At 43.0% G+C, this 549209-nt stretch overlaps 6 protein-coding genes, 4 long non-coding RNA genes and 3 pseudogenes across 30 annotated transcripts; 7 read left to right on the forward strand and 6 right to left on the reverse strand.

Moving 5' to 3' along the window:
* Window positions 1-66878: 66878 nt before the first annotated feature.
* LOC149126776 (butyrophilin subfamily 2 member A2-like) lies at window positions 66879-68155 on the forward strand (annotated as a pseudogene).
* Window positions 68156-74919: 6764 nt separating this feature from the next.
* On the reverse strand, window positions 74920-78155 carry NHLRC1 (NHL repeat containing E3 ubiquitin protein ligase 1). Its single transcript, XM_051832580.3, has one exon. The coding sequence runs from the start codon at window positions 78079-78081 to the stop codon at window positions 76912-76914; it is 1170 nt and encodes a 389-aa protein (XP_051688540.2). The 5' UTR covers window positions 78082-78155; the 3' UTR covers window positions 74920-76911.
* Window positions 78156-85056: 6901 nt separating this feature from the next.
* Window positions 85057-104839, reverse strand: TPMT (thiopurine S-methyltransferase). 3 transcript variants are annotated; one of them, XM_008274110.5, is made up of 9 exons: window positions 104708-104839; window positions 101087-101270; window positions 99194-99286; window positions 95049-95181; window positions 93664-93716; window positions 93050-93124; window positions 87899-87984; window positions 86566-86610; window positions 85057-85786 (listed from the first exon to the last, which is right to left on the reverse strand). In XM_008274110.5, the coding sequence occupies exons 2-9, from the start codon at window positions 101224-101226 to the stop codon at window positions 85674-85676; spliced, it is 738 nt and encodes a 245-aa protein (XP_008272332.3). In that variant the 5' UTR covers window positions 101227-101270; window positions 104708-104839; the 3' UTR covers window positions 85057-85673.
* An 89-nt stretch (window positions 104840-104928) lies between these two features.
* Window positions 104929-160936, forward strand: KDM1B (lysine demethylase 1B). Of its 4 annotated transcripts, XR_016234742.1 has the most exons (22): window positions 104958-105090; window positions 110490-110589; window positions 112335-112462; window positions 112906-112995; window positions 117012-117123; window positions 121358-121474; window positions 126626-126664; window positions 131365-131569; window positions 133998-134182; window positions 136526-136702; window positions 137047-137121; window positions 137871-138013; window positions 141939-142076; window positions 143101-143272; window positions 147558-147685; window positions 148619-148750; window positions 149621-149695; window positions 153044-153160; window positions 153772-153897; window positions 155052-155174; window positions 156501-156653; window positions 159271-160936. XR_016234742.1 is itself a non-coding variant. In XM_017350452.4 (21 exons), exons 2-21 carry the CDS (start codon window positions 110503-110505, stop codon window positions 159352-159354), a joined length of 2463 nt encoding a protein of 820 aa, XP_017205941.2. In that variant the 5' UTR covers window positions 104929-105090; window positions 110490-110502; the 3' UTR covers window positions 159355-160936. The 4 variants fall into 4 exon arrangements, 2 of the variants coding, with proteins under 2 accessions (XP_017205941.2, XP_051688534.1); XM_017350452.4 differs by lacking the exon at window positions 137871-138013 and having other exon boundaries at window positions 104929-105090; XR_016234743.1 differs by lacking the exons at window positions 143101-143272; window positions 147558-147685.
* Window positions 135174-161147, reverse strand: LOC138849702 (uncharacterized). The gene is made up of 2 exons (XR_011388752.2): window positions 161008-161147; window positions 135174-136861 (listed from the first exon to the last, which is right to left on the reverse strand). It is a non-coding gene; the product is annotated as an uncharacterized LOC138849702 (long non-coding RNA).
* A 44-nt stretch (window positions 161148-161191) lies between these two features.
* DEK (DEK proto-oncogene) lies at window positions 161192-203863 on the reverse strand. Of its 4 annotated transcripts, XR_016234744.1 has the most exons (12): window positions 203708-203863; window positions 203213-203366; window positions 199613-199714; window positions 199276-199385; window positions 197178-197272; window positions 194935-195055; window positions 185299-185487; window positions 177943-178038; window positions 169022-169157; window positions 168603-168751; window positions 163127-163195; window positions 161192-162681 (listed from the first exon to the last, which is right to left on the reverse strand). XR_016234744.1 is itself a non-coding variant. In XM_051832581.3 (11 exons), exons 2-11 carry the CDS (start codon window positions 203355-203357, stop codon window positions 162670-162672), a joined length of 1128 nt encoding a protein of 375 aa, XP_051688541.1. In that variant the 5' UTR covers window positions 203358-203366; window positions 203708-203863; the 3' UTR covers window positions 161192-162669. The 4 variants fall into 4 exon arrangements, 2 of the variants coding, with proteins under 2 accessions (XP_051688541.1, XP_051688542.1); XM_051832581.3 differs by lacking the exon at window positions 177943-178038; XM_051832582.3 differs by lacking the exons at window positions 177943-178038; window positions 185299-185487.
* Window positions 203864-215119: 11256 nt separating this feature from the next.
* Window positions 215120-418150, forward strand: RNF144B (ring finger protein 144B). Of its 11 annotated transcripts, none has more exons than XM_008274113.5 (9): window positions 215251-215486; window positions 300310-300502; window positions 334630-334830; window positions 374594-374698; window positions 389262-389322; window positions 404915-405119; window positions 407060-407204; window positions 413383-413472; window positions 414613-418150. In XM_008274113.5, the coding sequence occupies exons 3-9, from the start codon at window positions 334666-334668 to the stop codon at window positions 414751-414753; spliced, it is 912 nt and encodes a 303-aa protein (XP_008272335.2). In that variant the 5' UTR covers window positions 215251-215486; window positions 300310-300502; window positions 334630-334665; the 3' UTR covers window positions 414754-418150. The 11 variants fall into 11 exon arrangements, with proteins under 11 accessions (XP_051688539.2, XP_008272335.2, XP_051688535.3 ...); XM_070074321.2 differs by lacking the exon at window positions 215251-215486 and adding an exon at window positions 264429-264590; XM_070074320.2 differs by lacking the exon at window positions 215251-215486 and adding an exon at window positions 264680-264889.
* LOC127487339 (uncharacterized) lies at window positions 224822-227723 on the reverse strand. The gene is made up of 2 exons (XR_007914113.3): window positions 227538-227723; window positions 224822-225139 (listed from the first exon to the last, which is right to left on the reverse strand). It is a non-coding gene; the product is annotated as an uncharacterized LOC127487339 (long non-coding RNA).
* LOC103352230 (tRNA-splicing ligase complex subunit RTRAF pseudogene) lies at window positions 230427-231552 on the forward strand (annotated as a pseudogene).
* Window positions 418151-450114: 31964 nt separating the features above from the next.
* Window positions 450115-498171, forward strand: LOC149126777 (uncharacterized). Of its 2 annotated transcripts, none has more exons than XR_016234746.1 (5): window positions 450115-450745; window positions 453482-453662; window positions 454571-454855; window positions 468124-468301; window positions 498071-498171. It is a non-coding gene; the product is annotated as an uncharacterized LOC149126777 (long non-coding RNA). The 2 variants fall into 2 exon arrangements; XR_016234747.1 differs by having other exon boundaries at window positions 450115-450576.
* LOC149126778 (uncharacterized) lies at window positions 485454-489668 on the forward strand. 2 transcript variants are annotated; one of them, XR_016234748.1, is made up of 3 exons: window positions 485454-485960; window positions 486606-486785; window positions 488641-489668. It is a non-coding gene; the product is annotated as an uncharacterized LOC149126778 (long non-coding RNA). The 2 variants fall into 2 exon arrangements; XR_016234749.1 differs by having other exon boundaries at window positions 486669-486785.
* A 413-nt stretch (window positions 498172-498584) lies between the features above and the next one.
* LOC138849822 (TATA box-binding protein-associated factor RNA polymerase I subunit D) lies at window positions 498585-500092 on the reverse strand. Its single transcript, XM_089333558.1, has 2 exons — window positions 499851-500092; window positions 498585-499411 (listed from the first exon to the last, which is right to left on the reverse strand). The coding sequence occupies exons 1-2, from the start codon at window positions 500032-500034 to the stop codon at window positions 498717-498719; spliced, it is 879 nt and encodes a 292-aa protein (XP_089189684.1). The 5' UTR covers window positions 500035-500092; the 3' UTR covers window positions 498585-498716.
* A 46021-nt stretch (window positions 500093-546113) lies between these two features.
* Window positions 546114-547220, forward strand: LOC149126779 (transmembrane protein 53 pseudogene; annotated as a pseudogene).
* Window positions 547221-549209: the final 1989 nt, after the last annotated feature.

The raw sequence follows: 549209 nt of genomic DNA on the forward strand, positions 1-549209 counted from the left end.
CAAGTGCTTGGGCCGTCTTCCGCTGCTTTCCCAGGCACATTGGCAGGGAGCTGGATTGGAACTAGAGCAGCTGAGATTTGAACTGGTGTTTGTATAGAATGCTGGTACTGCAAGTGGTGGCTTAAACGGCTCCACCACAACACTAACCCCATGACCCTTACATTTTTCAACACTGTGCTGGAGGTTCTAGCCAAGGAAATTAGGCAAACAAAAGAAATTGAAGTCAGATTGGAAAGGAAGAAGGTAAAACCAGCTCTATCAGTAAGAAAAGTAGAAAGATAGGGGCTGGTGGAGTAGTGAGTAAAGCCACAGCTTATGGCGTTAGCATCCCATGTGGGTGCTGGTTCCAGTCCTAGCTGCTCTACTTCCAATGCAGCTCCCTGTTTATGTGCCTAGGAATGCAGTGGAAGACAGCCGGAGTACTTAGGCCCCTGCACCCATGTGGGAGACCCAGAGGAAGCTCCTGGCTCAGACTGGCCTAGCTCTGGTCATTGTAGCCATTTGAGGAGTGAACCAGCCGATGGAAGATCTTGCTCACTTTCTCTCTCTCTCTCATCTCTCATCTTTCCTCTCTCGTCTGTCTTCTCTCCCTCTCTCTCCATAACTTTGCTTTTCAAATAAATTAAAGAAAATTAACAAAAAAAGATAACATGGTAGAATAAAACATTTGCTCACATTTGATAAGCAAATTGTACCTAGTATATAAAGAACTCTTTCTACTCAACTATGAGGAGACAAGTAGGCCAATTTTTAAAATAGGCAAACTATTTGAATTTTTAGAGCAATACATAGAAGACTAAGAAGCACATGAAAAGATGCTCAGTATCATTAGTCATTAGGAAAAGGCTAAGAAAGCCACAGTGAGAAACTGAGGCATGGGGGTCGGGGCAGGGGCGGTGTTGATGTGGAGAACACCAGTTGGAAGATTAGAGCAAGAGTCAGAGTAAGATGATGTGTGACTGGCAACAGCTGTAGCAACAGGAGCAAGTGAAAAAAGCAGACAGATATGTTGAAGGTTGAACCTATTGGGTTTATTTTTGGATTAAATGTGGAGAGTGACAGAGTGAGAGGTGTTAGGAATGACTTGAGAGTTTCTTGTTTGGCAACTGACTAGTTGGCAGTAATATCTACTTCCTAGAGAAGGTCTATTTCTGTCCCACCAAAGCCCTATGCATAAGGCGTACTCTAAATATTTGATCAACGAAGAAATCAAAGATCAAATGTTAAACTAATTTTCCCAAATCAAACCATTAGCAGGGAGTAGGAAGTTGGGAATGGAGCCTGACCTAATTCTGAAGTTCATGTGCTTTCCATTGGACAATCTGTTTCTGTGTTCTCTTTAATACACCTGAGGAAGGCACATCACTTCAGGAATTTACATTCAGTTATTTATATACAGAACTCATCAGTGCTATTTTACATGTATCTATTTTTAATTTTTTGAAAGGCAGAGGGACAGAGAGAGACAAACAGAGAGGTCTTCCATCTACTGGTTCACTCCCCAAATACCCGCAGGTGCCAAAGCCGGGCAAGGTCAAAGCCAGGAGCCTGGAATTCAATCTGTGTCTCCCATGTGGGTGGCAAGGATCCAACTACTTGAGCCACCACTGCTGTCTCTCAGCATGTGCATTGAAAGGAGGCTGGAGTATGAAGCAGAGCCAGAACTTGAACCTAGGCACTTGAAATGGGATGTGGGCATCCCAAGAGGCATCTTAACTGCTGCATCAAATGCAGGCCTTAAGAATTTACATTTAAAAAGATAACAGGGGCAGGAATAAGCTTTATAGAAGATAACACTCATATAAGATAAAATGTATGTACGTAAGTTTGTAACCTGGTTGCTAACTTGAACTTTTCACTATGTGAGGAAATAAATTGTTTCAGCATGCATATGTGAGAAAACAATAGAATTACCTTGTCTTGCTATATGACATTTCCAATCACCAAGTGTAAAAATTTAGAGGACAAATCCACAGTTCAGTGGGTTAGAGACAGTTTTTGTCTTTGACAGATGAAATTGTTTGCTCCTAGCACTGAATGCTTTCCTTGGCTTGGGGCGGCTGGCTTCTGTTAGTAACTTTCATATGCAATTTTGGAAAAGTATTTCATTCTTAGGCTAAGAGTGCTTACATAGAAGGAAGACTTCAAGAAAACTCCAGTGCTGCTCCCCACATAATAGCCAAAGAAAGGGCATCCTCCAGGAACAATGAGGGTGAGAGTTCAAAGAATGGAGAAAAAAGACACAACGGAAGTACAGGGCAAGCTTCATACTGAAGAACCCAAGACCGGCAGCCATGATGTGGGCAGTTAGAACGGCCAGGGAGACCCTGCCCAATGCTATCTGTCTGGCACTCTTAACAGCTGACCTTGTGCCCCCAAGTGATATCTCTTTAGGTTATGGTGGAGTTTCTCAATTTTTTAAAGGTTTATTTATTTGAAAGACTGATGGGATGAGGGTGAGGGGGGAGATAGTGTCCATCCTCTGGTTCACTCCCAAAATGACCACAACAGCCAGGGCTGGACTAGGCTGAAGCCAGAAACTGGAAATCCCATCCAGGGTTCCCATGTGGGTGGCAGGGACCCAAGTATTTGGGCCATCACCTGCTGCCTCTCAGGTGCATCTGCAGGAAGCTGTATCAGAAACAGTCGGCAGGACCCAAACCAGCACTCCAGTAGGGCAGGTAGACATCCCAGGCAGCAGTTTAATCCACAGCACACGATACTACCTGCCCCAGATTCTCCACGTTTTTAAACCTCTGCTCTCTTAGGTAAAATTACACTTCAACTTCCCACCTGCTCTGTTCTCCAGGCACTGATTCTGACTTAGACGGCCTAGAGTCGTTTCATTTTTAGTGCTTTGCCGCCAGGCAAGATTCATTCAACTTCAGAGAGGGTACTTTGCATTTCCTTGCGAATATTCCCATCTATGTTTGTGTTGTGATATTTAGTAGCCTTTCAGATGACATCCTCCGCTTTGGCCCCATAACAAGGAGGGCATATCTTTTTCTTTTTCCTTCCTCCCTCTCTTTCCCACCTGAAAATCAGGATTGAAGGAGGTGTCACTCACCTTAATGTAACTACAGCAGAGGAGGGGCCATTCAGTGTCACTCACCGCTCACCCATGGAGCAGGGCACAGCCTTCCAGAGAATCTACAGGGGAAGATGACAGAGAGATGGCTTATTCCAATCGGAAATGACGGGGAGATGGGGTTGCAGGTGGGTGAGATCTTCCTCCTTCTGCAGTCCCAGCAGACGTGAGCCCTGGCCAGCTTTGCCCTGCACCCTGGCATCTCCAGGGCTGGGATTTTAGGACAGGAGTTCTTCATAGGTTGATAAACCCAGGAATTTTTCCAGAAGGGTCAGCTTTCTGAGCCTTTTCCTGTGACTATTCTCCGGTGAGACTAGATGGCATTTTGCTGAAATGAGACTAGAAATAAGGATGGAAAAAGAAAGTTCTTTGTAGAACCAAGGGGGATTACTCTGGCTTGTGGGAGACCCTATAAAATTATCTTGAGAAAAAATGGGATTTATTTATTTATTTATGATTATTTCTTTTTTTTAAGGTGCTGCACCATAGCACTGGCCCTGACAATTTTTTTCTTTTTTTCCTTTTTTCTAAAGATTTATTTATTTTTATAAAAGGCAGAGTTATAGAGAGGCAGAGAGAGAGGGGTCTTCCATCTGCTGGTTCACTCCCCAAATGACCACAAGGCCGCAGCTGGGCTGATCCAAAGCCAGGAGCCAGGAGCTTCTCCTGGGTCTCCTATGTGGGTGCAGGAGCCCAAGGAGTTGGGCCATCTTCTACTGCTTTCCCAGGCCATGGCAGAGAGCTAGGTCAGAAGTAGAGCAGCCGGGACTCGAACCAGTGCCCATATGGAATGTTGGCACTGCAGGCTGAGGCTTTACCTGACAGTTTTTTTTAAGACTTGGACTATGTCTCTCTCTTCTCTCATAGTTCTAGGATTTCTGATGAGAAATCAGCCATAATTCTGATTGGAGAGCTTCTGAAAAGATCGTAATTTGGCATTTCTGAAACTAATCTGGTGTTTCTCTTGTGCACATTTTAGAATCTTTATGTTTTCTTTTGGAAGTTTGACTACACTGTGTCGTGGTGAAGATCTTTTCTGGTGAAAATGTCTGTTAGGAATTCTATGTGGCTTGTGTACTTATAAGTAAATGTCTGTTAGGAATTCTATGTAGCTTGTGTACTTATAAGTCCCTTTCTTCCTTTCTTTCTTCAAATTAGAGAAATTTTCTGTAATTATTTCACTGAATAAGTCTTTTAATCTATTCTCTCTTTCCTTCAGAAACTCCTAAGACCCATATTTTGGGTCGTTTGATAGTATCCCATAGATCTCCAACACTGTTTTTTGTTTGTTTGTTTTTTTGTTTGTTTTTTTTTTTTTTTTTTTTTTTTTTTTTTTTTTTTGGACAGGCAGAGAGTGGATAGTGAGAGAGAGAGACAGAGAGAAAGGTCTTCCTTTTGCCGTTGGTTCACCCTCCAATGGCCGCCACAGATGGTGCATTGTGGCCGGCACACCGCGCTGATCCGAAGGCAGGAGCCAGGTGCTTCTCCTGGTCTCCTGTGGGGTGCAGGGCCCAAGCACCTGGGCCATCCTCCACTGCACTCCCTGGGCACAGCAGAGAGCTGGCCTGGAAGAGAGGCAACCGGGACAGAATCCGGCGCCCCGACCGGGACTAGAACCCCGTGTGCCGGCGCTGCAAGGCGGAGGATTAGCCTAGTGAGCCTCGGCGCCGGTTACCTTTGTGCATTTCTTAACTGGGCTGCTTGTTTTGTTGTGGAGTTTCTTGATCTCTTTATATATTCTGGTTATTAATCCTTTATCAGTTGAATAGTTTGAAAATAATTTCTCCCATTCTATTGGTTGTCACTTCCCTTTGCTGATTGTTTCTTTTGCAGGGCAGAAGCTTCTCAATTTGATGTAATACCATTTGTCACTTTAATTGCTTGTCCCTCTGGGGTTGTTTCCAAGAACTCTTTTTTATTTTAAAGATTTATTTACTTATTTGAAAGTCAGAGTTACGCAGAGAGAGAGGAGAGGCAGAGAGAGAGAGAGAGATCTTCCACCTGATGGTTCACTCCCTAGTTGGCCACAATAGCTGGAGCTGTACCAATCCAAAGCCAGGATACAGGAGCTTCTTCCCCGTATCCCACGCGAGTGCAGGGGCCCAAGGACCTGGGCCATCCTCTACTGCTTTCCCAGGCCATATCAGAGAGCTGGATTGGAAGTGGAGCAGCCGGTACTAGAACCGGCACCCATATGGGATACTGGCGCTCAGGCCAGGGTGTTAACCCACTGGGCCACAGTAGCGGCCCCCTCCAAGAACTTTTTGCTTATGCTGATGTCTTTCAGGGTTTCCCCAATGTTCTCTAATAATTTGATGGTATTGGGTCATTGGTTTAGATTTTTAATCCATTTTGAGTGGATTTTATGTAAGGTGCTTCATACATCTTCATGCAGAGATTCAGTTTTCCATTTGTTGAAGAGACTGTCCTTGCTCCAGGGATTGATTTTAGCTCCTTGTCAAAGATAGGCTGGTTGTAGATGTGTGGGTTGATTTCTGGCATTTCTATTCTGTTCCATTGGTCTATCCATTTGTGTTGTTGTTGTTGTTAAAGATTTATTTATTTGAAAGTCAGAATTACACAAAGAGAGGAGAGGCAGAGAGAGAGAGAGAGAGAGAGAGAGAGAGAGAGATTCTTCCATCTGCTGGTTCACTCCCCAATTGGCTGCAATGGCAGGAGCTGCACTGATCCAAAGCCAGGAGCCAGAAACTTCTTCCAGGTCTCCCATGTGGATGCAGAGGCTCAAGGACTTGGGCCATCCTCTACTTCTTTCCCAGGCCATAGCAGAGAGCTGTATCGGAAGTGGAGCAACCAGGACTCAAACTGGCACCAGTATAGGATACTGGTACTGCAGGCAGCATCTTTACCAGCTGTGCCACAGCGCCGGCCCCTCCATATGTTTTTGTATCAGTACCAGGCTATTTTGATTATAACTGCCCTGTAATATGTCTTGAAATTTGGTATTGTTCTGGCTCCAGCTTTGTTTCTGTTGTACAATATTGCTTTAGCTCTTTGGGATATCCTGTGTTTCCATATGAATTTCAATATCAATTTTTCAATATCTGAGAAGAATGTCCTTGGTATTTTTATTAGTATTGTATCGAATATATTGCTTTTGGTAGTTTGGATATTTTGATCATATTAATTCTTCCAGTCTGCAAACATGGAAGATTTTTCCATTTTTGGTTTCTTCTATTTCTTTCTTTAATGATTTCTAATTCTCATCTTGGAGATCTTTGACGTGCTTGGTTAAATTTATTCCAAGCTATTTGATTTCTTTTTTGTAGCTATTGAGAATGAGATTGATCTTAAAAGTTTTTTCTCAGCTGTAGCATTGTCTGTGTATACAAAGGCTATTGATTTTTTGTGTTATTTTATATCCTGCCACTTTACCAAACTTTTCTTTTCTTTTCTTTTCTTTTTTTTTTTTGACAGGCAGAGTGGACAGTGAGAGAGACAGAGAGAAAGGTCTTCCTTTGCTGTTGGTTCACCCTCCAATGGCTGCCGCGGCCAGCACGCTGCGGCCGGCGCACCGTGCTGATCCGATGGCAGGAGCCAGGTACTTATCCTGGTCTTCCATGGGGTGCAGGGCCCAAGTACTTGGGCCATCCTCCACTGCACTCCTGGGCCATAGCAGAGAGCTGGCCTGGAAGAGGGGCAACCGAAAACTTTTCTATGAGTTTCAGTAGTCTCTTACTGGGATCTTTTGGATCCCCTAAATATAGCATCATGTCATTTGCAAATAGGGATAGTTTGACTTTCTTCTCCCAATTTGTATCTCTTTGATTTCTTTTTCTTGTTTAATGTCTCTGGCTAAAACTTCCAAGACTCTATTGAATAGTGATGGTGAGAGTGGGCTTCCTTGACTGGTTCCAGATATCAGTGGGAATGCTTCCAACTTTTCCCCACTCAATAGGACACTGCCATGTGTTTGTTTTTTTTTTTAAACTTTTATTTAATGAATATAAATTTCCAAAGTACGGCTTATGGATTACAATGGCTACCCCCCCATACCGTCCCTCCCACCCACAACCCTCCCCTTTCCCACTCCCTCTCCCCTTCCATTCACATCAAGATTCATTTTCGATTCTCTTTATATACAGAAGATCAGCTTAGTATACATTAAGTAAGGATTTCAACAGTTTGCTCCCACACAGAAACATAAAGTGAAAAATAATAGATGATTTTTTTTAAATGATGATGAAATCAGAGCAGACCTATTGTCATGTTTAATCCCAGTGAGAGTCAAGTTGGGAATTGATAATTTTTTTTTTTTTACAAAGGATCAGTTTAGTATACATTAAGTAAAGATTTCAACAGTTTGCACCCCCATAGAAACACAAAGTGAAATATATTGTTTGAGTACTCGTTATAGCATTAAATCTCAATGCACAGCACATTAAGGACAGAGATCCCACATGAGGAGTAAGTGCACAGTGACTCCTGTTGTTGACTTTACCAATTGACACTCCTGTCTATGGCATCAGTAATCTCCCTATGCTCCAGTCATGAGTTTCCAAGGCTATGGAAGCCCTCTGAGTTCTCCGACTCTTATCTTGTTTAGACAAGGTCATAGTCAAAGTGGAGGTTCTCTCCTCCCTTTAGAGAAAGGTACCTCCTTCTTTGAAGACCTGTTCTTTCCACTGGGATCTCACTCACAGAGATCTTTTGCCAGAGTGTCTTGGCTTTCCATGCCTGAAATACTCTCATGGGCTTTTCAGCCAGATCCGAATGCCTTTAGGGCTGATTCTGAGGCCAGAGTGCTATTTAGGACATCTGCCATTCTATGAGTCTGCTGAGTATCTCACTTCCCATGTTGGATCACTCTCCCCTTTATTTATTCTATTGGTTAGTGTTAGTAGGTACTAGACTTGTTTATGTGTTCCCTTTGACTCTTAGTCCTTTCATTATGATCAATTGTGAACTGAAATTGATCACTTGGACTAGTGAGATGGCATTGGTACATGCCACCTGGATGGGATTGTATTGGAATCCCCTGGTATGTTTCTAACTCTACCATTTGGGGCAAGTCAGCTTGAGCATGTCCCAAATTATACATCTCTTCCCTCTCTTATTCCCACTCTTATGTTTAACAGGGATCACATTTCAGTTAATTTTCAACACTTAAGAATAACTGTGTATTAATTACAGAATTAAACCAGTCATATTAAGTAGAACAGATAAAAAAACTACTAAGAGGGATAATGTATTAAGTTGTTCATTAACAGTCAGGGCTATGCTGATCAAGTCACCGTTTCTCATTGTGTCCATTTCACTTCAACAGGTTTCCTTTTTGGTGTTCAGTCAGTTGTCACCTATCAGGGAGAACATATGGTATTTGTCCCTTTGGGACTGGCTTATTTCACTCAGCATGATGTGTTCCAGATTCCTCCATTTTGTTGCAAATGACTGGATTTCGTTGTTTCTTACTGCGGTATAGTATTCTAAAGAGTACATATCCCATAATTTCTTTATCCAGTCTACCGTTGATGGGCATTTAGGTTGGTTCCAGGTCTTAGCTATTGTGAATTGAGCTGCAATAAACATTAGGGTGCAGACCTCTTTTTTGTTTGCCAATTTAAATTCCTTTGGGTAAATTCCAAGGAGTGGGATGGCTGGGTCGAACGGTAGGGTTATCTTCAGGTTTCTGAGGAATCTCCAGACTGACTTCCATAGTGGCTTGACCAGTTTGCATTCCCACCAACAGTGGGTTAGTGTCCCTTTTTCCCCACATCCTCGCCAGCATCTGTTGTTGGTAGATTTCTGCATGTGAGCCATTCTAACCGGGGTGAGGTGAAACCTCATTGTGGTTTTGATTTGCATTTCCCTGATGGCTAATGACCTTGAACATTTTTTCATGTGCCTCTTGGCCATTTGGATTTCCTCTTTTGAGAAATGTGTATTGAGGTCCTTGGCCCATCTCTTAAGTGGGTTGTTGGTTTTGTTTTTGTGGAGTTTCTTGATCTCTTTGTAGATTCTGGTTATTAACCCGTTATCTGTTGCATAGTTTGCAAATATTTTTTCCCATTCTGTCGGTTGTCTCTTCACTCTCTTGACTGTTTCTTTTGCAGTACAGAAACTTCTCAATTTGATGCAATCCCAATAGTTGATTTTGGCTTTGACTGCCTGTGCCTCCCGGGTCTTTTCCAGAAATTCTTTGCCTGTGCCAATATCTTGAAGGGTTTCTCCAATGTTCTCTAGTAACTTAATGGTGTCAGGTCGTAGATTTAGGTCTTTAATCCATGTTGAGTGGATTTTTGTGTAAGGTGTAAGATAGGGGTCTTGCTTCATGATTCTGCACATGGAAATCCAATTTTCCCAGCACCATTTACTGAATAGACTGTCCTTGCTCCAGGAATTAGTTTTAGATCCTTGATCAAATATAAGTTGGCTGTATATGTTTGGGTTGATTTCTGGTGTTTCAATTCTGTTCCATTGGTCTGTCCATCTGTTTCTGTACCAGTACCATGCTGTTTTGATTACAACTGCCCTGTAGTATATCCTGAAATCTGGTATTGTGATGCCTCCGGCTTTGTTTTTGTTGTACAAGATTGCTTTAGCTATTCGAGGTCTCTTGTGCCTCCATATGAATTTCAGCATCATTTTTTCCAGATCTGAGAAGAAGGTCTTCGGTATCTTGATTGGTATTGCATTGAATCTATAAATTGCTTTTGGGAGAATGGACATTTTGATGATATTGATTCTTCCAATCCATGAGCATGGAAGATTTTTCCATTTTTTTGGTATCCTCTTCTATTTCTTTCTTTAAGATTTTGTAATTTTCATCGTAGAGATCTTTAACGTCCTTGGTTAAGTTTATTCCAAGGTATTTGATTGTTTTTGTAGCTATTGTGAATGGGATTGATCTTAGAAGTTCTTCCTCAGCCATGGCATTGTCTGTGTATACAAAGGCTGTTGATTTTTGGGCATTGATTTTATACCCTGCTACTTTGCCAAACTCTTCTGAGTTCCAATAGTCTCTTAGTAGAGTTCTTTGGGTCCCCTAAATAAAGAATCATGTCATCTGCAAAGAGGGATAGTTTGAGTTCTTCCTTCCCAATTTGTATCCCTTTAATTTCTTTTTCTTGCCTAATAGCTCTGGCTAGAACCTCCAGAACTATATTGAATAGCAGTGGTGAGAGTGGACATCCCTGTCTGGTACCAGATCTCAGTGGAAATGCTTCCAACTTTTCCCCATTCAATAGGATGTTGGCTGTGGGTTTTTCATAGATTGCTTTGATTGTATTGAGGAATGTTCCTTCCAAACCCAGTTTGCATAGAGTTTTCATCATGAACGGGTGTTGTATTTTATCAAATGCTTTCTCGGCATCTATTGAGAGAATCATATGGTTTTTCTTCTGCAATCTGTTAATGTGGTGTATCACATTGATTGTCTTGCGCACATTAAACCATCCCTGCATACCAGGGATAAATTCCACTTGGTCTGGGTGGATGATCTTTCTGATGTGTTGTTTCATTCTATTGACGAGAATTTTATTGAGGATTTTTGCATCTATGTTCATCAGGGATATTGGTCTGTAATTCTCTTTCAGTGCTGCTTCTTTTTCCGGCTTAGGAATTAAGGTGATGCTGGCTTCATAGAAAGAATTTGGGAGGATTCCCTCTTCTTTGATTGTTCTGAATAGTTTGAGAAGAATTGGAGTTAGTTCTTCTTTAAATGTTTGGTAGAATTCAGCAGTGAATCCATCTGGTCCTGGGCTTTTCTTTGTTGGGAGGGCCTTTATTACTGTTTCAATTTCTGTCTCAGTTATAGGTCTGTTTAGGTTTTTGATGTCTTTCTAGTTCAATTTAGGCAGGTTGCATGTGTCCAGGAATCTATCCATTTCTGATAGGTTTCCCTGTTTGCTGGCATACAAGTCCTTGTAGTGATTTCTGATGATTCTTTTTATTTCTGTGGTGTCTGTTGTTACGTTTCCTTTTTCATCTCTGATTTTATTGATTTGTGTCTTTTCTTTTTTTAGTTAGTTGGGCCAATGGGGTGTCAATTTTGTTTATTTTTTCAAAAAACCAGCTCCTCGTTTAGCTGATTTTTTGTAATGTTTTTCTTGATTCAATCCTGTTGATTTCTTCTCTGATTTTAATTATTTCTCTTCTCCTACTAGATTTGGGTCTGGTTTGCTGTAGGTTTTCTAGATCCTTGAGGTGAATTGAAAGCTCATCTATTTGGTGCCTTTCCAATTTCTTGATGTAGGCACCTATTGATATAAACTTTCCTCTTAACACTGCTTTTGCTGCGTCCCATAAGTTTTGGTATGTTGTGCTGTTATCCTCATTTACTTCCAGAAAGTTTTTGATTTCTCTTTTGATTTCTTCTATGACCCGTTGTTCATTCAGGAGCATGTTGTTCAATCTCCATGTGTTTGCATATGCTCTAGGGATTCCTGAGTTGCTAATTTCCAACTTCATTCCTTTATGGTCTGAGAAGCTGCATGGTATGATTCTAATTCTTTTGAATTTGCTGAGACTTGCTTTATGGCCTAGTATGTGGTCAATCCTAGAGAAGGTTCCATGTACTGCTGAGAAGAATGTAAAATCTTTAGCTGTAGGATTGAAAGTTCTGTAGATATCGGTTAGATCCATTTGGGCTATAGTGTCGTTTAAATCTACTGTATCCTTGTTGATCTTCTGTCCTATTGATCTGTCTATTTCTGAGAGTGGAGTATTAAAGTCCCCCAGTACTGTTGTATTGGGGTCTAAGTCTCCCTTTAAGTCCGTTAACAAATCTTTTAGATAAACTGGTGCCCTGTAGTTAGGTGCATATACATTGATAATTGTTATATCTTCTTGTTGTATTGATCCCTTAATCATGATATAGTGTCCCTCTTTGTCTCTCTTAACAGTTTTTGTGGTAAAGTTTATGTTGTCCGCTATTAAGACGGCTACGCCCGCTCTTTTTTCATTTCTTTTGGTATGGTATATCTTTTTCCAGCCTTTCACTTTCAGTCTGTATGGATCTTTGTTGGAAAGATGTGTTTCTTATAAGCAGCAAATAGATGGGTTTTGTTCCTTAACCCAATCAGCCAATCGGTGTCTTTTAACTGGACAGTTCAGGCCATTCACGTTCAATGTGACTAATGATAAGTGGTAACTTTGCCCTGCCATTTGCCAAAGATAAGTTCTAATATATGCTTTGAATTCCCTGTGATCTTTTGCTGTGAGCTTTCCTTCCTTGGTTTCCTTCCTTTACCTTCTTTCATATTGATGACCGTGTTTCTGTGTTTCTGTGTGTAACACATCTTTAAGCATCTTTTGCAGGGCTGGACGAGTGGCAACAAATTCTTTCAATTTCTGTTTGCTATGAAAAGTCTTTATTTCACCTTCATTCACAAATGATAGCTTTGCAGGATATAATATTCTGGGCTGGCAGTTTTTCTCTCTTAGTACCTGGGCTATATCTCGCCATTCCCTCCTAGCTTGTAGAGTTTCTGATGAGAAGTCAGCTGTGAGTCTGATTGGAGATCCTCTGAGAGTCATCTGACGTTTCTCTCTTGCACATTTTAGGATCTTTTCTTTATGTTTCACTGTGGAGAGTTTAATTACAACGTGTCGTGGTGAGGATCTCTTTTGGTCGTGTTTATTAGGGGTTCTGTGAGCTTCCTGTACTAGGATTTCTCTGTCCTTCTCCAAACCTGGGAAATTTTCTGCTAATATCTCACTAAAAAGGCCTTCTAATCCTTTCTCCCTCTCCATGCCTTCAGGAACTCCTAGAACCCGAATGTTGGGTTTTTTAACAGTATCCTGAAGATTCCCGACAATATGTTTTAGATTTCTAATTTCCTCTTCTTTTCTTTGGTCTGACTGTATCCTTTCCTGTTCTCTGTCTTCTAAGTCCGATATTCTCTCTTCTGCTTCACCCATTCTGTTTGTAAGGCTCTCTATTGTGTTTTTCATTTGATCTATTGAATTCTTCACTTCAGTCACTATCACAGTTTCCTGTTGTACTAGTTGTTTCGTTTCATTTTGATTCCTCCTTAATATTTCATTTTCACGAGAGAGATTTTCTATCTTGTCCATTAAGGATTTCTGTAGTTCAAGAATTTGTTTTTGAGAACTTCTTAATGTTCTTATCAATTTTTTGAGATCTGCTTCTTGCATTTCTTCTATGTCATTATCTTCATAATCTTGAATTGGGGTGTCTTTTTCATTTGAGGGCGTCATGGTGACTTCCTTGTTTTTATTACCTCGGTTTTTGCGTTTGTTATTTGGCATATTGGAGATATTTGGTTTCTTCACTGTGGTGCTTTTTCTTGTTCTACTATGACTCTAGATTAAGTGGACTATCTGTTTTTGATGGAGCCTTAGGGCTTGAGATGGGTGTGGCCTGAGAGCTCTGTTTGGTGTGCCAAAGGTGACACTCCCAGGTTAGGCGTGGTAAATCTCTCTCTCTCTCTTTCTTTTTTTTTTTTTTTTTTTTGATTCAAAAGGGAAGTAATTCCGCACAGCTGAACGAAGTTGGAGGTAGTTAGCAGGCAAATGATATACCCACAGGAGCCAGAGATCAGAAGCTCTTTCCCAAGGACCACACAGGGAATCTGTTCTGCCCTCAGAGTGGGCTCAAATTCTCTTTCAGTCTCCCACTGGGTTGCCAAAGTTACGGAATTGTAGCGTCTCTGGAGAGTGCTCATGTGAATTCCATGAGTTCTCTCCCCCACCGTCTCTTTTTTCACAGTCTCAGTTCAGTAGCACCACAAATTTACTAGGTCCTAATCTCCTGTTAATTCGCCCTGCCCAGAGTCAGGTTTTTCTGCTAGGCTCAGGGCCGGTGCAGACCTGAGGTCGCTCTGCTTATGACGTATGTCCAAGATGGCGCCTGCTCTTTGTCTTGCTCGTCCTTGAGAGGTGAGCGGAGAGAGAGAAACCTGTGTCCGTACCAGTCACCTTTTTTTTTTTCTCTCTCTCTCTCTCTCCCAGTTAGCCTGGTGAACTTCCCCCCCCCCCCCGGGGGGTCGTTCCCTCTAGTCTCCTCTCTCCGCTTGCCTGCCGGTGTCTCGGGCTATTGAGGTTCAGCTCACCTCGCGTTCCAGTGCTGGTGTGTTGAGTCTGCCGCTGGTGTCCCGAACTGTGGGCTCCCACGCTCTCCACACAGGTCCACTGTGAATCACGTGTTCTGGAAGAGTTTCTTCTGCTGTTTCCTCCCCTACTCTTCCTTGAACCTGCAGTATCTCCACTTTTATTAAACTATCTCTCCCCAGACTATCAGTGTGCTCCCTTCCTATTCCGCCATCTTGCCCCACCCTTGGCCATGTGTTTTTTATAAATTACCTTTATTGTGTTGAGGAATGTTACTTCTATACCCAATTTGCTTAACGTTTTCATCATGAAAGGGTGTTGTAATTTATCAAATGCTTTCTTAGCGTCTATTGAGATAATCATATGGTTTTTGTTCAGCAGTTTGTTACTGTGATGTATCACATTGAATTAGTTGCAAATGTTGAACATCCCTGTATACCTGTAATAAATTCCAGTTAAAATGGTGAATGATCTTTCTGATGTGTTGTTGGATTTAATTGGCTAGTATTTCATTGAGTATTTTTGCATCTGTGTTCATCAGGGAAACTGGTCTGTAGTTCTCTTTCTCAGTTGCATCTTTTTCAGGTTTAGGAATTAAGGTGATTCTGGTTTCATAAAGAATTTGGGAGAATTTCCTCTTTCCATTATTTGAATAGTTTAAGAAGAATTGGAGTTAGTTCTTTAAATGTCTGGTAGAATTCAGCAGTGAAACCATTTGGTCCTGGGCTTTTCTTAGCTGAGAGTGTCTTTATTACTGATCCAATTTCTGCCCTGGCTATTGGTTGTTTATGTTTTCCCTGTCTTCATGACTCACTTTAGTAAGTTGTATGTGTCTAGGAAACTATCCATTTCTTCTAGATTTCTTGATTTGTTGGTAAACAGCTTTTTATAGTGATTTCTGATAATTCTTTTTATTTTTGTGGTGTCTGTTACATTTCCTTTTTCATTTCTACTTTTGTTGATTTGGTCTTCTGTCTCTTTTTTGGGTTATTTGAGCCAATGGTGTGTCAACTTTTTTTTTCCCAAAAAAACAGCTTTTCTTTTTGCTGTTCTTTTGTGCTGGTTTTTTTTTTATTTCAATTTTGTTTATTCTCTATTTTAATTATTTCTTTTTTCCTACTAGTTTTGGTTTTGGTTTGCTGTTGTTTTTCCAGATCCTTGCAATGCATTGGTAGCTCATTTGTTATTATAAGTTTTGATATGTTGTATTCTTGTCTTCATTAGTTTTCAGAAATTTTTTTTATTTCTCTTTTGATGTCTTCAGTGACCCAATGTTCATTGTTCATGTTGTTAAGTCTCCCTGTGTTTACATATGTTCTAGAGATTCTTGAGTTGTTGATATCCAGCTTCATGCATAATGGTCAGAAAAGACACACAGTATGATTTTTATGTTTTGAATTTGCTGAGACTTACTTTATGGCCTAGCATGTGATCCATTCTAGAGAAAGTTCCATGCACTGGTGAGAAGAGTGTGTATTCTGCCACTTTAAGATGAAAAGTTCTGTAGATATCATTAGGTCCTTTTGGTCCATAGTGTCGATTAAGTCTGTTGTTTCCTTGCTAATTTTCTGTCTGGTTGATCTGTCCATTGCTGAAAGTAGAGTATTGAGGTCCCCCATTACTATTGTATGGGAGTCAATGACTCCCTTTAGATCCACTTACATGTCTTTTAAATAGCCAGGTGCCCTATAATTAGGTGCATAAACGTTTATAACAGTCAGATCTTCCCACCGAATTGATCCCTTGGTCATTACATAGTGCCCTGTGTCTCTTTTAACTGTTTCTAACATAGACTTAAGTCTATTTTGTCTAATATTAGGATGGCTACACCAGCTCTTTTTTGGTTTCTGATAGCATGGAATATCTTTTTCCATCCTTTCACTTTGTCTGCATGCATCTTTGTTGGTGAGATGTGTTTCTTGTAGGAAGCAAATAGATAAGTTTTGTTTTTTAATCCATTTACCTGGTCTGTATCTTTTAGCTGGAGAGTTGAGGCCATTTAAATTCAAGGTGACCACTGGTAAGTAACCACTTGGCCCTGCCATTTTCCCATAAATATTCCTTTTGCTTACTTTGGATTTCCTTTGTGCTTTTACTGGGGAATTTTCTGCTTTCACCTTCTTTTCGTAGTGATGACCACGTTTCTGTGTGTAGCACATCCCTAAGCATCTTTGGTAAGGCTGGATGAGTAGAACTGCCCACAGTGAGTGCCCAAAGTCACATCCACAACCTGAGCCTTCCCATGCAACCACAGTGTTTTCATAGTCCTGACACACAATGCTCCCACAGTCATGAGCACCTAGCCCCTGTCAATTCTCCCAGCCAGATTCAGGCACCTCCTCTTGGCTGAGTGATGGGTGCGTGGACATATGCTGGCACAGCTGTTTTTTATGTCCAAAATGGCACCCTCCCTCTCGGCTAGTTACAGGATGGATGTGCTGGGTGGTTGGGGAGAGAGAAATGTGACTCCTTTTTTTCCCTCTAGGTTGACAGGTACACTGTCCCTCAGAGGGCCCCAAGCCAGATTCATGCCAGACTCTTCCCATAGCTTTATTGCCAGTGGCTTGGGCTGCTGCAGTCTGGTCTCACCTGACTCTCCAAAGCTGGTGCTGATGCTCTCGGCTGCTAGGATCCTGTTTTATGAGTGTCCACACCCTCCACATTGGAACACAGTGTCCCTCTAATTTGAGTGGTGTTTCTGCTGCAGTTTTCTCCCTAACTCTTCCCTCTGTTTTCACTCTGTACTTTTTTTAAAACCATCTTTCTCTAAACTAAAGTAGTAAAGCTCCCACCCTATTCCAGAGAACCACCTTCTGGGAGGGTCTTTATTACTGAATCAGTCTCTGTCTTGGTTATTGGTCTTTTTAGGTTTTCCGTGTCTTCATGACTCAATTTTGGCAGATTTTTTGTGTCCAGGAGTCTATCCATTTCTTCTAGATTTTCCAATTTGTTGGCATATATCTATTTGTAGTAATTCTTAATGATTATTTTTATTTCTGTGCTTGCCTTTGTAACATCTCCTTTTTCAACTCTAATTTTATTAATTTAGACTTTCTACCTTTTTTGGTTAGTTGAGCCAATAGTGTATCAGTTTTGTTTATTTTTTTCAAAAAACTACTCATTTCACTGATCTTTTGTATTTTTTGTTTCATTTATTTTATTTCTCCCCTAATTATTTCATTCCAGTTATAAATCTGTGGCTTGTTTGTTTTTGTTTTTCTAAGTCCTTGAGATGAATTGGTAGCTCATTTATTTGATACCTTTCCAATTTCTTGATTTAGGCACTAATTGCTATAAACTTCCCTCAATACTGCTTTTGCTATATCCTGTAAGTTTTGATATGTTGTGTTGTCATATTCATTAATTTCTTTTTTAAAAAGGTTTATTTATTTACTTGAAGCACAAAGTTAGAGAGACAGAGGCAGAGAGAGAGAGAGAGAGAGAGAGAGAGAGAGAGAAAGGTCTTCCATCTTCTGGTTCAATCCCCAAATGGCAGTAATGGCTGGAACTGGGCGGATCTGAAGCCAGGAGCCAGGATCCTCCCCTGGTCTCCCATGCAGGTGCAGGAACCCAAGCACCCAGGCCATCTTCCACTGTTTTCCCAGGCCATAGAAAAGAGCTGAATTGGAAGAGGAACAGCTGGGACATGAACTAGCATCCATATGGGATTGCTGGTACCACAGGTGGAGGCTTAGCTCACTGCGCCACAACACCAGCTCCATATTTGTTCATTTTTAGAAATGTTTTAATTTCTTCTGTTATCCACTGTTCATTCAGGAGCATGTTGTTCAGTTTCTATGTGTTTCCTTGTGTTCTCGAGATTATTGGGTTATTTATTTCTAGCTTCATTCCATTGTGGTCAGAGAAGATGCATGGTATAATTTTGATTTTTTTAATGTGTTAAGACTTGATTTATGGTCTAACATATGATCTATCCTAGAGATACTTCCATGAACTAATGAAAAGAATGTTTATTCTGAAGCTGTGAAATGAAATATTCTATAGATATCGAATAGTTCTATTTGGCCCACAGTGTAGATTAACTCTGTGTTCCTTTATTGATTTTTTTGTTTAGTTGATCTGTCCATGGATGAAAGTGGGGTGTTAAAGTGTCATTACTATTGTATTGGAGTCTGTGTCTCCCTTTAGATCCCTAAACATTTGATGCAAATAGCTGGGTGCTCTGGCTTTGGCGCATATAAATTTACTGTAGTAACATCTTCCTGTTGAAGGGATCTGTTAATCATTGCATAATGCCCTTCTTTGTCTTTTAACAATTTTTGTATTAAAGTCTATTTTGTTTGCTGTTAGGATACTACACCTGCCCATTTTTGCTTTCTAATAGCAAGGAATAACTTTTTCTGTCCTTTCACTTTCAGTCTGCCTGTACCTTTATTGGTGAAGTGTATTTTTTGTAGGCAGCAAATAGATGGGTCTTGTTTTTTAATCCATTCAATCAGTCTGTATCTTTTTTTAAAAGAAAGATTTTATTTATTTATTTGAGAGGTAGAGTTACAGACTGTGAGAGGAAGAGAGAGAGAAAGGTCTTCTTTCCGTTGGTTCACTCCCCAGATGGCCGCAACGGCCGGAGCTACGCTGATCCAAAGCCAGGAGCCAGGAGCCAGGAGCTTCCTCTGGGTCTCCTACAAGGGTTCAGGGACCCAAGGACTTGGGCCATCTTCTACTGCTTTCCCAGACCACAGCAGAGAGCTGGATTGGAAGAGGAGCAGCTGGGACTAGAACCAGCACCCATATGAGATGCTGTCGCCACAGGCGGAGGATAACCTACTGTGCCACAGCACCGGCCCCCAGTCTGTATCTTTTTTTCTTTCTTTTCTTTTCTTTTCTTTTTTTTTTTTTTTTTTTTTTTTGACAGGCAGAGTGGACAGTGAGAGAGAGAGACAGAGAGAAAGGTCTTCTTTTTGCCGTTGGTTCACCCTCCAATGGCCACCGCGGCCGGTGCGCTGCGGCCGGCGCGCTGCGGCCGGCGCACCGCGCTGATCCAATGGCAGGAGCCAGGTACTTATCCTGGTCTCCCATGGGGTGCAGGGCCCAAGTACTTGGGCCATCCTCCACTGCACTCCCTGGCCACAGCAGAGAGCTGGCCTGGAAGAGGGGCAACCGGGACAGAATCCAGCACCCCAACCGGGACTAGAACCCGGTGTGCTGGCGCCGCAAGGCGGAGGATTAGCCTAGTGAGCCGCGGCGCCGGCCCAGTCTGTATCTTTTAATTGGAGAATTTAAACCATTTACATTCAAGGTTATTAATGATAAATAATGACTTGGTCCTGCCATTTTCCCATAAATATTCCTATTGTTTATTTTGGATTTCCTTTGTATTTTTACTAGAAATTTTTCTGTCTTCACATTCTTTCATGCTGATGACTGTCTTTTTCTGCTTCTATGTGTAGCACATCCTTAGGTATCATTTGTAAGGCTGGATGAGTGAGATGAGTGATGACAAATTCTTTTGCTTTCTGTTTGCTTTAAAGGTCTTTATTTCACCCTAATTTATAAATGAGAGCTTTGCTGGGTATAGTATTCTGGGTTGACTTCATTTTCTTTTAGAACTTGTACTATGTGTCTCTATTCTCTCCTAGCCTGTAGGGTTTCTGATGAGAAATCAGCTCTCAGTCTAATTGGAGATCCTTTGAAGGTAATCTGGTATTTCTCTCATGCACATTTTAGAATCTTTTCTTTGTTTTCTTTTGCAAGTTTGATTAAAATGTGTCATGGTGGAGGTCTTTTCTGATCATGTCTGTTATGTGTTCTATGTGTTTCTTTAGTTATATGTTTCTTTCTTTCTCCAAATTAGAGAAGTTTACTTCTATTATTTCACAAAATAGGTGTTCTAATCCATTCTCTTCCCACACCTTCAGGAATTCCTAAAACATGTATGTTAGGCCGTTTGATAGTATCCCATAAATCTCTAAAAGGATAGTCAAAGGGCACAGTTCTACAGTCACCAAGAGCCGGGGCTCCACTCTCAGCCCCACTCCTCCCCTGTCCATGGACAGATCTGTGGCGTTCTCTGCCTAATGTAGAGATTGGTTAGTGCTCTGCCTTGGCAATTGAGTCTGACTGCTTTAATAGGTTGAGGAGCGGGGAGTGCTTCATGGACCTAAGTGGGAACCTTGCCCCTTGCCAACCCTCTAGACCACACTCAACAGCAGTGGGGACCATGGATTTATGCCTCCAATAAAGTCCCCCGTCGTGTGCAGGCCTCAGCAACCTCTGCTCGCCTGATTAGTGTGGTGTTTCCTCCCTGCTGGCTGCCAGGTGCCTTGCTCTAAGATGTGTCCTTTCCAGCTGCCGGCTGCAGAAATGGCTGGTAGTGTCCTGCTTGATGCTGGATGATTGTACTGTCCCCGCTCTTTCATGGCGTCTGTCTTCTTTCCATAGATTTCCACTGCAGACTTCTCTCTAACAGTCCCCCGGGATGCTGTTCCTCCCTTCTGTTATCTTCTGTGGCCAGAAGCAGCATGTCTTTTCCCTATTCAGCCTTCTTGGATCTCTGGGAATCTGGGGTTATTTTTATAGGAACTATAGGAAGCTAAAACGTCCTTATCCAGGGGCTGGTGCTGTGGCTCAGAGGGTTAAATCCAGGCCAGCAGCACCAGTATCCCATATGGGCACTGTTTCAAGTCCCAGCTGCTCTGCTTCTGATCCAACTCTGTGCTAATGTGCCTGGGAAAAGCAGCAGGGAATGACTCAGGTGCTTGGGCCCCTGCATGCATGTGGGAGACCCAGATGAAGAGCCTGGCTCAGTCCTGGCTGTTGCAGCCATTTGTGGAGTGAACCAGTGGATGAAGGATATCTCTCTCCTCCTCTTTCTCTTTTTTTCTCTCTCTCCCCCCATAACTCTGCCTTTTAAATAAATAAATAAATCTTTTAAAAAACAGCAACAAAAACACATCATCATCCGGACTGAAAATCACGATGTTGTCACATCTGCTTTATCTGTTCTTTTTCTCCACCCTCCCTCCCTTGGCATTTCAGCCTCACATCCATCTGTACACACCTCAGGATTTGTGGACATTTAAAATGTAGTCGTGATGCCAACATAACTAATAAAGCAGTTAAGTAGCCAAAAACAAGCCCTTGGTGTCTAAAATGTCTTTTCATATTTTCCTTTAACTCTAAAATTGTATTAGATTTGTCTCTCTTTGGTGAATTATCCCTGTTTTCTAGCTATATTTCAAGGGGAAAAGCTGGGATTAAATGCCCCATTGTATATTTTTGCTCCCTGGTATTCAATGTTTTTCTCCACTCAATGATGAAAATTTCTGGGAATTCTCTCTTTAGGTTAAAAGTACAGATTTCTCTTTTGTTTTACAATATTCGCTTGTGTCTAGGATGGACATTCAGAGAAGCCTCACTTCAAAGTCATTCTGAAGGGTAGGGTGAGAATAAAGTCAGAGGAAGGAAAAGTAAACTGGATTCTAATATTTTCTCCCAAGCTTCAGAAGAGCTTAGCTTTGAAAAGAATAGAATACAAAAGAGGGAGGAAAACCAGAACTTCTAACTTGGGATTCTCTCACAAGTTTCTCTTTTCTGTAAGAATCTTCTCCTTCATTTAAAAAAATGCAGAATTGTATGTTCTGAATCCCTGCATTTGGCAGTTGTCCCAGAGATGCAGGGTGACTATTGATGATTTTTTTCCCCAGTGTTTTCTGTTACAGAGGAGTAGCCCTTTGGCATTTACCTGTGTTCCCAAAAATGCATTTTTAAAATTTTAAAGACATTAATAGTGATCATCCTCCCATTCCTTAGTAAAACGGTACAATATTCTTACAAAAAGGGCAGTTAGGTGATGTGGTATGAGGGACAATGGGTAGAACCTTCTCCCTGGAAAACATCTCTCTATCTCCTGGGTTATTATCTCAGCAGCTTCTTGGCTCCAAGGTCCCCTTGGTGAACATTTAGTATTCTCTGGAAAAGTCGTGCCTCAGCATCTTCTGAGAGCTGTGGGTGATGGGAGTATGAGTGTTGAGATTTCATGAGCAGATCGCTATCTGAGAGCTGGACTTGTATACACTGGGTGCTGACTGTTTGGGGGAGACAGCAGAGAAGCAGGTGCAATCAGGATGGAAGAAGGCAGGCTGAATAACAGAGAAGTTCTTTGGTGTGAGGGCACCAAAGATAAAATGCTCCGGCTTCTCCCTTTGTGTCCTCTTCAAACCTTGGCTGACTTGGCCCCTGGGGTAATTGCTGAATGGCGTCTTCTCTCTGTGTGAAAGCAGTGGAATCGTATCATTTGAAGTGGGGTGGCTTAGATCTTGAAGTGGAGCCAAGTGACTCCTCCTCCCTCTTCTCTACTCATATATGCTTCATGAATGGCTGTCTTTCAACAAGCCAACTGCTCCTCCCTCCTGTGAAGGGCTTGGAAGCCCTTGAGTTATGCAACTTGTTTGTTCATGCTTAAAGAAAGCCCTTGGCAGACTAGAGAAGCTTGTTCCAAATCTCTTCTCCTGGTCATATTTTTTTTTCCATCATAACGCAGTTGAGGCAAAGGAGGAAGGTAACTGACAAGTACCCAGTTTACAGCATAAAGAGCTAGGAACGAATAATAATGCGATTTGAATTCTAAAACTTGCCACCTTCCTGATGACTTATTGTCTTCATGTTCTCAGCAGCTCCGCTAGAGGTAAGCAGAGTAGATTTGTCGAGATTTTTGAAAATACTGGGTAGGTCTTGTTTCAGCCACAACATGTAAAAATGACTGGAAATCATTACTCTTATCCTTCCAAGGAAAAAGTGGAATAAATGGAAAACCAAAAACTCTTCTTAGACCCAATGGCAAAATGAGGTCACAGGGCAAATTATCATGCTGAAGTCTAGAAACACGGGTGAATATAGAGAATATCCCCTGAGATCAGCTTCCCTGGGCCTCAGCTGCTGGAGCCACAGAGGCAGAAATACTTAAATGGCTATTTTGGCAAATTACTAGAAAAACTTTTGTGGGTTTTTACTCCCAGGTAACCCACCTGGTTCTTTTTTTTTTTTTTTTTAAGATTTTATTTATTTATTTGAGAGTTAGAGTTACAGTGAAAGGGAGAGACAGAGAAAGGTCTTCCATCCGTTGGTTCACTCCCCAAATGGCTGCAAGCCGAAGCCAGGAGCCAGGAGCTTCTTCCAGGTTTCCCTCACAGGTGCAGGGGCCCAAGGACTTAGGCCATCTTCTACTGCTTTCCCAGGCCACAGCAGAGAGCTGGATTGGAAGAAGAGCAGCTGGAACTAGAACCAGCGTCCATATGGGATGCCGGTGTCATAGGCGGAGGATTAATCCACTGCACCACAGCACTGGCCCCCCACCTGGTTCTTAATCCAAAGATATGGGACTGGAGTTGTGTTACAGCAGGTGTGCAAGGCTGGCATCCCATGTGAGCACCAATTTGAGTCCTGACTGCTCCATTTCCAACCAGCTTCCTGCTAATGTGCCTGGGAAAGCAGCGGAAGATCGCCAAGGAGCGTCGGCCCCTGTACCCATGTGGGAGAACTGGATGGAGTTCTAGGCTCCTGACTTTGGCCTGACCTAGCCTTCGCTGTTGCAGAGATTTGGGGAGTGAACCAGCGGCTGGAAAATTAATCAATCAATCTCTTTCTCTGTCTCTCTTCACCTTTCAAATAAACAAATCTTTTTAGAACAATTTTTAAAATTGTTTTAAGGGGCCAGCGCTGTGGCTCACTTGGTTAATCCTCCGCCTGTGGGGCTGGCATCCCATATGGACACCGGGTTCTAGTCCTGGTTGCTCCTCTTCCAGTCCAGCTCTCTATTGTGGCCCAGGAGTGCAGTGGAGGATGGCCCAAGTGCCTGGGCCCTGCACCCGCATGGGAGACCAGGAAGAAGCACCTGGCTCCTGGCTATGGATTGGCATAGCTCCGGCCGTTGCGGCCATTTGGGGAGTGAACCAATGGAAGGAAGACCTTTCTCTCTGTCAATCTCTCTGTCTATAACTCTACCTGTCAAATAAATTAAAAAAAAATAGTTTAAAAAATTTAAAAAAGTGTTTTAGATGTGAAAAAATCCTCTCCTGTCTCTGACAGATGGGAGGGGAAAGGTAACATTTTTTGAAATTCTTCCAAAATGTTCTCTAGAACAGTCCTGCCAACAAGGGTGCCTGCTTTACCCAGAGCACTATCTTCTTGAGGGAATGGTAGCTTATCAGTCTCAAATCCCCCTTGTCTTTGTTTCCCCTAAAGGGAGCTGGAAAAGGGATAAGAAACACTTCTCAAGGTTAGAGCCAAGAGAAGACACAGGCCCACTCAAAGAATGAGATTTAATTATAAGATTAGGGAGGCCGGCACCCTAGCTCACTAGGCTAATCCTCCGCCTTGTGGCGCCGGCACACTGGGTTATAGTCCCGGTCGGGGCGCCGGATTCTGTCCCGGTTGCCCCTCTTCCAGGCCAGCTCTCTGCTGTGGCCAGGGAGTGCAGTGGAGGATGGCCCAAATACTTGGGCCCTGCACCCCATGGGAGACCAAGATAAGTACCTGGCTCCTGCCATCAGATCAGCGCAGTACGCCGGCCGCAGCACGCCAGCTGTGGCGGCCATTGGAGGGTGAACCAACGGCAAAAGGAAGACCTTTCTCTCTGTCTCTCTCTCTCACTGTCCACTCTGCCTGTCAAAAAAATAAAAAATAAAATAAAATAAAGATTAGGGAGCACTTCCCTACCACACACCTTGCTGTCAAGCCAACAAGGCTCTCACATAATCACAGTAGAAGATAATGAAAAGAGCTAGAAGACAGACTCTATTTCAGAAGTAGTTCTTAGGGAAACCCAGAGAAAACAGGAGGAGAAAAAGTACCAGAACACAAAAGGAAACCAAAGCTTCCTCACTGACATCTACCTAAAACGTTAAATTAGCCCAGTTCCAAGCCAGATTAGCCTCAAGTGATACCCTAAGGCCAATCAGTGACAGCTTTGGTTGCATAAAATACCAAGTCCCTCTCTTACAAAAAAAAAAAAAAAAAGGCATGCAAAAAGAAACATAGTCCACAGTCCCAAGAGATAAACTAAAAGTAAGAACCAGACTCGGATATGACAGATTTTGGAATTATGAGATAGGGAATTTGAAACAGCTATGAGTAATGTATCAATAGTCTAATGAGAAAAGTAGATTGTTTGCAAGAACAGATGTATGATGTGAGCAGAAAGATGAAAACCCTTAAGAAACAAATCAAAAGGAAATGTTAGAAATCAAAAACACTAACAAATAAAGAAACCTTCCATGGAGTCGAGGACATAACCAGTGACCTTGAAGAAATGTCAGTGGAAACACCCCAAATTGAAATGTAAAGCGAAAAAAGGAATGAAAAATCAAAAATAAAAGCAGCTCAGGACAGAGTGTGCAATCACTGTGAAAACTGCAGAAGAAGTCACTGGTGCTCCAGAAGGAGAAAAAGAGAAAAGAATAAAGACCTCACTGATGTAACATGGCTGACATTTTTCCAGAATCAATGACAGACACCAAACCACAGGCGCAGGAAGCTCAGAGAACACCAGCAAAGATAACCCAAAAATCTACACCCTAAGCATGTCATATTCAAACTGCAGGAAACCAACGAGACAATTTTGAAAGAAGGCAAAGGGGAAAAACATCTTACCAACAAAAACACAAGGAAAAGAGTTATGTGAGACTTCTTATAAGAAACTATGCTTGCAAGAAGAGAGGGAGGAAATAGTTAAGTGTTGAAATAGACTACCATCTAAAATTCTGTATCCTGCGAAGTTATCCTTCAAAAGTGAGGGAGAGGCCAGCACCACGGCTCACTAAGCTAATCCTCCGCCTTGCGGCGCTGGCACACCGGGTTCTAGTCCCAGTCGGGGTGCCGGATTCTGTCCCGGTTGCTCCTCTTCCAATCCAGCTCTCTGCTGTGGTCAGGGAGTGCAGTGGAGGATGGCCCAAGTGCTTGGGCCCTGCTCCCGCATGGGAGACCAGGAGAAGTACCTGGCTCCTGCCATCGGATCAGCGCAGTGCGCCAGCCACATTGGCCATTGTGGGGTGAACCAACAGAAAAGGAAGACCTATCTCTCTGTCTCTCTCTCTCACTGTCCACTCTGCCTGTCAAAAGTAAATAAATAAATAAAAAAGAAAAAAAAGTGAAGGAGAAATAAAAGACTTTCTCAAACAAAAACAGGAAATTCATCAACACAGACCTTCCTGTAAGAAATTTGAAAGAAGCTTTTCAGAGAGCAGAAAAAAATGATATAGGTCAGAAACTACATAAAAAGAACACTGGAAAGGAAGATACAAAGTTTAGAAAATTTTTATTTCTCTTATTCTGTTTTTAAGATTTATTTATTTATTTTAAAGGTGGGGGGGAGAGAGAGAGACAGAGAGAGAGGGAAAGAGAGAGAGAGAGGGGTGTCTTCCATCTGCTGGATCACTCCCCAGATGACTACAATGTTCAGAGCTGTGCCAAACTGAAGCTAGGAACCAGGAGCTTCTTCTAGGTCTCCCATGTGGGTGCGTGGGCCCAAGGGCTTGTGCCATCTTCCACTGCTGTCCCAGACCACAGCAGAGAGAGCTAGATCAGAAGTGGAGCAGCTGGGACTCGAACCGGCGCCCATATGGAATGCTGGCACTGCAAGCAGCTTACTTTACCTGCTATGCCACAGCACCAGCCCATATTTGTCTTATTATTAACTGGTCTAATAGGTAACTGTTCCAAGCAATAATAGTAACAATATATTAGACAATCATAGCATACAGATAGACAAAATGAATGACATTCATGTTATCAGGGGTAGGTGGAAACAGTTAAGAATACTCTTAAAAAGCTGCCTGTACCACTTGTAAAACTGTATAGTATTATTTGAAAGTCGACTAAGATCAATTACAAGTATGTGTTGCAAATTCTAGGGTAAAAACAAATTTACTTATTTTGAAGAATTTCATTTCTTTCGAAGGCAGAGAGCAAGAGAGAGGGAAGGAGGAAGAGAGATTGTTGATCCATTGGTTCACTCTCCAGATGGCTGCAAAAGTCAGGGCTGGGTCAGGTTGAAGCCTGGAACTCTGTCCATTTCCTGTGTGGGACCCAAGAACTTGGGCCTTCACTGACTGCTTTCTCAGGTACATTAGCAGCGAGGTGGATCAGAAGCAGCACAGCCAGGACTCCAGCCAGTATAACCCACGGCACCAAAACATAGGGCTTTACTTTGTTGTTTAAAAAGAAGCAAGTCTAAGAGAGAAGAGAAAATGGAATCATAGAAAATGCTCACTTAAAACCAAAGAAGGCAGAAAAAGAAGATAGAAAAAAGAAATTTGGTAAACAGATGGTCGAAATAACACCAATTAAAAGATAGAGATTATCAGGATGGATTAAAAAAAAATAGGACTCACTTATATTATCCATAAAAAAATAACTTTAAATATAAAGACAGGTTAAAAGTAAACAGAGAAAGACATACTAGGTTAAGGAATCTGGAATTGCTATTTTAATTTCAGGCAAAACAGACTTCAGACCAAGGAATACTGTTGTGGATAAAGAAGGGTGTTATATAGTGATAAAGTAGTCACTTACAAAGAAGGCATGAAAGTCCTTGATGTGTATGTGCCTAACAACAGAGACACATGAAGCAAAATCTGATAGAACTGTAAGGAAAATGAGATGGATCCAACATAGCAGCAATTAGTAGATCCATTCAGCAGAAAATCAGCAAGAACAACACCATCAATCAACCAGACCTAAGACAGAATAGAGGTTACACTAATTTTAAACAAAATTGAAAATACAAAAACACATGAGAAACCAGTAAGTTTAGGTATGACTATTCATTATGTAAAAGAATTCTTTAGGGCCAGTGTTGTGGTACAGCGGGTAAAGCCAATGCCTGTGGCACCAACATCCCATACAGGCAGCAGTTTGTGTCCCGGCTACTCCACCTCTGCTCCAGCTCCCTGCTAATGGCCTGGGAAAACTAGGGAAGGATGGCCTGAGTGTTCACTGCCACCCACGTAGGAGACTGGAAGAGGCTCCTGGATTCGGCCTGGCCCAGAGCTGACTGTTGTTGCCATAGTGAACCAACAGGTTGGAAAATCTTTCTCTTTCTTGCTCACTCTCGCTCTCTCTTTGACTTTCAAAATAAATAAGTAAATAAATCTTTATTTTTTTTTAAAAAAATACTTCAATTTACTGAAGTACATCTATTATTTTATCTAAGTTTTTTAAAATATAGATTTCCTATGAATTCATTTAAAATGTGTGCTTTTCCTTGCCGGAAGTTGAGTTGTGATATAGATCATCATGAACCTCTGAGGATATTGGGAAAAGTCAATTCCAGAATCATTAGCAGATGTCACCCGCAATGGGGCCAACAGGTCATCTGAGAGGAAGCTCTCGTCAGGGGGCTCGCCTTGTCATTTGTGGCTTTTTCCTCCCTAAATTTGAAGGCTGAGCATTGAAGGCGTGCTGCTCCTCCAAACCCAGCCCCCACTTTCCAGTGGCAGTTAGGGAAGTGGGTGCACAAGACAGCTCCTTCTACAAGGCCCTCTGCTGGCCCAGGTGGTGCTGTCAGCTGCTTGTTAACTCCTGATATGTATTCTTTTTAAAAAAAATCTTCTTAATTTTGAGATGATGTGTGTGTGCTTTTTAAAAGATTTATTTACTTTGTTTAAAAGAGAGAGAGAAAGAAAAAGAGATATCTTCCACCTTCTGGTTCACTCCCCAAATGGCCGCAACAGCTAGGGCTGGGCCAGGTCAAAGCCAGGAGCCCAGAGCTTCATTGGGCCACCTTCTGCTGATTTTCCCAAGCCATCAACAGAGAGCTGGATTGGAAGTGGAGCAGCTAGGTCATGAATCAGAGCCCATATGGGATGCCAGTGTTGCAGGTGGCAGCTTAACAAGCTATGCCACAATGCTAGCCCCTGTTTTTTGAGTTAAAAAAAAAAAAAAAAAAACTTGGCTGGCACCACAGCTCACTAGGCTGATCCTCCACCTGCGGCGCCAGAACACGGGGTTCTAGTCCCGGTCAGGGCGCCAGATTCTGTCCCGGTTACTCCTCTTCCAGTCCAGCTCTCTGCTGTGGCCCGGGCAGGCAGTGGAGGATGGCCCAAGTGCTTGGGCCCTGCACCCGCATGGGAGACCAGGAGAAGCACCTGGCTCCTGGCTTTGGATCTGCGCAGCACGCCGGCCATAGTGGCCATTTGGGGGGTGAACCAACGGAAGGAAGACCTTTCTCTCTGTCTCTCTCTCTCATTGTCTAACTCGGCCTGTCAAAAAAATTTTAAAAAAATTAAAAATAAAAAAACTTTAGTTCCTACATATAAGGGAAAACATGATATTTGGCTTTCTGTGTACAGCTTATTTCACTCAACATGATGTCCTCCAGTTGCAGCAATTTTGATGCAAATGACAGAATTTCATCCTTTTAAAAAATAGCTGAATAATAGTAAAGTTACAGGTTATAAAGTGAGCATTCTTTCAACAGCATTTCTTATGCACCTGCTGGGGGCCAGGCACAGCCCCAGAGGACCACAAGGCAATCAATCAATGAGTCATTAACAATATTACGCACATCAGAACAGTGATGACAGCTCAGAAAAACCTCGACGTCCCCAGCATACATCGTCTGCCTACTCTTGAACCTATTCTCAACCATACGATCCTCAGGGCACTGGAATGAATCACTGGAAATCGAGCCCATCAGTCAAGTCCCTTCTTCACTCCCTATGCAGGCTCCAGTTAACCAGTTGTGGGTGGAGGACATTTATACTCCTGAAAGAACTTGCAGGTTCTTCCAGCCCTGAGGAATCCTAGCTCAGACTTCTTCTAGGACCCCGAGTATCTGTACCTGTGCATCCCTTCCTTTGCTCAGTACTCACTATGACACATAAGCCACAGCCCCAACCCTCCAGTAGTCGGCAACCTCTCATACTGCTTCCCAGCACTTCCCACAAGATTCTTATCTGTGTGTCCCGCATTGCGCGAACTTACTTCTTTTCACTGAATTGTGTTTTCCCCCACTTTTTATATCATTTGGAAACACCATACATGGTGTGGGATTATTGTAATAATCTACCTGTGTGTGTGCTTTGTGATTCCATAATATAACCACCAGGTCAAAACAAAACCCTCCTTAGACAGATTTAAGAATTAGATCTGGGGCCAGCGCTATAGTGTAGTGGGTAAAGCCACCGCCTGCAGTGCCGGCATCCCATATGGGCACCAGTTCAAGTCCCAGCTGCTCCACTTGCAATCCAGCTCCATGCTATGGCCTGGGAAAGCAGTAGAAGACGGACCAAGTCCTTGGGCCCCTGCACCCATGTGGGAGACCTGGAAGAAGCTCCTGGCCCCTGGCTTCAGATCCATGCAGCTCTGGCCAATGCAGCCAATTGGGGAGTGAACCAACAGATGGAAGATGTCTCTCTCTCTCTCTGCCTATCCTTCTCTCTCTATGTAACTTTGACTTTCAAATAAATAAGTAAATCTTTAAAAAAAAAAAAAAAAGAATTAGATCTAGAGCCAGCATTATGGCACAGCGAGTTAACCACCTCTTTGTGATCCCCTATCAGACTGCCAATTTGAGTCCTGACTATTCCATTTCTAATCCTGCTTCCTGTTAATGTGCCTGGGAAGGCAACAGAACATAGCCCAAGTACCTGGGTCCCTGCCATCCATGTGTGAGACTCGGATAAGGTTCTTGGCTCCTGGCTTCAGCTTGGCCCATATTTGGCTATTGAGGTCATTGGGGAATGAACCAGAAGATGGAATTGCTCTCTCACTCTCACTCTGCCTTTCAAATAAATAAATAAGCCTTTAAGGAAAAAAAATCAGATCTGGACCTGAGTCATTTGTGCCTGTGTGGCCCTGGATCAGCTATTTCACCTCTCTCATTCTCAGTGGCTTTGTGTGCAAAATAGGATGAAAAATTTCTGTCTTACCTATCGCATGGTCTTTCTGTATGTGTAGATCAAACGAGCAGTGGCACATGCTGTCATCTCCTGCCATATGAAATGACACACAGATGTAAGTTGTTATTATTAAAATTCCGTAACAGAATCAACCTCAGGGTTTGCTTATGTGCACAACACAAATGCCATAGAAATAGTAACTAAGGGCAGAATTTGGCCCAGGGCACTTAACTACAGCAATTTAAAAATCAAAAGCTTTATCCAAAACAGAGCCCTTTCAAGCAAGGGTTGATGCTTGCCAAGGATGTGGTTACTAAGTGGCTCTGAGTGAGGAAGATCTGGAGGCTGAAGGAGAGCTCAGAGAGCAGGCACCAAGGGAAAGCCTTTAATGCTATCATTTTCCTTCTGCCTTGCACAGCCTGGCTTAGCATTCCTTATCTAATCAAGGAGAGCCACTCATCTTAACAGCCAAACAATAAAAAGGGGATGCCTGGAAGGATCCTAACAGAGGCCAAAAGCAACAGTCTGAGCAGCCTGGAGGTTGGCTCCAGAGGGCTCGGACTCTGCTTTCACTTCTAAGGGAATGGTAGGTAAGGTGCCTTCCCCCCTGGATTTCAGAAGTGTTTTGTGATTACATGTGGTGAAAATGCTAAAAATCACATCAAGTTCTCAGGTCAAGGAAGCAGCGCTCTCGCTCAGTCGCCCTGATTGGAATTGGCAGGTCAAAGGGAGTGCAGTGTGGGCACAGGGAGGGGAATGAAGCCCCCCCCCTTCTCCCAATGTCCCTGGCTTGGATTCTTTAATATTATGGCTGGGTTCAGAAGAGAAGAAATAGAGGTTAGCCAAATTGGGCTTGGTGCAGAGATTATGATGGCTGATATGAGGAGGGTTGAAGGGAATTGGAGGGTACTACTTCAATTTAAAACCACAAAAGAAAAACTCTTGTTCCCTAGTTTGGCTACTGAAAAAAAAAAAAACCTTAAAATATCAGGTTTGTAGGGAGGTGAGCTTTTCAGGAGCTGTTAAGCAGCCGTTTGGGACCCCTGCATCCCACATTGGAGTGCTTGGTCTGAGTTCTGGCTGCTCTGCTTCCGATCCAGCTTCCTGCTGTGCACACCCTGAGAGACAGCAGGTGATGGTCAAGTATGTAGAGCCCTGTCACCCACCTAGGACACCTGGATTGGGTTTCAGGTTCCTGATTTCTGGCTGACCCTGTCCCGGCTGTTGCAGGCATCTGGGGAGTGAACCAGAGGGTAGAAGGTCTGTCTTCATTTTAACTCTCTTTCTTTCAAATAAAATAAAAATAAGTTAAAAAGTAAATAAGAGGCACGGATCAATCCAAACCCAGACACAGAAAAGCAAGAAAGATTTTATTTGAGGTCTTAGGAATTGCACTGAGGAGACACAGGCTCAGGTGGCTGCGAATTGGTGTGCTCAGCAAGGGAGGAAAAGTGAGCAGTGATGTGGGCTGTGGAATGTAGAGCAGGAACGCGGGGAAGAGGCCGACATACAACATACCTGCATGAAGGGACTCCAAAACTCTGTGGAAAAAATAGAATCAAAAGGTGCGTTTCTTTTAATGCAGGAAATGTTGAAATCCATGCAGTTTTTTGATAGCATGCATTTTCCATAAACTTTTTGAAGATCGCTGTGTAGACAGAATGGAAATGTCTATAAACAAGAGGTCCATACCCTCCTGATGTGCATCTTCTGTCTCGGGGCATCGTGAAGTGTGCAGTTGTTGCGATTCCATTTGCCTGCAGTCAAAGGATAGAGGTAATCCAAGTTCCCATTGCAGACTGCAGCTGGAATTGTGTGTAAGTCCTGCTTTGCCATGGCCTCCTGCCTCCATTTTGAAAATCTCTTTAAATGTCACTCTCATTGTAATTTTCCTTTTATTTTCACAAAAGTATCGGTGAGGAGCTAGAGAAATCAGAATCCCATACACTGTTGGTAAAAAAAAAAAAAATGCTGCAATCACCATGGAAACCGTATGGAGATCCCTCAAAAAACTAGAAATGGAATTAGCAAATAACCTGTTACCACTCCTCCTTTTGGGTGCATAGTAAAAAGAAAGGGAGACAGGATCTCAAAAAGATAACCACACGCCTATTTCCCTACCAGCACTATTCACAGTAGCCAGGAGGCAGATTGTAACTCAAGTGTTCACTGATAGATGAACAAATAAACAAAATACAGCATATACATCCAACGGAATAGTATTCAGCCTTGAAAAGGAAGGAAATTCTTCCACATGCTACAACATGGATGAAACTGCAGGCCAGTATGCTCATTGAAATAAGTGACTTTCAGACAACAAATGCATGACTTCGCTTGTATGAGTACCTGGAGCACTCAAACTCATTGATGAAGAATACAGAAAGGTGGTTTTCAAGGACTTGGGGGAGGGGAAGTGATCATTTGCTGTTCAGTAGGTACACATTATTAGTTTGGGGAGATGAAAACTTGCTGAAGATGCCTGGTAACAATGTAATATATTCTGGAATTGTTTTCATTCATTTAAGCAGAAGAGAAAGAGCTCCCATCTGCTGTTCATGCCTCAAATGCTCACAACAGCTGAGAAGCCAGGAAATCTACCAGGGTCTTCTATGTGGGCGGTAGGGACCCAGCCCCCTGGAGCCGTCACCTGCTGCCCTCATTGGTGTGGGGAATCTTGAAAGGGGCACAGAGCCAGGACTTGAACCCAGCACCTCTGATATGGGATGAAAGCAACCCCAGCAGTGACTTAACCACAAGACCAAGCACCCACCCCAGGACACACTCCTCTCGTTTCTCAGGTCAGGTCTTGTTCTCAGTTACCTTCCAGAAGCTCCCTTTCCTATCACCCTATTCAGAATCACAGCCCAGTCCCATCTCCTTCCCAGCCCTCCTTACCTCTCGTCCCACCTTTGTATTTCCCCAATGCACGTACATATAAATACTATAAATACATTTTATTTATGTAGTTGGTTTTTGTCTCTTCAGTGGAATATGTGTTACATTTTTTAAAAGATTTATTTACTTATTTGAAAGGCAGAGCTACTTGGAGGCAAAGGCAGAGAGAGAGAGGTCGTCCATCCGCTGTTTCACTCCCCAAGCGGCTGTGACGGCCAAAGCTGGACCAGTCTGAAGCCGGGAGCTTCTACCAGGTCTCCCACGAGAGTGCAGAGGCCCAAGGACCTGAGCCATCTTCTACTGCTTTCCCAGGCCATAGCAGAGAGCTGGATTGGAAGTGGAGCAGCCAGGACTTGAACCAGCACCCATATGGGATGCCGGCACTGCAGGCAGCAGCTTCACCTGCTATGCCACAGTGCCAGCACCTATATGTTACATTTTATTCCATTTTGTTTGTTGGTAATCCTCCATACTTTGTGTAGTGCCAGCATATAGCACACTTCAACAACTATTTGTCCAATTAATTCAGTCAGTGACCACAGAAGGCACCTACAGTGTAAGATGACTGAATGATTTCTAATTGTTTATAATCCAAATTATTTTTTGGTGAGTGTTTATTTTGGGCTTGGGGCGAAAAAAAAAGCAACTTTGCAAACAAGTCCTTCTTTGTCTACTTGAAGCAAGAATTGACCTATGCTAAGCAGTTGGTTTATGTTTTTTTGTTGGAACACTCTAATCATTTCCTGTCACAAATTAAAGCAAAGATCACAGTGGATAAGCACTCAATTAAGGCTGCAGATGATAATGATGTGTAAACAGACTTATTAGTCTACACATGTAATTAATTTTCACATTACCTTGCAGGTTGCTTTAATGTTGTAGTAACACAATTCCTGCTAATGTGCAACCTACATTCCATTACGGTTCCCAATCTTTAATTAAGCCTCTCCCCTAACATTTGATTGTGAAAAGTTTGAAATATATGGGCAAATTGAAATAGTTTACAGTGAATCTCCAAATCCCTCTCCTCTAAGTTCTACTATTAACATTTTAGGGTACCTGCTCTGACACACCCATCTATACATCCCAAATATTTTTTAAACTATGCATTTATTCATCCCTAATTCAGTCTCACCCTTCACCCCTCACAGGGTAGTTCAACGTTGTGGATGCAGATTCTTGCGTCTTGCCCTAAACCTACTGAATGCAAAATTGGCAGAGAGGTTTGGAGGTGTTGGTGGGAAGCAGGGAGAGTGACTCCAATATGCTTTTGAAGCAAACTCTCCAGGTGGTTCTGAGGCCAGCTAACCTTTGGGAAGTACTTGTTAAATAAACCTACGTGACTTAGTCTACTTGTTGCCATGGAAATCTGCCCACATCATTGAAGCTTGAGGTCTCCTCAGCTACTTTGCCAGAGAGACACACTAATGATAAAGCTGCACGCAGGAGCCTTCCCCTGCTACACACAAACCAAATGATTGGTCACAGCAGGTGCAGTGCAGCTTAGTGAGACGGTCAGGAAGGTCAGGCTCTGGCGCTAAGTGATCCTGGGTAGAATCTCACCTCCATCAAGCTATCTGACTTCAACTAAGTTACTTTGCCTTTGAAAGCCTTGTTTTCCCATCTTTAATAGTGTATAGAAGAATACATACATTGCAACAAATAGTTAAGTCTTTTTTTTTTTTTTTTGACAGGCAGAGTGGACAGTGAGAGAGACAGAGAGAAAGGTCTTCCATTTCCATTGGTTCACCCCCTAATGGCTGCTGCAGCTGGCACACCACGCTGATCCGAAGCCAGAATCAGGTGCCTCTCCTGGTCTCCCATGCAGGCGCAGGGCCCAAGCGCTTGGGCCATCCTCCACTGCACTCCCGGGCCACAGCAGAGAGCTGGACTGGAAGAGGAGCAACCGGGACAGAATCCAGCATCCCGACCGGGTCTAGAACCCAGGGCGCTGGTGCCGCAGGTGGAGGATCAGCCTAGTGAGCTGCAGTGCCGGCCAACAAGTCTTTTCTATGCTCCATGCACTGTGGGTCCTGTTCTGGGTGCTGGGGATGCAGCCATGAGCAAGGTAAAGCGCCAGTTCTCTTGGAGCTGCCATTCTACTGGGAGATTGACAGCACTCTCACATAAGAAAGACTTTCAGTGGGTGATGAATGCTAAGGAGGCTAGAAAACTGACTACCCACACAGGGTGATTGCGGTGGAGGAGTCTTATTTAAAATGTGTGGAGGGCAATATCTGATCCAGCGGTTAGGGTACCACTTGGGATGCCTGCATTCCTTGTTGAGTATCTGGGTTCACGTCCCAGCTCCACTTCTGACCCAGTTTGCTGCTGATGTGCAGCCGAGGAGGCAGCAAATGAAGGCTGAAATACTTGGATCCCTGCTACCCATGTGAGAAATCCAGATGGACTTTCTGGTTCCTGGCTTTGGCCTGGTCCAGTTCTTGCTGTTGTAGGCAATTTAGGGGAGTGAACCAGTGGATGGAAGCTCTTCTGTCTGTATGTGTCTCTCTGACTTTCAACTAGAAAGAAAAATAAATGAATAAATAAAAATACAATCCCTTTCTAAAAATGTGCATGTCAAGAATGACCTTTCTGGCTGGCACCATGGCTCACTAGGCTAATCGCCCACCTACGGCGCCAGCACCCCAGGTTCTAGTCCCGGTTGGGGCGCCGGTTTTGTCCAGGTTGCCCCTCTTCCAGGCGAGCTCTCTGCTGTGGCCCGGGAGTGCAGTGGAGGATGGCTCAGGTCCTTGGGCCCTGCACCCCCATGGGAGACCGGGAGGAAGCACCTGGCTCCTGGCTTTGGGTTGGCGCAGCGCTGGCCGCAATGCAGTGGCTGTAGCAGCCACTTGGGGGGGGGGGGTGGTTAACCAATGGAAAAAGAAGACCTTTCTCTCTGTCTCTCTCACTGTGTAACTCTGCCTGTCAAAAAAAAAAAAAAAATGACCTTTCTGACAAGGTGAGGAAAGACAGAGGGGCAGAAGGAGGCCAGTGTGGGTGCAAATGGGAGTCAAGGTGGAGAGGAGTGAGGCTGGCTATGCGTCCAGGAGCCAATGCAGGGCCACCTGCCATTGTTAGCAGTTGGGTTTAATTCTCAAGGCAGTAGGAAGCAAGTTCTGTTTCCTGTTCATCCTCCACATCATCCCTGGATTTCAGGCACGTATTTCATAATCAGGTCATAAACAAGTAATATGTATCTCCTTCCTTGTTCCTTTTTGCCTGCTTCTTTTTCTCTTCCACCTGTTGCTCCTTCTCTCTTCCATTATCAACATCAAACATCTGGAAAGTATCTCCGCTGGGTTGCAGGGACACTCAGGGAGTAATGCCATAATAAAGTTTGCCACGTTGTAGGATATAACAAGACTTCTTCCTTCCTATTGCGGGAGTTGGTGGATAATACAAGAGTGGGTTTGTCGCAAGTGAGGCTCCCGTGTGCACACATGCATATGAGCTGTCTTGTCCTTCTGCCTTCCACCACAGGACAATGCAGTAAAAGCCTTTGCCAGTTGCAGGCCCCTACATCTTGAACTTCCCAGCCTTCAGAACTGTGAGAAGTAAATCTCTGTCCTTCTGAAATTACCCAGGCTCGGATATTCTGTTTTAACAGCACAAAATGAAGCATTACAGACTATATCCCAACCTCAGGCACTAGTGCTGCAAACACAGGTCCCCATGAGAAACTGCGGGTGGAGTGATCCCCGGGCTGGGTGTGCATTTACACATGTGAGGGGGGGTACACATGGCACATGTGTGCACGCGCGCACACACACACACACACACAGTCTCAGTTCCAGTCTCACCACAGGAGAGCCTATGCTTTATTAAGCATCCCAAGTGATTGTAATGTAATCAAACTATTAGTCAATTTAAAAAATCACAGATTTAGAAAATAACTTCTGCTGGAAAATAATTCAATGTGCATGTTTTCTGAATGAGGCATATACAAAGCTAGCAGAGTAGCAGTGCATGGTAATTGTTTATTGCATTCAGAACAAATTCCACACTGGAAATGTTTAAGAGGCCTCATAAAAATAGAGTCCTTGAAGCATTAATTAAAAGTTGATTGAATGCCTAGTGAGCGCCAAGAACAACATTTCTGTGATAATTACTGGGGTGACAATCATGGGTTTGGCAAATAGTCCTGCTTTCAAGTAGGGAACATATTTAGGTAAACCAAAAAATTACAATATGTGGAAGAAGTGCTCTGAAGGCCCTTGGCCCAGGGGGGCTATGGGAGCTGATAAGAGACATTCTGAACAATAGCCCCTGACAGGAGATGGAGCTGCAATGAATGATGGGTAGGCTAGGAGGAATGAATGAGAATGCATCAGGGGTGGGCCTTTCGGGAGGAGGAAAAGTCTGTGCAAAGACCTGGAGTGATCATGGTGTTTAGCAGAGGATGGGGTGGAGCTTAAAGCAGGGGCGGGGGCAGGCCGAGGAGAGGGCTGGAACCTGAGATTGGTGCCCAGCAATACTTTATCCAATAAGACCGTGGAGTTCAAGTGGAGTGCAGAAGAAATACTCAAAATTCTATGTGTGTGTCATCCCTTCTCATTTCCCGTGTTCAGTTTTAAAACATACATGCATTTTTTTACGCAGTGACTGAGTGGGGGGACAGCTCAAGAATCGTTCTGTGGGGGAGGTGAACCTGCTGCAGTGAGAACCAGGAACAGGGGAAGGATTTTGAGTGGAGGAATGACACGATCCGGATGGCATTTTGGAAACACCCTGTGGTGTAGCCTAGAAAGGGAAGTCGTGAGCTGGAATATTGACTCCTGAAACCGGTGCACGTTGAAGCATCCCTTGCTCCTGTTCAGTAAGTCGGCCTTTCTTCCACTGTTGGAAGTCAGCTCTGGTTTTCTGCTGTTTCTCATGAGTGCCCACAGAAGAGCTAAGGGAAGAAGAGGAAGAGGTTCAGGGATAAGAGAAGGTCAGGGACAAAGCCAATGTCTTTTTTTTTTTTTAAATATTTATTTATATATTTGAAAAGCAGAGTTAGAGAGAGAGAGAGGTCTTCCAGATATCTACTCATTCACTTCCCAAATGGCTGAAATGGCTAAGGCTGGACTGATCTGAAGCCAGAAGTCAGAAGCTTCTGGGTCTCCCACATGGGTGCAGGGACCCAAGCACTTGGGCCATCTTCCACTGCTTTCCCAGGCACATTAGCAGGGAGCTGAATTGGAAGTGGAGCAGCTGGGACTTTAATAGAAGCACATATGGGATACTAGTGCTGCAATCAGAGGCTTAGCCCCCAAGGCCAATGTTTTTCACCCATCAAGGCAACCATAGTTTTGTGCCACTCAAGCCTCCCTCCAGGAGGACACACTGTGGGGAATGGAGGTAGCTGATGGCCCCAGCCCAAGGTCTGTCACAGTTTCCATGCCTTGGCTGTACTCCCTGGAGCTACTTCCAGCTGGTGAGTAAGCATGGTGGGGGTGACAGGTAGGGACAATTCGGATGCTCCTGCAAGCTGAGGCTCTTCTAACCGAGTCTTCCTTCCCTTTTTCCACTGCACAGATGTCAAACCTGCATTGCGGGGCCAGCGCTATGGCTCACTTTGTTAATCCTCTACCTGCAGCGCTGGCATCTCATATGAGTGCCTGGTTCTAGTCCTGGTTGCTCCTCTTCCAGTCCAGCTCTCTGCTGTGGCCCGGGCAGGCAGTGGAGGATGGCCCAAGTGCTTGGGCCCCTGCAGCCGCATGGGAGACCAGCAGGAAGCACCTGGCTCCTGGCTTCGGATTGGCGTAGTTCCGGCCATAGCGGCCATTTGGGGAGTGAACCAACAGAAGGAAGACCTTTCTCTCTGTCTCTCTCCCTCACTGTCTAACTCTGTCAATTAAAAAAAAAAAAAGCTGCATTGCAATCAGAGACTCTACCTTCTCTTGTGTCCTTTCTCCTTTTGCCTTCCATAATACTGAAATCGGGGACCTGTACTCAAAAGTTTGAGGGTTCTTGCCATGTATTTAGATAAGAATTCTAAATATCGGCTGCTTATAAATGAAACAGGCAACATGGTATGGTTTTTAACATTTATTCAGTGAGAGAAATATGCAAGAGAAAGAAGTCTAGAAACTAAGTTGGGTCCGCACGAGACAGAGAGCAGGCCAGGAGCCACGTGGAGCAAACATGCAGTTAGGAGCAGCCATAGGTATTTTAGCACGGGCAGGAAAGCAGAGTGGTGGCCACAAGGCCGTGGGCCTAGAGGAGTGGGACAACAAAGGCAGCCCCAATGTGCTCCAGGCATTTTATTCACTTCCAAAGGGGAGTATTCAGGCACTCTGATTGGCAGGTGGGCATACAAGTGAGGTCAGGTAGGGGCATGAGAAAACGAAAGAGGGCAAGGTGAAAGTGTGGTCTCAGCTTACAAATCTAATCAATTTATTACTGTCTGCCTGCCTATATCAGTATTGTTCCCAATATGCCACTTGCCAGTTTTATTAGTTTGCTCTGGCTGCTATAGCAAAATATCACAGACTGGCCCAACAACAGAAATTTAAGACGGGTATTGTGGTATTGCAGGTTAAGCTACCACTTGGGATGCCCACATTCCACATCAGAATGCCTTGCTTTGTGACCTGCCTCTGAATTTTTTTTTAAGATTTTGTTTATTTATTTGAGAGGTAGAGTTAGACAGTGAGAGGGAGAGACTGAGAGAAAGATCTTCCTTCTGTTGGTTCATTCACCAAATGGCCGTAATGGCTGGAGCTGCGCTGATCCAAAGCCAGGAGCCAGGTGCTTCCCCCCAGTCTCCCAAGTGGGTGCAGGGGCCCAAACACTTGGGCCATCTTCTACTACTTTCCCAGGCCACAGCAGAGAGCCAGGTTGGAAGAGGAGCAGCCGGGACTAGAACCAGCACCTGTATGGGATGCCAGCGCCACAGGTGGAGGATTAACCTGCACCACGGCGCAGGCCCCTGCCTCTGCTTCTGATCCAGTTTCCTGCTAATGAGTACCCTGGAGGCAGCAGATGATGGTTCAAGTGCTTACGCCCTTGCCATCCTCATGGGTGACCCAAACAGAGTTCCCGACTCCTGCCTTGGGCCTGGCCCAGTTCTGGCTGTTAAAGGAGTTTCAGGAATAAACTAGTGGATGGAAGCTCTCGCTCACTCGTTCTCCCTCTCTCTGGTGCTTTGCTTTTCAAATAACTATAAATAAATAAACACTAAAAAAAAAAACCATAAGTTTATTTCCTCACAGTTCTGGAGCCTAGAAATCCAAGATGAAGGTGTTGGCGGGATTGGTTTCTTGGCAGCACCTCTGCTCTGCTCATAGGTAGCAGGATTCTCCCTGTGTCTTCCACCTGTGCTCCACGTCCTATGTAGAGACATCAGTCTTTTAAAAGATTTGTTTATTTAGAAAGTCGGAGCTACAAAGATAGACACACACACACACACACACACACACACACACACACAGATTGATCTTTCATCTGCTGGTTCATCCCCCACATGGCTGCACCGGCCAGGGCTGCACCAGGAGGAAGTCAGGAGCTAGGAGCTACTTCTGAATGGATTTTAGTGAAAGGTGTAAGGCAGGGTCTTGCTTCATGCTTCTGCATGTGGAGATCCGGTTTTCCCAGCATTGTTTGTTGAAGATACTGTCCTTGCTCCAGGGATTCATTTTAGTGCCTTTGTCAAAGATAAGTTGAGGGGCCGGCTCTGTGGCGTACCAGGTTAATGCCCAGGCCTGAAGCACTGGCATCTCATATGGGCGCCAGTTCAAGACCCGGATGCTCCACTTCCAATCCAGCTCTCTGTTATGGCCTGGGAAAGCAGTAGAAGATGGCCCAAGTCCTTGGGCCCCTGCACCCACATGGGAGACCTGGAAGAAGCTCCTGGCTCCTGGTTTCAGATCGGCCCAGCTCCGACCGTTGCAGCAAATTGGGGAGTGAACCATCGGATGGAAGACCTCACTCTCTCTCTCTCTCTCTCTGCCTCTCCTTCTCTCTCTCTCTCTGCCTATCCTCTTTCTGTGTAACTCTGACTTTCAAATAAATAAATAAATCTTTTTTTTTTAAAGTAATGGTTGCAGATGCTTGGACTAATTTCTGGCATTTCTATTCTGTTCCATTTGTTTTTTTATCAGTACCAGGCTGTTTTGATAATAACTGCCCTGTAGTATGTCTTGAAATCTGGTATTATGCTGGCTCTGGCTTTGTTTTTTTTGTTGTTGTTGTATAAGATTGCTTTAGCTATTCAAGTCTCCTGTGTTTCCATTTGAATTTCAACATCATATTTTCTATATCTGTGAAAAATGTCTTTGGTATTTTGATTGGTGTTGCATTGAATCTGTAAGTTGCTTTTGGTAGTATGGACATTTTGATGATGTTGATTCTGGGTTGACAGGTTTTTTTTCTTAGGACTTGGAATATATCTCACCATTCTCTCCTAGCCTGTAGAGTTTCTGATTAGAAGTCTGCTGTGAGTCTAATTGCTGTTCCTCTGAATGTAATCTGGCATTTTTCTCCTGCATATTTTAGAATCTTTATTTTTTGCTGTGGAGAGTTTTACTACACTGTGTCGTGGTGAGGATCTTTTCTGATCATGTCTGTTGGAAGTTCTATGTGCTTCCTGTACTTGGATGTCCCTTTCTTTCTCCAAATTGGGGGAGTTTTCTGTTATTATTTCTCTGAAAAGGCCTTCTAATCCTTTCTCTTTTTCCATGCCTTCAGGAACTCCTAATACCCGAATGTGGGGTCTTTTGATAGTAATTTATAGATCTCCAACAATGTTTTTTAGTTTCTAATTTCTTCTTGTTTTTGATCTGACTGTAAAATTTCCAGGGATTTGTCTTCTAATTCAGGTACTCTTTCTTCTGCCTAACCTACTCTGTTGTTAAGAGTTTCCACTACATTTTTTATTTGATCTATTGAATTCTCCATTTCTAGTATTTAATTTTGATTGCTCTTTAATATCTCAATTTTGGGGAAAAACTTTTCATTTATATCATGTATAGTTTTCTTTAGCTCATGAATTTGCTTCTGATTGTTTCTAAGTTAACTGATGATTAGTTTTCTGAATTCCATTTCTGACATTTCCTCAGTCTTTTCATCTTCACCCCCCAATAGTGAAATATTGTAGTGTTCCTTTGAGAGGCTCATAGTGTCTTCCTTATTCTTATTTCTTAAATTTTTTTCTTTGTTTTTTGGCATTTGTTTTTTTTTTTTAATTGTCTGGTATCTTTTATCTTTGGTCTGTGTCTCTGTGGCTTAGTGAGATGTCTATACATTCAGTGAATACCAAGAGGTGTGTACTGGGTGTGGCCCGGGTGCTTTGTTCAGTATTCCAGGGTGGGGCAAGTATCCAAGGTAAGAACGCCATTGGGCTTGGTAGCTCTCTGGTTAACTGGATGGAGAGGAAGGGTCACGTCTGTTGGTGTGACCCTCCCTTCTACAGCTGCAGGATGCCCTGGTGTTAGTCCCCAGTCGCTCAGCACTCATCAGCACTGCTTAATGAACTGCACACTTGATCTGTGGAATCTTTCCTGTGAGCATGGTCCCCTGTGTTATGAGGAGCTCAGGGCATGCAGAGAAGTGCTGTATAGTTGCCCTGGGCCTAGCCACACTCTGTCTCCTCTTATGTTTTCTCAGATTCAGCTCCCCAGGCTCTCCAGACTGTGGATTGTCAGTGGGTCCTCTCCGCCTCGCTAGCCAGACCTGTCTACAATGAAACTGAGGTGTTCCCAGAGCCGCTGTCTGTGTGGTCCTCCCAACCAGCTTCAGTGTCAGGAAGGGGGATTTCTCTGGTTAGGTCTGTGGATCTCAGGCACACAGAGCCCCTGCTCACTGGAGCCCTGCTCCCTTCTCAGTGGTGCTGGGCGAGTAGGAGAGTCCCATAGGTGGGGCTTCCCTTCCCCATCCCATTACCTGGCAACTTGTTGAGGTACAGCTTGCATAGAGGGGGGAACAATTCTTCTGAATTACTGTGGCCCTTGCTGTTTGATGGGGGTATGCATGGGAGGTGGGGGCAGCAGCCACCCGCCTGCATCAAAAAAAAAAAAAAAAAAAAAGGCGTGACCTTTCTCCTGGCTGGCTGCAGGTCTCTGCTGTAATGGGGTGAGTAGGGGGCACGGAGACACACATCACCTCCTTATTTATTTATTTTTCTCTCTTCCCACCTCTGCTGTCCCAGAGGGCTCACATGGATCTTCAAAAGTAGTCACCTAGCTCTCCCTCCCACTGTTATCAGCAGCACCATGGGCCCATGGATTCCCCACTCACCTGGTCAGCTGGGGCAGGCATCCTCCCCAGGCCCAAGCTTCTGTTTTTGTTTTTGTTTTTGTTTTTTTTTTTTTTTTTGCACATTTGCTCTTTTGGTCATGGGCCTAGACCATCTCTTTTGTTTTCACTGGGTGTCCTGCTGGGGATTTCCCATGGCTTTATCTTAGGCATGTACTTTCTCTCCTTTTAAAACATTAATTTTGCCCCCACATGAGTTGGACCGTCCTATCACTATCCTGCCATCTTGGAACACCCCTCCCCCCAATTACCTATTGACAAACATTTTTGGGTTCTTTATAGTTTTTGGTTACTGGGAATAATACTGTCGTGAACATTGGTGTGCAAGCATCTGTTTGAGTCTCTGTATTTAATTATCTGGGGTATATACTTAGAAGTGGAATTCCTTGAGCTTTTTGAGAAGTCACCAAACTGTTTTCCATAATAGTTGCACCATTACACCCAACCAATTAGGTATTAGGAGCCTAATATTTGGACATCATTGCCCACACTTACTTTTTGGTTTTTTGTTTTGTTTGGCTTGGTGTTACAGCCATCCTAGAGGGTGTGTTATTGTTTTGATTGCTATTTCCCTAATGTCTAATGATTTTCATGAGCTTATGAACCACTTATATGTAAAGGAGTCTCAAAAAACTTTATGGAAATTCATGCTAACTTATTATAACAGGTCTGAACAGGACCTACTTTGAGGCACTGAGAAGGATGAGAAGGACAAAATATCACTTTGAAAAGAGTCACTATCAGAGCAGTGTGACCTCTGCTAAAATTGGAGCAAGAACAAACATTAAGTTTATGGTGAAGCTTGAGTGGAAGAATGGTGAGATCACTGATGCCGCTGAAAAATTTACAGGGGCAGTGCCCCCCAAAGAGAATTCCTTTAAAGAGTCACAAGAGTGTTGGCGGTGAAGCCCTCAGCTGCAAAGAATCTGGGTCAATTTGTGAGAAAAAGTTAATCATCTTTGTGCTCTAATTGATGAGGAATTAACAATTCGCAGTGGAAGCAGTAGCCAACTTTATAGACATCTCAATTGGTTCAGCTAACACAAGTCTGAAAAACTAAAGTTGAGCAAACTTTCTGCTGATGTATCAAAACTGTTGTGCCCAAAACAGCTGCCAACTACAGCAGAGCTTTCAGTGGAAATTCTGAATAATTGGGATCAAGATTCTGAAGAATTTTTTCAAAGAATCCTGAAGACAAAGCACAATCAAAGCAATGGCTACCAAGAGGTAGAAGCAGACCAGTCAAAACCAAGGGTCATTGCAGCAACTTTTTTGTGCTGCACAAAGCATTCACCTGTTAACTGTCAGGGCACTCAAAGAATGATTGCCATGTGTTTATTATGAGAGTGTCTTGGAAAAGTTAAGCAAAGTTTTAGCAGAAAAACATCTGGGAAGGCTTCACCAGAGATTCCTTCTCCATCATAACGGTGCTTCTGCTCATTCCTCCCGTCAAACAAGGGCAACTCTGAGAATTTTTATGGGAAATCAGTAGACTTATACTTTAAAATACTCATTTAGCATTTTCTGCCTTATGTTTGTTTCCTGAACTTAAAACATCTTCAAAAGGCATGCATTTTTCTTCAGCTAATAGTGTAAAAAAGACTGCATTAACATGGTTAAATTCCCAGGATCCTCAGTTCTTTAGATTTGGACCAAAGGTTTGCTATCATCACTTGAGCTTGATGGAGCTGATGTTGAGTAATAAAATTTCTATGTTTTTGTCAATTCCATTTTTTCCATGACTGAATTCCCCTGTATCATCCTTGGAAATATATACAATATGCATGTATATATATATATATATATTATATGTATATATATATGTATTCATTATTTAGTTAAGTGCTTGATTTTTTATTGTTGAATTATAAGGATTCTTCATATATTCTGGATGTTAGACCTCTACCAGATACATGATTTGCAAATATTTTCTCTGTGTTGTCTTTTCATTTTCTTGATACTTTCCTTTGATACACAAAATTTTAAATTTTGAGGAAGTATAATTTATCTACTTTTCCCTTTTATTGTTTGTGCTTTTGGTGTCATGTCTAAGAATCCTTTGCTGAGTCCAAGCTTATGAAGATTATTTACCCCACACTTTGTGGTAAAAAATTTCAAGTTTGTAGTTCTTATATTCAGGCCATTCACCCATTTTGAGTTGATTTTTGCATTTGGTATGAAGTAAGAGTCCAAATTCATTGTTCTGCATGTGGATCTCTCATTGTCCCAATACCATTTGTTGAGGAGAGAGACTGTTCTTTTCCCTTTGAGTGATCTTGGCATCCTTCTAAAATCAACTGACCATAGATGTACGGGTTTGTTACTGGACTCTGAATTTTATTCCACTGGTCTATAAGCCTCGTCTAATGCCATTACCACACCTTGAGTGCTGTCGCTTTCTAGTGAGTTTTGAAATTAAGCAGTGTATGTCCTCCAACTTATTGTTCTTTTTCAATATCTTTTTAGCTATTTGAAGGCCCTTGCACTTCTATATGAATTTAATGATTGATTTTTCAATTCTGTCAAAAAGTCCATCGGTATTTTGATGGGGATTATGTGGATTCTTGATTTGGGGCATATTGATATCTTTGTAATATTAAGTCTTCCAGTGCATGAGCACAGATTTCCTTCCATTTATTTATAACTTCTTTCATCTATTTCAGCAATGTCTGATAGTTTTCAGTAGAAAGTCTTATATCTCCTTGGTTAAATTTATTCCTAAGTGTTTTATTCCTTCTGATGCTATTATGTAAATACAATTGTTAAAATTCACCCTGTTTAAGTGTGAAGTTTGGTGAGTTTTATTAGGTTGCACCATTGTTTTACTCTCCTACAATCAGTTTTAGAGTATTTGCATTCCCATTCCTTGTATATGTTTGCACTTGGTCACTGTTCTCACCTCTACAATCCCAGGCAAATTTTGATGTGTTCTGTGTCTCTGTAGTTATGCCATGTAACATGAATGGGTACTTACATTTATATAAAGTATATTTATAAACAACATCCCATCTGAACCATTCCTTTTCTTTCTTCCCTAGGACACAAATACATCATAGATTGAATAGATTCTGAACTGTCCAAATGCACTCCACTATTAAAGCATCAACTAGTTACTTAAAAAAAAAAAAGATGTATTTGTTTATTTGAAAGGAACAGTTACAGAGAGGCAGAGGCAAAGAGAGGTCTTCCATCTACTGGTTCACTCCCCAGATGACCCAAATGGCTGCAGCAGTGCTGCTCCAAAGCCAGGAGCCAGGAGTTTCTTCCAGGTTTCCCAAATGTTTGCAGGGGCCCAAGGACTTGGGCCATCTTCTACTGCTTTCCCAGGCCATAGCAGAGAGCTGGATCAGAAGTGGGCAGCCAGAACTCAAACCGGCACCCATATGGGAGCAGGCAGATTTACCCACTACGCCACAGCGCTGGCTCCTCAACTTATTACTAAATGAGACAATCTTGGTGTATCTTATGTCAGAGGAAGAGTTTTCTGGCTAGAACATCTGCAGGTATCTGAGGTCCCATGTGCAGAGCTTGTGTTGGATAGAACTATGGCAGAGAAGGGACTCATAGGACTAAGGATGTGATGCCTTGTGCATAGTATTGAAAGTCCAAAACTAGAGACATCGTGCAGCCACTTTTAGAATCCATTAGAATTTGCTATTTGTAGTTAGCTCATTAGCATACAGGCAGACCATGAGTAAGGTGAAGAAACATGTGTGAAATGTGAGGCTGCAAAGGTGTATCAGTCCATTTTCTGTGACTATAACAAAATTCTTGGGGCTGGGTATCTTATAAATAAAATCTCACCGCTGGGGCCAGCACCGTGGCTCACTTGGTTAAAAAAAAAAAAAAAACAAACTCGCAGTTAAGCTGAAAATCCAAAGTTGGGCAGTTGCATTTGTTCAAACCCCAGTGACTGCATCACAACCTGGCAGAGAAAGGGAATGGGAACTGGCTGTGTGCAGAAGGGGCCAAGTATGTGGAGTGGCCCTCCTTTATAACTACCTATTCTTTTTTTTTTTTTTTTTGATAGGTAGAGTTATAGATAGTGAGAGAGAGACAGAGAGAAAGGTCTTCCTTCCATTGGTTCACTCCCCAAATGGCCACCATGGCCAGTGCTGTGCTGATCCGAAGCCAGGAGCCAGGTGCTTCTTCCTGGTCTCCCATGCGGGTGCAGGGGCCCAAGCACTTGGGCCATCCTCCACTGCCTGCCCAGGCCACAGCAGAGAGCTGGACCAGAACAAGGCACCCATATGGGATGCCAGCGCCGCAGGCAGAGGATTAACCAAGTGAGCCATGGCGCTGGCCCCATATAACTACCCATTCTTGCGAGAGCTCACTCACTGGCGAGACCCATGACTTACCTTGTATAGGCCCCACTTCTTATAGGTTCCACCACCTCAACACCTCAACACGGGTGACCAAGCTTCCATCACACAGACCCTCTCAGTCCAAACCTAAAACTTTTAATTAACTAATTAATTAATTAGAAAGATAGAGAAAGAAAGAAAATGCTCCTATATACTGGTTTGTTCCCCAAATACCTTCAACAGCTGAGGCTGGGCCAGCCTGAAGCCAGGAGCTTAGGAATTCAAGCCTGGTCCCCCACATAGGTGGCAGGGCCCAGTGACTTGAACCCCACCGGTGGCTTCCCAGAATGTGCATTAGCAGGAAGCTGGAAGTGGAGTGGTTCTAGGAGTCGAACCCAGGCACTCTGAAGTAAGATACAGGGGTCCCAAGTAGTGTCTTAACTGCTGCAACAAACACTTGCCTACCAAACTCAAGCTCTGGAAGCATGGCCCAAGCCTTATAATAACCACACAGTTTCCTGCACTACTCCCTCTGCCTCTGCTGCTCTACCCTATATTTTTGTTCAACTGTTCTTTCAAGGAGGGCTGAGCCATAGCTAACCATGGCACAAAGTGCTTTCATGAGCTCAAATGAGAAGCTCAGTTATTCTAGTCTATTTCTCACTGCCAACTACGGAGGCAAGAACAGGTTCAGATTTTACTAGAAGCCGCAGAGCACCTTCCTAGTCAGAAGGTTTCTAAGAATACACCAAAACCTTGTTTCCTGTGGTTTTGTAAATTGTTCAAAGGGTGATATTTTTGGCTGGAGTAAGGAGCAGAAGCCTGGAAATTTGATTTGTTTGAAATTAAGGTGATGAAGGGGGGCGTTGGACTAAAATTCATTTGAGTTGTTGTTGTATCCACATCAGGTCTCCACAATATAATAACTACTGAGGACCTACTATGTGCCAGGCCTATTCTAGGTGCTAGAAATATAGCAATGAATAAAACAGACAAAAATTCCTGTGTTACAATGCCTGCCCCTTGGCTGTGATTTTATGTAAGATTTATTTATTTATTTGAAAGACAGAGAGAGAATTTTCCATCCACTGGTTCACTTGCCAAATGGCTTCAACAGCTAGGGCCAAAGCCAGGAGCCAGGAATTTCATGTAGTTCTCCCACTAGGGTGCAGGGGCCCAAGTACTTGAGTCATCTTCCACTGCTTTCCCAGACCATTAGCAGGGAGCTGGATCAGCAGTGGAACAGCCGGGACTCAAATAGATGCTAATATGAGATGCTGGGGCTGTAGATGGCGTCTTCGCCTGCTGCAACACAGCGCCAGCCCCTGGCTGTGATTTTAGATAGCGTGCTCTTGGAATGCTTCGTATGGAATGTGGAAAGTGAGTAACAAGCAAATAGTGTCAGGATCTGCAGGAATGAGCAGGCCAAGCAGAGGGAGAGCAAGGGCAATGGCCCTGAGCTGCAGGTAAGGCTGATATGAATAACCAGGAAGGGCCAAGAGGCCAGAGGAAAGAGGAACAGGGAGAGCAGGAGGACGGCCATGGAGGGGGAAGATCACAGGCAGATGTGCAGGCCATTGTGTTGAGTGTCACCATTTCACAGAGTGACATGGACACCACTGGAAGCTTTGCATAGAGGAAGCTGTGACTGAGGTCTTAACGTTTTCTCTGGCTGCTCTGTTGATAGCATGAAATAAAACAGTATCATGCTGGGCACATTAGTGTGTTACAAATACCTACACGTTATCTGAGGACTAAAATTTGGAACATAGCCCCACATCATTCCATGGGCCTGGAATGCTACCTTCTTTAACATCTGGACAGGTTGAGAACATTCGGCCATCCATTCATGTAACAAGTATTTATTATTGGCTGTCTACAGTGTGCCAAGCACTATCTCAAGCACTGGAAACATGGTGGCGAGGGGATAAGGTAGAAAAAAGTCCACACTCCAGCAGGGCCTCCCTTTGAGAGGTGGGAGGACAGAAAATGAACAAATAATATGCAAATATACATACAGATATATCTATGTATGCACACATGTAGCGCATGTATAAACATCTACTTATATATCACATCAGGTTTGAGAAGTGCTAAGAAAATAAAGAAGTTGAGAGGACATTAAATGGCAGAAATGAGGAATTTTTTTTAAGATTTATTTGTTTTTTTGAAAGTCAGAGTTACACAGAGAGAGAAGGAGAGGCAGAGAGAGAGAGAGAGAGAGAGATTTTCTATCTGCTGGTTTGCTCCCCAACTGGCTGCAATGGCCGGAGCTGTGCCAATACGAAGCCAGGAGCCAGGAGCTTCTTCTGGGTCTCCCACGCAAGTGCAGGGGTCCAAGGACTTGGGCCATCCCCCCACTGCTTTCCCAGGCCATAGCAGAAAGCTGGGTCGGAAGTGGAGCAGCCAGGACTTGAACCAGTGCCTATGTGGGATGCTGGAACTGTAGGCAGTGGCTTTACCCACTGTGCCACAGTGCCAGCTCCAGAAGTGAGAGTTTTTTAAAATAGGATGGCAGTGACATACTTCTCTAGCAAAATAGTATTTGTTGAGTTGTGTCTTTGGGCAAAACACTGGGCTAGATTCCTAAGTATTCCCCATAGAATTCAAACTTTAAGGGACTTAGAATGTGTGGTAGGCAGAATTCTAAGGTATCCCCTGTGACCCTTGCCCCTCGGTGTATGCAAACTACATAACCCTCAAGACCTTGAATATGATGTGAAAACCACTCCCTTGACCTCATAGGGCACAGCTGCCTTTAAGAAAGATTACTGGGTGGACCTGTCTAGTCAGATTTATAAGGGACTAGATTTGCCCTAAAAAAGAGATGTATGAGATGGATTTGATGCCAGAAAGTTTCTCCTGTGCTAACTTTGAAGGTAAGAGAGCCATAGGGAGGGACCTTCAAGTGACCCCCCTGGAGCGCACAGGAACCCCCAGTCATCAGCGCCATGACAGGGACCTCAGTCCTACAATGACGAGGAACCAACTTCAGCCAATGTACTGAAAGAGCTTAGAAGGGGATTCCTCCTTAGTCAAGTCTCAGCCCTAGAGACCACCTTCATCCCAGCCTTGAGAAGACCTCAGCAGAGGACTCAAGCAGGTGGGGCCTTGGACTTCAGCCCTACAGAACCGAGAGGTCATAAATGATGCTATTTCAAGCCACTACATTCACGGTAACCTGTTGTAGGCAATAGAAAGCCAGTAGAGCCCTAATAAAAGGAAATGAAAAACACGTCAGCTTCCAGACTACAAAGGGCACTCACCGGGGTAGACAGTCTCTGTTTATCCAGTGACAGCACAGAGAGTAATGAGGTGGCATGTGGCAGGCACCAACAGAAACTAGTTTAAAAGGACCACACCCGACCTGGCTGTTCTGTTGTCACTTGGGACTCCTTAGGGTGCTCATGGCTCTACACCCTTGAGCCTAATGTTTACCCTAGCCCTGACACCAGCTCCGGAATCTGCCATTGCAAATGCAAGTCATCCAGACTTACCGTCATCCAGACCGCATCCACTGCCCTCTGGATGGTCCATAATATCGTCTCCTTCAACATTTCTCCATGTTCCTAAAGCCCCAGAGAGAATCGAATTGTCACAGACAAGATGAGTGATGGAAACGCAAACACGTGTCTGCAGAACCTAAACACTTGACACTGCAGTAAATGCTGAAGACTGCACCCACCACGTATCACTTTCTTGCCAATAGTGTTCATGGCTTCCTAGTGATCACATCATTAACCTGATAATCAAAGTCTTCAAAGATGTGACCCCCCAGAGACCCTTCTGGAATAATCAGTGGCAGGGGCCCAAACACCTAGGCCTCCACTGCTTTCCCAGGCCATTAGCAGGGAACTAGATTGGAAGTAGTAAAACTAAGACAGGAACTGGTGCCTATACAGGATGCCAGCTTCGCAGGCGGCAGCTTTACCTGCTATGCCACAATGCCAGGCTCTAAACTTCACTTCTTCTTCTTCTTCTTCTTTTTTTTTTTTTTGACAGGCAGAGTTAGACAGTGAGAGAGACAGAGAGAAAGGTCTTCCTTCCGTTGGTTCACCCCCAAAATGGCGCTACGGCCGGAGCGCTGTGCCGATCCGAAGCCAGGAGCCAGGTGCTTCCTCCTGGTCTCCCATGCGGGTGCAGGGCCCAAGCACTTGGGCCATCCTCCACTGCACTCCCTGGCCACAGCAGAGAGCTGGCCTGGAAGAGGGGCAACCGGGACAGAATCCGGCACCCCAGCCAGGACTAGAACCCGGTGTGCCGGCGCCGCAGGCAGAGGATTAGCCTATTGAGCTGCGGCGCCGCCTAAACTTCACTTCTTAACAAGTCATAGTGTCAATTTGTAAAGTCAACAACAGGAGTCACTGTGCACTTACTCCTCATGTAGGATATCTGTCCTTAATGTGCTGTACATTGAGATTTAATGCTATAACTAGTACTGAAACAGTATTTTTCACTTTATGTTTCTGTGTGGGAGCAAACTGTTGAAATCTTTACTTAATGTATGCTAAACTGATCTTCTGTATATAAAGAGAATCGAAAATGAATCTTGATGTGAATGGAAGGGGAGAGGGAGTGGGAAAGGGGAGGGTTGCGGGTGGGAGGGACGTTATGGGGGGAAGCCATTGTAATCCATAAGCTGTACTTTGGAAATTTATATTCATTAAATAAAAGTTAAAAAAAAATACATAAAAAAAAAGAAAAAAAAAACCAAGTCACAGGGAAGCTGTTTAGGTTCTTTTCCTTTTCTTCGAGAGAGCTTCCATCCACTGGTTTATTCCCTGAATGACTGCCATGGCCAGAGCTGGGTCAGGACAAAGCCGGGAGCCTGGAGCTTTATCCAGGTTTCCCACATGGGTGGCAGGAGCTCAAGCACTTGGCCATTTTCTGCTGCCTTCCTGGTGCATTAGTCGGGAGCTGGATCGGAAGTGCAGTATCCAGGATTTGAATCAGGTGTTCTATGGGATGCTGGCGTCATGGACTAAATCCCTTCCTGTTCTCCTTAAGGTGAATACTTATTGGATGGAAAATAGGCATCTTAAGACCTTTTGATTTTCCCTTCCTTTTCTCTGGGAACATGATTTTTTTTTTTTTTTTTTAGGGAAAACACATCATATTCTGAGGGGCATGAGCAGCTTCGTCAGAAACCACAGAAAGCATTTCCAAAGGGGAGCTTCTGGGACTGAAGAGAGAGAAGGTGCTTACCCAGAGGGGTCTGGTTTCAGGACAAAACCCCTTAGTGTTTTGTAGCATTAGGGAAAAATTTGAATCTTGTTTCTTTTAAAAAAAAAAAAAAAACAAACCAAAAGTCTGCTTGAATAGTTTTTTAGAGGATTGTTTTGGCCAAGTGGTAGTTCTGTGCTGTGCACTGAGTTTGCCATAGGGCATGACTTAAACAGGGTCAAGGGCTGTGTCACTAGTTGGTGGTTGGCTCCGTAATTGCTGGCATGAATGGGATGGCACTGAGGGCTGGAAAATGCTTGAGTTAGGTTCGTGTTTTGAGTTTGTGCTTTACAAGTTCTGTGATTTGGGGAAAGTCTCTAATTCTTTTCTTACTTCTACAATGGAAATAATCACCTGTCCCAACCATATCACAGGCTTATTATATGGTGTCATTTTGAAGAATGAAATGATGTACAATATGAAGAAGTGTTATTAAGCTAAAATGTGTATGGTTTGGGGCCAGTGCTATGGCATAGCAGGAAAAGGCATCATGTCTAGTTCCAGCTGCTCCACTTTTGATACAGCGTCCTCTAATAGCTTGGGAGAAGAAGCAGAAGATGGCCCAGGTGCTTGGGCCCCTGCCACCCACATGGAAGATGCCAGGACATGAACCAGCACCCATATGGTTTGCTGGCACTGCAGGCAGAGTCTTAGCCTGCTATGCCACAGCACTGGTCCCCCAAAAATTGTTTACATCAAAATAAACACTTATTTTGAAAGGTTTATTTATACTTTTGAAAGATGGGTTTATTTATTTATTTGAAAGGCAGAGTGACAATGAGAGAGAACTCCCCAAATCCTCAGGAATAGTCACAACAACCAGAGCTAAGCCAGGCCAAAGCCAGGAGCCCAGAACTCCATCTGGGTCTTCCACGTTGGTGGCAGGGACCCAAGTAATTGGCCCTCATTTGCTGCATTCGCAAGCAGATTAGCAGGAAGTTGGATTAGAAGCAGAGGAGCCAGGATTGGAACTAAACTGGCACTGTGATAGAGCGCCACAAGTGACAGCTGCAAAGTCTGCCCCTAAAGTTACATTTTGTTCTCATTTTTTCATGGATTTTTTGAAGTTAGCTTGTGTAATCTTAGGCTCATTGTTTGTAGTAGAAATAAATAAGATTGGGGGATTCTGAGATGATCATAGTCGTATCGTTCAGTGTGATTACCTAACCACTGGGAAGTTGTGGGAGGGAGTCTTCATGATGACTGCTGATCAAGTCTGTCCCCAGTTCACACCCATGTGTGAGCGGGATTTGTTGACTCACTTCTATTTTGTTTTATAATATTTATTTATATTATATATATTATTATATTATTATTTATATATGTATTTGAAAGTCAGAGAAATACAGAGATGAGGAGAGACAGAGAAAGACTGCATCTATTGGTTCACTCTTCAAACACCTACAGGAGCTAAGTCTGTGCCAGGCTAAAACCAGGAGTCAGAAACTCCATCTGTGTTTCCAACGTGGGTGGCAGGAGCCCGAGCACCAAGGCCATCTGCTGCTGCCTTTCCAGGCACATTAACAAGGAGCTGGATGGGAAACAGAGCCCTCAGGACTCCAACTGGAATGGGATGCGGACATCACAACCTGCGGCATGACAACATCAGTCCCTCGTCAGTTTGCATCTAAGGAATAAAATACAGCAGAAGTAATGGGATGTCGCTGTGAGATTAGGTTATAATGACTTTGGATTCCATCATGGCCACACACTCACTGTTCTCTTGGATTACTTGCCCTGTGGGAAGCCGGCACCACTGGCCTTGTTGTGAGGCTGATTTGGTGAGGGTTAGGAATCCAGCTGCAGCTTAACTGGGTGGTTCAGACTGAGGGTCTCCTATTAAGTTGCAGCCAAATGTCTGCCAGCCAGACTGGGGCTGGAGGATCCATTTCTCTATGACAGCCTGAAATGTCACTCCCCGTCAGGGAGGTGCTATTGGTTTCTATTTTAAATGAAGGAAGAAGAAGGTGCCCTAAGGATCCTTGGCCTCATATGAGCAAAAGGCTTTCATTATAAATCACTTGGTATAATGGGCTCAAATGAATACAGGCCTAGGAAAAATCTGAGATGGCCACTTGGCTTCCATCAGCTCCTCACCTGCAAGGCTTGACTGATGGATGCAAAAGTGGACAGATTAAAGGTGCTGATGTGGTGATGGACTTTCAGTTAGCAGTGGCTCAAGGCCCAGTTTCTTGGAATTCTTTTTTTTTTAATTTTATTTTATTTAATGAACATAAATTTCCAAAGTACAGCTTATGGATTACAATAGCTTCCCCCCCCCCCATAACTTCCCTCCCACCCACAACACTCCCCTCTCCCACTCCCTCTCCCCTTCCATTCACATCAAGACTAATTTTCTTTTTCTTTTTCTTTTTCTTTTTGACAGGCAGAGTGGACAGTGAGAGAGAGAGACAGAGAGAAAGGTCTTCCTTTGCCGTTGGTTCACCCTCCAATGGCCGCCGCACCGCGCTGATCCGATGGCAGGAGCCAGGTACTTATCCTGGTCTCCCATGGGGTGCAGGGCCCAAGCACTTGGGCCATCCTCCACTGCACTCCCTGGCCACAGCGGAGAGCTGGCCTGGAAGAGGGGCAACTGGGACAGAATCCAGCGCCCCGACCGGGACTAGAACCCGGTGTGCCGGCGCCGCAAGGTGGAGGATTAGCCTAGTGAGCCGCGGCGCTGGCCAAGATTAATTTTCAATTATCTTTATATACAGAAGATCAATTTAGCATATATTAAGTAAAGGTTTCAACAGTTTGCACCCACACAGAAACACAAAGTGTAAAATACTATTTGAGTACTAGTTATAGCATTAATTAAACACCTAAGAGCAATTGTGTATTAATTACAGAGTTCAACCAATAGTTTTAAGTAGAACACAAAAAATACTAAAAGGGTAAAGTATTAAGTTCTTTTTTTTCTTTTTTTTGTTTGTTATATAGTTATTTTTTTTTATTTTCTTGGAATTCTTGCTCAAGTCACTTAACCTTCCTCAGTCTCCCACTGACTGATTTTGAATTAGATATTACAGTGTACTTAGTTTGGTACTGTTGTTGTCAAGTTTAAGTAACACAGTTTATATAGAGGTTAACCAAGGGAGATTATCAATCAATAAATTTCCTCCTTTACTTCTAAACTCATTTAGCTCCAAGCCATTCCCTGGTAGTGCCTCTTTGAAGACTGATTCTTCGTCCTCAGAGGCTAAAGAATCCCCTGGGGGCCCAGGTTGTGGCATAGTTTGGTAAGCCTCCACCTGCAATGCCAGCATCCCATGTGGGTTCCAGTTCAAGTCCTGGCTGCTCCACTTCTGATCCAGCTCACTGCTAATGAGCCTGGGAAAGCACTGGAGGATGGCACAAGTCCTTGGGCCCCTGCACCCACGTGGGAGACCCAGAAAAAGCTCCTGGCTTCAGTTTGGCCCAGTTCTGGCCGTTGCAGCCATTTGAGGAGTGAACCAGTGGGTGGAAGACCTCTGTCTTTCTCTCTGTCTCTCCTATGTAACTCTACCTTTCCAATAAATAAAATCTTTTTTGAAAAAAAAAAAAAAAGAATCAACCAATCAATCCTCTGGGATCCTTGTCAAAAGTCCCTTCCTGGCCCCACCCCTGGAGATTGGGTACAGTGGGTCTGGTGCTAGCCCGGGAGGCTTCCTTTCTAGCAACTGTCCCAGGTAACTCTGAGGCTGGTGGGCTACCATCCACACTTCTGGACACGGGATTTTCAAGCAGTGAAGTCTCTCTTTAGGCAAGCATAAGGACCATTTTCCTTTCATCAGAGATTGCCTGGAGAAAGGCTCTTTTAAGCTAAACATTTCAACATATGCTCTGTCCCGGGAACATGTGACAAAAACCAAGGGAGCTGAGGAAGGAGGTGGTGAGGCTGAGGAAACCTGGAGACTTTCCTGGGTCTGCAGAGCCCGTGTGTGGTCCATGCCCCTTGAACAATGTGGAGCGGGGAGAAATGGAGTGTAAATCAAAACTTCATTTTAAAAAAGTCAAAATGAAATAAAATGAAAGCAAAGATAGTCTTTTGCAGAATAGACTTGCATATTGGGAGATACAGTGTCATTAGAAACCAAACAAGTGTTGTATCAAGGGAAGGAAGGACTGCTTTAAAAAAAAAAAAAAAAAACAGTAAAAGGGAGACAACGGGGTGAGAAGTAACTTGCTTTGAACAATTTTTGGTTGCCTTCTTAACTGTACAAGTTGTTCTGCATGAATTCAAACTGGTGTTGATGGCTTGACCAAATGTTAGCTATATACTATTTTTTTTTTATTTGACAGGCAGAGTTAGACAGTGAGAGAGAGAGATAGAGAGAAAGGTCTTTCTTCTGTTGGTTCACCCCCCCAAAATGGCCGCTACAGCCAGTACACTGCGCTGATCCGAAGCCAGGAGCCAAGTGCTTCCTCCTGGTCTCCCATGCGGGTGCAGGAGCCCAAGCATTTGGGCCATCCTCCACTGCCTTTCCGGGCTACAGCAGAGAGCTGGACTGGAAGAGGAGCAACCGGGACTAGAATCTGGAGCCCATATGGGATGCCGGTGCCGCAGGCAGGGGATTAACCAAATGAGCCATGGTGCTGGCCCAGCTATATACTATTACTTTCTGGGGAACTAATGCCCATGCAGGATTACCAGTAAACAGTAAGATCTTTTGAAAAAATTTATCTTATTTATTTGAAAGACAGAGTTACAGAGAGGTAGAGACAGAGAGAGAGGCCTTCCATCCGCTGGTTCACTCCTCATATGGCCGCAGTGGCTAGAGCTGAGCCAGTCCGAAGTCAGGAGCCAGGATCTTTTCCCGGGTCTCCCACAAGGGTGCAGGGGCCCAAGGAATTGAGCCATCCTCTGCTGCTTTCCCAGGTGCATCAGCAGGGAGCTGTATCAGAAGTGGAGCAGCCGGAACTCGAACTGGCACTCATATGAGATACTGGTGCCCCAGGCTGGAGCTTTAACCCGCTGTGTCACAGCACCAGCCTCACAGTAAGGCTTTTTTGGTGATCAGCAAATCAGCAGGAGCCTACGATTGGAAATGGTCACAATCTGGGGTCCTGTGAGCACATGCTAAGCAACACTCTCAACGTGGAAGTTAAAGATTGAGAGACCTGTGGCTATGAGAGTGACTCTGGCCTGTCAGATGCAGTCTCCAAGGTGCCCAGAGAATTTTGCTCTGCCTCTTGCCCACACAGCAGCCATCTTGATTCTCATTTCTGCAGGAGCAGATGGCCTGTGTTGGTAGTGAGACTGCAGAAAGGAGCAGCACTGTGACTAGAGAGCGTGCAGCTTACTGCGAGTCAGCGATTTGATGTACAGCTTTCTTATCTTTAAGGGCTGTAAATTTCCTTTCTATCAGACTCATTGAAATTTAAGCATCTGTACTCATATGTATCTGAGCCAACTCTAAGCGGTTTTGCTATTGTCAGTAGTTTTTGGATTGCTCAGTCCCTGTTGCCCTCATTAGTATGGGCAAGTGAGAGGTGAGTAGACATCTGGTCAACCCAATTCTTGCTAAAGCTCCCACTGAAGCCCTCAGCAGATGGGGCCTCATGCCGTGTTGCCTAACCAGCCTATCAGTGGGGAATTTTGCCAAGAAAATACCTGTTGGGGCTCCCCAAAAAGTAGTAACTAAAGGAGTGTGGGTTCCTCTTCCTATTTTCCCTAATTCTTATTTTCTACTCCTTTCCCTCTTTGTCAACATCGCTGGAATTCAGAATTATTGCTCTTTGAAGGGGTGTGCTCTGCTGCTGCCAGGGTGCTTGTGCCCCATGGAGCTTCCCCACCTCTGCCCCGTCCACCCCCCAGCCACTGGAATAGAGGGCACCTGGTACAGTCTCAAAAATTATGGTAAAATACATCTCACATAAAATTTACAATCTGAACCACTTTTGTAAAAAGATTTGTTTATGTGAAAATCAGAGTGAGGGGCCCGTGCGTGGTGCCGTAGATTAATCCTCCGCCTGCAGCACTGGCATCCCATATGGGCGCCGGTTCTAGTCCCGGCTGCTCCACTTCCAATCCAGCTCTCTGCTATGGCCTGGGAAAGCAGTAGAAGATGGCCCAAGTCCTTGGGCCCCTGCACCCGTGTGAAAAAAACAAAGAAGCTTCCTGGCTCCTGGCTTTGGATCGGCGCAGCTCTAGCCATTGCGCCCATTTGGGGAGTGAACTAACGGAACAAAGACCTTTCTCTCTGTCTCCCTCTCACTGTCTGTAACTCTACCTCTCAAATAAATAAATAAAATCTTTAAAAAAAAAAAAAAGCAGAGTGACAGGGAAGGAAGTAGAGACAGAGATCTTCCATCCGTTGGTTCATTCCCCAAATGGCCGCAAAGCCAGGGCTGGACCAGGCAGAAGCCATGGGCCTGGAACTCTATCCAGGTCTCCCATGTGGGTGGCAGGAACCCAAGTACCTGGGTCATCTGCTGCTGCTTTCCCAGGCAGCTTAGCAGGGAGCAGGACAGGACTCAGCCAGAGCTCTGATATGGAATGCCAGTGTCATAGGCAGTGGCTTAACCAGCTGTGCCATAATGCCCAGGCCCAATCTGAATCATTTTTAAGTAGTAAGTACACTCCTTGTTATGTAACCAATCTCCAGAAATCTTTTTATCTTGTAAAACAGGAACTCTGTACCCATTAAACAATTTCCCCATTCTCCACTTCCTCCATTCCCTGGCAACCACCCTTCCTTCTTTCTTTGGGATTTTGAGTACTATAAGTACCATATAGAGAGGAATCCTAGAGTATTTGTCTTTTTGTGACTACTTACTCAACATAATATTTTCAAGTTTCATCCTTATTAAGTAGATAGCAGAATTGCTTTCCCTTTAAGGAAGAATAAAATTCCGTTGAGTGTGTAGACCACATTTCGTTCATCCATTTATACATCAGTGGATACTGTTTGTGTTTCTACCTCTTAGCTGTTGTGAAAAATACTGGTATCAACATGGGTGTACAAACATCTCTGAGAAATTGTTTCTAATTACTTAAGAGAGTTGCTAGACCATATGGTAATTCTATTTTTAAGGGTTTTTCTTTTAAGATTCATTTATTTGAATGGCAGAGCTATATATATAAAGAGGGAGAGACAATAAGAGAGATCTTCCATCCTCTGGTTCACTCCCCAAATTGCTGCAATGGCTGAGGCTGAGCTAGGCCAAAGCCAGGAGCCTGAAACTTTATCCAGGTGTCCCACATGGGTAGTAGGGGCCCAGGCATCTTCTGCTGCTTTCCCAGGCACATTAGCAGGGAGCTGTATTGGAAATTGAGCAGCCAGGACTTGAACTAGTGCTCATATGGAATGTAGACATTGTAGGCATTGACTTAAGCCGCTACACCACAGCACAGTCCCCGTCTTTAAGTTTGAAAGGAACCACTGTATTGTAGAGTGGTGGCACCATGATACATCCCTACCAGCAGAGCTCAGGGGTTCCAGTTTCTCCATGTTCCCACCAACATTTCTGCTTTCTGTCTTTTCAATAGCAGCCATCCCAGTGGTGGTGAGATGGCATCTCACTGTGCTTTTCATTTGAATTTCCATATTGATTAGTGATGTTGACCATCTTTTTCTTGTGCTTAGTTGGCATTTGTGTATAAGGGGTCTTCAAAAAGTTCATGGGAAATGCATGTCATGAAAAGACTGCGCATAAATTTCAAAATTTTAACACCAAAATAAACATCTTTTAATTCCATTTTTCCCCCACAAACTTTTGAAGTGCCCTTATATCTTTGGAGAAATTAGAGGACCATTTTTCGGATCATTGATGGGTTGCAAATCCAATAGCCATTTCCTCTCGTCTTCTTGGCTAAGGTGTATTTTCATCTCTCCATGACATTATTCAGTGATAATTCTTCATCGACTAAGTCAGTGGTTCCTAATGAAGACAGCTCCTAGAGTCATTAATATCAGTTTAAAAATATACCCATGTCTGGGCCTCCTTCCTCCCCAACTCAATTAAATGAGAATGTCTAGAGGTGGTCCTGGGCATTGGTGTTTCTAGATGTTTCTCACTCAGCCCAGGAATTCAAATGTATTGCCAGGATTATAAACCATGGATCTAACCCAACCATGCTAGGCTCATTCTTCCTGACAGTGATTGAGCCAGGACTGGACATGTGACTTTGTCCTGGTCAGTGTGACACGATGGCTTCTAGGAAAGACCTACTTCTTCCTGACATGAGATATGGAGCAGATATGGGATGAAATGGTTCCCTTCTTCCACTGAGTCTGACTCATTGAGTCCTCTGCAACTATAAGAGTTGCTAGCTTGAAAATATCAGAGCAGGGAGATATAACAGAATCTGGAGGCTGATTATGTCAATGAGCAGCTAACTTGACACACGTTGCAGCCACCTTACCTCTGATATAACTCTTATATAAGATGATAAATGTATTTAAAAATTATTTCATTTATTTGGAGGGCAGATGGATACAGAGGGTGATGGACAGGAAGAGAGAGAAATGGATCTTCTATCTACTGGTTCACTTCCCAAATTGTTTTAGTGGCTGGGGCTAGACAAAGCCAAAGCCAAAACCAGAAGCCTGGAACTCCATCTAGGTTTCCCATGTGGGTGGCAGGCGTCCAAGTACTTGGGCCATCTTTTGCTGCTCTTCCCAGGTACATTAGTGAGGGGGTTATATCAGAGGTGGAACAGCCAAGACGTGATGGGATGCTGATGGTGGTGGCTTAACCTGTTGTGCCACAATGCTGGCCCCTAATAAGTGTCTTTCTTATGTGAGCTGCTTTGAGTTGGGTTTTCTATTCCTTGCAGCTGAAAGTACCCCAACAATATACTTCCACTATGCTGGGGGTTTCAGGAAGACACGGGGCAGTCCTCATAGCCCATCTGTTAGGATAGAAAAGAACCAAGACATTGCCTTGAACAGACTTACCCCCTGGATTCTCCTCTGAGTGTCTGAAGCTGCACTGTCCCAGGTTCTTGGCTTACCTCAGAAGCCAGGAGAAACAGGAAGCCAAGCAAGTTAAGGGAGTACAATCTACAGTGGACATAAACTGGAGGGGTCCTGAGCTTAAACAGAAGGCAGGCGGCATTCAGAACTTAAATGCGGTCTCTGTGGACTAGGCCAAGTCCCCAAATCCAGGTCAGTTATAGCATTTGGATGAAACATGATAAAGGAAAGAAGTTGTGTGCACAAGAACATTTTGAGGCTAAGCCTTCCACTTCTTGAGAGATCAAATTTAACACTTTGCTGTGTGATACCTGAGCCCCCAACAAGTAACTTATTTAAACTAATGGCCAGCCAGGCAGTGCTTATCAGGTTACAGGATTCTCAGGTTTATAGCAGGAGTAACCTTCTTTGGAAGAGATCTAGGCATTATCAGATAAAGCTCATCTCTACTACAGTTTCCCTCAGTGGTTCCGGGAGGCGAGCAGGCAGTGGATCTCACCAGTCAGCGAGGGCTGAGGGTGAGGCTGGGTGAGGGAGCGCTGGGACAGCCTGCTGGCAGGGCGCAGGTCTCTTCCCATGTGCAAGTGGATCATACATTCAGGGCTGACAAATACCACATGTGAAGGAACTTCAAAGGGCTCAGTGAAGATGGGCGAGTATTTTGCCTAACAATAAAGATGTAGGTTAAGTTGCCACATGGTGTGTAGAAGAACCTGCGTGCGAGTCTTGGCTCTGACTCCTGATTCCAGCTTCCTGTTAATGTACATCCTGGGAGGCAGCCGTGAAGTCTCAAGTCATTTGGGTTCCTGCCACCCATGTGGATTGAGGTCCCAGCACCTGGCTTGATAGGGGAGTGATTTTATGTCTGCCTGTCTCTCTTCTCTCTCTGCTTCTCTAATTTTTTAAAGTCCATAGAAAGAATGGAATTAAAAATATGAGTTTGGGGGTGGGTTTTGTGGTGCAGTGGACTAAGCCACTGCTTAGGATGCCTTGCACCTGATGTCAGAGTGCCAGTTCAAGTCCCGGCTGTCCCACTTCCTGTCGGGCTTCCTGTTGGTGCACCTGGGAGGCAGCAGACAATGGCTCAAATGCTTGGACCTCTGCCACCCACATGGGAGGTCCAGATGGAGTTTGTGGCTCATGGCTTCAGCCTGACCTAGTCCTGGCTGTTGTAGCCATTTGGAGAGTGAACCAGTAGATAGAGGGTCTCTCTCTCTTGCTCTCACTCTGTCTTGCAAATAGATGAAAATAAAATAATTTTTAAATATATAAGTTGCTTTGGTATAAAAATATTTTTAATTCATGGAAAAATTCATATTATGAAAAAAATCATGCATGGATTTCCAAGTTTTTGTATCAAAATAAACTTATTTCTTAAAATTTTTTATTTGAGAGACATTGAAAGAGAAAGAGACATAGCCCCCAACTACTGATTCACTCCCCAAATGCCTGCAACAGCCATGGTTGGACTTGAGGCCAGCTGGGAGGCAGGATCTCACTACAGGTGTCCCACATGGGTGGCCCGAATCCAGTTACTTGAGCTATCACTGTAGCCTCCCACTGTCTGCATTAGCAGGAAGCTGGAGTCAGGAGCCAGAGCTGGGAATCAAACACAGGTACTCCAAACTGAGGGACCTTGACACCCTAACTGCTCGGCTCAACACTCGCCCCTTCCCATGGGTCTTTTGAAACTCTCACACAAAGTCCACACACATGAGACTGGAAAAGAGAACCACAACCAAAAAGCAATCATATGCGGCCAGTGTTGTGGCACGGCAGATTAAGCTGCTGCCTGTGAGGCCAGCATCACATATGAGCAATGATTCAGGTCCCTGATGTTCCATCTCTTTTGTTTGTTTGTTTGTTTTTAAAGATTTATTTATTTATTTGAAATTCAGTTACATGAGCTGAGGGTGGGGAAGAGAGAGAAAAGAGAGGTCTTCCGTCCACTAGTTCACTCCCCAAATGGCTGCAACCAGGAGCATCTTCCCAGTCTCCCACATGGGTGCAGTGGCCCAAGCACTTGAGCCATCCTCTGCTGCTTTCCCAAGTCATTAGCAGGGAGCTGGATCAGAAGTAGAGCAGCTGGTACTCGAACAAATGCCTATGTGGGATGCTGGCACTGCAGGCAGAGGTTTAACCCACTACACCACAGTGCCAGCCCCCTGATGTTACCTTTCTTATCAAGCTCCCTGCTAATGCACCTGGTAAAGCAGCAGAAGATGGCCCAAATCCTTGGGCCCCTGTTCTGCATGTTTAGACTGAATGGAGTTCCAGGCTCCTGGCTTTAGCCTGGCCCAGCCTCTAACCATTGTAGCCATCTAGGGAATGGATCAGCAGATGGAAGATCTCTCTCTCTCTCTCTCTTTCTCTCCGTAACTCTGTCTTGCAAATAAATAAATAAATATTTTTTAAAAGACAGTCACATACAGAAATTTAGAGAAAGAGAAGGTGAAGGGAGTATGCATATAGAAGGTTTTAGAAATAGAGATCCAGAGGCCGGCGCCGCGACTCACTAGGCTAATCCTCTGCCTTGCGGCGCCGGCACACCGGGTTCTAGTCCCGGTCGGGGCGCCGGATTCTGTCCCGGTTGCCCCTATTCCAGGCCAGCTCTCTGCTGTGGCCTGGGAGTGCAGTGGAGGATGGCCCAAGTGCTTGGGCCCTGCACCCCATGGGAGACCAGGAGAAGCACCTGGCTCCTGCCATCGGATCAGTGTGGTGCGCCGGCCGCAGTGCGCCGGCCCCGGCGGCCATTGGAGGGTGAACCGACGGCAAAAGGAAGACCTTTCTCTCTGTCTCTCTCTCTCACTGTCCACTCTGCCTGTCAAAAAAAAAAAAAAAAAAAAAAAAAAAAAGAGATCCAGAAAGAACACCAAAGATGAGGGTAGAGCTAGATCAGGAAGGGTGACTGTTCAGCCTTGGGAGAGATGTGGAAACTCATACACTGAACACAGCATTTCCCAGAACACCAAATCTGCACTAAGATAGGCTTGAAAATCCCCGTATCCTATGTCTAAGCCCACCCCATGGCGAAATTTACAACGCAAAGCAGTTCGTTGATGGCCCTGAGAAGTACTATAGTGCAGAAACCCAATCAACTCATACATTTACTTAAATAGGGATCTTTTCTACATGACCCCATAGGCTGTTCTAGTGTATCAAGTAAATATGCTGGCCACACGAAAGATGTCTGGTTATCAGATTAATCTTGATTCATCTGGAAATACCAAATCGTGCAAGGGGTCAAGGGAGCCGACATCAGCTGCTAAGACTCCAGTTCTGCAAGTCTATGTAGAAAAATATTTCATGCAGATTACACTGCTGAAAATCCATAGTTGGAGAGAGTTAAAATGGCAGTAAGGTTTGCAGTCCTGTCCCCCCCCACCAAGCTTTTCCAAGTTACTGAGCCCCCTCCATGCTTCAATTTACAATTTACTCATTTGAAAAAGCAAGGGAATCAGACATCAGGGTCTCTATGGTTCTGCTGAACTTTAAGGTCTTATGGATCAGGGAAATGAATACAGGGAGAGACTGTAGGATAGAAGGAGAGTCCAGAACTGAGCCTTGCGGTACCCCAAGATTTAGAGGGTCCAGGGGATGTGGAGTTGAAACAAGATGTTGAGAACCACTCTAAGCTAAGTAAGAGGACTGTCAGCTGTAGGCTTTTGACAGCGAAGACAAGAAAATGTTCCAGGAGGAAGGGAAAGGGTCAGCTTTGTTAGCTGCTGGTGAGAACTCTGGGAACCTTGGTTGTATGTGGCAGCCAAAAGTTTGTTGGACTTGAGGAGTCCAGGATGGGCTGACCTGCTCTGTCTGTGTGCAGTATTTCTTTGTATCTTTGATGTTTGTGCACCTGAGGTTGCTAAATGTACCTGCTCAGAATACAAAGGAGGCCTTTAAAGATTTATTTATTTGAAAGGCAGAGCAGCAATATAGAGAGGGAGTGACAGAGAGAGATCTTCCATCTGCTGGTTCAATTCCCAAATGGCCACAATAGCCAGGACAAGACCAGGCTGAGGAGCCAGGATCCCTCACATGGGTGGCAGGGGCACAATCCTTGTGCCATCTTCAGCTGCTTTTCCAGGTACATTATCAGGAAGCTGGATCTGAAGGGGAGCAGCTGGGACTTGAACCAGCACTCTGATATGGGATGCTGGAGTTTCAGGTGGCAGCTTACCCCTCTCTGGACCATAATATCTGACCCACACTTTTCAGTCTTTTTTATTCTCAGAGTGCAGGGGAGTGTTGCACATCAGACAGAGTCTAATTGTCACTTAGGAACAGTACCCAGGATGTGCAAATGGCTCAGCACCCAAATAAAGCACAACACCGCATGCCTATTGTAAGAGCTGGAACATCCACACTGTTCTGTGATGATGACCAAATCACACTCTGCAGCAAATGCTTCTAGTCCCAGCTGCACAAACATCATGTGGTATATGTGGCAAGAATTACAGGGAACATTAAACATGTGGAGGGAGAAATTGACAAAGCTGGAAGCATGTTGGCTGATGAGCAAGGAAGAATGGCAATGATTCAGGAAGACAAGCAAAAAATTTTTAAACATTTATTTATTTATTTGAAAGGCGGAGTTAAAGATGAAGAGAGAAAGAACAATCTTCCATTTGCTGGTTCACACCCCAAATGGCCACAATGGCTAGGGCTGGGCCAGACTGAAGCCAGGAACCTGGAACTCCATCTTGGTTTCCTACCTGAATGGCAGGGGCTCAAGCACTTGGACCATTTTCTGCTGTTTTCCCAGACACATCAGCAGGGAGCTGAACCAGAAGCAGAGAAGTTTGGACTTGAACAGGCACTCACATGGGACGGCATCACAGGCAGCAGCTTAATGTGCTGCACCGCAACGCCGGCCCTGAGAAGCAAAATTTTAAAGGGATGATTGAATCTGAAAATAGAAGAACATTCTGGGCCGGCGCCCAGCTCACTAGGCTAATCCTCTGCCTTGCGGCGCCGGCACACCAGGTTTTAGTCCCAGTCGGGGCGCCGGATTCTGTCCCGGTTGCCCCTGTTCCAGGCCAGCTCTCTGCTGTGGCCAGGGAGTGCAGTGGAGGATGGCCCAAGTGCTTGGACCCTGCACCCGCATGGGAGACCAGGAGAAGTACCTGGCTCCTGCCATCGGATCAGCGCGGTGCGCGGGCCACAGCGCGCCGGCCGCAGCGGCCATTGGAGGGTGAACCAATGGCAAAAGGAAGACCTTTGTCTCTGTCTCTCTCTCACTGTCCACTCTGCCTTTCAATAAATAAATAAATAAATAAATAAATAAAATAAAAAGAAGAACATTCTGGGTGTTGAGTGAAGAGAATGACTTGAACTTTCTGTGGCTGGAAGACTGCATGTTTGACTTGAACTTGAGAGAAGCCAGCCTGAATTAACTGACCAGGCTTGCCACAGAGCTAGAGGGGAAGTCCCAGGAAATGCAACAGAGACAGGCAGCAGGATGTGCCTGACAACCCGGAGAGATTTGCCTTCAGTGCCATGCTGTGGGGTGTGGAAAACTTCACCTCAGTGAGGCACTGTTGGGAGGTAGACCTGGAAAAGGCAACAGACAGATGGGCCAATGCAGAGACTCAGCACACACGGGGGCAATAGGCTCAGCAGCCATGGGGATAATGCCTTGCAGGATCCAGGATGGGAATTGATTACATCTTTTGGGTCTTTTTTCCTTCAAAAAGGATCTCCCTGAGGAAGCAGATACATGAACTTGAGGTTTTTTCCTTGACTATGTGTATGGGAAGGTATCATCCTACAGTGTGATTTATAATCTATAACTTTCCTTATCTCACCCTCCAAGGATCTTGTAGAACCCACATTTTCTCCTAGTCCCCCAAATGGAGATTCATAGTCTCTCACCATCTCCCCGATCATAGGCTTCCTTGAAATGTTGCTGTTAGCCCTTAATCTTCCTTCTTGTAAACTGCAAGACCACAAGAGACCAGAAAGTTTGGAGTAAGAATTTGTTAAGGAATTCAAATAAATTAATCCAATAAAAGACTTCTATGAGTTGGGGTAAAAAATAAAGTCTATTGAAGGAGTTCTGATAATCTAAAGGATACAAACGAATTAAAAAAAAACTTTTCAGTTGGCACAAGGCAACTCTCCACCCATTTGTCAAGAAAAGAAGTCAAACAACATATTGGTAGCTTTATTTCCCTCACGAAATGCAAGCGAACCAAATTGTGTTCTCTTGCGGACTTGGTGCACAAATGGAAAACCAGCTCCCTACTGCCTTGAAATGTAAAGCAAAGCCCTTGAAGTACATGGTGTTTTCTAGGTGTTTCGCTCTTTAGGCTGTTTTAGGTGAAAGAGACACTGAATTCCTGCTTATTTAAGGAGAACAAAGAATTTATTGGCTCAGATAACTAGGACATCTGAGGTTGCATGTGACTTTAGGAACCGAAAGATTTGGGAGCCCAAACGATGTTGCATGGACCTTACCTTCCTTTATCTCTCAGCTCTTCTCTGTAGACTTTGCTATTAGGTAGGCTCTTTGTACATACTAACAAAGAGGGCTCCCTGCATCACAGTCTTTAGCCGAGACGTTTTGAAGAAGAGATAAGGCCGAGGCCAGCATTGTGGCATAACATGTTAAGCTGAAGCCTGTAAAGCCAGCATCTCTTATGGGTGTTGGTTCACGTCACAGCTCCATTTCTGATCAGGCTCCCTACTAATGCACCTGGAAGAGCAGTGGATGATGGCCCAAGTGTGTGGGCCCCTGAACTGGGTTGAAACTTCTGGCTTCTGGCCTCAGTCTGGCCCAGCCCAGCCATTATAGCCATTTGTGGATTGAACCAGCAGATGGAAGCTCTCTCTCTTTCTCCATGACTCTGCTTTTAAATAACTAAATCATTTTTAAATGAATAGTGCCTTACTCTAAATATTCCAAGAAAAGCCATAATTACCAAGAGTTTTCAGATACTGCCCTAAAAATGCATATGTATGCGCTTATGCACTTATCTGTTCCCTATACCCAGAAAAATAGGTGCTGTCAATTTCCATTCTACAGACAAGAAACTAAGGTTCAGGGAGATTAAACAGGTTGCCGCTTTTCAGAGTGTGTAACCTTGGGCAAATTATTTAACCTCTCAGTGCCTCCGTTTCCATATCTGTAAAAACTCCAACAGCAGCTACTTTAAGCAGTTGTGAGGACTGGATGAGGATGTGCAAGAGCTGGAGGATTATAGCCAACATGCACGCATCGCATACTGCTAGAAGGTAATAACCTTTCTTTAAAAGATTTATTCATTTTGGTTGAAAGGTAGATTTACAGAGAGAGAGAGGGGTGGAGGGAGGGAGGGAGGGAGAGAGGGGGAAAGAGAGAGAGAGAGAGAGAGAGAGAGAGAGATCTTCCATCCACTGGTTCACCTCCCAAATGGTTACAATGGTCAGGGCTGGGCCAGATGGAAACCAAGAACCAGGAACCTCCTCCAGGTCTCCCATGTGGGAACAGGGACCCAGGGACCTGGGCCATCTTCCACTGCTTCCCCAGGTGCATTAGCAGGGAGCTGGATTGGAAGTGGAGCCAGTATCACATGTGGCAGTTTAACCCACTACGCCACACTGCCAACCCCAGTAATAATCTTTTATTCCATTTCCTTCTGACATTCTCTTATTCCCTCTTTCCCTGTAATGGTCCAAAAATATCAGCTTTATGACTTCCATGATCTCTCAAGTTGAGTATCCCTTATCTGAAATTTTGGGGACCAGAACTATGTTTTAGATTTGGGATTTTTTTCTAATTTGTGAATATTTGCATGTTATATAATAAGAAATTTGGGGGATAGGACCCAAATCTAACCACAAAATTTATTTATGTTTCATATATGCCTTATATCAATAGCCTGAATATAATTTAACAATATTTTAAAGAGTTCTGTGTATTTTGACTGTGACCCATCACATGAGGTCAGGTGTGGAATTTCCCACTTGTGATGTCATGTCAGTGCTCAAAAGTTTTTACATTTTGGAGCACTTTGGATTTCTGGGGATGTTTAATCTAGAGTAGCATTAGACAGGGGCTGGCACGGTGGCATAGCTGGTTAAGCCTCAGCCTGCAGCGCCAGCATCCCATATGGATGCCTATTCAAGTCCTGGCTGCTCCACTTCCAATACAACGCCCTGCTGATGTGCTTGGGAAAGCACTGGAAGATGGTCCAAGTGCTTGGATCACAGCTGTGGGTAGAGAGAAGGGAGCACAAAGCAGCAAAGCTAGGACAAAGCTGGGACCAAGGTGTCTGATCCACACTGGAAAGATGGAGCTGGGAGTAAGGACAAAGCCAAGGCTGTCATCCCTGATGGGAGCATAACAGAGCCTGCGCACTGGAAGGCCAGTCCCAAACACGAGACAGGAAGCCTCCTATCCTGCTGCTGCCAGGGCAGGAGCCACTTCTCAGAGTGGCAGCAGGAGAGCTGCAGGCAGCCGCCCTTCACCCCATGACGGAGAGGGTGATGACTGAACCTGGCTGGAAGGGAGAAGGTCACAGCCTGACAGGAAGCCTTCCACGGATGGCGATTCCACGAGGAGATGGCACTAGGCATGATTCATAAATTATTTAGACGATTTCACAACAAAGATAGGATCTTATAGAAAATTGAGCCCACACTCTGGCAAAAAGTACATCTTAACTGAATTTTGAACACCCACTCAATCAACACATTGAGGTTGCTTTCCATTTTAATTGAAAGGCACAGAGACAGAAAGAAAGAGGAACAGAGATAGAGGGATCCTCCATCCACTGATTTATTCCCCAAATACCCACAACAGCAGGTCAAAGCCAGGAGCCCAAAGCTCCACCTGGGTCTCCCACATGAGTGGCGGGAACCTAAATAATTGTGCTATCACCTTCTGGCTCCAGGGTGAGCATTAGCAGAAAGTTGGAATTGGAAGCAGATAAAATTTGAATCAAGGCGCTCCAGTATGGGATTGTGGGCATCCTAAGAAACATCTTAACCTCTGCTCCAATGCCCACCCCAAAAGTACATCTTAGTATTTGTATTTGCCTTGGCCAAGGTAGGGTAATTGAACGAATTTTATTGAACAGCTTGTTGACTTGATTTGTAATTCATAAATACTTAGATCTGTGGTTTGTGAGCTTGATCTGTACTCTATCTTGTCCCACAAATATTAGTGAGGGATGTATTGATGGGAGAGTGTTTCTTTCCATAGAATTAGGATTTTTAGAAAAGATTTATTTATTTATTTGAAAGGCAGAGTTACAGAGAGATCTTCTATCTACTGGTTCACTCCCCCAGATAGTTTCAACATTTGGAGCTGGTCCAGGCCCAGGCCATTTTCCATTGCTTTCCCAGGTGCAATAGAAGAGAGCTGGATCGGAAGTAGAGCAGCCAGAACATGAACCGCCTCCCATATGCAAGCAGTGGCTCAACAAGCTACACAACGATGCCAGTCCCAAGATTCTTAACTCATGATATTAAGATCAATATACTTAAGTCCAATTTTCTCCAAATAGATTAGCAAAAATACTATAACTTTTGTTAGGCCCTTTCTGTTGCCAAAAAAAAAAAATAATTTAGGTTAGCTGAAGCAAGGGAGTATTTAGTACAAATGGTTTCAACATAGGGTGGTTTCACTTAAAATTTCTTTTTACTTCACAATGGTGCAAGAATGATATGCAGGCATTAGGAACTATACTTGGAAGGTGGAACTTGGATCTTTCCCTGGGCTAGTGCTGTGAGATCCCATCCTCTCTGGTGATACCGGGCAGTGGCAGGCAAGCGTAGCCCCCAGGCAGCCCCCACAGTCATGAGGGAGCAGTGTGTTGTGTTGCTGAGCCAGGATGTGTGGGAGGTCAGGTACATTCAGTGCATTTCCCACTTACAATGTTTTCAACTTACCACGGGTTTGTCAGGATATCCCACTATCCTATGTGGAGAATCATCTGTACCAGGGCTCATACAATGTTAGAGAGAGTTCTTGGGACTTCAAGGAGAGAAAGCAAAGTGCACCTGCGCCTGGCAGAAAGGCAAAGAGAAGTCAGTGCAGCTCCAGTGACCTCAGCAGGAGGGATCCTTGAGCTGGCCCCTGGTGGTAACACAACCCTAAGCTACAGCTTGTCTGGATGCATTTTGCTCTCCCATTCTGACCTGGACTCCTGCCGCTGGGTCTGTCCCCTGCCTCACAGCCTCCTCTTATTCATGGTTTGGCTTGCTCACAGGGACCCTCTGTGCCCCTCTCACGGAGCCTATTAGCAGCACCCTTCAGGCCGCCATCTTCCTAATGTGCCCCATATTTCTAAAAAGTCCCAAGAACCCAGCTGGATCTCCTTGCCCTTTTTTAGGAAAGCTTATTCACCCCATGCCAATGCATAGCCGGTTTCCTGGTCTCATTAGTACACTTAATGGGGCATCACTCAGAGTGGGGCTGTTTTGGGGTCAGATGCACACACCTAACCAGGCAGCTATTGCTGGAGGGGCTACTGCAGTTGAGTTTGGTTGCTGAGGACTGGCTCCTGGACATGGCTGGTGGGACGGGTGTTTTTCCCTGTAAGGAGCTGTGAACACAGCAGACCTATGATTATCCAGGACAGTGGCTGTGTGTCGCTCCCCCTCTTCGTGGAGGAATGACACAGGACCCTGCGCTGTTCTTTTGTCTGCTCGGCCCTCCCTGGGTTTGCTGCTGGTTCTTCCCGGGTTGGCTACCGACCCTTCCACCTCCGTGGAAGGGCGGTTCTCCCTGCCACTTTCCCCACTTCCGCGGGGGAGTGGCACACCGCCGGCCGGCTCTCTCGGGGGCTGCACAGGTGTTCCTTCAGATGTTCCCCTTAGATGTTCCTGGTGCATGTTGTCTCTCTCCTCCTTTATAGTCCTCTTCCGCCAATCCCAACTCTGCTACCCACATGCCAAGTACGCTGCTCTCCTCCAATCAGGAGCAGGTCCTACAGTTTATTGGTTGAACTGGAGGCAGCTGTGTAGAAGCTGATTACTCCTCTCCCAGCGCCATATTGTGGAAGAGCAGATGCATAGAATAAGTCTTAATTCCAGTAACTTAGTCTAGTCCGAGTTGCTCCCAGTTGCTCCCCACAGCTGTGTTGGCACTCTATTATGTTTTCTATCATTTCTTCAAGACAATAGTCATCTCCTGCTACACCATGATACGCCTCCCCTGCATAGCTTCTATCAGCGGGACATTCACCTCGAGAGTGTTTCTTCTTTCTGTAGCAGGTGTAGAGATTGTTAAATTTGCTATCAATAGTGGTTCTTCCTCTTTTTCCCTGAGGTGCATGTCATAATGCTTCTTCCTCAAAAGGTGCATAATTCACTTCTGAGGGGTCTGCACCCCACTTAGCAGGGGTATCGGGAAAAATTTAGGTAAGGCAGTAGCCAGGTGGTGAGATTTGGGTCATGGGATCCAGAGCTAAAGTTGCCAGAGAGGAGATTAATGATTCTGAACCAAGGTCTTTAGAAAATGCCAAGGAGAGAGACGAGGAAAGCCATGTCTACGTGGCAAGTCTACAGGGCAGAACAAGGTCAAAGACAGGCAGTAACCCAAAGATCGGGAACTGAGCAAAAGTGGAACAGATGGAGGGTGATGTAAGCACTGCTGAGGCAGTGGCCAAAAGGCTGTGTCTGCATGTATGGACTCAGCAGGTAGCGCATGGTAGATGTTTGGGAAGGGCTGCTTCTTTCCTTCTCCTTCTGTTTCTGGTCGCATTCTTTTGCCTCGGTTGCTGAGAGTCATTCCTGCTCTCCTCCGTCACCTGGGAACCTTTTGCTTTTTACTGGGATTATTTCTTCCTGCTTATCTCAGAACCCCCCAATTTCTTCAATAACCTGAACTTCAGGGTGACAAGTCTCAAGACCTCTAACAAGCTTGCTCTAAAGAACACAGTTCAGAACTTCATACCTGCCTTCCATGTGTGAAACTACCCCCTAGTGCGTGTGTGCTTGGAGAGCTAGAGTAATGAGCTTTGTGCCCTGCCCAGGGACACTCAGCTCCTGCATCATGAATGCATTCCTGGGGAGAGCTGCTATGGACCTTGCAAGGCATATCCTGTCCACCTCACTGCCAAGCCTGATAACCTGGGGAGGAGAGGTAGCGGTTAACAAGGTTGCTTGTTGTCACATCTCTGATACACACCCACATCATCTCCCTTCGTGCTCAACCTTTCTGGTGGGGTGATCTACCCAGTAACCAGCAACCCCTTGCTCACATCTCTCCATGTGTGCTGCATCTGCCACTGCTTTACCGTGAGTGCTGTCTGGACATGGTGTAGGCACAGCTTCACACTCGTTCCCTGGCACCCTCAAGAGATTGGTTCTGGGACACACACACACCCAGCCCCATAAAAAAATTCACAATGTGTACATCCTCCTGCATACTGCAAATCATCTCTAGATTACCTTTTTAAAAAATATTTATTTATTTTGAAAGGCAGAGTTACAGAGAAAGAGAGGGAGAAACAGAGAGACTTCTTCAATCCGTTGGTTGACTCCCCAAGGGGCCACAACAGCTGGCACTGGGTCAGGCTGAAGCCAGGAGCTTCTTCCAGGTCTCCCACATGGGTGTAAGGGCTCATGCACTTGGGCCATCTTCCGCTGCTTTCCCAGGCACATTAGCAGGGAGCTGGATCAGAAATGGAGCAGCTGGGACTCAAACCGGTGTCCACATGGGATGCCAGCATAGCAGGCAGTTGCTTAACTTGTTAAAACCACAACACAGGCCCTTTCATTTATTTTCTATGTAGGTTGGTTGAAGCCATGGACATGGAACCCACCCCTAGGTATGGAGGGCCAACTAACTAGTTATAGATGCTGTCATTGCTAATTCCAAAGAGAGTATCTCTTGAACTGACTCAACTGACCCTGAGACTCTGTAATATCAGTGTTCCTAAGGAAAATGTTTTAAGATCAATTCTTGGTTGTCCTATCAAATCTGAACTTACGTCTCCAGCTTTTCCTCAGAGTATCTGTGATGCCATCAACCTAAGGGTACCTTCACAGGGGTGTGTGTAGGATTGATCTGCCCCTGAAACTCCTCCTTGGAATACATTCACAAACGGTGGGCCAACGTGGCTGACGTCTTACCATTAGTAATACATGACAGGAACACTGAAGGCAAAACGGGCTTTTGGGACTGGCATGGGAGCATGCTCTCACTTTTAGCTCCAAAAGACAGAATTACAATCTTTGGAACATACATGACTCATAATTTGGAAACTGTCTCTAGCATGTACATAGCTATTAAAACTCCGTATAAACAGAATATTGCTTTGTTGAGAATCATCAGCTTTTGCCTAGAGCAAACTCTCACTGAGAAACGATTCCCTCCCTGAGAAACCACTTCTGCTGCTGTTGAGGTGCTGGTTCTTTGCTACTATTCGTCTAGCCCTAAACTCTAAGATGTTTGCGCTAGCTAAAAACACACACCCTAGAAAGAACCCGCCTCTTCCCTTGCAATTTCCACCCATTCATTTACTCAGTCTCAACATTAAGCTGGTATTAGCTTGGTCAAGGCTACACTTCAACTGAAGAAGTATTTAAGTGTTTACCAGGGGCCTAAAAGGATTAGGGGAACTGCTCATTGAGTACACAATGTTTGCAAGGCAGAGATGAAATTTAAATTGCACAGAGAAAAGCCCCCATTGCAACGTGCTTCCGATGCCCACTGATGATAAAATGGCCAGCAAATCACTTCTGCCATGAACCTATCGTGGTGAACGAGAGAACGGGAGTTTCGGCCCACCCTCTGGCACTGTCTCCACCAACACAAGCCTTTCTCAACCAGACAACAGTGTGTTTCCTGAGTGCCTACAGGAAAGAGACAGGCACTAAAAGACATGGTCTGCTGTTTTTCCTATTCACATACCTCTATTCCGTCAGAGGGACTGCAAGTTGACACGCTGATGCCCATCACAAAATCCTTTTTCTCCTGAACTCTACAAAGTCTCCTTTCTTTGTGCATCTAACTACTTAGCTACTTGTAGAGCAAACACGCTTAGCAACCACATCTACTCACATCTATTATTTAAGAGCAAGGGGTTTTGAAACCAGGATTGAGGCCAAACTCTGACTGTCCCCTAGGTAACTGTGACCTTGGGGAAGTCATTTAAGCTCTCTGGGTCTCAGTTTTCTCATCTCTGAGATGGGATTAGTTTTAGACATTGCCTCACCGGGCATCCCGGATTAAATGATCCAATAGTCACAAATTTCTCAGCACTGGGGAGTAGGCATTCAATAAATGGTAGATTTAATTACTCCTTAATAATTACCCCCAACTTTTCTGAGCCTGCCAGGCAGTTACAATTTTCCCTGCGTGCCTGGATGAGAAAAGGGGACTTATGTAGGGTTAGGCAGATCACTCGCGGCAGCTCCGGGATCCCGACACCCCCTCAGCCCCAGTCAGCTTTATAAACGTTGACAGAGTGGGATGCAGAGTCCAGCACGAGAAGCGAATTCTCCTTGGTGAAGGCCAGCGCCACGGGGTGGCCAAGCCCGTGACTGATCATGGGCTTCACGACTGGGAACTCCTCGGGTTTTCCTAGGCACAGGACAGCGGGACCAGAGGTCTCTGTGACCACCACATTCCCCTGGTGATCAAAGGTCACGGCCGAGGCGACTATCCGGGGAGGGTGGAAGAGGCTCAGCCCAAAGGTGTCCACCTGGCTGAGGAGCTGCATCCTGGAACTGAACACCTTCACCCTGGCGCTGCCGGCCAGCCGCTCCAGCACGGCCACGGCCCCGGTGAGCCAGGACACGGCCACCCCGCGAGGGCTGGACAGAGACGCCTGCAAGAGCTGCGATCCGCGGAGGAGCCCCTCGGCAAAGTCGATTTGCAGGAGGTGCAGGGACCCTGCCTCGGCGTCAGTGACCAGGACGCCGTTCTGCGGGGTGGTCTCCACGCCCCAGGGCAAGGAGAACTGGCCCCCGAGCACCAGCTTGATCTGGCCAAAAAAGTCGAACACTTTGATGGCGCGGTCGCCGGCGTCGGTGACAACCACGTAGCAGTCGTTGGTGACGGTGACATCCAAGGGGTACTTGACATCCTGGGCAGCGTCCCCTTTCTCCCCAAACTGATGCGCGCACCCTCCCGCGGAGTCAAAGATCTTGACCCGCCTCTTGCCGTCGTGCACCACCACGACCCGCCCCGTCTTGGGGCACAGCGCCAGCCCGGTGGGGTTGACCAGCGTCCCCCAGCCCCCGAAGGCTTGGTGGCAGCTGAGGGCCCCTGGCGCACTGGGGCCGGCGCGCTGGGCAGCTGGCGACGGGCGCAGCGCGGAGCCCAGCAGCTCCAGCAAGTGCAGCACCGGCAGGCAGTCGCTCGTGTCGCAGCCGCGGCAGGCTCGCCGGCAGAAGGGGCACTCGAGGGCCAGCGTCCGCGGGTGCGCCAGCGCGGCCACGCAGGCCAGGCAGACCACGTGGCCACAGGGCAGGTTGCGCGGCCGCCGCTGCTGACGGTGGCCGAACCTCTCAAAGCACACCTTGCACTCCAGCAGGCTGGTCTCGGCTTCGCGCACCAGCTCCCGCAGCGCCGGCCGGGCCTCCGCGGCCTCGGCCCCCATGGCGCGGCTCGACGCGTTCCCGCCGCGCCGGACGCTGTCCCCGCGCCGCCCACGGTCACGACCACGGGGCGGGGCCTCCGCCCTGACGTCGCGCGCGGCGGCGCCATAGGCCGCGGCCTGCTGCCCCCTGGTGGGCGCTCTCGGCCCTGTTTCCTGACTGCCTGGCCTGGTGCGGCAGGACACACACTGCAGGACGAACGGGCTGCTCCCTATTGCGAAACCTTTAATAAGTGCAAAGCAAAGACCGGCACGCAGGGTTTCAACGCTGGTGCCCAGCAGTGTTTCCAACCCGCGGCTCTGGGTTCTGGGTGCCGGGGCTGGCCGGTCTGAGTCACGTTAGTCTGTCTCTTGTCTGATGAGCATCTCCCTGCTCAAGACGCTTTGTTTTCTGAGTAGGGAGACAGACACACAACAGAAGTTGCCCAGGGGGTGAGGAGGGTCAGGCAGGTGTGCATACTCCCTTTGTGTGAGTGTGTGCCTGTGGGTGTGTACTAGGATAATACAACAACCCCACTGGGTGAATGATGTCAGTTGGGAGAACGTCTTCCAGGGGAGTTAATGTGAAACCAGAAGGCTGCTCTCATCAGCGATGCCTGCTGCAGAACTTGTTCCATGCCTGCCCTCCTTGAAGTGGCTTCAGTGGATCATCTTATTTAAATCTCGTCATCATCCTCCGTGATGGAGTCCAGAGACATTAAATATCTTGTCCAGGTTGGCATGGCTAGGAAGTGGCTGGGCTGGAATATGAAGCCAGGTAGTACACAGAACCCACCGTGCATTTCAAACTTGATTGCAAACGGTAGGGGTTTAATTGGTCTGGGTGTAGTCTGGGCAAACATTGGTTTGTAAAAGCTCCTGAAGCTGTTGCGGGCATTAGGGGAGTGAAGATTCCCCACCCTCACCACTGCCTTTCAGATAAATAAAGTTCCAAATCTTTATATATATATATGTATATATATAGGGCACTAAAAATGTAATATTTTGAAAAGTAGTGTGATCTAAAAACTATGAGGCAGTAGATGATGGCTCAAGTTGGCTGAAAATGGTGTCTGCCTCCCACATGGGAGACCCAGATTGGGTTCTTGGCTCCTGGCTTAAGCCTGGCCTGGCCCTGATTATTATGGGCATTTAGAGAGTGAACCAACAGATGGGAGATCTCTGTCTCTCTACTTTTCAAATAAAATGAATAAAAAATTTTTGAAAGTAAAACAAATTATATATATTAAACTGTGAATAGTAAAGAGTAAAAAGAAAAAGATGAAACTGACTTAGCTGAACATTTTACTTAACCCAAATATTATCACTTTAACACATAATCACTATAAAAATATTAAGATATTTTTCCTTTTTGTTGCTCTATACTAAGTAAAGCCCAATGTATATTTGACACAGCACATCCAAGTTCAGAGAAGCCCAATTTCACGTCATCAGTGACCACATGCTGGTGGCTATGGCGTGGAACAGCACAGATCTGCACCTAGTCCAGGTTGTGACAAAGGTGTTACCTTCTCAAAATGCTCCCCAGGCTGACTTCCTGGGTCCCTGACTTGCTTCTAACTTGTCTCTGCTCCGGCATTGTTTTAAAACTGTCTAAAGTCCTCAATGCATTGCTATTTCTGGCTAAACGTCCATCCTGCAGGGGCCCCAGGAAGGAGGGGCTGAGATCTCCCTCTCTTCAGCCTCTGCTGAGCCTGCCCTCTCCTTCCTGATCCTTTGCTGCCCCCGTGGGGGTATCCGGCAGTACTGCAGCACCAGCTTGCGAGCTCCCGGACTCCAGCCCAATCAACAGGAGGTATTGAAGGAAGTTAACCGGAAACACCTGCCGCAAAATCTGAGCCTGTTCATGGTATTGCCTTACTGCTTGGTTATTAGTGCAGTGGTGCTGTGGCACACACAGAACCCACCCTAATGGTCAACCGTCAAGAATCTAATGGAGGGCGGGCTTTTGGTGCAGTGATTTAGACGTCTTTTGGGACACCCTGCATTCCATGTCCCATGTCGTAGTGCCTGCACTGGAGTCCCTGCTCTGCTTCTGACTTCAACTTCCTGCTAACGAGCACCCTGGGAGGCCACAGGCACTTGGACAAGTACTTAGCTCAAGTGCTTGGGTCTCTAGCACCCATGTGGAAGACCCATACTTGAAATCCTGGCTTCAGTCTGGTCCAGCCCTGGCTGTTGCGAAAAGGGATGGAACATCTCTCTCTGTCTCTTCGCCTTTCAAATAGATAAAAATAAGAATTATTCAAAGAATAGCATTTTAAAAAAATGAATCTAGTGGTAAATTTGAAGTAAGGAAATACAACTTGGTGGCATTTGATTGGGAATTGAGATTTTTCTTAATTATGCAAAGCTTCAGAATTAAAACACATTTGAGTCTTCTCCAGTTTGGGGTCACATGTCCTAGCTGAGCCATCCTTGGGATCATTTTCTGCATCGTTCACTGCTTCCCATGGAATTAGCCAGAGTCTGCTCCAGCCATCCCATCAATCCAAGCCAGCACTCCCCCTCTTCCCACTGGTCCTTCCTCCACTTTACCAAGGATGTGAAACCCAAGTGACCTCTTTACCCACCCTTAAAATCTCATTTATTGTCATTCCCTCTTTCTTTAGTTCTTATTTCTGAAAACTAAGCCCTAGGTGAACAGGAGTGCTTAGTCGCTGAATGAATGCCAGCCAGAGCAACAGAAATTACAAAGCCGTTAAAAAATGTTGGCTTGGAAAATATTTAGTGACCCAGGAAAGGGTTGATGAAATAGTGGGGAAGACAGTGGAGATACAATTCAGTCTCCTTAACATGCCTGCAACTTTATAAAACCATGCGCCTGGATCAGCTGATGAAGGCAGAGACAGCCCTGCCTTAGCAGGAAGGATCTCTATGGCTGGGATTTACCAGCTTTTCAAGACTTTCTGCACTCCCAAATTTTTGACAAGAAAGCTGTGTGTTCAATTATTTAAATGCAAATCAATATTCATATTTTGAGCTACCACTTCCCTGGATTATCCCCCTCTAATTGCTGTTGAGAGTTAACACCAATAGTGGAATGGATTTCTGTTAATACCCACGGATTAGGGGTCACAGATCTTCAGACATAAATTTTCAGGTCGTATGTGAAAGCCATGCATAATGAATAAATCTGGGATGTGATTACTTGCTGCAACCAGCAGAGTGACTATGCTTATGACCCCGATATGGGATTCTCTCTTATCCCATGAGCTCAAGCACTAAAGGCAATTCTGATTTTTTTTTTTTGAGTACTATTTTTAAAGATTTAGTTATTTGAAAGGCAGAGTACAAGAGAGCGGGCGCACACACTTCTATTCACTGGTTCACTCTCCAAATGGCCATAACAACCGGAGCTGGGCCAGGCTGAAGCCAAGAGCCAGGAACTCTACCCTGGCTCCCATGGAGGTGGCAAGGGCCAAAGCACTTGGGCCATCTTCTGCTGCCTTCCCTGGCACGTTAACAGGGAGCTGGATCAGAGCAGAGCAGCCAGGAATCAAACTGGCACTCCAGTATGAGATGCTGGCATCACAAGTGGTGTCTTAACCTGCTGTGCCTCAACATCAGCTCTGCAATTTTGATTTTTAAAAAGTGTTCAGCAGAGGCTGGTGCCGCAGCTCACTAGGCTAATCCTCCACTTGCAGCGCCGGTACCCCGGGTTCTAGTCCTGGTCGGGGCACCGAATTCTGTCCCGGTTGCTCCTCTTCCAGGCCAGCTCTCTGCTGTGGCTCGGGAGTGCAGTGGAGGATGGCCCAAGTGCTTGGGCCCTGCACCCCATGGGAGACCAGAATAAGCACCTGGTTCCTGGCTTCGGATCAGCGCAGCGCGCAAGCCGCAACGCACCGGTCATAGCGGCCACTTGCGGGGTGGACCAACGGAAAAAGGAAGACCTTTCTCTATGTCTCTCTCTCTCACTGTCTAACTCTGCCTGTCCAAAAAAAAAAAAAGTGTTCAGTAGAAATCTCTCTTGGAAGGTCCTTTAAAGATGTGTGCCATAGACATATACATGGATGCACAAACACTCATCTTACCTTGCTTCCTTTCCTTACAATAATGCCAGGTACCCAGCACAGGTGTGCTGGAGTGAATTGCCTGTACTGCATCATGGTGGGCTGGGCTTCTGTGGGTCACTTCACTCTGCCCAGAAGTCCCCTTGCAGCTGGTAGCTCCCTCCAGGCCCGTCTTTCAGGCCACCCCAGCTTGCCGGAAGGCAGGCATTAATGTTCTGGCTGTATTCCTGTGGTTTTTACACCCCATTCACCCACAGCCACAATCCTCACTTAAACTTCTGGTTCTGTCCCATGTGCTACTGAACAGCAAGAGTATCTGTGCTGATGCATTCGTGCCTGCCGAGTGGGCATCACGGGGCACTTAGACCACCGAGAACAGCCCATAGGGGTTCAGGGACTCTGTTATTTATTTTTATTTTTTATTTCTTTAAGAAATATATTTATTTTTTGAGAGGCAGAGGGGCCAGCACTGTGGTGTAGCAGGTGAAGCCGCCGCCTGTGGTGCTGGCATCCCATCTGGGTGCTGGTTGAGTTCCATTAGAAACTCCTGGCTCCTGGCTTCAGATGGGCCCAGCTCTGGCCATTGTGGCCATTTGGGGAGTGAACCAGTGGATGGAAGACCTCTCTCTCTGTCTCTGCCTCTGCCTCTCTGTAACTCTGACTTTCAAATAAGAAAGAAGACAAAAAGAAAGGCAGAGTTACAAAGGCAGAGAGAGAGAGAGAGAGAGAGAGAGAGAGAGAGGTCTTCCATCCGCTGGTTCACTCCCTAAATGACGGCAAAGGCTGGAGCTGTGCCGATCCGAAGCCAGGAGCCTGGAGTTTCTGCCAGGTCTCCCACACAGATGCAGCAACTCAAGGACCTGGGCCATCTTCCACTGCTTTCCCAGGCCACAGCAGGGAGCTGGATCAGAAGTGGAGCAGCTGGGACTTGAACTGGTGCCTATATGGGATGCCAGCACCGCAGGCAGTGGCTTTACCCACTACGCCATGGGGCCAGCCCCTGTTATTTAAATTAAATGTTAAATAAAGGGTATTTTTGGAAAATTCTGAAAATAATTCAATGGCTTTAAAATAATTTGTGACATACCTTTCACACTGAAATTTTAAAAAACAAATGAAGTCAGTGTTCCCTCAAGCATACACAAATTACACAAACGATGATTCTCTCCCATGCTCACCACTGCTTCTCTCTGTAGATCCACATTCTTCGATTCCTCAGTTCTACGTGGTAGCACGTGGCTGCCCCCACTCCTGGGAGTACATGTTACAGTGTCACCCTCCAAGCAGCCAACTTGTCTTTCTGAAGAGAATCAGATTGGCCCAGCTTAGGTCACTGTGAAGTCTGGTGGTCATGGCTACCGGAAGCCCCCACCATAGGATGGGGACAAGTCTTAGAATCATTGTGATCAAGGGAGACCCTCCAAATTCATCAGTATTAAAAGGGTTCAGGGACGGCGCTGTGGTGTAAAAGGTAAAGCCGCTGCTTGAAGGGCCAGCATCCCATATGGACATCGGTTCAAGTCCCAGCTGCTCCACTTCTGATCCAGCTCCTTACTAATTAGGAAAGCAGCAGCAGATGGCTCAAGTCCTTGGGCTCTTGCACCCGTGTGGCAGACCCTGATGAAGCTCCTGGCTCCTGGCTTTTGCCCCAGCTATTGCAGCCCTCTAGGAAATGAACCAGCAGAAGAAAGATTTCTATTTTTCTCTGTATCTCCCTCCCTCTCTGTAACTGTGCCTTTCAAATAAATGAAGTAAGTCTTTAAAAAAAAAAAAAAAAGGAGTTCAAAAACCTCCCCATCAACAAACTGTAATCCAGAACACACATACATAATACCCTCTTATTCCTAGGGGTATGTTCTAAGACCTATCCCCACCAGTGGATGTCTGAAACCATGGGCACCATTGAACTCTATATACACTATGTTTTTTCCTACAAATATACACCAATGATGAATTCATAGATTAGGCACAATGAGATATTAAAAACAGTAACTAAGTATAAATAATAAAATAGAACAATTAATATATTGTAATAAAAGTTATTTGAATATGCTCTCTCAAAATATCTCATTACACTTTTACCTCTGCATTTACAGGAAGCACCGTACACCTTCTCTTCAGCATATCCAAATGGCCAACACTACTACTCCTCCCCTTTGGGCCATTTTCACTATCTAAGGTTCACTTGAGCACAAGCCCTGTGATACTGCCATGATAGATCTGATAACCCAGGTGGCTGCTAACTGACCAGAGGGTGGAGAGTGTACACAGCTGGACAAGGCATGATTCATGTCCCAAGTGAGAAAAGGCAGGATAGCAATAGATTTCATCATTCTACTCAAAACACACAATTCATTTATTTCTGGAATTTTTAATATTTTCAGACCACAGTAGATGGAGGGTAATGAAATCATGGAAAGTAAAACCACAGATAAATGGGGACTTATTGTAACTTATATTTTGCTTTTCTAAAGACTTATTTATTTGAAAGAGTTAAAGAGAGACAGAGAGTGAGATCTTCCAACTGCTGGTTCACTTCCCAAATGGCCACAATGGCCAGAGCTAGACCAATTCAAACCCAGGAGCCAAGAGCTTCTGGGTCTCCCAAGTGGGTGGCAGGGAACCAAAGACTTGGGTCATCTGCTGCTGCTTTCCCAGGTGCATTAGCAGGGAGCTGGATCAGAAGTGGAGCAGCTGGGACTCGTACCAGGCTTTAACTGCTATGCTACCACACCTGCCCCTGTAACTTACATTTTTTTAACACACTCCATCTTATTGACATGAGCTGATTTAAAAAAATGCTAATACAGGATTTGAGAGGAATATGTGACTTACTAAAACGTGATTATTAATGAAAAACCCAGAGATTTGAATCTAAGTTTTCAGACATGAATCCAGCCCTAAATGTGTTACACTTCCTAAGGCCTGATCATGTAAACAAGGAAGAAACAAACAATTGCCAAACTCAGAAAAACATCTTTAGAAATTTATTCTTACAGTTTCAGAAAAAGATTTTGCTCTACATAGGTTGGTTTATTCAATTAAAAATTTCCGTTTCTTGATTCTGTTACATATAAAATTTTGCATGGAAGAAAATGGGTCAAAAGTGGTGCTAGGATTTGAGCATAAGATGAGGGTTTATAGTAAAAGCTAATTTTTATATTATTTATTGGGCTACTTCAAACTCTATTGAAATAGTACATTTCTTTAGCCATTCTAAATTCCATAAAGAATGTGTTTCTGTAGCTATTTTGTTAATTTGTATATAACTGCATTTTTCTTTTCTTTTCAAAGTAATTTTACCCTAATAAGTAATACATGCTGATCGTAATAATTTCTTGCCATCTGTAAGACATACACAGGTATAATCTCTTGCCCTCAATCATACTCTCCTCTCCAGAAGCACTAATCTGACACCTTAGTATATGTTTTCTTCCAAAAAGGTGCATTTCTGAACAAAAAGTTGTGATATGATTTTACGAATTTTTTTTAGAAATTCATCCATTATATTTTTGGGTCCTGGCATAGTTTTCAATTGTTCAAAAACTATTTTGAAGTTACTCAATTTTATTTATGTCTGATTTACTTTTCAGTTAGTAGATATAGCTTTTCGAAAATGTAGTCAATTCCCCAACTTTTATGTCGCTCTTCAAATGCATCAACCTTCTCAAGACAATGAATCTTGCATTTTGTATCTGAAAGAAGAAGAAAGTATATCAAAGCCAGGCACAACGGGGAGTGCCCTCACAGGTTCTGCTAAAAACACTTCCAGTGTGTCCTGGAGACTTGGCTCATATTTTTACTAAAAATAAGGAAATGCTAAGGGAAAATTTCCTGAATTCTAAATTGTATAAAATCCCTAAGGGCAAAAGTACATGTACCATCTTTCTAAACATTTCGGTGTCTTTAACATAAAAAATAGAATTAAAAAAGTAATACAGAGACTGCATGCTTTTCTAGGATAAAAGAGTCTTGCATAAGAGTCTTCTACATATACTTTTTTTTAAATTAATTAATTTATTTTTTTTGACAGGCAGAGTGGACAGTGAGAGAGAGAGACAGAGAGAAAGGTCCTCCTTTTTGCAGTTGGTTCACCCTCCAATGGCTACCGCAGCCAGCGTGCTGCGGCCGGCGCACTGCGCTGATCCGATGGCAGGAGCCAGGTACTTCTCCTGGTCTCCCATGGGGTGCAGGGCCCAAGCACTTGGGCCATCCTCCACTGCCCTCCCTGGCCACAGCAGAGAGCTGGCCTGGAGGAGGGGCAACCGGGACAGAATCCGGCGCCCCCACCGGGACTAGAACCCGGTGTACGGGTGCCGCAAGGTGGAGGATTAGCCTAGTGAGCCATGGCGCTGGCTACATATACTTTTAGATCCGAATTTTCTACACTTCTAGATACTAATAGTTCACTAACAGCTCAAGGCAGTTAGCTGTCAGCTTGATTTGAAGAGTCAAGCACAAGTCCATAACTTACCAAACAACATTTTAATTTCGGCATCAGGAACATAAAATGGTGGGCCTAGGGAAAAGAGAAATGTGAAAAATTATTTCTGTAGATCTTTCCATTCTAAAGAGAAAGAAATTCTCAGGGCCCGCCTCTTGGCTTATTTCCAGTGCCCTAGGTGTACTCATTCTGTGAACAATCGAATGATGCAAACAGAGGAAGAGGTGGCATGTTCTGACTCTTCTTTTGTGCATGTCATCCGAGGAAGTAAACTGCTTACCGAGGGGAAGGCAGTGCTAGGGACTTGGAATCAGAGAGGGGCAAACGCCTTTGAGGTTTTCTTCATGTTCTGGGGTCCTCGTTTCTGGGCCCCCCGCCCTCACCCACATTCTGACCATAGGATCCTTGCCTCTGCCTGGCAGCACAGAGCAGAGCAACACTCCTCCCCCACACAGGGCGGCTGTTTGCTTCCCACAGGCCTCCTGTTCATGAATGGAATGTAAATGAGATCAGTGAGCCCACTGCTGCCTCCATTAATTTCTGGTTCCATCCGATTGTCTCAGACCTAATTAGGGACACCACGTTTTGCCTTTTAATGGGTTTTTAAGACCTGATGTATTCAAATAGAAAAATGTACCAGCATGAGTAAATATTTATCAAACAGCGCACTTTAAAATAAGCTCAATTAAAAACATTTTAAGGGAGATTCTTAAAAACTAAAAGTCTACATATTTGGCTTTCATTGCTCCCTGAAAATAAGTGTTATTGTCCATAAAGTAAATGAGCACGGTTTAGTTTCAGTGTTCAAGAACCAGTGACTGGAAGATTTTTCTCTTCTCTGTCTGTCTCTCTCTGCCACTCTGCCTTTCAAATAAATCAATCAATCTTTGGATCCAAATGAAACCATTCTTCTTATAGATTCCAAGGAGTTATAACAGAAATGTTACAAGGTTTCAGAAATTATAAAATTCAGAGTACCTTAAAGATTTCCTGCTAACACCCTATCACCCATGTTACTTCCCCTGATCTCCTGAGGGTGAAATTGTGCGTGTGCATTGGCACTGCCCCTGGTGCTGTGCCTGTCTAACTGCAGCCAGAGTTCTACCCAGGGTTGAGGACTCACGAGATTTTTCTATTCGAACCATGCTTTCCCCTCTTCTACAGTTATGAATGACAAACAAAACTGAAAAGAACATTAAAAACATGTACAAGGTTCTCATTAGCCAAGAGTACAATTCTCTCCATGTATATGAACACTAGGCTTCCTATGAGATACATTAGAAAAGAACACTTATCTGTGTCATAGAATTAAATCAGGAAACCAGGCAACTAGAAGGAGAAACAGACAAAAGCAGAACTTTACCTGCATGTTTAGTTGGATCGTAAGAAAGCACAGCCAGGAGGTACTGGAACCCCTTCCTCAGCAGGGACAACATGACAGCTGCATAGCTGGAAAAAACACAGAACACACGAGGCTGTGTGTTACACTGCTCTACACAGGCAGGGGCTGGAGGGGAGCAGACACAGGCAGGAAGCTCGTATTTACTTGCATTGATCTTACTGAGTTTAATTCTAACAACCACGTGAACTACGTTGCGAAATGGCATGGATGGGGAGAGGCGGTCAGACCATAAAACATCATACAAGGTGGAGAAAGGCCCATTCAACCTGCTGTGGCAGCCAGCGCCTGGAGACCTTGGCCATGAAGTCCCTGAATGAACTGGGCCACTTCTGTGTGCTCAAGGGCAGGGCTCCCACCCTCCAAGGCACCTGCTGAAGGCAAAGCTGCCAGGGCTCTGGCCCTGCACATGGACAGGGCAGGTTTGCTGTGGGGCCTGGGTGGTCAGGACCTCTCCAGAGGCACCTGTTAAAATGCACATCACAAGGCCGGTGCCGGGGCTCACTAGGCTAATCCTCCGCCTTGCAGCGCCGGCACACCGGGTTCTAGTCCTGGTCGGGGCACCGGATTCTGTCCCAGTTGCTCCTCTTCCAGGCCAGCTCTCTGCTGTGGCCAGGGAGTGCAGTGGAGGATGGCCCAAGTGCTTGGTTCCTGCACCCCATGGGAGACCAGGAGAGGCACCTGGTTCCTGTCTTCAGATAGGTGCGGTGTGCCGGCTGCGGTGGCCATTGGAGGGTGAACCAACGGCAAAGCAAGACCTTTCTCTCTGTATCTCTCTCTCACTGTCCACTCTGCCTGTCAAAAAAAAAAATGCATATCACAGTCCCTTTCCTCTATGTGGTAGGAGACAGTCTAACAAAGTAGTAGGAAGTTGAAAGTTCTACAAGTGTGGTAGAAGCCACTAGAGCTGGTAGGAGCCTTGGAGAACAGGTGGCACCACTTCCCAGCCACATCTGCTTCCTAATGACTGCCTGACCTATTAGCAGAGAGGCCAAGAGTCGAGGCTGGGCCTGGTTCTGGATGAGGAGTCACACCAGGCAAATGACTCCACTTGGAAACGGAATTAAGAGACCAAGGAGTGGTCGCCGGTTAGCTTGTGCGCTGTGGGGTGGCTGGGGCTGAGGAGGCTGAGGGGAGGGAGCAAGGCAGATATGTGCAAACAGAGGAGGAGTAGGAGTAGGAACCTGAGGGTGGGAGTGAGGCCATGAGAGACAGACGGAGAAGGCCCACAGCCCCCCACCGAGGCAGGAGGCCTGGCCCCTGGTACCCCAGTTTCCACAGAGCCTGGTTGTGCAGGGTTCTGTGAAAATGAGGGGAGCGCTGAACAGTCGTCGAGTTCAACCCCCAGACCCTGCACTTAGCACTCCGTTAGCTCAACAAAGTCCTAACCTCTCTGTCTCTGTTTCCTCACCTGTGAAACGGGGATGAGACTGGGACCCACGTCGCAGCCCGCCGAGAGAACTTGCTCAGCGAGCGTGAATGCTTAGAACGCTGCCTGCTCCGTGCTCAGCACTCAGCGCTGGCCACTGCGATTCCCTCTTGCTTTGTAACACGGATCTCCTGGCTAAGAGAACGAGCCAACCACAGCAAACTCCCTCTCAACTCAGCCTGACAAAGAGGGAGGAAGACATTTGCTGTCTGGCTGGTTTGGCCATATTTCCTCGGACCCACAGATTTGTTCTTCTTGGAGTGTGGACCTTCTACGTCCACCAGTCTCAAAAATTTCAGAAAAATGAGAAAGGCGAAGCCGCTGATTTGTCATGCCAGAGACTCGGGAGTCACAGCAGAAAAGACATCAGTCCTTGACAACGCACAATCTAAAGAAAAGCTGGCGGCGAGACAAGGCGCCCTTTCAGGGCTACGATGCTGGGCACCAGGGCAGAGATAAAGCTCCTCACTTCTGTTGCTTCCGAATAAGTAACCGTCCTGTAACAAAGGTGTGCTCGGGTGTGGGGAGCAACTGAGACTAGACTAAATTACTGGAACTAAGACTAATTCTATGCATCTGATCTCCCACAATATGGCGCTGAGAGACAGCAAACAACTTCCACATGGCTGCCTACCAATTCAACTAACAAGCTGCAGGAGCTGATCCTGCTCCTGATTGGAGGAGAGCAGCGTGCTCGGCATGTGGGCAGCAGAGCATGGATTGGTGGAAGAGGACTATAAAGGAAGAGAGAGACAATATGCACCGGGAACATCTGAGAAACCCCTGAGAGAGCCAGCCAGTGGTGTGCCGCTCCTCCACGGAAGTGGGAAAGCGGCGGGGGTGCCGGCAGCTAACCTGGGACGGCGTCGTTCCTCTGCAAGTAGGGGAATGGCAGCAAACCCGGGAAGGGCCGGGCAAAAAGAACAGTGCAGGGTCCGGTGTCGTTCCTCTGCGAGTGGGGGAGCAACACTCGGGGCTGTGATATTTCTCTCTCTCTCTCTCTCTCTCTCTCTCACACACACACACACACACACACACCCGAGAGAGACAGAGAGAGAGAGAACTAGGGAAGGCACAGAGTCTAGGGCAAAGCCATTCCCTAAATACGAGTCTCAGAAGGGGCCTTACTACTTTTGGTTAACCAGGAGAGAAATGGCCACTTAGCTTGTCTTTGTGCCTAAGGCAGGAGCATGTGTTCTGGCACAGCGAGTTTAACTGCTGCCTGCGGTGCTCACACCCCATATCTGAGTGCTGCTACTCTGCTGATGGCCTGAGAAGGCAGTGAGGATGGCCCAAATTCTTGGGACCCCACTACCCATGTGGGAGGTCCAGATGGAGTTCCAAGCTCCTGGCTTTGGGTGGGCCTAGACCTGGCTGTTGCAGTCATCTGGGGAGTGAACCAGTGGATGGAAGATCTCTGTCTCTCTTTCACTTTCTCTATCTCTTTCTGTCACTCTGCCTTTCAAATAATAAATAAATATATTTTTAAAAATCTAAGGGGCCAGCATTGTGGAATACCAGGTTAAGCTACTGCTTGTGACACTGGCATCCCATATGAGCACAGGTTCGAGTCCCAGCTGGTTCCACTTCTGATCCAGTTCCCTGCTAATGGCCTGGGAAAGCAGCAGAAGATGGCCCAAGTGCGTGGGCTCCTGCTATCCATGTGGAAGACCCAGCTGAAGTTCCTGGCTCCTGGTTTTGGTCTAGTGCACCCCGGGCCGTTGTAGCCACTTGGGGAATGAACCAGCAGATGGAAGATCTCTCTCTCTCCTCCTCCTCCTCCTCTCTTTCTCTTCCCCTCTCCCCCTCCCTCTAACTCTGCCTTTCAAATAAAATATATCTTTAAAAAAAATCTAATGGGAGGGGAGGTGGTGTGGCTTGGCAAGAAATAGTGTATTTCCTTGCTCCAAGGCAGATCTGTTTCCATGCACTTATTTGATAAATACGCACCATGCTCAACTTTGTGCTAAACATACTCCACGTTAGATGCTAGGCAAACAGCTGAACACCATCGACACCATCTGCACCTGGTGACGTCCAGGCTCGCCCTACTACCTTGTGGATTTTACCACTCAAGCCAAAGTCTCCAGCGAGATTAGCCTCAAAGAAGAGGATGAATACCTACAGACTTAGACAACTGGATTTAGTACACAAATGTGCAGAGTTGATGCAGGACACTGATGTTCCCTGAGAAGTGCCGTGCAGTCAGTGGCAATACGAAAATGACAAAGGCAAATGCCAGGGATGGTGTGTTCAGTTATTTCTTCCACATCTGACACAGGACATAGCCAGAACATCACAGAAGCATCATTACTACTTGTTGAATAATTGAATGAAAGCATAATAGGACTGAAGTGATCATTAAAGGAGCAAGTATACAACAGAAGACAGTTGGTCTCTGTGGGAATGATGACTTTAAGCATATGAGGAAGAAGAAGTTTCAAGAAAAGGGATAAAGGAAGAGTGGAGACAGAAAGAGGACAGACAGGAGCATGAACTACCATCAAAGGAACATACAGGGTGAGAAGATGTGGCATGGTCTAATTTAAGATTAGGTTTGGTAACAAGCATTCCTCATGGAATAATTTTTTAAAAAAATAAAAATTTCACTTCAGTAATGTGCATTGTGGCCTTTTTGAGCAGGTGTTAGTCCATATAACAACGTCAACATTCACACGTCCAGCAGGGACGTGAGGAGTATAATTTGAATGGGGATGTACATAGCTAGGATCCCGTTTTTCTCAGTATGTGTTCTGATTATTTCAATTCGTTTGTAATAAGACTAGGGATGATAAGGATGGTTACCAAAGATGTCAACAACACGTGTTCTGACAGTCTTAGCTGGTATTTACAGGGTTCTTCACAGTTAACAAGCCATTCTGCATACAGAAGTGTACCTCACAAGTTCATGGAAATGGAATTAACAGGTTAGGTTATTTTGGTGTAAAAATAGTATATCTCTGCACTTGAAGGGGTTCTTTACAAAGTCCATGAAACGTGTACCACAAAATGATTCTGCGTAGATTTCTGAACTTTTTTGCACCAAAATAAACTTACATTTTAAAAGTTCCACTTTTCCGTGAACTTTCTGAAGTACCTGTGCATACCATTTCTTTTGATTCCCACAATGCTTTGAGGCAGTCTAAAGCAGTGACCAGGAGCATGGACTGTGAAGCCAAACTCTGAGGGTTTGGGTCTCAGCTCTGCCAGGTACTAATGCTTAACTCTGATCTCCGTATCCTCATAGCATCTACCTCACAGGATCTTGAGTTGATCAAATGTGTTAATTCTATCTAAAACGTAGTAAACAATGCCTGACAAACGGAAGTGTTAGCTGATCATGTTAGTAAAGGTTGTGACGATGGCATCAGTAGAAATATTCCAGTAGTGCAGAAGAGGAAATGGAGGTTTAGAGAAGTTGAGAGCCTTGAACAAGTAATACAGCTTGGAAGGGACAGAGCCACGAGCCTGTAGATAGACAAATCCTACACTTTTTAGACAAATCTGGTCTTAGTCTTTTAATTCCAGATGCAATAAGCTATTGGAACTTGAAACTGGTAAATCTCAAACAACAAAATCTAGCTGCAGCCTAGCTAATTTTCTGAAACCCAGAAAAAGAACACATACTAAATTATGAAGGCTTAAACAGAAAAGAAAAACCAATATAATGAAACCAAGTCACTTACCGTTTTCGATCGCTTGGATTAACAGCCACTAATGCTCCTCTATCCCAAATTCTGTCAAATTTCCCGATATTTACTCTACCACAAGGAAAAAGAAATGAAACATTTTATGTATGAAAATTCAAAATTTTTAACAAAATGCACAGTGTTTTCTGTGACACGTGCAAGTATTTCACCAACTGGTAAGGAATGGGAGTCTCATGTCTGTTTCTCTGTGTGGAGTCTACAAGGCCTGGGGGCCCCCCAGCTCCTGAGATGTTTAGGAGCCTGTGGCCACAGTCTTTTCATTCAGTTACAACTGGGGCTCAACAAGGAACAGTGTGTGACAACCTATGGGAGGTGCAATCATGCCTTCCTTCGCACCTTGTAATTCATTTGTGTTACCTGCCTTGGGTCATAATAATGTTTTCTGCAGTTTGGGAGCGGTCCAAGGACAAAGTTACTAAGTGTGCAGCTGTCTGGGCTGTGATAAAAATAACTGCAGAACCAAGATTCCAATCAAGCCCTTGTGGATGCTGCACAAATGGATGGGAGGGGTGAGCCCCCCCCCCCCAACCCCAGCACTGAGTAGCAAACATTCATGCCTGTGGAAGTGCAAACGTAGTACACAGTCCTACCTGGGAAGATCAAAAATGCTGCAACAGTACAATGAGATATTCCCCGCAGAACTCTGGAATGAAACCACAAAAAAAAAATTGCTTTCTGCCTAGTTGGGAGGTGCATGAATGGTCAAGGAAAGAAAAGAAAGTCCAAGCAAAACAAGGATGGCAGGATAAAATGAAAATTGAATATAATTAAAATAAAACATTTTATCGCATGTTAATGGTACTTTTTTTTTCTTTTGAAACCTGTTTGGGATTCTTTTGGGTCAACTCTAAAAAGAAAACCAAAAGGGAAACCCTGAGGATCACTGAGCTATTACTCATTTCAGAGCTCGTTAAAATTCTGGCAGTGTTTACTTGAGTGAGAATCCTGCCATACTCATTCTGCTAAAGATAAATCTGCAAGTCAATCAATTACCAGGTAGGTGGACAGAATGGTCCAGTATTTTAAGATAGGAAAAATGCAGTTACGCTGACTTCCTCCTTTTCTCTCAACCATTCAAGCACTGATTTACTGAGCACCTAGTGTACGGGACACTGACCCTGAACTCTAGATAATGGATGTGAATTGCACACAGTCTCTGACCACAGTGGGCACAGCCTGGAGGGCACGGAGAAACATCCCAACAGGGAACGGCCTGTTCTGTTTCTGTGTCTGAACCTGCCTGGGAACATCAGCAAAGGCTGAACAAGAGGCGGCTGACAGTATAGTGGGGGATAAGGGGGCTAGCTGTAGAGGGATTAACACAACATGGACTTGAGCAGTCCTGGAGCTGGGGCTGATAGCGGCAGGCCGGATGGGAAGGTGCATCGAGACAGGAGACTGCTGGGTTTTGCCCTAACATGAGTTGCCAACGCAGGTTTATAAGCAGATGAGAGAAGGTCACTGAAGCACTATGAGGGTGAGCCCAGGGCGGAGAGGGCTGCAGGCAGGGAAAGTGCCTGTGAGTCTCCACTGCGGCCGCAGACTGCAACCACTGCCAGCTGTAAGCGGTGCTGATGCTGCATTCCCCTCTAAAGGTTCAGGGGAAATGAACTGCAGATTTTCTTTTTGAAAGCCATGTATACAGGAGTCATCATCAAGTTCATTGAAATGCATATCATTAAAAACTATGCATGAATTTCCAAATGCTTTTGCATAAAGATAAAAATACTTCTTAATTCCACTGTCCATGAACTTTGGGAAGTACTCTTGCATGCACACATCTCTTTAGCTAGCTAGCTAACACATATCATCTATATTTTAAGTCCAGTAACCTACAGATACATAAAATGTTCAGGTCAGTTTGTATGATCAGGAGAAGTCAACTGAAACTTATATTGCAAACTCCATCACGTAGGCTGAGGAAACCTTTTTTGTGGGAGTATGGAGACAATGAGTAACTCAAACCAAATCAGACCTTAAAGACTTTGGCTCCAGGAACTTCAGTGATCGGTTCTTCTGAGTAAGAAAGATTCTGCTCCGAGAAAAATTCCCGTATCCCAAGTTCACTGATTTCTACACCAACTACACTGTGTCCTCGGTCTGCAAACCTGCATAAAACCACATTTTACACTTAAATTTTATTTCAAATGCAGTCCTAACTAAAGGAGAATAATCTAGTAAACATTATTTTCCTGAATTTTAAGGAATTTTTATGAATTCAGGTTCACAAGTTTCACAGGACATGTAAGAAAATGGATCTATTTTTTTTTCTTTTTCAAAGTTTTGTTTCTTTATTTGAATAGCAGAGGGATGGGGGGGGGGGGTGGCTAGATGGAAAAAGTGAAAGAGGTATCTCCCACCTGCTAGTTCACTTCCCAAATGGCTGCAACAGCTGGGTCTGGGCCAGACTCAAGCCAGGAACCTGAAACTCTATTCGGGTCTCACACGGGGGTTGCAAGGGCCCAAGTACTTGAGCCATCTTCTGCTGCCTTCCTAAGCACGTTAGCAGGGAGCTGGATCTGAAGCAGAGCAGCCAGGACTTGAATCTGTATTATTATATGGGGTGATGGCTCATAAGTGGCAGCTTAACCTACTGTACTGCAATGCCAGCTCCAATCTATATGCTCTCAAATCTCATCTTAGACGGAACTCTGGAAAATTGATTTTTATGACCTCAATAAGAAACTAAAAATTTGTACAATTATACCTTAAAACAGTGATTTAATACAAATGAATTGTACTAGAAGAAATGCTTTTCAATTTTCCTCAATCAGTGCTGCTCTCTAAAACTTTGCTGTCCAGTACAGCAGCCATTAACTACGCTGCCTACTGAGAACCCGAGATAGGGACAACTGACTGAGGATCTGAATTTTACATTTTATTTGGTTCACCTTTAAGGAGCCACAGGCAGACACCTATTTCACCTATTTTTTATTACCTTAGGCAAATAAGTAATATTTTCCTCAATAAGCTTTGTAATTACAGAATTCAGCCATTGGATCTGGGCTGAAGAGAAGTCAGTGTCAGTCCCACAAGCACCTAAGCACAGTAGTGATCTGATGTCAAATTACATAAAAGGCTGGTTAGTTCTGCTATAATGCAATGCATGCCTTCCTAAAAATCACCACAGTGCACAAAAGGCTTATGCAACAGAAATACAAGGCCGGTAAGGAGAACGGAGGTTAGGGCACAACATGAAAATTCTTTGTCAGTGCCACATTAAAAAGAAAAAATGACAGAAACCTAACTATAATAAGTTTACATCTGTTAAATGGATGAGAAATATAAATATTACAAATGTGGTACTTTAACTCGAAAAAGACCTGAAGTTTGCTTGTAGAGGTGGGTGCTGAGAGGGCTCCAATTTCTGAAGTGATGGAAGGAGGGAATCAAATGGGGGGTTTAACACCAGCCATGAACAGGAGTGCCCCACAGTACCCAGGTAAACTGAGGCAGCTGGGAGCTGTCTGAAGTGCGTGCATTCTATCTGTACACAGCTCAGCAGAGCATAGTTTTCTGCTTTCATGATATTTCTTGCAGATAAAATCATGCATAAGAAAATGTGAAATTCAAATCATGCTCACATTGTTCCCTATGAACCCAGTTAGAACAAAAATCACATTTTCAAAAGCAGAGTAGGACTGACTGTATCTATTATCTGTTTAAGAATACATACTCTTGGTGAGCACAGCATGAAAGATCAGTGGCTCTAAAGTGGAACGCATTAATAACTAACTTGCTTTTTGCATTACTTAGAAATCTGTGAGCTTACATAGAACGAACTTTTTTTATTCTCCACTGTTTGAAGTTACAAAATGTTTACAAAAAAAGTTATCCAGATTGGCTGCAATATGTTTTTGTTTCCAAGTCAACAAACGGAAAGACAAAGCATAATCTACTATAGCCTGGTATGAAAACCAAACAACCAAGAAAACATAAATATCTTAAACCATTTCATTGTAACCTCCTTTTTTTTTAAAGTTTATTATTATTTTTATTTGAAAGACAGAGAGGTAGAGACAGAGAGAGATGGCTTGGGCCATCTTCTGCTTTCCCAGGCCTTAGCAGAGAGCTGGATCAGAAGTGGAGCAGCCGGGTCTCGAACCGGCGTCCATATGGGATGCCGGCACTTCAGGCCAGGGCGTTAACCCGCTGCGCCACAGCACCGGCCCCTATTGTAACCGCTTCAATCAGAATATTTATTCACATCTGATATTTGTACAGAAGTCAATGCATAGGTACATAAATAAAAAATCCTCCTCTTTAACAACTTATAAGCAATTACAGTTGCTCAGTTCTAAGATTTTTTTATTACAAATGGCTTTAGATGTAAAATATTCAACAGTTGCATTTAACTGGCCATTTAATCCTATCATTTTCCTAATGTCACCTGAAATCCCCGCTGGAATTGAACTGCTACCATTTATGATGGTTCCGTAACACAATCTGTTTACAGAGTTAATAATTTTCTTGTAGGTGATTTCCAAAGTAAGCTTCTTTCTTAGTTCAGTGAGTTGGTGAAGACATAGGTCTAATAATATTTAAATGTTCCCAATTTTATGGCCAAATATGCATCTTAAGCCATACTAGTCATTCAGCAAATTCTCTTGGCTACAAATTGAGAGAGCATGGGTTGCAAAAATTCCATTTCTGCAGGTCATCAAAGAAGGAGGTACCTTTCTCTGAAGGGAGGAGAGAACTTCCACTCTGACTACGACCTTGTCTAAATATGATCAGAGTTGGTGAACTCAAAAGGCTTCCATAGCCTTGGCAACTCATGACAAGAGCCTAGGGTGATTACTGATGCCATAAACAGGAGTGTCAATTTGTGAAGTCAACAACAGGAGTCACTGTGTACTTACTCCTCATGTAGGATCTCTGTCCTTAATGTGCTGTACATTGTGGTTTAATGCTATAACTAGTACTCAAACAGTATTTTTCACTTTGTGTTTCTATATGGGTGTAAACTGTTGAAATCTTTACTTAATGTATGCTAAACTGATCTTCTGTATATAAAGAGAATTGAAAATGAATCTTGATGTGAATGGAAGGGGAGAGGGAGAGGGAAAGGGGAGGGTTGCAAGTGGGAGGGGGAAACCACTGTAATCCATAAGCTGTACTTTGGAAATTTATATTCATTAAATAAAAGTTAAAAAATTCCATTTCTGATCAAAATATTCATATAGGCAACAGAGGATTTTTATGTTACTATATCTTGCATTTATTAACCTTTCCTATATGTCCTTTTTTTCTAGCTTAATGGCCAAAGTTGTCAACATTCAACGTTTACAAATGAATGCATGTCTTGGCAGGTATGACTATGACTATGTTTTATGATTGTAAAAGGATTCTGATAGAAAAGGATTTCCAGGTTTGTGCCTTTTGGGTAACCCATAGTAATAGTGGCTTGTTGAATGACGTGAATTCTCTTTGTAGAGAATTACGAGGAATACTTGCTTCATCGCTCGTTTTGTAACAGTGATTCATGGCAACAAAAACTCCTATGTTCTCGAAGTGGGAGGGGAAGACTGAGTAGAACTGTGTGCTGAACTTTTCTGTCTGCCTGCGTTTCAAATATTCTAGCAGGGTTGGGGAACCTTTTTTCTGACAAGGGACATTTGGATATTAGTAACATCTCTCATGGGCCACACAAAATAATCAACTTAAATACTAGCCTGCTATATAGATGTACTGAATGTCTAGTCCTGCCTGTGGTTGCCTTGGCAGGGCCAGAATGAATGATTTCATGAGCCATACATTCCCCACCCCTGAAAAGTTATTTTAGTTAAATTCCCAAACCACCTCCAAGAACTAAACCATGCAAAAAGAGGTAGATGTAAGAGGGAAGGCTGGTTTTTCTCCCTCTGATTCCAAACTAAGTCTTTTTCTTTGAAATGCTACTCAGAAAGATGAGTCTTGTCTCTTTCTACTTGGTTGCTTACTATTTGAAAATATTATTTATAATTATTAGACCCATCACTGATATATATATATCACTATATATATAAATAAATTCACATTTTCTGTGAACCTAATTTTTAAATCTACAATCTGTTAAGTATTCATTCAAGGAGTCTGTCATCAAGACAATAGAGTGTGTTAATGCTTATCTGCTCGTACCATTTCATCTCGACTGCTTTTCCACAAAGAGGAAAAAACACCCTCAGCCCACTCTCGCCTTTCAGAAAAGCGTCCAGATGTTTCTTTAGTAGCCTGGGAAGAAAAAAAAGCTCTTGCTTATTTGTTTTTCAAATTGGCCCAATACAAACAGGCCAGGAATACAATTATATGATACTAAGTATTTTTCATGCAATATTTTACTTAATATTCTCCAAGACCTTAACAAAAGTAGGTACCTCAATTATTACAATCACCAATTTCAATACCAAAAATATCAAGGTGAAGTAACTTGCTCAGTCACACAGCTAGTTAGTGGTGAATCTGACTTGCACCTGGGGCTTTCCTGATTAGTAATTAAAAAAAAAATAGGGGCCAGTGCTGTGGCACAGTAGGCTAAGCCTCCGCCCATGGTGCCTGTTTCGTCTGCTCCTCTTCCAATCCAACTCTTTGCTAAGGGCCTGGGAAGGCAGTGGAAGATGGCCCAAGTTCTTGGGCCCCTGCACCCACGTGAGAGACCCAGAAGAAACTCCTGGCTTCTGCCTTCAGATTGGCTTGGCTCCAGCCGTTGTGGCCATTTGGGGAGTGAACCAGCAGACAGAAGACCTTTCTCTCTGTTTCTCCCTCTCTCTGCAACTCAACTCTCAAATAAATAATAAGTTTTTTCCTTATGAGACTGCAAAATATTAATTTCTCTTTCTTTTTTAAAAATTTATTTATTTTTTTGAAAGAGTTACACAGAGAGAGGGAGAGACAGAGACTGGTTCACTTCCCAAGTGGCTGCAATGGGCAGGGCTAAACCGGAAGTTTCATCTGGGTCTCCCCAATGGGTAGCAGGGGCCTAAGAACTTGGGCCATCTTTCACTGGTTTTCCTAGGCCATTTGCATGGGGCTGGATCAGAAGTGGAACAGCTGAGACATGAATTGGCACCCCATATGGGATGCCACTGTCACAAGTGGTGGCTTTGCCCACTATACCACAACAGAAAATATTTTACTCCAGAAAATATTAATTTTATCTACCTACCTACCTACCTCTTTCTTGCTATTTTATTTTTTATTTTATTTTTGGTGATGTGGTGTGGAAGCCTAAGGACCCAAAACCTCTTTAATGTTCTTTTAATGGAAAATTCTCTAAATGTACTCAGATCTCAGAAATAGTTTTGAAAAGCTTAGATCTCAGAGTTAATTCACTCTGAAGAAATGTGGCATTTCTAAGGCCATCCACAGGACGGCAAAAACCCATACAACACTTATGCAATGATGCCCCAGCCACCGCTCAGCGCTGGGCAAATGTAAAGATGATGATTAAAAGGAGTTGCCATCTCCCAGGGAGCTGGGATGTTTGCCTGGAACCGGGAAGATGTGGACTAAGCACATTGTTCAGCACTGGCCCCATGCTTTACTGCTGCTACCAGGCCCCCTATCACTAACACGTTGCTCACCGTCCTAGCTCCCTGATTAATTCCTCTCAGCTTCTCTTTTCCCTATATGGATGATACTTTAACAGCTAAACACATCAAAGTCAGAACACCATCACTCTGAATATAAAGAGCTGTAAGCATACACACTGCTTCACCTGGCTGAGTGGATAACATAACATGCATGACCAATACATAGATGCTACAGGGAATTAGAAAACATATAAATCATAAATTTAATAGGCCATCAATTTTAAGTCATACCATCATTTACACATGGTGGGAAGAGAAAAAAAATACTTCCAGTAAATTATGACATGTCATTGATGCATTTTGATTTATAGATGCTATGACACGAAAAGATAAGAATGTATATCTTGAAACCAGTCAGGTAATGTGTACTGATATTATTACTTCTATTTCAAAGCCAGTTTCTGACGGAGCATTTTCTCTGGAATTTACCAAACATTCTTACTTGTGTCCTTGCTCTTGATGAAAGCCAGTTTTGTGGCTCACCCACTTGTCTTGCCATTCTTCTAGAGTTAGTACTCGGTTTTTTTGTACCTCGGTATCAGGGTACTCTTTAATATCAAGTAAAGTCCTTGCGTCATCCATAGTTCTGTAGACACTTTTATCTCACAGGCAGATGTCTCCAATGCCTTAAAGGAAAATATTTGCAATGTGGTCACTTAAGGACACTGCAATTCTATTGATGAACTAAATGAAAACTTATTATCCTAGCATTATGGCTTTAAAAAATTTCCTTCTTATTTTTATTTGTTGTAATGTATATAATTTAAACAGTTCAACAGACCTGTTATAAAATACTAATCCCCATTCCCAACAATAGGCAACCACCTTTAACTCTTTCAGCTAAGTCTTGAAATGTACCTCTAAATGTCAATTTACCATACTTATTTTGCATCTTCTTGATTTTTTCATTTCTAATAATATCTATAGAAAATAAGCATGTACTCTTAACTCTCAATACACACACACACACACGCACACATACACACGCACACACACCCCATCTCAGATTTTGTAGCCTCCAATATAGTCATATCATACTTTCATTAAATATTTAGGGTACATATTATTTTTTAAAAGATTTATTTCTTTGAAAGGCAAAGTTACAGAGAGGGAGGTAGAGATAGAAAGAGAGAGATCCTCCATCAGCTGGTTCACTCCCCAGATGGCTGCAGGCCGAAACCAGGAGCCAAAGGCTTCATCCAGGTTTCCCACAAGGGTTCAGGGGCCCAGGCACTTGGGTCATCCTCTGCTGCTTTCCCAGCTGCATTAGCAGAGAGCTGGATCAGAAGAGGAGCAGTCGGGACTTGAACCAGCACCCATATGGAATGTTGGCATTGCAGGCAGTGGCTTAACCTCTAATGCCACAGCACTGACTCCTGGAGTACACATTATTACGGTGAGACAAATGCTATTCATAGCTAAGCGACATGGTATTCTATGATTAGTTTTCCTTCTCCATGCAACTTTTAAATTCTGTAATTAATAACCTTGTTGCTTTCTCATTTATAAATTTTTCATGAACTTGTTGCTAATTCAACTCTTACCTCCACCAATGGGCCCAATCCCTGTGAAGACATTCTCTTATTGCGCCGGCCACATAAATAAAAATCTTTAAACAAAACAAAAATCCTCCTATCCTTGATTGAGAGCTTTGCTTATTATAGAATTCTTGATTAGAAATCATTTTCCCTTGTAATTTTGAAGGAATTTCTCCTTTGTCTTCTAGCTTCCAGAGTTACTGTTTAAGTTCAGATGTGCTGATCCTAATATTTTCCATGTGGAATTTTTTTTCTCTCTCTTGAAGCTTTTCTTTGCTTCTAGTGTTTGTAATTTCACAATTCTATAGTCTGTTTTCATCCACTTGGTCAAGGCCTTTAAATTTGGATAATTCCAGGGGTCGGTGCTGTGCCTTAGCAGGTTAAGCTGCCACCTGCAGTACCAACATCCCATATGGGCGCCAGTTCAAGTCCCAACTGCTCCACTTCTGATCCAGCTCTCTGCTATGGCCTGGGAAAGCAGTAGAAGATGGTCTAAGTCCTTGGGCCCCTGCACCACAGTGGGAGACCTGAAAGAAGCTCCTGGCTCCTGGCTTTGGATCGGCCCAGTTCTGGCTGCTGCGGCCATTTGGGGAGTGAACCAGAGGATGGAAGACCTCTCTCTCTTTCTCTGCCTCTGCCTCTCTTTAACGCTGCCTTTTAAATAAATCAATCTTTTAAAAAAATATGGATAATTCTGAAAAAATTCTTGACTCATTCAGCCAATAATGTAACTTCTGTAGAACTTGTCTGTGGAACCTCTTGACCGGCTATTGTAAATTTCTCACCTTTTCTATTTTCCATCTCTTCATCTTTTTGCCCTATTTTCTGACAGATTACCTTAGTTTTTAACCTTAATTTTCAGGAGCTCCTTTTTGTTCTCAGGTGCTCTATTTAAATAGCATTCTCTTACTTCGTGGATTTAATATTCTCTGATTTGTCTGTATGATCTAATACAAGCCGCCTTTTCTGTTGGCTTGTTCTGTCTCTCTTTCAGAGTAGAGGCACTCTGCACAGGCTCAGCAACTTTTGTTCCCTGTCATCCTTGAGAGCAGGTTGGAACAAAAGCTGATTAAATGCTAGAGAATGCAGGTGGGGCTTACTGCCTATAAGGGTCACTACAGGATGATGTGAGTGGATTTCATTTGGAAAACCAGATGTCATTCCCTTTATTTTCTTTGGGCTGGTCAGGCTTTGCATAGAGAGTTCTTACAGTTCTTGTTCTAAGGATTATGTCTTTGGGGTCATGGTTCTATACCCACATGAGAAAGGGACAGGAGTGGGGGAGGGTCACATCCAGTCGATGTTCAATGAATCCCCATATTTTCAGTATGGTACTTCCTGTCCACATTGTATAGTGCATCTTTCCAGTTCAGACTTTGTTTTACTCTCTCCAGGGGAGAATTCCCCCAAAGCCTACTGCTGTAGCAAGGGGCAGCCGCCTGGTTGCAAGAAGCTGACAAACACCTGGAGATTAAGCCTTTTCTGAACCATAATTTCAAACAATCCTCCTGGTTTCAACCACACCCTTCCACCTATGGGAGTTACCTGGTACTGCTAATTCCTGAGTATTTGGGCATTATATACCGTAAATAGGGTTGCTCAGTGGCTTTTCAGATTGCTGGGTTAGCTGTCAGCTTTCCTAAGTTTGCAAAATCTTTTAGAGTTGTTCACCTGCTTTCCAGATTCAAAAATCTTATTGCTTGCATCTCCTCGCCCATCCCTCTTATTGCAGTGGTGTATGCCTTAAAAAATTCTGTTATCGATGACATTGCAGAAGGAAGCAAAAGTAGATATTGTGAATTCAGTATCCTCTTTTTATGCCATAAGCTTATGTTTCCAAATAGTTTTCTCATAACTTCATTTTTGCATGTGAAAACGCACACAAAGGGAACTGAGGAAAAACATGTAAACCTAACAGCAGATCTGACTGCCGCCTGTCCTCATCAACATCACGAATAGAACCGTTTCCCTTCTCAGCTGCTGTCACCGCTTCTCCATGTGCACTCCACTGACAACTGCCTACATCGTTTCTGGAGAAAGAACAGTTTTTTTATAATAATACCATAAAAATGCCAATGACAAGAATCAGAACAGGTACATTTCGCAATAATGCCCACTCATACATGTTAATTTCAGATGTGCACCTTACATCGCCCAAGTCCACAGGTTGGTCTGGCCTCCTCCCCTCCCCTTTCCAAAGAAACAGTTTTGGCTCCAGCCTCGGTGGTAACTTTCCTGGGGTGGAACAGTGACTTTTGATCCTGGAGAGCGCGCTTTTTGCACCTGCACGCCCCTACTGGCCGCGCGCGCTCTGCCCCGCCCCAGGGCACGGCTCACTATTCCCGAGAGCCCCTCTTTGCTTAACCATCACAGCAAGGCTTTGGGGTCCCAGAAACGTCACTCACTGCCCAAACCCCTTACTCCAGTCCCGGCTTCTGCTCCCTGAACCCGACGTCAGAGAGACCATCCCACTCCCGGCATGGCGTCCCGGGCCTGCTCACGCCTCGCGAGTCGCCCCTCCTCACCGCTCACACGAGGGTCCCAGGAGACTGACAGCACAGTCCAGTCGCCGGCTTCTGCCCACTGCCCGGCGCCGGCCTCTGCCGTCCCGGCCCAGGCGGCATGGCCCCGCCCCCGGAGCCCGGAGCCCGCCCCCCGGAGCCGGGCCCCGCCCACTCGCCCGCTCTCCAGGTTTTGCGCAGCGGCGGAAATGGCGGGGGCGGGGCGAGCGCTGCGGCGCCGGCGAAGGAGAAGGCCCCGCCTCCTCCTGGGCTTGCCGGCTCCTCCCACTCCGGGTCACGCCGCCAGAGGGGCGGAAGCGGTGGCGGCGGCCGAGCTGGGCTGCGGCTCGCGGCGCGGGTCCTGTTCGCCGAGCGCGAGGGGCGCACCGCCTCGCCGGCGCTCCGAGGTGGGGGATTGCGACGCGGGGGCGGCAGCGGGGTGCGGGTGACAGCGCCTCACAATGCCGCTGGGCCGGGGTGCAGCGCGGGTCGCCCGGGAGGGAGGTGGACGGGTGCACCGGGCTCTGGTCCTGGGCGCCCCCGATTCAAAGGGGGTGCAGGGAGATGTTGGGGCGACGGGGTCCCCTACACGCTGTTTGCGTTCTCGCAGCAGCGCCGTCTCCCCAAGCCCCTCACACCTCTTCTGAGGCGAGCCCTGCACCGGGCTGTGGATTGCCCGACTTCCGAAGGGACGTGGACAGCCTTTGGCCGGCGAGGTGGCCTCCCCTGCCTCGGAAGCGGTGGGCTGCGGCCCCAGGGGGTGATCGGAGCCCCGTCTCCGCCCCTCGTCTCGGGGTGGGGGGCGCCTGCCGCGGCGGCCCCTCGCTGCGCCCCACGCCCGACCGGGTGGCGGCCTCGCAGGTGTGGTGGGAACCTCGGCGCGGCGGCCGCGCGTGGGCTGGGTCGGCGTTGCCCGGCTGCCGCCGTGCCGCCTGGCCCGAGACGGCCGCTCGACTGGAGCAGCTGCTGGTTACAGCCGGCAGCTGGCAGGTGCAAGGCCCCGCCGGGGGAAATCGGGGTTCGCTGATCGGAAGCCAGCGGATTAGAGGCCCCGCGTTCCCTGAGCCGCGTGCGGGACTCCCCCGCCCCAGGCCGCCGCAGCCGGGCGGGGGGGCTCCCCGAACCCTACAGAGACACGCGCGCTACCCAAGGCTTTTGCGGGTCTTGTTCTGTGTTTTAATCTATTTTGGGGGCGGAAAGACAAGTGGAAGCACGTGAGAAAATTATCAATAATTAATATATCAAGGCGGAGAAAGTAGTCAACAAAAGGTTCCCAGCAAGGGGGGAGGGGTTGAATTATTGAACCGGATATTGAATATTGAATAATTCAATATTTCGGAAAACCTAGTCAGTGTGGGAATAAGAAAGCGCTAATCCTGCCTGATTTTAAGTGGCCCAGATACCTGCGTCTGTTCTCTGAAGAAGTTTCTAGTAGTTTACCCTATTTTTAGGAATTCTGCTGACGCCACTGTAAATTTTTATTCCAACCTGCAGATCTTTTCATTCATATTTTCATGAATTCAATGAGTGCTTTTAAAAAATAATTTTGAATAAGCTGCTTCAAAAAAAAGCTGAGGATTATTAAGATAGAGATCTAGACATTGACAACATTCACCTCTGCATTTACCACAAAAACATTCACCTTTTTCTTTTTTATCACATTACAACCTAAGTGGTGAATTTAAAATTAAGACTAAATATGCTCATCAAATAATGTTGAACATGAAAACACTTTCAGTACACTAGTTGGTTTTAGTGATACTTTGATCACGATTTCTAGGATTGTGTTTAACACACAATAATTTTAATGTTTTTAACTTCATGTTTATCTTTAAGACCAAGGACCCAGCAACGGTGGAGATATAGGAATAACATTAAGTGCTCAGAAAGGACAGAGGCACGTGACCTTCATTTGTATAATTAAAGATGAAAATAATGAGGGCTTTTATAGCTCATTTTTCATATCCACTTCCTATATTATGTGTTGTATTAAATACTTGTTTTCCAGTATAGAAACTATTTGATGAAATTATATGATTGTTTTCAGGAATGTATGCGTTTCTTTTTTTTGGTTCTTTTTTAAAGACTTAATTTATTTTAAAAGCAGAGGGAGAAAGATCTTCCATCCATTGGTTCATTTCCCAAATGGCGGCAACGGCTGGCCCGGCCAAATGGCTGGGCCAGCTGGAAGCCAGGAACCGGGAACTCTCAGGATCTTCTGTGTGGGTGGCAGGGGTCTAAGCAGTTGGTCCCTGTTCTGCTGCTTTCCCAGGCGCAGAGAGCTGGATTGGAAGTGGAGCAGCTGGGACTCGAACCAGCAGCTGTGTGATCCTTACATCATAGTCATCTTAACCTACTGTACTACAGTGCCAGCTGAACACATGCATTTCAAGTGACAGGGTCAAACCAGCATGGATCTAGGATGATTTTATTGACAAAGTGGTTTCAAAAAGTTCATGAAAAGTGAGTGGAGTTAAAACAGTAAATTTATTTTGGTGCATAAACTGTTTGAAATCCATGCTAGTTTTTTTTTCATAGTGTGCGTTTTATATGATCTTTATATATTTACACATATGTGTGCATCCAGATATACTGTATTTGTGGTTTTTAAAAATAATACTGGATATACATTTCATATAAAAAGATTTATAAAATGATTAGTATACTCATTTATATGTGAAGAGGTTTGTTGGGTTGAATAGGTTTTGAAAATGCAGAAAACCACCTTTAAGTGCAATTATACTAATAGGTAGATTGTAATTTTAGTGGTATGAGAGCTTTACCTCGCAGAATAATGTGTGCTGTAGAGCCAAATGGCAATTTAATGCGTACTAGAATGCACTTCAGAATGTACAGGGCTTCTGTATTCATAGCTAGCATAGTATTGTTTCTGAGAAAGTGAATGCTAAGTCAAAGGAAGATCACACATAACTTTTTTTTTTTAAGATTTAATTGTTTATTTGAAAGGCAGAGTTACAGAGAAGCAGAGGTAGAGAGAGAAGGTCTTCCATCTCTGGTTTACTCCCCAGGTGGCCGCAACGGCTGGAACTGTGCCAATCCAATCCCAGGAGCCAGGAGCTTCTTCCGGGTCTCCCACGCAGGTGCAGGGGCCCAAGGACTTGGACCGTCTTCCATTGCATTCCCAGGCCATAGTAGAGTGCAGGATCAGAAGTGGAGCAGCCGGGACTTGAACTAGCGTCCATATGGAATGCCAGTGCTGCAGGCGGCAGCTTTATCTGCTGTGCCACAGCACCAGCCCCTACACATAACATTTATCTCAAGACCTCGCAGAGTCAGTGTATTTGGTGAATTGAAAATTTTTCCATGTGATGTCCCGAAAAAATGTTGTTAGAACAAGTCGGCGCCGCGGCTCAATGGGCTAATCCTCCACCTAGCGGCGCCAGCACACCGGGTTCTAGTCCTGGTCAGGGCGCCAGATTCTGTCCCGGTTGTCCCTCTTCCAGGCCAGCTCTCTGCTGTGGCCAGGAAGGGCAGTGGAGGATGGCCCAAGTCTTTGGGCCCTGCACCCCATGGGAGACCAGGAGGAGCACCTGGCTCCTGGCTTCGGATCAGCGCGGTGCGCCGGCCGCAGCGCACCGGCTGCGGCGGCCATTGGAAGGTGAACCAATGGCAGAGGAGACCTTTCTCTCTGTCTCTCTCTCTCTCACTGTCCACTCTGCCTGTCTTAAAAAAAAAAAAAAAGAAATGTGAAACAATAGGATTACAAGCTCCTCAGATCTTTTCCTGGAGATTAAGAATATTTATGTGTGGAATTTTCATTTTATTATACTTTTCCATTTTTGAATTCCTGACCCATAGGGGCTGGTGCTGTGGCATAATAGGTCAATGCAGTTCCAGCATCCCATATGAGTGCTAGTTCGAGTCCTGGCTGCTCCACTTCTGATCCAGCTCCGTGCTGTTGGCCTGGGAAAGCTGCAGAGAATGCCAAGTGGTTGGGCCCCTGCACCTGCGTGGGAGACCCAGAAGAGGCTCCTGGCTTCCATCTCACCCAGCTGTAGCTGTTGCAGCCATTTAGGGAGTGAAAACAGCAGATGGAAGATGAAGATGTCTCTCTGGCTCTCCCTTTCTCCATATGTAACTCTGCCTCTTAAATAAATAAAGCAAGCTTAAAAAAAAAAAAAAAAAAAAAAGACTGAACTTATGTTGGGAATAGCTTGCCTGTTATACTGGGAAGGAGAAAATGTGTAACAGCAACAGCTTAACCCGTTAAGCCACAGTGCTGGCCCCCTACATGCTAGTTCTTTTTTTTTTTTTTTTAAGATTTATTTATTTATTTGAAAGGCAGAGTTACAGAGGTAGAGAGAGAGAGGTCTTCCATCCGCTGATTCACTCCTCAAATGGCTGCAACAGCCAGAACTGGGCCGATCTGAAGTCAAGAGCCAGGAACTTCTTCCAGGTCTCCCACATGGGTGAAGGGGCCCAAGCACTTGGGCCATTTTCCATTGCTTTCCCAGGTGCATTAGCAGGGAGCTGGATGGGAAGTGGAGCAGCCAGGTGCTCATATGGAATGCCGGCACTGCAGGCAGCAGCTTTACCTGCTATGCCACAGTGCTGGCCCCTGCACTCTAGTTCTTTTTTTTTAAACTTTTATTTAATAAACATAAATTTCGAAAGTACAACTTTTGGATTATAGCGACCCCCCCCCATAACCTCCCTCCCTCCCACAACCATCCCATTTCTCACTCCCTCTCCCATCCCATTCTTCATCAAGATTCATTTTCAATTATCTTTATATACAGAAGATCAACTTGGTATATACTAAGATTTCAACGGTTTGCACCCACACAGATACACAAAGTATAAATTACTGTTTGAATAGTAGTTTTACCGTTAATTTGCATAGTACAGCACATTAAGGACAAAGATCCTACATGGGGAGTAAGTGCACAGTGACCCCTGTTGTTGATTTAACAACTGATACTCTTATTTATGATGTCAGTTATCACCTGAGGCTCTTGTCATGAGCTGCCAAGGCTATGGAAGCCTCTTGAGTTCACAGACTCTGACCTTATTTAGACAAGGCCATAATCAAAGTGGAAGTTCTTTCTTACCTTCAGAGAAAGGTACTTCTTTCTTTGATGGCTTGTTCTTTCCGCTGGGATCTCACAGAGATCTTTCATTAGGTCTTTTTGTTGTTGTTGTTGCCACAATGTCTTGGCTTTCCATGCCTTAGAAACTCTCATGGGCTTTTTAGCTGGATCTGAATACCTTAAGGGCTGATTCTGAGGCCAGAGTGCACTTTAGTTCTTAATGCTTGTTTCACCATGCTGTCATTAGAGTGCTTTGAGACCTCGTAACATTCTACCAGTGAAAGATATCAGTGCTTTAATCTAGATTTTGGTATTTATTTATTGAGTTTCACTAAAATCAAATGTGGTTTTCTTTGAAAGTATACCAAGAGATTGAAATTCAGAAACTCCTAAGAAGATGGTAAGATGGAAAGGAACATAAAAGACAAAAACTAGGTGGTTTTCCTTATTGAATTTTACAGAAAGCTGTGTAAATTTTTTTTTTTTTTGGTTATTTGTGTGTTGTGCTTCTCATTTAATTGTGTCTAGTGTTAATAGGCAATGTTTATCTAATAGAACGTGCTGGTTGTGGTGCTTTGAATAGGTCATGTTGTTTAATTTTCCTGCTCTCTCTAAAGGATACTCCTCCCATACCAACTTTATAATTTGAATGCTGAGGCTCAGAGAGGTGTGCTCATACCTGCTAGATTGATTGATAATTCTGAAAACACTACAGATGCTAATATTTAATGTTAATTTTTTGTTGTATTTTGCAGATTTTCTGATACAATGGCAACTCCACGAGGGAGGACAAAGAAAAGAACATCTTTTGATCATTCTCCAGATAATCTTCCTTTGAGAAGCTCCGGGAGGCAGGTATTACTCCTTTATTTGTTCCATGTACTTTTTTTTGAACACACAGAATTATTATGATCAGGACTGGAGAATTGGGGGTGAACAAACACAATTCCAATCCTCAAGTTACTTGTAGTCAAGTGGAGAAATTCCACAATATGGTGATACTACAATATAGTAAGTGGTAGAATGTAAGAAATCGTGGCCTATCTGGTAAAGAGACCTGCAAATATACAGGCACAGAGTATGCATTAGCATAGGATGTTCAGAGAATCTCTGAGGTTACATCCAGGATATCAGACTGGGCCAGATGTGCTTGGCTTGGGAGCTGTTTGTAGGACTTTGGTTGTCAGCTTGTAGTTGGTTGGGCATTGGAGGGTTTTGGTAGGTCTTATTTAAAAAAAATTTTTGAATGATGAAATTTTTTTATTTTTTTTTATTTTTTATTTTTATTTTATTTTTTTTTTTATTTTTTTATTTTTTGACAGGCAGAGTGGACAGTGAGAGAGAGAGAGAGAGAAAGGTCTTCCTTTTGCCGTTGGTTCACCCTCCAATGGCCGCCGCAGCTGGTGCGCTGCGGCCGGCGCACTGTGCTGATCCAATGGCAGGAGCCAGGAGCCAGGTGCTTTCCCTGGTCTCCCATGGGGTGCAGGGCCCAAGCACCTGGGCCATCCTCCACTGCACTCCCTGGCCACAGCAGAGGGCTGGCCTGGAAGAGGGGCAACCGGGACAGAATCCGGCGCCCCGACCGGGACTAGAACCCGGTGTGCTGGCGCCGCTAGGCGGAGGATTAGCCTAGTGAGCCGTGGCGCCGGCCATTGAATGATGAAATTTTTTTAATCTGTGATACTGAGAGGGTGTAACTACTCTCAGTGGAGAAAAAAATTCTTTTGATTTGAGAATGACTTTTGTTTATTTTGACTATTGTCACTTTTTCCAGAGAAAGGCTCACACAGATCTTAGTTCTCAGATATCTACTTTTTAAAAAATTTTTTTTTTTAAATTTGACAGGTAGAGTTATAGACAGTGAGAGAGGAAGAGACAGGGAGAAAGGTCTTCTTCCATTGGTTCACTCCCCAAATGGCTACCAAGGCTGGCGCTGCACCCATCCGAAGCCAGGAGTCAGGTGCTTCTTCCTGGTCTCCCATGAGGGTGCAGGGACCCAAACACTTGTGCCATCCTCCACTGCCTTCCCAGGCCACAGCAGAGAGCTGGACTGGAAAAGGAGCAACCAGGACCAGAACTCGGCGCCCATATGGGATGCCAGCGCCGCAGGCGGAGGATTAACCAAGTAAGCCACAGCGCTTGCCCCCCCCCCCTTTTATGGTTTATTTATTTACCTGAAAGAGTTACACAGAGAAGGAGAGGCAGAGAGAGAGGTCTCCCACATGGGTGCAGGGGCCCAAGGACTTGGGCCGTCTTTTACTGCTTTCCCAGGCCACAGCAGAGAGCTGGATCGGAAGTGGAGCAGCTGAGGTTTGAACCGGTGCCCATAAGAGAAGCTGGCACTGCAGGCAGCGGCTTAACCCACTATGCCACCATGCCAGCCCCTCAGATACCTACTCTTAAAGTGCTATATCTGTGTCTCTACTAAGTTAGTGAATTATTTGCATAGCAAAGGATTGGTGTATTGCCTGTCTCTGTCTACAGGATGGACCTTCTCATTTAGTACTTACAACGTGGACATGATTTCAATTATAAACCTTCCACTGCCTTTACCCCTGGTCATTCTGGCAAAATTTTAGTATTAGCTGGTTCTCCTATAGGCAAAGAAGAAAGCAACAGAGACAGCAGAAGAGGATGAAGATGGTGGGTCAGAGAAGAAGTACAGGAAATGTGAAAAGGCCGGCTGCACAGCAGCGTGTCCTGTATGCTTTGCAAGTGCTTCTGAAAGGTTGGTTGAGAGAGTGTGTGTAGGTCTCGTATTTCTCCCCAGGAGACCATTCTCTGGGAACATCATTCTTGGAGGTGATTTTTCCAAAGATATATATAAATACTGTACGTCATCTAATAGAGATACTGCCAGGATGTTCTGTGCATACCACGCCCTGCTTAGTGCTCCCCCAAAACACCTAGCCTAATGGGGAAGATCACACTCATTTTGGTTGAGACCTGGGTCCTATCCTCAATATATCTCATTGTGTATATTATGATATTAAAAAATCCAATACTGAGATACTTCTGGTCCCAAGCATACTGAATGAGGGTATTCAGCCTGTGTTGTCTACAAGTTGTGCATTCCAGATTTCCCTGTTAGCTCGTGGTCATCAGAAGTCTTAAGTGGAAATGAAAGAAATGTTTATTCTTTATCAAAGCTGCATGTTTTGCTATTTTCAGATGTGCAAAAAATGGCTACACGTCCCGATGGTATCACCTCTCATGTGGGGAACATTTCTGTAATGAATGCTTTGACCATTACTACAGAAGGTTTGTTCATTAATTGTGGTTTCCATGGTGGAGGGAACAGTGGTGGGGCAGTGGAGTGGACCAGAGGGTTAAGGCTTGGCCTCCAGGCTTACTGGATTATCAGACTCTTTCAATGAGCCTGTGATGAGTATGTCATTGACCAGAACTTTGATGCTATTCTTGGTAGGTGTGTGTAGTTAAACTTAGGGCTCAAAAAATGTCTGCCATGAGACAGTAATTCTGTGCATGCAAGTTCTAGAAAATCTTGGAGCTGTTGCTTCTGTTTTTTTTTTTTTTTTTTTTTTTTTTTTTTTTGACAGGCAGAGTGGACAGTGAGAGAGAGAGACAGAGAGAAAGGTCTTCCTTTGCCATTGGTTCACCCTCCAATGGCCGCCGCGGCCGGCGCGCTGCTGCCGGCGCACCGCGCTGATCCGATGGCAGGAGCCAGGAGCCAGGTGCTTTTCCTGGTCTCCCATGGGGTGCAGGGCCCAAGCACCTGGGCCATCCTCCACTGCACTCCCTGGCCACAGCAGAGAGCTGGCCTGGAAGAGGGGCAACCGGGACAGAATCCGGCACCCCGACCGGGACTAGAACCCGGTGTGCCGGCGCCGCAAGGCGGAGGATTAGCCTAGTGAGCCGCGGCACCGGCCTTGGTTTTGTTGTTGTTGTTGTTGTTGTTGTTTGGTTTTTAATTTATTTATTTGAGGGATAGAGTCACAGACAGAGGGAGAAACAGAGAGAAAGTTCGCTCAACCACCGGTTCACTCCCCAGATGGCTGCAATGGCCAGGGCTAGGCCAATCCGAAACCAGTAGCCTCTTCTGAGTCTCCTTCGTGAGTGCAGGGGCCCAAGCATTTGGGCCATCTTCCACTGATTTCCCAGGCCAGCAGAGAGCTGGATCAGAAGAGGAGCAGCCAGGACTTGTATCAGCTCCCATATGAGATATAGTGCTGCAGGCAGAGGCATAGCCCACTGTGCCATAGCGCTGGCCCCACTGCTTCTGTTTTAATAGTTTCAATTTTTTTAAGATTTATTTATTGATTGATTGATTACACAGAGAGAGGAAAGGCAGAGAGAGAGAGAGAGAGAGAGGACTTCCATCCACTGGTTCACTCCCCAATTGGCTGCAACGGCTGGAGCTGTGCTGATCTGAAGCCAGGAGCCAGGAGCGTCTTCCAGGTCTCCCACGCAGGTGCAGGGGCCCAAAGACTAGGGGCCATCTTCTGCTTTCCCAGGTCATAACAGAGAGCTGGATCAGAAGAGAAGCAGCTGGGACTAGAACCGGCGCCCAAATGGGATGCCGGCGCTTTAGGCCAGGTGTTAACCCACTGTGCCACAGCGCCGGCCCCCAGTAGTTTCAATTTCATTGATTTATTCCTAATTTTGATTAATGACTTTCTCCTGTTTATGCTTAAATTTCTCTTCTCTAGTTCCCCAAATGGGAAGCTGATGCTATTAATCATAGATCTTTCTTCTTTCCCAATAAGTACATTTAATGCTATAAATTTCCATCCAAGCACAGGTTTTGCTCTATCCCACAAACTTTGATAGTTTATTTTCACGGACATGCAATTCAAAATATTTTTAAATTTCCTTTGAATCTCCCTCTTAGACCTATTTAGAAGTAAGCTGTTTAATTCCCAAATATCTGAGACATCTCCAATAAGTTTCCTGTTATTTATTTGTAGTTTAATTCTGTAATGGTTGAGAATATACTATGTATGATTGCTATGTTTTAAATTTGTTGGAGTCAGGGCTGGCATAGTGAGTAAAGCCTCCATCTGCAGAGCTGGCATTCCATATGGCTGCCAGTTCTAGTCCTGGCTGCTCCACTTTCGATCCAGCTCCCTGCTGGTGTGCATGGGAAAGCAGTGGAAAATGGCCAAATGCTTGGGCCCCTGCACCCATGTGGGAGACCCAGAGGAGGCTCCTGGCTTCAGATTGGCCCAGCTCTGGCCATTGAGGCCATTTGGGGAATGAGCTGGCAGATGGAAGACCTCTCTCTCCCTCCCTCCCTCCCTCCCTCTCTGCCTCTGCCTCTGCCTCTGCATCTCTGTTACTCTGCCTGTCAAATAAATAAATAAATCTTTTTAAAAAAATTCGTTGAGGTTGCTTCATGATCTATAATGTAGTTTATCTTGGTATTCCCATCTGAAGTGGAGAAAAATGTGTGTTCTGCTGTTGTCAGATGGAACAGTCTATAAATGTCAGCTATATCAAGCTGATTGATAGTGCTGTTTGGGTCTTAATATATTCTCCTTTCGTTTCCTACTTGATCTTTCAGTTACTAAAGGAAGTGTCTTAAATATGCCATTTAATTGTCTCTCGAAGTCTCCAGTTGTACTGAACTGTACTGTATATGTATTTTCCTTTCTGTTCTATAAGTTTTTAACTCCTGTATTTTAAATCTCTGTTGTTAATTGCATTGCACATCTAGCATTATTATTATATCTGAAAACTGATCCCTTTATGTAATATATAATATGCCTTGGCCTTGTTATATCCTGATAATGCCTCTGGTTCAAATTAATATGGCTGCTACAACTATCTTTTTATTAGTGTTAGCATGGTATACCTTTCTCCATTTCTTTACTTTTAAATTTGAACCTTTGTATTTAGAATTGTTTCCTTGTATACAACATACAGTTTTTAAAATCCAGCTGACAGTCTGATTTATGTCTTTATACTATCCATTTTTTTTTAAGATTTATTTATTTATTTGAAAGGTGGAGTTACAGAGAGGGAGAGGCAGAGAGAGAGAGACAGATCTTCCATCCAGTGGTTCACTCCCTAAATGGCTGCAACAGCTGGAGCTGGGCCCATCTGAAGCCGGGAGCCAGGAGCTTCCTCCAAGACTCCCATGTGAACGGAGGGGCCCAAAGACTTGGGCCATCTTCCACTGCTTTCCCAGGCCACATCAGAGAGCTAGATTGGAAGTGGAGCAGCCGGGTCTTGAACCAGCTACCATATGGGATGTTGGCACTGTAGGCGGCAGCTTTACCCGCTACATCACAGCGCTGGCCCCTATACTATTTATTTTTTTAAGAAGATTGTTTATTTATTGGAAAGGCAGAAAAGAGATCTTCCATCTGCTGGTTTATTGCCTAGATGTTGCAATGGCCAGGACTGGACCAGGCCTAAGCCAGGAGCCTAGAATACTAGGCCCTCCCACTTGGGTGGTGGGGTTTCATGCAGTTGGGTCATCTTCTGCTTTCCCAGGTACATTAGCAAGAGGCTGAATTGGAAGTGGAAAAACTGGTACTCAAACCAGCACCAATGGGATGCCAGCATTTCAGGCAGCAGCTTAACCTGCTGTGCCATGATGCCACCTCCACTATTCATGTTTTTTTTTTTTTTTTTTTTTTTTTTTTATTTTAACTTTAAAAACAGAGAGTGACTGAAAGAGACCTTGTATTCACTAGTTCAGTCCTCAGATGTCTGCAGTAAGGCAGCAGACCGAGGCAAGGAGCTAGGAACTCAGTGTTGATTCTTGCATGTGGGTTGCAGGGCTCCTACCTCTTGAGCCATCACCTTGCTGTCTCCCACGGTGCTGCATTAGCAGGAAGCCAGATTCAGATGCAGAGCTGGAACTCCAGCCAAGGCACTCCCATATGGGATGTTGCATTCCGAGTGGTACCTTAACCACTGTGCCAAATGTTTGCCCTATTCATGTTTTATAAGTGCTCATTGGTATCACTGGATTAAAATATATCACTTTGGTAACTGTTCTTTATATGATACATTTTTCTCTTTTTCTCTTCTTTTTCTGTCTTCTCTGCTTATAGTTAAGCATTTTGTGATTGTACTTAATTTCATATATTGGTGTAACTTTTCTAAAGGAGGCTGCCTTAGGATTTAGATACTAGAACTGATAAAACTATTCTTCTTCTGACAGCCTGTTTCATGGGTACCATAATCACTGCCCTTCTGCCATAACTAGGGTAGTTCAGTCCTTTTTACAGAAGTACTAACCTGCCTCCTGTTCTGAAAACCTGATTAACTTGTTACTTGATATATTTATTTTTGCTGTTTTTCAGCCATAAGGATGGATATGACAAATATACTACATGGAAAAAAATATGGACTAGCAACGGCAAAACAGAACCTAGCCCCAAAGCTTTCATGGCCGATCAGCAACTCCCCTACTGGGTAAGAAGGATGGTGCTCTGTTTCTGTGATGCACCTGTGCCTCTGCAATTAAGAGGAGCAATTGAAAAAACTGCTTTTGGAAGCCATTCTTTCATTATATTTATTATTCTTTCTATGATTCTTAAAGGGAATGGTATTTTTGTGTTTATAGTATGCTTAAATAACTCAATATGAGAATACTTTAAAATAGTCATGGAAAAATGCAATTGACAGATAAGTGTAGGGGCCAGTGCTGTGGCGTAGAAGGTTAAGCCTCTGCCTGTAGTGCTGGCATCCCAGAGGGGCTCCACTTCTGATCCAACTCCCTGCTGTTGGTCTAGGAAAGCAGTGGAAGGTGGCCCAAGTGCTTGGGCCTCTGTACCCATGTGGGAGACCAGGAAGAAGCTCATAGCTTTGGATTGGCCCAGCTCCAGCCATTGGGGCCGTTTGGCGAGTGAACCAGCAGATGGAAGACCCCTTTCTTTGTCTCTCCCTCTCTTGTCTGTGACTCTGCCTCTCAAATAAGTCTTTAAAAATGTATTTTGTTGTAAAAAAAGTTTAGATCTGTGCCTAATTTTCATAACATACATTTTCCATGAACTTTTTACAAGTTCTCTGTTGTAAAGAAACTAAAGACTCACCTGCTGGTGATAGCCATGGCTAAGTATGGTTTAGCTGTTTTTCATTCTTTATTTTTTTTAATTTCTTTAAGCATAATTTTCTGTTTTATGTATAGATCTTAGGTTTAATATGCTTTGGATATAAATTTTTATAACTTTTAGGCATTTAAAATTATTTTAACTTAATCTATTTTTCCCTTTAATTGTTCTTTGAAAATATATTTTAATGATTGCACATACTGTATAAATTAGCACAATTTAATAGTGATTTGATTTTTAAAAGTACAGGTTATTCTGAGCTGCTCTGTAGAGACTTAAATGTTTTTGGTTGAAGTGAAATTCATAAAACATATAATTAACCATTTTAAAGTGTACAGTTTCATAGCATTTAGTATAATCACTGCATTTTGCAACTACACCCTCTGATTCCTGTTGCATCATCCACAAAGGAAGTCTTTAGCCCATTAAGCAGTCACTCCAAGTCCTCCCTCCCTTCATCCGTTGCAGCTGCTCATCTCCTTTCTGTCTGTGTAGATTTACCTCTTTTGAATGTTTCACATCAGTGGAGTCATGCAGCATGTGACCTCTTCATTTAGTGTAATGGTTTTGAAGCGTCTCTATGCTGTCCCATGTGTTGGCACTTTATTCTTTTTTTTTTTTTTTAAGATTTATTTATTTATTTGAAAGTCAGAGTTACACAGAGAGAGAACGAGAGGCAGAAAGGGAATGAGAGGTCTTCCATCTGCTGGTTCACTCCTCAGTTGGCTGCAGCGGCCAGAGCTGAGCAGATCCGAATCCAGGGGCCTCTTCCGGGTCTCCCACGTGAGAGCAGGAGCCCAAGAACTTGGTCCATCTTCTACTGCTTTCTCAGGCCACAGCAGAGAGCTGGATCGGAAGTAGAGCAGCCGGGACTTGAACTGGTGCCCATGTGGGATGCCGGCCCTGCAAGCGGCAGCTTTACCCGCTACACTACAGTGCCGGCCCCAACACTTCATTCTTTCTTGGAGTGATACTCCGTTTTGTGGATATGCCACAATCTGTTCACCCATTCATTGTTTGATAGACATTTGGATCATTTCCATCTTTTAGCAGTTGTGAATAGTTGAAGAGTGCTACTTTGAACATTCATATTCATCTGTGTGTTTGAATATCTGTTAGCAATTCTTTGGCTGTATATCTAGGAACAGAATTGCTGTGGGTCATGAGAATTCAATGTTGAACTTTTTGAGGGACCTCCAAACTTCCGTGGCTGCTGCACCATTTTTCACCCCCAAAGGCAGGATGTGAAAGTTCAGGTTTCTGCACATCCTTACCCAACTCTTGATTTGTTTTTTGATGCTAGTCACCCTAGTGGGTGTGAAGTGGTATCTCATTGTGGTTTTGATTTGCATTTGCCCAGTGGCTAACACATCTTTTCATGTGCCTGTTGGCCATTGGGTATCTTCTTTGGGGAAGTGTCTGTTCAAGTCCTTTACCCATTTTTAAATTGCGTTGTCTTCCTCTTATTGAGTTATACAAGTTCTTTGTATGTTCTAGACACTAAACCCTTTTCTTATCTGTGATTTGTAAGTATGTTCTCCTATATGTTATCTTTCTACTTCAATGGCATCCTTGATGTAGAAAAGTTTTAAATTTTGATGATGATCAGTTTATATTTTTCCCATCCTTGTACTTTTAGTGTAGTAGCTCAGAATCCATTTACAAAGGAGGGGTAATAAAGATTTATCTATGCTGTTTTCTTCTAAGTGGGTTGTATAGGTAGTCATAATGCAGGAGAGAGGAAAGAATATTCAAGATTGCCCAAATTGGTTAAATCACACAATAGAGTATAGTGGTAGAGAATAGAAATGGCAACTGAGAATTAGCCAATTTTTTTTATTTAGTAAATATAAATTTCCAAAGTACAGTTTATGGATTACAATGGCCCCCCCCCCCATAATTTCCCTCCCACTCACACCCCTCCCATCTCCCACTCCCTCTCCCATTTCATTCACATCAATATTCATTTTCAATTATCTTTATATACAGAAGATCGATTTAGTATATATTAAGTAAAGATTTCATCAGTTTGCACCCACACAGAAACACAAAGTGTAAAATACTGTTTCAGTACTAGTTATAGCATTACTTCACATTGGACAACACATTAAGGACAGATCCCACATGAGAAGTAAGTACACAGTGACTCCTGTTGTTGACTTAACAATTTGACACTCTTGTTTATGGCGTCAGTAATCTCCCTAGGCTCTAGTCATGAGTTCCCAAGGCTATGGAAGACTTTTGAGTTCACCGACTTCAATCTTATTCCAACAGGGTCATAGTCAAAGTTGAAGTTCTCTCCTCCCTTCAGAGAAAGGTACCTCCTTCTTTGATGGCCCCGTTCTTTCCACTGGGATCTCACTTGCAGAGATCTTTCATTTAGGTTTGTTGTTTTTTTTTTTTTTTTTTTTTTTTTTTTTTTTTTTTTTGCCAGAGTGTCTTGGCTTTCCATGCCTAAAATACTCTCATGGGCTCTTCAGCCATATCCAAATGCCTTAAGGGCTGATTCTGAGGCCAGAGTGCTATTTAGGACATCTGCCATTCTATGAGTCTGCTGTGTATCCTGCTTCCCCTGATGGATCGTTCTCTCCCTTTTTGATTCTATCAGTTAGTATTAGCAGACACTAGTCTTGTTTGTGTGATCCCTTTGACTCTTAGACCTATCAGTGTGATCAATTGTGAACTGAAATTGATCACTTGGACTAGTGAGATGGCATTGGTACATGCCACCATGATGGGATTGTATTGGAATCCCCTGGCATGATTCTAACTCCACCATTTGGGGCAAGTCCAATTGAGCATGTCCCAAATTGTACATCTCCTCCCTCTCTTATTCCCACTGTTATATTTAACAGGGATCACTTTTCAGTTAAAATTTAAACACCTAAGAATAATTGTATGTTAATTACAGATTTCAACCAATAGTACTAGAACAAAACAAAGAAAAAATACTAAAATGGATAAAGTATTACATTGTACATCAACAGTCAGGACAAGCGCTGATCAAGTCACTGTTTCTCATAGTGTCCATTTCACTTCAACATTTTCCCTTTTTGGTGCTCAGTTAGTTGTCGCCGATCAGGGAGAACATGATATTTGTCCCTTTGGGACTGGCTTAATTCACTCAGCATAATGTTTTCCAGATTGCTCCATCTTGTTGCAAATGACTGGATTTCATTGTTTTTGACTGCTGTATAGTAGAGAAATAGCCAATTAAAAAAAAAAAAAGTCTTTACTTACTGCAAAGCCAAAGTGACAGAGGGAGAGGGAAAAGGGGTGAGAGAAGTGAGAGTGCATCAATCCACTAGTTCACTCCCCAAATGCCTGCAATGGCCAGGACTGGACCAGGCCAAAGCCAGGAACTTGGAACTTCCAAGGGAGTCTCCCACATTGTTAGAAGGGGCTCAGGCACTTGAGCCATCATCTGCTGCCTCCAGGATGTATTAGCAAGAAGCTGTCCTTGAAGTGGGGTAACCATGATTCAAACAAACACTCTGATATTGAATGTGGACATCCCAAGCAGCGGCTTAACCTGCTGTGCCACAACACCTACCCTTCGACAATTTGTTGGTCTTGACTTACTCCTTCTCATCTAGGTTCAGTGTACAAAACCTGAGTGTAGAAAATGGAGGCAACTTACCAAGGAAATCCAGCTTACACCACAGATAGCGAAGACTTACCGATGTGGTATGAAGCCAAATACTGCTGTCAAGGTATGATCTGTTGGTTTTTCTTTTGAATTAGCAATTTTTCGGAAAATAATATTGGTGTATATTTTTCACTTACTGTATTAATCAGGGTTGTATCGGTGTGCATGTAACAGAATCCTAAGTTAATGACTTAACCAGTTAGGAATTTCACTTTTATTCTAAGGAGTTCGGAAATAGATCAGCGTATCTGCCCAAGGAATCTCCTTCTGGTTTCTAGTCAAGCTACCTTTAGTTTTGTTCTGCATCCTTAAAGCCACAGTGTAGTTGCTATACTGCCATCCATTGTGTCCAAGTTCTATGAGGAAAAGAAGGGAAGGGCAAAGGGCCCAAGGGTTGTGTCAGCCAAGTCTGTCCCTGTGTTACTGGGGACACTTTCCCGGAAGTTCCAAGGGTAGATTTCCATTTATGTCTCACTGAGTAGAATGGGATCATACAGCTGCTGTGAACTACAGTGAGAACAAAGTTGTTTTCTTACTGAGCCTCTTGCAACACCAAAGCAGGATGCTGTTAGTCAGGGAGAAGGGCACATGGACGTGTCTGGTGGTTCGGAATCAACCACAGGTGGTATAATGTGTCTTTTCTGAAATTGGGCAATCAGTGTGTAAAAATGTGTAACTGGGGGTCGGCATGTGACACGGGAATTCCAGATGGGCACGGGCATCCCATTTAGGCTCTAGTTTGTGTCCTAGAGCTGCTCCACTTTCAATCCAGCTCCCTGCTAAGGGTCTGGAAAAAGCAGTGGGGTATGGCCCAAATACTTGGGCCCCTGCTGCCCACAGGGGAGACCCAGATGAAGCTCCTGGATCCTGGCTTCTGCCTGGCCTAGTCTTGGCCATTGCGGCTATCTGGGGGAGTAAACCAGTGGATGGAAGATATCTCTCTCCTCCTCCCCCCTCCCTCCCTCTCTCTCCCTCTGTTTCTGTCTCTGTAACTCTGACTTTCAAATAAATAAATCTTTTAAAACTAAATAAATAAAAATAAAAAACATGTAATGACTTTAATATGTTAAAGCTGTTGATGTACACAAGTGTTGCTTCTCTATGGAATATGTTACATTAGGAATCATTGTAAAATTTACCTTTTTAATATATACATTTCAGTGGTTTGTAGTATGTTGACAAAGATACATAATCATTACCAGTAACATACTTTTTTAGGTCAAGTATTTCCCTTTTAAAGAATGATTGGAGGAGCTGATGCTGTGGTGTAATGGGCTAAGCCTCCGCCTGCAACACCAGCATCCCATGTGGGTGCTGGTTTGAATCCCAGCTGATCTTCTTCCAATCTAGCTCTCTGCTATGGCCTGGCCACAATGGCCAGAGCTGCACTGATCCGAAGCCAGGAGCTTCTTCTGGGTCTCTCACGTGGGTGCATGGGTCCAGGGACTTGGGCCATCTTTTACTGCTTTCCCAGGCCATAGCAGAGTGCTGGATTGGAAGTAGAACATGGGATGCCGGCAGTGCAGGCAGTGGCTTTACCTGCTATGCCACAGCACCAGCCACACAGTAATCTCTAAATGATTCATTTATCCTATTAGAGCTTCAAAAAATGTATTTTATTACATGCTTATGGAAGGCATGTTTTAAAGGTTTATAGACCTGTGACTCAGTGATCTTTATATCAAAACCATACCTGAGGCATTCCATATAAGCACTGGTTTGAGTTCCTGCTACTCCACTTCCAATCTGTCTCCCTGCTAATGCACCTGGGAAAGCAGTAGAAACTGGCCCAAGTAATTGGGCCCCTGTACTCACTTGGGAGATCTGAGTGGAGTTCCAGGCTCCTGGCTTTGGCTTGTCCCAGTCCTAGCTGTTGTCTCCACTGGGGAGTGAACCAGTGGAATGAAGATCCTCTCTTTATCTCCCTGTGTCTGTCTCTCCTTCTCTCTAACTCTGCCTTTCAAATAAATCAGTATTTTTTAAGAAGAGTTTTATTTTTTTCCTCTTTGCACTTTCTTGTCCTGTGACCTTGGGCAGGACCACAGTGAAAGTGCTGGGAAGCTGTGGTGGAAACAGACACCCTTACCTACTCCTGACCACAGGAGTAAGGGTTTCAGTATTCATCAGGTGTAGTGTGCCTGTGGTTTTTTGTAGGCACCCTTTATCCTACTGAAGTTTCATGCTTTTCCATGTTGGTTGAGAACTTTGTGAATTGTGAATGGATGTTGAATTTTGTCAAATTCTTTTTTCTGCATCTTTCATGGTGATCATGTTGTTTTTCTCCTTTAATCTGCTATTCTGGTGATATGTACTGATTTTGGAGTGTTAAAACAATGTCGTGTGCCTGGAAACAATCCCACGTGTCCTTGGTATGTATACTTTCTCTCTGCTTCCGTCTGCTCAGGACTTCGGCGTCTGTGCTCACGGTGGATGCCGTCCCTCACTTTCTCCTTTTCTAATATCCTTGTCAGGTTCTGCTAGCTTCATAAAAATTGAGTAAAGTATACAGTCCTTTCCATTTAGGTAAAGTTTGTTGTTCGAGGTTGGTATTAGTTCTTTTTTAGTGTTTGTTTAACTCCACTAGTTAAGCAATTTGGGCCAGTAGTTTTCTTTCTAAGAAATGTAAAAATTGTAGCTTCAGGAGCTAGTGTTTAGCTTAACAATTAAGGTTCCCACTTCCCACATGGGAGTGCCTAGATTTGTTTCTCATGTCTGTATCCTGGCTGCAGCTTCCTGCCAGTGCATTCCCTGGGAGTAGAGGTGATGGCTCAAGTGGTTGGGTCCCTGCCAGCTACGTGAGGGACCTGGATTGAGTCCCCGACTCCTCGCTCTGTCCTTGACTTTTGTGGTCATTTAGGGAGTGAACCAGCACATAGGAGATCTCTGTCTTTCTCAAACAAATAAATATTGAGAGGAAAATGATAGATTGAATTTATTTAATAGATATTTGGCTATTTAGGTGGTTTGTGACTTCTTTCCATTTTGGGAGGTTGTGTTCTTCAAGGAACTTGTCATTTTTATCTACTTTGTAAATTTAGGTTGTTCACATTGTTCCTTTGTCTTCCTTTTAAAATTGTCCCTGGGCTCTGTGGTGGTATCCCCTCTTTTATTTTTGCTGTTGGTGATTTGGGACAGAGGAATGGAAACCACAGATTTGAGCCTGGGACCACTGTCTTGGAATTGGTAAGACCTGATCTAAACTCCTTCAGTTGATTCTGAAACTCACCTTTCAGGGTAGAGGGCTCTCTGAATGGTAGAGGGCTCTCTGAATGGGAGAAGAGGAAAAAATGGGAGGGGCCTGCCTCTGGGGCAGGGCTTCATTTCCCAGACTGAGGAGCTAGCATTGCTATGGTTTTGTGCTTCCCAGTGTTCCTCAGTGGTCATCTTCCACTCTGTCCCCTGCAAGCTCTGCACCTCATATTATTTCTTTGCCTTTTGTTCCAGAGTTAACATGTATTTCTGAAAGGTCAAGCATGTTAGGTTTTGCATCTTTTGGAGCGGGTTATAAATTATACCATATTTCTTGTATTCCTTTGTAACTTTACTTTTTACTCAGTATTGAGGTTTAAGGTTTTATTGAGGAGCAGAGAGAGAGATTAAGACAGACAGAGCTCCCATCCTCTGGTTTACTCTCCAAATACCTGTAATGGTTGGGACTGATCCAGGTCAAAGCTAAGAGCCAGGAATTCGGTTCAGGTCTCCCTTGTAGGTGGCAGGGACCCAATTAGGTGAACCATTATCTGCTGACTCCCCAGGTCTGTTTTAGCAAGAAACTAGGGTAAGGAGCAGAACTGGGACTCAATCCAAGGCACTGCGATATAGAAACATGGCACTAGGCAAATACCCAACCCATTATTGAGTTTGTGGCTATGCATCCATGCTGATGCCTAAAGCTCCCGATTTATGTATATTGTGTGAATCTACCTCAGTGTAGGAGGAATCTTCAAAAACTTTGTGTAATGCATATTATGAAAAAACTGTGCATGAGTTTCAAAAAATATCTTTTGTATCAAAATTCTCTTTTAATTCCATTTTCCCATGAACTTTTTGAAGTACACTTGTATATATTCTCATATTCATGGATGGGGGATGTTTCTAGTTTTTGGCTGTTACATACAGTACTTCTGTGAGTACTCTTGTGAAAGATTCTTTGGAATATGTTCTAAAGAATAGACTTGCTAGGCCATAAAGTAGGGCAATCTTTAGTTATTTAAACAACATTAAACAGAAAATGAAACATAGCATTCAAACAGAAAATACATAAGTCAAAATGCATTGCTCAGTGAATTTTCACAAAGCACCTATTTGGCTGGCTCCCAAGGAATCGAACACTGACCAGCCCCCGGACGCCCTCTTGTATCCGCTGTCAGTCACAATCTCCATCCTTGCTCCCCTAAAGTGACTGCTTACTCGGGTCATCCAGGCCTATGGATTCCCCTGCTTGCTTTTGAACTCTGTAAGTGGAGCCCTTGCAGGATGATAGGACTGTTTTGCTCAGCAGTGTGTTTGTGAGCTGTAGTGGGTGTGGCAGTGTGTGGCTATAGTTTGTTTATTCTCATTGCCATTATCTAAATATGATATGATGGGTGTTGATGGACTTTTGGGTGTGTACTTCTGTTGGTACTGGTGTACAAGGGACTTTCCAGAAAATAATATTAAGGTTAGAATTGCTGGACATATTTTATGCACATCTTCCATGATGCACAATAATCCCAAATTATATGCATTTAAAATATTTATACTTTGCCAACTTGCTCTCCACAGTTGTTATTTATATTTCAGTATCTGTTTCACATCCTCACTTATACAGTGTTTCATTGGACTTTTTTTAAAGTATTTATTTGAAAGTCAGAGTTGGAGGGAGGGTGGGAAAGAGAGAGCTTCCATCCACTGGTTCTCTCCCCAAATGGCTGCAGTGGCCAAAGCCAGGAGCTTCATCCAGGTCTCCCATGTGGGTGAGAGGGGACCCAAGCACTTGGGCCATCTGCTGCTACTTTCTCAAGTGCATTAGCGGGGATCTGGGTTGGAAGTGGAGCAGCTGGGACTGCAGTGCACACATGGGGTACTGACATCCTGCTACGCCACAGTGCTGTCCCCTCATTGGACTTTTGTCTTTGCCAATTTAAGAGGTGAAAAGGGAAAATTTCTTAAGGTAATTTGACATTCATGATTATTTTATAAGTAAACCTGATTGACAGTTTGTTTTCTCTTGCAGCCAGAGGCCTCAGACCATTGTTCCCTTCCTGAGGATCTAGTGAGTACTCTCCCAGTTTTTTTTTTTTGTTGTTTTGTTTTGTTTTTTAAGATTTATTTGATTTATTTGAAAGACAGAGTTACAGAGAGAGGTAGAGACAAGAGACAGAGAGGGAGGTCTTCCATCCGATGGTTCACTGCACAGATGGTCGCAATGGCTGGAGCTGCGCCAATCCGAAGCCAGGAGCCAGGAGCTTCCTCCGGGTCTTCTGCGTGGGTGCAGGGGCCCAAGCACTTGGGCCAGCCTCTGCTGCTTTCCCAGGCCATAGCAGAGAGCTGGATTGGAAGAGGAGCAGCCGGGACTAGAACCAGCGCCCATATGGGACACCGGCGCCTCCGGCCAGGGCTTTAACCTGCTGTGCCACAGCGCGGGCCTCCACAGGAACAGTTTTATGAGTCTCTCTCCATTTGGTTGCTAGTCAAAAACTTTATAATCTAAAATGGTAACTGTTAGCTCTTTGTTACTTTAATTGAAGTTCCTGAGGGGCTTCTTGGGAAGGAGAAGGTTTATTTCATTTTGTAGTTTGGAGGTTCACAGTTCAGAATTGGGTGGCCCCATTTAGCTTGCTGTCTAGGGAAGGCTGGCCCCGGTGGAGTAGGTGCAGAGAAACAGATTGCATAGTGAGCCAGGAAGCAGAGAGAAGTGAGTCTAAACCAGCCCACTTGTGAGAACAGTCTTCTGAAGGCAAGCCCCTGATGACTTTAAAGACTTCCAACCAGGCCCACCTCTCAAAGGTCCCAGTTAGTTCGAGTCTGCATTCTGAATCTATCAATCATTAACATAAGACTTCACAGTTTAAATATCTGCAAGGGTTTGGGGACCCAAGTCCTGTTTAATCCATAACAGTAACTGTATTAGGAAAATACTAGAATAGTGCTATTATAGGTGATCTCATCCTAAACCTTACAAAAAGACAAAGTTCCTTGGCTTTGTATTAAAATGAAATAAGGAAGATACTGCTGCTGGGCTCACACTTGCCACACTTGTATTTCAAGGGTGATTTTGTGACTGTTTCTCCATTTGACTCTTGGAGGAAAAGAACAAAAGGGCCATAATGTTATTGTCTTGGCCTGGATTCAGCTGCAGGTGTGTTCCTGTGCCTTCTGACCTTAGTGTAACTGCTGTGTGCTATCCACACCCAGATATGGTTGGGCAGGCAGCGTCTCCAGTGAAAGAGCTGTGTGCGTCTCATTTTGTGTCTTCATGAAACAGTGCTCTCCAAGTATGACATGGAACCAGATCCGTTGGCTGTCTGAGAAACAATTTTTGGGGACCAGTGTTGTGGCATAGCTGGTTGAGCTACCTTCTATGCCAGCATCCTGTAAGGGTGCTGATTCAAGTCCTGGATGCTCCACTTCCAATCCAGCTCCCTGCTAATGTGCCTGGGAAAGCAGCAGCAGATGGCCCAAGTGCTTGCGTCCCTGAACCCACTTGGGAGACCTGGAGGAAGCTCCAGGCTCCTGGCTTCAGCTTGGCGTAGCCCCAGCTGTTGTGGACATTTGGGGAATGAACCAGTGGATGGAGGATCTCTGTCTCCCTCTCCCTCTTTTCTCTGTCACTCTGCCTTTCAAATAAACATAAATCTTTTAAAAAAATAATTTTTAGAATTCTGGGTTTCTAAAATTCTAAGAATCCTGAGTTATTCTGATTTCAGTTATTTGGGATTGTTAATTTGAGGTTCTAGATGTCTAAAACTTGGGGACTACAGTGGATTTTCAGGCAGAGCAAGAACTAATATGCAAATTGATTTTAAATCCATTCAGTTACAAAGAGGTATGAAATAGGTGTGCTTTATATATGTAACAGATTGATTGATTTAGAGAGATTTTAAATAAGTTTATACCCTCAAACATTCCCATAATAATGCAATGGCCAAAATAATTTCTGAATTTTGTGTAGATATGGGAGTATAGCAAGAAAGGAAAAATAACTTTAAATGCAGTTATAAGCACCTTACCCACCTGTCCTTCAATGTTGAGACCATTTTGAACCCTGAAGAATCTGAGCTTTTGGACAGAGGCCATATTTATGGGATGCAAGAACTGAAAAATATTTACTGGCATCCCTGAATTCCATCTGCCAGATAATTTTTTTTTTTTGCATTCAGTTAAAAAATAGTTGTCAGATGAAGATTTATAACCCTAATTGTCTACCTTACCCTTTTTTATTTCTATGGATTCTAGTGTCACTTTTAAAAGTTTCTTTTTTTTAAAAGATTTATTTGTTTGTTTATTATTTAAAAAGCAGAGTAACCAAGAGAGGGAGAGGCAGAGAGAGAAATCTTCCATCTGCTGGTTCACTTCCCAAATGGCCACAACAGCCTGGGCTGGGCCAGGCTAAATCCCGGAGCTGGGAGCTCAATCTTGGTCTACCACATAGGTGGCAGGGGCCCAAGTGTTGAGTTGTCATCCACTGCCTTCCCAGCACATTAGCAGGGAGCTGGATCAGAAGTGGAGTAGCCAGGACTTAAAACAGGCACACCAATATGGGATGCCGGAGTTATAAGCAGCAGCTTAACATGTTGTGTGACACAGCTGGCCCCTAAAGCCATTTATAAATTTTGAGTGGGTGTGTTAGTTTCCTGAAACCGCTATAACAAGTTACCACAAACTGGACAGCTTGACCAGAACTGTGCCCTGTCACCATTCTGGAATCAAGGTGTTGACAGAGCCTTGAGGAGAGGCTCCTCTGTGCTCCTTCCAGCTTCTAGGGGTTGCCAGCAGTTGTCAGTCGTTAGCGCTGGCTCGTAGACTCATCACTGCCGGCTCTAGGTCATGTTCTGAAGTTCCAGGTGGAGATGAATTTTGAGGACATGCTGTTTAAGCCCAGTGATTGTATAAATTACCATTTCTTCTGTGGTGTATGTGTTAGAGATGAGGCTGACATTTCTGATGGTGTATTGACAGAATTACAGCCAGGTGTCCAGGATTAGAGACCAGCAAGAGCAAGTGTGGTTACTAGTCACAGCCAATGCAGAGGCTGGGGTGCAGCACCCTCAGATGGGCTTCTAGGGGGACAAAGACTGGGGAGACGTGGAGAGGTGGCAGGGCCTCTTCATTTGTACACCCAGCTGCATGACCTAGGAAATAGAAGAGAATAGGAAAGCTTGTGTTTGTGATTTTTTTTTTTATCTACCTATCTACTTATTTATATTATTTATTTACTTTTATTTATTACTTACTTACAATGCTGGCCCCTGGTTTGCATTTTTAAGGCACCAGCATTCAGCCCTCTGCACGGTCCAGCCGGAGTGTCATGACTTGAAATACTTCCTAGTACTGAGCTGGGAAGGGGTTGGTAGAGGCAGACCTGATGTGTTGGGGAAGGAGCTGGAGCTCCCCTTTCTTTGTGGCTGTTCAAGAAGAGGCAAACCCAAAACAGACCTTGAGAGCAAAGCTGCCAGACTGAATGCCCTCAGAGACTGGCAGGCCAAGTGAGTGGGAAGCAGCTGAGGAGTGTACAGAGTCCTACTAAACTGAACTACACCTGCTCCAGATCTGTACTGGACAATCTGAAGGCCAAACAGAATGTGTCTCTAAGCTGGATCCACATTGTAGGCTTCAAGGTCCAAACTGCTGCTTGATGACAAGTGGAATTTTCTTGGAACCTGGAGAACTAGCAATAGAGGATCCAAGAGCAGTAGATCCTCTTGAGTCAAATTCTTAGAATTCATGGAGCGTAAGTTTAAAGTTGTGTATGGAACTTGTTGGCAGTGTTGCCTTACCAGCTTGTGTCAGTTTCATTTTCATTGCAGTGGTCAGTCATTGTGGGGTTGTGCTGATCCAGCGACTCCATGCGTTCCGTCAACTCTGGCATGTAATTGCACATTTGAAGGCTCATAGCAGCTGATTTTGTGTAGTCCCCTACATTTGGCATCTTTTTTTTTAATGTATTTGAAAGGCAGAAAGAGCATCAGAGGGAGAGACAAAGAGAAATTTTCCAACCACTGGTTCACTCCCAGGTAGCTGCAATAGCCAGCACTGGGTCAGGCTGAGGCCAGGAGCCAGGAACTCCATTTGGGTCTCCTACATGGGTAGCCAGGGCCCAAGTACTTAGGCGTCTTCTGCTGCCTTCCCAGGTGCATCAGTGTGAAGCTGGATTGGAAATGGAGTATCCTGGACTTGAACTGTGCTCTGATAAGGGATGCTAGTGTCTCAAGAAGTGGCTTAACCCACTGTGCCATAGCTGGCCTCTTGGCATCTTATTTTGATGATTGTAGACTACTCTTCCCTTTTAGTGGACTTTGGCAAAAAGCAGTAATGCTTGACTACTACTTAGAATTACTATTTTTTCAATTGCAGATACCTTGATCTTCTAAGTAAAAAGAGGGGGCTAGGTAAACATGATTACCATTGTAAAAAGAAATTTTCCATGTCAGACTTAAGTCTTAGCTTTCAGTGTCATAAGTGGGCTCAGCCTTAAGACTGACCTGGTGTTGGTGGGCTCTGGGGGAGGAGGTGGAGGCGCCTGGTCTATGTAGAAAAGAATTCTGCCCGGCAACCATTTGCCCCAGGTATCCTCAACCATTTTTATTCCTAAGTCTGTGTACAGAACTCTGGTTAAGAATTGTTAAGTAAGAGTGGGGAGAGAGGCAGAGAAGGATTAACGACGGAGGAGATGAAGCAGATCATCTGTCCCTGGCGAGACTTGCATGTACGTCTCTCATCTGCCACTGCCCTCTTCTGCTCGGCCCATTTCAGAGAGTGTCGGAAGTCTCCAACCATTGGTGGTACTCCATGCTCATCCTACCTCCTTTGCTGAAAGACAGCGTGGCAGCACCCTTGCTTTCTGCCTACTACCCTGACTGCGTTGGCATGAGCCCCTCCTGTACCAGCACCAACCGTGCCGCCGCTGCCACCAGCCCTGGGAAGCTGGAGCACGCCAAGGCGGCCCCCTCTGCACTTGGTGAGAGCCCTGCCCAGTGCCCTCGCTTTCCATCCATTCCCTGCTGTGCCCACTACCTGATATGTGTGAGGAGCAAAAGGCCTAAGTTCTCTTCCAGGGTATGTGACACATGATGTAAAGTACCTCCTTGTTTCATGCATTTGGTTGTACAGTCAGCCCTCTGTGCAGTTTCCATCAGGAGACTCAACCAAGTATCAGAAATACTAAGGGAAGAAAATTGTATCTGTATTGAACATGTGCAGATTTTTTTCTATTTTTAAAGATTTATTTATTGGGGCCGGCACTGTGGCGTAGAAAGTTAAGCCTCCTCCTGCAGTGCCAGTGTCTCATGGGTGCTGGTTTGAGTCCTGGCTGCTCCACTTTTAATCCAGCTCCCTGCTAATGTACCTGGGAAAGCAGCAGAAGATGGCCCAAGTGCTTGGGCCCCTGCATTCACATGGGAGATGCGGAAGAAGCTCCTGGCTTTGGCCTGGCCCAGTCTGGCCATTGTGGCCATTTGGGGAGTGAATCAGCAGATGGAAGATCTTTTGCTTGCTCGCTCTCTCCTTCTCTCTTTCTCTGCATTTCAAATAAATAAATCTTTTTTAAAAATGTATTTATTGACTTAAAAGGCAAGTTAAAGAGTTGCAGGGAGAGAGAGGGAGGGAGAGAGGGAGAGAGGGAAATCTTCCATCCTCTTTCACTTGGGCCATCATCTGCAGCCTTCCCAGGTACATTAGCAGGGAACTGGATGGGAATCAGAGTAACTAAGGCTCGAATTGGCATTGATAAGAATGGCTGGCATTGCAAGCAGTGGCTTAACTTGCTGAGCCACAGCGCTGGCCCCCAGACTTTTTTGTTGTCATTATGTCCTAAATAATAAAGTACAACAACTGTTTATGTAGTATTTACACGTGGTAGGTGTTATCACTAATACAGAGATGATTACGGTATGTGGGTGACGTGCACGCACACTGCGTTTTGGTGTCTTTCAGACACTGAGGGATGATTGTGCTGTGGGTCAGTCACATTACTGGTGCATCCTGTGTAGTTCATTTTCCCTCCATAGTTTGGGAAAGCCATGGATTCTCTACAGGGTTTAATGAGTAAGTTTAGTGAAAGTTGAATAGCCATGTAATTTAATGATAACACGAACTCCTGCTTCCCAAAAGAACATTTTGAACTCTGTCAGCCGTCTTTTTCTTTATTTCTTTTGCCTTTCTTTTCTAATGAAGTGTCATTGGTCATCCCAGCAAAATGTTCTACTCAAAAACATTCAGAGCTTCAGGTTGGAGTGGTCATGTTGCTGACTGTTGACTTTAAGGGAATCTTTAAGATTTGTCATCAGAACTCTTGGTGTAGAAGCAAGAATTCTGGAAATTCTGCTTGTACATGAACAAACTGCATTTTTGATGATGCAAATAGATTTTTACATTGTTGGGTTACCTTAAGGTTTTTCACTAATAATATTAGGCCCTCATAAAATGTACTTGTGGCAAAAATGAAAACCCAAATGGTAATTCTCAGTGTTAATGAAGGCATCATGAAACAAGCACTCAAATATTATTGGAGGGCATGTACATTGAGGAAGGACAGTTTGGCAGTGAGCAGCAAAAGCTTTCAAATAAATAACTTTTGACCCAGTGGTGCTGTTTCCAGAAATTTATCCTAAATTAATTATCAAAAGTAAGTGCAAAGAACTTTTGTTTTGGCAAATTTATGTTTTAAAATAATGAAATAATCGATTACAATTCAAATGCACTAATAATAGTGGAATGGGTAAATAAGAAATTATTATACAGTATTGAAGTCATGTTTAATGACATAGGAAAATGTTCATAAGATTGTAACTTTTAAAAAGAACAGAAAGCTGTACTTTTTTTTTAGCATTTCCCCACTTCATAAAAAATCTCTTATATGAATATTCTGTATTTATAGAAGCCGATGTAAGAATAGAGTCTACCTTAAATGTCATCCCACCATTTGGACATCATCAGGGGTTGGGTTTACGTGTGAAGCTATCCATTTTTTAATCAGAAAAAACAAAAGTTGCTTTTAAAAGATATTGCCACAAGGGGTGGGTGTTCAGTAAGTGTAGAATGTAAGTAATTTTAAGATGATTGAGTTTTGGAGATTGGTGGTGCAACACTGTGAATATACTCAAAAATGGTTAAAGTGGTAAGTTTGATGTCTTATTTAGCACAGCTAAGAATTTCAGAAAATTTCTGTTTTATGCCAGTTAAAATTATGAATAATTTGTGAACAAAGAATGGGGAAAATATATGTTTAATTCATGTGTATTTTGTCCATCTGGCTGGAAGAAGCAGAAATGCTGGTGTAGGATAGTGATGCAGGCCAGCCTATCATTTTGAGCTTGTTTTTGCTGTTTTAATTCTCTGGGGTTTGGAAGTTCTGCTTGCAGGAGCTGCCTGTTTGTGTCACTTATCAGTTCCAGGCATGAACCGGTACTTCCAGCCTTTCTACCAGCCCAATGAATGTGGCAAAGCCCTGTGTGTGCGGCCAGATGTGATGGAACTAGACGAGCTCTATGAGTTTCCAGAGTATTCCCGAGACCCCACCATGTACCTGGCTTTGAGAAACCTCATCCTTGCGCTGTGGTACACGAACTGTAAAGTAAGTTGGGTGTGTCAGCTGGGCATACAGATCAGGTGCCTTGCTGATGGAGAGGAGCTGCCTGACCTGGGGATGGGATTCGTCAGCCTCAGCACTGTTGTGTAGGGTGGGTCATTCTTGAGGTGGTGAGGGCTGTCCCATGCAAGGCACAGTGTCTAGTGTCATCCCTGGTTCTTTCCACTACCTGATAGTAGCACTTCCCAAGTGTGACAACTGCATGCAGGTTGATTATCCCTTACCTGAAGTTCTTGGGACCAGGAGTGTTTTGGATTTGGGCTATTTTGGGGTTTTGTTAGTTTGTTTTCAGATTTTGGAATATTGCATAGACTTTACTGGTTGAGGATCCCCCAAATCCGTTTAGATTGTGGATTTTCATATTAGGGATGCTCCACCTATATGAGGAAAGCCACCACTTCAGACCATATTTAGTCAGAGTGCAAGTGTCTAGTGAGTAAGGGTTCAGTCCACAGGGGTCCAGTGATAATGCTAGAAGGGAGAACAGAGCACCAGAGATCGGATTAGAAACCCCTGACAGCAGGGGTTCAGCTTTATTCACCTCTGCTCCCTCAGTCAGCCAAGTCCTGTGATGTTCTCCCTGTTGGGGCTGAGTGAATGTTACAGGCATCACACGGCACTCACTGGGAAGGGGTGAAGGTAGACTGAGATGGGAGAGCAGAGTAGGAATGTCAATTTTTAAAAGTTTTTAAAATTTATTTATTAAAGTAACAGATATTTTTTTTTCCATTCTCTGGCTCATTCCCCAAATACCTACAACAGCCAGGATCCAGTAACTCCAGCTGGGTCTCCCTCACAGGTGTAGGGAACCAAACCACTTGAGGAACCAACTATTGCTTCCTCCCAGGGTGTGCACTGCACGAAGCTGGAATCAGAACTGAAGGCAGTACTTGAACCCAGGAATTCTGATGTGGGATATGAGTGTCCCAAGGGCATCACAGTTACTGTGCCAAATGCCTTATTTCTTAAAAATTAATTTTTAAATTCACAAATAAAAATTTTGTTTATTGTGTACAATGTTTTGAAATATGTATACATTGTGAAATGTCTAAATCACACAATACATGGATTACTTCATTTTTTATGATGAAAACACTTAAAATCTACTCTCAGTGATTTTCAAGTGTAGAATATACTGTTATTAACTGTAGTCACTATCTTATACAATAGATTGCCCAAATGTCTGCCTGTAACATATTTTGTATCCTTTGACCAACATCTCCCTCACACTGCCCCTCTGCCAACCTCCTAGAAACCCCTTCTACTCTGTGCTTCTTTTATTTTAAAGATTTTATTTATTTATTTGAAAGAGTTACACAGAGAAAGGAGGAGAGGAAGAGAGAGAGAGAGAGGTCTTCCATCCACTGGTTCACTCCTCAATTGGCTACAATGGCCAGAGTTGAGCTGTTCCAAAGCCAGGAGCCAGGAGCTTCCTCTGGGCCTCCCATGCAGGTGCAGAGACCCAAGGACTTGGGCCATCTTCTACTGCTTTCCCAGGCCATAGCAGAGAGCTGGATTGGAAGTAGAGCAGCCAGGACTCGAACCAGTGCCTATATGGGATGCCAGCACTGCAGGTGGCGGCTTTGCTTGCTATGCCACAGTGCTGACCCCTACTTTGTACTTTTATAAGTTCAACTTTTTAGATTCCACATATAAGTGACATCATGCAATATTTGTCTTCCTGTGACTGGCTTATTTTACTTAACATAAGGTCCTCCAGGTTCATCCATGTTGTCACAGATGTCAAGATTTACTTTTTTATTCAGGCTGAATACTATTCTGTTGTGTGTGTATAGCACACTTTATCCATTCATCTGTTTTTAAGACGCTTGGGTTGATGCTATGTCTTGGCTATTGTGATTAGTGCTACAATGAACGTGGAGATGCAAGTCTCTTTGACATACTGGTATCGTTTCCTTTGGTTACAGGAGTATACTCAAACGTGGGATTCCTGGGTCATTTGGCAGCTATTTAAAAATTTTTTAGGTGTCTCCACTGTTCTCCGTGTAGTTTACTGATTTATATTTTGACCAACTGTGCAAGAGTTCCCTTTGCTTCGCATTCTCTCCAGCACTTGTTAACACTTCATATTTTTGATACTAGCCAGTCTAACCAGTGAGATGGTATCTCATTGCTGTTCGATTTGCGTTTTCCTAGTGATCAGTGATATTGAGCATTTTTTCATATATGTGTAGGCCAACTGTATGTCTTCTGAGAGATGTGTACTTAAGTTCTTTGTGCATTTTTTAATTGAGTTGTTTGTTTTCTTGCCACTGAATTGAGTTCCTTGAGATTTTTTTAACAGCTTGGTTTCATTTCCAAACACAGGAAGCTCTTACTCCGCAGAAATGCATCCCTCACATCATCGTCCGGGGTCTCGTGCGCATCCGATGCGTTCAGGAAGTGGAAAGGATACTTTATTTTATGACGAGAAAAGGTCTCATCAACACAGGCGTTCTCAGCGTGGGAGCCGACCAGTGTCTTCTTCCCAAAGACTACCACAGTGTAGGTGACTGTAGTTTCAGCAGTAACCCTGCCACCACTCATGACAAGAGCCAGTACATTCCTGTTACTAACACGAGTGAAAGTCACGTTAGCATTCTAAGACTTCAGAAGCAAGAGTTCTGTAGAATGTGTGTTTTTCCCAAGCCCTGCTTCTCCGGACTGTAGAAAAAAGAGAAGAGATTACAAAAGACAAGTACCACCATATTCTTTAGGAAAATTCCTTTCTAGGGACATGAGGAAAATACAAACTCTTGTTGCTTGGCAGTTAGTACCTTCTAGAACAACTGAAACAGAACATTGTTATCATTGCTGTCCTCAGAATTTTTTTTCTTTTTTTTTTAAAGAAATCTGTCATCATAATCGGGGCTGGTCCAGCAGGATTAGCAGCTGCTAGGCAACTGCATAACTTTGGAATTAAGGTAAGATTTTTTGGAATATGTAGGTGGAATCAGATGGTTAACTGCTTTGTGGGTCTAAATTTTCCAAGACTTAGAAATGAGTTCTGATTTTAGTGAAAAATGTCTTTACACTGGCCGGCGCCGTGGCTCATTTGGCTAATCCTCCACCTGCAGCGCCCACACCCCGAGTTCTAGTCCCGGTTGGGGCACCAGGTACTAGTCCCAGTTGCTCCTCTTCCAGTCCAGTGCTTTGCTGTGGCCCGGGAGAGCAGTGGAGGATGGCCCAAGTGCTTGGGTCCCTGCACCCACATGGGAGACTGGGAGAAAGTACCCGGCTCCTGGCTTTGGATCGGCGCAGCGCCGGCCATAGAGGCCATTAGGGGAGTTAACCAACGGAAGGAAGACCTTTCTCTCTGTCTCTCTCTGTCTATAACTCTCTCTCTGTCTCTGTCTCTCTCCTCTCCCTCACTGTCTAACTCTGCCTGTCAAAAATAAAAAATAATAAAATAATAAAATTAAAATAATAAAAAAACAAAAATGTCTTTACACTAGATCCTTTGAAATTGATTTAATAAGGAAAAATAGAGGAAAAATACAAGAGTACTTCAAAAAGTTCATGAAAAATGGAATTAAAAGATAAGTTTATTTGGCTGCAAAAAGTTTGAAACCCAGGGCCAACAATGTCAGGTAGTAGGTTAAGCCATCACCCGCGGTGCCGGCATCCCATGTGGGTGCCAGTTCGCGTCCTGGCTGCTCCACTTCCAATGCAGCCCCCTGCTAATGCACCTGAGAAAGCAGCGGAAGAAGGCCCAAGTGCTTGGGCCTCTGCACCCACGTGGGAAACCTGTAAGAAGCTCCTGGCTCCTGGCTCCTGGCTTTGGCCTGGCCCAGCCCCAGCCGTTGTGGCCATTTGGTAAGTAAACCAGGGGATGGGAGCTCTCTGTCTCTGTCTCTGTCTCTGTCTGTCTGTCTGTCTCTCTCTAATTCTGCCTATACAAATTAAATAAATATTTAAAAGAAAAAAGGTTTGAAACCCATACAGTTTTTTCATAATATGCATTTTCAGGATCAGTGTTGTGGCATAACGAGTTAAGCCACCACCTGCAATGCCAGCATTCCCCCATGTGGGCACTGGCTGCTCCACTTCCAGTCTAGCTCCCTACTAGTGCACCTGGGAAAACATGGAAGATGGCCCAAGTCCTTGGGCCCCTGCACCTACTTGGGAGTACTGAATGAAACTCTTGGATCCTGACTTTGGCCTTGGCCATCCCCAGCAGTGTAGCCATTTGAAGAGTGAACCAGTGGTTGGAAGATAGATATCTCTATGTCTCTTTCACTCTCTTTCTGTATCTATACCTTTCAAATAAATAAAATCTTTTAAAAAAATTAAATTTGAAAAAACAACAAAAAACATAATATGCATTTCCCATAAACTTTTTGAAGACCCAGTTTTAGACTCTAATGAGCAAGTCAGAGGAAATCCTAACTAGAGGCAGAAGCTCTTCACTGTTGTTAGTAACAAACAAATGACTGGGGAAGCCCAACAGTAGTTTAGAATTCACCATCTCCTGTGTAAAAGTTTCTGAAATAGCCTGTTTGATCCACTTAGGCAAATCAAGGACAGCCTTTGAGTCTTATTCTATAAAAGGAGACCCTTTGCTTGAGAGACAGAGATATCTTCATCCACTTGTTCACTCCCCAAATGTCTGCAATAGCCAGGGCTGTGGTAGGCCAAAGCCAGAAGCCAAGAACTCCATCCTGGTCTCCCACATGGGTGCAGGGGCCTACGTGCTTGGGCCATCATCCGCTGCCTTCACAGGCACATTAGCAGGCAACTGGATTGGAAGCAGAGTAGCTGGTTCCTGAACTGGCAGTCTAATGTGGGATGCCATTATCACAAGCATCCTAACCTGCTACACCACACTTGCAGCCCCTGAATTTTTTTTTTAAAGTGCTGTACCTTTCTAAGGTAACTTATTTTCCCAAGATGGGATAGAATAACATACTGTTCCCTTGTTTCAGTTCAAAATTAGACAGTATCAACACAATTTTAGTGATTCAGGGTCTATCATTAAATTCATTCAAATTTAGACTCCTGTGATTTGGTATATCTTAACATCTTTCTCCTTTTGCAAAAAATACTTATTTTATTAGGACGTTGGTTGTCACTGAAACCCAAAGTATAAATTAAGTAGAATTAGTCTTTTCATTATTTTCTATCTGGCTAAAAGAAATGACACTATTTTTTAAAATTTATTTTCATTTTTTATGTGAAAGGCAGAGAGAGGGAGAGAGACAGAGAGACAGATCTCCTTTCTGTCCACTGGGTCACTCCCTAAATACCTGCAACATTTTGGGTCTGGACCAGGCCAAAGCCAGGAGCCCAGAACTGGTCTGAGAACCAGGTGGCAGAGATCCAGCTACTTGAGACATCACCTCCTGCCTCCCAGAGTTGTAACAGCCAGGAAGCTAGATTGGAGAGTAGGTGCTCACATGAGCCAGGCACTCCCGTGTGAGATGCCGGTGTCCCAAGAGGCAGTTTAACTACTGAGCCAAATGTTTGCCCTGACACTTCTTTTCCACACTATCTTCTGTGCGAGATGATTTTTTAGAGACTATAAAAATTGAAAAGAGTTTGTGCAAGAGGTTTCCTGTTGGTAGAATGGTAGCCTTGTCTTGGGTTACCTATATAGCCCACAAAAGAAACAGAGTTGGATTTATAGGAAATGTGCTTACATTTTGGAATATTTTCTGCAGATATTTCAGCTTTAGATATTAGGGCCACAGTTTGTTTTTTTGTGTTTTACTTGAGAATCCTACAGATAATATTACAGGAAGGTTATTAATAGTTACCTAAAGTCTAGGGAAGATTTTTTTTAATCAGTCTTCCAAAAGAAGCTAGGAATAGATGATTTTGTGTAAAACTGCAGTCAGAGACAGAGGGTAGAACTATAAATCATAACATTTTTGGTTTGACAAGGTGTGAAATTAGCCTGAGAAAGAACGTCCAGGACCCCTCTGACTCTCCCCTTCGCCTCTGCCTCTGATGAGGCAGATCCCCAGCAGACCAGCCCCACCCGGCTCACGGGTGTGAAATGGATTCCTCTGGGGAATCTGAGGGATGCCAACTCAGAACACTGTGAACAATGTGAAGTAGTGCTTTGAGGGATCCAGAAATGAAAGGACTGACCTTGCAGTGAGTAGCACTCTCATACGTCCAAGGCAGCCCAGGGCAGTGTGGCACTTTGAATCCCGGGACTGCCGGCAAGACCTGCCTGTCCACTGGAGAGCAGCTGTCCTGCCCTGCCACTGGTGTTAAATTTTTTTTTTATTTTTTTTAGACAGGCAGAGTGGACAGAGAGAGACAGAGAAAGGTCTTCCTTTTTCCGTTGGTTCACCGCCAGTGGCCACTGAGGCTGGCGCACCGCGCTGATCCGAAGCCAGGAGCCAGGTGCTTCTCCTGGTCTCCCATGGGGTGCAGGGCCCAAGCACCTGGGCCATCCTCCACTGCACTCCCGGGCCACAGCAGAGAGCTGGCCTGGAAGAGGAGCAACCGGGACAGAACCCGGTGTGCCGGCGCCGCAGGCGGAGGATTAGCCTAGTGAGCCACAGCGCCGGCCCCGCTGGTGTTAAATTTTTGGAGACAAAAGACCCTAAGTGTGGGACCAACCTGGTCAGGCCTGCACAGAGCGGTACATGTTTTTTTTTTTTTTTTGACAGGCAGAGTGGACAGTGAGAGAGAGAGAGACAAAGAGAAAGGTCTTCCTTTTTGCCGTTGGTTCACCCTCCAATGGCTGTCACGGCCGGCACGCTGCTGCCGGCGCACCGCGCTGATCCGATGGCAGGAGCCAGGAGCCAGGTGCTTCTCCTGGTCTCCCATGGGGTGCAGGGCCCAAGCACTTGGGCCATCCTCCACTGCACTCCCTGGCCACAGCAGAGAGCTGGCCTGGAAGAGGGGCAACCGGGACAGAATCTGGCGCCCCGACTGGGACTAGAACCCGGTGTACCGGCGCCGCGAGGCAGAGGAGTAGCTAGTGAGCCGCGGCGCCGGCTTGCTCTTTTTTAAAATAATAGTTGTGTCGTATGGAAGTTAGGCCTGTTTGCAATGCTGATGGAATTTTTCCATATTCGTAGGTATTTCATCACAGAAATCACCTCCTTAACCTAGTTTTTAATTGTGTCTCAATTTTTGGAATACTATGTAGTAAAAGCTTTCAAGGTGTGCTTTATGTGTTAGTTCATCAGATATTATCTGAAAGGAGCCAATTTGAGGGGTTCCTCAGCGGACTGCTCACGTCTCTTAGGCTAGATTCTGGATTGATTGTCTGTTAACACTGTTAAAAATTTCATTTTCATTTTATCTGAAAGGCAGAATGAGCAAGTGAAAGAGAGAGAGAGAATCTTCCTTCTGCTGCCTACAACAGCCAGGGCTGAGGCAGGCTGAGGCATCTTAAGCCAGGAGCCCACAACCCAATGCAGGTCTCCCTTGTGGGTGGCAGGAACCCAAGCACTTGAGGCGTCATCTTCTGCCTCCCACTGCACGCACCAGCAGGAAGTTGCATCAGAAACAAGGGAGCCAGAACTCCAGCTGGGTCCTCCAGCGTGGTGCAACCTGATCAGCATCTTAGCTGTTGCACTAAACTTGTCTTCTCTGGTTGTTCCTTTGGAACATTTGCTTTGGCTTCGGTTCCCACTGCCTTCTGTTTAACATTGTTTCTGTAGAAGTCGAATAAATCAACTAAATCTGGAGGTTATTGAACAGTGTCCTTCTACATTTTTATATCAATGTGTCTGCTATGACTATCTGTACTATTTAGCTGCCCTGGTTTTCTTTTCAGGTGACTGTCCTGGAAGCCAAAGACAGAATTGGAGGCCGAGTGTGGGATGATAAATCTTTCAAAGGTGTCACAGTGGGAAGAGGACCCCAGATTGTCAATGGCTGTATTAACAACCCAGTAGCGCTAATGTGTGAGCAAGTGAGTTTAAGATTTTATTGTGTGCTTAAGAATGTTGGACTACCATAGTTTAGTGATCTGTGATTATTTTAAAATTTACTGTATATGGGTGAAATAGTCATCTTTTCATTTGATTATTGTTTATAGCCCTTGCCTGTATTACTGCCGAACTAGGTTCTTTTTCCTTTAAAAAAAAAAATTGAAAAAATATTTTTATTGTGGATAAAGAAAAGCAAAATTGTTTGTGTGTGTGTAGTATTAATATGCTCTAAAGTGATAACATACAACAGTCCCTTTATCCCCTTTGCAGAGGAAGTAAAAACAGTTATGCTCTGCTTTCCCAGGAAGGTAGAACGAGAAGGCATAGATGATTTTTTTCCTTCTTTTTTTCAAGAGCTTTTATTATATTTGTGTAGTATTTGCAGATCTCTTGATTACTTCACAGTTCCATGGTTGTCAGATTTACCAGATAAAACTATAGGATTCTTATATTTGACATTCAGATAAACAAGTAATTTTTTAGTACAAGTACATCCCAAATATGACATGAAATATTTTGTGTGCGGTATTTGGTACATACTTATACTTTAAAAATATGCATTATTTATCTGAAAGTCTTATTTAACTGGGCATCTTGTCTTTCATCTGGCAACCTCATGTGGTTTCTTTGAAGACCTGGTAGCCCCAAGGTTTATTCTGAAACATTCATTGATGATAAATTCAATGTTGGCTTCAGTGTGAGTGTTTGCGTGTGTGTGTTCACTTACAAGAGGAAGTACAACGTCAGAGTAAGAAGGCCAGGTAGTGCATGCCTCTGAGTGTTAGCCCAGAAGGCAGAGTGCATGGCCTCAGTGCTGCTGCTGTCACCCTTACACTCCTGTGGAAGTAATCTGCTTTTCTCACTGCTCGCTATTCACCACTATGCACTTTCAGCCTCGGTTTTTAGCTCCCAGACCTTCTTCTCCATGAGAGCTCTAATTTCAGTTTAGAATCTGTAAATATTTTTTCCAGGAAAAATTTTCACCTTCTTATTCTTATTTTGAAGCTTGGCATCAGCATGCATAAATTTGGAGAAAGATGTGACTTAATTCAGGAAGGTGGAAGAATAACTGACCCCACTATTGACAAGCGCATGGATTTTCATTTTAATGCTCTCTTGGATGTTGTCTCTGAGTGGAGGAAGGATAAGACTCAGCTCCAAGATGTCCCTTTAGGAGGTATGGGGAGAAATGTGTTCTGATGGCTCCATCCTCGTTTCGTGCTAACCTAAGATTGATCAGCAGTAGCATCGTTGGTTCCTGAGGTTGGATGTCTGCAGTGGGGATGGTCTCTGGGCAGTCCTGTTGTTCTGATGAATTCTCCAGTCTGCTCCTCAGAGGGGAACAGAAGTTCCCCAAGCACCCTTTACATGCTTGTGTGTGTGAGAACACACATGAGCCTTACATAATTATTTGTTTAATTTTAAATTTCCCAGAGGAACTTACTTTAAGAAGACGTGAGGTAAGCCCTGTGTGAATAAACTGCCACTCTGTAAAGTCTTTTCTAACTAAAACTCTGTGCCAGGATGTCTTCAATCTTCCTTTTTTTTTTTTTCAATGCATTTTGCTTAAGGATTCAAGAATGTATATTATAATTTAAGAATTTTAATTCAAAATCTTTCATCTTTGGTACTTAAACCAGAGCTCTTTAGGAAATGGGACTGCCTACACTGACTTATTTCATACAAGTGCCAGCTGAGATTTTACTCTTTTGCTAGTTCTTTGTTTTTATTATTAAATATTTATTTATTTGAAAGGCAGAGTTGCAGAGAGAGAGAGATGTCTTCTGTCCTCTGGTTCCCTTCTCAAATAGCAATGGGCAGGACTGGACCAGACCAAAGCCAGGAGCCAGGAACTTCCTTTGGGTCTCTCATGTGGGTGCAGGGGCCCAAGCACTTGGACAGTTATCCTCTGCTTTCCCAGGTGTATTAGCAGGGAGCCAGATCAGAAGGGGAGCAGCCACAGCACCAGCCCTCTTTTTCTTTGTAAATTAATATTTATTTAACCTGTCTTGAACTTATTCAGTTCAAGTTGTAGTTTTTGGAGACTTGCTGAAATTCCTTAACGTGTGAACTCAGTTTGGAAAATGTTAATTTGCTTCAACTCTGTGTCTCTTTGCAAGGGTTCTCAGTTCTCAGACTGATAGACATTTCATCACTATTGGGGATAAACTCAGTGGCAGCCACTGTCTTATTTTTATCCTCCCGCTTCCCTTAATTAACCCACCTCCTCTTATCCTTAGTAAGTGCTGGCTGACAAACCATAAAACAGAACTTTATCAGAAATACCGGGAAGTTCACAAAGTTAATAGAAAACACAAATTAAAAGATAAATTTATTTTGGTGCAAAAAATGTTTATAATCCATGTATAGACTGTTCATAATATACACATTTTCTATGAACTTTTTTGAAGACCTCTTTCTATATACATGATTTCAAAAAGTTTTTGGACCAAAGTAAACATTTTTTAATTCCATTTTCTGTGAACTTTTTGAAGTGCCTACGTATATTCCAAACAGCAAGGAAACTTAATTAAATTCACTTCCCAAACCAAGTGGTAGGTTGTTAAATTTCCTGGCACCGAGATCAGTTGTCAGGCTGACTTGAAGGCTACAGAATTTGGTTAGTATTTTGCACCTTTGTGATCACTCACGTGGACTGGCATTTTCTTTACATTTCAGAGTCACCAAATAAAAAAGTTAGTTTGCCTTGGCTTTACTTTAAAAAAGTTATTAAGGAGGGCTTAGCAATACTTACTGTGTTCAGTAATTGTTTTATCTTATTAATAAAATATTAATGCATTTTTAAAAGCTTTAATAGTGCACACATCTCTACAGAGGTTATATCTATATCCTGCTAATCAGTCTCTCAGCTGTGTGAAATTTCACCTTACACATTGGTGAAAAAATACAAATACTTAAGAAGCTAGATTCCATTTCATACAGCATGTGTGCTAAAGCTTTTCAATATAATTAAATATAATTACATAGGGGTTCGGTGCTGTGGCGTAGTGGGTTAAAGCCCTGGCCTGAAGTGCTGGCATCCCATATTGGGCGCCAGTTCGAGTCCTGGCTGCTCCTCTTATGATCCAGCTCTCTGCTATGGCCTGGGAAAGCAATAGAAGATGACCCAAGTCCTTGGGCCTCTGCACCCATGTGGGAGATCTGGAAGAAGCTCCTGGCTCCTGGCTTTGGATCAGTGCAGCTGCAGCCGTTGTAGCCATCTGGGAAGTGAACCAGTAGATGGAAGACCTCTCTCTCTGTCTCGACCTCTCTTTGTAACTCTATCTTTCAAATAAATAAAATCTTTAAAAAATAAATATAATTACAGCCGGCACCGCGGCTCACTAGGCTAATCCTCCGCCTTGCGGCACCGGCACACCGGGTTCTAGTCCCAGTCGGGGCGCCAGATTCTGTCCCGGTTGCCCCTCTTCCAGGCCAGCTCTCTGCTGTGGCCAGGGAGTGCAGTGGAGGATGGCCCAAGTGCTTGGGCCCTGCACCCCATGGGAGACCAGGAAAAGCACCTGGCTCCTGGCTCCTGCCATCGGATCAGCGCGGTGCGCCGGCCACAGCGCGCCGGCCGCGGCGGCCATTGGAGGGTGAACCAATGGCAAAGGAAGACCTTTCTCTCTGTCTCTCTCTCTCTCTCACTGTCCACTCTGCCTGTCAAAAAAAATAAAAATAAAAAAAATATATAATTACATAAAAATTACATCAAAGCCTTTCTCAATCTGTTTAAACTTTTATATTTTGTTTTAACCATCTTAGTTCTTCCCCTTCCACAAGACTGGAGGGAAAATAGGAGCTCCATATCAGCAGGCAGGAATAGGATTGTTCCTGAAACACTGGAAGTGGCAAAAAGCCCAGGGGTCTGGGAACAAAAGCCCAGCACAAATTCAGAGGTCCCATAGACATCCTCCATGTTAGAATTTAGTGTAAGAACTGGAAATTTTGTTGTAAATATTTATTTTCATTTTTGTTTGAGAGACAGAGATCATTCATCTGCTAGTTTACTCCCTAAATGCTTGCAGTAGCCAAAGCTGGGCCAGGCCAAAGCCAGAAGCCAGGAAATTTAATCCAGGCCTCCCACTTGGGTGGCAGAGGTACCATTACTTGAGCCATAATTTGCTGCCTTGCGAGTGTAGAGGATCAGAAACCCAGCAAGAGTTCAATTCAGGCATTCCAGTATGGGATTCAATCAGCCTAAGTAGTGTATTAACAGCCATGACAAATGCCTTCCCCAATAATTAAAAATTTTAATGAGAACTTGGAGTTATAAAAAAGAAAAAATGTTAACCAATACTCAGGTCTGTTTCTAGTCACACTTGGATTCTGTAATATTTGTGTTAGATGGTTGTCATCACTGGAAAAGTTAAAAGTAGTACACTAAGATGCTTCAGATGTGAAGCCAGAACTCTCCCGCAGCCACCCAAAAGGGAATGTGAGACAGTGATTAGAATGACTTCGCAGAAGTTACATAATTAAACATTCCAGGGGTGGGTGTTAACAGACTGGTGAAAGTGCTCAAGTACCACATTGGAGTACCTGGATTTGATTTGCAGCTCTTAGATTCCAGCTTCCTGCTAATGCAGACCCTGGGAGGCTTAAATAGTTGTGTCCCTACACCTGGATTGAGTGCCCAGCTCCTGGCTTCAGTCCAGCCCAACCTGGGCCATCGTGCGCATTTGGGGAGTGAAGGAGCATGGTCTGTCTCGGTATCTCTGCCTCTCAAGATAAAAAGTTCCAGAGCGTGTTTATATTGATAACACAAAGAGAAGCTAGAGACTTGCAGTGTACCGGGGCATGCTGGACCATACAAGATAGATCTGGGGGAGTGGGGTGGCAGGGGGAGAGTGGGAGCAGCAATCCTACAGGGTTAGAATTTACCAAGGAAAGATCTGGCAGCAGAGCCTGTAAATGGGCAGGTAGTTGTCACTTCTGAAAGGTTACCATGCGCTAGCCTTGCCTCCCCGTGGTTTTTGGAGGGAACTGACATTGAGGCTGACAGCTGGTGTGATGAGTCTGTAATGGCGCTATTCCGGTTGGGAAAGGTGACAGCCAGCAGTTATTCTATACAGGCCTCTTAGCTGACATGAGGTGGCATAGGAACCTGACTTCCAGGTGATGGCAGAGGGACCAGACAGGGATGGCAGTCTTTTCTCTGTAAGTCAGGAGGATGTATATGTGCAGGGATACCTTTTCTGTATCTTAAGCAAAATAAGAGACAGTTTGTAAGCAGAAATGAAACATTTTTGAAGATACAGAACCCACAAGCTTTGTTCCCACGTGAAGTTTCACTTCCTGAGAGAAACCAGCTCTAAGAAGAGATGCTCTCCCTCCCGTTTCCTGGGGAAGAGACGTGGGAAGTTCTGGGTTTTGCCACGTGAGGGAGGTTGGAAGCGAAGTAGGCGGAATGGAGAATCCTGTTAAAACTGTTTCCCCTGCTCTGACCCCTCCCCTTATAGAAAAGATAGAGGAGATCTACAAAGCTTTCATTCAGGAATCGGGTATCCAGTTCAGTGAGCTGGAAGGACAGGTGCTTCAGTTCCACCTCAGCAACCTGGAGTACGCCTGTGGCAGCAACCTCCATCAGGTGAGGTTGAGCCCGTGCAGCACGCCCTTTGCCAAGGTGTGTGCTGCACATCCTGTGTGTTTTGCATGTCTGAACGTTGAACTTGGATGGTTTGGGAAAACGGAAGAATGGTCTGCTGCCTGCGAGTGTGAGAACATGTGAAACCTGCAGTGGTTTCTTTTGTAAATATATTTTTTAAAGAGCAAGAGAAACCCTTAATGTGCCTTTGAAGCAAAGGAAGAACCAGAGAAAGCATTGCTGTTGGGCGAACCTGGGTGGCCAAGGCCTTGCCCTTGGACCGCCTGGTTTCCTGCCCTGTGCATGGGTCTTGCAGGCGTTCTGGGTAGCTGTGGAGTGTGAAACTGCTGTCAAGAAACCATAGTACCGCGTCCTCGCCGTTCTGGTCTGTTAATCTAACTAAAATAAACATAAGCTTGTGTAACTCATTTAGCCAGCGCTGCCCCCTCTCCATCTTCAGTGGACACTCCACAGAGGAGTGAGTTTGTCCTCTTTGGTACCTTTTCAGTTCCATTTGGTTCCAAGTACTGAGTGAAATCACACTGCATTTTTCTCAAATCCAGCTGGGTATCAACCTCTGTAGAGTTTCCATGTTGAAGACAGATAGTTGGCATATTTATAAATGGAGTTGACCAAATGCAGCCTTACGTCATGGAATTCTGGTTTGCCAGAGTTGTCAGTGTATAAAGTCAGCTTTTATTTTCACCAAGGATTGGTACCCACACTCAGATCACATAGACCTCTTGTTCTAAATGAAACTTCGGTGCATTACTGAGAGATTTTCTTCCCGTGGTCACCGGAAACTACCTGGGCTTCTGTGTATTCCCCTCAATGGCCCAGGGGTTGGTAGCCCTGCCCTCCTGCCTTGGGTGGCCATCAGACTCAGGCTCAAGGGTTTTCACTTCTGAGTTCCCAACCTTTCCCATTGTTTCCCAGGTGTCTGCTCGCTCCTGGGACCACAATGAATTCTTTGCCCAGTTTGCCGGCGACCATACCCTGCTAACACCTGGCTACTCCGTAATCATTGAAAAGTTGGCTGAAGGGCTAGATATTCGGCTCAGATCTCCAGTGAGTATGGATGGCAGTGGGAGGCTCTGGCTAACCTTGTTCTGGAGGGAGGTGAAGTCCAGGGCCTGTGGCATACTCAGGAGACCACTGGAGGTTTGACATCAGCCAGTGTTTGCAGCTACTTTTGTGCTGTGGTCACAGCCCTTGATCATAGCATTGGGCCATGTCAGTTAGGGTTACTAATGTTTGGAAATAGTACTGGCCCAGGTGCATTGTCCTTAATCACAGAGTGTTCAAGTTGCTGCCAACCTCCCTAACCCAATGACATTTTCCCTTCAACTCTGTTCCAATGCATTTGTAGTGTACATTGCTGTAATCCTAGAGGTGATTATCTTCATACACGTTTCAGTTTAAAATAATTTTCAAAGTTCTTTTTTAAATAATTTCTATTATGTTTATGTATTTGAAAGGGAGAACAACAGAGAGGGAGAGAAAGAGAGCTCTCTTCCATGCACTGGCCACAATGGCTAAATGGCCACAATGGCTGGGGCTGGGTCAGGCCAAAGCCAGGAGCCAGGAATTGCTGGTACTTGAGCCATCACCTGCTGCATTCCTAGGCAAATTAGCAGGAAACAGGATCGGAAATGGAACAGCTAGAAATTTAACTGGTACTCTCATGTGGGGTGTCAGCATCGCAAGTGGCACCTACCATTGCACTACAATGCTGGGCCCTATATTTTCCAAATTTAACATTGCTTACACATTTTAAGTCCCTGAGTTCCACTCTAGCTATTGTTCAGATATTTAAATGCCAAGTAATGGTTCCCCATAGCCTTGGAAGTGTAAACTCACATCATAGGAGAATCAGAAAGGATCAGGATCACATGGTTCCATCCCTCATTGTCTTTCATAATTGCTTTTCCTGGGCAGGTGCAGAGCATTGATTACACTGGAGAGGAAGTGCAGGTCACAACTACTGATGGCGCCGGGTTTTCTGCACAGAAGGCAAGTGCTAGGATCCTGCTGGAGGGGGGCGGCGGGGGGGGAGGGGGGCTTGTCGAATTGCTGAAGAATTGCATGTCTCCACTGTATACATGTGCCCACCTGCTTTCTAACACTACACTTGCGGAGACTCATGGCAGCTGGAGTTCTGAATGGTGTACCTCAGGATTGAAAAGAAAAAGACATTTGGAATGGACATCTGGTGCGGTGGTTAAAACGCTGCCTGCAGGGTGGGCATTTGACCTAATGGTTAAGATGTCACTTGGGATGCCCACATCTCATGTTGGAGTGCCTGGGTTCAAGTCCTGGCTCCACTTCCCATTCTAGCTTCTTACTGAAAGTCTACCCTGGGAGGGTTTCTGCTACCCATGTGGGACACCCAGATGGAGTTCAGAGCTCCTAGTTGTGGTGTAGTCCAGCTCTGCCTGTTGCAGGCATCTGGGGAGTGAACCAGCAAATGAGAGATCTGTTTTGTTTGTGTCTGTCCCTCTCTCTCTCTCTTCTCAAAATTCAAAAATGTATAAATAATTACATGACCTTTAAAAAAGAAAAGTTTGGCAAGGATTATAAGCTGTACTCCATCCTGCAGTTAACTGTTAAAGGCTCTGAGAAATCCTGCACTAGAGAAATTATTTTACTTTAATTCTGTACTCCCCAAGTTTGTTTGTGGTTTATTGTCAAATCCTTCTCAGATCAAGCAGTTCTATGTTTTCAACTTTAAATTTTAAGAAGTTCTTTCATATGACCTGAACTTGCTGTACAAACTTGAGTAGGTGGACAGTACAGGTACAGCTGAATCCAGTACCTGAAATCACACCTGGATTTGTAATGTGTTAGAGAACAAAAGCACGTAATTGGGGTAGAAGGGAGTTAATAAGCCGTGAACATCGATTTCAATTTTAGTTATGTCTGAAGTAATTATCAAAAAATATCACTGCTGAACCATCACTGGTTCCTAGACTGGCTGTACTATCCGCTCTTCAGTTGTCTAAAACTCGTGTCATGCGCCCTGACGTTTGTAGTACTTGGGTTGTGTACATGGAGACGGCAGGTCTCGTGCATGAGCTGGGTGGTATCCTGATACCCCTGCCATTAGCCAGTCTTGGCTGCTCAGTCATGGGGAGGTGCTCACAGAGGTTGCAGATCCCTCCGCAGAGATACTCATTGAATCGGTCTGGTCATGTGTTTGAAGCGTTTGTGAAGGCTCAACTCAGCATCTGGTTCTTCAGCCCTGCTAAGGAATCTGAAGTCCACTCACTTGAGGCTCTACAATAGATTGCTCTCTCCTTAAAAAAACGCTCCTATTGCACCGTCTGTACTGGATGTGTACCCACACTTGTGAGTGAAGGCTTTCCAGCCCACCGGGGGAGACCCACAAACCTGTGCCAGGCCTCATTGGCTGCCTCCACTGCCAGCCAGCTTGAGTTCCTGACTAGAGTGTGTGGCCAGTTTGCCTGCTTACCCTAGTTCTTGCACTTTTGAAAGCTTTAAGAAAACATCTAGATTTTACTTATTTTCTCACAGTTCTTACATGCAGCCACTTCACAAAGTTAGGGAGAGAATGGAATTAGATGTTTATTTCGGTGCAAAAAAAAAAAAAATGAAATCCATGCATGGTTTTTCATAATATGCATTCTCCATGAAAACTCTTTGAAGACCCCCTTGTATGCATGGATTTCAAAATTTATTGGCACCAAAATGTATTCTATTTCCACAGACTTTTTGAAGTCCCTTTGTATATAATCAAACTGGGTAGTTGTTTTTGTGTGTATGATACTGGTGTTTTGGCTTGGGTGTTTTTTTTTTTTTTTTTTGGTTGTATGATAGCTAATAGCTGTAAATACACTATAAACTTCTTGAATATAGAAGAAATGTTTTGAACAACTTGGAGCTTCCTTTGATCCTGGACATGGGGCTTAAGCCAAATAGGAAATCTCGGATGAGAGCCAGAGTAGATGTGGGAGAGCCCAGGGTTCTGCCAGGGTTTGGTCATCCTGGTGTGGTACCCGGCACTGCAGGTGCTGAGACGTAAACTCACTCTGGCCAGACTCCCTCACAGCGGTGGTTGTCAGCAGATGGCCAGCACACTCGCCTGGGATTCGGAAGGGATTATATGGCTTTTACTTCCCTGCCACCACCTCTGCTGCCAAAAGACAGTGGCCTAGGTGTTGGGTTCTGGTACAGGGTTAGTGGAGGCCCCTGAGTCCAGCGCTTCGGGACAAGGGAGCCGAGAGGCAGGGCATGTGGCCTGGTGCAGGTGGTTCTGTGGGAGGTTGATTCTGAAGAGGTGCCTCAGCTGTGGAGCCAGACACTTCCCACCTGTGTGGTGAGGGAGCAGCTCTGTGGTGGCCTAGTTTTTTGACTTTCAGAATCATTCATGAAGGCTCAGCTCGGCATCTGGTTCCTCAGCCCTATCAGGAATCAAATCTATCCACTTGAGACTCTACAATAGATTACTTTCTCCTTAAAAAAAAAATCATATTGCTTTATCCGATTATACAAATTGCCAGCGTTTGCAATGGTGTTATATCACTAAGGAAGCAAATTGACAAATCTTGGAAGTTTTGGTTTTAAGTATTACCTTAGTCCTTTAAGGTTAGTGGGATAAATATTGTCTCCATTTTATAGATTTTTTTTTTTTTTGGCAGAGATAAGTGGTGGGGCTTGGCTGCACATTAGTGTGTCTTAAGAGTGATATACAAAGTTTTTCTGATTCCATATGTAGTACTGGTTTTCACGACTGGGACCTGCTGACTCTTCTGACCTAGGAAAACTGAACCATAAGATGTATTTTATTTATTTGAAAGGCAGAGTGACAGAGGACAGAAAAGGTCTTCCATCCACTGACTGACTCCCCAAATGGCCACAGTGGCCAGGACTGGGCCAGGCTGAAGCCAGGAGCTAGACGCCAGAAATACCTTCTGGGTCTCCTATATGAGTGACACGGGCCTAAGCACTTAGACCATCTTCTGCTGCTTTCCGAGGGACAGAAGCAGGGAGCTGGATTGGAAGTGGAGCAACTGGGACTCCAACTAGCACTCTAACATGGGATGTCATCTTGGTGCATGGTGGCTTAACCCACTGCACCACAACACTGGCCCCAGCTATAAGGATCTTAATGCAAATTTCTCTGTGTGGATGCCACTTCTGTTCAACCCAGGCTTTCTTGTGCTGTAAACAACCTGTACAATTGCCCATGGCAGCCCTTGTTCTTACCAGTCAGGGTAACAACATGGAATGTTGACAATCTCATGGCTGGCAACAGTGCTGAGGTTTTCCTGAAAATAAGCCCACAGAGCAGCTGTGGAGTTAGAGCCTTTTGCTGTGTGTTAACTGTGTTGTTTCCCACAGGTGTTAGTCACTGTGCCGCTGGCCATACTGCAGAAAGGTGCCATCCAGTTTAATCCGCCGTTGTCAGAGAAGAAGATGAAGGCCATCAATAGCTTAGGCGCAGGCATCATTGAAAAGGTGACAAATGGCATTGGCCTCAGCACAAAAGGGGTTAAAATCAGACACAGGGAGTTAACTTCTGATGGGGGGGAAGGTGTCTTTGGAGCCAGGTAAAATTCAAAGATTTCCTTTTTGTTGGAGTCATGGTTTCTGAAGAATATAAAAGGCTAATTGCAAGCAAGAGGAGGAGAGCTGGTTGAGCTCTGTGACTTCTGACTTCAGAATAAATCCTGTTACTCGGAATTTGAATGTGCTTTAAAGCAATTCTCGATTCTTTCCCCTGCTTTCCTCGCCTGCCTTCCAGCCACTGGCCGCGGTGGGGACGGGGTTCACCTCCCCTGCTTTTAGTCTCCTTTAGCAGGGCTGGCTGTGCGTGGCAGGGAAGTGCGTGGCGGACGTTTTGCTTCCGATTAGCCTGCAGGTGGTCAGTGAGTTCCACCTTTGTGGGAGGATGGCGTGGAGGCTCTCGGAGCAGAGGCGGTGGGGGACTGGCGGGAGGGATTCGCTGTGTTGCTGTTTGGAACTTGTTTTTAGAGTAGAGCCACCTCTGGCTTCTCAGAAACTGCTCGATTGCCTGAGGTTCTGATAGCAAGAGACACTGAACCGTCTCCCTCTCGTTTGCCTTCCAGATTGCCTTGCAGTTCCCTTACAGATTCTGGGACAGTAAAGTTCAAGGGGCTGACTTTTTTGGGCACGTCCCTCCTAGTGCCAGCCAGCGGGGGCTTTTTGCTGTGTTCTACGACATGGATCCCCAGGTACAGATATGTGGGCAATGTGGCGTGCACTCACTGCTCAGAGCTTGGCACTCACACAGGCATCCAGCTCAAGAATGATTGAATACTGTGGGATTGCTTGATGTGTGTTCATAATTGGGCAAGAGGGGAGCACTGGCACACTTGCCTACAGACCCCCAATATTTGCCGCATTTTTTAAGGCACTACTGTGGCTTCTGAGACAGGCACTGGTGCTTGTAGAAGCAGTTATTTCAGGTTGACAGGGGCGTTCTTAGGGAAAGCCTATGCCAGCACCACAAACCCAGGGACTTCCTGAGGGTTCCCCAGTGAGCTGTGAAGGGTGGGATGTGGTGGTCCAGGGGAGAGGGTTGTGGTGTCAGTAGAGTGGAGAGGTAGGGGAGGAGGGAGGACGGACCTGCAACTTGAAAGCCAAGTGACTTCCCCTGTTGTTGAATTGCCAGCACATGAAAGAAGAGCAGCTGTGGTCTTCTGCTTTCACTTTCAAGAAACTCAGAGGTTTCACAGGACAGGGCAGGCGCTTGCTGCAGCAGATTAGATGCTGCTTGGGATGCCTGGGTACCATATCCAAGCGCCTGGGTTCAAGTCTTGCCTCTGCTTCCAGTTCTGGCTTCCTGCCAGTGCAAACCCCGGCAAGGTGGCAGGTGATGGCACAAGTACGTGGGTCCCTGACCACCTCTGTGGGAGACCTGGATTGAGTTTCTGGCTCACAGTTTATCCTGCCACAGCCCTGGCTGTGTCAGACATTTGGGGAGTAAACTAGCAGATAGGAGCCCTCTCTGTGTCTGCCTCTTGAATAATTAAAGAAAAATGATACAAGACTATTTTTAAAAAGTAGTTTTTCCATAGAAGCCAAGGGCAGAATTTCTTTACCATGTTAAGGGTTTCTTCCCATTATTTTTCCCATGGATCTCCCTTCTCAATCTCTACTTCTTAAACAAGGTTTGCTAAGTGAGCAGCAGGGGCCTCTCAAGTGTTGGGCCAGCAGGGGGCGGCAGAGTGGGTGTGTGTGTGAGAGGGGAATGAGTGTGGCACTGAGGTGAGGATAAGGGGCAGTGGGAAGTGGTGTGACTGGCTTTGTGCGACAAGCCCCTTGCTTCTTGGGAACTGGGCATCTGGAAGACTTCAGTGACCTCTTGTCCCTGCCGCGTCTCCAGAAGCAGCAGAGCGTGCTCATGTCCGTGATCGCAGGGGAGGCGGTGGCATCCCTGAGGACTCTGGAGGACAAGCAGGTGCTGCAGCAGTGCATGGCCACCCTCCGGGAGCTGTTCAAGGAGCAGGTCAGAGAGCTTCGATGAGAAGGCAGTGCCTGCTGTTCACTCTGATGGCTTCGCAGTGAAGTAGCCACTGAGCAGGAAGGGGTTACCTCCCAGTACTCAGGACCCACCTGAGTGTTCGTTGGGCTGCTTGAGCTGGGCCACAGCCTGAATGGCTCAGGCAACCAAAATCGTCTTGCAGTTCTAGAGGCTAGAAATCCAGAATCAAGGTGCCAGCAGGGCCGGTTTCCTGAGGACTCTCCTTGGCTTGCTGTCTCCTGCCTCCGTTTTCACATGACCTTGGCCTCTGCATGTCTGTGTCTTCATCTAAGACACCAGACTGGATCAGGCCCACCCTTACCCAGTTTAATTTCATTACCCAGTGAGGTCCCTGTCTCCAAATAGGAGTCACTGTGAGGCACTGGGGGTCAAGCTTCAACATGAGCATTGGGTGGCGGCTGGGGTTGGGGAGCACAGCTCAGCTCACCCTGGAACAGTGCCCGCCCTGTCCTTTTACACAGCTGTCTTCCTTTCTCTCCTCACAGCACGCACCTGCTCCCTTCTCTCCTAGGGATGGATGTAAAAAGCTCCTAGTTCCTATGGATTCTGTTTGCTCAACTCCTAGAAGCTTTGACTACTGTCCTGAATCGTCTTGTGCTCTGCATATAGACTTGCTCTTTTCTGTCTTCTTCAGTGCGTGCCAGATGCCAGCTGACCAAGTGGCACAGCCTGGCATCTTTATAAAGCCGTAGCCTCTGTCTTTCCCAAATAAGAAGTCACTGTGGAATTTTGAAGTCACATAGAGATAGAGGACATCCAGCTGGGGTACTGATTCCAGAGCAGAAGCTCAAGCTAGTGATGTGATTGTGTCACATTGGTCCCTAGCTGGGGCTTGTCTAAAAACTTGCCCTAAATTAGTGTTTGGAACTGAGCAGTTTCCAGAGAGGTTTTTCACAGGGATGCTTGTCCAAGGCCAGCTGACAAAACTATTTTAATGTGGCAAATGTGAAACACATCCTTGTCCTGTTCCATGGAGAAGCCTGTTAGGGATCCTGGCTCAGTGCCCTCAGCTTCCACTCTTCCTCCCTCCCTGTTTCTGGCCCAGTGACTTCTCTCCTGCCAATCTCTGCAGTTGGCCCAGGGCAGGGAGCTTGTGCCTGCAGCAAAGGGTGAAGTCCAGGTGTGTGGGTGTTGTGCAAGGGTGGGGCCTGGTAGTCTAAAGGGGTGGGGAGCACAGGGAGTGCTGCAGAGTGAACTCTGGTCACGGAGGGAGGTTCAAATGCCTACTTGATTTGGGTGGCACCACGTGTCTAAATCTCTTCTCTTATGACCTCTTTCTGCTGGACTCAGGAGGTCCCAGATCCCATAAAGTATTTTGTCACCCGGTGGAGCACCGAGCCGTGGATACACATGGCGTATAGCTTTGTGAAGACATGTGGAAGCGGTGAGGCCTACGACATCATTGCTGAAGAAATACAAGGAACCATCTTTTTTGCTGGTGAGGTATGGATTTTTACTTTTAATTAAAGTGGTATATGCCCAGTTAAAAAAACAGGTGAAATAGTGTTGAACTCAAAGCAGCAGCCTTCTCAAACCCTGTACTAGAGGCAGCATTCTTTACTCTTCCAGCTATTCCAGATTTTGTATTTGTGTATTTTGTGTGTGTGTATCATATGGGGCACCATAAAAAGTTCATGGTAAAATCCAACTTGAAGAAAGAATTCACACTGGTGCAAAGGTTTGAAAGCCATGCATGGTTTGTTAATAGTGCATTATTTTGTGTATTTTGAAAAGGAATTTTTATGCCAAGACACTTACTTTTGAGGCACAAACAGCATGGACATGATCACAGGCTCCCATCTGCTGCTGTACTCCCCAAATGCCTACAAGGCTGGGCTGCCAGAGCTGGAGCCAGGAGCCGGGAACTCAATTTACATCTCCCTTGCCAGTTGCAAGGGACCCAACGACTTGAGCCATCACCTGCTGCCTCCCAGGGTGTGCAGTAATAGGAAACTAGAATCCAAGCAGAGCTGAGGCTTGAACCCAGGTACTCCAATATGGAATGCAGGTGTCCCAAGTAGTATCTGAACTACTAGATACTGGGCCCCCCAAAAGTGATAAATTTTTGGCTTTATCTTCCGAGCATTTTTTCTCATGTTCTTTGGTAGTACCCTCTTCTTGCTTCATAACTTGTTTCTGAACTAGTTATTCGGGCTTTTGGCTGTTTTCCCTCCCTGCCTGGTTCCCTCAGGGTTCCTATTACAATTGTCTCTGCCTGCTACGTGTCCAAATGCCCAATCCTTGAAAGGCAACTTTGGGCCATGCATTTAAAAGAGCCAGCTGCTTTAAAAAATTAAAATTCCTTACTAACATGTGAACTTCCGTATTTTTGAAAAGCTACTGGAAAGCTCCAGCAACTGGTGGCTGGATCCCCAGGCCACCGTGGGAGTGTTTACTTTCTCTGTGTGGTGGAAGCTCCTTGCATGGGCATGACTGGGTTAGAAACTTGACCGGAAGTGTGTCTCAAGGCCGTGACTAAATGCTCTGCTGGCAGCGCCCACTGCAGCTGTGATCTCTAACCAGACGACTTCGACATGCTTCGGCCTGGGAAGTCAGCTCTGCAGGGAGAGCGTAACGGCTGCGTGCCTGGAAGCAGCTGTCGGCTGCTTCCACGAGGTGGCCATGTCTCTTGCTTTAATACAATTACTACTCACCTTCCTGGAAAAGCCTGTTTCTCTAGGTTACTGCTACTGCCACATTTATCCCCCACTAGTAACTGGGATTCCTACTGACCCCACCATTTGTTGACATTTTATGTTTTCCTTTCCTATGCAGCCATCCATTTATGTGACTTTTAAAAGATGTATTTGTTCGAAGAGATCTTCCACCTACTAATTCACTCCCCAAATGTTTAGAACAGCTGAGGTTGGGCCAAGCCTAAGCCAGGAACTGTCTGAGTCTCTCACATAGGTGGCAAGGGTCCAAGTACCTGAGACATCTGCTGCTTCCCCAGGTGCATTAGCAGAGAGCTGGACTGGAAGTGGAGGAACCAGGCCCCTGGCACTCATACGTCATGCTGGCATCACAGGCAATGGCTTAACCTGTGCCAGAACCCGGCCTCAATTTAGACAACTTCAATTCCACATGGAACTGCACCTGTTTCTTCTCCACATCCTGCTGTTGACCTCCACTTCAGCTACCCTTTCCTCTGTCCCAGATCAGCAATAACTAATCACAAATCATTAATTCAGGCCGTCTGCTTTCTTCTCCGGGCTTGCTTATTCTAGGTCCATTACAACCGTTCCTGGAAAGTGAGTTTTTGTTTTTTTTTTTTTTTAATATTTATTTATTTAGAAGAGTTAGAGAGGTGGGGGGCGGGGAGAGAGAGAGACAGAGACTTCATCACTGATTCACTCCCCAAATGGCCATGATAGCTGGAGCTGAGCCAATCTAAAGCCAAGAACTTCATCTGGGGCTCCCACAGGGGTGTTAAGAGACCAAAAACTTAGGCCATCTTCCACTGCTTTCCCAGGTGCATTAGCAGAGAGCTGGATCAGAAGTGGAGCAGCCAAGGCTCGAACTGGCACCCATAGGGGGTGCTGCCACTGCATGCCAGGGCTTTAACCCACTGCAACACAGCACAGGCCCCTGTTTTCTTAACAGTCTTTACCTCCTCCTAATCCAGCAGCCTTCATGTCTTGCCTTATTGAGCTTAAGATCCCTTTGAGTAACTCTTAACCTTTATTATTTTGCTCTACCCAGACAGCAAATCTCCATCTCTGGATGAACCACAATTCATTTTTTTGCAGCTGTCACTGACTGTACCAGCTTCATTACTTATGATGGGAGAGACTCGTGTCTTGTTCATTGTATTAAGAAATGTGTGTGTGTAGGAAGTGCCACATAATACTTTGCAGACTGCTGAATATATTGTAGAATGAAATCAATGTGGCGAAGTCTGGCAAGAAAACCAGAAAAATAAAATACCAGAGATGAATGGTGTTGACATGAGTACACAGGAGTGGTACAAGTCTTCTAACTAAAGAAACATGAGCTTACACTACTATTTAATACCATTTGAATTCTTTATGATCTCAAATTATGCAATTATTTTTTACAGGCAACAAACCGGCATTTCCCACAAACTGTTACAGGGGCATATTTGAGTGGTGTTCGAGAAGCAAGCAAGATTGCAGCATTTTAAATAGAATTTATCTGGACCCAGCCTTCTATACCACAAATGGTAAAGTCTGAAACATGTTAAACCTCATTTTCACAAGGGAGAAAAACTCTGGAGACCAAAATTGCAATGTTACTAAGGTGATAAAGTAAATCCATTTCACCACTCTGAAAGCACCAACCCCACAATTCCTTATATGCACTTACATTTATTTGCATATTTCAAAATTCTAACTTGTGCTGTAAGTCTTCTGGATTTCATTATAAGGCAGAATACCTTAAATTGAGACCTTGGAATGATTCTTGCATGGTTGGCTGAGTAGTTTTCATACACTTAAGAACCCAAGTTTACCAAGCAGGAATCAATAACCAGAAAAAGCCATGAGTTTTTCTTCTGTGATTTAGCATCTTTACCAGTGGGCCTTAATATTTTTATACAGCACCACTTTTGAGCCTTTACTTAAAAATTTAGATAGAATTTTTTTTGATACAGCACAAATTTCCAGTCGAGGGTAAAACCAATTTTCGAGGCTATTTATAAATACTGTACATATTGCTTCCCATTACATGTTGTTCTAAAGAAATTTAAATTCAGATATCTTTTGTGATGAAATCTTTTACTTTTTTGCACACATTGGCAAAATAGCAAGTTTTCCTGTCCCTTCAACAGAAGAGTTACATTACTGGAAAATGGGTAGTGTAATCTTCATACTGAAGACACAGAATATTGGTTTTCCTTACAGCCAAATCTGAGTGGTAGCAACCTTTAAATGCCCGAATTTTTGGAAATCATTAACAAAATGATCTTGTAACAGTAACGTAGTAACTCCTCCCCAGGTATCTTTTTAAAAGCAGTTGATTCAGTCTCCGGGAATATTTTTTACCTAATTATGTTTACACTATTCCATAGGCAGGTCCACTGGAAAACTAAAGAAAAATGTGAGCTCTCCTGGTACGTTCTGCACATTCTATAAGCCATAGCTTGAAAGCCTAAGAACAAGGCAAACTACTACTTCTACTCATGACAAAACCATTGGTTTCAGGGTCTTCAAAATGCCTGTTCTGCCAGAAACTAATTCAATTTACAGGTTTTAATGCTTTCAGATGGGAGGAGGCAAGAATGACTATAGCCACTTTAAAAATATATTTTTTAAAGTTAAAGAAGTAGAAAAAGTATCTTAGGCAAAGAATGTGCAGTGAGTTTTAGAGTTGACACACACCCTCCACCCATGATATGACAAAAGCAAGCCAACATGGGAAACATTGGTATTTAGGCTGACTCACTGGTTTTGACTGGAAAGTATTCTGCATTACAATGTTTAAATAGCATGTGTTAAGTCTGAAGAAGCTCACAGTAAATTATTAGTTGCTGTGCTGCACTGCAAGCAGGGAGGAGTCCCAAGAAAGGATGGTCAATGTGTATCTTCCTGCTTCCAGTCACGTGCTTCATTTGACATCTTGTTTTGTTAAGGAACTATGGTACTTTTTCCTAAGTTACTCTGAATGTTTTTCAGTGTTGTCTGAAGATTTTGTAATTGAACTGCAGATCATGAATAGCTTGTTGTGTAAAACTGCTTAATAAAAACTAGACTCGTTTTTTCAAACTACCCTGTGTATTGCAGTGATGAACATTGCATTATCTCCATCTGTATACTTTGTCACAGGCATTACTACTTACCTTCTTGTAGCAAGTGATCACAAACAATTATTAAATTGGCAGTTTAACAAAATCCCTTTAAAATCGTAAGCTGTGGGGCTATTTCCTTTTAAAAATCCCGGCTCTGAAATCCTTACCCCATGGAGAAATGCTATCCAAACCTGTGTAAGTTAAGACATCAAACACAGACTTAAAGCGCCACTGATTTAGATTTATAATTTTTATTGACAAGGTTTGTAAGAATATTTAAAATCAAAGGCCAATTCTTAGGTCTCCGTTAGTTACTTATTCCATTCATTAAATGTACTTTCCCTAAAGTCTTAAGAAACAAGTCAAGCCTATGAAAACACCTGTTCACATTCAACATCAGTTTTACATATTTCTGTTCTATGATGCATTTTTCAACACTCAATTGGTATATCAAATAATTTTTTATAGCAGCATGTTTTAGTTTAAGATTCAGAGATTATTTAACAAACTGATTAAGACAAAAGATAAAATCAGTCTCATTCAAGAGTGGTCCATATGCTGATCACCTAGAATCCTGATTGGCCAAAATTTCAAACCCAACACAAATATACTGAATTTCTTTAAAGGTAAAAATAAGCTTATTATCACTTCTGAGAAATACTTTGTCAGAGATAGCGGCTACTGCCTAACATTTCTGGCATCTTTATCTAGTTCCTTTATCATCATTATGAGGGTGATCAAGTTTCCTGTAAATATGAGCAATTTATATGGGCAAAGCAGTTAATAAGAATCGCTTCATTTACTAATAAGCCAAATGTGCTTGCTTGTATGTAACCCCTCTCCCCAAAGTTTTTGAAGCTTTGATGTATTGATTTTGGTCTGTCCTTAATATAAAATGTATCAACGAACATTTTTGCTGAGTTAACACTAAAACTACAAATTGATGACACTTTAAAGGCAAAGCAGGGGAACTGTCTGTCCTGTCACTGAATTCTGACTTTCGCTGCTGTCACACTGTCTGCTCAACACTGACATTTTATCGTTTACAAGTGGAAAGACACCTACCTATGTGAGTTTAAAAACTGATCTGCACAAAAGAAATAAAAAACCTTATATACAACAAATTGGTTTTTTAAAAATACAAAAATAACATCTGTCACTTCTGTCATGCTGACAATTTGACATATATACACATGCAGGAGAGAAGTTCCATTCTAGTCCTCTGGAAAACTGTAGCGTGTGTACTGTTACATGATGAACACACCATCACTGGAGCTTTCACTCTGACAGAAGAGATGTGTATTCAAAATAGTTCATGTACTAAATGCCACAATAGTCTATGTATAAATGCCGGTTATAATAACTTTTGTTCTACCTGATTAAAAGAATGTCTTAAGCAAGCTAATATTAAGTGCACTAAAAACCACAATTCAAGGATCTATATCCTTATATAAAGAAATCAAAAATGTACAAAATACAACTATAAAAGCAAGTAACAATTACTGCCATGCAAGAATGTTAACTAAAAACTGCATAGAAATGCAATTTAAAACGGCAAACTCAATTTTACATTAACACTGAAGATAATAAAGGGTCAGCAGTTTAGTTCTACCACAATGCTTAACAAGGATTTAGAAAAGGAAATACATTCTCTTTGCTGGTATAATGGTATAAATCAGATCTTCGAATCTATGGGAACAAGTCATCTCAGTCTCAAGAAATTAGCTGTAACAAAAGATAAACGTTATTTTATCATATCCACCATATACTATGTATACATAAATCACAAAACCATTCCATTTTGAACTCACACCTCTCTTATTACTGTGACTCTGGGAAATCCACTGGGATCAGCATAGAACTACAGCTATTGTTGATCTCCCCTGCCTTTGGCCACGGACAGAAACCTATGCTAGAGTAGTTGGGCATGCAACACTGAAGTGCCTCACTACCCACACACACTAGGAGAACGCATCTTCACCCGAGTCTGGGTTTTGCCACTAACTGTCCAAATTTTAAGGCTCTCTAAAATGGGAACAAAATGAGCTATATAATCTGAGGATCACATATGGTAATTCAGTGACTTGAGTATTTTGGAAAACATACAATACTTGATACAGCTAATTTGATAGGTTCAAAATAATCAAACTTGGAAAACAGAAATACTTACTTCTTTAACAGTTGTTTTTATGAAATCTTTTCTTTCAGTTAAATCATAAGCAGGATAATTTTCATATACCTGGAGTGAAAAGGAAAAAAATTATAAGATCTTAAAATTTAATGACATTCTTTGAATTAGAAATGTATGCTACATACAAACAGCTGCACTTACATTCTTTTTCTTAAAAAAGATTTATTTGAGAGGCAGAGTTACAGATAGTGAAGAGGGAAAGACAGAGAGGTCTTCCATTTGCTGGCTCACTCCCCAAATGGCTGCAATGGTGGGAGCTGAGCCAATCTGAGGCCAGGAGCTTCTGGTCTCCCACGCGCGGTTGCAGGGGTCCAAGCGCTTAGGCCATCTTCTACTGCTTTCCCAGGCCATTGCAGAGAGCTGGGTCAGAAGAGGAGCAGCGGGGACTAAAACTGATACCCACACTGGATGCCAGCGCTGCAGGCGGAGGATTAATCTACTGCACCACAGCACCGGCCCCTGCACTTACATTCTGATACCAATCTGCTTTACCAAATTCTGCTGCAAATGTAAAGCTTTAATATGGTACACAAAGCAGAAAACTAGTATATAAACATGCTCGTTGCTTTAGAAGCTGAATCTCAGGTAAATTACCAATAAACATGGTGAGGAAAACATCTAGACAGACCTTTGTTAAGTGAACTAAGTTCTTTACAACGGCAGGTTACCTCCCAGATTCGTGTCGGTTGCATCATCTAACACTTTCTACATATGATCCCACACGGTTCACTTCAATGAACTTCAGCTTCTACTCAATCCCCTCCTCAAAGTGAAATCACTAAGATACAAGTAGTCTTACGAGTTCTCTACTCCCAAGACTCTGAGTTTTCCTCTTTTGTTAACTTTCTCCGCCCCAAGACACCCGCTGCTTGATGTCAAGTGCTGACCCTATATGCTGAAAATCTGTAAGGACCAGCTGGCTTCATTCCTACAGTTACCATACAGTTCATGATCAGCAACTTTTTCTGTTAAGGACCAGACAGTTTCCTTCACAGTCCTCAACTATGTGGTTATAATGTTAAAAGCTACCACAGACAGTACTTAATAGGTGTGGTTGTATTACAATGAAACTTTATTTACCAAACCAGGTAGTAGAATGCATTTGGCCTGCACAACCGGTTAAAGCCACAGCCTGCAGCACCAGAACCCTATATTGGGCCCTGGTTCGGTTCCAGACCCAGCTGTTCCACTTCCCATCTATCTCCCTGCTAATGGTCTTGGAAAATGGCCAGAGTGCTTGGGCCCCTGCCATGCACAAGGGAGACCCAGAAGCTCCTGGCTCTTGGTTTTGGCCTGACCCACCCCAGCCATTGCAGCCGTCTGGGGAGTGAACCAGCAGAAGGATGATCTCTCTTCTCTCCTCCTCTCTCTCAAATAAATCAATATTAAAAAAAAAAAAAAAAAAGGATTTGGCACACCAGCCGTTGTTCGCCAACCCTTGCAAAAAATATCGATATTTAGGCCAGCACTGCAGCTCACTAGGCTAATCCTCCACCTTCGGCAACAGCACCCTAGGTTCTAGTCCTGGTTGGGGCGCCAGATTCTGTCCCAATTGCTCCTCTTTCAGTCCAGCTCTCTGCTGTGGCCTGGGAAGGCAGTGGAGGATGGCCCAAGTGCTTGGGCTCTGCACCCGCATGAGAGACTGGGAGGAAGCACCTGGCTTCTGGCTTCGGATCGGCACAGGGCGCTGGCTGCAGCACGCTGGCAGTAGTGGCCATTTTGGGGGCGAACCAACGGAAAGGAAGACCTTTCTAACTCTGTCCAAAAAAAAAAAAAAAAAAAAAAAAAATCGATCATTTAATTCCCCAATTTGTTTGCTCCTTTGTTTTTCCCCAGCAAAACCCCAACCCTGAGTTGGTCTAACTAGCCATTATTGTACGGTTAAGCCTACAGGTTGCAGTGTGAAAGAAGGACTGGTCACGTTTCAGGGCCTCCCCAACGGTCCCCTGGTCCGTGGTCAGATTCTCCTTGCACTCCTGTCAATGGCAGTTTCGTCTCCTTACTCAAGTGTCCCACATATCTGCTCAGCCAAGAAGCCATTATTATGAAGTCCTTCAAGTTTCAGACTTGACTTCCTTCTTCTCTGGCAGTATCTGGATTCACCCATCATTTTTGCCTCCATTTTTCAACTCTCCAGTAATCACAAGTTTAAGAAATTTCCTGGGGGTTGGCACTGTGGCATAGTGGATTAAGCCACTGTCTCCATCGCTGGTATCTGATATGGGCATCAATTAAAGAGTCCCAGCTGCTCCACTTCCCATCCAGCTCTCTGCTGATGGCCTAGGAAAAGCAGCAGAAGGTGGCCCAAGTGGTTGGGCCTCTGCAACCACATGGAAGACCCAGATGAAGTGCCTGGCTCCTGACTTTGGCCTGGCCTAGCCCTGCCCATTGCAGCCATCTGGGGAGTTAATCAGCAGATGGAAGTTTTTTCTCTCTCTTCCCTTCTCTTTCAAATAAAAAGGAAGGAAGGAAGGAAGGAAGGAAGGAAGGAAGGAAGGAAGGAAGGAAGGAAGGAAGGAAGGAAGGAAGGAAGGAAGGAAGGAAGGGAGGGAGGGAGGGAGGGAGGGAGGGAGGGAGGGAGGGAGGGAGGGAGGGAAGGGGGGAAGGGGGGAGGGGGGGAGGGGGGAAGGAAGGAAGGAAGGGGAGAAGGAAGGAGGGAAGGGGGGAAGGAAGGGGGGGGAAGGGGGGAAGGAAGGGGGGGAAGGGGGGGGAGAAGGAAAGAAGGAATAAGAGGAAGAAAGAAAGAAAAAGAAAACCAATACTTACTGCTTAGCCCCAAACAGGCTCTCTCTCTCTCCCTTGGCTTTTTGAAAAAATACTTTCATAATCTACTTGTGTACTTCCAACTACCTACTATTTTCCTTCTAAAGCAAGCTGCTGAAATGTGAATTCATCCATCTTCCTCACTACTCACGAGTCCTGCATCTAAGGGAACTGCTTTTACCACTGCCTGCTATGACCACTGCCATTACAGACCACCCTGTGGAGTCCAAACATGTCCTCACTTCACTGAGCCATGTTACTAATAATCCCTTTTTAAAACTTAAGTGTGTTCACAAAAATTCTTCCAATGTACAGAAATAATCTCCAATTTCCCATCCACATTCCTTGTCCCTCTTTTCCCCCAGAGGAAACTTCCAGTGGTCAGTTTGGTGTATAATCTTTCAGACCTTAGTAAAAGTTAATTTATACACATAAAATAGCAGTATCATTTTCCTATATTTACATAAATAAGAGTAATATTCTCTATGTTTTTAAGATTTAACAATACCTGGAAGGTTTTTCCATGTTCTTTTGAACTGCTACACAGTATTCCAAAAATATCAATGTACCACAGTTTAACCATTTCCCTACTGATGGCCAGTTAGGTTGTTTCTGGTGTGCAATATTACAGACATGCTGAACACTACTGTAATCATTTTATGCAGATGTGACTATGTCTTTCAGAGACCTAGAAATGGAATTGCTAGGTTAAAGGGCATTTGCAATTAAAATTTTACTACTACCTTCATGTCCTCTAAAAAAAGCTATTACAACTTAAAGCATGAGTACCTGCTTCCCTGTATACTTGCCAATAATGAAAGCTGTCAATCTATAGTTTTTTGCCAACCTACTAATACTACCCCCTTTTAATTTCTACCTCCCTGATACTAGAGAAGGTTGAGTGTATATTTTTTCTGTGAAGTGCCTTTCATTTCCACTTCTCATTGACTTCTAAGTTAATGCTTCTTCTTTATCAGTACTATCCTCTTGGTTTTCATAGCACCGCTCCCTCTGGTCCTTCTACTACTGACTCTACAATTTCTTATACTTTATAGAAAATACTTCTCAACTGTGGTATCAACAGTCTTAAGGATCTCATCACCCTAAATCTTCCTTCCTGGGCCACCTAATTTATACTCCTGGTTTTAACTCACAATAGTATCTTAGCCTAAATTTCCATCCTAAACCAGAAAAATATTATGTGCATAATTTTGCAAACTTGGATATTCCAAACACTCCATCTCAAAATGTCTACCCAAAAACCTCACCTTTTCTTTAAAAAGCATTCTCTATGTTCTATTCTCTATTGTGATTAACACCCCTGAAGTTCTCATTTCCACAATGAAACAGCATTTGATCAGCTCTCTTGTTTTCAGACTTGGATTTGGCAACCTGATTGCTTTAAGATATTAATTGGGTTTCCTGCCTCCCTCATCTCATCTTCTTACCAGTCCACCCTTCTGTATGTTTCTAGGATGACTTTAAAAAGTTAAAATACGAATGCATTTTGTCTCCAGAATCTCAGTGATCTACCCAGTCTCCCAATTCTCCATTAGTTTCAGGAAGAAAACCAAACTCTATAGTAAAGCATAAATAAGATCTACAAAACTCTTTAGTATTCACTAACTTCCTCCCAATCCTAGTCTTGAGACATACTAGTTACTATTCAGTGAGTATTTTGGTGTGTCCTTGTTCTTCAACTGTATGGGAACTGCTGATGCTCTGCCCAACACATCAGTTAAAAACCCCTCCAAATCCCCCCTAGCATTTTCCCTAAGCCGACAGTCTTTCAACACAGCCCCACATACAGTGTACTCTAGTTACTGAATTGTCTGTCTCTGTCTCACTACTGGGGTGGGGAACATCTGGCCCACAGGCCATATCCATGAAATCATTTGGTTTGGCCTTGCCAAGGCAACTGCAGATGGGACTAGAAATTCAATAAATCTATAGCAGAGTAATTTTTAGTTGGTAATTTTGTATGGCTCATGACTGATGCTATAAATATCCAAATGGCCCTTGGCGGTAAAAAAGATTCCCCATCCCTGCATTAGACCATAAGCACCCTTTAAACCAAGTAATGGTTTCTCTGGTTCTACCTGTAAGTAACATCTAGCCCTTTGCCTGATATGCAGCAGAGGCTCTATAATTGTTGAATAAACAAAGCAATAATCAATGTCCTAAAAAACGGTGTGGACTATTTCAACTTCGTACACTTTGAACTTTAATTAGATTTTACTGTAACAAATTATATATTCTAAATTCTGGAGTCATACTCAAGACCATAACATTTTATTTTCTGAGAAGTACTGGAAGAATTTCATAGCCATTTGAGTTAAGAAGCTAATCTCTAGCAGTTCATTTACCATACCAACAAACAAATAAGGTTACAGTCCAAGAATGCATTAGTAAAGAGTTTCTACACCAAGATGATTTTGTTTCTGGTTTAGAATGTATCGTTTACTTTTATTTACTCTAATTCTGTTCATTTCAATGTTACTTACAGAACAACTGGATTAGGACAGAGATTCTATTTTATTTAATGAGGTATCCTGGCACCTTAAGAGTACCTGGCATATAAATATATACAAGAAATATACATTCAGTAAATTAATGCTCAAAAGGTTCTAGCTTCAGATTAATTAGGGCTGATAAAATTTTTCAAGAGCAAAAATGAAGTTGTCTTAATTACCTCTTTACAAATCTGCTTCATTGTGACTTCCTCCAAGTTAGCATTGGCCAACAATTTCTTTACTGTTTCCTTTAACTCTTCATCTGTAGGCGGTTTCTTCAATTTTTTAATTAAAGGTTCATCATCTGAACTATCCTCAGATTCACTTTCTAAAAATAAGACATTTTATCAAACATGAATAAAACCTTTTCTTACATAGCAAAATCAGTTAACTTTTAAGACAAGTTGGGAAGACTTTTGTAAACTTTCATCAGATTCTCAGAGTCCTGGATCTAAAAAAAGAAAAATTGTAAATCATCATTTAGATGCATATAGGTACATGCATCCTGCTTTTCTCCTGATGTTCTTCACAGTTTACATGTTTTCTTGTTATGCACATGATATACAGCTTTCAGACTGTGGATTCATTTCTAACATACCTTTCTTGGAACTGTTCTGATTTTTCTTGGTGGTGCTGCTGTCTGCTTTCTTAACATTAGCACTTTTTACAGACTTCTTACTTTTCGCAACAGCTTTCTGCTTAGGTTTTTCTCTTTTGGAAGTCTTTTTTGGTGGCTGTTAGAAATGCAAAATACATATATTGATGAGATTCATTGTCTTCCCTCTAGTTCCCCTAGATCCCTTAATATTAGAGAAAATCAACATATTAGTTATCAATAACTGAAAATTACCAATTTTTGATAGATTACAAATACTCAACAAATTATATCCCAGTATAAATTTAAGCCTAAAAAACAATCAGAAAAAAAATAATATGTACCTTAAATTTGTTCTGCAATATGGACAGGAAACTTTTTATTACAATTAATACTGAAAAATATCCAAAACTAGATGCTATTATATTATCCTCTTACTATCTTGCCCTATTAGAATCTAAGTTCCCTCAAACAGTATTTTTCACTTTATGTTTCTGTGTGGGAGCAAACTGTTGAAATCTTTACTTAATGTATGCTAAACTGATCTTCTGTATATAAAGAGAAACGAAAATGAATCTTGATGTGAATGGAAGGGGAGAGGGAGTGAGAAAGGGGAAGGTTGCAGGTGGGAGGGACGTCTTGGGGGGGAAGCCATTGTAATCCATATTCTGTACTTTGGAAATTTATATTCATTAAATAAAAGTTTAAAAAACACACACACACACACACAAAAATTTACCAATGCCAAACGATGAGTGGGGGGGGGGGGGGTAATCTAAGTTCCATGAGAACAAGAATTTTTTCCACCTCTTATGTTCACTGATGTGTCCCTGACTTATAAAATAGTACCTGATACCCAGCAGTTGCTCAATAACCATTTATGAATATATGAAGAAACCAATGCTCAGTGATGTTTTGTCCAGTCACATTAATATAGATCTGACTCTAGAACTTGTCCCTAAACAGTAACCTGTTGCTGATTAAAGAAAAGCAAAATACACACATATGCACATACGAATAGATTAAAATGAGAAAATTATAGTACACTTTGTCCAAATCAGAGTCTCTCAAACTAGGAAGCATTAATTCATTTAATTTACATTCTCAAAGGCAAAAATCTAAACATCAAGATAATTTAAATTATTAACTTTATACACCAAAACTAGTGAAAGGAACAGAATGTTTCTCCCAGTGTTTTATTCTTGAATCTGAGTTATCACAATACAGTTTTTTTAATTAAGTAATTTAACATTTATTTTAAAGACAGAGACAGAGACCAAGCTCCTATCTGCTGTTCACTCCCCAAATGCATGCCACAACTCAAGGAGGATCAGGCGAAAGTCAGGACCATGGAACTCAATCTAGGTCTCCTATGTGGGTGACAAGAACCCAAGTATTTGAGACATCATCGACTACCTAAGCTTTTTGCTTATTTCCTAATGCTATGAGATATTCTAGACCATGGGAGTTGTGAAAAGTCAATAATGGTTCATCAGTTTGTTATAACTAACTTACCTGGATACATTAGACTCTGAAGGAAATACTAAAAATTCCTAAGTTTTGATGTGTTTAATATAAAGAGTAATCCCTACTATATGTATCATGTCAAAGGCTAATAAAATCTGGATTTACATGTAAAAAAAACTAAGTACTGAAATGTTTGAGAGCAAAAGAGACAAGGATATTATAAGCATTATTTGACCCCTATTCACATTCAGTAATTAAAAATATTGAATCTTTTTTAAACCCTGTCATCAAAAAAAATTGTTTTATTGATTTGAAAAGCAGAGAATTAGAGAACCAGAGGCAGAAAGAGAGAGAAGAGAGTCTTCTATCCACTGGTTCATTCTCTAAATGGCTGCAATAGCTGCAGCTGGGCTAATCTGAAGACAAGAGCCAAGAGCTTCTTCCTAGACTCCCACACAGGTGCAGGGGCCAAAGGACCTGGGCTATCCCTCTACTGCTTTCCTAGGCCATAGCAGAGAGCTGGATGGATCAGAAATTCAGCAGCTAGGACTTGAACTGGTACCCATATGGGATGCTGACAGGCAGCACCTTTCACCTGCTTCACCACAGCACTGGCCTGTCATTAAAATTTTAAAAGGTGTACACAATATGGCACCAATTTTAGACCTGCAGATTCAGAGCTTTAATAGCTTGACAAAGCAAAAACTTTTGCAGTGATAAATACAGATCAAGTAAATTCCATGAAATTTCATTTTAAAATAGGTAAGTAATTTCTATTTGTAACATCATCCTTTAAAAGGCATATGTTCTACACAGTTTTTCTAATTGGACAACTAGCCTGTTTGTTATCTAGTAACAAAATTCTTAAGAAATGAAACCATATTGCCTAAGCACTACAAAAAGATATGCTTCAGGTTGATGTTATGGTATAGCAAAGCCACCTCCTGCAGGGCTGGGATCATTTATGGGTGGATGCTGTTTCGTGTCCCAGCAGCTCCACTTTCACTCCAGTTTCCTGCCAATGATCTTAGAAAAGCAGCGGTGGATGGCTCAGGTGGTTGGGCCTCTGCTGCTCAAGAGGGAGGCCCGGATGGAGCTCCTGGCCCAGCTCAGGCTAATGTGGTCATCTGGGGAGTGGACCAGCAGATGGAGCTATGTCTCTCTCTAACTGTGATTTTAAATAAGTGAATTTTAAAAAAGTAATAATAAGAAAAGAAAGGAAGATGACACATGATAGTACAGGTGTTGGGTCTTGAGGCAAGTTAACCTAGTTTCAAATTCCAGCCCAAGATGTCCTGCAACCTAGTTTCCTCATCTACAATATAAAGAAAACAATAGTTACCTATGGTTATATGGGAATGAATGCATTAATATGTAATTTTTTAAAAAAAGATAATGTATATCAGAGACAGTCCCATTTGCCTACAATAGCCAGGGCTGGGCCAGGCTGAAGGTACAGCCAGGATTAATGGTGCCTAGCACACAGGAAATAATAAATATTACCTAGTATTACTATGAGTTAGTACTCATAGTATTACTCATACTAATACTCATAGTATTGCTATGAGTGTTTCCTTTTGTTAAGCGGGAAGTTCTTTGATTATATAAAGGCAATTTCCTCTAAAACTAGAAGTCCCTAAGTGTTTCTGAAAAGCAGGGCAGGAGGTGGGCTTCTGCTCTAGCGGTTAAGATACAGCTTGAGATGACCACATCCCATAAAAGTACCTGGGATTTAGTCCCAGCTTTGCTGCTAATTTCATCTCACTGCAATGTGTACCTGGGAGGCAGCAAGTGATGGCTCAGGTAATCAGATCCTTCTACTTATAGAAGATGTGGATCAAATTACCAGCTCCCAGCTTTGGCCTGGTCCAGCCCAAGCTACTGGAGGTATGAGAAGAGTACACCAGTTGTTGGAGTTCTCTGTATGTCTGCCTCTCCAATAAATAAATAAATAGCAAAGATATGAAGCACAGAAATTATAAAACTGTTACGACGGAATCAGTGATGTTAATACTAACTAACCATGATACATCATGCTTATTATATTATGGTAGATAACCCACCAATATCCAAATCCCTGTAATAACAAGTTATATTATTTATTCGAATTTCACTTATCTTTAGTAAGCAGCTGTGAATTTTCCTGTGACAAACTTTAGGTAGGAATTCAGTAAACTAGGCCTTTTAGCCTGATTAGTGCTGACTTGGATTAAGAGATAAAGCTGAACAAACTAACTTCATAGCTAGCTGAATGGTTGTGGGCAGCAGTAAGATAACTGATGCACTCACATCTGTGCTCTAGGCCTGCAGGTGACAGGAATCACTTCAGCCACTCTGAAGATAAGTTAATAGGTAGAGAAGGAACAGATAACTTTGGAAAACTGGAGCATCTCAAAGAAAAACTCTTGGTATTGAGGCCCAATACCAAGCTAAGGCAAACAGGTAATCAGTACTTAGAGGTAATGGAAAAGGGAAACCCAGAAAGTGGAGAAAGCAAGTTAAACCATGTCCATTTTAATGTCATGCCAAATTTCACAGCTTCACCACTTCCGACCTCCTCCTCTACTTAAGAAAACCTCTCTCAAGACCCTTAACACAGCTTAACAATAACCTCCTGTAAATCTTTCACAATATCAATTTGATTAATTCATATTCCCATAATACCTGGTTTGTAATCCATTAAACCCTACTTTAGGGCAGGCACTGTGGTGTAATAGGTTAAGCCTCCACCTGCAGTGCCAACATTCCATATGAGCACTGTTTTGAGTTCTGGCTGCTGCTCTTCCAATCCAGCTCTCTGCCAGGGGCCTGGAAAAGCAGTGGAGGAAGGCCCAAGTGCTTGGGTACCCGCACCAGCGTGGGAGACCTGGAAGTAGTTCCTAGCTCCTGGCTTCAGATCGGCCCAGCTCAGGCCATTGCAGCCATTTTGGGAGTGAACCAGTGGATGGGAAGAACTCTGCCTCTCAAATAAATAAATAAATAAATAATCCCAGGGCCAGCGCTGTAGCGCAGTGGGTTAAAGTCCCAGCCTGCAGCGCCGGCATCCCATATGGGTGCTGGTTCTGGTCCCGGCTGCTCCACTTCCAATCCAGCTCTCTGCTATGGCCTGGGAAAGCAGTAAAAGATGAACCAAGTGCCTAGGCCCCTGCACCCACATGTGAGACCAGGAAGAAACACCTGGCTCCTGGCTTTGGATCGGCACAGCTCCAGCCGTTGCCGCCATTTGGAGTGAACCAACAGAAGGCGGGCACTACAGACAGTGGCTTTACCTAGTACACCACAGCACTGGCCCCTGAAACTGAATTCTTAAGACTTTGAAGTTAAACTTCCTAGGGTTGGATGTGGCACAATGGGTTAAGCTGCTACTTTAGGGTGCCAGCATCCCATATATGTACTGGTTCAAGTCCCAGCTGCTCTATTTCTCATCCCGTTCTATGATAATGGCCCAAGTATTTGGGCTTCTGCCACCCAGAGTTAGGAGATCTGGACAGTTCCAGGCTCCTGACTTAAGCCTGGTTCAGCCCAGGCCATTGCAGCCATTTGTGGAGTGAACCAGCAAATAGAACATCTCCAACTTCACCTTTCTTCAAAAAAAAAAAAAAAAAAAAAAAAAAGCCAAACTTCCTGGTTCAACTCCTGACTGTACCACTACCTTTGCATTCTCAGGCAAGTCACAGACCCTCCTCTGCCTGTTTCCTCATCTGTGAACATGGAGGAGTAATGCTACGATCACTTTACTGACTTTCCCATCAATTTTGTAGCTCTGACATTGGGATATTATTTTACACAAACATGGTGCTTTTAACAGGCCCTGGAAGTTTGATGAATTTTGGCAGAGAAAACAGCAAAGAAAACAGGCATTTAATACACATGCATCTATTAAACAACAGTTATTTACAAGTCTGTTTTCCAACTACACTGCAAGCCTAAGGGCAATCTGACAATCTCTGTGACATCACGAATTACCTATTTAGTTCTATCTAACCCCAACTACTAGGAGTGCTTGCCTTACAGTAGCCACTTTAATATTTATTATGTTCACCTCTATATTATTTATAGGACCTAGCTGACCTATACTCAACCCAGGTTGTATTAAAAAAGTAATTAAGAGGAAAATGCAGTTGTATAGCACTGTACACACATGATCTCATGAGCTAAAAAAACAAAACTGAAGCGAGTGTTTGACTGACATTGGGGACACTTCTATCACATTGCCTGGGATCGTGTCCAAGCTTCAATCTCCATTCCAGCTTCCTGCTAACGTGTACCTCAGCAGCATGGGTGATGGCTCAAGTGGTTGGGTCTCTGTCACCCTTGTGGGAGACTTGAATTGAGTTCTGGCTCCAGGCTTTAGCCCAGCCCAGCACTGGCTATTGCTGGCAGTTGGACCAGCAGATGGGAAATCTATGTCTCTTTCAAATATATAAAATTCAAAAATGGAAAAAATGATGTGACCTCAAAGACAAAAATCAAATTGTTTATCTCATTACAAATGGGGGCACAGTTTTAAGTGAGCCAAAACCTTACAGCTAGCAAGAAGCAAGACCTTTGATTAGGTCCAGTGTGTCTATGTTGAAACTATTCAATTAATAATTAGTAAGCTAGGGCCAGCACTGTGGCAAAGCAGGGAAAGCTACTGCCTGCAGTGCTGGCATCCCATATCGACGCCGGTTCAAGTCCCAGCTATTCCATTTCTGATCCAGCTCTGCTGAGGCCTGGGAAAGCAGTAGAAGATGGCCCAAGTCCTTGGGCCCCTGCACCTGCATGGGAGACCCAGAATAGGCTCTTGGCTCCTAGCTTCAGACTGGCGCAGCTCTGGCCATTGTGACCATCTGGGGAGTGAATCAGCAGATGGAAGACCTCTCTGTAATTCTGCCTTTCAAATAAATAATCTTAAAAAAATAATCCAGGTGATGCCATAAACCTACTTATCATATTGTTAAATGCATATCTGTTCCCATTACATACAAATGTTACTAATGGTAACAAGGAAATAAAAATGCTAGCAGAAAATACAGAACCTCAACAAAGAAAACCAATTCTGACCTTATCCTCCAAACTTTGCACTGGCTCTAGAATTCTTTATTTAGAATAGTTATTATATACATACAAAGCTAAGATGGCTCTTAGTGTAATACAACCATAATTTCCCAATTTTTTATTTTTGTGATGCCAATTTCTCTGTTTTTCCTTCAAGGCTCAACCTTTTACCTTGTCTCTAAAGTGTCTGTGCTTGGATCCACAAAAAGGGGGCAAATATTCCCTCCTCTGAACTTCTACCTGTTGTTTTTGCTTCTTGTTTTTGCTTCTTTTGTATTCTATACTTTTTCCTTTCTAATCTTTGACCTCCCTCCTCATACCAACTAAGCTGAATTGCTTAAAGGTAGACACTTCTCAGCCTCCAACACAAAGCTCAACAACTTGCATTTAGTTTCTTTGTAATTATATGAAAAAGTAAGATAGGAAAAGATACCTGGGGGCTAGATGACCTTTAAAGATTTGTTGAAATAACACTGAAGCTCTTTTTCACTAAAATCCACTTGCTAAGACAAAGATTTTTCTATTAATAGCAGCCAAATTTCTTGTTTTTTTTTTTTTTTGTTTTGTTTTTTTTGTTTTTGTTTTTTTTTTTTTTTTTCCATTTCACCATCTTCTGGTACAACTTACCTACATATATTTTACATTTAAGAGGAAAAAAAGAACAAAGACCGCTATGTATCAAACCATGAACAATGGGCCCGGGCACTTACATATTTTTTGAGGCTCCCCAGCTGACTCATCCAGCTATGCCATCTAAAATAAGAAATCCATTTTAGTCTAGATCTGTGGCCAAGCTGTTCCTTTAAAGTGCTGGATAGTAAATATTTTTGGCTTTGCTAGCTACATTTTTGGCTGCATATTCATTTTGGGATTTTTTTTTTTTACAATCATTTAAAAATGGAAAAACCATTCTCAGCTTGTAGGCAATATAAAAACAAGCCTTAGGCTGGATCTGGTGTACAGACCAGTTTATCAATTCCTAGACCAGATTATGAACGCTTGGAGATATAACCATGTAAAGCAATCAACAAGATAATGCCTCAAGTTTTGGTTTAAAGTTTTGATAAGCAGAAGTGGATTTACTCATTTACTTCTGTAAAGCTATTGCTTAGAATTAGATAAAAATAAAATTATATTTTTATCTAATTAGCTTTTATTTTTATCTAATTAAAATTAGATTTTTATCTAATTTCTTCTGTTGGGAGAACTCTGAAGACAATTTTATGAACTAAGATATGTAGGAAGAGTAATACAGAGAAACTATGAAAGATTATATATTTATTATATTCTCAGGCACAAAAAGGAGGCTATATTCCTTATCTCTCAAAAGTCAATGAGATCTAAGATGGGAAATGCATGGCACATGGAAGATTCTCAATAGTTTCTTCCATGTATGATCTAATAAATGCCTACTGAATAAGTGGTATTCCTCCTCAGGTAGACTATCAGTTCTTGTAAAACAGGGTACATGTCTCTTGTTTGTTTTTTCTTACTTTGCAAAATGCTCAGGTATAGACTAAGAATCATTTGTATGACAGAGAATGATTCACCAACTCCCAAAAGGTTGCATGAGTCACAACTATGACCAACCACACAGGTGCTCTATGGTCTTTTAGTTCTTTTTGCTCTACTTCTGGCCATACAACTGTACAAATGTGTTTGCCAAAAGCACCCTGCCTTCCCCACTCTCCACGTGTCTTTATTCATATGTCCAACTTTCCTCTCCATTTAAGGTTAACTATAATTGGGACCTCTTCCGTTTCTCCCATTTCACAATATATAGTCTCCTTTTGAAATCCTGTAAATATTAAGTATCAAGTGGCATTAGGGTAGAAATTTATCTGTAACCCCAACTTAGCATACACCCTATTGACTTGAGCAATCAAAAAATGGTTACATTAGAAATCAAGTACTGGCCCCATTTTAAGTCTCTTTTTTAATAGTCAGAAACCTTTACTTTAAAGAATTATATGGCATTCTAAAGTAAAAATGTTGAAGGTGTGATAGACAGTGAGCATCTTTGTTATTTAATCAAATAGGAGCCAAGACTAAGTCTTTTAATAAAAAGAAATTAAAAAAAAGAAAAATGTAGCTTTCAAATTGTTATGGCATCTATTTTTAAAGACTGGTTTGTTATTTCCGAATATGTTGCAAGTGGTTTGATCAGGACTATCATCTATTTTAGACATTCCAATAAACTAAAGGGGAACGGATTAAAAATGACAGCTGACTTTAATTTCAGCTAGTACAATGTACTATAATCCAAAATTTTAAGATACAAATTTCCAAAAGTTTGAAGGTGATTTTCCATGTCTCTGATAACCATAAGGGTACAGGTCACAGGAATGACACCAGTACTTTTTTGAAGGAAGGCAAATTAAAAAAAAAAAAAAAAATCTTGGGAGAGTATGGCTTACCTATCTTTTATAGGCAGCTGGGCTCTTGAAGGAGGGTCTCCAAAAAAGAAACGCCTGTCAGAGCCAGAACTCTGTCCTCACAGCAGAAAGGATGTACTGCGTGAACAGATGAACAAAATAAAAATTAGCTTAAAATACACTATTCTTTTAACAACTTGGCTGAGGAAACACAGAATGCCAAGAGAAAAGAATGTGCAAGTCATAGTTTTATAAATCTATATGTTGTTTCAACTTTGCCTTCCCACAAAATTTGAAAGATTGTGTAATACCTCTGTTCAAATTATCCGATTCTTTGTTTTTTAAAAAAGAACAAAATATTCACACCTACCACTACCAAGCCCTCAAATGATTCAAACAGTTTATCAAAAATTCTAACAGAAGTGTCTGATTTGGTAAACACTGTAGGACAACTCACTTTTGATCTGCTTTCCTTTCATAAAGGCAAGAAAGCTAGCATGTGGCTCTCACAGCTTCCCTTGCAAGTAGATGGCCATGCAGCAAAAATCTCTGGGCTGGTGCTGTAGCACAGTGGACTAAGACTCCACCAGCAGCACTGGCATCCCGTATGGACACTAGTTCGTGTCCTGACTGCTCCTCTTCCGCTCCAGCTCTCTGTTTATTGTCTGGGAAAGCAATGGAAAATAGCCCAAATGCTTAGGCTCCTGCACCCATGTGGGAAACTGGAAGTGGCTCCTGGCTTTGGATCAGAGCATTTCCAGCCATTGCAGCCATTTGGGAAGTGAACCAGTGGATGGAAAACCTCTCTTTCTTCCTCCTTATCTGGAACTCTGCCTCTCAAATAAATAAATAAAATCTTTAAAAATGTTTTTTGTAAATGTTATTATACAAGGAGATCTCTGATAAAAGGTATCCTTTCCAGGGAAAAAAATGCTGAATACATTTCAATATGAGAACACCAAGATAAATCCTAAATATTCATAAAAATTCACAAAGTTCAGGCTGGCATTGTGAAATTGTTGGTAAAGCCTCTGCCTATGACACCAGTATCCCACATGGGTACCAGTTTGTGTCTCAGCTGCTCCATTTCTGATCCAGCTCCCTAATGCATTAATGGCCTGGGAAAAGCAGTGGAAGATAATCCAAGTGTTTGGGTCCCCGCCACCCATGGGGGAAACATGGATAAAGCTCCTGCCTTCATCCCAGCCCAGCACTAGCTGTTGTAACCCTCTGTGCACTAGTAGATGGGAGATCTGTCTCTCCCTCTGACTTTTAAAATAAATAAATGCATCTCAAAAAAAAAAATTCCAAGGTTTTATAACTTTTCTAAAATAAGATGCTATAAAAATAGGAAAAAAAAAAAGAGGTATAAGGTTAAGATAAAGAAACAGTACAAAGTAACCAATTAAGGGTCTAAAAGACTATTACAACTATTTTCTCTAAAGGGCACCATCTGTAGTCTTTTCTCGGTGCTTCACGTTAACACCTATGAACAGCATGACAGAACATGGCTTAGCCAGCGCCGTGGCTCACTAGGCTAATCCTCCGCCTAGCGGCGCCGGCACACCAGGTTCTAGTCCCGGTTGGGGCACCGGATTCTGTCCCGGTTGCCCCTCTTCCAGGCCAGCTCTCTGCTGTGGCCAGGGAGTGCAGTGGAGGATGGCCCAAGTGCTTGGGCCCTGCACCCCATGGGAGACCAGGAAAAGCACCTGGCTCCTGGCATCAGATCAGCGCGGTGCGCTGGCCGCGGCAGCCATTGGAGGGTGAACCAACGGCAAAGGAAGACCTTTCTCTCTGTCTCTCTCTCTCACTGTCCACTCTGCCTGTCAAAAAAAAAAAAAAAAAAGAACATGGCTTAATCTGTCTCATTTAAGTCACTTCCCCTAAAGGTGTTAATCCAATATGAAAACAATCTGATTTTCAGAATAAGTTAATATGAAATAACTAAACCTGCTTATTTCCCTATTCTCTCAAAGAAATTCCACCTTCCAGGTGCTTCCTAGTTCTCAATTGTTCTTCCTTTCCTATTCTAAGAAGCCGGTGAGTAAGAGCCAAGCTAGTCAGGGAATTCAGAATGGCTCTTTCATAAAGAAATTACTAAGGCACCTTCAGGAAGAGCATCCTCTTGAGTTCAATCCAAGGAAAAGAATCACAAAATTATCACAAATTAGTCACTATGCATCACAGAAACAGGTACAGGAACAGAAAATCCGTAAACGTTTTAGGAATTATCAATACAGTAAAATTTTTGCGAAACTTTTTAAGAACTGCCATTTTGTTAACCATGTGGATTTCAGAGCTTTCACTTCAAATATAATGAATTCAGTTACTAATTATGTTCCTACTCTTCCACACAACTAAAGTTGATTATAAAATCTAGCAGGCCAGTGAATAATATTCAAACTCATATACTTCACTTTAACAGAATTTGAACTGGATTTCCGCACAAAATTTATGACTTTAACAATTATTACAGATTATATTTGGACTATATAGTCCAAAGCCCCCAATTTATAGAAGTAACTGGAAAAAGTAAAATTAATCTACTGAAGTTTTATAGTTATTTATCCTAAGAACTAAAATTTAAGACCAAGAAGCTGGGCCAGCATTGTGGCATAGCAGGTTAAGCCTCCACCTGCAATGCCAACATTCCATGTGGACACCAGTTCAAGTCCCAGCTGCTCCACATCTGATCCGGCTCCTTGGGAAAGCAGCAGAGGACTGCCCAAGTGCTTGGATCGCTGAACCCATGTGGGAGAACCAGCAGAAGTTCCTGGGTTCAACCTGGCCCAGGCCCAACTATTGAGGGAACAAACTAGTGGATGGAAGGTCTCTGTTTCTCCCTGTGTGTGTGTCTCCCTCTCTCTCTCTGGAACTCTACCTTTCAATGTGAAAGAGATCTTCCATCTGCGGGTTCACTCCCCAAATGGCCACAACAGCTGGGGCTGGGCCAGGAGCTTCTTCTTAGTCTCCCACATGGGTGCAGGGGCCAAGCAATTGGGCCATCTTCCACTGCTTTCTCAAGCACATTAACAGGAAACTGGACTGGAAGTGGAGCACCCAAGACATGGACAGGAACCCGTAAGAGATGCTGGCATTGCTGGTGGAGGCTTAACCTGCTACATCACAACGCTGGGCACCAGCCCAAAGTCATACAGTAATAATCCAAGGTAGAGGTGGGATCTAAACCCAGCTTCCAAAACCCATGGTTGTAATGGTAATGTCTCCATGAAAGAAAACTTAACCAATTTATATTCTGTGACAACTTTTTACGCTTTTAAAAAAAAAGCTTAGGAAACAACAAAAGTCTACAAAATAGTAAATAACACAGATAGTAAATAACCAAATATTTATTGAATGAGGAATACTATTACTTTAAAATTGTCACCATTACACAGAAGCTACTTCAAAAAGGGTCATGGAAAACCAGTATTAAAGGGGCGGGCACTGTGGCACAGCGGGTAAAGCTGCTGCCTGCAGTGCCGGCATCCCATATGGGCGCTGGTTCTAGTCCTGCCTGCTCCACTTCTTATCCAGCTCTTTGCTATGGCCTGGGAAAGTGGTGGAAGATGGCCAAGTCCTTGGGCCCCTGCACCCACGTGGGAGACCTGGAAGAATGCTCCTGGCTTCGGATCAGCACAGCTCTGGCCATTGCAGCCAATTAGGGAGTGAACCAGCAAATGGAAGACCCCCCCCACACACTGCTTCTCCTTTCAAATAAGCAAATAAATCTTTTTAAAAAAAGGTATTAAAAGGCCGGCGCCGTGGCTCAATAGGCTAATCCTCCACCTTGCGGCGCCGGCACACCGGGTTCTAGTCCCAGTCGGGGCGCCGGATTCTGTCCCGGTTGCCCCTCTTCCAGGCCAGCTCTCTGCTGTGGCCAGGGAGTGCAGTGGAGGATGGCCCAGGTGCTTGGGCCCTGCACCCCATGGGAGACCAGGAAAAGCACCTGGCTCCTGGCTCCTGGCTCCTGCCATCGGATCAGCGCGGTGCGCCGGCTGCAGCGGCAGCCATTGGAGGGTGAACCAACGGCAAAGGAAGACCTTTCTCTCTCTGTCTCTCTCTCTCACTGTCCACTCTGCCTGTCAAAAATTAAAAAAAAAAAAAAGGTATTAAAAGGTAAGTTTTAGTTTAAGCTAAATTCATAGTTTTTCCTTCTCCATGAATTTTTTGAACACCCCATATATGCACACATGAACAATGTTTTTCATCCAGGCATCTAAATCATGAAAATCTTGGTGCTCACACTGTATCTTAAATATATATTCCTTAGCCGGCGCCATGGCTCACTTGGCTAATCCTCTGCCTGCGGCGCCGGCACCCTGGGTTCTAATCCCGGTTGCTCCTCTTCCAGTCTAGCTCTCTGCTATAGCCTGGGAAGGCAGCGGAGGATGGCCCAAGTGCTTGGGCCCTGCACCCGCATGGGAGACCAGGAGGAAGCTCCTTCGGATCGGTGCAGCACGCTGGCCATAGCGGCCATTTGGGGGGTGAACCAACAGAAGGAAGACCTTTCTCTGTCTCTCTCACTAACTCTGCCTGTCAAAAAAATATATATAGATTTTTTATTGTGAGAAATACAGATAGTCATCTGCTATATTTGTAACCATTTTTCTTAATTATGAAGCATTTTACACTTCACTTTACAGAAGTCTTTATGAAATTTGACATTAAAACAAGCATGAGAAGCAGGCATTTGTGGCACAACAGTTAAGACCCTACTTTAGGGGCTGACGCTGCACAGCAGTGGGTTAAGCACTGCCTGCAGTGCCGGCATCCTATATAGGCGCTGGTTTGAGTCCTAGCTGCTCCACTTCCAATCCAGCTCTCTGCTGTGGCCTGGGAAAGCAGTGGAAGGTCCTTGGGCCCCTTCACCAATGTAGAGATCTGGAAGACACTCCTGGCTCCTTTCTTCAGATTGGCACAGCTCCAGCTTGTGGCGGCCAATTGGGGAATGAGCCAGCAAATGCAAGACCTCTCTTTCTGGCTCTCCCACTCTCTGTGTAACTCTTCCAAATAAATAAAAAAGACCCTACTTTAGACAGCTGCATCCAATATTAGAGTATGTGGGTTTGAGTTCCTGTTCTGCTAAACTCCAGCTTCCTGCTAATGCATTCCCTAAGAAACAGAAACTGATGGCCAAAGCAACTGGGTTCCTGCCACCCATCTGGGAGACCTGGACTGAGTTCTGATTCCTGTCTTTAGCCTGGCCTAACCTTGGCTGTTGCACATGGGCATTTGGGAATTGAACCAGCAGACAGAAGATCTCTGTCCGCCTTTCAAATAAAAACAAAAACAAAAAAAGTGAATTTTCAAGAACCTCAAGAAAAATATACACTGAATACATAAAAAAGAGTTCTCTACATCTCTACTGTGTGGTGCTCAATGGAGATGGATTTCTCTTCCAGAAAACATTTGGTAGCATTTAGAGACTCTTCTTGTGTCTTAACTGGGGGCTGGAGTACCCTCCACAACAAAGAATTATCTGGTCCAAAATATCAAGCTGGCATTAATTAATCCAATTTCTACATAAAACAAGAGACACGGCCCAAACTTGTAGAGCAAGTTCTGACCTAAAAGGAAGGCACCAAAAAGAAATTAAAGAGTCTACCGAAACACCATTTACAGCAGGAACTCATCTCCTAAACCACTCTCCTTGATCTGCTTGACTGAAAACACACAGCAGAGGTGGATCAAGTCTAGCCTCTGCTTCCAGAAAGAGAGAGAAGAGAGAGAAGAGAGAGAGAGAGAGAGAAAGAGAGAGGGAGGGAGGGAGGAAGGGAGGGAGGGAGGGAGGGAAAGAGGGAAGGAGGGAAAGAAGGAAGGAGGGAAGGAGGGCAGGCAGGCACCAAAGATGGTGAAGTTAACCCTTTGAACTGTTCGTCAGTTCTCTTACTTACTAAGTTTTACTTTGGAAGCTAAAGGTTCAACATTTTACTACTTCTCCTAAGTAACAAGAAAAAAGCAAGCATTCCTAAATGATACAGGACTTATCACTGATCAAACTTCAAACTCTATTTTTAAAAAAGTATTTATTTATTTGAAAGGTAGAATTATGGGGTGGAGGGAGACATAAAGGAAAGATCTTTCATCCACTGATTTTACACAACTGCCTCAACAGTTGAGGCTAAGACAGGCCAAAGCCAGGAGTCTGAAACTGAATCCAGGTCTCCTATGAAGGTGGCAGAGACCCAAGCACTCTGATCATCTGTTCCTGCTTTCCCAGGCACATCAGCAGAGAGCTGGATCAGAAGTGGAACAGACAAGCACTCCTATGAGATGCTTGTGTCACAGGCAGCAGCTTTCCCACCCACTCTGCCAACACCAGCCCTACTATCCTCATTAAATAATCCCCAATAGGTTGAAAATAAATGATGGTAGGGGTTGGAGCTGTGGCACAGTGGGTTAAAGCCCTGGCTTGAAGTGCCAGCATCCCATATGGGCACCAGTTCTAGTCCCGGCTGCTCCTCTTCCAATTCAGTTCTCTGCTATAGCCTGGGAAAGCAGCAGAAGATGGCCCAAGTCCTTGGGCCCCTGCACCCACGTGGGAGATCTGGGAAGAAGCGCCTGGCTTCGGATCAGCACAGATCCGGCTGTTATGGCCATCTAGGGGAGTGAACCAGCCATTGGAAGACCTCTCTGTCTCTACCTCTCTCTTTCAAATAAATAAAATAAATTTAAAAATAAAAGAAAACACATGCTGATCATTAAGCCTCCTGGGGTTTCTTTGGCTACAAAGAATAAAATGGTCCACTTTATACTATAAAGTATTAATAAACTACAAAGAATGTGTTCCTATGTTCAGGATACCAATTCCTTCCACTTGGTGAAAATCTGGACTTCTAGATCCAGCTCAAGGACTCAAAATCCATTCCACGCCAACTTTTACCTTTTTCCACCTCTTACATTGCGGCATGGCAATGAAACTCAAAGTTCCTTAAGGAAGAGATGAGTTTATATTTAACTATTTCTGCATCTTCACAACTAAAAGCAGCCAATGCGGGGTCCAGCATTGTGGCACAGCAGGTTAAACCACCTGTGACTCTGGTCCCATGTGAGTACTTGGGTCCCTGTCACCCATGTGGGAGACCCAATGGAGTTCCAGGCTCCTGACTTTGGACTGGTGCAGCCCTAGCTGTTGTGGGCATAAGGGAATGAACCAGTAGATAGAAGATTCTGTCTCCCCCTCTCCATCTCTGTAGCTCTTTCAAATAACCAAAAAAAAAAAAAAAATTTTTTTTTTGGACAGGCAGAGTTAGTGAGAGAGAGACACAGAGAGAACAAAAATGTTAAAAAAAAAAAAAAAAAGGCAATATGGAACTGTTTTCTGGCTGTCCTACTATAGCAAGAATATTCAGCTCTCTCCATGAAAATGATTTAAGCATAGATTTAACAATTTACCTCCTCTTCACTTTCTTTATCTTCATCCTCTGAAGACTCTTCCTTGTTTTTCTTTTCGTCTTCATCACTACTAGACTCATCTGACAGAATTTCAGGATATTTGGTTCGCTTCGCTTTCCTTGTTGTTCCAGAACTGTTGCGTTCCTTCTTACTGCCTTTACTAGAAGTCTTTTTAGACTTTGGCAACGGCTGTGTACAAAAATTTGAAATAATGAATCAACAATATTACAAATTTAAGAGTTTTTGGAACTGTTTTTCAATTTAAATGCTCTCAAGAAATCCCATTTACAAGCTTAGCACCTTTACACCTGCACACTTCATGTGTCAGGTTAACTGAAAACTGAGATCAATACTCTTATCTGTGTTCTAAACACTAGTAAGGTTCTTCAGAAATACTGAGAGAAGTATGAATCCTAGGTTCTAATATGCAACCACATCCCAGGATCCTGTGTTAAGCTCAGCCAATTATTTACACGCTATTAAGACATAAGCATTAAAATTATCACTGCCAGACGTGCACCTTGCTTTAAAGGGCTCCCTATAGTGGAGGGGGGAGCTGGTACTGTGGTGTAATGGGTTAAGATGCCATCTACAGTGCCACATTCCACATGGGCACAGGTTCGAGTCCCGGGTGCTCCTTTTTTTTTTTTTAAAAAAAGATTTATTTATTTATTTATTTGAAAGAGTTACAGAGAGAGAGAAGGAGAGGCAGAAAGAGGTGGTTCACTCCCAAACTGGTCACAACAGTTGGAACTGTGCCTACCTGAAGCCAGGAGTTTCTTCCGGGTCTCCCACATGGATGCAGGGGTCCAAGCTTTACCCACTACACCACAGTGCTGGCCCCTTCTCCACTTCTGATTCAGCTCTCTGCTATGGCCTGAGAAAGCATTAGAAAATGGCCCAAGTCCTTGGGCCCTGCACCCACATGGGAGACCTGGAAGAAGCTCCTGGCTTTGGATCAGCCCAGCTCTGGCCACTGTAGCCATTTGGGGAGTGACAGCAGATGGAAGATTTCTCTCACTGTCTTTCAAATAAATAAATAAAGATCTAAAAAAAAAAAAAAAAAAAAAAAAAAAAGAGGAGGGCCTGCATTGTGGCATAATGGGTTAAGCCATTGCTTTTGATGTTAGCATCCTCAGTTTGTGTCCTGGCTGCTCTACTTCCAACCCAGTTCCCTGCTAATGCACCTCAGAAAGCAGAGGAAGACGGCCCAAGTGATTGGGCCCCTGCCACCTAGGTGGGAAACTCAGAAGCTCCTGGCTTCAGCTCAGCCCAGCTCTGGATATTGTGGCCATTTGGGGAGTGAAAGAGCAGATCAGATCTCTCCTCCTCTAACTCTGCCTTTCAAGAAGTAAATAAATCTTGGGGCTGGCACTGTGGCACAGCGGGTTAAAGCCCTATCCTGTAGCACCAGCATCCCATGTGGGCACCAGTTCAAGTCTCAGCTGCTGCTTTTCCAATCCAGCTCTCTGCTATGGCCTGGGAAAGTAGTAGAAGATGGCCCAAGTCCTTGGGCTACTGTACTCATGTGGGAGACCTGAAAGAAGCTCCTGGCTCCGAATCAGCTCAGCTCCGGCCATTGTGGTCATTTGGGGAGTGAACCAGCAGAATAGAAGACCTCTCTCTGGCTCTACTTCTCTCCGTAACTTTTTCAAATAAATAAAATAATTCTTAAAATAAAAAAGTAAATAAATCTTACAAAAAAAACCTCGTCACCAATTAAACATCCCAAATTTGTGAATGAGCTGCAAGTGTAAATTTATATTCATATTATCTCTGGCCTCTGCTTTCAACAAAACAATAATTACATTCTTGCTGAAGCTTGTGAACACCCAATAAATGTTGGGCATGTTAATTATGATACTAAGAATCACAAAATAGGGACAATGCTTTTACTGACATTCAATTAAACCATGCCTTCAAAAAAAGCTTATCATGTAAGAAAATTACTTTATATTAGCCAACAAACTTAATATATGTTTATTTAGGAGAGTTATTTGCTAAATTCTCAAAATGAAAACCGTAATCTTAAATGTTCTAAACACACATACACTGAGAAAATACTATTTATTTCCAAGATTATCTTTTATATTTGATCTATGTTAATTTCTGCAATAAACAGAAACATTATGGTAAAATGCTATAATGTAATCTGAAGGTATAGGTTCAGCATCCCTAACCTAGAAACCTGAAATCCCAAATCCTTCAAACTTGCAATTTTTTGAGCACCAAATGAAAACTGAACGAGGCCAGCGCCACAGCTCACTAGGCTAATCCTCTGCCTTGCGGCGCCGGCACACCAGGTTCTAGTCCCGGTCGGGGCGCTGGATTCTGTCCCGGTTGCCCCTCTTCCAGGCCAGCTCTCTGCTGTGGCCCGGGAGTGCAGTGGAGGATGGCCCAAGTCCTTGGGCCCTGCACCCCATGGGAGACCAGGAGAAGTACCTGGCTCCTGTCATCGGATCAGCGCAGTGCGCCGGCCGCAGCGCACTGGCGGCGGCGGCCATTGGAGGGTGAACCAACGGCAAAGGAAGACCTTTCTGTCTGTCTCTCTGTCTACTCTGCCTGTCAAAAAAAAAAGAAAAAGAAAACTGTACGTGAAAAATTCCATACCTGGGGGAGGGGGGTCAACACTGGTATAGTGGGTAAAGCTGCTGCCTGAAATGCTGGCATCCCATATGTGCACCAGTTCAATTCCTGGTGTTCTGTTTTCCATCCAGCTCCCTGCTGATAGCCTGGGATGGCAGCAGAGGATGTCTGAAGTGCTTGGGTGCCTGAACCTATGTGGGAGATCTGGAAGAGGTTCTCCAGCCAGTTGCAGCCATTTGGGGAATGAACCAGTGGATGTCTGCCTGTCATCTCTTCTTCTCTATAACTCTGCTTTTCAAATAAATAAATCTTAAAATTCCATACCTGGGAGACCCGGAAGCAGCTCCTGGCTTTGGAGCTGCCCAGCTCCAGCTGTTGGGACCATTTGTGGAATGAACCTGCTGATTTAAGACCCACCCTGCCCCCACTCTAACTTTGCCTCTCACATGCATACATATTTTTAAAAATTCCACACCTGACCTCCTATGATGGGTCACATGTAGGCACACTAAAAAATAATGCATAAAATAACCTTCAGGGGGCAGGCTTTGTAGTCCTGTGAGTTAGACTACTGCTTGAGAGACCCACATCTCACAGGGAAATGTTTCATCGTCCCAGCTGCTCTGCTTCTGATCCAGCTCTCTGTTAATGCCAAACACTTGTGCCCCTGCCACCCGTGTTGGAGGCCTGGATGGAGTTCCCAGCTCCTGGCTTGAACCTGGCCCTGGCAATTGGCTGTAAACATGTGGGGAATGAACCACGTACAGAGGACTCTTCCTCTTTTTCTACTTTTCAAGTAAATCAAGTCCTTCAAGTTATGTGTCTAAAATATGTATGATGGGCCTAAGCTGTGTCAGAGTAAGTTAACCTGCCACTTATAACACTGACATCCCAAAAGGGTGCTTGATTTGTGTCCTGGTTGCTCCACTTCCAATCTAGCTCCCGGGTAATGCACCTGGAAAAGCAACATTAGATGGCCCAAGTGCATCCATTTGGGAGACCTGGATGAAAGTTTTGGTTTCTGGGTTCAACCTGGCCTAGCCCTAGCCATTTTAACCATTTGGAGAGTGAACTAGCAGATAAAAGATCTGTTTCTCCCTCTCTGTAACTTTGCCTTTCAAATAAATTTTAAAAAAAATTTTAAATACATATGAAACGAAAGTAAATTTTGTGGTTAGACTTGCATCCCAACTCCAAGATCTCTCACTATGATTAATGTATACACAAATATTCAAAAAAAATCCCAAAACCTGAAAGCACTTCCGGTCCTAAGCTTTTTTTTTTTTTAAAAGATTTATTTATTTTGAAAGTCTGAGTTAGAGAGACGGTAAGATCTTCCATCCAGGGGCTGGCGCTGTGGCGCAGGTTAATCCTCTGCCTACGGCGCACATATGGGATGCCAGTTCTAGTCCCGGTTGCTCCTCTTCCAGTCCAGCTCTCTGCTGTGGCCCAGGAGGGCAGTGGAGGATGACCCAGGTCCTTGGGCCCCTGCACCCACGTGGAGGACCCGGAGGAAGCACCTGGCTCCTGACTTCGGATCGGCACAGCGCCGGTCGTGGCAGCCATTTGGGGAGTGAACCAACGGAAGGAACACCTTTCTCTCTCTGTCTATAACTCTACCTGTCAAATTAAGAAAAAAAAAAAAAAATCTTTCATCCACTGTTTGTTTCCCCAGATGACTGCTAACAGATAGCACTGGGCCAGGCCGAGGCCAGGAGTCAGGAGCTTCTTCTGAGGCTCTCAGGTGAGTAGCAGAGGCCCAAACACTTGAGCCATCTGCCACTTTTTTTTTGACAGGCAGAGTGGATAGTGAGAGAGAGAGACAGAGAGAAAGGTCTTCTTTTTTCCGCTGGTTCACCCCTCAATGGCTGCTATGGCCAGTGCACTGCGCTGATCCGAAGTCAGAAGCCAGGTGCTTCCTCCTGGTCTCCCATGCGGGTGCAGGGTCCAAGCACTTGGGCCATCCTCCACTGCCTTCTCGGGCCACAGCAGAGCGCTGGCCTGGAAGAGGAGCAACCAGGACAGAATCCGGTGCCCAACTGGGACTAGAATCCAGGGTGCCGGCGCTGCAGGCAGAGGATTAGCTTATTGAGCCATGGTGCCGGCCAATCTTCCACTTTTTCCTAGGCCATTGGCCAAGATCTGGATCAGAAGCAGTACCTGCTATACAACGCCAGTTCCCCAAATATTTTAGATAAGGCATATTCAGTCTATATTCATTTCAATAACGTATGCGGTAACTTTGGCAAGTTTCCATGAAACTAGAAGAACCCACAAGTTCATTCTCTCTCAGGAACTTCCAGTCTTCTAGGGGTCTGTCCCCTGACACAAAAATTAACATCAAGTAGGTACTATGCATCAGGCTCTCTACAAACCAACCACTGGATAACCCTCAGCTTGCCCAGACAACCCACTCTTCCATGCCAGAAAGCAGCCATTCTGGTTACTCCAGAAATTTTAACCTAGGGGACCAATCAGACATTTCCCAGGGGCAGGCATTTGACACACGATTTAACAAAACCAGAATGCCTAGGCTGAAGTCCTGATTCTTCTCCAGATTCCAGCTTCAAGTACTTGGGTTCCTGCCTGACTCAGACTGTATTTCCAGTTCCTGGTTTTGACCTGGCCCAGCCATGGCCATTGCAGTCATCTGGAGAATGACCCAACAAATGGATAGGAGATCTCTCTCTGCCTTTCTCTGTAAGAAACACCCTTGACTATATACAGATACCCTCTCTATGTTAATTATTACTATTACCAGGACCCTAATCCATTTTAGATAAATTCTTTGATAACATTGTTTGTAGAAAAAAGTTACTCTTATACTCCAAATTTCAACTGTATTTAAAAAGTAAAATCCTTCACCATTTCAGTTCAGGGACCAGATGCAGTTAATAAGGGCGCTGGTTCAAGTCCCGGCTGCTCCTCTTCCAATCCAGCTCTCTGTTGTGGACTGGGAGGGCAGAAGAGTCCTTAGGCCCCTGCACCCACATGGGAGACCAGGAAGAAGCACCTGGCTTCTGGCTTTGGATCTGCACAGCTCTGGCAGTTGTGGCCATTTGGGGAGTGAGGCAATGGATGGAAGACCCTTCTCTCTGTCTCTTGCTCTGTCTATAACTCTACCTCTCAAATAAATAAAATCTTCAAAAAAAAAAAAAAAAAAGAATCTATATATACAATGAATAATATGGTAACTGGAATGGCTGTTGAATAAATCTATGACAGTATTTCAAAAAGTTAATGGAAAATGAAATTAAAAGGTAAGTTGATTCTGGTGCCAAAAAAATGTGAAATTCATGCATACAATGGACCTTCACAAGACTCACAGAAAATGAACATTAAGAAAAACTATGTGTAGATTTTTGCAACAAAAGAATTTTAAATCAATTTCTATGAACTTTTTGAAGTACCTTTATATACCGGGAAGTGAAACAATGTTAATGTTAAATTACTCAAGCAACTAATCAAGACAATGCAACTCAAAAAAACAAAGAAGGGACCGGTGCCACAGCTCACTAGGCTAATCCACCTGTGGCACTGGCACCAAGGATTCTAGTCCCGGTTGGGGCACAGGATTCTGTCCTGGTTGCTCCTCTTCCAGGCCAGCGCTCTGCTGTGGCCCGGGAAGGCAGTGGAGGATGGCCCAAGTGCTTGGGCCCTGCACCCGCATGGGAGACCAGGAAGAAGCACCTGGCTCCTGGCTTCGGAACAGCGCAGCGCGCCGGCCATAGCGGCCATTTGGGGGGTGAACCAAAAGAAGGAAGACCTGTCTTTCTCACTAACTCTGCCTGTCAAAAAAAAAAAAAAGAAGGGACTTCAAAAACAAAAGCGTACAGGTTCTGAAACAGCTAAATCTATTACTTAGAATCTAGAGTTAATGGCCTCACCTCTTTCTGGGAACAAAACCCAATTAATAATAAAAGAAGAAATACAATAGGATAGCAGTGATAATTGCGTTAATTTTAAAATTATAAGAGAAGAAGTAATGCGTTTACAGCATTTTTCTTAAGTGATACAAGACTCTGGTTTAGCACAGCATAGCACAGCAAAGAGTTTGAGTTTTATACAGATTACTGATTACAAAAGGGTCAAACATGAAAAACAGAATGTTAAGATTTCATAGGAACAGATAAAACAGTGAATCTCAAAGTGTGGTTCAAGGACCTTGGGGTTTCCTGAGAACTTCTGAGGAGTCTATAAGGTCAAAGCTATTTTTGTAAATATACCAGATCATTTATTTGCTCTTTTCACTGTGTTGCCTTTTGCACTAACTGAACAAAAGCAAAGATGGGTAAAACCACTGGAACCTAGGTACTAATCAAGGTAACAAAATGCAGTAGTCTTTTATTATTCACAATACACCGGCAGCAACAACAAAAACATGCTTCACTTAAGAATGCCTTTGATGAAGCAGTAAATACTAGCTGTATTAACTCTCAACCCTTGGGTACGTATCTTTAAAATATATGTGACAGATGGGAAATATAAATAAAGCACTTTGGTTATATACCTTTATTTTCTCAAGGAAAAACATCTGCGCAATTATGATTTGTGAGCTAAATTAGCAACTGTTTCTATGGAACACCATTTTTTGTTTAAACACTGACAAACATGGCTATTCATCTTTAGGTATTTGACAGATATGCTCTCATGAGAAATCTCACAATTTCACATGGAAATCAGAATTTTAGAAAATGCTTATCTGCTATCATGAACCTAACAGCTTCTTGTCATCTAAATATTTTTCTGATGAGATGTTTAGATTAATGAATGTGACAGGGCAGCCAGCCAGAGATCTCCCATTTGCTGGTTCACTTCTCCAAAAGCCTGCAATGGCTGAAACTGGAATCAGGAACTCAATCCATGCCTCCCACATGGGTGGTAGGTATGCAACTACTTAAGTCATCATCTGCTGCCATCTAGGGTTTGCACTGGCAGGAAGGTGGTATGCTGGGAAGCTGAGAATTAAACCATAGCACTCTGAAGACTGAGAATGAAGGTATCTTAACCACTAGGTAAAACACCTGCCCCTGAATGTAGCTTTCAGGCACTTAATGTTAACCTGTGTTACATTGCCAAGATGTGAATAATTCACGGAAACAATAGTTTCCAAAATAAATATATGTTAACCATACATAAGTAAAAAATTCATGCTCATTAACATGCTTTATCATCTACATTAAACTTTAGAAATAATCTTTAAGAAACTACCATTTGGTGTTACATCAAAAGAAAACCCACAATTATCTGTAAAGAGTTTTAAAGTATTTTTCTAACTACACACCTGCATGAAACTGAATTTTCTTAAGATGCTTTAAGCAAAATGATACACTGTATCATTTGAATGCAGAAGTAAATGAGAGTCAAGTTGTCTTCTCTTGAGCCAAACATTAAAGACATGTGAAAAATATAAAATGCTACTCCTCTAATTTTTTTGAAGTACTATATCATAACAAATGACTTGCTGGCCTTTTAAAATAAAAACTGTTCTTAATTTTAAATACATTAGATGGTCCTAATTAATTTTTTAAAGAATGGTAACAGGGTCCTGAGTCAGTGAGTAAAAATGAATACAAGAAAAAAAAAAATGAATACAAGATAAGCCAAAAAGTTTGTGAAAATTTAATTATAAGGTAAATTTTGGTCCAAAAATCTTTGAAATCATGCAGTTTTTCACAATATGTAATTTTCACTAATATTCTGAAGACCAGTCACATAAACATCCCTTATAACATAGGCAACTTAATAGTTGCTTCTAAGGAAATAGTGATTAACTTGCTCTATGAAATCCTAAAAAAGCAAAAGTGAGAAAATAAAGGTAATCTCCTGTCTTTCAAGTCAATCTTTTATTTTTGAATTCATTTATTTGAAAGGTAGAGTTAAAGAGAGACAGAGTGGGGAAGAGATCCTCCATCTGCTAGCTTGCTCCCCAAATGACCAAAACGGCCAGGGCTGGGCTGGGTCGGGCAGAAGCCAGGAGCTCCTTCAGGGTCTCCCATGTATGCTCAGGGGCCCAACCACTTGGGCTGTCCCCTGCTGCTCTCCCAGGCACATCAGCAGGTTAACTGAATCAGATGTGGAGCAGCAAGGATTCAAATTGGTGCCCATATGGGATGCCTGAGCTGCAGGCGGCAGCTTTACCCACCATACCACAGCTCCAGCCCTTCAAGTCAATCTTAAACCCCCCAAATCATCATACTCCTTGGGTTTGTTGCTGCACAGAAAAGTAAAACCTTGGCCATCCTTTCCTGTCCTAATCCATTAAGCTGTGATCAGGACCAAGGGCAGGTAGAAACACAGTCCAAGAGGTATTTTCTGTGTTCTCTGCCCTTGTGGGATGGTACTCCCTTCAGCTAGGCCTGCTGGACCTCTTCATGCTTACTCTCCTATCAAAATGAGGAAAGATATAAAAACACACTGACAGGCCTAAAACAAACTGAAAACACAGGGTCCTATTAGTATTACCTCAACAGCTATTTCTAGTCAGCAATGTCAGAGTGGGAAATTAGAAGGCCATTTTACTTTCCTGTCCATCTCCGGGTGCTGTGCTGAGAATGAATACTGGAAACCTAATCCAGGAAACTTGTTAAGGATCAGCTTTCTATAAAGTCACTTTTTCATAACCTTAGTTGTCCAAGACCCAAGAAATTATCCAGTTCTAATATACCCCCATCTTGTCTTCCCTGATTATAGACAATACTCTTCCCTAAGCCCAAGCCCTCATCCTTAACCCAACCTGTTTCTCTCCTCCCGGTGCCTTCCAGATACATAATCCTGGACGATTACTTTTTATTTTCTGATCTGGCTGGCACAAGTTACTTTAAAAAAAACCTTATATCCTTTATTATCCAATATGAGGGAACATATCCCAGGGTCTTCTATACTATTTCTGTCACAAAATTGTTAAATATGTCAATGGAAGGCCTATTCTTGAGATAGGTCACAGTACTGAATATCAACTGCTCAACCAAGTAAACGACTATTTCATAGTCAAGAGAAAGTAGAGGCTATAAATGATTTGTTAATAAAGACAGTAAAATAGATCCTTACTTTGCCAGAAGGCTTCGGATGCATTAAGAAATTCAAGATCCTCTTCACTAGTTCACTATTTACACCTGATCTCTCCAAATCAAGAACCTCGCAGATGCTCTTTAACATGGCATTTCTAAATCTGAAACAAAAGAAACCAGTGATTATCTAGATTATAAACAATCTCTACAATAAAGACAACAGCCAATCAAATTCGATCAGTTATATATGATTTAAAAACAGCCAATGTTTCTCCGAATTCTACTCTTAATAACTGACTAGTGCACAGCCAGACATGATCATTAAGAATAACTAATTAATGGGATTATTTCTTAGCTAGGCATTTTAGGTTTAATGTAAGATGACATGTCTCTTGTTCCAAACTGATTTCCTAAAGTCTGACAATCAGGATACGAATCCCCTTTTGAAATGTTTAGTTTGTTGGTATTTATTTAGAAATGCTAGGATGCTAATGTTAAAAATACAAAGGAAAAATTTTAATCATTAAAATAAGCAATATAAAAGTAGGGGCCAACATTGTGGTGTAGCAGGTAAAAGCGACATCCTGCAATGACAGCATACCCTGAGTGCAGGTTCATGTCCTGGATGCTCTACTTCTGATCCAGCTCCCTGCTAATGGCCTGGGAAAAGCAGCAAGATGACCCAACTCCTTGGGCTCTCTACCCACATGGGAGACCTGGAAGAAGCTCCTGGCTTCAGCTATGTACACCCATAGCTTTTGTGGCCATCTGGGGAGTGAACCCCCAGATGCAAGATCTCTGTCTCTCCCTCTCTCTTTCAAATAAATAAATAAATCTTTTTTTAAAAAGGCAGTATATAATTAATCTTAAATTCATTAAAAAAAATTAAAACTTTTCAAGAGTCCAGCATTATGGCATAGCAGGTTAAGTCTCCACCTGAGATGCCGGCATCCTATATGGATGCCAGTTCGAGATCCAGCTGCTCCACTTCTGTTCCAGCTCCTTGCTAATAAGCCTGGGAAAGCAGCAGGGGATGGCCCAGGTTCTTGAACTCCTGCACACACACGAGAGACCCAAAAGAAGCCCTGGCTCCTGGCTTCAGCTGGGCCCAGCCTTGGCCACTGTGGCCATTTGTGGAGTGAATCAGCGGATGGAAGACTCTATCTAACTCTGGCTTTCAAATAAATAAATAAAAAATAAATCTTTAAAAAAAACCTTTCCAATACTATAAATTCATGTACCTGGTAATTCCTGTAGGTCGTAGTTAAACAAGGCATTCAATAAACAAGCAGCTCTACAATTAATACATCTTGCTTATACTGTGAAGGGCATTGCTTCTATCAAAATGATGAGCATCAAAACAACTGAAATGCTTAAAAAGGAAGAGATTGGCTGATGGGATAGAGATGGGAAAGATTTTTCTTTATATTCCTTTCAGGCTTTTTGAATTTTGGACTCTATAATTAACCTGTTAGTATTATTATTCTAAGAAATAAAAATTTAAGTTTTCAATAATCTTGCGAGTCAATATTTATTGGAGGCCGGCGCCATGGCTCATTTGGTTAATTCCCCGCCTGCGGCGCTGGCACTCCGGATTCTAGTCCCAGTTGCACCTCTTCCAGTCCAGCTCTCTGCTGCGGCCTAGGAAGGCAGCAGAGGATGGCCCAAGTGCTTGGGTCCCTGCACCCACATGGGAGACCGGGAGGAAGTACCGGCCCCTGGGTTCAGATCGGCGCAGCGCCGGCCGTAGCAGCCATTAGGGGAGTGAACCAGCCAAGGGAAGGAAGACCTTTCTCTCTAACTCTGCCTGGCCAAAAAAAAAAAAAAAAAAAAAAAAAAATATTGGAAAGTAATGGACATCTCAAGTTAACTGCTATGAAGACAATTCAAATTTTGTCATTTAAGGGCAAGTACTGTGGTTTAGCAGGTTAAGATACCAATTTCCCGTATCAGTGCCTATTTGAGTGCTGGCTGCTCTGCTTCCAATACAGCTTTCTGCTAACGCATCCTGGGAGGCAGCACATGACAGCTCAAACACTTCGGTCCTGCCACCCATGTGGGACACCTGTCTTCAGCCTCGTCCATCCCGGCTACTAGGGGCATTTGGGGAGTGAACCAGCAGATGGAATATCTTTGTCACTGTGCCTTTCACGTTGATGAAAACAACTAAGGAAAACAAAAAAAAAAAACACCTCTCTGCAGAGAATCAGCAATCTACTGAAAACAGATCATTTTTAAACAGTAAGCACACTGATGAAAATGATATTCATAAAAATAACTTACTTTTTCAACATTTCTTCCTTCTTTTTATACTGAATACTTCCTTTTTCAAATGGAAAACCACTAAACTGACCCACATTCTTCTTTAATGAGGATACCTGCAAAAGTTTATTATCTACATAAGAAAATATGTATGTACACAAGAAAATATTCTAAGCCAATTGAAAGCCAACATCATTATTCATGTTTTAAAGGTACAGTATTGGTTGATTCAACATTTTTTCAACATTTCTTGTTCAAAGTTGAAAAATATATTTTCTGCTAATATATTAACATTATAAACAGCCTACAAACTTAATTCTTAGAAAATGACTGAATGAATTTCTATCTGTGAATTTTTTTAAATTTATTTTTATTTGAAAGGCAGGGTTGTGGGGGCAGGGAAATCTTCCATCTGCCAGTTCACTCCCCAAATGGCCACAATGGCTCCAGGAGCTGCTTCTGGGTCTCCTACATGGGTACAGGGGTCCAAATACTTGGACTGTCTTCTACTGACTTCCCAAATGCATTAGCAGACAGCTGGATTGGAAGTGGAAGAGCAGGGACTCAACCTGGCACCCATATGGGATTACGGTGTTATAGGCAGTAGCCCTACTTGCTGTAACATCAGCCCTGGGCCAGGCGCTGTGGCGTAGCAGGTAAAGCTGCCGCCTACAGTGCTGGCATCCACAGGATGCCAGTTCAAGTCGTGGCTGCTCACTTCCGATCCCGCTCTCTGTTATGGGCTGGGAAAGCAGAAGATGGTCCAAGTGCTTGGACCTGTGCACCCACATCGGAAACCCAGAGGAAGCTCCTGGCTTCAGACTGGCACAGCTCCAGCCGTTTTGGCAAACTGGGGAGTTGAACCAATGAAGGAAAATCATCTCTCTCTCTCTCTGCCTCTGCCTCTCTGAACTCTGCCTTTCAAATAAATAAATCTTTAAAAAAATAAACACAATACCAGTCCAACACATTTAATTCTAATAACATCAAACTTTATTTTACTCTTGTACAATCCAAAGTTCCTTTAATTATATAGAATATTAAACTATAGGTACAGCATAATCAGTATTTTGGCAAAGAATAACCACCTAATATATTTCAAATTTGCTATCGAAAATATAAGACAGGTGCCAGCGTTGTGGTGTAGCAGGTAAAGCCGCCACCTACAACACCAGTATACCAAATGGGTACTGGTTCAAGTCGCAGATGCTCCATTTTCTTTTCTTTTCTTTCTTTTTTTTAAAGATTTATTTATTTCTTTGAAAGTCAGAGTTACACACACAGAGAGAGAGGCAGAGAGAGAGAGAGAGAGAGAGAGAGAGAGAGAAAGAAAGAGAGATCTTCCATCCTTCCCAGATGGCCGCAACAGCCGGAGCTGTGCTGATCCGAAGTCAGGAGCCAGGAGTTTCTTCCGGGTCTTCCACACGGGTTCAGGGGCCCAAGGACTTGGGCCATCTTCTACTGCTTTCCCAGGGCATAGCAGAGAGCTGGATTGGAAGTGGAGCAACGAGGACTAGAACCAGTGCCCATATGGGATGCCGGTGCTTCAGGCCAGGGCGTTAACCCGCTGAGCCACAGCGCCAGCCCCCCAGGTGCTCCATTTTCAACCCAGCTCCCTGCTAATGTGTCTGGGAAAGCAGATGGTAGCCCAAATGCTTGGGCCCCTGCTACCTACATGGGAGATCTGGAAGAAGCTCCTGGTTTTGGCCTGACCCAGTCCCAGCCATTACAATCACCTGGGGAATGAACCCATGGATGGAGATCTCTGTCTCTCCTTCTCTGTGACTCTCAAATAAATAAATCTTAAAAAAGATATCTAGACAATAATTTATTCTGAATAGCCAGAATATCCAAAACATAAATTTCTTCTCACACCTTGGAAGTTCAAAACCATCAGTTTGGATTTCATAGTTCAAAATTTTCACTTGGAGTAACAACTACAGTACAGACATAGCTATTACAATCATAATTGCTAACATTCAGTTATGTGTCTATAATAAGTCATTTAACAAGTATGTTGCAGTTTCCTCATCTGTTACAGAATTAATTTATGCTTCTATTGTAAAGTATTTTAATATGCAAATATAAAGTAGGCTAAATAAATAAAAAAAGGTCTTACTGTGCCTGGTCTATTGTAAAGCAGCTTGTGTAGATTTCTAAGTTCATCTGTTTTCTTCTTACTCAGAAAGAAATGTATCCTTTCAATTTCACAAAGTTTCTGCCCCTTTCCTAGGGAAAAAAATACTGCAATCAAATACTCATTATAAATTATTACTATATCTACTAACCTAATTTAATGAAAATTACTTTTATAGCATAATTTATATAACTTTATTCTAACTGGGCAAGTAAAATTATACTTACTAAACACATAACCCACTAAGCACTGCTAACTATTATTCATGTACATTTAGGCATTTTTGCCATAAAACAGAAGGAACACAGAATAAACTTACCTTGTGCAATTGTAAATGGCTCCCTTTGTAAGGAAGAGACTTGCATTGTCAACCTCTCTACTTTCTTCTTTTCCCTCTTGCCTTCCACGATGAGACTCTTTTCTAGAAATTAAGTTAATATTTCTTAAATAACACAAGGCTTAAAAAACATATTAACTTGATTGAATAACAGTGTAGAAAAAACATCCCCCAAACCTAGTACCTTCCTCTTTTCCTGAGCAGGTTCGAGAAGCTAACATAAAAATGAAATCACTTGTTAAGCAAATCAAGTTTTTTTTTAGTGTAACATTTCACTTTATCTGGCAACTCACAGGGACTGTTTAAAAAAATCAGAACATAAACATTTATATAACTACAATGATTAAGAAGGGACAAAGCCTCATCCCTTTATCTGTGAAAAATTATCACTAAGTGTATAAATTTAGACCTACTTCTATTGTGTTTCACAGCTTGCTATATATCAGAAACAGCAAGTTTCAGCTGCAGTATAAAAGCTTCAAAAAATAAACAGATTAGTTCTAATTTAGTATGCTGATAAGAGACAAAAACAAGGAAATCCAGGCAAAACAGACTGGAGTTACTGAGTAAGACAAAATTCTGCAAGTTTACATCTACTGTGATCAATAGGATGGCATTACTTTGTGATTTAGTAAGTAATTTTTGTAATGATTGTTATATCACTCTGAAAAGTTAAACTGTCAGGCTACTTAAACATGCTACTGTAAAATTAAAAATATTAAGCTTGATTTATCAAAAATCATTTATCTATTGACTGAAATAAACTCAGAGGAAAGTGTCTGGTGTGACAATAAAGATGTTGCTTGGAATGCCTGCAGTTCTTATCACAGTTCAAGGATTCAAGGCCCAGCTCCACTACCAAGTCCAGTTTCCTGCTAATGTACACTCTGAGAGGCAGCAGGTGATGCTTCTTGTAGTTGGGTCCCTGTCACCCATGTGGGAGAACCAGTTGCAGTTTCAGGTTCCTGGCTTAGGCCTGGCACAGCCCTGACTGTTGTGGGTATTTAGAGAGTGAACCAGCAGAAGGGAGATCTTTGTCTCAGATTTTCAAGCAAATAAAATTTTCTTTTTGACAGGCAGAGTGGACAGTGAGAGAGACAGACAGAGAGAAAGGTCTTCCTTTGCTGTTGGTTCACCCTCCAATGGCCGCCGCGGCCGGCACACTGCGCTGATCCGATGGCAGGAGCCAGGTGCTTCTCCTGGTCTCCCATGGGGTGCAGGGCCCAAGCACTTGGGCCATCCTCCACTGCACTCCCGGGCCACAGCAGAGAGCTGGCCTGGAAGAGGGGCAACCGGGACAGAATCCGGCGCCCTGACCAGGACTAGAACCCGGTGTGCCAGCGCCGCAAGGCGGAGGATTAGCCTAGTGAGCCGCGGCGCCGGCCAAATAAAATGTTTTTTAAAAGGAAACAAAGTTAGATAAATAAGACTCCCATAGGCATACTGCTGAAGATCCTCTCATTCATAAGAAGATGCCTGTTTTGTACAAAGAAGCATTTGAAATTAGGAAGGGGTAATTAAGACACTTTTGAAAAAGATCTCATCAACTTGGAAAATGAGACAGATATTATACTCTAATGTAAAAGATGAAAAAACACCGTAAGAAACAAATGAAAGTTCTGATTTGATGTTATTTGTAGACTAGTGAAAAAGGATCAAAACACTGGTGCTGGCTTTGAAGGACAGGTAATTTTTGGCGTTGTAAGGATTTGCACAAAAACAATGTCAGGAGAAAATACCAACAGGTGTATACTGCAAATGGTGTACAGAATGAAGGGCAATCTCTACAAAAGAACAAGCAACCCCATTTATCACTCATCATCCTCTCTAGGATTTAAACCATCCACTTCCTTCTGATTGTCATCCAGGAACCAAGGACTTCCTAGTCTACCTCCAGGCAGAGCTTCACTCTCAGATTCCTATCAGCTAATATATGCCTGCGGGCCACCTGAACAGCTCCACCTCATGTCCTACAGGCACCCAAATTCAACACATCCCAAACAGAAATCATCTCTAGACTTGCCCACCTGAAAGAATTTTGTTGCAGAAAACAGTAATACCAGCCACAAAATTGACAAAGAAACCCACGAGTCATCTTTTGCTAGTCATTTCTCTCAAACCTCCCACTCCACACACAACCACTGCCAATTTGAGCTTTAACAGACTTCATTAATTTCACTGCCTTGCTTCCAAGATGCCTCAGTACTAAACACCCATGGCTAAGCATAATAAAACTTTCACAATTCTAGTTGTCCCACAAACATCTCAAATGAGATGAAACATAACTGTAAAATGGTTACGGGATAAACTTAACAAAATCCTGTTTAAATACAGCACAATTTATTCACCTACAACAGAACACAGAGTTCTGTGAACTACCCCCAGTGCCTCAAGCTCTGGCCACTCGTATTTATCTGCCTTCTCCAATTTTCTTCCTGACAAAATTCACCATCCCAGCTCTGGTCCCCCAACCGAAAAGAAAAAAATTAAAGTGCTAAGAGAGTAGCTAGTAGCAAGATACTGCAACCAATTTGCATTTCCTTTATAATTTGTACTATTAAGCAACAGGGCACACTAAGTTATAATTAAAAGCCGTGCTGTACTTAAATATGAACAGCCTCCTTTCTCAGGGCACACACCACTGTAAACAGACAAAAGGCCTACCACTCAATGTTCCACGGACTATGTTTACAAAGACCCTGACAGTTAAACCTGGCTTTGGGAAGAGAACACAACCTCTTCCCAAGTTGGGGTGAGCTGCAGCCATTAAAAAAAAATAATAATAAAAAAATAAAACACACCCTACACCGGGCTAACAGCAAAGAACTCGGATTTCTACAGCTGGCAACATCAGCAAGAGGCACGGCAGCCAGCACCTTGGATAAGCGGACACAATTCCTTCCTCTGGGCCTCCAGTGACGCCGTGGTTAACATCGCTCCCCGGCGCTGCAGACTCAGCACCAAAACCGAGACAGCTCTGGGTTCATTTTTAACTTCCTTTCAGAGTGCACTCGTTTCTTGTTTAACTTTCTCGAGTAGCAACAGCTTTCGCTGCTGGCCACAAAGGAACCGAGCTGCAAGTTCAGCAATAAACAAGAGTTTAACATCTTTCTTCCAGGACCAACATGCATAGCTTCTCAAGTCTAAACGAGCGGCCGAACGAGACCTCAGAGTAAGCGCAACAGGCCAAAGACACACGTGCAACGCCAATCAGCCAAACTGCAAGAGTCCTCAGAAAGGGGAGCGCAAAGACACCGACCCGGAGCCTCGCAAACTTGTCAAACCGCGCGAGGAGCCGAGCGGCCGAGAAGTGCGCTACGCACGCCCAAACGCGCGCCTAACCACTGAGAACCATTTACACGACTCCAACGTGTCAAAACCCGCCAAGTCCCAAAGCCAACTACGCCGCTGCTCCACACAAAAACCGACTTCGCATGCACCCCGGCTGGAAAAAAAAATCACTCCAGTTCATCGTTCCCGAGGTCCAGAACAGCAAAGACAACTGCTTCCTAGGGAAGGGGGCCAAAAACGGAAACCAGCACTTGGGTCTGCAAAAGCCATAGCCAGGGACCTTCCTCCCACCTTTCTCCTCCTCTTCATCCTCCTCTTCGTCGTCTTCGTCCTCCTCCTCGCTCTCCTCTCTCGGGCCGGGCATGTCGGGCTCCTTCTCGGACGCGGGCTGGGCGGTGGTGCCCTCTCCCTCCGCAGCGGGAGCCGACGAAGACATACTGAGGACCTGCGGGCGGGCACAGGCCGGCCGTCTCGGTCCTCTGGCTCCAGCCGCGAGGACCGGGCGGCCACCGCCAGCCCGGGGGTGGGGTCTCCTTTCGCGGCCGGGACCGCGGCGCTCCGTGCCCGGGGGCGACTTCCCGCCCGCCGTCCGGGGACTCCCCGAGGCGGGAACCCGAGCAGCCCGCCCGCCCGCCGCGCGGCCTGCGCCGCCTCCGGCCCGAGCCGCCCGCCACCCGCCCCGCGTCCCCTCCCCCGCCCCAGGCCGCCGTCCCGATGGCCGCGTCCCTCCCCCGTCGGCCTCGGCTGGGGCGGTCGAGGCCTCCCGTCCCCCGCCGCGGCCCTCACCGCGGGGTCCCGGCCGCCGCGGGCCTGGCGCGCGAGCTACAAGGAGGCTCCGGGAGGCTCCGGAGGCCCACAGTGAGGCGAAGGCGTGCGGGCCGCGGTCTGGCGTGACGCTCGCGCCGCCCGCTCCGCTTCCCCGAATCAACAAGACTTTCAAAATGGCGGTTCGGGAAGGAGAGCGGGAATGCGGCGGCCAATCAGGGCGGCGAGCCGGAGTTGGCGGGCGCGCGGCGGCGGGGCGGGGCGGGGCGGCGCGGGCGCCTCCGCGGGAAGCCCGGGCGGGGCGGCGAGGGGGCTCCGGCCGCGGGCGAGGGCGGGCTCCGGGCGCTGTCACCCGAGGGCCGGCCCGCCGCGGCCGTGGCTGCGGCGACGGGCGGCGAGCCGGCGGGAACGGGAGGACGCTAGGGGGCCTGCGTGTTTATTGTCTCGGCGGGTCGTTCCCGGAAAGGACGCGGAGCGGCCCTGGGCCGGGAGGGGGCGGCTGAGGAGAGGACCCTTGGGAGCCCCCCGGAGTCGCTGCCGACGTGTGGGACAGGGGTGGAGGGGGCTACTTGTGTCCCAGAGCTCGTGCTGGGGAAGACTCGCCACGGAGGGACCTCATCGCTCGTAAGATGCCGCGAGCGAGAACGCCCTTAAGGTTCACACCGCCAGGGGCGTAAATAAATCCACATATTTATACACCAGTAAATGCAGACCAAGTAGTCTCTCTCCCTCTCTCTCTCTCTCTCATTTTAATTACATTTGCCTGGAATGGACTCTTAGACATATGCTTTGGATCTTCTCTGTACCTTTTTGTGCCCCTAACCAAAACATAAGAAATCCTGTCATTTTTTTATAAGATTTATTTATTTAGTTGAAAGAGTTCTGGGAGGCAGAGAGAGAGGTCTTCCATTAGCTGGTTCACAACCCCCAGTGGCTGAAACGGCAGGAGCTGAGCTGATCCGAAGCCAGGAGCCTCTTCCGGGTCTCCCACAGGGGTGCAGGGGCCCAACGACTTGGGCCATCTTCTGCTTTCCCAGGCCGCAGCAGAGAGCTGGATCAGAAGTGGAGCAGGGGCCCGTGCTGTGGCGGAGCCCATAAAGCTGCCTCCTGCAGTGCTTGCACTGGTTCAAGTCCCAGCTGCTCCAGCAAAATTGGTCCAGCTCCAGCCTTTGTGGCCATTTGGGGTGTGAACCAGTGGATGGAAAATAATCTCTCTCTCTCTCCCTCTCTCTGCCTCTCTGTCATTCTTTCAAATAAATAAATAAATCTTAAAAAAAAAAAAAAGTGAAACAGCCAGGACTCAAACCAGTGACCGGATGGGATACAGGCATTTGCAGGCCAGGGCATTAACCTGTTGCACCACAGCACCAGCTCTTTCTACCCCTCTCTTCTTTTGTTTGCTTCTGGGGCCTGCTGCCTCTCCACTCCCACACAGCAGTCAAGGTGATCTTTTAAAAAAGAGAACAGATTGGGCACTCTCTTGTTTAAAATTCTCTAATGGCTGTTCATCATACTCAGAATCAAATCGAAAATCTTTCTGACAATCTGACACTTTGTTTCAGCCACACAAGCCTCCCTGGATGCTCCTCCATGAGGCCAAGTTCATTCCCACTTTGGGACTTTGTACTTCACCTTTCTGCTAGGACTGCTCGTCCTTTCCTCACATCCTTTAGCTCTCTGCTCAAGAGCTTCTCCCCAAACTCCATTACTATTTCCATACCATTTTTCCTTCTTTCATTCAAAAACATTAATTAAGCCCTTGGCCTCTACCCATCACTAAGAGCTAGGGCAGGACCAACGGCCTGCCCTCTTGAGGCTTATATTCTAGTTGACATTAGTAAAGCAGGTTAAAGGAGATAGAAAGTACCCACAGGGTGGATGGGACTTTATTTTATATATTCAGTGATTAAGGAAGGTCTTCTTAATATTTGAAAAGAGATCTTAAGGAAATGAGCAGTGGAGACAGAGTAGATATAAAGAATTCAGTATAGACTGTGAGATATCGGAGTCAGTGAGAAGCATGATGACTTGGGGTTTGGAATTCAAGGGTTGCAGGAACAGAATTAGCTGTCTGCTGAGACGAGAAAGTCTTCAGGGGATGGGGATAGCCACCTCACCCCTTCCCCCCAGTGGTAGGTGTCGGAGACCAAAGCCAGTTTTGTTTAGACATGTAAGGTTTAAGATTCCTGTTCACATCTAAATGGAGATTCAGAATAGACAGTTGAATGAGTCTGACATTCAAGGAGAGAAGCTGTAGCTTTAAATATAAATCAACACATAGATGGTATTTAAAGTCCTGAAACTAGCAGTGAATAGATAGTGATGGGGAGTGAATGTTTCCAGTTGATGTTTAGAAGATCAGGAGAGGAACGGGAGCAGCAAAGGAGATGAGAGATGACTAGACAAGCCAATGTCCCAGAAGCCAAGTAACAGAGTATCTTCTGAGGGGAGAGGGACGAATTGCTAAAATGCCTTGTGACAGGAGAACTAAGAATTCTCCGTCTGTAACTCTGCCTCTTAAATAAATGAATACATTTTAGGGGAAAGAAAACAAAGAATTGGCCACTGGGTATAACAATGCTGTGTCGTCAGTACCACTGAAGAGCCATTTCTGTGTGGTGCTAAGTATAAAGGTGCCAGGAGTGTGGATATGGAGACAGGCAAGGAATGGATTCAGACACTTTCCAGGAAATTTCTCTGAACAGTGTCGCTCCCCCTCTTCGTGGAGGAACGACACAGGACCCTGCGCTGTTCTTTCGTCTGCTCGGCCCTCCCCGGGTTGGCTACTATCCCTTCCACCTCCGTGGAAGGGCAGTTCCCCCTGGCCACATTCCCCACTTCCGCAGGGGAGCGGCACACCACCGGCCGGCTCTCTCGGGGGCTGCACAGGTTCCCTTAGATGTTCCCCTTAGATGTTCCCGGTGCATGCCGTCTCTCTCCTCCTTTATAGTCCTCCTCCGCCAATCCTAACTCGGCTGCCCACACGCCGAGTACGCTGCTCTCCTCCAATCAGGAGCAAGTCCTACAGTTTATTAGCTGAACTGGAGGCAGCTGTGCGGAAGCTGTTTACTTCTCTCCTAGCGCCATATTGTGGGAGAGCAGATGCATAGAATAAGTCTTAATTCCAGTAACTCAGTCTAGTCCGGATTGCTCCCCACAGAACAGAAGAGCAAAATGAGAAGTAGCTCAAAGCAAATGTGGTTTTTACGAAGGGGTTTGTTATTGTGTGTTTGATGAAGGGAGTGAATCCATAGATAAGAGAAGGCTGATGATGCAAGATTGGAGGGGATAGTACCTAGAGCTGACCTAAGGTAGGTGTGCCTGGCTGTGTTTTCCATAAGCAAGTGCTGGGACAATTTGGGGCCCTAGATGTTTATTAGGAGTCAAAACCTGTGGAAGGAAGGGAGAGGAAGCAAGACTGAATAGAACTCGGACTACTGCCTGGTGGTTTTATTTTGGCAATTATTAAAATCTGGTCCTTACATTTTCTCTTATTTTGCCTTTCAGAACTTTCTTTCCCTCCCTCCCTCCCTCCCTCCCTCCCTCCCTCTCTTTTTCTTTCTTTCTTTCTTTCTTTCTTTCTTTCTTTCTTTCTTTCTTTCTTTCTTTCTTTCAATTTATTTATTTGAAAGGCAGAGTTACAGAGAGGCAGAGGCAAACAGAGAGGTCTTCGATTGCCTGGTTCACTCCCCCCATGGCCACAACAGTTGTAGCTGACCTGATCCAAAACCAAGAGTCAGGAGTTTGTTCCAGGTCTTCCCATGTGGGTGCAGGGGCCCAAGGACTTGGGCATTCTTCCACTGCTTTCTCAGGCCATTACAGAGAGCTGGATTGGAAGTGGAGCAGCCGGGACTCAAACCGGTGCCCATAAGGGAGATTGGCACTGTAGGTGGCGGCTTTACCCACTAGGCCACAGCTCCGTCCCCTTTGAGAAATTTTTAACATCTGTAGCACATGTGCATTGCTCTTTCTCTTGCAAAGACACTTCAAAAAGTTCATGGAAAATGGAATTAAAGTATAAGTTTATTTTGGTGCCAAAAATGTGAATCATGCACATGAGGGATCTTCAGAAATTTCATGGAAAAAAATTATGCTTGGATTTAAAAAACTTGGACACCAAATAAACACATCAGGCATATGTGGCATAGTGGGTGGGGCCACCACCTGTGGTGCCAGCATCCCACTTGGGCGTCAATTGGAGTCTCTGCTGCTCCTCTTCTGATCCAGCTCTCTGCTATGGCCTGGGAAAGCAGCGGAGGATGGCCCAAGTCCTTGGACCCCTGCACCTGCGTGGAAGACCCAAAAGAGGCTCCTGGCTCCTGGCTGCGGATCAGTGCAGCTCCGGCTATTGTGGCCACCTGGGGAGTGAACCAGTGGATGGAAAACTCTCTCTCTGCCTCTGTCTTTCTGTAACTCTTTCAAATAAATAAATAAATCTTTAAAAAAATAAATAAAATTATCTTGAAATCCCATTTTCCATTAACTTTTTGAAGTAATCTTGTCTGTGTAGAGCCCTTTATGTACTCATATCTTTCCCAGACTGTAAGTTTCATGAGCATAGACCATGTCTGTGTTTTTATTATTCTCTCTCTCTCTCAGTGCTTGGCATGGTGTCTGACACATAGTAAATATTTTAAAAAAATATTTGTTTAATTGAAATGTATCTCCTTTGGGTTCTTAGACAGTGACATGAGTCTGTCGTCTGGATGCTATTTAGAGACAGTCCAGTAATATCAACTCAGTAAATTAACATGGCTTGAATAAGCCGATGGTCAGATTCTTTTTAAAACCTTGTCATAAATATAAATATAGTGGTGCATTTGGTTCTTCTAAAAACAAAGTCTCATGCTCTATTTTTGGCAGAGTTAGCCAGTGTACTTAGTTTGGTAATTTGAGATTAGGTTTGAGAATATCTGAATGTAGCAATATCCAGTTGTTTGATAATAAACTGGGTAGTCCAACTTGACAATGGCAAGGGAGAATTACTTGAGCTAAGCAGAGAAGGGGAGGGGGAAGAATGTTGTGAGACTTGGAGAATAAAGAAACTATGTGGTTACAAACTTCTGCCCCTAGTAACTAATTTTGTTCTAATTGTTTTAAAGATTTATTTTGAAAGTCAGAATTACAGAGAGAGGGGGAAAGATAGAGATCTTCCATCTGCTGATTCATGCCCCAGACGACTGCAACAGCCAATGCTGGGCCAGGCCAAAGCTAGGAGCCAGGAGCTTCTCCCATGTTTCCCATGTTTGGGCAGGTACCCAAACACTTGGGGCTTTTTTTCCGGCCACTAGCAGAGAGCTGGATCAGAAGTGGAGCAGCCAGGACTTGAATCAGCGCCATGTGGATGCTGGTATTGAAGCTGACAGCTTTACCTGCTACGCCACAATGCCATCCCCGTTGCTCTAAATTTCAAAGGTTTAATGTGTAACATATTTCATTAATATATCTTATCAACTATACCATGTAATGAAACCAAAGAAATAGGGAGGCATAGAGGTTTGGTATTATTTCTTTTGTTTGCTGTAAAATGGGGTGCTCATCTCTGTTGGAGGGAACTTTTCTGCTTGTGGGCCAACAATCAGTTCCTAGGGTATATTCAGTTTCATCAGTATTGGTCACATTTTCATATCAAAGTCAGAAAAATGTTTTCCACTGCAGGTTGGTTAGATACCCTCAATGTCATCACAGGACAGTCAAGTGGAATGGTGTCCTACAAAATAGATATGTCTGACTCCAAGATAGTCCTATAAATCATATTTTACATCTAGAGTTGTACAAATATTTTTTATTATAATTTATTCTTTATTTAAGTGAATTTGCCCCACAGGTTTTAAAAAGTTAATTTTAAAATAAACATGTTTTTACATTAGAAAAAGAAGAAAGATTCAAAGTGGATGCTACCTTCTAATAACTTTTTTTTGAAAAATCATTAGTTATGAAAACAGCATATGAAAGAGGTACCTGTACCGCCATGTTGACTGCAGCTCAATTCACAATAGCTAAAATATAGTATCAACCCAGATGTCCATCAGCTGATGACTGGATAAAGAAAATGTGGCAAATGTACATGATGGAATACTACTCAGCCATAAAAAAGAATGAAATCCTGTCTTTTGCAACAAAATGGATGTAATTGGATACCATTATGAGACCATTATGTTTAGTGAAATAACTCAGCCCCATAAAGACAAATATCAAATCTTTTTCTGATTTGAGATAACTTATGATTATAAAGTAAATTGAAAGTGTGTCATTGCAGAAATTAAAAGAAAAATAAGAAAGGAAGGAAGAAGGAGGATGAGAGGGAGAGAAGGAGGAAAATATCATTATGTTCTTAAAACTGTGGGGCTGGCTCTGTAGAGCAGCTGGTTAACACCCATATGGGCATCTGTTCGAGTCCTGGCTGCTCCACTTCCAATCCAGCTCTCTGCTGTGGCCTGGGAAAGCAGTAGAAGATAGCCCAAGTCCTTGGGCCTCTGCACCTGTGTGAGAGACCCAGAGGAAGCTCCTGGCTCCTGGCTCCTGGCTTTGGATCAGCATAGCTCTCGCTGTTGAGGCCACCAGGGAAGTGAACCAGTGGATGGAAGACTCTCTCTCTCTCTCTCTCTCTGCCTCTGCCTCTCTGTAACTCTGCCTTTCAAATAAATAACTAAATAAATCTTTAAAAAAATAAACCCATTCATCTCTCTAGCAAACCTCAGCCTTTGAGGCCATGCAGAGTTTAGTTCCCAAAGTGTTATATTAATAAGAGGGTGTAAACTTAACCCAATTATGGTGTTTAGAGGTAGAACTCTTAGGTAGTGATTACACTGGGTTATGTTAAAGTGGAACCCCCATGAGTGAATCCTGATAGCTTTAAAAGGAGAGAGACTTTACAGATGTAGACAGACATGCGTGCCCCCTGTCTGTTGCCTTGTGATAACCTGCACCACTTTGGGACTCTGCCAACAAGAACACTTTTACCAAAGACCCAAGCAATGGGACCTACCAGATCACGGATGGTAAACCTCCAAAATTCTGAGCCCAAATCAACCTCTTTTCTTTCTAGAGTAGCCTGCCTCAAGTATTTCATTGCAGAAATGAAAAGCTGACTAATATCTGATTTATTTAATGTCTCAGTTGTCCGCTTTGTGCTTCTGAATATTTGAAGCCATTTTTGGCCTCTCCCTATTTTCAGTTAGTTATATCAAACATTTTGGGTTCTAAACCTCTAAATGGCTCTCAGACCCACCCCTTTTCCTTTCAGCCATATCTGCTCTCAACTAAACTATTACTGATCTGAAGACTCTTTCTTTTCTTACCGAAAAAAAGAGTCCATCAAACAAGAAATAATTTGCAAGTCCTATAGTCTGACTAGTGTCTTCAGTAAACACAGACTAATCTATTAAGACTCAAACATTATCTTCTCAATAATGCATTTCTCATGCATCTGAAGACTCCTTCCCATCACCCCTATATTGTGCTCCCTTAGTACTTTGTTCATATCTTTGTTACAGTACTTATGAAATTGTGTTGTAATTACTTATTCATATGTCTGCCTTTAGGGTTTTGCGTCTTCAACGTCCTTTCTAAAGAATCAGTTCCCCTCATCTTCCTCAAACACCCTTCCACCCTCATTCCCAACCCTGTTGCCACCATCCATACAGTTAAATGAAGAATTATTTATTATTTATGTATTTATTTATTTATTTTGAAAGTGTTAGAGGGGGAGAGAGAGAGATCTCTCATCTGTAATGCTGGGCCAGGCCAAAGCCAGGAGCTTCCTCTGGGTCTCCTGCATGGGTGGTAGGGACCCAAACACTTGGGCTATCTTTTGCTGCTTTTCCCAGGCCATTAGCAGGGAGTTGGATTGGAAGTGGAGCAGCTGGAGTCAAATAAATACCCATATGGCATGCCGGTGTTATAAGCAAGTTCTGTTATGCCACAATGCTCTTTTTTTGTTTGTTTTTAAGACTTATTTATTTACTTGAAAGGCAGAATTACTGAGAGAGAGGGAGAGACAGAGAACTTCCATCCATTGGTTCACACTGCAATGGCCAGGGCTGAGCCAGGCCAAAACCAGGAACCAGGTGAAGCTCCCACATGGGTGCAGGGGCCCAAACACTTGGACCATCCTCCACTGCTTTCCCAGATATAGGAAGAGCCTTTATGCACTATGCCGCAACACTGGTCCTGGTGAAGGACTCCTATATGCAGGTTTTCCATGCTAACTCTGGCCCAAGTAAAGCCAGTTAGTCCCTTTCTGGGAAAATGGAATACAGAGACAGAAAAATTGATTGGTAAAATGGGATCTGCAACATATAGTTAGAAACTATAGGGACACATTTCCTGCTGTGTGGACTAGAAAACCTATGGTGTAGAAAGAGAGACAAAAGAGTGAAGATGAAAGAGAATGGATCAAAATAAGGTAATGTAGGTGTTAATGGTTAAGATGATTGCGTCCGGCATTGGAATTCCTGGGTTTGCCTCCCAGCTTCCGCTCCTGATCCGAGCTTCCTTCTTATGTGTACAGTGGGAAGGAGCAGTGATGGCTCAAATATTTAGGTTGCTGCCACTAATGTGGACGATCTGGATCACATTCCTGGTTCCTAGCTTTAGCCCCCAGGGTCTGGGGCTGTTGTGGTCGTTTGGGGAGTGAACCAGGGGGAGAGAGCTCTCCCTCTTGCTCTTAATTAAAAAATAAAATAAGGTATTATGATGGCTAGTTTTATCTGTCAACTTGACTAGGCCATGGGGTGCCCAGATAGCTAGTTAAACATTGTTTCTGGGTGTGTCTGTGAGGGTGTTTCTCAAGAGATTAGCATTTGAATTGTGGCCTTTCCGTGGTGGACATATGTTACCCATATGTTTGTTGAGGACCAGAATAGAGCAAAGATGTCGTTTGCCTGACTGCTTGAATGAGGGCACTGGGCCTCTCCTGTCTTCAGTGTTCCTGCTTCTTAGGACTTCAGAAATCCACAGCATCAGCTCTCTGGCTCTCAGGACTTTACATTATACCAAACTCTCCTGGGTCTTCTATATGTAGAGGACAGGTTATGGGACTTGTCCAGCTTCATAATCACACTGCCAATACCTTATAGTAGACCTTTGTCTCTCTCTACCTATCTATCTTTATATATATATATGCACATATACATATGTATACATGTCTACATATGAATCTATGATGTATATCTATGTGTATATATACAAAGTTGGCCTTCTTGTGCCTGCAGGTTACACATCCATGGATAAAACCAAAGAATGAAAATGTAGCCAGGCCTAAGTGGTTGTGTTTGTACTGAACATGGACAGGCTTTTTTCCTTGTCCTTTCTTAAACAATACAGTATAGCAGCTATTTAAAAATATTTTATTTATTTTTTTTTAAAGGCAGAGTTACAGAGAGAGGGGGAGAGACAGAGAGAAGGAGAGAGAGGGAGATCTTCCATCAGTAGATGGAAGTTCACTCCCCAAATGGCTGCCATGGTTGGGGCTGAGTCAGGCCAAAGCCAGGAACCAGGAATTTCCTCCAGGTTTACCACATAGGTGCAGGAGCCTAAGTACTTGTTTCATCCTCTGCTACTTTCACAGGCACGTTAGCAGGGAGCTGGTTCAGAAGTGGGAGAGCCTGGACTCAAAGTGGTGCTCATGTAGGATGCTGGAGTTGCAGGCTACGCCCCATTGCCAGCCCCTCTTAGTTTTTCAATCCCAGTACCCAGCAGTTTCCCACTAGTGATGATTCAGTATATCAAGACAGAATGAATAACAAAGCCACTGGGTTCCTTGCTCTGACCTCCTCCTCTCTGCCCCTTCATTTCTTCCTACATTAGCTAAACTGGTCCTCTCAGTTGTGATACCTTGTTTGGCCCAACAGAGAAACCAGACAGTTTAGGAAGTGCCCATTGTTTATTTACTTGAGAGTTACAGAAAGAGAGGGAGCGATAGAGAGTCAGAGAGAGACCTTCCATCCACTGGTTCACTCCCCAAATGGCCACAACAGCAGGAGCTGGGCTGATCTGAAGCTAGGAGCCAGGAGCTGCTTTTGGGTCTCCCTCATGAGTTCAGGGGTCCATGCACTTGGGCCATCTTCCACTGCTTTCTCAGGTCATTGGCAGGGAGCTGGATTGGAAGTGGAGCAGCTGGGACTCCAACCAGCACCCATATGGGATGCCAGGCACAGGAGGCAGAGGCTTAACTAAGTCACAGTGTTGGTCCCATGGAAGTGTCCATTGCTATTCAACCTCCAAATCAGAAATTTATTTGATAAATTTAGAAAAGATCAGGGATTATTGCAAAGTCTCTTTAATGGACATTTGCATTTTCCAAGGCCCTGTTATTAAACTGGTTGAGAATTTAATTCTTTGAAGACTTTAAACTATAACATGACTGTCTCTGAATGATGCCATGCTGCCTTGTTTGTGGAAGAATAAGCAAAAGTTAATGTGCATTTTTCTTTCTTTCTTTTTTAAGATTTATCTATTTATTTGAAAGTCAAAGTTACACAGAGAGGAGAGGCAGAGAGAGAGAGAGAGAGAGAGAGAGGTCTCCCATCCGATGGTTCACTCCCCAATTAGCTGCAACAGCCAGAGCTGCTCTGATTCGAAGCCAGGAGCCAGGAGCTTCTTCTGGGTCTCCCACGCGGGTGCCAAGGCCCAAGGACTTGGGTCATCTTCTACTGCTTTCCCAGGCCATAGCAGAGATCTGGATTGGAAGAGGAGCAGCCGGGACTAGAACCGGCACCCATATGGGATACTGGCCCTTCAGGCTGGGGTGTTAACCTGCTGAGCCACAGCGCCGGGCCCCCAGTGTGTTTCCACGAACTTTTGGAAACTCCTTCACATTATATTGACAGGTGAATGAATGAATGAATGAATGAACGATTGGAATCCCATTTAACAATCCATGCTCTACACTGAAGTAGGGATTATGTCATTCCCGGCTAACGTGTGTTAGTGATACTGGGATGTTGCACGGATCCCTTCCCGTGGATCTTCTCTTCTGTTATTCAGTAAGCTCTGCCCATTGCAAGTGGTTCTCCGTGAGAATTCCCTTTGGATACATCCACCTGCTCCTCCCCAGAACCGAGGCCTGGGTCTCTGCTAGGTGGACACGAAGGCTCCGGGCATGCTCACCAGCGAGCTGTGCTTGCCCAGGTGGCAGGCATCCCCCAGGCTGGCGAAGGCGACTTCGTCCTGTCTTGTGCGGCTGAACTTCTGCTTTCCGAGGCCAATCGAACGTCCTGGAAAATGAGGTTTAGACAGGGAGGACGTCTACGTTTTAAAAGCCATACAACGGAAGGCGTTATTTTGGAAAAATGCGAATGCCTGACAGAAGCTTCTCGGAGCGCAATCTTGGCGTGACTTAAGTGTTCAGGGATGTGGTGTTTACGACCAAAGAGGATGTTCATGGTGCCTTGAGCCTCACCGGGCCAATCAAAGCTTTTAAAATTTTTTTTTTTTTTTTTTTCGGAAGCTGTCCAGGGCCAGAATTCCAAGGACCACCTTTGCCGCCGGCTTCCTAAAGAGAGCGCGAATCTGGGGGCGGTGCGCGCGCCGCGGAGGGCAGGCGGCCGAGCCGGGCCACCGCTCTCCAGAGTCAACAGCAGGGGGAGAGGCTCGGCCGGCGCCGGGCGAGCGGCGAGCGGGGCGCACCGCGGCCGGGGGTGGGGAGGCAGGACCGAGGGAGGAGACCTGAGGCGCGCCAGGGGCGGGAGCTGAGAGATCGGACGCCTGTGGTACCCGAGGCCGCAGCCTGAAGCACTGGAGAGCGGAACCGGCAGGCACGAGCCCCGCGCGAGTGCGCCTCTCGGTCTCCGCACAGGTAAGGAAAGGCGCGCTCGCGACCCGGACCGCCCTGTACGGGGGCACGTGAAGTCTCCCCGGCTGTCACCTCCTCCCCTCCTCCTCTCTTCCTTTGCCCGTTCCCGGGGACCCCTCGGTGGCGCGCTGACCCCCCGGTCGGGGTCCCGCGCAGGCTCCCACCTTCCGCGCCCCCCGAATTCCACCCCGCCGCCGGCGGGACCCCCGCCTCCTCTTCAAGCACCACCCGGCACTTTCTCCTTTTCCCCATGGGCGGCTCCCAAAACCTCGCGCGCGCGATGGGGTAGGGGCGCGGGAGGTCCCCAAGCTCTCCAAGTGTGGAGCGCAAACGCGGACGCGCCGAGCGCCCTTGAGGGCTGTAAGAATGCCCAGGCTGAAAGATCCCCACGGTCGCCTTCCTGAACGCACCTTGTTTTTCTCTAACGCATCTATCCTAACTTTGGGAAGAGTATTGATTCTTGATCAAGGTGAATGTGCCACCTTATCTTTTATATGTGCACAAAACATGGACTGGGGTCCTTCCCTTTACATACTGTGCTAAGTTTACAAGGTTTTCCGGAAGACTGCGGTGGTAAAACTTTATCACGGCTTAAACACTGCTTGAAGCAAAAACCCTGCTCAGGCGCTGGGGGAAAGAAACAAGGGCCCTATCCAGCCCTTGCAGACATTTGGTGAGGGAACCAGTAGATGGAAGATCTCTCTCTCCCTCCCTCTCTCTCTCTCTCCCTCTCTTCTTTCTCCTTCTCTACCTCTGTAACTTTGCCTTTCAAATAAAACAAACAAACAAACAAACAATAAATAAATAAATCTTTAAAAAAAGGAGAGAGAGAGAGAGCGAGGGAGCGCGCGAGCACTTGCTCACCAGCTTGTGTGTATTTAAAAAGCATCTTAGGTGGTTGCGGTGGGTCTTGTTGAAAGTATCTGTAAGGTTTGCTTGGTTTGTTTGGGAGGGAGAGGAATAAGCATCACTTGGAGATAGCGTGAAATGGAGTGAAATCCGGTTCTGTGCAAGTGGATGAATTTGGCATTGTTGGTTCCGAGAGGCTGTTGTGGGGAACAAGGGTTGCAGTTCATTTGTGACTCAGATATAAGGTGGGGAGAAACACCACACTTCTAAGGGACCTGAGTGAAGAGCTAGCTGGGTTTTTTTTTGTTTGTTTTGTCTTGTCTTGTTTTTAAATTTATTTATTTATTTGAAAGGGTTACAGGGAGAGAGAAGGAGAGACAGTGAGAGACCTTCCATCCAATGGTCCATTCTCCAAATGGCAGCAATGGCTGGGGCTGGACCAGGCAGAATCAAGTAGCCTAGAACTCCATCCAGGTCTCCATGTGGGTGGCAGGGGCCCAAGCACTTGGACCATCTTCTGCTGTTTTCCCAGGTACATTAGCAGGGAGCTGAATTGGAATTGGAATATCTGGCACTTCAACTGACACTCTTATATGCCTGCAAACTCAGTGCTGGCCCCAAGTGTTAACTTTTAACTTTCAATGTCTAAAATATAAGGATTCCTTCAAAAGAACTCTGTGAAAAAGGGCTGAGGCCCATTCTCCTGGGAATCAGAAAGTCTTCTCTTGCTGACTCTGACAAGGACTTAATGCAGGCTGCTGGCATTTTTACATGGTGTTGCTGTTAAGGCTCCTGACTCAAATGGATGGATTATTATCTGTAGGAACCAGGAGGAGGAGTGATCATAGAAACTGGTGAAGATCCAGTTTATCCTCCTAATCCTTTGAACCAGGCTCAATTGGTTACGAGTGTCTGTAAATCATGTTGTATTTGCACAAACACAAAATGTTTCTTCATCGTGCGCTTTGTGATAGGTGTACATTGCCAGCTTCTCTTCCTTGTCTACATAAGTACCTGAATCACTCTAAGTATGCATCAAACTATGGGCGTAATTACCAGGGAAAATAATGATTTTTGCTTGTCTGTGGTTTGCAAAGTTAAGGTGAAGGACTCATTTGCAAAAAACATACTGTAAGGTTGATATCTAGATGTACATTTGTTTTTATGAAATGAGAGGCTGTTAGGAAATAGGTATGATTTTTGGTATCTACTTTCAAGGATTTTAAGGACAAGCTGTTGACTGTTTGCAAAGCATTTTCAACTTGTAAGAAAAGAGTCACTGTCCAGTTATTGAGCCAATTGTGATTGTTTTCCTGGCAAACTTTTTCTTCCTTTCTAAAATTAGCATTCCCCCAGGAAAAGTAGTGCAGATGCACATGATTCAGTCAACTACATCCAGAAAATTCTGTTTGAATTTTAAAAGTGACCTTAATTCATCCCTATAGATCTACTGTTTGCAACCTATGCCACAAAATATGCAGAAATATTCATCGCTTGCTGATCTTTGCAGAGTGTTTGCTTAGGGAGGGTAGTTATGGAAAGACTACAATATTAAGTTACAAATTTTATTGGTTTGGGCAAAACTATTATGGTTATTTTCCTATGGTTTTTGTGTATATGTGTATACACTGGTTCTGGAAGTTACATAAGTGTGTGTGTGTGTGTGTGTGTGTGTGTGTTTAACACATGTTTTTAATAGGAACAGAAACCCACAATATTTTTCTCTGTGGCAAAACATTGTAAGCATTAGGTTTTCATTACTTTTTCATGGAAACTTTAATATGACAGAACTGAGAGCTTCAAGGAAATAATTCCATAAAGATCTATTTGGATCCAGAAGTCCTTTTTGGAAAAAGATGTTGGAAGCCCCGAGTGGGCTACGTGCCTGGCCTCCGACGCGCAGTCCTTTGTGAGTGAGTAAGGGTGGTAGATCCAGTTCTGGCAACCTCAGACGTGGATGATTAGACCCTGCCACGCTTCTGCAGACCTTTAATTTAGTCTGTAACCTGATGCTTCACTGACCCCACACTCTCTCTGCCACGCTAGCACACAGTGGAATTGCTGGCACTCTGGGTTGAATTTTTTTCCCCTCCCATCAATTAGAACGTGTTTGCATAGGTTGCAGGGTACAGTTATATTTTTAGCTCAGTATTCTAAGAAATACCTCTGACCACAAGGAGAGTAGCCTTAGTGAGCCTGCCTCATAAATTGCCTTATTTCATTGTGCTGTGTTAATTTCCCAGTGAGTCAACTGTCTAGAAATAATTGTCACAGAGTATTAAGATTGGAAGGCACTTTAGAAGTCATCCAGATTTTAATCATTTCTTTCTACAGATGAATATCTTATCACTCATTGCCACAATCCAAACTTTGAGAGCAGAATTTAAACTTTATATTCTTCCCAGTTCTTCTAATAATGAGGATTTCATTCATTGGATATGAATTTATATATGAGTTCAACAATGTAGCAATGGCAATGAAGTAGAGTGCAAATCTCAGCTCGATTTCCAAGAAAATTCCAAGTTGTGGCACTAGAGGCGACGGAGGTCATTTACGAAGGCAGTGAACTACTTTAAAGTGGCATCCTTGGTGTTTCATTGCGTTGGGTGGGGTCTGATTCAGCTGGCTGCCGGGAGGGAAAGCGGATCGCACTGAGACAGATGAGATGAGAGGGAGAGTGAGGGGAAGAGCGAGTGAAGGGCATGAATTACATGACTCAGGGATGGCTAGCAGACCTTTCCCCAAATAATGGCAACAATGGTTGGAGCTTCCAGCCCCGCCAAGGCCCACTGAATTGAAGTCTTGCCCTTTGGAAATCCTGCTTCTTGAGACTTCCATCTTTTAAGATCTTCTGTCTTGAAGATCTCCTTTGCCAAGACCCTGGTGCTGAATGTTTTTCTTCTCTCACTCGTTTTAGAAGAATTCATCCTGATCTATAGACCATGAGAGGATTGAATTCGCTCTCAAGAGACCGTGTAAGAGAAGTATTCTTGCTAATACCACAATTTGCACAGTCATGATTTACGTTAGCTGGAAGCTGGGTTGCAAGCAGAGTTGCTGGGACTTGACTGGTGCTTGGATATGGACTGAGGATGTCCCAAGTGGTGGCTTATCCCACTGCACCACAATGCCTGCCCCAGCAGGGAACTTGTAAGTAGGAGTACATTCTAAAATAATGATAAAAACCTGATATGGTAAATACATAAGCTGGTCATAGTCATTCATCATCATTATCAGGTATTACAGACTCACATAATTGTGTGCTGTATTTTATATGTTGGCAGCACAGTAGACGTGCTTACACCAGCATCGCCACACGCAAGGTAATGCATTGTGCTACAACCTTGGTGACAGGAATTTTTCACCTCCATTATAATTTCATGGGACCATCATCATTCATGCTTGTGGTGACCAAAATGTCATAAGGCAGTGCACGGCTATTCTTTTCACACATTAAGGAAATATCTTCACAGCCCTGCGAGGTAGCCATTGCTACCCCTTTGTGATTCAGAGAAGTTAGCATCTTGACCAGGAATACACATGGCTTCTAAAACCCACAGTACTTTCTTAACAAGTGTGCCCTGTTGACTCTCCAGTAGGTGGTGTGCTCATTTTGGGACATCAGAGGTGTTTTCTAATTCTGAAGACTTTATAAAGTCTTTATGTGTTTCTGTAGTTCTTTTAGGTATTTTTAATGTGTAGAACTCAACAATGTCACATAGATTCAATGATTAAAGGCAACTATTGATATTAAAATATGTTTTCCAAGTGGAGTTAATCCTCAACAATCAAAATGTCTTTAAAACTAATGTTCTTTATTATTTTGTGAAATTATGATGATTCATATTCATAAGATGACTAATTTGTACACATTCCATTGTTCTCAACAACTGATTCTCTGTTGTGTGATAAAATTTCCTTCAAAGCTTTTAAAATTCTGGCTCTTAGTGTAGATCATCTACTTTAGTGTCATCCTGCTTGGGCAGAAATAAACTGTTAATGAAATTTTAAAATTTATCTATTATTTATTTTTTAATTGACTCACTTTTAAAAGCATTTATTTGAAAGGAAGAATGACAGAGAGGGCTTCCATCCACAGGTTTATTCCTCAAATGCCTGCAATAACTAGGGCTTGGCCAGACTGTAGTCAAGAGATCAGAAACTCAATCTGGATCTTCAACATGGCTGGCAGGGGCCAAGTACTTGAGCCCTCACCTTCCTCCTAGGGTGCACATTAGTAGGAAGCTAGAATCAAAAGCAGACCTGGCATTCAAATCTTGGATATGAAATGTGGGCATCCAAGTAACATCTTAACTACTGCATCAAATGTCCACTCCCTAAAATGTTACTTACTACTTTATTAGGATATACTTTCTTTGATGTTTCCTTAATGCCACAGTTGGGAAGGGATGGAATTTGTTTTGCTTTGAAAGTGTGTAAATATTTGGCTATATTTTCTATGAATATCATTTCAGGATGGTAGAGGGGTGACTTAGAAAATTATTTTTTGTAAAAATAAGCATTAGTCTGATGAGGTTGAGAGCTATAGCCCTATACAAAATGTTTCTGAGTCTGACACAAGTATGACAAGTGTAGCCGTAGTGGAGTTTCCCCTTTCAGGAATTTATACATTTGAACGTGCTGCTTTTAGCTTTTGTTTATTCTGCATGATCAGCATCGAGTGCATTCACTGCTATCACTGAATACTCGAGATGAGATAATTTATAAAGAGAAAAATTTATTTTGGCTCAGCATTCTAGAAGTCCAAGAGCTTGCCACCAGCATCAGCTAGCTTCTGGTGAAGGCTTGGTGCTGTTTCAGTCATGGCGGAAAAGCAGAGCGCCAGCAAACATGCGAGGAAGTGAGAAAGCATGAGCGTGAACTTGCTGGGCCTGACTCTCCCTGCTCTCATGGTCTGTCATCTAGTCCTGAGAGAGTGGGAGAAAGGCTTTCATTCATTCATAATGTCTGTTAAACATCCCAGCACCTCGGGACTAAGCTCCAACATAAGTTTTGGTAGGAACAAACCATAGCAAGCATTAAGCCTTTTCACATGAATAGCTGCTGTATTGGAATTGAATCTTGAAGCCTCTACCTTGGGGGAAGGTAGAAGAATTCTCTTTCTCTTTACCACCATTCTTCCATGGTGCTTATCTTCATATCCCCAAAGGCGGAGTTTATCTCTGATTTAGGAGGCTCATTGAAAACCTTTGAAAGGCACCACTGCCAGGTCCAGAGGGTACAACTGGTCTGGGGTCACACCCTTGGCATGGCCCAGCTTCCAGGATGCTACTGGGAATGGGGGAGCATTGCATCTTGGAGAATATATTATAATTGCCTCATGAAATTTTACTTTAAATTTCCAAGTAAGTTCTTGTAACTTAATACTTTTCCCATAATGCTTAATTAGTTCAGTTTTTTTTTCCTGTCAAAAGCCATACTCTCCATTAGCATACTTTAATACTTTATCACTGTTTAAATACTTTATTGCTATTTACGTACTTTATCAGTGTTTGACACTGTTTTCTGGGAAACCACCTGGGCAGAAAGAGGTAAGTGAATTGGAGTATAATATTTAACTTTATTTAGAAACATTATGTTTATAAATAGGCTTATGAAAGGGGTAAAGGAGTATGTCAGGCAATTGCTTTCTTGTATTTTTGGATTGGAAAAATACAGCAGAGTATACATACGAATATCAAAGTGACTTCCAAGACCATCACTTAGAGATGACCACATCTAACATTTTGGTAGAACTTCTACAGTTTTTAAATATATGTGTGAGTATGTATTTATATGAGCTTTGTTGTTACAGAGCTGAGTTTTTCTATACATTCTGGTTTTTTTTGGAACCTACTTTTAAAAATTTACCAATGTATCTGGGGCTGGCGCTGTGGTATAGCAGGTTAATCCTGCACCTGTTATGCCAGCATTCAGTATGGGCACCAGCTTGAGTCCCAGCTGTTTCACTTCCCATCCAACTCCCTGCTGATGTGCCTGGGAAGGCAGCGGAGGATGGCCCAGGTGCTTGGGCCCTTGGAAGAAGCTCCTGGCTCCTGAATTTGGCCTGGCCCAGCCTTGGCCATTGCAGGCCATTTGGGAAGTGAACCAGTGATGAAAGATCCCTCTCTCTCTCTCACTCTCTCTCCTCTTTCTTTCTCTGTCTCCCTCCCTCCCTCTCTCTCTGTAACTCTGCCTTCAAATAAATTTTAAAAAAATTTACTAATGTATCATAAGAATTACCTATGCTATTGAGAATTTTTCTTTCACTATTTGGATTATATTTTTTTGTGTTCACTTTTCTTCTGTGTATGCATTAGTTTATCTTTACTATGATAAAATATCCAAGACAAACTACTTATGAAGGAAGGAGGTTTATAATGGCTTACAGTTTTGGAGAGTCACAGTCCAAGATCAGGTGGACCCCATTGCTTTGGCCACCTGGTGAGGCTGACAAATGGCAGTAGTGGAGGTGTGCAACTGAGGGATCACTTAGTGAGTCAGGAAGCAGGGAGAGTGGCTGCATCTGACCCTCGGGCTTTAAAAACCAACCCTCTCGTGAGCACCATCTCCTGAGGGCACTCCCTGCCACAACCTAAGGCCCTCTCATTACATCCACCGCCTAAAATCCATAACAGGGCTATGTTTCCTCCTGTCTTAGTACCATGAACTTATGATTTTTGTGGTTTAAATGTTTACATGAGTTCAGGAGACATATTCTATTTAAATCATAGTACTCAGACACATACCATATTAAAAATCAAATGTATCATTACAATCCATTATTGCTATCTTTAGCATTCTTGTTTATTCATTTATATGCTCGTTTTCCCTAATCAGTGGCAGGAGGAAATGGTTTCTTTACCAATCTTCCTCCTGTAAAATGGGAAATTTGGCACATTTATGACCTCACTTTTCTCCAGCTCTTACACTTCCAAGTTTTTGGTTGATATAATCAAGGATTATTAAAAGCAAATGTATCATCACTATTTATAATTTTTTTAAAGTAGGTCATGAATTTTCTAATTATATAATAACTTTTGACATTCTCTTTAAGGCTGCGAGACAAGATTTGGCTAAGTTTCTTTAGACTTAGCTCTGTTTAAATTGTTCCCTGTGGACATCAATTCAGTTATATTTCCTCATTCCTTAAGCTCAAATCATAACTAACTTTTTAAAGATTTAGTTACTTATTTGAAAGGTAGAGCTTCAGAGAAAAAGAGGGAGAGAGAGGTAGAGAGTGGGATAGTCTAGCTGCTGGTTCATTCCCTAAAGGACCACAATGGCCAGGGCTGGACCAAGCTGAAGCCTAGAACTTCATCCAGGACTCCCACATGGATGGGAGGGGCCCAAGCACATCCCACTGCCTTTCCAGAGGCACTAGCAGGAAGCTGGATTGAAAGAGGGGCACCAGGGACTTGAAGCAGTGCTCATATGGAATGTTAACATCACACTGATCTACCCCATGCCTAATTTAAATATTCAAGTAACTGTTAAGCCGTGAGTACCTGAGAATTTCATCAAGAATTTTTTCATCTATGCCAATGCATAGATAAGAATGTTTTTTATTTCATGAAAAATGCTTGGGCCACAGTCTTTTTTTTTGACAGGCAGAGTGGACAGTGAGAGAGAGAGAGACAGAGAGAAAGGTCTTCCTTTTTTGCCGTTGGTTCACCCTCCAATGGCCGGCGCGGCCGGCGCGCTGCGGCCGGTGCATGGCACTGATCCGATGGCAGGAGCCAGGTGCTTCTCCTGGTCTCCCATGGGGTGCAGGGCCCAACCACTTGGGCCATCCTCCACTGCACTCCCTGGCCACAGCAGAGAGCTGGCCTGGAAGAGGGGCAACTGGGACAGAATCCGGTGCCCTGACCGCGACTAGAACCCGGTGTGCCGGCACCGCAAGGTGGAGGATTAGCCTAGTGAGCCGCGGCGCCAGCCTGGGCCACAGTCTTTACCGTCCATGTTCTCTAGGTAGTGCCCCATAGAATTCCAGCATTAGAGCTGCAGAACAGGAGACTGATTGAGGTCTGTCTGCTTACTGTTTCTTTGTAGGTGATCCAGCTTCCAGTGTGGATATTTAAATCATTGTTTTCTTTTCTCAAATACTAAGCTTTTTTTTTTTTAAAAAAAAGATTTTATTTATTTATTTGAGAGGTAGAGTTACAGACAGTGAGAGGGAGAGATAGAGAAAGGTCTTCCTTCCGCTGGCTCATTCCCCAATGGCCGCAATGGCCGGAGCTGCGCCGATCCGAAGCCAGGAGACAGGTGCTTCTCCCTGGTCTCCCGTGCGGGTGCAGGGCCCAAGCACTTGGGCCAACTTCTACTGCTTTTCCAGGCCACAGCAGAGAGCTGGATTGGAAGAGGAGCAGCCAGGACTAGAACTGGTGCCCATATGGGATGCTGGCACCGCAGGCAGAGGATTAATCTATTGTGCCATGGCACCGGCCCCCAAATACTAAACATTTTAACCTGACCACGCCATCATGATAGTTTTATTAATATATTTTTTAGAGATTTATTTATTTATTTGAAAGGCAGATTTACAGAGAGGCAGAGAGAGAGAGAGAGAGAGGTCTTCCATCCGATGGTTCACTCCCCAGATAGCCTCAATGGCCAGAGCTGGGCTGATCCAAAGCCAGGAGCCAGGAGATTCTTCCAGGTCTCCCAAGCAGGTGCAGGGGCCCAAGGACTTGGGTCGTCTTCTACTGCTTTCCCAGGCCATAGCAGAGAGCTGGATCAGAAGTGGAGCAGCTGGGACTTGAACCGGTACCCATTCAGGATGCTGTCACTGCAGGCAGTGGCTTTTCCTGCAATGCCACAGTGTTTTATTAATTATTTATTAATTATTTTCATTAACTATTTATTAATTAATGCCCCATATTTTATTAATTTTTGCTGCTACTCTAGGGGCAGTTTAGCTTTGAAGACTTAAATCTTTTTTTCCCCATTTTCTTTTCAAAATCTTTAAAAAAAATTTTTTTTGAGAGGCAGAGAGAAAGAAACAGAGACAGAGTGATCTTACATCTGCTTGCTCACTCCCCAAATTTCAGCAACAGCCAAGGCTGGGCCAGGCTGAAGCCGGGAGCCTGAAACTCCATCTGGGTCTCCTATGTGGGTGGCAGAGACCCACGTGCCGAATCATCACCTGCTGTGTCCCAGGTGTACATCAGCAAGAAGCCAGAATGCAAAGCAGAGTAGGGACCTTAGCAGAACTCAGGCACCTTAATATGGGATGTAGACATTCCAACCGGGGCTTAACTGCTGTGCCAAACTCTTTTTTTTTTTTTTTAATTTGTTTGAAAGGCAGAGTTAGAGAGTGAGACAGCAAGAGTGAGAGGGAGAGAGAGAGAGAGAGACTTTCCATCTACTTATTCATTTCTCAAATGGTTCCAATAGCCTGGAACTCCATCCAAATCTCCACTGCTCCACTTCTGATCCAGTTCCCTGCTAATGCACCTGGGAAAACAGTAGAACACAAGGCCCAAGAGTAGGAGACCCAGATGGAGTTCCTGGGTCTTGACTTCAGCCTGGCCCAGCACTGGCCATTGTGTCCAATTGGGGAATGAATCAGTGGATGGAATATCTCTTTCTCTCTCTCTTCCAGTCTCTATGTACCCGTGCCTTTCAAATAAATAAGTCTTTAAAAAAAGAAAGAAAGATCTCCTTCTTTTGGAATACAGTTAGCCCTCTACATTCATGCATTCCTCCAACTGAGAATCAAAAATATTCAGAAAAAAGGTGCATCTGTACTGAACATGTAGGGAATATTTTTTCTTTTCTTTATTTCCTAAGCTTTACAAAAGTCATCTGGAGATGATTTAAAGTATATGGATTGGAGCAGGCATTTGGTCTAACATGCAAGATGCCTGTGTGTCAAATCAGAGTGCCTGGGTTCAATTCCTGGTTCCAGATTCTCATTCCAGCTTCCTATTTGTATGGACCTTGGGAGTCAGTGGTGATGGCTCTAGTCACTGGGTTCCTGCTTCCATGTGGGAGACCACATTGAATTCCCAGGTACTGGCTCTGGCCCTGGCAGCCCTGGCCATTCTGGGCATTTGTGAAGTGAACCTAGTAGATGAGAGCTCTCTGTCTCTCAGATAAAAATAAAAAAGTGAGAGGCTGTGTGAGGTTATATGCAAATACTATGCCATTCTATATAAGGGATGTGAGCATCCATATAATTTGTAACTCTGAGGGGTCCTGGGGTCCCAAGGACAGCTGTTTTTCACGTGCCTGGTGCTTGTTGTCTGTTCACATAGCCCTACAGAGGAACTCTCAGCCCAGAACTAGGGGATAAGATGGGTGCTGTCACATAAGGTGTGGGCCCCTGGCTGACTCCATGGTCAAAGGAAAGGAAAAGGAAAAAGTTTAAATGTGCTGTGGTTTGCTTTACCTTTTCAGAGAAAAGGGAGAGAGAGAGAAAGCAAGAGGTAGATAATAATCAGGGAAGGGAAGCTTGACTACAAATTTTTTTAAAGATTTATTTATTTTATTTGAGAGGCAGAGTTACAAACAGAGAGAGAGAGAGAGAGTGAAAGGTCTTCCATCCACTGGTTTACTCCCCAGATGGCCGCAGTGGCTGGAGCTGTGCCAATCTGAAGCCAGGATCCTGGAGCTTCTTCTGGGTCTCCTATGTGGGTGCAGGGGCCCAAGCACTTGGACCATCTTTGGGTGCTTTCCCAGGTGCATTAGCAGAGAGCAGAATTGGAAGTAGAGCAGCCAGGACTCAAACCGGCACCCATATGGGGTGCCGGTGCTTAAGGTGGGGGTTTAAGCTACTACTCCACAGTGCCGACCTGTCGCTAGCACCACTTGTCACACAGCTTGACAAGGCTAATGCAACAAGTGGGAGCACGGGAAAGAATCACATAGAATCATGATAGTCTTTTCAGTATAATTTATTATTCAATACTCAATACCACTCAGTATATATATTCAGTGCACACATCTAAAGGTCAATACCACTCATTATGTCATTAGTCCGCAAGTCATAACACACATCTAGGAGTAAGGCAATTTCCAGAAATATCCAGCCATAGTATAACACATAAAAAGCATAACCAATCTATACTCATGGCTAGGGATGTAATATGAACGCTGCGTTCTCAAGGTTCCTATCACGGTCATGAAAAATCAAAGTCCAAAGTCCAGAGTCCAGAGTCTCCGTTACCACTCGGAGAGATGGATCTCAGAACAGTCACTTACAGGCAGGAGTCGTGGGATGACTGGCACTCTGGGCAGTAGGCTTGAAATTCCAAGACAAACAGCAAGGTGAAAGGTTGGAGAGGTCACCTGATGAGAGGTTGGCTCCAGTGGAGTGGTGAGCAGAGCTTCAGTCAGTGGAGACGCGGGCAGAGTTTCACTTGACTGAGCCCTGGTCCCCGAGGGGATGCAGAGCAGTGGTGAGGCTTCCTTTTTATCCCCCACCCCTGGGGTAGGTGGGTGGTGCATGTGCCCTAGGGTGTCACCAGTCACAAGCTCATCTTTTTAGGTGTCACCGACCAGATGTTGGTGTCTGGGTGTGACCAATGGTGTGTTGGGGGTCTTCTGGGTGTGGCCAATTGTGGTGCAGTAGTGAGGGTGAAGCAATGCAGTAGCCAGCTGGTTGGCTGCTTCTTGTGATGTAATGTCCCCCAGTCCTTATCAGGCCTCACCACCTGTGTCTGTCCAGGCAGATGGTCTGGGCAGTTCCTGGTGCTTAGTGGCCTTAGCTTAAGTAACTCCATTTTGGTTTTGCTTTTTCTCTTTCTTTTTGGGTTAGGGGTGCCCTGCCCTGTAACTCTTTTGGGACTCCTGTGGGATTCCCCACATGGCCCCGCACATTTTCTTTTTTATAAAATGCTGAAGCTTCATTAAAATAGAAACTTGTCCCAATGTTCAAACACTTTTATACATGATCTTATTTTATTCTTAAAACTAATACAATTCCTGTGATCATTTATTCAGAAGGTTGTGGATGAAATACTTTCCTAACACTAATTCTTTTTTTTTTCTTTTTTAACTTTAGTTTTCTTAGCCTCCTTTCCTTCACCTAGAAAGCAGGGTTTGAATTCCTGGAAAAAGATAGTATTTACCTCATAGAGCTGTAAAGATGACATGAGATAAGTGTAAAGGAATTGTCAGAACACAGATTGATGATAGTGGCCATGCAAGACATGGCCCAGACAGAGTATGGCTCTAGAATAGGCTTTCAGCAGTGAAACCCTGGGGACACAAAGAAGTCCGCACCAGGAGTCTGAGGAGGAGTGGCCAGAGAGTCAGAGACAGGCCAGGGGAGGCAGGGGAGTGAAGTCAGGCAATCAGAGGGGATGGAGCAATTTAAGATGAAGAGGACCACCCTTAGTGTTGTGCATCAGGAGCCTGAAGAAATTAGGGTTTACTGGTCAGCAGCTCAGTGGTCTCAGCCTCAGGCAGGTTCAGTAGAGAGCAGGCAGGAGGCAGGCTGCGGTGGAGGATTAGATAGCCAAGTGCAAGCTGCTAGTAAAAAATGTTCTCCCTTGGGATAAAGGGAAAAGGTGGGGGGGAGGGGAGATGATAGGCCAGTGGCTAAACAGATACCCAAGATACTCCAGATTGGAAAATAGCATGTGAATTTCACAGGATAATAACATAATGTTTAAATCTTACCTCTGTGTTTATTTGAGAGGGAGAGATAGCGCTCTCATCTCCTAGTTCCCCCCCTAAATGTGTGCAGTGGCTGGGGCTGGGCTAGGGCCAAAGCTTGTGATCTGTCAGCTCCAAGTTAGAGAACCAGGAAAGCTGGTGGTTGAATTCACTGAGTTCAGTTCTGAAGGCCCAAACACAGGGATTCTGACGCCCGAGGACAGGAGAAGATGGATGTCTCCACTGACGCAGAGAGAGAGTTTGTGCTTCCTCTGCTTCTTTGTTCTATCCAAGCCCTCAGCAGATTGGTTAATTCCCGTCCATTGGTGAGGATGATCTTCTGCACTCAGTTTACTGATTCAAATGCTAGACGCATCCACACAGAAATGCCCACAAATGATGTTTTACCTGCTATCTGTTTTTTGTTTTTTGTTTTTTTTTTTGACAGGCAGAGTGGACAGTGAGAGAGAGAGAGACAGAGAGAAAGGTCTTCCTTTTGCCGTTGGTTCACCCTCCAATGGCCGCCGCGGTCGGCGCACCGCGCTGATCCAAAGGCAGGAGCCAGGTGCTTCTCCTGGTCTCCCATGGGGTGCAGGGCCCAAGCACTTGGGCCATCCTCCACTGCACTCCCAGGCCACAGCAGAGAGCTGGCCTGGAAGAGGGGCAACCGGGACAGAATCGGGCGCCCCAGCGGGTCTAGAACCCGGTGTGCCGGCGCCGCAAGGTGGAGGATTAGCCTAGTGAGCCGCGGCGCCGGCTATCTGGGTTTCTCTTAGCTCAAGCTGGCACATTAGATTTACCATCAGAAGCAAACAATAAAGAAAGTAAAGTAACTTTCTGATTCTACTCCACGAGTCCCGCCGTGCATGGTAAGAGTCACATGTGTAAAACTGTCTATGATTTTTTAGTGATACACAACTGACAGAAGAATTGAAGGAGAGGGCAGAGGTGGTTATTGTGGGAATTGAACTTTTTTCAGAGACGTCACAATAACTATTTTCATTTCTTAAAATGATGCCAGAAGCATTTTAATTAATCAATTTAAATATGCATTAGGTAATTTTAAAACGAGGTTTGCAATCTGCTCCACAGCTGGGAAATGAGCTGAGATATTGCCTGTGTGTAATAAGCACAGAAGACAGTTTAGTCCTGCTGTTTCCAGAGAATCATAGAAGCAATAAACGGCCAAGATTGATTGTTCACCGTTTGTATTCTGTCACTGATCAATTAAAAAATATGTGTTCCTGTAAAATAGCAAAGATGATGCCCATAAGCCAATAAACTCTAAAATAAACAAAAATGCTAATGGATTTCTCCTTTTAGCATTTGGGAATTTTAAAAGGGCTTTAAACTATTAGCTTCCAGATCATCTTCCCAGAATTCACAGTGTTATTCAATCAGTCTTTGAATGGTGAAGGAGTGACAAGAGGACAATCCAAACAGCGTTTCTATTAATGTGCCCCTAAGAGCTGAAAAGAACCTGGAAAACACATGCGTTCCTACTTCTGCTCTGCCAGCCAAGGCCTGGGGGACCAGAGCAAGAAGCGGGGACCGTGGTCTTTACGTAATCTGATGGCTCTGACTACCACAAACTGTGCTGGCTTCCACTGCAAAGATGAGAGAGATTAGAAACTTTATTGTTTGGCTTGAGGGTCAGAAGATCAGACACTACAACACTGAAAACAGAGTTGATTTAAGAATCATCCAGGCTGGCGCTGTGGCTCACTAGGCTAATCCTCCACCTAGCGGCGCCGGCACACCAGGTTCTAGTTCCGGTTGGGGTGCCAGATTCTTTCCTGGTTGTCCCTCTTCCGGGCCAGCTCTCTCCTGTGGCCCGGGAAGGCAGTGGAGGATGGCCCAAGTGCTTGGGCCCTGCACCCCATGGGAGACCAGAAGAAGGACCTGGCTCCTGGCTCCTGCCATCGGATCAGCGCGGTGCGCTGGCCGCAGCGCGCCGGCCGCGGCGGCCATTGGAGGGTGAACCAACGGCAAAGGAAGACCTTTCTCTCTGTCTCTCTCTCTCACTGTCCACTCTGCCTGTCAAAAAAAAAAAAAAAAAAAGAATCATCCACAGCAGCAGTGACTGACCCAGGTTCTTTGAAAAGAGATGTTAACTGTCCTTTCAAGATTTATCATCGACAGAAAGCAATGGGCGGCTTCTTGGTTTAGCTGTTAGACTGAAGTATGGAGATACTGTATGGAGATAAAGCTGAAAAATACAAGAACTTAGTACCTGATAATGCCAAAAATGCTGACAATGCAACTAAAAATGCAGAGCCCCTGATCAGTTAGGACATAAATAATCCTGATTTGAAGGCTGGTGTAATGGCGTTGGCTAACCTTCAGGTTCAATGTCATGATGATTACCTGGTAATGTTTAAGGCAATTCATGTTTTTGATTGAGGAGTGCCTGACACAGGATACAGCTGCTAAAGCAAATCAAACAAAAGAGGGCTCCCTCGTTGCTTAGACAGACAGGTTTTTGGTTTTGACACAGCAGATGCAGTTCTTAATGAAGCTGCTCAAATTCTGCGATTGCGGAGTATAGAATTAAGGAAGCCATAGTAGCTGTTCAGGCTATTATTGCCAATCCAAGACAGACCACAGACTGGGCTAAGTGTGAAGATGAGCACTTGAGGCTATCAGCTTCTCTCTGCCTTAACACACATTTGGGAACCACTTCTGGCGTCCGTTTCAAAGCAAAATGTTGGGGCCGGCACTGTGGTGTAGCAGGTAATGCCGCCGCCTGCAGTGCCCGCATCCCAAATGGGTGCCAGTTTGAGTCCTGGCTGCTCCACTTCCCATCCAGCTCTCTGCTCTGGCCTGGGAAAGCAGTAGAAGATGGCCCAAGTCCTTGGGTCCCTGCACCTGCATGGGAGACCTGAAAGAAGCTCCTGGCTTCTGGCATCAGATCAGTCCAGCTCTGGCCATAGTGGCCAATTGGGGAGTGAACCAGCAGATGGAAGACCTCTCTCTCTCTCTCTCTCTCTCTCTCTGCCTTTCCTCTCTCTGTATAATTCTGACTTTCAAGTAAAATAAATAAATCTTAAAAAAAATGAAAATAAAATGTTACATTTTCATGGAAGGAATCCCAAGAAATTGACTGTGTTCTGAAATTTATCACCATTGCTTTTTTTCTTAAATAAAGTTTGGGAAAGTTGGGGTGGAAAAAGAAAACACTTGTGAATCACACCCAAAGTATTTACAATGACAGAGAACAAGTGCAATTTGTTCCATTACAATGGGATTTTGGATCCATAGGTAGGATTTTAGACTGGCCTGAAAGATGGCAGAAAGGCGATGACTTGGTGTGGAACCAGTCTTCTAGAACCAGTCTTCAGTGGTTCTAGAAGAAGCCCTTGCTGGCTTGCGCTGTGGCATAGTGGGTAAAGCCGCCACCTGCAGTGCCAGCATCCCATATGGATGCCAGTTTGAATCCCGGGTGCTCCTCTTCTGATCCAGCTCTCTGCTATGGCCTGGGAAAGCAGTAGAAGATGGCCCAAGTCCTTGGGCCCCTGTACCCATGCGGGAGACCTGGAGAAGCTTCTGGTTCCTGGCTTTGGATTGGCACAGCTTCAGCCATTGCGGCCATCTGGGGAGTGAACCAGTGGATGGAAGACCTCTCTCTCTCTCTCTCTCTTTTTTTTTTTTTTAACTTTTATTTAATGAATATAAATTTCCAAAGTACAGCTTATGAATTACAATGGCTTCCCTCCCCATAACTTCCCTCCCACCCGCAACCCTCCCCTTTCCTGCTCCCTCTCCCCTTCCATTCACATCAAGATTCATTTTCTTTTTTTTTTTTTTTTTTTTTAATTTTTTTTTTTTTTTGTTTTTTTGACAGGCAGAGTGGACAGTGAGAGAGAGAGACAGAGAGAGAAAGGTCTTCCTTTTGCCGTTGGTTCACCCTCCAATGGCCGCCGCTGCAGCCGGCGCACCACGCTGATCCTGGCAGGAGCCAGGAGCCAGGTGCTTTTCCTGGTCTCCCATGGGGTGCAGGGCCCAAGCACCTGGGCCATCCTCCACTGCACTCCCTGGCCATAGCAGAGAGCTGGCCTGGAAGAGGGGCAACCGGGACAGAATCCGGCGCCCCAACCGGGACTAGAACCCGGTGTGCCGGCGCCGCAAGGTGGAGGATTAGCCTATTGAGCCACGGCGCCGGCTCAAGATTCATTTTCAATTCTCTTTATATATAGAAGATCAGTTTAGCATATATTAAGTAAAGGTCTCAACAGTTTGCACCCATATAGAAACACAAAGTGTGAAGTACTGTTTGAGTACTAGTTATAGCATTAATTCACATTGAACAGCACATTAAGGACAGAGATCCTACATGAGGAGTAAGTGCACAGTGACTCCTGTTGTTAACTTAACAAATTGACACTCTTGTTTATGGCATCAGTAATCACCCTAGGCTCTTGTCATGAGTTGCCAAGGCTATGGAAGCCTTTTGAGTTCACCAACTCTGATTATATTTAGACAAGGTCGTAGTCAAAGTGGAAGTTCTCTCCTCTCTTCAGAGAAAGGTACCTCCTTCTTTGATGACCTGTTCTTTCCACTGGGATTTCACTCGTGGAGATCTTCCATTTAGGTGTTGTTTTTTTTTTTTTTTTTTTTTTTTTTTTTTTTTTTTTGCCAGAGTGTCTTGGCTTTCCGTGCCTGAAATACTCTCATGGGCTTTTCAGCCAGAACTGAATGCCTTAAGGGCTGATTCTGAGGCCAGAGTGCTGTTTAGGACATCCACCATTCTATGAGTCTGCTGTGTATCTCGCTTCCCATGTTGGATCGTTCTCTCCCTTTTTTATTCTATCAGTTAGTATTTGCAGACACTAGTCTTGTTTATGTGCTCCCTTTGACTCTTAGTCCTATCATTATGATCAATTGTGAACAGAAATTGATCACTTGGACTAGTGAGATGGTATTGGTACATGCCACCTTGATGGGATTGAATTGGAATCCGCTGGTATGTTTCTAACTCTACCATTTGGAGCAAGTCAGCTTGAGCATGGGAAGACCTCTCTCTCTCTCTCTCTCTCTCTCTTCCTCTGCTCTCTGTAACTCTGCCTTTCAAATAAATAAATAAATCTTAAAAAAAGAAGCCCTTGCTGTACCCTTTGGATCTGCAGGGCAACGCTGTATTGCTCCAGAGCTGTGTTCAATGCTTTGTGCAATTCCTTTAGTGTTGTGTGAAGAGCAAGAGGGAGTAGAAGTGGGCGATTTCAATAGGTAGTTAGACAACTTAGTAGTTGTGTGGCCTTGACACATTCTGTGTCCTACTATTGCTTCTTCCTAGTGGTAAGCAAAATTCTAAGATCTTTCCCAAGATTCCCACCTCCTAAGTCAAATTCCCAGCTCCTGGCTTCAGCCTGGCCTAGCTGTGGCCATCATGGACATCTGGGGAGTGATTCCATGTCTCCCATGTGGTTGACAGGAGCTCAAGCACTTGGGCCATTTCACACTGCTTTTCCAGGTGCATTAGCAGGGAGCTAGATTAGAATTGGAGCAGCCAGGATTTGAACCAGTGCTCATATGAGATGTTGGCATCGCAGGCAGCTTAACCTGCTGTGCCGCAATGCCAGCTCCTACGCTTATCTTTGAATTCCATTTTTCCGTGCACTTTTTGAACTCTCTTTGTATTTATTCAGGGCTTACTTGTGTTACAGTGGAAATGAGGTGAGCTTTCCTAATCAGTTCAGTGTTCTTAATTGACTGGAAGTCCTTAAATTCATTTTGTGATCTTTCCCCCAATAATTCTTAAAAAATTTTTATTGGAATTACATTGAATCTATAGATTAATTTGGAAGAAATTTACATTTTAAAGGTTTATTTATTTGAAAATCAGGGTTATATATAGAGAGAGGGAGAGGCAGAGAGAGAGAGAGAAAGAGAGAGAGGTCTTGTATTTGCTGGTTCACTCCCCAGTCAATGGGCCAGAGCTTCGCCGACCTGAAGCCAGGAGCTAGGAGCTTCTTCTGGGTTTCCCACGTGGGTGCAGGGGCCCAAGGACTTGGGCCATCTTCTACTGCTTTCCCAGGCCGTAACAGAGAGCTGGATCGGAAGTGGAGCAGCCAAGTCTCGAACCTGTGTCCCTATGGGATGCGGGCACTGCAGGCGGCGGCCCTACCCTACTCACAGGGCCAGTCCCAGAAATTTACATATTTAAAATGTTGAATTCTATCTGTGAGGCTGTTGTATATCTCACTATTCATTATAGACCCCTTTTAATGTCCTACTGAAATTGTGTAATGAAAAGATAGATGTTGTGTAGTGATTGTTAAATTTAGTGCTATGCTTTATACTTTCTTTATTCCTCAGTATCATTCTTGGCTTGTTGAATATCTGTGAGCAAATTACTTAATCATTCCCGTTGATCTGCTTAAGTACTTTTTAAAAAAAATTTTTTTTTGTTTGACAGGCAGAGTGGACAGTGAGAGAGAGAGAGAGAGAAAGGTCTTCCTTTGCCATTGGTTCACCCTCCAATGGCCGCTGCGGCCGGCGCCCTGCAGCTGGCGCACTGCACTGATCCGATGGCAGAAGCCAGGTGATTCTCCTGGTCTCCCATGGGGTGTAGGGCCCAAGTACTTGGGCCATCCTCCACTGCACTCCCTGGCCACAGCAGAGAGCTGGCCTGGAAGGGGGGGCAACCGGGACAGAATCCGGCGCCCTGACCGGGACTAGAACCCGGTGTGCCGGCGCCGCTAGGTGGAGGATTAGCCTAGTGAGCCGCGGCGCCGGCACGTACTTTTTTTTTTTAAAGATTTATTTATTGGGGGCCTACTGAGCCGCCGTGGCTCAGTAGGGTAATCCTCCGCCTGCAGTGCTGACATCTCATATGGGTGCTGGTTCTAGTTTGGTTATTCCACTTCCAATCCAGCTCTCTGCTATGCCTTGGGAAAGCAGTATTAGATGGCCCAAGTCCTTGGGCCCCTGCACCCATGTGAGAGACCAGGAAGAAGCTCCTGGCTCCTGGCTTCGGATCTGCGCAGCTCCAGCCATTGCGGCCATTTGGGGAGTGACCCAGTGGAAGCAAGAACTTTCTCTCTCTCTGTCCCTCTCATTGTCTGTAACTCTATTTTTCAAATAAATAAATAAAATCTTTAAAAAAGGATTTATTTATTTATTTGCAAGGCATAGTTACAGACAGGCAGAAGCAGAGAGAGAGAGAAGTCTTCCATCCTCTGGTTCACTCCCCAGATGGCTGCAATGGTTGGAGGTGTGCTGATCGGAAGCCAGGAACCAGGAGCTTCTTCCAGGTCTCCCACGTGGGTGCAGGGGCCCAAGGACTTGGGCCATTTTCTTATTTTCCTAGACCACAGCAGATTGCTGGACTGGATGTACAGCAGCCAGGACTCAAACTGGCATCCATATGGGATGCTGGCACTGCAGGTGCCACAGCACCAGCCCCTAAGTATATTTTTATATCAGGAAGTCAACTGCTTAGTATAAAGCAACAAACACACTAAATAGTTCAGTTACCATTTTCATTTATAAGTCTAGTCGTAACCTATTGTTTAAGAAGTTTAAAACGTGCATATATAAAAATAATTCAAAATACACATAAATCAAACTTTTGAAATATAAGAAAACCACTAAAATTGCAACTGATAACACAGTGGTAAGCTAGAATTAATATGTGAGGGTTGTTTAAAATTGAATTCAAAGATAAACCTATTTTGGTGCAAAACAATTTTCAAATCCATGCATAGCTCTTTTCATAATAGACATTTTTATGAATATTTGAAGATCTTTCATGCCTGAATATCAAAAATTTTTACCAAAATATACATACCTTTTAATTCAATTTTCTATATAATTTTTGAATTACCCTCATATATGATTTTGTTACTTGATGCAGGCTAAATCAGGATTTTATTTTATTTATTTGACAGGTAGAGTTACAGACAGTGAGAGAGACAGAGAGAAAGGTCTTCCTTGCGTTGGTTCACCCCCCACATGGCCACCATGGCCGGAGCTACGCCGATCTGAAGCCAGGAGCCAGGTGTTTCCTCCTGGTCTCCCATGCGGGTACAGGGGCCCAAGCACTTGGGCCATCCTCCACTGCCTTCCCGGGCCATAGCAGAGAGCTGGACTGGAAGAGGAGCAACTGGGACTAGAACCAGTGCCCATATGGGATGCCGGCACCGCAGGCAGAGGATTAATAGCAGACTGAGGTCTCTAGCTAGACTCGGAGCTCAGCCTTAGGCAAAGACATTGAAGGAACTGGGTGATCTTCATCTCCAGGCTATGTGGACAGTTGACTCAGGCATAACAGAGATGCAAATGGAGACATCAACTCTGAGTTGAAGGCTCCTTTCTACACAGACTGTGAATGCAAATCTAAAACAAAGCCTTTCGGCAGCTGTCCAGCAGGATGGAGACCACGTGTGGTTCTTTTTTCACAAGCACCATGATGTAATCAGTGCATTGCTACTGCTTGCAGAGACTTATCGATTCAATGCTGCACTGTTTACCAATGTAGATACTTAGGGCTGGAAGGGACCTCAGAGATTCAGGATGTACAAACTAAAGGTGTGTATCAGAATCCTTTCGTGGGACATTTGCAAAAATACCCGTGAAACATTCTGATTTAGCAGGTCTGGAATGTGGCTAAGTAGGGGTGTTGGGCAAAGTTTCCTGGGTGACGCATGCTTCTGGTTAAGAATCATTTTTCTGGTCTAACTCTTTAGTAGTATGGATAAGAGAGTTTTCTTGGAAGGAGGAAAATTGCTTTTAAGATTGCCTTGGTTAGGCCGGCGCCGCGGCTCACTAGGCTAATCCTCCGCCTAGCGGCGCCGGCACACCAGGTTCTAGTCCCGGTCGGGGCGCCGGATTCTGTCCCGGTTGCCCCTCTTTCAGGCCAGCCCTCTGCTGTGGCCCGGGAGTGCAGTGGAGGATGGCCCAGGTGCTTGGGCCCTGCACCCCATGGGAGACCAGGAAAAGCACCTGGATCCTGGCTCCTGCCATCGGATCAGCGCGGTGCGCCGGCCGCATCGCGCTGGCCGCGGCGGCCATTGGAGGGTGAACCAACGGCAAAGGAAGACCTTTCTCTCTGTCTCTCTCTCTCACTGTCCACTCTGCCTGTCAAAAAAAAAAAAAAAAAAAAAAAAGATTGCCTTGGTTAGCAGAGGTGGTTAGAAAATTTAAGCCTCAATGATTCCATTTCTCCTGTTCTTTCTGAACTCATATTTCAGCACCGTTAAGTTGTAATTTAGTTTCTGACTTAATAACTTGGACCTTTATTTTCTAAACAAATCTCTGTTTTTCTATAACGTAGATGAATGAACAATGCTCCACACTGTGTTTTGGGTTCAGAAATTGTGAGAAGCAGTTTAATGATGATAATCCAAGTTAGTTGTTAGCAGCTGCAACAGAGAGACAGCATACAGAGCTGCTGGGTCCGATGCTGGAAACCACAGTGAAGTTTGTGTTGTCCATGGGACAAAGTAATTTTTAGGAACTCACAAATTTATTTTTCATGCATGTGTATCTGAATTAATGAATAGCATATACAATTTACAAGCTGGGCTCATCTCCCAGTGTGGACATGATTAATACCTTTTCTAATCAGGTTTTTGAAATGTAGTTCATATGTCTCTAAGTTTGCACAAATATAAAAGTTTGCTTTTTCAGATGGGTGAAGCAGGCTTCCGTACTTAATTGGAACTCACAGCATCCTTTCCTTACCTTGAATAGTAGGGAGAAATCCCACAGAAGTGGAGTGGCGTTCGGTGCAGTGATTAAAACCCTGCTCCCCATATCAGGGTGCCTTGGTAGAGTCTGGGTTCTGCTCTTGACAATGCACACACTTTTGGAGGTGATGATGAGGGACAAGTAATTGGGTCCCTGCCACTTGTGAGAGGTCTGGATTGAGTTCCTGGCTCCCAGTGGTGGGCTGGCCCAGCCCTGGCTGCTGTGGGCACTGGGAAGTGAAGCACTGTCTCTCTGTTTTTTAAATTAAAATTAAAAAAAAAAAAAAAAGAAACGCCACAGAGAAATCTCTCATTTGGGAGAGAGAAAAGAGCATGGTTCAGATCATCCACCTTACTTAATTGGTAGCTAACCAGGGCTGCCTTTTCATTCATTGGGTCCCACATTCAGCTTCCCTAGTAGCAGAGAACAAGATGTTAAATAATATAGGATCTGAATAAGTATTTTCGATGTAAGTGACTTGCTTTATAATCTACCTTTTTTTTAAAAAAAGATTTATTTATTTATTTGAAAGTCGGAGTTACACAGAAAGAGGAGAGGCAGAGGCAGAGAGAGAGAGAGAGAGAGAGAGGTCTTCCATCCGCTGGTTCATTCCCCAGTTGGCCGCAATGGCTGGAGCTGTGCCGATCCGAAGCTAGGAGCCAGGAGCTTCTTCCAGGTCTCCCATGCAGGTGCAGGGGTCCAAGGGCTTGGTCCATCTTCTACTGCTTTCCCAGGCCACAGCAGAGAGCTGGATTGGAGGTGGAGTAGCCAGGCCTCGAACCGGCACCTATATCGGATGCTGGCACTGCAGGTGGTGGCTTTACTGACTACACCACAGTGCCGGCCCCTATAATCTGCTTTTATTAGAACCAATTCACTTTTTAAAGGAAATTATAGCTTTAATTTCACATTTTCCTTTCTCAAAAAGGAACTTAGACTGTTCACTTTTTAAAATGGTTTATTTATTTTAAAGGAAGAGTAACAGAGAGAGAGAGAGAGAGAGAAAGAGAAAGCATGTGTGTGGGAGGGGCCAGCGCTGTGGTGTAGCGGGTAAAGCCGCCTTCTGCAGTGCCAGCACCCCATATGGGCACCAGTCTGTGTTCTGGCTGCTCCAGTTATCTGCTATGGCCTGAGACAGCAGTAGAGGATGGCCCAAGTCCTTGGGCCCCTGCACCCACATGGAAGACCCAGGAGAAACTCCTGGCTCCTGGTTTCGGATCAGTGCTGCTCCAGCCGTTGCGGCCAATTGGGGAGTGAACCAGCAGATGGAAGATTTTCTCTCTCTCTCCCCCTCTCCTCTTTCTGTGTAACTCTGACTTTCAAATCAATAAATAAATCTTAAAAAAAAAAAAAAAAGAAAACGTGTTAGAGAGGCAGGGTGTTGATGGGGGAGGTAAGGAGATATCTTTCATCTGCTGGTTCACTCCGCAGATGGCTGCAATGACTGGGGCTTTTCCAGGGTGAAGCCAGGAGCCAGAAATTCCATCTGGGTCTCCCACCTGGGTGGCAGGGGTCCAAGCACTTTGGCTGTCATCCACTGCCTTCCTTGGCATATAAGTAGAGAGTTGGATTGGAAGTGGAGCATCCAAGACTCACACTGGCACTCAGATATGGGATGCTGGCATTGCAGGCAGTGGCTTAACCCACTGTGCCACAATGCTAACCCCTCATCCACTGTTTTACAAAGGAGGAAACTTGCTAGGGTCGATTCTTGATTTTTAGTGACATTCCCTTTAGCAGTTTTTTGGCTTATGATTAAAAGCGTAGATACTTGATAAAGCTGTGTGTTCAACGAGAGAGTCAGTATGGGATTTTCATGTTTCAGAAACACTTGGTTAGGGTTTAGGAGCTTTTTGTGCTGTTCTCCAGTGTTACTGGCCTTTTTCCCTCTGATATTGCATTTCCTGAACAACATGTGGTTGGGCATCTTGTGAGCAGAATTATGTCACTGCTGGGGTGGGCACTGTGGTGCAGCGGGTTAAGCTGCTGCTTGGGACACCCGAATCCCGAATCAGATTGAGTTACACCTCTGCTTCAGATCCAGCTTCCTGCTCTTGCTCCTGGGAAGTAGCGGATGACTGCCTAAGTACCTGGATCCCTGTCATCTATGTGGGAGATCTGGATGGAATTCCTGACTCCTGGCTTTGTCCTGGCAGCCCTGGCTGTTGCAGCCATTTGGGGAGTAAATCAGCAGATGGAAGATCTCTCTCTCTGTCTCTCTGTCTCTCTCTCATCTCTCTGTCTCTCCCTTTCTCTCTGTCACTCTACCTTTCAAATAAATAAATGTGCTTTAAAAGAAGTGTGTCGCTGCTGAATAGGCGGTTTCAAAAATTCTCAAATGACAAATAACAATCGTATGTATTTATGGTGAAGAAGATGATGTTCTCCTATGAGTTTGCAGTGTGGAATGGTTAAATCAAGATGGTTAACAAATCCAGAGTAGGGGTTTTTAATCCATGATATGAGACTCTCTGGCATCTACGTTGGCTGCCTCCTTGGCCCATGTTCCTGAATGGTGATATGTAATATCTCCTGTTGGACCAGAATGGATATTTAGTATAAGTGAGAAAACCTTTTTGTTTTAAGTCACTCAGATTTTGGAGTTACTGGTAACTTTAGGTTACAGATCTGCTAACTAATGGGTGTTTTCTTGAAAGAAAAATAATGCTTCCAATTTAGTCTATCACATTAAAGGGAAATGAAGAAGTTGGTAACACATGTGGCACTTTAGGGTAAAGTGTGATGCAGAAAGTTTGCTTACTGAGAATATCTTTTTTGGGGAGGGGTTATGTTTCTGTATTGTTATCCAGATTCCCTGTTTTTAAATTGGGCCATGCCGAAGCCAGGAGTCCAGAAGTCCACCCAAGTCTCCCATGTGGGTGACATGGGACCCAGGTACTTGCGCCTCATCTTCCTCCCAAGGTACATGTTAGCAAGAAGTTTGATGGGAAGTGGACCTGGGACTTGAACCCAGAGCACTCACACTTTGGGTGTCCCAAAGCAGGATCTTAACCACAGTGCCAAGTGCCCACCCAAGAGCCCTTTCTAATTACGGTCAGGATTCAGCGAAATAAGAGTCAACAGCTTTGGGTCCTGGTCCTTATGTTGCCACTGCACGACCTTCACCTGTCTGGGTCTCAGGACACTCACTCTTCTATAAATAGGCGCTGAGACAAGCTGTCTTGTATGCTTTCCGAGCTCTGTTAATCTGTAATTCCAGGAACCAGGGTAACATGCTGCTGGCTGTTTTGGGTCTGGGCTCTCAAACAGAATTTTAAGGTAGCGTAGGAACCACGTCTATACATACTTTGGTATAAAAATTCAAGGAAATTCAAGGAAAAATGGTGCTTAAGTCACCCAAAGCCTGAATGTCCCAGAATGCCCTATAGTGAACTTTCAGAGCCCCATTTTTTGGTGAGTACAAGCCATGATTTTTAAAAATGTACTTTCAAGGTTTTTCTAATATTTAAATAGATTATCCTTGTATTTAAGAACTTTTTCTTCTCTAACATTCACAAAACGTTTCCCAAGGGTGTAGTGGAATTGTGCCTTTTTTAAAAAAATGTTTGAACATTTGAAATTCAGAGACAGAGAGAGATCCATAGAGAGAGAAATAGACACAAACAGAGAAAGAAACACACACGGAGAGGTAGGGCTCCGATTGACTGGTTCACTCCATAAATGCCCACAAGGGCTGGGCCTGGGCTGGAGCCGAAGATAGGAGCCGTGAATGCAATGCAGGTCTCGCACATAGGTTGCAGGAACCCAATTGCTTGAGCGATCACTGCAGCTCTCTGGGAATGTTGGTGGGAAGCTGGAATTGGAAGCTGGAATTAGGAACCGAACCCAGGCACTCTGAGGTGTGGGATGCAAGCATCTTAAATGCTAGGCCAGGGGCCAGCATTGTCGCACAGTGGGTTAAGCCTCCTGGCTTTGGCTTGGCCCAGCCCCAGCTATTGTTGACATCTGGGGAGTGAACCAGCAGATGGAAGATCTCTCTCTCTCTCTCTCTCTCTCTCTCTCCCTCCCTCCCTCCCTCCCTCTCTGTCTGTAACTCTGCCCTTCAAATAAAAAAAATCTTTAAAAAAATCGCCAGGCCAACCATCTATCCTTTTGCCTGTTTTTTTTAAAAAAATTTAATTTAATTCTATTTATTTGAATGACACATACTCTCACAACACAGATAGCTCATATCTGCTGATTCACTCTCAGATGCTTGAATCAGCCAGAACTGGACCAGATTGAAGCCAGAAGATAGGAACTCAATCCAGGTCTCCCACTGAGTGTCAGGAACCCACCTACTTGAGCCATCACTTGCTGCCACCAGGATGCACAGTAGGAAGCTAGACTTTAGAACAGAGCAAGGACTCACACCCAGTTACCCCAATGTGGACGTTGGTGTCCCAACCGCTGTGCCCAATACCTGTCCTGTGCCTCTGCTTTAGTTTGCTTTTTAAGTGTCTGACATTTCTTGTAGAGGTGTGGATGCCAAGGTCTACCATTTTTTTATGAGATTTGTCACTTTCTCTAAATTTTCCTTACTCTTTCTGAGTTCTAAGACCTTGGAAACATATTGCTGGGCTCAGCATGAATTGCCTTCCCCTTCATTTTTTTTAAAGATTTATTTATTTATTTTTATTTATTAGAAAAGCAGAGTCACACACACACACACACACACAGAGAGAGAGAGAGAGAGAGAGAGAGAGAATATTCCATCTGTTGGTTCACTCCCTGAATGGCCACAACAGCCGTGGTTGGGCCAGGTCAAAGCCAGGAGCCAGAAACTCCATCTCGGTCTTCCATATGGGCAGCAGGACCTCAAGCACTTGGCCATCATCCACTGCTTCCCAGGCGCGTTAGCAGAGAGCAGGATCTGCAGCAGACTAGCGAGGACTTTAACTGCCACTCTGGTATGGGATGAAAGTGTCCCAAATGGCAGCTTAACCAACTGTGCCACAAACCTGCCCCTTGCTCTGGCTTTGTGACTGCTGTCTTCTCAGAGCCAGAATAAGCTGGCCACAGATCCACAACGACGTAGGCCTTACACAGTGCTGTCATCCAAGTTACATTAATTTCATTGCTATTCCAGCGTACTGGTAAAGGGACTGAGTGAGCTATGAAAGCCTGTTCAGTTGTCTGCTTCTAGTTGCACACTCTTCAGGATTTTTTTTTTTTTTTGCTTATTACTTTTCATACTGCAGTTTGCTAATACAGTATTGTAGCATGATGATCTATCTTAGGAAGGTTTTAGATGATGGTGGAAGTTACTGATAAGGATTCTTGGTTGTAAAACATACTTTTACAGAATCAGAAACTATCTGAAAATATAAAACCTATTCAATTATACTGAGCTTTCACACCTTGTTTTAATTCAATGGCACATAATATGCTTTTTATGTGAAACTCAGTTTTTAAGAAAGCAGAGCTGTGGTATTTTGACTGGTGTTACTTACTTTGCATTCTTAAAATATTATTATAATTTTCTACTTTTGCCTGAATCTTATATATAAAGACAGTTTCAGTTCACTTATCCAAAGAAATAAAAATAACCTCACAAGAGTACAAACAGTTCTCTGTTACAAGACTTCTGATGGAGCTTTTAAAGTTCCATGAACAAAAGCACCATTCAGCGTTGATCTTAGAGATAACAATCTTAGCATCTCTGATTAGTCATCCTACCTAATCTTAACTAGTGGCTAGTCCAGTCCGGTCCAGTGCTGCGCTGGTCAAGGTGAATCAGTGTCTCCAAATTTCAGTTGACTTTGAGGAATGCATTAGCCCAAGCCCAGGCAATGCACTGTAAGCCTTGTCTGTATTTGTGAACCACAATCTCAGGGTGTCTGGGTAGGCATGACAGGCATGTAGGCTGAGGTATTTACTGATTCCTCTATGCCACCAGGCTCACAGCGCTCCACTGAGTTAAGCCACATGTCACTACTTGGGTGGCTTCATTGCTGAGGAGTGTGAATGGGGTGGAATGTGGTAATAAAGTGGTCCTGAAAATGTTCAGATTTGGTGGTGTAAGGGATATGTGTGTTTTGCATGATTACTTTCATTAGAATACTTACAATTCTAGACCTTCTTTCTGAGCATTGCAGAAACAAATAGACTTGTTTGCTTGATTCGTTTTCACAGTCATTTCTCCAAGTACAATGGGTAATATTAAGAAAATTCTAATAACTACACTAGGTGCTCTGTTAATGCACCCATAAGATTTCTCTTAGCTCAGTAAAATACTCACAAGGGGAATGAGCTGGATTTTTACGGTACTTAGCATTTGAGCTAAGTGCAGTTCTGTTTCATTCACACTTGGAAGGTTTTATAACTCACTGAAGGAACTATACCCCAGGTTCCCAAAGGAAATGTTGACAACAATAGGTCTGATGTTTGGAGAAAATAAAATCCGAGCTCATCAAAGGAAAAGCAAGTAAAAGAGCAAAGAAACAACAATCCTTGCAGAAGTGTTCTGTGAACCTGCCTCTGTTGGGCACTGAGGGCACGAGTGAGCCCATTCTCCTGGCTGCGGCTTGGTGTCAGCTCCTATCAGCTGCTGCCACTAAGTGTCAGTTATGTGGGGGCCCTGACCCCTTTCCATTTGCAGAACAAGAATAGAACTAATTGTAGCATTAGGATGCAATGCATTCCAAAATATATTTATTCTGAAGCAGGAATCTCTTCTACATCCCGCAAAGCAACTAGCTGGATGTACTTTTTGTCACTTAGAATATTTTTGACATTGGATTTGAAACTCTAAACCTCAAATGTGCTCAAAAAATATACTTCAAATAATTCAACTTATATATAGTTCAAATATTTTAATAATGAACTGTGTGAGACCATCCGTTGTAAGACCATGGTGGAATTGTGCTGTGTTAAGTTGTGCTTAAAATAAAAACACCAGTTTAGGGAGGATGTTCCAAAAATGACATTTGCCATCATGGCATTGAGTCTGCACCCACATCAGAGCCTCCGCCAAATTATAAACTTGGTAAAGTTTGCATCTCTCTTCTTTGTTCTTTAAGTTTCTGCTCTTTCTCAGAAGCCCTTGCCCTCATTCTGATGAATTCCCAGTATTGGACAAAGTCTCCTTAACCACATTTAAAAACAAAATCTGATGTTCAGAAGCACATAAAAAGAACACACAAAGGCATATTTAATCACTAATAGCAGAAATAGGAAACTTCTCAGTTTGGTGCCCCTGGACTGATTGCAGGTGATGACAGGGAAGTTGGCATGGTTTCTGCAGGATGAGGAACCACAAGTCCTGCGTCCAAGCCCTCTCAGAGCCTCGTCTGTCTCAGCCTCAGTTTGTGTGTTCCTTGGGAGCAGTGGTGATTCTGTGAGATGGTTTGTTTAGTACTGTCATAAACACTCTTGTTCTATGTTTTTTAAAAAGTGCTTTCAAGCCATGCAGGGCTCTGTAATTGGGAATTCAGAAGCCCTGAGCATCGTCCTGCTTTGCTGCTTCCCACTCTCTGAGACTCAGGGAAATCTAACCATGCCAGGCCTGTTGGTACATCATAAAAACCTGCAGTTTGAACCAGAATATCTCTAAGGTACTGTTTAATGCAAAGCATTTTACATGAATTAAAATCATTTGCAAAGACAATACTGTGACACCCAGTACTGAGAACATGGAAGGTGACATGTGTTTGAGTTAGGATGTAAGTAGAAGGATAAAGGGGGTGGTGATTATGGGGGAACCAGCATTTATCCTCCCTAGGAAGTGCCGAGGGAAGCTGTAAACCATGAGGTGAATGGGTTCAGTGTGGCAGACCCCTAGAGAGTAGGGGCATTACTTTGGATGGGTTCACAGCTTTGGGGTGAAGGTTGAGGGATATTGGGGACTGAAGAACAGGGAGTATTAAAATTGGAGGGGTGCAGTGTTGTTAGGGGACAGGATCTAAGACTGCAGGGGATTTTGGTGGTCAGCAGCTGCAGGGGGGAAGGTGGCAGGACGAGGAGCAGAAGGAAATGCAAGGACAGTGAAGACAATGACTGACAAGGACAGGGAAGACAATGATGAGTCTGGGCAGTGAGAGTGATCAATTTAACATATAGATGACTTCCCTATGGTTCATGGCTTTCCTTGTGTCGAGGAAATACAAATGCCTTATCTTAAGCTTTCAGGTCCTTGAAAGAATTGGTGCTTGCTTTTAGCCCTTCCCCTCTGTTCCACTCTGGCTTTTTCCCTCTGGATTCCAGCCACTAAATTGCACCTGCACTGGGGCCTTAGCTCACAGCGTTTCCCTACCCTTCTTCATAGGGTGAGCATGGAGTTTAGCTCAAGAGTTTCTTCAGACAGGCTAGCTCTTTTTTTTTCTTTGTCTTTTTAAAGGTTCATTTTATTTATTTGGAAGGTAGAGTAAAAGGTGGTGGTGGGGGCAGTTCATTCCCCAAATGGCTGCAATGGCTAGGGCAGTGCCAGGCTGAAGCCATGACCCTGGAACTGCATCAAATTCTGCTACAAGGGTGGCAGGGGCCCAAGCACCAGGGCTATCCTCTGCAGTTTTCCCAGGTGTATTGGGAAGGTGCTGGATCAGAAGTGGGGCAACCAGGACTTGTATGGGATGCTGGCGTCACAGGCGCAGCTTAACCCGCTTAACCTATTGTGTGCCACAACCCATGTGAGTCAGGCTTTCTCTGATCACCCTATGTCTAATATTCTCTATCCCTTCTCTAAATTCTTTGTCTTTTCTTAATAACTACCACAATCTATAGTTTTGTGCTTCCATACAGTATCTGATCAAAAGACTCTTTTGTCAAGTGATTGAATAAATGAATGAGCTGACATTCTTTTTATTCCTTTTCTCTGTTCCCATATCTTTCTCTACTTATTTTGTATTTCCTTCTTTTTTTCCAGAGTCAATATAGCTTATGTAATTTCTTTTCTGATTGTGAAGGTAGTACAGGGTGGATGTTGTGGTGCAGCAAGCTGAGCCATTGCTCGGGCACCCACATCCCATATTGCAGTGCTGGTTTGAGTCCCAGCTACACTGCTTCCTGTCCAGCTGCCTGCTGATGGGCAGCAGACAAGGTTCCTGTCATGTACGTGGCAGACCCAGATGGGCTGCAGGCTCCGGGCTTCAGCCTGGCCCAGCTCTGGCTGTTTTGGGCATCTGGGGAGTGAACCAGCAGGTAGAAGATCTCTCTCTCTCTATCCTTCCCCTCTCTGTCACTCTGCCTTTCAAATAAATAAATAAATAAATCAGTCTTTTCTTAGAAAATACATATCGAGGCTAAAAAAATTAGATAATAAGGAAGTAAGGAAGAGAATGAAATCATGGAAATTTCATCACCCAAAGAAAATTATATGCAGATAAGAAAAACATGTAAACTGAAGATGTGCTTACGATACACATGCTTTTTTTTTTTTTTTTTTTTTTTTAGATTTATTTATTTGTTTGAATGGCAGAGTTACAGAGAGGCAGAGGTAGAAAGAGAGAGAGAGAGGTCTTCCAGCCACTGGTTCACTCTCAAATTGGCCACAACGGCCAGAGCTGCGTTGATCCGAAGCCAGGAGCCAGGAGCTTCTTCTAGATCTGCCACTTGGGTGCAGGGGCCCCCAGGACTTTGGCCATCTTCCACTGCTTAAAAGGCCATAGCAGAGAGCTGGATGGGAAGTGGAGTAGTTGGGACTCAAACCGGTGCCCATATGGCATGCTAGCACTGCAGGCGGCACACTACACCACAGCGCCAGCCTCTACACGTGCTCTTTCATAACTTCCCATGTTGTTAATACGTATGGATCACAATGTTTTCATTCTTTTACCAAAGTCATTCCCTTCCCATAGCAGCTCAAAGCATGTTTTATTATTCATTGCATCTATTGAAGAATTTTAAAATCCAGTCCATAATTTTAAAAAGCAATTGAGATCAGTATTTCTCATTCCAAAATTTAACAAAACCAAGTTGCTTTCGCTTAAAAGGGCTTCAGTTAGTCACCTGTGCCTCCTTCCAGAGGTCTTTGCCGGGGAGTTAGGCCGGCCCCGCCTTCTTTAGGCATAATCCAGCAGTTCTCTTCGGTATGAAAAGTGGCGGTTATTCTTGTCTTTCACTGCCGGCGTTGCAGATTGTGTATTTGGAGAAGCTAACAGCTGCGTGTGCTATTTCCAATACTCTTTAAGATCCACCAGGATGTGACCATGGGAATGCTTGCCATTTGGTTTCTGGGGATGGCGGGGTGGGGGGTGAGGGCTGGGAGGGTGGGAGGGCAAGGAGGGTGAGTCGGGGATATTTGTAAGATTGGTGAGTGTTATGCAGAGGTGAAAACTAGGTGAGAAATTCTTCAATAGACTGTAGACTTGCCATCCTGTATCTAGAGAGAACTTACACTCCTTTGAACAGCTCTCACCCTGAACGTGGGCGGCCAGAGAATGACCCTCAAGCAGCATCAGTAGGCTTCCACAGCAAACAAGCAGATAAACGCCCCTATTCCTATATCTGATGATATCACACCATTGCATAGTATGCTTATTAGTAACCATCAACAAACCAATCAGACGAAAAGCCTTGTTTTTTCTCTTTTGAAAAACAAACTGTAACAATTAGGGGGCAATGGACTTCACTGAAGCATTAAGACACACAGCTGAGTTGGGTTTCTGGTTGTTTATGTGCAACCAAAAGACCATCCGTTGACATGGTTTGCTGATTGGATTAGGCTGAGAAATCCTTGTTATATTTTACTTGGGTCAGTTTAATGGATTTTTCTCAAAATAATTAGCAGCCCCAAACCTGATGGAAAATGAAATCTTTATTCCTATCCTTTTCATATAATAATATAAATCATTTTATGTTCTGGGGATTTTTGCTTGGAAAAGGATGCTTAAAATTACAGCTATTTTTCTTTGTTGTAATTACTGAAAAGCCCTTCATGGCTAGGCTTTAGCCCTTTTCATGAGGGTTGGGGAGCTTGCAGTTAGCGTGTTAGCGTTTGTGTAATCACTTGATAACAGATATATTTTTGGCTTGGAAGGATGTGGGAGAAACTGTGCCCTGCCCACTTCCTTTTAAGACCTTTTCAGGGGCTGGGGCTGTGGCGTAGTGGGTAAAGCTGCTGCCTGCAGTGCCGGCATCCCATATGGGCGTCCGTTCGAGTCCTGGCTGCTCCACTTCCCATCCAGCTCTCTGCTATGGCCTGGAAAAGCAGCAGAAGATGTGCTTGGGCCCCTGCACTGGTGTGGGAGACCTGGAAGAAGCTCCTGGCTTCTCGCTTTGGATCGGCCTAGCTCTCGTTGTTCTCAGACATTTGGGTAGTGAATCAGCGGATGGAAGACTTCTGTTTGTGCTTTTCTGTAACTCTGTCTTTCAAATAAAAAAAAAAAACTTAAAAAAAAAAAGACCTTTTCATTTCCTTGCTCTTCAAACTTCCAACTGCTAGGGTCTGGAGAAACTGAGGAACAAACACCAACTCCCAGGAGCCTCAGGTCCTGGCCGCTGGGAGTTGAAGTGTATTTAATGCACCTCTCCTATCTCTTGGATGGGATGGGTTAAGGCCTGTGTTTGTCTTCGGAGTTTCCTGCTGGAGTTAAGTTCTAATCATGGGTTGAACAACCCACTTAATTAGCAATCTTCCCTTTCCTGCTCCCCTCCAGTGCCTTCCTAATAAACTCTTTGCAATCAAATCTTGGTCTTAAATCAAACCACAACCCTGCTTTGGGGTGTTAAAAATTGTAGGCGGCCATAGATTTGGATTGGGCACCCATACCAACAACCAAACCAGTATGTAGTTTAATCACCTTACCTGAGCTTTGATTGGTTGCAGAAAGCCCTGGAACCAATTAACTAATGAAGCTGTAAAGTTAATTAAACTGTAACCAATTGGTTGACTAGATTGTAGCCACTTACATTGTTTTCTAATTCTCATCTTCATTTTTATATAAATTCTGTCTGATCACATTGTTGGCTGGAATTCTCAGAACCTTCTAGGATTCTGGATTCTTTTTAAAAAAATTTTATTTCTTTGAGGCCGCATTGAGGTATAGCAGGTTAAGCCTCTGCCTGCACCATTGGCATCCCATATGGGTGCCGGTTTGAGTCCCGGCTGCTCTACTTCCAAGCCAGCTCCTTGCTAATGGCCTGAGAAAAGCAGTGGGAGATGGTCCAAGTGCTTGGGCCCCTGAACCCACATAGGAAACCCAGAAGAAACTCCTGGCTTTTGGCTTCCGGCTTCAGCCTAGCCCAGCCCCGGCCTGTTACAGCCATTTGGGGGAGTGAGCCTGAAGATGGAAGATCTCTGTCTCTCCTCCTCTCTCCGTAACTCTGCCTTTCAAATAAATAGAAAATAAATCCTAAATAAAAATTTAAAATATTTATTTTCATTTTATTTGAAAGAGAGAAAGAGGGGGCAAGAGAACTATATCTTCATCCACTGGTTAACTCCCCAAATGCCCAAAACAGCCAAGGCTGGGTCAGGCTGAAGCAATGAACTTGGAATTCTGTCTGGTTCTCCCACATTGGGTGTCAGCGACCCAAGCATTTGAGCCATTAGCTGCTCTCTCCTACATTAGTAGGGAACTGGATGGGGAGTGGAGTAGCCAGGACTCGAACCAGCTACTCTGATGTAGTAATGTGGGTATCCCAAGTAGTGACTTAACCACTGGGCTACATGCTTGTCCTAGATTCTTGAATCGTGTTTTGTTTCACTTTATTTTGTTCTTTGCTCCAATAAACTCTATTAGATTTAATTGATCTAAGGAATTTTCCTTTTATCATACCAAATCTAAAACAAACCTCTTGCCATTAGGCAACATGTTACTCTATTATCCTAAGAAAGTAATAATAATAATAAAAAACTCTTGGCTTAATCTGCTTAACAGGCACTTTCTATGTTTTCACCATCTGGTAGCCTCTTTTGCTAATTATCTACTAAAAAATGTCTTTGTTGTTATTCTTTTTAAAGGGAATACTTTTTTTTTTTTTAACAGCTGTTTGTCTCTTTCTTTTTTTTTTTTTTTTTTATCTTTTATTTAATGAATATAAATTTCCAAAGTACGACTCATGGGTTACAATGGCTTCCCCCCCCATACCGTCCCTCCCACCAACAACCCTCCCCTTTCCCACTCCCTCTCCCCTTCCATTCACATCAAGATTCATTTTCGATTATCTTAATATACAGAAGATCAGCTTAGTATACCTTAAGTAAGTATTTCAACAGTTTGCTCCCACACAGAAACATAAAGTGAAAAATAATAGATGATTTTTTTTAAATGATGATGAAATCAGATCAGACCTATTGTCATGTTTAATCCCAGTGAGAGTCAAGTTGGGAATTGAAAATTTCTTTCTTTTTTTTTTTTTTTTTTACAGAAGATCAGTTTAGTATACATTAAGTAAAGATTTCAGTCGTTTGCACCCCCATAGAAACACAAAGTGAAATATACTGTTTGAGTACTCGTTATAGCATTAAGCCTCAGTGTACAGCACGTTAAGGACCGAGATCCTACATGAGGAGTAAGTGCACAGTGACTCCTGTTGTTGACTTTACCAATTGACACTCCTGTTTATGGCATCAGTAATCTCCCTATGCACCAGTTATGAGTTTCCAAGGCTATGGAAGCCCCTTGAGTTCTCCGACTCTTATCTTGTTTAGACATGGTCATAGTCAAAGTGGAGGTTCTCTCCTTAAAGGGAATACTTTTATACATCTAAAACATGATTGAAGCAATTACAATTCAGAGAAATCATCAGAAAAATAAGTACTCAGATCAAACAGTCATATTTTAAGAGATCCTGTTAGATAGGAAATTAGAAGTTAGCCTATGTGTGTGTGAGGGCCCTAAGGAAACAAAGCAGAGAGGAAGGCCTGGAAATATACCTTGAAGTAGCCCAGTATTTGCAGTGCGGAGTCCTGTCCATACCCTGGTAACGCCACAGTGCGGAGTCCTGTCCGTACCCTGGTAACGTCAAAGGTGGTCCCAGTTTTCCCCTCTAGGAAAGCTCCCCAGGAACATCCTCCCTGCTCAGTGCTGAGGGGTTACCCCGGCCGATAACTTTGTGTAATAAAACCTTCCCAGCCTTCCCCCTAGGAAGGCACCCTGGGGGATAACTCTCTGCCAGGTGCCAGGTGGGCTACTCAGCTTGTAGTAAAACGTTGGGAGGAGTTTTACCCAGTTAGCACCCAGCAATCCCTCTTCCAGGAGAAGAGGGAGGGGGAGAGGGGAAATGGCAGGAAGACCTGGACTCCATTCCCCGTATGCCCCAGTCTGTCCTCTCGTCCGATTCCTGAGATGCCCGGCTGGCCTGTCTGGTGTACTCTGTTCATCTGCTGCCTCCTTACCACTGCTCTCTGTCTGACGTCTGAGTTTCTTTCGTGAAGACAAGAACTCCTGAGCTGCCCATCTGCAGGAACAATCCCAGTCACAGTAGTGATACTTCAAGACAGAGAATAGGTGCCAAGTCAGAATTTAGTGGCTAAACTTATACTTTTATTGTTGCTTTCATAGCATCTTCTGTATCATAGACTAGCCAGAGGCTTACAAAGAATTTGGAATTTTAGTGATACTTAGGTCTGCAAAAGCCATTTAATTCACATCAGTGTAATAGCTGTACATTGCAGTTTGCTTTTTACATTTGATGTAGAGTGATAGATTTTGTAGGCCTGGAGGTTACTCCTGCAAGAGTCACAAGCACTTTGAAAGACACAAGTGCTGATTTGAGTCCCAGCTGCTCCCTTTCCATACGGATCCCTACTAATGCACCTGGGAAAGCAGCAGAAGATGGCTCAGGCTCCTGGCTTCAGCCTAGCCCAGGGCTGGCCATTGCAGCCATCTGGGGACTGAGCCAGCTGATGGAAGATCTCTGTCTCTCTAACTCTGCTTTTCAAATTAAATAAGTAAATATTAAAAAAGAAAAAAATGAATTGTGTAAAATTAAGAATATCTTCTGTTTTATTCATTGTGTAAATAATTGGCTTAAATATAATTCTTTTTTTTTTTTTTTTTTGGCTCCACTCTGGGTACTTTCTTGTATTGAAAGTAGCCAGGACTTGAACCAGCACTCATATGGGATGTTAGCATTGCAGGCAACAGCTTTATCCGTTACACCACAGAGCTGGGCTTCCCAATTTGTATTTATGTTATCACGGTGAGAACACATACTTTATTTTAAATGTTGAACTTCTAAACTAAGTAAACAGTAAGATTCACAATTATGTCAGATATTTCATCCTAAACAGACTAAATTTCGAAAAGCTTTACTTTTATCCTGTGAATTAGACTGAAAAAAATCAAACCCTTATTGGGTTTAATAGATGAGGCTTTGATGACACTGATATAAAATTAGCAACAATGAGCTGTCTAAAATCCTCCTGTTGTCAGTATCAACCATTATGGCTTTACTTTTTGTACACGAACACAAAACTTAAAATAAAAAATTGGCAGAGTCAGTTGAGAAGACTATTACTGGATCTAAATGTTATGTAAGCACCTTCTACAGCTGTGATAAATCATAAACTATGGAACAGGCTTCTCCAAATAGCTATGGATGTTTTATGTAGACGATAATGCTTCTTCAGCAGATTTTTGTTTGAGGGTTTTCACTTGGTGCTTGATATCAAGATATCTTGATATCTTGCCATGGGGGAGGTGACAAATGATGACATTTTGTTAGTTTCGCATTCATCATCAACTTACTTGAGAATCAGAAAGGCAGTATTTGGGGCTGACATTGTGGTGCAGCAGGCTAATCCAGTGGATGGAAGATTGTCTCTCTCTGTGTCTCTCCCTCTCTCTGGAACTCTGCCTTTCAAATATATAAATACATCTTTAACAATAAAAAGAAATTCAGTACTTAATATCTTACTAAGCGTGTATTTCCATTTTCTGTAAATTTATTTGAAAGGCAGAGTTACAGGAAGAGAAATCTTCCTTTTCTTTTTAAAAAAGATTTATTTATTTATTTGAAAGTCAGGTATGGAGAGAGAGAGAGAGAACGAGCGAGCGAGTGGAAACAAGTGAGCTTCCATCTGCTGGTTCACTCTTCAAATAGCAGTAATGGCCAGGGCTGGGAAAGACTGAAGCCAGGAGTCAGCAGCTCCAGGAGCTTCTTCCGGGTCTTCCATGTGAGTGCAGGGGCCCAAGCACTTGGGACTCGAGCCCGCATCCATGTGGGATGCCGATGTCGCAGGTGGCAGCTTTACTCACCATGCCACAACGCTGTACATGTGCATTTTTGAGCGCATTGCTGTTGAGAGGATTTATTGCAAAATAAAAAAGCATCACCTAACAATGTGATGCACGTCACGAAAGAGCTGCCTCATTCTGGGAAAGGGGTCAGACTGGCACCTCTGGCTCTAAGGTAGCACTCTCAGTGGCTCCCCCACCAGTGTGTCAGACATCCCAGCTCACAGTTTGTCATATTTCCTGCTGACCCCACCAGCTGTGCCTTGGAGCTTCTTGAACTTGCAGGCCTGAACGTGGGCCATGACACACCTGGTTGGTGAATGCTGAGGTCACAGGGCAGCAGCTGTTGGGAGTTCTCTCGCCAATAGCAAAGGTACCATGGCACACAGAGCTGTCCTTGAGAAGGAGGTGTGTTGGTTCCCTGTGTGGAGAGGCCTGGGGAGAGTCTTCCAGAGTTGCCGCGTGCTAAAGTGATGCCCGTGTCCACTGCTCATGTGAATTATGCAATGCAAGACAGGGCATGGTGGAAGCTGACAAAGACTACTGCAAATTCAAAGTGTGGGGTGGGTGTTTGGCTCAGCCGTTCAGATGCTGTTTGGGTCACCGACACCCCACAGCAGAGGGCTACCTCCGTTGCCAATTCCAGTTTCCTGCTGATGGATGATGTGCACTCTGGGAGGCAGCAGGTGGTGACTCAGATATTTCAGACCCTGCCTCCCGTGTGAGACCTGGACTGAGGTCCCAGTTCCAGGCTTTGGCCTGGTTGTTTTGGGCATTTGGGGAATAAACCAGAGGATGGAAGATCCCTCTGTGCATTGGTCGCCTGTGTCTCTATCTCCTTGCCTTTTAAATAGATAAATAAATTTTAAAAGTTAATAAATATTTTAAAAAATTAAAAATAGAAGTGCTGTGCTCTGGCCCAGGCCCACACTCCATGGTTCTTTTATTTTATTTATTTATTTATTTATTTTTGACAGGCAGAGTGGACAATGAGAGAGAGAGAGAGAGACAGAGAGAGAAAGGTCTTCCTTTGCCGTTGGTTCACCCTCCAATGGCCGCCGCGGCCGGCACGCTGCGCTGATCTGATGCCAGGAGCCAGGTGCTTCTCCTGGTCTCCCATGGGGTGCAGGGCCCAAGCACTTGGGCCATCCTCCACTGCACTCCCTGGCCACAGCAGAGAGCTGGCCTGGAAGAGGGGCAACTGGGACAGAATCTGGTGCCCCGACCGGGACTAGAACCCAGAGTGCCCGCGCCGCAAGGCGGAGGATTAGCCTATTGAACCATGGTGGCTCAATAGCTGTGGAGCCGGCCTCCATGGTTCTTAAGGTGGGTTCTGGCCAGGCCTCTCAGGATGTCAGTGGCCTTGTACCTGATGAGGGGCAAGAGGCAATCCAGCATCTCCTGGGAGAAAGTGTCCAGCTCAATTCCACTTTGTCATGGAGGATCAGAGCAAGGGCCAGGCGAAAGAGTATGTCTAGTAGCAGCATATGTTACATAGAAATCTCATTTATCTAGCTACCATAGCACATGCCAGCCCAGCCACTACTTCAAAAGCAGCAGAATGATCTTCCACTTGGCTGTTGTGAGGAGAAATTATAATTAAAAGAAAGTATAGGGGCCGGCACTGTGGAGTAGGGGTAAAGCCACTCTCTGCAGTGCTGGCATCCCTTATGGGTGCTGGTTCTAGTCCCAGCTGCCCCACTTCCAATCCAGCCCTCTGCTATGGTCTGGGAAAGCAGTAGAAGTTGGCCCAAGTCCTTGGCCCCCTGCACCCGTGTGGGGGCCTGGAAGAAGCTCCTGGCTCCTGGCTTGGGATTGGCACAGCTCTGGCAGTTGTGGCCATTAGGGGAGTGAACCAGCAGATGGAAGACCTACCTCTCTCTCTCTCTGCCTCTGCCTCTCTGTAACTTTGAAAGGCAGAGTTACACACAGAGAAGGAGAGGCAGAGAGAGATAGAGAAGATTTCCATCTGCTGGTGCACTCCCCAACTGGCCACAACAGCCAGAACTGGACTGATCCCAAGCCAGGAGCCAGGAGCCTCTTTTGAGTCTCCCACATGGGTGCAGGGGCCCAAGGACTTGTCTCATCTTCTACTGCTTTCCCAGGCCATAGCAGAGAGCTGGATTGGAAATGGAGCAGCTGGGACTCGAACTGGTGCCTATATGGGATGCAGGCACTGCAGGTGGCAGCTTTACCTGCTATGCCACAGAGCCAGCACCAATGAATAAATCTTTAAAAAAATAAATTATAAAGTAATGTAATAAATAACATAATAAAATACAATTCATCTCCTACACAGTGGAGACAGGATCTTCACCAATTCAACTGTTCAAAATGTGAATTTGAAAAATGTGAAGAAAGCTACTAACTTAACTGTGCTCTCAGTGTTAATATTTATTTTAATAATGAAGCAAATCCCTCAACAGATTGGCCCAGTTGTCTTGTTTTCTGTAATGAGAGCGTGTTTGGATAACAAAGACAGTGGGCGTCCTGAAGCTGACATTTTTGTTTCAGTCTGAGAAGTTTCAGCTAAATGTTGGATGATCTGCAGAAACTGGTAGACTCCTAACTTTGATCTTGCCAAATGGACCTGTGATTGTGTGCTGCCTCCTACCGGTCCAACTGCTTTTTGGGTTGCTCTGAGATAAAACTTGCTTTCCAAAGGAAAAAAAAAAAGAACCATCTTGATTCAACAATGCCACTACTGGGGCTATATATCTAATGGAAATGACGTCAGTCTGTCAAAGAGACAATTGCACTCCCATTGCAACACTGTTCACAGTGGCCAAGAAATGGAAGCCACCCAAGAGTTCATCAACTGATAAAAATGGCTATAGACAATTAGATACACACACACACACAGAGACTGGAATATTATTCAGCCATGCAAAGGATGAAATCTTGTCAGTTGAAACAGTGTGGATGGAACTGGAGGTCGTTATGGCAAGTGAAATAAACAGGCACAAACGGCCGGCGCCGCGGCTCACTAGGCTAATCCTCCGCCTAGCGGCGCCGGCACACCAGGTTCTAGTCCCGGTCGGGGGGCGCCCGATTCTGTCCCGGTTGCCCCTCTTCCAGGCCAGCCCTCTGCTGTGGCCAGGGAGTGCAGTGGAGGATGGCCCAGGTGCTTGGGCCCTGCACCCCATGGGAGACCAGGAAAAGCACCTGGCTCCTGGCTCCTGCCATCGGATCAGCGCGGTGCGCCGGCTGCAGCGCGCCGGCCGCGGCGGCCATTGGAGGGTGAACCAACGGCAAAGGAAGACCTTTCTCTCTGTCTCTCTCTCTCACTGTCCACTCTGCCTGTCAAAAATAAATAAATAAAAAAACAGGCACAAAGACAAGTATCAAGTGATTTCGCTCAGATGTAGACTGAAAAATTGACCTCAAAAATGTTGAGTGGGAATTGTGGTTACAAAGGCTGGGGAAAGTTGTGGGGTAAGGAAAGGTTGATTAGTGGGTACTGAGTTAGAGCTAGATAGGGATAAGAATTTCTGGGGCTGTATTGCACAGGAAGATGACTATAGATGATGATGCACTGCATATATAAATATATAAATATAAGATTTATTTTATTTACTTGAAAGGCAGAATTACAGAGAGAGAGAGAGAGAGACAGAGACACAGAGAGAGAGAGAGGGAAGTCTTCCATCCATTGGTTCAGTCCCCAAATGGCCTCAATGGGCAGGGCTGGGCCAGGCTGAAGCCAGGAACCAGGAGCCAGAAGCGTCTTTTGGGTCTCCCACATGGGTGCAAGGGCTCAAGCACTTGCACCATCCTCTGCTGCTTTCCCAGGTGCATTACCAGGGAGTTGGATCAAAACTGGAGCAGCTGGGTCTTGAACTGGCACCCATATGGGATGCCGGCACTTCAGGCCAGGGTGTTAACCCACTGTGCCACAGCGCCGGCCCCTCAAATCCTTTCTTTCTTTTCAAAAAACATATACAAAAGAAAAAAACATATATATATATATGCACACACACACACATACACACAGGGCACACACACACACACACACTCAGGGGCCATTGCTGTGGCGTAGTGGGTTTAAGCCATGTCTCACCATGTCTCTCTACTATGGCCTGGGGAAGCAGTAGAAGATGGCCCAAGTCCTTGGGCCCCTGAACCCACGTGGGAAACCCGGAGGTAGTTCCTGGTTCCTGGCTTGGGATCGGCACAGCTCCGGCCATTGCGGCCAATTGGGGAGTGAACCATCAGATGAAAGACCTCTCTCTCTCTCTTTCTCTGCCTCTCCTCCCTCTGTGTAACTCTGACTTTCAAAGTAAATAAATAAATCTTTTTTAAAAAAGAAAGGATTTGAATATCTTACCATTAAAAAATTATAAGTATTTTAGGCAATAGATATATTTATGCAGATTGGGACATTATATAATATAAATTATATAATATATATATAAATTTATATAATATAAATGTATATAAGTACATCATGTAGTACCCCATCAATAAATGTATCAATTTAAAATAAAAACAGTAGAGGGTGATGAAGCCAATTCTAGCTTATTTTCTGCAAAAATTAATGTTAATCATCCATCACACTAAAAAATCCAGGAAAATGTTAAACCAGATGGGGTGGCAGGGCAATAGGTCAAACCAGGACTGTACAGGGCAAGAATATGGCACATTTCCTTTCTTTTTTTTTTTTTTTTTGGCACATTTCCTCTTCTTTTTTTTTTTTAAATATTTATTTATTTATTTGAAAGGCAGAATTACAGAGGGACAGAGACAGAGAGAAAGAGAGAGAGAGAGAGAGAGAAAGTCTTCCATCCATTGGTTCACTCCCCAAATGGCTGCAATGGCTGGAGCTGAGCCGATCCGAAGCCAAGAGCCTGGAGCTTCTTCCGGGTCTCCCACGCGGGTGCAGGGGTCCAAAGACTTGGGCCATCTTCTGCTGCTTTCCCAGGCCATAGCAGAGAGCTGGATAATAACTGGAGCAGCCAGGACTCAAACTGGCGCCCTATGGGATGCCGGCACTGCAGGCTGCAGCTTTACCTGCTATGCCACAGCACGTGCCCCTTGGCACATTTTCTTAAAAGAAGGTTTTGCTTGGGAACACTAGAGGGCGCTTTAGACTATAATAAAAATCCTTTCCTGTATAGAAACACATACTCTGTCAGATTAATACAATTTCAATAATGATAGTTTATAAAAACTTAAGTAAATCCACATCAAGTTGTTTTGATATTTCTATGATATGTACAAATTGAATACAAATGTTTTGATGCCTTCTGCCCCCCATGCTGGTGTGGAGGTTATAATTCTATTTTTGCTTTAGTTATTTTTATTTTTAGAAAAAGATTAATCCATTTATTTGAAAGGCAGAGTGACACACAGAGGGAGTCTTTCTCTGTCTCTGTCTCTCTGTCTCTGTCTCTCTCTCTCACACACACACAGAGATATTTTCCATCCCCTGGTATACTTCCTAAATGGCCACAACAGCTGAGACTGGGTCAGGCTGAAGCCAGGATCCAGGAACTCCTTCTGGTTTTCCCACATGAGCAGCAGGGGCCTATGTACTAGTGCCATCATCTTCTGCTTCCCAGGGCCATTAGCAGGGAGCTGGATGGGAAGTGGAGTAGTAGGGACTCCAGCTGGCGCTCATAGGTGATGCCGGCACCCTAATCAGCAGCTGATGCCTGACTCATGGTAGGCTTTTTATTTAAAAAAAATTTTAACAAGCATCTGAAAGTTGAAGACAGGGTTGCAATCTCACTAATTGAGGTTTTGTTGCGTGTGTGCTTAATGCAGAGATTTAAAACAACTGCAGCATTATTCTTGTTTACAGATGAGCTTAATGATATTGTTGCAGGTATGTGTAGCACCTGTTTTTCTTGTTGGGTGTGTTAATAAGTAAGGGCTGGTACATCAGTTTCCAGGGCAGCAGTATGATCCTGTGGGGAAAAGTGGTGCTTGACCTGGCTCGGTGCACGCCTCGGTGATGTGGGCGGATCTTACCATCTTGCTGGGGCTTTTCCTAGTAAGGGGGTGAGGCTGAGCCGAGTGATTCCTAGGGACGCTTAGGTGGTTTCCATGGCTTGGCCATTGTGAATTGTGGGGCAGTCAACACGGGAGTGCCGGCAACTCTTCCACAGACTGCTTGTATTGCCTTTGGCTATCTCCCCAGTAGTGGGATTTCACGTTTAGAATTCTCTGATGTGTACACTTTGATTAATCTTTATTTATATTTGCCTGTGGGTATCATAATAGCTAGAAATCCTCTCAACTCACATTGTGACATCTGTGACGCTGTGAATATTTGATTCTGGGAAAGTGGGCATGGGGGTGGTTTCCTTCTTGGGGCCCTGATCAAGTTATCCATAATGGCTCATTTTACACTAGAAACGTCCCCCTCTCTGCTGCTACACAATATTAAACAGACCCAACTGCCCCACCTCAAAGTTCCCCTGGAGGAAAAATGATGGCCAAGTGTTTGTATTCCATGGACTTTCTTGATCAGATTCAGACTAGATAAATACTGAGAGGCCAAAATCATTTGCAGTTTCTCAAGTAAGTCTCAATAGTCTATCCTGCCTGCTACAAAAACACATGAGACAGATGTTTGCCGGATATTAGCCTCACCAGCCATCGTATTAATTAAGGTCAGACTTTAGTGGTCTGGTGTTTGATTGGATACTGTTGTTACTCTTTTTGTTGTTGTTGTTCCTGAAAATGCTCTGGCATTAAAAAATTTTTGTTTAATTTGAAAGGCACAGAGACAGAGAACTTCCATCTGCCGGTTTACTCCCCAGATGCCTGCGACAGACTGGGCTGGGTCAGGCTGAAGCTAGGAGCCCAGAACTCAGTCTGAGTTTTCCCTGTGGGTGGCAGGGACCCAAGTACTTGAACTAGCACCTGCTGCCTCCTGAGGTACACAGTAGGAGGAAGCTGGATCAGAAATGGGAGCGGGAATGGAATCCAGGCACTCCTGCATGGTGTGCAGGCATCCCAAGCGGCATTTCACTGCTGCGCCAGACGTCTGCCCCACCCTAAACCTTTTAAATTAATTAATTAATTGGAGAGGCAGAGAGATTAAGAAAGAGAGAGCTAGTGCGTTCCCATGCACTGGTTCATTTCCCCACAACAACCAGGGCTGGGCCAGGCTGAAGTTAGGAGCCAGGAACCCCATCCAGGTCTCCCAGGTGAATGGCAGGGACCCACTACTTCAGCCATCACCACTGCCTCCCAGGGTCTGCATTAGCAGAAAGCAGGGATTCAGAGCCAGAGGTGGGATCAAACCCAGGTACTGTGATGTGGCCTGCCAGCTTGTTATCTGGTGTCTTAACTGCTGGGCCAGTTGCCCGCCCTGCTTCCCAAGCCTTTTAAGTGTAGCACATTAGTTTTTGTCATAGCCTATGAGATAGGCACTCTCATGATCTCCAGGGTGGATGAGGAGGGACTGTTGAGGTTGCATATCTGGAGCAAGAAGTTTGTCTTCAGAGCTCTGCTCCTAACCTTTACACTATGCAACACAGTTGTATGGCTTAGCAATTCCTGACTAATATATAGATCCGTGAGTGAGTAAATGTTGTTACATAGTGACTAGGCATATGGTAAGCAGGAGAGAAGGGGCCAGCTCTGTGGCATCTTGGGTTAAGCTGCCTCCTGCGGTGCAGGTATCCCATATGGTTACCCGTTGGAGTCCTGATCCAGCTCCTTGCTAATGCACTTGGGAAAGCAGTGGAAGATGATTCAAGTACTTGGGCCCCCTGTATCCACATGGGAGACCTAGAAGAAGTTCCTGGCTCCTGGCTTCTGCCTAGAAGAAGCCCTGGCTGTTATGGTTATTTGGGGAGTGAACCAGCAGATGGAAGATCTCTCTCTCTCCATCTCTCTCTCTGTAACTGTGTCTATGTCTTTCAAATAAAATAAAATAAATCTTAAAAAAAAAAAAAGGAAGAGAGAAAAGTTTCCATGGTGTTTTTTTCTAGTGGCTGTTTCAGTTACTCCATGAAAGGTGTTAGGTTCCCAGGAACCCATGGAACTCACTCAGGCTTCGTAATATGAGTACCTGGGTTACATTTAGGTTTGCCTGAAAATAGTGAATAGGGATTCAAGGCCACCCAGTCATCCAACTCTTGGCAGTTTGGCCCTGGGGTTGGAATAGAGAAGCATGGGGAACAAGAATGAGGAGTGGGGTCCAATTTTCTAGCAAACAGGAAAAACGCAAGGAGGGGAAGTAGCTACAGCTCCCTGGCAGCCCCATCCACTAGCCAAGTCAGGGGCAACGGAGCCTCTCCTGTGTCCCTCTAGAGCCGTTCTGGGAGCCAGGCTCCCCCGGAGTGACAAGATGTGTCTCCCCGAGTGGACCCAAAGAGGATGGACAGATGCTGAAGTCCCAGGACCACAACTGGTTTCAGTGGAGAATGGGTGAGCTGTGGGCTGGGGACTGTGGTGCAGCAGGTTAAGTTGCTGCTGGGGAAACCCACATCCCATCTCAGAGCACCAGTTTGAACCTGGCTGCTCTACTTCAGATCCTGCTTCCTGCTAAGGCACCTGGGAGGCAGCAGATGATGGCCCAAGTACTTTGGTCCCTGCCACCCATGTGGGAGACCTGAGTGAAGTTCTAGGTTCCTGGCCTTGACCTGCCCCGGCCCTGGCTGTTATGGGCATTTGAAGAGTGAACCAGAGTATGGAAGCTTGCTTTCTCACTCTCTCTTACTCTACATTTCAAGTAAAAGAAACCATAAGCCTTTAAAAAGTTCCCCCTTTTTTAAATTGTGGTAAAATTTATGTAATATAAAATTGGCCATTTCCACCATTTTGAAGTGTATCATTTAGTGGCATTAAGGACAGTTACAATTTTTTTTGCAGCTCCACCACCATCTGTTTCCCAGACTTTTTTCATCATCTCAAATAGAAACCCTCCTTTTCCCACTCCCCACAGCAAGCCGTAACTTAAATCACCTTTCCACGCCTGTGTCTATGAGTCTGATGGCTCTGGGGCCCTCATAGAAGTGGGATCAGACAGTATTTGTCCTTTAGTGACTGGCCTATCCCATTTAGCATAACAACTTCAAGATTCATCCTCAAGTCAGCCTATGTGCCTGAACTTCACGCCTTCTCAGACTGCAGAAGCCGCCTGGCCTTGCACTTCTTTGGTGCCCATAAGAGAATGTGGAGTAGGAAAGAGTGCCTTTCTCTCGCCTCTCAAGAAATCCTATGTTGTCCCCCAGTGCTAGCAAGTGGTGTGACTGATCAGGCAACAGAAAAACAACCCTTCATACCCCCAAACCTGATCCCCAGGTCCTTTTCCACCCTGCCTGGAAGATGGGGGACCTGGAGCTGGGGTTGGTCACACAAGGAGAGAGCCTGGGGGAGTGGAGCTGGGGAGAAGATGCAGTCCATGATCTCACATTCACGTGGGTTATAGTAATCAGATCGTGTTCCTGCCCTCGCTCCCCCAGCTGTACGGAGTAGGAATTACAAGGCTGAATGGAGAGTAGAGAAAGGTTGTCCGTCTGGAACACAGGGGGCTTATCCGGGCACTAGCGGAGCTCCAGGCCTGTGGGGAGAACAGAGGGAAGAGAAGAGGAACCGGACAAGAGAGGGAAGGGCAGAGGAGCCAACTTTGCTCTTGGCCAGTCTTAAGCGGGACCAGATGGGATGGGCTCCCTCACCCTCCCAGCACCTGTCATTTAATGCGAGTGACGTCTCTAGGCCACCTGGAGTTCTAGAAGGGACTGGGGACGGCTGCCCCGTGCAGCCTCTCTCCTTCCTGTGTAGCTTCTCTGGTGCTGCAGGCGTGGATGAAGTTTCCAAGGCCGACGCTGGGCCAAGCAATGCGGACAGAATTTCTTTACGGACAAGCTTTGCGCTCCGTTCCGCTGTAAGTGTCTTTGGCCTGGAGTCTGCTTGGGCTGCCGCTCCGGTTGATGTAACTTGACACTCTCATAGTGGGAGGAGCCTCGCTCACCTGGACGTGCGTCTTGCTTAGCTTTTTCACGTTGGATTGGTTGGAGAAAAAGCAGCTAGCTTATTCTGTGAACTGTGTGCAGTCCGGAGACAGGAAGGAGGTTTCTAGGTCTGTGTTGTTGACCTAATTCTGGATTATGTTTTTAGTGTTGCTGACCTAATTCTGCATTATGTTTTCATTGAATGAGTTGATTATTTTTGTATCCTTTTCTGGTAAGTGAATTACCTTCACTACTTTCATATTTTTTCCATGCCCCAACTTCCAGCTCCTCTCCACATTTTGTAAGCGCTTGAAAATTCACTCTGTAAGCTATTTTTCATTCTTTTAAGCCAGTAGGAATAATCTTTGCCTGCTTATCATTTGAATGTCAGCATTGCTGCTGGGCTGGGGCATAATTTGTATGGGGAATAAGTTGATGTTTGTGGCAAGGCTTTAAAGAGGCTATGTTCTTGGTGTTGCATTTAATATTTAATGTGCCAATGGAATCTTTTTACTTTAATCACTTCCTTGGGTGATTAAATATGCGTCACCAGACCTGGCTTTCTTTCATCAACCTTGAAAAAAAACCAGTTCCTTGTTAAACAAGTCAGTTACTTGTTCTCTGAAGTTATGTTCGCCGGATACCGTGACTACTGACATTGTTTTTTGTGTTTCCATTTCAGTGCAAGGGATGAAAGCAAATCACTTTAAAGATAAATATTCTCGTATTTTGACACTGTGGTCCATGTGCTATCTTGTGGTTAGCTTGAATATTTGAAAAATTCCAAGTTCAAGTTCACAGGCTTCATGGTAGGATTGTTTCTCAAACTTGTGCAATTATGCCCGATTTCCTCTGGCATGGTATAATAAAGACTCTTGTCAGGTATACATTTGATTTTTTTTAAATCACTTCCCTGTTTTTCAGTAAGCTTTAAGATTCTTTTTCAGTCTTAAAAAATTAATTGAAAATAGTAACAAGATTACATGTGCCTTTAAAAAAATCTTTAGGAAGACAGCATTGCTTGAAAACTCTTTTCTAAAAAGATCAAGACATTCCAAAAGGAATGATTCTGATGGCAACACTGAGGATTGAGACCTTGTTATAGGTTTCTTTGTGGGTGTGAAAACTATCTCAATGTACATAGGTCCATTTGGTAACACTTTAGGGATCAATCATGCTATCTCCCTCAAACACAAATTTATTTTAGAAGATGTTATAAAAATATTTTGTAAGAAATATAATTTTAAAGTTATTTGTTGTCACTGCGTGCATTAAGTATGCAACTATAGTATTTGTGCTTCCTCCTCCTGTTACTAAACAACTCTAGTGGAAAAAGCAGAGAAGCTCTTTCAGTCCCTGTTTCTTTTCCTGTTGTATTCACTTAGGACATTGATCTAATTACATTGTTCAGCTTTGCAGCAGTTTCTACTAATTCAGTTTAAAATCAGATTAAAACAAAACAACTTTCTTCTTCTTGTGTGTCCAAACCCATTATTTGGACTGTTCTGAACTTTTTAAAAGAATGTTTAGGAGGCTGGCGCTGTGCCCTGCAGTGCCAGCATCCCATGTGGGTGCCGGTTCAAGTCTTGGCTGCTCCACTTCCTATCCAGCTCTCTGCTATGGCCTAGGAGGGCAGTGGAAGATGGCCTGGGTCCTTGGGCCCCTGAACCCATGTGGGAGACCAGGAGGAAGCTCCTGGCTCCTGGCTTCAGATTGGCACAACTCTGACTGTTGTGGCCCACTGGGGAGTGAACCAGTGGATGGAAGACTTCTCTCTCTCTGCCTCTGCCTCTCTGTAACTCTGACTTTCAAATAAATAAATAAATTTTAAAAGAAAACAACAACAAAAAAAGAATGCTTAGCCAGGTTTTCTCCTCCAACCACAATTTGACACAATTTCCTTAAACCCAAGAAAACTGTGCCACATTCAAAGATCCTGGAGTTAGTTGTTGAGGTGGTGTTCCTGATGATGGGGAGAAGCTAAGTGGACCACCATGGGGTGTTTTCTTTATGAGTGATGGAGAGAGCCAGGGCTGGGGAATCAGGGCTGAGTCTTAATTAGTCTTAATTAAGGCTGGGGTTTCCCTTTGATTTCAGCATTTCCATGGGTCCTTGTTTTCATGTGGACTTTGTCCTCTCTCTCCCAGTTGCCTGCCCATTTTTTTTTCCTTCATACAGATATTGTTAACAAAATGTGACCATATTTGGATGCCCTCTGAGCTTTGGAAAGATATTTTCTTTGGGTTCAGTCCATTGGGTGCATTTGGTGCTGCTGTGAATGCATCAGAGAAACAAAGTGGGATAAAGCTTGAAGTATTGAATTATCTTATGTTCCTTCTTGGGTCATATCAGCTGCAAAATTTTACTTCCTTTTGCTGCTTAGAAAATGTGACCCATTGTCAGCAGGGCATTCCCAAGCCACAGAAGCTCCACCATAGCTCCAAGTCCTGCAAATCAAACACCTTCCTGCTTCCCCAGGTCACCCCAGTGTTTGCTTTATGACTTCATGAATGTTGAAAGGAGAGGCTCTGTCTTCAGCAGTTGTGAGAATCTCAGCTCCAGATGCTGGCATGGCAAAACAGCGTAACTGTGTCAACTTGAAGATTGTGTTAGGCAGAGAAACAAGGCACTGGTTTATTTATTTAAAAAAATTTTTTTTAAAGATTTATTTATTTATTTGAAAGAGTTACAGAGAGAGAGAAGGAGAGGCAGAGAGAGAGGTCTTCTACCTGCTGGTTTACTTGCCAGTTGACCCCAACAACCAGAGCTGTGCTGATCTGAAGCCAGGAGCCAGGAGCTTCCTCTGGGTCTTCCCATGTGGGTGCAGAGGCCTAGCAACTTGGGCCATCTTCTACTACTTTCCCAGGCCATAGTAGAGAGCTGGATTGGAAGTGGAGCAGCCGGGTCTCAAACTGGCGCCCATATGGGACACCGGCACTGCAGGCAGTGGCTTTGCCTGCTGTGCCACAGTGCCAGCCCCAAGGCACGGGTTTAGATGTGAGTAGTTGCCCCATATCTGTGGTTTTCCTCTCTGTGACTTCAGTGACCTGAGCACTCAACAGTGGCCTGAAAAAAGTAGGTGGAAAATTCTAGAAGTTCTTAAATTGTACATCATTGTGTGTGGTGTGGTGAAAAAATTTTTTTTTTATTTAACAGGTAGAGTCAGACAGTGAGAGAGAGAGACAGAGAGAAAGGTCTTCCTTCCATTGGTTCACCCCCTAAATGGCTGCTACGGCCGGAACTACGCCGATCCGAAGCCAGGAGCCAGGTGCTTCCTCCTGGTCTCCCATGTGGGTGCAGGGGCCCAAGCACTTGGGCCATCCTCCACTGCCTTCCTGGACCACAGCAGAGAGCTGGACTGGAAGAGGAGCAACCGGGACTAGAACCCGGCGCCCATATAGGATGCCAGTGCCGCAGGTGGAGGACTAACCAAGTGAGCCACGGTGCTGGCCCCTGTGTGGTGAAATCTTACAACGTTCTATTCCATCCCATCCAGGATTTTACTCCTCCCTTTGTCCAGAGTAACTCTGCTGTGTGTGCTGCCTGTCCAGTAGTCACTTAATGGCTGTCTTAGTTATCAGATTGGCTGTCCCAGTATCATAGTACTTCTATTCCAGGAGCCCTTAGCACAAGAGAAGTGATGTTGGCAATTCCAATATGCCAAAGAGAAGTCATAAAATGCTTTAACTGAAAAGGTGAAGTTTTTCCACTAAGGCAATTTAAAAAACCTGTATGTTGAGGATCCTAAAATCTAGGGTAAGAATAAATTTTCTTAAGGTGTGAAGAAGGAAAATGAAATTCATGCTAATTTTGCTATCACCTCAAACAGCAAAGGTTGTGGCCACAATGTATGATGGCTGCTTAATTAAGATGGGAAAAACATTAAATTATAGGGTTTGGTACTACCTGTGGTTTTGGGCATTCCTTGGGGGTCTCAGTATATAGCACCCACAGAGAAGGGGGGATGACTTAGATGATTTATAAAGAAGAGAGTTGGAGTGATGATTTAGGCCAGAACTGTTAGCAGAGGTGGCTGGAATAGAGGTTCTTGCCTTCCCCTTAGAAAAGAATTTCAGACATGGGGCAGAATAGTAAGCAAGGTAACAAAGTTTAATGAGGTAGTGCATCCATCAGAACAGATGGGCACCTCTTCAGAGAAATGTGAGTGTGCCAGATTACATTAGAACTGGGGAAAGCAAGGCGGCAGACTTTAATACAGAGAATACATCTGAGAGGCCATGTGGGCGTCTTAGCACAGAACTGTTGGCCCAGTGTGCATTCAGACTGGGGCTTATTACCGGTAGGGGGCCCAGTTATTCCCCTGGAGTTTCCTTTTCCTCATCCTCTTCTATCTTCCTGCCTAACAGAACCACTGGCATTAGATAAACCTGGTTCAAAATCTGGTTCAGCCTTTGACTAGCCAGGTAAGTTTGATATGTCTAAAAGTTTTTTCATCTGTAAGATAAAGCATAAGGGGCGGTGTTGTGCCATAGTGGGTTAACCTGCCTCCTGTGGTGCTGGCATCCCATATGGATGAAAGTTCAAGTCCCGGCTGCTCCACTTTAGATCCAGCTCCCTGCTAATATGCTTGGGAAAGCAGCAGAGGATGGCCTAAGTGGTTGGGCCCCTGTACCCAGATGGAGCTCCTGGCTCCTGACTTCGGATTGGCCCAGCTGTGGCCATTGTTGCCATTTGTGGAGTGAACCAGCAGATGGAAGATCTCTCTGTCTGCCCCCTCGCCCAACTCTGCCTTTCAAATAAATAAATCCTAAAACAAAAATGATACTACATAACATTTAGGGGATATTGTGGGACCAAGATATCTGTTATATCTGGCATAAAATAGGTCCTCAGTAACTGTCTCATTTGTTCATAAGTGTATTTCTAATTTTTTCATCAAAGAATAATCATGACACGTTTCTTGGTGACCGTCCTGATGAAATAGAGGTGATGGATATTGAAGTACTGACCCCTGCTGGTGAGTTCCTGGCTGCCCTGTGTGGGCCTTTCCCTGAGCCTCTGGAGAACGAGGCTTTTTCCTCTGTTTTCTTTGTGCTCTGGCCACCCTTAGGCCGTTGCATTTAGCTCAGGGTTCCTGCACTTTCTCCTGGATGGAGAGCATTTCTGTAGACAGGGATCATCTTACGCATATTGTCTCCCTCCCACCAACTGTCTAGTGTAGGGACTGGCATAGACGTCACCATTAGTTGGAATGAAATGGATTGAATTTAATTAGGTCAAATACCTGCATAGAGAACAGGGCTGCACTGCCCAAGTCTGTGAGGCACTTCATTTTACAGACTTATTTTTTTTTTAAAGATTTATTTGAAAGAGTTACACACAGACACGCACACACACACACACACAGATCTTCCCTCAGTCCCCAAATGGCCTCATCAGCTGGGGCCAGGTCACGCTGAACCAGCACCCAGGAGCTTCATCCGGGTCTCCCACATGGGTACGGTGGCCTGAGCACTTGGGCCATCTTCTGCTGCTTTCCCAGACACATCAACAGGGCGTTGGATTGGCAGTAGAGCAGCCAGGACTTGAACTGGTGCCCATGTGGGATGCCAGTGCTGCAGGTAGTAGTTTAACCTTCTGTGCCACAGCACAGGCCCCTACAGACTTATCTTTTAAACACATATTTATTTATTTAATTATTTTTATTTATTTGAAAGGCAGAGAGACAGAGATAACACAGGTAGACATGGAGATCTTCCGTCTTCTGCTATACTCCTCAAATGCCAGTGATGGTTGGGGCTGGTCCCAGGAGCTGGTGGCAATCCAGTTTTCCCATGTGGGTGGCACCAAAGCACTTAAACCATCACTTGCTGCCTCCCAGGGTGCACATCAGTGAAAAGCCAGAGTTAGGAGTAGAGCCAGGATGTGAACACAGGCTCTCCACTGTGGGATGCAGGTGTCCCAAGTGCATCCAACGCCTACTCATACAGCCCTGTGTTTGATTTCAGGCCCCCAGTCTTGGTTTCACATTGGGCTTCATCTCACCTTTGATGCTGTTCAGAATTCTAATTGTTGTTGCAGGCAAGCAATGCGCTGATGTCCTGCTGCCAGCAGATGTCAGCTTTTTCGAGGCTTCAGGGTTGGATTTGGCATTCTCTGGGACATGGCTGGGGTGTGGTTGGGTCTTCTGTTCTACAGGGGATAGGGCAGGTATGAGCTTAGGAATCATGCTTAGATGTCGTGGGTTTCCCTGTGGACTTAGTGACTTGTCTTTAGCTTGTCAGTAGGGGAATGTCTGTAGCTACTGTTGACGCCCAGGTTCACTTTTGTGTCCTCAGGTTTCCTGTTTAAGAAAAAGGGAGTAAGCTATTCCATTTATGGTGGCAGTCAAAAATAACAGTGATATCTTGAAAGACAGAAAAAACCTAGTGCTATTGTTATATATAAATTTTTTATATGGTTGCCACATCTGTTACTTACATTATAGTTGAAGTATAGGCTCCTTTGTAAGACTCTGGTATTCTTGAGGAGGGGGCATAATTTAAAAATACATCCTTCTATCTGTTCTAATTCTTTGCTCTCCTTGTGAATTTTTAAGGTGGAGTTAGAGAGGGAGGGAGAGATGGAGAGATGTAGAGAGAGATCTTCCATCCATTGATTCACTCTGCAAATAGCTGCAATGGCCAGGGCTGGGCCAGGCTGAAGCCAGGAGCCAGAAGCTTCATCTGGGTCTCCCATGTGCATGCAGAGTCTCAAGGACTTGGGCCATCTTCCACTGCTTCCCCAGACACATTAGCAGGAAGCTGGATTGGAACTGGAGCAACCAGGACTTGAATTGGGACCCATATGGGATGCCAGCATTGCAGGCAGCAGCTTAACTCATTCATTATGGCACAACACTGGCCCTTTTGCTCTCCTTTTAAAAAAAATTATTCATTTGAGAGGCAGAGAGAGAGAGAAACAGAGAGAGAGAGAGAGACCGATTTCATCGGCTGGTTGTCTTTCCAAATGTCCACAACAGCCAGGGCTGGGCTGGCTTGAAGCCCCAATCACGAAATTCAATCCAGGTTTCCCACATGCATGGCAGGAACACAATTACTTGCACCAGCACCACTGTCTCCCACGGTCTGCATTGGAAGGAAGCTGGAGCCAGAGCCAGGATTTGAACTGGCGTACTTTTGTTGCCAAATGACCCCCCAAACCTGTAGGAGATGTTGCTCTAGAACTCTCCAGATCTGGGTTTACTTGCCTGAGGCACCAAAAGCCTATCAGTGACATTGGGGTGGTAGAAGAAAGTAAGAGTTTATTGCAAGGGTTGCAAAGGCAAAGCAAGGAGCTGGACAGCTACTGCTTAATTCTTGGGCTCCCCAAGAATTCTCACAGATTGAAACTGGGGCTGAGAGGTCGTGTTCAGCTCGTTTTGAAGTTCCTGCTTGCTCAGTCATGCTCATCACCTTCCTTTGATTGGTCAGTGATACAGTGCTCTTTATGAAATTTTTATAATGGCCTTGTGGGCTTCATTTGATCTGGGGATAATACAAATGGTAGCTAGCTTTTGCCCTAGATCTGGAATATGCTTTCCTGGAGACCTGGAATTCTCCTACACAAACCCTTCCGAACAGGACGGGTTACCAAGATTTTATTTGTTGGAGAAGCAAATGACTTCTTGAGTCCAGTAATTAGCACCTTGTAGGGCCAGATATACGGGTCTCTCAGTTCAGTGACTTCCTTTTGGTAGAGGACAGGCATAGATACCTGGGGCTAAGGGAGGAAGGGGAAAGGCTGGGTCCTGCCTTTGCAAGATAGGGGTTTGGTCTCACTTTGATATGGGCATGTGTGTCTTCACTGCTAGGCTAGATGCCTTCCCCACTCCTTTTTTATTTTTTTTAAATGAGACCATACTTATTCAAGAATTGACTTAGTTGGATGAAGGAGTTGGTGTGCACTGGGTGGATCCATAAGGGTTGTGTTATCTGAGGCCGGTGCTGTGGCATAGTGGGTAAAGCTGCTGCCTGCAGTGCTGGCATCCCATATGGGCACTGGTTTGAGTCCTGGCTGCTCCACTTCTGATCCAGCTCTCTGCTATGGCCTGGGGAAGTCCTTGGGCCTCTGTACCTGTGAGGGAGAACTGTAAGAAGCTCCTGGCTCCTGGCTTTGGATTGGCCCGGCTCCATAGCTGCCATTTGGGGAGGGAACCAGTGGATGGAGGATTTTCTCTCTCTCTCTCTGCCTTTCAAATAAATAAATTAAAAAAAGTGGTTGTATTATCTGTATAATTTTATTTAGTTAGTTATTTTAAAGATTTATTTATTTGAAAAGTGGAATGACAGAGACAGAGATGGTCCAGCTGTTAGTTTATTCTCCAAATGGCTGTAACAGTGAGGTCTGGGCTAGGCTGAAGTCAGAAGCCTGGAACTCCATCTGGGTCTTCCATGTGGGTGGCAGGAATCCAAGCACTTGGGCCATTGTCCGCTGCCTTCTTGAGTGGATCAGAAATGGAGCAGCCGGGACTCAAATAGGCACTCCAGTATAGGTTGCTGGTGATTTTTTTTTTTTTTTTTTGGACAGGTAGAGTTAGACAGTGAGAGAGAGAGACAGAGAGAAAGGTCTTCCTTCCATTGGTTCACCACCCAAAATGGCTGCTACGGCTGGAACTACGCTGATCAGGACAAAACCTGGGACCCCAACTGAGATTAGAACTTGCAGTGCTGGCGCTGCAGGCGGAGGATTAGCCTAGCGAGCCACAGCGCCGGCTGTGTTACCAGTGATTTAAACAGCAGCTTACCCTATTGCCCCACAACACCTGTCCTCATCTCTATAATCTCAAAAAAATAGTAAACCCGACTGAAAAGCAGTCTGCTTTTTATATCATTATAGGTTAACCATTCTAAACAAATGTTAGTGATAAAATACTCTTCCCTGTGTTTACTGTTGAATTTTAATAATGTAATCATATATGTGATCTGCAAATAAGTCCATGTGCATTACTTTTTTTTTATAAACTATTTCTATGGGGTTGTTAATTCTGAGAACTCATAATAATTGGCTCATGATCTACATAAATGAAGTACTCACATTACTCTTTGTTTCCATTTTATTTTTTAAGTAATTAACTAACCTGCATTTGAAAAGTAGAGACAAGAGCAGAGACAAATGGACACAGAGGGGTATCCCATCAGCTGGTTCACTTCCCAAATGCCCAGAGCAGCCAGGGCTGAGGCAGTCCAAAGCCAGGAGCTGGGAACTTGGCCTGGGTCTCCCATGGGGGAGGCAAGGACCAGCACAGGAGCCACCACTTGCTGCCTCACAGGAGGCACCTGAGCAGGAACCTGGACTGAGAAGCGGAGTCCAGGACTGTGATGTGGGATGCATGGAACAAAGTGGCACCTTAACTGCTGTGCCAAAAGGCTGTCCCTGCCATTCCCCCCTTGCTAAAAAAATGGACAAGCCTTCATTATTTCACAGTTTCTGGGGCTCTGGGATCCAGGAGTGGCTGAGGGTTGAGCGTCCAGCTCGTCAGTTGCAGTGAAGGTGTGGCTGGGCGTCACCTGGAGCTGGGCTTCCTGGAGGCTGGAGGCTGGGCAGGAAGATCTGCTTTCTCAGTTAGGGTTTCTCGGTTCCTCCCCAGCTGAGCCTCTCCAAGGACATCTGACTTCCCCTGAAGGGAGGGACCCACATGCATTCAGCTCAGTAATTTCCTAAGATGTCTGGATTGTTTGAATTCTCTTCAATGGTAGTTGGAGCTCCTGGTCACTGTGCTACTGCGCATGTCTGTGTTTAGACAAGTAGATGGGAAATAAGCAGTGTTGGCTGTGATTGTGTTACCGGAGAAATTGCAGGGTTCTTGTCTTCGTGCAAGAAAGAATTCAGGCGTGAGACAGAGAGTAGTGGGAGGTAAAATAGCAAGGTTTATTAGGGCAGGGACATCCGTAAGGATGGATGGGCACCTCTCCAGACAGGACCTGGGAAAGAGTGCCATCGCTCGGACGGAGGGTAGGGGGGTGGTTGGGGGGGGGTGGGGAGGGGCAAGGTTACATGATTGAGAGGAGAGATTACACCTGGCCAGGCAGGTGGGCAGCTCAGCAGAGAGGCAAAGGGCTGAGCACGCAGTCTGGTTGAGGCTGGCTGGGGGTATGGGGTTAAGGAGATGGGTCTTTGTCTTCACACATCTCCTCCTGAAACAAAGGATTTTATGGCTGTAAATATTAAGAAGCTCCTATCTGAGTTTTCCCTTGAAGGTATCAGACAGGAGGAAGCTTAGTTGGCGCCATCCTGGGTTCAGAGGAAGGGTGAGCAGGACCCCCTAGAGAATGGGGATCCGAGCAGAGCAGGGTGTTTGAAATGCAGATACTGGGCTGCATCTGGGAGATTGTGGAAGATCTGTCAGGCAGAAGGGGCGGGATCTCCACCTGGCAGGTTATCAGGTAGAAGGGGGCAGGGCAGGATGTGAATACCAGGCTGCCCCTGAAACATTGTCAACAGATGCATATGCTGGACATAGATGTCTTCTCTCTAGGCCTTTATGTCACACACACATAAGCTCATAACTGACTTCCTACCTAACAATTGGACAGATTGGACAGTAATGAGATCACCTTTCCTTTGGTTCTGTCACTCCTGTGACATTTTGAATTAAAAATTTGTGTTTACAATTTGGAACAGCATAAAGGGTAATGGGTAAAATTGTTTTTATTTTAGAGGCAGAGGGAGATTTCATTGAATTTGAGTAACATCTTTAAAATGAAAATTCATTTTGCTTTTAAGATTCTTGCTGGTCTAATTGATTTTATTAAAATTCTTTAGTTATTTGAGAGGCGGGGGAGAGAGAGCGAGCCAGCCAGTGAGCTACCATCTGCTGAGTCATTCTCCAAATGCCTGCATTCCCTGGGGTTAGGCCTGGGTCTGGCTGAAGCTAGAAGCAGGGAACTCAATCCAGGTCTCCCATTTGGGTGGTGGGAATCCAATGACTTGAGCCCCACCGCTGCCACTTGGCAGGAGGCAGAAGTCTGAAGCTGGAGGCAGGTAGGAAGCCCAGCCAGTCTGATATGGGATGGGATGCAGGTGTCTTAACAGCTAAGCCAAATGCCTGCCCCTCTTGCTTGTTTTAAAAACAAAAGAAGCCCCCCATCCCCCACTGTGGCACAGCGGGTAAAGCCATTGCCTGCGGTGCTGCCATCCCATATAGGCTCTGGCTCAAAACCCGGCTTCTCCTCTTCTAATCTGGCTCTCTGCTATGGCCTGGGAAAGCAGTAGAAGGTGGCCCAAGCCCTTGGCCCCCTGTACCCATGTGGGAGACCCAGAGGAGGCTTCTGGCTCCTGGCATCGGATCAGAGCAGCTCTGGCAGTTGCTGCCAACTGGAGAGTGAGTCAGTGGATGGAAGACCTCTCTCTCTCTCTCTCTCTCTGCCTCTCCTCTCTCTGTGTAACTGTTGACTTTCAAATAAATAAGTAAATCTTTAAAAAAAAAACAACAAAAAACAAAAGAAGGAATAAGAAAATATATTACATCAGTATGATTTAGTAGTTACCAAATTGTAAGTTTCCCAGGCATTTCATTTTTCTTAAAATTCACTTATTCAGTGATTATAATGTTACTTCTTATATATGGATAAATTCATATTCATCATTATATATATATAGATAAGCTAGTAAATATGTACACATTCTTCCCTCTCTATTTCAAGTATACGTGAAAGTGGGGCCGACGCTGTGGCGCAGTAGGATAATGCCCTGGCCTGAAAGCACTGGAATCCCATGTGGGCGCTGGTTCGAGACCCAGTTGCTCCACTTCCAATCCAGCTCTCTGCTTTGGCCTGGGAAAGCAGTAGAGGATGGCACAAGTGCTTGGGCCCCTGCACATCACATAGGAGACCAAGAAGAAGCACCTGACTCCTGGCTTCGGATTGGCACAGCTCTGACCGGTGCAGCCATTTGGGGAGTGAACCAACGGAAGGAAGACCTTTCTCCCTATCTCCCTCTCTCACTGTTTGTTACTCTACCTCTCAAATAGGTAAATAAATCTTAAAAAAAAAAAAAAAATGAAAGTGGCTGGCACCGCGGCTCACTAGGCTAATCCTCTGCCTGCAGTGCCGGCACTCCAGGTTCTAGTCCTGGTTGGGGCGCCGATTCTGTTCCGGTTGCTCCTCTTCCAGTCTAGCTCTCTGCTGTGGCCAGGGAGTGCAGTGGAGGATGGCCCAGGTCCTTGGGCCCTGCATCAGCATGGGAGACCAGGAGGAAGCACCTGGCTCCTGGCTTCGGATCGGTGCAGCGCGCCAGCCATGGTGGCCTTTTGGGGGGTGAACCAACAGAAGAAAGACCTTTCTCTCTGTCTCTCTCTCACTGTCTATAACTCTACCTGTCCAAAAAAAAAAAAAAAAAAAACCAAAAAAACAAACAAACAAAAAACTCATGAAAGTAATAAAGGTATTATCCTGTTACCTTTTTCCTTTTTGAATGATGACATTTCTTTTTTATCTTTATTTTTTTTTAACATGATCATATCTTCTAAGTTCTGTGAAAATAAAAGAGCTCCTATTTATGCTGCTTTTCTGGCCATTCTCACCAGGGTATTTGCTTCCTTTTACAAGTATAACTAAAAATAACTTTGCCATTTAGAGAAGGGTGGTGTTAAAAATTGGTTTACTCCAGGTCAAATTTGCTGAGTATGTTACTGCTTCAGGAATAGTTTTCCATGTAAACTTTACCATCTGTAATAACTTTCCTTGTACTCCTATACTTTGTCAACTAAACACATTCTGCTCTTATCTAGTGACAAGTTCCTGAAAAATTCTATGTAATCTAAATCTCCTGAAAGCTGAGATTTTAGGGGCCAGCACCGTAGCACAGCAGGTTAATCCTCTGCCTGTGGTACCGGCATCCCATATAGGTGCTGGTTCTGGTCCTGGCTGCTCCTCTTCCAATCCAGCTCTCTGCTGTGGCCCGGGAAAGCAGCAGAAGATGGCCCAAGTGCTTGGGCCCCTGCACTCTCGTGGGAGACTGCGGAGAAGCACCTGGCTCTTGGTTTCGGATTGGCACAGCTCCGGCAGTTGCAACCATTTGGGGAGTGAACCAATGGAAGGAAGACCTTTCTCTCTGTCTCTCCCTGTCATTGTCTGTAACCCACCTATCAAATAAATTAAAAAAATCTTTAAAAAATAAAAAAATAAAAGCATTTGTTTTAAAAAAAGAAAGCCGAGATTTTAAAATATATTCTTCTGAGCACACAAGTTATTAATTCTCTTTTCAACATGTTTACACCCATTTACCTTCTATTACCTTTTTATTTTTAAGATTTATTTATTTGAAAGGCAGAGTTACAGAAAGACTGGAAGAGGGAGAGACAGAGATCTTCCATCTGTTGGTTCAACTAATGGCTGCAAAGGCCAAGGCTGGGCCAAGCTGAAGCTGGGAGCCAGGAGTTCTTACGGGTCTCCCACAGGGATGCAGGGGCCCAAGCACTTGGGCCATCTTCTGCTGCTTTCCTAGGTACTTCAGTGAGAAGCTGGATTGGAAGTGGAGCAGCCGAGACTGGAACGGGCGCTCAAGTGGGATGATGGCACTGCAGGCGGCAGCTTAACCCACTATGCCACAGTGCAGATCCTGCCTTCTATTACCTTTTATCCTTAAAGGAAAATCAGGGAGCATCCACAAAGCATGTTCTGGGTTCTGAGCATTGAATGCTAGGTATTTCTCCTGCTCACATGTTCCTGCACTGATCAGAAAGGCATAGCCCCTTTCAATCCCAAAGCTACTTCGTTCCTGCCTTGTGGGTCCTCCCTGGATGGCTTTGGGATGGCAGGCTAGCATGGTTTCCAGGTCATCTGCTTCCTGCAGATTTGAACTCACAGGCTGCCTTCTTTCCAGATAGCACCAAAGTAGCATTCTCTGCCAAAGACAGAATGGGAACCACTCATTTCAAAGATGAGGGCATGGTCACTCTGATGTAGTGTGGAGTTCCTGGTCATATTTAGGAACAGGCACATGGTGCATACTTGAATATGTTGGTTAAATGAATGAGGTCCCGACATTACTGTTAAAAATCAATCAAGAATTTCTGAATGTCCCTTAGACTGTTCTTAAGAAGTAGCATCATGGGAGTGGTGTTGTGCAGCTACTTGCAACACTGCTGTCCCGTATTGGAGTGTGAGTTCAAGGACTGAGAAAGCAGTGGAAGGTGACCCAAGTATTTGTGCCTCTGTCGCCCATGTGGGAGACCAGGAGACAATTCCAGGCTCCTGGTTTTGGCCTGGTCCAGCTTGGCTGTTGTGGTAATTTGGGTGAGTGAATCAGCAGGTGGAAAATCCAATCTCTCTCTCTTTCCCCTCCTCCGCTTCTTCCCTTCCTCCCTACCTCTTTCTCTTTCTGTAACTCTGCCTTTTAAATAACAAATAAATAAATCTAAAAAAAAAATTTCTGGCTTTAGCCTTAAAAAGATCAGGGCATAAATCTTGCCCCCTTAAATATGTTATCTGGGTGATCTTGGGCAAAGGGCTGATGTCGATGTGACTTTCCTCATCTTTCCAGTTACCAGGGCTGCATGGATGAAGTGGAATAACAGATGGTAGAATGGCCAGAATATCACAGACTCTGTTGACTGGCAGGTGTAATTGTGGCAATGTAGAACCATTTTAGGTTTGTCTTGGCTACATCCTGTAAGAGTGGGCTTCAAACAGTTCATGGAAAATGTGTATTATGAAAAAGCATGCTTGGATTTCCAGTTGGTTTTGTATCAGATTATATTTATGCTTCAATTCCTTTTTCCATGAACTTTGAGAAGCATCCTCATATGTGAGCTTCTGCCTGCAGAACTGATACAAAGCACTGGTTTTCACTGGAGTTGGAGGAGAACTCCTTCATGTGGAAATAGTACACAAACACCTGGGGAGTGTGATCTGGGTGCTGCTTTTATTATTTGCTTCATGTAAGTTGTTTTATTGTTCTTAACTCATCTCCCTTTGGGTTTATTGGTGTCTGTCCTAGTATATGTGATGCTGATCACAGAGTAATTTGAAGGTTAAAGGGATGATGTATTCCACTGGCTGCAGGAGCTTTTCCAGAAAGAGGGTCAATGTTTACCTCTTAAATATGGGATGGCAGGGCTGGCATTGTGGCATAGCATAGCAGGTGAAACCTCCACCTGTGCCATATAGGTGCCAGTTCCAATCCAGCTTCCTGCTAATATGCCTGGGAAAGCAGCAGAGGGTGGCCCAAGTCCTTCGGCTTCTGCACCCACATGGTAGACCTGGACAAAACTCTTGGCTCCTGGCTTTAGCTTAGGCCAACCCTGGTTATTATAGCCTTTTGGCGAGTGAACCAGCAGATGGAAGATTTCTCTCTCTTTCTCTGTCGTCTTCTCTCTGTAACTCTGTCTTTCAAATAAATAAAAAATAAATCTTTAAAAAAATATGAGGATGTCTTTATATAGGGTCACAATAAAGGTTTGGAAATATTTTGGATGAGTCTCTTATATATACAGGGTCTAGTGACTCCCCAGGTGAGGCACACAAGCATAACCTGAATATATGTTAGAATGATAATAGATGATGAAAAAGGCACCTATTGTTTTTTACATGAAAAATCCCAGTTGAACTCATAAAGAGCTTTTGGAAACCTCTGATACAGTTTCTGAGAAAGTGATCAGGGCTATTTATTTAAACCATCAACTCAGTGTATTTAATCCCTTTGGGCTAAGGAGGAAAATTATTTTTTTTCTTCAAAAAGTAATTTCCACATCCAATGAAACTCTTAGACTGGTGTCTATTTTTAATGAACAAATATGAGAGCTGGGAAAGTCATTTAATTTGTCTGTGTCAGTTTCTTTTTCCATAAAACGAGGGAGCTGAAGCAAGTGCTCAGACTTCTTGTGCCTTTGCATTCTTGAGTTTGTAATGCAAATCAGAAGGATTGAATGGCTGTTGACATCTGCCAATCATTTTGTGTCCTTCTAGGGAATGTAGTCTGACCTCTAGATTGTACACTCCTAACAAAGGGAAGGAGTCCTTTACATTTTTATAAGTGGCAAAACATGCAGTAGGAGAACTTCGGTTTTTCACTGTTTGTTATCCCCTTTTCATCTGGCAAGGCCTGGCTCTTTCATCTGAAGTTAAGCAGATGTTGGTTTCTGTTGAGTTTTTCCTGGTGGCTTCTCAGGGTTATTGTGCTTTGCTCTGATAGAATGTGCCATGTTAAAACCTTTCCCCCTTTTAAGGAAACTTCTTAACTGTGTCACACCATACTGTTTTTCGTGCACCTTGTTGTAAATTTGCATCATAAATCTTAAAAATGCAAAGCTCATGTAGCCTGACATTAATTTTTAAGTGACATTGATGTTCATACTTTGCATCAAATTTGACTTTCTCTTCGGCCCTTTCTCTGTTTCTTTCTTTTCTTTCCTTCCTCCTGTTATGGGGGAGCCTAAGTCAAAATCAATATTTTGGGGTCCTTGCCATTTATGTAGAGATTTCTAAATACCAGTTCAAATGAAGCAGACAACATGGTAAGGTTTGAGATTTATTTAGAGAGTGAGAGAAATACACAGGAGCGTGAGGGCGTTGTTAAGGGAGAGTGAGTCAGAAAGTTTAAACAGGAAGCTCCAATCCAAAATCTTGGGGGGCAGGCCAGTGGCCACGTGCAGGGCTCTGCAGGCCAGAGGCAGGAGGTTGGGGGGCAGGAGAAGGGCCAAGAGCAGGGGCAAAAAAGGAGGCGGGTTCAGTGTGATCCAGACCTCTTATTCACTCCCCAAAGAGGAATGGTTACGTAGTCTGATTGACAGGTGGATGGATACAGGTGAGCTCACGCAGGGGGCGTGAGATCACCTGGGGGACAGGGTGGGTGTGGCCTCCAGATCTTGGGTCTAATCCTGTCTCCCTGATAGGGTCCCATATCATTCCCTCCCTTCCCACCTTCCTTCCTTCCTCTCTCTCTCTCTCTCTCTCTCTCTCTTTCTCTTTCTTTCTTTCTTTCTTTCTTTCTTTCTTTCTTTCTTTCTTTCTTTCTTTCTTTCTTTCTTTCTTTCAACAGGTAGAGATATAGACAGTGAAAGAGAGAGACAGAGAAAAAGGTCTTCCTTCCACTGGTTCACTCCCCAAATGGCCACTACAGCCGGCGCTGCACCGATCCGAAGCCAGGAGCCAGGTGCTTCCTCCTGGTCTCCCATGAGGGTGCAGGGCCCAAGCACTTGGGCCATCCTCCACTGCCCTCCCAGGCCACAGCAGAGAGCTGGACTGGAAGAGGAGCAACCGGGGCTAGAACCTGGCACCCATATGGGATGCCGGCACTGTAGGCAGAAGATTAACCAAGTGAGCCACAGTGCCGGCCCCCTTTATTTCTTTCAGATTTATTTCTATTTGAAAGGCGGAGTCACAGAGAGAGAGGGAGAGACAGAGATATTCCATGTGCTGGTTCATTCCCCAAATGACCAGGGCTGGGCCAGACTGAAGCCATGTGGTGGCAGGGACCCAATTACTGGGACCATCTTCTGCTGCTTTTCCAGGCTTCTTAGCAGGAAGCTGGATTGGAAGTGGAGCAGCTGGGACTTGAACTGGCTCTCAGATATGGGATGCGGATGTCACAGGTGGCTTTACCTGCTATGCCACAACACTCCCCCCCCCCACATTCTTTTTTTAATTTTTTTTTAAGATTTGTTTATTTGTTTGAAAGAGTTACAGAGAGAGAAGGAGAGACACACAGAGAGATCTTCTGTCCTCCGGGTCACTGCCCAGATGGCTGCAATTGCCAGAGCTGGGCCAGCCTGAAGCTGGAGCTTCTTCCAGGTCTCCCATGCGGTTGCAGGGGCCCACTGACTTGGGTCATCTTCCACTGCTTTCCCAGGTTGTAGCAGAGAGCTGGATAGGAAGTGGAGCAGCTGGGGCTAGAACTGGTGCCCTTATGGGATGCCAGCACTGCAGGCGGCAGCTTTACCTCCTACACCACAGTGCCAGCCCCACTCCTCATCTTTTCCTAAGGCTGCCCTACAAAATAAATACAACCCAGTTTAAAATTTTTTTCTTTTGTTTATTTGAGAGGGAGATATATACATATATATATATATATATAGAGAGAGAGAGAGAGAGAGAGAGAGAGAATAAGAGGGCTTCTGTTTGCTGGTTCACTCCTCAAATGTCCGTGATGGTGAGGGCTAGGCTGAGGAGAAAGCCAGGAACTGGGAACTCATTCCAGGACCTCACATGGGTGGCAGGGGTCCAAGTAGCCGAGCCCTCACCTGCTGCCTCCACGGTGTGCATCAGCAGGAAGCTGGAGTCAGGAACCAGAGCCAGGCACTCCAGTATGAGATGTGGGCACCTTGAGTGGAATCTGAAACACTAGGTCAAATACCTACCCCGATCTACTTTACAGCAAAATTTCAAAATGTTCCCCTTAGGAGGATTCAGCTACAGTCAATTTATTTACTGAACAATTAAATGAGTGTCTACTCTTCTGGGTACTGTGGAAATGGCAGTGAACCAAAGAAGAGAAATTCCAGCCCTCACGGAGCTGGCATTCTAAGGAACTGGGCATCAGTAACCACACTACCACGTGTAGTGTGTCATCTGATGGTGGTGCGTGCCATGGAGAAAAGTAAAGGGGTTATATTTTCAAGGAAGGTGGCTGTAAGGGTAGCCTTGATGTCATTTACCCCTGAGGAGATAGGTGAGGAGAGGGATCTGGATAAACGAGAGAATTTATCCAGCACTGGATGGTGCTTGAAACCCTTATAGGAGGAGCAAAGGCAGCAGCAGGAGGAACCATGCAGTGTGTTAGGGCCTTTCGTGTGTATTAACCAGGGACCTGGCTGGCTCTTGGTGTGGTTTTGGGCTAGTGGTTCAGATGCAGCGTTTCACACTGAAAGGCCTGGCCCATTCCTGGCTCCAGCTGCTGACTCCAGCTTCCTGCTAAAGCAGACCCTGGGTGGCAGCTGTGATGACTCAAATGATCGGGTTCCTACCATTCATGTGGGAGACCTGGATTAAGTTCCTCCTTCCTGGCTTTGGCCACAGTCCAATCTGGGCTGATGAGGGCATTTGGAGAGTGAACCAGCAGATGGGAGCTCGTCTCTCTCTTTTTCTCTCTCATATAAAATTTTTTTTCCCAGAGGTTTTAATGCTAAATAGAAGTGATATCCCTCACTCAACTCTATTTAAAGGATAGAATTACTGTTAATTTTTGTCGATTCTTATGGCAGTTTCTTTTTCATAAACCCTTTTTTGGTATATTGTTCTTCTGAACATGAATACATTAATAAAGTTCAAGGAGGGGCCAGTGTTGTGTAGCAGGTAAAGCCACTGCCAGCGATGCTGGCATCACAGAGGGGCATGGGTTTGAGTCTGGTGGCCACTGTCAATCCAGCTCCCTGCTAATGACCTAGGAAAAGCAGTGGAAGATAGTCCAAGTGTTTGGGCCCCTGCGCCTACATGGGAGGCCTGGATAAAGCTCTGGCTCCTGGCTTTGGCCTGACCCAGCCCTGGCTGTTGTGGCCATTTGCAGAGTGACCCAGTGGATGGCAGATAGATACTCTCTCTCTCTCTGTCTCTCTCGGTCTCTCTCTCTCTCTCTGCTTTTCAAATAAATAAATCTTTAAAAAAAAAAAAAAACAAAGTTCAGGGAATATAAAAGGGTGAATGAGTTCAAAGTATTCCTTGTGTCGTGGAGACACCGAGTTCCCCTCTTGGGAGGCAAGGATATCATCACTTTCCCCTGCATCTAGAGATGATCTAGACCCATTGTCATGCACACAGGGTAAAGCTTGGGGCAACATCTTTGGAGCCAGACTGCTTGCATTTTAGACCCCACTAGTACTCACCCCACTGTGACCTTGGGCAAGAAACTGAAAGTGTAAATGCTTCCATTTCCCCATCTGTAGAATGAAGGAAATGCTCATTGTATTGTTCTTTTTTTTTTTTTTTTTTTTTTTTTTTTTTGACAGGCAGAGTGGACAGTGAGAGAGAGAGACAGAGAGAAAGGTCTTCCTTTGCCGTTGGTTCACCCTCCAATGGCTGCCACGGCCGGCACGCTGCGGCCGGCGCACCGCGCTGATCCGATGGCAGGAGCCAGGAGCCAGGTGCTTTTCCTGGTCTCCCATGTGGTGCAGGGCCCAAGCACCTGGGCCACCCTCCACTGCACTCCCTGGCCACAGCAGAGGGCTGGCCTGGAAGAGGGGCAACCGGGACAGAATCCGGCGCCCCGACCGGGACTAGAACCCGGTGTGCCGGCGCCGCTAGGCGGAGGATTAGCCTAGTGAGCCGCGGCGCCGGCCTTCATTGTATTGTTCTGAGGCTTCAATGAGATTCTATGTAATGTATGTATAAAAATACAATGGATTTAGCATAATAGTTAGCAAATAAAAAACAGCCAATAAGGTTTAGTTTTTATCAGCATATTTCATTCCCATGGAAAGCTTTTATAAGATTTATTTTATTTATTTGAAAGAGAGTTACAGAAAGAGGTAGTGTTGCCGTTGATTTCTCAACAATGTTGCAGTGGATTCGTTTCTGAGAGGAACAGCGTGGTGGGGGCAAGAGGCACGGAGTCACCACACAGACCCTGGGAGTCCGGTGAAAGCAGGCTTGAGGCGAGCAGCTGGCAGACTCGTTTATTTCAGTTGAAACTACATCTTATATAGCCAAGACCAGCCAATCTGGTCAAGGGGCGGTCTATGCCCCATCCAATCACAGCCTGCCAGGCAGTTTCCAAAGCCATCCAATCACAGCCTGTTGCCAGGCAGTTTCCAAAGCCATTCCTGAGTAACTAATACTCGTTTGCCAGTGGCCATCTTGGCATGGTCCTCTTTTGCAAGAGAGTTACAGAAAGAGGTAGTGCCAGAGAGAGAGGTCTTCAATCCATCCTCTGGTTCAATCTCCAAAGGGCTACAATGGCTGAAGCTGAGCCAATCTGAAGCCAGGAACCAGGAGCTTCTTCTGGATCTCTCATATTGGTGCAGGGGCCCAAGGACAATGGGCATCCTCTGCTGCTTTCCCAGGCACATTAGAAGGGAGTTGGATCAGAAGTGGAAGAGCTGGGACTCAAACCGGTGCCCATATGGAATGCTGGTGCTGTAGGCTGGTGCCCTGTAGAGAGCTTTTATAGTCATCCCACTCTACAAGTGAGGACAACGAGTCTCAACAAGGTCAAGCAGGACTGGCATGTGATGCTTGGGAGTCCCTGCAATACGGCAAACCTGGGTTCCCAGGATAAGAGTTAAGGGCAATGGCTCTCTGTGTCTGCCCATCTTAGATGCATAAATGCCAGATGAATGCCGCTGTACAAGGTATGTGGATGTTTGCTGGAGAGCCTAATCAAATTCCTGTATTTTCTTTTCTATGGCTTCAGCCAAGGATATTTTAAAAATGCCTGTAAGTTTTGTTGCTTTCTTAGACAACTTCCATTCTTTTCACAACTGTTTCTTGAGCATTTATTATGTTCCATGCAGTGTATTAGACACTGTGGTGAACACACTAGACCAAGTCCCCCTTCCTGTGATGGTTACAGTGAAGTGAGAGACACAGACAAATCAATCTTTAAGATTCTGAGTGCTATTTGCTCTGATAGCGATTTGGCCAATTTAGGGGAGAGGTGGATTTCCTTAAGACAATACGTGTTTTCTAAAACATTTAAAAAAATTGTTTGCTTTTAGGGAGCATTCACCAGGTTTATTGATCATGGACGTACACCAAATAATTCCTAGAAACAATAGGCTTGTTTTTTGTTTGCTCTGCCTGAGAATGTGCAGAACATTGGGTGTTGCTGCTGTCTTTGAAGGCTCGGGGGTTGCAAGCAGCTATTGCATTGTTTGCCAACAGAGAACTCATTATCAATGTAACACATGAAGGAGATTGTGACTTAAAATGGACAGAGGAAAAACAGTAGGTATGGATATTCAGTGGGTTGCATTATAGGTGGGAAATGAGTGTAGTCTGCCTTGAAGCCATGTTAAATTATAAATGCTGTCAGCTATTATTTCTTGGATGGAAGGAGTAAAACAAAACTTGAAGCCATTAATTCTGCTTTGGCTGGTCTACATGGTCTACTCAGCTCTACACGCCTGGGGAAGTAGGAAGTTTGAAAACTAATAAACTTCAATCAGACTTTTTTGGGGATAATGTTTGTTTTGTAAATTTGCAGATAAATCACAGCAGAAATGCAATCAAAAATTATGTATAGAATGATGTTCAATACTTACTGATGATTTATTGCCATCCATGAAAATTGCTGCCTATTTCTCTTAATTCCACCTCCATATTGCCTTTGTGTCTGCTCTCCTCATTCTGTGATGCTGTCACTCACACTTACCTATCTCACTTGCTCGTGGCCTTGTAAGGGAATGAATTTATGTCTTGGAGAAATTCCAGCATTCCATCTCTCCTTTGGTCGAGGGTGGGAATCACCTGCAGAATTGTACTCATTCTGCAGTTCCAGTTTCATGCCTTTGGGCCCAGAACTGTCCACAGGTCCACACGGAGAGAGACTCAATGGCCCCTAACTCCAGCATCAGAGCTGTGAGATCCTGAATGCTCATCCTGCGGCAAGGTCTCTGCCAGTCCACCTGGACCTCCCCATTGTGGTCTCAATGGTTGTTCCCCAGTGTTGGGGAGGGGGCAAGTGGTCACAGGGACAAAACATTCCTGAACAGGATTGGTGCCCACATACCAGAGGCTCAAGAGAGACTCATTCTTTCCACCAAGTGAGCACGCAGTGAGAAGATGCCTTCTAAGAACCAGGAAGTCAGCCCCAGTCAGTTCCCGGCTCCCAGAACAGTGAGAACTAAGTGTCTGTTGTTGATAAGCCACCCAGTGCATGGAATTGCGTTACAGCAGCCCAAGTGGACTAAGACTCCTTATTCTCACCCTCTCTGAACTCATCTTTGTGCCTCCAGTCCTGGCGTCTTTTAGGCCCTTTCTGATTAGCTGTTGGACAGAGTGTTCTGGTACTGCTAATGCCTCAGTTTGTGTCCCATGGCAAATAGCACTGCACTTCTGGAACCCTGGAGGCCAGGCCAGTTTCCTTGGTGCTGGTTTATAGTGTAGTTTACCTTAGAAGTATTGTTTGGGGTTGGCATTTTGTGATGTCCCTAAGCAGAGACGGGAAACAGGTGACATTTAGCAGCCTCTCACCATTGTTTTCCTGAAGACACAGGCAGTCTCTCCAGGCCTCTGGCTAAACACTTAAAGTCCCTGGCATAAGGCATCGGGCTTGCAACCTGCTTCTGCCTGCTGCACACTACTCAGGAGAAACCCAAGGCAGGATGAAAGAATTGCCATTGTGTTCCTCTGCCCCAGTTGGAGCCCCCAGACTTGCTTCAAGGCCGCATCACATCTCGCCATTCCTCATACGGGGTGGACGTCAACCATTTTCCTGATGTGCTAAGATTTGTCCCCAGAAGCTCTGTGTCTGAAGGAAACACCTGCTCTGCTTCCAAGCCTTCAGGAAGCCCCATCCTGTCTCTGAGTCAGCCATCTGCACAGCTCCACCTTCTTCAAGAAGCCATCACGGCCGGCCAGCCCAGTCTGTCTCTGCCCAGCCTTGTCTCGCTCTAACTTGCACCCCCACAGCTGGCTGTTTCCTCAGTGTCTGCCTGCCAAGTCCACCTGGAAGGCTTCTTTGGCTGTGTTCTTTGTTTTTACATAGTGCTCTGCCATGATTTGATTCAATTCTTTCCATCACTGAGAAAGGCAGCATAGTGTGTCTGTGACAATAGGGATTATATCTGACTCCCAGATGAAGTGAAAGAATACACAGACTCCAAGATCAACACTTGGTACATGTGGTAAGGGTTCTATAAACACCAGCTGACTGTGTTTTCTTCTGGCAGTAAGTGCTGTGTGGCAGGATCTTCAGCTTTGGCTTGGTGAATAGCACTGTAGCTTTGTGGGTATGAGAATGGACCTAGGTCCTCCACTGTTGGGGTTCAAATCATTCCCTAGGTGACATTGGGTGATTTATGCATTTTGCTTCATCTCTGTCCCTCAGTTTCCTTATCTATAAAGTCAGCAATAGTTATAGTTCGGTTCATAACATTGTTGTGAACATTAAATTAATTAACCTATTAAGTGCTTAGAAAACCATGTTTCTGGTATAAAGTGCTAGGTATTTTTGTTTTATTTTATTTCATTTTTTAAAAATTTTTTAAACTTTTATTTAATAAATATAAATTTCCAAAGTACAGCTTATGGATTACAATCTTGGCTTTCCATGCCTGAAATACTCTCATGGGCTCTGCAGCCAGATCCAAATGCCTTAAGGGCTGATTCTGAGGCCAGAGTGCTGTTTAGGACATCTGCCATTCTATGAGTCTGCTGTGTCCTGCTTCCCATGTTGGATCATTCTCTCCCTTTTTAATTCTATCAGTTAGTATTAGCAGACACTAGTCTTGTTTATGTGATCTCTTTGACTCTTAGACCTATCATGGTCAATTGTGAACTGAAATTGATCACTTGGACTACTGAGATGGCATTGGTACATTTCACCTTGATGGGATTGAATTGGAATCCCCTGTAAAGTGCTAGGTATTAACAACTCCCAGTGTTTAAGTCTGGAAGAGATACCCTGTGACAGTAGTCGTGAAAGTGAGCTTTCATTACTAGGCAGCATTAGGTAAGGCAAGTTCCTTCTCTGCTTCTTTGCAAAAATCCAGGTCAGATTGGAACTGAATGTGGACCAGTGGCTGCAAAATAGAGGTCAGAAATCCACTGGAGCAGCCTTGTTGGGCATTGGAGTTTCTGACTCAGCTAAGTAAGGCAGATGTGTCTCCCGAACTCATCCTAAGAATCACCTGGGGCACTTGTTAGACACATAGACTCCAGGCCTTGCCCCAGACCAACTGAATCAGAATCTTCAGGGAGGGGCCTTGGAATCTGGTGTCTAACAACCCATCCAAATAGTACCACCTAGAAACACTAAACACTCCATCACTGGAGAAGGGTTTAGATGCACTGATGTTGAGTCTCATGCTCTGGGGGTTCTGATTTGATTGTTGTGGGGTGTGGTGTGTGAGCAAACATGTACAATCTGATTTGATTGCCTTTGGGTTTTGGCATATGCTTTAAGCATGTAGGCGTGAAGACTTTCTTTTCTTTCTTTTTTTTTTTAAGCAGCTTTTCAGATATTTCTAATGTGAGCTAAGGTTGAAAAACCACTAAAATAGAGAGAGTCAGATTTAAGTCAACACTTTTTTCTGAAGCAGTTGGGATATGTGTTAAAAATGCAGTGTTATTAGTCCCAGCCCCAGTCTACCAAATTGGACTCTGGTCAACTGGGTAGGTAGGGCCAGGTGAGGAGAGAGGACTGAAGCCCTGGAATTTGCATTGGAAACAGACATTCCCTGTGGTTCTCTTGCATGCTGTACTTTTTTTTTTTTGACAGGCAGAGTGGACAGTGAGAGAGAGAGACAGAGAGAAAGGTCTTCCTTTGCCATTGGTTCACCCTCCAATGGCCAGCGCGGCTGGCGCGCTGCAGCCGGCGCACTGCGCTGATTCGATGGCAGGAGCCAGGTAGTTATCCTGGTCTCCCATGGGGTGCAGGGCCCAAGTACTTGGGCCATCCTCCACTGCACTCCCTGGCCACAGCAGAGAGCTGGCCTGGAAGAGGGGTAACCGGGACAGAATCCAGCGCCCCGACCGGGACTAGAACCCGGTGTGCCGGTGCCACAAGGCGGAGGATTAGCCCAGTGAGCCGCGGCACCAGCTTGCCTGTTGTACTTTAAGAGCTACCTACTCAAAGATGATTTCCCTTAGAAGGCATGTGAGAAAGTAGCTGAATGAATGACAATGAATCATTATTTGCTTTCCTTGAAAGGAGTGTGTTAGAAATGTTTTTATTTGTAATTTGTAAATAATGTGTAAATTTGTTACTTGCTCTCCTGTAATTGATGATTAGGGCTTCTGGATAATTGTCCCATTTTTAATCTCCTTTGATTTACCCAGGCAGAAATTTATGGGTGTTCTTCTTTGGGTTTTTGCACAGCCACATAGATGTAGCAGGTAAGATGATGAAACAGATAAACATGCTTTGGAACTCAGTTAACTGGTTGGGCAGGTTGAGGCTCAGCATGGGGTGGCTGTGTTCTCAAGGCTGTTAAACCAAGGGTCTGAAACCACTTGGTGCTGGTAATGGATTGATTTCTACAATAGAGGTGAGTGCATCAGGCAGCCAAAGCCTGATGGTGTTGAGCACTTACCTGGTCAACTTCTGCTGTGGTCTAATTCATATTCAGCTCACCAGTGAGCTCTGACACTTCCCCATGTAGCTTACCCGCACCTTTGCCATTGAAAATGTGTGCATGGACCAGCAGCATTGGCATCACCTGGGAGCTTTGTAAGAGCTGCAGACTCTCTGGCTGCATCTTACCAAGCCCAGTGTGTTGGGTTTGCCTGACAGTGTGTCTGCATCACACGCAGTAATTTCTGCTGGTGTGAGTCAGCATCCATGAGTTTGATTAGCTTTAAGATACTAATAAAGTTAATTGCTGGGCCTGTGAGAGCAGCCCCAGAGGTGGATTCATCAAGAAGATGTCACTGAATGAAGGGCTGGTTGGCCTCCTCTCTCGTCCTGTGGTGCCCTTTAATTTCAGCACTGACGCGCTCTGTAAGCTGCTGCAGATAACTGTCTGGGCTCATTTCCATTTTGGCCTGTCGACTCAATGAACTCTCCCATCCAGCTCTTCCCCTGCTTGCCCAAGCCGTTGTTTAGCCAGCCAGCATTTCAGCAGTTTCTGGGAGTCTTTGCAGATGGTGCAGAAAGGAGATTTAAAAAAAAAATATTCTATGGGATACATCTGTTTATGAATTATTATTAGCCTTTCTTCCATTTTAAAGACTGCTTATTTATAGCAGTTTCAGGTTCATAGCAAAATAGAGAGGAAGTTCAGAGATATCCCATGTACCCTCTGCTGCTATACATGCACAGCCTCCCACACAAACATCTCCCACCCAAGTGATATATTTGTCATTATTTTTTATTTTTTGAGAAGGAGAGGGAGGGAGGGGAGGGGAGAGAGAGAGAGAGAGAGAGGAGAGAGAGAGCTCATCCTCTAGTCTATACCCCAAACGCCAGAAACAGTGGGGCCAAAGTTAGAACTCAGTGCAGGTCTCCCAAATGGGTGGCAGGGACCCAAGTACTTGAGCCATCACGGCTGCTTTCCAGAGTCTGCATTAGCAGGAAGCTGGAGTCAGGAGCCAGAGATGGCCATCCAAGTCAGGCACTCTGACGTGGAACGTGGGTGTCTTCATGTCTAGGCCAAGAGAGTGCTCCTCTTTATCACTTTTCAATTAACCTAAGTCCCTACCTTATTTAGAAGTCCTTAGTTTTTAACCTAATATCCTTTTTCTGTTCCAGGATCCCATCCAGAACACCGCATTCCATTTAGTCATCACGTCTCCTCAGGCTGCTCTTGGCCACGTTTCTTAGACTTTCCTTGCTGTTGATGACCTGGGCAGTTTTGAGGAGTATTTTTAGACTGCTCCTCAATGGGGCTTGGGACAGGTCTGATGTTTTTCTCATGGCTAGGCTGGGGTTGTTAGAGTGCCATTGTCATCACATCAGTCCAGGGGTGCCGATTGTCTCTGACATTGCTGAGGACAGCAGCCTTGGTCGCCTGGCCGAGGTGGTGCTGGTTGGTTTTTTCCATTGATGTTCCTCTTTTTCCCTTCCCTACAGAAGTCACTAGAAGGAAGTTATTCTGTGTCATCCTCACTCAAGGGGTGGAGACTTACTCTCTGCTTCCTTGAGGGTAAAATGTCTTTGTACATAATTTTTTTTTTTTTTTTGACAGGCAGAGTGGACAGTGAGAAAGAGAGACAGAGAGAAAGGTCTTTCTTTTCCGTTGGTTCACCCTCCAGTGGCTGCTGCGGCCGGCGCACCATGCTGATCCGAGGCCAGGAGCAAGGTGCTTCTCCTGGTCTCCCATGCAGGTGCAGGGGCCAAGGACTTGGGCCATCCTCCACTGCATTCCCTGGCCACAGCAGAGAGCTGGACTGAAAGAGGAGCAACTGGGACAGAATCCGGCGCCCCAACCGGGGCTAGAACCCGGTGTGCTGGCACTGCAGGCGGAGGATTAGCCTACTGAGCTGCGGTGCCGGCTTTTTTGATATTTTTAAGATTTATTTTATTTATTTACTTGAAAGAGTTACAAAGAGAGAGAAAGAGAGGCAGAGAGAGAGGTCTTCCATCTGCTGGTTCACTCCCTGATTGGCCGCAACAGCCAGAGCTGCATCAATCTGAAGCTGGGGGCCAGGAGCTTCTTCTGGGTCTCCCATGTGGATACAGGGGCCCAAGGACTTGGGCCATCTTCTACTGCTATCCCAGGCCATAGCAGAGAGCTGGATTGGAAGTAGAGCATCCGGGTCTCAAACTGGAACCCCATATAGGATGCTGGCACTGCAGGTGGTGGCTTTACCTGCTACGCCACAGCGATGGCCCCAATTATTTGGTATTTTTCTGCATGGGAGATTGATGGATCCATTCTCTACCATTTATTCAATCTTGTATCAGCGTGGATGCATGAATATTTGTTTTGTGCTTTGTTCCAGAAGCTAATACTACTTTACTTTGTTGTTAAAATTATAGGTGTATCCTTATTGTTTGTTTGTTTTTGGGTGCTCATTAGAAATCTAGGACTTTTGTCACTGACTGAGTATAGACCCACCTGCAGGTAAAGCAGGTAATTGCTTACCTGGAGTGATTTTAGTGGGGGTCTCCCACCAGTCTTAAAATTGGTGCTGTTTCAGGGCCGGTGCTGTGGCACAGCGGGTTAAAGCCCTTTAACCTGTCCCTTTATGTGTGTGTCCTAAGTTCCTTGCTTATAAGTACACCACTCAGATTGGGTTAGTGACTACCCATAATGGCCTCATTGTAACCCAGTTACCTGTTTTAAAAATTTATTTAATATATTTGAAAGGCAGAAACAGAGAGAGAGAAAGAGAGAGATCTCCCATCCACTGGTTCACTCCTCCCTGCAACACTGGGGCTGGGCCAGGCTGCAGTCAGGAGCCCCAAACGCAGTCTGAGTCTCCCATGTGGGTGGCAGGGACCCAACTACTTGAGCCGTGTCTGCCTTTCCTCCCAGGGTCTGCATTAGCAGGAAGCTGGAATCGAGAGCAAGAACTGGGATGCAAGCCCAGACGCTGATATGGGATGTGGGCATCCTGAGCAGTATCCTAACTGTTATGCCAAATGCCTCTCCTCCATCTCTTCAAAGACTGCATCTTCAAATACAGTCACATTCTAAAGTGCTGGCTTTGGGACTTCACCGCGTGGCTTTTGGAGCAACACTATTTAGCCCATAACAATCCTTCAAGAGTCTAGATACAGACACATTTTCCCCATGCATTAACAAGAAGCAGCAATCATTGTTTATGCTCTTTAACTTACCTTACTGACCTGACCCCATGTGAGGCAAGACTGTACTTCCTCTGGGAGAGCCCAAAACACAGTCAGTGGGGAAGGGGTTTGGGAATCAACCTCTTTGCAGAGGGACTACTATGACCGGGGAGCCTCAGCTTCGGGCAGGATGAGACCGCTGTCTAAATGCATATGGAGGAAGGGAGAGGAGTTTTAGGACACAAAGCATAATGGATGGATGGGGAGTCACATAGGCAGTGTGTAGTAACCTGTACTCCGTGCAAGGTGACTTTGTCTATTATGAAAAATTATCTTTAGCTGCTTGACAGCACACGGACTCCATAAGAATGATCTTGGAGTCAAGTTTATGTAAGAAGATCAGGCGATTTATACTGCAAGGGTGACCACTTTTCTGTATCTTGTCACTCAGCTTGGTGTAGAAAAATCTCTGTCTCTATTCTTAGCTTAGGGTTGTGTTACAAAAGACCTCTAGGCTTGATATGAACCTTGCCCAGATCAAGGATATTGTGCAATAAATGCATATTCTTTGAACCAAAGCCCAATCTTTGAAACCAGCTGAGTTTGTTGTGACTTTAACAAGCAACAGATCTTGCTGGTGATTGTGGTTCAATGCTTTCAACTTTTTCAGCTGTGGAGAAAGTAACGGTGTGGAGTTTTAGTACTTCGTGTTTCAAGTCATGCACTTGACTTCCAAGGCCAGTAACAACTGGAGACACTGTACAAAAACGAGGTTGATTCAGGGGAGAGAGAGCAAGTTTGAATGGTAAGACCCTGCACTACGTTGCTGGTTTCATCTTCTATGGAAGAGACTAGTCATTGCCTTTTAAAATTTTTTTTAAAAAAGATTTGCTTATTTATTTGAATGGCAGAGTGACAAAGAGAGAGGGAGGGAAAGAGAGATCTTTGGGTCAGGCCAAAGCCAGGAGCCAGAAATTCCATCTGAGTCTCCCAAGTGGGTGGCAGGGCCCCAAGTACTTGGGCCATCTTCTTCTGCTTTCCTAGGCACATTATCAGGAAGTTGGATTGGAAACCTAGCAGCGAGGACTTGAACTGGCACCCTGGTATGGGATACCAGGATCAATAGTGATGGCTTAACCTGCTGTACCACAATGCTGGCCCCGGTTGCCTTTTTAAAAATATTTATTGATTTACTTGAGAGGCATGTTAGAAAGAAAAAAACATATCTTAAGACATTACTACTTCTCCTCATCCCTATTATAGTGAGTCAAACCCAATTCTTTTTTTTTTTTTTTTAAGATTTTTATTTATTTATTTGACAGGTAGAGTTACAGACAGTGAGAGAGAGAGACAGAGAGAAAGGTCTTCCTTCCACTGGTTCACTCCCCAAATGGCTGCAATGGCCGGCGCGCTGCGCCAATCCGAAGCCAGGAGCCAAGTGCCTCTTCCTGGTCTCCCATGAGGGTGCAGGGGCCCAAGCACTTGGGCCATCCTCCACAGCCTTCCAAAGCCACAGCAGAGAGCTGGACTGGAAGAGGAGCAACCGGGACTAGAACCGGCGCCCATATGGGATGCCAGTGCCACAGGTGGAAGATTAATCTAGTGCGCCATGGCGCCGACCCTGCCAAACCCAATTCTTGATGAACTTTGGCTACGTATTAAAATTATCTGGGGACTCTATTTAAAACTACTACTGTTTGGACTCCACCTCCAGAGATTCTGAATTCATTGGTTTGGCATAGGAACCAGGCAAAGGTTGTTCTTTTTTTTTTTTAAGATTTATTTATTTATTTGAAAGTCAATTACACAGCGAGAGGAAAGGTCTCTCTCTCTCTCTCTCTCTCTCTCTCTCTCTCTCTCGGTCTTCCATCTGCTGGTTCACTCCGCAACTGGCTGCAACGGCCGGAGCTGTGCCGGTCCGAAGCCAGGAGTCAGGAGCTTCTTCCAGGTCTCCCACGTGGGTACAGGGGCCCAAGGACTTGGACCATCTTCTACTGCTATCCCAGGCCATAGCAGAGAGCTGGATCAGAAGTGTAGCAGCTTGGACTAGAACTGGTGCCCATATGGGATGCCGGCACTGCAGGTGGCAACTTTACCCGCCATGCCACAATGCCAGCCTCCACCCAGTTGCTTTTATCAGAAACCTGGAAGTCAACATTGAGCCACTGAACTCTCACTTCCAATACCCAGTGAGTTCCGTAGCCCTGGCAACTCTCCTAAGTAATGTATGAAACTGCTCACTTCTCTCTAACTCCATTGCTGCCCCCAGCTTCGTCTCTCTCCTGTGCTGCTGCAAACAGTCTCTCACCCAGAAGCACATGCATGACATTTTGTTTCCCTTCAACCTATTTCAACTCTGCAGCTGGGGTAATTACTTAAAAACATACAGATATGGTGACATCAAGTTGCTTAAAAAGGCTCTATTTGGTCTTTAAATTTAAAGGCAAAGAGAGAGAGAGAAGGGGTGCCCGTCTTCTAATCCACTCCACAAATGCCTGCAATGGCTGGGGCTGGGCCAGGGCCAAGCCGGGAGCCAGGAACTCAATCCAGGTCTCTCATGTGGGTGGCAGGGACCCAGGTACTTGAACCATCATTGCTGATTTACAGAGTGGGTGTTATCAGGAAGCTGAAGTCAAGAGCCCTCGCCAGGAATCAAACCCAAGTATTGTGATGTGGGATGTAGGCTGTGCAACTGGTGGACCAAATGCTCACCCTTAGTTTAATTTTTAAGTTTATAAACTCCATTTCTATCATCTGGCCTTCTTCTACATCTTAATCTCAAAGCACTTTTCTTCAACCTTCCCACTCCAATGCGGGGCTGTTGAATTCTTTAGATTTCTAAAGCACATTGTGCTTTTCTGTCCTCTGCTTAGGTTTTCTCTGCCTAGCAACTCTGTCTCTCTCTCTTTTATTTTTTCTATGTGTTTTCTGACTCAGCTCGTGCAGGACTGAGCTGAGCCATCAGTTGCAGAGGGATGGCCTTCCTCGCCTTGCGGGTGGGGAGTTCTAAATGTTTGGCTTCACATTACAGCCAGTGGAGGAGGTTTTAAAACAACTCAGTAATCCAATTTCATTTCCTGGGCTGGGGTGTGAATCAGAATCACCTGGTGGGCAGTGCCAGTGCTGCTGGCCTGGGGCCCCCGCACTGTGGAATGATTGTTCTAGATTTGTCTGAGTTCCAGTGAAGTGCTCCTGTCAGATATGTGCAGCCCTTCCCATGGCATTTGTCACACTTTGTTACTATTGCTTTTTAAAAATTGTCTTTCCTGAAGGCAGGTGTTTGCCCTAACTGTTAAGACACCTAAGTACCACTTTGAAGTACCTGGGTTCGATTCCTGGCTCCAGCTCTTGATTCCAGCTTCTTGTGAATGCAGGTTATAGCACAAGTCATTGAGTCCCTATCACCCACATGGGAGAGCTGGATTGAATTCCTGGCTGCCAGCTTCCCAGCCCAGCCCTGGTAATTTTGGGCATTTGGTGAGTGAACCAGCGAATGGAGCTCACTGCCTGTCTCTTTGCCTCTCACATAAATAGCAATTTTAAAAACCCCTTCACTCCTTCTAGAAAGGAAGAACAATCATTTGTGAGATTGGGTGCTCTGCCTCTTGTCTACTTTTGTATCCCCAGTGTCTAACCCTGCGTGCATAATAAGGATTTATTTACTATTGAGTGAACAAATAAAGTACTCTGTTTGGGTGAGAAGGAGGTGTCCAGATTGTCCTTGCATTTGTTAAAGCTGTTGGCCGGCGCCGTGGCTCACTAGGCTAATCCTCCGCCTAGCGGCGCCGGCACACCGGGTTCTAGTCCCGGTCAGGGCGCCGGATTCTGTCCCGGTTGCCCCTCTTCCAGGCCAGCTCTCTGCTGTGGCCCAGGAGTGCAGTGGAGGATGGCCCAAGTCCTAGGGCCCTGCACCTGCATGGGAGACCAGGAAAAGCACCTGGCTCCTGGCTTCGGATCAGTGCGATGCGCCGGCCGGCGGCCGCGGCAGCCATTGGAGGGTGAACCAACGGCAAAGGAAGACCTTTCTCTCTGTCTCTCTCTCTCTCACTGTCTACTCTGCCTGTCAAAAATTTAAAAAAAAAAGGCAGTGATAATTCAGGGGTAGGACTAGGATTTGTCTATGTAGTGATCCTTAACTTGTTTCAAATGCGTTTGATTTTGGTTTCCCTTGGTTCCAACTCTTGCTGAGGGTAGCATCTGCGCCTCGAGGCACCTCTGCACCTTCATTCTTCTCATATCCAGCACTTCTTTCAACATAAAGAGCAGCAAGTGAATGCATTTTGGCTGATTGTAGTTCAAGACAATCCCATGCAAATCTAGCATTTATTTTTGGTGTGTAGATGTGTGTGCTCATGTGTGTGTGCATCTATGTGCATGGTGGCAAATATTTTAACAATATCTTAGAGTTGAAGAGAATGGAAGTGTTATATAGTGTTCCATTGCCAGAAATGTAATTCTTTTTTTTTTTTTTTTTTTTTGACAGGCAGAGTGGACAGTGAGAGAGAGACAGGGAGAGAAAGGTCTTCCTTTTGCCGCTGGTTCACCCTCCAATGGCCGCCGCTGCAGCCGGCGCACCGCGCTGATCCTGGCAGGAGCCAGGAGCCAGGTGCTTTTCCTGGTCTCCCATGGGGTGCAGGGCCCAAGCACCTGGGCCATCCTCCACTGCACTCCCTGGCCATAGCAGAGAGCTGGCCTGGAAGAGGGGCAACCGGGACAGAATCCGGCGCCCCAACCGGGACTAGAACCCGGTGTGCCGGCGCCGCAAGGTGGAGGATTAGCCTATTGAGCCACGGCGCCGGCTTAGAAATGTAATTCTTTATAATTGACGAAGCAGAAACTTCCTTTGGCCCTGTTGGGGTTGTGGTGGATTACATTACATTTTAGGGGGCCACTCTGAAGCAAACCAGGATGCATTTTTTTTTTTTGCATATGCAATATCTTGAATTTTTTATATAAAAAGTTTGTATATTTATAAAATTCTCTTTGTATAGTTATAAAATCATATTTATATAAAATAGTATATACTTATTTATTTACCATTTATATAATACTTTCTGTATGAAGCATAATCCAAGCAAGAACAGACAGATGTTCAGCCTTGCTGCATAGTTCACTGGGAGACAAGCAAGTAAGCTGGCGATTAGAACATAACAGAGTAAGTGCTGTAGTAGAGTATGCAAGAGTGACCTTGGGAATATTCCAGCCCCCCTCCCAGACAAATGGGGACCTGCTGCACTGTGTTAGAGCAACACAGGTATTAGCCTGGGTAGGGGTGGAGGTATTAATGCAGGTTGTCTCTTGTGTATGGGTCGTACTTAAGGGTTCGTTCTGACCCTTAGAGAATGGAAGGGAAGAAATGCCAAGTAAAGGGGTTTATTTGACTGTTCAGTTCTTGGGGACTCATAGATACTTCAGCAGGACCGTGCATGCCGTGGGCATGTGTGAAGCTTCTGCAGCAAGTGCTGGTGGTTTCTTCAGGTTCTTACATGGGCTTGTGATTTCCATAAGGGCTGGGATGGCAGCTCATGGAGGAGGAAGATGGATAGATAAGGACTCATTCCTGTGGCTGCAACCGTACGGGACTTCCCTTGGACTTTCCCCATAAATGCAGAAGTAATTTGTGATAGATGTTGCAATAAAAATATTTTAAAGTCAGCTGTACTTTACATATCCTGGGATAACTCAGTGTGGAAACTTGGGTTGGGTTATTGTGTGAAGAACTTAAGATAAACATCTTAATGTATTCATGAGTTCTGGTTTCTGTACACAACCCTCTTGTGAAGATGTTCACAGCCATATGTTTAAGGGTCCCAAGTACCCAGGTATAGCACCAGCAGCTGTCAGCCCAGTCCTAGCAGGGAATGAAGGGAGCTGGATGTGGGTTATTTCATTGTCTTGTTCATGTGTTACTTATACTTGGCAGACGGCCGGATGCCTCGTTGTCTAACCTGTGACCAGGGGCCCCTCATTCGGGAAACTTGTTTATTCTGGCAGGTGCCCTCGTGTCTCTTGTCTGGCCCATGTCCAGTTTGCGCTGCCTGCCCGTCGGTTTGCCTCTGGGAGGGAGTGAGGGTTTGAACTGGACATTGGCCTATTCAAAAGTCTGCACTCCTTTTGTAGAGTAATCCTAATTTACTTGGAAATGTGGTTTAATCAAGGTGTTTCTAGTTTAAAGCAGCAAATAAGTTTGAACTAACTTTAACAAAACACATTTTATTGTAAGGATTAGGAGTTTCGTGAGGAAACTAAAAATAGGAATTAGGCAACTTCTAGAAGGAACTGGAACTGAGAACTGGAAAGTCATAATTCTCTTTCTCTGACTCCTACCTCCTCTCTTGCTTATCTGCCTTCCTGTTCTCTTGGCTTTCTGTGCTGCTTGTATAGATGGTGGACCATGGCTGCTGGAGCTTCAACTGAGCACAGAGCTTAGATCTCCCTAAATCCAGGTATAGAGAAAACCTGATTGGCTCTGCTTCAGACTGTCATCCTTCCTGGGTCCAATCAACTTTATCCAAGGAGATAGAACTGCATCATCAGACATGGCTGCCATGGAATTTGAAGGCAACATCATTTACTGGTAGGAATGTTTGACCCTTTTCTCATGGATCTGGGTTGGCTGCAACTTACTCTGGGGACTCTAACTGTTACATGGGAAAAATCAAAGGGTTTCCTTCTGGGTTTGACTCTTGATTATATTTCTTTGAAGAGGAAGTAAGACCAGAACAGATTTGGCCAAAATGTTACTGTGTATGATTTTCCTCATCTGATGCACATTCCCACTGTTCCTGCGGTCTCATTCTGTTCAGCCTCGTTGTCTCCATCCACATTCACACAGGATTACCCTCCCAGTGCAGATGCTCAGAAGATGCAGATGTTCAGAAACAGTCACCCACCTCCTTTGGGGCTTAGCTTTTCCCTTGGTTTTCAGCAGCAACAGCACCCTGGACTCCCTTTGCCTATTTTAAGTGACCAAAACCCAGCCTAACCTATTGTCATTAGTACCTCTTTGTGATAATGGCCAGAGTCTTTTCCCCAATAGACACTACTTATCTGGAGATGACTCCAGTTACCCTCATTGGGCACACTGGAAAGCATAATTCCTTGGGGCTTGTTAGGAACAAATGGTGGTCACCAGCTCTCTTCTCAATGGAAGTAGTACAGTACCCTGTTACTGACATCCATGCGTACTTTCTGTTTCTTCTGCAGCTGTAAGAAACAAGAAACTCAATAGGGGACCATTTTTGCTGTATGATTTTTGGGAGGTTCCAGAGTTTGATCGTAGGTCAGTTGTTTAGAACTTGGAATTCATTTTACTATGGAAACAATACTATAGTGTAGGTTTCCAGTCAAACTAAATGATCATTGGCCTAGATGGCACCTGAAATGGTAATTGTGACCTTGACATCTTCCTTGTCCTTAGAGTCTGAATTCTTGTAGATAGTCCTGAATTCGTTAGTTTCCCAAAAACTCCATTACCCTGGCACTGCAACTTTCTGTACTTTGACGGAAGTAGGGAGAATCCACGAGGTAGGTAAGTGGGTGATGAATATAGGCTCTGGGTATTGAAAGAGGCAAGGGTAGTAGGTGCTACAAAAGGAAGGATAAGAAAGAGTAGAGAGGGATGAGTTTTATGTCTCTAGTGGTTCTCATAGGAAAGACAGACGAGGCTGGGGAAGAGGAATAGGGAGCAAGGAACAGCTGGCTGCCACTTTTGATAAATGCAGCTTGTCACTAGTTCATCAATGTGTTTAAAATAATAATTAACTACTTTTTCCTGTATGCAAGTCTTTGAGTTGTTCTTCCCCTCAATTTGCCTTCAGTAAGTGAGGAGTGTCTTTTACAGAAGTCTTCGTTTGTTTAGCTAGATCCCTGGACTCCCTGAGATGAGATCTCATGGCACAGAAGTTCAGCCAGGAAACTGGAGGATGTGAACCAGCCTCTATGGTTATATCATGGCAGCATGACTTTGTGAGGTCTTGCTTATGTGGTGTTAGCTGGTGATTTCATCCCCCTTTCTGACTTGGAACGAGGCAACTTTAGATTCGCAACAAACAGATGGACAACAAGGTTGACACAGGATCTTGTACTGAAATAATCTTTGAGTCATACTCTTCGACTGTTCACTCATCCAGGAAACTTGCTCCATTCTTCTTGCAGAAGGCCAATGCTGAGAATTCAGCATACTCAAAGCTGCTGGGTTCTCTTATCAATGTATATTTCTATATCTTTCTTCACGGTCAAGTTAGGGATTTTGCTAGTATAAGAATATTATCTAGTTTTTTTGGAAAAACACCTGGCATTTTGCCCTAAGAATAATTTTAAAAAATAGAATGAAAAGTTTTACATGAACCTCCTATTTTTGTCCCCTTTCTGAAAAAGAGATTCTGGCATAAGAAAAAGAGGAGCCTGATTTCACCTGTAACTTTATTTCAGGAAAAGTTGCTATAGTTGAAGCTCGCCCTACTTGATTGTTAGGTTCAAGTGCATATTGTGCCAATGATGGTCTGAGTAGCCCCAGGAACAGCAGTTCATATTTCAGGGTTCAGTTTTCTCATCTATAAAGTGGGAATGATGAAACCACAACTTGAAGGATCATTGTACTAAATGTGATGATGCTTGTGGAAGTATAAAGCTAAGGTAACATTGCTGTGTTAATGTAGATTTTGATTGATTTTCAGAGATTAAAACTGTCCTTCCTCTATTATAACATCGGTTATAGTGCTCGGGGAGCAATTGGTGCAAGAATAGGGAGAAAAGGACGGCTGGCTGCCATTTTGATAAGTGGATCTTGTCATTAGTTAGTCAGTGGGTTTAACAGAATAATTAACTATTTTTTCCTCACATGTAATTCTTTGAGATTTCCGTATTCTAAACCAAGTATATTGTACTCAATACATTTGACGGAACCTTGCTGGCAAGGGCTATGTAGTAATAATGTTCACTCCTTAGTGATTCCTTCCTCTATTTGACTTTTTAATGCAGTGTACAATACAGCATAGTCTAATCCAGGGTTTGGTGTAGCGCAGTTTCTCTTCCTGCTCAGTGGGTGGGTATTTTTGCCATCTTGCTTGCTGGTGAGAGCCGTATGCTGATGTAGCACATCAGGGCATCTGAACTGTTGAACTGCGATAATCAGCATGAGCTGAGCTGGGGCACCCATGTTCACAGCATTCTTTTCAGGCTGAGGGTATCTGATTTCTGCTTCCTTATTTCCAATTCTGATAGCTGTAAGTATGTAGGTATGTATGTTGTCCAAAGTTCTATAGAAGTATGTGTAAAAATTGTAAGCTGAAAGATTGGAATTTCTTCCCTTAGGATTAAATAACACTATGTCATACACTGTCCACTTTCAAATGTTTGGTCTTTTGATGGTCAACTCCTGGATCACTTCCACGAACAGAAGGTAACATTTTGGAGTGGTGGTTGTCATCATCACCACTGAGGAGCAGAGCATCAGCCTGTGTGTGCCCTTGTGGAGGTCGTATGAAAGGCAGATATTTGACAAGGGTCCCTAATCTCAACAGGATAGTCTGGGAGCCTTGTTCCAAAGTCTTTGCCATCTGACTTTGTGTATACTGACCCTTAGGTGGGGAGGTGAATGAGCCTCTCCTCTCACACCTTTTCTCAGTTTGCTGCTTAGATATCTTACTGGACTGCAGTATTTATTCATCATAAACTACCCCTTGAATCTTTATTTAAAATGTAAGTTTGATGTGCTGTTAACCTATCACTAATGAGCCCCGTTGGGCTTAAGGGAGCACTAGATATTCACAAAAAAATTAGGAATAAATTGGAGGGTGATTTTCCATGCTTATCTTTTGCTTTCATTGTAACAGTTTGTCAATGAAGTTTTTAAACTTTAAAAACTTTTTTTATTAAAAAGTTTTTGTTTAGAGTGGGTGTTGTAGTGCAGTGGGTTAAGTTGCCACTTGGGACACCTGCATCTTATATTGGAGTGCTAGTTTGAGTCCTGGCTGCTCTGTTTCTTATCCAACACCCTGCTAAGGTGCCTGGGAGGCAGAGGATGATGGCCCAAGTACTTGAGTTCCTGCCACCCATGTGGGAGACTGGGATGGAGTTCCTGGGTCCCAGCTTCAGCTGGGCCCAGAACTGGTTGTTGTAGTCATTTGGGGAGTGAACCAATGAATGAAAGATCTCTCTCTCTCTGGCTATGCCTTTCAAATAAATGTCTTAAAACTTTTTTAAAATAACATGTAATACTTGTACTTCTTTATGGGGTATAGTGTGATATCTCAACACATATACACAGTATAAACCTATCAAACCAGACAACCAGACTTTGCCATTTTCTTATCAGGAGCTTTAATATCTTCTCTCTCCAATTTTTTTTTTCTTTTAAGACAGAAAGTTATCCAATCTGCTGATTTGCTCCCCAAATGCCTTCAATGACCCTAGCTGGACTGAAACCAGAGCCACAGGAGCTGGGAACACAATCCAGGTATCCCACACGGGAGTCTGGAACCTAATTACTTGAACTGACACCTCTGCCTCCCAGAGTCTGCATTGGCTAGAACCTGGAGCCAGGAGCCAGAACTGAGAATTGAACTTAGGCACTCTGATGTGGAAGACAGACCTGTTAACTGGAAGACTAAATGCCCACTGTCTCTTCTGGTTCTTTATATAGAATATAATTCATTATTGTGAACTAGAGTTGCCCCACTGTGCTGTATTAGAACCTATCACTTAATTTAAAAAACTGTTTATTTATTTGAAAGGCATAGTGACAGAGAGAGGGAGAGACAGCGATCTTTGACCTGATGGTTCACTTTTAAAATGCCTACCATAGCTGAGACTGGGCCAGGCTAACAACAGGAACCAGGAGCTCCATCTGGGTCCCATATGGGTGGCAGGAGCCCAAGTGTTTGGGCCATAATCTGCTGTCTCCTAGCTACATTAGTAGGCATCTGGATTGAAGGTAGAGGAAGAGGGGCTGGCACTGTGGCGTAGTAGGTAAAGCTACCACTTGCAGTGCTGGCATCCCATATGGGTGCCGGTTCGAGTTCCAGCTGCTCCACTTCTGATTCAGCTCTCTGCTATGGCCTGGGAAAGCAATAGAAGATGGCCCAAGTCCTTGGGACCCTGCACCTGCTTGGGAGACCTGGAAGAAGCTCCTGGCTCCTGGCTTCGGATCGGCGCAGCTCCAGCCATTGTGGCCATCTGGGGAGTGAACCAGCGGATAGAAAACCTCTCTCTCTCTCTCTCTCTCTCTCTGCCTCTCTGTAACTCTGCCTTTCATATAAATAAATACATAAAATCTTTAAAAAAAGAAAAAGAAAGTAGAGGAAGGACTCAAATCCAAGCAATTTGATATGGGATGCTGGTGTACTGGGTGATGGTTTAACCCACTGTGCCACAGTGCCTACCCCTAGAACCTATGATTTCTATCTGACTATGTTTTGGTACCTATTATTCAACCTTTCTCCTTGCCCTTACACCGTTCCCAACCTCTAGCACTAGCTATCCTAAGTTCACATCAGCTTTTTTTCTTTTCTTTCTTTTTTTTAAGTTTCTTTTTGTGACAGAACATGTGGTATTTGTCTTTGGTGTCTAGCTTAATCCATATAATGATCTTCAATCCCAACCTTTTTAAAAATGTGAATGGTGGCCAGCACCGCGACTCACTTGGCTAATCCTCAGTCTGCGGTGCTGGCACCCTGGGTTCAAGTCTCAGTTAGGGCACCGGATTCTGTCCCAGTTGCTCCTCTTCCAATCCAGCTCTCTGCTGTGGCCCGGAAAGGCAGTGGAGGATGGCCCAAATGCTTGGGCCCTGCACCTGCATGGGAGACCAGGAGGAAGTACCTGGCTCCTGGCTTTGGATTGGTGTAGCTCTGGCCGTAGCGGCCACCTGGGGGGTGAACCAACAGAAGGAAGACCTTTCTCTCTGTCTAACTCTGCCTGTCAAAAAAAAAAAAAAAAAAAAGTGAATGCCTTGGTTGGAGAAACTTACCATGTCTAATCTGTCTTATACTCCTTGAACTCTTATGCTTTATTTATCTTTGTATTCCCAGTGCCTAATAAAGGTTTCTTGAATGAAGCAAGAAGGGTAAGAGCATTATATTATGAGAGGAAGCCCAGAAAAGGGTGTCTGACTACACAGGGTAAGGGAAAGTTGCCTGGGGGATACCCAGAAAAGGTATGACTTGGAGTGACATTTTATGGGACAAAGTAGAAAGGGTAGGAAGAACGACCTTTGTAAATGGAGAACCAGAGGAATGTGAGTAAGAAGTTGGGGTCTCTAGAAATAGAGTCATATGGCTGGAGCTAAGATGCAAAGTGAAAAACAATGAATCTGAAAAGGAAAGCAGGTTATACACAATTTTGAATTTTGTGCCAATTAAAAAGTCTCTTAGGTTCTTAGAATTACCTCTGTGATACACTGATCAATAGTATAAAAACCAAGTATGGGATTAGCTTTCATGAGGTCATTTAAGTAGAAGAGATTAAATATTTATTTAATGTTTACATAATCATTAATTCAAAGTAGATGTATGTGTGTAATGGTTTTTGTTTGAAATGAATGGTTGCTAACATCATAAACTGAAATCTTAGCAGTTTTACGAGCATTCTGCCTGATTTAGAGGTTAAAATACTGGAGTCTCATTTCAACACTCAGTGGTTGAATAGTGATGCTCCACATCATGGGACAATTTTATAGCTAAAACTATGTTTTAATGAGGTTTTCCTGCTATATCAGTTACTAACTATTTAGAAGTGTGATACTTATAAAGGGTTTGTAAGCAAGTAAGCTTAGATTATTATCTATGATGGTTACTTCTGTGAAGATTAAAAAAAGATGAGGTATGCAAAATGCTTAGTTCGAATACGATGCCAGGCACACAATCGATAGTCAAATATGACATTTCATCTCCAAACTCCTTACAATGGAGGGAGCAATCACTTTATTATTTTAAACTTCAGAAGAAACTTTAAGAAAACAATGCTCTGCCTCCAAGTGTACCCTTGTTAACAAATCTTTTGTAACAGTTTGGGTTTTCCTTGGTGATGTAAAAACAAGATTTCTTCTCTCACATGTGCTCACTGGATGAGTTTTAGATCATCCAGGCAGGTCTGATATGACTGTAGACTCTTCAAGACCCAGTAGGACTGAGTATTTTATCAGCTGCTTGAATTTTAAATAGTTTTGGTCCCTCGCACCTTAAGGTCCCAGGGAATCGTGCTGAGGCCCTCTTGATGCGTGAGGCAAATGCTTTTCTCTTGGATTTGTGGGCGACCAGCAGGCTTGCCAGAGCTACTGCTGATGCAAAGGAGTTGACATGTCAGATTTGAAAATGAAAACTTAGACCAGCATTTTCTTGGATACAGTTCAGGAGGGTTGCATGCCTTTGGTTTGTTTTGATTAAATTCCAAGGTGATAAAATCATCTGACTATTAAAAATGATTAATTGCTTTGTTTTCTACTGAGAAGGTAATGGTTCCAGATTTGCAAGTTTGAATGCATTTTGCAGTTGGACAATGAAACATGAGCAATTGTTACTGTGATTTAATCTTTAGGGGAGGAGGGCAGGTTACCTGGTGACATCACTGTGAAATATTTCAGGAAGCATTTCTTTAGAGACGTGCAGTTTTCCAGAACTGAATGACTAGAAAATAGAATTGTTAACCTATATGGCTAAAACAAAGTAAACACTAGAAAATAAAAAGGAGAGACTTTATACATCCCATTCCTTCATTATAATCCAGTTAAATCAGAAATCAGCACCAAATGTGTGACCCAAAGACCCAACTCCTTGGAAATTAAGCTTATTATTATAAAATAATCTGAAAGCACGTCATTGTAAAATGTAGTGGGTAAAGCTGCTGCCTGCGGCACTGGCATCCCATATGGGCACCGATTTGAGTTCCTGCTGCTCCACTTCTGATCTGGCTCTCTGTTATGACCTGAGAAAGCAGTGGAAGATGGCCCAAGTGCTTGGGCCTCTGCACCTGCATGCAAGAGTTAGAAGAAGCTCAGATCAGCCCAGCTCCGGACGTTGGGGTCATTTGGGGAGTGAACCAGTGGATGGGAGACCTCTTTGTCTCTCTGCCTCTCTGTAACTCTGCCTTTCAAATAAATGTATAAATCTTTAAAAAAATAAAGCATAAGAAAGGAAGGAGAAAGGAGGATTGGGAGTGTGGGTGGGAGGGAGGGTGGTTTGGGAAGTATCACTATGCTCCTAAATCTGTATGTATAAAATACATGAAATTTGATTCACCTTATATAAATAAAAATTATTAAAAAAAAACACTCTCCAAGATAAACCTTTGGTTAAACAGAAAAATCAAAGATAAATGATAGATTCTTTGGAGAGCAGTAAGAAAATATACTTCATACACAAATCTCTGAGGCATAACATGTATCCAAAACTGTAGTCAGAGAAAAACTTATGACATAGATATCTCTTTTTTTTTTTTGACAGGCAGAGTGGACAGTGAGAGAGAGAGACAGAGAGAAAGGTCTTCCTTTTTGCCATTGGTTCACCCTCCTGTGCGCTGTGGCTGGCGCACCACGCTGATCCCAAGACAGTGAGAGAGAGAGACAGAGAGAAAGGTCTTCCTTTTTGCCGTTGGTTCACCCCCCAATGGCCGCTGTGGCTGGCACACCGTGCTTATCCGAAGCCAGAAGCCAGGTGCTTATCCTGGTCTCCCACGCGGGTGCAGGGCCCAAGGACTTGGGCCATCCTCCACTGCACTCCTGGGCCACAGCAGAGAGCTGGCCTAGAAGAGGAGCGACCGGGACAGAATCCGGCACCCAGACCGGGACTAGAACCCGGTGTGCCGGTGCTGCAGGCGGAGGATTAGCCTAGTGAGCTGCGGCCACATAGATATCTCTATTCTTCCTGAAGAAAAGACCAAGAAAATGCCCACTGCCCTCAAATAAAAGACAGACAAAGAACAAAGCCAGCATCCCCACCCACAAACTGATGAAGTTAGAAGTTGGAATTAATACAATAGAAAAAAGTGTCAACAGGCAAAATAAAACAAAATACTGGAAAAAGAGAATAAAATTATACAATATTAGGAATGAGAAAACAGACAACCACAGATGAAGGGAAGATGAAAAGAATTACACATGAAAGCAGATGTAAAATTTCGTGAAAATGAATTTTGAAACTTAGAGGAAATAGATAATTAATAAGCCAAAAAAATGACTCAGGAAATGACTCAGGAAATTCAAAGAGAAATTATAGAAATCCAATTGGTGACTCTTGTTTTCTTTCTTTTTTTTTTTTTTAAAGATTTATTTATTTATGTTGAAAGTTGGAGTGATTGAGACAGTGTGTGTGTGTGGAGGGGTGGGAGGAGAGACAGGGAGAGAGAGAATTTTCCATCTGCTGGTTCACTCTGTAGATTGCTGCAATGGCCAGAGCTGGACCAGGCTGAATCAAGGAGGCAGAGCTTCATCTGGGTCCCTCATGTGGGTGGCAGGAGCCCGAATACTCGGGTCATCTTTCACTGCTTTTTCCAGGTCATTAGCAGGGAGCTGGATGGGAAGTGGAGCAGCTGGAATGTGAACCAATGCCCGTACGGGATGCTGGCATGGCAGGCATCAGCTGTACCTGCTACACCACAAAGCTGGCTTGCTGCCTCTTTTATTCCATTTGATGTTTACCCTGGGTTTTTTGTTTTGCTTCATTTATTTGTTTACTTTTTTATACTTTTTTTTTTTTTAAGATTTAATTATTTGTAAGTCAGAGTTACTCAGAGAGAGAAGAAGCAGACAGAGAGAGGTCTTCCATCCGCTGATGCACTCCCCAGATAGCCACAATAGCTAGAACTGGGCCAATCCAAGCCAGGAGCCAGGAGCTTCTTCCGGGTCTCCCACACGAGTGCAGGGGCTATAGGACTTGGACCATCTTCCACTGCTTTCCTAGGCCATAGCAGAAAGCTGGATCAGAAGTGGAGCAGCCAGGACTCGATCCACTGCCCATATGGGATGACGGCACTGCAGGTGGCGTCTTTACCCATTATGCCACAGTGCTGGCCCCTTGTTTATTTGCTTTTAAGGAAGCAGTATTATTTAGCAATGCCTTAACATGAGACAAGGTGGCAGTCTTCTAGTTTGTATGCCAGATTTTACTGTGGTATTGTCTAATGGTGTGTAAAATGGTATATTGTGAAGAGTGTATTTTACCTGTGTTAAATCTGAAAAATGATGAGTATCACCCTGCTTTTGCCCCAGTTCTCTCCAAATGCAAGTAACTTACGTCTTCCTTTAAAGAACAGCATGCAACACACTTACTGATAAAATGGAGTATGTTCCTACCTTCTTGGCTAAGGCTAACTCCTCCCAGTCTAGATGATGGTGGGAGAAGTACTTGATGTTGCTCTCCTGTTAGCCACCTGGTGTGTCGGTCAGTTATGCCTTAACCCCCACCTCTGAGACCTGCAAAAAGCTGGCAATTAATTGCGTGGTTGATTGTTGTTGAGGCCAGGTGAATGGGAAATCTGATTGCTATCAGTACAGGGTTTTGTTTGTTTGTTTTTTTGGTATAGTGTTCGTCTATACTTATTTATATTTCATTTAATTTGTATTGTTTAAGAACTTTAAATTTTAGTTTGTAATCATTCTTTTGGGCAGAAAATGAGCTAAAAGAGAGAAAGGGTAATGAAAAATTAAGCACTAAATTTCTTTTTCTCAAGGAAGTTGATGATGAGTGTGTAATGTACAGATCTACTAAAATATCATCAGTATCTGCTTCAAAGGTTTGTCATTATTTAAGAATACTTTGCCCAAAGACGATGATTTAACACATTCAGCTGCAGCAGGTGTCATTACATTTTGTTCTGTGAATGTGAGTATTCATTTAGATCAAATGAATCTTCTAAATCTCATTAACCCGTTTTCCATTTTGTTTCCTTATGAATATAAGGAAAGTGAAACAATAGTTGTTAATGTGGTGGATTCCTTTAGTATAAAAGGAATTTGTATGCGGTTAAATTTTTCTAGTATTATGTCAATAGTACCAGATTCTTCAAACAGAAATTCATTTAAATCTATTGCCTGATTGTTTTATTTTCATCTAATTTATGGAATAAAAGTAAAGCTTTAAGGAAAATTGCTCTACCAAAGTTTAAATATTTAATATTCCAGAGATTCTATTATTAATTTGGCTAAAATTTATCATAAAAAATAAAATTGATGTTTTCATTGTGATAAAAGAGATGTAACAGAAATTGTGATAAAATTTCCATAGCAAAAGATCTCACCATTTTAAGTGTATAATTTGATGGCTTTTAGTAGATATATAGGTTTGTATAACTATCACTAGCATCCCATTTGAGAGTACTTCTATCAGCCAGAAAAATTCTGATGTCCATTGGCAGCCAGTCCTCATTTTCACATCCAGCCCTAGGCAACCACTGCAAATGATTTATTTCTCAGTGAAAATGCAAGCAAAGGTTTTGGTGGACAAGATGTCAGAATATAATCATATATATTGCATATATATTATGTATGTTAGTATTGTATTGGTACTTCAACACTTGAAGACATATATATGTGTGTGTGTGTGTGTGTGTGTGTATACAGAAAGAATATCCATGAAGTAGAAATTTGCACATGTAATTTATTTCTTTTAAACAAATTGTGATAGAAATAGTCAATGTTTACAAATATTTTTCTATACACTCCAAGTAGTTGAACTACAATATTTTTGCAATGAAGTTGATATTGAATCTGAAAATCCTCTAACATGTAGAATGTGTTTTTTCTCTTTGCGGACTATTTTTTTTTCTTTATTTATTTGACAGGTAGAGTTATAGACAGTGAGAGAGAGAAAGAGACAGAGAGAAAGATCTTCCTTCCATTGGTTCACTCCCCAAATGGCCGCCACGGCCAGCACTGTGCCAATCCGAAGCCAGGAGCCAGGTGCCTCCTCCTGGTCTCCCATGCAGGTGCAGGGACCCAAGCACTTGGGCCATCCTCCACTGCCCTCCCAGGCCACAGCAGAGAGCTGGACTGGAAGAGGAGCAACTGGGACTAGAACCAGCACCCATATGGGATGCCGGCGCAGCAGGCGGAGGATTAACCAAGTAAGCCATGGCGCTGGCCCCCATCTCTTTGCAGACTATTAACCAATCAGATTTGAGAAATGTTTTGGATCTTTGAACTACTTTGTAAATCAGTGCTCATTGATAGTACTGATTTTTTTTTTTTTTGCTTTTGAAAAGGAATCCTCTAAATTTTGATTGTATTTTGTTTGAAATAAATTGGAAATTTGTAATCAAGGTAAGCAGGCAGAATAGAATACTCAGCTTTTGAAGAATTATATTTTATAGTCATGGAAAGCAAAGTTAGCAAACAAAGCTCTAGAACTTATTCTTGCAAATATAAGATAGGACTTTAAATGATAAGCACTTAATAAGCAGGATTTAATGTTAAAATTTTATAGTTGTATTTGGAATATCTATCTGGACTTGTGGAAAGAATCTTTTGATGGACCTACTATTTTAAATAGGATATAGCTATCTCTCTTTTAAGATTTATTTATTAATTTGAAAATCAGTTACAGAGAAAGAGAGAAAGAGACAGAGAAAGATCTTCCATCCACTGGTTCTCTCCCCGAAGGACTGGACCATAACAACCAGGACTGGGCCAGGCTGAAGCCAGGACCAGGAACTTCATTCAGGTCTCCCACATAGGTGCTGGGGCTAAGCTCTTGGGGCATTTTCTGCTTTCCTAAGGGCATTAGCAGGGAGTTAGATCAGAAGTGGAGCAGCTAGGACTTGAATTTGCACCCATATGGGATGCCAGATCGCACGAGGCAGCTTAAGCTGCTGTGCCACAATGCCAGCCCTTGCTATCTTCTTCTTCTTTTTTTTTTTAAACCAGACTTCTATAAGCAAAATATGCTATGTTTTGAAATACTTTGGCTTAAGTATTTATATAGCTCAATATAGAAATAGGAAAATTAGGAATAAACTACATTTAGCCTAGCACTTATGTCGCTGGGTAGGATGTCTGAATCTCACATCAGAGTTTCCAGGTTCAATCCTCAGCTCTAGGTCCTGATTCCCGCTTCCCACTAATGCAGAACCTGGAAGGCAGAGTGATGGCTCACATAACTGGATTCCTGCTCAGGATTGTGTTCCTGGTTCCCAGCTTCAGCTGGAGTTCAGTCCTGGCCATACCAGAAATTTTGGAGTGAGCCAGTGAAGGAGAGCTCTGTCTGTCTATCTGTTTCTCTCTGTCTCTTTGCCTCTCCAATGAATAAAATTAAAAAAATTAAAAGATCAATATCATGTAATCATATCAATAGTTACTGAAAAATCATTTGATAAAGCTCAGTATTATTCCTGATAAAACTCTTAAGGAGTAGCAGAAAGAAATCCTTTAAATGTAATAAAGACCATTTGTTAAAAAATAAAAAAAGCCCTTCATTATAAATGATGAGATAATATAATCAGTTAAATAAAAAATCTAGACCAGAATGCCCATGATCAGAAATTTTGTTCATTTTAATTTATTATCCTTTGTTATTGTTATTTTTCTAGCAGATGCAATAAGACAAGAAGTTATGTTGTTGCTATAGTTTTTAGAAGAAATAAAAACATCTTTTCTTGGTTGCTGATATGATTATAAACATGAGGCTGAGTCTAAATAAAACTGCTCTAGTAAATAAAATATTTGGAGGGGATGTCTGGATGCAAAATAAATGTAAAAATTGAAATCTTTTCTCTATCTTTCCAATAAACACTAAGAAATAGGTGATAATGTTCCCTTAAATAATATAATATTCATATGTATAAAAGTATATGCAATATATAAATTTCTTATAGTTCAGAGCTATAGTAGCTATAGTAGCTACTTGGGTTTTCAAAAATTATATTAAATAATCATAAAACTTTATATTAATAAAATATAATATGCTGTAATGACAGTATAATAGAGATAGTATTGGCCTAACAATAAACAAATAAATGTTGGAACAGAATAGATTAAAAGATAAATATTTCAGAATGATTACTTCAGAATAGAGATAACTTAATTTTTGATATCTGTTGCAGTCCAATTCAGTGGAAAAATCATGGATTGGTTAATAAATTATTCTAGCATAAGTGGTTCCCTGTTTATAATGCAACTGATTCAAAACTCAAGATAATTCCTTGATGGACTACTAACAAAATTAAAAACAAAACATTGGACTTTTCAGAAGAAAATCTAGGAAAACATACATATAAAATATAAAGGCTGGGAAAGCTTTCTTAATACCAGAAACCTCAGACAGCCAACTCTCATGAGAAAATTCTGAGGAGGGTGTGGGGGACTTGAAGTCACTGGTGGTAAGGGTAGGAGGTGCTAGACCTTGCCAGTGTAGGGGATTTTTTTCTCTTGTAGGGTACAGGATTGACTTTCTCCCCATGGAGGCACTTGCGTTCCTCCATCCTGCATGTCTCTCCTCTACTCTGTAATCTTCATCCAGTCCTGGCTTCTATATTTTTGGTTCTTCAATATTTTGAAGATGTAGTATCTGTTAGCTCCATCTGGCTCCTGGTTTTACTGGAGGACTTGGTGATTAAATGTTGTGCAGGAAGAGGGAGGAGATAGTGGAGAAGGACAAGGTAGGAAAAGAAGGGTATCATCCAGTTACATGGTAGGGAAAACCCAAGTTTTTAGGATACCTTTAAAAAAAAGTCCCATTGGGAAATTAACATCTATACTATATCTGTCTCTGAAAGGTGGAGTCTTAATTGCAATAATAAAATTCCATATCCATCAAGCCAAGAAATGTTTTGCCTTTCAGTGGAATCCTTGGCATCTATGTTGGATATGGATGCACAGGACTGAGTGTTGGATTTCCTGTAAACCAGTTTGGGTGTTGGTTGGTATGATGACTCTGGGAACACTGGGGATTTTTTTATTCATTGATTGTCTCATGCAGGAATTTGGAGATAAAACATTAGAAGGATTAATAGAAACCTTGCAAACACAAGGATTCTCAAGAGTATTTCATCTGGCTCTCTGGTGCAGAATCTTAATTCAGGGCTAATGCAGAGTCATTTTTTCTGGAATGAGCTAGGTGCTGCTGACCTCCATTTTCTCACTGACCCTACATCCCGGCTTCCTGGAACTGTCTTATGGGATGATAGAGCCTCAGGCACCTGAATCCCCAGGAGACCTGCTCTCTAATCCAGCCCTCCCTCCCAACTCAGGTGGGCTTTTCTGTGGCATAACGACAATGGCAATTAGCTCTTTAGGTCAAGGGTTTCTTGTAGTTTCAACTTGCTCTGAGAAGTGTTGAGATGCCTCTTGTATGTATGAAAGAGAAACAGAACAACATGTCTCCAACTTTGTCAGATTTTGTTATCGGACATAACTGGAGGATGACTTCTGGGTCACATGTCGACTTTCCATGCAGTTTGTCTGTTCTTTGCCATGCCACCCAGAATGTATTTTTGACCTAAAATCTATCATATGGTTTTATAATATTCGTGTAAATCTTATTATTAGTCTTATTTTGAATTGTGTTATACTCTTAGTTTTATGCACAGTGCACTCAATAAATGTTGAAAGGATGAGTAAGATGAACCTCATTAGATGTCACAGAAAACACAAATGAAATTGTAGGTGTTTGGAAATGCGAAGTGACCAAACTGTCAGGGTAGAACACTATGACCTTTGCCTTCTATCTTTTCTGGTGCAGCAAGAATTGTACTTTTTGCAGAAGCTGCTTTCTCAATACTTGTGTTCTTCTCTCTGGTTTATCAAAACTGAACAATCCATTTAAAAAGTGCATTTTTAAACCACAGGCTGCACTTAAAGTGTCATGTGTATGATATGTGTTACTAACTTACATGCTAAGGGGCCAGCACTGTAGCATAGTGGGTAAAGCCGCCACCTGCAGTGTTGGCATCCCATATGGACACCAGTTCAAGTCCCGGCTGCTCCACTTTTGATCCAGCTCTCTGCTATGGCCTGGGAAAGCAGTAGAAGATGACCCAAGTCCTTGGGTCCCTGCACCCATGTGGGAGACCCGGAAGAAGCTCTTGGCTCCTGGTTTTGGATTGGCGCAGCTCTGGCTGTTGCAGCCAACTGGGGAGTGAACTCTCTCTCTCTCTGTCTCTCCTCTCCTCTCTGTAACTCTGACTTTCAAATAAATAAATAAATCCTTAAAAAAAAACTTACACGCTAAGGTTGAACAGAAGTGTAATTTCACGAATGAATTTTGGCCGGTGCCATGGCTCACTAGGCTAATCCTCTGCCTGTGGCGCCGGCACCCCGGGTTCTAGTACCAGTTGGGGCGCCGGATTCTGTCCCGGTTGCTCCTCTTCCAGTCCAGCTCTCTGCTGTGGCCTGGGAAGGCAGTGGAGGATGGCCCAAGTGCTTGGGCCCTGCACCCACATGGGAGACCAGGAGGAAGCACTTGGTTCCTGGCTTCAGATAGGCTCAGCACAGGCTGTAGCGGCCATTTTGGTGGTGAACCAACAGAAGGAAGACCTTTCTCTCTGTCTCTCTCTCTCTCTCTCACTGTCTAAACTCTGCCGGTCAAAAAAAAAAAAAAAAAAAAAAAAAAAGAATGAATTTTGACTTTTCTTTTTATTAAAGACAATAATTTTCATTTAAAAAAAAGATTTTATTTTGAGCGGTAGAGTTACAGACAGTGAGAGAAGGAGAGTCAGAAAGATCTTCCATCCACAGGTTCACTCCCCAAATGGCCACAATGGTCAGAGCTGGGCTGATCCTAAGCCAGTATCCAGGAGCTTCTGCTGGGTGTCCCACATGGGTGCAGGGGCCCAAGCACTTGAACCAACTTCCACTGCTTTCCCAGGCCATGGCAGAGTGCTTGCCCAGAAGAGGAGCAGCCAGGACATGACTTGGCGCCACAGGTGGATGTATAGCCCACCATGCCATAGTGCTGGCCTCAGCAATTCTTTCTTAGGTTTATTTTAGGGCTTCTCTTTTACTTACCCTTTAAATAGTGGTATTCCTTTGGATTCACTTTTCTGACCTTTCTCTTTCTTTTCTCTTCCTTTTCCTTTTGCCTCTTAGTTGAACATTGAGTTCCTACTGTGTGTCAGGCCAGGGCCACAGTGCACAGCTGAGTAGGTTGTACACTGCAAATTTCTGAGAGGTGGCATTCACTTCCCCACTTTTAAGACTGGTACAGTGTAGATATTTCTGTCCAATAGGCACAACACTAGCTACTTTACAATCTTCTCATGTATGCTCACAACGACCTAAGAGATGAATATCATCATTCCCATTTTTTAAAAAAAAGATTTATTTAATTTATTTGAAAGAGTGATAAAGAGTGGGGGACAGAGAGAGAAAAAAATCTTTTTTTTTTTTTTGACCGGCAGAGTTTAGACAGTGAGAGAGAGAGAGAGAGACAGAGAGAAAGGTCTTCCTTCCATTGGTTCACCCCTAAATGGCCATTACGGCCGGTGCGCTGCGCTGATCCAAAGCCAGGAGCCAGGTGCTTCCTCCTGGTCTTCCATGCAGGTGCAGGGCCCAAACACTTGGGCCATCCTCCACTGCCTTCCCAGGCCACAGCAGAGAGTTGGACTGGAAAAGGAGCAACCAGGACAGAACCCGGCGCCCCAACTGGGACTAGAACCTGGGGTACTGGCGCCGCAGGCAGAGGATTAGCCAAGTGAGCCATGGCACTGGCCAAAAAATCTTTCATTCGTTGGTTCACTTCCAAAATGGCTGCAATGGTTGGGACTGGGCAAGACAAAGCCAAGAGCCTGAACACCATCTGGTTCTCACGTGTGGGCAGCAGAGACCCAAGTACTTGGGCCTCTGTGGCCTTCCCAGTGCATTTGCAGGTAGCTGGCTCAGAAGTGGAGCAGTCAGGACTTGAACTGGAGCTCTGATATGGGACGCCAGTATTGCAAACAGTGGCTTAACTCCCTGCTCCACAATGCCAGCCCTCATGATTCCCATTTTATGGATGAGAAAGTTGAGTTTTAGTTAAGTACCTTGCTTGAGATTATACAGACATGAATGAGTGGTAGCGTTTGTCTGGGTCCAAAGCTCTGGGCTTCCCTCCACAGCACACTCTCCATTGCAGGTGATCCTGGCTTTCAGTAATTTCATCCATGACCACCCCCTAAATGATGGCCATTCCCAAATGGCCCTCATGTCAGATCTTTTCCTGTTGACTGCCTACTAGACCAGTTTTCCAGTATGCCCTAGAGATTCCTCTGTTTCTGCAGGATTTAAATGCAATCACCATCATTTTGCTTGCCTCTGTGTGTCCTTTTTTCTCACTCTTAGAGGTGCCAATGGCCTGGGCTCTTCTTTCTCTGTCATCCCTCACATCCAATTAGATACCAAGTCCCATAAATTCTGTTTCTGAAATCTCTTTTCATTTGTTCCCATTCCTTTAAAATATTTTATATTATTTACTTTTATTTATTTGAAAGGCAGAGAGAGAGAGAGAGAGAGATCTTTCATCTGCTAGTTCACCCCCAAAAGGCTGGGCTGGCTGAAGCCAGCAGCCCAGAACACAATCCGTATCTGCAGAGTGGCAGGGCCCAGACTACTTGAGTCATTGCTGCTGCCTCCCTGGGTGCACATTAGCAGGAAGCTGGAGCTGGAACTTGAACCCAGGCACTCTGATATTGGGTGTGGGCATCCCACGTGGGCCGAATGCCTGCCGCTTTATTTGTCTTTAATGTTTTCATCCCTTCCTTCCCATGCGCATGTCACTACATTGGTTCAGACCTTCATTCTTTTATTGTGAACACATCAACCACATCTACTCTGTCTGAATTATGAAAAGCCTCACCTGAACTCTAATGTTTGTTTTTGCAGTCATTGTTCTGCCTGTTCGCCCTTCTCTACCTTCTCCACTCATTTCCTGGAAAACTCAGATTTATATCGCCCTGTGGAGGAAGCCTGCTCTGAATCTGTTCATCAATTCCCTTCCTTTGGTTAAACTGTTTGTCTCTGTGCTCCCATGGCGCACCATGCTTCAGTCTACCCTATTGCTCATCACAGTACCCTGATAGCTGATACGCTTATCTCCCTTCTGCCCTGGACTGGAGGGTCCTTGAGCACAAGGACTGCATTTAAGCTACCTTCACCTTCGTGTTCCAGGGCAGCTTCTACGGAAGGAAACCAATCAGTGCTCAAGAGAATGAATATTCACTCACCCCAGGGACACTTAGGCAGATCGGAAAGATTGTTCCCATAATACTATAGCATTCCCCATGTTGATTTAGTCTTATTAAATTTTGCCTGCAGTTTTGATATGTTTGCATGGTTGGAGATACTCAATGATGCTATTTGATTATACAAAATATTCGGGACAACAGGTAGCCCTATTGTTGCTTAACTTGTGTTTTCATTCATATTGGCAGCAGCTTTTTCCCTGTCCTGCTGACAGAGATTATAGCTTAATTGCATGGTAATTTAAAAAGTGGACTCTGTGTTGAACTTTGGTTTAAGGCTCTGAAGATTTACATGCCCTCTAATGAATAAACTGACCTCTTCCAAGGTGCTTTATTTATCTTTCCTGGTGCCTGTAGGTCAGCAGTGGCTAGTGTGCCAAGGAAGTTCTTTAAGGTAGGTCATCTCAGAACCTAGGGCACTGCTCCACTTGACGTTAGGTGTCTTGGGGCGGCGGCTTTCCTTGACATACACCTTTCTCAAGTTCCAGCTCTTTGTTCCAGCTCCTTCGCTCTCTGGTTTGGGCCAATCACTTAAGTCACCCTGGACATCAATTTCCTCATCTTTAAAATTAGGTGTTTGAACTTAAAAAGCTCAAAGGACTTTTCAGGCTCAAATATCCTTTGATTTTATTACCTTGGGTCCCTGTTGTGTGTTCTTGTTGCCTTCTCTCCCCTACCAGTGGGCTGGTCCTCCCGCCTGCGCTAGCATCACACACATAGTTCCACTCGGTTCTCCCGCCCTTCGCTTTGACCTAGAGGTTTGCCTCCACAGAAGCTGAGAACCAGTTTGCTTGTGTAGTTTGGAAGAGTGCCTGCTGCTACTACTTCACTGGCAGGCACGGATCTCCCCCACAAAGGACTTGTGAATCCTTTCTTTTATGGGAAGCATGATCCAGACAGTGGATGTAAAAGGAGAGTGAGTTGCAGGCAGAGCCTTCTGTCAGAGAAGGGACATTTGACGTGGCGGCGTTGAACGGATGTGGGCTGTGATTGTGACCTATGACGGGGTGGGTTGTGAGGAGTGAGTTAATACGTCATCTGTTAAAAATATCGCGCGGTATTAAGTGTTGGAGGTTTTGGAGTGAGGAAGGCATGTGGTAGTATCTCACAGCATCTGGCTTTCTCTTTCTTTAACTGCTGAGCAACCAGTTCAGTTACCGTGCGTTTCCCCACATAATGTGTTGACAAAGCACTCCAGTGGAAATCATTGTTTCATAAAAAACATGCCCGTGTCTTAGGAGGGAAACAAACACTCTCCCTGACTGGATGGGCTTGCGTTCTAATTTTATCACTAGACGCGAAAGGATGGATCAGGTACCATCTGTTTTTTGCGATGTGCTTGGGAAGTATTTCTATAATAAACAGTTTTCTGGCGAGGTGGTTAGGCGGGTCTGGAGTGTTACAGAAAGGAGACTTTGGGAGCTGGGAGAAGAAGGTGCCTGGGAAGATGTGTACAGAGAAGCGGCAGGCGCCGGGGACCAAGAGACTGGGTAGGACGGAAGGCACCAGGGCTGCTGCCCGGGGACCCCGCTCCGGACGCCCCGGGGAGGACTGGATCTCCCGTTGCTGGTGGCGGCTGGGCTCGGACAGGGTTAAGGCCATCACCTGCGGCTGAAGTGCGACCCAGATGGGAAGTAGGAAGTGCGGCGCCCGAGCTTCCTGTATAAATAAACGCGCGGCTCCCGGCTCCGGGCTCCCGGCGAGCTGCGCCCCACGCCCGCCCGCTGGCTGTGCCCGGTTCGCGGGCACCGCAGCTGCCCGTCAAGCCGAGGGGGCGGAGAGGGACTCCTCCTCCTCCGATCCGTCGGTCTGGGAGTGGCAGCGCTGGTGCAGCCCCGGCCAAGTGCAGAGCTGTCAGCCCCGAGCCCGGAGCCCTGAAGAGACTGAGACAGACGGCCCCTCCTCCGCGGCGTGCGAGCGGCTGGGGCTGGCGGCGCGCACCGACCGGGCTGCTGAGAAGCCGCCGGGGACAACGCGGCCCTCCTGCCAGGTGGGCTGCTCCAGCGCTGTGCGCTGCAGGCTGCCAGACCGCGACAGGCAAAGGACCCGGGAGACTGGCCCGGCCACCGCCGAGGCTGAGGGCTCTCGCTCTGCCTCCACTGCTCAAGCCGTGCAGAACTGAATCCATTCTGAATGCCTCCGACACCTGTTAACTTTTAAAAATAGATGCCTTTGGAAAGGTAAGAAGAAACTCGTTTTGTTTCTAACAAAGCAATAGCTACAGAAGGTATCATGAAATTGAAGATTGGACCAAACCTCCCTGTGTCTTAAGGGGAGACCAGAAGTTGGCATTGTCTAGGATGTCTACCTTCTGTTATTTGGAAATGCATAGCAATATGTTGACACACATGGCTATGAATAAGATGTTATGTTAACCGTGGGATCTAGGCCATACAGTACAGTGATTATTTTATCAGATAATTGCTGATAAAACAGAATGAAACTCTGATCCAATTTTCAAGTTCAAGTTAAAGTGAAACTGACTGGTGTTTCAACAGGGAAAGGGGATCTTTTGCTTAGCCCTTCTAGGGTATCCCTTTTGCTTTTCTTACTGGTTTCAGAGATTCTATTGTCAGTCTACTCCTGGTGCGTACAGGAGGGTACCTCCAAAAGTTCATGGAATGGTATACTGTGGAAAATTACATGTGGATTTCAAAAACTTTTGCACCAAAATAAAATCTGTTAATTCCACTTTCCATGAGCTTTTTGAAGGACCCTGTACTTCTCACATGTAGATTTTTCAGAAATAAAGTCTGCACTTTGGGAAAATGTTCTCTTTCCTCATGTTTTTCCACTGCAGACTGTCAGTTTCTTATTTCTTATTTCTTTTCTTTTTTTTTTTTTGTCACATGTATCCTACTCAGACAGTTGTTGGGGCTCCCAATAGAATTTGCAAGTGTTCTTCTGGTTTGATGTATCTGGGTGTTTATTGGAGCATTGAGAGGTATGAGATAAGGGATAATATATCTAACCTTTCTGAAACAGCAAATCAGGGGTGTCCATGCCCAGAAGCAAAATAAGTGAACTTGGGGATGACTCAGTTTTTAGGGTGAGGCAAAAGGAGCCCAGCCAGTCTTAACTGAGTTCCTGACTAATTGAAGTATCTGCTGCTGCGGCTTTCGCCCAGATGAGGCTCCTGGCCTTCCGTCCCTCTCACATCTAATTCCTTTACAGGTTCCTCTGCCTTCCAGCTCTCTCTCCTTCTCAACCTGAGTCCTTTTCATGGATAGCAGTCTCATAAGTCTCTAAAACTGTCTTGAGGGGAGTGGTGCAGAAAAAGCAAGAAATCCGCAGCAGATCCCCAAAACCACTTGGAAATAATTCTCTTATGAAACCCAAGGCTGTGGTTGCACGTAATGCCTGCCCTGCCCTTGCACACCTTTGACTGGTATTTTATTCTTTGTAGTGAGCATAGACCTAGAAAAATGGGATGGAGATTTAAAGAAATCTCTATATCAAAAAGAGCTTCTGACTAATTGACTGTCTTGATGAGAAAAAAAAAGTAAAAATATACAGTGAATGTGAAAAAGATATCAAATGGTAGAATTGGATTCTTTGGTTTTTGATTCAAATTGAACAAACAAAGCAAAGAAACTCAACCAAAAACTTCCCAAGCTAATCACCCTAGATAACTTGCTCCTACATTACTGTGCTGGAAGTAGGGTTTGAGTGTGGTCAAACACTGTCCATTTACCCAGGGTTTTACAAATATTTACAGTCACCCATGCCAAATATCTCTGTGCTGAGCCCTGAAGGACATTCTCAGCATTCAAAAGCCCCATTCTCATGAATGGTTTCCGTTCATTGGCAATTTAAAGGCATCTAGATCTCCAAACTAGGTCAGTTCAAGGCATGGCTTGTTAAAACAATCAGTTTTGGGGTCTCAGATCATGAACCAGGTTTTTGTAGCCAAAATCCACAGTGAAGAGAAAAGTGTGCTCTCTCTAGAAAGAAAAGAAAGCTATCTCTTCCACGATATAGATGCATTTAATTTGAGAATATTTAAAATTTCCTTCTTGAAACGTCTTTTCATTATTTTAGATATTTAGAAACATTCCTATGTGTGTCAGAATCATTTCTGTGTGTTGTTTCTGCTAATCCTGGCTTCTGTGTTTCCCGTGGCCTTGACCTAGGACATTACTTTCTTGTTGAGCCGGGTTGTTAGTGTTTGAAATTTCCAGTTTGAGGTAGAGGTCAGGAATCATGCTGAACCCAGATGTTGATAGAGGAACAAAGTCCGAACAGTTTTGGGACTAAACCTAACTTTGTGCAACTGATTATTTTGCATGTGTGAAAGGTGCCAAGCTGCTCCACAAGTTTGCTTTCCACTTTGGTCTTTGGGGAGTAAGTTTCTGTAGCCAAAGCTCCTAAGTAATCAGGCATCCCTCTCAGGGATGTCTGCCTCAGCTTATAGAAGCTCCTTCGAGACACCAGTTTATCAGCATTTTCCGGTTTTGAATCGTTGAAAGTGAATACAGGTGAGAACCTGGCCTTTAACATTTCTCACTTTCATGTGTAGTTAGAAAAGTTAGGAGTAGAGAGTAGTTAGAAAATACTATTGAGCATCTATTTGCTAGGCACTGTATTAAATCCTGGGGATATAAGATGTATACAATGTGGTCTCTTTCCCGAAGGAATTTTCCTACTTGTAAGGTTGGAAGTGACTTTGGACTAAAGAGGTAATTTCCTAATTCATGTTGTTTTACCTGAGTATGACAACTACTTTGATGATTGTCATCTCAATCATGTGGGTTTTTTTTTTTTTTTGGTAATATTTGGTAATGTTTCTCTGATGTCACTTGACCGTTAAGTAACTGAAAAGTCATAACAGCACCCAAATTAATTTGTTTTAAATGTCTTTATTTTTTCACCTTTGGGGGAAGTGAGACATCTGGAACTAATGTTTTATTTTTATTAACTTTGACATTTTCTATTTACTTGATTGGTGAGTACTTCTAAACCTGGTGCGTTGTACTGTAGTGGCTATTTCAAAATGGAAAACGTTTGTTAAAGAGAGTAAATTTACTGATGCTTATGAAATGCAGAATGAGAAACCTCTGTGATTGGATCCCTCTCTTGAAAGCACAGTGACCTAAGTGAAATACCGTTCTCTAATTCATAGCTGAGTTGATGCTTGTAGTATCCATTAAGAATGTGCTCTGAAAGAGATATTCCATTGGTTTCTAATTCCTCCAAGGTCATGTGTTGAGTCCAGGCCCTTAGTTAACTTGATCTTTAGCTTCCTGGGAAGAGATCAAGACAACTCATTTCTCTTTGCTATACTCATGGCTGAAGCCTTCAATGCACAAATTCTCCTGTATCGGATTCTGTGAAATCAGCTGTTGACTACCTCCTCAACTGGTTTGGCCTTTGTATGTAGCAACTGGATTTAGTCAGCTACATCCCTAGCACTTATTGTGGGATTTGGTTCTTTGTGGATTGACTTTGTTTCCTGCATTATGGATTCCTGTGATTAGAAAATGATTAAGAAAAGGTGAACAAAAATACACACCTTGCCTGGCATGGGATTCAGAAGATTCCTCTTCCAAAATGGCTTTAAATTTGATTCTAATTTCAATCTCCATATAAGGCTTTTAGCTTTCATCAGGGGGATAATATTGACACCTGCCTTTATTCATTTGGAGAAAATAATTTTGATGTAGATATTCCTAAACAGTGCCTCTGGTTTCCTGGTCATGTCCTGACCCATGAAATCAGTCTGTCTCTTGTGCTATGGGCTTTCTGAAATGCCACTTCTCTGTGATCTGTTAATTGCATCATTGTCTGACCTGCCTTTTAGTGGTGTTCCTTCTTGCTTCTGGGCTTTGTTGTTATGCCAGGCAGGGGAAGAAAATTATCCAGCAGGGCTGGATGAATAATTGCAGGTGGCAGGGGAACCACTGATTAAAAAAGGAGTGATCAGGGCACAGTGGGGGTATTGAGCAGGGAGCTACCATGATGAATGTAAAATTACTGTGCTAGAAGTACCATTGGCTGTTATTCTCATATTCACTCCTGCCTTCTTTGATATGTTTCTATTGTTAGGAAGGCTGGGAACAGATTTCCACCCTTAGGCCTCACCCCGTGGTGTAATGAGAGCATGGGAAGAAGGCAGGAAAGAAAAGAAATGCACTTTTTAGAAAATGGACCAACATTTTGCAAATGCTGAAAGTTGACATCCCAGAAACCCTGTACTCCATAGCATTTAGATAGGTTATCACAAAGCACTATCTCTTCCAAGATGTATTTTGTTCGCAAAAATTACAAAAAAGTAGACCTCATTAAAATCGTTGTATTGGACTTTATTCACAACTTCGTTATAAACAGGAGAGAGGATGTTTAGAAAGCAGTGCTTGCTGATAGTGAAGGTGCTTTTCCTTCTTTATGGGATGTTTGTCTTATTCACTAACAAGTAGGTTAATAGGGATACAGAGTCATGGCCGGTTAATGTTTCAGTTAATGTTTCGGTTAGTGACGCACTGCATGTGTGGCAGTGGTCCCATTGATGATAATGGAGCTGAAAAATTCCTATTGTCTGGTGACACTGTTGCCGTCATATCACAGCATGAAGCATTACTCATGCTTTTGTTTGATGCTGATGTAAACATACCTACTGTGCTACTGGTCATATGAAAGTGTAGCGCATAACAATTACATCCAAGTACAACAGATGACTATGTTACTGGTTTATGTATTTACTGTACTTTTTCATCAATATTTTAGAATGACTACTTGTATAAAAAGTGACTGTAAAACAGTCTGTCGTGTGATATGGCAGAGCCTCATCTCTCTCAAGTTTGCTGAGTCTAATGGTGCAATCACATGGTGTAGCAGCCCTAGACCATCTAGGTTTGTAAAATGTACTCTGTGGGGTTCTTACAGCAAAATCCTCTAAAATAGCAAAAGCCCCAGATGATACACTTCTCAGGTATTCTTGTGCTTTAATCCACACATGATTGTCTTTGCTTATCAGTTCCACATTTAGAAGACGATGATCTCCAAGTTACAGAACTTTGATCTTCTTGCCATACTAGAAACTGTTGAGAGAAGATGTCAAAATGAAGGAAGTGGGGTGGTACTGTGGTGTAGCGGGTTAAGCTGTTGCCTGCAGTACCAGTATCACATATGTGCGCTGGTTTGAGATCTGGGTGCTGCACTTCTGATCCAGCTCCCTGCTGATGTGCCTGCGAAAGCAGTGGAGGATGGCTGAAGTGCTTGGGCCCCTGCACTGACATGGGGGACCTGGATGAAGCTCCTGGCTCCTGGGCTGGGCCAGACCATTGCAGCCATTTGGGGAATGAACCAGTGGATGGAAGATTCTCTCTCTCTCTTTCTTCTTCCCTCTCTCTGTAATTCTGCCTTTCAAAGAAATAAAAAATAATAATAAAAAAATGAAGGAAATGTAGACTGAAGTACTCTTTGTTTCTGATATCCCCTGAATGAAGCTGTGGAGCAACAGGTAGAACAGAAGTCCCTTTTTCTAAACCATGTGAGGCTCAGTGAGCAGCAGGCTATACACTGCCACCTCGCAGAGTGACAGTAGCGAGGAGCAGTCACTGCTTCCATCACATCTAAGTACCACGTATTTCCTGTGTTTGCTTGTGCTGGAAATTATTTTCTAATTGATTTTGCTTTTAAAACTATGACAAAGTGTGCTATTTGCAATACCATGAATATACTCCTCGTTTTTAAGCATTATTCTTTTAAGAAGTAATCAAATAGGGGCCGGCACTGTGGCATAGTGGGCTAAGCTTCCATCTGTTGGATCGGCATCCCATATGGGCACTGGTGCATGTCCTGGCTACTCCACTTCCAATCCAGCTCTCTGCTTATGGCCTGGGAAAACAGTGGAAGATGGCCTAAGTTCTTGAGCCCCTGCATTCACATGGGAGACCTGGAAAAGCTCCTGGCTCCTAGCTTCCTTGTGGCCATCTGGGTAGTAAAACAGTGGATGGAAAACCTTTCTCTGTCTCTCACTTTCTCTGTCTGTAACTCTACCTCTCAGATAAACAAAATATTTTAATAAACTAATCAAATAAATACAAAATATACTTGAGTAATTGCAGTTGATTTACTACTATTTAGCCTATGGTCCATTTAGGGTATGTATTTGGACTGTTTTTCTGAGCTTACCAATATGCACTGGTTGATTTTGTCCGTGAATGACCAGAGACCTTGTCCAAATTGCAGGGATTAGAACCACAAAACTGGACACTGTGGTGCAACCACAAGACCTTGTCTCACTTAACACTAACACTCATTCATTGCTCTTGCTGCTGTTCTTGCTACTGCTACAAGCCAGTGGTTCTAGTTAGCACTTTTCTAGGCTCACTCAGTGCCATTTGAGTCACCGTTAGTTTCTATAAAGAACACAAACCATCAGCTAACTAAAGCACCCTGTTGGGCAGATGGGCCAAGTCCAACAGCTTATGGCTTTTTCAGATTGTGGTGAATGGTGGAAGCCAACTGCGTGACATGTCATTCTTAGCTGGTCTGGGAGGGCTTCCCTAACAGGCAGAGGTAGGACCTTTGGATGGCTGCCCTGTTGTAGTGTGGGCTTCCTTAGAGAACCTGTCTTTGTTGTGCAGCACTTCAGCCTTACCCCTCACCTTCCACCCTTCCTGAAAACCCTTTCCTTTGCCAGCTCCCTCCTGTCGTCTTGCATTCATGTCCATTATTTCAGCTCTTCAGAGCAATGGCTCAGTATCTTGCAAGGGTCTGTAGACATTTTAGTCACATCCGTTTGTCCTGTCTTCTTTTTCCCTTGTTCATGAATAACTGTTATTAGGATTTCATAGCACAAACAAGAAGTAAGGTCTCAGCACAGATCAACTAAATTTTTACTTACTTTAATGTATTCTGTTTTGTCAGTAATGTCCAGTTGATACATTCTGGTAGCTTTCTGTTTCTCTTAGTTTCTTTAGTTGTATACCTAATTATAACATTTTTGCAAAATGGTGTAATAATTCTCAAATAACTACTTGGGTATCACAGTAAAACATCACATTTTCCAATCATGTTATCTTTCTGTGCAAAGGAATAAATCATTGGACTTTGGATAGTCGAGTAGGCACTAACTACATCAGTTAAAAATACTTTTAAATATTGGCTCTCTCCCTCTCTGCGTTTTTGGAGCAGATTGCTTACTCAGACCACAGGCAGAAAATAAAAATTACTTATACATCCAGCTTCTCAAGTATTCCTTTCTTTGTCAATTCTGATGAAAATGCATTAAAGGAAAAGTGACTTTCCTATCAGATAGTACTTGTTTCTCATGTAACCAGCACTTTTAGAACAAGAAACACTCATGCGGCAGGTAGAACTCCTCGTTCTCCTCTCCTGGTAATTTGGTGCAATCCAATGGTTTAGAATGGCTTCCCGGTGATCTGATTGGGTTTATTATGGAAGTCTGAGACCTGCCACCAGCTTAGGAAGTTTAAGTGTGAAGACAGCTATCAGATTTCTCTATCCAACATGCCCCTTGCATTCCTGGCCAAACTTCTTTCCCTAAGGGGTTCTTGACACCCAATAGTAACTGTAAAAGGAATTAGAATTGTTGCCTTTTATAATCAAGTGATATGGTGGGTGATTCAAGTTACTTTCTTATCTTAGACAAAAATGTGAGGTATGAAGCAGAACAAGTCCAGCAAGCCAACAAAGAATGAGTTAGCTCTTGGTAGAAGGAAGACTTTGCTTGAAACTCCTGGGGATTGCCCATGTACTTGTGAGAGATAAGAGGGACAGGAGGAGGTAGCGAAGGGACTGTTCTCAGCCTTCTTATGACTACTTCTGAGCTTCCTGCCCTTTACCGGGTAGTTTGGTGGGGTTTGTTGGTGGTTTCATGCTGTGGGACAGAAGAATCTAAGACGTAAAGGAAGAAATCCTCAGAAACTTTGGAGCCTTTCACCCACATCTCTAATGTGGGGAAACGGCACCTGAGGACTTCAGGATTCTCTTGTTCACTGCATGAAGAGCTCAATTTCCAGTGAATCAATAGTGAAAGGATTTCTTGTTTGATATTCTTTTTATGAAGTGTTTGCTGTGTGTCATTCATTTAAACAGTCATTGTTGATTTTTCCCCAAGTGAAAAACCAAAGATCTGGTTTCCAGCCTGTGCATGGAGAAGTCTTTTTGCTTGTGTGTTGGGACTTAGTTGGATTCTGAGGGGGTTCCCGGGGATTGCTCCTGCATCTGCCACTCTTGAACCACCAATGGTCTACCTTAATCTCTTTTATAGTATGGCAATTTGCTTAAGATTGTTGTTTTTTTATAAAATTCCATTGCTTGAAAAATGTTCAAAAGCCATCATATTAGGGAACTGGTGTTCTTGTACACAGAAAAATAAATCACTTCCTTTTGAAGAGTCATTTTGGATTCTTCACATCTCAAAGACATAGAATATGTGACTTCTTTCCTCCATCTCCCGAGCCACAAGTGCTGCCAATTGGAATGCTTGGAATTAAAAACAAAAAACCCAAAATGAGCCTCTGCTATGTAAAAAGTTTTTATATCATCAAAATATTTTTGTATATAAAACATATTTCTTTGTTTTATACTTATCATTTTGATTTCAAAACCTTATAGGCATGTAATTCATAAACTAATGGATGTAAATACGTATCTGGTAAGTTTCAAGACTGATTGCTGCAGTTTCTAGTTCTGCCTTCACGAGAAGTCTATTTCTCTGAGATTCCTAGTATCTCTTTGATATAATGGATTCATTTCCTTTGGCTGTACACCCAGTAGTGAGATTAGTGCATGAATCTTCTTAAGGAAGTCTTCTGTCCTTTCCTACTCAGGAAACATGTCTTCTTCTTCTTCTTCTTTTTTTTTTTTTTTTTTTTTCCACTTGGGATTTCTCTTTCAGAGTGAAAGAGAACTCAAAGTATGTTGTATATGCAGTGCTGGGAAAATAGTAATGTGAAGATAGCAGTTGGGAATTAGGTGGGAGCCGTGTGCTGTGCACTGGGGAGTCTTGGAGAAGTAAACTGGTGGTAGCTGTCTAAGAAAAATCTGGGACGGAGAAGAGGTAACATCATTCATTTTTGTTAGAATGGAGTGATAATTCTCAAGTAACTAGTTGAGGGTCATAGTAAAACATCATACTTTCCAATCACATTATTTTTCTGTGCAAGAGAATAACCTGATTTTTGGATAGTCAAATAGGCATAAACTAGCCGGCGCCGTGGCTCAATAGGCTAATCCTCCACCTTGCGGCGCCGGCACACCGGGTTCTAGTCCCGGTCGGGGCGCCGGATTCTGTCCCGGTTGCCCCTCTTCCAGGCCAGCCCTCTGCTATGGCCAGGGAGTGCAGTGGAGGATGGCCCAGGTGCTTGGGCCCTGCACCCCATGGGAGACCAGGAAAAAGCACCTGGATCCTGGCTCCTGCCATCGGATCAGCGCGGTGCGCCGGCTGCAGCGGCGGCCATTGGAGGGTGAACCAACGGCAAAGGAAGACCTTTCTCTCTCTGTCTCTCTCTCTGTCCACTCTGCCTATCAAAAATGAAAAAAAAAAAAAAAAAAAAAATAGGCATAAACTAAGAGGTTTTCTTCTTCTTTTTTTAAGTCTCAAAATCCTGAACCTTATGTGCAGGTTTATTTGAATTTAATTTGCTCTTGGTTGATAGCTTGCCAAATAGTAAATTGATGAAGAATATTGTATTTTCCCTCTTACTGGACCTTCGCCAAGGAATATCATGTCTTCCATTTTGGAAGCTAATTGTTAGTTAATTTCTTATTTCATTTATCTTGAATTGAGACTACTGCTACTACTTAGGGAGTAAGCGGAGAACCTTAAATTTTCAAGTTACTAGAGTTAGTAACTTGACTCTTTCTGGTATGACATTAAGAAAGTTAACAAGGGCAAATTGACAAACAAAAATCTCATTCTATCTTTTTTTTTTTCCATTCACTCCAATCTCCCACCCACCCTTTGTAATAAATTTCTACCCATGTATTGAGACAGAATCCACTGAGGCCAGGTAGTAAATGCTGCACATGTCAAGTAATTTATTTTGCTCAAACACTGGGAGGAAAAGAGTTTGGTTCTTTTTTTAAAAAAGATTTATTTTTTTAATTTATTTGAAAGTCAGAGTTACACACAGAGAGAAGGAGAGGCAGAGAGAGAGATAGAGGTGTCTTCCATCCACTGGTTCACTCTCCAATTGGCTGCAACGGCCAGAGTTGCGCCGATCCAAAGCCAAGAGCCAGAAGCTTCTTCCGGGTCTCTCATATGGGTACAGGGGCCTAAGGACTTGGGCCATCTTCTGCTGCTTTCCCAGGCCATAGCAGAGAGCTAGATTGGAAGAGGAGCAGCCTGGACTAGAATCAGCGTGCATTTGGGATGCTGGCACTGCAGGCAGTGGCTTTACCTACTATGCCACAGTGCTGGCTCCAAGTCTGATTCTTATAGGGGGTGGGTATTGCAATTATTTCTGTAGATCAGAATTGACCATATTCTCTTAAAATAATAACTTTTAGGATTTTGCTCTTATTTAAACAGAATATGAAATTTCCTGATATAAAATAAGATTAATGTAGGAAGACTATTTTAACAATTATTTCACTTCTTTTAAAGATGTTTTGAATAAAATCAGTCTAGTGGAATGATTTTGGTTGTAATTTTTATTTTTTAGTATAAAGATACTTTTCCTATAGTTATACTGTGTGTAGAGATGAGTTTTGTTCTGTAAAACTTCACCGTTTTCATCTTTCTCTGCCTCATCTCTCTGTAATATCCACTGTGGTATAGTGGCTCAGGATCTAGGTTTGACCTCAGAAGATAGAAGTTTTAGTTATGCTCTGCCATGTAAACTCTGGGAACTTTAGCAGGTTCTTTAACATCTGGATACTTCAATTAATATGTAAAATGAAGAAAATAATCACATTTGCAGAAGATTAAACAAAATAATGTATGCGAAGGCATACACTGAACACCAACACTATTTAAAAAGTTTTAATTAGAATAAAGTGTGCATAACATAAAACTTACCATTTCAACCATTTGGGGTATACAGGTCACTGGTGTTAAGTATATCTAGTGATGTGACCATCCAGTATCCATTTCTAGAAGTTTTTCATCATCCCATGCAGAAACTCTATACCCATTAAATGTTAACATGTCATTTCCCCCTCCCATCAGCCCTTAGTAACCACCATTGTACTCTCTGCTGCTACAAATTTGACTCTTCTAGTTACCTCATATAAGTTCTCACAGAATTATATAACTTCTGCCCTTTTCTGGCTGGCTTGTCTCACTTAGCATAATACCTTAAGGGTTCAGCCATGTTGTAGCATGTGTCAGGATTTCATTCCTTTAGGGCTGTATAAGATTTCATTGTATGTATGTACTAGGTTTTGTTTATTCATCTGTTGATGGGTACTTGGGCTATATCTGCCCTTCAGTTATTGTGAATAATGATGCTATGATCATGGATGTACAAGCAACTCTTTGAGATCTTGCTTTTAATTCTTTTGCCTATATACCAAGAAGTGGAATTGCTGGATCTTGTGATAATTCTTTAACTTTTGAATGGTACCTTATTATTTTTTTAACTTCACATTTTTTTAGAAACTTAATTAACTTTAAAGAAGCACCCAAAAATGGTACATCTTTTGCGAGCACTTAGATAGAACTATAACTTATGAGACATAAGAATATCCTCCATTTAATACATTAAAAGAAAATAATCTCTTGAGAAAAAGTTTTATCATTAATTAAGGAAGCACCTAAGAAAACAAGCAATGGAGTTGGGCACTTAGGCATAATTAAAACTTATCAGACTTAAGAATATCCTCCACTTAATACACTAACATGAAATAAATCTTTGAGAATAAGTTTTATTGTTAACTCTCATAATACAACTTTTTGTGGACAGAGGTCCTGCATAGGAAGTTAGTGCACAGTGACTCTTGTTAATTTACAATTAACACTCTTATGTGTGATGTCAGTGATCACCAAGGCTCTTGACACAAGCTGCCTAGGCTATGGAAGCCTTTTGAATCCACAAACTCCTTCAGTATTTAGACAAGGCCATAAGCAGAGTGGAAGTTCTCTTCTCTCTTTAGAAAAAAGTATACCCTTCTTTGATGACCACTTCTTTTCACTGGGGTCTCACCCACAGAGGTCTTTCATGTAGGACATTTTTTGCTACAGTGTCTTGGCTTTCCATGCCTGAAATGCTCTCATGGGCTTTTCAGCCAGACCAGAATACCTTAAGGGCTGATTCTGAGGTCAGAGGTGGCACCTTATTTTTAAGAATTTTTTGAAACTGTGTATTGGTGGTAGCAATGAAACTCCTAACTGGTGTGTTTGTTCATAGTGGATGTTTGCTTTCCAGCTTTATTAAATCATAATTGACAAAATTATATATATTTATAGTATACAGTGTGATATTTTGATGTTTGTATACATCATGAAGTGATTAAATCAACCTAATTAACATCATCTCCAATACTTATTATTTTGTGCATGATGAGAACATTTAAAATCTGTCAATACCATCCAAGTATACAGTATATTATTATTATTTTTTTAACAGGCAGAGTGGACAGTGAGAGAGAGAGACAGAGAGAAAGGTCTTCCTTTGCTGTTGGTTCACCCTCCAATGGCCGCCACGGCCGGCGCGCTGCGGCCGGCGCACCGCGCTGATCCAATGGCAGGAGCCAGGAGCCAGGTGCTTTTCCTGGTCTCCCATGGGGTGCAGGGCCCAAGGACTTGGGCCATCCTCCACTGCACTCCCTGGCCACAGCAGAGAGCTGGCCTGGAAGAGGGGCAACCGGGACAGAATCCGGCGCCCCGACCGGGACTAGAACCTGGTGTGCCGGCGCCGCAAGGGGGAGGATTAACCTAGTGAGCCGCGGCGCTGGCCTCAGTATATTATTTTTTTAAAAGATTTATTTTATTTATTTGAAAGACAGAGTTACAGAGAGAGGTAGAGCTAGAAAGAGAGAGAGGTCTTCCATCTGCTGGTTCACTCCCCAGATGGCTGCAATGGCCAGAAATGAGCTGATCCAAATCCAAGAGCAAGGAGCTCCTTCTGGGTCTCCCATGTGGGTGCAGGGGTCCAAAGACTTGGGCCACCTTCTACGGCTTTCCCAGGCCATAGCAGAGAGCTGGATCGGAAATGGAGCAGCCAGGACACAAACTGGTGCCCGTATGGGATTCCAGTGCTGCAGGCCAGGGCTTTAGCCCATTGTGCCTCAGTGCCAGCCCAGCATACAGTATATTATTACCAATGATAGCTGTCATGCCGTGCAGCACACCTCCAAACTCACTCATGCGATCTAACTGAAGCTCTGCTTTACCAGCATCTCCTCATTGGTTGTTAATCTCCCATAGTTTACGTGATGCACGTTAGGATAGTGAAGTCAGCTCAAGTTTCAAAGTTCCAGGAACACCATGCCAAGAAAGCAAGTTCTTTGGTCCTTGCTTCTCCGAAATGCATTGGCCATACATTTAGAGATCACTAAAGGTGAGGATTTGTTCTCTTGGCCCCCAGATGGGGAGGTCAGATGATAACTGAATCAATGGATGCAATATTTTCTCTTTGGTCCTTTCTGTAGGGATTGAGGAGACTGAAGAAGGCAGAAGAGAGGCTGATGGGCTCAGTCGGCAGACTGCAGTGTCTAACCATGACTGCTGAAAATCCGACGCCTGGAGACCTGGCGTTGGCTCCCCTCGTCACTTGCAAACTTTGCCTGTGCGAACAGTCCCTGGACAAGATGACCACACTCCAGGAATGCCGGTGCATCTTCTGCACAGCTGTAAGTTTTCCTCTGATGCTTTGGCTATGAGAAAATACAAAAGGAAAAAATTTTTAAAAGTACAGAATGTATTTCTGTGGCTTACTGAGAATCCAGTTTGCTGCAAGGAGATCCTGCTTTGGAAGGAAATCCCACATTTGGACCTGATTGCAAGTGCCTAGTATATAGTTGTTTTACTTTATCAAACCTCCTTTCATTCTATTTTCAAAATATGCTGAAGGCATTTTATTCCACATAATAAAGAGAATGCTGTAGATCCCTGGGAGTACACTTGTCACTAAGTATGATACCTGCTGTCGATGCTCATGAACTTCATTACAAGTATCATTTAAGGCTAGCTGGATCAGATGTAACAATAGGAAATTGACCAATGGGTTCCTGTAAGATTCAGAGATGGAAAAGAAGAATATCGTTTATTCATTCATTCATTCATTCAACAAATATCTACTGAGCAGTGACTGTGTTTTGGGAACTATTCTAGGCAACAGAATCTATCTATTAAAGAAGGAAATCCCAACAAATATCATTTTTGTAAAATAAGAAAATAAGTAAATTTATTGGGGTGGTTAAGGAGTATCTTTTTCTTTGTTTTTTTTTAAATTATATATATTTTTGTTTATATAAAGGGAACAGATTTTATGTATTTCATATATATATATAGTTTTAAAAGCATAATGATACTTCTAACCCTACCCTTCCTACCTTCTTCGACCCAGCAAATATCCTTTTTCTTATGAATTTAGGAGTTTTGTCAAAGAGAGTTACATGATGGGGGATGGTATTATGGTGCAGTAGATTAAGCTGCCACTTGGGACAGTGGCATTGCACATCAGAGTGCTGATTCGAGTTCCAAAGGCTCTACTTATGGTCCAGTTTCCTGCTAATGCACCTGGAAGGCAGTGGATAGTGGCCCAAGTATTTGAGTCTCTGCCACCCATTTGAGAGATCCACATGGAGTTCTAGGTTTCTGGCTTTGGCCTGAGCTAGCCCTTGCTATCGCAGGCATTTGAAGAATGAACTAGCAGATGGAAGATCTCTGTCCCCCTCTCTGTCTCTCTTTCTGTCATTCTGCCTTTCAAACAAATACATCTTTTAAAACAGATGTTAAATGATATACTAGGGTAACTCAGAAATTCACAGGATGATGGATTTAAGATGTTTTTTTATGTGCAAAAACTTTTGAAATCCATGCATACAGAGGTCTTTCAAAAAGTTCATGGGAAATGTGTATTATAAAAAAAATCATACATGAATTTCAAACATTTTTGCACCAAATGACCTTATCTCTTACATCCATTGCTCCACGAAGCTTTGACGCACCCTCGTGTGTCCTCAGATAGACCTGAATTGAAGGAGGTTTTATCTGTGGCGCTTGAGCAGCTGTATCTCTTCTTCATTTCCATAGACTTCCCAGGTATAATCTTTATCCTTATTCTCAAAATGCTGGGTTTTCAGGAATATTTTAGAATTTTCTCTCACAATGGACTTTTGTAATCTTAATCCTTTTCCTTTTGCTATAACAAAATACCCAAGACTGGGTACCTGGTAAAGAGAAGAGGTTTATGAAGCTCGTGGTTGAAGGTCGAGAGTCCAAGCAGCATGCCTCTGGCTCCCGTGTGGAAGCCCCTTGCTTTGTTGTCCCCTGGCAAAGGGCATCATCATGGCAGTGCATGAGGGAGGCATAGATCCCCCGGTGACACAGAGTGATTCAGGGGTCAGGTGTGCTGGTTTTTCAGCAGCTGTTTTTGTGGGAACTAACTGGGGTACCGTAACTGCATTAATTCCTTCTAATGGTAGCACCCCGTAATAACCTAATTGTCTTGGCCTAAACCCTCACCTCTTTTTTTCTTTTTAAAGATTTATTTATTTATTTGAAAGAGTTACACAGCGAGAGGAGAGGCAGAGAGAGAGAGAGAGAGAGAGAGAGGTCTTCCATCCGATGGTTCACTTCCCAATTGGCCGCAAGGGCTGGAGCTGCTCCCATCTGAAGGCAGGAGCCAGGAGCTTCTTCTGGGTCTCCCTTGTGGGTGCAGGGACCCAAAGTCTTGGGCTATGTTCCACTGCTTTCCCAAGCCATAGCAGAGAGCTGGATTGTAAGTGGAGCAGCTGGGTATTGAACCGGTATCCACACGGGATGCTGGCGCCCTAGGCCAGGGTGTTAACCCGCTGCACCACAGCGCCGGCCCCACCCTCACCTCTTAAGTTTCCACCGGCTCCCAGTGTTAGCACACTGAACCTCCAGGACCTGAACTTCTGGGAGACAAGCAATAGCTCATTGTATAGTGTTGGGTAAGGAAGGCTCAGGAAGGGAGTAGGGCCCACTAAGTGGGGGTCAGCATTGCAAGGCCAAGGGTGTGTTGGACAGGAATTGGCTTCCCCGAGGAGCGGCGACTGTGCTGCTGCTGCTTCCCCGTCTAGTTGGTGTGTGTGCCTCACAGGAAGCGAGGAAATGACCTTGTCGTCCCAGAGCAGCTCCTGTTTCCTCAGGTCTTGCTGAATACTGCCCTCCAAAAGTGATTATTTCTCTGACTTTCTCACACATGTTCCAGACCCTTGCTAATCCTTGAAACCAATGAGTCAGAGGCAACATTTAGTATAAACCAGAATGGAAAATTTTCTCTGAGGGTTACTGATGTTTAAGAGCAGGATCTGGGACTTGTTTTCTGCTGTGAGATTTCATGGTACAGAATTCAAGTTTGTGCGTCAACATACAAGAAAAGGCTGCATGTCATATTCCCAAGGAGCTAACACTTAATAACTGTATTAGCCTTTAGTGTTCCAGTAATTAGCTGCTAATTAAAAACAGCACCAAGTTTCTGATTTTTCCTTTAGCAATTTGGGGCTGAGGAGTCACTAAATTGCGTTGTTCTGTCCTGTAGGATCACACCTCCCTAGGGATGGGGAATACACAAAAGCAGAAAGTCAGATGGCTTGATACTTTTGCTACTTCTCCAGTTTGGGAACTTGATGCACCTATACAGATCAGCTCCCCTGTTTTTCTTATTTCCCCCTTACCTGTGACCTGCCCAAATTGTGAGCTGCACTGGCATGAATTACATTAGTGTCTGTAAATTTGCTGTGAGAATCACACTCACTTGAAATACTATAGCTGGGTTTTTTTTTTGATTCAAGATTTATTTCTTCTTTTTTAAAAAATGATTTAAACATGTGTCTAATAGCCCCAGACTTTACTTTTCGCTTAAGTTAAAGATATCAATATGTCATGAGGTTTCAAGGCTGGCTGAAAAGAAATTTGTAGCATTTTTTGACGTGCCACATACTACTAAATTCCACTTTTAAATAAGATTGGATGACATCTCTGAATTATTGACTGGGAAAGATTTCTTCAGCATATGCTATTTAATATGATTTTATTGGTTTTGCTAAGACCTCTTCTACCCCAGGAAATGTCCAAATATAGTGGTTCTCCTGCTTTGTTGGTGCTGTCCTGGTATATTTCCATAGATTTAATAAAGCTTTTTAAACATTCTGCCTGTGTCCTGTCCTCTCCAAGTGACGTCCCTGGCTGTTTTGCTGTGAGCTCCAATTCTTTTCATTTCCAAGATCAGCGTGCTCCTGTACTAACTCTACCCCAGCTAACTCCATTGTGGGACTGGATATCTGATTTCTAATTTTTAACATGAAGGTGGTAGAGATCTTCACCGTGCTCCAAATGCTGAGCGCGATGTGTCGGGGAATGCGGAATGGGAGGGTGATGAGTGTCTTTCTGGACTACTGCATGTTACCAGATGTTTCCCTCTCTTTAGGGAGGCCTGGCCTTTAAATGGGTGCCACCTCACCCCAGGTGTGTCCGTGCCCTCCCCTGCCCCAAACCCTGAGCGCCACAAATGATTCTTAAATAAAGTGTTCCACATTCAAATTAGCTTGAAAACGGCCCCATTCTCTGTTCCTGTCCTTGGAGGGATGTGAGGCACATTCACATTTCAGAGGCTCTGAGAAATCTTGTGGCTGATAAGAAAGGAGGGACCCCGTGAACCTCCAGAGGAAGCATTTCCACTTAGCTGTGCCCCCCCTTTCAGTGGAACACCTATGACCTTGTCCATAACTGGTGCTTCGTAGAATGTGCTTTAAATTATTCCCCAGAGGTAATTCTTGATGTGAATGGCATCCAGAGAGAGGGGTGTGATGGGTGTTCATCCAGTAACCCAGAAATATGTCCTGTTTCTTGATGGAGGTGTTCGGTGTGTGAGAGTGGTTTCCATGAGGTTATTTTCTCAGCTGTAATATGCAGAAGAAAATGTAGAATAAGGCAAGAGAAACTACACAGATAAGACACAAATGGGCGTGGCTCCCACCAGCACGGCTAAAGTCACAGGTCACTAGGTGTATGATGCAGACAAAGACGGTGATGTTGGGTGGTTACTGAGAGGGGTACTGTGTAATCACTTATTCTATTCTGCAAGTTAAATATTTCAGAGATAGGAGCCTCCCAAGAACATGCACAGAGTCTGCCTCTTCTCTCACTCTCTTTTTTGCCTGCAGATTTAAATAACCCAATTATGAAAATTTGAACTTTCCCTTTCTGGCTTTTGCAATACGCATAATTTTAATTCAGGTGAAAGGAAAAGGTTTCATAAAAGTCAGTTATCAAAGTAGTGAAAATTTGTGGTTTGCTCCCTGGGTGGGCAGTATTTGCTTCTGATTTATTTTGGAGGCTATTTCTGTCAGCCATGGATGCAGGGAGAATGAAAACACAGTTGTTGCTTGTTTTTATAACCTAGATAATTTCACCTAAAAAGAGTTGGTATGTTGGGCCTGGCCTATTTACCTTTCAGATTAAAGTCAGGATGTGCTGAGCAAAAAGAAAATAAAGTCCAGCCATATTCCTGACTCTTTTCCATTACATTTTGTTGGCCGTAGGTAGTTAGAGCTCCTTTTACTATTCATTTCTCTGAGCCAAATGGATTTTCCAATGTTTAAAAAGTGAGAGGAAATAAAAAACTTTTTAGACCAAACCCCTCTTTCCCTTGGGGCCTGTCGGATGACCTTTAAGAAAGCCCACGGCTGGCCTGGGAGACGTTTACAGTTTGGGAAGATTTGCAGTGCGTGTGCTCAGGTGTGTGTGTTTGCGTGTGCGTGTGCATGCCTGTGTACTCGTGGGCTGGTAACTTCCAAATAAGGCAGAGAGCGTGCAGTGCTTCTTTCCTGCATTCTAACTGATATCTGCATTAGGAGAAAGGAATGTCATTTTCCTGCTCCTGCCCCTATTTCTCCCTTGCAGTCTAGCGTAGTGTCTGAGAAGGCCGTTAGGGAGACCATGAGAGCCAGACTCAAGCTCAGACTTTTCCATTTAGTGGTGTTCGATTTGGGGTGAGTTCTTTAGCATCTGCAGCGCTTAGTGTCCTCACTTGTTTGATGTGAAAGGGAGGAGATGATACCACCTATCTTGGAGTGTGGTAGGGGGTGTGATACATGAGCTGTGCACTAAAGCATATGGCACGGTGCCAAGCCTATTCAAGCTGGCCTTATTATGATGCCTTTCTTTCCTAAGTTCCGTTGGTATCCCGAGCTGCTCAGTTTGTAAAAAAGTGTTTTAGAGGAATGAAGACTCATAAAAGATATGACTGGCTTCCTCATTAGTCTTTTTGAAAAGGTAGCTATCCAGGTGAGTTCAACTACTGTTCTGAGACATCCAGAGACAAGCAGCAAGGATAGAGAGAGGAATTTCTCTGTTGGACTTTTCCTAAGTGTGGCTTATGGTTCTTGGACTTCTGAAGTTTCAAAAGTAGGACAAGGGAAAAAGCAATATAACTGAGAAAGTTGGGGCTAGCGCTGTGGCATAGTAGGCTAAGCTTCTGCCTGCATCCCCAGCATCCCATATGGACGCCAGTTTGTGTCCCGGCTGCTCCACTTCCAATTCAGCTTCCTGCTAATGGCCTGGGAAAACAGTGGAAGAGGATCCAAATACTGAGGCCCTTGCACCCACGTGGGAGACCTGAAAGAAACTCCTGGATCCTGGCTTCAGATTGGCCCAACTCCAGTCATTGTGGCCAGTTGGGGAGCAAACCAGTGGTTGGAAGACCTCTCTCTCTCTGTCTCTTCCTCCCCCTCCCCCACCCCGTAACTCTATCTCTCAAATAAATAAATAAGATTTAAAAGAAAAAAAGTGGGGCCAGCGGCCGTGGCACAGTAGGTTAATCCTCCGCCTGCGGCGCCAGCATCCCATATGGGTGCCGGTTCTAGTCCTGGCTGCTCCTCTTCTGATCCAGTTCTCTGCTGTGGCCTGGGAAAGAAGTGGAGGATGGCCCAGGTCCTTGGGCCCCTCCACCCATGTGGGAGACTGGAGGAAGCTCCTGGCTTCTGGCTTTGGATCGACGCAGCTCCGGCCATTGCGGCCATCTGGGGAGTGAACCAGCAGATGGAGGACCTTTCTCTCTGTCTTTCCTTCTCACTGTCTGTAACTAACATTCAAATAAATAAATAAATTTTTTTTTTAAAAAGTAAATAGATGAGCACATTTCCAATGGATGTAAAAAATTCTGATGGATGTAAAAGATTCAGATGGAAGAGTATCTCATGCTACCATTAAAAAAGTTTTATTTGTTTTCATTTTATTTGAAAAGCAGAGAGACAGACATAGGCAGAGAGCCATCTTCCTTCTGCTGGTTCACTAACCAAGTACCACAACAGCCATGCTGGACCAGGTCACAGCTGAGCCTGGAACTCAGTTTGAGTCCCTGATATGAGAGTCAGGGACGCAAGCATTTGATGCATCATCTGCTGCCTCCTAGGATGTGCATTAGCAGGAAACTGGATTAGGAAGCAGAGCCAGGACTTGAATCCCAGCACTTCAACATGGGATACAGCATCCCAAGCAGCATCTTTACTTCTGCATCAAATACCCGCCCCTTCCATTTGTCTGAGAGCTACTTACCCCTAAGATGAATATAGTAATATAATTCATTGTTGACTTGCCATGTTACTCTAGTACCATTTTAAGGACCTTTCATTGAAAACTCTCTAGAACTGCAGGAAATAATGAGGCATCTTACAACTGTTGGCCAAATGCCCTAAACAGCACTCTGGCCTCAGAATTAGCCTTTAAGGCATTCGGACCTGGCTAAAAAGCCCATGAGAATTTCAGGCATGGAAAGCCAAGACACTGTGGCAAAAAATGACCTAAATGAAAGATTTCTGTGAGTGAGATCCCAGTGGAAAGAACGGGCCATTAAAGAAGGAGGTACCTTTCTCTGAAGGGAGGAGAGAACTTCCATTTTGATTATGGCCTTGTCTAAATAAGGTCTGAGTTTGTGAACTCAAGAGGCATCCATAGCCTTGGCAGGTCATGACAAGAGCCTTGGGAGATTACTGACATCATAAATAAGAGTGTCAATTGTTAATGAACAACAGGAGTCACTGTGCACTTAACTCCCCATGTAGGATCTCTGTCCTTAATGTGTTATACTATGCAAATTAATGGTAAAAATAGTCTTCAAACAGTACTTTATACTTTGTGTGTCTGTGTGGGTGCAAACTGTTGAAATCTTTACTTAGTATATACTAAATGATCTTATTTATATAAAGATAATTAAAAATGAATCTCAATGAAGAATGGGATGGGAGAGGGAGTAGGAGACGGGATGGTTTGCGGGTGGGAGGGCGGGTATTGGGGGAAAAGCACTATGATCCAAAAGTTGTACTTTCTAAATTTATATTTATTAAATAAAAGTTTTCTTTTTTTTAGTATGATACTTTTTTGTATTTTTTTAACTTTTATTTAGTAAATATAAATTTCCAAAGTACAGTTTATGGATTACAATGGCTTTTCCCCCCATAATTTCCCTCCCACTCACACCACTCCCATCTCCCACTCCCTCTCCCATTCCATTCACATCAAGATTCATTTTCAATTATATTTATATGCAGAAGATCGATTTAGTATATATTAAGTAAAGATTTCATCAGTTTGCACCCACACGGAAACACAAAGTGTGAAGTACTGTTTCAGTACTAGTTATAGCATTATTTCACATTGGACAACACATTAAGGACAGATCCCACATGAGAAGTAAGTGCACAGTGACTCCTGTTGTTGACTTAACAAATTGACACTCTTGTTTATGGTGTCAGTAATCTCCCTAGGCTCTAGTCATGAGTTGCCAAGGCTATGGAAACCTTTTGAGTTCGCTGACTTCGATCTTATTCTGACAGAAAAAAACCTGTTAGCCAATGCCACGGAACAATTTTCTTTCACTTCTTCTGGTCACATGAACTGCCAAAACTTTCTAAAGCTTCTGAAGTCTCCATCCCTCGAGATTTCCATGTCTTCTATTGCTATTAAGTTGACAAGACTAAATTTTAACCATTAAAATCACTCTATTATTGTTTTAGTGTTTGGTACTAAAGTACATTGGATTGCAAAGGTAGTTTTATGCTTTCTCTTATTTGCTTGGATGGTCAAGAGTAAGTCAGTGAGTTTATCCTCATCTTTTTAAAAACTTTTTAAAAAGATTTTATTTATATAAGAGGTAGAGTTACAACCAGAGAGAGGGAGAGAGAGAGAGAGGTGCTCCATTTGCTGGCTCACTCCCCAAATGGCCACAATGGCTGGAGTTTGGCTGATCCAAAGCCAGGAGCCAGGAGCTTCTTCTGGGTCTCCCATGCAGGTGCAAGGGCCCAAGTACTTGGGCTATCCTCCGCCATTTTCCCAGGCCATAGCAGAGAGCTGGGTTGGAAGAAGAACAGCCAGGACTCAAACTGGTGCCCATATGGGATGCCAGCCCTTTAGGCAGAGGCCCAACCCACTACACCACAGTGCCGACCCCTATTCTCATCTTTATGAACTGACTTCAACATACTTGCTGCTTATATCTGTTAAGAGTTTTAATGATAGTAAATTTTATTTGTATTGGTCCAGTCACCAGTTTGAAGTGCCAAGTTCAATCTTATATTTTCCACTGACAACAGAGTTGCTGCAGGGTCAGATGGCATCTGCGAATGGGACCAAATAGTAACAGCATGAGAAATGGATTAGAGATGACTCAAGGAGGAGCTGGCTTCCTGGACCTATGATCTCATCCAGGCCTAATGCTTACCACCTACTTATTCAAGGAAAGTAGTAAAATATGGGCCAGGAGGGAAGAATAGTGAAAGAAATCCATACTACTTAGGCCCTAATGTCTTTGCTATTACATTGTCCTAGAATTGTAATGAATCTTAAGACTTCTAGTACCCCTCATGCTCCTAATGAAAGAAATCCTTTTCCTGGCTGCCAATGCATTTGGGCATTCCAGAGAAGCATCTGAAGTTTAGTTGCCTGAGCCTCATTTATTGAACAAATATTTACTGTGTCTTGCACAAGTCTGATGATTAGGATATAATGGCAAGAAATTGGGTCAAGGCCTGGTTTTTAAGGAGCTCAACTTCAGTTGCATGACAAACTTGCTAGCAAGTAGAAACAGAAGCCAGATGATGATACGTGCTGTCACAAAACAGAGCACAGTGAGAGGGTAGAGAGTGTTCTGGGGTAGGGGTTTCTGCTTCATGTTGGATTGTCAGGGAAGTCTCACTGATAAACTTATCTGAGCAGAGACCTGAAGGAAATGGGGAGCAAGCCATTGACATGTTTTAGACAGAGGGAAGCAGCGTGGAGGCCTTAGGCTGGAAGTGTGCTTGGTGTGCCCCTCTGTGTGGTTGGAGAAGGGGTGTGTATGTGTGTGTATAGGGGAGCCACCAGAAGACAAAGTTAGAGAGATGATGTTTGTGTATAGAATGTGTAGGACCTCACAGGCTATGGTAAGGATTTTGACCTCACTCTGATTTAAGAGTAGAGGGTTTTGATTCACAGAGTGGCAAGATCTGATAATGTTTTAAAGATTTGTTTATTTATTCGAAAGGCAGAGTTACAGAGAGGCAGAGCCAGAGAGAGAGGTCTTCCATCTACTGGTTCACTCTCCAAATGGCTGCAAAGGCTAGAGCTGGGCAAACTGATTCATTCTAATTCATTTATTATGCATTTCTTTATTTAAAGAAGTCTTCCATGTTTTATAAATATGGCCAATTTCATATATGTATGAAACTGGAAAACGAAACATTAAAATATTCCATTATAAAAAAAAGGGTAGAGCTGGGCCAATCTGAAGCCAGGAGTCAGGAGCTTTTTCCAGGTCTCCCACATGGGTGCTGGGGCCCAAGGACTTGGGCCATGTTCCACTGCTTTCCCAGGCCATCGGCAGAGAGCTGGATCGAAAGAGGAACAGCCAGAACTTGAACCGGCGCCCATAAGAGATGCCGGCACTGCAGATGGCAGCTTTACTCGCTACACCACAGTGCCAACCCTCCTGATAGTGTTTTAAATGGATTACTATATTAGTAAGGGTTCTCCAGAGATATATAACCATAGGAAAATATATATATATATCCCAAAATATATATATATATACACAAAATCTTCATGTAAAATGAATATTATGAAAAAACTATTCATGGATTTCAGATTTCTATGGTGTCAAAAATAAGCTTACTTTTTAATTCCATTTTTCTGTGAACGATTTGGAGCACCTGCTTGTGTGTGTGTGCGTATGTGTGTGTGTGCATGCATAGATATGAGTATAGATTTATTACCAGGAATTGGATCTTCCAGCTATGGAGACTGAGTCCTACAGTCTGCCATCTGGAAGATGGAGAACCAGGAGAACTGATGGTGTAGGTTCCAGTCTGAATCCGAAGACTTACAAACCAAGAGAGCCTGTGTGATGAGGCCTCGTCTGAGAGCAGGAAGACTGATGTCCAGCTCAAGCTGTGAGGCACCTTCTTCCTCTTTCCTGTTCTAGCCAAGCCCTCAATGGATTGGATGGTGCCCACCCACAGAGAAAAAGGTCATCTGCTTTACTCAGTCACTGATTCAAATGCTAATCTCCTCCAGAAACATCCTCATGAATGTTTGACCAAATATCTGGGCACCCCCTTGGCTCAGTCAAGTTGATATATAACATCAACTATCCAAATCATTCAGGGCTGCCTTGAAAATAAACTACAGAAGCCAGGATGAAAACACAACTAGTTAGGAGGCAAATGTAGTAGTCCAGGCCAGAGAGTATACTTACTAGACCAGCAGGTGGTAGCTGTTGATGACCTTGAGCAGTCTAGGACTTCATTTTCTTTTATATAAAATAGGGATAGTAATAAATCCTACCATGAGATTATAGAGAAGATTATAGTAGACTATATAGCACACACTACAGTGCCTGGAATATACTGAGATACAGTATATAAAACCAATATATATATAAAGCCAATAGAACTAGCATTTGTATCTCTACTGGTTTTAGTGTGATGTTTAGTTTTTGACTAAAAAGTTACAGGATTGAAATATACTATAACTTTGCCTATTCAGTGGTAGGAAATTCTAATTCTAAACTATCTTTTCTTGCATTAATTTGGAACCTTTTAAAATTTAATTTGTAAGTATTAGTGCTAGTTCTGCTCTTTAAAATATTTTTTTTAAATTATTTATGAGAGAGAAACAGATTTTATCCACTGATTTACTCATTGAATGCCCACAATAGCTGGAGCGAGGCTGGCCAGGCCCAAACCAGAAACTGAAAACTTAAACCAGGTTTTCCACTTGGGTGCTAGGCATCCAATCATCTGAGCCATTTTCTGCCATCTCCCACAATCACTGTATTAGCAAGAAGCTAGAGTCAGGAGCAAGAGCTGGAAATCAAAAATAGGTACTGCAATGTGGGATGTGGGTATCCTAACTACAGGGCCACATACTTGCCCCTAGTTCTGCTCTGTAAGATCAAACTGGATGAAATCCAGTTTTGCTATTATTAGTTAAAATGTGATCCTACTGGCTGACTTTGTATTATTTGAATGAAGTTTATCTTTCTGTTGGAGGACAAGGATGAGGTTACTCATAAAAAACTGTGCAGTACTCAGTCCAGCTTGGGAGGGGTGAGCTATGACAGGGAAGTCTTGATAGTTAGTCAGGTCTGGTTCTGGTTCTCATTCTGTCAATGGCTTATGGCTCTGAGCAAATCATTTCTCTGTTTTGGGATATTTCCATAACAGTTCTTGAGATTCCAACCCTCCCCATAGTGTTTTCTTCTTTCTTTATTTTTTTTAAAAGATTTACTTCATTTATTTGAAAGAGAGAGTTACAGAGAGAGGGGGAGAGAGAAGAAAGAAAAAGAGAGAGATCTTCCATCCACTGGTTCATTCCCCTTATGGCTGCAACAGCCAGGGCTGGGCCAGACGAAAGCCAGGAGCCAGGAGCTTCTTCTGGGCCTCCCTCAGTGGGTGGAGGGGCCCAAGTACTTGGGCCATCCTCTGTTGCTTTCCCATGTGCATTAGCATGGAGCTGGATCGGAAGTGGAGCAGCCGGGACTTGAGCCATCACCTCTATGAGATGCTGGTGCAGCAGGCCAGGGCTTTAACCCGCTGAGCTGCAATGCCAGCCCTAACTCATCAGTTATTTTAACCAGCCAGATCATTCATTCTCCTATGGGAGATTTCAGTTTGCTGAAGGAGATACATAATTAAATATATTAATTATTCACATGCATTTAGATCCCATAATCAGATAAGCAAGGCCTTACTCTATTTGGCGTGGAAATACAACTGGTGTGGACACTGTTCTCACCAGATCCCTCCAGAGGGTGATGTATGTCCCGTTCCCCATTCCCCGGGGCTGGCCTGCACATCAGTGGCCACTGCAGACACGTGAAGGTCTTGGCCCCCACGGCCTAGGAAGAGGTCACTTTGTACGGCCATTCCCACCCCTAAACACCTTGTTGGAGGGCACCAACTCAGGCCCCAGTTGCAGCTGCACTGTTGGGATCTCCTCGTGCCCCATCCTGCCTTACTCGGGTGTAAGCATTGCTTTGTGGAAGGGATACCCAGTGAGTCCTTACGGCATTCTCCGTGTTGGAATCCACTTCTAGCAAACACAGTTGAAGGCACAAATCCTTCAGTTTTTTTCCTCTATAAGGCCCCTCGCTCCAGAAAAATTTCCCTTTTTTAAGTGAGCGTCTCATAGCCTTTCTTAGTGTGGGAAAATTCCTTAAAGTGTGCGGTATTCCTGTATTTATTGTGTTTGTATATTTACACAACTCTATTGAACCTGAAAACTATGCAGTTTTTGGGTGTATCTTGGAATGTCTCACCTTAGAGCGGGTATGTTCACAAATGGTGCTTTATTTCCTCCTTGGATTGACAGAATTCTTTTGAAACAAGTACCATTTGCACAACACTCTTGATTTTGATCAGAGGTTGAACGAGTCCTTTTAGGCTTTTCTGCACTGAGAAAGCATGTGGTAGCAGACTGGGAGTGGGGGAGCTGTACGACGGAACACAATTTTATTGTTTTTGCACAAAGAAATGCTGAGAAGATGGGAAGTTGGTGATCTGCTTGTATGCTGTATGGTTTCTTTTCTAAAAAGCAGACCTTTGCCAACGTTTAATTCTGCAAACCACGTATCAGAAGGTGATAGGCTTATTGCCAAACATGCAAACCATGCTACAACGAGAGAACGTCCCCCTAACAAGTCACCACAGTTTATTTATTCTTTTGAAGTTGTGCCCTGATTGTAATTCCCTCTAAGTCTCCTCCCATCTTAGTTCAAGCTCTACCCAGCCACTTGATGCCCTGTGTCCAGGCACTGTGCTAACTGTAGAGCAAATGGCAGTGCATCACGCGTCACACATAACCCATTCGGCCCTTGTGTGGGAAGCAGAGCCTCTGATTGAGGAAGCACAGTGTGCCGTGGGAGCCTGCAGAAACTCACTTGTACTAGACTTGAGCTTAGCAAAGAGTTCCTGAGGAGCTGAGGCTGAAAAGATGATTGCGAGGTTGCTTGGCGGCTGTATGAATGGGGCCCTGGGAGGGAGCAGTGCTCCAGGGAGAAGGGACCAACCACGCGTGAAAGCACAGAATCAGAGGGCGGCTTGCTGCAGAGTCCTGGCTCTGCTCTTGATTTCAGCTTCCTGCCAGTGTGCATCCTGGGGGAGGCAGTGGTGATGTCACATAGTAGTTGAGTCTCTGCCACCTGTGTGGGAGACCAAGATTAAATTCCTGGCTGCTAGCTTTGGCCTGGCCCAGTCTGGCTGTTACTCGACAGCTTGATTCCTCATGGCATTTCATTGCTGGATCAAGGCACATCTCCATTCATTATTCAATTATTCAATAGGTAATATACTAGGTGATGCGGAATTTATTGGTGGCATTGAGTAGGCTAATGTAAAATAGGCTTTTCTGAAGGCATTTTGAACCAAAAAGGAGATTTTATAGAAATATCTGTATTGCCTTATATTCTAGCCATTTAACATTGGTTCATTTTATCTTTCCACTTAGATTTGAAGCTCACTAAGGGGAGAAGCTAGGAAAAAACCATCATCACGGTTGGTACAGTAATAGTAGCTAGCGTTTATTGAACACTGCTCAGTCCAAGGCATTGTTCTAAGTGCTCTAACTCATTACATTTATAAAAGTATCTGAGTTGAGCATTAAAAAGTACCCCTAATTTCAAGATCATGAAGCTGGTATATAGTAATGACTTGTTTACTAATGTAATGATATATTGTATTTGTGAATATGTTTTGAGGCCTATTTGGCCATTCCAAGCAAATCATTCATTAGTTGCCACTTTCTAAAAGCATTTGGGTCAGGAGTGGGCCTTTAGCATAGTAGTTAAGACACTGCATGGGATGCCTGCTTCCCATATCTGAATGCCTGTGTTCAAGTCCTGGCTCATCTTCGTCTTCCAGCTTCCTGCTAATGTGTACTCCTGGGAGGCAGCAGGTAAGGGCTCAAGTACTTAGGTCTCTGCTACCTATGTGGAAAACCCAGATTGGCTTTGGTCTGTCCCAGCCCTGGCTGTTGTGGACATTTGGAGAGTGAATTAATAGATAGAAGAGTTCTGTCTGTTTCCCTGCCTTTCAAATAAAATGAAATACATTTATGTAAAATACTTGAGTCAGGCATGGGATGTTGTGCCATCACTAAAGATTTACCTCTCCCAACTTCAACTATTTCTACAAAGTTTACAGAAATTCAAGGGTGGGGTGCATAGGATTTTAGTTCCTCTGTTTCTGTAGAACTAGGAAGCCAACAGGCAAATCAAGAACCACCCACCCCCTCAATGGAAGAATCTACAGGAAAGGCCTTATAGTTGAATTCTCTCTTCCCTTCAATTGCTAACCCACAACAGTTTTCAGTTCTAGATGAGACTTGAGGTAAATGCAAAGCTTTTGGTGGCCAATTTCATGTACCCTGATGGGGGCAGAGAATTTAACTAGAAATATAGTGAAATCTCAGGTGCTGGTTTCCTCCCTCCTAGCCCATTTTTACTTGTTCACTTCTTTTTAAATTGGAGCTAATTTTAAATTATATATGTAAATACATGCTTATCTTAAAATAAAACAGAAGCTTTGAAAAGTGTTGAACATATGAACAATTCACCTGTACTCCCTCTTCCAGATACTTTCCCTGTGTATAAAGCAACAGACATAAATATGGATGGGTGCATATTCATTTGCATCACTTAATGGAGACAAGGGATCATTATGGACACTTTTCTTTAGCTCAAGTTTTACAAATTTAACTCGGTATACTGCAGACACATTTTTGTATAAGCTATACAGACTTACTTTTCTTATTAAGAGTTACATAATGTTTTATGGTATGCATGTATCAAAATTTGTTTCACCAGGCCCCTCCTAATACTGGATTTCAAGGTTGTTTCTGGTTTTTGCTTTTATAAATGAAAATTCCTGTATTTATGTAAATGTGAAAATATCTGCCCCATGAGACATTTTCAGAACTAGAATTGCTTCATCAAAAGGTATGCACATTTAAAAGCAATGTCAAATGACCTTCCCACAATGTTCTGCCAATGTAGCAATCCCTCCAGTAGCATAGGAAAGTCCCTTCTTTTGACACCCAGGGTATTTTGAAACTTTTCACCTTCTCTAATCTTATATGTGAGAAGAGCATATCTCAGTGTTTAATCCATGCTTCCTTCTCAAAGGAGGAAGAAGACTGTATAAAAACAAGCTCATCTCCTGATTTTATCTATTTTTTTTTTTTAAAAAGACAGTCTGATCAATGCATGTACAGTTGTGGCTGATTTTATGCTGTGGTATTCACAATATCGTCAAGGTAGCAGAAATGGACTGTATCTAGAAAAGTATTCCACATAGGGGAGATAAATGAATGAAAAAATACTTTTTATAGCAGTGGTCCTAAGGCAACAGGAGAAAGAAAGTCACAAAAAATATTTATGTAGAGTGGCGAGATGTTACTAGGAAATAGAAATTTTACAAACATAGGCAGCTAAAAAACAACAAAAAAAATCTATTTCTTTCCGTCCCTCCTCCCTCCCTCCCTTCCTTCCTTCTTTCTTTTTTAAAGGTTTACTTATTTATTTTGAAAGGCAGGTGATAGAGAGGAAGAGACACACACAGAGAGAGCTTCCCTCACTGGTTTACTCAACCAGCAGGGCTGGGCCAGACCAAAGCCGGGAGCCAGGAACTCCATCCACGTCTCCCACAGGGTGGCAGGGACCCAAGCCCTTGTGCTGCCTTTTGCTTTAGCAGGTGTGTTACCAGGGAGCTGGATCCAAAGCAGAAAAGCTGGGACTGGAACTGGCACTCCTTTGTCGGATGCTGGCATTGCAGGCAATGGCTTAACCCACTGTGTCATAATACCAACCCCAAGAATCCTGTTTTCTGAACAATTCAGTTCATCCACGATTGGTTAGGTCAGGTGGTGTTGTGGATTCCAGCATACCTCTTGGAATCAGGTGAGTTATAGTCAGCTCTGCCAACAGGAAGCCTCGGTGGTTCTGAACCTTTCCATCCTTGAGTAAGGATGTCCTCTTGGTGTGACTTCTGGAGAGGGTGTTTGTTCACTCTCTTTGAATTTCCATTTAGTCATCTGGTGGGAAGAAATCAAGGAAGGAGGAAAAACAAGGGCACGTGAGGACTTGCCTGATAATGTGTATTATGCAAGGGTACTTTAAAGAAAAATTTATTTACATTTAGCCTCCAGTTTATAGATGAAGAAACCAACGCAGAATTTAGTAACTTGCCCATGATTCATGCTCTTAATGCTTGGATCAGAGCATTGTTTGGCTGGAAGAAGAACTGTGAAAATAAATAGTGTACTGCCTAGCATGCAGTGTGTGCTCCCCCATTTTAGTTTGTTAACGTGGTTCATAAGAGGTTTTAGTGATCCTACCTATAGTTTCTAAGGCTTATTGAATCCCAAACTGACAACTGGTTACTGATTTTACATGAAGGCACTTGAGAAAGTTCATGGAAAAATAGAACTGAAGATAAGCTTATTTTGGTGCAAAATTTTTTTTAAATCCATGCATTGTTTTTTCATGGTATATATTTTCAATGAACTTTTTAAATGAACTCATTTGCATATATTTCAAAATATTTTTCCATCAAGATAAATTTTATCTTTTAATTTCATGTTCCATGAACTTTTTTTTTTTAAGATTTATTTATTTATTTGAAGTCAGAATTACACAGAGAGAGAAGGAGAGGCAGAGAGAGAAAGAGAGAGAGGGGTCTTCCATCTGCTGGTTCACTCCCCAATTGGCCACAACGGCCAGAGCTGTGCTGATCCGAAGCCAGGAGCCAGGAGCTTCTTCCAAGTGTCCCACACGGGTGCAGGGGCCCAAGGACTTGGGTCATCTGCTGCTGCTTTCTCAGGCCATAACAGAGAGTGGGATCGGAAGTGTAGCAGCCGGAACTTGAACCAGTGCTCATATGGGATGCCAGCACTGCAGGTAGCGGCTTTACCTACCATGCCACAGTGCCGGGCCCATTCCATGAACTTTTTATTTTTATTTTATTTATTTATTTATTTTTTGACAGGCAGAGTGGACAGTGAGAGAGACAGAAAGAAAGGTCTTCCTTTTGCCTTTGGTTCACCCTCCAATGGCCGCCATGGCCGGTGCGCTGCGGCCGGCACACCGCGCTGATCCGAAGGCAGGAGCCAGGTACTTCTCCTGGTCTCCCATGCAGGTGCAGGGCCCAAGCACTTGGGCCATCCTCCACTGCACTCCCTGGCCATAGCAGAAAGCTGGCCTGGAAGGGGGGCAACCGGGACAGAATCCGGCACCCCGACCAGGACTAGAACCCGGTGTGCCGGCGCCGCTAGGTGGAGGATTAGCCTAGTGAGCCACGGCACCGGCCCATGAACTTTTTAAAAAGATTTATTTATTTATTTGAAAGGCAGAGGGAGTGAGTGGGAGAGAGAGAAAGAGAGATCGATCTTCCATTTGTTAATTCACTTCCCAAAGGCTGCAACACAGGTGGCTGAGCCAGGCTAAACCTAGGAGCCAAGAACCCTGTCTGATTCTCCCACATGGGTGAGCAGGAACTCAAGTACTTGAACCATCATCTGCTACTTTCTAGGAGAGGCTGGATCAAAAGTAGAGTAGCGAGGACTCCAAACCGGCGCTCTGGTATGGGATGCAGGTAACCTGCTGAACTACAGCATCTGGCCTCCAGGAACTTTTTGAAGCATCCTCATCTATATAAAGGTTTAGTAGGTACCAATGGTTGTAGGGAACAACTGATTTAAAAGACCCAAAAGAGCTTTCCAGAGAACAGAAGTGAGTGTATAACCTTTTTTAAAAAATTTATTTTATTTATTTTGAATGGCAAAGCTGGCCCAGGACAAAGCCAAGAAGAACCCAGAATTCCATCTGGGTTTCTCACGTGGTGACAGGAGCCCAGGTACATGGGCCATCATTCATTTCTTTCCAAGGTGCGTTAGCAGGGAGCTGGACTAGACACAGAGCAGCTGGGACTGAAATCAGTGGTCTGATACAGGCTGCCAGAGGCACAGGCGGTAACTCAACGATATGTGGTAACAGCAGACCCTAGAAAGCAAAATTGTTGAGCCCCACTTTAGACTTACTGAATCAGAAACTGTGGGAATGGGGCCCAACTCTCTGTATTTTGATTCAACCTCCAGGTGATACTGATGCACTGGTTTAGGGTACTTGGAGACCACTTTATTGGTGAAGCCTATATTAATTGCTCACTAATAATGTGTTTTGAAATACATATGCTCTCTCTGTGACCATGGACACACATTTCTGAAACAAGATCATAAAGTTTTTTTGCCAGGAGAGTCTGGTTTGCTGGAATATATATCAGCTTCATGTATTTGGAAAGTAGTAGTTCAAGGATAGTAGCTGGGTTAGATTTTAACAACAGTCAAAAGTAGCCTCATAGGGGCTGGTGCTATGGCGTAAAGCCACTGCCTTCAGTGCCAGAATCCCATATAGGTGCCGGTTCGAGTCCCGGCTATTCTACTTCTGATCCAGCTCTCTGCTGTGGCCTGGGAAGGCAGTAGAAGATGGCCCAAGTCCTCAGACCCCTGCACCCATGTGGGAGACCCAGAGGAAGCTCCTGGCTCATGGCTTCAGATCGACGCAGCTGCGGCCGTTGTGGCCAGTTGGTGAGTGAACCAGCAGATGGAAGACCTCTACCTCTCCTTCTCCTTCTGTAACTCTGATTTTCAATAAATAAATAAAATAACTGTTTTAAAAAAAAGTAGCCTCATGTCTGTAACACATGGATTTACTAAGAGAAAGAAAAGGAAGACTGGTTCAAATTATGGCAATTGCATTGGAAAAAATTGCCAAATATAAAGACCAATGATTTCTGGAAACTTACTTTTTACAGAATGTAAAAAAAAAAAAAACTTAGAGTTTTGTAGAATTAAACTTTTGGAGGTATATTATAAGGTAAGGAAAGTTGTAGTTTTGATGCTATTTAAATTATAATTAGGAAGTTACCCTGATTATACCATGGGGTAACCAAATAAAATTATTTCAAATTAATTTTGAATAAAATAAGTTTCCTAATAACTAACCTAGTCGCTGCCCAACCTTTCAGAGCTCATGTTTCTTGCATCTAGGAGATTGTGTCTTATAACTAACCAGGGAGGCAGTTTGTTCAGGGCTTAGGTCTATTCTCAACCAATAGTGCGTACTCCTAATCATCATTCACATAGAGAAACAATGGCCTCTCCAGGCAGCTGTGACAGCATCACCGTTGTTCAACTTCTGGGTCGTTAATGTGAGCTATTTTGCATGCTAACTTTATAAGGTATATACTGTAGGAAAATATAACAGATGGCATATTAGCTTTCATGTATACAATGTAAATATTCTTTTAAAATTTCAAAAATCTAGATAGTCACAAATTAATATTTGTCCCATTAGTTTTAATTCATAAGATGTTCTTTCACTATAATTTGTTCTAACTCTGGTTTAAGTACTGAAACAGATACTGGTGTTTTATTTAAAATATAGTAGAGATGATGTATGCTTTAAGGAATGTTGAAATCTGAGATTTGATGAATGATGTCAGTTTTTTTTTTCTTTTGAATTTAGTTTAAAAAATTGGACAACAGTTTGCTATGAAGGTTTTCAAACATTCAAAGAAGGTGAAAGAATTTTGCAATGAATATGCCTACGGCCTCTTAGATTCTGTCTTAGTCCATTTGTGTTACTGTAATAAAAAACTTGAGATGAGGTAACTTGTGAACAATTAGAAATTTATTTTGGGGCCAGCTCTGTGGCACAGCGGGATAAGCCTCTGTCTGCAGTGCCAATGTCTCATATGGGTGCCAGTTTGAATCCTGGCCACTCTGCTGCCAATCCAGCTCCCTGCTGACATGGGAAAAGCAGTCGAAGATGGCCCAAGTGCTTGGGCCCCTGCACCTACATGGGAGACCCAGAAGTTGCTCCTGGTTCCTGGTTTCAGCTTGCAGCCCCAGCTGTTACAGCCATTTGGGGAGTGAAGCAGCAGATGGAAGATGTCACTCTCTGTCTCTTCTCTCTCTCTCTCTCTCTTTCTCTCTTTCTGTAACTCTGACTTTCAAATAAATCTTAGAAAGGAGAAAAAATTACTACTGTCAGTTCTGAAGACTGGGAAGCCCAAGGTGAAGGTGGCAGCAGGATGGTTGTCTGATGAGGGCTGCTGTCTTCCAGGGTGGTGCCTTGTGTCTTCACAGCAAAGCAGGAGAGCTCTCCCTCAACCTGAAGCCCCTATAGAAGGATGTCCTCCCATTCAGAGGGTGGAGCGCTTGTGGTTTGATCATCTCCCACCTCTTAATATGATTGCAATGGGGATCAAGTTTCAACATGAATTCTGGAGGAAACACCTTTATTTATTTAAGATTTATTTGTTTATTTGAGAGGCAAAGTTACAGACAGAAAGATGGAGAGACAGAGAGAGAGGTCTTCCACCCACTGGTTCATTCCCCAAATGGCTGCAACGTCCAGAGCTGAGCCAATCTGAAGCCAGGAGCCAGGACCTTCCCCTGGGTCCCCCATGTGGGTGCAGGGGTCCAAGTACTTGGGCCATCCTCTGCTGCCATCCCAGGTCATTAGCAGGGAGCTGGACCAGATGAGGAGCAACTGGGACATACACTGGCACCCATATAGGATGCTGGCACCACAGGTGGAGGCTTAACCTACTACACCACAGTGCCAGCCCCGGAAACACCATCATTCAAACCACAGCAGCTTCTAACACATATCTTCACTTGCTTTATTACATAACTAGCCATTGCATCTTTTTTGCAGGGTATAGTTTTATTACTGACTCTGATTTCTCCAGGAAAATTTTAGTACCCAATGTGTTTCTTTAGATTGGGTTACATCGTTGTATTTTCTTCAGATAACTTGTGTAGTGCTAAGTGGCTAGGGGAGATTTCTTCACCTCGTATTAATTTACGTTTTGTTTCTTTCTCTGTTGCTGAGACCTTCTGTGCATCCTGAGAGATTCAAAAGCACTGCCTAGGAGTTCAAGCAGGGATTCTTATAGGAGGAGGAAGAAGAAAGTGACAAATGAGTTCAATGGAATCTGCCTGTGCCGAATCCGGGGTGTGCATATTCTCACTGCTTGTGCTGGGCCTGTTTGCTGGAACCTTGGTGCCAGCTGAGGGATTACAGCTCTGAGAGCTAATGTTTCTTTGGAGGAAATAGAAGGATGTAAACTTGGCAAGCTTTCTTGTTTTCTTTCTCCTGGAGCCATTGGTTGCTTTTCTGGGCATACTGTGTCATAAGATAGCACTTGGCGCAGATACATCTCTTTGGGACTAGTTTAAGAATTGAGGCCTCCTTCTGCTAAGGAAGGCAGTACAGGTGGGCAAAAGAAAAACTTCTGGAAGGTCGTCTGAAGAGTTATGGAATTACTCATATTGGGATGTTCTAGTTTAACAGAGTGAATTGGCTTCCTTGTAGGCACTGGACTAAGTTGAAGCATTTGCAGGGGATTTCTCTTCAAAGCTATTTCAATCACTGAGTTTCTTATTTTAGATATTTCATGATCACTTGAGATAAAGATAGAAATGTTTGTTGACTATTGCTTGATGGGAACTGGAGGTACTTTTCACCAAAGCCCATATCGAATGGAAGTCCAATCTCCCATGTTGAATGACTGTTCTCGTACTTACAAGGTAGACTGTCATGCACTTTTCAGGAAAAGTAACATCACTATTAAACCATTTAAACCATTTGGGTTAACTATTTAAAGTTTCTCCATCAGAGTTTTATCTTTTACCAATAAAATCTTCTCCTTGAGCCTTCTTTGCTACATCTTCTGGATCTAGCTGGATGCATGCAGTCTCCATGGAGATGCTGGATAGGAAAGAGTCCTTGCTTCCCTGGAGTTCATATGCTCAGCATTATTGAATGACTTAGAAGCAGTGATGATGGATGTAGAAGTATCTTCTCCGATTAGAACTGAGGGCATGGGTGGTTCTCAGAGCTGGTGGCACATTATAATCTCAAGAGTTTAAAAATACTGTTCCACAAGTAATACAAGGTCAATATACAAAGATCAATTGTGTTTTTGTATACAAACATGATATTATAATGGCATTAAAAACAGTTCCATTTACAAAAGCAGCAAAAGGGCTAAAATCCTTAGAAATAATTAAAAAAAAAAAGTACAAAGCATAGATTCTACATGCTCTACAACATTCTTGAAAGAAATTAAAAACACTGAAGAAATGGAAAGATGTCCATTTTCATGGATTAGAAGCCTTAATATTGTTAGGATGGCAATATTCCCCAAATGGATCTATAGGTTCAACATAGTCCCTACAAATATACCAGTTGTTCTTTGCAGAAATTGACAAACTGATACTAAAATTCAAATGGAGGGATTGGTATTATACCACGGTGAGTTAAACTGCCACTTGCAACTCTGGCATCTCATATCAGAGTGCTGATTTGAGTCTTGGCTGCTCAGCTACCAATTCAGCTCCCTGCTAAAATGCCTGGGAAGATGGCAAAAGATTACCCATATACTTGGGTCCCTGCCACCTGGATGGAGTTCCTGGCTTTTGACTTCAGCTTGGCCCAGACCTGGTGTTGTGAACATCTGGGGAGTGAACCAGCAGATGGAAGATTTCTCTGTATGTGTCACTCTGCCTTTCAAATCAATCAATCTTAAAAAGTGAAATTAAAATGGAAATATGAGGGACCTAGAATAGTCAAAACAATTTTAAAAACAAGAGTTGGAGAACCTTCTTCTTCATTTTAAAAATTACTACAGAGTGATCATAATAAAAACAGTCTGATAACTCTCATGAGGGTAGAAAGATCATTGGAATAGAATTGAGAGTCCAGAAGCAAATCCTCATATTCAATGTCGATTGGTAAAATATTTTAATACATTAAAGAAAAAGAAAGAGTGTGTGCTCCTATCTGCTGATTCACTCCTGAGTGCTTGCAATAGTTGAGACTGGGCTGGGCTAAAGTTGGGAGCCAGGAAGGCAATGTAGTTTTCACACATGGGTAACAGGAACCCAAATACTTGAGCCATCACTACTACCTCCCAGGTTTGCATTAGCAGGAAGCTGGAATTGGGAGCTGAAGTCAATTGTCAAACTCAGGCCCTCCAATGTGGAATGGGGGCATCTTAACTGGTGGCTTAATCACTAGACCAAACATCATCCTCTTCAGTTAGTTTTCAACAAGGGTGCCAAGACAACTCAAGGAAGGAAAAAAAAATTTTCAACAAATGGTATTGCGACAACTGGATATCCATTCGTAAAAGAATGAAGTTAGAGCACTTCCTCATACCAAAATAAATCATACACCTAAATAGAAGAGCTAGGAAAAGAGACACATCCTCGTGACCATGGGTTAAGTATTCTAATATATGGCACCAAAAGTATGAAAGGAAAAACAGATAAATTGGGCTTCTATAAAATTTAAAACTTTCATGAACAGTGAATATCATCCAAAAAGTTAAACAATAACCTACAGAATGGGAGAAAATAGTTGCAAATCATACCTCATAAGGGACATATCTAGAATATATAAGAAGCTCTTGAAACACAATAATAAAAATACAAATAATCCAGTTAAAAATGGCTAGAGGAGTAGACAGTTCTGAGTAGACCGCCTCCACATAATGTGTACAAATTATCAATAAGCTAAAAATCTTCAGCCACAGAGAAATGCATATCAAACCCACAATGAGGTATCACTTCTTCATATTAGGAAGGTTATAATTTTAAAAAATCACAAAAAATAATAAAATTTTGTGAGGATTTGAAGGAATTGGAATCCCTATACACTGTTGATGGGAAGGTAAAGTGATGACGGTGCTTTGGGAAATAGCATAGCAGGTCCTCAAAAGGTAAAAATAGAGGTGCCACGTGCCATAATCCCTGATATATACCCAAGGGAAATGAAAACGTTTGTTTGGGGCCGGTGCTGTGGCGTAGTGGGTAAAGCCACTGCCTGCAGCGCCGGCATCCCATTTGGGCGCTGGTTCGAGTCCTGGCTGCTCCGCTTATGATCCAGCATCTCTGTGATGGCCTGGGAAAGCAGTAGAGGATGATCCATGTCCTTGGGCCCCTGCACCTGCGTGGGAGACCCAGAGGGAGTTCCTGGCTCCTGGCTTTGGATAGCATAGTTCCAACTGTTGTGGCCATCTAGGGGAGTGAACAAGTGGATGGAAGACACCTCTCTCTCTCTCTGCCTCTGCCTCTCTGTAACTCTCCTTTCAAACAAATAAGTAAATCTTTAAGAAAAAAAAAAAGAAAATGTGTGTTCATGCAAAAACTTGTTCATAGATGCATATTTCAGAATAGACGTAAAGTGGTAGCTGCCCAAATATTGAATGGATGAATGGATGAATATAAGGGCATCTCACAAAGTTCATGGAAAAATGGATTTAAGTGTCATTTATTTTGGTGCAAAAGCCCCCTTTGGAATCCATGCATACTATTTTCATAATACACATTTTCTGTGAACTTGTATGAACTTTGTAAGCACCATGCTAGGTGGATGAAGTCAGTCATAAAGGTCACGTTGTATGATTTAACTTATGTGAATTGTGCAGAATAGGCAAATTGACAGAAAAAGTATGTCGGTGTTTGCCCAGGACTGGGACATGGAGAATTTGTGGGAGAAGTGACGAGGAAGTACTAACAGGCATAGAGTTTCTTTGGGAAGTATGAAATACTCTAAAATTGAATCTGGTGATGGTTGTACACTGTGAAGATACCAGGAAATACTGTATCAAATATTTTAGAGGGGTGAATTGCATAGTATGTGAGGTATATCTTAATAAAACTGTATTTAAATTGATGCCAGCATCATTTCCTTAGAGGATCTGGGCAATGGACTTTGAAAATCCCCCCAGTAAGGACTGGTGCTGTGGCACAGTGGGTTAAAGCCCCAGCCTGCAGCACCGGCATCCCATATGGGTGCCAGTTCGAGTCCCGGCTGCTCCTCTTCCGATCCAGCTCTTTGCTATGGCCTGGGAAGGCAGTGGAAGATGGTCCAAGTCCTTGGGCTCTTGCACCCATGTGGGAGACCTGGAAGAAGCACCTAGCTGCTGGCTTTGCATCAGCTCAGCTCTGGCTGTTGTGGTCTTTTGACCATGGGCAAGAATGGAAGACCTCTCTCTCTCTGGCTCTACCTCTCTCTGTAACTCTGTATTTCAAATAAATAAAAATAATTCTTCAAAAAAAAGAAAAGAAAATCTCCCCAATAGTGTGGAGGTTTTCAAGACCCACTTGTACACCAGCCCATTTGAGTGTTTGGGTTTGAGTTGGCTTCTGCTGATGCACACTGGGAAGCAGCAATGAAGGTTCAAGTACTCGGGTCCCTGCCTCCCATATGGGAGACCTGGGTTGAGCTCCAGGTCCTGGTTTTGGCTAGCACAGCCCTGGCTGTTGTGGGCATCTGGCAAATGAGCCAGTGGGTGGACGATTTCTATCTGTGTCTTTCTCTCTATATATCTATCTCTCAGCCTTTCTGATAAATGTAAAAAGAAAAGAAATCTCCTTAGATGATTCTATTAAACAGCTAAGTAGATCTTGGTACTCAGATGTGATCTGTCTGCCAACAGCATCAACAAGATCTGGGAACTGGAAAGGACAACAGAGTCTCAGGCCCTGACCTGGAGCTACTGAATCACAAACTGTATTTTTAATAAATCCTCAAGTGACTTTAGTGGATATTAACATTTGAGCAGCATTGTCTGTAACATAGTTGAGTAGGAAGGCAGATAAATGCTCCTTTGGAATTCACTACCCTCCTCTTGATATGCCTCTCTTTGCCTGAGCTTTCCCAACAGTGTCCCACAGTTTCCGGTGCTTCTTGTCTATAAAAACAGGTCTGGCATAAGTCTTTTTCTTGAAAGTATTGCTCACTGCTAGGGAGCCTCTGTTCTATTGGACTAACCTGTAGTGATATTTTCTGCCATCATGAAGAGCGTTCTGGAGATGAAATTCTAACCAAAGAAATGTAATCATTGAAATTTCTGCTAATGTTGACAGGTAGAGTGAGTGGCGAGAGTGGATTTTTTAGGAATACATAATTATATATACCTAATTATTTAATCTCAGTTATAGTAAGTATTATAAGGAAGGAAAAAAGAGTGGTGATAGTCGTGGAAGGATCTTAAGCTGCTTAGGGAAAGAATCACACTTAGATTTATTTAAAATTCTTTTCCTCTTGGCCGGCACCGCGGCTCACTAGGCTAATCCTCCGCCTGTGGTGCCGGCACACAGGGTTCTAGTCCCGGTCGGGGCGCCGGATTCTGTCCCGGTTGCCCCTCTTCCAGGCCAGCTCTCTGCTGTGGCCAGGGAGTATAGTGGAGGATGGCCCAAGTGCTTGGGCCCTGCACCCGCATGGGAGACCAGGAGAAGCACCTGGCTTCTGGCTTCGGGTCAGCGCGGTGCGCTGGCCGCAGCGGCCATTGGAGGGTGAACCAACGGCAAAGGAAGACCTTTTTCTCTGTCTCTCTCTCTCTCTCACTGTCCATTCTGCCTGTCAAAAAAAATTAAAAAATAAAAATAAATAAAATAAAATTCCTTTTCTCTTCATTGGGGAGAATTAATAGAAAGAGGCGAAAGCAGATGCAGAAGTCCAGTGAGTGGGCTAAAGAGAAGCCAAGACCCGAGATAACTGCGCCTGAGTATGGGCTACTGGCAGAACAGACTGAGAAAGGATATTTATGCAATGGACATTTATGAAAAGAGGTACAGGATTGGGGTATTAAATCGTTCAACATGTTCTGCAGTACCTTCTACATGTTTTCTAAGGATCCTTCCAAAACCAAGAGAAAATGTCTGTTCTTATAACTGACCTTCTAGTGGGGCGGCAAACAGGGCACAAGTTGGGAGGGCTATGAAGAAAAATAAAGCCACGTAGAGAGACCCATCGGGGCAGGGCAGGCTGGCTTTTAGAGTTAGGGGGAAGGCATGTCTGATATGGTAACATGGAGTGGCGCTCCTCATGGAGTAACCACAAGGTGTCTGGAGAAGGCACCTTGCAAGGAGAGGGAATGGCAAGTGCCAGGAAGGACTCAATGGCAGAACAAGTCTGGCTGCTGATGAACTGGCAGGAGGGCCCATTTTCCCAGAGCTTGGTGGAGGTGGAACGTGGTAGAAATGAGGTGTGGGTAATAGCCAAGAGTTAAGGCATATGGGAGCTTGAAAGCCATAGTCAAGAGTTAGAGAGATACTCCAACTAAATACAAATTCATTGCAGGGTTTGGGGCAAGAAAATAAAAAATATAAAAATGTCTAAAAATTGCTGTGCGGAGCAGAAGCCCAGAGACTAGTGAGGAAGCTATTGCAGGGACCACAAAAGAGGAGATGGTGACCTGCAGTGAAGTGGGGATTTGTGATTGGATTTGGGGCACATGAGGGGTCTTTAAAGAGTTAATGGAAAATGAACATTATGAAAAAACTATGCCTGGATTTCAAAAATTGTTTTACACTCAGATTATTTTTTAGTTCAATTTTTTCAAGGAACTTTTTGAAGTACTCGGGTATTTCAGTCATGGAGTTTGAGGAAAAGGGGAATCCAGGGTGATGGGTTTTTATCTCTGGTACCATTTACCTAAAAGAGGACGCTGGGAGACAGGAGAACAGTTTTGTTGGTAAGTTGGGAAAAGTGGAATCCAAAACTTCTAAGTTGGATTGAGTTTGAGGAGGTGGCAGACAGGTAGAGATGTCCAGCAGGCATTTATTGGGAAGCAGAGTAGGAGAAGGAGCAGCGTTGTGAACGACTGCCAGGCTTCTGGGTAGTACAATTGCCAAGGATGGACATGCCAGACACAGAGAGAGAAGGGAGCAGGATTTAGGAGGAAAGGTCATGCATGCAGCCTTGTGTCTGTTGGATGTCATACATGCAGCCTTGTGTCTGTTGGATTTGAGTTCCTGTGATCCATCCTGGCGTCACTACAATTCCAGCATTTAAAACTTGAGTTGAAAAATGTTTCAGAGACGGAAAAGGGGTGGCCAGAGGGCAAGACTGTCAATCAGGAGAGCGTGGAGTCCTGGAGGCAGTGAGAAGGAGGTTGCAGAGAGGTGGGAGTGGAGAACCTGAGTCTGCTGAGAGGTCTGGAGGGAGGGAGCGGGCCCTGCGTTGAGCGACGTGCAGGTCCCCAGCCACTGCATTTCAAGGTGACAGGAGGACCAGCGTTGGGGGTTGGTGAGGGAGTGAGGGCAGACAGGTCTATCAGACATTTCACTGTGAAGAGGAGAGGAGTAAAGAAGCCAGTAGACAGCCAAGAGGAAGAGTAAGGGAGGAATGATTTTCTTTGCCATTTTATTATTATTTTTTTAAAGATTTATTTATTTGAAAGTCAGAGTTATACAGAGAGAGGGAGAAAAAAGATCTGCCATCTGCTTCACTTCCCAGATGGCTGCAACAGCCAAGGCTGGGCCAGGCCAAAGCCAGAACTTCTTCCAGGTCTCCCACATGGGTTGCAAGAGCCCCAATACTTGGGCCATCTTCTGCTGCTTTTCTCAGGCCATTAGTAGGGAGCTGGATCAGAAGTGGAGCAGCTAGGACATGAACCAGTGACCGTTTGTGCTGCTGGCATTGCATCAGCAGTTTTACCCACTACAGTACAATGCTGGCCCCTATTATGTTTCTTTGATTAGGATATTTTTGCTCATGCTTAATCACTGAATAAGAATCTACTACATAGGACAAAATTTTAAGACATAGGAAAAGGGGTGAGCATTTGGGGTAGCAGTTAAGATACTACTTGGGATGCCTGTATCCCCTATCAGAGTGCCTGGCTTCATCTTGGCTCAGCTTCCAATTCCGGCTTCCTGCTAATATGTACCATTGGAAGCAGCGGGTGATGGCTAAAGTATCTGGACCTCTGGTACCTCATGGGAGACCTGGATTGAGTTGTCACATCCTGGCTTTGGCCTGGCCCAGCCCTATCTGTTGTGGGCACCTGGGGAGATGGAAAATTTATGTCTCTGTCTGTCCTTGTACTCTGCCTTTCAAATAAAAAGAAAAAAACCTGAAAATAAAAATTAAGAAAACAAATATATAAGACAGAAACTGGATCATCAATAGGTTAATTTCCTGATATCAGGAGGGAATAGGAAACAGAAAATAATGGAGTTGACTTCTAGGTGTCCAGGAGGAAGGGGGAAAGGATACATGTGTGGGTGGGTTTGTATTTTAGTGATTAGAACTGAAGTTTTGCCATCAGCTCCCATAAAAGCCTGAGGGGTCTATCATGTGCCAGATCCTGTGAGAGGTGCCCATGGGAACAATAAACAGGTGATCTGGACCCTCAAGGAAATTCTGGGCTGTTGGAAACAGGCAAGTTCATGGTCATTTTCAAAGCAGGGGGCTAAGGGCTGCTTTGTTTGCCTGTACAATCTTCATTCACTGTTAATATCTGGTGTTACCTAAGGTGGTGCTAGGTAGTTTGCAAGTAGGGAGGAAAAGTCAAGTCTTCTGAATGATTGAGGAAGCTGGTGGGGGTAGGGGTGGGTAGGAGTTGGGGAGGCTGAGTAGTTTATAAAATTCCCTTTGGCGTTGTGGTGAAATGGGTTAAGCCCCAACCTGTGATGCTGGCAACCCACATCCAAGAAATGGTTCTAGTACCAGCTGCTCTGCTTCTGATTCAGCTCCCTGCTAATGTGCCAGGAAGGCAGCAAGATGCTCGAAGTACCTGAGCTCCTGCCACTCATGTGGGAGACCCAGATGGAGTCCAGGCTCCTGGCTTTGATCTGGCCCTTCTCAGCTTTTGTGACCATTTAGGGAGTGAACCAGTGGGCTGAAGATTCTCATTCTCTCATTCTCTCATTCTCTCATTCTCTCTCTGACTCTCTCTCTCTCTCTCTCATCCTCTCATCTCCATCTCTATCACTGTCACCCTACCTTTCAAATAAATGACATAAGTCTTTTTTAAAAATTGCCTTTGGATACTCTGCTATTCTGATACATCCCCGAAGGAAAATGTACTATCTCAGACCCTCTGCCAGTGGGAATCACGGTGTTCTCCCACTTTGGATGGGTTATATGGTTTCCTTTTCAGAGTAAAATAATTAGAACTCCAATATTCAGTTATTTAAAATACTTCTATTAGAGTCTTACTAACACTTATACAAATAGAAATACAAGGTTTAGCACAGTTAGGCATATGTCTCTTAAACAGAACACCAGAATAAATGGGCAAGCCAAACATGGACTGGAATTACAGACCAATAAAATGTGAGCAGACATGTATGTGATGGGTGATGTTTAGCTCAGCTAAATCACCTTCTGCAGTCAGACTCTGAGTTTGGAGTGTTCCAGTGAGTATGTGGTAATTCAGTGATCCCACCACTTTCCTCTTCTGGAATCACTAAAAATCCTGATGTGTGCATCTGCTCCTGGCTCTAGATTCTTTCTTTCTCTTTCCATCTGCCTGTGACAATGGAGGCCTTTCTACCTGGCAAAACAGTCCTGCGTGCACACACACACACACACACACACACACGTGAGCATTGAGATTCGGTGGAAATAGGGAGTTTCCTGAGACGGAAATGCTTTTATTTAGATGTTTAATTGAGATCGTTGAGTCAACATAAAATGGGAGAAGTCTTGCCTTGAAGAACTCCTGGGCTCCCAAGAGTACTTGCGTGCGCCTGGTATGAGAGGGGCAGTGCTAGCTGAGCACCTGGGTACTGTGACAGCACATGGGCTGGGATGCCGCCACGCTTGGGGCAAGGCAGGGAAGGGTTCTGGAGTAAGAGAAGCTTGAGGAGGAGAACTGTGAAAACTAGGGTTTCTTTTAACTGTCCTGACAGCTTGTTCTTTGACTTAGGGTTCTCCTGTTTAGTTACTTGGTGCCAGGTTTTCCCAGGGGTTCTCTGATATCCTTTGTGGTTGACAAACACCCATGATGGAGAAGTTGATCTCCATCAGTAGGATCACATTGGTTAACAGCCTAGATCTCTGAAAGAGGTTTTGTCAGAAAACATTTTAAGATCATACCATATTAGGACCCAACATCTTGCCTTGTTGTAAATTGTTGGTTTATCTGATTTTTTTAAACCAAGGTGATTTTGGAGTGTTAATAGGCTTTTGAATTGCAAGAGATACCATCTTGAGCTTTACTAACACTTTAACTCAATTGCAATTCAACAAAGAAGGCTTTATTCTCAAATCATGTGGAGAGCTCAGGGTCTAAACTAGAATAAGCAGAATATTGGCCTCAATGTAAGATGCTGCGTAGAACACACTGGAGATATTGTGATGTAATTGTGTATGGAGGCAGAGAAATGTTAGTCTATTTTTTTATAGACTATTGACGTTAATGTACACATTGTACCTGGAATAATAAAATGCAGAACAGACACTCAGGAGCCTGTGTGGGTTTTGGCCCTGAGGTATTATCCTCCTCATCACCTTTCTTTCCAGTTAGGGATGAGAGAGAGAGAGATGAGAAACCCTAGGTCAGTAGTTCACTAACTAAGCTTCACTGTCACTCTACCTTTCAAGTGGATGACTCTCCTTCATAGACCTCAGGACCACAGCACCTGCATCCCATAGCAGCCAAGATTCTGGGGAAGGGAGGGGGTGTCATCTAAATATTCAACTAATGTAGCTATTATGACTTCCTTCCTCCCAACTATACTTATTCTCTTCCTGCATTCCCTCCCCACCCCATGAGGCTGGTCTTCAAGAATCACATCTGCTTGGGGACCTTGATTTCTCCTTGCCTGCCTACCATTCAGAAACATCTATTCCATTCTCCATGTTTCACTTTTCAGAATATTTTCTTGTATTCTCTAATGGAAGACTCTCTCCATTTCCTGAGAATATGCTAGGCAGGCAGTATTGTCCCATTTTATTTTAGATTTTATTTATTTGAGAGGTAAAGTTACAACAGTGAGAGGGAGGGACAGAGAGAGAGCCATTCACTCCCCGAATGGCTGTAATGGCGGGAACTGGGTCAATCCGAAGCCAGGAGCCAGGAGCTTCAGGGTCTCCCACATGGGTGCAGGGGCCCAAATGCTTGGACCATCTTCCACTGCTTTCCCAGGACATTGGAAGAGGAGCAGCTGGGACTAGAATCGGCTCTTATATGGGATGCTGGTGCTGCAAGCGGAGGATTAGCCTACTGCACCACAGCGCTGGCCCCTATTGTCTCATTTTATATAAATGGTATCTCTCCCCCTGTAACCTGAGAGGTTAATGACTTGCCCAAGTCAGCAGAGGGCTTGTCCTTCAACCTCCATCACTGGAATCCAGTTCTATACACTACTCATTGTAATGTTTTATTTTCCCTAGGAAAAAAAAACCTTGAAGAAAAGTATGATCTAGTGGATGGTCCCTTCCACCCCATAGCTTGTTCTTTCAGTGAGAGGGAACATAGGACCCTCATCCTGGGGACCCTTTGCGCACTATAACACATGGGAAGAGTGCCTCATCCTTTAATACACTGGAAACCCACACCCTTGAAGGGGATCTTGGAGAAGCCCCTTTCCGGGAAGATCCCATTGGAGATAATTCAAAGATTTTCAGGGCTGGAACAGACAATAGGAGTCCTCTGCTTCACCAGGAGTTTGAAGGTTAAATTCTTGGTTAGATCCCCTCTGAATCCTTGAGGCTGGTGGAGGGAGTTTGAGGAGCAGTTCTTGTCATGATATTCATAGATTACCCTTCATGGCCTAAAAATACTAACTCTACCAAAGTAAGTAAAATGTTGACTGTTCAAATAAAAAAGTTGTGTGGAAGGTTGCCCTGGGGCACAGGGAAAGTCTCAAAGTGCAGTTTTCCCAACTCTGCCCAGAAATGCAAATCACCGACCTGGGAAAACCTGTTGTGTCATGGGGAAACTCACCCTTTCTCAGCAGGGACTGCTGCTGTAAGCATACACCTCAGCCCGGTCCATGCTGCAGCAGCAGTCAGCCTCTAGCTGTCCTGCCACCTGCTGCTCACCTGCAGCGTGTTCCATCATTCTACCTCTGCTCACTCTCTACAGCTGTTCTGGTGAATTCCTTTACACCTGCGACACTGGCCTCAACGGTCACTTCCAGTGACAAGTGTTTTCTTTCTTCTCTGGGTTTTTGAAATATTCTGTTTGAAGGATTTATCTTGGAATTTGTTAGCTGTTAAGAAAATTGCATATTCGCCAGGGAAATGCAATTCAAAACCGCAATGAGGTTTCACCTCACCCCAGTAAGAATGGTTTTCATACAGAAATCAACAAATAATACATGCTGGCGAGGATGTGGGAAAAATGTACTCTAATCCACTGTTGGTGGGAATGTAAACTGGTAAACCCACTATGGAACACAATGTGGAGATACCTCAGAAATCTGAATATAGACCTACCATATGACCCAGCCATTCCACTCCTGGGAATTTACCCAAGGGAAATGAAATCAGTAAATAAGAGAGTTATCTGTACCCCCATGTTTATTGCAGCTCAATTCACAATAGCTAAAACATGGAATCAACCTAAATTCCCATCAATCGAAGAATGGATAAAAAAAAATAATGGGATATGAACACTATGGAATACCACACAGTGGTAAAAAATAATGAAATCTGGTCATTTGCAACAAAATGGGTGGTTCTAGAAAACATCATACTTAGTGAAATAAGCCAGTCCCAAAGGGACAAATACCACATGTTCTCCCTGATCTATGAGAACTAATAGAGCACCTAAAACAAAAGCTGTATAAGTGAAATTGATACTTTGAGAAGGGATGACTTGAGCTGCCTTGTCTTGACTGTCGAGGAACAGTTTCATGTTTTTTTGTGTCTTTGTTTTTTTTTTTCTTCGTACTATTTGTTGAACTCTTTACTTAATATAGTTAATCATATGTGTATAAAGTCAATTGAGGATGGATCTCAGTAAAAAATAAGAGTGGGAATAAGAGAGGGAGGAGGAAGTTTGTAACTGTAAAGCTGTATAGTTCTGCATACATTCTTACAGACTTACTTCTAAGGGTGCAATATAAAAACTTGTCATGGGACTCCAAATCCCATTAAGCTGGGTGGTAAAAAATGCCATCTTAGGTGTTAAATTGAATGTATTAAGTGTTATAGTGGAACATATAGATAGGATCAAGTGTCTGGTAATAATAAATAGAATTAAAAAGGAGATAATATTCCAACATGGGAAGCAGTCCACACAGCAGACTCATAGAATGACAATTGCTTTAAGTAACACTCTGACCTCAGAATCAGCTCTTTAGGCTTCCTGGTCCGGCTGAAAAGCCCATGAGAACATTTCAGGCATGGAAAGCCAAGACACTGTGGCAAAAAATGTCCTACATGAAGGATCTAAGGATCTGTATGAGTGAGACCCCAGCAGAATTAGTGGCCATCAAAGAAGAATGTACTTTTCTCTAAAGGGAGAAGAGAACTTCCACTTTGCTTATGGCCTTGTCTAGATACTAATGGAGTTTGTGGACTCAAAAAGCTTCCATAGCCTAGGCAGCTCATGTCAAGATTCTCGGGTGGTCACTGACATCATGCATAAGAGTGTTAATTGTTAAATTGACAACAGGAGTCACTGTGCACTAACTCCCCATGCAGGATCTCTGTCCTCAATGAGTTGTATTATGAGAGTTAACTGTAAAACTAATTCTCAGTTTTTTCGTCTGTGTGCGTGTGTGTGCAAATTGTTGAAATCTTTACTTAATATAGAGTTGGTCTTCTGTGTACAAAGTTACTTGAAAATGAATCTTAATAGAGAATAGGACTGGGAAGGGGAGAGAGAGGAAGAGGAGGGGTGGGAATGTGGGTAGGAGGGCAGGTAAGGTCGGAAGAATAACTGTATTCCTAAAGTTGTACTTATGAAATTTGTATTCCTTAAAAATAAATAAAGAAAAAGTAAAATCATGTGTTTGGGTACCTGTTTAATGCTGTTGTTTAATGAAATGTAATTGTTAAAATGTGATGAGATAGTGATAGTTTTTTCTATTTCTGCCTTTCTTTATATTTATATACTAGATGCCAGTTTCCCCCCAGAATTGTTAACCATTTACCTATGTTTGCTTTGTGAAACATGTACAGGGGTTCATGTGCAGGTTTTTTTCCTTTTGTGTCTTATTAGCCAGAGGTAATGAAAAAGAGAGGGAACGTTTGTGGGTAAATTTCCTAGTCAAGGTGAACGGAAGGCATGTAATGAACCCATGGTACTTGAAAATACAATAAGAAGGAAAACAACCAAGAGTAGTTATTGTTCTCTACCTGCCTTTGAATAGAAGCACATATCTAGAGGGCTGGAGTGTCAGTGTGACACTTTACAACCTGCAGTTACCAATCTCTATCTTGAACCAGTGTTTCTTACACTAAAAACAAAGGGTATTCCAAGTGTGTACTTAAACCCAACGTGTAGGGCTAAGAGCTCTTCCTCCCTCAAAATCATGGGTCATTTGCAGCAAGCAGAGTGCTTATGAAAAGTTTCAGAACTCATTAGGTTGCTGCATTGTGGTTTGCAATGTACCTAAGAATATTGCATTAGTGGATGAAACATCTATTATAAACTCTTGGGGAAACTTTTATTTCAATTTTACAGACTTGCAGTGTAAGTTGAAATAAATTTTGATAACGACTCTCATAGCCTCTTTAGTTCCTACTTAACATTAAGCTTTTTATATAGACCCCAGTAGTTCCAAGCAGAGACTTGCCTAGAGCCATGCAAAATGCTGTGTTATAAATAATCTGTTCTGTCTTCCGTAGCTTCTCTTTAAGCTGTTTAACTGGTCCCCTTCAGGGAGCAGAGAAAAGACGGCTCAGAAGGAGGCAGGGTTAACGTTTTCCACTAGATAAAGTCTAAGACCACGTAAAGAGGACAGAAACCATGATATTCTGCACTTTGCAGTTTTACAAAGGAGGAGCTTTTATATACAAATTTCAGGTTTGTGTGTCTGTGATTTTTAAGGCTTTTAGGTCATTGAAAAAAGTATCACTACACCCATCTCAAAGATTAAGGGAAGTAAGTCCGGGTCATGGATTAAATCACTTTCCCATTGTCATCTTACAGAGTGGAGTTAGGCTAGATCTTTGAGGTTAGGGTTGAAGTTTATAGTGTTGTTCGCTTTGTTTTTCTCTGGTGCTGTCCCTCCAATCCTGGAATCTGTGTGACGTGGTGGCTGGAGAGATGAAGGGGGTAACACTGGGACAGTGTGTCCCATGGACGGCAGAGAGGTCCTTAGAAGCAAAGTGGGGTGGGCAGGCCTTCCCACCATTGACTCTTTTATTCCCTTGGTGTACGCTTCTTTTATGAGCCACCTTTATTGTTCCTCCTGGGTTTTGCTGCCCATTGAACTTCTTCCCGTATGTGCTTGCTGCTGCCTCTTCCATGTATCACTGTTCCTGGTGCTGGACAGTGTTTGCCGCAGTCAGACTCATAGCAAGTGATTATCCACTCTCCTCTTGAACAAGAAAGTGGAAGTTAAAGTAGAGTATTTGCGTTGGGATTTACCTACCAGTTAAGCTATCTCTTCAAATGCCTATATCCAATTTCAGAGTGCTTGGGTTCCACTCCTGGCTCCGCTCCTGATTCTGTCTTCCTGCTGATAGACACCCTGGGAGGTGGGGGTGATGGCTCAAGTACTTGGATCCATGCCACCCACATGGAAAATCCTGATTGAGTTCCCAGTTCCTGAATTTAGCCTGGTCCAGTCCTGGCTGTTTGCAGGGATTTGAGAAGTGATCCAGCAGATGGGAGCACCCTCCTACACCCTTCCCCGCCCTCTGTCTCTCTTTTTTTCCCCTCTCTGTCTCTTTCTCTCTGCCTCTCAAAAATAAATAAATAAAAATTTTAAATAATGCATATTGTCTGGATTAGGTAAATCATAATGCAAGAATGATTTAAGAGGACCTTACTCCCAGGTACCTTTTTATTCCTCAGTTTATGTCAGATCATGAGCACTTCTCACATCTTTAAATACTATTGAAAACATTTTCTGTCATTCTGCAGCATTCCACTATTTGAATGTAGCGAAATTTATGTATATGTTCTTCTATTTTGGATATTTAGGTGTTTTTTTTTTTTTTTAGTTGTGGTTATGACTACTTGAAGAGATACAAGTCTGGTTTACTTGGTGTGCCGTAGTCATCAACTCATTTGTACATTGTAACAGGAGTTTCCATCAGATAAATACAGGGTTATTTTTCTGAAATAATATAGTAATGATATTAATTTGACTTTCAGATGGAGAAATGAAAAATAGTGGTCTGTGAAAGGAATAGATATCACAATATGTCTTTGGTATCTGACCATAGAGTTTTGTTTAATGGTTTGTAGTTTTATAAAACTTGGTGCAATTGCCATATTTTTAGTGTAGCAGATTGATACATAATGTATATATTTGAAAATATCTGAACTGAATACTTAAATAATCATCATTTTATAAGAGTCTATACTTCACTGAGTAGCTTGGGTATTTTTGGTGGAGTATTTTATGTGTATTTTGAACTTGAATTTTTTGGTTATCCATGGGCTCAACAATTATGAACAAATTAGTAGAGGATCCGACTTTGAGATTTGTTGTAGTTATTTGCTGGAACTATATTTGTCCCTCTTTATCCGAGGCAGTTTGTTCTAGGAACTCCATAGACACCAAAATCCACAGATGCTTAAGCCCCTTCTATAAAGTAACATAATATTTGCATAGAACCTACCATGTCCTCAGGTATATTTTAAATCATTTCTAGATTACTTACAATATACCTGACAAATGTAAATGCTATATAAATAGTTATTATCTTCTTTTTTTTGGAAATAATGACAAGGAAAAAAGCCTGTACATTTTTTTAAAAAAGATTTTATGTGTTTATTTGACAGAGTTACAGAGAGTGAGAGGGAAAGAGAGAGAAAGGTCTTCCATCCACTGGTTCACTCCCTAGATGGCTGCAATGGCTGGAGCTGCACTGATCTGAAGCCAGGAGCCAGGAGCTTCTTCCAGGTCTCCCACGTGGGTGCAGGGGCCTAAGTGCCTGGGCCATCTTCTACTGCTTTTCCCAGCACATAGCAGAGAGCTGGATAGGAAGTAGAGCAGCTGGGACTAGAACAAAGCCTGTACATTTTAAGTCCACAGTCATTTTTCATAGGCCAGGCCAGTGACAATATAACTTTTTTTTTTTTTGAAAATATTTTGGATCTGTGAAAGTACTTGTTGAATCCACAAGGGCTGTCTTCAGTTTCCTGTGGCTGTGTGAGGTGGGGTGGGAGGGGAAAAGAGAGGAATGACGCTGGTGGTCCCATAATGCTCTCTGTCCTCTCCTGCCTTCTCACCCCTCCACCCACTGCCCGAGGTCCAGGCACAATTAACCATAGGCCAAGATTGTTCTTAGTCTTCCCTATCCAGTTTCTTACTGTAGGTGAGCAGTGCCTTTTTTCTACCCAAAACTTTTCAACATGGCATCCACCGAGGCATATAGTTTGGGAAGGCCTCATCCTCTGCAATTGTCTTTGCTATTCTGAGTTAGCAGGAGGTCTTGGACTTTCCCCAACCCTGTCACTGCCTTTTCCAGGTGCACGTACTGATATGAGTGACCCTCGATATGTCATTGCCTTCATCTTACTTTGGTTCTTTTTGGCTAGTTAAGCACAGGACACAGAGCTCTAGTCTCCCTCTGGGTGTACTTTGAGGGAGGGGGCCGTCAGAGAAAAATGGAATTGGAATGTCACATAAGTTTAAAAAAATTTAAAAAAGGCCCTTGCTGTGAATGCAAAAGGTGTTTTTTCTTTTCCCAATCTGTGGTGAATGAAATGTGTGAGCATACGGGAATTTGACTTGAATAAACTCTTAAGATGAAGTCATACCTAATGAATTGCCTGTCTCTACATTCTTTCCGAAGTGATGGCTCTTAGTATTTGCACTTGTGATAACTTATGTTTCCTGAGTACAGGAGCCCCAGGACGGCCAATTAAGGAAGAAGCGGCAGTGGCTGCTTCATTACGTAACTGTGCTACTGTAATAGAGTGAATAATTGTCTTTTTTCTTTTTAATTTCTAGTGCCTGAAACAGTATATGCAGTTGGCAATCCGAGAAGGATGTGGGTCTCCTATCACTTGTCCTGACGTGGTGTGCCTGAACCAGGGGACCCTGCAGGAAGCTGAGGTATGCACGAGTGCCACAGCCTACCCCTCTTCCTGTTGATGTAACTTTACTAGGATCTTGACTCTACACACCTCGCTGCCAAGGAGTCTAGCAACAGAATACAGAGGGCAACTTGGTAAAGGAGTTCTTTATTGCTACATACCTTTGGATTCTTTATATACACTGTTAACATGGTCCCTGACCTCAGTTCTATTTATATCTGCCAACTTGAGTGCTGAAACAGGTCTAGAATAGGCAAAGGTGCTAGAAATCCAACTGGAAATGGAATAATGCATGGTCTTTAAAGATAAATAGACCATAGAATAGCCACAGTTCTCAAAAATATAAACTACTGTGATGATACAGTGGTAGCCTGGGTTGAACGATTTCCCAAGAGCAGAGAGAGAGAGAGAGAGAGAGAGAGGCTTTTCATTCAAATCATGTCAGGCATCAGAACATCAGAAACTTTTTTTTTTTTAAGTTTTTCTCTCATTTTCTTACGACTGTGATTTATCTCTTTCCTTTGTTTGTTCAGTCCTTGATCATTGGCTTGCCATAAATCTACCTTCTAATCTTTGGACCCTGTTCACTGTTAATCAGAATATAATAAGCTTTTGTCCATTCTTAAGGAGTTTGTAAGTCTCTGAAAGAGGTTCCAAGAAATCAATGGAATAAGTTACCATTCAGCAATCACTGAACACCTGCTTTGTACCAGGAACCCCTACAGTTGCTCTTGTGGCCACTATACTACTATCTAATCCTCTCAACAAAACTCATGATATTGGGTTACTTCCCAATGAAGAAACTGAGGCCATGTAATTATGGGCAGAAATAATTCAATCTGAATTCTATCTCTTTACTTTCTTGATATGTGCTTTTGTGTAATTTTTTAACCCTTACAGGGCTCAATGATGGTTCAAGTACTTGGATTCCTGCCACCCATGTGGGAGACCCAGATGGAGTTCCTTGTTTCAGCCTGCCTAACTCCTGGCTGTTGCAGGCATTTTGAGAATGAACCACTCGCTCTGTCACTTTTCCTTTCAAATAAGTAAATAAACAAATTATTTTCAAAAGCATGTTGTACCCAGGTTAGAATTTTTTTTTTAAATTAGAGTAATTGGGACTGGTGCTGCGGCACGGTGGGTTAAGCTGGTTCGAGTTCCAGCTGCTCCACTTCCGATCCAGCACCCTGCTAATGGCCTTGGAAAAGCAGCAGAAGATGGCCCAAATGCTTGGGCCCTTGACACCCACATGGGAGACCTGGAAGAAATTCTGACTCCTGGCTTTGGTCTGACTAAGCCCCAGCCATTGTGGCCATTTGGGGAGTGAACCAGTGGATGGAAATGTTTCTCTCTGTCTCTCCACCCCTCTCTGTAGTTCTGCCTTTCAAATAAATAAGTAAATAAATATTTTTTAAGTTATTGATTAAAATTAGATATAATTTAAAGTTCAGCTTTTAAATTGTGCTTGTCAGTAACTTTTTTTGTTTAATTAACTGCGTATTTGGAAGGTAGAAAGAGATAGATAGAGAGAGAGAGATGAACAGATAGTTCTCTTCCATCTGTGGATTCTCTCCCAGGCTTGCAATAGCCAGGTCTGGGCCAGGTCAAAGCCAGGAGTCCAGAACTCTATTGAAGTCTCCCACATAGGTGGCAGAGACCCAAGCACTTCGAGCCATCACTTGCTGCCTCCCAGGATATGCATTAGCAGGAAGCTGGATTGGAAACAGAGCTGAGTTTCTACCCCAGGCACTCTGATATGGGATGCGGGTATCTCAAGTGACATCTTAACTACTGTACCAAATGCCCACTCCAATAACTGTTTTTAAGTGTTCAACAGCACATGTAGCAAATGGCTGCCTGATTGGACAGCATGGGGTAGGACACTCACGTGAATGCAGAAAGTTCAGCGGCATAGTGTGGCTCTGTACTTTCAGGAAATGCTAACCATCAGGCAGTGACACTCCAGGTATGCAGTGTTAGGGCTCAGTGTTAGACAAGTGGGTGAGGACTGGCTGCAGTTTGTCTTACCCCGTCTGATTTTCCTTGTGTAGGCTTTTTGTGCTTCCCCTCCTCTTGCCCTTTTCCCAGTAGGTCCACCCTTCCTGCTTCTGGTTCTGTTCATCCAGATTTATTTTAAAAGCAATTTTACTTTGAGGTTGTATTAAAATCAAACAAACCTATAACAGCCCTTTAAAGATTACCAAACACACACACACACCCCCCCCCCCCCCGAAAGTGAGAGTTACAGAGAAAGAGGCGAAGCTATAGGGAGATATCTTCCATGTTTTAGTTCACTGTCCAGATAGCCATAGTGGCCAGGGCAGGGCCAGGCCAAAGCCAGGAGCCTGGAACTCCATCCAAGCCTCTCACTTGGTGGCAGGGATCTGCTACTGCTTTTCCAGATGCACTGGCAGGGAGCTCAATTGGAAATAGAGCAGCTGGGACTCAAATCAGTGTCCATATGAGGTGCCAGTGTCACAGGCTCCACCAGATGATATTTTAAAAAGCAGAACAAGGGCCAGGGGTCTGTTGTGGTACAGTGGGTTAAGCTGGGACCTGCAAAAGATTTGATATCCATATATATATGGAGAGTCTTCAAAAAAAGTTCATGGAAAATATACATTATGAAAAAACTATGCATGGATTGCAAACATTTTTACACCAAAATTATCTTTTAACTCCATTTTCCATGAACTTTCAAAAGATATTTAATTATTTGAAAAGGTAGGGGGAGAAATCTTCCAGCTACTCATTTACTCCCCAGCTGACTACAAGAGCAGGGGCTAGACCAGGGTGAAGCCTGGAGCCAGGAACTTCATCTGGGTCTCCCACGTGAGTAGCAGAGACTCAAGTACTTGAGCCATCATCCATTGTCTCCCAGGCACATTATCAAGCAGTTGCCTAGGAAGTGGAGTAATTGGGACTTGAACCGGTGCTCAAGATACAGGATGCAGGTGTCCCAAGTGGCAGCTTAACCTGCTGTGCCAAAACACCTGCCCTTCCATGAGCTTTTTGAAGTGCCCTCATATATAATTCACTATCTGTACATTATTGAGTAGATTCTAGTGGAGTTCTAGTTGAGGCTGGTTCCCTTTGTCTTACTGCTATTTATATGAGGATACAGAATTTTTCATCATTCATTGTCTTGTGCAATGCAATAAGTACAACATTTCCTCAACTTCAGAGGACACTAGGAAGTCTTTAAGCTCTTTCCTGAGTGAGCCCAGCTCACAAAGTGGGCTCCGCTCCCTGTGTCTGCCTCCTTGGTTCCTTCAAATTGGCTCAGCTCTTGGCTCTGCCTCTTTTCTCTGTCAGGAGAGCCTCCTTAGTGAAGCATTTAGTGCCCAGTCCAAGCACTGCTTGCTTACATATTAACTGTCAGCTTGTGTCCATGTCACAGAAGAGGGGGGCGAGATAGGAACCGGAGGACCCGTGCTAGAGGTGAGCCCACGTGAGCCTGGGATGTGCTGAACTTCCCTTCGTTGCATCCTCTGGTACTTTCAGCTGTTGCTCAGCAGGGTGTTCCAAGGTACTTGATCCAGGGACCTTGTCCAATATGGAATTATGAAGACAGGACACAGATTGTTCTGATAGCATTACTTCGGGCCAAGTCCTTGCTTGAGAGCTTAAGGAGCTTTGTTAAAAAAGGTGGTGTCTACTTTGAGCAGTTCCGTACCTCTGGGATTAATGCGCTGTCCTTCCTGGGAGAGTCTGAGCTATGCATCTGGGCTGCATCATCCTTGAGTGGCACGTGCATAACGTATTTGAATGGGGGCTGCCTGAGTTGAACTTCTTCCAACTGCCAGCTGGCTGGGAGGCACACAGAAGAGCTTCTCACCCACTGATCCTCCTTCCAAGTGCTGAGGCCCTGAATCCGCCAGCCTGCCTTTTACTGCCAGTGCCATAGCATGCAGCAGAGGAAGGGTGGGGGCATCTGCCGCTGCCAGGAATGGGGGATTCTGGGGCTGGCGTTGTGGCACAGTGGGTTAAGCCACTGCCTGTGACACCGACATCCCAGATGTGCACTGGTTCGAGTCCTGGCTGCTCTACTTCTGATCCAGCTCTCTGTTAATGTGCCTGGGAAAACAGCAGAAGATGGCCCAAGTGTTTGAGTCCCAGCCACCCACATGGGAGACCCAAATGGAATCCCTAGTTGCTTACTTCAGCCTGGCTGAGCCCCAGCTGTTACAGCCATCTGGGGAATGGACCAGCAGATGGAAGATCTCTGTTTCTGCCTCCCTCTCTGTATCACTGCCTTTCAAATAAGTAAAATAAATAAATAAAATCTTAAAAAAAAGAATGGTGGGGATGCTCCAGAATTTCTCTAAGATAGGATTTAGGGTAGGGCACTCTGGAAGCCTGGGAGCGAGGAGACAGCTAGCATATTAAGGACTATGAAGCTACTTTACAACATAGTTTTTACTTAGATGGCATATCATTTAGGGTGGCTTTGGAAAAGGCTGCTAGAGTTATGAGGATCCAAGTGTTCTTTCCAAATTACCTTCCTTTAGCATCCCTTGCAGTAACCAGGTCTTTCTTTTTTTTTAAAGAATTATTTTATTTATTTGAAAGAGTTACACAGAGAGAGAAGGAGAGGCAGAGAGAGAGAGAGAGAGAGAGAGAGAGGTCTTCCATTCTGCTGGTTCACTCCTCAAATGACCACAAAGGCCAGAGCTGAGCTGATCCGAAGCCAGGAGCCAGGAATTTCTTTCAGGTCTCCCATGCAGGTGCAGGGGCCCAAGGACTTGGGCCATCTTCTACTGCTTTCCCAGGTCATAGCAGAGAGCTAGTAACCAGCTCTTTTTTTATCTTTTAAAGATTTTATTTATTTATTTGAAAGGCAGAGTTACAGAGAGAACGAGAGAGAAATCTTCCATCAGCTGGTTCACTCCCAAATGGCTACAATGGCTAGGACTGGGCAAATAGCTTGAACACCATCCAGATCTCCCACATAGGTGGCAGGGCCCTAAGTACTTGGGCCAGCCTCTGCTGCTTTCCCAGGAGCATTAGCAGAGAGCTGGATCAGAACTGGAGCAATTGGGACTGTGGACACTCCTGTATGGGATAATGGCATTGCAGGTGGCTTAACCTACTGCACCACAATGCCAGCCCTGGGCTCTTCTAACATTCATCTTTCTGTGATCACAGGAAGCTGGGCCAGATCAAGGATTAGGATGCCAAGCAAATGTTGTAGTACTGTCCCTGGGGTTGAAAAACATAAACTGAAAGGGATTGGGCCTGTGTGTGCTACACTTAGGCTGCCATTTATGTTGGCTGGAGAGATGGGTAAACTTTGGGTATAGCAGGGAATAGAGGAATCTGCCAGAGTTAAATAGATATTTTTGAGATTCCCAGCTGAATTTTGTTTGGTTTAGAAAATATATAAAGCTTTCTTTTAAAATGTATTTAAAACTGCAGATAAATGGGAAATAATATTTCCAAGCTTCTGCTTTCACTAAGGGGAACCAAGCTGTGTCACATGGAGGTGCACCTGGGCAAGTGCCTTTTACCCACAGATGAGAGTTCTTTGAACAGTTCATGGAAAATGCATATCATGAAAATACTATGCATGGATTTCAATCTTTTTGCACCAAAATTAACTTATCTTTTAACTGCATAACTACAGACTCTCTGAGGCACCCTGAAGGGAGTTGAGGGAGGAAGTTGGTGGGTGATGGGAGCACTTGACCTTGGTTGCACAGGGGGCTGAGACGTCTGCAGAGCACATGATGAACGGACAGCCTGTGCACACGTGTGCAGACACCTCTGCGGATCACTGGCCCGGGAATCCTCCCGCCCTTCACTTCTATGGTGGGACCCAGCTTCTGGCTGATGCCCTCCTGGTTCTTTCTATCAGGATTTGAGGTCTAGAGTTTAGGAAAGGAGGCTTTGGCTGGTCCGTTGCGCTGAGGTAAAGGGATCCACTTGCTGCTTTTCTTCTCTGTTAGGAAGTGTAGTTCTTCTTTTCTAGGTCGGGATGGAAAACATTTCTTCACTTCTGTGCCAGTGTGATTAGACATTGATCCAGAAGGCAAGTCCAGTTTCTCCCGCCTTTACTTTTGCAAGTCATAGTCCTCAAGCATTGCCAGAGCCTTGACAGGTCATATGATCCAGTGGTTAATTCCATCTCCAGATGTATTGATTTGTTGTACTCTCTGTTCAACCTGTTTCTTTAATTTTTAAAAGCACTTGTAGCAGAAGTCTGATTGATTAAACACATTTTTAAAAATTTCATGTGAGAGGCAGAGAAACAAGGAAAAATAGGGAGAGTGGCAGAGCAAGCTCCCATCTACTGGTTTGCTCCTCAAATACCTCCAAAAACCACAGATGAGCTGGGACTGATACAAACCCATCCAAATCTCCCATGTAGGTGGTAGGGATCCACTTATTTAAGTCATCTCTGCTGCCTCCTACAGTCTGTTTTAGCAGGAAACTCAAATCAGGAGTTGGAGCCTGAAATTGAACCTAGGCACTCTGACATAGAACCCAGAGCATCTTAACTGCCCGTCTAAATGCCTACTTCCAGGGCCAAACCTGGGGGAGGGGGAAGCATTTGGCGCAGCACTAAGCAGCTGCCTGGGACACCCGCATTGCGTATGGGAGTGACTGGGTTCAAGTCCCAGCTCAGCTTCTGATTCCAGCTTCCTGCTAACATGCACCCTGGGAGGCAGCAGATGATGACTCAAGTAGTTGGGTCACTGCCACTCACAAGGGTGATCCAGGTGGAGTTCCTGGCTTCTAGCTTCTGCTGGACCCAGCCCTAGTTCTTGTGTGTATTTGTGGACTGAACCAGTGGATGGGTTCTCTCTCTCTCTCTCTCTCTCTCTCTCTCCCCTTCCTTCTCTCCCTCCCTTCCTCCCTCTCTCTTTCTCTCTCTCCCTTCTCTCCCTCCTCTCTCTCTCTATCTCTCCTGCCCTCCCATCTTCTATCTTTTTCTTCCTTTCAAATAAAATAGATCACAGAAGTAATAAAGGGCCAAACCTAAATAAAGTCTTAACTTCTCTCTTCTTCTGTCCTGCTTTGCAGATTCTGATGGACAATATTTACTGAAGCCTGTCTGATCTTCAATCATTGAGTTTTAATCACTTCATTTTCTTAACCCAGAATCAATTTCCCAACTAGAAATCAACATGTATTGTGTTTACCAACATTTCTCACGGGAACACATACCTCTCTGTTCATGCATGATTTTGCAGTAAGCAGGCTCTGCCGTCTGCTCCTTTTCCTTTGCTTTTTAGTTTTTTTGTAGGGTTGGTGTCAATGTAGGTTGATGTTAATGCAGGTGGTGATGCCTTCAAGTATTATGGCCATAGTTAATAGTGATTAAAAAAGGGTGTGGCTCAATTTTCATCTTTCTCCAATGTGCATGTTAGAGATATCCAGTTAACTGCCAGGTCTAAGTGCTACTGCACCCCTCGTGTAGGCATGCTCTGACTTCCTGAGTGTGGGCCTGCTCTGGGTGGAAGGGAAAATCAAAGCCTTCCAGCAGAGGAAGAGTCAGATATTTAGTAAGTATCCCCAGCTCCATTTTTACCAGAATAATAACCAAAAGAAAAATACAACGAATAGTGCGTTTTTAAAAAAAAAAGTATTTGAAATGCAGAGCAAGCGAGCGAGAGAGAGATCAGTTTTCTATCCCCTGGTTCCTCTCGAAATGGCTATAATGGTTGAGACTGGGCCAGGCTGAAACCAGGAGCCCCTGTGGGTTGCAGGGGCCCAAGCACTTGGGGCCATCTTCCATTGCTTCCCCAGGCACACTAGCAGGGAGCTGGATTGGAAACGGAGCAGCTGAAACTTGAACCCCACTCATATGGGATGCTGGCATTGCAAGTGCCAGCTCCACAACACCAGCCCCACGAATAGCTTTTCTGTTGTTACTCTTGGTATTATTGCTCTAGTTCTGTTCAAACTAAACAGTATATTTTCTCTGAATTAAAATTGTTTTCCTTTTAGAAAAATTTCAAGAATGATGATGAGGAAAAATAATCTATTGAGCTTGGATAGGAGGAGATTTAATAGGTTTAACCTGTTTAATAGGTAAAGTAGCACACATTTCAAAGGAAAAACTTTAAATCAAATAAGGACTTTTTAGTGGTTGATCTGAGGGATGTGGTCTTTTTTTTTTTTTTTTTAAAGATTTACTTATTTACTTCAAAGTCAGAGTTACACAGAGAGAGAAGGAGAAGCAGAGAGAGAGAGAGAGAGAGAGGGAGAGAGAGAGGGAGAGAGAGAGAGGTCTTCCACTTGTTGGTTCACAATGGCCAGAGCCACGCTGGTCTGAAGCCAGGAGCCAGGAGCTTCTTCTGGATCTCCCACACAGGTGTGGGGGCCCAAGGACTTGGGCCATCTTCTACTGCTTTCCCAGGCCATAGCAGAGAGTTGGATTGGAAGTGGAACAGCTGGTACACAAAACCGGTGCCCATATGGGTTGCCAACACTGCAGGCGATGGCTTCACACACTGCAGCACAGCGCCGGCCCCAGGGCATGTTGTTTTGATAGCCAAGGAAATATTTAGAGAGCTTTGCTTCTACTGCTTGACTATGGATTAGAATCCACTGAATAAAACAAATATTAGTAGTCTATATACTGATCTAAATAAGATGAATAAACACATCTTTAGGGGAGAAGGGACAGAAGGTAGGAATAGAAAAGTCATTAAGCAAATACCACAATAATATAATTTTTTAAATTTTTATTTGATAGGAAGAGAGAGAGAGAGAGAGAAATCTCCCAACTGCTGGTTCACTCCCCAAATGCTTTCAACAGCTGGGGCTGGATCAAGTCAAAGCCAGGAGCAAAGAACTCAATCCAAGTCTCCTCCATGGGAACCCAGTAACTTGAACCATCACTGCTGCCCCCCAGGGTTCTCATTAGCAGGAAGCTGGAATTGGGAACCCAGAGATGGGAACTGAATGCATGTATTCTGATATGGGACACAGGCATCCATTCATTAATGGGTAGCACAAATGCCCCCACAGTGATATTTTTGGCAAGAACTGTAAATGGATACCAAAATTAGTGGGCAAATAAATGTATGATCAGAAGCAGGAGTTTGCATGGGCTAAAAGTGCCTTCCTATAGGGAAATCTTAAAACTGTATGTTGCCTGGGCATCTGTTTTGAATTTAAGTTGGAGCCTCTCATACCAGAAACAGGGCTTAGTCACCTTTGAGACAGTTTCGGTTCTATCAGGTATCTGCCTCACGCAACTTCCTCTTGATGAATGCCTCCCGTATGCTCCCTGCCCTCTGTGTGCAGCCTCCAGAGATGCCATGCCATCCCCAGGGCTGTAAATAATAAAACTTTATTTCTATCCTATGTTCTTCCCAATCATTGCAGGGGTACTCTGCATCTTAAAGATTCTAAATTAAAATACCGTCTACCCCTGCAAGATACTTGTTGATCACAAAGGTTGGAGAAACCTGACAGACACCACCTAGCTTGCTCAGAAAGTTAAACACCATTGGTAATAAGATGTATTGTCCCCATGTACCGCCTGATAACCCCGAGATTGCACCTGTGATATTTTTGCCAAAAATGTACACTCTTAGTCTAATCAGACAAATCCAAATCAGGGAATTTTATGCAAACAAGTGGCATGGATTCTTAAAAAATGTCAAGGTCATGAAAGAGAAAAATAAGCTAAAGAACTGTCATGGGTTAGAAAAGGCCAAGGAGACACTGACGCAAGTATAGCTTGGATCCGGTCTTGGATTACAAAAGACAGAGAGACAACTTGTGGAATTTATATAAGACCTACTGTAGGTGGTTTAGTTGTGTTGAATCAGTCAGTGTGAATTTCCTATTATTTCCATAATTGACTGTGGTTATATGAGGGGACTTTGAAAAGTTCATGGGTAATTGGAATTAAAAGATAAATATACTTGGAAATTTTAAAAAGCAAACCAGACTTATGCTACAAGTGTTTTGAAAAATTAAGAGAGCAGGTTGAACAGAGAGTACAACAGACCAGTACATCTGGAGATGGAATTAACCACTGGCTCATATGACCTGTCAAGGCTCTGGCAATGCTTGAGGATTACTATTTACAAAAGTAAAGGTGGGAGAAACTGGACTTGCCTTCTGGATCAATGTCTAATCACATTGGCACAGAAATGAAGAAATGTTTTCCATCCCAACCCAGAAAAGAACTGCTTTTTCTAACAGAGAAGAAAAGCGGTATATTGACCCTTTGACCTCAGCGCAACGGACCAGCCAAAGCCTCCTTTCCTAAACTCTAGACCTCAAATCCTGATTGAAAAAACCAGGAAGGAGGACCTCAATCAGAAGCTGGGTCCCACCATAGAAGTGAAGGGTGGGATGGAACTGGGTTCCAGGGCCAGTGCTCTCAGAGGTGTCTGCACACAGCTGCCCTGGCCGTTCATTTGTCTTGTGTTCTGCAGATGCCTTAGTCTACCAGGCAACCAAGGTCATGCACCCAACTCATCCCTGACTCCTCCCTCAACTCACGTGAAGGTGCTTCAAAAAGTTCATGGAAAAGTGGAATTTAAATAGAAATTAATTTTAGTGCAAAAAAAATTGAAATCCATGCATGGTTTTTTCACTATATATATTTCAACTTTTTAAAGACATCTCAAATAGGGCTTTATCATTAAGAGTAGGTAAGGGGAATGGAGTTTAGGAACACTAAATAAATTTTGCAAATTTTCATGAATATAAAATTGTTTCAAAATAAAAAGGTAAAGAATGATGCAGTGTGGTTTTTGAATGATAGAAATTTCTTTCTTGGCAGAGAAAAGATGAATGCGTATCACAAGACACTTCCAATTGCTCTTACTATTCTCTAGAATTGTTAGTCTAGCATTCAATGTTAAAATTCTTTCGGTCAAAAAATTGTCTATAGCTCCTTTACCTGCATCATGATTGAGTTTTCCAATAATCATCCTAATACAATAATTTCAATTTTGGAATAGTAGAAATGTTAGTCTTGATCAATAGTGACTTAGTGGCAAATGGCATCAGAACCAAGAATTTAATAATTTGGATCATTTTTTTTAACTAGCTCCAGCTTTATCTCATCTAAAACCAAAAATGTGATAGACATATTTGAGAAAATTAGTTTTCATCTGAAGAATCCAACATACAACAAGATAAACAAATAGATCTTTCTTGAATCTTATATATACAAAGGTACTTCAGAAGGTTTGTAGAAAGTAGATTTAAAACATAAGTTAGGAGCAGATGTTTAGCCAACAGATAAGATACTCCCCACATTACAAATTCAATTCTGGGCTCCGACTCCTGACTCCAGATTCCTGCAAATTAAGACCCTGGCGGACAGCAGTGATAGCTCAAATATGCCACCCAAGGAGGAGACTTGGATTGTGTTTCAGGCTCCTGGCCCCTTTCTCTTCCTCTGGCTACTTCCCCTGGGGAGTGAACCAGTAGATGATAGCTCTCTCTGTCTCTGTTTCTCTGCCTCTCAAATAAATAACATAAAATAATTTTTAAAAATAAATGTTTATTTTCGTGCAAAAAGTTTTGAAGGACATGCAAAGCCTCATCAGAAAACTCTTGGAAAATGTATATTAGGAAAAAACCACGCAAACATTTCATTTTTTTCACCGAAATAGACATATCTTAATTCTATTTCCCATGAGCGTTTTGAAGTACCCTTGTATTTCTTTCCTTTTGAGTAGTGAAGTTACTTGAGTGCGGCTTCTGCGTCTGCTTCCTCACATGCCCAGGCCTGCAACCCAAGGCTTTGCACACAGTAGGTTTCACTGAGCATAGGAGGAAGGTATAGTCTAAATGGCAGGGCTGGCCAGAGAATTGATATATTCCCTGGGGTACTTGCATTCCAAAAGGATCAGATAAAGCGAGCAATGATGGAATTAACTTTCTGTGATACAAAATATCAGTAGAAAAATGGATTTACTTTATTAAGGCCTAATTCCATATAGACCTTTGATTTAGGAAATAATAAGCAGGAGATTCAAAGCAGAGTTAAGAGGGGAAAAACTTAAAGAGACCCAAGACCTCCCTGTTGTCAGTAATGTGTATTCTGATGGAGTTTATCTTTTTAATTTAAAATTAAACATCCGTCTCTACCGTTGATGACTTTTGATGACATTAATTTCTGACATTTTTCTCAACAGCATTTCATCTGTGACTAAAACATCTTCCTGTTGCCTGTGTCTTTTGTAAATTGTCTTTGACTTACTGTTGCATAAATTACTCATCATTAGAAAATCAGCAAACTGGAAGGTTGACTTTGAAGGATCTAAAGAAGGTCTTGATCAGTCCTCAGACTATTTTCGATGGCAGTGAGTGGTATAGAGGGCTGTCCCATAGAGTCAAAGACCTCTCATAGCTTTTGGGGAAGGAGTATGGTGAAAATAAGCTCATGGAATGTCACTGTGGTCTCTGGGGCCCAGATGATATCATTCCCTCCTCACTCTAATCCTGGAGTTGTAGTAACAACAGGTTGGTTGTCCTCCACTCACAACACATCACTGGCAAATGTGGGAATTGGACTCTGATTCCTTAATGTCACCGCTCACTTCATTTGCCTGGACCTTTTGTCTCCAATCCTGATTTTATTTGAGATACCTTTGTTTTCCGGGAAAGATTTTTGGGTAGTGTTATAACAGATGTCCAGAGTTGGCTTTCAATAGAATAAAAGTCTAACCATATTTATAAAAAGAACTGTGGCAAAGTACATTTCGCATGAAATTGACCTTAGTTTGTTATGAGGATTGCTAAGGTACTAGATGAAAATAAAACATTGTCTCCCCAAATGGAGAAAGAAAATTTCAAAAAAAGAATGTATTTATAATTAAATTTGTTTCTGCATATTTCACTTGGATTGGGAAGATCAAACCTGCTTGTTTTGTGGCCCTTCTTACATTCTAGCTACCTTAGTTTGGTTCACTTACAAAGTAAACAAATCCAGATTACTTTTGTAGCAGGGATGATTAGATTTCTGAATACATTTTAAATGTATTATATTTGTTAAATGCAATTTTAGCTGCATTATTTTCTTACTTGAGTTTTTTCTCAAAGTGGACTTGCTTTCATTAGTTGTAAGAACTTCCATTTGGATATGTTTTACAGCCTACCCCCTCCTCCCCTCTGCCCCGCCACCAAAAATAGTAGTTTAGAGAGGGAATTGTCAAGGCTAAGGCTGTGTTCTGGATCATGTTGCTGAGTATCTAGAAAGCTAATATCAAATCCTTTGATTTTCTCAGTTGTAAATCTTTTAAGCAACGTCAATATACTTATATTTTGACGTCAATGGAATTAATATTTTTAGAATGCCAGCTTAAGAGCAGTTAGCTTTTCCTGCATCTGCCTTTTAAATGCAATTTAAAAATGATGAGTCTGAAATGTCACTTGGTTGGCTATGAATCACTGCTGTTTACTAATAAACCTTTGGTTCATGTGGCCTTCTGAGAGGGAAATGGAAAGCTAGCCACAAGAAATGTCTAAGGCATTTCTTTTCCACCAGGGGCTGAGCGGTCATTGTGATAACTGAGGGCTCCACGAAGTGATTTTTGTCAAAAGAAATTATTTTTGAATTATTCAAAAGATACAATTTCCTGGGCAACCAATAAAGCCTTCATAATTGCTGAGATACAGAGATCCTTCAAAAAGTTTATGGAAAGTGGAAATGAAAGATAAGATTATTTAGTGAAGAAAAACATTTGAACCCCATGAATAGTTTTTCATGATATCCATTTCTCTTGAATTTTTGAAGACCTCTCATATACATGCATTTAAATTTTGTTTTGCACTGAAATAAACTTACTTTGTAATTCCATTTTCTGTGAATTTTTTGAAGTACCATTGAGCCATCTACTTGACCTTGGTTTCTCAGGGTTCTAAAGGCAGAACACCACTATTTTTAAAATTTCTTAATCAGATGTAGAGAGAAAAGGAGAATCATGGGGCCACTGTTGTGGTATAGTGGATTAAGCTACCACCTACAAGGTTGGTATCCCATATGGGTGCCAGTTCATGTCCTGGGTTCCCTACTTCTGATCCAGTTTGCTGCTAATGTGCCTGGAAAAGCAGTGGAGGATGGCCCAAGTGCTTAGCCTTTGCACCCACGTAGGAGACCTGAATGAAGCTTCTGGCTCCCAGCTTCAGCTGGCTCTGCCCCAGCCATTGTGGCCATTTGGGGCATGAACCAATGGATGGAAGACTTACCTTTCTCTCTCTGTCTCTCCTTCTTTCTCTCTGTAACCCTGCCTTTCAAATAAGTAAATAAATTCTTTTAAGAAAAATAAATCAAGAAAAGGAGCATCTTTCATTTATGTTCACAACTAAGTGGGGAATCCAGGTAATAAAATTTGGCTGTGTGGCCTCAGTAGGCATTGATCAAACAGTGCAGGGCTATCAGTGTTTTTGTAACTGGAGCCTTGAACAGTGATTCCTAGCCGTATGGATGATTTGAGACTGCACATGTTAGTGCGTTAACAGTGTAGTGAAAAGAAGTTTGCAAACAGCTGTGACAGAGAGCATAGAGGAAGCCAAACAAGAAAGAGAACTGTAAAAGGCTGCTAACTCAGGACCCTGTGGTGACTGAAATCTCATCTTTCTGACGTCTCTGCTTTCAGATTGCCTGTTTGGTGCCCGTGGATCAGTTTCAGCTTTATCAGCGGTTAAAATTTGAACGAGGTATGCACTCTTTTCTTGTCCTATGATGAATGTGATTTTACATGTGTCATCTTTACACCAACCCACATGGAAGATGAACACAGCTGCGGGCTGACAGCAGAGCTGCAAGGGGACTTGGAAAGGGAAAAACTGTAATTGCAACATAAAATTTCAACTCTCGTCCACACCAGAAGAAACTGCAGACTCTCAGGAAATAGGGCTTTCCATATGTGGATGGTTTTGTTTCGAATTTGGCTCATGTAAGAAAGGTTTTGCAAAAGTTGGACGATTTCATAATAACACTAATAATACAAAAAAAATTGATTCAAAATACGTTTTCTCACCCATTTTTTCCACTCTAGAAGATTACATCAAAGCATTAACTTGCCCAGGCATTTTACTACGCCTTATGATATTCACTATTTTTTAAAGCTTATTTATTTGTATTTATTTGAAATCATGGGGGGGCAGGGAGGTAGAGAGAAAGAGAGAGAGAGAGAGAGATAACTTCCATCCTCTGTTTTGCTCCCCAAATGGCCAAAACAGCCAGAGCTGGGCCAGGGCAAACCCAGTAGCCAGGAACTCCATCTCTGTCTCCCATGTCAGGGGCCCAAGCTGGGAACTCAGTCCCAGTCTCTGTTGTGGTGACAGAAGCCCAAACTTAAACAGTTATTTGCCATCTTCCCAGCTGCACATTAGCAGAAAGCTGAGTCAGGAGACAGAATAGAAGTAAAACCTGGCTGACGCTGCGGCTCACTAGGCTAATCCTCCACCTTGCAGTGCTGGCACACAGGGTTCTAGTCCCGGTCGGGGCGCAGGATTCTGTCCCGGTTGCCCCTCTTCCAGGCCAGCTCTCTGCTGTGGCCAGGGAGTGCAGTGGAGGATGGCCCAAGTGCTTGGGCCCTGCACCCCATGGGAGACCAGGAGAAGCACCTGGCTCCTGCCTTCGGATCAGCGTGGTGCGCTGGCCGCAGCACGCAGGCCGCAGCGGCCATTGGAGGGTGAACCAACGGCAAAGAAAGACCTTTCTATCTCTCTCTCTCACTGTCCACTCTGCCTGTCAAAAATAAATAAATAAATAAATAAAATAAATAAAAAAGTCAAACCCAAGCACTGTGATATGGGCATTTCTTTCTTTTTCTTTTTTTTTGGACAGGCAGAGTTACACAGTGAGAGAGAGACAGAGAGAAAGGTCTTCCGTTTTCTGTTGGTTCACCCCCCAAGTGGCCGCTATGGCCAGCGTGTTGCGACGATCGGAAGCCAGGAGCCAGGTGCTCCCTCCTGGTCTCCCATGGGGTGCAGGGCCCAAGGACCTGGGCCATCCTCCACTGCCTTTCTGGGCCACAGCAGAGAGCTGGCCTGGAAGAGGAGCAACCGGGACAGAATCCAGCGCCCCAACCAGGGCTAGAACCCGAGATGCTGGCGCAACAGGCAGAGGATTAGCCTAGTGAGCTGCGGTGCCGGCCAGGATGTGGGCATCTTAACAACCAGCCAAATACTCATCCCCACAATCTTCATTTTGAGTCTTCACATTTGTGACAATGCTCCTTGAGTTTTGTCTTGCTCTTTTATTGCCCCTGGTTAAAGGCTCCCACATTGTCTTTTGTATCTGATCATTAAGGTTTTATTTCATCAGAGCCCTGGCTCATTATTTTGTTTTTTGTAGTCTGTTAAAATCAGTGATACTTGATGACTTTATCAATTGCTCAGCTTTATTTTTAATTCCTATCTCTTGTTAGTCATTTTCCTTCTCATGGTCTCTGATCACAAGCCCATTCTTATCATCTGTGTGTGTGTGTGTGTTTTCTTTTTGAGTCTACTTTTCTGGAGTTTTGTGGTAAATGTATGACTAAGTCCAGGGCTTCCTTCCTAAGCTATGCTTTTTAATGATAACACTTTCTCCTCAGCTTAAGCTTCCTCTGTTTGCAGCCAATTCTCTCTTTTGGATCCCTTTTAAGTATAAAATAGTAGTTTCTAGATGTTTCAACTTCCCATCAAAAGACTAAAGTACCTGTGAAGCAAAACTTGCACTGATCATCAGGTGGGGTGAGGTTTCTAAAGAGGACCTGAGTGAGGGACACAGTTAAATGTTGGCTTCTCCCTTGGTGGGCTTCCATTTCCTCATCTATAAAATGGGAATGATAATTGAATTATCATCCTACAGTTGTTGTAAAGAATGAGTGAATGAATATTGTGTGTCTTTCACAGTGCATTTAATAAATTATTAGTGGCATTTAAAAAATTATTGTTGGGGCCTGTACTGTGGTACAGCAGGTTAAAGCCCTGGCCTGCAGCACTGGTTCCCCTTATGGGCACTGGTCCAAGTCCCGGCTGCTCTACTTCCAATCCAGCTCTCTGCTATGGCCTGGGAAAGCAGAAAAAAATGGCCCAAGTCCTTGGGCCTCTGTATGCACGTGGGATGCCTGGAGGAAGCTCCTGGCTCCTGGCTTTGATCCAGCACAGCTCCAGCCATTGTGGCCATTTGGGGAGTGAACCAGTAGATGAAAGACCCCCACACACACACACTTCTGGCTCTACCTCTCCCTGTAACTCTGTCTTTCAAATAAATAAAATAAATCTTACAAAAAATTATTGTTATACATAATCACCACCACCAAATCTTACCTTTTCCCTCAGTTTTCCAAACTGAACTGAGAATCTTGCAGAAAATTCTCCAATCATCCCTTGGATTGAATGTGTAGAATAACAACATAATGTGTTCATCACCATCTAAATCTTCTTCAGCCCATTTCTACCCTATTGTCCTAGATTCTAGAGAATTGTGTAGAACCTTAATAATCAGGACTAACTTCTTAAATCACTTATCATATTATCAGTTTAACACAGGTTGCCCTTAGTCTAAGCAAGAATTCCACCTTCTCTTACCACCTGGAAGTAGATCATGACTTGCTGAGATGGAACATCCAAGGTGGCTACTTCAAAGAGAAAACATTCTTATAGTGATAGTGGCAATTAAGATTTATTTAGTAATGTTGTGTTTCTTTATATGCAGTGGTATTTTAGGAGGAAAACAGACTCACCAAGCATAAGTTATGCAAACTTCTAACTTCTGTGGGCCAGGATATAATTGTGTCATATTAGATAACCTCAAACAAAGATTTTTTCCAAGTTTGAATTCTGTGGTTCTTTTCAGTTGTCTTGAGAATAATCCCTCCAACAATGGCTACCTCTGTTTGGGTGTATTTACTGTAGCAGATGTTAATTCTAATCAGTGTGGTTTAATTGCATTTTCATTATCTGCAGAAGACCTTTGTTCTTTGAGATATCAGAAAGCAAATTAACTTTGGCATAATTAAAAATGCAATGGGTCATAAAAGCTAAAACAGTTTGATTTATTTCAGCAGATAATTAAATTAGCTTGGGTGCATTGTGTTTCCCATAATCATAAAAATTCATGGGATGTCTTTTTTTGGCACAGCTTCCTTTTCTGGAGAAAGACAAAAAAAAAAAAAAAAAGAAATAAAAGAAAAAAAGACCCATTCCTGTTAGCTAAGAGAATATATAACTGAATGAAAAGAAAACCCACATATCTAATGTTATGGCGCTGGGGGAAAACCAAGGATCTTGCATTCTGTTTTTGACAGTGGAAAACAATCACTTGAGTCAGATATGGTCCTTAAGTCTCATGGCTATTTTAATTCCCCAGAATATTTCTATTTGCTGATAATTGTCAGAATACAGAAGTAAGAGTTCTATGTTACTTTACATCTTAGATTTTTTTTATTTGAGTGGCAGATATAGAGAGAGACAGAGGGAAAGAGAGCTCGCATGTGCTGGATTACTTCCCAGATGCCTACAAGAGCTAAGACTGGCCTAGGCCAAGGTCAGGAATAAGGAACTCCATCTGGGTTTCCCATGTAGGTGGCAGGAGCCCCACTGGTCCCGCCCATGGTCTGCATTAGCAGGAAGCTGAAGTGAGGAGCTAGAGCCAAGGTATCCATCCCAGGTATTCTGATGTGGCACATGGGTGTCTTAACCACTAGGCTGAATGCCTGCTGCAAAAAATAGTTTTAGATAGCACTTCCTGCCTAGCTTAATTTACATGAACAAGCACAGCCTTAAGATCAAATAGTCATGAGGTTTTACTTCAGTATAATCAATTCTACTTTCCTTAAGTAAATTGCAATTCAAACCTTTTAATTTGTCCATCTCCAATGTAAATTTGTCATAGTTAATCACTTCTAAGTCATGTTCATATTAAAGATTCAGGGTCCCTATTGTGTGGGAGCTGACTTCCAGGTTCCTGATGTCTCCTTGTTGAGATTTTTGAAGCTCCCAATCTCAGAGCTACATGATACTTTTCATCAGTGCTCATGAAGAGGAAATCAACTGAACCAGCCTCAACTCACTTTCTACACACTTTGGAATAAAAATTTGAAGGGGGAAGCAGCTAAACCTTAAGCTTTGTGGATAATTGTGCTATTTTATTTTTATAACAGCTATGTTTCCTAGGCCAAAAGCCAGGAAAGAGAATTGAATTCACAACTAAAGAAATAAAAAATATTTTTAAAAGATTTATTTATTTTTATTTGAATGTCAGAGTTAAGAGAGAGAGAGAGAGAGAGAGAGAGAGAAAGAGAGAGAATGTCTTCCATCCACTGGTTTACTCCCCAGATGGCCACAATGACCAGGGCTGGGCTAGACTGAAGCCAGGAGCCAGGAGCCAGGAGCCAGGAGCTCCATCTAGGTCTTCCACGTGTTCCTGACCAGGGCCCAAGAACTGGGGCCATCTTCTGCTGCTGTTCTCAGGCCCATTAGCAGGGAGCTGGATCAGAACTGGAGCAATCAGGATGAGCCTACACTCATATGGGATGCTGGCTTTGCAGACATATTTATCTGCTACAACACAACAGTAGCCCCAAAAGGTATTTTTATAAATATCCTATCCTTCCTGTTTGGGGCTCCACTTCATCTCAAATTCCTCTCGGATCATTGGTTTGGAGGAGAGTGGGAGGGACAGTTCTTCATGTGACAGTGGTTTGACTCTACCTGGTGTCCGTCAGTTTGTTGGGTTCCATGCACTCCTCTCCAATGCCGGAGCCCCAAGTGTCTGATGCTCCTTACGCATGTCTTCCTTTTCTACTGATCTTGCCTCTAGGCCCCACTTACGTACACTCTGTTCCATGAGGTCTTTAAAGAGAAATTGTGCAGTTAAGGGCTTGTTGGATACAGTCATTTAAACAGAAAACAGTTCTGTTGCCTTTTGTTGACTTCTACTTGTAGCTGCACTTGTAAGAGCTGGGCTGATGGGTATCCTGAAGAGTAGATGCTGGGCTCAGGCAGTGAAGTCTGACCAGATTTGTATGTCGCGGCCCCTGTTCCTTAGATAGGGGCAAACACTCCTGTATTAATGCCTAAACAGGTCTCTCCCTGTATTGTTCCTGTTTTCTGAAAGTGTCTGAATGCAGGGTAGGTCAATATAGAACCTTGTCATATATGCTGCCATTGTACTATTTACTGCGGGGAATTGCTCTACTGGTACTATTTCTTATGCTTCTGTTGCAGTGCTTTATCATTCATTAACAGAATGTGCCAGGCAGCTGACTAGGTCAAGGTCAGTGATTGTCAACCTGTACTGAATTTGACCCCTGAAGGACATTTGGTATCGTCTGAAGACATTTTTGATTGTTGTGACTCTGGAGTGGGATGCTCTTGGCATCTGGAGAGTAGAGGCCAGCGATACTGCTAAACATTTAATGCATAGGATAGCATCCCCCCACTACAAAGAATGATCTCATCCAGATTGTCAGTAGTGTTGGTGTTGCAAAACCCTGTCTAGGATGATGGAGATATAATGATCTTCAAGACAAAATCCCTGCTCAAAAAGGATTCTGATGTATGTCAGGAGAGAGGGTTAGATCATAAATAAGTTATATTAGATAGTGGTATGTACCATTTATATAAATAAAGAAGGGTAAGAAGTGGGGAAGGGTTGAATGGGGAGACTTTTATGGAAGACCTTCCTGAGGAGGTTCTGTCTGAGTAGACCTTTGATTTGAAGTGAGTATGTCACGTGAATACACACGGAAAGAGCATACCAGGCAGAGAGAAGGGCAAGTGCGAAGGCACTGAGGCAGGAGTAAGCCAAGTTTCTGTTTGGCAGACAGTAAAGCAGAGCTAAGTAAGTAGAAGAGAGAGTTGAGGGGCATAATATAGTTGTCAAGGGCCTGATCATATGATTAAGATGATGAAGCCTCTGTGACGTGAAGTCATTGGAGGACTGTGACCAGGGTAGTGTCTTGTTGTGACTGCCGGTTTTAGAAAATTGGTGTGGCTGCTGCAGGAAAAGTTGATCATAGTGGAATGAAGTGGTAGCAAAGAGATCTAGGAGGCTCTGTGGCCATCTAACCTAAGATGATACTGCATCATGTTATAGGTAGAAATACTGAAAAATCTCCAGACTTGAAGGGTATTGTGTAAGTAGAACTGTCAGGATTTTCTTGTAGAAGTATAGTTGGATAATATGAACCTGGAGGTAAGAGGAGAGGTCAGGAACAACATTATATATTTTCGAGTTGTCGGCTTAGAGGTCGGGTTTATAGCTGTGGCATTGAATGAGCTCAGCGAGGAACAGAGTGTGGGTAAAGTCTCAGGATTGAGACCAGGGGCACTGTGACTTTTACAGGTGGGGAAGAAGAGGTGGAGCCAGTGAAGAAGATTGGCAAAGGAGGCCCAGAAGTACCTGCCCAGAAGGAGTTGAAGGTGTCTGATTTACAGAGGAGAGAGGGTCAGCTGGTCAGATGTTGGAGAGATTAGGAAAGGGAAGGACCGAGAGTTGGTAACACAGAGGTCTTTGGTGACCTTGACAAGTGGGGTAATGGGGAAGAACCTGCTTGGAGAGGGTTCAAAATATTCTGAAAAGTGGGTGTGGTGAATATATTAAGCAAAACACTTTCTGGGAGGTTTTTTTCTTAAACAAAACTCCTGCTGCAGCAGGGAGGGATGATACAGGAGAGGGAGAGAATGTTACGGAAACAGTCCTCAGGCTGTGAGGGTGGAGAGGACGTGGGTGTGGCTGCAGGTGGGCTAGCAGGTTTGGCGTGCCCCGGGATCTCTTCTAATTGCTTCTGTGTCCTGGTGAAAAAATAAGAAAGGCAAGCAGGTGAGAGTGACAAGGGAAATAGCTTCTGGAGATCTCAAACAATAGGAGGAACTTTAGGTCACAAGAAAATAGAGTGAATAAGAAAACAACACAAATTTTACAAAATACCTCCCAAGTTGCAGACATTTGTAAATCATTCAGCAGATGTTTATAGACCCCCAGCTTTGTGGAAGCCACTATGTTTTTCAAGTTATTTGTATCCCAGAATAAGAAATACATTTTCCCTTGAAAGCCAGCACATATACACCCATACCCCCCAAGACAGAACTAACAGCACTTTCATAAATCTATACTTATTAATGAAATACACTCTATTTTCTTTCCTAATGTGTTTGGTTTTTAGAAATGACTGTTCACAACGCATTAAATGAATTTCTCAATCCCCATTGTTTGGAAAACACCACAGTGAAAGAATACGGATTTGTGTGTTCCTCTTCAAAGAGTTTAAAGTTACACCTTTAGGTTGAGAATTAGAAAGAAAGGAAAGATTTTCACTAATTTTTCTTGGAGAATCTGCTAATTGGTGGACACTGGGTGTTTAGGCAGTGTCTTTCTAATCTTGACTTTTCCATTTTACACTGAGGGAAGTATTGGATTAGGAGGAGCTATATATCCCCTATATTGTGACAGCCCTAGCTGAGTTTAGTGAAAATTAAGGGCTGTTTCCATTCCTTGTTTGTTTTCTGATTTTGTAAAATCAGCCTGCTATGTTATATGTGTAACTCTTTACTTTTGCATTATTTGAATAAAATTTGGAAATTCAAACTCTGTGTAGATTGCTTATTTACTCATGGTTTTAATCTATAGGCATAAATGTGATTTTTAAAAAAGTACCACGGTGAATAAGTCTCAAAAGCAGGACTTGATGTTTGCACAGTATCCTCTGGTTTTCATAAATGTCACACTATCTAGTGATTCTAAGTAAATTAGTAGCTACCCAGTTAAAATTGAGAGCAGAAAATGCATATTGGAGCTGAGGGGTCTAGACCATGAATCAAAATTAGACAAGGCAGATAGAAAAATTATGTAAGTATTCTTTATGCCTTTAGGCCCAGAGGCACCACTGTACCTTTTCTTCTCATTCAAAAATGCCTTTCATGAATTTCTATGAAAGATTTGTGTGTGGCTGGTTGAGGGAAGGAATCAATCTCTTTATTTCTGTCTCTCTTCCAATAAGAGAAATTGAGTCCTTACTGCTTTGGATATTGTTTCCATAATTCCTTGGTAACTTACATGACTCCATACTTTAATGCAGAAATATAAAGCTGAGAGGACTTTTGGGAGTTTGGTTAGATTTCTCTCTTTCCCTCAAAATAGTTATTTACTCTGCTTTTTTTTTTTTTTTTTTTTTTTGACAGGACAGGCAGAATGGACAGTGAGAGAGAGAGAGACAGAGAGAAAGGTCTTCCTTTTGCCGTTGGTTCACCCTCCAATGGCCGCCGCGGCCGGCGCACCACGCTGATCCGATGGCAGGAGCCAGGAGCCAGGTGCTTTTCCTGGTCTCCCATGGGGTGCAGGGCCCAAGCACCTGGGCCATCCTCCACTGCACTCCCTGGCCACAGCAGAGAGCTGGCCTGGAAGAGGGGCAACCGGGACAGAATCCGGCGCCCCGACCGGGACTAGAACCCGGTGTGCCAGCGCCGCTGGGCGGAGGATTAGCCTAGTGAGCCACGGCACCGGCCTATTTACTCTGCTTTTAATGATTTATCAAGAAGGTAATGCCACAAGTCCTTTGGAGAGTATATTTTCATTTTTTTAAAATTTATTTATTTTTTGACAGGCAGAGTGGACAGTGAGAGAGAGAGAGACAGAGAGAAAGGTCTTCCTTTTGCCGTTGGTTCACCCTCCAATGGCCGCTGCGGCTGGCGTGCTGCGGCCAGTGCACCACGCTGATCCAGAGCCAGGAGCCAGGTGCTTCTCCAGGTCTCCCATGGGGTGCAGGGCCCAAGCACTTGGGCCATCCTCCACTGCACTCCCAGGCCATAGCATAGAGCTGGCCTGGAAGAGGGGCAACGGGGAAAGAATCCGGCTCCCCGACCGGGACTAGAACCTGGTGTGCTGGCACCGCTAGGTGGAGGATTAGCCTATTGAGCTGCAGCACCGGCCAGGGAGTATATTTTCTATAACCAGAGCCTTAGGATAAATCACAAGTAATTATGTGAGAAAAAAGATCTATGTCCCAAAGCAAACCTTGACAAACAAAGTCATAGCGGGTTACTATCATAGGTGCAATTCTGAAGCAGTGGACATTTCTCCAGGATTTGGTCGTGAAAGATTCTAAAAGGGGGCTTGATGATGGGAGGGGGACCCTAAGAGTAGCCTTTGGTTTGAATTGACAGCTGTCTGGCCTCTGTTTTCTCTTCTGTCCCCTTGTGTGTAGAAGAGGGATAATTTAGATCCACTGGGGTCGACATGAAAGTACTGAGTATGTCCCCTCTGAATGGTGGTATGAGGGGTGCTGAAAAACCTGGAAGGGAGATCATCTTTCTTTGATGTACCCTGATTCTTAGTGGAAGAGACAGCCTGCCTTCGAGGGTATTCTCTGGAGTTGAAGACTAGGACAGATGTGCAAGAAACAATTAGTGAGCAATACACTGGAGTTACTCTCAGAAGATGTGTATACCTGTGGGTTTTCTTCAGGTGTATGTATCTGTCTTTCTGTAGGGTGTTCAGGAAGTAGAAAAGGTTGATCAGCAAATATGACTAAAAGAGCCCAGCACTGTTGTGGTTTTGGTTTCTCTTTTGGGCTGGACGTATTCTGCCACTCACTCTTCCACTGCCTGGTTGATGTAGGTTTTGTGCATAAATTATTCATACATTTTGTGTTTAACCTCAACTTGGCCTGTGGTCAATGATGTGTTAGATAACAGTCTTTGTGGGGGGTGGGACATAACTCTTATCTACAGTATTTGCCAATTTCTAAGATATAAGTACTTCCACCATGGTTAATTTCAAGCTACCCATGTGCTGTCATTGAACTTGGAGTTGGAGACAGATGTATTTGGTTCTCGTAAGCCAACAAGAGTCCACTTTAGGACATGACTGCTGGTATCCTTGCTTGATGTTTCTTTTATGTACAAAATATTATTTCTAATATCTGGAAGAGACTACTCTCTTCCTTCTACACCTTGCAAATGCTGGCTGCCTGCAGAGTGACTGCCCTAGGGATTTGTTTTTTAATCTCTGTTTATGTGGTACTGTGGCTCTTTCTAGCTTAATCTTTTTGTATTCCATTTCAGCGTGTGTTACAGGTTTTGTTCTATGATTAGGAGGGACTAGTTTTACCTTATGATTTTAAAGTTGATTTGAAGGGGTAAATTTCACTGTGGCTACTTGGATTAAAAATAAACATAAAATATTTTTGCATGTAATTATTAAATATTCCTTATCTCCACCCCCAGAGAGCTCCTTACATGTATTTGTTGGTAATTTTACTTTGTTATCTTGTGGGATGCACTATCATTTATTGTGTGGTTTTATGTTTTTGTTTTGACACTGTCTTTGTTTTAAACACTGCTTTTCCTTTTCACACTGTATTATTTCTGAGGAGGAATGTCTATTTTCCAACTTCATGTGTGCAGGGTCTTTAAACAGTACTTGAAATCATTCATGTGTTGAATGAACAATGAGTCATAGACATTTGCCTAATTTGCAGTCTTCTAATCACAAGAGGTCATGCCTGAAGAAGACATTTGGAAGAATCCAAATTAAAGTGAAAGTGGAGGCTTAGTTATGGCATGAGTCCTATAAATAAGATGTGGGAGAAATGCAGGATTAGGTTTTGGAAGTCATCCATGGATGGGAGCCAAAGAAGCAGTGTTGATGGTACAGGAGAAAGGATTGTGGGAAGTAGAGAAGCCAGGACTTTGCACAGGGAAGACAGAGTGAGAAGAAGAGTATTGGGCATGCAATGAATTGAAAACATTTGCTGCAAGTACCTAGAGGGATGTCACTTACAACTTTTAGAGAGAAGTTCATTATTGAGAGTAAAAACTGATTTCAGAGACATAAGGAGGATATGAGTGGATAGGATGAGAATGAATGAATGTGAATTTTCATCCAAGGATTAAGATGGGATAGGAAATAAAATAGCTATTAGTTACAGAGAGATGGTAGAGTTCTCAAAGGGATGATTATTATTCATCTTAATGTTGGAAAATATTTTAATTGTTGCTCTTCATAAGTAATACTTTATAAAGGAGGTTGACAGTTGTGCTATATGTGAAGTTCCATGTTTTGTGAAGTTGAAACTGATCCATATTTGAGACTCTTAATTGAGGTGGGTAGAGATCTGTGGTCTAATGTAGAGCTTAACATGCTCCCAAAGCTGGCACTGATATTGGGTGATTTCAGTGTGCCATGCACATTGTTGATGAGAGGATCTGTTGATGCAAAGCATTTCAGAATCATATTATTAGTGTATGTACTGGGAGTCACTTGTTTGCACAACAGTACATTTATACTTTTGAAAAAACCAGAAATTACTGCTTTAAATCAATAATAACATCCCATCACCGTGTCAGGTAAATTGAAATACACAAAGAAAATAAGAAACAGCCATTACCTACAATCTAAAGAGAAAGTCCATCTCCCTGAAATGAGTAAAGAACAGTAATTAACAAGATGCTGATTATGTGATGCCCCCTCCTAATTAAGGCAAGGAAATAATAGAAATGACTTCTTTAAGAAATGGTTAGTCTAAGACTTGGTAAAGGAGAGGGAATTTTTAAGGGAAAGGATAAGCATAGAAGGAGAATTGTCTTTAAGGGGAAGAATGTGAAACAAAGGGAAAATCTGAATATGCCTCAATGTTATAAAAAGTAAGTGATTTGCCAGGACTCAGCTTAGTTTCAGAATTATTTTCTGTTTGTTGTTCATATATTGGGTTGAAATAAAATTATAAAAATAGTATTTGTGCCTTTTAAAAAACTGAAGTTCACAAGCAATCATAAAGTAAATCTGCCTGCTTCCCCAATCCCTGTCCTTTACTTAATGATAGCTGCCTTTGATATTCTTCTGGAAATGTTATGACGTATTTCTGTGTATATATATATATATTTATATATATGTTATAAATATAGTCCATGTGTGCTCTTTTTGCCATCTGCTTTTTTTTCATTTAACAATATATCTTTGAGGTCTTTCCGTGTTGCTATATTGATATATCTTATTTTTTTAAGCTACACAGTGATGAACTATATGGGGCATTATTGTGTGCTCAACCTGCATAAAAACCTTATAGATCTGGCACAGTATATGAACTTTTTTTTTCTTTTTTTCTTTTTTTTCTTTTTTTATTTTTTGACAGGCAGAGTGGACAGTGAGAGAGAGACAGAGAGAAAGGTCTTCCTTTGCCGTTGGTTCACCCTCCAATACAAGACGAACATTTGTTATGGCAATTGAGATGCCACTTGGGATACCCGCTTTCCATACTGGGATGCTTGAGTTTGAGTCCTGGCTTTGCTTCTGATTCCAGCTTCCTACGAATGTGCACCTGGGAGGTGACATGTGATAACTCAAATATTTGTGTCCCTGCCAACCATGTGGGAGATTTCAATGGAGTTTCCTATTCTTGGCATCTTCTTGGGCCAGCCCTGGCTGTTGTGGGCATTTGTGGAGTGAACTGGTGGACAAAAAATATTGGTCTATATTTCTCTCTCTGTTTCAAATAAATACATAAAAATTTTATATATATATGTATATATATATAAAAGATTTATTTATTTGAAATTCAGAGTTACAGAGAGAGGGAGAGGCAGAGAGAAAGAGAAGTCTTCCATCTGCTGGTTCCCTCCCCAGATATGTGCAATGGCTAGGACTGTGCCAGGCTGAAGCCAGGAGCCAAGAGCTTCATCTAGGTCTCCCATGTGGGTGGCAGGGGCCCAAGCACTTTGGTCAGTTTCTACTGCTTTTCCCAGGCCATTAGCAGGGAGTTAGATTGGAAGTAGAGCTGCTGGGACATGAACCAGTGCCCACACAGGGTGCTAGCATCACAAGGGCAGCTTTACCTGCTATGTCACAACACTGGCCCCAAAAGTATATACACATGATTATGCTACAAGAGGCTTAGTACAAGATAGTAGATGTAATCTTACTTCTATTTACCTACATATGTTCCCATGGGCTTCAAATATAGAATGATAAAATCATTGGTTTGGAAGGCTTTAAAGGCCGTCTTGGGCATGACACCTTAATCTCTTTGATAAAATACCTATTGCCTAGGAGAAACAGCTTTTGTTTGAACGGGTTGCTTGCTTATGCTTAAGCTGCAAGGAACAGAAGACCTGACCAACAAAAGGCTTAAACAGCGAGAGCATTTCCTGAGACACTTAGCTTTTCCTCAGAGTTCCTAGATTGTTGTGGTAATTCAAGCATCACCACTTCACACAATCATGTTCCCAGGCAGACAAACAATGGAGGATCCTGCCCCAGAAGCCCCTTGATGAACCTTCCCTTGCTTCCCGTTGGCCAGAATCATGTCACATAGCCAAGTCTTAGCTGCATGGGATCCTGGGAAAGCCAGTCTCTGGAATATTTAGACTGTAGTGATTGATGGGTATTCTCAGCAAGGAAAGTTGAAAGGGGTTGGGATGAAAGATCTGTGTCCCAGCGACTCCACTGTGGGTCATAATTAAGCTCTGTATGCCATCTCTAAAGAACAAGACTTCTGATGAAGAAAACATGTAGAAAGCTATTGTGTCTCCTTTCCTCCCATTCCTCTGCACTCCTTTGCATGGTCTTTTATGGACGATCATAATGGTGCAAAGCACAGATCACTGTTTTCTGTGACCCAGACTCTGCCCTCCCATTTGCAGTTAACTCGACCGTGTGTCACAGCTATATTGCACACTGAGATTCTTTATACCAGTGTATCAAAATTCATCGTCATATCTTTATGGTTTCTTCTGTTGTGCCACTGCAGTTGCCTGAAATAATAGGCTGAGAGTAACAAGTCAGAATCTCTACTCAGTAATTTTAATTGACTAGAGTTATAAGGACAAGTGCGTTCTTGTATCTTTTCATTCCTTTTGATCACTAAGGATGTTATAAATTTTAGCTATGTCTTCACTTCCCTTCTCCTCTTTCTTCTTTTTTTTCCATCAAACTTCTAAAAGACGTCTGATGGGTGGTAAGTTATAGTGGATATGGGAGTCCTTAGCTCTAAGTTACGTACCAGCATTTGTTTCTTTGGGCTTAGTATTGTGAAACAATTTTAAGTGTTTAGAAGAAAGTATTAAATAGTGTAGAAACAAAAGGCCAGGACTTTCGAGCCTATGTGTGTCACTATCCTCTTGACTTAAGTTTTAGGGATCCTTGAGGGTTTATCTCTCCTGGAGTGTAAGGATTACGAATCCTAAGATTCCTCTTTCTTGTTATATTTGTGTCAAGGATCCATCCTATTCCAACTGCACTCTTCAGAATTATTAGATAACATACTTCAGTATGCTTTTTTTGAATGGAAAATTATAATAAGGAAAGATCCAATTACTTCATATTCTGCATCAGACATGAATGGAGACGGTGTTTACTGGAATATTTCAGATTTTTCCCCCAACATTGAATTTGTGAAATTATTACCTTTAAAAACTTAGCTCCTACTTAATACCTTGATTTCTTTAATGCAACACTCTTTGGATTTGTTTGACTCCTTTATATAAATTTCTAGGAATCATGAAACATAGGAGGTTTAAAACTAGAATCTTATCAGTTCAAAATATGCAAAACACATTGGTTCAATTTTAAAAATGGTGTCTGCAGCCTTGGAATAACAGTGTTTTTTATGTTCACTTAAAGGTAATATTATATGCAAGGAACATGGAGTCTATTGTTGTGTAGAAAACTAAGCAAGATTTTAAACAATTGAATAGATAGCTGTCCACCCTCTAACCTAATCTTCCTTCCTGGGTGCCATTTGGACCTAGCCAGTGTGGTGCGACTGGCTGCTTGTCATTTCATGGTCCATGAAAGTTACAAACTGTCTCTCACTGTATATTAGTAGGACAGCATAATACCCAAATTGAGGGGTAATCTGGCTTCTTGGCTAAGCCACACCAGAGACATTTGTTCCCTAATTTACCTGATTCTTGTGCTTCAGTTTTCTGCTATCCAGTGAAACAAATCTCACTACCTATTTCTTCATAACCAGTTTTCTTCCAAGAGAGTTTCCAAATAATTGTAGAGGAGACTTAAGATTCTTTTTGCCCATTTTGAGTGCTCAAAGATTCCAAAAGAGTTGCAAATTTTGTTTTCTTACCTGTTCATAAAAGCAATGGTGACCCATTCCGTTAGTACCTGCTTTGAGAAAGTGACAGGGCTGAGTGACCTTGTGGATTGGAGATTCATATTCATTCTATTATGAAACCTAGTAGTAGAAATCTTGGCCCATGGTTGTAATATACTTCCATAAATATTAGTCTATACCACAGAGTAAATGAAGAGGAGAAAGCCTCAAACGAATGAAAGACCACATTTTTGTTCTTTATGCTTTAGAAGTTCACCTGGACCCCTACCGGACATGGTGCCCTGTTGCGGACTGCCAGACCGTGTGTCCCATTGCATCAGGTGACCCAGGACAGCCTGTGCTGGTGGAATGCCCTTCTTGCCACCTGAAATTTTGCTCCTGTTGCAAGGATGCTTGGCATGCAGATGTCGCCTGTAGAGACAGTCAACCTATTGTCCTGCCAACAGAGCATGGGTAAGAAATGGAACTTTGTCCCTGGGATTATTCACTAATGTGTTTAGAAACTTGAAATGTGTTGCTTGGGGAAGTTGTTACATTGTGATGGTGTTTGGAGATTGGTTATTTTATTGTGAAAATTCCCAGAGAAGTGCCTCAGAATCAGCAAACTGCTAACAAAGAATAACCCCAAAAATGCATTTCTAAAAAGAATTTTAGTTATCAACCCCAGAAGAATCTTCCAGATACAACTGTAGGAATTTTGTTTGCTCTTTGCTCTTTTAGGTAGAGAGGTCCCATGCTCCACTGGTTCTCAGGAGCATGTTAGGGCTTGTCCACAGCTATTTATTGCATTGGTATACAAAGGTATGTCAAAGAGGTCATGGAAAATGGAATTAAAGGTAGTTATTCTGGTGCAGAAAAAATTTAGAAAATATGCATAATTTTGTCATATTACATATCCTCCATGAACATTTTGAATACCTTTCCATATGCATGGATTTCAACCTTTTTTTTTTTGGTCCCCTAATACACTTATGTTTTAATTTCATTTTTTGAGAGTTCTAGAGATAGTCTTGTATTTTGTTCTTCCTGCTTGCAAAATGAGACCTGACTTCTTTTCTTCCTTGACTAAATTGCCAGCCCATGAGATATGCACATCATAGCAATAGAAACAAGTGAACAGTAATAGAAATTAGAGGCGTCAATCCTTAGGTGAGAGAGGTTCTCTTGTCATTCTCTGTGCACTGAAACTATGGTGCCAAAGTTGAGATTTGTTATGAGGAGAAGCAATTAAATCTGTGTCTTTCAGTACCCAGTGTTTTTATAGCAGCAGTAGGGCCCAGACAGAGTGAGGGACCTTTGTGTTCGGTCCCTTGCTTTGCTTGAGGCTATGGCTGTCCTGCATCAGCAGGAACAGATTTCCAGTGTCATGGTCCAGTTGGCTCAATCACTTTGTGCTCTTAGAGTGTGCAGAGCAGTCTCTAGAAATAGTAATGCTACCTGGCTTAGACACTGTGCTTGAATCTCTTGCCAAACAAAAGGAAAAAAAGATCCAATACACATAGCAGGCCTTAGCCAGGCTCAAACCAGCGCTTTTGACATTTTTACTGCTACAACAGTCAGCAACCTGGGTGTCGCAGGGCAATATGAAGAACTCACAGGGAAGGAAGAGTTGAGTTCTGACATTGTCACTTGGTGTCTGGGTCTCCTCATACAAGTCATTCAGTGTCTGTGAAACTGTTTCCCCATGGAAGAAAAAGCATTGGAATAGTACCTGTCCCACCACTATTTAGGGTTAGTGTCTGTATGAAGTCCAATCATGGATTTGATACTTTGAGAACCAAGTGTTGCTGTGTGCTGGGTGGGGGTTTTGATAAACAGTGGCTAATGTGTAATCCAGTGCTGTGGCTCCCCTGTCCCTTGACCCCATCTCAATGTATGCTACCTTTTTGTTTTCTTATGTCCTTTTTGGGGTGAGTCTGTACTGGCTGCTCACTTGCAGGTCTTTTCAACAATATTGGACATTTATTTTATAGTATTGCTTACTAAGACCATTCTCCCACTTGTTTAATGAGCAGATCATTAGATTCATGATCTATGCCCAATTTGGATCGTAAGCTTGTATCCCTGCTGTGGAGCTGACTCCTTGCACTTCTTATCCAGACAATGTATGCTTGGGAAATGAAATATTAATTTGGCAATAGAATGAGTTAAATCAACTGTGGAAAGTATAATGATGTAATTTTTCTCACAGCCAGAATAAATACATTTTCTTTCCTGCTTTGAGTTATCTGGACAGCTAGTAATCTACGTCTTCCCTATTTTTACCCTCAACCCTTGCTTTGGAAGTGACGTAAGCATTGATAACTGAGGGTGCATTCGTTACTATCAGAAGCCCTGGGGATTCAGCTGATGATTGTCAATTGCATGCAATTTCTCACCCGTGTTGTTTCTAGAGCCCTCTTTGGGACAGATGCGGAAGCCCCCATTAAGCAATGCCCAGTCTGCCGGGTTTATATCGAACGCAACGAAGGCTGTGCTCAGATGATGTGCAAGAACTGCAAGCACACATTCTGCTGGTATTGTCTCCAGAACCTGGACGTAAGTTCCACCTGTAAGGGGTTTCGCACCTAGCTTTCCTTGACTGCATCTGCACCACAGCCGCTATCCCACAGGTTTTCCTTTTAAAGTGATCAGCTTATTTGTGTCCTGCAAAAGGATTTTTTTTCTTTGCCAGACCTTGTGAGTCTGATATTTGATTGGTTTTAATTATTTTATTAAGAATTGTAGGTACTTAGGGACTACTGTGTGATATTTCAATACAGGAATACAGTGTGTACTGATCCAATCAGGGTAATCAACATTTCTCCTTCTTTGAAGGTACTTTATGACTAGGGGCTTGGAGTTCCTTTCTTCTACTACTTTAGGTTTTTACACACACTCTTTTTAATTAGCTTAAGTATATCACCTTGGCTTTAAAGGCAAGGGGGGTATTGCCCAATACCTTTATGTAAAGGAATATTAGTGGATTAGTTTTCTATTGCTATTGTAACAAATTATCACGAACTCCACGGCTCAACACAGATCTGTTACCCTACAGTTCTGTGCACGGCAAGTCTGACAGGAGTCCCACGCTGTTGGGCAGGACTGCATTTGTTTGTGGAGGCCCTGGGGAGAATCTGTTTCCTTGCCTTTTCCATCTTTTCTAGGCTGCCCACCCTTCTTGGCTGTGGCTCCTTCCTCCATCTCAGTGCCAACAGCATTGTATCTCGCTGACACTTTTTCTGAGTCTCTGCCTTTGAACACCCTTATAATGAGATGGCACCATTTAGATAGTATAGCTTAGTCTTCCCCATCTCAAGGCCTTTAATTTATCTTCACACTTTCAAAATGTCTTTTGCTAATGTAAGGTAACCAGTTTTCAGGTTCTGGGGACTAGTTCTTAGGCATGGGGATTGGTCTGCCTCCCACAGTTAGGTTGTTTTCCTCTTTTATAATTTAAGGAAAACACCTGTTCACATCAGTAGTGTTTCTTAACTAAATCTCATTTACTGGCATGACACAGTACTGCTACTGTTTGGTCAATATTCCCTTAGAAAATCAAGGGAGTTAGCCAAATTATTGTTCCCTCTTTTACTCTTCATGATGGAGGTTTAGGGTGATATCTATGAATAAGAATCTTTGTAAAACGTTTTTTACTTTTTAAGATTTTTGATTGACATGTTAATACTTGAATATTTTATGGGGTATAGTGCAATATTTCAACATAGATATCAGCATAAATTGATCAGATTGGGCCATTAGCATCCCCATTTCTTATTTTTTTCTTTGTGATTGGAGCTCCTTTCTTCCACTTTGTTATACAGTATATAGTACATTATTAGAATAAGAATTTTAATCAGGAGGAGATGTTGGGTGTAGCGGTTAAGATCTACCCGGGACACCTGCATCCTATATTGTGGCACCTGGATTCAACTCCTAGATCTGCTCCTAATTCCAGCTGCCTGCTAATGTGCACCCTGGAAGGCAGCAGGTGATGGCTCAAGTGCTTGAGTCCTTGCCACCCAAGTGGGAGACCTGGACTGAGTTCCCGGCTCCTGGCTTCAGCCTAGCCCAAACCCATCTGTTGCTGGCATTTGGAGAGTGAACCAATGGATGGGAAATTCTCTCTCTCTCTCTCTTTCTTTCAAATGCATAAAACAGCAAATAAAAGTTAAGAATTTTGATGATAGTCTTTCAAGAAGAAATACCAAGTGGGGAGAAGAAGATGGTCATTTTGCATGCTAGAAGTACAGCAGCTCACATTGAAGGAAATATTTTCCTTTAAATTTTTGTTTTGGATTTATCATAGCCTCTTGTGTAATAGTTATATTTGATATTTGAGGCCTATTATAATTCTAAATCAGCAATATTATGGATAAGGATTTCAGAGTGTATGGCATACGTGCATTATGAAAAAAAGAAATCTTTGTTGTTTTCCTTCAGATTTATTTAACCAGAGTGTTAATTGGATTCATATCCACATGGAGGCCGAACCCATGAGGTTCTCCTTAGAAGGCAAGAATATAAGACTAAATGTGTGCAGCAGATCTACATCCCTTAGCTGAAATACGTTTGGAGGCCAGTGCTAGCTGAGAACACGCTGTTCTCTTGCTGTGCTGCTCTGGTTCTCCAAATGAAGTGGTGCAGATGTTCAGTGGCTGGAGACACAGATTTCAAACACTGCAGCATCTTTCTCTCCTCACTGTCTAATGAGATCCCATTCTGTCTGTTTTCTCCAGGGCTACTGACTTGCTGGTAATGATCTTGTTCTGTAGACAAATGTTCTATGTCACAGAGTGGCACTGATCTCTGTTTTTAGGGATGTGGAGAGCACAGGGCCAGGAGAGGGATGGTGGTCTAAAATCCAACTCTGTGATAGATACCAAGATTCTGAGTGTTGCTGGGGTATTGAGTTTGTTCCTGCCTTGATGCTCAGCCCTGCCAGGACAGGGTATTGCTTTTTTTTTTTTTTTTTTTTTTTTTTTTTTTTTGACAGGCAGAGTGGACAGTGAGAGAGAGAGACAGAGAGAAAGGTCTTCCTTTGCCGTTGGTTCACCTTCCAATGGCCGCCGCGGCTGGCGCGCTGTGGCCGGCACACCGCACTGATCCGATGGCAGGAGCCAGGAGCCAGGTGCTTTTCCTGGTCTCCCATGGGGTGCGGGGCCCAAGCACCTGGGCCATCCTCCACTGCACTCCCTGGCCACAGCAGAGGGCTGGCCTGGAAGAGGGGCAACCGGGACAGAATCCGGCGCCCCGACCGGGACTAGAACCCGGTGTGCCAGTGCCGCTAGGCGGAGGATTAGCCTAGTGAGCCGCGGCGCCGGCCATGGACAGGGTATTGCTAATCTTCTTTGGACTCCTGTTCCCACTTGTAGCCTCACACACTTGTCCCTGCCAATGATCTTGTCTCACCTGTGACTTCTATTTCTGTTCTCTCATTTAAAACAAGTCAGTGAATAAAATGAGCAAGCTTTTCTCCAGCCTACATCTTCTCCTCCCTGCCCCTCTATTTTTCTCCTTGGTTTGGAAGCCAAGCTTCAGTGAATCCTGGTTACCTCTTGCTGTTGACATCCCCTCCCCTGCCAATCACTGTAGTGCACTCAGATTGCCACCCTGCCACTTCCTGCCTATATTTTCTCTCCAGGATCTTGAGTAATTTCTTACTGGTGAAACCCAGTAGATGCTGCCGTCCCCACCTTGCATAGTTCTTTTGCTGCATGGCCTCCCCCCGTTTCAGTGATGCAGCCTCTGCTGGTTTTTCTTTGGTCTCCATGGCCATATCTCAGTTCCCTCTCCAGGTCTTCTCTGAGCTATTCTTTTTTTTTTTTTAACTTTTATTTAATGAATATAAATTTCCAAAGTACGGCTTATGGATTACAATGGCTTCCCCCCCATAACGTCCCTCCCACCCGCAACCCTCCCCTTTCCCACTCCCTCACCCCTTCTATTCACATCAAGATTCATTTTTGATTCTCTTTATATACAGAAGATCAGTTTAGCATACATTAAGTAAATATTTCAACAGTTTGCTCCCACACAGAAACATAAAGTGAAAAATAATAGATGATTTTTTAAATGATGATGAAATCAGATCAGACCTATTGTCATGTTTAATCCCAGTGAGAGTCAAGTTGGGAATTGCTAATTTCTTCTTTTCTTTTTTAACAGAAGATCAGTTTAGTATACATTAAGTAAAGATTTCAACAGTTTGCACCCACATAGAAACACAAAGTGAAATGTACTGTTTGAGTACTCGTTATAGCATTAAGGCTCAATGTACAGCACATTAAGGACAGAGATCCTACATGAGGAGTAAGTGCACAGTGACTCCTGTTGTTGACTTTACAAATTGACACTCCTGTTTATGGCATCAGTAATCTCCCTATGCACCAGTCATGAGTTTCCAAGGCTATGGAAGCCCCTTGAGTTCTCCGACTCTTATCTTGTTTAGACAAGGTCATAGTCAAAGTGGAGGTTCTCTCCTCCCTTCAGAGAAAGGTACCTCCTTCTTTGAAGACCTGTTCTTTCCACTGGGATCTCACTCACAGAGATCTTTCATTTAGGTGGTTTTTTTTTTTCTTTTCTTTTTTTTTTTTGTCAGAGTGTCTTGGCTTTCCATGCCTGAAATACCCTCATGGGCTTTTCAGCCAGATCCGAATGCCTTTAGGGCTGATTCTGAGGCCAGAGTGCTGTTTAGAACATCCGCCATTCTATGAGTCTGCTGAGTATCTCGCTTCCCATGTTGGATCACTCTCCCCTTTATTTATTCTATCGGTTAGTATTAGCAGGTACTAGACTTGTTTATGTGCTCCCTTTGACTCTTAGTCCTTTCATTATGATCAATTGTGAACTGAGATTGATCACTTGGACTAGTGAGATGGCATTGGTACATGCCACCTTGATGGGATTAAATTGGAGTCCCCTGGTATGTTTCTAACTCTACCATTTGGGGCAAGTCAGCCTGAGCATGTCCCAAACTGTACATCTCTTCCCTCTCTTATCCCCACTCTTATGTTTAACAGGGATCACATTTCAGTTAAATTTCAACACTTAAGAATAACTGTGTATTAATTACAGAATTAAACCAGTCATATTAAGTAGAACAGACAAAAAAAAAAAAAACTACTAAGAGGGATAATGTATTAAGTTGTTCATTAACAGTCAGAGCTATGCTGATCAAGTCACCGTTTCTCATAGTGTCCATTTCACTTCAGGAGGTTTCTTTTTTGGTGTTCAGTCAGTTGTCACCGATCAGGGAGAACATATGGTATTTGTCCCTTTGGGACTGGCTTATTTCACTCAGCATGATGTGTTCCAGATTCCTCCATTTTGTTGCAAATGACTGGATTTCGTTGTTTCTTACTGCGGCAGAGTGGACAGTGAGAGAGAGAGACAGAGAGAAAGGTCTTCCTTTTGTCATTGGTTCACCCTCCAATGGCCGCCATACCTCGCTGATCCGAAGGCAGGAGCCAGGTGCTTCTCCTGGTCTCCCATGGGGTGCGGGGCCCAAGGACTTGGGTCATCCTCCACTGCCTTCCCAGGCCACAGCAAAGAGCTGGCCTGGAAGAGGGGCAACCGGGACAGAATCCGGCGCCCCGACCGGGACTAGAACCCTGGGTGCCGGCGCCGCAGGCGGAGAATTAGCCTCTTGAGCCGTGGCGCCGGCCCTGACCTATTTTTAAACGTTTGAAAGATTCTCGGCTTCTCAGTCTACACCTCTTCCTGGATAATCTCATTTGCCTCCGTGGTTTCTTCTGCGTCAGGGACATGAAAGCTCAAGTCTTTTTCCCAACATCCAGATCTGTAAAATCTGTATAATGAGTTACCTTTTGAAAAGTGCTGCTGCTTGGAGATATCAACTGTCTCAAGTTCAGCTTGTCCAAGCAAAACCCCTCTCTGTGTTGTCACTTCTCTTGACAAAGCCACCACCTCCTTTCTGCCCAGCAACCTTCCTCTCAGCTGTGATTTCTTCTCTCTGTTTCTCCATCTGGTTACCCTCTCATCTCGTGACTGTGCCATCCTCCTCTCCATCCTTCCCTCAGCCACTCTCACTTGGTTTGCTACCACAGCCTTTTGCTCAAAGTCTTCCTATCCTGTGTTATACCTCTGCTAGGGCCCATGATTACCTTTCTAGGAAAATCAATCAGTTCATTGATGTCTTGAGTAGAATCGATCAAGAGTCTTATTGAGAGGTTGGCATTGTGATGTAGCAAGTAAAGCCCCTGCTTGTGACTCCAGCATCCCATATGGATATTGGTTTGAGTCCCTGCTACTCTACTTCTGATCCAACTCTCTGCTGATGTACCTAGGAAAAGCAGAGGAAGATGGCCCAAGTGTTTGGGCCCCTGCCACCCATGTGGGAGACCCAGATGAGGCTCCTGGCTCCTAGCTTTAGCATGCCTCAGCTCTGGCTGTTCCAGCCATCTGGAGGAGTGAACCAGCAGATGGAAGATTTCTCTCTGTCTCTTTCTCTCTCTCTCCCTCTCTCTGTAACTCTGACTTTAAATAAATAGATAAATATTTAAACGAGAGTCTTATTATTATCTGTTTTCATTCAGTGATTTACAACACTATATTCTAAAGATTATATATTCTAAAGATTATGGGCCTGGAATTCCTGGAGAGAGCTATTAACATCCCCAGAGAGAGACTTCGTTTCCATTACATGGTATGATGTGGCTTGTATCCATCAGTCGATCCAAAACCACACATTTACTGAAACCTTTCTGTTTTTCAGAATGACATTTTCCTCAGACATTATGACAAAGGGCCATGCAGGAATAAACTCGGTCACTCGAGAGCATCAGTGATGTGGAACCGAACACAGGTAATCCTGAACTTGAAGGGAGCATGAGACAAACAAGGAGCCCACCCATTCATCCTCGTCACTCTCTTCCCTTCCCATCCATGCCTGTCTGGGATGTTCTGGGCTGTGATAGGGAGAAGTAATGGGGCAACTGCCAAAGTCTCCATGCAGATAACAGTGACCTACAGAATCACAGCAGACCTCTTTCCCCTTGACATTCGATGGAATGACCCCTAAATCGCTGTAATGCTTAATAATGATGCCTATCAGAGGCAGCGCTGGACAGTCCCATGAGCCCCTGCTGGGACTTAGAACCCTCTGTACCTGCCATTGTGTGTTTGTGTGGTAGGTTCAAAGGGAGTCATGGTTTATTTTTATATTTATCAAAGGCCACAGTTCTTTTGAGGGAGTCAGTGCTAACATCCCAGCAATCATTAACATCCCTGTGAGAATATAGAGGCAACTCAGGTAGAGAAAGTGCCAACAGCAATGGCTTCTGAGTAGATTGAGCTTGAGACAGAGCTGGAGTTAGCATTTGGTTTGCTCTCACCCTCGATTTTGATTTTTTTGTGTCTCCCTGGTTTGTACCCATTTTGGGCCAGTGCTGGGGTGCTAGTGAAAAGATCCCATAGATATAACTTTTATATGCTCCAAATGATGTCTTATTTATTCAGGCTGCTTGAATGATTTAGACAGCAGAAATTCAAGGGCTCTCTTCCTGCTTCAAAGATGTCCATTTTTTGTTGGGTCCTCCCTTGATGAAGAACAGGGAGAAAGGAAACAAGCTCTCAAACATCTCTTCTTCTTCTTCTTTTTTTTTTTTTTTTTTTTTTTTTGATATAAGGAAATGTTTATTGGAGCTATTTGATTGTGTTCAGGTTCAAGGCTACATAGCTGATTCCCAGGAGTCACAATTCACATGGAAAACAATGTGGTGACCTTCAAGGCACATCTCTTCCATAGGGCCACTAATCACATCATGAGGACCCTACCCTTATAATTTAATTCATCTCCAAAGACCTTATCTCCAAAATCACACTGGGGATTTGGTTTTGGCATATTAATTTGGAGGGCACAATCCATAGCAGATGGTGCAGTTGGAATAAATACACATGTAGGAAGATTTAACTGCTGAAACATGCTTTTCTTTTAAATTTCTAGGTGGTGGGGATTCTCGTAGGATTGGGCATCATTGCCTTGGTGACTTCACCCTTGTTACTCCTGGCCTCACCCTGCATCATCTGTTGCGTCTGCAAGTCATGTCGGGGCAAGAAGAAAAAGCACGACCTGTCCACAACCTAAGGATCTCTATTATGTCCATGTGCCACAAATGTCTGCGTTATATGACATAGCACACAGCGATAAAGCCCTACGTAGTGACCTTGTCTCCTTGCCAAACTTTGGAAGTGCCTCTGTGTCCAGACTTTGAACTTGCCTGCCAGCCTTCGGCATTGACAAAGGCCAAGTCCTGGGTGCAAGTGTTCCGTGTAACAAGAACCAGGCTCTACAATTCAGGCTGTGTCTGTGGAGCATGTTGGGCACTTTGGGGAGATTGGGAAGAACACACATATCATTTTCTCATCTACAGGATCCCACTGAACTGTTCAACTTCCAGCCAATTCAAGGAGCCTGCCATTCGATGTAATAAATGAGTTGTGGTTGGTAACACATATGATAACAGAAACCCCATTCTCTTCTGTCTTGATTTGACCACCATGAGACACCTGAGGGAAGCCTGGTGTAGGAGGGGAAGGATGGACTGCAGAACAGAGAATTTTCATGAGAGCTGGAAGCAGCCTGCTTATCTTAGGAGTCAATGGCTTTGTGCTACTGGCTGTGCCGTTCCCAGCGTTCCCGCAGTGACCTGGCAGAAGCACAATAGCTTTCTCCTTGTCTGATCTCAGCTTCAGGCAGGAGAAACTGCTGTGCAAGAGGGTGTTGTCTTTTCCTCAGTAATCAGGTTGCAGCATGTGAAACAGCATGGTCTAATTTAGGGTCTCTCCCTCAGCGAAAAAGAACTTTCCTGGGGCCAACTTGTCTTTTACAGCCTGGACTTGTGGTCTACAAAATTGCTTTATATGAAATGTGGATCTAGTGGTAAAGACTCAAAATCTCCCTGATAGATACCAGGGGTCTTTCTCAGGCTCTGTGTTCCCAACAGATCTGAAATTAGACTTAAAAGTGTACCACGAAAATACATGTTAAAGTCCATCTGGAATCCATATGACTTGCAGCCTATCTAGAATTTCTACCAATTGGACCTGCATGGATATACTCAATAATAAACACAAATTCATTCTATCCTGTGACTAAAATAGCTTAATATAAATCAAGCTTAAGATATTTTGCATATTATATATGTGAATTTTGGTTGCAAGTTCGTATCTTACCCAAGGGTATAGACTCAGAAATATTAATCTTTTAAAATAGTACCTAGAACAATATCATAGTATGTCTATTTATAAAAATATTCATTGATAATCAAGTTATTTACATGTTTTCATACATAAGTCAGAGCAGCTCTGTTCTTGATAATTTAGTGCTGTGTGTACAGGCACTGATAAAACAACAAAAATGTTTAACAAATAAAATGAAAATGTTTTATATCTCTTAAACAGTTTTGATTTATATCACCTCATTTGTGACTTATTTTTCCCATTAGACCATTAGTCAGACTTGAATAGATGGGTGTTGAAGAGGCAAAACCTTTTTCTCCAATAACAGGATTGTATAATGGTCATTAGCATTGTGCCCGGTGCTTCATGAGAACTGTACTAAATGTTAACAGGGAGCTTTGTTTGAAGCCAGGCTATCCTATCAGGAATCTTCAGGATCTATGATACTGTCTGAGATAACTGGGTAACTGGATTACTCAGATGCTGCTATCCTGTACCTGTTATTAAAGGCTGATGCTATGCCTCTGTAATGGGAGTTTCCCAAGTGAGGATATGTCTATTTATGGAACTTCCATTCGCACGTATTCATTGATATCTGATGTATGTGAACCTAGATGAGAACTCTGGGAAAACTTTTGAATGACAGCCAACCCAAATCATTTTTAATCATTTATTAGAAATTTCTCAATAATTGTCTGTTTTTAAATTTCTAAACACTTCAGAAAAAGAAACCCTTGCTCTATCAGAGTATTTCATATTGGGATACACATAAATGTAAATATATTTAAAGTGTGAATTTGTTTTGTCTTACACGTAGCCTACTGCCTCAGTATAGGTAAAAGGCGTCGATAATTGCTCAGGGGATCACCGGAACTCAACTGAAATTGAATTTTTATAACAAGAATGTCCATAGTGGCAATGTCCTCTTCTGTTAGTAAAATCTCTCTCGTGCACTAAGAATTTTTAAATGGGGACTGATTTCAAGTCACCAGAAATGCTGTATGCTCAGTGGAAGAGCTCCTAAAGTTGGATTAAAAGGTGGAAGAAAATACCTGTGCTATTTCCTTGGTAAACCTGAAGGAATTTGTCTTCTCACAGAAATATTACAACGGAATGAGCTACTTTTTTAGCCAGGGCTCAAGAGCGGGGTTTGTTTGTCAAACTGATTTGAAATAACTGGATTTGATTTTTTTCAATGTTGAAAAATGCCTGAAAAATAGAGACTTCTTCCTTAAATAGCTAAGTGTGTGTGAGGTTTTCAGAAGCAACTGGCACAGGTTGGTAGGTTAAACACAGACATCTCTGGTGCATCAAAGGGGGTGATACAAGCCAATCTGGAGACTTTGTTTACCAAGGAGTGAGCTGACAACTTGGTTAGCAGGGGCTGGTGTTTTCCTGTTAGGTAACTGACCAGTGAAAGGGTTTGACCTTGACTCCTTCCTCTGTCTGCCAGCTTTATCCTTTCCTAGCGATTTTCTTTCTGTCTAAGAAAGAAATATGGACTTACCTAAGAATGTTAGATGCTGTGACACAGCCATTTTTGTGTGTGTTTAGAGTAGTACAATCCATTTGAGATAGAAATTAAAAAAAAAAATCCATCGCTAAAATGTAATCTGGATGTAATAACCTACCATCCAGAAAAATTACAGGATATAATGGCATAACATTTAGCCAGTGCCCCTTCTAGGAATTCTTCTCTTGTCATTAGATAGGGGAGTGGGAAGGCAGGCCATGTGGAAGCGTATGTTAGAATCTTCGGCGTTCTATTTGTACCTGCTCTGGGTATTTGCTTTGGACTTGAAATCTGTACTTTGAAAGAGGCCTTTGAGAAACACGTAGTCCACAGTGTGAATTTTCTTGTAGCCTGCATCACAAAAACATTAGCTATCCAGGTTGGAAAATCTACATGTTTATTTGATTGTAAATCACTATTTCTTCAAACCCCAAAGTTTCTCTTAAAAATCATTCTGAACCTAAATCTGAATTACCTTTTAGCCTCCCCTACATGGTTCTTCTAGAATATTTTTCTTTTTGTTCACGAATGGATGCCTTCATGTGCGTAGAATTATGTGTACATGTATAGTAGCTTCAAGGATAATTTCAGAATGCCTTCAATGAATGACATTTTATAAAGATGTCACAATCGAGATCCATAGACTGTTACATCTCATGTTGATTCATGATCCAGGAAGTTTTGTTATGTTATTAAGAAATTGCTATTGTATTATTTTTTTTTTCAATTTTTTTTGGGGGGGAAGAAACCTGTTTTAGTCTCTCTGGCCCCAATAAATGTGAGCAGGAAATCATGTGTGTGAACCTTTGTTGTGCTGCACAGTTCTAGACACTTTGAATTTTGTCCTCTAAGAATCAACCAAATTCCAGATTTAAACTGTAAATTGCAATGCCGTCTATGGGAATAACTCTTGTTACTTCATTTCTTAAAAAAACTGGGGCAATGCATTTACTTGTTGCAGACTTTCTTATTGTGTGTGTGATATTCCACGCTGCCAGGGCACAACAATTGATCACTATCCAGAGAAATAACCAACCATACAGATCTTTGATCATTCTAATAAGAAATGCTGCCAGATGTCAAAGCCATTAGTTCTGTAAAATGAGGGTTGGATTAGATGTTCTTTAAGGCCGGTCCTTTTCTTCCAGAAGTCTCTTAGAAGAATGTGTTTCCTTGGTATGATTTTAAAAGAAAAGATTTACGTTACAGTTTTAACTTAAGGTCGTTTCCATTTGATTAGTATTCAAGGCAGTACTCCCTTGAGTTGAGTGCCAGAAGTCTGGTTAACAACCAGAACTTGTGTTACAGCAAAACCAAAGACTCACTTTCCTGTACTGGTGTTGATGGCTTTTTATTGAGTGTTGTATGTTTCTAAAGTGACACCTGAGTATGAAGGCTTACAACTGACTTACAATTCAAATTTAATTTTCTAATGATTCAGTTTTGAAGCAATCAAAGGATCATTTTAAAACATTTTGCGTTTGTGGTTTTTTAATTTTCTTAATCCTGTCCTAGAATGTCAACATTATTTCATTTTCAAAATGTTTATTGTTTCTTAAACTTAAATTTGCATTCCCAAAGAAATATTGAATGAACCATTTTCTAAAGCAGTGATTTTAATCAGTACCCTCACCAGCAAACTCAGTGCAATGTAAATTATGAATCTAGTGAATCTGGAGGAGAATGATAATTAAGTTTTACTGTAATTCAATTATTTTCATTTATTAGATAATATATCTGGTTTTCCCTTGGATCCTAAAGGTAATGTTCAAATGTACATCATGAGAAAGAAAGAAAATGATTTCTTCAAATAATTTGTTAATAGCAATTATATTTTATTTGTATATTTTTATATAAATAATGTATGAGAACAATTCCTGTGAGATGAATGGAGCAGATATTAGATCCATTCCATAGAAAAATACAAGCAATGGTTTAGTGTTCATACTATCGATGAATGTTAGCCAGAAAAGGAGTTCACACCTCCTTGAAAGTGCATCCATAATCTTTCATCCTGAAAGCAATCATTCCAAACCTTCCTTTACCTCCGAATCTGAGTACCAAGAGAACATATGCCCCCCTCAATTGTCTTCCTCCATGAAGGTGTGTATAAGAAAACGGTTTATTATTTCAAATCATCATTTAGAGCCTGTGTTCATAATTTAGAGTAGACATTACTAGGACACATAGGCCACCCCTGAGGTCAACTGCCATTGCTCTGGGGTTCAGCAAGAGAAAGGCAGGATGGAGGGATATTCACTAAAGAACAAGGCCACGTGCATTTGACTTGTTAACATTGGAACCACACTTAAAGATGATGCATGAGGGTATTTCAAAAAGTTCATGGAAAATGGAATTAAATGTTGTTTATTTTTATGCAAAACAACTTTGAAATACTGCTTAGTTTTTCATAATATTCATTTTCCATGAACTTTTTGTTTTTATTTTTATTTTGTTTGAGAAACAGAGAGCTGCCATCTTCTGACTGACTTGCTAAATGTCCACAATAGCCAGGGCTGGGCTGAGGCTGCAATCCAGGTCTCCCACAGGGATGGCAGGAGTCTAATCACTGAGTCATCACTGCCGCCTCCCAGGGCTCATCGATAGGAATCAGGAAGCTGAAGTCCAGCGCTGTGATTCAGGATTTCGACATACTAACCTCTAGTGTAAACACCATTCCTCCATAAACTTTTTGAAAATCACTCATACACTGGGATTTCAAATGTTTGTACCAAAATAAATTTATCTTTTAATTCCATTTTCCATGAACTTTTTGAAGTGTGTTCATACTGTATTTACTCCAATGCCAAAATTTTTGCCTCTCCCTAACAAATACAATGTGTATTTTCACAGATGTCTTTTGTTGTTTACTATCAAGACACCAAGTGATTGCTAACTTAGGTCCAAGCCCTTTCCTAATAACATTACCAACTTCTTGAATGTGTGTTTGTGGCCTGTCATTAAAAAAGTCAACTGATTGTTGTCTCAAAAGCCAGAAATGGGGCTCTAAATAATGAATTTCTGATGTGTGTAAAGAAGTAGTGCTTTGAATTGAATTGATTCACTTTATGCTTTTAGGATTTGCAGTGTCAGTGTCATATTTCTGTTTTGATTTTTTAATATATTAGATCTGGAATTCAGGCTCTTAATGAGAAGAAAATTAGTCTTTCAAATATTAGATATTTTTCTACTAGTTCCTTATTAGCTTGGCATGATTCAGGTGTGTAAATTTTGTTTTGGGGGAGTAGATGAGTGGTTAACATTAACAACATGGGACACTTCGAAGTAAGATCAACTTGAAGCCTTCATGGAGGTAAATTGTGAGATTTCTGATTATCAGTCAGCCTGGACTTAATGTTTTGAAGCCAAGCCAACTTAACTAAAAGCAAGCAAGTCCAATACCTCTGCATGGTGTGCCCTGATTCCAGACTGATCCAAGGACTTTGGCACCAGAAGAACACATGAATGGGGCATGCTGAGAGAGGCTGGAAACTCTGGTGTCACCCTGGGCACAGAACAACTGTGCACTGACCTCTGACAATCAATGTGGTGTGGATTTAGGGACAGACACCCAGTGTGCAATCAGTAGGCTTCAGTTCCAGGCTTGGTTCTATTCCTACTGAAGGTGGGACAAGCCAAGTGTAGCACAGTGTCACGTCAGCTGTGTCCCAGGTTAGGCTCTGGAGGAGTGAATGAAATCCAAAATGTCAAAATGCTTCTAAGAATTGTGTATTAGGAGGGTGAGAGAAGAAAGGACAACTGTGCCACATGTGCTTGTGACTGTGAGTGTGGGGGATGAGTTTTCAGATAGACAGGGTTCTGAAAAGATAAGGCTGGAGGGATTGGTTATGAAATACATCTCAAGGGGCTGGCACTGTGGCATAGCGGGTAAAGTCATTGCCTGCAGTGCAGGCATCCCATATGGGTGCTGGTTTGAGTCCCAGCTGCTCCACTTTTTTTTTTTTTTTTTTTTTTTTTTTGACAGGCAGAGTGGACAGTGAGAGAGAGACAGAGAGAAAGGTCTTTCTTTTGCTGTTGGTTCACCCTCCAATGGCTGCCGTGGCCGGCGCACCGCGCTGATCCGATGGCAGGAGCCAGGTCCTTCTCCTGGTCTCCAATGCGGGTGCAGGGCCCAAGGACTTGGGCCATCCTCCACTGCACTCCCTGGCCACAGCAGAGAGCTGGCCTGGAAGAGGGGCAACCGAGACAGAATCTGGCACCCCGACCGGGACTAGAACCCAGTGTGCCGGCGTCACAGGCAGAGGATTAGCCTAGTGAGCCGCGGCGCAGGCAGCTGCTCCACTTCTGATCCAGCTCTCTACTATGGTCTGGGAAAGGAATGGAGGATGACCCAGGTCCTTGGGCCCCTGTATCCATGTGGGAGACCTGGAAGAAGCCCAGGCTCCTGGTTTTGGATAGGCCCAGCTCCGGCCGTTGCGGCCAATTGGGGCATGAACCAGCGGATGGAAGACTCTCTCTCTCTGCCTCTGTTTCTCTCTCTGTGTAACTCTGGTTTTCAAATAAATAAATAAATCTTTTTTTTTAAAAAAAGAAATACATTTCAAGTTTGTGACTGTTTGTTGAGAGAGGTATGATCTACTCCCCTCAGTGAATGTATTGTCTTTGTAGTTTTTAGTAAAAATTCTTGTATTCCATCTTTTTACAAAGAAATATTTCACAAAATAATTAGTTATCTGACTTTATGCTTAGTGAAAATGAAGGATATGTGTAGAGAAAAATACCAAATTTGTATCAACATACTGATTTATGGGGGAAGTGGAGGGCTTTACTATACATACAAACTTGCATGCCTGTATGATGGCTTAGGATGGAAAGTGCTTTCAAACCTATTGTCTTTTGCTCTTCATGCTATTAGGAAATAGCAATTGTTGTGTTTATTACTAGTAGATAGTAGTAGATATTACTATTACTGTTGCACCCACCCTCCATTTACAGATGGGACATAAGACTTGGTCTGGGCGAACCAGTACAAGGTGGTATGGCAGGTGGGTGGTACAAGTGAGAATCAGTCTTCCCAGGTTAAAAACCAAAGTGTTGGGGCTGGCACTGTGGTGTATCAGGTAAAGCTGCCACCTGCAGTGCCGGCATTCCATGTGGGTGCTGGTTCAAGTCCCGGCTGAGCCACTTCCAATCCAGCTCTCTGCTATGGCCTGGGAAAGCATTAGAAGATGGCCCAAGTCCTTGGGTTCCTGCACCCAGGTGGAATACCTAGAAGAAACTCCTGGCTCCTGGCTTCGGACTGGCAAAGCTCAGGCCATTGTGGCCATCTGGGGAGTGAACCAGTGGATTGAAGACTCTCTCTTTTTCTCGCCTCTCTTTCTCTGCCTTTGCCTCTCTCCAACTCTGCCTTTCAAATAAATAAAAACAAAACAAACAAACAAAAACATCTAAGGTGTTGGATTGCTTTATGGCCTCCTCTGGGGCTCAGGTCTCCTAAACTCAATGGCTGTTATCAGCATTCATTTTATTCTCATAGCTTCCATGAGGTCCCTCCATCTTCATACCTACAACGGCTCTTCAAGTCTTTCTCAAAATTTAATTTCTTGGACTTCCTCTTCTGATGCATCTTTCTCATTTCCATTATTTTACATTTTAAAATGGCCATGTAAGCAATTGATCTTGTAATTTTCAAAGGGAAATAGAACTTCAAAAATTCTGTAAAGGCAAATAATTTGCAGATGATTATCTTGAGAACATCAGAAACTTGTGGAAAGCTTAAAGGCAATCTCTCATTTCCTGCAGGAAACTACTGATTGAAAGTTGTGACTGAGCCTTTTACATATGGCCAAGGTGTCCACAGCAACCCTGCTTCTGGCTGTATCCCTGGACAGTCCAGATGGTCTTGACATGGGACAGATTTTTCCAAATGGGCTTAGAAAATGTGATCTCATCTTTGTAAACAAACCTGTTTAGGTTTGAAGGTTGGATGGAATCTTCTGTTGGATTCAATCACTGGCTTAAAACACAGGTTGATGTTGCCACTCACATTAGCCCAATAAAGCACATGGATTTGAGTCTATCAGTTGCTGCTTACTAGAGGCCTGCAACAAGAGTCAAGGTCGTGCTCTCTTCCCGAGCATCCCCCAGTGCAGGGATACAGACCTGGGTAGATGCTTCAAATGATGATTTAAACTAGACTTACCATCCTTCTCAATAGAGATGAAGTCTGGAGGGAGATGTGAGATTTTTCCTAGTGCTCTGTGATCTTGGACAAGTTACAGTTTCTCCTGTATCCTTATCTAGAAATTTAGGAAGTGATTGTTTTTTAAAACAAATCTAATGTGACTAAGATGGAAAAAATCTCTGGCTCCCACTTGGTGCCCTATGTACATAAGAGTAGTTAGCAAATGGGATATTCCCTTACTAAACAAAAAACTGGAAATACTCAGAAAAAGCTAAATTATGGATAATTCCAGGAGCATGTGAAAAATATTACTAATTCTCTTAAAATGAGAAAATTCAAATGGCAACAGTGGAACTTCATGGTTTAGCTACTGCTGTTGAAAGCTGAAAAGACCTATAATAAAAGTTGCTTGGAGAATTCCCAAGGACATATTCCTTCTAGTATTAGAAGATAGTAAAAATATCAGTACCTCAGTATTCTTATCTGAAGCACATCAAGGTCTACTCTGAGTGTGTTAATTTAAGTCGCTTGTTCTTCACTGATTTTTCTCTACATTTCCAGTATACATCCCATAGTCTGTAAATTGGTTTAAATTTAGAGTCCACTTGTATATATGTTAATGATAGTATATAGAGTACTGTAGATACATCCCATTCCCTATGCATAACATAGGGTAATATATACATATATGCGTGTGTGTGTGTAGTATATATGTGAATGAGTAGGCTATAGGTAGTAGATGAATGGAAAGGTGATCTACTTGGGCACAAAGAATTTTTTATTAAAGCTTTAAATAATGTATTTTATTTTCTAAAGTAGAATGCAAAACTGCTTTTGAATTTCAAAAACAATGAATTAAGAAATAAAAATTCACAAAATGATTTTTAAAACATTTTGAGGGGGCAGTGTTTGGCACCAGCACCTGTACTGGAGTTCCTGGGTTTGAATCCTGGCTCTGCTTCTGATTTTGAGTCTCTGCTAATGCACGCCATCACCAGGTGATGGCTCAAGTATCTGGCTCCCTGTCAACCACCTAGAAGACCTGGATTGAGTTCTCAGTTCCTGGCTTCAGCCCTGGCTATTGTTGGAGTGAACCAGCTGGTGGAAGAATCTCTGTTTCTCTGATTTTCAAAAAATAAAAATTAAAAAAAATGTTTTGAACTAAAATGCACTTACTTTTCTATGCCTTATTTGAAACCCATACTAAGCTGTTTGAGTTGTTTGCTCCCATCTGTGGCTAAATGTTCATACCTAGACTTGTAACATTTGAGCAAGGTTAAGGGTCACACTAAACCCATTCCTAGGATTTCCATCTGACCTCACAAGTGTTCCGCAACCATGAAAGTAAAATGAAGACTTCAAAACAATCTTCAGATATAATTTCTGTTAACTATTTTGATGGAAAAAAAATGTGTGGAATACATCTTACAGTGGGTACGATGGAAAAAATGGAAACGATTGTGTTATGTTCCCATTCCGTATCTACTGGGTATTTCTCACACATTTCCACATAAATATTCTTAGCTGATAGACTTGAATTTACTGCTGGAGGCAGTAGAAGATGACCTGGAAGCATTGTCTCAAGCAACTACTGCCAGCATGCACACAGACCAACACCTGGCAAAGGGCTTATAGGAAGATTTTTTTTCCTTGGTGAGAACCAGACAAAGAGAATTCGGGGGGTGGGGTGGGGTGGGAAGAGGGTGGAGGGGCGGCAACTACCCCTGCTGCCCCTGGTAAGAGGGAAGGAGGAGGGATGTATTACTGATTTGCTTATTAATAAACCAAAATATTAATAAGCTGTGTGGGCTCTTGCCACATATTCAGAGAAGAATTCTGAATACCCGCACAAATAGACCAGGCAGCATGATAAGTTTTTAAGCTTTTTATTCAGTGAGAGAAATGCATAGGAGAGTGAGGGCTCTATCTAAAAGAGAAAGGGAAATCTGGATTCAGACAGAGCAGAGACTAGGCCAGGAGCCAGCCACGTGGAGGAAGCCTACATGCCCAAAGGCCATGTGCCCCAAAGGTATGGGGCAACAAGGGGATGAAAGGCAGGGAGAGAAAATAAGGGCAAAGGGAAAAAAGGGCCAGGCCCACCATGTTCAGGCCTTTAATCCATTTCCAAAAGGGGGTGGTTAATTAGTCTGTTGGCAGGTGGGTGCACAGGTGTGCTCAGGTAGGGGCATGAGATCACACAGGGGGCGTGGTGTGATCCAGCTCACAAACTTAATTGAATCGTATCCAATATGCCTGCTACAACAGATGGAGTGAGCCAAGGGCTGTGTCCTAAGAACTTGACATCTCCTTTTTTATTTTTTAATTTTGTTTTTATAATTCATTTAAAAGCTGTAATTTCTATATTATTTTGATTTCATTTGAAAGAGAACATTTTAAATTACTGAAAAGTAATTCCTTAAAGATGCTTCGTCTTAATCTTGTTATCTGCCGGTGATTCCAGTGTACCCTTGTGGTGCACAGACACTTGTATGAGAAGTGATGATTTGGGGTAGGTGTTGTGACCCAGTGGGTTACGTTGCTGTTTAGGAAGCCAGAATCCTGTATTAGGGTGTTGTTTCAAGCCCTGCCTGCTCCACTTCTGATCCAGCCTCTTGGTAATGCATGTAAGAGGCAGCAGATAATGGTTCAAGTAGTTGAGTTCCTGCCACCCACGTGGGAGATATCAATGGAGTTCCTGGCTCTGTTAGGTAGGAGGTCAGAAATTAGTCTATGTGTGTGTGAGAGGGGCCTGAGGAAACTACACAAACTACACAAACTCACTTTGGAAGCAGGCCAGCGTCTACACTTCAAAATCCTGCCCAGACCCTGATAACCTTCTAGGTGGTCCCAGCCCTTCCCCCAAGGAAAGCTCCCAGGACAATTCTCTCTTCAGGACCAAATGGGTGACCCGGCCTGGTAACACTGAGCAATAAAACTTTACATTCTTCCTCCAGGGCAGGCACCCTAGGCGCAGCACCAGGTGAGCTCCCCAGCCTAATTACAAACCGGGGAAGGAATTTTCTAATTTACACTCAGCAAACCCTTTGTCCTGGAGGAGAAAGGGGAGGAGGTAAAGAGAAATGGCAGGAATGAACTGGACTCTTCCCTTATAAGCCTTGGGCTGAGCAAAAACCCCGTGCACTTGACTCTCAGCTCTCCGCTGAGCTGCCTGCCTGTCCTGCCAGGTGTATTGTCTCCATTTAATCATGTAACCTTGCTTTCCCCGTCTCAGTGACTGAGCACTCTCTCTCTCCCTTCTGACTGACAGATGCCCTGTTCCCAATAAAACCTTGCTACTTTGCTCTCTGTCTCACACCTGAATTCTTTCTTACACAAAGACAAGAACCCCACGGCTTCTTTCCAGTGACAGCGCCTGGTTTCCACCTGGCCCAACCCTGGCTGTTGCAGGCATTTGGGGAATGAACCAGTAGATGAAATCTCTGTCATTCTAACTTTTAAATCAATCAATCTTAAATAAGAGACAGAAAAGCGGGGGCCTATAGCTAAACTCAGCTGAAGAAAACAAGTCTATTGATTACCATTCTAACCACTAAGCACGGATTGCAAGGTGTCTGGCACGTAACAAATCTTCCCAGGCAGACGAATCAATTAAGTCACAGGCTTTTATTGGGGTTCCGCTCCCGGGTGAGGTTCCCCGGTCCCAACAGAGCGGGGGCTGGGGAAGTCGCTGGGATGTCGCTCCCCCTCTTCATGGAGGAACGACACTGAACCCTGCTTAGGCTTCATATCCGAGTCACGGCACCATTATGTCGCTCCCCCTCTTCGTGGAGGAACGACACAGGACCCTGCGCTGTTCTTTCGTCTGCTCGGCCCTCCCCGGGTTTGCTGCTGGTTCTTCCCGGGTTGGCTGCTGTCCCTTCCACCTCCGTGGAAGGGCGGTTCCCCCTGCCGCTTTCCCCACTTCTGCGGGGGAGCGGCACACCGCCAGCCGGCTCTCTCGGGGGCTGCACAGGTGTTCCTTCAGATAGATGTTCCCCTTAGATGTTCCTGGTGCATGCCGTCTCTCTCCTCCTTTATAGTCCTCTTCCGCCAATCCTAACTCGGCTGCCCACACGCCGAGTACGCTGCTCTCCTCCAATCAGGAGCAGGATCAGCTCCTGGAGGTCATCACTCAAGTTGGCAAGAGGCAGCTGCGTAGAAGCTGTTTTCTTCTCTCCCAGCGCCATATTGTGGGAGAGCAGATGCATAGAATAAGTCTTAATTCCAGTAACTCAGTCCAGTCCGGGTTGCTCCCCACACTGGGAGAGCTCCTTTTATAGATTCAGGGCATGGAGGTTAAAGGTTGAGGCAGGTCTGATCCTCATTGGTTGACCTTTAGGCACCCGCGGGGACCTTGACAAGGACTTTTCTTCCCCGCAAGTACAGGTAGGGACTTCTCCATTCCAGGAAGTACAGGCCTTCCTTCCATGCGGATCCCAAAGCTATCACGGATCTGTGCCTTCTTTGTACAATTGCGTGGTAATTAGTTGCCTCAAGCAGTTTTGCCTGGTTTAGGAAATAAGAACACATTGGTGGACAGAAGATGAATAACACTGTTAGGACATGCCTGGAAGATACCAGGGGCCGTGAGAAAGCATAGGAGGAAGGACACAGTTGAAACTTCGGATTAGGAATTCATGGTGGTTTGGCACTGGGTCATGTCCCTGACAGACTGATAGGAATATGATCAGCAAGGGCCTTACAGACACTTTGCACGATGAGAGCAAGGTGGTTTGGAAAGTGATGCAATTTAGCTGAAATGAATAGAAATAGATCACTTGTCACACAGAGGAGAGTGAGGAAAGGATGAAGAGAAAGAAGGCCATGAGTGCCAGGCTCCTGCCCTCCTTCTGTGCTGGGAGCCATTGCAGGGTTCTGAGCTTGAAGCGTGACATGGACAAAGCTGCATTTTAGCAGGTTCATCTTACAGATCACTAGGCTAATCCTCCGCCTGCAGCGCTGGCACACCGGGTTCTAGTCCCGGTCGGGGCGCCGGATTCTGTCCTGGTTGCTCCTCTTCCAGTCCAGCTCTCTGCTGTGGCCCGGGAGTGCAGTGGACGATGGCCCAAGTGCTTGGGCCCTGCACCCCATGGGAGACCAGGAGAAGCATGTGGCTCCTGGCTTCGGATCGGCGCAGCACGCCTGCCACAGCAGCCATTGTGGGGTGAACCAGCGGAAGGAAGACCTTTCTCTCTGTCTCTCTAACTCTATCTGTCAAATAAAAAAATTTTTTTTTCCATTATGATGTTGTTTTCTTACTTGAACATGTTACTGGATTGAAACAACCTTTACACAATTGCTATCAATCTTCACCCAGAGGCTGCTTAGAATAGGTTTTGTTAATGTGAGGATTACTCACAGGACTCACCCTGAAATCATTTTTGGAACAAGGCAGGGAATAAATAAATTACTCATAGGGCATGATGAAGGAGCAGCCAGATTGAAAGCATAAAAGTGAGTGGGAGCTGCAGTTCTACTTGGTTTTAGAAGCTCAGCTGATTCTTATGAAAGTAGGGGGCAGAGGAGAATTTCTTGCATTCATGAATTAATTCATGTTCAAGAAGTGGGTTCAACCCAACTACCCTCTCCCTTTTAGGGCAAAGCCAGGAACACTGAATACTAGCTTGACAAAGGCCGGAAATGGAGTTCTGAAAACGCTCTGAGGAAGTTAGTTGACCATGTTGTTTTCATTTACTTGGAAAGGAATTCCCTTTGAAAGTGTGTGAGGTGTGTCTTTTCCCTTAAGGCCACCCTGCAGGCTGTAAGATGAACTGATGTCATCTGACTTCCACACTTCCTCCTTGAATGCAAAGAACCAGGGTTTGCAGGAATACCGCTTAACTCAACTGTTCTGTAATTGATGATGAGCTCATCTTTATTGGAATATTCTTTTGCCCTAGGCCGTGGAAACCATTTGCACATCTGAAAGAGTAGCTGTCGGAGCCCTGCGTAATGTGGTTGAACACAGAGAACAGGGATGAGAGGAGAGGAGCGCTGTGTTCTGGCCAAATTGGCCTTCTGTTAATCAATATCCATTATTTTAGGAGAGAAGAAAAAAGGAAAGCTGCATTTAAGCATCAGAGACCAGCATGGCTTTCACTGTAACAAATAGTGTAAAACAATGTTGAGTCTCCCCAGGGTTATTGTTTTATTTATTCTTTGTAAGATTTATTTATTTATTTGAAAGTCAAAGTTACAGTGAGAAAAAGAGTTACAGAGACAATGTGTGTGCACAAAAAGAGAGAGAGAGAGAGAGCACTTCCATCTGCTGGTTCCCTTCCTGGGGGTCCCAATGGCCAGGGCTCTTCCAGGCTAAAGCCAGCAGCCAGAAGCTTCATCTGCATCTCCCACATGAGTGGCAGGAGCCCAGACACTTGGGCTATCCTCCATTGCTTTTCCCCGGCCATTATCGTTGAGTTGGATTGGAAGTAGAGGAGTGGGGACATGAATAGGCACCCATATGGGATGCTGGTGTTGCAGGTGACGGCTTTACCCACTCAGCCACAACACCGGCTCCTCCCCAGGGTTGTTGTGTGGAGACCAGCTCATGCTCAGGAAAGCAGAGTAAAACTGGGAGAAATGCTTAGGCAGTTTCCCTAGGCTGTCCCATAGGTACTGGCAAATGCAAATGCTCCTCTGGCAACTCTGGCAACATGTTTGTTGTACTGAGAAGGTGAACATTCTAGAACTGAGTGACATAAAGCCTTTTCTAATTTTAACTTTTATTATTAATTTTTTCTCCCCCTGCTTTTTTCTTTTTAAAAGTTTATTTATTTTCATGTATTTGAAAGGTAGAGCAAGCAAGAAAGAGATCTTCCATCTACAGTTCACCCCCCAAATACTAGCAATAACCAGGCAGAAGCCAGCATTCCAGAACTCTAGCTGGGTCTCCCACATAAGCGGCAGGGGTCAAGTTCTTACGCCATCACCTGCTGCCTACCAAGAAGCATTAGCTGGATGGATTGGAAGAGGAGCAGCCAGGACTTGAAACTATACTCTGACGTGGAATATGGGGTTCTAATGGTGGTTTAACTTGCTGTGGCATAACACTTATACATCTGCTTTTAATTGCTTCTTTTTAACCTGTCCGCAGCTCAACAAGGCTAATGCGATATGTCAGAGTATGGGGAAGAATCACACTGAACCATGATAGGCTTTTCAGTATAATTTATTATTCAATATTCAATACCACAATATATATATTCAATGCACACATCTAAAGGTCAATACCGCTCAGTATGTCATTAGTCCACAAGTCATAACACACATCTAGGAATAAGGCAACTTCTAGAAATATCCAGCAATAGTAATAAGTATAACACATACAAAACATAAAAAGCATAACCAATCTAAACACTCATGGCTAGGGATGTAATATGAATGCTGCGTTCTCAAGGTTCATATCATGATCACGAAAAGTCAAAGTCCAAAGTCTCCGTTACCACTCGGAGAGACGGATCTCAGAACAGTCACTTACAGGCAGGAGTTGCGGGATGACTGGCACTCTGGGCAGTAGGCTTGAAATTCCAAGACAAACAGCAAGGTGAAAGGTTGGAGAGGTCACCTGATGAGAGGTTGGCTCCAGTGGAGTGGTGAGCAGAGCTTCAGTCAGTGGAGACTTGGCAGAGTTTCACTTAACTGAGCCCTGGTCCCCGAGGGGATGCAGAGCAGTGGTGAGGCTTCCTTTTTATCCCCCACCCCTGGGGTAGGTGGGTGGTGCATGTGCCCTAGGCTGTCACCAGTCACAAGCTCATCTTTTTAGGTGTCACCAACCAGATGTTGGTGTCTGGGTGTGACCAATGGTGTGTTGGGGGTCTTCTGGGCGTGGCCAATCGTGGTGCAGTAGTGAGGGTGAAGCAATGCAGTAGCCAGCTGGTTGGCTGCTTCTTGTGATGTAATGTCCCCCAGTCCTTATCAGGCCTCACCACCTGTGTCTGTCCTGGCAGATGGTCTGGGCAGTTCCTGGTGCTTAGTGGCCTTAGCTTAAGTTACTCCATTTCGGTTTTGCTTTTTCTCTTTCTTTTTGGGTTAGGGGTGCTCTGTAACGCTTTTGGGACTCCTGTGGGATTCCCTACATAACCTCTTGGGCTTAATGTGTCATATATTTTCATTCTTTTTTAAATTATAAAAGCATTTAAAACCATGAATTTTTTTTACAATATAACTTTGAAAGCCTCCAGTACATTTTAATAATGTCATTCTATTTTCTATAAAATAATCATATTGATTTTTTCTCTCATTCAGTAATGATTTCATTAGACAAAGTTTGATTTTTCAAGTATATTTTGTTTTTTTCTTAGAAAGATAAAAATTTCTAATTTTTTTTTCATCAAGATCTTATTGCTTATACAAATTCTACTTTGGGGAGATTACTGATAACTTTTTGGTGGAAAAAATTAGGAAATATTTCATAAATGTTTTTTGTCTGCATAATAAAAAACTTGAAATATAAACAAATCTTGCTATTAATTCTATCACATAGTCCTATGTTAATTACTTGATGTACATGGGAGGAGAGTGTTAGGGCCATCCCTGTGTTCTCGTTCTCAATTTTATCATTTTCTTCATATTTCTAGTGTTTCTTGCTTATGTGTTTTAAAATTATTTTATTTCAATCCAAATAACATTCACATTTAAACACATTGCTACTGTATTTTGTTAAAGATTTATTTATTTATTTGAAAGTCAGCGTTACACAGAGAGAGAAGAGGTAGAGAGAGAGAGAGAGAGAGAGGTCTTCCATCCAACGGTTCACTCCCCAATTAGCTGCAATGGCTGGAGCTACGCCGATTCGAAGCTGGGAGCCAGGAGCTTCTTCTGGGTCTCCCACACGGGTGCAGGAATCCAAGCACTTGGGCCATCTTCCACTGCTTTCCCAGGCCATAGCAGAGAGCTGGATCAGAAGTGGAGCAGCCAGGACTAGAACTGGAGCACATATGGGATGCCGGCGCTTCAGACCAGGACGTTAAACCACTGCACCACAGCACCGGCTCCGCTAGTGTATTTTGTTAATATAAATTTTCAATGCTGCCAGGTATAAAATAAGAGTTTCTGATCTATCTTTAGTTGATTCCCAGGTATTCACTTTTAAATATTTTGGTTTCAGGGATGGCACTGTGGCACAGCGGGTTAAAGCCCTGGCCTGAGGCGCCGGCATCCCATGTGGGCGCCAGTTCTGGTCCCGGCTGCTCCTCTTCTGATTCAGCTCTCTGCTGTGGAAAGTGGTGGAGTCCTTGGGCCCCCACACTTGTGTGGGAGACCCGGAAGAAGGTCCTGGCTCCTGCTTTGGATTGATGCAGCTCCAGCCATTGTGACCATCTGGGGAGTGAACTAGTGGATGGAAGAACTCTCTCTCTGTCTCTACCTCTCACTGTAACTCTTTCAAATAAATAAAATAAATCTTTAAAAAAAATTTTGGTTCCATCTGGTGGTATCTCTGTATATCTAAGTAATATGAAAACATCACAAACTTTGTTTAAGAAATTCATTTTTATATAACCACAGTATCAGTGGATTTCCTACCTCTAGTTTCAAGAATTTAATTCAGATATACAAACTCTCTCCTGTCCTCCCACCCTATCTCCTGCCAATATTGTTACATAATTTCTTTTAATTCCTTTCCTGGCCACCTTTTCAATGTTTATCATCAACCTACCTATCTATAAAATTTATTTATTTGAAAAGCAGAGTGACAGAAAAGGAAGAAACAGAGAGAGAGAGAGAGAGAGAGAGAGAGAGAGAGATCTTCCATCTCCTGGTTCCCTCCTCAAATGGCCACAATGCCCTGGCCAAAGCCAGGAGCCAGGAACTCCATCTGGGTCTTTCATGTGGATGGCAGGGGTTAAAGTGCTTGGACAATCTTCTACTGCCTTCCCAGGCAAGTTAGCAGGGTGCTGGATCAGAAGTAGAGCAGCTGGGACTTGAACCAGAACTCATTTGGGATGCTGGCATGGCAGGCAGTGTCTTTAACTTCTGCCCTGGATTTCAGGTTTTCTGACTCTCTAGATTTTCTGTTCTTTTTTTTTCAAGGAAGTTCAGTAGGTAATGTGACCTAGTGTGGAGTAACATATGTTAAAAGCGGCATTGTGACATGGAGGATTTCAGTGATGGAAAAATGGAAATTGGAGATCTGTAGTTAGCAACTTGGTTTAAAGGGGACTTTTTTTTTTTTATAACAAATACAGGGGCCAACACATTGGTGTTTTAGATTAGGGGATATGATGCCCTTAAAAAAGAAACAGTTACATACATGTTGAAAGAACCAGTGTATGGGGGCTGTCACTGTGGCGTAGTGGGTAAAGCCACCGCCTGCAGTGCCGGCATTCCACATGGGCACCAGTTCAAGTCCTCGCTGCTCCATTTCTGATCTAGCTCTCTGCTATGACCTGGGAAAGCAATAGAAGATGGCCCAAGTCCTTGGTTCTGTGCACCCACATGGCAGACCCAGAAGAAGCTCCTGGCTCCTGGCTCCCGGCTTTGGATCAGCGCAGCTCTGGCTGTTGCGGCCAATTAGGGAGTGAACCAGTGGATGGAAGACCTCTCTCTCTCTCTGCCTCTCCTTTTCACTCTGTGTAATTCTTTCAAATAAATAAATAAATCTTACAAAAGAAAAAGTTATAAAAAAAAGAACCAGTGTAACCAAAGAGCAATTCTATGATGATCAATGATGAATAATGAAAGTCCTTTCCAGAAATAGTTACCCAACCAAGGTAACAGAACTATAAAGTTAGCCCAAAGCTTCTCTCTGGGTGCAACTCTTTGGTAATGTATATGCTTCCAGGAAGATTGGGCATTTTGGCTGCTAACCATGATATATAGTCTGAAGAATTCGTGATTGCTATGTAATTTTCTTTTCCCCATACTAAAGATAATAATAATAATGGGCAATAATTTAATGTCCAGTGGCTTCACTACTCCAAATAGTATTTGCAATCATTTACAAGGTGTAACTTATCATTTTATTTTTTCTTTATTTATTTGACAGGCAGAGTTAGACAGTGAGAGAGAGAGAGAGACAGAGAAAGGTCTTCCTTCTGCTGGTTCACTTCCCAAATGACTGCCACGGCTGGCACTGCACCGATCCGAAGCCAGGAGCCAGGTGCTTCCTCCTGGTGTCCCATGTGGGTAGAGGGGCCTAAGCACTTGGGCCATCCTCCACTGCCCTCTCAGGCCACAGCAGAGAGCTGGACTGGAAGAGGAGCAACCGGGACTAGAACCTGGCACCTATATGGGATGCTGGCGCCGCAGGCGGAGGATTAACCAAGTGAGCTACGGCGCCGGCCCTTATCAGCGTTTTAAATGAGAAAACTTAGTTTTACAAAGTTTAGATGACTTGATATGGTAAAAATGATCCCGAGGATAAATTCTGTAAAGGTATCACAGCTCTCTTGTTCACTTGGTATCCCTGGTGGTTAAATAATAGGTGCTCAACAAATATTTGACCAAATGAATGATTCTTACATGTGAATGCTTTCCACTACCTTCTTTTTTATCATTTCATATTAAGATTAGTTAAAGAGTTTAGATGCTGAGCGCGGTGCGCCAGCCGCAGCGGGCTGGCCACAGCGGCCATTGGAGGGTGAACCAATGGCAAAGGAAGACCTTTCTCTCTGTCTCTCTCTCTCACTGTCCACTCTGCCTGTCAAAAATAAATAAATAAATAAATAAAATAAAGAGTTTAGATCCTGGCCTTCCTACTGCTGATTCTTCTTCTTCTTCTTCTTCTTCTTCTTCTTCTTTTTTTTTTTTTTTTTTTTTTTTGACAGGCAGAGTGGACAGAGAGAGAGAGAGAGAGAGAGAGAAAGGTCTTCCTTTGCCGTTGGTTCACCCTCCAATGGCCGCCACGGCCTGCACGCAGGAGCCAGGTACTTATCCTGGTCTCCCATGGGGTGCAGGGCCCAAGCACCTGGGCCCTCCTCCACTGCACTCCTGGGCTACAGCAGAGAGCTGGCCTGGAAGAGGGACAACCGGGACAGAATCCGGCGCCCCAACCGGAACTAGAACCCGGTGTGCCGGTGCCGCAAGGTGGAGGATTAGCCTAGTGAGTCACGGTGCTGGCCCCTACTTCTTGTATAGCAGTTATTCCAAGGGATTCTATGAGCTGGAGGTCCGTGTAGAAAGGGTAGTTGGCAATGCTCAAGAGGAACATTTATTCTTTACATTCTTGTGGATAGGTAATTCTGAATAATGTTGAAATTAGAAAGAAGTATTTTGTTGGCTTTTTAGTAAAAGGAGAATTTTATTTTCTTTTGCAAATTTTGGATTTAAAAGTGTTTTCAGGGGCCAGCAATGTTGTATATAGCAGGTAAAACCATCACCTGGAATGCCGGCATCACATATGAGTCCCATTTCCTGTCCTGGATGCTAGACTTTGGATCTGACTCCCTGCTAATGGCCTGGGAAAAGAAGCAGAGGATGGCCCAGAGTTCGGGTCCCTGTCACCAAAGTGGGAGACCCAGATGAAGTTCCTGGCTCCTGGTTTCAGGCTGGCTCAGTGCTGGCTGTTGTGGCTACCTGGGGAAGTGAATCAGTGGATGGAAGATTCTCTGTCTCTCTCTCTCTCTGTAACCATGAATTCCATAATAAATAAATAACTCTTTTTAAAAAAAGTGTTTTCAGGCATAAATAAGTTGGTCTTTCCTTCTGACCACTCAAACTGCCAGCTGCCCTGGGTGCTTTTGCTTGTTCCTTCATGCTTGTATCTCAATTAGCCAAAACAATATCTTTGGGAGGTTTTTCGCTGAATCAGCTAGCAAGCATTTACCTGTTTCTAAGCAAAACTCATAGACCCTCCTGTCCAATTTTGGCAATCAGAGCTGCATGGCTGCTTGATTGTGGCTTGCCTCTACTTTGATCCATGGTGTGTATGACACTATATTTTTTGGCTGCTCCAAAACAGACAGCCAATTAGATCCAAATGTGTCAGACAGACTTGGAGAGGGGACTGGTGGCCAAGTTTCCATTAGTGGTTACTACAAATCTCAGCCTGCAGCATTCTGTTCACTTAGAAATAGGATCCTATTCTCATCTTTAATCTTTGAGTTGAGAATGAAGGGGGGGGGCAGAACCCAATTAAGCCTCCTTGTATTTCTCAACTATTAACTTTTGTTTCCCCTCTGACACAGGAAAGACTCAGCATTTTGAGGAGGTGGTGACCCTCTTGTTCAGATGGGGACACGTTTTTCACTTTCTCAGGATGAAGGGAAAAGGAAAGAGAGCCACAATTACTGAATAGCAGCTTCGTACCTGCAACTGTGTTAGATGCTTTCAATGTGCCCTTGTCCCATTCATAGACAAACTCTAGAAAATAGGGGATATTTAGTGTAAGGTTGAAGACACCGCAGTTCAGAGGAGGAAAAAGTACATTATTCTGTATTGTTCACATCATATATGGCAAAACAAGTTCAAACAGGCATCTGTTGGATTCAGCAGCCAAAATTATTTCCACTCCCCTGTGCAAAAGGAAGTGATTGTGGTGCATAACACAGTGAGCAATTGTGATTATGGTGTTAATCCCTCCTGTACCAGAAAGTTGTATGAAAACCTGAAGTGCACAATGAAATGAGAATCAAACCAGTCTGCATACTTTAAGACTAGAAACTTACCTGTGACTCACTGAAGGCCAACATAGAAAAAATAACACCAAAGACCTGACTTTTAGATTTCAGCTTCTGCAATAATACTTAGAAGTGGACTGATGTTTATTTTTTCTTTCTTAGTTCTGGATTGTAAGTTTCTTGATATCAGAGCCTACTTCTGAGGATCAAACTGTGCTAAAGGAAAGCAAACGTCTCTTCTTCGTCACAAGTCAGTGTCTGCTCTTGGTTTCCATCAACACCGGTGGGGATGGTTTACTGCCATCTTTCTTTTTTTCTTTTAAAAGAAAATGCAGAGTTACAGAGAAAGAGAGGGTGAGAGAGAGACCTTCTATCTGCTGGTTCATTCCACAAATGGCTGTGACCTTCAGGGTTGGGCCAGGCTGCAACTAGGATCCTGGAGCTCCATCAGGGTCTGTCAGGTGGGTGCCAAGGGCCCAATTAAGTGTCAGTGCTTTCCCAGGCACATTAGCAGGCAGCTGGATTGGAAGCAGACGAGCTGGTGCTCAAATATGAGATGCTGGAATCACAGGCAGCAGCTTAACCAACTGTGCCACAACTCCAGCCCCTACCTCTGCCTTTCAGGGAGGTTTGTTGTAACCAGAAATTTTAGTTGTGATGAACAGCCTAGGGTAGAGGTTGGTAAACTTTCTGTGAATTGTCAGATAGTAAATTCTTTTTTTTTTTTTAAAGATTTATTTATTTGAAAGGCAGAGTTACAGAGAGGCAGAGGCAGAGAGAGAGAGAGAGAGAGAGAGAACCAAATGGCTGCAACCACCAGAGCTGGGCTCTAATCCGAAGCCAGGAGCTTCCTCTGGGTCTCTCACATGGGTGCAAGGGCTCACACACGTGGGCCATCTTCCACTGCTTTCCCGGGCCATAGCAGAGAGCTGGTTCCGAAGGTAAAGCGGCTGGCTTTACCTGCTACACCACAGCACTGGCCCCCAAGATAGTAAGTACTTTAAACTTTGTGGGCTACTGAACTTTGCTGTTGTAGTGTGAAGGCAGGCATGGGCACTATGTAAATAAATGAGTGCAGTTGTACCCAATAAAACTTTATTTACAAAAGCAAGGGGCAGGCCAGATTTGGCCTGTGTGCTGTAGTTTGCCAAACTTTGGCCTAGACGATGTCTCAGATTTTTCTATGCATATGACACTCATTGATAAGCACATACTAAGTGTACAATACATTTTAAAAAATGACTGATGCATATATGAAGGAATGGCAAAATAATGCCCAAGCTATCGACTGTGTTATAAATTAAGAAAGGAGTTCATAGGAATAGATCCAATTTAGAGATAGAAGACTAAAATATGACAAACCATGGCCCTAAGAATTTACAGGCAAATTTTCATGTAGAATTCAAGCTGCCGGATTCTATTCTGTGCTGCATTTACTGAGCTTTCATGGTTCATGCAAGTTTATATAATTTTAGCAATTATTCCAAGGAAAGCTTCTTCTTTCAAAGAAAATAATATTGATTTCTGATGTACCAGATAAGGTTCTCTGTGTTGCAAGAAATACAAAACCCAATTAAAACAGGCCTTAATGATACAGGAAATTTGTTGGAAATTATGAAACAGAAAAGTCTGGATACAGAGTAAGGTCCAGGCAAGCATGACTGTCACTCAGAGTTAGCAATGATCCAAGTGCCCTTTACCTCCTTGTTTTTTTTTTTTGTTTGTTTGTTTGTTTGTTTGTTTTTTTGACAGGCAGAATGGACAGTGTGAGAGAGAGACAGAGAGAAAGGTCTTCCTTTCGCTGGTTCACCCCTCAAATAGCCACTACGGCCAGCGCACTGCACTGATCCAAAGCCAGGAACCAGGTGCTTCCTCCTGGTCTTCCACATGGGTGCAGGACCCAAGCACTCGGGCCATCCTCCACTGCCTTCCCGGGCCACAGCAGAGAGCTGGCCTGGAAGAGGAGCAACCAGGACAGAATCCAGCGCTCCGACCAGGACTAGAACCCGGGGTACCGGTGCCGCAGGCGGAGGATTAGCCTAGTGAGCCGCGGCGCCGGCCTTTACCGCCTTGTTTTGCCTGTGCATTGTCAGACCCCACCTTAAGGCTTTCTTGTTTGGGGATGGTGAAGTGGGAAGCACAAACTCCTCCTTTAACTTCTGCTGAGTGTGGCCAGTTAAAGCAGTGGAGTACAGATAAAAGTGGGGGGCAGGATGGAGTTCTGTACGTCAGTGGAGTATTTGCCAGTCTCGGAAACTGGGAACAAACCTGAGAGCAGGTACACTCTGGAGAGAGGATCATCTTTAGAGGTGGGAAGAGCCTAGCAGATGGACAGTTAGGGAAGGACCATGTGCCGAAGTCAGCTGAGGGTTATCAGCTTTTCTCTCTAAGATGAACAGAAAAATTGCTGAAAATTCTGAACAAACAAGCGATGGACTTAAATGTTAGAAAAATTATCCTAACAGCTTTGTGGAAAGAGATTCAAGGAGAAAAGCAATGAACCTGGTACAGTTATCCGGATGTGGCATGGTGACAGCAGGTGTGGCGAAGAGCAGAGTCATTGAGAGAGAGAGAGAGAGAGAGAGAGAGTGAACTCACTGGGTGTGCGGTAAGTGAAGCAGCCAGGATGGCTCCTGGGCTTGGCAGCTGGGTGTCTGGAGAGACCATCAACCATGAAGGTTAAACAAACACATTCTTTGCCTTCGCTTTTGAGGGCACTCACATGGCAGTCTGGGGGATTCTTGTTATTTTTGGATGTGGATGAGGAGAACCCAAATAAAGGTGACTGCTCCCCAGATGGTATCCTCCTTGCTCAAGCCAGGATGGTGTCTACAAAGAGGTCTGTTAGTGGTTTACACTGTGGTCTGATGGTTTCTGAGAAGGGAAGAACCCTGGCCAGACTGAATTCAGAGGCAGCCACAAAGCCCCTGGGCTACACAACCTTTTGGAATACCACTGTGGAGGGCACTGTCTTCCCTGCCTCATCTCCTTGGGCTTCTCTCTTTAACGGAACATACTCTAAATGTCAAAGTCACTGTCAGCCCTGAAGGGAAGCATTGCCTCTGTTTTGCTTTTGTAAAGATCCTGGCAGGGGAAGTCACCATATGCAAATGCCTGGAGGTGTCCTGGCTGTAGTGAGGGCCCAGAGCACTGTGTCCATCTGTGAGTTAGCCAAGCCCACAAAGAGCATTTGCCAAAAGCTGCCCAGGGAAGAAAGAATTGGAAGGAGCCTCACCATTGTTCAGGCTGTGGGAACATATGTCAGCAACATTGTTCCAGCCACTGCAAAAAGGCTCCCAGCCTGCTTCCCCAGGCAGCATCATGCATAAATTGGTGGCTGTAGCAGCTGCTGGCCCAGCCTGCGTGTGACCATGGGAAGAGTGCATGGACGCTCAGAGATAGCAGCCTGACAGTGACGGCATTGTGGGTGCTCGGTCCCCTCCACAGCATCTCAGCGGCCTCCAAAGGCCCGAATGGGAAGAACTGTGGTGGGAGGCAAATGGAACATATGATTTAATAAAGAGAGGTGCTTTAGTTAGAAAATGCTTAGGGATTATGTTACAAAGCATTTTAAATTGAAATGCAGTGTCCTTCTTAAAGATCCAGGGAGTCTATGAAAGGACAAGCCTGATTGAGTTGCATTTTGGGTAAAGCCAGTCCCCAAGTTATAGCTGAATAGGTTAGTACAGCTTTAGGCAAACGGGTAGATAAGTGTCGTGAGTGCTTTCTGTCAAGCAGCTCAAATAACCCTGCAGCTCATGGTGAAGATTCACTGTGGGCCAGGCATTGTATGGATGAAGGCCAGGGAGAGAGTTAGCCAGCAAGACACAGTCCGTGCTGTCCAGGTGCCTATGGTCGTGGCCGCAGAGGGAATGGGCATCTTTCAATAACCTGGACACAAACCTGACTGTACTAAGTGCTCTCAGACAGGTATAAGGAATATAGCAGTTTAGGCACAAGTATCCTGACCAGGGATTGTTTCAAGATAGAACTGACCTGGAGAGAGCCAGCAGGAAGACAGGGATGGTGAGAGATAAAGGAGGAATCAGTGTTCTGTGAGGGACTGTCCCACACAAACTGTCAGGAAGGTGACCCAGCGGACAGCCGCCTAGAACTAGTCTGCTTCCCTCAGGGTGCTGGAATGTGGGCCAGTTACTGGGATTTAGTAGACAAGTTTAACACCTGGCTGAACCTAAGCAGGTTGAACCAACCTGGCTGCTTCTCACCAGGGGTGAAAACAGGTATCCACAGAAACAGACAAAACACAAAGGCCTCTGACCTTTCATAGTTAAATGTCTAAGCCAGGAAAGGAAAGGAGGGGAGTTTTTTCCTGGTCTGTTTCTTTAGTTAATATTTATTGAGCCCCTCCTGGGCCCATTGGAAACCCCCGATCACAAGGAATGTGCAGTCAGATGGAGGAGATACAGAAGATGTTTTTATTGCTTAAAATATAAAACTGGTGTTTTCCAGAGGCCCTTAAGGTATTGAAGTAATTTGTCAATTAAAGTGTTTCTCTGGGGTCTCCATTCTGTACAAGCTAAAGAACAGGTCTTTATGAGCCCTTGTTTGATATGCTTTTTGGAGACACACATTTCTGAAAACTTGAGTATATTATACACTCATACTGACTCAATGACTGCCTCCGGAGATGATGGAGTTGGAGCCTTAGTAATCAGGGTCAATAAAGCCTATCCCAAGAAAAGGGAGGAGATGCAGAGGTAATCCTACAAGCCCTACAGAAGGGTAGGATGGAGTGTGAATGGGGGAGAAAGTTACATTTATTGAATAAACTTATCTATCAGGCATGAGACTTCATAGGTATTTTAATATTTAAAAAATTTTAACATTTTAATCTTCAAGATGTCTTGAAGATTAAAATGATAATGAATTATAATAATAAAGAAATTGATACTCAGAGAGGCTGAGTAGTGATGTAGCCACGGTTCAGAGGCTGCAGTCCTGGGCTTATGCCACCTGCTGTGCAGCTCCTGGAGAGGACTTCTGTATCAGAAAACAAACAATGCTGTTCTTTCATGGCGCTAATACCAGGAAAGGGGAAAGTGCAAACAGTGTTAACCCCCCAGTAACTTTGCTGCTGCTAGGGCAAAACTTTTCAAATAAGCTTTATAGAAAGACCCAGTACAGGTTTATATGTGTATAAAATTCCAAAGTTTCATGAAACAATTCTTAGATTTACTAAGTGGGACTTCTATTGAAGTCCTTAGACTTCTATTGAAGTAATATGCTTATTAAATTGAAAAACACTATTGATTCTGACCCCACAAACTGGGGGTGGCCTGCATTATGAAAGCACTCTTAGGATCTAATAAACTGAAGATTTATTTGGAGTTTTGGAGAAAAGAATCTGAACACCTCTTTTGCTTATACTCCCAGTGTCACCCTTTTATGACTCCCCTCCCCCACTAAAGGCCATCTGGTTCTATTGTCCATAAAAGAAAAGGGTAAAACTAGAGGATCTCCAAGATCACTCTACTTGTAAGTAGGGTTGCATCCTGTGTTAGATCCTGCATCTTGCACCCTCCCGTGGACCGAGAACAGCAGTCCAGCTCTAATCAATAGGGACTATTGAATATGAAGGAGCTGATCATGTCAGTGTTGTAAAAATCTTCCTGTTGTCTATGTCCAGTGGAGAGGGTCCCTCTTAGGGTTCATGTGTGTGAGTCATTGGAGCTCTTACAACAGCCCTCTTTTACTTCAGTTGTGGAAATTGTTGCTGGAGTTGGTAGTCCCTTGTGTCATCTGTGTGACGTTCAAGGGGGTTGGAAGGAGGTGAGTTTGATGAGCTGAGCTCTACACTGAGGGGCTCCTATCTGAACATCACACCACCCAGACTTGTAGGAAGGAACCTGCAGGAACACCTGTTGAAGTACTTCATGTACTGTGAAGTATTAGATGGAAAATGAGCAGCTTGCTGTGAATTGTGGTGCTGGGTAAGAGAAAGCTGTTTCCTCTGATTGCACAAGATGGCAGACCTTTCCTCCACACGAGCTGGAACTGTAACAATTGTTGCTGTTTACCCGACCCATAAATCAAATGGTTTCTGACTTCCTATTGTATGCAAATATTGTGCCAGGCTTTCCTAGATGCTGGCAACAAAGGCGATCTGCTCTGAGTGCTTTAAGTGCTTGTAATTGATTTTCAGGGAGACTAGAAACAAAAGTGAAAAGTCTATGATGGTGTGTGACTCAGTGCTAAATGGAGGATTGCAGATCACGAGAGAAAACCTAAATGGTTCCACTGGCGAGAGGTCCTCAGACCCACCCCATGGTCAGTGCAGGGATTTCTGGATTAAAAATGTGAGAAAGGAATGAGGATCTAGCATAGATGGTTTATCTGGCAAACTACTCAGTAACAATCAACTCTTGGAATTTATTTAAACTTCTTCGTGGTGCTGATTAAACTCAGGGCTCAAGCCATCTTGGGCACTATAGCACCCACTAAAGGGATTGGTAAAGAACTTAACTGAAGGACTGTGTCTTGTCTGTCTTGGTGTCTTTACCAGCTCAGGCTGCCATGACAATAGAGTTAAAACAATAGAAGTTTTATTTCTTTCAGTTCTGAAAGCTGGAAAGTCCAAGGTCAAGGGGTCAGCATTGTAGGCTTCATTTTGTTTTTCATAGATGGCAGCAGCTGCCCTCTCACTGTGTGCTCACATGACTTCTTTGAGAGAGAGAGCTCTGGTTTTACCTCCTTTTCATCAGATGCATCCTACGCATAGGACCTCATTTAAAACTCCAAAGAACTCTATCTCCAAATACCATCACATTGGGAGCCAGAGCTTCAAAAAAGGAATTTTTGGAGGACACAAACATTCATTGCACAGAAGCTGGTAGCTCAAGTTCTGTGATGAGAAGGAAAAAGGAATAAGCATACCGGAGCAGCCACTTCCTCAGCCTGCTTTGCATTTTTCTGTAGAGAGAATGCATTCTAGAAAAGTCTACCCCATCATTTCACCTGTTCATTTCCTATACAGAGAGGCAGAGGCAGAGAGAGAGAGAGAGAGAGAGAGAGAGAGAGAGAGAGAGGTCTTCCATCTGCTGGTTCACTCCCCAGATGGCCACAATGGCCAGAACTATGTGGATCTGAAACCAGGAGCCAGGAGCCAGGAACTTCTTCCGGGTCTCCCATGTGGGTCCAGGGGCCCAAGTACTTGGGCCATCTTCTACTGCTTTCCCAGGCAGCAGAGAGCTGGATCAGAAGTGCAGCAGCCAGGACATGAACCAGCGCCCATATGGGATGCCAGCACTATAGGCGGTGGCTTTATTCGCTACTTGCTGGCCCCCAAAGTCATATTGATTTCGGTATCTTCACAACATTTGAAATTGAGGCTCTGAATGTTACATTGGAAGGTGTTGTAGTGTCATCCATCAACTTAGGCATCAGCTTTTGTGTTGAGGCCTCTTTAATTCATGCATTTGAGAAATGTATACTCTGTTATCCGAATCATACAACTTAATAATCAATTTCCATAACTTCTTTAACCATCTAATTCCCTACTCAGTTTCTCCACAACTCACTACTTTCATGATAACTATTTTTCCCTCTTTGATTCTTTTAATTAGTATTTCCAGTGTCATCCTCCTCCAGTTTGATTCATCTCCTGTACCTCTTCTTTCTTGCTCAGAAAGACAAATAAATTACCAGTGAGTTATTTGTTTCTTTATTTTTCTGCCTCTGTACAAGGAGGAGTCAGACCTGGTACATTCATGTAAGATAAGCAGGGCTGAGCAGCAGTTGAGTTTGTAGATAATGTGCCAAAGAAAACAGGGAGTGGGGTGTGGATAGGGTGAGCGCCCTCTGAGTTAGTATCAGAAGAGGGCCTTATTGTGGTGCTGGCAAGGTGGTGTTTGGGCTGTAGAAAAAGAATCCCACAACCCTAATAACAACCCCAGGCCGTCAAACTTCTGAAGCTTTTCTTCCTAGAAAAGCAGGCTGCTGAGCATATTCCAACTTGGGTGACCCCGTTTTTTCAATTCACAGTTTGCATAGCAATATCGAGTTTCATAAAGTGGTTTGCCAGAGCAGCCAATTGAAATGCTTCTGGATAAACCAACCTGAGTCACATCACTGTAGGTATCAACAAGGATATCCCCGTGATTACGTGAGTCATAGAAACTTGTGGAGGGACCTTAGGGATTATCCACTCCAACCTTCTTGATTTCAGGAAAAGAAGGAGAGGGCCATTGGGTGGTATCTTTTGTCAGTTGGTACACCTGTTGGGACTGTGTCTGGGATTCCAGACTTCCATATATGGCTCTATTGACTGTGCCCCAGCTTAGAAAGTCTATGCATTTCTTTTGTGGTGGGGATAGGCTTCCTTTGAGGGTTACCTGGTGTTTTAGCAAAATGCTGGGAATTTGATAAGCTCATTACATAATAATCCAGGCTGGCATTGATTTCACCTTTTTAACAGAGCCAGTAGCAGATCTAGAAGTGATAAATAAGGGTTAGAAAATGTGCTGTGATAAAATCTCCTAAGTCAACAAACCCCAGGCCATGTTTTGTTCAGGGTTCTGGATTTGGTTAGTAATTATTCTGGGAAATATTGACTTTCTCTGGGAAGTTTCCATGGGTATGAAGAGATACTCTGTCTTCAGGCATTGTGATATAAGAAGGAGAGGAGAGTGTGGTGTTAGGGAGAAAGGGAAAAGAAGTTGGCAGAACAGCCAGAAAGGAAACAGCACTGACAACTTGTGTCAGGAAACATATATCTTCTTTTTCACGGTTTTGTTATTTAAGCTGTTTCACATCATAAGGCTTCTTCTGGTAATAAGGAAATTGATTAGTCTAGGGTATTGAAAAATTATTTATGGGCGGGGGGGATGAACACTTCCATCTGCAATTTCACATCCTAAATGCCTGCAATAGCCAGGGCTGGGCCAGGCCAAATCTGGGATCATGGATCTCAGTCTAGGTCTTCCGCATAGATGGCAGGAACCAACCCCTGGAACCATCACATAACTACTGCCTCCCAGAGTCTGCATTAGCCAGAACCTGGAGTTGGGAGCTAGAGCTGGGTGTTGGACCCAGGCATCTTAACTGTGAAGCTAAACACTCACCCCTAATTTAGGGTATGCTGTATGACAAGCTATGGGTTCCAAAGGCCATTGATAGGTGACTGAGTAGCCTTCACTGTGCTACAAGTCAAGAGCATCAAGCCAATAATTTCTAACTGTTGAATCTCAGTTTATCAGTGTCACCAAGAGGTTCTCATCTAGCTGAAAAGTTCTAGATCATTCCTTGTGACAAGGTATCCTGTTCCTGAACTCATTCTAATTTAATCGTACACTCTGCCAACTGAATTAGTGGAGGATGCTGGTAGGAGTAGAGTCCAGAATTGCTGGGTGTGTTAGTTAACCCTTGACTCCCTGAGGATCTTCAATAGGAGGCTGCCTTTCTTCTACCACAAACTGGTTAAGAGAATTTTGCAGATTGGGGTGTATGGGATGTCCTGAATACATCTTGCCCAAATATTCTTTCATTCCCCATCTGGAAGCCTTGTGCTACAAGTAGCCAGCTCAGTGGCTGGCACTGTACAGCTGCCCTAGGAGTGTAGACTCCTTCCCTCTCACAGAATATCTCACCAGGTTAAGGTCTTGGGAAATATTTTTGGTTGAGGCAAGATCTTTGGTTTCCTGGAAACAAAATGGCCTTGGGACTTCATATATTGGCTCAGTGCTCCTTCCTTCCATTCTTTCTTCTTTTTAAAATGACTTATTTATTTGAAAGTCAGAGTTACACAGAGAGAGGAGAGGCAGAGAGAGAAAGAGAGGTCTTCCATCTGATGCTTCACTCCGCAATTGGTCTCAACGGCCGCAGCTGTGCCGATCCAAAGCCAGGAGCCAAGAGCTTCTTCCGGGTCTCCCACATGGGTGCAGGGGCCCAAGGACTTGGGCCATCTTCTACTGCTTTCCCAGGCCATAGCAGAGAGCTGGATCATAAGTGGAGCAGCCGGGTTTTGAACCGGCGCTTGTATGGAATGCCGCACTTCAGACCAAGGCATTAACCTGCTGCGCCACAGTGCCAGCCCCTCCATCACTTCTTTTTTGGTCCATCAATTGGCTTTTTCTGGCTGTTCTTCAGAATTGCCATTCCCTCAGAGTGCTTCCTCATGCTTTAGGGCTATTTTGTCTTTCCCATCTCTAAAACTGTGAGAACAGGGAGGACATCAAACTCTCGTGGATCATGACTTGCTGCCAGGACACAGCTTCTATTCAGTGCAAGTCAAAATCCAGCCCCCAAACACCAGTGGGGCACCCTGTGAGTCACTGAAGCACAACAACACAGCAGCGAGTCTTCTTGCACAAACAAAAGTGCATTGAGCTTCAAAAATTCCTTCCAGGGCTGCAAATTAACCAATTTGCAGGCTACCATGGTTCAGTGCCATACCAATTCTTTACCTTTGAACTCCACTCTGCAACTTGATAATAGTCTTCCAGAACATTCAATGGACAGTGATATTAAAATGTATGTGGACCCTGTCAGTATTGTTTTGAACAAATGCACACTAGGGCTGGCATCATAAAAACTGAGAGAGTAAGACTACAATGTCCTGATGAGTGTGGAGGGCAGCATCCAGAATAGCCTCCATAGAAGTCTCACAGGCAACAGTGAGGGGCACATGAGGAGTCAAAGAGCTTATCTAGCCTACTGCAAAAGGTAGCCTACCGGACCCACCCAGACAGCAGTGATGCTGGCAGCACACTTCCCAAAAGTGGCACAAACTTTGAAAAGCCCATTTCAACCAGTAGTAAAATGGATGCATTGAGGAAGCCAACTGTAGTGGAACTTGAAAGTCAACAGAAGTCATATGGCCTCAACTTGGCCACTCAGAATGGACCAATGAGAAGCAGTGGGCAGGATGGGCCCTTTCACAGTACCAATAGCACTGGCAATGTCAGGACTGGGTTGTGGAAACATGAGAGCACTGTGTGGTGCTCCTGGGCTTCCTAGGCAGCAATTTATATGAACTGTGATATTCACATTCCTTTAAGCTATGAACATTTCAAAACAGACTGTTTACAGCCAACTTAGGAATTCAAAGCCATTTTGAATAAACTTCTAAGTAATGGATTTCATTTGTTTTGTATCCCCAAATTGTTGCCTTATTTTCCTCCCTTAGGGAATTTGCAGAAAACCTTGAAAGCCTTATTTTAGTTGACAAAGCCCCAATAGGACAATTTGGAAATCTGAAATGTAATTAATTAGACTCTAATATCTACTTAACATTTCAAACTTGCATTTAATATAATAAGTAGACATTTGTCATTGAAAAAAAAGTACGTAGGGTTTTAACTACTCTTCACATCACAGCCAGTGACTGTCTGCTTCTAAAGAATATGTTTAAAATAGTGAGGAGTGTGATCATAGTATACAAACTCAGTATGACAAGTCAAAGAAAAAGAGTAACTTTAAAGCTTCTTCCAGATACCAAGAATGATGAATTTTTTGCTTAGGAAAATACTGATGGAGTATTTTTACTGGGTGGAATGATCTAGGAGAGAAGATGGAGATAAAATTATCAGATTGTTGAGGATTCTAAGATGGCAGAATAGGGAAAAGAGTTTACTGCTCTAGGCTAGAGGAAAATAGTAAAAAAAAAAAAAAGTGGAGGAAGTACATTTTTAGGGGAGAGTTAGAGAAAAAAACTGCAGTGGAAATTCTACAGAAGGAAGAGAAACAGTGTGGATCTGTGTGAAAGGTGTGGACAGAACAACAGGCGTGGTGTGAGTCTGGACTGGTACCCTAAGGGGGACACAGTACCTGCTAACCCAGTGAAAAAAGGGGCACATTTCTCTCTCTCCATTCCCCCAAAATGGCACCTGGCAACTGGCTGAAAGAGGGCGGGTGCTACTTTGGACGAAAGTAGAAGCTGAGGCAGTTCTTGTGTGCTTGCCCAGTAACTGGCTGGGACAAGATGCCATCTTGTCAGCAGTAGTGGTGGCAGCAGCTCGATGAGTGCACTCAGCAATGGGAGGAGAGAAGGTACTATTGTGAAACAAGCAGGGGCTTCGGCTGGTGGCTCTTGTGCGTGTGTGTGATCCAGGGATTTCACCAGAGGGAAAATCTGTGTTCCCTGCTGACTTTCAGTCTGGCTGGGAGGATGGCCAGGGGGCTGGGCACTGACATAGGACTGTGAGATGCTCCCAGCCTTTCAACATATCACAGGCTCCAAGGCTCAAACTACCAAGGTGGAGCACCCAGAGGCAGTCTCTGCCTCTCTGTGGATGGGACAGGCCAGAGGGGATGGAGTGGATCCTCTTCACCTGTGACTGTGGGAGCCTGGTGCTGAGACTGTGGGAACTCAGGGACTGTGTGAGAGGGCACAGGGTATAGTTGGGTCTCTGGGCAATCACTGGTGCCCATATGGGATGCCGGCGCTTCAGATTGGGGCTTTAACCCACTATGCAACAGCGCTGGTCCCAGGAGATAGTAGTCTAAAATCTCCCTTCCCACGGCGCCTCACATTTGATCATTCAAATTTTTTTCCTTTGGATGAAGTATTGTCCTTCCACCACAATTACTACTTAAAATGTAGATGCTTCTGGAATATGTTAAGCCATCTATTCATTTTATTTTTTTAAAGATTTATTTATTTACTTGAAAGGAAGAGTTACAGAGGGAGAGAGAGTGAGACAGAGAGAGACTGAGAGGTCTTCCACTCGCTGGTTCACTGTCCAAATAGCTGCAACAGCCAGAGCCGGGCCAGGCTGAAGCCAGGAGCCAGGAGCATCTTCCTCCTACCACCGCATGGGTGCACGGCCCCATGTTTCGCTGCTTTCCCAGGCACAGAGCTGAATTGGAAGTGGAGCAGCCCCGACTGGAACTAGCAACCCATACGGGACGCCAGTGTAGATGGCAGCTTAGCCTGCTATGCTACAGCATTGACCCCTTCTATTTCTTTTCCTGTCCATTTTCCTTCCTGACAGGGATAGTTGAAATCGAGATACGGAAGAAAACACAGATTTTAGAAAGTCTTTTTTTTTTGCTTCGATTAGTTTCATGGGGAGTTTCCAGTGAGGACCAGGAATGAGTCCTCCAGGGCACGTACCCGAGATAGGCATTGAGTCAGGGGAGCTAAGTTCATCACGGAGGTGAGAGGCCAAAGCCCTGGTACTCAGGCACTGAATACCGCCTCTGTTTCCTCCCCATATACCACTGGGTATGTCGGCCAAGCACGTCGGAAACACCGAGTTCCCGGCAGAGCGCCTCAGGCTGCAGCGTGAGTCACAGGGAGGCGCTCTCCGCGGGCAGCGGGAAACGTGCGCCGAGGGCCGTTCCTAAACAACCCGCCTAGTTACCAACGCCTTCCAGCTGCAGGTGGCGGTCGGCCCTCAGACTCCGGGGGCTCCGCACGGTGTCGCCCTCAACCAGAGATGAGGAGGAAGCCAGGTTTGGGGGCACGGGAGGTCACCCGCCTGGAAAAGCACCAAGGGGCCCGGGAGCTCCGCGCCGCGCCCCTCACTCGAGACCGGGCACTCGGTGCTGAGAATGGTGGGTGTTGAAACTGCCAGAACCGGGGGTTGTTTGGATTTTTCCGGCTTTTCTGTGAGAAAAATGACCCCTCGGAGGGCACATCTGAGGCGCAGTCCGGGAAACACCCAGGAGCCGAGCGCCATCTGCTGCTTCGCCGCAGGACTGGAGTAGTGGCGGCGTCTTTAAGGTGACAGACCGGTTTTTCTCAAGCCGGGGTTCATGGGTTACTGTCCATTTGTGTGTGTGTGTGTGTGTGTGTTGGGGGTGTGTGTGTGAGGTTTTTTTCTTTCTTTAAAAATTGCCCTTTCCCACAGAAAAGATCTGAGGCACAAATTCATAATGTGCTACGTCCATCAGTAAGGTAACAGAAGTGAATAACAAAGGAGGGACCCCTTGCAGGTGGGGACCAGCTTCGTTATCGGGGTATCAGCCTGTCAAACCCCTGCCACATAGTAGGCACCCACGAAAACATGCTCAGTCCATCACCGAGAGGGCAATTTCAGGCCCTTGTCATTTAGTTGAGGAAATGTACCCCAACCCTGGCCACGCATCTTTTCAGGTGGTGAGTGATGGGATTCTTTTGTTCCCATGGAAACAGACATCCCTGGGCATGGGAGAAACACACTTTTAACAGCCAAATACCAGCCTGGTCTTTTTCTAGAGGGAGGCTTGAATTTTCTTTTTTAAAAGTTAGTTAAGGAATATAAAGAGATGAGAGCATTTAAGATGTGGGATGGGGGCCGGCGCCGCGGCTCACTAGGCTAATCCTCCGCCTTGTGGCGCCGGCAGTCCGGGTTCTAGTCCCAGATGGGGCGCCAGATTCTGTCCCGGTTGCCCCTCTTCCAGGCCAGCTCTCTGCTGTGGCCCGGGAGTGCAGTGGAGGATGGCCCAAGTACTTGGGCCCTGCACCCCATGGGAGACAGGAGAAGTACCTGGCTCCTGCCATCGGATCAGCGCGGTGCGCCGGCCGCAGCGCGCCGGCTGCGGCGGCCATTGGAGGGTGAACCAACAGCAAAAGGAAGACCTTTCTCTGTCTCTCTCTCACTGTCCACTCTGCCTGTCAAAAAAAAAAAAAAAAAAAAAAAGATGTGGGACGGAATGTTAAGAGATCCACGTTTGGTTCCTATCTGTAATACCCAGAATTGGAATTAGAGGCAGATACTCTTGTTGAGCAATGGAAGAGTAATAGACCCTAATTTTATCAGTTTGGCTAGGGCAGAGTTCCTGAGATCCACCACTAGGCCTCTGTAACTACAGAATCCACCACCAGGCCTCTGTAACTACAGAATCAGCACCAGCTGGTTTGACTTTGTCAGTAACAGGATGTCAAATTGTCTTGTGGATAATAGCAGCTGCAAGTCATGTAACCTGGGCATGTGCTGAGGAGGAAGACCAATGTTCTCTCCTTGTGGAAAAAAGAGACTAGGACCCTTTTAGAAACGAGAGATCCATTGACCAGGAAGATCTGGTAATAGAACCATAAAAACTTGCCCCAGATACCAGATTGACAGAACAGATTTGAGCCTTCCTTCCTGTCTCCTGGCTGGTTGACCTCACAACTAACCACTTCAAAAACGTGTGTGACAGTAATTGGTTACCATGTATCTTTGGCAGTAGGCCCTTGCTCTGTATCCCCTCTAATGACCTACAAGAGAGACACTTGGAAACACATACTCCTGCTTTCTCTTGTTCTTGCTAGCCCTGTGGCTAAGACATCACCTGGTGTCCCTCATACTAAATTTCACCTGGCTGCTTGCTGTGGGCTGTGATCAGAGCATGCATTCTGAGCCTTTCTGTTGGGAAAGGGGAGTCAATCTAATGAAGCAGTCTACAGAGCTGAAATAAGAGTGATAGTATTTCCCCTTTATTTCTACTCTATTTTTACACTGGCTTCTAGCAACACTTATGTGCACAAAAATGTATCTAAGTCAAAATACGGTTTACCATGAGACTATTTAAAGGCATCTATAGATAATTGTTTTTAAAAGCAAAGATTTCTTTTTTTTTTTGCAAAGTAAGTCATCATAATTCAATTGATAATCTGAGGTAGGATATGTTCCTTATAGGGCTTTGTTGTTAAATATATATGTTTAAAGGGATAGTTCTTGATCAAGACATGGATTGGCTGGTGTTTACTGAGGCAAAATGTGCATTCCTTATATAAAATTATCAATCATGAATGGTTTCCAGATCAACTCTCCAAAATAAATTAAATCCACAAAATAGATGAAATAATAAATTAATAACTGAAGTGAGTAAGAATACTGATAGGCTATTATAAATTACCAAGGAGACACAATATTCAATAGAAACATTCTTTTCATAATCATTAAAATGCTTGAGTAAATGCAGTGTTGGTGAAACATAAAGTAGAAACTTGTAAAGCTTGAAGGAGTCCAAAAATTTGAGACTTTGCACTGTTTCTTGAGTCTAATTCAATATAAAATGTAACTTTGCTCTGAGTAGATGTACATAGTAACTTTCTCTTACTAGTTAGGCAACAGAGGGAATAAGAAGAGATTTTCCTGGCCTAAGTGGGTGAGATCTAAAAGATAAGGATGGAGAAATAGAGATGAAAAAATATGTATGAGTATGAAAAAGAGATATATTGGCCTGTCACTAGATTATTGACCTGAAAGTAGACAAACTAAGAAAATCAGCTTACCTGATTCTTGAAGGAAGGGAATCTATATCCACTGGATTTTCCATATTGTCTGACAGTTATATATGTTAAAAGTGAATAACTTTTTGCATTTCTACTGACTTTTGAAAAATCATTTGAAAAGTTTTTTTTTTTTTCCATGCAGTAACATGATAAAGGTGGTTGGGAAAGGAGTTTTAATTCAGGAATTTTATTTAAAATCAAAATTCAGACCTATTCCACACCCACCTCTGAAGTTACCCTTTTTGATTATTTTCGCAGTGAAGCACCTGACTTGGGCTTTGCAGGATGACATCCCATACAATCCCATGGCAACGAGCTCTTCATGGCAAGGACTCAGCTGGCTCTTACTCTCTCTGTGTGGAACAGGCAGGCAGCTGTGAGTCATCAAACACACAGTGGGGTCATTTGGAAATGCTCTTCACTGGGATGAGAAATGCACGTGAGTGTTTATTGATTTCTTCACTTCAATGAGAGATAAAGAAGCACCATCAAGTGATGGGATGGTCCTTAGAGCTAGTCCAAGGACCACCAGCATGAATACCCCTCAGAAACTTGTCAGCTCCTCCCCAGACCCACTAGATCAGAACCTTTGGAAGGAGGGCTCAGGAATCAGGGTTTGTGGTTTAAGCTCAAGTTTGAGAACCACTGAGCAATATGTGGGTGAGGTCAGGAGAACAGAGAGGGAGCCTAGAGAAAGAAGCCAGGGCAGGCCGACTCTCTCCAAAGCACTGGTTTTATTGTATGGCTGAAGACAATCTGATAGGAGCATGAAGGATCATCTTCCTTAGGGTTAGGAGACAAACTAAGTGCAGTCTTGGGGTAGTGAAAAGGGTGGGAGATTACTATAGACTTTCACTTGGGGTTGAAACTGAAAGGGTTAATTGGCCCTGCAGTCCTTTCACAAAATGTAAACATCACCCAGGAGAGCTCTGAAAACCAAGAATTTTTATTGTAAATTTGGCATCAGAAATCATCAGAATCAAAACCTATCTGGGTTTCACTTGAGCCTATTTATACTCATTATATTTATTGCACTTAGAATGAGCATTCATTTTTGCTTTGAGAGTAATACATTTGGGTCCCAGGCCCTGTTAGAAGTCTTTATTTAAAAATTTTAAAAAGACATTTATTTATACTCATTAATTCTAATGTTAATGTGATATTAACACACAGAGAACATATTCAGTGTACTTCATAGATACAATTCTAAGAATATAAGGATACTTACTTCCCTTCCTCCCATGCTTCCTCCTCCTTTCCCCCCCCCTCTTTCTTTCTTTCTCTCATTTCTTTTCTTGTTAATTTTGAGGTAACTTTTTAAAAAAGATTTATTTATTTATTTGAAAGGCAGAGTTACAGAAAGGCAGAGGTGGAGAGAGAAAGAGGACTTCCATCTGCTGGTTCACCTTCCAAGTGGCTGCAATAGTCGGAGCTGGGCGGATCTGAAGCCAGGAGCCAGGAGCTTCTTCTGGGTCTTCCACACAGGCACAAGGACCCAAGGACTTGGGCCATCTTCTTCTGCTTTCACAGGCCACAGCAGAGAGCTGGATCTGAAGTGGAGCAGCCGGCACTAGAACTGGTGCCCATATGCAATGCTGGCCTTACCTGCTACATCACAGCACTGGCCTCAAGGTAACATTTTTAATTTACATTATAGTGAAAGGCTTAATGCTTCACCAAATAAAGAGTTCAGCAAGCAAAAAGTAAAATTATAGGTTAGTAGGAATATAGGCAAGGGGTATAAATAATAATCAAATGAAAAGATATCCATTTAACTAATATTCAGTAAATTTTAAAATAATCACAAACCATGAAAACTATATTAGTGTATCTATCAATATATTAACTACTGCAAATAAGAGAAAACATTTTTCTTATTGAGTGACTTATTTCACTTAGTATAATGATCTTCAGTTGCATACATTTTGTTGCAAATGTCTGTATTTCATTCCTTTTTATGGCTGCATAATATTCCATCATGTAAATATGCCAAATTTTTCTTATTCAGTCATCAACTGATGGATGTCTAGGTTGACTTCATATCTTAGCTATTGTGAATTGAGTTGCTATAAACATGGAAATGCAAGTAACTTTTTTCATATGCTGCTTTTGTTTCCTTTGGATATATTCCCTCGAGTGGGATAGCTGAGTTGTAGGGTAGATCTGTTTTTCTGTGGCATCTCTGTACTATCTTCCATAACAGCTGTACTGTTTACATTCCCATCAATGGTTTATAATTAGGGTACTTTTTTCATATTCTTGTCAGCATTTATTTTTTGATTTTTGGATGATAGCCATTCTAACTAGGATGAGTTGATACTTCAATGTGGTTTTGTTTACATTTCCCTGATGGCTTGTGATCCTGGGCAGTTTTTTATGTGTCAGGCATTTGTATTTCCTCCTCTGAAGAATGCTTATTCATAACCTTTGCCCATTTCTTAACTGGGTTGTTTGTTTTGTTGTTGAGCTTCCTGAACTCCTTATGTTTTCTGGATATTAATTCTTTATCATAGCTTGCAGATGTTTTCTCCCATTCTGTTGGTTGATTGATTCCTTTGCTGTACAGAAGCTTCTTAGCTTGATATAATCAAATTTGTCTATTTTTGCTTTTGTTACCTCTATTTCTGGGGTCTTATCCAAGAAGTCACTGCCTAGGCCAATGTCTTACAGTGATTCTCCTATATTTTCTTCTGGTAATTTGGTGGTTTCAGGTCTTAGGTTTAGATATTTGATCACCTGTGAGTTGATTTTTTTAAAAAGATTTTATTTATTTATTTGACAGTAGAGTTACGACAGTGAGAGAGAGAGAGAGACAAAGAGAAAGATCTTCCTTCTGTTGGTTCATTCTCCAAATGGCTGCAACGGCCGCAGCTGTGCCTATCCGAAGCCAGGAGCCAGGAACTTCTTCTGGGTCTTCCATGTGGGTGCAGGGGCCCAAGCACTTGGGCCATCTTCTACTGCTTTCCCAGGCCATAGCAGAGAGCTGGACTGGAAGAGGAGCAACCGGGACTAGAACCGGTGACCATATGGGATGCTGGTGCCACAGATGGAGGATTAATCTAGTGTGCCACGGCACTGGCCCTTGTGAGTTGATTTTTGTAGAGTGCAAGGTAGGGTGTTTTTAAAACTTTTGTTTGTGGAAATCCAATTTTTCCAACACCTTTTGTTGAAGAGACCTTCTTTTCTTTAGGGAGCAATTTTAGGTCCTATGTCAAAAATTGCTTGATTGTAGATACATAGATTAATTCCTGGGGTTTCTAATTTGTTCCATTGGTCCACATGATCATTTTTTTTTCTAGTACCAGGCTGTTATCATTATAACATCCCTGCAGTATGTCCTTAAATCTGAAGTTGTGATGCTTCTGATTTTGTTTTTATTGTTTAAGATTGCTTTACCTATTTGGGATCTTCTGTGTTTCCATATAAATTTCAGGATTGTTTTTTCTAGATCTGTGAAGAATGTCCTTGATGTTTGATTGGGATTGCATTGAATCTGTAAATTGCTTTGGATAATATGAACATTTTGATGATATTAATTCATTTTAATTAATTTCATGAACATGGAAGATTCCTCTGTATTTTGTGTCATTTTCTATTTATTTCATCAATGTCTTCTAACTTTAGGGATTTTCACATCCTTTCTTAAATTTATTTCAAAGTATTTAGATTTTTTTGTAGCTGTTATGAAGAGGACTGATCTTATACATTCTTTCTCAGCCAGAGCATTATTGATGTATGAGGATGCTATTGATTTTTTGTGTGTTGATTTTGTATCCTGAAATTTTGCCAAATTCTCTTATAATATTCTCTAAGTGGAGTCTTTTGGTTCCATTATATAAAGGAGCATGTCATCTGCAAACAGGGGTAATTTGACTTCTACCTTTCCAGTTTATATCCCTTTGATTTCTTTTTCTTGCCAAGTGGCTCTGGCTAAAACTTCCATAACTGTATTGAATAATAATGGTGAGAGTGGGCATCCTTCTGTGGTTCCAGATTTTAGTTGGAATGTTTCCAGCTTTTCTCCATTCAGAATGATGTTGGTTGTGGGTTTGTCATATATTGCCTTAATTGTGTTGAGGTATGTTCCTTTTATATCTTTTTTAAAGTATCTTTTAATCATGAAAAGATATTTTATTAAATGTTTCTCTGTATCTTGAACTAATCATATGTTTTTTTTATCATTCATTCGTGAATGATATATCACATTTATGTTGACCTTCTCTGCATCCCTGGGACAAATCTCACTTGGCTTGGGTAGATGATCTTTTTGATGTGTTGTTGCATTTGATTTTCTAGTTTCTTGTTTTTTTTTTTTTTTTTTTTGAGGATTTTTACGTCTGTCTTTACCAGGGATATTGATCTTTAGTTATCTGTTTTTGTTGTATCTATCAGATTTTGGAATTAAGGTAATACTAGCCTTATTGAATGAGTTTAGAAGGGTTCCCTCCATTTCAATGGTTTTGAATAACTTAAGAAGAATTGAGATTAGTTTTTCCTTAAAAGTTTTGTAGAATTCAGCTGTGAAGTCATCTTCTCCTGGGCTTTTCTTTGTTGAGAGGCTCTTCATTTCTGTTTCAATCTCAAGTTTGATTATTGGTCTATTCAGATTTTTATATCTTTGTGATTCAATTGTGGTAATTGTATGTGTCCTGAAATCTATCCATTTATATATAGCTATATACCAACAAATTGGAAAATTTATTTCTGTGGTATCAGTTATAACATCTCCTTTTTTCATTCTGATTTTGTTAATTTTGGTCTCCTCTCCCCTTTTTTTGGTTAGTTGGGCCAATGGGTTTTCAATTTTGTATAATTTTTTTTTCAAAAAACAAGATCTGCATTTCACTGATCTTTTGTGTAGCTTATTTTTTTTCTATTTTGTTATTTTTCTCTAATTTTTATTATTTCTTTCCTCCTATGCATTTTGGGTTTGGTTTGTTCTTGTTTTTCTAGGTCCTTGAGCTGCATTGTTAGATCATTTATTTAGTACCTTTCTAATGTTTTTTAATGTTGGCACTCACTGCTGTAAACTTTCCTCTTAACACTGCCTTTACTGTGTTCTATAAGTTTTGATATGTGTGTTTTCACATATAGTCTGCCGATTATATGATCATAAGATTAAATACAAATTTCTTAAATCTGTCCTTGACAAATTGGAAGTTTAAGAAAATTAGCTTTTACATTTTTTATTGATATAGCATAAGGAATTTTCTCTCCCTCTTATTCTTGAAGTGTTCTACCATAAACATTCTGCAGGACTGAAAATCCTCCTCTAGAAATAAAAGGAATTTGGAGGTTCTGCAAGCCTCAATGGGTAGAACTGGTGCCTACCTGGAGGCCAGACAGCCATAGATGAATGTGGTTGTCCTGGGGCCGGCCCTGTGGCTTGGTGGGTTAAAGCCCTGGCCTAAAGCGCCAGCATCCCTTATGGGTGCCGGTTCTAATCCCAGCTGCTCCTCTTCCGATCCAGCTCTCTGTAGTGGCCTGGGAAAGCAGTAGAAGATGGCCCAAGTCCTTGGGCCCCTGTACCTGCATGGGAGACCCAGAGGAAGCTCCTGGCTCCTGGCTTTGGATCAGCTCCTGCCATTGTGGCCATATGGGGAGTGTACCAGCAGATGGAAGACCTCTCTCTCTGTCTCTACCTCTCTGTAACTTTGTCTTTCAAATAAATAAAATAAATCTTTAAAAAATGTGGTTGTCCTGGGAGAGAAGGAGGAAAATCAAAGAGGTGGGGGAATTTGCAGGTAGATACCTGAAATGGATGAGGTACTGAAAACCTCTGGGTACATATTTGATTACATTCTTCATAATATATTTCTAAAAAGAAAATTGTTGGATCACAGAGTTTCAATCATTTTAGAGCACTTTTTTTTTTAGAAAGTTTTTGTTTAATATATATAAATTTCATAGGTACAGCTTTTGGATTATAGTGGTTCTTCCCCCATACCCATCCTCCCACCCCCATTCCCATACCACTTCCTACTTCCTCTCCCATCCCATTCTTCATTAAGATTCATTTTTAATTATCTTTATATATAGAAGAGCAACTCTATACTAAGTAAAGATTTCAACAGTTTGTACCCACACAGACACACAAAGTATAAAGTACTGTTTGAATAATAGTTTTACTGTTAATTCTCATAGTGCAACTCATTAAAGAGAGAGGTCCTACATGGGGAGCAGGTACACAGTGACTGCTGTTGTTGATTTAACAATTGACACTCTTATTTATGACATCAGTGATCACCCAAGGCTCCTGGATAGAGCATTAATTTTCTCAAATCATCTTTGGGCCATATTCCCAAGCCATGTTTGGAACTATGCTGAAAAATTGAAAATGTATGAAGGGTGCCTTGCTATCAGGTTACAAGATCATGTACCACACCCCCATTTAATACAAAGTAACATTAAGAAGTTCAATGAAGAGAAATCCTCCCATTTATATTCCTTGCTTTTAAAAGATATCTTATAAAAATAATAGATGATATAAACTATTGTAACAGACAAATGCCAACCTTGTTGGGATTGGTGTGCACATGAAATGTTTTCAAGTGAACTACTTAAAATGATTCTCTTCCTTGTTGGCTGGCAGATGCCATACACTGCATTTCAGTCTGCTTGCATGCATTTTTGACTGTCTGGCTATTGAAAGAATCACTTTGAGGTGCCCTAGGACTGACTCCTGTTCATTTTTAAACTTCACATTCTATTCAAATTCTTCTTATTAACTATGATCCATTCCTGTCTCCTGTCCCCAGCAGTCTAGACTTTTGATTCTATTTAAGCTTCCAGAAAGAGAGGTGTGTCAATTCTCACCCCTGTTCCCGGCTCTCACCACTAAAATGCAAGGCCTCTTTTTCAGAGCTCTTTCTGGTGACTTCCCTTGGCTTAGAGTGGGTGACCACACCTTTCTGCCTTTGGAAGGAATGGCTTATTTCTTCTTTAAAATTTTCATATATATGGAAGTTTTATATATATATACATCTGTTTATATATATACACAAAAAGTTTTATATATATGTATGTATGTGTGTGTGTATATATATATATATATATATATATATTTGTTCACTTCCCAGTTGCCTGTGACAGTCAAAGCTAGGATAGTCCAAAGCCAAGAGCCTGTAACTCAGCTCAGATCTCCCATTTGGGTGGCAGGGACCCAAGTACTTGAGCCATCACCTATTGCCTCTCAGGAAGCTGAAATCGGAAGCAGAGTTGGTGCTTCAATTCAGATACTCCAATACGGATGCAGGCATTCCAACTGGCATCTTAAATGATACACCCAATGCCTGCCCCTTATTCCTTTTTTAAAACACAAACATGATGCTCCCTCCAAAGACGATTTCCATTTCCCTGCAGGCTTCCTGTTTTGGGAACTAGGAGTAGTGGGAAATTTGAGGATTGGGTGGAGGTGCTAATGCTGCATCTATAGGATTGATCTCTCAGGAAGCTCTTGGTGGAAGTGGCTGGCTATAATTTTAAGGGAGCCTCTGAACTTACAGTGTTCTCTACTTAGAGAATTGCTCCCTGCTGTGGGTCTGAGTCATCAGTTCTGTTACCTCTGGAGCCTCACACCATTAGAAATTAGAGCTAATGAAAAGTTATTAGAAAAAATAAAATAAAATAATACAAGAGAGAAGTGAATATACAAATGTGCAATTTCAAAGTGTTTCTTTGAAATTGGGGAAGGTAACTCTGACTCACAGAGTTGGAAAATACCATCACTTAGAAATTTTATTGGTGTGTCTATAAAGCAGAAAAAAATCCAATTGTTTAGGAGCAGTAAAATTTTCCTGGCGCTGAGATAAACTACTGGTTTGGCTCTTAGAGACAGAACACTGTGTACTGCAATGAACAATGTCTTCAACATTTCTTCAAAACAATGTGTCACTTTTACATTCCACAAGGTGAGATAGTGGTGTAGACTTAAAATGCAGTTTGGTGAAAATATTTTACTGGGAGAAGGGAATCAAATGGTGAAATCCAGATGAACAGAAGTTTCACAAAACAGATGGATCTGAGCATGCATCTTGTATCTGGAGGAAAGAAGAGATTTCCCAGTAGTCCTCATTAAATTTTTAAACTAGGCATAGATAATATTTTTAAACATTAAATTTTTTAACTAGGCATAGATAATATTAAACAGCAGTGACTTCAAGGTAATCCTTTCAATAACAGCTGAAGAGCAGGTGAGCTGGGTTCCTGGCCAAAGGCAGACGCACATGCTTAACAGTTCGCTAAGCAGCAAGTGGGTTTGACAGTGTGTGAAAGCTGAGGCATCTAACAGGACACATGCCACATGGAAAGCTCCCCAATTTCCATTTAGAGTCCAGGAAAGACTGAGACACTTTTTGACTAATAACTTCAGTTTTTCTCTAACATATAGACAAATGGGAAAGGAAGCTTTCAATTTCTACTCTGTGGAAAACAGCCTGATCTGTAGATAGGGAGTAGATCCCTACAAGCTCTGCCTATAGATTAAATTAGTATAAGAGTACTTCAAAAAATTCACAGATAATGGAATTAAAAGATAATTTTATTTTTGTGCAAAAATTTTTGAAATCCATGCATAGAAAGGTCTTCGAAAAGTTTATTGTGGGGCTGGTATGGTACAGTGGGTAAAGTTGCTGCCTGCAAAGCCAGCATCCCATGTAGGTGACAGTTTGTGTCTCAGCTGCTCCACTTCCAATCCTACTCCCTGTTAATGGCCTGGGAAAAGCAGTGGAAGATGGCCTAAATAACTGGGCCACTGTCACCCACATGGGAGACCCGGATGAAGCTTCTGGCTCCTGGTTTTATCCTGGCCCATCTATGGCTGTTGCAGCCATCTAGGGAATGAACCAGAAGATGGAAGATCGCTCTCTCTGTCTTGCTTTCTCTCTCTGTAACTCTGACTTTTAAATACATAAATACATCTTAGAACAAAAATTTCATGGGAATTGTTTTTATTAAAAAACTATACATTGATTTCAAATATTTTTTGCATCAAAATAAACTTGTTTTAATTCCATTTTCTATGAACTTTAAAAAATATCTTTGTATCTTTGATTTATTCTGTTATTTTTAATTCATTCAATAATATTTTCTGAGCACCATCTATGTCTTTGGCATAACTTCTGCTAAAGAGTGTCAAATCTTTTAAATAAATGGATACTAAAAACAAAACTTTTGCTTGTGGGAAATTTGCAAAATTACATTTTGATGTTCAAGAAGTTCTCACACTTAAAAAAACTTGATTAAAGGCCAAATTGCTATCATTTTAGCCTGAGAACTTATAGAGATGTTGCAAAGTCTTTGCTTTGACCGTAAGCAAACCTTAGTCTCATCACATGTCAAACACTTGCATGCTTGTGTGTTGTGTATTGAAATTTCTCAGTGCCTTTGTGGAACCACGAGGAATAGCCTGGAAGCTTAGTGATGAGCTCCACTTCTTTGTCCCAGATTCGTTGGATTCATTGAATGTCCACAGTATCATCCTCAGTGGACTCTTTTGCTTATTTATCACTCTATTGCCAAGAGGACTTACATTAGACATTGGGTAGGAAAGTCTCCTAGGTGTTGTTCTACAGTTGCCCATTGTCTTTTCTTCTTCAATTTGCCACTTCTTGAGAAAGAAATCCTTGGTTTCAGGAGGATCAGCAGGCCTCATACTTGCCTTTCTCTTAGCAGCAGACCCAAGCAATCTTATGGTCATATTCCTTGGTTACACAGGTTTCCTAATCAGTGTTTTCCAGCATTGGAGAGTAGGAGAGTAGTCTTAGCAAGTTGGTGAATACAATCTAGGTAATCTAGGTGTTGTTTTTTTTTTTTTTTTGACAGGCAGAGTTAGACAGTGAGAGAGAGAGAGACAGAGAGAAAGGTCTTCCTTCCGTTGGTTCACCCCCCAAATGGCCACTACGGCTGGCGCTGCGCTGATCCGAAGCCAGGAGCCAGGTGCTTCCTCCTGGTCTCCCATGCATGTGCAGGGCCCAAGCACTTGGGTCATCCTCCACTGCTTTCCTGGGCCATAGCAGAGAGCTGGACTGGAAGAGGAGCAACCAGGACAGAACCGGCGCCCCAGCTGGGACTAGAACCTGGAGTACCGGTGCCGCAGGTGGAGGATTAGCCTAGTGAGCTGCGGCGCCGGCCTACAATCTGGTTTTTAGAGTGATATTTTGAAAAATCTTGAGGCATTTATTTGTTTTCTATATGTGAGGAAAAAAGCATGTATGGCAGTGACAATTTTGCCTGAAAATGTCACTGGCTTGAACCTTTTCCAGTTTCCCTTTCTCCTTACTACAAGGGTGATTTTTTTCACAAGATGTATCAAGGTTAACTTTTTGGATTTTGGTAGGTTCCCTGTGCTTCCTCAGGGTTGTGGTATCCATTTTGAACTGCGAAGTTATATAAACTCTATTTCTTAAGCATCCATCCATTTTCCTCATGTCCAGAGCATTTACCTAGTCCAAATCATCCTTGTCTCTAGGCTAGAGAAGTTCATGAAAACCTTTTATGAATGAGTGTTTGAGAACAAGTAAATACTTTTGCCATGTTTCCAAAATGACCCCTAACCAGAATAATGGCTAATATTGTAGGACAATAAATTAATTGCATTTCACCAGTCTTCACAGTTCTACTCGTTCTTAGCTGAGGTAGATGGCCCAAACCTTAATCTTTTGGTGGTGTTTCTATTAGAAAGAGAAACTAAGAACAATCCTTTAAGATTCTAGTAAGATTCACAAGAGGCAACCTGCCACTCAAAGAAATATGAGATCTAACAAAACTTTCACCTTTTTATTCTTGTATTTAGTACAAGCATAATAAAATAGTACATATTTTTTAAAAGATTTTATTTATTTATTTGACAGTAGAGTTACGACAGTGAGAGAGAGAGAGAGAGAGACAGAGAGAAAGATCTTCCTTCTGTTGGTTCATTCCCCAAATGGCTGCAATGGTTGGAGCAGCACTGATCCGAAGCCAGGAGCCAGGTGCTTCTTCCCAGTCTCCCATGTGGGTCCAGGGGCCCAAGGACTTAGGCCATCATCTACTGCTTTCCCAGGCCACAGCAGAGAGCTGGATTGGAAGAGGAGTATCCGGGACTAGAACCGGCGCCCACATGGGATGCTGGTGCCGCAGGTGGAGGAGCAACCTACTGTGCCACAGCACCGGCCCCAATAGTACATATTTTATGTTATCTTATTTCGTTTTTGTCTTATTCCAGTAAACTTTATATGGCAGTACTTATTATGTGTCAACCTCCCTTTAAAGAGTTTACAAATATTAACTTGTTTAATAGATAACACAGAGAATAGAAGCCCTTCATACTCCTGTTCCTCAAAGAACATCATGCTCATTTGAGATATTTTTTCTATAACTTCTTTTCTTTCCCTTAAACATATGTATTTTATATGATTGTCACCCTAGTTGCTACTATTATATATTTTATAGTGGAATAACAATCTTTGGCAGTCTGCATTTTCATTTAGCTACATGTCTTGGGCATTTTTTCATGAGTCCATTTAATTGCAGGTCATTATGTTGTGTAGTTTTTCCAACATGTGAAGAAGTCATGGTTTTGTTTAACTATTCTTGTGCTAAAGAAAATTTATGCTAGTTACACTGTGTCACTAATAAACTTTTCCAACTATGAAAGTACTTTTGAAAATGGCTAAATTCTGAGAAGTAGAAATTCTGGTTTTAAAGGGTGTTAACAGTTATTAATTACATTGTATTTTCAAGTTGTTCTTCAATATACATCTTTTCCAGATATGTATTTGTGTACCTGTTTCCTTATACCTTTGTCTACTCTTGATATTCAATAAAAAATCATCAAATAGGCAAATGATAATAATATGTATATTACTGAGGTATTAAAGAAATGAAAGAGGATAAAATGTGTTAAAAGCTAATAATTATAACTAATGGAGAAAACAGTCTCCATTGAAGCTTGGGTAACTGGAAGTGTGGAGTAATAGAGAATTCTTAAGTCTCAGTGTTTAGAGGATTTGAAATTTGGTTGACTAAAGACAGGAAAGCCAAGAATGTTTCCATACTGACTTTACTGAGTAAGCTGTACCTAACAGAGAGTAAGCTCCTGTGCATCCTAGAATGTGGTTACACAGTAGGTGCATTGGTGTGTTTCTATTTTTATTTTCTGATTGTGCTCCTGATAAAAGGAGAGAATGGATATTAGAACTTCTGCAAACCATTTTTTCTCCAGGATAATAGAGTTTCTTTTTTTTTAAAGCTTTTTTAAAAAATTTATTTGAAAGTCAGAGTTACACACAGAGAGAAGGAGAAGCAGAGTGAGAGAGAGGGAGAGGGTGGTGGGGGGAGAGAGAGAGAGAGAGAGAGAAAGAGAGAGAAAGAGAGGTCTTCTATCCGCTGGTGCACTCCCCAGTTGGCTGCAACAGCCCAAGCTGTGCTGATCCTAAGCCAGAAGTGTCTTCTGGGTCTCCCTCATGGGTGCAGGGGCCCAAGGACTTGGACCATCTTCTACTGCTTTCCCAGGCCATAGCAGAGAGCTAGATAGGAAGTAGAGCGGCTGGGACTCGAACTGGCTCCCATATGGGATGCTGGCACTGCAGGTAGTGGTTTTACCCACTACGCCACAGTGCCGCCCCCTAGAGTTTCAAAAATAAAGGATCAATCATAATAATTTCTATAGTTAATAATAAAGGAAAAAATCTCATGTGCAGATAATCAATATATTGACTCTCAGCTCCAAACCAACCCTTTTTTGTTGTGCTTGGTGATACTGGACTTGGACCCTGTTAACATTTCTCCTTTCCTAGCTAGCACTAGGTTCAGGTTTTCATTAGAGGGCAGCGAATGGAATAAAGGGCCTCCAGTGTGCTTTCTCCTGTTTAATTCTTACAGAGTGACTGCCAGTGACATCCAGAACATTGACTGGCCCTTAAACTCCAGCAAGGTTTGTTAACTCCCTGGCTGGCAGTTTTCCATTTGCCTGTTTCAGCCCATGCTTTCCAGCTTGCCAGATGTGGAACAACTCACACCTGGGGGCAAACTAGTAAACTTTTCTGCCATCCAATTGCTTCCTGATCTTCACTTTCACCTGCTGTCACCCCAGAAGGAGGTTTTCTGCTGGCCAGTCCTGATCCATAGTTTCTTGCTCAATGGCCTTGGACTCTTGGCTATAGAACTGACCTGCTGTGTACCATCAAACTTCTTTATTAGCCAGAGGGCCATAACCATACCCTTTTATTATAGGATCTGGGTCTCAGCCTGGGAGAGAGGGCCCCCTTTCAAGTTTGGTTTCTGTAATCTCAGTTCCAGTTTTTTCACTAGATTCCTCTTTAATCCCCTCATAATCTTGTTACTAATTAATAATGCTTTATATTAACCTTTCTCTATTTAAAACTATTCATGTGTATTCTGTCTCCTGACAGGACTCACACAGATACAGACTTGACAATGGGAGTGGATCTAGGAGACAGATGCTCAAGGATTAGATTTGGGGGCTGGTTTGGTTATGTCTCTTGCAAGTACTGAAATTCTCAGAGGGAAGTTCAATACTGCCCCGTGCCCTTTAGATTCCAATTAATCAACCTATCTGTGAACGACTACAATGAAATACAACGGGGGCAAGTGCCATTGAAGCCTGAATGGCTGTGACACTTGATCAATATGGAAACAGTACTGACAGCAAAGACTATCATGGGACAGATTTTCTTGGAATAATTGAAGAAAGAGAAGCACAAGCTTAGGTTTTTTTTTTTTTAACTGTCATCTCAAGTCATGGTCTGAGTAACAGAGAGCGTCTATGATGGACTTAACAGAACTTTTTATTTCTTGTGGTCACAGGTCTGATATTGTCCGATATTGCAGAAAACAAACACAAAATTTAGTTGCATGAGTTGCTGAGCTTAATGTCAGTTGACTTTAGAAGATGACAGTTTCTCATGTAATGATGAAGACATTGGGAAAGACTGGAATCCTAAAATTTAGAAGGATCAAACATCTTTTTGGATGCAGATGGGATTGACAGTCTCACATTATGAAGTCATTCTGATCTCCCATGCCAGTGGGAGTGGTTTGCTCTGCTGAGTCTGAGAACACTAACCTTCCCCTGCTTTAAAAATCTCACGAAAGCCTCACCAGAAACAGAAGTCTTCACCTGCCCTCCTAAACACAACTGTTGTCAGTAGGGTCAAATCTCATATGCTTCAAGTGGCTGGGCACACGTTACGACTGTAAAGGAAATAGCTGGCACATTCAAACTCCCTGGCTGGCAGTTTTCCATTTGCTAACATATGTTGGCAGAAAACTGAAGAACGTGTATGGGAGTGGATTCCAAGGATATTAGAACTACAAAGGTGGAATATAACTCTCCATGAATATAACTCTCCATGTTCATTGACAGTGAGTCCTGACTTAACATGTTAACTTGAGCAACCAGAGGTAGCTCTAACTACTTAATGTGATTGATTAAAATTGAACTCAGTTGCGGCCTAGTAGTGGTGATGCCAAAACTTTCCTGACATGAAGTAGAGGAGGAAATCCAGAGGCTTAGGGAAGCAGGAATATTGGAAGAGATTTGTTTTTATACCTGCACACTATACCTCGGGTACACCACAAGAGAGCTCAGATGAGATTTCCTCAACTAAGGTATTGAGAAGCACATCAGTGAGGGGAATACTTTTGTTCTTGCAAAGCTCCCTGTGTTTAGTGGGTTACACCTTGGAGGATGTCACCAGAACATTGGGCTTTCTGATTTCAGTGAAGGTGATGGGACCACAAGGGAAGTACCTCATTAGAATGATTTCAGTTTTACACATGTAGATAAAAGACTACAAGTAAATAATTGTAATATAACATGTAGACTTTATTTTTATTATTTTTAAAAATTACTTTAGAGAGAGAGTGAACACACTTTTATCTGCTTATTTGTTCCCCAGTTGACTGCAACGGCCTGGTCTCAGGCAGGAATGAGGCCAGGAGTCAGGAACTCAATTCAGGTCTCCCACAGAGGTGGCTGGAGCCCAGTTGCACGAGGTATCACCATTGCCTCCCAGTGTCTGCATTAGCAGGAAGCTGGAGTCAGGTGCCAGAGCCAGAGCCAGACATCAAACACAGGTACTCTGATATGATACATAGACTTCTTAACCAATATCTTAACTGTTTGACTAAATGCCTGCTCTAGATTTTTAAGTGTTGTTAATGTGTTTAAGGTATATATGTACCAGGTCTAATGTTTCACTGGTAAAAGCAAAAATAAGAGCTAAAAGTTGTGTGTGCTAAGAATAACAAAAGGTTCTGAACCTTATTTACAGATTGAAAATCTCTATTGGTTAGACATTTTGAAGAAAAGTTAACAGCCACAGGTAGGATTTGCTACTAATTTATCTTACCCAGTACACGGGAGTTAAAATCTTCATTCCATAGTCTCTTCATCAGATAGTTAAGACATCTCACCTATGGAATATGAAGATAATAAATGAGAGTTTACACTTACCTTCAAAGAATTCATGATCAAAATTTGTGTCTCTGAATTTGTGTGCATGAGAGAGATAAGACGAGGTAATTATGATGTAACATAATATGTAAATATGATGTAACTGATAGAATAGAAACATAAACATTTTGCTTGATCTGTAACAGATCAAATCCAAAATCGCAGTGCCCTGTTTTTCCCCATTATTCCATGCTCTTAATATAGATAACATTGAGGCAGGTGTTACGGTACAACATGTTAAGCCCCTGCTTGGGTTGCCCACATCCTATATCAGAGTGTTGGTTCAAAATCCAGCTACTCTACTTCCAATCCAGTTTTTTGCAAATGTCCCTGGGAGGCTGTGTTTGATAACCCAAGTACTTGGGTTACTGCCATCTAGGTGGAGACCCAGATTGAGTTCCTGACTCCTGGCTTCAGCCTGGCCTAGCTCTGGCTTTTATGGGTATTTGGAAGGTGAGTCAGTGGATGGAAACCTTTCTCTCTTGTTTTCTCTGTCAGTCTGCCTTTCAAATAAAAACAGATCATAAAAATGATTAGATCAAACCAAGCAAAGAAATAGACAAAAACTTTGAAAAAGAACACTTACAGGTACAATGGGCATATCTACATAGATAAGTATTTGCATCCCATGTTCTGTAGCATGTTGTGCATTCCGTATGTGTAGGATTAATTTCTCTATCTCCCTGTCACAATTACCTTCCATAGTGTGAGTTTCCCTCAATTTTTAAGCCAGAAAACCTTGAAAACTTAAGTCATTTGAAACTGCTATATTTAGGAGATACAGGGTTAGCCATGAACTGCTGTCTCTTAGCCTTTCAGGAAGATGAGGGCCACCAGCATGACTATATTTAATGTTACTGTTTGGATGTCTCTGTTCCAATCAGTGGTCCTCATGGAACACAGCTGTTGTCTATTGTACCTTGAGAGGAAGCTTAGCTAATCAACCCTTATTAATTAGTCACTAATATGTACATTGTACCAACAAACGTTTTTGTTAAGTGATGGCAGCACTAATTGATGGGGCATAAAGAGCCCCTCCCTAATTACAAAGAAACACTGCTCCTTACCCTCAGTAGATGATCCCTTGTAGAAAAGGGCCTCTGAGGGAAGGCAGGGACAGGCATACGATGGCAGGGTCTAATTTGTTTTTAACCTGCTTTTAAGGAGTTGTTTAATTAATATGAGATCAGCACATTTGAAGGTTTGAACAGGTGCAAATACACAGTTGTAACCAGCTGTGTAATTGAATGCAGTGGAACAAGGGCTGAGCATACAGAAGTCAGTAATTGCATGCTCACTTCCTACCTGTGGCTGTAAAAGGGCTTGATCTTTTTTGTGCAGGATTCTCTGAATCTTTCTGGAAGGCTGTATTGTGTTGGGATGAGTTTTTGCATAAATATTTCTCAAGTGTTTCATCTCTACTCATTACACAGCAGAAACATCGGTGCTCCCTTTTTTGTTTTTGTAGCCTTCCTAAAAACCATGGAATCATGTGGATGTTGTATGTAGTTGTGGTAAAACGGTTTCCTTGTTCAGATTTCAGATTTTCAGAGTTCTGGTAGCCTTTTAGAGTAGCTGTCTAGCCCAGGAGTCCTCAAGCTGCAGTATGGAGCCTGTCCAGTCTGTGACCTGTTTTTGTAAATAAAGTTTTAATGGCACCCAGCCATGCTCATTTGTCTATGCTTCTTTCATGTCACAATGACGGAGGTGAATAATAGCACCAGAGACTTTATGATATGCAGAGCTGGAATTACTGGCTATCTGACTCCATGCAGAAAAAGTATGCTGATGCTTCAGATCAAGGGTCCAATCCCTACTATGCTTTTTGCTTAACATTAAAGAAGTTGTCCTTTTAAGAATTATTTTCAAGGATTCTACATTCTAGTGGAAGAGATGCATTCCTAAAATGTGTGTAAATTCCTTCTAAATTGCATTTTCTCCTTATGTGATATCTAATTTTTCAAAAAAACTGCTTGTGAATACTTTTTATCCAGTAGATTGGGATCTTGGCTTAAATCTAGGTCCTATTCAGTCTCTAGCACATTACTTGACTTCAGTGTGCCATGTAATTGTTCATTTATTTATTATCTATGTCTCCCACCATCATGAGAGCTCCATAAGAGACAAACTTTACATTTCTTGTTCACATATCCTTGAGGTTTAGAGTGGCGGTCTTGAATCTATGAGATGTGCCATTAATTTTGTGCTTTCTGTACTCTAAGAAGCCGCCAGTTATAAGCTGTGCTGCTGTTTTATAGACCACTTAGCAGTCAATGTAAAACACATGCTGAGAATCATTGCTTAAAAGATGCATCCCTGTTTTAGAGATTTGTAATGATTTATTTATTTTGTATATGGGTGGGGAGGGAGGGAGGGAAAGAGAGAGAGAGAGAAAGAAAGAGAGAGAGAGAGAGAGAGAGAGAGAGAGAGAGAATCTGTTCCATTCTCTGATTCACTCTCCAAGAGATTGCAATGGCCAGGGCTGGGCCAGGCTGGAACCAGGGACCAGGAACTTAATCTGTGTCTCCCACATGGGTGGCAGAGGCCTAAGCACTTGTGTCATTTTCAGTTGTTTTTCCCAAGATATTATCAGGAATTGGAAGTAGAGCAGATTGGACACAAACTGGCACCCATTGGGGATGCTAGCATCCCAGATAGCAGCTTTATCTGTTATGCCACAATGATAGCCCCTCAGTGATATTAAAATGTGGAACAACATGCATCTTGAAACCATGTGTGAAGGTCCTTGTCAAATAGGTGGGAAAACGGACAATCTTATGTTATTGAGATTTTTTAAAATGATTTATTTATTTATTTGAAAAGTAGAGTTACAGAGGGAGAGAGAGAGAGAGATAGAGAGAGACAGAGAGAGACAGAGACAGAGAGAGACAGAGAGAAAGGTCTTCCATCCTCCGGTTCACTCCCCAAATGGCTGCAGTGGCTGGAGCTGCGCCAATCCAAAATCAGGAGCCAGGAGCTTCTTCTGGGTCTCCCACGTGGGTGCAGGGGCCCAAGGACTTGGCTATCTTCTTCTGCTTTCCCAGGCCATAGCAGAGAGCTGGGTCAGAAGAGGAGCAGCTAGGACTAGAACCAGTGCCCACATTGCCTTTCAACAGAGCATGTAGCCTCCTTCTAATTATGAGAGGTTGATGGTTATATGCATTCCCATGAGGAATCTTGGAAAAAAAAACATGGACAATGCATATTATGAAAAAACTATGCATGGATTTCAAATTTTTGCATAAAATAAACTTATCTATTAATTTCATTTTCCATTAACTTTTTAAAAAAGATTTATTTTAAATTTTTATTTGAAAGAGTCAGAGAGAGAGGAGGAGAGACAGAGAAAACCTCCATCCCCTGATTCACTCCCCAAATGGTTGCAATGGCCGTGACTGGACTAGGTTGATCCTGGGAACATGGAACCTCCACTGGGTCTTCCACGTGGGAGCAGGGGCCCAAGCACCTGGGCCATCTTCCAATGCCTTTCTCAGGCCTCCAGCAGGGAGTTGGATCAGAAATGGAGCAGCCAGAACTCAAAAACTGGTGGAGGTTCAACCCATCATGCCACAATGCCAGCTCCTCCATGAACTTTTTAAAGTATCTTTGCATATTCCTAGATATATTTTTTAAATGCTTAAAGAGAATTTTGTAATATAGAGTACACTTAAAAAGATTTATATATATGTGTGTGTGTATATATATATATATATATATATAGAGAGAGAGAGAGAGAGAGAGAATCTTCCACCGCTGGTTCATTTCCCAGATGGCCCCAATGGCAGAACTGGGCGATCCGAAGCCAGGAGCCTGTAGCTTCTTCTGGTCTCCCATGTGGGTGCAGGGGCTGGAGCACTCGAGCCATCCTTCGCTGCTTTCCCAGATGCATTACCAGGGACCTGGATGCTTTTGCTGCTTTCCCAGATGTATTAACAGGGAGCTGGGTGGAACTGGAGCAACCAGAACTCGAACTGGCACCCATATGGGATGCTGGCACTGCAGGCCATGGCTTTAACTTTCTGAGCCACAGTGCTGACCCCTATAGAACAGTTTAACATGTTTCATTGCACAAATAATACATATTCATAGATAAAAATGGAAATTAGTGGTAAATAAAATGAAGAAAATAAAAGATTGTATACCATCCTATGTGCCATGACTTCTATAACCATTAAGATGAGAAAAAAATCATTTTTAATTATTCAAAAAGTACTTTTGAATAAGAATATAGTCATAAGATGCACACTCAAATTAATAGCCTAGCCTTTCATTCCTGGACCAAAGTATTAGTCTGGGGCCTTCTTGTGTGGGAAATGTGGTTTGTTTGATTTTCTTTCCTAATGAGCAATTGGACTAAAGGATCAGGTTTAATTATAATGAGAGTTCCTTTCTGTTTGTACATCACTGCAGACCTAATTGTAGGCTGGCATCCCGCTGTGGCCTGAGTGGTCATTAGCTTGCTGATAACGGACTGTTCTTGTCAACAAGGCCTCATTAACCATTGTGTTTGCAGTGAAATGGTAGGAAGGGTTTGAACTTGTGATTAAGGGTGCGCTGGCCCATGGTGCTCAGGGAAACTTTGCTTTTGCAGTTTTATGGCCAGAATCAAGGACTTCAGGCTCAGATAAGTGACGATATCTAAGGAAAATCTGCATCTATGCAGCAGGGTCTGCAATGAGATGTTTCAGGGGAATGCCTGACCCCAAGTTCACAGTCTGAGATTCCAGTCTCAGCTCTGCAGCTGTGTAGCCATGTGTTTTGGGGCTAATCATTTCTCTTTCTGTTCCTTGCTTTCCTCACTTGAAAATGAGAAGGTTTTATTCAGTGATTGGTGAGATAACATTTTGCCAATAAAAATAATTTGCATGATGCTTGTGCAATTTTCTTGTTTTTCAGTATTTTTTTGTACCTTTTTAAAAATCTTCTTAGGTTATGCACTAGAGGGCAGTGGTACATTAGTATTATAAAGTACGAATACGCTTGGTACTGCATTCAGTTGAAAGTCATTGATGTTTGGATTAAGAAGGGGTCTGATATATTCCTCATTCAAAAATTGGGAAAGCTGCTCTATGGTATCCCCAATTTATATTCATCCTACCCTTTTTGAGTATTTCTAGTGCTGGGGATCTTGCTACCTCACAAGACAGCTTTGAGTCTTATTCATTTGAGTTTCTAGAGGTTCTTTCTTAGATCAGTGTACCTATAACTTACCAAGTAGTCCCTGCAGAAAACTCTGTTCCTGTTTCTCATATAGGTACTCCCAATACTCTATAGAATAATATTGCTAAATAATTATACTTACTATTTTTTGGTGATTTATAATTCAATATTCAAAATTTATTACTGACTGTGTCAGGTACTGTATCAAGCATCTTATTTGCATTATTTTATTTAATCCTCACCATAAGTGCTGACAGTTTTCATCTTTATTTATCATTATTTTACCAAGGCTCAGGTCTAAATCCCATAACTAGTAAGCAGTGAGGGTGGGGGATTTGAACCTAGGTCTTTCTCATAAAAACTCCCTCAAGTGTCCTTAACACAACAGCTCCTTTTGTAGCTTATGATTTAAGGCCCAGAGAAGGTAAGCAACTTGCTCAAGATTATACAGCTAAGTAGGAAAAGAAGGGGAACCAGGCCCAGATCTTTGGAGAGCACATTCAGTTTTTCTTTATGCTACAAGATAGTACACTCAAGACTGCTGCAACTGATTTCCCAAGTCCCATTTCCTATGTGATAAATGTTCCCATTTTCCTCCATTGTTATTCTGATGGATTCCTTGCTATCCTATCACGTTCTTTGGGCATGTTTTTAACCTGTCACACCCTTTCTAAATTATAAAACTCAGAATTCAAACCAGGGCTTTGTCTGAACAGCATGGAAGGCACTGAGACTGTACTTCCTGTCATTTGGACTTAATTTTTCATTAGCATTGTGTAAGGTTGCATTAGTATTTTCATATACTGTCAGTTTATTTCAAGCGTAATGTCAACAATATACATTATTCTTTTTTAAATATTTACTTTTTTTTTTTTTTTTTTTGACAGGCAGAGTGGACAGTGAGAGAGAGAGACAGAGAGAGAAAGGTCTTCCTTTTGCCGCTGGTTCACCCTCCAATGGCCGCCGCTGCAGCCGGCGCACCGCGCTGATCCTGGCAGGAGCCAGGAGCCAGGTGCTTTTCCTGGTCTCCCATGGGGTGCAGGGCCCAAGCACCTGGGCCATCCTCCACTGCACTCCCTGGCCATAGCAGAGAGCTGGCCTGGAAGAGGGGCAACCGGGACAGAATCCGGCGCCCCAACCGGGACTAGAACCCGGTGTGCCGGCGCCGCAAGGTGGAGGATTAGCCTATTGAGCCACGGCGCCGGCTAAATATTTACTTATTTATTTGAGATATAGAGTTACACAGAGAGAGAGAGATGGAGAGACAGAGAGAAAGGTTTTTCCATCTTCTGGTTCACTCTCCTAATGGCTGCAGTGGCCAGAGCTGGGCTGATCTGAAGCTAGGAGCCAGGAGCTTCTTCCGGGTCACCCATGTGGTTGCAGGGGTCTGAACACTTGGGCCATCTTTCACCTCTCTCCTAGGCCATAGCAGAGAACTGGATTGGAAGAGCAGCTAGGACTAGAAGTGGTGCCCATATGGGATGCTGGCGCTGCAGGCAGAGGCTTAGGCTATCATGCCACAGCACAGGACCTCCCCTTGTTCTTTTAATTTTTTTTATGAAATGTAAGAACAAAACAGAGTGACTTTAATATTTCTTACTGATCGGGAAAAAAGGTCCTCCTGATCTGGCCAGAAATTTTGAATAGATAAATTGGTAAATTCCTGCTTTTTCAGATAGTCAAGGGGTGTGAATGTGATAGTATTGGCGTTTCTGGGATGATGACTGGTTTCATGTTAAACATCAGTGTCTGTGTTTGCTATTGCTTCCTTGTGAGAAATGCGTGCATACTGTGTGTGGCAGGCACTTGCTTTCTTGCTGCCTATTACCTTTTGTCACAGCATACCTAGCCCTATTATCTCTTTAAGGAGGGTGTGCATAGCATGGGACCCCTCCCATGCTTGTTTCTAGCTGAGAGACAAGCATAGGGAATAGTGCTTTCTGCTGTGGGAGTGGGTCTCTTGATTCATGTTGTATAGGATGGACAACAATGTATAGGAGGACTGATTCATGCTGATGACACTAGTGTCCATGAGCACACTTCCTTTGGATCCTGCTCAACTTGTTTGCATTTCCTTTGATCTGAGAGCCACTTAATGTATCATTCCCATTATAGATACGCATATGTGTGTATGTACACATGCCTATGTATATAGTTTGCAAGTCAGAATCAGTTTCTGACCATTGCAGCCAAAACAATCTTCACTGATATATTGATCTTTGGAATATTTAACTTTTCTTGAACTTGCCTTATTAGGAAGTTCTACTGTTTCACGGCATAACAGAGTATTTTATCTATCTGACAGAGTTTTGTTAATTTAATTTAATATCTATTATAGAAGCACTATTTTCTGACACTTTTCTGGGATTAAAGTTTTTAAAATATTTGCCAAATCTAATGCAATGGTTGTGTTCTGAAAAAGATTTATTGATTAACAAGGACCCTTAGGGAAGTCAATTTATCAGTATTGACATCCAATATTGAATTTTTTAGAATGGTAAACATTTATTTACTTTACAATTTTAAAAGTAGATGCATTTTTTTCCAAAAAGGAAATTCTTTCATGTTTTTACTTAAATTCTAACTCATATCTGCAACCTATTAACATTTAATCTTAGCATCAACATTGTATATTTCTCCAGGCAGTGTTTTCTATACCATAGGCATAATAAATTCTCACACACAACAGTACCTTTTTAAGGAAAACATTATTTATTTATTATTTATTTACTTAATTACTAGAAAGAGAGATTGCACTCTCATCTGCTGGTTCACTCCCCAAATCCCCAAAAGCCTGCAATGGCCAGACTTCTGGGGCTGAAACCAGGAGTTGGAAATGGAATCCAGGTTTCCCACATGGGTGGCAAGGACCCAGGTACTTGAGTCATCTTTGCTGCCTCCCAGGGTCCACATTAGCAGGAAGTTTGAGTCAGGAGCCAGAGCTGGGAATTGAATCTAGGCACTCTGATGCAGGGATAAGAGCATTTTAACCACTAAACACTGTGCCTCAGTAGGACCTTTTCAATCTATTTCTGTTATTATGTTCTCATCAACACACAGGCCATCTCTTTCTCATGGGAAAATTCCAAATTCACTACTAGTTTTCTTTCTGACTTACTGAACTTTGGAAATTTCCTATTTCTAGACAATGAAGGAAATATTCACTGAATTGTTCCAGGGCATATACAATTTGATGAGACATTCTCAAACTAAATTATCTCAAAGAACATTAATGGGCACTTTGTTCAACATGTTATAAGTCTCCTTTTTGATACTCGAAGGTGGCAATTTCTCCTTGTTTTCAGGACACAGAAGAAACAGGCTTTTTCTAAGTCACTGATTTGCTCTGCTGTCAAAGACCCTGTGACTCTTTTGAGGTTGTGATTAACAAGGAGGCTTCAAGCCAAAATCATGGCCCTCCCTGGCTCACTCATAACCTCATCTTATTTTCTACCTTTACTTTTCTTTGGCCTCATTATTTTCTTTTTAAAATATTATCTTGCTATGTTACCTTACTGTATCATATGTATTTTTTAAGACTTCTGCAAATCCCTTTTTCCTGGACTGTGATGTAAGCAAGTTACAATGAGACATGTGGCTTCATCCCATTTTCCCATTGCTGTTCCCTCTGGCTTTTCTTATTATCTCTCTGTTAAAGTCTGCTCTACACTGTCTGCCTCTGAGACTTAGAACTTGGAGTTTTTTTTTTTTTTTAAACTTTCTCTCAATCCCTCATTTTCTGTAATTAGTTAAACTAGTTAGTCCTCAGGTGTACGTCTTAATCTCTTACAGACTAAAAAAGAGAGGGGGAAAGGTAGTCATCTGTCAGGGGAAGTTGAGGACAGAATTTGAATGGATGTTGTAATCTATGTCCTTCAGATATTGATATTTGGATAAAAATCAGCTTCTCCCATCTTTTACCTTTTATCATGATTATTTTACCTGGATTAACTCTGAATTACTAGTTATCTATGTGATGAAAATGGTTATAGAATTGATATCCTCATCTTTGGACCAATGGTTCTGAAACTTGAGCATGTATAGAATCTCCCAAAGGACTTGTTAAAAATACAGATTTCTGGGGCTGCTTCCACAGTTTCCAACTCAGTGAGGCTCGGTTGGGGCCTGAGAATGTGCATTTTAAAAAAGATTTCTTTCTTTCTTTAAAAAACAGATTTAGAGGAAGAGAGGAAGAGACAGAGAAATATTCCACCTACTGAGTCACTCCCCAAGTGGCTGAAAAGCCAGAGCTGGACCAGGCTGAAGCCAGGAATCTAGAACTCCATCCAGGAGTGGCAGTTTGGGCCATATTCCATGGCTTTCCCAGGCATGAGAATGTGCATCTCTGATATGGTCTCAGGTGCAGCCGCAGCCTGGGGACCACACTTTGAGAATTACTTCCCCACCCTCTTACCCATGCTGTATGCTGCTCCCAGAGAGAAGCTCTTTCAAGGGGTGACTCTTTTCTCAAAGGTCTTTATAGGCCTTGTTTATTTATTTTAAAAATATTTTAGTTACTTATTTGAAAGGCAGAGTGACAGAGAAAGAGGGAGGGAGAGAAAGAAAGAAAGAGTGAGAAATCTCTTCCATCTGGCAGGGCTGGGGCAGGCTGAAACTAGGAGTCAGCCTAGTACATGGGTGGCAGGGGCCAAATGCTTGAGCCATCATTGCTGCCTTCCCAGGTATGTTAGCAGGGAGCTGGATCAGAAGAGGAGCAGCCAGGACTTAAACTGGTACTCCAGTGTTGATACTGGAATCACAAACAGCAGCTTTACCAGCTGTGTCACACTATCAGCCCTTTCATTGACTGGCCTTTTCATGTTTTATGAATTATTTTCATGTTTCAAATGACCCAACTAGTATTCAAGACCCTGAATAATCTAAATGCAACATCTCTTTCATCTCCTGGTATTCCCCCACCCTGCCACCCACCCCATTCTGTAGTATTTTTCTCTTCCTTCCTTCATGTCCGCTTATTGATGATCAGCTCATTTTCCAAGTCTCAACTCAAGTAACACCCACTTCATGAAACCTTGCATGATATTGCCAGTTGCAAGTGAGACCTAGCTCTCTTTAATTCTCATAGAGTGTCTGCAACTTTATGCTTTTAATGATTAGCATAGTTATCTTTTCTCTCCTACTGAGTTTAAGAAACTCCAAACCTAAAAGCAGGGACCTCAGGCTTTGTTGCATGTAGTTTACATGGAAATCCTTTGAAAAATTCATATGACCAGCTACTATATAAGGATTTGAGGTTTGGGGCATACAACATGCATGTTATTTTGAATCCTTTATAGAATTTCTCTGAGATCACATTCTTTGTGGCAAAAATCATAATATTGCTCCCTTTCATTAACACAAATGAAATATTTCATAAAACAAAGAATAAACAATTAAGACCTAAAGACCCCAGATTATCTCATCATAGCACAGGATGTTAATTGAATAGTAATTTTTGTCTCATTTTGACTATGCCAAGGTTTATTAATTAAATGTTATGACCAGTTTTAGACCAAATTAGATAGATGACAATCTGTCATAGAAGTACACCCTACATTTGCCAATTTATAAATAACAAACTGTTTCATTTTTACATAAAAATGAATAATTGTTTGAAAATAGACTGGCCATAAAACACTTTCTGCTTTTTAAAAAAATAGGTGCTGCATATATAAAGGAGTTTTCTATTAAATACATTTAGAGAATTCTAGGTTAGCCATAGTAAATCTTACTGAACAGCAGGACTCCTCAGAGTCCAGATGTGCTAATCTGTTTCAGGAATCTTTATAAGGGAGCATATAACATTTAGCATTTTTGAAGCCATTTTTGCCTTAATTGTTTATTAATTTACAGAGTGGTTTACAGTGATAACTCCCCTAGAGTCACTCTCTGGGAAGCTATGTGCAGACTCCTGAGTGTGTGTTTGGAAAAGAGCAGTGACCTGAAGCAAATGTGCAAGAGGTAACACTAAGCACCCAATATACACATACTTTCACCTAGGGATAAAAGTGATACCTAGGGTAACAACTCTATGTGCATAGTTGCTGGATTTCTTTGGCGATTTTTCTGATTCTTCTAAGTCACTGGGCAAGAGTTTTGTTGAGGATAGGCCAGGAGGTTGCTGGACAAAAGACTCAGCTGGTTCCTTCATTTGGCTGCAATTAGTGCCTGCTGCCAAGGCAGGATTCTACTCAACCTCATTGTCTGAGCCGGATCCAGACCCTTGACAGAACGCCAGCAAGACATCTTTGACAAGTTATTGCATTCAGATGTCCTGATAGCAACTGAAAGTCAACTACTAAGGTTACTGGGTTATAAGAGGTTCCGTCAAGGACCTGGATAACTAAGGATTTCCATGATATGCTGTTTATTTGTGAGGCCTGAGAGTATGTTGTTCTTGATGTCATTCCTTGTATTCATTTTGGGGGTGGGGATGGTAAGGATGTAGATGTGAGGTTTGGTGTTAATACAGTAACACACCTGTCTGTAGTGGCCTTTTTCTGCTGATTTTCTGGGTTGTTATGAACTCTACACCTCATCTTGTTCTGTTTCTGACTCAGTGAGAAGAGAGATGCTTCTGCCTGCTCTCTGAAGCGTTTATTAAAATGGCAGAAACAGAGTCAAAGCTTTTCAATGTCTGCTCCTCCCACCAGTCCCATTTGCAGCATCTTTGGCATCTCAGTGAAGTCTTCTCCCTCTTCAATCTTCTAGTTTGGGTCTGAGAATTTATTTTACCATAGTCTTCTTTTAAATTTTTTTTTTTATTTTTGACAGGCAGAGTGGACAGAGAGAGAGAGAGAGAGAGAGAGAAAGGTCTTCCTTTGCCGTTGGTTCACCCTCCAATGGCCGCTGAGGCCGGTGCGCTGCAGCCGGCACACCGCGCTGATCCAAAGCCTGGAGCCAGGTGCTTTTCCTGGTCTCCCATGCAGGTGCAGGGCCCAAGTACTTGGGCCATCCTCCACTGCACTCCCTGGCCACAGCAGAGAGCTGGCCTGGAAGAGGGGCAACCAGGACAGAATCCGGTGCCCTGACTGGGACTAGAACCCAGGGTGCCTGTGCTGCAGGCGGAGGATTAGCCTATTGAGCCACGGCCTACCATTGTCTTTAAATAAAATCCAGTACTGTAGAACTCTCTGTGATCTGAATGCCCAGGAATGATACATTATCTCTTTCCAAGAATACCGATTCATAATTTTGCCAATTTATTATCCTGTATGCCATTATTATTAATTTTGTGTTTTGCTTGACTTAAAGGTTTTTTTTTTTTTTTTTTTTTTTTTTTTTTTTTTCTGAATCCCACAGTCAATGTTCAGAGGACTATCACGAAGCATTTGTTTCCCTTAGTCACTGGGGTAAGGGGCATTTACTGAAGTCTTGTAATTACTTCTGGTTTAGATGTGAGGTTCTATTTCATTATGTTCTGACTGCTTTTATTTACTTTTGGGGCACTGTTATCTCACTGATATTAGAAACTTTAGGGGTTAAATATCTAGAGTGGACACTGTTCTAGCTTGATGGAAAATGGCCAAATATCCTACTCATAATTCAATGCCATAGCCATGGTATGGGTTTTCTAAAAAATGGAGATTAAAAAAATTCATCAGATTCTCATTATTCTCATTTTCAGTTAGATCATTTTGTAAGGTTCAAATGATCTATTTAATGTCAACACATCTTGGGATATCACATTGTTTTCTCCAGTTTTCCAGGTCTCATTTAATCAGCCTTTGTTCTTTAGTCACTGCCATGGGGGTGCTTAACTTTGTAACCGAACAACCAGTCCCAAAGTAAATCTGCCTCAGGCTCTGTTTACCAGAAGCGATATGGATGGGCATCAATAGCTACAGATGTTCCTTTTCAAAATAGGAAAAAAGAGTGAATGTATCAAAGTGTGGCTAGAGTAGCCTTGTTTTCATGCTATACAGGTGGGAGGAGGATATGCCAGCTTCCAGTGCTCAGTGGGTGGGCCCGCACCTGCTGCTGTCCCCAAGGACAGCACTCTTGCTGCTGCATTAAGGAAGGTTGAAGAAGCCAGGCAGGAAAAAACCCTGTTGGGACACAGTAGACTATTTTCTTTCGTATTGAGCTCTAGGATTGCTATATAAGAGTAAGAAATGGACAAACTGTTCTCCCGTCTATAGTTTTCCTAGAAACCCCTCCCTGTTACCACCAAGGGAAAAAAAAGGTGATCTGCAAAAGCTGTTGGCAAGTGTAGGTTTGGGTTTTTTTTTTTTTCGTCTTTCCTAGGGAAGTCTCTATCTTTCCCTGTTTTCTTTCTGATTATCCTCCGCTTCTCCTGGAGAACGCAATACCGCCCAGGGCCTTTCCTGAGCCCATCGGCTCAGAGGGAAACATCCAGGATGGCTATTGTGGAGGAGGCTTTAGGAAAGGGGTGGACAGGTGAAATCCTTTAAAACTTAAGTTGGCCAAGGGTGAGACCCTCGCTCTCCAGAAACTTGGGTCATAACCATCCATCTTAGATAGTTCTCTGCTGATGTCATGTGGTGTGGAGATGCTGTTCCCGTGGCTGCAAACAATCCTAAAGACAGCACCACTGGGGGCAGGGGATGGAGGAGGACAGGAGGAATGTCCCTGGCCAGGAGGCCGGAGGTGCCCCAGGAAGCTGCTTCCTCTGAACAGTTAAATGGCTGCCTCTCAACTTGCACAATGTCACATTGAATTTGAAACAGGGAACTTTTTATATTTTTCCCCTGATTGTGCTGGCACCTGGCAGATGCCTATTTACCACAGGCATCAATACACATAGTAATCAAAGGAAATCAGAGGCACAGATTAGCAGCAGCTGCAAGTCATTAGTGACAGACACGGGAAAGCACAATTCTGCACCCAACTTTGAAATAACCAATATGAGTGTTTCAGAGCACGAGGGTTACCGCGGGGCACTCGCTAGCATGAGAGCAGCCAAACAATGGCTGGGCTTGTCTCTCAAGAGAGCCCTCTTCCCAAAGGCAGTCCCACACACTCTGGATTGCAAACTAATCAATCACATGATATTTGGGAGTTGAACGTTAGCCCTTTGCAGAGCACTTGCGTTGATTTACTCTCTTCATCAAAGGTGGTCTGAACTTAGAAGTAACCTCCGGCTGGTAGAAAACTCATTGTTGCCGTATGTAATTTTAGTGGTGGCAGTTTGCGTGCATTTCTGATGACTTAATTATATTGTTGACCTAGTTGGAAAGGGACACCTAGAGGGGATAGATAAGACACTCCTCTTTCCCATTTAATTCCCCCATCCCCCATTTCTATTTGAAAATCAGCCGTGATTGATAGCTGTTCTCTTGGTGGTTATATATTTTCATTGGCAGCACTAACCTCAGCCTACTCCAAAAAATACTATTCAATTTTTAGCTTTCCCCTAATCAATTCATTCAGTGCCTTGGTGGAATACAAGTTGGTCATTTAAAAATTTTTAGCTGTTGCCTGATATGTCCCAAAACAAATTTAGCCAGCATGGGTTTCTATTTTAGACCATTTCTGGAAATGCAGATTTACTGTACAACTGGGTAATGGCTTAGAGATAAACAGACACAGTGAGCTGCTGTCTGATGAGTAGGACTGGGCAAAATTTAGCATTATATATATACTGCAATAATTGGGCCATTGGACCATAGGATGTGTATTAAATTGGTCTCATCCCCACATGTGGTCTCTTCTCCCTTTACTTGCTATTAAGGTTGGTTATTTTGTTTTAGAAATTGCTACTTCCCCCTGCTTGCCTTCCACCAAAATATCTTCAGATGGTTTTTTCTAAAAATTCTTATAATAATAAGTAATTTGTTTTAGAAATTAGGAAAAAAAGGGGGAAAATGCTCTAATGCAGAGCCAGACATTAAATATCAGCTCTTTTTTTAAGATTTTATTTATTATATTTAAGAGGTAGAGTTACAGACAGAGGGAGAGACAGATAGGTCTTCCTTCCGTTGGTTCACTCTCCAAATGGCCACAATGGCCAGAATTGTGAAGACCCGAAGCCAGGAGCCAGGCACTTCTTCCCAGTCTCCTACATGGGTGTGGGGACCCAAGAACTTGGGCCATCTTCTACTGCTCTCCCAGGCCATAGCAGAGAGCTGGATTGGAAGTGGAGCAACCGGGACTAGAACTGGTGCCCATATGGTATGCCGACGCCACAGGTGGAGGATTTAACCCACTGTGCCATGGCGCCAGCCCCATAAATATCAGCTTTTTAATGACAAGCAATATGCCATTATTTTAGAAGGAAGCTTCCAGAGAACATGGATTCTATCTGGCACATCACAGGCATTCAAATGCATGTTGTGACAGTCCTATGTGTTTTTTTTTTTTTTTTTTTTTTTTTTTTTTTTTTTTTTTTTTTTTTATAGGCAGAGTGGACAGTGAGAAATAGAGAGAGACAGAGAGAAAGGTCTTCCTTTGCCGTTGGTTCACCCTCCAATGGCCGCTGTGGCCAGCACGCTGTGGCCGGCGCACTGCGCTGATCCGAAGGCAGGAGCCAGGTGCTTCTCCTGGTCTCCCATGGGGTTCAGGGCCCAAGGACTTGGGCCATCCTCCACTGCACTCCCAGGCTATAGCAGAGAGCTGAACTAGAACCCAGTGTGCCGGCGCCGCTAGGTGGAGGATTAGCCTATTGAGCCATGGCGCCGGCCCCTATGTGTTGTTTTAACAATTTTCTGAGAAGAAATTATTTCATGTTTGAGTAAATACTCTAACTTAGCTTTAGAGAGATTGGATTTCTTAGGGTCATTTTATAAGGAAGCTAAGATGTGATATTAACTCATTATTTTATTTTCTAATTAAGCCAGCACATGGTTATTGAATGTATATTATGTCTTTTGGAATGTTTTAGGCATTGTGAATACAGCTGTAAAATGACCTGGTTGTAATATTCTCAACGGATGGTGAGGATTTGAGCAGCTTCCATCTGATGTGGCAGTTAGACTACAGTTCTTCACCGCATTTATTTCTCCCCTCCCCTTTCCTTCTTTTTTTCCCTTCTACTCTCTTTCCTTCTCTCCCCTTTACCAGGTACTTGTGGATTTAGCCCATAGAAGGACAAGAACAAGTGTTGTTGTTTACATAGGATTATTTAATTAAATATAGTATATAGTTTTTGCAAATTAGGATAAAGTTCCTGTAACAAATATAACTCAAATTTCAGTAACATAGTAAAAATTCATTTCCTGTTCACCTAACAATCTGATGAGGGCTTTCCCTGTTTGGGAGAGGCTTTGGTCCATGCCAAAGGACTGAAGGGCTCAGGCCCCTATCAGCTTGTGACCCTGACAGATGTTGGAATCCTCTGCTACTGGTGGATACAAAGGGAAACTGAAGGTTCGAAAGGCACAGCTATTTCCTTTTTAAAGATTTATTTATTTATTTGAAATTCAGAGTGTGGGGAGCAACTGAGACTAGACTAAGTTACTGGAATTAAGACTTATTCTATGCATCTGTTCTCCCACAATATGGCGCTGAGAGAGAGAGACCAAACAACCTCTACGCAGCTGCCTCATCAGTTTGACAAGTTGCAGGAGCTGATCCTGCTCCTGATTGGAGGAGAGCAGCGTGCTCGGCGTGTGGGTAGCAGAGTTGGGATTGGTGGAAGAGGGCTATAAAGGAGGAGAGAGACGGCATGCACCAGGAACATCTAAGGGGAACATCTGAAGGAACACCTGAGCAGCCCCCGAGAGAGCTGGCCGGTGGTGTGCCACTCCTCCGCGGAAGCGGGGAAAGTGGCAGGGGGTGCTGCCCCTCCACGGAGGTGGAGAGGTCGGCAGCCAACCCGGGAAGGACCAGCAGCAAACCTGGGAAGGGCCGAGCAGACAAGAGAACAGCGCAGGGTCCTGTGTCGTTCCTCCACGAATGGGGGAGCGACACAGAGTTACACAGAGAGAGAGAGAAAGAGAGAGGTCTTCCATCTGAAAGGTTCACTCCCCAGTTGGCTGCAATGGCCAGAGCTGCACTGATCCAAAGCCAAGAGCCAGGAGCTTCTTCTGGGTCTCCCACGTGGGTGCAGAGGCCCAAGGACTTGGGCCATCCTCTACTGCTTTCCTTGGCCATAGCAGAGAGCTGGATCGGAAGTGGAGCTGCTGGGTCTCGAACCAGCGCCCATATGGGATGCTAAAAGTGAGTAACTTTTTTAAAGGGTTTGTTTTATTTATTTGAAAGCAGAGAGAGAGAGAGAGAGAAAGAGAGAGAGAGAATCTTCTACCCGGTGGTTCACTCCTCAGATGGCCACAATGGGGCTGGGGCTGTGCCAGGCCAAAGCCAGGATCCAGGACCCAGGAGCTTCTTCCAGGTCTCTCACATGGGTGTAGGGACCTAAGCACTTGTGTGGTAGAAGGAAAAGGCCATGCCAAGATGGCTGCTGGAAAGCGAGCATCAGTTATTCAAGAATGGCTTTGAAACCCACCTGACGATGGAGCTTGCCTGGCAACAGGCCGTGATTGGATGGCTTTGGAAACCAATGACAACAGTGCCTGACTGACAGCAGGCCGTGACTGGATGGTTTCATAAACTGCCTGACAACAAGAGCCTGACTGGCAACAGGCTGTGATTGGATGGCTTTGGAAACTGCCTGGCAACTGGCTGTGACTGGTTAGGGCATAGACTGCCCCTTGACCAGATTGGCTGGCCTTGGCTATATAAGCAGCTGTAGCAACTGAAATAAATGAGTCTGCAGGCTGCTCGCCTCTGGGCCGCTTTCATCTGACTCCTGGGGTCTGTGTGGTGACTCTGTGTCTCTTGCCCCCACCATGCTCCTCCCCTCAGAACAAATCCTCTCAGAAGAAATCAACAGCAACACACTTAGATCATCTGCTGCTGCTTTCCCAGGTGCATTATCAGGGAGCTGGGTCAGAAGTGGAGCAGCCAGGACACAAACTGGCACCCACATGGAATATCTGTTTCACAGGTGGCAGCTTTACTCATTATGCCACAACACTTGCCTCTGTAAGTAACTCTCATACCTAAAGAATGTGAAAAACTCTATAAGGAAGGAATGTATAGGAGGGAAAATAATTTATTACTGGAGGAAATCAGGGAAGGCTTGATGGAGTAGGTGGTTTGGGAACTGGGTCTGAGTTTTATGGATAGAAGGAAGTCCATCTAGAAAGAGAAGTTGGAGCTGAGACATAGATATGAGTAAGAATAGGAAATAAATTTGGGGTCAGAAGTCAGAGTTGCGAATATAGGAAGGAGGAGGAAGAAGGAGAGGGAAAGGGCCTCAGAAATATTCCCAGGGGCCAGCGCCATGGCTCACTTGGTTAATCCTCCGCCTGTGGTGCTGGCATCCCATGTGGGCGCCAGGTTCTAGTCCCAGCTGTTCCTCTTCCAGTCCAGCTCTCTGCTGTGGCCCGGGAGGGCAGCGGAAGATGGCCCAAGTGCTCAGGCCCTTGCACCTGCATGGGAGACCAGGAGGAAGCACCTGGCTCCTGGCTTCGGATTGGTACAATGCCAGCCGTGGCAGCCATTTGGGGAGTGAACCAGTGGAAGGAAGAGCTTTCTCTGTCTCTCTCTCTCTCACTGTCTTTAACTCTACCTGTCAAAATAAAAAAAAAATAAAAAAAAATATTCCTTTTAGGGCCAGCCTGTATAGGGTCTTGAATACATAGTTAGGGAGCTTGGATATAAACTGAGAAGAATCGATACCCGAACTTTCAGGCAGAGAAGATATTACTCATATTTAATTGACAAGGACTCTGAAGCTCAGAGGAATTACCAAAGTTTGGCCCAAGATCACATGGCCAGGTACTGCATGAGGAATAGGAAGCTCTGAGTCCTCCAAGCAGAGCTCATGACATCAGGTCAGAGAGGGGGTCTGAGGACAAAAAGGCCAGAGTACATGAGCCCTTGGCTTTGTGCAACAGTATGGCACATTTAAAAATATATTTATTTATTTACTTGAGAGGCAGAGTTACAGATACATAGAGGGAGAAGCAAAGAGAAAGGTCTTTCATTCACTGGTTCACTCCCCCAAATGGCCACAACATCTGGAGCTGGGCTGATCTGAAGCCAGGAGCCAGGAACTTGCTCCAGGTTTCCCATGTGGGTGCAGGGGCCCAAGCACTTGGGTAATAATCTTCCACTGCTTTCCTAGGCCACCAGCAGGGAGCTGGATTGGCAGAGGAGCAGCCAAGACTTGAACTGATGCCCATATGGTATGTTGGTGCCCACCACAGGTGGGTGCTTAACCTACTGGCCCTGACACATTATTCTCAGTTGATATCAGTAAGTGAACACATTTAGGGATCTTTTAAAAAAGATAGTCGCTCTATCCACCTAACCTGAAGCCTTGGTTTATGCTTTTTTGTTTTGTTTTGTTTTGTTTTTACTCTGCTAGTGAATGTCTGGTGATCCTTATTACTTTGGGAGTCAGAGAAAGTCCCATGGGTTAGAAGGATGGATGAGAAAACACAAATGATGACTATGAGGAAAAAACCTTTGAGAGAATGAAGAGATGAAATTTCCTATAACTTGAAATGTATAAGTGCTGTCCAATTGGGTTTCTTTTTTTTTTTAACTGTAAAATATAGAATAAAGAGTGCTAAAAGATTTCCTTTTTAGAACTTGGTAAAAATGAACACAGATGAACATTAGGCAAAATCAAGGGTGGTTTTTGCTCAGATATGAAAGTATAAGAAATCTAGTTGAGTCTGGTTTCAGTATTTGCTGAAGCTGGTGGCTGTGTCAACAAAGATGGGTTGAAGTAAGCATATTTTAGACCCTAAACAGAACAGCCTCATATTCTGGAATAGAGAGTAGCTTTAAAATGCTTTAAAATGGGTTTCCTTTTCTTTCTCTCCAGCTGTGCTGAGTGTTAGGGGAAGATGAACCAGCTTGTTCTTTGCAACACAGCAATGCACCCACCCAAGGAAGTGAAGCATATTAGCTGTTCAGAACCAGAAGTCCTTTCAATCACTTGGTAGAGGAACTGGTGACAGTAGATTGGGAGAAGCTGCATGACCATTCAACATGGCACTTCCACACCTGGCACATTTTGACCAAATGTCTTCAAACTGCAGCTGATGGTCTCACTGGTTAAAATAGAGCCACGATTGAAATAACCCTGAACAGGCATTTGTCCTACATCTGTGGACCTCTGTTGGCTACTGCTATTGCTTTGCTACTATAGTGGCTTAATTTGAATAGTGTGGAGAGGGGCATTACTATTTAGGTAAACTGATTTTATAAAAGATTTTTTAATTTAATTTATTTTGAGAGGCAGAGACAGGAGATGGTGGGGGGGGGGAGAGAGAGAGAGAGAAAGAGAGAGAGAGAAGCAAAACTAGAGTTCTGCCATCTGCTGGTTCACTCCCAAATGTCCAGGCAGCTAGGACTGGGAGAGGCTGAAGCCAGGAGCCCAGAACTCAACCCGGGTCTCCCATTAAGATGGTATGGACCCAACTACTTGAATCATCACCTATGGCTTCCCATTAGCAGGAAGCTGGAACCAACATCAGAATTGGGGCTTGAATGCAGGCATTCTGATATTGGATGTGGACAACCCAAAACATGTCTTAGCTGGTATGCCATATGCTTGCCCCCTGGTGGGCTTAGTTTCTCTTTTATACCGTCTTGACTTGATCTATAACTCTCCTCAGAGTTAAATGTTATCTTTATTCTATTAGTCTTCTGAGGACCTAGAACTAAGTGGTACTTCAGTAACTTAATATTCCTGTCTCATATATTTATTTCTCCTGATGCAAATTCCATTTTCTAAAGATTGGGTAGGAATTTTGATCTTCTTCACTTTGTAAAAATGATCTGAATTCATCGTGAGTCATAATTCTTATAGTACTCATGTTTTATAAACCTGAATCTAATAATGACATTTAAAAATGTTTTGGTTTCTATTCTTTTTCATTTTTATGGCTTGAATAGGGGAATTTTGAAAAAGTATTAGTTTTCCAAATCCATTTCTGGTCTTTTTTAACTTTTATTTAATAAATATAAATTTCCAAAGTACAGCTTTTGGATTACAGTGGCTTTTTCCCCCACATAACTTCCTCCCACCTGCAACCCTCCCATCTCCCGCTCCCTCTCCCCTTCCATTCACATCAAGATTCATTTTCAATTATCTTTATATACAGAAGATCAATTTAGTATATATTAAGTAAAGATTTCATCAGTTTGCACCCACACAGAAACATAAAGTGTAAAATACTGTTTCAGTACTAGTTATAGCATTAATTCACATTGGACAACACATTAAGGACAGAGATCCTACATGGGGAGTAAGTGCACAGTGACTCCTGTTGTTGAGTTAACAATTGACACTCTTGTTTATTGTGTCAGTAATCACCCTAGGCTCTTGTCATGGGTTGCCAAGGCTATGGAAGCCTTTTGAGTTCGCCAACTCCGATCTTATTTAGACAAGGTCATAGTCAAAGTGGAAGTTCTTTCCTCCCTTCAGAGAAAGGTACCTCCTTCTTTTATGGCCCGTTCTTTCCACTGGGATTTCACACAAAGAGAACTTTTGTTGTTGTTGTTGTTTTAATTTTAATTTTAATTTTTTTTGCCAGAGTGTCTTGGTTTTCCAAGCCTAAGATACTCTTATGGGCTCTTCAGGAAAGATCTGAATGCCTTAAGGGCTGATTCTGAGGAGAGTGCTGTTTAGGACATCTGCCATTCTATGAGTCTGCTGTGTATCCCGTTTCCCATGTTGGAACATTCTCTCCTTTTTAATTCTTTCAGTTAGTATTAGTAGACATTTGTCTTTGATCCCTTTGGCTCTTTTTTGTTTTTAAATTTTCCTTTTTTTTTTAATTTAATTTTTTTGACAGGCAGAGTTAGATAGTGAAAGAGAGAGACAGAGAGAAAGGTCTTCCCTCCGTTGGTTCACTCCCCAAATGGCCTCTACGGCTGGTGCGCTGGGCCGATCCGAAGCCAGGAGCCAGTGCTTCCTCCTGGTCTCCCATGCGGGTGCAGGGCCCAAGCACTTGGGCCATCCTCCACTGCACTCCCGGGCCACAGCAGAGAGCTGGACTGGAAGAGGAGCGACCGGGACAGAATCCAGCGCCCCAACTAGGACTAGAACCCAGTGTGCCGGCGCTACAGGCTTAGGATTAGCCAAGTGAGTTGCGGCACCGACCAATCCCTTTGACTCTTAATCCATTCATTATGATCAATTATGAACTGAAATTGATCACTTGGACTAGTGAGATGTCATTGGTGCATGCCACCTTGATGGGGTTAAATTGGAATTCCCTGGCATGTTTCTAACTCTACCGTTTGGGGTAAGTCCGATTGAGCATGTCCCAAACTATACATCTCTTCCCTCTCTTATTCCCACTCATATTTAACAGGGATCACTTTTCAGTTAAATTTAAACACCTAAGAATAATTGTGTGTTAATTAAAGAGTTCAACCAATAGTATTAAATAGAACAAAAAAATACTAAAAGGGATAAAGTATTAAGTTGTTCATCAACTGTCAGGACAAGGGCTGATCACATCACAGTTTCTCATAGTGTCCATTTCATTTCAACAGGTTTCCTTGTTGGTGCTCGGTTAGTTGTCACTGATCAGGGAGAACATATGATATTTGTCCCTTTGGGACTGGCTTAGTTCACTCAGCATGATGTTTTCCAGATTCCTCCATTTTGTTGCAAATGACTGGATTTCATTGTTTTTCACTGCTGTATAGTATTCTATAGAGTACATGTCCCACAATTTCTTTATCCAGTATACTATTGATGGGCATTTGGGTTGATTCCAGGTCTTAGCTATTGTGAATTCAGCTGCAATAAACATTAAGGTGCAGACAGCTTTTTTGTTTGCCAATTTAATTTCCTTTGGGTAAATTCCAAGGAGTGGGATGGCTGGGTCATGTGGTAGGGTTATATTCAGGTTTCTGAGGAATCTCCAGACTGACTTCCATAGTGGCTTTACCAGTTTGCATTACCACCAACAGTGAGTTAATGTCCCTTTTCCCCCACATCCTCGCCAGCATCTGTTGTTGGTAGATTTCTGAATGTGAGCTATTCTAACTGGGATGAGGTGAAACCTCATTGTGGTTTTGATTTGCATTTCCCTGATGGCTGGTGATCCTGAACATTTTTTCATGTGCCTGTTGGCCATTTAGATTTCCTCTTTTGAAAAATGTCTATTGAGGTCCTTGGCCCATCTCTTAAGTGGGTTGTTTGTTTTGATATTGTGGAGTTTCTTGATCTCTTTGTAGATTCTGGTTATTAATCCTTTATCTGTTGCATGGTTTACAAATATGTTTTCCCATTCAGTTGGTTGCCTCTTCACTTTCCTGACTGTTTCTTTTTCAGTACAGAAACTTCTCAACTTGATGCAATCTCAAATGTTAATTTTGGCTTTGACTGCCTGTGCCTCCAACGTCTTTTCCAAGAAGTCTTTCTTGTGCCTATATCTTGCATGGTTTCTCCAATGTTCTCTAATAATTTGATGGTGTTGGGTTGTAGATTTAGATCTTTAATCAATATTGAGTGGTTTTTGTGTAAGGTGTAAGGTAGGGGTCTTGATTTATGCCTCTGCACATGGAAATCCAATTTTCCCAGCACCATTTATTGAATAGACTGTCCTTACTCCAGGTATTGGTTTTAGATCCTTGATCACATATAAGTTGGCTGTAGATGATTGGATTGATTTCTGGTGTTTCTGTTCTGTTCCATTGGTCTGTCCATCTGTTTCTGTACCAGTACCACGTGTTTTGATAACAACTGCCCTGTAGTATGTCCAGAAATCTAGTATTGTGATGCCTCAGGCTTTGTTTTTGTTGTACAAGATTGTTTTAGCTAATTGAGGTCTCCTGTTTCTCCATATGAATTTCAGCATCATTTTTCCAGATCTGAGAACAATGTCTTTGGTATTTTGATTGGTATCGCATTGAATCTGTAAATTGCTTTTGGGAGAATGGACATGTTGATGATATTGATTCTTCCAATCCATGAGCATGGAAGATTTTTCCATTTTTTGGTGTCCTCTTCTATTTCTTTCTTTAAGAATTTGTAATTTTCATTGTAGAGATCTTTGTGATGTCTTTGGTTAAGTTTATTCCAAGGTGTTTGATTGTTTTTGTAGCTATTATGAATGGGATTGATCTTAGAAGTTCTTCCTCAGCCATGGCATTGTCTGTGTGTACAAAGGCTGTTGATTTTTGTGCATTGATTTTATATCCTGCTAATTTTCCAAACTCTTCTATGAGTTCCAATAGTCTCTTAGTAGAGTTCTTTGGATCCCCTAAATAAAGAATCATATCATCTGCAAGAGGGATAATTTGACTTCTTCCTTCCCAATTTGTATCCCTTTAATTTCTTTGTCTTGCCTAATGGCTCTGGCTAAAACTTCCAGAACTATATTGAATAGCAGTGGTGAGAGTGGGCATCCCTGTCTGGTACCAGATCTCAGTGGAAATGCTTCCAACTTTTCCCCATTCAATAGGATGCTGGCTGTGGGTTTTTCATAAATTGCTTTGATTGTATTGAGGAGTGCTCCTTCTATACCCAATATGCTTAGAGTTTTCATCATGAAAGGGTATTGTATATTTTTTTATGTGTGTCATGGTGATTTTTTTTTATCTTTTATTTAATGAATATAAATTTCCAAAGTACGACTCATGGGTTACAATGGCTTCCCCCCCCATACCGTCCCTCCCACCCACAACCCTCCCCTTTCCCACTCCCTCTCCCCTTCCATTCACATCAAGATTCATTTTCGATTATCTTAATATACAGAAGATCAGCTTAGTATACCTTAAGTAAGTATTTCAACAGTTTGCTCCCACACAGAAACATAAAGTGAAAAATAATAGATGATTTTTTTTAAATGATGATGAAATCAGATCAGACCTATTGTCATGTTTAATCCCAGTGAGAGTCAAGTTGGGAATTGATAATTTCTTTTTTTTTTTTTTAACAGAAGATCAGTTTAGTGTACATTAAGTAAAGATTTCAATCGTTTGCACCCCCATAGAAACACAAAGTGAAATATACTGTTTGAGTACTCGTTATAGCATTAAGCCTCAGTGTACAGCACGTTAAGGACAGAGATCCTACATGAGGAGTAAGTGCACAGTGACTCCTGTTGTTGACTTTACAAATTGACACTCCTGTTTATGGCATCAGTAATCTCCCTATGCACCAGTTATGAGTTTCCAAGGCTATGGAAGCCCCTTGAGTTCTCCGGCTCTTATCTTGTTTAGACACGGTCATAGTCAAAGTGGAGGTTCTCTCCTCCCTTCAGAGAAAGGCACCTCCCTCTTTGAAGACCTGTTCTTTCCACTGGGATCTCACTCACAGAGATCTTTTTGCCAGAGTGTCTTGGCTTTCCATGCCTGAAATACTCTCATGGGCTTTTCAGCCAGATCCGAGTGCCTTTAGGGCTGATTCTGAGGCCAGAGTGCTATTTAGGACATCCGCCATTCTATGAGTCTGCTGAGTATCTCGCTTCCCATGTTGGAGCACTCTCCCCTTTATTTATTTATTTTTTTTGTTTTTTTTTTTTTAATCTTTTATTTAATGAATATAAATTTCCAAAGTACGACTCATGTGTTACAATGGCTTCCCCCCCATACCGTCCCTCCCACCCACAACCCTCCCCCTTTCCCACTCCCTCTCCCCTTCCATTCACATCAAGATTCATTTTCAATTATCTTAATATACAGAAGATCAGCTTAGTATACCTTAAGTAAGTATTTCAACAGTTTGCTCCCACACAGAAACATAAAGTGAAAAATAATAGATGATTTTTTTTAAATGATGATGAAATCAGATCAGACCTATTGTCATGTTTAATCCCAGTGAGAGTCAAGTTGGGAATTGATAATTTCTTTCTTTCTTTTTTTTTTTTTTTACAGAAGATCAGTTTAGTGTACATTAAGTAAAGATTTCAGTCGTTTGCACCCCCATAGAAACACAAAGTGAAATATACTGTTTGAGTACTCGTTATAGCATTAAGCCTCAGTGTACAGCACGTTAAGGACAGAGATCCTACATGAGGAGTAAGTGCACAGTGACTCCTGTTGTTGACTTTACCAATTGACACTCCTGTTTATGGCATCAGTAATCTCCCTATGCACCCGTTATGAGTTTCCAAGGCTATGGAAGCCCCTTGAGTTCTCCGACTCTTATCTTGTTTAGACACGGTCATAGTCAAAGTGGAGGTTCTCTCCTCCCTTCAGAGAAAGGCACCTCCCTCTTTGAAGACCTGTTCTTTCCACTGGGATCTCACTCACAGAGATCTTTTTGCCAGAGTGTCTTGGCTTTCCATGCCTGAAATACTCTCATGGGCTTTTCAGCCAGATCCGAGTGCCTTTAGGGCTGATTCTGAGGCCAGAGTGCTATTTAGGACATCCGCCATTCTATGAGTCTGCTGAGTATCTCGCTTCCCATGTTGGAGCACTCTCCCCTTTATTTATTCTATCGGTTGGTGTTAGCAGATACTAGACTTGTTTATACTAGATACTAGACTTTGACTCTTAGTCCTTTCATTATGATCAATTGTGAACTGAAATTGATCACTTGGAATAGTGAGATGGCATTGGCACATGCCACCTTGATGGGATTGAATTGGAATCCCCTGGTATGTTTCCAACTCTACCAACTGGGGCAAGTCAGCCCGAGCGGGTATTGTATTTTATCAAATGCTTTCTCTGCATCTATTGAGATAATCATATGGTTTTTCTTCTGCAGTCTGTTAATGTGGTGTATCACATTGATTGATTTGCGAATGTTGAACCATCCCTGCATACCAGGGATTAATCCCACTTGGTCCAGGCAGATTACCTTTCTGATGTGTTGTTGCATTCTATTTGCCAGAATTTTATTGAGGATTTTTGCGTCTATGTTCATCAGGGATATTGGTCTGTAATTTTCTTTCAATGCTGCATCTTTTTCAGGTTTAGGGATTAAGGTGATGCTGGCTTTATAGAAACAATTTGGAAGGATTCCCTCCTTTTCGAATAGGGCATTTAAAAGCAATCACTTAAACAGGAGAAACTAGAAAGCCACCAAGCATATCCAGGGAAAGTTGCAGTCTTAGAAAACACCTGAGAAAACTTTAAATTTATAATTGAGGCTGATCCACAGCACAAAGACAACCCACAACAAAATCAAGGCAAAGCAAGAATCCCTGGGGAAAGGGGAGAACCTAACTTCCAGAGGTACCAAATTCTTAGATTCAAATGCCCACTTTTTTTTTTAATTGTAGTTTTTTTTATTTGACAGATAAAGTTAGACAGTAGAGAGATAGACAGAGAGAAAGGTCTTCCCTCCGTTGGTTCACCCCCTAAATGGCTGCCACGGCCCGTGTGCTGGGCCGATCTGAAGCCAGGAGCCAGGAGCTTCCTCCTGGTCTCCAATGTGGATGCAGGGCCCAAGCACTTGGGCCATCTTCCACTGCCTTCCCGGGCCACAGCAGAGAGCTGGACTGGAAGAGGAGCAACCAGGACTAGAACCCGGTGCCCATATGAGATGCCCGCGCCGCAGGTGGAGAATTAACCAAGTGAGCCACGGTGCTGGCTCCCCAAATGCCCAGTTTTTAACAACAGGATCATAAAGTCTATAAAGTAATGGATAGTATGGCACATTCAAAGGATAAAAAAGGAGCTAAAAGAAACTGTCCCTGAAAAATTCCTGATGGTGAATCTATAAGAAAAAGATTTTAGAGTAACTATCTTAAAGATACTCCAAGAACTAAAGAAGATATGCAGAAAGTTAAGAAAATTATTTATGAACAAAATGAAAGATCAGTAGAGAGGAAACCCAAAAAGAAACCAAAAGGAAATTCTGGAACTAAAAAGAACAATAAATGAAATGAAAAATTCACTAGAGATTCATGAGAGATTTGATTGGGCAGAAGAATTAGCAAACTTGAAGGCAGGACAAAGGACATTATTGATTCCCAGGTACAGAAATAAAAAAAAATTCAAAGAAAAGTGAACAGAGCTTAAGGGACTGTAAAGCACCATTAAGTGGACCAATTCTGGATGTCCCAGAAGGAGAAGATAAGTAGAAAGAAGCAAAGAGAATATTTATAGAAAAAATGATCAAAGCTCACAACATTTGATGAACAACATGGGCATACATATTAAAGAGGTTCAAAGAATTCCAAGTAGGATGAATTCAAAGAAACTCATGCTGAGACACATTGTAATCCAACTGTTCAAGGACAGAGACAGAAGAGAATCTTGAAGGTATCAAGAGAGAGGTAATTCATCATATATAAGCATTCCTTATGAGATTATCAGCATCTTTCTCTTCAGAAACTTTGGGGGCCAGAAGGTAGTGGGCTATTGTAATCAAAGGGTTGAAAGAAAAAACTTATCAACCAAGAATCCTGTATGTGGCAAAAATCTCCTTTAAAAATGAGGGAGAAGTGAAGAAATTCTCAGGAAAATAATAGCCGAGGAATTGTGTTACCAACAGATCTGTCCTGTAAGAAATGCTAATCAGAGTCCTGCTAGTTGAAATGAAAGGACACTAGGTAGTGCTGTAACTTGAAGCCAAATAAAGAAATAAAAATCCCAGTTAGGGTAAATACATGGGAGATTATGAAAGGTAAGTATTATTGTACAACAGTTTGTAATTCTACTTTTTGTTTTCTAAGATGTAAGAGATCAATACTTTTAAAAAATTATGGCAATTATTAGTCTAAAGGCTAGTATTATCATAACTCCACAGTTTGATTTCTATGTAGTTTAAGAGGCTAGTGCATTAAAAATTATCAGTTTATATTTTTGGGTACATAATATGTAAAACTTTAATTTTGCAAAATCAAATATTTAAAGGAGTGAGGTCAAAGAAATGAAGGAGCAACAGTTTTGTGTTATTGAAGTTAAGTTGGTACAAACTGAAATGAAAATTTGTAGCTATACTTGTGATAACCAGAAAGAAAATAGTCACAGACTATACACCAAAAAAAATGAGAAAGGAATTAAAAAATTCACTGTCAAAATAAAAATCAATTAAATACCAAAAAGCAATAGTCTAGTAAATGAGGGATACACCAACTTTAAGGCATATAGAAAACAAGGAGAAAAATAACACAACTCCCTCCTAATCAGTTAGCTTTAGATAGGAAGGAAATTCAGATTTATGCTATAATATGGATGAATTTGGAGACATTATGCTAAGGGAAATATGCCAGTCTCAAAGACAAATACTGTATGATTCAATTTTTTTTGGGCTTTAAGGTAGTATTTATTTCTTTTAGTGATAGACTTTTTAATACTATTTCTCATCTTTTTAACACCCCACAAATTTCTTACAGATTATACAATCAATTAGCTGAAGTGAAACAACAAAAGGAAGAGAAAGCAAAGCAAGAAGCCTTTGCCCAAAACAGAGCAAGGGCAAAAGAATTTCATAAGGTGAGCAGGAACCCTTTCCAAATTGATGTGTGGTATTATTACACACATATATATATATGTATATATATGTGTGTGTGTGTGTGTGTGTGTGGTATCACATTACTGCTAAATTTAATTTTTATTCCCTCTACAGAAAACACTTACAGAAACTTTGAGCCAAAAATACATGGTGATTTTCTACAAACCAGTGTAAAGTTTATTTTTTATACTGTATAACATAAGGCAAAATTATTTAAAGTCAATAATAAATTTTTATTTAACATTAAGAAAGTCCCCATGTTGCAGTTCCTTCCACTGTCCAAAGTCATCTGGTTAGCTCTTTTAAATCTTCGGCCCTTTTGAACAAACACAATTTCTGGTCTGTTAATCCTCACTCGAATTACATAATAACTTCAAAATTCCACCTAAAATCTTTGGAATATAATTTCTTCAAGCAATTTACTCTTGGGTTCTGATTCTTGATGCACATCCATGTGAATGGCTGTATTTTTTTCCTAAGCCATCACTCAAAAATAAAACTTATCTGGGGTATTCCAATACCTTCGTTCAGTTTCCTGTTGCTGTCTCCTTTTCAGGAGGTTCCATCTTCTGTGCAGTGTTTTTGACTTTTGAGGCTCTCTTTTTAGATGAAATGGCTTCTTTCACATTCTGTTCTGAATTCACATTCATCAGTTTTGGGAATTCCGAATTTATTATGAAACAACTACTGTCAACCAATTTGATATCACATTCCTCCTTTTCAGGGTGTGCTGCTTCCTCATCCTCTGCTACTGATTCTTCAATAGGAGATATAGATCCATCATCATCCAAATACTTGTATCTTCGACTGTCAAGATCTTCCTTTTCTAAATCATCACCAACATCCATTTGTTTCAGAGATTCTTTCAGGTGATATTCATACTTCAGTTTTTCAATGTAATTAAAAAATCCTCTTGCAACTGCTTGCTCAAAGGTTAAAATTTTCCTCCAAGGTGATGGTTGAGTTCCATTCTCTGATTCTAAAAATGAGAACCTAGGTCCTTTGTCTTTAAATTGGTTTTTATCTACATGTGATATTTTAGTGTTTTTCCGTCCTTTAGGCCTGCCTACTGGCTTTCCTGTTGCCTTGTATTTCTGTTTTCTCCTTTTACGTTTCTTTTTCTTAAATTTTGCAATAAGCGCTTTTAGTGTCAATGGTCTTGGTTCTACAGATGAATCACTTGAAGAATCTGTTGTTTCGACAATTTTAGATGAATGAATAGGTTTTCTTTTTTTTTTTTTTTTTTTTTTTTTTTTTTAATCTTTTATTTAATGAATATAAATTTCCAAAGTACGACTCATGTGTTACAATGGCTTCCCCCCACATACCGTCCCTCCCACCCACAACCCTCCCCTTTCCCACTCCCTCTCCCCTTCCATTCACATCAAGATTCATTTTCGATTATCTTAATATACAGAAGATCAGCTTAGTATACCTTAAGTAAGTATTTCAACAGTTTGCTCCCACACAAAAACATAAAGTGAAAAATAATAGATGATTTTTTTAAATGATGATGAAATCAGATCAGACCTATTGTCATGTTTAATCCCAGTGAGAGTCAAGTTGGGAATTGATAATTTCTTTCTTTTTTTTTTTTACAGAAGATCAGTTTAGTGTACATTAAGTAAAGATTTCAGTCATTTGCACCCCCATAGAAGCACAAAGTGAAATAGATGAATGAATAGGTTTTCTAATGGTGTTTTTTGGCCTCCAATTAGGTGAGGAAGGAACACATTGAGTTTTAAACACACTGCTACCAGATGAACTGTCATCACTTTCATTATCAATTTCCATAGTTGCATCAGATGTCATGTGGTCAAGAGGGTCCATTTCTGACTTGTCCATCACTTACTGTGTTACAAGCTTCCTCTTCCAACCGCGCGGAAGGATGTATGATTCAATTTATATGGGGTGTTTGGAGTAGCCAGAATCACAGAGATAGAGATTTTGAATAGTGGGTACTCAGGGAAGAAAGGAACAAGAAGGGAGTTAATGTTTCATGTATATAGAGATTCAGTTTTGCAATATGATATGAGTTTTAGAGATAGCTTTAGTGATGGTTGTACAATAGTTTGAATGTACTTAATGGTATTACAATGTACATTTAAATATGGCAAAGATGGTCAATTTTATGTTATGGGTATTTTACCACAATAAAGGATTGAAAGAGAAAAGCTCACATAATATCATTTTGTTTAAAACTTTATCATTTTTCAAATGCTTCACTATCTTGGTTCTCTGTCAGAGAAGAGGTCTAGTCTAGTGTTTTTCAGAGAGATGCCCACACTGTCTACGTAGAGACTGGTGTGTGGAACACACTCAACAATAATTGATAAATATTTCTGAGTAGCTGTATCATCTCACTTAAGCATCACAACTACTTTATGAGACTTTTAAAATCATAACTAGTTCTATGAATTCACTGGCAACACCGTACTGGCAAATAGTGAAAGTTGAGCAGTTGCTCTCTGGGATCTTTTATGGTTCCTTTAAGCTCTGATCACAACATTTGTTCAACAGATCAATATATATCTTATATATGTTTCTATTTAAAGACATCCTATTTAATATATCCAAGTATTGTTGATTCAGTAACATTGAACTCAGGGCCAACAGCACTACAATTAATGTCTTACTGAAGCTGCTTTGTATTTTCTACCTAAGGAATATTGTAGCCTTCTGGTGACTAGGTTTACTAGACAGTGCCTCAGTGCTGTTCTTAGGGTCATTTTACATGGCACACTCATAAACAAAAAGCACAAAACTGAAAAACATGACACAAAATAGAGCCTGAGAGGAACACTTGTTTTCAATGTCAGAACTGAAAACAGAAGGTGGAATATTATATTGTCTACCTCAGCTGGGAGCATTGTATCAAGAGACTCCAATTTTTTGCCTCTTGTAGCTTGTCTACAAATGATCATGGAAATATCACAAGTTATTTATTATGGTGTTACAAATAAATATTAGTGAGTAGGTAAAATTGCACATACAGAATCCATGAGTAATGCAGACTGACTTTATTATTATCTCCTTAATTGTATTTGCAAAATCCAGAGAGAAAATTCTTCATATTCCAAAAGATTCATTTAATGTTATCCACACAGGACCGAAATCTGTCTTTGGACTCCTGAGCCAATGTCTGTGCCAACATTGCAGGCTGCCTTCTTAGGAAGTGCAGGAGGAATCTGTCACCAAACGCACTGGCACATAGATAATGTCTGGGTAATGTGTGGTATCTCTGCTTAAAGTTAAGTTCTGTAATTTTAAATGACTCATTAAAAACTTCCTTTCAAATTAACTATTTTAAACTAATTTCTCATTTATAAGACAAACACAAATAATCGCTGAAATCTTACTATGTCTATAAAAGGAAAAATAATTGGGGCTTATTCTTCTCACAAGTAAGTTACATTAGTGCAGTGGAAGCATCACAACTCATTGATTGACTCTTAGTGGACAGCTAGTTAGTGCTTGTTATATACCAAGTACCCATCCTAGGAAGAGGCTGTGGAAGGAAGAGAAGAGATGGGTTACTACTGGCTACAAAAGTATCTTGAGGGTTATTCTTTGTGGTTTGCTATAGATATTAACTGAGTGAGCTCAGCTCCAAGTACAAAACTCAAATTAGGTTGAGATTTTAATTTTATTTTTAATTTTCTCCCTAGATTTACTGAGATATTATTGACATAAAAATGACACATATTCCTGGTGTATCATGTGATGTTTTGAAATATCTATATATTGTGAAATGATGACCACAAGCTAGTAGTAGTCATCACCTCACATGGCTACTATTTGTGTATGTGGTGAGAGTATTTAATCTACTAAGCACATTTCAAGTACATGATACAGTATTATAAACTATGGTCACCAAGAAAGACTTTAATTTTAGATCTATAGCATCAAGATGACAAAATACAGCTGTGTATTCTATGTTGGGAATGAGAAGACTGTTCCTCATGTAATATTGATTTTATGACACTATCAATATTTTCAAAAAGCATTTTCCAATTTGCGTTCTGCAGGATGTTAGCATCCCATGAAATCTTAAGAGATACTTTGCAAAAAAAATCAATCTTTAAGGTCAAGAGATTTTGGGAAACATTGGTTTAAATGAACTTAAATGGACTTTTTAACTGTAGGCTTCACAGAGCTGATAATAAGCTTGTGAGTATTGTCGCTCTCTCAGAATATGTAATTGTGGAACACCCAGCAATGAGCCTTGTTTTGAAGGCTAGGTTTGGAAAATGCCATCATGCAGTATTATGCATGGAATCCCAGGGAACATGAGAGAGGAGAAAATTAAAATTTCCATTTTGCTGAGATAGAAATTCATGTGGAGCTGAGTTATGTTCCCTACCTTACTCTGCTGTAGAGTCCTAGAATGTGAAGCGAAATCTCTTGCAGCAAGTAATTCCCCTGTAGAGAGACAGTAAAGGGAACAGAGTCCCCACAAATTCATGCAAATATAGAGGGGGCATACCCAGTGCATCTCCTTTATGAATATAGGGGGCACTGTGGCACCTAGGAGCTGGCAGGAAGGATTTCTTTAATAGGCTCAGGTCAGACCAATGCTGTAGAAATTTGGGGTTGGCACAAGGTTGAATGATATTCTCCCTTCACTCCAAAAGATATAACTACCCCAGAACCAGGGTTTTATTTGTAAATAGGGTCTTTGAAGATGTAATTAAGATAAGGGTCTCTAGATGAGATCGTCTTGGGTTATTTGAGTGGAGTGCTAAATCAAAGGATAAACATAGAATCATTTCACCACAATCCAAAAAACTCCTGGACCACCAGAAACTGGAAATGAAAAGGAATGGATTTTTCTCTAGATCTGTTGGGTGTGGTCCCACAGATCTCTGTCTTGATATTGGACTTTGGCCTCCAGAACTGTGAGAAAATACATTCCCATTATTTTAACCGCAAGTTTGTGGTGGCTTATTAGGGTAGCCCTGGGAAACTAACTGATGGAAATGGAGAGGGAAGTGAGCAAGACTGGAAGAGGGGGCCTGGTAAGTTCAGGATCATTCTAGAGAGGCCTCTGGGAAGTGGAGATACAACAATCCCCAAATGTTTTCACTCAGCAAATCAAGGTCAAACAGGAGTAAATAGCAAGCTCAAAGGTAGGTGGTGTGGGAAAAATGAAGGAAATGTGTGGGTTATTTGGAGGGCAAGGCCACCATGGAGGTGGAGAGGATGGTCTGCTGCCAGATAAAGTGTAGAACAGGGACCTCTCGGAGAGGGATAAGGTGTCTTGACAAGGAGATACAGTAAATGTCCTTTGCCATGGAGAAATCAATGGCATTGATGGTCTTCTGAATGGGCCTCTGAGACAGGACAGCTCACTGCCAGAGTGGGCCCCAGTCACTGCTGGGTTTCACATCTCTCAGGACTGCAGAGCACCCCTGGACACCATAGCATGAGTTTCGTGCACCTGGATGAAAAGACTTTCCACCTGTCCAGCCATTGCAAATGAAACAGAAAAATTTACTAACATAAGAAAAATTTGTCACAGCGGTTAAGAGACATTGCTTGGGATGGTTGCATCCTGTATCAGAGAGCCTGGGTTCAAGTCCCTATTCTGCTTCCAGTTTGTGTACCCTGGAAGGCAGCAGGTGATATTCAAGTATTTGGGTCCTTGCCTTCTAAGTGAGGGACTCATATCGAGTTCCTGGCTGCTGGCTTTGGTCTAACCCAGACTGGCTGTTGTAGGCATTTGGAGGAGTGAACCAGAGTGGAAGAGCTCTGTCTCTCTGCCTTTCAAGTGAATAAAAAATACAAATGAGAAAAACTTGTGGCTATTTCTACTTTCTAGAAAAATGACATAATATATTATTCGCAAGGGAATGATTTCATTGCTTTGGAATAGCCCTGGTGGTTATTTGAGAAAAATAAGACTTCCTGGGCATATTGGGGATGAGTCAGGCTTAGACAAAAAAATCATGCATAATAAAGTAAGATCTGTAGAGGAGACTGAGGTCTGTGGATGGGAAGGGGAGGGGGAAGTTAGGAGGATGTGAGAAGTCCTGGAAAGTGGAGGGAGACTGTGGGAAACTGGTACAAGAACACAGCCCCAGGGAAATTTCTCATAGTCAAGAATGGCCAATGCATGCACCATGCAGTGACGTTGCAGGAAAGTGTCTCCTGTTCTGTGCTGTGATTATTCCTTATTTTCTTCAGGGCATCAGTGAAAGTCTATATGCAACAATCTCATGTTAGGTAGGGATACTTCAGGAAATGCTGAAAAAAAAAAAAAAACCCACAGCATCAAGGGGTGGGGAAGTGGCTGGTAAGAGGGTCTCTGTCTCAGAAGCCAGGGATGGAGGGACAGGCGATTACTGAGACGCAGGCTGCAGAGTGGCCTGATTCAGGGGGGAGAGAGGCAGATCCTGAGGGAGACACTGGCTCTCCTGATTGTGGCCTGGAATTTTGTCCAGAAAGTAAAAGGAGAATTTATCCAGAAGAATAGATTTCGTTCAGTTTGAGGGTGCTTGGGCATCTGAGTAAGAGTAGGTGGATGGATAGGGTTTGAGTGTACTTAATTGTGGTACATTTGCTAGCTTATGCAAACCATTGAATTCATTAGTTTACGTTGTTAACCCTAATAACTCTTTGGTAAAGAATCTGCCCTCTATTCAAAATATTCCCCCAAAGCTGCATAATGTGTAAATATATGTTTGGAGGGGAAGGGTGCATATTTAGTACGGGGGAAGTAGTAGGAAACAATGACAAGTAGCAAATGTCATGAAACCAGTGCCTTAGGGTAACCATGTAAGAGCAGTGGTGCTGGTGATACAGAGGTGTGATTTTGTCGAACAACAAGCATAGAGAAATGGAGCAGGAGGAATGAGACTGACTGAAGATGATTGCAGGAAGAACAAAAAGAATAATTTAGGAATATACCAATCAACATTGCAAAGGGAGGTCATTTTGCAAATAGAGAAGCAGTCAGCTTGAATCTACTTAATAGAAACCAATGAAAGTGGGAATTGATGTTAAATGTGTTCCGTATTCAGTAGGCCATATTATATAATACTTGCTCTTGTTGTAAAGAAGTATATGTACAAAGATGTATATAAACATATTAAATGTCCAGGGGTGGGCAGGGATGAAATATAATTTAACACTGAGATTCTATTTTATCCAAAGCTCTGAGATTGGTCTAAGCTAGTGATAATACTTATTATATTACTACTTTAGAGATTATGATGATCTACTGAACATGGGCTACTTTAGAAAAATGAAATCCTCTCTTTTTGGTTAGGGGACATTTGCTCTTCTGCAATGCCTTCCCATGTGATTAGATCAATGTCTGTGTTTCCGGCTCCTTCTGAAGTCTGAGGGAGGATTACATCACTCATTCCCAACTGGTCATTTCATTTCTCTCCATGGATGGGAGAATCAGTGCTAATTGATACTTTTTATATTTAATTACACTTGATTTTTTCGGTCTGGCTGCCCTGAAACCAGAAAGAGGAAAATAGTATACTACATGCAAATCTTTAACATAAACATTTCTTAACCTCATTTGCTTCAGGATTGGTCCAAATATAGAATCCTTGAGATAAAAGCTGTTTAGAGTGGTTTCTTATCAGTATTTTGATCCTGCCTCTTGAGTCTCTCTTTCTGGAACCTTGTATCTGTGAATTAGAATTTTTTCATTTTTAAATTCCCTACTGCCTAACTTTCTTGTGTTCATTATGAATACTTTCTCAGTGTTTTTCTTAGGTTGCCTAAGCTAACTCCCTAACTGCTAGATCCCCTCTTTCCCTTTGTAACTCCAGGTAGTGCTCTGATCACAGTGCTCTTCCCAATGGCTTTGAGGATGTCACCCTCTTTCAAAACTTTCCATTTCCTTTTGGATAAAGTTCTCTTACTGCACCTGATTTTTCCACTGTTCCTCTGTACCAATCTCCCTAACATCCTGCATTGTACCCATCTGGAAAGTCCTGGGTAGCATTTGAAAAACGCTTCTACTCTTCCCTGTCTCTCTGAACCCCTCTCATCATGCCGAAGAGGATCCCATCTCTCCTGTCTTCTCCGACCACTGCAGTCTGATGAGATCTCTCTTTTTAATGTCCTGTGAATTTATTAAGTGCATTGATTTGGCAGTTTAGAGAGTCTATCTAAGGAACTGAATGGAATAGAATGGAGGTTTTAGAAAAACAAACAGGGGCCGGCCGATGCTGTGGCACAGCAGGTTAAAGCCCTGGCCTGAAGCACCGGCATCCCATGTGTGTATTGGTTCTAGTCCTGGCTACTCCTCTTCTGATCCAGCTCTCTGTTGTGGCCTGGGATAGCAGTGGAGGATGGCCCAAATCCTTGGGCCCCTGCTCCAGTGTGGGAGACCCAGAGGAAGTTCCTGGCTCCTGGCTTCGGATAGGCCGTTGTGGCCAATTGGAGAGTGAACAATTGGATGGAAGACCTCTCTCTCTCTCTCTCTCTCTCTCTCTCTCTGCCTCTCCTCTCTCTGTGTAACTCTGACTTTCAAATAAATAAATAAATCTTAAAAAGAAAAACAAACAAACAAATAAAAAAGATTCCAGTACAAACTATGCTACTTACAGAGGTGGGGTAACTCAGTGAAGTTTATTCATCTTGATTGGCTCTCATTTTTTTTTTATTCCTGAAATGGAGACAATTAAACTATTCTATCTACTCTTTCTGGTTATCACATAACATAAATGTAAAGGCCTTAGTCACCTGTAAAGTCATACGTGTGTAAGCTATTACAACTGCTGTTTAGAGATCTCTGTTACTGAATTTTGGTATGCCTCCCCTTTCCAGCTATATATTGGCCTCACATATTGTTTTCCAAACTCATTGCTAGATCTACTCTCCACCCTCAGCCCCCATGCCCACCATTTTTAGCAGGAAGCCTTTTATCTTCTTTTTAGAATTCCCCAACCCTTCCTTTCTCTGGTAGTGTAAGAGCTAAAGGGCAAGTCTTTTTTTTTTTTTTTTTTTTTTTTTTTTTTTTTTTTTAACATTTACTTATTTATTTGGGAAGTGGAGTTACAGAGAGGGAGAGACAGAGAGAAAGGTCTTTCATCTTCTGGTTCACTCCCCAAATGGCCACAATGCCTGAAACTGGGCTGATCGGAAGCCAGGAGCCAGGAGCTTCTTCTGGGTCTCCCATGTGGGTGCAGGAGCCCAAGCACTTGGGCCATCTTCAACTGCCTTCTCAGGCCACAAGCAGAGAGCTGGATTGGAAGGGGAACAGCTGGGACATGAAATGGTGCTCATATGGGATGCTGGTGCTGCAGGCGGAGGCTTAGCCTGCTAAGCCACAGCGCCAGGCCTAGAATTTTGTTTCAGCCCTAGATCTCTTCTTACCTGGTGAGCTCCTCTTGGAGAGGAGCTCTCTTACCAGTGGACCTTGACTAAGAGCCAGCCTGATCCTTCCTGACAGATGTCCTGTGAATCTCGGGGAGCTTCTACTGAATTTTACCAAATTCCCCTCAGGAGACTTATATGTTCTTTCTGCAGAGTGACTCCTTTTCCCATATCCCTCCCTCCCCATAGAGCTCAGTGATCAAGGGGAAAGACATTCTCTATGAACCGTTATATCCCTTTCTCAGAACAGGAGGTGCTATTGCCTATGTTTGGAAATCCAAAGCAGGAATAGTTTAGTTTTTTTCTAAAACAAGCAAACAAAAATCCACAAACCCAAACCAATCCCTTTCCCTGCCCCTAGCCCCAAATGCTCCAAGTGACATGCTGTTTTTTATCTCTGAATTTAACAGAGGGTCACTGGGTTTTTGGGAACCCTCAGTGCTACACTTTTTTTATTTGTAAATCTTCTTTACACTGTGAGGATCCTGAGACTGCTTCTTGGGTTTCAGATCGTTTACCTGTAAAATTGAGGGCTAGGTTAAATTATCCTAAAGATCCCTTTGGTTGTGTGATTTTCCAGGAAGATTTGATGTGGAAGATCAGGCTAAGAAATGACTTTCTGCTTTTAAGTACTGTGCCCATTCTTTTGAAAATCTACCTTACACTTATACATAACATTTTCCAGTTTGCTTACATGTATTACATGATCTGATCCTCATGTCTACCTTGTGATGTTATAGTAAATATGAGGTCTCCTCAGATAGTTCAAGGAAAATGAAATAAAATGATATTTTATTTTTTCATGGAATTTTTTGCAATCTATGTGTAATTTTTTCATAATAGCAACTCCACGGACTTTTTGAATATCCCTTGTATTAGCTGCCTGTTATATTGTAGGACCTTGAGAGTTATTGGTGTGAATTAACAAGTCCAAGACCTGGAGGTCCCTTTGTGCTGCTGATCCTGTAATCAAGATGCCACATGAGGGGCCGGCGCTGTGGCGCGGTGAGTTAACGCCCTGGCCTGAAGCCCTGGCATCCCATATGGGCACTGGTTCTAGTCCTGGCTGCTCCTTTTCCGATCCAGCTCTCTGCTATGGCCTGGGAAAGCAGTACAAGATGGCCCAAGTCGTTGGGCCCCTGCACCTGTGTGGAAGACCCGGAGGAAGCTCTTGGCTCCTGGCTTTGGATCGGCCCAGCTCTGGCCGTGGCTGCCATCTGGGGAGTGAACCATTGGATGGAAGACCTCTCTCTCTCTCTGCCTCTCCTCCCTCTGTGTAACTCTTTCAATTAAATAAATAAATCTAAAAAAATACCGCATGATTTGTATTTCATGCCTACAACTATTAACATCCTTTGTGAAGCACTTTTATAGGCAAGAGAAGTTAATGCAGATGAGACAGAATTCCACAGTAGTGGTGGAGGGGACTGTGGCAAGTTAAAGAGCATGTCTTACCTATTCAACGCTACCCCTTTCTTGCCATTCAAGGATGCTGGCACAGGGTTACCAAATTGTTAGCGTTCCAAGGAAGCTGGAAGCATGTATTTTAGTGTAAAATGTACATATTAAGATGTTCAAAACTAATTTATAGGAAGTGTAGAACCCCACAAAGCCCAAACACCCATACATTTCAGGGATCTCTACTTTGGAGGTATAAACCATGTTTAACTAACTCTGTAAATTTCTTCTTAAAAAATTCTATGAAGTCATTTAGTGAGTTTTGCTACTTTTACTAAAAGTTTGATATAAATAGCACAAATAAGACTAGCTACTCATTTTTGGATGATTGGATACCTGCTATGCTCCTAGGAGTATGCTATGTGCTTGATGCACATCATCACATGTTCTCCTAGAAATCTTATGAGACATGTGTTGTTATCATTGTTTATAGGTAAGGGTGACCTAATTTGCTACAGCCATATAGTCATTAGTAGCAGAACCAGGACCAAAGTTTCTGGTCTTTAAGTGTGTTCTTGCCCTTTCTTTATTACACCATATTGCCAACATCCCTAGAGAAGAGAGGGAAAGGATGAAATGGGAAATATAGCGCTTCTACTATTTTAAAACAGTCAAAAGTGGTCTCTTTCTTTAGAGCGCTTAAAAAGCAAGCATAGTTCTCAATTTCTGGAATGGAAGAAATACGTTTGTCTTAGGGAATGGTGGAGGAAGAGAAAGGAAAGGAGATATCTGACAGCAGGATGAACCTTTCTTTAAAACACTAAGCCAGAAATAGGCAAGGCCTCCAATCAGCTAGTGTCTGGCTTGGTGTTCACATTATCTGTCTGCTTTGACCATAACATCCTGTGAGATATCCACCAGCTTACTCCTGCTATCCTTTACTTCCATCCAAAAGCAAACCTCAGGAGAAAAAAAAAGAGATCTTTTGTCTAGGGTCTGAAGTCAAGTCCAAATATAACAAGATCCCAATAACTTCCCCCTCCCGCCAGGGTTTAAAACCAGACTCCCTCTGCCCAGATGGCTGCTACTGAAAGACAGAGCATTCACCCACAGCTTCCTCCTTTTGTTGGCTGCCCTCTGATTACAGCTAATGACTCCCAGCTGCACGGCCTCCAAAGACTTAGAGAAGATGAATCTTTAAAAAATAATTTAATAACTAGACTCCTTCGGGGATGGGTGGAGTTGATGCCAATCTCGCTGGAGTGTTGCCTCATTCAGAAACTAGCTGGATGATGCTCCTTGGAGAGGGAAGAGAGTTGCTCTGTACATATTGAAGCCCTCTTGTTACCCCCTATAAGAATCTGATTGACTCTATTTTCTAACCTTAGTTGAAAAAAAGTCATCTTCAAATACTGAAACAAAACAAAACAAAACAATCCAGCTGCATTTGTAAACATGGACTTTAGCTCCAATAATGAGAATCTGAGGAAATGCATTTAGAGCTATTACTATCCAAAGATAAATATGCTTTAGGTTCAGTGTCTTTGGATGATTTTTCATTACTGTATGATAATACAGTAAGTAGATATCTATAAAATATTACAGCTTAGTATCATAGAATTTCCTTTTTAATCTTTGAAATGCCTGGTTCTCTGAAAGATTACTTCATATACTGTGACACAGCTTGAGAGAAATCAAAGCTCAAAGGATATCAGTCGTGAAAACTATCAAGAATAGACTTGTGAGATTAGTGTGTCTTTTTGATTTTTTTCTTACTCTTCCTACTCCTTGTCACTCTTTTTCTTCCTCTTCTTCCTCTTTGTCTCTTTATCGTCCTTATTTTTCTCCCCCCTGCCCCCTTTCTTCAACATCCATAATCTGAAATGCTGGTGGGGAATATGAGGAATGAAAGATTATCTCAACCTGAAGTTTGAATGTTTTCTCAATTCTTTTTAGTAGAAGTGTTTGATGGTAGTTGGCATCCCATATTCTCTATAATGCCTTCCCCTGAATCTACAGGTACACTGTATTTTATATGCCCATATTGAGAATCTGTGAATTAAGCCATATGTTGAAGTTAGATGCATAAACAACTCACTGGTTTCTTCATGTTCTTTCAGAGTACTGGCTGAAAAAAATCACACTCTTGAGCAACTGATAGCCTTGTTCTCTGGTTCTGTAATGATCTCTTTGTAAAAACACCTTATATTCCTAGGAAATAACATAGTTACCTAAAAAGAGCATGAGCTTTGGGGTTGAGCTAAGTTAGGATTGTGACACAGTCCCTCCCTGAAACTTACTTTCATCATCTGTAAAGTGGAACTAGCAAGACTGCTGTGAGGAATACAGTCCCGTTGGAACAGTGGAGAGGAGCTGAAGTATATCTGGTGGGCTTCCTTTGTAATATTTCCAATATGGTCTTTATTATTGTACTCTCTACTCATTCTAGAATCTTTACAACAGCCCTAGTATCACTTAGAACTTTTTTGTTATGGCAATTGGTGAAACATATTGTCTAAAATTCAACTGTTTAATAAATATAGATATTGGGACCAGTATTGTGGTATAGCAGTTCAAGCTGCCACTTGTAATACCAGCATCACAGCACTGCTTTGAGTCCTATCTACTCTGCTTCTGATACAGCTCCGTGCTAATGTGCCTGGGAAAGCAGTGGAAGATGGCCCAAGTGCTTGGGCCCCTGCCGTCCACACCAGAGACCTGGCTTCTGGAACTCCATAAGCTCCTGGCTTCAACCTGGCCAAGCCTCCCACTCCTCCTGCCTTTTTTAAAAGATTTATTTATTTACTTGAAAGACAGTTATGGGGGGCAGGAAGAGAAAGAGAGATCTTCCCAGCAACTGCTTAACTCCTCAAATAGCCACAATGGCCAGGGCCAGGACTAAACCAACCCAAAGACAGGAACCTGGGACTCCATCCCCATATTTCCCACATGGCTGACAGGGGCCCACAGACTTGAGCCATCTTCTGTTGCTTTCCCTGGCACATTAGCAGGGAGCTAGATTGGAAGTGGAGCAGCTGGGACTCTAGCTGGTGTAACCCACTGTGCCACAATATGGGTCTCTTGCAGCCATCTGGGGACTGAACCAGTGGACAGAAGTAAGATCTCTCTCTCTCTCAGCACTTTAAATAAATTTAAAAAATCTTAAAAATAGAGATATAACTAAGAAAAATTAATTACTTCATCAGACATGATTTTTGATTCAGAAAATCTAACAATATTTATTATAGTTTCTGTTATATTGGAATATAATATGGGATAGTTATATAGAAATATAGTATAACATAATTCCAATTTAGGACATAATTCCTAGTTTATTATGAAATGCTAAAATATTTCACTGTGCTTAAAGACTCTTGTTATTGTCAATGGTTGATACACTGTTTTATTCATAAAACATCCTCAATAAAAATACATTGCATTTAACTGCAAGTATGAGTTTAATTATCAACTTATTTCCATGTGGCAGTAGAGAACACAGTTCATGAGACTTTTTTTTTTTATTTGACAGAGTTATAGGCAGTGAGAGAGAGAGAGACAGAGAGAAAGGTCTTCCTTCTGTTGGTTCACCCCCCAAATGGCCGTTATGGCTGGCACTATGCCAATCTGAAGCCAGGAGCCAGGTACTTTTTCCTGGGTGCAGGAGCCCAAGCACTTGGGCCATCTTCCACTGCCCTCCCGGGCCACAGCAGAGAGCTGGACTGCAAGAGGAGCAACTGGGACTAGAACCCGGTGTCCATATGGGATGCCGGCACCACAGGCGGAGGATTAGCAAAGTGAGCCACGGCATCGGCCCCAAAACTTTTTTTTTCATTTTTTTAACTTTTATTTAGTAAATATAAATTTCCAAAGTACAGTTTATGGATTACAATGGCTTCCCTCCCCCATAACTTCCCTCCCACTCACACCCCTCCCATCTCCCGCTCCATCTCCCATTCCATTCACATCAAGATTCATCTTCAATTATCTTTATATACAGAAGATCAATTTAGTATATATTAAGTAAAGATTTCATCAGTTTGCACCCACACAGAACATAAAGCGTTAAATACTGTTTCAGTACTAGTTATAACATTAATTCACATTGGACAACACATTAAAGACAGAGATCCCACATGAGGAGTAAGTACACAGGGACTCCTGTTGTTGACTTAACAATTTGACACTCTTGTTTATGGCATCAGTAATCTCCCTAGGCTCTAGTCATGAATTGCCAAGGCTATGGAAGCCTTTTGAGTTCGCTGACTTCGATCTTATCTAGACAAGGTCATAGTCAAAGAGAGAAAGGTAACTCCTTCTTTGATGGCCCGTTCTTTCTACTGGGATGTCACTTGCAGAGATCTTTCATTTAGGTGTTGTTTTTTTTTTTTTTTTGCCAGAGTGTCTTGGCTTTCCATGCCTAAAATACTCTCATGGGCTCTTTAGCCAGAACTGAATGCTTTAAGGGCTGATTCTGAGGCCAGAGTGCTGTTTAGGACATCTGCCATTCTATGAGTCTGCTGTGTATCCTGCTTCCCAAGTTGGATCGTTCTCTCTCTTTTTGATTCTGTCAGTTAGTATTAGCAGACAGTAGTCTTGTTTATGTGATCCCTTTGACTCACTCTTAGACCTATCGGTATGATAATTGTGAACTGAAATTGATCACTTGGACTAGTAAGATGGCATTGGCACATGCCACCGTGATGGGATTGTATTGGAATCCCCTGGCACATTTCTAACTCCACCATTTGGGGCAAGTCCGATTGAGCATGTCCCAAATTGTACATCTCCTCCCTCTCTTATTCCCACTCTTATATTTAACAGGGATCACTTTTCAGTTAAATTTAAACACCTAAGAATAATTGTGTGTTAATTACAGAGTTCAACCAATAGTATTAGCTGAACAAAAAAAATACTAAAAGGGATAAAGTATGAAATTGTACATGTACTCTATAGAATTTATACAGCAGTCAAAAACAATGAAATCTGGTCATTCGCAACAAAATGGAGGAATCTGGAAAACATCATGCTGAGTGAATTAAAAAAATATTTTTGAAAAGCAGATCTGGGAACAGGGAATGACAAAAGAGATGCCTTTCATTTGCTAGTTTACTCTCCCAATGCCTGTAACAGCCAGGACTGGGCTTGGCTTAATCCAGGAGTCTAGAACTCCATCTGATCCTCCATATTGGGTGTCAGGATCCCAAGTACTTGAGCCATCACCTGCTGCCTCCCAGAGTGTGCCTTAGCAAGAACTTGGATCAGAAGTAGAGATGGGACGTGAACCCAGACATCTGATATGGGATGTTTGAGTTCCACATGATAGCTCAACCACTGTGCTATAACCTTCACTCTGCTGTTGGAATTATTTAACCTGAGAATTAATTGCTCCCTAGAAGTTTAGCTTCATTTAATCTAAAACAGATAAGTTTTTGAGTTAAGACTTTGTGGCTGTGACCTTTATTTGACTTCCTTCTTTTCAGGGGATTTAGGTGATGGACACAGTAATAGTGATCAAATTGTCCAAATTTATTCAAGATATGTCTGATTTTGACATCAAAAACCCTGCATCCCAGGAACCCCTGAGTTTAGTTCTAGTCAAGTTGGGATGTTTGGTTATCTTAGTGGAAAGTGTACTCACTTTCCCTGAAGGTGTGTTGAGATCATCAGGAAAAATGAAATACCATGTGAAGATTTATTATTCTGCAACTTCAGGGACAGGGGTCATCATTCCTTATTTGTAATTAGATAGACATTTTCTTGAAACACCAAGATTGGGCAGAGTCTTGAGACTTTTATATGTATGACAACTTCCTTTAAAGAAATTAAAGGGTGATGGGTTTTTCACCCAGTGGTTAAGCTGCTGCTTGTGATGCCTGCATCCCATATCAGAGTACTTCTCTGCTTCCTAAATCCTGTTTCCTGTGGTGCACATGCTGGGAGGCAGCAGCTGATGGGTCAGGTAGTTGTGTCCCTGCCCCCCATGTGTGAGACCCAATTACATTCTGGGCTCTTGATGCTGGCTTGGCCCACTCCTAGGTATTGTGAGCATTTAGGGAGTGAATCAGTGGATGAAGGCTCTCTCTCTCTGTGTCTCTGATTTTCAAATAAATTAAAACAATTTTAAATGGTGTGAAAATTATATATATTTGTGGGGTACCATGAAATGTTTTGATACATGTATGTGCTGTGTAAAGTTCAAATATCAATCTAAAAATTATTAAATTTCTTTATGATGAAAAATTCAAAATTGTTTCTTGCCTTTTTTTAAAAAAGAAAATGCATAGTACATTATCATTGTCGCTAGTTACCCTACTGTTCAATAGAACACCAGACATTGTTATTCTTCTGTATACCTTGCTGCCTTTTAAGTGACCTATCCCCATTCTCCCTGCCCTTATTCTCTGCAGCCTTTGGTAACTACAGTTCTACTTTTAAATTCTGTGGTAAAAATTATTTATATTCCATATATGAGTGAGACCATGTAGTGCTTGTTTTTCTAAGCTTGGCTTATTTCACTCAATGTAATGATCACCAATCAATCCATGTTGCTGTAAATGACAAGATTTTATCCTTTTAGTGGTCAAGTAATATTCTACTGTGTTTATGTAATACACTTTTTTGTTGTTGTTGTTGTTTTTTTGACAAGCAGTGTGGGCAGTGAATGAGAGAGAGAGACAGAGAGAAAGGTCTTCCTTTACCGTTGGTTCACCCTCTAATGGCTGCTGCGGCTGGTGCGCTGTGGCCGGTGCACCACGCTGATCTGAAGCCGGGAGCCAGGTGCCTCTCCTGGTCTCCCATGCGGGTGCAGGGCCCAAACACTTGGGCCATCCTCCACTGCACTCCTGGGCCACAGCAGAGAGCTGGCCTGGAAGAGGGGCAACCGGGACAGAATCCAGCGCCCTGACCGGGACTAGAATCCGGTGTGCCGGTGCCACAAGGTGGAGGATTAGCCTATTGAGCCACGGCGCCGGCCTATGTAATACACTTTCTGTATCTATTCATCAGTTGATGTATACTTAGGTTGTGTCCATTTGTTGGATTTTTTTTTGTGCTGCAATAAACAGGGAGTGCAGATGTCTGCTTGACAGACTGATTTCATGCCCCTTGGATATATATCTGGTAGTTCAGTTGCGTATCATATGGTAGTTTCATTTTTAGTTTTTTGAGGAACTTCTATGCTGTTTTCTACAATGGCTATATTAATTTACATTCTCACCAACATTATGCAAGAATTCTCTTTTCTTTACATCAGTGCCAGCACTTTTTCTTTAGATGATAGTAATTTTAAGTGGGATAAGATGATATCTCATTGTGGTATTGATTTCCATTTCCCTGATGATTAATGAAGCTGAACATTTAAAAATATACCTAGTAGTCATTTGAATGTCTTCCTTTTAGAAATGTCTATAGATCTGTCAATTTTAAAATTGGATTACTTGTTCCTTGTCTATTGAGTTGAGTTCCTAATGTAATCTGGAAATTAACCCTTTATCAGATTTATAACTTGCAAGTGTTTTCTCCCATTCTGTTTATTATATACTTGATTGTTGAGAAATATGTTTTTACAACAAATGCCTTGACAGATTGCTGTGCATAGTAGCAGTTCCATGACATGAGGGTGAGAGCAGAGAAAATTGTGAAACAAAACAATTAAAAACATCTGTTTGTTGTCTCTTCACTATGTTGATTGTTTCCTTTGCTGTGCAGAAGTTCTTTAGTTTGATGAGATCCCAATTATCTATTTTTGCTTCTGTCTCATGGCTTTTGGAATCTGATCCAAAAAAGCATTCTTGCCCATTCCAATGTCTTGGAACTTTTCCCCAATCTTCTATTCTGGGATTTTCAAAGTTTCAGTCTTATATTTAGTTATTAGCTCATTTTGAGTATATGGTTAGAGATAGAGATCTGAAACATTTCTCCAATCTTTTATTCCAAGATTTTCAAAGTTTCAGTCTTATATTTAGTTATTAGCTCATTTGGAGTTGATTTTTATGTATTGTTAGAGACATAGGTCTGTGTTAATGCTTTTGTATGTGGCTGTCCATTTTTCTTAGCACCATTTATTGAAAAGACTGTCCTTTCCTAGATATGTGCTCTTAGCACCAAATTGCTGTAGATGCATAGATTTACTTCTGGGTGATTTTTTTCAGTTCCATTGGTCTATGTGTCTATTTTAATGTCAATACCATGTTGTTTTAATTATTGTAGATTTGAGATATATTCTAAAGTTAAGCAAAGTAATACTTTCTTCTTTGTTCTTTTTTTTTCTCAAGATTGTTTTAGCTATCTGGGTTTTTGTGGTTCCATACAAATTTTAGATGTGTTTTTAAAAATTTTGTGAAAAATATCATTGACATTTTAATAGGGATTGCATTGAATCTTGGGTGGTGTTAACATTGTAATGATGCACATATTATATTGATCCTTCCAAATTCATGAACATATAATGTCTTTTCTTGATGTCCTCTTTAATTTCTTTCAATAGTATCTTTGTTTTAATTGTGGAGATCTTTTACCTCTTTAATTAAATTTATTTCTAGGCATCCTTTGTGTGTGCCTGTGAAATGATTTACCTTCTTGATTTCTTTTTCAGATAATTTGCTGTTAGTGTATAATAGTGCTACTGATTTTGTATGTTGACCTTGCATCCTGAAACCTCCCTGAATTCATTTATTAGTTCTAATAGCTTTTTGGTGAAGTCTTTGAAATATTCACTGTATGAGATCATGTCATCTGCAAACAGTGACAATTTGACTTCCTCCTTTCCAGTTTGGATGTCTTTTATTGCAGCAGCTTTCCCTCATTCAGTATGATGTTAGCTGTTGGTTTGTTATATATGGCCTTTAACATGTTGAGGTATATTCCTTCTATGCCTAATTTGTTCAGAGTTTTTTATCATGAGGAGATACTGGATATTATCACATATGTAACTGTGGAGATAATCATATGATTTTTGACTATGTTTCTGCTGATTTGGTATATCACATTTATTGATTAGTAGACGTGAGTCATTCTTGCATCCCTGGGATGATTCCCTAATCATGGTGAATAGTTCTTTTAATGTGCTGTTGGATTCAGTTTGCTAGTATCTTGTATACCTCAAGGATATTGACTTTTAGTTTTTTTTCTATCTCATGGTCTGGTTTTGGTATCAGGGTAATCATGGAGTGAGTTTTTGGAAGGATTATTTGCAGTTGCTCTTTCTTCTTGCTTCATTCAATCCTGTATCATTAGGTAATAACCTTCCTTGCTTCTTAGCTGCTTTTGATTTAAACCTATCTTGTCAGACAGAAGTATGACCATTGCTTTCTATTGGCTTTCATTTGTATGGATTAACTTATCTCATTATTTTACTTTTAGTCTATGCATGTCTTTAAGGATGAAGTGACTTACTTGTAAGCAGATATAGTTGGGTCTTATTTATTTATCCATACACTCACATCATGTATTAGAATTGGAGAATTTGATCCATTTATACCTAAGGTAATTATTTTTTTTTTAAGATTTATTTATTTGTTTGAAAGTCAGAGTTACACAGAGAAAGGAGACGGAGGGATGGAGGGAGGGAAGGAGGGAGAGAGAGAGAGAGAGAAAGTCAGTCTTCCATCCTCTGGTTCACTCTCCAATTGGCTGCAATGTCCGGAGCTGTGCCAATCTGAAGCCAGGATCTAGGAGTTTCTTCTGGGTCTCCCATGCAGGTGCAGGGGCCCAAGCACTTGGGCCATCTTCCACTGCTCTTCCAGGCCATAATAGAGAGCTGGATCAGAAGTGGAGCAGCTGCGTCTCAAACCGGCGTCCATATGGGATGCCGGCACTTCAGGCCCAGGTGTTAACCCACTGCACCACAGTGCAGGCCCCAATTCTTTTAGTCTTTCTACTTTTCTTATAATCTTCCTTTGCTGTTATGTGATTTTCTCCAGTAACGTGATTTATTTCCTTGTTTATTATTTTTGTTAAGTGGTTATTATTATTTTGCTTTGTGGTTATTATAAAGCTTGCAAGAACTTTCTTTTAGATCTCTGTGAGTGAGATCCCAGTGGAAAGAACGGGCCATGAAAGAAGGAGGTACCTTTCTCTGAAGGGAGGAGAGAACTTCCACTTTGTTTATGGCCCTGTCTAAATACTGACGGAGTTTGTGAACTCAAGAGGCTTCCACAGCCTTGGCAGTTCATGACAAGAGCCTTGGGTAATTACTGACATCATAAATAAGAGTGTCAATTGTTAAATCAACAACTGGAGTCACTGTGCACTTACTCCCCATGTAGGACCTTTGTCTTTAATGTGTTGTACTATGCGAATTAACAGTAAAACTATTATTCAAACAGTACTTTATACTTTGTGTGTCTGTGTGGGTGCAAACTGTTGAAATCTTTACTTACTATATACTTAGTTGGTCTTCTGTATATAAAGATAACTAAAAATGAATCTTAATGAAGAATGGGATGGGAGAGGGAGTAGGAATGAGATGGTTTGTGGGTAGGAGGTTGGTTATGGGGGGAAAAGCCACTATAATCCAAAGTTGTACTTTTGAAATTGATATTTATTAAATAAAATTTTTCTAAAAAATTAAAAAAATCTTTCTTTTGATATTAACAAGCTATTTTGAAATTATACCAAGTGATGGTGATAAATTATCTCAGCTTTTGTATGGGAATGACTTTTTCTCTCCTTCACATCTAAGGATAGCCTCATTGGTTATAGTATTGGATGGAATCCTTTTTCTTTCCATATTGTGAAAGTGTTGTACCTCTTCTTCCTGCCCTGTAGAGTTTCTGCTGAGAAATCTGCAGTGATATGAATTGGGACCCCTTTCTGTATTATAATTTCTTCCTTGGAAGCTTTGAGAAACCTCTCTATACCTTTATTCTTAGAGAGCTTGGTTTTATCTCAGGGTATTTTGTTAGTGTTGAATGACTGAAGACTTCAGACCTTCTTGTACCTGAACAGTTACATTTTTTTCCAGGATTGAGAAGTTTTCTGCTTTATCTCTTTGAATATGCTTTGTACCCCTCTGATAGTCTCAAGACTCTCATGATTCCCAAATAACTAGAATATTGCTGTTTTTAATCACTTTCTCAATTCTCATGTAATTTTTTTGTTCTCTTGATTCTTTTTTTCCCCCTCCTCTGTGTATTTTCAAGTAACATGTCTTCTAGTTCACTAAGTCTTATGTTTGGTCTTTTCTGCTATTGATATCTTCTATCGTATTTTAAATTTTACTTAGTGTACTTTTCATACAAAATATTTCTATTTCATTTTTAAAAAATTTTATTTGAGGTAAACAAATGTAATATATTTCATATATACAGATTTAGGAATATATTGATATTTCCCACCCTACCCTCCCTCCTGCCCATGTTCACACCCTCCCTCCTCCTTCCTCTTTTATTCCCTCTATTAATTTTTACAATGACCTAATTTCAGTGTACTTTATACTCTTAAGGTTAACCCTACACTAAGTAAAGATTTCAAAAAATAGTAAGAAGAAAAAGCACCATTCCTCAACAGTAGAGACAAGGGCTTTTTACATTATATTTTTGGTACTCTATTAATTACCACAGGCCAAGGAAAACATATGGTATTTGTCTTTTTGGGACTGTTGAATTTTTGTAAGAGTTTTAAATAATATCTCATGCTTTCTTGAAGTTAATTGAATTTCCTTAAAACAGTTACTTTGAATTCTTCATCCCAAAAGTTGCAGATATCAGTTGCTATCTGGTTTATTTCTGGTGCCATATTTGATTCATTAGGTGGGGTCATGGTTTCCTGAAAGAACTTGACATTTCTTGTATGACATTATCTATGCATTTAAGGATTAGGTAATTTTTTTTAGTGTTTGTAGTCTGGCTTTGTGGGTGTCCTTTGAGAAATTCTAATCTGTCTGATTATTTTCTCTGTGGTTTGGACATTTCTACTACTTCAACATTAGGTGGTACCCTAACTCAAAGTTTGCTACAAGTCTGTTGTTGGTGTGTTGTCACTGTCTCACAATTAGTGGGTGCCCCAAGCCAAGATTTGCTCCAAATCTGCATTTGGTGTGTTCCAAATGAACTGGAGAAGCATCTAAGAAGGTGTATTTTATCCCTGCAACTATATCTTCCTGGAGTTGACATAGACCCAGATGCCTAGTTCTATAACCACTAATGCTACAATTATAGATTAAACTCTGAGCCCATGGCATTGGGGTAGGACCAAAGCTCACAGTGCTATGGGCTGTCTGGTACACAGAGGAACTCATATCCAAAATCAGTCCAATCAACAAGTGATGTCATCTGGGACATAGGGCTGACCAGATGTGCCCAAAGTCCTCTAATTGGCCACAGAGCAGGTTAGAGGCATCATCTACAGGCACTGGCCTTGTGACAGGAACAATTAGGGTTTGATTCATGTTAAGTTTTATTGGTCCAGCTGTAATTTCCAAGGCATAGTGTCATGGTTCTTTGCTGTGTGCTTTTGGTTGGTAGGTGGGTGATAAGAGACATCACCTTGACTATGTTGGCTGGAACTAAGCTGGGTGACAGCTGGATCTCATAATCACCAGTGGTGCATATATAGTCCCAGTGGTGCATGCCAAATCAATGTGATTATGGAGGTGACACACACCAAAGCAAGTCCATCTTTTTGGGCAGAGGTCTTCTTTTGATGTTGAGGCAAGTCTAAAGACTCATCTGCTAGCACTAGCTTGGGGTTAGAGGCCTTTGTGCTTTATTTAGTGCTGAATCTCAGTTTGACAGGTTGGCTCCAAGCTCCAAGGCAAAACCCTAAGATCATTTAACCATTCTGTAGCAGCTGGAGTCTTGTTCTGTTGTTTTCTGGAGGTGTATAAAGATATTAGGAAACCACTGGAGGTTTTTCAGTAGCAAATGATATTCTCAATTTCTTAATAGTAGCATGACCCTATTTTATTTTAAAGGATATACTTCTGAAAGAAAATACATTGAAAGAATATAAATCTAAACAGTGGCTATCTTTTAGTAGTGTAATTATATATGGTTTTATATTGCATTATTTAACTTTTTGTAGTTTCCAAATACTGAGAATAGTGCTGAATTTCTTTTAAAATGGAACAGAATAGAAACACCAGAAATCAATCCAAACATCTACAGCCAACTTATATGTGATCAAGGGTCCAAAACCAATCCCTCGAGTAAGGACAGTCTATTCAATAAATGGTGCTGGGAAAATTGGATTTCCACGTGCAGAGGCATGAAGCAAGACCCCTACTTTTCACCTTACACAAAAATCCACTCAACATGGATTAAAGACCTAAATCTATGACCCGACACCATCAAATTATTAGAGAACATTGGAGAAACCCTGCAAGATATAGGTACCAGCAAAAACTTCTTGGAAAAGACCCTGGAAGCACAGGTAGTCAAAGCCAAAATTAACATTTGAGATTGCATCAAGTTGAGAAGTTTCTGTACTGCAAAAGAAACAGTCAGGAAAGTGAAGAGGCAACCAACAGAATGGGAAAAAATATTTGCAAACCATGCAACAGATAAAGGGTTGATAACCAGAATCTACAAAGAGATCAAGAAACTCCACAACATCAAAACAAACAACCCACTTAAGAGATGGGCTAGGGACCTCAATAGACATTTTTCAAAAGAGGAAATCCAAATGGCCAACAGGCACATGAAAAAATGTTCAGGATCACTAGCCATCAGGGAAATGCAAATCAAAACCACAATGAGGTTTCACCTCACCCTGGTTAGAATGGCTCACATTCAGAAATCTACCAACAACAGATGCTGGCGAGGATGTGGGGAAAAAGGGACACTAACCCACTGTTGGTGGGAATGTAAACTGGTAAAGCCACTATGGAAGTCAGTCTGGAGATGCCTCAGAAACCTGAATATAGCCCTACCATACAACCCAGCCATCCCACTCCTTAGAATTTACCCAAAGAAAATTAAACTGGCCAACAAAAAAGCGGTCTGCACCTTAATGTTTATTGCAGCTGAATTCACAATAGCTAAGACCTGGAACCTACCCAAATGCCCATCAACAGTAGACTGGATAAAGAAATTATGGGACATGTACTCTATAGAATACTATACAGTAGTGAAAAACAATGAAATCTGGTCATTTGCAACAAAACGGAAGAATTTGGAAAACATCATGCTGAGTGAAATAAGCCAGTCCCAAAGAGACAAATATCATATGTTCTCCCTGATCAGTGACAACTAACCGAGCACCAAAAAGGAAACTTGTTGAAGTGAAATGGACACTATGAGAAACAGTGACCTGATCAGCCCTTGTCCTGACTGTTGATGTACAATTTAATACAAAATTCCTTTTAGTATTTTTTCGTTGTATTTAATACTATTGGTTGAATTCTGTAATTAATACACATCATTCTTAGGAGTTTAAATTTAACTGAAAAGTGATCCTTGTTAAATATAAGAGTGGGAATAAGAGAGGGAGGAGATGTACAATTTGGGACATGCTCAATCGGACTTGCCCCAAATGGTGGAGTTAGAAATGTGCCAGGGGATTCCAATACAATCCCATCATGGTGGCATGTGCCAATGCCATCTCACTAGTCCAAGTGATCAATTTCAGTTCACAATTATCATACCGATAGGTCTAAGAGTCAAAGGGATCACATAAACAAGACTAGTGTCTGCTAATGCTAACTGATAGAATCAAAAAGAGAGAGAACGATCCAACATGGGAAGCAGGATACACAGCAGACTCATAGAATGGCAGATGTCCTAAACAGCACTCTGGCCTCAGAATCAGCCCTTAAAGCATTCAGTTCTGGCTAAAGAGCCCATGAGAGTATTTTAGGCATGGAAAGCGAAGATGCTCTGAAAAAAAAAAAAAAAACCTAAATGAAAGATCTCTGCGAGTGAGATCCCAGTAGAAAGAACGGGCCATCAAAGAAGGAGGTACCTTTCTCTGAAGGGAGGAGAGAACTTCCACTTTGACTATGACCTTGTCTAAATAAGATCGAAGTCAGCGAACTCAAAAGGCTTCCATAGCCTTGGCAGCTCATGACAAGAGCCTAGGGTGATTACTGATGCCATAAATAAGAGTGTCAATTGTTAAAGTAAACAACAGGAGTCCCTGTGTACTTACTCCTCATGTGGGATCTCTGTCTTTAATGTGTTGTCCAATGTGAATTAATGTTATAACTAGTACTGAAACAGTATTTAACGCTTTATGTTCTGTGTGGGTGCAAACTGATGAAATCTTTACTTAATATATACTAAATTGATCTTCTGTATATAAAGATAATTGAAGATAAATCTTGATGTGAATGCAATGGGAGATGGAGCGGGAGATGGGAGGGGTGTGAGTGGGAGGGAAGTTATGGGGGAGGGAAGCCATTGTAATCCATAAACTGTACTTTGGAAATTTATATTTACTAAATAAAAGTTTTAAAAAAGGAGATTTCTATTGAGTTCTCATAGAGAATTAATTAGGAAAACACATCAGTGACCAAGTAAATCACTTTCTCCTATAATTTCTTTGGTCTCTGCATGTAGAAAAATGGATAAATAAAAGCCAAATAAAATTGACCAAGTCTTGTGCATGTATTTTAAAGTCATATATATATATATATGTGTGTGTGTGTGTGTAATATATAGAGTATATCATAGTATATAGATAGGTCCTGTTTTTCAATTCATTCAGCCAGTCTGTATCTTTTAACTGGAGAATTGAGGCCATTTACATTCAAGGTGACTATTGATAAGTAATGACTTCACCCTGCAATTTTTCCATGAATATTCCTATTGTTTACTTTGGATTTCTTTTGTATTTCTACTGGTAGTTTTTCTGCCTTCTAATTCTTTCACAATGATGGCTGTCTTTCTCTGTTTCTGTTTGTAGCACATCATTAAGCATCTTTTGTAAGGCTGGACAGTTATTGACTGATTCTGTATTTCACCTTCATTCATAAATGCAAGCTTTGTGGGGTACAGTATTCTGGGTTGAAAGTTTTCTTTTATTAAGCCTTGGACTATATCTAGCCATTCCCTTCTAGCTTGTAGAGTTTCTGATTAGAAGTCAGCTGTGAGTCTAATTGGTGATCCTTTAATTGATGATCCACTTAAAATAATCTGACATTTTTCTCATGCACATTTTAAAATCTTTTCTTTATGTTTTACTATGGAAAGTTTGACTACAATGTCTTTTCTGGTCATGTCTGATAGGACTTCTATGTGTTTCCTCTACTTGAACATCCCTTTCATTCTTCAAGTAGAGGAAGTTTTCTGTAATTATTTCACTAAGTAGGCTTTCTATTTCCTTCTTTCTCCATTCCTTCAACAACTCCTAATACCCATATGTTGGGACATTTGGTAGTATCCCATATGTCTTTAACACTGTTTTTAAGTGTTCTATTTTCATCTTGGTTTATTTATTTATTTTGGTCTGACTGTCAGATTTCCAAATATTTGTCTTATAGTTCGGATATTCTTTCTTCTGCTTCATCAAGTCTGCTGTTAAGACTTTCCACTGCATTTTTTATTTGATTCATTGAATTCTTCATTTATAAAATTTCATTTTGATTTCACTTTATATTCTCAATTTCCTAGGAAATATTTTCATTCATGTCATGTGGTTTTCTTTAGTTCAGGATTTGCTTCTGATTTTTTTGAGTAATCCTATGATTAATTTTCTAAATTCTACTTCTCACATTTCCTTGATCTTTTCATCTTTGCACTCTAATATTGAAATGTTATATTCCTCTGGGAAGGTCATGGTGACTTCCTTATTCTTTTTTCTTTAGTTTTGGCTCTTATTTTTCAGCATTTATGGAGTTAATTTTTAGTTTTTTTTCTTCTGTTGGTTTTTATCTTTGGGGTTACACTTCTGTGGCTTCATGGAATGTCTGCCCTTTCATTGAATAATAGGGGCATGTGTTGGGTGTGGTCAGGGGGCTCTAGTCAGTGCTCTAGGATGGGGCAAGTTTCCAGGGTGACACCCAATTTCCATGTGGTAGAACTCCAAAGTCAGCTACACCCTACACCTTTTCATGTAGCCACAGAGGCCTGAAGGTCTCAGCACATAGGGCTCCCACAGACACTGTGACCAGAGGGAGCTCTTGGTGTCAGCACCCCTCTGTCTCTCATAGCTTCCCAGCCACTTTCCCACCAAGTTCTGAGTCAGTAAGGGCTGTGGGCTGTTCTCTCCACTTGTAGTTCTAGATTACGCATGCACTCTAGAGTAATTGGCCTAATGCCTGCCCACCCCTGCTGCCACTGCTGCTGTGTTCAGGTGTCCCCTCTCATTGAGCTGTTATGTGCACACCTGCAGACTTCTGTAATCATAGTCCTATTTTAAAATGGTGCCCACCCTCTCTTAGCTGGATCGTGGGTTCTATTTTGGAGAGATTGGTTTGAGCTGACTGTCACACCTCCACTTCCACTAGGACCACAGGAAACCGCCAGCAACTACCAGCTCCCCTGGCTCCAGTCTGGACCGATGCCATGCTCTCTATCCACATTTATCCCCAACCACAGATTGGTGCAGACCGACACCGCCCTCCCCCCACCCCAGCTCAAAAATGCTGCTGTCTCTAGCTCTCTGTGGTGCAGTTCTCTGAGTTCTCTGGGTACACGTTAATACTCACCATGCAGGTTCAAGCTGTTTCCCCTCCTCCTATGGGGCTTCCCTGGGTGGTTTTCTCTCCACTTCTCTGGTGAGCATGTACCTCCTACACTATTCTTTGCACTGTTTCTTCCTAGCCCTGTGAAGTGTGCTGCTCCCTAAACTGCCCTTCTGAAAAAGTTGATTATTGCAATTTTGCTGTTGGTCTTGTCACGTTTATGGAGTAGAGAACTTTTGGAAGTTCTACTCAACTATTTCCTCTCTCATTATGCCATAAAGATTTTAACTTATTAATATAATTAATTACTAATAGATAAAATGAGAAAAATTTTATCCATGTTTACTTAAAATGTCAAAAATGTTAGCCCTGTCTTTAAAAGGAAAAATGCTTTACCAACATATAAAAATTAACAATATATTTTTAAAAGATTTATTTATTTGAAAGTCAGAGTTACATAGAAAAAGAAGGAGAGGCAGAAAAGAGAGAGAGGGAGAGAGAAAGAGAGAGAGAGAGAGAGAGAGAAAGAGAGGTCTTCTATCTGCTGGTTCACTTCCCAATTTGCTGCAATGGCCGGAGGTGCCCCGATCTGAATCCAGGAGCCAGGAGACTCCTCTGGGTCTCCCATGTGGGTGCAGGGGCCCAAGGACTTGGGCCATCTTCCGTTGCTTTTCCAGGCCACAGTAGAGAGCTGAATCAGAAGTGGAGCAGCCAGGACTCAAACCGGCACCCATATGGGACGCCAGCACTGCAGACAGCGGCCCCACCCACTATACCACAGCATGAGCCCCCACAATATATTCTTATGTGTTTGGAATTCCAGCCTACTATTAAAATGAAGTCAATATGGGGCCAGCGCCATGGCACAGTAGGTTAATCCTCCGCCTGTGGCACCAGCATCCCATATAGGTGCTGGTTCTAGTTCTGGCTGCTCCTCTTCTCTGTTGTGTCCTGGGAAAGCCATAGAAGATGGCCCAAGTACTTGGGTCCCTGCACCCACATGGGAGACCAGGAAGAAGCACCTGGCTCCTGGCTTCTGATAGGCACAGCTCTGGCTGTTGCGGCCATTTGGAGAGTGAACCAACAGAAAGAAGACGTTTCTCTCTGTCTCTCCCTCTGTCTGTAACTATACCTCTCAAACAAATAAATACAATCTTTAAAAAAATGAAGTCAATAGTGACAGACAACTTTTGATACAACAATAAGAAGTTCAAGGAACTTTGACCAAAGAACTCCATCATTTAAAGAGCATGTAGAATACCCAGGAAAAGAGACTCAAGTTTATTGACCAGGAAATTCAGTTTAAGGAGTGTTAGGTCTAGGAGAAACAAAGGAAGACCTTTTGGTAATAGGGAGTAACAATGCTCCATGTTTTGAGTTGTCAAATAAAATAAAAATATCCATCTTTGAATTTGATATCGTAGAAGTCATTGATCGGGCCGGCGCCGCGGCTCACTAGGCTAATCCTCCGCCTAGCGGCGCCGGCACACCGGGTTCTAGTCCTGGTCGGGGTGCCGGATTCTGTCCCGGTTGCCCCTCTTCCAGGCCAGCCCTCTGCTGTGGCCAGGGAGTGCAGTGGAGGATGGCCCAGGTGCTTGGGCCCTGCACCCCATGGGAGACCAGGAAAAGCACCTGGCTCCTGGCTCCTGCCATCGGATCAGCGCGGTGCGCCGGCCGCAGCGCTCCGGCCGCAGCGGCCATTGGAGGGTGAACCAATGGCAAAGGAAGACCTTTCTCTCTGTCTCTCTCTCTCTCTCACTGTCCACTCTGCCTGTCAAAAAAAAAAAAAAAATTAAAAAAAAAAAAAGAAGTCATTGATCACCTTATAGAATTCTTTGGGTACAGTTGAGTGCTGCATATGAAATAGAAGCCATATTGGAGACTATAAGAATTTTATTATATGAAGATATAGAAACTTTGACTCCTGAAAATACTAGAAGTTTTTCATAAAGAGAGCAGAGATAGTATTTAGATAGGAAAGAAGTACATGTGAGAGTTTGAAAGTTTGGAGGCATTAAAATATGGTTGTGATGAACAGGAAATGAGGGATTGGCTCTTTAAGAGAGAAACATTTAATAATAAAGTCTTTTACCAAATTAGAAAGGATAGAATTTGGAATGCAGATGGGAGAACTGACCTCAGATGGATGAAAGAAGGGAATGTGTGCATGTATGTATTTGGCAGCTGAAGAATTAACACTATGATGGTATCTATTTTTCCAAGGGATCATTTTCTAGATGATACAGGAAAGGTTGATGGTGGTGGGGTGTTGGTGGTACCTTGGAAATTTTTTTTTGACAGGCAGAGTTAGACAGTGAGAGAGAGAGACAGAAAGAAAGGTCTGCATTTTCCGTTGGTTCACCCACCAAATGGCTGCTGCGGCTGGCGCGCTGCGCCAATCCAAAGCCAGGAGCCAGGTGTTTCCGCCTGGTTTCCCATGCAGGTGCAGGGCCCAAGCACTTGGGCCACCCTCCACTGCCTTCTTGGGCCACAGCAGAGAGCTGGACTGGAAGAGGAGCAACCGGGACGGAATCCAGCACCCCAACTGGGACTAGAACCTGGAGTACTGGCGCTGCAGGTGGAAGATTAGTCTAGTGAGCCATGGTGCCAGCCAAGGTACTTTAGAAATTTGAAAAAGTGAAGAATAGGAGAGTTTGGTAATAGGGATGGTAATATTTGGGAGCATATTTCAGGGGCCAGCTGAAATTATTGATGTGACTTTATGCTGGTTCTGTGGTTGGATGAGTTCTTTGGATAATACTTAGGAACTTTTTGAGATATATGATATTGAATTCATATAGGATTGGGCTTCTTTTGAATAGTTTCAACTAAAAAACAGGGCCAAGGATGTTCCCAAGACTAGCAAGAGTGTGGTTAAGAATATTAAACACAAAATCATAGATGAAAGGTGATGTAAAGGAAATCTGTAATGTCTGGAAAAAAGAAGGTAAAGGAGTGCCCCTGAAGTTTTACTGAAAATATATGTATTTGGAGTAATTTAATGTCAGCCTATACTGGTAGTAGTTTGTAATGAGAGGGTATCCTATATTAATAAGAAGTTTCAGAGAGGGAGTAGTTCAACAGTTTGAGTGATGTCAAGTTTAGGAGGGTGGAATAGATTGAGTGTTTGTGTCCCCTCAAAATTCATATTTTGAAATCCTAAACCCTACCATGACAATATTAGGCAGTTGGGGGCTTTAAGATGTGATTACATCATGAGGGTAGGATCATAAATGGGTTTAGTGCCTTTCTAAAAGAGATTCAAAGAAAAGGATGTTCAAGTACAGGAAGCAAATAGAACACTTAATATAAATATGCAGAAAAGATCTTCATTGCAACACATTGTAGTCAAACTTTCCACAGTAAAACATAAAGAAAAGATTCTAAAATGTGCATGAAAGAAATGCCAGATCACTTTAAGAGGGTCTCCAATTATACTCACAGCTGACTTCTCATCAGAAACCCTACAGGCTAGGATAGAATGGTGAGATATAGTCCAAGTCTTAAGAGAAAAAACTGTCAACCCGGAATATTGTCCCCTGTAAAGCTCTCATTGATTAATGAAGGTGAAATAAGACCTTCCATAACAAAGAGAAATTGAAAGAATTTGTCACCACTTGTGCAGCCATACAAAAGATGCTTAAGGATATGCTACACACAAAAACACAGAAAGATAACCATCAATATGAAAGGATGTGAAGGCAGAAAATCTCCCAGTAAAATGAAAAGGAAATACAAAGTAAACAACAGCAATATTTATGGGAAAATTGCAGGGCCAAGTCATTACTTATCAGTAATTACCTTGAATGTAAGTGGCTTCAACTCTCTAGTTAAAAGATACAGACTGGCTTGAATGGGTTAAAAAACAAGACCCATCTCTTTGATGTCTACAAGAAACACATATCACCAACAAAGATACCCATAGATTGAAAGTGAATGGAAGGGGAGAGGAAGCGGGAAAGGGGAGGGTTGCGGGTGGGAGGGGAGTTGGAGGGGGGAAGCCATTGTAATCCATAAGCTGTACTTTGGAAATTTATATTCATTTAAAAAAGTTAAAAAAAAAAAGAAAGTGAAAGGAAGGAAAAAGTTAATCTATGCTAATGGAAACCAAAAAAAAAAAAAAAAAAAAGAGCTGATGTAGTCATCCTAATATCAGACAAAACAAACTTTAACACAAAAACTGTTAAAGGAGAAAAAGAAAGGCACTATGTAATGATTAAGGGATTAATTCAACAGGAAAATGTGACTATAATAAATGTATGCACCCAATAACAGGACACCTAGCTATTTAAAAGAAATGTTCATGAATCTAAAAGGAGACATAGACTCCAATATAGTAGTAATGGAGGACTTCAATACCCCACTCTCAACAATGGAAAGATCAACCAGACAGAAAATCAGCAAGGAAACAACAGAGTGAATTGATACTATAGATCAAATGGACCTAACAGATATCTAAAGAACTCTTCATCCTACAGTTGCAGAATACACATTCTTCTTACCAGTGCATGGAATTTTCTCTAGGATAGACCACACGATAGACCATAAAGCAAGTCTCAGAAAATTCAAAAAGATTGAAATCATACCATGCATGTTCTCAGACCACAATGGAATGAAACTGGAAGTCAACAACTCAAAAATCTCTACAATATATGCAAACACTCTCACTATTGCTATTTAGTATAGTCCTGGAAATTTTAACCAGAACTAATGTTAGGAAAGAAAAAAAGAGTTCAAAAGGATACAAACTGTGAAGGAGGAAGTCAAACTATCCATGATTCTGTATATAGGTGATCCAAAGACTCTACTACAAGACTGTTGGAACTCATAAAAGTTTGTAAAGAGGAAGGATATAAAATTAACACACAAAGATCAATAGCCTTTGTACACACAGACAATGCACAATACCATGGTTGAGAAAGAACTTCTAAGATCAATCCCATTCACAATAGCTGCAAAAAATTAAATACCTTGGAATAAATTTAACCAAGGACATCAAAGATCTCTATGATAAAAATTACAAATGTTAAAGAAAGAAATAGAAGTAGACACAAAAAATAGAAAAATATTCCATGTTCATGATTGGAAGAATCAATAGCATCAAAATTGTTCATACTACCAAAAGCAATATACAGATTTAATGCAATATCAATAAAAATACCAAGGACATTTTTCTCAAATCTAGAAAAAATGATTCTAAAACTCAAATGGAAACACAGAAGACTCTGAATAGCTAAAGCAACGTTATACAATAAAAACAATGGTGGAGGCATCAGAATACCAGATCTCAAGATATACTAGAGGGCATTGATATTCAAAACAGTCTGGTCCTGGCAACAACAACAACAACAACAACAAAAAACAGATGGATGGACCAACAGAACAGAACAGAAACTCCAGAAATCAATCTATACATCTACAACCAACTTATTTTTCACAAAGGAGTTAAAATCAATGTCTGGAGCAAAGATAGTCTCTTCAACAAATGATTCTAGGAAAGCTGGATCTCTTCATGCAGAAGTAGAAAGCAAAACTGCTACATTACACCTTACACAAAAACCACTCAAAATGGATCAAAGATCTTAATCAATGACACGATACCATCAAATTATTAGAGAACATTTGGTAAACCCTGGAAGACATTAGCATAGGCAAAGACTTCTTGTAAAATACCCCAGAACCACAGGCAATCAAAGCCAAAATAGACAAATGGGATTACATCAAATTAAGATGCAGCTGCACTGCAAAAGAAACACTCAACAAAGTGAAAAGGAAACCGACAGAATAGGAGAAAATATTTGCAAACTATGCAAATCCTTTCTTTTGCAACAAAATGGATGCAACTGGAAAACATTATACTTAGTGAAATAAGCTAGTCACAAAAAGACAAATACCATATGTTCTCCCTAATCTGTGGTAACTAATAAAGTACTAAAAAGTAATCTATAGAAGTGAAATTGATACTTTGAGATGTGATGACTGAATAGCCCTTGTCTTCACTGTTGAGGAACAATTTTTTATATTATTTTTTGGACTCTTTACTTAATGTAGGGTTAATCTTAGATGTATAAAGTAATTGAAAATAGATCTTAGTAAAGAAATAAGAATGGAAATAGGAGAGGGAGGAGGAAGAAGGGTAGGAGTGTGAGTTGGAAGGAGGGTAGGGTGGGAACAATCACTGTGTTCCTATATTTGTATATGAAATGCATGATACTTGTATATCTTAAATAAAATGTTTCCACGGAGTAAAAAGAGAGAGATTCAAAACCTTCTCTGTCTCTTCTTCCAAGTCAGGAAACTGAGAAGGTGACTATTAACCAGGAAGTAGACTATTTCTAGAAATATAATTTGCTGATACCTTGATGTTGGACCTCCTATAATCTCAAACTGAAAGAAATAAATTATACTTGTTTATAAGCTTTCCAGTATATGGTATTTTGTTATAGTAGCCTAAATGGAAGGAAACAGAGTGTAGCCAAAGTGGGATGGAAGAGAAAACTTCTGAAGTCTTGGAGCAAGATGGGCCATGAAGGTAGCAGTCACTCAAGATGATAGCAAAATGATGGTGAAGAGAAAAACTGCAAACTAATTGCCATACAATTCAATGACTATTCCATATAGCAAAGAGATACTGAAACTTGAGTTTGGCGTCTTGGATCATACTTTGTTAGAATACATTCAGTATGGTACTTGCCTCAGTTTTCCTGTATTAACCACCTTCCATTACATTATAAAGAGATTTAGAATCTCTCTTTTAACTGCTACAAGCTCATTTAGATTCAGAGTCATTATCTTAGTTATCAGTGTGCATCTCAGATTATTTTATATGTTCCAGATTTGAATAAAATTTCTGTTGGTTAATGAATAGGGGAAATTAAACAAAAAATAGGTACCATTTTGGAGTGTAGAGATACATACTTTCATTTTTTTTTATATTTTCCCCATTTTCTCCTCTTTTTTCTCCAGTGTGGCCAGTTAGACATATATTTTTAAAAAATTAGAGAGCTTGACGAAACTAAGTGAAAGAAAAAAATGACTTTCTTGTTAGTTAGCTTTGATTATCTGCTTCTCATTTGTTGTTCTGCCATCTGAAGCATTGTAACTCAGTTTATTAGTGTCAAGTATAAAGCTGTCAGACAGAATTTAGGGCAATTCAGATTTTAAAAAGCCTCACCTTGGATTCATTCCCACCCCACCTATCCCTACACAAGACCAAGCTAGACAGATGAGAAGAAAATAAAGAGAAAATAATAAAGACTGTTGTCATCTGGATCTTTTACAGTGCATCCATCTTCAAAATTTGTCCTTATGATGATTAAGTTTTGTAGAAATAGAGATAACTTTCCATATGGCCTGACTTATCTGTTCCTTAGCATTTTTCTTCATTTAACGAAAGTGTTACTAATGCTTTGTACTTAAGAAAAGTATGAAATGGAGACTGATACACATAAATATGTATATGAATAATATAAAGTCTTACATTACACTATTTACAAATGCTAATTTTCTTTCTTAAAGCTGGAAACTAAGGAAAATAAGAAAGGATAAGGATGGAGTAAATTCAATGACTACAAGACAATATATTTAATTCTGTGACCTAAAAATACATAGAGACTGACTTCTCTTTTCTTGGACAAAGAAAGTGTTTGTCTTCAGTATATTCTCCTACTCTTTTTTTCTGGGATAAAAGAGTAAATTGGCTTTGACAATTGTCGCCATTTAGTTTTACTGTGGATCACTTTCTGAAGAGGTCTGCTACTCAGCTTTTTGTTACTTCAGCTAACCTCTCCAGAGAAGCTTCTTGGGAAGGAAAATGTTTCAGCTTACAGTTTGGGAGTTTGAAGTCCAGGATTGGGCAGTCCCATTAGTCTGGTATCTGGTGGAGGATGGTCATGGTGGAGTATATGTGGAAAAGCAATCACATGGTGAGTCAGGAGGCAGAGCGAGAAGCTCGGCCAAATTCAGCTTAAAAAATTAGCTTTCTCATGAAGATTACCTTGTGAGGGCAAGCTACTAATGATCTGAAAACTTCACATCAGACCCACCTCTCAGATACCCTAATTTGATGACGTCTCCACCCTTGATTCACCCATTTAAGACCTCAGAGTTTAAACATCTGCATGAATTTGGGGAGCTAAGTGTTGCTCAATCTATAAGATTCCATCCTTGGCTTTCCAAAACACATGTCCTTCCCACATACAATATACAATCATTCCATCCCCAGAATTCCAAAAGTTTTAACTCAGTCCAAAATGAATTCAAAAGTCCATAGTCGAAAACCTCGGCTGAGGCAATCTTCTTAGCTGTGAATCCCTGTATAATCAAAAAGCAGTTACATACCTCCAAGATAAAATGGTAAGTCAGGCACAGGGTATGCATTTCCATTCCAAACAGGGGACACAAGGACATTGCAAAGATTAATTAATAGGGCCAAAGCAAGACCAACAACCAGCAGGGCAGACATTAAGTCCTAAAGTGCCACATCAAACATCCTGAGTTACCCTGTGGTGGTGGTGGGGTGGGGAGTTCTAGGCTGCCAGAGGTCTTAGGCAGCCCTGCTCCTACAGTTTTTCTGGTCTCAGCCCGTACTTCACTTCTCATAGGTTCTCTGCAGCTCCACTAGGCATTGCCCTGGTGGGGATTCTCTGTGGCAGCTCTGATCCCACTCTTGGTACCAGTTTTCTGTATGTTAGCTTTTTGTCACTATAATACACAAGAGGAGTTTCTTGGGAAGGAAAGGATGCTTTTTAGCTTACAGTTTGGAGTTCACACTTCAGGATCAGAAAGCCCCTGCTCTGTGTTAGTTGAGGACTTGCAATGGCAGAACACATGTGGAGGAATGGTCACATGGTGAGTCAGGAAGCAGAGAGAAATTAGGGTGAAGTCAGGCCAGCGTAAATGACCAATCCTCTTGCAAGAACTACCTTTGGAGGATAAGCCCCAGTGACCTAAAGACTTCTCTGCAGACCCACTTCTCAAGCTGCACCCTTCATCCATCAAACCTCAAATTAAGACTTCAGAGTTTAAGCATCTGCATGAGTTTGGGAAGCCAAGTCATGCCATTGCATAGCACTCCATAGCAACAGGAGAGTTTGCCTCTCTTTCTTTGCTATTCATATGCTACCTCCTGAAGGTACACATTTCTGCTGAAAAGGATGACCTTGCATTCAGTGTTTAATCAAGTGCATATGGACAGCTGGATACACCAGTCAACATTTATCATGCTTTTCTTTACCTATTGGTAGATTTGCAGTCCCTTTTCCCAGGTTTCTAATATTCTCTTCTAAACCTGTACAAAGTACATTGCTGGTGTACTTTTTTCCAGGATGCTCCGTGTTTTTGCACTTCATTTCTTTCTCTTCAACTCTTTCAATTAAATTTCATATCCCTGTAATTGGTGTATTAGTATATGTTAAGTATCTGCTCTGGCTTACCAAAATGTTCAGTTCCAATGCTTAAACAACTTATTCTTTAGTTTCAATCAAAGCTTAACTCCATAAACAAAAAACTAATTAAATGTTAAATTATATCACCTAGGAATTATTTTTCATAGAAAAAAGAAGTCTGTATGGACTAGAACAGATAAAGATTAATGTAGTCCAAATGCAACAATATCTTGAGATAAAAGGTTAATGATTTATTTCCCTATTGAATAACTTGTTGGATAGTTGGAAATTAGTGAAATGAAGATGTATGGCATTGCAAGGAAGTGTTTTTGGCCAAAGTTACATATGCCCCTTGATTGAATAACTGAGCTTCCTAAATGGTGCAGTTTGCTCCTTTATATTGAAAGCTTTCAACTCCCAATTTCTTCCAATTTATGGGGGCTTTTGCAGAAGCCAAGGTCAAGCAGGCCCAAGGCTTTGATCCCAATGGGGTACCTATGAGGACTGTCTGAAGACAAAGAAAAACTCAGTGATGCCCTCCTGACCATGAGTCTTTGGATCATTGTGTCTGTAGTTTGGGAAAGGAATATAGGCTAACATTTTTGAAATGCTTGGAACCTCTTTAATTTTAATAGCTTTACAGTGACATGAAGAATCAGACTTTCTTTTTGTAAACCATTTTCCAAGAATTAGACCTGATACTTCTGTTCCCTCTGGCAGACCAGTTAGCCTGCCACTCTCTTGTTTTTTTAAAACTAAATTTGATTTTTGAGGGACTTAATCTCATTCCCTATCACAACATTATTTTTCATAACAGCAGGAAGAAATTTGATAAACTATTCTAGTTTCTTACATTTGTGAATTTAATTCCCATTCTGTCAAAAAAGGCTTCTGCTGGGGAGCAAAACCAGATGCACTGAGTTGTTCAAGTCTTAAATGTCTCCAGCTTGTTAAAGCAATTGCATTAAAATCTTAATAAATATGGTTGCTGACTTTTTCTCTCCCTCTGTGTTCCTGTTATAGTTACACTATTTACACTTGAGCTTTTGCCACATCTGGTTAAAACTCAGTCTGCCCTCCCCACTCTCCCTGTTTAAAGTTACTAGATCTCTCAAGATTTCTGTTCCATGCATCAAATGCCCAGCAATTCCATTCTTTGAATATAGAATGGTGCAGTTGGAAGAGCCTGGGCATTTGGTCCTAAAGGTACCTGGGTATGCATTCTAACTCTGGTGTTTGCTAGGTGAATGACTTGGATGTTTCAACTTAGATCTGACATTCAATCTCACTACTTTTACCTTGAATTCTTAGGATTCAATAAAATAACCCAAGCAAGAGCATCTGCTACAACAATTTGCATATAGGAGCACTCACTCTGCTGCTTTTAACACTTATCTTCATGAATTTGACCATAATCAAGAAACAGCAAATTCTTACTCAAAACCTAGTTCTGTGTTCTACTTATTTGGAATATAGGCTGTTGTTTAATTTACATTCTGTTTCTAAGTTTTCAGTGTTTTTATCTTATCTACATAATTATGCTTTATCCACATAGCATCTGATGCTTGTAATATGCTTTTGTGTTTTTTTTTTCAAATGTGTTTGAATGCACTTTTATATTGTATAGCCAACAGAGCCTGAAATTCATCTTGTTGGCTCATCATTTCATGTGGAGTATAGTTTATATGTTCTGCTTATTTTAAGCACCACAATGTCAACTACAGAGTTCATTGGATCAAGAAATTCAGTTATAACAGAAATGGAGCTCTTCAACTTAAAACTTTATGAAGACAGCAGACCACATACATTGAATTCCAAGGAAACATGGTTCCAGATTAGTCTTAAATTATCCAAATCTGTCCTCAGAAATTATACAGAGCAATACATTTAAAAAAATTCCACATATTCGGGGCTGGCGCTGTGATGCAGCGGGTTAACGCCCTGGCCTGAAGCGCCAGCATCCCAGATGGGCGCTGGTTCGAGACCCGGCTGCTCCACTTCCAATCCAGCTCTCTGCTATGGCCTGAGAAAGCAGTAGAAGATGGCCCAAGTCCTTGGGCCCTTCCACCTGCATGGGAGACCCAGAAGAAGCTCCTGGCTCCTGGCTTCGGATCAGCGCAGCTCCAGCCGTTGCATCCATCTGTGGAGTAAACCACTGGATGGAAGACCTCTCTCTGACTCTCCTCTCTCTCTTAACTCTGACTTTCAAATAACTAAATAAATCTTTAAAAAAATCCACATATTCAATTTTTAGATATATTAAGATACTAGAAAATTCTCAAACTACAAATTATGTGCACATATTGCCTAAGACATCTGAAGTCAATGGAGGTAGGCAAGAAATGGCATGATAAATGGTGATGGACAACAAGGATTATGAATGAATATTAGAAAACACAGTAGGGGCCGGTGCTTTGGTGTTGCTGCCTGCAATGCTGGCATACCACTGCGTGCCAGTTTGAATCCCAGCTGCTCTACTTTTGATCCAACTCTCTACTATGGTCTGAGAAAGCAGCAGAAGATGGCCCAAGTCCTTAGGCCCCTGCACTCGCAAGGGAGATCCGGAAGAAGCTCCTGGCATCTGGCTTCAGATGGGTGCAACTCCAGCCATTGCAGCTATCTGGGGAGTGAACCAGCGGAAGGGAGACCTCTCTCTCTCTCTCTCTGCCTCTGCCTCTCTGTAAATCTACCTTTCAAATAAATAAATAAATCTAAAAAAAAAGAAAACACAGTAATGCTTGCTTCCCATTCTAAGTGATAAATACATTGAACGTCAATGAATTCAGGTTGATCAATTCATCCCAGTTTGTCTGGAACTTCCCCAGTTTTAGCACTGAATGTCTTTTATGCTAGGAACTCTCATCTTCTCTTATCCCAGTCCTGTGCAAAGTGGCATGTTATTCATCCTAGATGAGCTTAACAGCTGTGGCAGTACATGGAGATGAGAAGAGCCTAGAAGCCACACTAGTGTTAGACAACAGAAAGTATAAGCAAAAATACACCAACAAAAAGAGAGAATACTGCATTAGAAGGCAACAGATATATTCTATGTGGCAATGACTGGTGAAGACAGGGGTAGAGGCTATGCTGAATCTTAAAGCCAAAGGTAATGAGATTTCACAGAGATATTCTTGTTAAAATTATTTTTTAAAAATTTTAATATATGATAATTATTAACATTTTGCCATATTCACTTCATATGTATATATTATATACATATACTATTTTATCTTGCAAACAGGTATATGAATTTGAGATTCATGACAATGATCATAAAATGGGGAAAGAAGGGTATACATCATAAATGTGGTAAAATTCAGTGAATAAATATTTATAATAATATTATTTATAATAATAACAAATAATTTAAAAAAGGATATCATCTGTTAAAACAAAGAAGGAAGCCTCTGAGGTTGGAAATGTGGAAGTCATTGGTCCTTTTCTTTTGCTCCCTAGTGACCTTCACAAATGGCTAGTACAGGAAAATCATTGAAATATGAGTAATGAAAAAGGGCTGGCACATCATCAGTACAGGTACCTACTAAACTGTGGAAGAGAATAGGAAAATTTTCCTATTGATGAGTGAGATGCGCCAGAAAATTATTTATTGCCAAGAAGTAGGAGTAATTAAAATTCCACATTATATGAGTAATAATAAAAAATAATGGAGTAATAATTGCTAATTATGAAAGTATATAAATCAGAAATACAAACACTTGAGACTGGGCAATAGAAGATGATGAACAAAGTGAAGGAGGAGGTTAAAAGAGGACTTGGCTGAAATCATGAAATAAATGAAAGAAAATACAAAATTATTATTTCAGAAGTAAAAGCTGAATTAGATGGTACATGAAGAAGAGCAGAGACTATTGAAAATACAGTAAGGGACAAAGTGCATGGGCTTGAGAAGAATGAATGAAATGAGCAATGAGTCAGAAACTAAAGGGATTAGAGACAAAATTATAGGAATAGAAATGATAGAGAAAAAAATATACAAACCAAAGAGCAAATATGTACAAATGGAGTCTCCCAAGAAGAAAGCAAAAGAACAGAATAAATATTTAAAGTATTATTCAGGTTTCTAAAATAAAACAAGGCATGAATCTATATATTTGAAGGGCTACCTGGTATCAGGGAAAGCTTAGCTGGAAAAGTCAATGTCAAGACATGTCATAAAATGATCAGAATTAAGAAAGTATTTTTGAGTGAGCAGAGTAAGAATAATAAGTCACTTATGATGGAACAAGCTGAACAGGCATCAGACTTCTCTAATGATACCTATCAGCCCTGGAATGCATTAGAACAATCCTTACCAGGTATTTGAGAAAAGAAAGAATGAGCCAGGGCTGGTGCTGTGGCACCAGTGGGTTAAAGCCCTGGTCTCCAGTGCTGGCATCAAGTCCCAGCTGCTGCACTTCTGATCCAGCTCTCTGCTGTGGCCTTGGAAAGCAGTAGAAGATGGTCCAAGTCCTTGAGCCCCTGCACCTGCGTGGGAGACTGGCCGTTGCAGCTATCTGGGGGGTGAACTGGCCAATGGAAGACCTTTCTCTCTCTCTCTCTCTCTCTCTCTCTCTGCTTCTCTGTAACTCTGCCTTTCAAATAAACAAATAAATCTTAAAAAAATGAGCTACCAAAGATTATATATATGCCCATGTGTCTAAAGACAATAGAAGAGTTTTGAAGTGAAAGTACATAGGAAGTGTCTACTTTGAATGAGTAATTGGAGTATGAACTCCCGAAAGCTGAGCACTGGCTGGGGAAAATTTGGTTAAGGACCAGCGATGAGGATGAAACATCTGTGACTGCAGGCTTAATCTCAAAGCAAGGCAGGACCAACACAAAGGGCATAATGGAAGGAACAGGATGGATCTGAAGGGCTGATAAGATGTTCCCTTCATTGTACAAAAGAAGGGAAAGCTGATGGTTTATTTTCTCTGTGAAGTTTAAGAGAAGTCCATTGAAGGTCGTGGGCTAGGACTGGACTGGAGTCAGAAGTAAAAGGGGGAGCTGGCACTGTAGTCTGGTAGGGCCTGATGCTGTGGTGCAGTAGGTTAAGCCTCTGCCTGTGGTACTGGCATCCCATATGATCACTGGTTCTTGTCTCACCTCTTCCTCTTCCAATCCAGCTCTCTGCTTATGGCCTGGGAATGTAGTGGATAATGGCCCAAGTGCTTGCACCCCTGTACCCACCTGGAGACCTGGAAGAAGCTTCTGGTTCCTGGCTTTGGATTGGCCCAGCTCTGGCCATTGTAGGCATTTAGGGAGTGAACCAGCAGATGGAAGACATCTCTCTCTTTCTCTCTCTGTCTCTTCCTCTCTCTATAACTGTGCCTCTCAAATAAGTAAATAAATCTCTAAAAAATAAATGTCTGATAGAATTTGTCAGTGAAACCATCTGGTCCTGGACTTTTTTTGGGGGAAGCTTTTTATTACTAACTCAATCTCTGTGTTAGTCATTGGTTTGTTTTGGGTTTCTGTGTCCTCATGACTCAATTTTGGTAGTTTGTTTTCCATAATCTATCCATTTTTTTCTGGGTTTCTGAATTTGTTGACATACAGCTGTTTGTAGTAATTCTTGATGATTCTTTTTATTTCTATGGTATCTGTTGTTACATTTCCTTTTTTCTTCTCTTCTCTTCTCGTCTCGTCTCGTCTCGTCTCTTCTCTTCTCTTCTCTTCTCTTTTCTTTTTTTTTGACAGGCAGAGTGGACAGTGAGAGAGACAGAGAGAAAGGTTTTCCTTTTGCCGTTGGTTCACCCTCCAATGGCTGCCACGGCCGGCGTGCTGCGGTTGGCGTACCATGCTGATCTGAAAGCAGGAGCCAGGTGCTTCTCCTGGTCTCCCATGGGGTGCAGGGCCCAAGCACTTGGGCAATCCTCCACTGCACTCCCTGGCCACAGCAGAGAGCTGGCCTGGAAGAGGGGCAACCGGGACAGAATCCGGTGCCCTGACCGGGACTAGAACCCGGTGTGCTGGCGCCACAAGGCGGAGGATTAGCCTATTGAACCACGGCGCTGGCCTACATTTCCTTTTTATTCTGTGATTTTATTGACTTGGGTCTTCTTCTTTGAATAGTTGGGCCAATGGTGCATGAATTTTGTTTATTTTTTCAAAAAATCAGCTGTTAATTTCATTGATCTTTTGTATTGTTGTTTTGGTTTCAATTTTGTTTATTTCTTCTCTAATTTTAATTATTTCTTTTCTATTATTAATTTTGGGTTTTGTTTATTGTTCTACTTCTTTGAGATGCACTGGTAGCTCATTAATTTAATATCTTCAGGTTTTTGATGTAGGCACCAATTGCTATAAACTTCTCTTTTAACACTGCTTATGCTGTGTCTCATAAGTTTTGATCTGATGTATTGTCATCTTTATTCGTTTTCAGAATTTTGTAAAATTTCTCTTTTGATTTATTCTATGACCCACTGATCATTCAGGAGCATGTTGTTTAGGCTTTATGTGTTTACATATGTTCTTGAGATGCTTGAGTTGCTGCTTTCCAGCTTCTTTTCATTGTGCTCAGAAAAGATGCATGGTATGATTTCAATCTTTTTGAATTTGGTGAAACTTGCTTTATGATCTTACATAGACTATATGTTCTATGCACTGAAAAAGAATGTGCATTCTGCAACTATGTGATGAAAATTTCTGTAGCTATGAGTTAAGTCCATTTGGTTCATAGTGTCACTTGCTCTGTTATTTCTTTTTTAATTTTCTGTTTAGCTGATCTGTCCATTGATGAAAGCAGGGTTTTCAAATCCTCAATTACTACTGTATTGGAGTCAATGTCTCCCTTTAGATCCATGAATACTTACTTTAAATAGCCAGGTGCCCTGGCATTGAGTGCATATATATTTATTATAGTCACATCTTTGTGTTGAATTGATGCCTTAATCATTACATGGTGTCCTTCTTTATCTCTTTTAACATTTTTTGTTTTAAAGTACAAAATGCCACATTTATGAGACATATAAAATTAAAAATAAATGAATATTAAAAAAGTCTGTTTTGTCTGATATCAGAATGGCTACACCTGTTCATTTGTGCTTTCCATTAGCATGGAATATTTTCCATCCTTTTACTTTCAGACTGTGGTGTATCTTCGTTGGTGAGTTGTGTTTCTTGTAGGCAGAAAATAGATTTGTTTTGTTTTTTAACCCATTCATCCAGGTTGTATCTTTTAATTAGAGAGTTGAGGCCATTTACATTCAAGGTTACCATTGATGTGCAACAACTTGACACTGCCATTTTTCCATAAATAATCCTGTTGTTTGCTTTGGATTACCTTTGTGCCTTTTCTGGGACATTTTCTGTCTTCACATTCTTTCATAATAATGACTATCTGTATTTCTGTGTGTAGCACATCCTTAAGCATCTTTTGTAAAGCTGCATGCATGGTGACAAATTCATTTTCTATTTTTTATGGAAGGTCTTTATTTCACCTTCATTCATAAATGATAGCTTTGCTGGATACAGTATTCTGGCTATTTTTTTTCTCTTAAGACTTGGACTATGTCCTTTTTCTCACCTCACCTGTAGGATTTCTGATAAGAAATCAGCTGTGAGTCTAAGTGGAGATCCTCTGAAAGTAATCTGGCATTTTTTTTGTGCACAATTTAGAATCTTTTCTTTATGTTTTACTGTTGAAAGTTTGACTACAATGTGTCATGTTGAAGATAATTTATGGTCATGTCTATTAGTAGTTCTATGTGCTTCCTGTACTTGAATGTTCCTTTCTTTCTCCAAATTGGGGAAGTTTTTTGTAATTATTTCACTAAAAAGCCCTTCTAATCCATTCTCTCTTTCCATGCCTTCAGGAACCCCTAAGACCCATATGTTGGGTTATTTGGTTCATAAATCTCCAACAATGTTTTTTAGTTTTTTAACTTTTTTTTGGTCTGACTCTAACATTTCCAGTGATTTGTCTTCTAAGTTAGGTATTCTTTCTTCTGCCTAACCAAGTCTGTTGTTAAGGCTTTCCATCACATTTTTTTTATTTATTAAATTTTTCATTTCTAATATTTCATTTTGATTTCTCTTTAAAATCTCATTTTCATAGGAAATTTTTCTTCATGTTATGTATGAATCTCTTTATTTTATGGATTTGCTTCTGATTACTTGTAAGAAATCCTACAATCAATTTTTTAAATTCCATTTTTGGCATTTCTTCAATCTTTTCATCTTCACATTCTAGTACTGAAGTGTTGTTGTGTTCCTTTGGTGGCATCGTGTTGTCTTGCTAATTCTCTTTTTTATGATTCTTAAACGTAAAATTTATTTCACATATGAGAGGAAGGTAGTCAACAGGAATCAATGATAATTTCCTTCTTTCACCCAGCATTTTGTCCCAGAACAGGACAGAATCACATCTTTTACCCAGACCAGGACAGAATCACATCAGTCTTTGTTGTCCAGGTCCCATGGCCCAGGCCTGCAAAGCAGGTATTAGAGTGGCTTTTCCTGGATTGCAGCTTGGCTGCTGCTGTGTCCCCTGCTGTGGGAGTAGTGCAGGTGCAGGCAGGGCTTGATTTCACTTGCCAGGCAGACATGATGATTACAAGACATTAATTATAGTCGCCCAGCCTAAGGCCTCCACTTTCACTGGTCCTTTGCTGTGTTCCTCTTGTTAATAAGCTCCTGTTCCTTATCATTCCACCTCTCTGAGGTTGCTGCCTAATTGTGGACTCACTTCTAGTAGACATTTCCTCATTTACCCCTATGGCTCACTTAGAAACAAAGGTTGCTCTAAGTTGCCTCAATTACTTTATCTTGTTTACCAAATGTTTACTGACAATAAAAAACAAGCATTTTTATTTGCTATATTTTAAAGATTATAAAGTTATCTTTAAGTCATTTATATGAAAGAATATCTTCTAAACAAAGAAAACTGTAATCTATCTAATTGTAAAATACATTCAACTTGATTGTACATTCCTTTTATCAAGGGAAGATGATTACAACCATAATTTTTGATAAAGTACTGCTAGTGTCCAAAATAATATATGCACATTTCATTTCATATAATGCAAACTAATCAGAAAAATAGATGTCATATTATCATTAAAGCTAAATTAAAATTAATACAAGGAACCACTACATAGCTCAGAAGTATAGTTTTATGCATGGGTGGGAAATGTTAATAATTCTAGTATCATTCCCATCTGCAGAGCAGAGCCACAGTGTTGTACAGTCCTATGACTACATCAAGTTTAATTATATGCCCATAGCACCATCTAATTGAACTTTTGTGCTTTAACACAATATATAGTTAAGCTCTAAAAATCAATCCTTCATTGTCCAGTAAATGCATTATATAAGTGTATATCACCTATACAATGTTATAAATATTCCATCATATTCAAAATTTTTAGTAAATTTCTCACCATTAATGTTATTTACAATTTAGAAGACCTTTCCCCTGTGAATTTCAATTACATATATTTTGCATATAAAATTAAATAGTTTATCTTTTTGAAATATTATTTGAGAATTTTTAATATTCCTTGAGAGGGCTAATTATTAAAATGATTACCTTTCCAATTAGATTATGTAACCAGGTAGGAATTACCATCAAATGCAGACTGGTCAGGTGTGTTCAATAATAATTAAAGGAAGCCAGTAAAAAAAAAAGCAGTAAAACTGATCCTCAAAGACTCCTATTTATGTTATTCTCTTAGAAAACACTCTAGAAAACCTGTATATAAAGCCAAAGGATTCATTCTTCTCAGGTGGCTTTTAAGATGACACCGTGCTCTCAAGACTGACGCAACTTGGCATTTCCAGAATCAGAATAAATGTGTGACTATTTCCAAATTTCATCGTTTCTTGCCCACCTGATGCCACAAGATTGGTTAGTGTCTGGCCCAGGTCACCAGCATCTCTCATCTTGAGCATTGTGGAAGCCTCCTGAGGGTCTCCCTGTGTCTGCTCCATCACCCAAAGGAATACAGCAACACTTCAATATTAGAATGTGAAGATGAAGAGATTGGTGAAATGCCTGTTTTCCTGGGTTCCTGCGAGTCTGAATTTTGAGAGCTATGAACACAATCTTGTTGACACGTTCAGCACCAGTTCTTCATTAGCCAGGCTGCTTCCAGGTGGAAGAGTTCCATTATTTGTCCCCTTCTCTGGGGCCTCAACTATTTTTTTAACTTTCATTTAATAAATATAAATTTTGAAAGTACAGCTTTTGGTTTATAGTGTCTTTTCCCTCCATAACCTCCCTCCCACCGTGCAGCACCTTCTCCATGGCCTCGGCTGAGTTGGACTACATCATCGAGATCCCGGATCAGCCCTTCTGGAGCCAGAAGAGCAGCTCCAGCCAAGCTGGGAAGGAGGCTGGCACTCGGCAGCCGGTGGTGATTCTCTTGGGCTGGGGTGGCTGCAAGGACAAGAACCTTGCCAAGTACAGCGCCCTCTACCATAAAAGGGGCTGCATCGTGATCCGCTACACGGCCCCGTGGCACATGGTCTTCTTCTCCGAGTCCCTGGGCATCCCGTCACTGCAGGTTTTGGCCCAGAGGCTGCTGGAGCTCCTCTTCGATTACGAGATTGAGAAGGAGCCCCTGCTCTTCCACGTCTTCAGCAACGCGGGCATCATGCTGTACCGTTACGTGCTGGAGCTCCCGCACACTCACCAGCGCTTCTGCCACCTGCGCGTGGTGGGCACCATCTTTGACAGCGGTCCTGGTGACAGCAACGTGGTCAGGGCGCTGCGGGCCCTCGCCGTCATCCTGGAGCACTGGCCTGCCGTGCTGCGCCTCCTGCTCCTGGTGGCCTTTGCCCTGGTGGCAGTGCTGTTCCACATCCTGCTCGCTCCCCTCACTGCCCTCTTCCACCCCCAACTTCTATGACAGGCTACAGGATGCTGGCTCTCGCTGGCCTGAGCTCTACCTCTACTCCAAGGCTGATGAGGTAGTGCTGGCCAGGGACGTGGAGCGCATGGTGGAAGCACGCCTGTCACGCCGGGTCCTGGTGCGCTCTGTGAGACTTTGTGTCATCTGCCCACGTCAGCCACCTCCGTGACTACCCTACTTACTACACGAGCCTCTGTGTCGACTTCATGCACAACTGTGTCCACTGCTGAGATCCCTGCTGCGGCTCCCCTCTGCTCCAGAAATAAATGCCTGACACCTCCCCATGACCCGCATCTGTGGGGCCCTCTTCCCTATGGCTTTCTGCGACTTAGGGGTCCCCTAAGTAGAAAGTTCCCATGGGCCTGTGTCCTGGGGGAACAGCTGCATCTGCTGACCCCAGGATCCTGGCAGGACTCTGGGGGTCTCGCTGAGAAAAAAAATGTCCCCATCTCCCACTCTCTCTCCTATCCCATTCTTCATCAAGATTCATTTTCAATTATCTTTATATTTTTAACTATTTAAATCATTATGATTTGAGACATTACAGGTTGCAGCAGCATTAGACTGGGTACTCACTACCTTAATTCTGTGGCACAGTGGTGATAACGGCCCCCTGGCCTTCCTAATTTCTTTCCTGTTGGCTGTGGTGCCAGCAGCAACTTCTCTGAGGGGCTTGAGGGGCAGCAAGAGTGAGCCTTCCTTATTCTTGTTTCTTGAATTTTTGCATTTATTTTTAGGAATTTGTGCAGATACTTCTTGGTTTGTTTTTTTTTTTTTTTTTTTTTTTTTTTTTTTTTTTTTTTTTTTTTTTTTTTTTTTTTTCCCCGCTGATGGCTTTTATCTTTGGAGCATGCGTCTGTGTCTTAGTGGGGTGTCTGCTCTTTCAGTAAATACCAGAGGTCTGTGTGCTGAGTGTGGCCAGGGAGCTCTGTTCAGTGCTCCAGTGTGGGGTGAATATCCAGGGTGACACCCAAGTTGGGTGTGGTAGATCTTCTCTTGCTAGCAGGAGGGTGGGCATGATCACCTCTGCTGGCATAATTACACCCTCACCTTCTCTCTTCCAGGGTGATCATTGTCTGGGTGTTAGCCAACAGTGAGTGCAGTACTCATCCTTGCTGCTGCATGAACCACACAAGGCAGCTGTGCAGGTTCAGTGTGAGCACAGATCCCACTGCATTGACACATCCCTGGAATCAGGGAGCTCTGAGCATGTGGAGCTCTTCACAGTGATTGCCCAGAGAACCAATTACACCCTTTGCCCTCTCATGTAGTCAGAATCTCATCACACAAGGCTCCACAGTCACTGAGCGCTGTTGATCCGCCCCTCCCCGCTAGCCTGTCCCATCTACATATAGGCAAAGACATTCCCAGAGCCAGCTACTTGTGGGTGCTCCACATAGTAGGTTTGGACCTGGGAGCCTGTGATAAGTTGAGAGGTTGGGGGCACTTCACAGTCCTACGTGGGTGTCCAGCCCCTGTCAATCCTTCCAGCTAAACTCAAAGTCAGTGGGGAATGCAGATTTTTCCCCTCTGGTAAAATACATGAATCACACGTGTGCACAAGAGCCACTGGCTGAATGTTGCATTCTACCTTCTCATTGCAGGATGCATGAACTCGAGTTTCTGCTGCCATTACTGCTGCCCAGATGGCTCTTTGTCCCAGCTAGTTGCTGGGTGCACATACAAGTGCTTATGCAACTGTTGCTTATGCCCAAGATGGCACCTGCCCTCTCTCAGCTAGTTGCTGTTATCAGGGGAAGAGGCGAGAGAAACATGCCCCCTCTTTTTTTCACTTGGTTAGCTGGTACCCTGTCCACCTCTGGGCTCCCAGCTGGACTCACACCATGCTCTGCCTCCAGCTATATCTCTAGTGGCAGGGGCCACTGCAATCCAATCTCAGCTCAGTCTCCAAAGCTGGTGTTTTCTCTGGCTCTTGGCTGCTGGGGTTGTAGGTTGTGTCCATGCTTGTGCTGTGCGTCCACGCCTTCTTCATTGATCCACGGTACTCCTCTCCCATAGAATTTCCTCTGAGAATATACTTCCTTCATTTTTTTTTTTTTTTACTGTTTACTCCTAGCCTGGAGTGGTATGCCCTTCCATGTTCTGCCATGTTGCTCCAGTCCAAGTCTGATGAACTTTTAAATAAAACGAAAAGACATCTGTGGAAGAATGTGTGGAATGTGGGGTTTGTAAATCATATTTCAGATGGGCCAACTAGGAAATGACTTAATGGTAGGTAGGGATTCATTCAGGATGAATTGATAATGTCTACTTTATCATTTTAGGATCATTAAACAATCAACATAAACCTGTAGGAATGTGCTAACCAAGGGTAATGGTAAGAATTATTTTCTCTTGGAGCTATAATGAACTGTGGTAAAATTGTTTTCCTATGGGCATGGCCAAAATAACATTTCTAAGCTGTCTTTACCAGTTTTTCACAAACTCAAAGAATTTTTCAAAGGTACTCTATCA

Source organism: Oryctolagus cuniculus, chromosome 5 (genome assembly GCF_051225735.1).
Source record: "Oryctolagus cuniculus isolate XC-2025 breed Fujian yellow rabbit chromosome 5, ASM5122573v1, whole genome shotgun sequence".
NCBI classification, from domain to species: Eukaryota; Metazoa; Chordata; class Mammalia; order Lagomorpha; family Leporidae; genus Oryctolagus; species Oryctolagus cuniculus.

Bases quoted from the DNA above. Each gene is read 5' to 3' on its own strand.
- NHLRC1 (XM_051832580.3), bottom strand. From the start codon at position 78,081: ATGGGGGCCGAGGCCGCGGAGGCCCGGCCGGCGCTGCGGGAGCTGGTG.
- TPMT (XM_008274110.5), bottom strand. From the start codon at position 101,226: ATGGATGACGCAAGGACTTTACTTGATATTAAAGAGTACCCTGATACC. The intron at 87,985-93,049 runs GTAAGTGACTTG...TGTTTTTTCCAG, and splicing joins AATCCAAGCGATCGAAAACG to CTATGCAGCTGTCATGTTGT. The intron at 85,787-86,565 runs GTAAGTTATGGA...TTCTTCTTTCAG, and splicing joins CGAAATTAAAATGTTGTTTG to ATACAAAATGCAAGATTCAT.
- KDM1B (XM_017350452.4), top strand. From the start codon at position 110,503: ATGGCAACTCCACGAGGGAGGACAAAGAAAAGAACATCTTTTGATCAT. The intron at 148,751-149,620 runs GTGAGTATGGAT...TTTCCTGGGCAG, and splicing joins ATATTCGGCTCAGATCTCCA to GTGCAGAGCATTGATTACAC. The intron at 153,898-155,051 runs GTACAGATATGT...CCGCGTCTCCAG, and splicing joins TCTACGACATGGATCCCCAG to AAGCAGCAGAGCGTGCTCAT.
- DEK (XM_051832581.3), bottom strand. From the start codon at position 203,357: ATGTCTTCGTCGGCTCCCGCTGCGGAGGGAGAGGGCACCACCGCCCAG. The intron at 168,752-169,021 runs GTATGTTAGAAA...TCTTATTTTTAG, and splicing joins TCAGAACAGTTCCAAGAAAG to AAAGTGAATCTGAGGATAGT. The intron at 163,196-168,602 runs GTAATTAAGACA...TTTTCACTCCAG, and splicing joins TGAAGCAGATTTGTAAAGAG to GTATATGAAAATTATCCTGC.
- RNF144B (XM_051832575.3), top strand. From the start codon at position 264,363: ATGGGATGGGCTCCCTCACCCTCCCAGCACCTGTCATTTAATGCGAGT. The intron at 389,323-404,914 runs GTATGCACTCTT...TTTATGCTTTAG, and splicing joins GCGGTTAAAATTTGAACGAG to AAGTTCACCTGGACCCCTAC. The intron at 407,205-413,382 runs GTAAGTTCCACC...TCTGTTTTTCAG, and splicing joins ATTGTCTCCAGAACCTGGAC to AATGACATTTTCCTCAGACA.
- LOC138849822 (XM_089333558.1), bottom strand. From the start codon at position 500,034: ATGGACAAGTCAGAAATGGACCCTCTTGACCACATGACATCTGATGCA. The intron at 499,412-499,850 runs GTGCTTCTATGG...AAAAAAGAAAAC, and splicing joins TCATTCATCTATTTCACTTT to CTATTCATTCATCTAAAATT.